Below are 567,750 nucleotides of genomic sequence, written 5' to 3'. Positions count from 1 at the left end.
GTTTCCCAGCATTAGTCTATAATATTTTTAAATGGCATTAGACTTTCAAAATAACTAAGAGTAGAATTGGAATGTTTCTAACACAAAGAAATGATAAACACTTGAGGCAAAGGGTATCCTGATTGCCGATTTGATCATTACACATTGTATGCTTGTATCAAAGTATCACATGTACAACTTGAATAAATATGATGTATCCCTAATAATTAAAAATATTTTTAATGGCATTAGACCGTTGCAGAGCAATAATAAATAATTGCCGAACTTACTATATTGAATTCCTTAGGGATGCTGTAACAAAGTACTGCAAATTTGGTAGCCTAAAACAACAGAAGTTTATTCTGTCACAGTTCTGGAATCCTGAACTTTGAAATCAAGGTATTGGCAGCACCACGCTCTCTCCATAGGCTCTAGGGGAGACTCCTTCCTCTTCTGGCTTCTGATTGGCTCCTGACATTCCTTGGCTTATGGCAGCATAACTTCATCTCTTCCTCCATCTTCACAGGTTCTTCCTTGTATGTGTCAGGTCTATCTTTCATGTCATATAAGGACACCAGTCATTGGATTTAGGACCCACCCTAAATCCAGGATAATCTCTTCTTGAGATCCTTAATTACATTTGCAAAGGCCCTATTTCCAAGTAAGGTCACATTTACAAGGACCAGAGGTTGGGACTTGGACATATGTTTTTGTGGGACACACACTTCAACCCACTGTACTTATAGTGCCAGAAATTTTAAAACTGTTACTGTAAAGAATGAAACATCTTCAAATCTAACTCCATTTCATATCCATGGGCAGTATTGGGATAAGATATCCATTGCTAGTCGTTCAGTACTGCAGGTCCCAACTAAGTTTCTCATGTCATCCTCCTCATTCTCCTTTGAGCCTTTGGGAAATGAGGGTGACTACTTTTATCTGATTTCAGAATTTAATAGTAGTTACTCTTTCTAAACATGTTAACAGTCTGTAATGTGTTTGAGAGATTTATCTAGAGACATTTTTCAACTAGAAACTCTCTGCTTCTTAAAGTATTAAATAATGTAGTTTTTAAGGTAAGTATAGATAGCATTAAATTTTGGCATTTTTCGAAGGTAGAAGGAACTGCTTATGTGTGTGTGTGTGTGTGTATATATATATATATATATATATATATATAAATGCCCAACCCATTCTTTTTTCTTTTATAACTTATATCTTTGCTCACTGCCTTCACTTGTCCTGGAACATCCAAGCCCTAATTTCAGTCTAAGACCCTAAGGCTTTCCTTAGATGTCACCTCTTCCGTAGTCTTAATAGACCTGTCTTCCCCACAGCCTCCAAATATAGTATATTGACTTCCCTGCTTAGGAAAAGACAAAACTTTCTGAATGTTCCCTTACAAAGTAAATAGAAATCTAGATTATGTTGTTGGAATTGACTTAGCCGCCAATTCTAATCATAGTTAAGTGAAAATTCAGCCCCTTCTACCCAAAAGAAAAAAAAAAGACTCTGTTCTGAAGGTCTTCATAATCTGTCTAAATCTCCCGGTGGAAATCTGTCCTATATGAGTAAAGAGGAAAAGAAGTGGTAAACAGGATAAAATAACCATAAAAAAATTAGAGTTAGGGAAGCTGAACTATCATATGTAAGACTAAAGGTGTGATAATAATTGACTGTTAAAAACTTGTTTTGCTTGCCACACTGTGTCTATAACGTATTCATTATTTTCTTCCTTTTCCTGTACTTGGAAATGTAGAATATGCTCAAACCACTTTTAGTTTGTCTTTTAAATAGTAAGAAGAAACTAAATGGTTTTGGTAAGTATAAAAATGAATCAATGGCCGGATGCGGTGGCCCACACCTGTAATCCCAGCACTTTGGGAGGCCGAGGCAGGCAGATCACTTGAGGTTAGAAGTTCAAGATCAGCCTGGTCAACATGGTGAAACCCATCTCTACTAAAAATACAAAAATTATCCGGACATGTTGGTGCACGCCTGTAATTCCAGCTACTCAGGAGGTTAAGACAGGAGAATCACTTGAACCCGAGAGGTGGAGGTTGTAGTGAGCTGAGATGGCACCACAGCACTCCAGCCTGGCGGACAGAGAGAGACTCTGTCTCAAAAAATAAATAAAATTAAAAAATGAATCAATAGTGTTGTAACCCCTTATCACCTGAATTATTTTTATAGTCTGTCTTTTAGTTTTCTATCTTCTGCTCCTTAAATGCAGCTATATATAACAGCAAAGAGGAAAAGTAGTTGCTCACTAATTGGGTGTTTGTAGTACTGGCAAGTTGTTGGTTGGGAACAGGTTGCAGAAATCCTGTAGCAGTTTGTTGGAAAGAGGGTCAGATTTGCCTAGAATGATTAGTATGTGAATAGCTCTTCAAGAATCACTGGCAAAATATTAATATTGAAGAAAAAGTGCAGTAAAATTTCCTTAGCTTGAATCAGTTAAGGGAAAGTACAGTCTGAATGGGTAAACAGTATCTTAATTCTAAGACTGAAAGAAATACAGTTGTCATTTTTTTTTTTTTTTTTTGAGACAGAGTCTTGCTGTGTCGCCCAGGCTGGAGTGCGGTGGCGCAATCTCGGCTCACTGCAAGCTCTGCCTCCCGGGTTCACGCCATTCTTCTGCCTCAGCCTCTCCAAGTAGCTGGGACTACAGGCGCCTGCCGCCACGCCCGGCTAATTTTTTTTTTTGTATTTTTAGTAGAGACGGGGTTTCACCGTGGTCTCGATCTCCTGACCTCGTGATCCGCCCGCCTCAGCCTCCCAAAGTGCTGGGATTACAAGCGTGAGCCACCGCGCCCGGCCCAGTTGTCATTTTCATCTGTTTCTGAAACTGAAACTGCTAAGCATGTTTACCAAGGAAAAGTATTATTACCAGACCTGCTTTAGCAAATCTAAGGAAGAGATGAAGTTCTTAAGAGTTGCATCTGTTTGCCTACTGATAATTTGTGTAACGATTCTGGGAAATGGTTTAAGTAGGCAGAACATCCCTATCTTCCATCTTGTTTCTGTTCTTAATATGCCTGAGTGGGCTCTTCTGCACAAAATGGTGATCTAGCCCAAATTGGATGATTTTGAACTGATGGACTGTGGACCCTGAAGGAATAAGACTTTGCTGTCTAAATATTTTCACATAATATAAAAATATAAGAGACTATTCCGTGGAATCTAATGGTGTGAAGGCTTTTAGTTAAGCATTTGCATTTATTGATCTCCTTTGTTATATTCCTCTTGTCCCTAAGAGAACAAACAGGATGTTCATGATACCCTTTGAGTTTTTAGAGGGATATAATGGATATTTGAATCTTGCTCTTTCTCAGCTTATGACAGCTGCCCATCGTGGACTTAAAACAACCTATAGTTAATGCTCCTGGGCTCAGTAGGAGTGATGAATCTGATTATCACCAGATCCAAAGTCTGTTAGTTGAAGAGAAATCCTTTCCTGGAACACTGGGTACATTTTAGGCCAAGATTTGGGTGTAGTGACTGAATTGCATGTAGAAAAGACATTACATCTTACTGTGCCCTGTTCTGGTTGAGGGACAATAAGTGGTGCCAAGCTTTGTCCCCTATGTGAACACGGTGATGTCTACATCACACCTACTTAATAAACATATTTGCTGTTCCTTATCATTAAACCTTGACCCAGTATAAATCTTAGAGCTGGTAAAAACCAGTAAACCTGTAAAAAAAAAAAAAAATAGTGTCTTCACAGAGGCAGGCTAATGTGCCATCCTGTTTTGTGTTTATAATTAAGTAGCCTAATGCTGATCACAGTGGTAAGAAATTGAAATGATTTAATTTTTCTGCCTGTCCGTGATAAGGGAAAAGGTAGGCATTGTGGTCTGGTGGCAAAGTATGCAATTACATTAAAGTATTCTGTGAATGGAGCTAAAAATGGTAACTTTGGAATAAAAATGGGTCTGGGGAAAATGTGAAAAACTGCTTTTATGTGAGCCAGGGATATAAGATTTCAGCCTTTTTATTTATCCATTCACACTTACTCCTCAATGCAAGTCTTTCAGAACAAGCAAGTAAATGGATGCTGAATGCATTCTGAACGAGCAGGAAATGACAGGCCTTTTTGTCTTCTAGGAGGTTTCTTATATCCTGTAGTGAGCAAGAGAATATCAATTACCAACTTAAAGAAGAAAGAAGTTGGAATGGTTCTCTAAGAATATTTTGGAACAAGCCCTGTGGCTAAAATATTTAACATTTTAATAGAAGACTTCAGATATTGGCCAGGCTCTGGTGCCTTTGAGCTGGAGTTGAGTCGTCCCCTCCCTCCTTCACCAGCTGTCTCTTAACCTACCGATACCACTGATGCCCCAGCACTTTGGAGATGAGAAACATAGATTGACATCTTCAGTCTGGCATCTATAAATTGCTCGGTTGCAGGAACCAGAAATGGGCGTGTCTTTTTATCTGCTGAACTATTTGATACTGGAGTAGTTATGATTTAAATTGTGGTTAAAGCCTTGTCAGATATTGAATGTTTTACTGTAGACCAGTCTGTTGTTCTCAGATGGCAGCCCTTTACCCAGTGTGCCACTTTGATCTGCTTGCCACAGCACCTTGTGATCTCTTATTTCTGTTTTTGGAATGTTCGATCCAAAGCTGTGCAGGCCTGCAGCCTGATGTGGCAGTTGGCAAACTGAGGCTTCTCGGTTACAAAACTTTGGGGCCCAGGTTCGTAGTGTCTCACTAAAAATCCATGATCTGCGATGGAACCAAGAGAGGGGATTACATAGAGGCGAGACCATTGGCTTTACTTCTTTTCATTTGCTTGTTTGGTAGGGACCAGGGAAAGAAGCTGGGAGGTAAGATGGGCAACATCCCCTACTGACAAGACCTAGACTTAGAATTTTCTTGTGCTGCAGTGCTCTAAGAACCAGTGTGTATCGCTTCCTTTTAAAGCATCTTTCCATTTCACAGATACTCAGCTTCCATCTTGCACTTCAGATATGGAGAGGCTGAATGTGTTCCCCAAGCCCAGGTTGCTGACGGCCATGCTGGGGCTAAGGCCCTTGATTCTGACAGCTGCTGGTCTGCAGCGATCACAAGATCAGCAGTGGTGCACGCACCACTTTAATTATCCTGGAGGACAGAAGGGCCAGTCCTTGCCTCTCACTGTGGAGTGGCTGTGAGGCTGAGATGCCATCAGCAAAATACTGCCTGTGCTTTCCAGAAAGCTGCAGCACTTGAAGCACTGCAGCAGAATCTGCTGAGCAGGGCTGGGCGTGACACAGCTGCTAAGAGATTATTCAGAAAGAACCCTTGTCTTATAAGACATATTTGCAATGAAGACTAGACTATTTGTTTAATTTATAAAACAAAAGGGAGGGAGGGTTAGGTCAGCAGAATGTAAGTGGGAGTGTGGATTTACTTGCTGATTTTTAAAAATTACTGACTAATTTGGTTTATTTCTTTGAATGGGATGAACAAAAGGATATGGGGGAGAGTTTCCTCCACTCCTCCCTTTTCTGTTAAAAAAATAGTCTATTTTAAAATGCTATTGCCATCTTAGGGACAGGTAGAAACAGCCATGGAAGGTTATATGATATGCTTGATTTGCTCAAGGTACCAAAATAAACTAATGTGATATTCCCTGGGAGTTTTCTCTCTTCTTCTTGTAGATTCTCTCACTTTCACAGTGCACATCAACCTTTCTCAACAGGAGGACTGGTCTCTAAATGAGCAGGGCCTGGCGGACCCTTGAAAGTTTGTGGGCATTTACAGGATCATTTAATTCTGTAATGAGGTCCTAAACTGCCCCAGATGTCTTAGCATTGAATGAATATAGTGGTGGATGTTGTTCATTCAAAAGGTGCTTTTACTGAATCAGTGCTTCTCAAACCAGTTTTTTTCTTCATTTTGTCTCAGACTGAGAGATGCTTTTATAAAATATAACAAAAATGAATTACTAGGAAAAAAAGACATGCAAAATACAAGCCCTTTTTAAAATTGGATTTGATAGCTATAAAATTACTCAGTTTGCTGTAAAAATCTCTAAATCCTTATTGTCAGTTTTTGCACTTATCTGCTGCAGACTGGGAGCAAACCGTTTGCGGACCGGTGCTCCTTTAACCATATTTTGAGTACCACAAGTTTAAATAGTTGTGTTTTTCTCTCCTTCCTTCTTCCTTCCCTGTTTCTCACCATTGCAGTGAAACGTAGTACCAGAGACACATTAAATTCTTGTCTTTTGGCTGGGTGCAGTGGCTCATGCCTATAATCCCAGCACTTTGGGAGGCTGAGGTGGGTGGATCACCTGAGGTTGGGAGTTTGAGACCGGCATGACCAACATGGAGAAACCCCATCTCTACTAAAAATACAAAATTAGCTGGGCGTGGTGGTGTATGCCTGTAATCCTAGCTACTCAGGAGGCTGAGGCAGGAGAATTGCTTGAATCCGGGAGGCGGAGGTTGTGGTGAGCCAAGATTGCGCCATTGCACTCCAGCCTGGGTGACAAAAGCAAAACTCTGTCTCAAAAAAAAAATTTTTTTTTTTGACCAGGTGTGATTGCTCACGCCTGTAATCCCAGCACTTTGGAGGCCAAGGCGGGTGGATCACGAGTTCAGGATATTGAGACCATCCTGGCTAACATGGTGAAACCCTGTCTCTACTAAAAAATACAAAAAATTAGCCTGGCGTGGTGGCAGGCGCCTGTAGTCCCAGCTACTTGGGAGGCTGAGGCAGGAGAATGGTGTGAACCCAGGAGGTAGAGCTTGCGGTGAGCCGAGATCGCCCCACTGCACTCCAGTCTGGGGGACAGAGCAATACTCTGTCTCAAAAAAAAAAAAAAAAAAAAAAAAAAAAGTGACTTTTGTCTTACCCCAGCTAACATCAGGGAGGCAAAGCCAAGGTTTATTGAGCATTTATTATGTTCAGACGTGTGCTAAGCACTTCCTAGGCTTGCTCATTTAATCTTACCAGCAACCCTCTGAGGTGGATACTTATTGTTAACCCCACGTCACAGATGAGGAAGCTAAGGCTTACAGAGGCTAGATATGCCAGACCAGAGCTCCAGCCTGTTGATTTGAGTCTGATACTGTGCTCTTAGCTGCCTAGGATTTAAGTTGCATTTGCAGACTAAGACTGTTTTAGTGAAGGAGGGAAGTTTTTCAGGATGTATTAGAAGGAGGAAAGTTAGTGAAAGTATAAAATAGAAGTATAATTGATCATTCATTTAGAGCAAAATAAAGAGTAGAAAGCCCACAGTGCCGGAGAAAAGTGTACCATCTTTTGAATGGATGTGGTAGGCATAGCTCTTATTTACACAAGCTTAGTAGTAAAATAACGTTGATTAAGGGAGAAGCTGGAGCATACTTTCTCAACCCTGATGTGAACTCTTGCGGAGTGTTGGGAGATGGTGGTTGAGGGGCATTTAGTTTTGCAGAAAGACCAAACCTGCTTCATCCGTTTATCTTCAGGTGCTTGCTTTTTTTGCCATAGTTTTCTGCTTGCTGAGCTGTCAGTTTAATTTACTGTCTAAAGCTCAGCCTATTATTTTTCAGATTTGCTGCCCTACAGGTACACTGTAAAGGATTTCCGTGAAATCCTGGAGCACCTTTTAGTTTCAAAATGCCAAAGCTTTGTGCTTGTGAAAATAGGTTGTGTTCAGCTTCTTGCTTGATCATCTTTGTTTTGTTTTGCTTCTGAAGCTGAACTTGAGTTAGAAGCATGATGCTAGAAGCAATTTAAGGGGCACATCAAATTTTTACTGTAATACTGAACTATTGATTGTTGACTTATTTGTAGGTTTAATGTAAACCCATTTCCTTACTTAGCGTCTGACTGGCCATTAAGCCCTGGCAGTGTGCCAGAATGTTGAAATCTTGTATTGCATAATATGATTTGTCTGTCTAAGGGTACTATGTGTATTTGGTTTTAAAGACACAAAGCCCTCAACTTTGTGTGTATATTCCAGAATACAAGACAGATTTCTCTACAGCAAAATTATTCACGTTTAAGAGTCTAAAAGTGAGGAATTGACATTCAGCTGAACATTAACACCTCATGTCTTGCCAACTGGTACTCTTTGAGCTATCTGGCTTTTATAAACAAACAAAAACTAATGTAACAGAATCAGGAAGAGAAGACTAAGCAGGGAAGGGAGAAGGGGTGTCAGTGAGTATGCAAGAGTAGGTGACAATTAGGTTTGCCTGGTTCCACTCTGCTGGCATGGAGTTGAAATTAGAATCTAGCTGAAGGGCTGGTACAGTATCCTGTTTATGGAGAGAGCTGGCCAGGGGCTCAGGAGTGGTTGGAGAAGTCATCATTGGTCACAAAAAACTTTCACCATCTTCTTTCACAGCCTGGGCATCTTTTGACTGGAATAAAGGGTGTGTTTTCACCCCTTGAGTTAAGGCTGAGGGTGATGACAAAAACATTCAATCTGTGACTTTGAGAGTAAATGAGAACCGAATGGCTTTAAGGGGGGAAAATTGACTTCCCCCACCCCCACCAATCATAAAAATAAGATGGGCTTACTTCAGAAAATTTGGAAAATGGCTCCATAGTCACTTTCTTGACTGTTGTACTCCCCCTTGAAGTTGTTAGGACAGGTACCATTTAGGGAGTGTTGAACTTTTTAAACCAGGTACTTGAAACGGTAGAACATCTTCTGTTTGAAATGACAAGGAAAATTGATAATAGAGAAGTGAGGGACTGGTACATGAAGTGTGTGTTAGAAATAGACTGTAAAAGTGGCCCTCATAGGCCGGGCGTGGTAGCTCACACCTGTAATCCCAGCACTTTGGGAGGCCGAGGCGGGCGGATCACAAGATGAGGAGATCGAGACCATCCTAGCTAACACGGTGAAACCCCGTCTCTACTGAAAAATTAAAAAAAAAATAAACAAAAAAACACATGAACCTCATAGCTCAAAATTGGTCAATTCCTATAAATTGACACACAGTCTTTTCCTTTATTCTGTAATGGAAAAGCTTCTTTATGTGCAAAAAGGGATCAGAGATGTGCTGATTTCATGAACAACCCTTAAATCATTTCATTATCCCCTCAAACTATTTGGAAGGCTGGTTATTGAGAAGTTCTGTGACTTTGTCCTAATTTGGAAGATTTAGGGGGAAGTAATAGGCCTGGAACTTTGTATGAAGTTTGAGGGACACATCATAATAATCTTTTCATTTGTATAATACTTTTCAGTGGGCTTTGTCATTCTCTTGTTCCACACTGCAGTGTATGAGATGGATTGACTGAGTGTTGGCATCATCTTTATTTAAAAGGGGAAGAAATTGAGACTAAGATAGATTAGTTACTGTAAAAGGTGGAACTTGAACCCAAATAATTTTTTATACCTTGTCCTGTAGTCTTACTTCTCTTATGCCTTGCCGAGGAAGGCATCAAGTGATAGATTGGTTGGGTAAATGCCATATTATTCTTTTCAGCAAAGACACTAAGCCAGTTCTTTCACCACTGGTCAAATTTCTTAATGTTTTGTCCCTGCCTTTCCTCTGACCATTTCTTACCTGTTTTCTATGGAATGACGTTTCCATTTATTCCCTCCAGCACGAAAGACTTGCTGATTAAATTAGGGATGGAAATGCTACTTAGAAGAGTAATTTGGCATGATTGGCTTCTGTGGACTATACACTGTGTGGTGATAAACCTAATTTTTTCCATCTGAGATATACTTTGGAACAAAAAGTGATACTGATGTTTGTTGATACTGCTGACATAGTTTACTGCTGTTTTCCTTTATGTGAAGTGGTGCTGGGTTTATGCTGTCTGAGTAGATCATTGCTGCCAAGCAAATGAAAAGTAGCAAACTGAAACAAATGCCATATTTGGAACTTTAGGTGGACTGGAAGGAATGTCAGGGGTTTTAGATCAGATTGAAGGAAAGATTTCTTTGTTTTGTTTCTGTTTTTGCCATTATTTTGCTTTCTGTTTTATGCTGGATACCACCTTCTCTGTTCCCTTCCTTTTCATTTTCTTTTTATTTTTTGGTCTTTTCTCCTTTCTTCCTTTCACTTTTGCTTTCCTTCTGTCCTTTGCATCCCTCTCTCTGCCACCTGTCCCCTTGCCTCAGCCTTTTTAGACTGGCTGTCAGCAGGAGCTGCCATTGCTAATGGGAGTGTACCAGATGCCTCAGCGGTATTGAGGGCAGAAAAAGGGTAGAGAACATGATTGGGTAGAATTTTTTCTCATTTTTCTGATCAAGTGTTAGCTGTGAAAATATGGCTGTTAGAATGGCTCCCACAGCTTGGCAGTATGCACCCACCAAAGCTATCTTCCTGTGGAATGAACACAGTTGGAGAGTGAGATTGGACTCCGGATTCTTTATACCTTGTCCTGTAGTCTTACTTTTCTTATGCCTTGCTGAGGAAGGCATCAAGTGATGGATTCATTGGGTAAATGCCGTATTATTCTTTTCTGCAAAGACACTAAGCTAGTTCTTTCACCACTGGCCGAATTTCCTAATGTTTTATCCCTGTCTTTCCTCTGACCATTTCTTAACCTGTTTTCTATGGAATGACCTTTCCCCATCAGGGGCCCGGAAGCTCTGTAGGAGCCTAGCCTTGTTGCCCATCAGAGGTGGGCATCTTCCTTGTTTCTCCACTGCCCTACATACTCTCATTACTTGTGTTTTCTGCATTTGCAAACCCCAAATAAGTGGAATTTAGTTTTATTTGTCTAGCCAGTTTGCTCATGTTCTGCTCTTGTAATATGTACCTGAAGTGCATTTCCTTACTTTGGCCGTTGCCTGAAGCCTCTGCTAATTTTCTACCTTTGTTTTTTAGTGTCTGACTCAACTTGGTATTGAGGGCCTGTAAGAGTTTTCTGTTATAGTACTGTGATAGTGCGAAATATGTATTTGGTCTTGGACCCTGTTTCCTCCAGCCTGCTAGGAAGAGAGAGGATCTGAAGGTTAAGTTGATCACCAGTGGCCAGTGGTTTTATCAGGCATGCCTACATAAGGAAGCCTCCATAAAAACCCAAAAGGAAGTCTTCTGTGTTGATTGTCATTGTGTTGTGAGAGCAGAGTAGACACAGTTTGAATTGGTTTTTCCTCACAAGTACTTAGTAAGCCAAGGTTTGAGGTGAGAGTTGCAACTTATTGATTATTAGGTGATTGATTATACATTAAAGCCAAATCTAAGTAGGGGGAGAATGGGGAAGAAACTGACCAAGGAAAAGAAGACGTTTGGTTGCGTTTCGTGTTTCGGGAATGAAGTTGTAAATTAATCTACCTCCCAACCTCATATATGCTTTTCACTATTTGTTAACTATTCATTCTACTTTCTTTTTTGAGGATGGGGCAGTGTTATGGGATGGGGTTTATTTTGGAGCAACAAACACATTGCAGAGCCTTTCAGGCATCTAGGCTTTTCCTTGGGGGTTAGGAAGGGGAAGGAGCCACTGATCTCATCTCTGTCTTTGTGTTAACTTTCTAGCTCAGGTTGGGTTTAATTTCCTCCTCCATTCCTCTCCTGCCCTGAACACCTTTGGCAACCAGAAAAAAGCCTTTTGGTCAGTGATTCTAGAGTGTGGCGCTCAGACCAGCAGCATCAGCATCACCTGGGAACTTTTAAGAAATGTGATTCTCAAGCTCCCCGCAGACCTATTGAATCCAAATCTCTGAGGGTGCAACCCAGAGTCTGTGTTTTAACAAGTACTCCAGCTTGAGATCTACTGAATTAAGTGATAACAAAAGTCTACTGTAGGTAAACCTACTTTTCTAGGTGTCTGCCAACTTTTAAACTCAGTCCACCTGTGGACTCATACTGAATTTTCACTAAACAAACTGTAAACAAAGCAGCCTGCAAAGCAGTGTATTTATCTTTTAAGTTGAGTCCATAAAGAATTTATAACCACCTTTGTTTTTATCTTTGCTTCATCAAGGACATAGTGTTCAATATAATATATGTTTAAAACATATATATTTCAAAACTTATGACTTATAACTTGTCAGTTATAATTGTTTTCATCACAGAGGTATTGAATCTGATATTAAGGCTGTAGCTCAAAATATACTACCTAAAAAGTAGTCAGAGCCCAGAGGAGAATAAAGAAGAGAGGGAGACATGGGAAAGGGAAGTGGGAGGATTAATAGTCCCATCTTAGTTAATCATCATTATCCTCTCTGATTGCTGTGAGCGGATGTGCTGTTGCTTCTGCAAATGTTAATAATTCATGGATGGACTATGCCAAAAGGAGGCCTTAAATCTGGTCTCTCAGCAGATTAAATACGCCGTCTGCCATCAGTAGGAGCCAGGAGAGATGAAAGATGGACTTGTTTTTATTCATTAACCTGATTTCTCTGCCTTTCTCCCAGCTCCTCTCATTCTCATTTTGTTCACTTTTCATTTGCTTCTCTCTGTATGCCCCCCACCCCTACCATTAAATGTGTGCTAGGGATCTTGGGTCTACTGTTAATGACATTAGATTTTACTTTTCCTTAGCTGCTAGTAACAACAGATGCCATGAGAGAAAGCAGAGAAGCAGAATAAGTATTTCTTTGGAAATGTCTAAATCAGTCTGCATATTTGAAAAATGTATTAAAATGTGCTGCCTGTGTTTTAGAAATCATTTGAAATGGCTTCTCTTGGCTTTGAAGAGAATCCTATTGTATAGATAGTTGAAAATACATGCAGTGCTCTTACTTTATCCTGGTGTGGTGGTATTTTCTCATTTCACAGATGAAGAAACTGAGGCATGAGGTGAATGATTTGGTTGCCTAGAACCCAGTTGTTCTGACTCTAGCTTCAGTATGCTTTCCACTGGACTTGATCACTGCTTGATTTTAGAAATCATATTTGGGTAGTCCTATCAGTCACCAGATTAGGGTTTTTTTTTTTTTTTTTTTTTTTTTTTGAGACAAGAGTCTCGCTCTGTTGCCCAGGCTGGAGTGCAGTGGTGCAATCTCTGCTCATTGCAACCTCCACCTCCCAGGGTCAAGTGATCCTCCCACCTCAGCCTCCCGAGTAGCTGGGACTACAGGCGCATGCCACCATGCCTGGCTAATTTTTTGTATTTTTGCTAGAGATGGGGTTTCACCATGTTGCCCAGGTTGGTCTCAAACTCCTGAGCTCAAGCGATCCACCTACCTTGGGTTCCTAAAGTGCAGAGATCGCAGATGTGAGCCACCGTGCCCAGCCCGAATTAAGTTCTAATAATGTGTAGGTAGCTTCATAGGAACACTTCACCAGATTAAATGCTAAATGATAGTTTGCCAAGAAACACTACAGTTGGAAAAGGCTGATGACCATCTGGATTTATGTAGACATTTCTAGAATTTCTGAATAATAATACTCAGCAATTTATAGGTTAATCAGTCATGTCAAGCACTTATTCTGCACATGATGCTGTGTTAAGCACTTTAAGTAGATATAATATAGTCCCCATTCTTACTACAGGTTCAGTGTTGTAGGTTTTCCTGAGGGAAACTGGCTACTTAAAATGCTCCAGTATCTTCTTCAGTCTTTTTTTTTTTTTTTTTGAGACGGAGTCTTGCTGTGTCGCCCAGGCTGGAGTGCAGTGGCGCAATCTCGGCTCACTGCAAGCTCCGCCTCCCGGGTTCACGCCATTCTCCTGCCTCAGCCTCCCGAGTAGCTGGGACTACAGGCGCCTGCCACCACGCCCGGCTAATTTTTTGTATTTTTAGTAGAGACGGGGTTTCACTGTGTTAGTCAGGATGGTCTCGATCTCCTGACCTCGTGATCCACCCGCCTCTGCCTCCCAAAGTGCTGGGATTACAGGCGTGAGCCACCACACCCGGCCTGCCAGTATCTTCTTAAAGGTGTGAGATGGCAAAGTAGTAGAACTGGAAACGTTTCGGTCTCCTCAGTAGTTTGCTGGAGGACTTAGTGTTAAGAAGCATGTTAATAAAACTGGACCATTGTTTTTAAAACCATTTGCGCATCCCTGCTGGAAGGCTGATGGAGGGAACAGTGTGGGGAAAGCGGATTTTAAAATCAGCCTGTTTTTCCAAAAAAAATTTTAGAATTGCAGATCCTTCTGCCCCTATTTTGAGATGAGGAGGGCACAGGTACAGCGATGAAAGCCCAACCCAGTATTTTTTAGGGCCCCATAGACAAGGCCACCCCTCCCTTGCCATGGTTGTCTATCCTGACCTGAAGTAGGGGTGAAGAAAGGCAGGGGCCCCCTCACCTCTCACACCCTTCATGTAGGACCAGTATCCCACAGGTCATCACCGTAGTTGCTGTTTCAAATTCATTTTACTGTCATTTCTCATCATTTTTAGTCTGGTTATTTTATAGTTTTTTTTTTTCTTAAAGTTTATATCCTTGAATATACTTTTATTTGTTGGTGCCAGATTTTTTTTTATTGCTTTGAGGAATGCTATTTTCAATTTTATAATAGGAATTGATGAAAAATAGAATTTTGCCTTTAAGTTTTCTTCATAGAAAACTTTGAGAAAGCTACATTTTATTTATGTCAGTGAGTAAAATTATAACCCGATAGTGAAAGAAATACAGTTCTTTTTCCCCTTGTTTAAATCGTTGAGGGCTGGATAATTTTAATAATCCTTTTCTTTCTGTTGAGGAGTCTTTTGTATTTTTCTTACCAGTATCTGGCCATATCACTGTTTTCCAGATAGTAGCACAAATAATAAATATGTGCATAAACTATATAAAAATTAAGGTTTTAGTGTCTTTAACATAATAGTAAAATTATGATGGACTCTGCTTTTAATAAGCAAATCCAAATCTGAATATCTAGATTTGTAAAAGAAACCTTGGGACAATGTTCAGCTTTAGTATTCCTTCAAATAACAGCTTCCCTGCTGAATTTAAAATAGAATTTGTTTAAAAGAATTCTATTTACAATCAACCTGGCAAGAAATACATCTGTTGTGAAAAGTACATTGGTAACAAGAATTAACAAGCTAGAAGCCGTTCTTGTGCAACCACCACCATCCCCCATGTAATGACTTAAAATTCCATAAAATCTGGGGCTCTAGCAGGCACTCATGCAGTTTTTCTCAGTACGTGTCCCATAGTGCTGTGCCAAGAGCTCTCTCTGTAAGGAAACAAGAAAGCCAGGTCTTAGGCCCAAAGCCAGGACCTGGGCCAGAACTTGAGTTTGAGTCTCTCTGTGCCTGAAATTTTGTGGCTGTGAATCCAATGAACATATATCTTATTATTTCATTTATTTTTTACTGTGGTTAGAACTTCTTCACATATTCTACAAGTTCTTGCTGAAAGTCTCATTTGTTCTCTCTCTCTAAATACCAAGGCTTAGTAGATGCTGAGAGAGAGAGTGAGCGTGTGTGTGTGTGTGTGTGTGTGTGTGTGTGTGTTTGTATGACAGAAACAGAGACAGACTGATAAGAAAAGAGCCTTTCCCATTTTGATTTTTAGAAATCTGGGAGGCTACTTAAAACTGTAATGAATTGCCCTGGAGAAATATTGAGGACTATACTTCCTCTTCCCATTAGTAATTGCTTTTATGGGGGAACTACTTCTTGAAAACACATTTAAAATGGAAATCTTCTGAAATTTCTTTCGCCGAGGTGCATTTCTTATCTGGCCCACTTATAAACCCTGCTCTCACCCTTTTGGTTTATAGTCATATCAAAGGCAGAACCACCACTCTGGGGCAGCAGGAACTTATTAGCTGGGAAAGCTTACTTTTCCCTGTTGTTTCTTGACCTCTGGGCAGTCTAGTTTGTGTATCAGCAAGAGAGAATGAACTGTAATTTGTTTTAGTACTAAATAAGGCTGTGCAGAAATCTTCTCTTTTTTTATTGACTGCCTAAATCTGGTGTTCCTCACCTAAAATAATATTCAGGATGAAATGTCTGCAATAAATTAGCAGATTGCTTTTTCATTCTCAGCTGATTAGTAAGGACAGATGAGCTGTGAATGCCATACCACTGACTTTGGGTCAGGCCATCTCATTTTCCCCGAACTTCCGTGGCTCTAGTTGCATATAATGAGGAAGCCAACTTTGGGAATTGAGTACTGTTGGTAATGATGCTTAGTCACAAAGAAGAGCTTAGTGCCTCGGCACAGTGGCCAAGAACTGCCTTAGTATCTTACCACCTAAGGCTGGAATTATCTCAGGGAGCTGAAAAGATTTGAAAGAACAAGCAAAAGTAATATTTAGCTCCCCTTTAAGTATAACTGCCTGCATCTACCTGGGCAGGGCCTAGTAGACACTAATAAAAATTAAGAAGAGGTTTTGTTCAGTGCCCATTAAGGACAGCACTATGGAGATAATTCGAATAAATACAAATTCTGGATGCTGCCCTCTGGAAGTTTGTCTTCTGCCTGGAGAGCCAACGCCGACATTCCTGCAAGATCAAACTGTCCAAGCTGTGAAAAGTGACAGACAGACTGAATGAGAGCAACACAGGATTCTAAATGCCATGGGAATTCAGAGGCGTGGAAGCAGTTAATAACAAGTGAATTCTGGGGTAGTTGGGAAAGACTCCCTGGAACAGATGGGCCTTGAAAAATGAAATGGGTTTAGCTTGCAGGAAGTGAAAGAAGAGTAATAACCTGACCAAAGTCAGGGAGGTAAGAAATGGAAGTTATGTGCTAAGAAGTAAAATCCGTCAGGGAAGGGCAGTCAAACATGGAAGGAGTGACTGCCAGGCAGTGGAGTGTAGGCGGTAGGTGTTGAAAGTTTCGGAGCAGGTAAATGTTGAGAAGAAAGGAGGGAGGGCATGGCAGTGCTTATGGAAGTTGGTTTGGCCAGCGGAAGGATAGCTGCTAGGTGACATTCAGAGGCAATTGTAGTAATACAGCTTTGAGGTGACAACAGCCAGGACCAATGTGGTAGCTGAAAAAACAGAGGAAAAAGATGTGTGAGGGACATTTGGGATAAAACATCTGCCACACATGGTGCCTGATGGGCTTAAGAAGGATGTTCAGAAATTACGTGACGTTTGGGCAAGGAGAAGGATGGGTGCTTTTTGTTGAGGCTAAGGAATTGGAAGATTAACTAGATTGAGAGTTGAGATTTCATTTCCGTTTCTGATGTTCTGGTAAGCTATCACTGTGGAAATGCTCCTGAAGCATTTGGAGATGGGGTAAGAAAATTGCTCAGAAAACAGCTCCATACAGAATTTTCGAGAGCCACAGGCCTACAGAGAAGAATTGTGGCAGTAGAAATGAATGTGTAATAGGAGAAATGTTTAGCAGGAGGCAAAGGGCCAAGGTCTCAGTGAGGAGAAGCCAGGAGGAGGTTGGTAGTGGTGGGGTGGAAAGGGAGCAGGGACCTAGCTATCCCAGCTATATCTCAGAAAGCTGGGAGTTTGCTCATAGAGGGAGTCATCACCCAGCTTCACCTGGCTTCCTTCTTTACTCTTAAAAGCACTTACCCACCAGTACTATTGATCTTCCCAGCAGCCTGAAGAACCTGGCAGAAGACAGAGCAGAGCCCACCAAGTATCTGTAAAAGTTTTTCTGGGTGAAGTCCTATATGTGGTCACTGTACTGTAGAGCTCTACAGTTGTTCACTTGAATATTATTTTACCTGGCAATTATTATAGTTCTACTTGAACCACAAAAGTTCAATAGCTCCCTTTTCTAGACTGTAATCTCTACATTTGTTTAAGTGAGCCCACTTTACTCCCTTATATTAATAAATGCTGGACCCGTTAGTTTTTAACCCTTTTCTTTTTTGCTTTAGTTTTTGGTGTCTAGGGTTATGTAAAGCCAAAATACAAAATTAAACAATGGACTACCAAATTTAGGAATAGATCACTTTATGTTCAGTTAGTGACAAATAAGTAGAGAAGCACCTCCTTTGTAAGGTAGCTTCTTGGTAGCATTTTTGTTGTGACCTCCTTACCTATTCAGCCATCTGGGGTCTGAAGGCAGGATAGTTAACACTTCTGCTCTGAGGTCCTTTCCAGCCAGCATATCTTGCAACTCCAAGTCAGCCACTCATCTAGTTTCCTTGGGATACTCGTAGTTGGAGGAAGAAGGGGCTGAGCTGATTGAGAATTTATTCTAGCATAAAGAAATACCCTCTTAATTTATTTGTTGGCAATACTAAAGAGGAAAAACGTCTTAACAGTGACTCGGTGAGGTTTTTTTCAGTAAATAAAGAGGGTTTTCTTACTCCCCTGTAGTGAACCTCAGATGTATCCCTTGGGAACAGGTTTTACGTCCGTGAAATAGTTTGACTTCAACCACACTTGGGTCTTTGGATTCTTTTCATCCCCAGGCAGAGACTCCTATTGCTGTATATCCACCATGCTCCAGTACAGTATTTATTTGATCAGAACCAAAAGAGTTTGCTTCTTGCACTGGTTCAGAGAGAGGTCCCCTAGGATTGTCTTTTGTTCAGTAATTGGAGCATAAGCTGAGCCTGGTTAATTTCAAAGCTACCCTCACACACGTTTCTCCCTCCCTCCTTGTGCAGTTTTCTCAGCCGTTAGTGGTACCTTGTATTGGGTCTGGAACAAAAAAAGCTTGATTGTTGAATGTTAGCTACAACTACTGTGACATCTGCTATGGCACCACATAGCACTGTTGGTGCAGTTAATTTTAAGTTAGGGTAAGAAAACTAGAAAGCTCTTCAGCTTTACAGTGCTTGTTAACACATGCACCTCCAAATTATGCATTTGGTGTTATCACAATGAATAAAACAAAGGAAATCATGAGTTGATTTTTATGCTAGTAACATAAGTTCTTTCATTGTTATTCGCTGTTCAGACACCAGTGTGTTCCTATGTTCATTCTTTTTAGTTTAGTTCGGGTTTTTTGTTTGTTTTTGTAAGGCAGAAATGTCTGAAACATCTCAACTCTGGGTATTTATTTAATTGGCAAAAGTACTGATGTAAGAAATAAGTTAATTATATTTATTCTTTTAAAGGAACAATGTAAGTTGGTTTTGCTTCTTAAAATACAAAAATGATGATGGTAGATGAGTAAGAACCGTCAGTAGTCAAATTCTGTATGCTAAATAGCCAAGTTAATATTTATATAAAAATACATCATGAAATTGGCAAATATTATGTGTCTTTCAGGTTCTGCAGTATAGATGTCGGTTTTGCAACCAACAGATTGCAATCTTAGGGTTTGTGGTTTTTGTTTTTGAGGAGAGAATGGTTCTATTTTCCTTTTGCAGTCTGCACCATGATGATGGCCCATCACCTGACCAGCCTGACTTTAATCATCTGGTGCCTTGGTCTTAGCGTGGCTCTATCTTTGCTTTTTCACAAGCTTTCCTATAATTGTACAGTTGTTTGCCACACTGAATTTCCTTTTTTGACAGTGAAAAACATGATAATATTTTAATGTAGTCTTTAATTTTCAGGTTATATGTTAAAACATGGAGGAAAAAAACCCCTTCCTGAGGAGCACTTTTAAAAAATCATTGCAGTAGAATGGGAATATTCATTACTTACACACCATATATTTTCCCCTAAATGTTGTACAAAGAAGTGACAGTTGAGCTGAGCATATGTTAATAAAAGGTCTGCATTTTCCTGTGTCAGTGACAGTTTCATTGGCTGTATATTCCTGAAATGCAAATAACCTCTGTTCTTTTCAAAGCTATAATTAATCTGAATAGTTATTTAAACAGTATCAAAATCTTTTAACTACTAAGAGGCCAAACATTTAAGATGGCGAATTTACTGTTCTGCTTGAAGGGCAGTACAGTTGACAAGGGCACAATGATCTGAGATGCTTCTGTATGTTGTATCTACACATACTGTAGACTAAAATGGCAGAATCTGTCTGCTGCTGTATAAAATCTTTTAACTACCATTTATTTTAGCATCATGGCATGTGCAAATTCCTGCTGCTCAGTTAAGGGACCAGCTTCACAACTGGTGTTACAGTCTGTGGCCACAGCACTGCATCACAATGCAGCAGATGCATTTTCCACATTAACCAAACATGACAGCTGAAGCGATTATTAACCATGCAAGATGTCGGAAGTCATCAAAAATTCACATCAGAGTAATTGCAGTGGTTTGGGTTGGGGAAAAAAAGTATCATAGCATTCCTTGCCTACATGTTGTCTCTCCCCCTCTTAAATCTTAACTTGGTACAGTCCGTTAACAATAAAATACCCTTCTGTAACCTATAAACTGTTACTCCCATCAGTTTGTGCTTTCAAACTGATGGCTGACTTCTCTGAATTTGTGTAGAGCACAACAAATGGTGATGCTGTGCTCCGGGGGCTGCAGTGCACCCTTTTTAAAGGGACCCTGCAGTCTCATTGTTTAATTTGACTCTTTAGTGCTTCAGTCACATCAGCACTTGCAGAGGGGTTGTTCTTTTCCTTTTTCTTCTTTCTCTCTTTTTCTCTTCTCTCTATCCTTCTCCCCACCCCCATCCCTCAATTCAGGCAGTTTGGGGTGGGAAAAACTTGAGCACTGGTTCCGACAGAGCTCATCTCATATAAGAAGGTATGGAAGAGCTGCAGTGATCGACAGCATCGACCGTTCTGTAACTCCTTAAATTTAAGAGCTGCAGGTAGGATTGCCCGTGTTTTGTAAAGAAATTAAGACAAATGCACCCTGGTAAATAGAGTGGCAGCATGTTGTTGCAGTGCCTCTGAAAGACAAGGTCTTGGTTTGTTTGAAAATTTGAGGTAAATTTGGAAGCAGTTAACTCATTTGATAGAAGAAGTACTTGATTCTTCTGAGAATTGTTCAGATTTGTATCTTGCCATTCTAATATTTTTCCTTTAAAAATGTTTGGGTGGGGCAGCATTTGCTTAAATATTTAAATAGTTGGTTATTGGGATTTTTGTGAACTTCTTCTTTAAGTAGCAAGTAGTGTGGTCTTTAGGATTTTTAAAGGAGATACATGTGAAGTGCAGAATTCTTGTATGAGTTGGAATATGAAAATAGAATTTATTTTATTTGCTAAAACCAGATCTTTCTTTGGGATTGCAGGTGAGAGTGAGTGAGTGTGTGTGTGTGTGTGTTTGTGTGTATGGTGTGTGTGTGTTTGTGTGTATGGTGTGTGTGTGTGTGTAGGATTCTTTAGGAATTCAGTCCTTTATATTTGGTGGTTAGAGAAAAAGTACTATTAGAGATTTTTTGAACTATCTCCCAGGAAATGTTTTAGCATAAGGCTTGAAATGAGAAGAATTAAACAGTAACACTAAAGAGGAGGATTCCTAAGTATTTACTAAATATTGGCAATTTAAATTGAGGTGGTTCTTTTTTATTTCTTAAATTCAGCCTCAAAAGAGATGATAGGAGTTTTTTAAGTATATTTCAAATTTTTGGCTAGAGAATATGATTTGTGTAAGTAAAATGAAAACTTCCTAAGTCATGTAAGCATTATCTGGAGGGTGATAGAATTATAAATGTTGCCTGCAATACTTTTAATACCTTGATTAATATCAAAGATACATTTAATTCGGCATTAAAAAGCAGCTTGTTTGTTGCCTTCCCTTAAAAGCAACAACAAAATATGATGATGCATATGGCTTTTTATCCTAAGGAATGTATTTGTATTGTGGGACCCGTGGGGTCTGGACCTCTTTCCGAAGCATGTACTTGGAAATTGTTCATCCTAGTTGAGGGGTTTATTTCCCTTTGGAGGTGTGGGGACTTTCTTTACTCTTAACAATAGGAAGACTTGAGGAGCTGTCAATTGGGGAATAGAGGAGAGCTGCTCAGCAGAGGGAGAGGAACTGTGAGAATTCGGCTCCTCTTGGCATCGGAGTTCTGGATTTACCCATGACTAAGATTCCTTTGAAACTCTGACCCAGTGCAGCATTGCAAAGAATCGATTTCTGAGATGAGACAATGAGATGTGGTTTGCATTTTGTAAAGATGGAGGAAACCTCTAACACTGACCCTGTATGGGAGATGACTCAATTATCCATGCCTTGGTACAGTTGCAAATTATTTTCCTTTGTCTGAAGTGGGTGGATGCCAGCGCCTTCATCAGAGCTCCTTAATTTAATGTATGGAAAATGTCTCAGCCACCATTTTTAACAATTAGCTGTATCATGGTCGAGGTGAGCTGTATTCTGAAGGCAGCTGCAAGGCCATTTCATTTGCATTAGGTTCCATGGCACAGGAGCTTTGTTACTGTAAAACTAAGAAAATGAATTTGCACATTGTATAGAAGAGTTCTTTAGGAAGGTGGAGAATATTCCCAGAAAGAAAATGGAATTCTTTTGTCTACAGTAAGTATTTCTTGTACTCATATAGCGGGGAGAGGTTGAAAATTTGCTTTTGGTTGAATGTGCAAAATAGACTTTTAAATGAACGCTGCAAATATGAAAAGTGTAGCGCAGAGGTTCTTGGATTTTTTTTTTTATGTATTTCTCAAAAACCAGGTGTGATATATATACTTAAAATATAGGTTTTGTGAGTGATTTTAGCACATGATTTAAATTATTCATCAGTAATTTAAGTTAATGAGAAGTATGAATTTACTTCTAGTAAATTCTAGTCATGAATGGAAATGACACTTGAGAGGAAAAAGAAATCTGAATATGGTAAATTTAAAAGAGTTCAGGTTTCTTTTCACTGTCTTTTAAAAGCAGTCTGTTTTCCATTCCTGAAAAGAATTGCTGGATTTTAATTTTAGTGTCCTGTTTTTGCTCTTGTTTTTTATGAAAATGCTTCCGGGTTAATGACCTATAATAGCTGATTAAAATACACAGGAAACAAATGTTTTGACAAAACAAGATTTTTGTTTTCAAAGATCAATAGATTGAGGCTTTCACTCTCACTCATGGGGATAATTTTTAGTGCCTTCTACTTAATTAATAGTTGTGACTTCAAAGCTGCTTGTGTAAAACTCTTGTTTGTAATTGTAAGCTTATAAATCTTGGTTCTTAAAATTAATTGGATTTGACCCGGCTTATTTCTTTGTTCCTTTATACTGTTACTAAGAGGAAACAAGTGGATTTTAACTTTGATTTGTGTTTCATTTAAAGGCTGAAGAATTTTTATCTTTTAAACCCTGAAGAATTTATAGTGCGTGTATTTTATAGTAAACTTTACCATGAAGAATTTGCTCAACATGCTTTATTAGCTGTTTCAGGAGTTGAAGCTTCACAGAACTGGGTATCTGAGAATCCTTTTAACTTGATATCAAATTTATAAAGCCAGCTGTTCTTCTAGCTCTTGTTGCACTAGCTCCTGTTTATCCTACTCACCGAGTGCTGTCTTCTCTAATTAATAGATGTTGGAAACTAGGGAGAAAATGATTTTCTTCACATCAGCCTTTTCATTGACATAGGAAGGTTCAGTTGTTGTAAGCTCTGGTTAGAATCCTACAAGATCCATAAATCTGTGGCGCAAATATTAACTTACAGAATAAGAGCCTAGATCTCAGCATAATTTTTTAATTATGGGGACAGCATTTAACATGTTTAAATATATGGTAGAATGCAAAGGGATTCTTTTCCCTTGGTTTTTATGAGGCTTGCACCTTGAAATGAAAGAGTTTTAGGTCAGCAAATTAGAACTCCATTTTAACTGCAGATTTGCTTGCGTAAAATGTTTGGTTGGATGACACAGGGGGTGTCACAAAGCCTCCCTTTGAAATGTTTACAGTAAAACTTGGTTGAAGATCCTGGTCTTTTTTCCTTTTGCTGGCTTTATAATAAGGCTAGGTATTAAGTACCCTGGGGGAGGTAGGAGAGACCCAGTTTCTTCCTGTTTTCTTTGCCTCCACCATGGTTTACTCAAGTTGGCTGCTCGGAAGAGGCTCTCCTTTCTGGTACTTGTAGGGGATTCCTGAACCTCTTCAATCTGGAAACTTCAGTTTTCTCATGAAATTTTAGCCTGGCTGATAGTGAAGAGTCAGGGATTGGTTCTTTTTGCAGCAAAAAATGTATTTGTATCAAACCTTTGACTGCTCTGGCAGTACCATAATGTGGATAAGCAAGCATGTCAGCTAGCTCGCTAGGAAACATTCCGTGGTACTAAGATGGCAGAGAGGAAGGAGTAAAATGGCGTCACCAGGAACACTGTGGTAAGGGGTGGACCGCACGAATTATTTTCTTTAAATTAAGTTTGAAGACACCTTTAGGAGCACTGCCTTGCCTATTTACAGCCACTTTTTATTGTTAGAAGATAAAAATTTTGAGATTTTCAAAGTAAAGATTTAATTAGCACTTATATGTAGATGGCTTCAAATGTTCCTTCTAAGAAATTGATGGCAAGTATGGTTAAAATAGAATTTAAAGTACTGTGTATTAATACTTCTGAAATGCCTTGCCTTATGCTTTCTTTTTCTTTTTTAGCATAAAAATTTACTCCTTCCAACATAGGGTGAATTTTTAGAAAACAAAGGACAGTATGCTTCTCCTTTATGGTGAGGTGAAGTAACATTCTTATGAAACTATGTTATTTGTCTCTGGTTTTCATTCTAGCTCTTTGTGGGTTTTAGTTATTTTATATATAAAATATATATTTTGGGCCGGGCGCGGTGGCTCAAGCTTGTAATCCCAGCACTTTGGGAGGCCGAGGCGGGCGAATCACGAGGTCAGGAGATCGAGACCACGGTGAAACCCCGTCTCTACTAAAAATATAAAAAATTAGCCGGGCGTCGTGGTGGGCGCCTGTAGTCCCAGCTACTCGGAGAGGCTGAGGCAGGAGAATGGCGTGAACCCGCGAGGCGGAGCTTGCAGTGAGCCGAGATTGAGCCACTGCACTCCAGCCTGGGCAACAGAGCGAGACTCCGTCTCAAAAAAAATATATATTTTGGCCACCATCAAAAACAAAGTTTATTTTCTTTCTTTTGTGGTTCAAGGTATGGATTATTTTGCACGTGAACAATAGTCATAGTGGTAATGACAGTATTGATTTCTCACCTGTTCCCACCTCTCATGAAGTTGGAGTTCTGGTGCTGGCCTTAGGGTTTAGTGCAATCAGCTCATGTTATAGTTAAGTAAAGAAAGGCTTAACTGCAGTTAAATAACTTTCTCAAGGTCATACATCTGGAAAGCAGTCGATTTTGCCCTAAATCTGAACCACCTGACTCCTAATCTGAATCTGTGCTGCGCTGTGTCTCTGTCTGCATCTGACTCCATTTCTTTCTCTGCCAGCTTGCTGGTGACTGATTGATCTAATGGATTGAGCTTTCAGCAAAGTCTGTCTTGTCTTTGCCTTAGCAACCTAACTCACAGAGATGTTCCTTTTCAGCTGTGCCAGAAATTACTTTCTGAGCTGTGCTTGGAGTCTTCCTGGGCCTGTGTTGACGATGATAAGCATTTATAAACAAACATTTAAAAATAAACTCTATCTTGCAAGTTGAGCTTTTGGGTCTATTGTGTTGGCTCAGCATGAACGGTGAAGTCTCCTGGGATGGACAGAGTTGTTACATTCATGTGCTGTAAGCTAGGATGGAGCCAAGCATTCTGACATGTCCTTTCAGCGGGTCACGACCTCTTTAACTCTAGGTGTGAGGGGTCCTGCAGGGCAGAGTCTCCTCTTCTCCTCCCAGTAAGGATGAGCTAGGTGAAAGGTTTTAGCTCCCTGTCAGTTTCAGGCAATTTGTATTTGAATAATGGTCTTACCATCTCTCTTTCTGTTGCCTGTACTTGCCACTCCAGCTAAGCAGTGTTTCATGTTTTCCATACCTGTGGTGACAATGGTGAGTGTTGCATTCTGCAGTATTCCTCAGCTCTGACAGGGTAAAGTCACAATGTTTCCAGACTTAATTAAGGTTTTAGAGAGGGTGAAATCACCAATACTGTTAACAAAGGAATACCTTGATGAATTCCATTTAAGAGAACGTGAAATTACAAAAGGGAAGATCTGTTTGTTTTAGTAGTCTCCAAACAAATCCATTTTTGAAGAAAGAATGTCTGAATAAGAAGAAACTGCAGCAAAAGCAGAGCTCCCTTTTCTGTGACAGATCTGTGATGATTGGTGCTCCAATCCCATCAGCATAAGCATTGCTGCATAGCAGGAGGAGCTGTGATTTTCGACTGCAGTGTAAATGACTGACACCGTGTACCAGCAGGGAAATGTGAGACTTGGTTCCCAAACATTGTCCTGACTAACAGCGCTCCTTGTGCTTGCTAAGTAGAACTGGAGGCTTAATCCTGAGCGCTGTAGAAACCAGCCTGGCAAAGCTGCTCAGCTCCTACCTGACTGACTGCGAGACACACCCTCTGCTATCCTTTCCTGCTCATGGCCCCCAAATCTTGCTTTTGTTTGTTTTTTCCAAAGGGAAAAAGACACTAGATATGACAAAGCTGGGGATCTTTGTGTGTGCTTTAAATAGTAAAGAATTGCTTTAGTGGGGTCTTGTAGGGTGGATTTCGGGAGCTGCGGGAAGGAATGCTGGTCATGATAAAGGCCATTATTGATGCATTCCCATTTTATACTGCAGTGCAGTTTTAGCATCCAGAGTCCTTTGGATGTGGATTAATCCATTTCCAAGGTGGAAATCAGTTCCCTAAAGACATTGAAACATTTTTTATCATCCGTGAATGTATCTTCCTTATCTTATCTTTCTCATCACCTTAGCATGACTATGAGATTAATATTTTTTAGATCTATTTATACCTTGGATGAGGAGAGGGCTCTGCTGCTGTTCTTTGAAGCCAGACATACTGTGACACACTGTTAATATTCCATTTGCGAAGCTAGATTGAGCCATTTTCTCCTCCGAATCGTCTCTTTTCTTGTGTCTCCAAAGTTTAGCCCTAACCTTTTTGGAGTGGTTGCAGGAAGGGGATAAAATGCTCACAGTTATCCCTGCTTTCTCTCCTGGGGTTACCTCAGCAGTCTGACAGCAGTTGGCTGGCTGCTCTCCCTCCCCCACTGGACTTCTGTCGGTCCTGCTTCCCCTACCCTCCCAGGAGAGGAGAGAGAGGATGGCCAGCAGAGGTCCTTCCACCACAGCCTGGCACATCCTGCTGCATCACGGCCCTTCTCACTAGGACACGGGCTCTGGCCTGATTTTCTGGAGGTAGTAAAGTAGCAGTACAGAGCAGTCAATTCCTCTCCCTATCCCTCTTGTGACCTCCAAAGGAAAGTTGCTTCTACAACCCTAAAAGGGTAGCATAGGGCTTTACTGGATTTTGGAGAAGAGGGAGGTTCTGCTGAGAAGCATTTTTTCCATTAGTGCCTGGGTGGCCATCATTTATCATTTTATTCATTTATATTATGCCCTTAACTTGTTTCCACTCCATACAGAGTCTCAGAGCCCTTCAGTAACTGAGCTGGAAGGACTGCTTCCTGGGATGACCAGAGAGAGAAGTGCAAATAACAGAAATGCCTCAGGGCCCCTAAAAGGGGCAGAACTGGCTTTGCAGCAGTAGCACGGAGATTTAAATGGCCATCATAGGAATGCCCTTAACCTTGGCCTTCCTCCCCAAGTGTAGCAACAGATGCACTAAGCAGCCCCAGCTTGATACCGTGGTGTAGGTATCAGAAGAGCCATCTAGTCGTTATGTGCCTACATTGTGTTGACAAGGGAGATGTGTCATGCATCTCTGGTCTCCTCAGTACTCCACCACAGGAATGGCATGTCCCCATTATTGCTGATGACTTTCCCTGTAGCTTTCCCCTCTGGGTCATAGTGAGTCCCACCTCTTATTTTATTTTATTTTTTTTTACCTGATGCAGAAATCTTTGAAGTTGGGTTTTTGTTCCATGATAATTTTTTTTTCTGTTTTGGGAGGTAGACGGGTGGTAGTAGGTAGGGTCTGCAAAAGGCATTTGGATAGACTTACATGAGTGTCCCTAAGGCCTGTGGCTTTCCCAGAAGGCAAAGGTGCAGATGGAGTTATATCACAGCTGTAATGGCATGCCCCTGAAGGGACCAAGCATGCCAGCACACTTGGGCTAAAGTGTTGCCTGTAAAGCCCTTTGCTGGTCCAGGAGGAGGCATTACCCAGTGCCATGTGTTGTCAGGTTTTGAATCACCTTATGCACATTCAATTCTCTTTAACCTGTGAGAATTTATAGACCATTCTGAAAACCAATTTAAATTATGGGGGCAAGTAATTTGTTTTGCTTTAATGGACACAAATCCATCACATAATTGTGTGAACCTTTTTTTAGCCCAATAGCAGAAACCATGTACAAAATGGGACCCAGCAGTCTGACAGTGACAGATGGCCTGGTGCCCACACAGTGCCATGTTATATCGCCAAGGTCTGCCACCTGTGGCTCCAGAGCTGCCTGCAGCAGTGATGGATCTGCTGAGCTGGCAAATGGTGGAACTCCACAGCCACTCTTACAGCGTCTGCTGCCACCTGCTGAATGAGAGCAGCTAGGCTTTTGCATAAATGCACAGCAAGAAATCATATAACAGCATTAAAAACATATTACAGTTGGCAAATGTCAGCTCTGCCCACTTAGCACTGCTTTCTGCAGGGTTATTTTTGAAGTTATATATGCAATCTGTGAACAATTTAAAGTATTAAAATTTTTGTAGAAAACAAGCAGTGGGGCCAGGTGCAGTGGCTCACGCCTGTAATTCCTGTACTTTGGGAGGCTGAGGCAGGTGGATCACCTAAGGTCAGGAGTTTGAGACCAGCCTGGCCAACATGATGAAAACCTGTCACTACTAAAAATACAAAAAAGTAGCTGGGTGTGGTGGCGTGCGCCTGTAATCCCAGCTACTCAGGAGGCGGAGGCAGGAGAATTGCTTGAACCCAGGAGGCAGAGGTTGCAATGAGCCGAGATGGTGCCACTGCACTCCAGCCTGGGCAACAAGAGCAAAACTCCATCTCAAAACAAAACAAAACAAAACAAAAAAACAAGCAGTGGGACTTTAAATATCTGAGTTGGAGAATAAAGCCTGGACTTTTGCTATTCAGTCTGTATTCCTTGCAGAAGGAAATTCAGTTTTTCATGGGCCTTGTAAGCTGACGTTTTATGTATTCTTATTTTATTGCAGTAATAGTGGTCTAATGAAATAATCAAACATGCTATAAACCCTTATGGAAGTTCATCCAAATCTTGAAACTGCTCAAATTTAAAAATTTCTCTGTTCATTTTCTGAGCTTTATCAGTAATGAACATCTCTTTGCACTTGAAAAAATCCTTGAGGCGCTCTCCGTGTAGTCACCACAAAAGGGAGCTAATGAAAAGCGAGTCCACACCATCTGATACGCCCAGAGGCTCTCCAGGTACTGGTAGGATTTCTGTTGTGCTCATCTGAAAACAGTATCTTATTTCATCCTTCCTCATTTTCTCCATAAGTAGTTTTTTATCTTTGTACTAATTTTATCCAGGAGAAGTTTTTAGAAGAGGTCATTCGTTTGTTAAGAAATTGGCAAGAAGGTTTGGGAGAGGTTCAGGGAGTATTTTACTTAGAATGAGCTGAAGCAAAGTAATGGTACAACTTACATTCCTGTCTTCTTAGAATGTGGATACTTCTCCATTGCACTAACTAAAGTACTAACTTCAGTACTAACCGAATGCTTAATAGTATTCCAATACTTATTGGAATTCTTGTTTTATCTTGGAGCAGATCCTTTATTGATTAGTTTTTAACTGCTTTATTATATTTTCTTTCCTCCTTCATTGCTTTCTAGCTGTTGCTTGTGTCTTAGCAATGGTATTTCAACAACAATGACCATTCTTGATGCCACTGCTCATTTTGTGTTGATGTTATTTTGATTTGGAATGTTGGCTACAGATTTCCTATCAATTTGTATGTATTGTACATATTAAAATGAGAGATGATACATGATTTTTGTAGCACCTGGCACCTATTTTTGTGTCATACCAGATACCTTCTGGTAAATGTCCAGCCTGCTGTAGATGCCTCACTTTTACATTTTGATATGGTGGATTGCTGGTTGGTCTGTTTAATGGAAAGAGACATGAGATAGTTTCTTGTGTTTTGAAGGCCATGAAAACATGACTATTGCTTTGTAAGCCCAAATTAGACTGTTGTTTATTTATTTTAACAGGAAATTTGTGTGTTCATCAATTCAGACTCTATGTAACTGTCCAACTGTCCAGTCACTTATCCGCTATAGGTAGGAAGGACAGAGCTGTGAAAGAACCAATGTGAGCACTTTTTTGCCATCTGACTTTCCTGGCTAAGGTGGATACTGAATTTTTTTTTCACAAAGACTTATTTATGTAGTTTTCACTTTTGAGAACAAATAAGCCAAGAGAATTTATTTGGCCATTTGGCAAAAACAAACATCCTTTTGCTTGCTCCCTTTTTCTACAGTAGGAATTAGCTGCCATATGTATTCTGAAACCCAGAGTCTGCATGATAGTTAAAAATAAGGCGGTTTCATGCCTTTCTTGACCTGAGCCATTTAAGAGCCACCTTGGCTGCCAGGTCCTTGAGATGTGACTACACGTTCCTTAGGAGAATCAAGTTAACCTCGATGTTACGTTCTGGGTTGTTCTTTGCCAGATACATTGCAAGGCAGCGAAGCACTTTCTCTGTCAAAGATGGAACACATGACTGGAGATACTGCTTGGGCAGATGTGTGGCATTTATTGTTCCACAACAATAATAGTAGCACTATTTTGGAACACTATGGTGTTGACCTCTAAAGCAATGAGTTCAAGCTTTTAGACTGTGTGACTCATACACACATACAATCACACATATATAATTGAAACAAAAGTTTCACAAAACAATACCCATACCACATATCTCTGTTGCATTTATTTTATTAAAAAATGCTGATTGGGCCAGATGTGGCAAGAATGTATAATCCCAGCTACTCCGGAGACTTAGGTGGGAGGATCACTTGAGCACAGGAGTTTGAGGCTGCAGTGAGCTGTGATTGTATCACTTGTCTCCAGCCTGGGCAACAGGGTGAGACCCCGTCTCTTAAAAAACAAAAAACAAAAACCAAACAAACAAAAAACTGGTTCATTTCATGATCCAGTTATGAGTTCTGACTCATATTTTGAAAACCGCTGTTCTAAAGGAATGCCAAAAACTTGACATTTGTTGTTTCATTTCTTTCCTATGTAATGTATGGTGGGAGGGGGAGAAATAAATGTGCAAACATAAAATATCAGTTTATCTCACCTTGATTTGCTATGATGAGAGATAGCATGGAGAGTGGAAAAGGGAAAACAAGGGGTCACAAAATTTGGGTTCTGAGTCTGAACTTTGCTACGTATGAACTGGGTCATCTGGACATAGAACCCCACAGAGCTTTTAAATTGGTAGAGGCTCAAGAAACCATTTTGTACAGCTCACTCAACTTTTAAATCTCTATTAAGGATATACTTCAAAGTATGATCCAGTTAAGTAGTATTGAGAGACAGTAGCTTTGGGTTAAAAATGAGGGCTAGAACCAGATGTGTGTAACACACTTATACCTGGCACAAAATAATCACCATTTAAGTGTTAGCTATTATTAGTATGCCATAAGTATTCTCTGAGCCTCAACGTAAAGGGTAGCCTGATGATGAAAACAAATTTAAGGAAATTTTACTGTCCTCCTAGGTTCCATCCTTTTAGAGAGAGAAATTTTTTCTTTATTTTTGCTGTTTAGAGGTTTACTCTTCCCTAAGTATCTCAGAAATGGTTGGTCTTGAGAGCCGGAACTGTGTTTGAATGTTGCCTCTGCCTCTTCCTGGTCGGGAATTCTTGCTCAAGTTAGTTAAATTTGGAAATCTCAGCTTCTTACCTGTAAAATGGGGCGGGGGTTGGGGGTAGGGGAAAGTGGGATGATCATGTCTGTTCTTTCATATTGTTAAAGGATTAGCAATAATGTCTTTGAATTGCCTAGAGCAGTGTCTGGCCCTTAATTGCTTCCGAATGATGGCTATTATGTGTTATAGAAAGCTGGAAACCGAAACACATTTGAGGAGCCAGTTAGGCAAGGGTCTGTTTCAGCACCCTGGCAGTGAGGAGCAGTACACAGATGGGGAAGTCAGGAGTTAGTTTACCTAGTTGGCCTGCAGATGTTTTGGGGGGTGTTCTTTATTGAGCTGACCCACAGCAGAAGGATCAGATGGGGACTGTGAGCAATTATAAGTGCTTGTTGATGGGAATGAAGGAATAGTAGTGATGGGGAGCTCTGAGGGTCATCATTAGATGCTGGCATCTACCAGCAGGAGGTGAACTGTTGGGCTTTTTCTGTGCCCGGGGGGCATCTCAGTGGCAGGGAGCCAATTCATCCTTCACATTCCAGCTCCCTTCTCCAGAGAACTCATTTTCCCATAAGCTATACAAGTACATCTCCTGGGTGAGGCATGAGAGGCATCTCACAGGAGAAGGAGTCTGGAGAGAAAGGAAACACATGGGTAGGAAAGGGAAGTCAGGAGATCTGTGGGGGACCTGGACTGAGGCAGGTATGATTCTGCCCAACTTTTTAGTTCTTTAATTCCAGTGGGCTGTTACTTTTCCTTGAGGTGTGGGTTATTTGAAAGCAACTAACTGCCACTAGATGGCACACAGATCCCAGCAGTATTCTGATGTATAAATTACTGTTTTATACTTTGGGAGGCTGAGGCAGGCAGATCACGACGTCAGGAGTTCACGACCAGCCTGACCAATATCGTGACACCCTGTATCTACTAAAAAGACAAAAATTAGCTGGGTGTGGTGGCGTTTGCCTGTAGTCCCAGCTACTCAGGAGGCTGAGGAGGCAGAAGAATCGCTTGAACCCAGGAGGCGGAGGTGCAGTGAGCTATCATGCCACTGCACTCTAGCCTGGGTGGCAGAGCGAGATTCCGTCTCCAGATAGATAGATAGGTAGATAGATAGATAGATAGATAGATAGATAGATAGATAGATAGATATGTTATTATTTTAAAAAATATTTTGAAAAAGACCACATGTGTTTTTTAAAATAAAATATGATATATAACCTATTTAGCACTTCATTTTAGAAAGGAAGAAAGGATGAAAAATTAAAATTCAAAATCTATTTTATGGGCTCAGTTTGTGCTTAGAGCCCAGTTTTTTAAGTATGTAATGGTTAATGGTCTTTGTTTATATGTGGGTGAGGTTTGAATCACACACACATGCTTCATTTAATTTATTGAGAGTTGTAAAATGTAGCTTTATAGTAAATATTTTAAAGACCAGAGTAATCTATCCCAAAGCAATAATGTCTTTTTTTTCTTCTGTTTCATTCTTACTTGAAATTTCATCTCTCAGAAATTTGGGAATAGCATTTCTTACAGAATATTATTTTGCTTTTCAACACATGTGGTCATTGCTTTGCATTTGTGTTGTAAGTGTGTGTGTGACAGAGAGAGAGAGAGAGAGAGAGAGATGTGAACATGGGTGTCATTAAAAGAATGGGATAGGCCGTGTGCAGTGGCTCACATCTGTAATCCCAGCACTTTGGGAGGCCGAGGTGGGCAGATCATGAGGTCAGGAGATCGAGACCATCCTAGCTAACATGGTGAAACCCCGTCTCTACTAAAAATACAAAAAATTAGCCAGGCGTGGTTGCAGGCACCTGTAGTCCCAGCTACTCGGGAGGCTGAGGCAGGAGAATGGCCTGAACCCAGGAGGCGGAGCTTGCAGTAAGCCGAGATTGCGCCATTGCACTCCAGCCTGGGCGACAGAGCGAGACTCCGTCTCAAAAAAAAGAAAAGGAAGAATGGGATAGGCTGGTCATTATTGACTGGGAAGAACAAAAGAAGCCCAGAGAAAGAATATGACAGAACACCAGACTTAACCCAGGTCCCTCCCCTCCCCACAACCAAAAAGAAAATATTAGACCAGGCTTTGTGAGGCAGTGGTAATCCCCCCCCTCCACTACCCCCAAACGTAGCTTGTTTGGACAATCAGCAGCATATCGGCAGCCACAAAAAGGTGCCACAGAGCACAATCCATGCCTACTCATTGTTTGGGAGCATTAGTCATTGATAATAGTTTCATAGCTTTGTAAACTGTGACACTAAAGCCTTTAGCTTTAGCCACATTGGAGACCACTAATGAAAATGTGTTTATACTAAAGGTTTGTTGACTTGACATAATCATTTGCTGTGAAAGATACAAACAAGGCCCATTAAAATCTGCCATTGTTTTGTGTCTGGGTCCCCTGTGATAGCCAAAAGCACGTAGGTGGTGACAAGCTGCCCCCTTCTGAATGAACCATGTGGGTTCCTAGCTTTATGTGCTCTGGTTTATTGATGTCATTACATTATTAGGCAAATGACCGACGCCATTCCCCATCCTACCCCAGTTATCAGTATATGTATTTGAGAGTCTTCATGTTGTGTCCTCAGAGCTGCCTGAGAGGCTGTGCTGGAGGAGTCTTTTTATTTTTGTTTTTTGAGATGGAGTCTCTGTCACCCAGGCTGGAGTGCAGTGGCATGATCTCAGCTCACTGCAACCTCTGCCTCCCTGGTTCAAGCGATTCTCCTGCCTTAGCCTCTTGTGTAGCTGGGATTATAGGCGCCCGCCACCATGGCTGGCTAATTTTTGTATTTTTAGTAGTGCCAGGGTTTCACCATGTTGGCCAGGATGGTCTCGAACTCCTGACCTCAAGTGATCCACCTGCCTTGGCCTCCCAAAGTGCTGGGGTTACAGGCGTGAGCCACCGTGCTCGGCCGTGGAGTCTTTAAGAGGGAACTATTTCCTGGGCTGCTGGTCATTGTTCCTGTCCATCCCAGTGCACTGCCCAGGTTTTTGGGGTGTGACAGCACGTGTTGGGGAGACATAGGCCAATATGTAAGGAATCTGGGAAATCTATAATTAGTAATGTTTTATTTAAATGCACATCCCCAATATTATCCTGCCTCCCAACCTGCCTCCCCCACCTTCTTAAAAAGACTGAACAGAATACACTAATGTGCCACATAATGATGTTTTGGTCAAGGACAGACCCAAATATACAACAGTGGTCCCGTAAGATTACAATACCATATTTTTATTGTACCTTGTCTATAATTAGATACACAGATACTTACCATTGTGTTACAGTTGCCTGTAGTATTCAGTACAGTAACATGCTATACAGGTTGATAGCCTGGGAGCAACAAGTTAAACCATATGCAGCTTGGTGTAATAGGCTATACCATCTAGATTTGTGTAAGTATATTCTATGATGTTCACACAATGATGAAATCGCCTAGTAGGAGCCTTTCTCTGAATGTATCCCTGTTATTGAGTGATGTATGACTATATACTAAAACATTACAGTTGTTAAATTATAAAATGATCAAAAACTAATTAACCATGACAGTAAGTTTCCAATGCAAGAAAACGGTTGTGTTTTAATTTAGCTTGTCATTTTAAAAACTTTTGCCAAATTCTACTTTGTATTACATTTTCCCAAAGTTTCTTTAAAAAGCAAAAACAGAGCTGGGCGTGGTGGTTCACACCTGTAATCCTAGCACTTTGGGGGAGGCCAAGGCAGTTGGATCACAAGGTCAAGAGATCGAGATCATCCTGGCCAACATGGTGAAACCCCATCTCTACTAAGAATACAAAAATTAGCTGGGGGTGGCGGCACGCGCCTGTAGTCCCAGTTACTCAGGAGGCTGAGGCAGGATAATCACTTGAACCCAGGAGGCAGAGGTTGCAGTGAGCAGAGATGGCGCTTCTGCACTCCAGCCTGGCAACAGAGCGAGACTCCATCTCAAAAAAAAAAAGCAAAAACATGAGGCTGGGTGCGATGGCTTACGCCGGTAATCTCAGCACTTTGGGAGGCAGATCACTTGCGGTCGAGCCAACATGTTGGCCTCATCATGGCCAGCATGGTGAAACCCTGTCTCTACTAAAAATACAAAAACTAGCCAGGTGTGGTGGTGCACACTTGTAATCCCAGCTACTTAGGAGGCTGAGGCAGGAGGATCGCTTGAACCTAGGAGGCAGAGTTTACAGTGAGCCGAGATTGTGCCACTGCACTCCAGCCTGGGTGACAGAGCGAATTTAGACACGTATAAATGCACCAGTAGTGACATGCTTGTACTTTGCATTGGAGTATAGGTGGATCTGATGTGTAAGGTAACTTGAGTTCTTCATATTACAACTAAGATTTTGATCTTTACATGTTAATTGATGGGTCGTCTTCCTTGTTCCTACTCAGCCCCCCACCAGCCCAGGCTATGGAAAAGAAACTGCCCCCTTGTATGAAGAGCAAGGTGTTGGCAGGGAAGTGCACTCTGTATATCTGACTGTCTGTCTGCAACTGTGGCTGTCAGAATAATGTCTCAGCCCTTTTCCTGTCAGATCTCGGCTGAAGCAAATAAGGACAATGAACAGCAGCAAAGAGGTCATCTTGGGTATCTCTTTCACTAATGGAAGTCACCAACAGATCTAAATCTAATCGATTCTAATAATAGAGCTACATGTATTGAGCCTTGGGTCAATAACTTGTTTACATTATCTTATTTTTTTTACAAACAAGTAAGCTGAGGTTTAGGGAGTTTGGGCGACCTGGCTAAAGTCCTGCTACTAGTAGTAAATGGAGGCACTAGGATTTGAAACTGTCAAATTTCAAAGCCTGTCCTTTTGGCCATTGTGTTACTGTGTAGTTGCATTTTGCAGGCATTTAACCTGTTTGTGTTAAACTAGACTTATAGGCTGTCTTTTCACCTCACCTATATTAAACGAGCAGTGGACATCATCAGACCTGAAACAGAGAGTGCACATGGCAAAACGCTGGAAGAAATGTGTAAAGAAAGGATTTTTAGAATTTCCCAGATATTGGCCAACAAGTGAAAAGCACACAGACAAGTGGGCAATGATGATGTCATCGATGTTAGGAAGAAATTAAACCAACAGAGAAATATAGACTAAGGAACAGTTAGAGGAACTGTCACTAGCTCCATCACCAAGGCTGTATCTGCAATATGAGCCATTTAGGAATTTTGAAGGACAGTCTTGACTTTCCACTTTTTACATGTTTATGGGATATAGAACCCCACACTGTTGTTTCGTGGGGACTTTACTTTCTAACAATCATCATGTGCTCCCAGAATGGAAGAAACTAAGAAACATCTGTAAAAGTCATCTATGTTGATGTTTTCAAGTTGGGAGAGTTTTGTGAGGTGTAGGTAGTGTAGTAGATATCATTATGGTTATTGTTTGTCCTGCAGTATACTTTTGATTTTTTGAAAGTTAATTTTAAGTTGTGTTAATTTTTCCCCCATTTATAGGGCTTCCTGAAGAATGAGAAGGACAATGCCCTGCTGTCTGCCATTGAAGAGTCCCGGAAGAGGGTAAGAAAATTAACCAAAATGTAGATGTATACAGATGAGGGCAAGAGGGCTGGGCGTGGTGGCTCACACCTGTGATCCTAACACTTTGGGTGGCTGATGCAGGAAGTTCACTTGAGCCCAGGAATTCAAGATCAGCTCAGGCAACATAGTGAGACCCCATCTTTACAAAAAATGCAAAAAATTAGCTAAGCGTGATGGCATACGTCTGTGATCCCAGCTACTCCAGTGGCTGTGGGAGGATTGCTTGAACCTGGGAGGTAGAGGCTGCAGTGAGCCGAGTCGCGCCACTGCGCTCCATCCTGGGGGACAGAATGAGGAGCGAGATCTGTCAAAAAAAAAAAAAAGCAGATGAGGGGTAGCAGTATATACTAGGGGAGTATAGGATCTGGAAGCTGGAATCTGTCCCATGCCTAGTTCTCTCCTACGGAGTTCTACAGGAACTATTTTTTGAGGAGAATACCATGCTTTATAACTCTATGTATTTAGTGACTGAAATGCATCTGAGACACTGGACTGGACAATTAACTATTAAATTAATCTTAAAATGGAAACACCAGGAAATTAGTGGTTTCATTGTTATTGTATAAATGGTATTTTGGTTTGTACTGAATCAGCAGTTCAGAAAAGCAGCTGTGATCACTGACAATTTCCTTCAACTTATTTTCCTTTTATTACACAATATGAGTGGGCCACCTTTTATATTAACAATTTCTCCAAGCTCAAAAAACATAAAAAAAGCACACACACATAAAACTAGCTCCATACTTGAAAAGATGGTAAATAAGTCCGCCAAAGAGCAGCCATTATATGTGCAACAATGTTCTGCAACAAGCAGTCCTGCAAGATACTCAAAGATTGTTTACTAACATGTGAGTTATCTCCATTTATTTCTGACAAGGATCCAAATATCAAAACCTTTCCATAATATCCCATTATAGTGAAAGAGATTTTTGGGCCATTGGGGCCTTTTGGTGAGGGAAAAGAAAGGGTAGTTGTCCTGTGGAATTGGTTCTAGAAGTGCAGCTTTCCCCAGGAAGGAGGCTGGCAGGGTGCATTCCATCAGCTAGCAGTGGCCCTCTCTGCAAAGGGAGTAGGCTTGAAGTGACACCTCTATTTTGCTGTTTACTTATTTAATTCTTATATCCAGTGAAATTTATTTATTAGTTATGTAGTTCAAAAATAATAAAGTGAAAAAAATGCTGCTTCTCAGTGTTCTTTATTAAAATATTCTGTGAGGGTGAACATGGCTCGGTAGTACTGAGGTGAAATAGGGCAGCAGGGAGACTTGCCAGCTCCAGTTTATAAGGAAATGTTCCAAAGTCATTATTTAAATGACTGATATGTTTAATTATCAAAATAAAATTCCCATCATGCACAGTGGCTCATGCCTGTAATCCCAGCAATGTGAGAGGACAAGGCAGGTGGACCACTTGAGGTCAGGAGTTCGAGACCAGCCCAGCCAACATGGCAAAACCCTGTCTCTACTAAAAATACAAAAATTAGCCAGGTGTGGTGGTGCACACCTGTAGTCCTAGCTACTCAGGAGGCTGAGGCAGGAGAACCGCTTGAACCTGGGAGGCAGAGGTTGCAGTGAGCTGAGATCGTGCGACTGCACTCCAGCCAGAGTGACAGAGTGAGACTCTGTCTCAAAAAAATAAATAAAATCCCCAAAATTTCATTAATTATATTGTTGGCAATAGTACTTAGTCATAGATACAGAGAAATTCACTTGATTCAGATCTGAAAATATTTTTTAAAGGATTTTTTTTTGGTTCACACATTGAGTTACTCACCAACATTGATTCTCCTGCTGTAAAGGACCAATGAAATTAAATTAGGATTGTTGAATGCTACCAAGCTTTATTAATCCATTTACCCCGCAGAATATGTTTCTGGAATTGGCAGTCTCTGAACATTGTGCCATACTGAGACTAAATGTGCAGCCAGCCAAAACATTTAGGTGACATACCACAGTGCAAAATGTGTGCATATGTGTTTGTGAGGGAGGCATTCCAGTGTTGGGAGCCAGCCTAGGGGGAGACCTTTGACCTGTCTGGACACCAGGAAACTGCCACTGAGCAAGAATCATTTTCACACAAAAAGTGAGCAACTTTCTGGTATTTTTGTGACTATTTCATGTTTGAATAACTTGCCAGTGTCCTGCTGAAATGCCAAGAAAACAAGCTACAAAACCACAAGTGTGTCCTGTCTTTCCCCGTTTGGTACATCCCAGCAAAAACAGAACAACATTATCAGAACATATGCAGTGTTTCTAAAAGCCAGCAACAGTGCAGTAATAAACGGGTGTGAAGTCAAAGCATATTGCCCTCTTCCCTTTATGAAAATGGGGTTCAAATGCTCCCCACCTGCTCTTAATTCAGCTGCCCAATTCTTTCCATGCTTTTTTCTGAACTGTGTTCAAAGAGAAATATTTTCCACACAGAACAATAACTTGAAAGATTCAGATTTAATTTATAATAGTTTCTCCACTGTCTTGTCATTTTCTGTGGTTTGTTTTGCCTTCCTTTTAATTTTTGGATCTCTCCATACCCTTCCAGCTTATCCTTTTTCTTTTCTCTTGAGTTTCTTATCACTGCTTCCCACCTCACCTTAGACTCTCATTGCCTTCCTCTTCTCTTAGTTATTAGTTGAGCAGTTCTGTTGATTCCCTCTCATTGGTTCCTCTAGTTAGCATTCTTCTTTGCACTTTAGTTCAATGGTTCAGATGTGGATATAAACAGAATAGATTGGAATGGGACAGATGGGTGGCTGATCATCCCTGATTAGCCCACAGATTGAATGTTCCATTACCTCTAATGTAATTAAGCTAAGCTGGGGGTGATGCAATGAAGGGAAGAGAATTTTGATATTGGATCATTTATTTATTTTTTGAGACAGGGTCTTGCTGTGTCACCCCGGCTGGAGTGCAATGGCGTGATCTTGGCTCACTGCAACCTCCATCTCCAGGGTTCAAGTGATTCTCCTGCCTCAGCCATCCGAGTAGCTGGGATTGCAGGCGTCTGCCACCATGCCCAGCTAATTTTTGTATTTTTAGTAAAGATGGGATTTCACCATGTTGGCCAAGCTGGTCTCGAACTGCTGACCTCAAGCAATTTGTCCGCCTGGGCCATTTATTTTTATTTGAAGCTCCTTATCACACTAATGGTAAATAGAACTACAGCACTGTTCATTCAGGTTTTGAGGGTGTTTCTAAATGAGTAGCCTGGCATACTTTCAGATATATCTGAGGATTTGAACCCAGAAAGCTGATAGTTTTCAAACTACTTTCAAAGTACTAAGCAGGAGTTCTTGGCACACAGGCAGGCAGCCCAATTAACAGGGAATGGTTAATTCCCACTGTCGTCATTCTGACCCTTACCTGATGCTGAAAGTCTGTCTCCACTGTCCTCTTCAGCAGTCTCTGTGGGTGATGTATTGTCTGTTTTCTTTAATTGCCTTTGCTACTCTGCCACTCTTAGCCAGAGGTCTTGTCCTTAAGAAAAAAGACTTGCTACACTTTGTGGTGTGCTCACGTCGTGTTGCAGCTCGGTAGGCTGTATAGCGTATCAACCTCCCCCTTCCTCCTTACTTCTACCCTACCTGATCCTTGTGCTACCTGGCCCTCCATTTTACCTTGCTGGGAGAGGCTAGAGGCTGAGGAGGCAGTTGGTTTGACCACTATATAGGAAAGTTTTAGACAAAATTGTGGCTTACACTTGTCCATTCTTTCTGGACAACTTCTAAGAAAATTATCTCTCCCCCCCACCACCCCACCTTTGTGTTCCATCATGCGTCTCTTGATTTAAAATGCATAACTTTCATGTTTAAGTTTACTGATGTGAGCAAGAAGCAAAGGTTTTTCTCTGGGTATTTTTCAGCTCAGGCTAACTGACTGGAATGGTCCATTCTGCCTGACTCTCAGTGAAAAGAAAAAAACCAGTTGGAAGACTGTTTTTAAAATTTGTAATTATCATTTCTCCTGTGTCTGCAGAATATGTATTAGAAAAGGGTCCAGCAACGCACCAACCTTCTTCCTAATCACGTGTCTGTGTGTGTGTATGTCTGATGTCCTTTTTTCACATTTTAATAAATATTGGTCTAAAACGAAACATCCCAATTGTAGGAAGAGTATATGTATGTGATTTTTCTAACATCTCCCCAAAGCTCATGCATATCAATATTATCAGTATAAATTATCTGTGTTGCCAATAATAAAGCAGGCATTGCTAATACTCATTCCCTTATTGCTGCCTAATTAGATGCCAATCTGATTGTAAATGAAATGGCTTTTTGAAAAGGCTTAAGCTGATGGGAAACCTCGTCTGCCAATTGGAGAATAATAGGCTGAGAATGGTCATAATTCAATATATCTATGTTGTTTTAATTCTCAGATTTTTTTTTTTTTTGTCATCTTCCTTCTTCCCTCTCTTGCCCCCTCCCCAGACTTCCTTTCTTTTTTCTTTTCCTTCTGAATGCCTTTATTTTGGCAGCTACCTGCAACTACCAGTAGACAGTGGCTTTTCAGAACTTTGAGTAGCCTGGTAGGCAGTTTAATCCCAGAAGGCTCTTTTTCTTTTACTGGTTTGCTTCCTCCTACGAAAGTATTAGTGTTTCTTTAAAAAATCAAATCAAATCACTGGGGCCTAGTGCAGTGGTTCACACCTGTCATCCCAGCACTTTGGGAGGCCAAGGCGGTCGGATCACTTGAGGTCAGGAGTTCGAGACCAGCCTGGCCAACTTGGTGAAACCCTGTCTCTACTAAAAGTCTTAACACAAAAGTTAGCCGTTTGTGGTGGCGCATGCTTGTAATCCCAGCTACTTGGGAGGCTGAGGTGGGAAGATGGCATGAACTCAGGAGGCGGAGTTTGCAGTGAGCTGAGATCATTCCGCTGCACTCCAGCCTGGGCAACAGAAAAAAGAAAAAATAATAATATAAAACACTGGGAGAAACTTGTCTTTTCTTATCTTAGATGTTTATTATATCGTAAGATGCTATTGATTTTATAATCCGTCATTATTTTATATGCTACAAAGAAAAAATACTGCTATGACATATGATCTAATTTCAGAGCTTTTATAAAGATGTTTATATTAATAAGCACATGGAAAGATGCTCAACATCACTAATCATTAGGGGAACATAAATCAAAACCACAGTGAGATACCACTTTACACCCATTAGGATGGTTACAAGCAACAAACAGGGAAATATATATATATATATATATATATATATATATATATATATATATATATATATGGTTTTTATGTTTTTGTTTTCTGTGACAGTCTTGCTCTGTTGCCCAGGCTGGAGTGCAGTGGTGCAGTCACAGCTCACTGCAACCTCTGCCTCCTGGGTTCAAGCGATTCTCATGTTTCAGCCTCCCAAGTAGCTGGGATTACAGGCACATACCACCACACCCAGCTGATTTTTGTATTTTTGGTAGTAATAGGGTTTTGCCATGTTGACCAGGGTGATCTTGAACTCCTGACCTCAAGTGATCTGCCTGCTTCGGCCTCGCAAAGTGCTGGGATCACAGGGATGAGCCACCACGTGTGACCAGAAAACAACGTATTAGGTGTTGGTGAGGATGTAGAGAAATTGAAACCCTTGTGCACTGCAGGTAGGAATGTGAAATAGTACAGCCTCTGTGGAAATACTATGTCGGTTCCTTACAAAATTAAAAATAAAATTACCATGCAGTTCCACTTGCAGTTCCACTTCTGAGTATACACCCAGAAGAATTGAAAGCAGGGATATTTGTACACCCACGTTTATAGCATTATTCACATAAGCCAAGAAGTGGAAGCAACCCAGGTGTCCATCAGTGAATGAATGGATAAAGAAAATGTGGTATATTCATACAATGGAATATTTTTCAGCTTTAAAAAGAAAGGAAATTCTGACACTTTCTACAACTCTTAAGGACATTATGCTGATTGTCTCTGGCTTATTTCACTCGCAAAAAGACAAATACTGTATGATTCCATTTATGTGAGGTACCTAGAGTAGTCAAATTCACAGAAACAGAAAGTAGAGTGGTGGTTGCCAGGAGCTAAGAGATGGTGGTGATGATTGCACAACAATGAGAATGTACTTAATACCACTGAACTATACACTTAAAAATGGTTTATGTGGGCTGGGCACGGTGGCTCACACCTGTACTCCCAGCACTTTGGGAGGCCGAGGTGGGCAGATCACCTGAGGTCAGGAGTTCGAGACCAGCCTGGCCAACATGGTGAAACCCCGTCTCTAGTAAAAATATAAAAATTAGCTAGGCATGTTGATGGGTGCCTGTAATCCCAGCTACTCGGGAGGCTGAGGCAGGAAAATCACTTGAACCGTGGAGGCGGAGGTTGCAGTGAGCCGAGATTGTGCCACTGCACTCCAGCCTGGGCGACAGAGTGAGACTCTGTCTCAAAAAAAAAAAAAAGAAAAAGTTTATATTTTACCAAAGTTTTATTAAAATGTCTTAAAATCAGTGAAATACGGTATGTTGCAAACAGTTGTCAGTAAGTTTATTTATTTATTTTTGGAGACAAGGTCTTGCTCTGTTGCCCAGGTTGGAGTGCAGTTTGTTTTGTTTTGGGACAGGGTTTTGCTCTGTCACCCAGGAGGGAGTGCAGTGTTGCGATCACAGCTCACTGCAGCCTCGACTTCCTGGGCTCAAGTGATCCTCCCACCTCAGCCTCCCAAGTAGCTGGGACTACAGGTGCACACCACCGTGTCCAGCTAATTTTTTGTACAGAGGGTTTTGCCATGTTGCCTAAGCTGCTCTCGAACACCTGGGCTCAAGCAATCTGCCTGCCTTGGCTCCCCAAAATGCTGGGATTACAGGTGTAAACCGCCATGCTCAGCCAGTAAATTCTTTAAAGATAATTTTTAAAGTAGATTGCTTTTTCTCTACCTATGGAGAAGTGGTTGGTCTGGAGGGCTTTAGGTTTCTGTTGGGTCTTAAACCATGTTTTTTTTTGTATTTTTCCTGAGGGTCATTGTTCTCTGTTCCTTTCTGACAGACCTTCGGCATGGCTGAGGAGTACCATCGAGAGTCAATGTTGGTTGAGTGGGAGCAAGTGAAACAGCGAATTCTGCACACACTGCTGGCATCAGGAGAAGACGCCCTTGACTTTACTCAAGAAAGCGAGGTAGCTTGAATGCAAAAGATAAACTACTCTTAATAAAAACATGAAGTCAAAGAATGCTTGTCTACTTGACTAGTATTTTTGGCACAGTGGATCACTGTCTTCCCCTTGAAACACTTAGCTTTTAGGATGCCACATTTGCCTGGACTTCCTCCAACATGTCTGCCTGCTTCTTCTCAGTGTCCTTTGCTGAGCTTTCCTCAAATTCCCTGACGTCTACAGGTTTGAGTGTCCCAGGGCTCAGTCCTTGACCTCTTCAGTTTCTCTGTCAATCTCTGTCCTGTGATTTCATCTGGGCTTGGGGCTTTAAATACCTATCATCTATATGTCAAAGAGTTTCAGATTTACGCCTGCAGCCTTGAACCTTAGTGTTAACTTACCTAGTTAATTTATCTAGCCAGTGTTAATTTATCTAGTTGCATTCTTGGCTCTGCTTATGTGTCTCATTGTCATCACAGGCTAAATATGTCCAGAATTGAGTCATGATAGCAACTCCTTCCCTATCCCCCTTCTCTTCTCACAGAGTTCCCTATCTTTATAAATGGCAATTCCAGTTTTTCGCTTGCTCAGATCAGACACCTCAGCCTCACTTTTGTTCTCTCCATCTTGCCCATCTCACACCCAGTTTCTTTCACATGTTGACAAATCCATTTAACCCTATCTTAAAATATACCCAGAATCCAACCACTTCTCACTGCCTCCGCTTTTAACACTCTGGTACAAATCACTGTCATCTCTTGCTTGGATTATTGAACTGGCCTCCTAACTGGTTGTTGTTATTGCCGTGTAACAGATTCTCCAAACCTTGTTTGTTGAAAACAAGTGTGTAGCTTCTTACTTGGTATTTCTGGCTCAGGGTCTCTAGGCACAATCAGGATATTGGCCGAGGCTGCACTCATTTCAAGGCTAGATGCAAGGAGCATCTACTCACAAGGTCATTCATATGGCTGTTGGCAAGCCTTAGGTCCTCTCTGGCTCTTGGCTGCAGACATTATTTTCAAATGGGCCTCTATATTGTGCTGCTCACAGCATGATAGCTTGCTTCCCCTAGAACAAGAGGGAATGGGTCCAAGGGAGAGCTAAATAGCCCCCAAGACAGAAACTATTATCTTTCTATAACTTAAAAGTAGTATCCCACCTCTGTTGGTTAGAAGTAAGTCACTAAATCCAGCCTACACTGCAGGGGAGAGGATTATACAAAGGCTTGACCACCAGGAGGTGGGAGTTATTGGGGCCATCTTAGAGGCTGCTGACCACTCTGGTCTTTCTGCTTTTGCTGTTGCACGCTGCTACAGTCTCTTCTCAACACAGCAGCAAGAACACAACTGTTAAAAGACAGGTTAGATTGAGTCACTTCTCTGCTCAGAACCCTTCAGTGACTCTCATCTCACATGGAATGAAAACCAAAGTCTTCACTTTGACATGTGGGTCCCTACATGACATGATCTTGTTGCCTCTCCAAGCTCATCTTGTGCTGCTTTCCCCATTGCTCTTGCTGCACCAGCCGAACAGGCTTCTTACAGGTTCCTTCAGCAAACCTGGTAGCCCTGCTGCTTCCTCCAGTCCTCTGTGCTTCCTGTTGCTTCTGCCAGGAATGCTCTTCCCCCAAAGGACTGCATGGCAGTCTCTCTCACTTCCTTCAGATATTTACCCATTGCCATCTCAGACCTTCCAAGGCCCTGAAATCCAAACCAACCCCTTCTTATTCAACACTTTGCATATCCCCTTCTCTTGCTGTATTTTTCTTTTTGGCACATCCTTCTGTGTGCCATAGTGTATGTTTTAAGTCTTTATGTTGTCTCTTTCTCCCATTAGAATGTAAGCTTAGTGAAGATAAGGATCTTTGTTTTGTTTATTCCTTTATCTCCAGTGCCTGGAATACTGTAGATGCTCAGGAAATATTTGTTGAGTGAATCATTTGGCTGTAGCTAACTTCATACTAACTGAACTATTAGGGATATATTGAAACAGTGTATTATAGAATGGTTATGTTAAGTAGCCCTTTTCTTAATTGCCAGTGTTAACTGACTGACAGTAGTGCTAAGTTGAGATTTTTTTCCCTGTTTTTAAAATTTAATTTAAAAATACAGGCAGTGTGGCCTGGGCGCGGTGGTTCATGCATGTAATCCCAGCATTTTGGGAGGCCAAGGAGGGCGGATCACAAGGTCAGGAAATCGAGACCATCCTGGCCAACATGCTGAAACCTGGTCTCTACTAAAAATAACAACAATTAGCTAGGCCTGGTGGCATGAGCCTGTAATCCCAGCTACTCCGGAGGCTGAGGCAGGAGAATCACTTGAACCAGGGGAGTCGGAGGTTGCAGTGAGCTGAGATCCCGCCACTGCACTCCAGCCTGGCGAAAAGCGCGACTCCCTCTCAAAAAAAAAAATATATATATGTATATATAAATACATATATATATATATGCAGTGTGGTTGTATGATTCAAATATTAAAGCACGCTGTCCCCAAATACCCTATTCTCTTCTCCCTTTGTCTTCCCCATAGCTAATCACCGTTAGTACTTTCTTGTGTAAATTTGCAAAGTGTCTTTATACAAGTATATGAGACTGTATGTTCTTATCCCCATTCCTTCTTACAGAAATGTTAGCTTACTGCATGCTCTGTTCTGCATTTTTTCTTTTTTCCCTTCATGTATCCCAGAGGTCTTTCCTGAGAGGGATTTTGAGGCTACATCTAGGAGCAGCAAAAAAGAGTGTCTCCCTTTATCTGTGATTTTTGCCTTTGTGCCAGAGGGAGCCAGGGCTTGCCACACATTTACCACCCTGGTGTTGAGGGAGGACAGCCCTGGGCTTTTTCCTAGCTTTTCCAAATCAGCAGTGACTAGTTCTGAGGCTTTGTCCAAGTTATTTAATTAATGCTGCAGACCTTCAGGGTCTTTACTGATTGAAATAAGATTATTGGGGAAGATAGTGATAATGTAAAGCACCTGACCCATAATAGCCATTCCCTATTGTCTTTTAAAAAGCAGTTTCATGTAATTTAGAGGTGAAGATTTAAAATTACATTACAAAAATTATGGTGCTAGATGTTTTCAGGTAATATCGTCAGTGCTTCCTGATGTCTTTTTTTCCCCAGAAGTTGTTTCATGAGTAGCTAAGATTCTTTTTGCACATCGAGATAAGAAAACTGAGGCTCAGAGAGACACATAATATGCTCGTGAGACCCAGGACAGTTGACCTGTGGACTCTTACTCTACTGAAGTCTAGGTCAAGGATAGGTAGGTTGGCAAAGGGTAACTGCACATCCGGTATCTCTTCCTGGTTTGTTCCTGATGTAAACACCAGGGTTTTTGGTTTTGTTTTATTAAACTAGCCCCCAAATAAATAGATGCCAAAGTCATTGTGTTGGGAAATTGCTCATTAAGGACCCTGTCCCTTATTTCTTAGACTTAAAACGATTTCAGACTGAAATCAGAGTCTTTGGGAATGAAAAAACAAATGTATAATATTGTTGGTCAGCCTAATGTTTCTCAATTCTTTGTGAATCTGAGCAAATAATTAGAACAGCTCATGGTTTTATAAACTTCACTTTTTAAAATGGTGTTAATAGGTTGTGTTCTGTATTGGGATTTGGATGTAATTATAAATTGATAATGGGATGTTCTTTCTTGATTGCTCTTCTCTTAAAAATAGAATAGTCTGTTTAGTAGACTCTTCTTACTTGACCTCAAGTCCCCTTGGACGGGAGTTATCTATGTTTTTGCTATTCTCTATTGTGACACCTGGCAGAGTAGTTTGTAAATGTTGGCAAGTGATGCATACAGGTCTTTCTTCAGATTATCCAGAGAATTGCCCTTTTCTGGAATCTTACAGATTTTGTTGTTTGTTGTTTGAACTTTTTTCCTGATGTATAACGTATAGATGGAAAAGTGCACAGACGTAAGTATGCAACTCAGGCTGAGTGCAGTGGCTCACGCCTGTAATCCCACCATTTTGGGAGGCTGAGGCAGGAGGATCACCTGAATCCAGGGGTTTGAGACCAGCCTGGGCAACATAGTGGGACCCTGTCTCTACAAAAAGAATTTTTTTAATTAGCTGGACATGGTTACACGCTCCTGTAGTCTGGGCTACTCAAGAGCCTCAGGTGGGAGGATCGCTTGAGCCCAGAAGGTTGGGGCTGCAGCAAGCTGTGATCGCACCACTGTACCCCAGCCTGTACACCCAGCCTGGGCAACACAGTGAGACTCTGTCTCAAAAAATTAAAAATTTTTTTAAAAGTATACAACTCAATGAATCATCAAAAATGGAACACACCCAGATGAGGAAACAAAACATTGCCAGCGCCCCAGAAATCCTCTTTGTGGTCCTTTCTGGTCACCACCCCCTATCAACAAGGGAAACCACTATCTTGACATCCAATATCATAAATTAATTTTGCCTGTTTTTGAACTTTATGTAAATGGAGGCATACAGTATCTACTGTTGTTTCTAGCTGCTTTTATGTAACCTTTTGTATATTATTGCATGTACTTTTAAACCATTCATTCTCATGGCTAAACAGTATAACTGCAATTTGTTTATCCATTCTAGTATTGGTGAACCTTTTAGTTTCCAGTCCTTTTATAAATAGTACTATTGTGAGCATTTTTGTGTGTTTTGGTGAGCACATATTTGCATCTCTGTTGGGTACACCTAAGAGGGGAATTACTGAGCCAAAGGGTATGCATATTTTCAGCATTAGTAGATACTGCCAAACTGTCTTCCAAAATAGTTGTATTGGTGTACCCTCCCACCAGCAGGATGTGAGAATTCCATTTGTTCCATATCCTTGCCACACTTGATGTTTTCTGTCTTTTTAAATTTAACCATTCCAGTGTGTATGTGGAACCTTGTGTTTTTATAGGCCTTTTCCATATAATTTCCTTCAAAATAATGGAAAGGTGATACTTCACATGGACGGACACCTTGTCCACCCTCTTTATAGGAGACTACACAATGTAAAAGGCATAAGACAGGTTTTGGTATTCAGCAGGCTTTGGGTCCCCAAGCCTGGGCTTCCTCATTATGAAATATCATTTTGTTTTTGTTTTTTTTTGAAACAGTGTCTCACTCTGTCACCCAGGCTGGCGTGGAATGGCGTGATTCTCATGCCTCAGCCTCCCGAATAGCTGGGATTACAGGCATGTGCCACCATGCCTGGTTAATTTTTGTATTTTTAGTAGAGACAGGGTTTCACCATGTTGACCAGGCTGGTCTCGAACTCCCGACCTCAAGTGAGCTGCCCTCCTCTGCTTCCCAAAGTGCTGGGATTACAGGTGTGAGCCACTGCGTCTGGCCATGAAATGTCTTTCTTAAAAAACTGCTGTTGTAAGGAATGTAGAATATGTAAAGTGGCCGGCCCAGTGCCTAGCATAGCGTACACAGTCAGTATATTCTAGCATTCTTTGTGCGATTGTTGGTATTTGGTAAGATACACATTTTTACTTTAATCATTTTAATATGGATCCATCCCTTTTTAAGTGTTTTCCTTGATTTATAAAGTATTGTTAGGAATCAAAAAAATCTTTGCATATAAATAGAGGAGATAATTAAAGGAGTATGACAATATCTAAAACATTCTTTTCTGGGCACCTTATTGTCAGGAATAAGGCCGTTGGAATACAGAGTCATTAGTTAAGAAGGCAGCTTCACATAATTTTGAGCTGACCTTAACACTTGAAGGAAAATGTCCAAATTTTGGTAATTTAATATAAAGAGAGGCTCAAAGCTTTTTTTTGTTGTTGTTGTTTAGCAAAAAGTAGACTAGGATATAGTGGTTTCTGAAACATGTGTTTCTCCCACACCTTCCAATAACAGGAGTTTCCCCCAGTTCCTTCTAAAGGAGACAGTGGTAATATCTGTTCCTAGCAAGTTGTTTTCTTTTTTCTTTTTTTGAGACGGAGTCTCGCTCTATCGCCCAGGCTGGAGTGCAGTGGCACGATCTTGGCTCACTGCAAGCTCCGCCTCCTGGGTTCATGCCATGCTCCTGCCTCAGCCTCCCGAATAGCTGGGACTACAGGCACCGCAACCACGCCCGGCTAAGTTTTTGTATTTTTAGTAGAGACGGGGTTTCACCGTGTTAGCCAGGATGGTCTGGATCTCCTGACCTCGTGATCCGCCCGCCTTGGCCTCCCAAAGTGCTGGGATTACAGGCGTGAGCCACTGCGTCCGGCCCCCCTAGCAAGTTTTAATAAAGGAAATGATGCTTCAGTAGCATATCGTCAATTTGGGAAATTAATTTCCTTAGGATATCATTGGAAGAAAAAGGTATACTTTTTAGAGGAAAGTAGGAATTGAAAGATTGTTACTAACTCTTTAAGTTGTGGTGTGAATAAAAATGATGTGCTTTGAAATTAAAATGAGACCCCTGGCTACGAATCCTCACATCCCAGTTTTTGCGTCTGCTCAGCATGAGGAAGAACTTCCCTGTTGAGGCTTGCATGACAGCATGCAGGATTTGAGCAGTTTGGGGAATCTGTGATGTACCTTAGCCAACTTTTAAAACAACATTTAAAGGTAAATTTAACCTGAGTGTAGTCTAGTGGCTGCTTTGTGGTATTAGACATAGTCAATGAGCAATCCCTTAATGTATTGTCTGGAACATGACTCAGCAAGAAATCTCACTAAAGAAGCTAAACTGTGGCTTAATAAGTATAGATAATGATGGTAACATTCCACACTATGATATGTGAACAGTGTATGTTGAACATAGTCTCTAATTTTGATAACTCTTAATACCATATTCCATCACTTATCAGTCATGCATGTGTTTTACATCTCAACATCTCTCAAATCAGGATATGTCTTAAATTCAGCATTATATCATTAACAGCATTTTAAAATTTCTTATTGATACGTAACAGTGTTTTGCAATAGGTGGACTATTAGATGAAATGAAATACAGTAGAATATGAACTAAGTTTGAAAACTGTGGACCATAGGATTCTGAGCTGTATTTTGTGGTTCCCTGGCAGTTTCCTTGGGGATGGACCCAGTTCACCTGTTAGGGGTTTGAGTAGGAGTTCAGGTATAGAAAGTGTTCTGCTGCTCTTTCAAAAAGATTTTTTAAAAACCTCAACTCAACAGGCCTTTGTCTGATCTTGTGCGCTTTTCTGACAGTATAGGAATGTAGACCCACTCTGCTGCTCTTCCCCATCCTACACCCAAACACAACCTGTCAGTGGTGCACACCCTTCCAGTTTCTCCCAGGGGCTTACATGCACATCTGTATATCTTATTGATTTATTATCTCAAATAGTATCATTTTATATGTTAGTTCCTATAATTTTGCATTATGTTTTTTCACATATTTTACAACTTCTCCTAGGTTAGTACACATAGGTGTCTGTCGTTTTTTAGTAGTTTTAATAGTGTTCCAGCCCATGTGTGGCCCAAGTATTCCTCTCATTTTGTCCATGGTCACACAATCATTAGTAGGGTTAATAAGATCACACAGTTATTAGCTGGATTGCATTTAGGACCCTAGTCCTCCCTGGTCCCTGGTTGGTGTTTTTTTTTCCTAGTAGTACTGGACTTTTGCCTACAGATTTTAAAGCTAACTATTGTAAATTAATCACCGTGTTTCCGTTTTGCTTACATAAAGCCAAAACATTCCACTTAGAAATTAAATTCTTTTCTGTCTGCAGTATCATCGTATTTCTTACTACCCTATATTCATTTTGCTAGGAGTGCTAGTTGCATTCCTTTTTTTCTTATTCTCCCCCACCTTTGAGACAGGGTCTCTGTCACCCAGGTTGGAATGCGGTGGCGCAATCTCAGCTCACTGCAACTTCCGCTTCCTGGGCTCGAGCGATCCTCTTGCTTCAGCCTCCCAAGTATTATAGCTGGGACTACAGGCACGCTTCGCCACACCCAGCTAATTTTTGTTTTTGTTTTTTGTAGAGACAGGGTTTCGCCATGTCACCCAGGCTGTTCTTGAACTCCTGGACTCAATCGATCCACCTGCCTCAGCCTCCCAAAGTGCTGAGATTATAGGCATGAGCCACCACACCCTGCCTGCATTTCATTTTTTTCTAACTAGAATGTGCTTTCCTTGGGAAAAGAGTTTTATGCATCCCTGGATACACTTTGTACAATAGTAGGTGCTTAATAAAAGTTTGCAGTTCCCTCCTGCCACTTTCGGTCACCATCCTGTCCTGGAATGGCTGTCTTAGGAACACCATCTACTCTGACGAGACTGTTCTCAGTTTGTGCTCCCAGAGGCTGCTGTTTTTTCACATGTCTGTCTCTAGACTCCTGGGTGAGCTGCTTGTTTTCTTCTAAAAGAAGAAACCCTGTTGTCTTCCCTGCTCTTTTGGTCTCTGGCTCCCTGCTCCTGTCATCTTGTCCTGTCGTCCTTGCTATGGCTCCGCCAAGCCCCAGTGCAGAGAACCTCAGAGATTGGTGGCTTTCCCAGCCCTCAGGCAGTCCCTGGCTGTGGAATTCCAGCTAAATATTTGCCGGTTCCTCTGTTCAGGAATGTGCACGTACACATCCTCTTGTGGATAATTGACTTTATGTGTGGTGAAATAGCGGCTTGGTCAAGGGCAACTGAAGGATAGGTACCTTTGAAAACAAGAGCATTAGGCAAAATTAATTTAAATGGAAATTTGAAGGCTGAAACCCAGCTACTTCTTAAATGGATAATTTTAAAAATTAGGTTTTTAGCACTGGAAAATATTTCTCAAGGCTGCTCATGTATATTTAGCTACAACAACCGTGTCCTTGCGAAAATGCTTTAGTGCTGTTCTCCTTTTCATTTCCTTGTTTATTCTCCTTGACTAGGTTACTGGAATTAACAGGCTTAGTGCTGTGTCCTGTAAAAAGACTGTGGAATCTCCAGCTTTTGGATAGCTCTGTTTTAGAAAGGTGGCTGTCTTAGAGAACAGTCCTTAATACAGTGTTAATAGGAAGACTCAGAATGAGTCCAGAAGTATAAAATGCCCTGGCCGGGGGGCTTGAGGGGGCCTCCATCAAACAAGGAATGTGTATTCATTGTAGAAAAATGAAATGAGACTTTCAGCCTGCACAAAGTAAAATACTTTAGTTCATATTTCTTAAGTGTCCATATTTGTCCAGGTGTCCACATCTGTCTGAGGTGTCCATATCTGTCCAGGTCTGTTGTTGTTGAGCGTAGGATTTGCTCCTGTGTTCATTGTGGTGGTTTCTTTTTGTTTATAAAGTGATAACAGCTAGCGTTTATTGACCATATGTTGGACACTGTGTTGAGGTCTTCCACTTATTCCTCACAACAGTGCTGTGAGGTAGGGATTCATACCATTTTTCTCCCCGTTTAATCTTCATCCCAATCCTATGTGGTGGATACCATTACCACCCCCACTTTACAGCTAAGGAAACTGAGGCTTAAAGTCAGCAGTATGCTCCAGGTCACATTGTTATAAGTAGTGGATCCAGGATTTCCAGCTGCTACTACTACCACTACTACTACTACTACTACTACTACTACTACTACTACCACCACCAGCACCACCACCAGCACCACCACCACCACCACTACCACTACCACTACTACTACTACTACTACTCTCTACTGTTCTGTGATGACTGTTTTTGGAGAGTTGCCCTGGGCTGCCCTGGCAGGCAGGATAGAGCAGTAGCAAAGAGTACAGAGTGTGTTACCAGACTGTGGATTCAAGCCACAGCTCCACTGCTTCCTACTGAAGTGAACTTGGGCAAATTGCTTCACCTCTCTGTGTGCCTTTGTGTCTTCACCTGTAAGATGGATAAATAAATAAAAGTACCTACTTCATAGGGTGGTGGAGTTAATAACATGGAAATTCAAACAGTGCTTGGCACATAGTAAGTGCTCATTAATAGCTGTTGTTATTATTGTAACCCAGTGGTTTTTTAAATTAAATCTGTGTTTCAGGTAGGAATGCTTTCAGCTGTGAGTAGTGGAAACCTTGAGCTTTAGTAGCTTGAATAGGGATGTATATTTCTCACCTACCAAGATGTCTGCAGGTGTGGAGAGTGTTGATGTTAATCCAGTTCTGCAGTGCTGTCAGGGACCCAACACCTTTCTGTCCTGGCACACTACCCTCTCTAGCACATCCATCTACTTTAGGTTCACAGGATGGCTGCAGGAGCTCTAGACATTATATTTGCATTCAAGGCAGAAAGAAGGGGAGAGAGCTGAAAAACCATGACAGGCCCCCTGCCTCAACCCTCTAATCAGTAAAAGCAGAAGCTATCCCCAAGTATAGTAGCAGGCTTGTGTTTTCATCTCATTGGCTAGAACTAGGGTGTGCCATTCCTTGCTGCAGTAGAGTCTGGAAAAGGGTATATTCAGTGGTGTATAGGGATCAGCACATGAGGACCTGTTGTTAAATTTTCAAGGAATTTGCAGTCTAGTTGATATCACCTTGAATAGCTTGAAATCTGCCATGGTGGGAGAATTTAAACCACAGACACCAGCAATGCTACCCATCGTCCCTTTTCCAAAGAGCTGGCTGTTAAAAAACATTCACCAGCACACTATTGGGTACATTTATTTTTTTTATTTTTTTTTTTTTGAGACGGAGTCTCGCTCTGTTGCCCAGGCTGGAGTGCAGTGGCGCGATCTCGGCTCACTGCAAGCTCCGCCTCCCGGGTTCACGCCATTCTCCTGCCTCAGCCTCTCCGAGTAGCTGGGACTACAGGCGCCCGCCACCACGCCCGGCTAGTTTTTTTTTTGTATTTTTAGTAGAGACGGGGTTTCACTGTGGTCTCGATCTCCTGAGCTCGTGATCCGCCCGCCTCGGCTTCCCAAAGTGCTGGGATTACAAGCGTGAGCCACCGCGCCCGGCCTATTGGGTACATTTATTAGGTTGGTGCAAAAGTGATTGCCGTTGAAAGTAATGGCAAAACCTGCAATCACTTTTTCACCAACCTAATAACTCTAAATGCCAGCTTGAAAGGTGGCAGAGTGTAAAGATGTGAGAAGTAGGAATTGGGAATGGTCATTGGGCCAGCCAGCAGCATCTACCCAGATCAGTGAACTGTTTAAGCTCTTTTAATACCAGTGTTAGCTGGAGATCAGAGCTGAGGGGACCTCTCAAGATCACCTAGGATAGCCCCTTCATTTGACTAATGGGAATCTGAGGAGGTGCTTTGCTCCAGAACCCAGAGCCAGGGAGTGAAATGGCCCTCCTGGAACCCAGGCGTTCTTGACAGTCCAGTGTTCATTCTCCAGAACCAAGGGCTTCAAACTGCCTTTCTGATAACTCCCCTCCGCTCTCTCCCCCACTCCTGGTGCATGCCCACTGTACTATTCCTTTTACCAGCTTCATAGTGCTGGGAAGCTTGGCTGTTATCTTCCCTATTGGTTTCACAGAAAGCCTAGTTTAAACTGATTTATTTTAGATTTTAGTATATGGAACATTCAGCTTTTTTTTATAAATGAGATAAGCTTAAAGAATTTGATCTCTGCTATGCTACAGTACAAACTAGTCAGTGGGAACTTAAGAATTTACCTAATTTTGATCTGTATTTCTTTATAGAAGGAATAAGCTTAGCTAAAGATGAATATTCTTTCTTAAAAAAGACTGAAACTTTTTTCATACACAGTCATGCACTGCGTATGTGATGGTGGCTGGCTTCATAAGATTATACCATATTTTTATGTGCGTTTTCTATATTTAGTTATGTTTAAATATATACATACTTACCATTGTGTTACAGTTGCCTACAGTATCCAGTATAGTAATATGTTTTACAGGTATGTAGCCTAGGAGCAATAGGCTATGCATACAGCATAGGTGTAGAGTAGGCCAAACCATCTAGTGTGTGTAAGTATACTTCATGAAGTCCACACAATGACGAAATCTCCTAATGATGCATTTCTCAGAACCTATCCTCATTGTTAAGTAATATATGACTGTATTTTTATTGCACTCTCCTCTTCAGATTGTAAGCTCTTTGGGGACAGGCTTTGCAGGCTGACTTGTTTTTGTTCTTATGGAGATGGATATATGCACAGCTGTGCATGTGGCAGGCACTTAGCAAATATTTGCTGAATGAATGTCCAGCTTGCCCTGGTCTCACATCTTCAGATAACAGAAAAGTAATCAGCAGCTGTTGTCTTAGTGTGGACTCTAGTGTGGAAATGTCTGAATCAGGTGTTTGACTCTATAAACTGCTTTCCCTCAACTGCCTGATGTGATTGAAGAAAAAGAGGCCCACTGATAAAAATAATGTCCTCACTAGTGTGAAGACATGGGAAGGGAAGATGAGGTAGAGAGGGGGCTTGAGATTGAAACAGAATATTGGAAAGATGTACATTTCCAGAAACAGTCATTGAGGTATCGATAGGGTTTATGCAGCCCCTCACTCTTTTTTAGTTAATCCAATCTCATGCCTGCTCTCTTCTCATGTGTTCACAGTAAAAGTTGCATGTTATTGAAATCCCTAAAATCATCATTTTGAGGAATTCTTAACTAGGAAACAGACTTTTCACAGCTCTGTTAAAGACAAGAATATGTTTATGATGTGATTTTATTTCTTCACATGACTGAATACTGTCCCTAACTGATTCTGAATGTGTATTTATCCACAGCCAAGCTACATCAGTGATGTGGGACTCCCTGGTCGAAGCTCTCTGGATAACATCGAGATGGCCTATGCGAGGCAGGTGAGTGTGATCTCAAGGGGGATTAAGCCAGGAAAAGCCTTTGTGAACCTCTAGGGAGTAAAAGGAAACAAAAACTTGTAAAAGTCAAACCCTGAAAGCAAGTTGTATTTTTTCATTTAGAGAACCAGTTAATATTTTACCATAGGCCACTGGAGAATTCTATCAAATAGGGTAATAGAATTACTCACATTTGATTTGAGGAAATTGAAATCTGTCCTTTACACTGACCACAGCATCTCAGTATGCATTTTTGGCAATAGTCCCATGTACAGTAAAGCTTCAGGTAACTGTGCTGCTTAGCAAATGGAGTTCCGTATTAACTGAATTACCTGGTAGGCTGATGGTATTAACAAATCCTTTTTTCACTCTTTGTTGAGAGAAATTTTCTAAATGCTTTTTTGTCTTGATAAGCATAGTGTATTCACTACTTAATACCACTGTTGTCCTAGAAAAGCTCATAATATTTTAGGGGTCATCCTTCTGGTTGTAGATGAGGACCGTCCAATAGTATGGATATGGATTGAGATGCTTTGTGGTAAGCACAGGAATTCTGTTGGACTGAAACCACCCTGAGGACCATACATAGCTGGAATTGACTTTTTAAATAAAGTAGTGCCAGCCGACTTTGTGCTTTATTGTAATTTGCTGCTTTCTCCCACAAAGTACAAAGAAGGAAAAATATCCTGTTTCTTGAATTGAGGGCAGTGGGCCTCCATCCCCTTAAGATTATCCTCCACCAGCAGTGGTCCAGGAATATCTGCTCGGCCATTACCACCTCCCAGTTTCTTTGAGGGGAACCCAAGAGTCCCACTTGTGACCCTCAACATTACCCACCTCATCCACCTCCAGCCTGGAGTAGGGTGGTTGGAGGCAAAAACAGAGCAGCTATGAAGGTGAGCAGGGGGCAGTGAGAAACTGTTAGACCCTGTGCTCTTTAACCAAGGGGTCTCTCTTCAGCTGCCAGTTATTTAGTCAGTGGAGTTCCACATGAATTGAATTACCTGGTTAGCTGATGGTATTATCAGAAGTCCCTCTTTTACCCTTTGTTGAGAGAAATTTTCTAAATGTCTTTTTAAAAGTCTCTCTTCTTTGGGGTGCCATTGCCATGTCAAACTCCAGGCAGCTGAAACCCCCAGCTTCATCACCTTCCCACACATGAGATCCCCTCCTTCCAACCCCCTCATGTTTTGCCACTGGCCTTCATTTATTTCCTCCTGCTCCAATTTTATACCTCTCTTTTTACTCCCCCTGTGCATCTGCATCCTTTACCCTTCACCTTCATTATATGGCTGACTCCTCTATTGCCACGGAGAGAGGCCTGATGAAATACAGGCTTCTGAGAAGAGAGACTGTGTGTCTTCTACACCTGCAAAGACTAAAGATGTCATTAAACTAACATTTCATAGCACATACAACACCGTAATGTTGTGTCTGTTTACACGGATGTCCTCTCCACTAAAGAGTGAAGCTTTATATCCCATGTTGAACAGTACCTTGCAAAGGAAGGCCTGTAAGAAATGCTCATTGAGTGAATAAGTACTATGTCATGGTTTAAAACCATTTTATTGATTGGTTGGTTGATTGATTGAGATGGAGTCTTGCTCTTTCACCCAGGCTGGAGTGCAGTGGTGCGATCTCAGCTCACTGAAGCCTCCGCCTCTGCCTCCCAGATTCAAGTGATTCTCCTGCCTCAGCCTCCCAAGTAGCTGGGATTATAGGCATGCATCACCACACCTGGCTAATTTTTGTATTTTTAGTACAGACCAGGGTTTCACCATGTTGGCTAGGCTGGTCTTGAACTTCTGACCTCAGGTGATCCACCCGCCTCGGCCTCCCAAAGTGCTGGGATTAAAGGCGTGAGCCACTGCACCCAGCAAAACCATTTAATCTTCACAACAGCCCTGGAAGATGAATGATACTGATGTTCCCCATTTAACGTAGAGGAAACTACAGTTCAACAGGGTCATGATTTGTCTAACATGACTACCATGGGAGAGCAAAGACTTCATTTACAAAGTAGAATCTTCTACAAGAAGATTTAAAACTTAACTAGTTAAGATTTAGAACTAGTTAAGCTCTAAATCTTAACTAGTGAAGTCCTGTTTCACTTCCCTACCAGGACTTAACTAGTTCTGAATCTAGAAGAGTGAATTTATGATTTCTACTATCATCATTGTAGCTCCTTGAAAATAAAATCTAAAGTAAGAGTGGCTTTCCCATACCTTAAATATCACATAGTTCATTTTCCTTAAGAAAATTTTACCTAAAGAACAGAGATTCTTTCCAGGAGAAATGGATATTCCACATGTGCCACACCTGCTGTTCTAACACTTATGGAGGGAGGCAGTGCCCAACATTCCCCACTCCATCCATGAACCCTATACCAGGGCCATTCAGTCCTTTTGAAAGAATTGAGTCCTTTGCCTTGGTTATTAGGAAGCAGCAGCCAGAGCCCTTCCATTCTCCTGTCTTCCCCTGGGTGCTTCCTCACTAAGACATAGAGGCACAGACCTGCCTGTGGTTCTTCTCCCCCTGGACTCCGCTGCTCCCATTCCTCAGGTGTTTGGAAGGTGGGGTGGCAGTTAGCTTTGGTGTGTTACCCACAACCCCAACGCAACTGGGGAGCTGGCCAGTGTGGATGGCTCAGCCACTCCGAGGAAGGAAAGGTTGGCCAAAGCTTCTGCCAGCCATTGCCTGCTTCAGGAGGTTTAAAAAGATGAGAAAATAGATACTGTGCCATTTACTTTGCTTTTTATCATTTCAGATTTATATCTATAATGAGAAAATTGTAAATGGACACCTGCAGCCTAACCTGGTGGACCTTTGTGCTTCTGTCGCAGAGCTGGATGATAAGGTAGCACCTAGAGCTAGCTCAAGTAGAAACCAGGGTCCAGTGTTCCGATGGGGCTAGCAACTTGCCGATTTGGCTGAAATGTGCTGCGGGGACACCCCATTCTGTGGAATGAAATGTTAACTGTTCTTCATTTTTATTTTAAATAACTTTGGGTGGTTTTCTTGATGATGAATTTTTTAAAATGCATCTTCAAAAGGCCCTGCTAGTATCAATTGATAGTCACAAGAGTTCTCTTCAAGCCGTATTTGCTTTGAAGTCCTGTCAGGCTTTTACTCCCCACTCACCAGTTTCCCTCCTTACACAATCTAGTAGGCTCCTTAATGAGAGCTGAATTGTCAAGGTGATGGCTTTTCACACCTGTGAGCCCTCGAACTTGACTTGGTGGGGCCTTTGTGAGCATTCTTTATATACCATTGGTTCTGTTCCTCTGACACACACATATACTGCCTTTATTTATTCTCTTCCCTCACCCCTTATTCCTGGCCAGTTTTCTCCCATAAAGGGCAAAAAAATTAAAAAAAAAAAAAAGTGGATGGATGACTACTTGGTAGGTGGCTAGGAGGAAGGAAGAAAGGAGGGAAGGCTATTATGGAAGCAAGCACCCATACACAGATTTTTTTTGTCTTTTTAAAAATTGCTCAGCCCGGTGTGGTGGCTCACATCTGTAACCCTAGCAGGTTTTGAGGCTGAGGTGGGTGGATTGCTTGCACCCAGGAGTTCAAGACCAGCTTGGGCAACATGGCAAGACCTCCTCTCTACAAAAAATAGAAAAATTAACCAGGTATGGTGGCATGCACCTGTAGTCCCAGCTACTCGAGAGGCTGAGGTGGGAGGATTACCTGAGTCCAGGGGGATCAAGGCTGCAGTGAGCCATGATCATGTCAGTGTACTCCAGCCTGGGTGACAAAGAGTGAGGCCCTGTCTCTCAAAAAAAAAAAAAAAGTAACTTTTTTTTTCCTTTCTCTTTCTTTCTTTCTTTCTTTCTTTTTTTTTATTTTTGAGATGGAGTTTCACTGTTGTTGCCCAGGCTAGAGTGCAATGGTGACATCTGGGCTCACTGCAACCTCCACCTCCTGGGTTCAAGTGATTCTCATACCTCAGCCTCCCGAGTAGCTGGGACTACAGGCACCCGCCACTATGCCTGGCTAATTTTTTGTATTTTTAGTAGAGACGGGGTTTCACCATGTTGGCCAGGATGGTCTCGAGCTTAATTTTTTTAAATACTAAAATATAAGACAATGTAAACAGATCTAAAGAAGAAAGTCAGGTTTCACCAATCATTCCACCACCTAGGAAGAGTCACATTTGTCTGGACATTCTAAAGTTTTAATTTTTGAGAGAGACCATGAAAACAGGATTTTCTCTTTTGCTTTGGAACAAGTATAAACCTGCTTTTTCTCCAATCAGTGCTATCCTGCAAGGACTCATACATTTAAAGTATTGCCAAAGGTTCAGGGAACACGTTGTTTTTAAGGAGCAATTTACAGGCAGAAGGATTCTGGGGAGAGGGAGTCCCAGCTGTGTGGTGGTAACACTGAGGAAAGAACGCCCGCTCCTTTCCTGGGAGGCGTCTTTTGAAGGGAGTGAGTGGGAAGGAAAATGGGAGGCTGTGATGCTCACCAAGTAAGGTAAAAGCGGTGGCCCCTGGAGCGTCTCTGGGAGGACAAAAACCTGTATTATTAGGTTAAACTCTTATTTTAAGCCTTTAGAAACTCAGATAACCTTGTAAGGACTGAAATGCAGCTCTTTGAGTTTAAACTTCTAGAACTTTGGATGACTGTAAATGGATTCCTTCTCTCCAAAGGGATAATCTGCTGAGATTCAGCGTTCTTGCGACTTGTGTGTGGTTTTAATTATGTACGTGGTTATGTCAGACCTGGAATAGTAATTGATCTGAAAACCAACTCAGGGCAGGGGTAGGGGTGCTCATCGGTGGATGGAACTCTGAAGTCTGGCCAGCAGAGACACATCTTCTGCACTGAGCTTAAGCCTAGCCGTCACAGACAGATGACATTAACCTCATCCCCCACCACATTCTGCCCGCCTTGGAGGTCAGAGTGCCACAAAGAACTAGATAATTTCTCTGGCCCTGCAGCATTGTCACATGCAGTTTCGTTTATGTGCAGAGCATTTCTGACATGTGGACCATGGTAAAACAAATGACAGACGTGTTGTTGACACCGGCAACTGATATCCTGAAGAACCGCAGCAGCGTGGAAGTGCGCATGGAGTTTGTCAGGCAGGCCTTGGCGTACCTTGAGCAGAGGTAAGGCAGCAGTAGCACAGTGGGGCTGGCTTTCACATCCCTTGCAGTCAACTGTTTCTCAGATCTTAAGTTGTCCTCAGGCTAAGTGTGCTGTAGGTATAATTTAAGATTTATTATGTTAAATTGAACAAGGCTCAGAGTTGTAATCCTGTTTCAGAAATCCTGTTTCACTTCCCTACCAGGACTGTTTCTGCAGTGGTATAAAAATCACACATTAAAAAATCATGGTAAGTGAGCACTGTTCGAATTCCCTTTTTCTTTCTCCACACTCTCTTAATACGTAAGGCCGTAGTGCCTTAGGTCATAATCTTTTTCTAATGTGGTTCAGCCATTACTCCTTAGGCTCTTTTCTTCTCTTTCCACATTTTAATTTTACTCCCAGGCATGTTACTACCTTCAAACCCTAGGAAAACTCCTTTCCCCTTATTTTTGTTCTGACTCTACTTGGTTAATTCCCGTAAGTCAAGGTCATTCTGAGCTGATATGATTTATGATTTATGATTCTGAGCCTGTGATTTATGCCTGGGTTTCTTTGCCACCTCCTCACCGATCAGAGCTGGTCACTGAGGGGTTTGTGGCAGTGCCTTTGTGCCCAAAGTATTGTTCCCTTCGTTAGTAGGACCCATGCCATCATCCCTCCCTGTGGACACTCCTTCCAACTCTGAATTGGCCAGCAGGGGTTGTCATGAGTGTGCAATAGAATCTCTTTATTTTAGAGACAGGGTGCTGGGCCCCTCCCTGCTGGCCTGAGAAGAGAAAGCCAAGTTGAATATGCTTGCTAAATTGCAGGCCTTTGCCACTCAGCCTCTGCACCTGCCAGCAGCCTTGCAGTGAGATTGCCTTTTGTCAATAAAACAATACTTCATTAGGAAGTCAGAAAATTTCCTTGTATGTTACTGAGCTAATTCAAACTTGATACAGCAGAGAATAGGTTTTCATACCAAATACTATATTAATTAGATGAGAGCTATTGAAATGAACACCATCAGACACATTACACTCACTAGCTTCCATTCCCTGGTTAAGAAAAATCTGGAGCTCAAAATGGATTTTTATTCTCCTAGTATAGGAATAAAGGGTTTATAAAATAATTCATCCAAGCTTTGGCTGAATTTTTGTGTTTTAAGTTTTGGGTTTATCGATCTTCAGCCATAAAGAACCTACATACATAGTAGCATTTATTTATTACCAGTTGGCAAAATGAGTCAGAATTTCTTATACTATATAAAAACTTCCAGGAATTTTGTTGTTGTTGTTAGACGGTCTGGCTCTGTCACCCATGCTGGAGTGCAGTGGCATAATCTGGGCTCACTGCAACTTTTGCCTCCCAGGCTCAAGCAGTCCTCCCACCTCAGCCTCCCAAGGTGTGTGCTACCATGCCCAGCTATTTTTTTTTTCTTTTTTTGAGATGGAGTTTCGCTCTTGTTGCCCAGGCTGTAGTGTAATGGTGTGATCTCGGCTCTGTGCAACCTCTGCTTCCCAAGTTCAGGCAATTCTCCTGTCTCAGCCTCCTGACTAGCATGGTAGCCTGCCACCATGCCTGGCTAATTTTTGTATTTTTAATAGAGATGGGGTTTCACCATGTTGGCCAGGCTGGTCTTAAACTCCTGACCTCAGGTGATCCACTGGGCTCAGCTTCCCAAAGTGCTGGGATTATAGGCGTGAGCCACCGTGCCTGGCCTAGGATTTTTTTTTATTTTAATTTTTTTTCAGTGAGTGTAAGTGTATGACTGCTCATGACTACTTTTTTCTTGATCACCCTAATCCTTAACATTGGTGCTTGACTTCACCAGTGGTACTAGGCTGCTTTCCTTGGTTTTAAATTGCTGGTAAGCCAGTCCATTTCTTTTAGTCTTTTCGTTTAGTTTTAAAAATTATCTTGTTCCATTAATTTCTTTAACAGTGCTTCTTGGAGCTATTTGGGAATTTCCTGTTCATAATTGTAATCTTAAGTTTATATTTCACTCTAGTGGCATCACTCTCTGATGGCATCTTTTGTAAGCATTCATTGTCACCTTTGATAAGGGTGGTATTTTAGAATAATTATACTTAGTTTTAAAATATTTTTCTCTGCCGCTGATTCACTGACAGTATGCATATAATAGTTCAAGTGATGTAATGCACCAGATGGCAAAGTAGACCAGTCCCAAATAATTTTTCAATTACAAGGCTGAAATGTTGTGAAAATATAAGATTGGTCTGTCTCTTCCCTGCCACATTCTAAGATTTGAGGCTTGATATATCTTTCTTAGCCCTCAAGGAATTTGGACTTCTTCAGCTTAGGCCCTTGTCAGCACATGGACTGTCTTACTTCAAATTGGAAGAGACCATAGTTGGCATCTGTTTGTCCTGACTGCTACAGAACTCCTCAATTTCTTATCCAACCTCTGCTTATAAATACTTCCAGGCCAGGCGCAGTGGCTCACGCCTGTAATCCCAGCACTTTGGGAGGCCAAGGTGGATGGATCACCTGAGGTCAGGAGTTCAAAAACAGCCTGACCAACATCGTGAAACCCCAGTTATACTAAAAATACAAAAATTAGCTGGGTGTGGTGGTGTGCACCTAGCACAAGTCCGAGCTACTTGGGAGACTGAGGCAGGAGAATCACTTGAATCTAGGAGGCAGAGGTTGTAGTGAGCCGAGATCGTGCCACTGCACTCCAGTCTGGGCAACAAAGCAAGACTCCGTCTGAAAAAAAAAAAAAAAAAAACTTCCAATGATGGGGAACTCATTAACATTTGTTAAATTTTGTTTGTTTTTCATTATAAAAATGATACATCCTTATTATAGAAACTTTGGAAGATGCTAAAAATAAGACGTGAAAAAAGAGGGGAGGACCCGTATACCATCTAGAGGCTCCTATTACCTTGTTATATTTCTTTTTTCCCCCTGTTCTTGACTTGTATTTTTTTTCATAACTGCATAAAATTTCATTGAGTCGGCCGGGTGCAGTGGCTCACGTCTGTAATCCCAGCACTTTGAGAGGCCAAGGCGGGCAGATCATGAGGTCAAGAGATTGAGACCATCCTGGCCAACATGGTGAAACCCCTTCTCTACTAAAAATACAAAAATTAGCCAGGCATGATGGCGTGCACTTGTAGTCCCAGCTACTCAGGAGGCTGAGTCAGGAGAATCGCTTGAATCTGGGGGGCAGAGGTTGCAGTGAGCCGAGGTGGCGCCACTGTACTCCAGCCTGGGGATGGAACGAGACTCCATCTCAAAAAAAAGAGAAAAAATTTTTTTGTTGAGTCTGTTTCCTGTTATTAAGATTTAGGTTGTTTCACTCTCTGTGTTGTTTTACTTAACCTGGTGTTGAACACCTGAGTTTTTGAGGTAGTCTCCTGTTTTTGATAAGAACATATATTTAGAAAGTTATTACATTAACCACATATTTTGGTATCTGTGAATTGGACTATTTAATCTTGGTATGCAAACACTTAAAACCACTACAGAGGATTTTAAGAAGCATGCTAAGCAAATAAATGAAGAGGGAATGGTAGAAAAATCATCATTTTGCGACCACTGGTGTAATAACTGGTACAGCAAGGACCATCAATGGAAAGTAAAACCGTTGAATAAAAGATTGTTGGTGAATAGAATACTTGCATGACTTCCACATATTGCCCCACTGACTACTTATTAAGTACAAAGAGAATAATAAATTGTAACGGAGAAATCTGGTGGATGTCTTTCAAGCAAGTGAATCATATCTAGTGTTACCAATAAAGAAGCAAACCTACTACCTACTTCATTGTGGGATTCGGTGGGAAGTGCCAGCATTAGCTATGTAGGGCTACTGGCAAAAAAGTTGAACCTGAATCAAATAATGATCCAGCTTACAAGATATTCTACCAGACAGCTGGACTGGACTCTATAAATAAAAGGTCAGTGTCCAGCTGAGCATGGTGGCGTGTAACTCTAGCCCCAGCTACTCAGGAGATTGAGGTGGGAAGATTGCTTGAGCTCAGGAGTTCGAGGCTGTAGAGTCCTTTAAAGGCACTTGTGGGCCAGCCGTGGTGGCTCATGCCTGTAATCGCAGCACTTTGGGAGGCCAAGGTGGGAGGATTACTTGAGGTCAGGAGTTCGAGACTAGCCTGGCCAAAATGGTGAAACCGCGTCTCTACTAAAAATATGAAAATTAGCTGGGCGTGGTGGCCCATGCCTGTAATCCCAGCTGCTTGGGAGGCTGAGACAAGAGAAATGCTTGAAAACCCAGGAGGCAGAGGTTGCAGTGAGCCAAGATCACGCCACTGCACTTCAGCCTGGGCAACTAGAATGAGAATCCATCTCAAAAAAATAAGGGCACTTGTTCCCAGCCTGGGAACCACAGCAAGACCCTGCCTCTTAAAAAAAAAAAAAAAAAAAAAAAGATCATTGTCATGAAAGACAAAAATAGTGGTAGAATTAATGGAATTGTCTTAGATTAAGGGAAAGTGGCTTGACAATTATATTTTCTTGATGAGATTCTGGATTTAAAAACTAAAGGACACTATTAAGAAATGTGGGTTATATTTTTGATAATAATAAATTAATGTTAAGTTTCTTGGTATCATAATGATATTGAGGTTAGGCAGGAGAAGGTCCTAGTTCTTCAGAGCCATATGGTATTTACAGATAAAATAGCCCCTGATTTTTATAACATATTTTCAAGTGGTTTGAGGGGAGAAAAATGTTATGTGTGTGTGTATAGAGAAAGCATAAAGAAATGTTAAAAATTGGTGAATCTAGGTAAAAGGTTACGTGCATTCATTGAACTATTCTTTTAATGTTTTGTAGGTTTGAAAGTTTTCAAAATAAAAAGTTTAACAAGAACCCACCAGAGCATTAGGCTGTGAGCTGGAGCAATTATTATTCTGTATATCCACCCTTAATGTATTTGAAGTCCACAGTTGTGTTCCTCCAGGGATTCTTTTGAGTTTCTGCAGTGATGAGAAATCCACTGTGATCCACAGCCCACTGAGTAATAATGTAATTTGCTTCATTAGGCATGTACTATTTCCTCTTCTGCATTGAGCTTGAAGTCTAGGCCCTGCCCTTCCAAGCTACAGTGTAATGTCATGGATATGGGCATAGAGATGTGTAATAAATGTTTTCAATCTTCCCTGTTTTTTCCTTTAAAATTTTTCCAGTTATAAGAATTATACCCTTGTGACTGTCTTTGGAAATTTGCATCAGGCCCAGCTGGGCGGGGTGCCTGGGACTTACCAATTGGTTCGAAGTTTCCTGAACATTAAACTTCCAGCTCCCTTGCCTGGACTACAGGTACTGACAACTTTCTCTGTGTGATCAGTTACACCCCCAGAGCAGTTGCCCTCAGATGGGCATTTTCAGTTTAAATGAGGATATCTGTGGAGACTACTGTATGGAGATGAGACCAGAGAGGGGTGAGGATGGAAGGTGAAGACCTCTTAGGAGGCTGATAGTACAGAAGTCCAGGTGATGGTGGTAGTTGTTCAGCCCAGGGTGGAGAAGAGTGCATGGAGAAGATGTCATTGGGTTCTGGACATGTTTTGAAAGCTAAGCCAATAGGACTTGCTGAAGAACATGGATTTGAGTGTGAGAGGCAGAGTCAGGGATGACTTCTGAGATTTTTGGCTAAAACAGCTGGAAGAATGGAGTTGAATGTAGTTTTTAGGATGTGGTCTGTTCTCAGCTCATGGTCCAGTTGGGGAGATTATCATACAGTAATGCAAAGCCCTAAACTGGAGCGTTATGCAAAGGGTGGCAGGATACAGAGGAGATTAGCTGCATAAAGAAGGTGAGATTTGCACTTGCTCTTAAAGAATAGGAGTTCACCAACCTGAAGTTTTGGAAAAGAGTATTCCAGGAGGAGGTAACACATGCACAAATGCATGGAGGCAGGAGAGAGTATCTGGAGGACTGGGTGCACAGTAGGGCTTGGCAAGCTTGGGGCCCACTAGTTAAGGGCTTAAGTGCCAGACCCAGCACTGTGGACTTAAACAGCTCAAAGGGGTTTAAGTGGGCAAGTTCAGATCTGGGTTTTAGAAAGAGTCCTGTTGAGGGAAGGGTGGAAGTGCCAAGAAAGGAGGCCTGAAGTCTACTTCTGGAGGAGTTGAAGAAAAGCAAAGACAGAAGCGTAAGCGCAGGCCGCTGTGCAGACAAATGGCAAAACCAGACTTGGGATAAATAAGCTGTAGTATTCAGAGAGTGGGAACGGAGCTGTCCCTCAGATCCCCAGTGCCCAGCAGTACCTGACGCCAAGATACTGGGTAAAATGTTTATGACATTTTATAAACTTGAGTACTATAAGGATAGTCTCTTACTGGTCAGTGACATCTTTAGCCTTTGCTTTGTGGGATTGTAGGAGTGCATGTGTGTATATTATCACAAAAGAACATTACCCAGTTACTATGGGCCCCTGGGATTCCATGGAAAAACCACAGGGTGGCTTTGGATCAAGTTGGGTACATAGCGCTTCAGAGGAAAAGCTCTGGAGCCATATTGCCACTTAACGGCTTACTTGGACAGATGACTTAACCCCTCCATGCCTCAGTTTCCTTGTTTGTAAAACAGGAAAAGGCTGTTAATGGTTCTCACTGCAGGGAGCTGTTCTGCAGATTAAGTGACATATTGTAAAGGAGAGGGGCTTAGCTCGGTTTTAGCACATGTGAAAGCAGTCAGCTTTTCCTTGTTTATTTTGAGCAGTTAACATTCCTCTTTTAGGATGGAGAGGTGGAAGGCCATCCTGTGTGGGCACTAATTTACTACTGCATGCGCTGTGGAGACCTGCTTGCCGCTTCACAGGTAGTTAATCGAGCCCAGCACCAGCTGGGAGAGTTTAAAACCTGGTTCCAGGAGTACATGAACAGCAAGGACAGAAGGTATGGTGAATGAGGTGGCACGCCCAGGGGCAGCCATGCAGAATCAAAGGGGCAACCTTCACTATCATTATTCTCTTTTCCCTGGATGGGCCCAAAACAAGTTTCTGCTTGGGGGAAAGAGGAAATTTTGAAAGCAAATAGAACTCTCTTGGGAATAAGGAGTGAAAACATTAAAAGAATGCCCCATTCTGACACTGATGTCTAGGCATGCATGCATCTGTGTTTGGGAATTTTTCTGTTCCTACAAGGGAGGGCCAGGTTCAGAAGCATGATTTGACTTATTCTGTAAATCTAAGGCACATCAAGGATCCTTTATAAAATGGGACTTTTTAAAAGTTACACTTGTTAACACTTAGTGCTTTTTTGGTCAACCAATATGAAAATAGGTTGTCATGTACTTCGTAGCTTAAAGGCTAGAATTAGAAGTTAGTAAAATTGAAATATAATCATTGAATTGATTCATTAACTTTTTAAGTTCTCTTGCATTAAGGAACTGCTAAGCATTAATTTTCCTTGGATTTTGCTAATGTAATTGGACTTAAGTTCATACTCAAACTGAGGTTTTATATATATATGTACATGTATGTAGAAGAAATGATGGCGGTTACTGTAGTTGTACTTGTGAAAAACTAGGATACTTTTCTTGGCAGCATTAATAATGTCATGTCAAGAGATTGCCTCAAACCACAAGCCCCCGTCTTGCTCATGTTAGAATTTAAAGTAGGGTTAATGTCTTAAGGTTCCCCCAGAAGGAGATTTGAATGCAAGTTGTTTGTTTAGGAGGTGATCTCACATGAATAAGGGAGTGTGGAGGCCAGAGAGGGGCTAAGACAGTTAAGGGAAGGATTCACTCCTGTCCATCACTGCTTGAGTGCTGCTGGGGTTTGGAGTGGAGTTCTAATTCCCTGGCATTTCTCACCTGCCCATGAAGGCCTCAGCATATAGAAAACCTGCAGGCCAATAGATGCAGGTGCTGGTAGTTGCAAGTCAGGTTAAAGCGATGGTACCGAGGAGAGGGGATGGGGCAGAGACAGTGTCTCTTACCCCGGATGAAGGAAGGCTTCCCTGCTGTTACGTGTTTGGGACCTGGGACGCTTTCAGATGCCCTTGAGGATCTTTATTGAGTATGTATCTGTCTTTCTGTTCCCTTATGTCTGTAGATTGTCCCCAGCTACGGAAAACAAACTCCGGCTGCATTACCGTAGGGCCCTCAGAAACAATACAGATCCCTACAAGCGGGCCGTGTACTGTATCATTGGCAGATGTGATGTCACCGACAACCAGAGTGAAGTGGCGGACAAAACTGAGGATTACCTGTGGCTGAAGGTAGGCACTGTTTCCCCCGCCCGCGCAGGACTTTACCCCTTTTCTGTGCTCATGTCCCCACAAAGATTTTACCTGCTTAATGTATGATGCCAATACAGTGATCAGGACCAGTGGGTTCCTCGTCTCCTGTCCCCATTTTTTGTTGTGTAATTCCCAGCTCATAACCATAGCCTTAAACACAGCTTTTAGCTGACATCATTGAGCATGGCTGCTGAACAGCTATAACTGTGCATGTGGCTCAGGGTGTAGTTTGTACCAATGCATGTGTTTCTCTTGGGGATTTAGTTGAACCAAGTGTGTTTTGACGATGATGGCACCAGCTCCCCACAAGACAGGCTTACTCTCTCACAGTTCCAGAAACAGTTGTTGGAAGACTATGGTAAGATTCTGGACATAACCACCTTTCCCTTCTCTTGCCCACTTAAGGTGACTACTTCAGTTTTCCTCTGGGAAAATTTTTCATCTCTGAACTTTTGTCTTTCTTCCAAAACTCCTATAGATTGTCAAGGCAAAACACAACAAAACTACCATTCCAAATTCAAATAAAGGGCATGTGGCCTTAAGAAATGCATAAAACTTATATGGTCATACACAATAATCTGTTTTCTCTAATTCTTTGAACTGTTCTAATAGACATATGCTCAGGGAGAGACAAAGAAGACTTAGCTGTTGCTTCCTAGTAGATCTTACCAGTCACTAGATCTGAGCACAAAGGAGAGAGAGAGAAACAGCCTTTCTTCTTTTTTCCCGTATTTTTTAAAAACTGAGAAGAAGAGAAGATTCCAAATAGTGGTCACCAGTTGTTGCATTCAGATTTCTGTGACTGTGAGTAAACTGAAACTCCTTTGAAATCTTCATTTCTCTCCTTGAGTGACTTAACAGGGTAAAGGAGATGAACACTGTCTGTGGTCCATTTTAAGGTCCTTAGCTCTGTTTCTCTCCCACCTAATGCAAGCAGTTGGAGTTTTACAGCACAGTCACAGTTTCCAGTAATGTTATGAGGTCTAGAGAAGGTGGAGGAGCCAGGTCACATTTCATGTGGCAGTTTACTGTATTCAAGGCCCCCTTGATCAATTCAGACTCAATCTGGTGCTTTCTTGCTGTCCAGCAAGTCCTGTGGGCTCAGGGCTGCTGCCTGGGGGTTGGGCCACCAGGGAGCACCTTCTTTCTGAGTTGGTTTTATCTCCTCTCCTCTCCTCTCTCCTAGGCGAGTCCCACTTTACGGTGAACCAGCAACCCTTCCTCTACTTCCAAGTGCTGTTCCTGACAGCACAGTTTGAAGCAGCAATTGCCTTTCTTTTCCGCATGGAGCGGCTGCGCTGCCATGCTGTCCATGTAGCATTGGTGCTGTTTGAGCTGAAGCTGCTTTTAAAGTCCTCCGGACAGAGTGCTCAGCTCCGTGAGTATTTGGGATTGGGTTGACAGTAATGTAACCACAGCACGTCCCCCTTTGGGCGACGGTGGCCACAAAACTACAACCAATAAGGATTTGAGCAAAGGGTACCAGTCATTTTAGAGCATGTGGACAGTTGAGCTTTTTAGATGATTAGCGTTAAGGGTTCCTGCTTTCCCCCCCAGCATTAGTATTCCCTTGGAAGTTAAGTATATAAAGTGCTGTTCAGAGTGCTGGCTTTGTGTCCAGTCTGATTGCCTGGAAAATGGTGAAGAAGCAGCCCCTAGAGTTATGGGTCTGATTCCCATTAGGGCTAGCTTTAATGACATTGGAAACCCCAGCCAGGCGTGTGCATACCTGCCTGGGATGAGAGAGTCAGGGGAGAGAGAGGAAGTAAATGTGGATGAATGGCTGCGGGTTCCTTATTGGTGCAGCAGAGTCATCCCAGAGCACATGCCATAATCGTCAGTTGGATTATCTTTTCATTCAAAGACCAGCATATTAGTAATTTATGGCAAAGTGCTGTTTTCTCCACTCGGCCTGGGGAGGAATTGAGGATAGGATGGTAAAAGGGACTGGCCAAAGTTTATATTGGCAAACATTGACTGGGCTGCAGGAGTAGATGCTGCTGGGTCTGTGGATTCAGCGTCCATAGTTTCTGGGTTGCATGGGTCATAGAGGGGCAGTGTGGTTGTGACCCATTCTGACCCCCACAATGCAGTCAGCCACGAGCCTGGTGACCCTCCTTGCATGCGGCGGCTGAACTTTGTGCGGCTCCTCATGCTGTACACCCGGAAGTTTGAGTCCACGGACCCAAGGGAGGCCCTCCAGTACTTCTATTTCCTCAGGTAACATTTGCTTTTGACCATTGACTTCAGCTAGTTTCAATTTCTGCCATTTTGAGAATGACTATTAGAGACCTCATGTCCAGACTGGAAACTGAGTTGTTTTTTTCCCTTTCAGGGATGAGAAAGATAGTCAAGGAGAAAACATGTTTCTGCGCTGTGTGAGTGAGCTTGTGATTGAAAGCCGAGAGGTGAGTGGGTTTCCTTTTCTCTCCTCCCCATGGTTTTCAGTGTGCATGTCCCATGCTCATTCCGTACTGTGTGTTTACTTCAATATGGTTGTGGTGGATAAGGCCTAGGGAGTTTTTGGAGTTTCTTTGGTTTCTAACAATGAAAATATTTATTTCAGTCACACTGATTTTTAGTTTGCCTTAAGACTTATCCCATTCATCCCGTTTGATTCCCCTCTTTTTTCTCTGAAGACTTATGGAATATGTTTATATCTTTGTCCAATAATTTGGGTAAACTTCCTTTCACAGTTCGATATGATTCTTGGGAAACTAGAGAATGACGGAAGTAGAAAGGTGAGTTAAATGCATCCTTAGAGAAATGTTCGTTAGCCATTGGGGATTTATAAATATGAAAAGAATACACTTAGATTTTAAGATTCAAGGTACTAAAGATGCAAATCTGAACAGAGTTGCTTAATTTAAAAAATGGAATGAAAATTATGGGCCCAAATGATGACCTTGGTTTTACACACACTTATTTCTCCTTAAAATATGTTAATTTGTGATTACATAGCTTTTTTATTATGTTCAGAATATTCGTTTGTTCATGCCTGTCATTTTTTGAGCTGAGAATGCTATTATACATTTCTGCCACTCTTGGCTCAGAAAACATGCAAGGAAAAGAAATTGATTACTGCACCCATTCTCCCAAGATAGGAGAGTTAGACGTGCACTTGACCTCCTTCAAAATGCAGTTTCCAAGGGCTTTGAACTCCACAGTGACCCTGGAAATACTCCTGGAAGCTTGAGGGATTTCAGGACTCACTATGCCCATTGATTGTCATGGCAGGAGAGTCAGAGGTCCTGTTGTCAGAGACCAGTCCTGACCCTGAATCTCCCTGTGGCCTTTGGAAAGTCACTTGCCCCTCAGGGACTGACTTTTCTCATTTGTAAAAATGAGTGATTTGAGCCCAGCAATCTGTAGATGCACTCACACTGCTCATACCATCTACCTCAGAAGAAAGGCAAGTGACAGTGCTGATGACAGTAGCCTTGCTTATTGGGCGATGACAATCACCAGGCATTGTGCTGAGCACCTTGCATAGTTTGTTCTTTAGCAGGCTGCACTGGGGCCAGGAGGCTCCCGGTGTGTGTGAGTTGACAGAGCTAGAAACATAGATAAGACCTTATCCTCTGCTGCCTCCTGAGTGGCAGGGCAAGTCACCTCGACCTGGTCCAGCCACCTCGACCTGGTCTAGCCCTGAGAGTCCAGTGCTAGCAGAGAAGCAGAATGGCCAGGCAGAGATGTTATGCACTTGCCTTCATTCTCCCAGGGTGCCTAAGGCCTCTCTCATGCTGTCCTGACCATTTAGTTGCTGTTGAGTGGTGATGGTGATTTTTTTTAAGAAATGTTCTGTTACCAGCCGGGTGCGGTGGCTCATGCCTGTAATCCCAGCACTTTTGGGAGGCCGAGGCAGGCCTCAAGGTCAGGAGATGGAGACCATCCTGGCCAGCACTGTGAAACCCTGTCTCTATTAAAAATACAAAAAAATTAGCCGGGCATGGTGGCGGGCGCCTGTAGTCCCAGCTACTCGGGAGGCTGAGGCAGGAGAATGGCGTGAACCTGGGAGGTGGAGCTTGCAGTGAGCCGAGATCACGCCACTGCACTCCAGCCTGCGCGACAGAGCAAGACTCCGTCTCAAAAAAAAAAAAAAAGAAAGAAATGTCTTGTTACCACTTTCTGTGTGTTTTTTCAGCACCTAGTTCCTTTTGCCATCTGTCTGAGAAAGCAAATCCAAAATCTTTCAGATATTTTCTCTAAGCCTCCTGATTTTTCTCTCTAGTTCCTACTCATCAGCAAATTTAAAATCATTGATTTCACTGACTCTCTGGGTCATTTTGGAAAATTAGAAAGCACAGATGTCTTATTGCCGACTCCTCTGTACTTCTAGTAAGTCTGCCCTTTCATGTGTAGTTTCCTTGGTCTCTTTTATAGTTTTAATAGGACTTTATATCTTCAAGAAAGCCAGAGTCAGGCCGGGCGCGGTGGCTCACGCTTGTAATCCCAGCACTTTGGGAGGCCGAGGCGGGTGGATCACGAGGTCAGGAGATCGAGACCACGGTGAAACCCCGTCTCTACTAAAAAATACAAAAAAAATTAGCTGGGCGTGGTGGCGGGCGCCTGTAGTCCCAGCTACTCGGAGAGGCTGAGGCAGGAGAATGGCGTGAACCCGGGAGGCGGAGCTTGCAGTGAGCCGAGATTGCGCCACTGCACTCCAGCCTGGGCGACAGAGCGAGACTCCGTCTCAAAAAAAAAAAAAAAAAAAAAAAGAAAGCCAGAGTCTGGCTGATGAAATATATGCGTTGCCCAGGGCAAGCAATTTCACTTGAAGTATTTTTTGGATCCTAATTGCTTCTCTGTGTTTAAAATAATAGCTCTGTGCACCTGTCTCTCTCTTCCTCCCCCTCCATAATTTGTCTTGTCAGCCTGGAGTCATAGATAAGTTTACTAGTGACACAAAGCCTATTATCAACAAAGTTGCTTCCGTGGCAGAAAATAAAGGACTGTTTGAAGAGGCAGCAAAGCTGTATGACCTTGCCAAGGTAAAGTGTGCCCGCTTCCTTCTTCTGCACTTCACAGGTCTGCCGGCCTTTTGGCATTAAATGTGCAGCCACTTGGACAGTGTCATTGTTGTAGCACCCTCCCTGCAGAGGCATTTGCTCTAGTGCTTAGACAGTTAATGGTCCAGTCAGGACAGAATTCCCATTTTACAGCATTATTTCTGCCCGTAAGATTTTTCTGACCAAACAACATATTGAAAGGATGTCCTGCAGGCATTGAACTGTTGTCTCACTTGGCAGCAGAATTACCATCCATCACATTTCGATGGTGAAGCCACTGTTGAAAATGACATTATGCTGACCCTGGCAGCCACAGACACACTAGGGAACAGGGGTGTTAGAAAATAAGACCACATCAGTGTGCAGGAAGGAGTGAAAGAAAATAAGACCACAGCTGGGCGTTTTGAGAGGACTAGAATACATGTTTCTACCGAAGAACAAATGATGACTAAGAATATATGATAACTGCTAAGGATTCTTATGACCTAAACAAGATTGCATTCTCTCTTTTATCAACTGAGAAAAGTAGACAAAAAAGCAGCTGTAGGCCAAGTGCAGGGGCTCACGCCTGTAATCCCAGCACTTTGGGAGGCCAAGGTGGGTGCATCACTTGAGGCCAGCCTGGCCAACGTGGCAAAACCCCATCTCTACTAAAAATATAAAAATTAGTCAGGCATGGTGGTGCATGCCTGTAATCCCAGCTGCTCAGGAGGCTGAGGCATGAGAATTGCTTGAACTTGGGAGGCGGTAAAAAATGTTTTGATTGAGGTATAATTAAGATGTAGAAAAATGTGCAACAATTATATGTATAGCTTGACGAATTGTCGATAGGTGTATATCTTTGTAAGCACCATCCAGATCCAGATACCAAACATTTCCATCCATCACCCCAGAAAGTTCTCTTTGGTGGGTAGGGGGCATTATATAGTTGTTGCTTTTATTGATTACTTTATTGATTGCTTCCTTAATTTAAAAAACTTGAGCAGAATGCTGACAAGGTACTGGAGCTGATGAACAAACTGCTGAGCCCTGTCGTCCCCCAGATCAGTGCCCCGCAATCCAACAAGGAGAGGCTGAAGAACATGGCACTCTCCATTGCCGAACGGTAAGCCAGGAGCTGGCTCCATGGGACCCTGAGGGTGCCACTGCCAGTGCCAGGACACCTATGTCCACCCATGCACACACCCAAATGCATGTTCAGCTTTAGTAGGTAACAGCAGACAGCTTTCCAAAGTGGTTCTACTAACTCACTATGCCACCACCACTGTGTGAGTTCCTTTGTCCCCACATCAGAACTAGTACTTGGTACTATCAAACTTAACATTTTTGCCAAAGAAATGGGTATGAAAGGGCATCTCAGTATTTTAATCATGCACATGAAGTTTAATTTTAAGCATTATGCTCACCTATATACTGTTATATACTTTCATCAGCCCTCTCAAAGGCATTCAAGACCAAAGCTAGTGATGGTTGGATGGGGGAGATTCTTAGAGGTGTCGTGGCCAGTGTTTCAGACTACCTGGATCCCCAGTGAGTTAACTGAATTATCAGACTTCTAACTAGTTTAAGTCCCAGGCTGAGGCTAACAACATTACTTTTTGTGCTCTCTGTAGATATTCCTAGTAAAATGACCCAGAGAAAACTGGATTTGGGGTGCCTTCCCGGGGTAACAAAAAAGAACATTCTTTGGTAAATGAGATATCTCCACCTAGCAAACAATCCCCAGTGATGGCCGCTGGGCTTTTTGCCCGTCACGACCTTTCATGAAGATTGGATGCTGAGATGATGGTCAAGGCTAGAGAACCACGCTCCATGTGGAGTACCTATAGGTGGATTCATACCAAATCCACTATCAGTGCTTGGCTCTTTGAAAATAAACACCATTTTACACTAATTAACTTCACCCAGAGAGCTCAAGAGGTTTTGATGCTTTTTATATATTTTTTGTATGTTGAGACAGGGTCTCCCTGTATCACCCAGGCTGGAGTGGAGTGCAGTAGTGCAGTCATAGCTCACTGTAACCTTGAACTCCTGGGCTCAAGCAATCCTCCCACCTCAGCCTCCTGCGTAACTAGGACTACAGGCATGTACCACCACACTCGGCTAATATTTTAATATTTTGTGGAGATGGGGTCTCGCTGTGTGTCCAGGCTGGTCTCTGACTCCTGGCCTCAAGCAATCCTTCCGCCCCAGCCTCCCATATAGCTGAGATTACAGGCGTGAGCCACCACACCCCACTGTCTTTTTAAATGCTGTTCCACTGTTACGGATTACACAGAAATTCATGATACACTCTTACTACCCCCACCCCGTTTTTGTCTTTTAGGTATAGAGCTCAAGGAATAAGCGCAAATAAATTTGTGGACTCCACGTTCTATCTTCTTTTGGACTTGATCACCTTTTTTGACGAGTATCATAGTGGTCATATTGATAGAGCTTTTGATGTAAGTTTCAGGAAAGGTGTTTGAAGTGCAGGTTAATGTACACCCTTGAAAATTCAAAACACTTCATGGAATTTACTTAAAACAAAGGGGCTGTTGCCAGTATGTTTGTTAAATGAAGAAGGACTAGTACAATCCTGGGACTTAAAAGGAGTTTCCTGTGTTGCTTTTTTTTTTTTTTTCCTATTCCTTTCCCCTTTAATCAGAAAACAGATAAGTTTCTCAAAGTACTTTGAAATCTCAGAATTTTAAAAATTGTGTCAGAAAATGAGGATAAGAATTAAGTTAGCTAGTTAGAATCAAAGACTTTGTGTGTACAAGGGGGAATGGCGTTTTCTATGAAGAAGCCCTTTGGAGTATGTGATGTGCTGACTTTACATGTAGAGAGATGAAATGACTCTGATGGTTGTGTTACATGGGGCCGGTGGTTGTTTTAAACAGATAATTGAGCGCTTGAAGCTGGTGCCCCTGAATCAGGAAAGTGTGGAAGAGAGAGTGGCAGCCTTCAGAAATTTCAGTGATGAAGTAAGTTCCTTCTTCCTGAGTTATGGAATTCCTTTTTCCCCACTTCCACCAAAAGCTTTTTCTTCTCCTGTACCTAACAGCTTTAAGAATTCTACTTACAGTAACTGTCCAGACTGAGTTTTCCAGAGTGGTTCCCTTTCAGATACCTTGGCCTGGCTTTTCTGTGAGTGCATACATCCCCATCAGATTATTGTCTGAATTCCTAATTGAGAAAATACAGTCACTTCAGTGATTGACATGTTCTTGGGAGAAACAGGTTTCTGGTTGATCCTGTGAAGTCTGATTTAATTCTTCTATTATCCACTTGTGCTAGAGGGTATTTTAGTGCTTAACTCTGATCATCTTTAAGTAGTTCCATTGGGTACATGAAACACATCATGATTCACTGCCACTTTTGCCCTGCCTGATCTGTTTGGGGTTTTTTTTATGTTTTTTTTTTTTTTTTGAGACGGAGGAGTCTCACTCTGTCGCCCAGTCTGGAGTGTATTGGTGCAGTCTTGGCTCACTGCAAGCTCTACCTCCTGAGTTCACACCATTCTCCTGCCTCAGCCTCCTGAGTAGCTGGGACTACAGGCGCCCGCCAACACGCCCGGCTAATTTTTTGTATCTTTAGTAGAGATGGGGTCTCACTGTGTTAGCCAGGATGGTCTCGATTTCCTGACCTCGTGATCCGCCCGCCTCAGCCTCCCAAAATGCTGGGATTACAGGCGTGAGCCACCGTGCCCAGCCAATCCGTTTTGTCTAAAGAAGCAAATGCAGTGACCGTGGACTAAGCTATCACCCCATATGCCCCAGAGCCACTGTCTGTCTATCGGGTTTCTATCATATTGCCAGCATCTAGCCTAGGGTACTCAGCTGGGCTGCATACTGGCATCTCTAGAAAAGTTTCTAAAAATCCTCATGCCTAGACCCCAGAGATTCTGTTTTCCCTGATTGCTGCAGCCCAGACCTCCCCCAGTCATTCCAGTGTGTGGCCCAGGTAAATTCTTCTCTACAACTACAAACACTCAACTCAGCTGTCGACACTATAGACTCTAGAACCAGCTGCCTGGCTCTGGGATGTCACTAGTGGTCTTTCAGTTTAAAATTCTTCCTCATTGAGCATATGCCTTTTATAAAATGTCTCCAGCCAGGTGCAGTGGCTCACACCTATAATCCCAACATTTTGGGAGACTGAGGCGGACTGATCACCTGAGGTCAGGAGTTCGAGACCAGCCTGGCCAACATGGTAAAATCCCGTCTCTACTAAAAAATACAAAAATTAGCTGGGCGTGGTGACGCATGCCTGTAGTCCCAGCTATTCCAGAGGCTGAGGCATGAGAATTGCTTGAACCCGGGAAGCAAAGGTTGCAGTGAGCTGAGATTGCGCCACTTCACTCCAGCCTGGGCGATAGAGGGAGACTTTGTCTCAAAAAAAAAAAAAAAGGTTTCTGTTTTAGAGAAAGAAGTAAGGCCAGTTCTGCACATGAAGAGGGATGTTGACTACTGTGGTACACACAGTTCAGAAGGTCTTGCCCCTTGCTGACCTTTCCTTTATGCCTGCTGTGGCTTCTACCCTTAGCCACTTGCTCTTTTGTTATTTCTAGCCTTTCCTTGAATGCATCCTTCATTGCATCAGGGATTAAAGTAGTACACCAGGGCCTGGCCTTGTAGACGCTACCGAGGACTCTGATAGGGCCATGCAGATCCAGTGGAAACAGCCCAGTGAGTTTGAGAGAGTGGGGAGTGGTAGGGAGTGTGGAGAAGTAGCGTGTGTACCTGTACCTCCTGACATTCAAGTTCAAATTATTTAATGGCAGCCATTCTGCTGGCCAGTCTAAGCCTAATGCTAACCAGATGTCAGCATGCTTTTGGCTCGCTGTCCCTGACTAAGGGAAAAACAGCATAAAGGAGCAGGAACAGTAACCACCTGACCTGAGCAGCATTGCTTGGGTTTTTTTCTCACACTTGACATTTCAGTGCCATGAGCTCCTTTTGGGTGACTGTGTGGCTCTCCACCTGGCAATGGTGAGGAGTGATGCAACCAGGCCTGCCTGGAGCAGCCCACCCTCCCTCCATCTGTGGTTGGCCCCAAAGGCTTGGTTCTTTTTTTTTACTCTGTTTTTCTCTCTATGTAGATCAGGCACAACCTCTCAGAAGTGCTTCTTGCCACCATGAACATCTTGTTCACACAGTTTAAAAGGCTCAAGGGGACAAGTCCATCCTCGTCATCCAGGCCCCAGCGAGTCATCGAGGACCGCGACTCTGTAAGATCCCAGCATTCGCGAGAAACATTGCTAAGCACCACCTTTCTGGTTTGGAATCTGTTGCACTCTTATGAGACCACATGACCCAAAACTGCTCTTTCTCCTTAGTACCTGGCAGCTGGATAAATCTCATGTTAGGAGGCTCCCAGAGGAAATCAAACATTAAAGGGATTGCTGCTCTTCTCAAGCTTAAAAAAATAAAAAGATGTGCTAGGTCTGCAAATCTTACCTTTTAATAAATCAAACACAATGCTAATTTCTAGTTGACTCCATAAGAACTTCCTGCACATTTTAAAAGATAAGTTTATTTTGTTAGTCCTAGCTCATTAGTGAACACTTTTATTAAAACTATACTTTATTTTTGATCAACACATTAATGTGAACCCTTGTTTCTCCTGTCACCTGTGTTCACAGTGACCCTAGAGAGGTAACTAGGACAGCATCTTATCCCCTCACACAGCTGAGGAAACTGAGCTGTGGAGTTGGGAAGCAACTGCCCTCAGGTGGCAGGTAGGTGAACGGGCCATGTCTGGAGGCTGGGTCTCTCTGACACCTGTGCCCTTTCTGCTGCCTGTGGGACCTCCAGCAGTGCATAAGTCAAATGGAGTCCAGGTAGCTAGAACCCTGGAGCTCACAGCATGTGTTGTCTGATTACAAAAAAAAAGAGCAAAGGTATTTTTTGACGCAGTTAAACCATAAGGGGACAGTCCAATGGTGTTTGCTTTTTTTTTTTTTTTGAGGCAGGGCCTGGCTGTGTCGCCCAGGCTGGAATGCAGTGACACGATCTCAGCTCACTGCAACCTCCACCTCTTGGGCTCAAGCCACCCTCCCACCTCACCCTCCCAAGTAGCTGGGACTACAGGTACATACCACCACACCCAGCTGAGTTTTGTACTTTATATAGAGATGGAATTTTACCATGTTGCCATGTTGCCCAGACTGGTCTCGAACTCCTGAGCTCAAGAGATCCCCCAACCTCGGCCTCCCAAAGTGCTAGGATTACAGATGTGAGCCACCGTTCCCGGCCCCACAATGGTGTTTTTTAAAATTACCTTTCCTTTAACCTTTCCGCTTAATTTTTGATGAGACTCTCAGGATCTCAGTGTCTAACATCAGACCTGGTTTTGGCAGCCAAGAAGCCTTGATCTGTCTTCTGCCTCCAAGGATGTCTGTGAGCTCTTTCCACTGTGACCCCACAGGCATTGTTGTTGACAAAACTTGTGCTTAGTGAAAGATGGCGGAAATTTCCACCTTTAGGAATGTGGGTAACAGTGCTCAAGAGTGGTCCACTGAAGTGGTCAGCCCATCCAGGTGCGCACCAGAGCATTTGCTGGTCTTCTCCCTAGCCCAGACAGATAGGAGTCTAAATGTCAGATGTGCCAGTGGTGGGCTCATGGTGCCCAGCATTTGGCAGGAATCTTTTTTGATGATAGAAACCCAGTGCAGTGATGTTTGTGAATGTGAGTATTGAGATGGTGGATACTTCTTGGTGCTCTGTGTGCTGCTTACAGTTCAGGAGGGCTTGCCCACTGAGAAGAGCTGGTCCCCTGGCAGGCCATGTCCCATGTCTGAAGATCATTCTCCTGTCTTCCTTTTGCCCACCACTTCCCTTTTTCTTTCTTTTTCTGAAAGGTAGGGAGGGATAGGATTAAGTAAAAGGTTATATATAAAAGCTGCGTGCCCAAGAAGTCTGCAAGCCCACTGATGTCCTTGGTTTCATGGTTTAAATTGAGATGCTGCCCAGTAAGGGGGTGAATCCTTTTACTTGAACATCCCTAGAGCTCCTTTAACAAGAGCCCATGCACTTTTATTCACTTCTAAAGAAAATACAATGGATATTTGCATCACAAAGTCAGATTTCTTTTTGTTTGGACATTAATAAGGACATACACTTGCTAGTTTGTTTTACACATCAGGTAAAAAGCATTTGCTTTTCCGTTTTCTTCTGGAATGGTCCTTAAGTAAGCCTAGTAGATGATTCTTCAGTTTTTCTTTAAATTCTTGTTACTAGTCCAGAAAGGTGTTGGTGGTAGATTCTCCCTTTCTAGTCCAGATTTGGTTTAAATTTGTAGGGCCACCTTTTTCCCTCCTGAACAGTCCAGGAATTACATAAATACTGTTGCCTGGGGAAAGAAGGGCTAAGCATGTATGTCAGGAAGGGAGAAACAGGAGGAATGAAAGGAAGGAAGAGGAAAGATACATGAGAGGAAGAGAGCCAGATTGGGACTGCACAGTCACAGCCCTTGCCTCCGGTGTTACAAGGGCCTCATGGGGCTCTGGAGACTCAGATCCCTGTGAAAGCAGATGGACAGAAACCAGCCAGAGAGAGAGGCTCAGAAGATTGGAGCAGGCAGTTCTGAAGCTCAGGGCTGTGTCAAAAGCTAGCCAAATGTGTTGGGGCGAGGCGGCTTGCCTGGCAAACCCATCTGCTTTTTGCTTAATAGATGGGTTTGGATGCTTGTGGAACAGGGGCTTCGGGGGACGAGCTTTGTTAACTTTGTGTCATGCTGAAGGAATATGACAGAGGAGGGTATGACTGTCATCCACCCACCAGGGATCTGTCCCTGACACCCCAGGGTAGAGGATAGAAGAACATGGAATAGTGCCCTGACTCGAAAGTTAACCGATTTCCTTCCCTTCCTTCCCTTCTCTCTCAGCAACTCCGAAGTCAAGCCCGCACCCTGATTACCTTTGCTGGAATGATACCGTACCGAACGTCTGGGGACACCAATGCGAGGCTGGTGCAGATGGAGGTCCTCATGAATTAAGTGCCATGCTTTGGGGGCATCTGAGTCGGCACACTGTCAGTACATCAGGCACATGGGCCCACTAGGGTGGGGTTTCTGGTTTTGTTTCTGTTGTGTTTTGTTTTGGTTTCTGTATTATGTATTTTTGTCAACACCAATAAATTTCTTTGATTTGTATTTCTTTTCAACATTCTTTTCTTTTTTTTTTCCTTTGAAATTTTGTTTACATTTTTATTTGTGTAATGGGAAATGCTGTCACTAGCTCTTGGGCCAGGGAATGAGAGGCTATGTAGATATTCATTATTTGGTTAAATTGACCTTAAATAATTAAAAATTTACCCAAAATGAGCCAGGAAACAAAGCCTTTGGGAGTTACTTTTATTTAGATATAATATTCCATATAGCAGAGTCACGATTCATTTTCACATTTTTATTTGAATGTGAAAGTCAACCTCAGCCTTAGAAGATGTAAGATTTGTGTGTGAAATATCAAGCACTCCATGTCCTCTTCTCGAGTGTGACTTAAGTCCAGATGGTCCAAGACCATCCCCCAAATCATCAGCTCTGATTGCAGGATTCATCAGTTTACTGTTCTGTTGCAAACCCAGTGGAGATAAAAGCATAGACCTAGAAAAAGCCTTAAGAAGGAAGGTTGCAAGTGCCCCAGCTTGCACTTGAGGAAGGGGCAGACCTTGCCACTGCACTCCTCTGTAGCTGCTCCACTGTGAGTTGACTGCTCGGGCTTGTACACGCCCTTCCTAGAAAGACGTTTAAGCCCCTCTTTCCCTTCTCTGGTGGTCAGTTCCTCTGCTCAGACGACCCCCTTCCCCATTCATTAAGGTAATTGGCCAGGCAATCTCATGGGTCACGTGCTGAGTCTGCAATGTATAGAATCCAGACCACCACATGGCATCAGCACCATGGGTATTTGCTCCCTGAGCAGTAGTTGTCACCCATCACTTGCTCTGTTTCCCCCACCATCAGTCCCAAAGCCCTAGACTAAACCAGAGAGCAAATTAGGTTGTGTTTGTTCCTGAATGGGCCAACTGGAGCCTTGAGGCACTGGGCAGCGGTCTGCTCTGCTGGTTTGATGGACGGCTCCCTGAGGTAGTCTCTTTCCCAGCGGAATGTTAAGATCGCCAAAGGATCCCCAAAGGTGCCTTTGCTTGTAGGGAGAAGTTTCTGTCTTGTCACAGGGTGTGGTCATCCCCACTGCCCCCCAGTTGTTAATTGTTACCTTTTCTTTTGGGAAGAAATAATCTGTAGATAGTGGAACCAACTGGTGCGTATCGGTAGGATTCCATGTTCCAGGAAGGATGCGGCCTGAGGGTCAGTGGAGCTGTGTTCTGCCTTCCTCCTCTAGTCCCATCTTGTCACCCTGGAGGACTGTCTTCAATTGAGCTTTACTAGAAAGTCTTGAAACATGAGCACTGCAGGGGCCTTGATTTAGCAAGTTGTGCCCTGCTTATGTGTGCTGATTTAAGCTAATCAAATGATTTAATAATGCTTTTTAAAAAAGAATACTCCTGGCTGGGTGGGGTGGCTCACACCTGTAATCCTGGCACTTTGGGAGGCTAAGGCAGGTGGATCGATCACCTGAGATCAGGAGTTCAAGACCACCCTGGCCAACATTGTGACATCCTGCCTCTACTAAAAATACAAAAATTAGCTAGGCATGGTGGCGGGCACCTGTAATCCCAGCTACACAGAAAGCTGAGACAGTAGAATTGCTTGAACCCGGGAGGCGAAGATTGCAGTGAGCCGAGATTTATGCCACTGCCCTCCAGCCTGGGTGAAAGAGCGATACTCCATCTCAAAAAAATAAAAAAGGAGTACTCTGGCCAAGTGCAGTGGCTCACGCCTGTAACCCCAGCACTTTGGGAGGCCAAGGCAGGCGGTTCGCTTGAGGTCAGGGGTTTGAGACCAGTCTGGCCAACATGGGGAAACCCCGTCTCTACTAAAAATACAAAAATTAGCTGGGCGTGGTGGCAGGCGCCTGTAATCCCAGCTACTCGGGAGGCTGAGGCAGGAGAATCACTTGAACCCAAGAGGCGGAGGTTGCAGTAAGCCGAGATTATGCCGCTACACTCCAGCCTAGGTGATGGAGTGAGACTGTGACTCAAAAATAAAAATAAGAGTACTCTGTGGACTTCTCATAAAGTGCGACTTAGCGCTTTGTTTTTCTAATACTAGATTTTACTTGCAGATAGAAATATAACAGTGCCACAAATGAGAAGGCTCAAGTTGTTTAAATACGTCTTTGCTCCTGGCTTACCTCTTCACTATCCCATGAGAATCGTGGATTTGCCTTTCCTTGCATCATGCAGTTCTACTTGTCCCAGAGAGAACTGCACACCAGCCCTGCATCCAGGGGATGAGGTTCTTTGACCTGTAGATGAGTCCTAAAATGAGAAGGGAGAGAAAAGCAGCCAGACCTTAAGCTGCTCTGCTAGGGGAGCTGTGAGTTGGGAGAAAAGTGGTCACTGGTTGGCAGTTGAGGACTTGCTGAGAGAGACATTTGTAGGAGAAAGAAGATAAGTAGGTTCATACCAGAAGGGCCAGGCCTCGGATGGAGCAAATCCCAGTTCTTGTCCTACAAGCTGATTCTGTGATTGAGCACAGGCCTCTAGAATTGTGCAGAGATGAGAAACCGGCTGAATTTGCAAGGCCACAACATTAGGTTGTCATGTACCCATGATTACAGCTTATGCCCAGAAGTCATGACCCTGTGACAGGTTATTAGCTTAAAAACTCATCTTCAGCTCACTTTTTCAGAGAACTAACTCTTTCCTTAGATGTTGGGCCAGGATTTCACTATTTACCCAGAGAAACTAAGAGAAAGTGGCACTAGGCGTCTTGTCTTCTAGATGTGAGATTTCGATCTTTCTAATGAAATTGGGGGCACTTGGAGACTGTCAGGGTTTGTTCCTGTCTCAGAATGGCTCATAATAAACTCACTGAAACACTCAAAGGAAAGTACTGACTTGATCTGGATCCTTTTGAGAGGCCTGGAGATTTAATTTCACAGATTCTCTTCTTTTGGCTTAACAACAACAACACCACCAAAAAACTCTTGACTCCCCAACTTCAGAGGGAAAACTGAAGCGAAACTGGTGAGCTCTGCCACAGCAGATGCCTTCTTTTACCACTCATGAGCTGGGCGGGCTCATCAAAGAGCAGGAAGTGCCCATTTACACTGGGGCCAGGATGCAGACCCAGCTCCTGTCCTCCTCGAACTTACAGTCTAATTAGAGCCTCTTAAGGACAATTTGGCAGCCACTGTTAACTCTTTTGATACATCATTTAAATCTTAGAATAGGCAACTTTAAAGCAAAGAACTAGACTTTTCCGCAGTGTCCAGCATTTGCTGACCGAAAAAAAACCTGAGGGTGATTTTTCTCTCTTTGAATTTTTACCCTTGCCTGCACCTAGTCAGAGCCCTTAATATTAAATTTAGCAATTATATGCAGCTCTGCCATCGCCTTCCTGCTTTAGACTGGATCTCTACTATCCTTTTTCTCTATTAGGCACCAGAACCCTTGTCTAGTTAATTAGGTAGTTCACATCACTTGCCAAATTTCCAGCATGCCACTCAGGAAGTGACTTGAGCATGCTGAATGCTGAGTCAGAAAATGAAGCCCTGGGCTGGCGGGTTGCCCCAGGCCTGCCAAAGTCTTCGCAGTCGCCACACTGACTGCAAACTCTCCCTTAGCCTCAGTCAGCTGGGAGAGGAATTGAGCCCTGTGTCAGCAAATTGGGAGAAAGTGTTACATATAAAATTCTTGATGGAAATGTGCGTTTTATATCAGAATTGGGCTTTTGTTCCTGCATCTCAGAAATACCAGGAAGAAGTCAGCATCTCATTAAACAGGAGTTGTCTAAACTGTGGAAGAAAATATCCCCCATTCTTTATCCTACGCTGAATCCAGAAGTCATCCCATCTTCTGTCATCTTCTGACAATTCCATAATATACATTGGTATCCCTCACAGGGCAGAGACAGGAAGGAAATAAATCTGTCTTTCTGCCACTTGTTTCCAACTGAAAAGGAAAAAAGTTAAAAATTACTAAAGTGTTCTGAAAAGAGATTTCAAGTGGTCTGTGCTGCTTTTTTGCCTTGTTACGCACATAACTTGTGATTGGCTAGATAGGCCACATGTATTTATCAGCCAAGGTTCCATTTCAGCAGATCATTTCAAAACCTCTTTGTGTGCTGGGCCGTGCTAGGTAGCTGGAATATCTGAGGTAAATCAAGCACTGATTTGTTCCCAGAGTTGTGCATAATTCTTTAAAAGTAGGCTCGTTTTTTTTCCTCTTTTGGCCAGGATCACCTAAGTGAAGTACTTGTGGTTCTAAGTTGCTAACCCAGGGAAAGAGGATATTTTCCTGTCCTAACCTTGGTTTTTGAAGTATGCTTCTCCTGTGTGCCCTCTCTGGGGTATCTGGCCCACAGTAGATTGCTCAGCAGATATTTGAATGAGCAGATGCTTTGCTTTGTCCTCTTGTGCCAAGCTCCTCCCCACATCCTCTGGATCAGCTCCATGTGCCTAGATTCAGACTCCGTGATTCACCGTGGGGGCCCTTAATAGGCATTCAGTCTGAAAGAAGGTGGAGGAGAATAATGTCTCCCAGGATCAGATGAGACTCAGGGCTGTTCCTTCAAAGACAGAAACTTGCATAGCTGCACAGCAGCAGGGAAACATTGAGAAGGGGGTGGAAATTTGATGTACTGTGAATAATGAAGGCCAGATCTTTAAAAAGAAAAAGGGAGGGGGTGCTGGCAGAAACCCAGCTCTGCGCTAGCACACTCTGTACGCCCGGCTGCCTTTGCCCTTGAGCTTCTATTTCTTGGGGATGGGGAGGGCAAAAAAGTTTGCCTCAGACACTGGCTTCTGTTTGAGCAGGAAGTGGGGAGCCAGTGATCCCAGAGGGGACTTCAGCATCAGAACATATGCTTTGGTGGCTTCAGCAGACCTGGCCTAGGCAGGCTTTCAGGTGGTACCCAGGGCTTTATGGCCTGCAGGTAAGGCCCCTTCATCTGGGTCAGACTTAGCAAATAAAAATATAGGACACTCAATTAAGTTTGCATTTTGGATAAACAGTGAAGAAGTTCCTAGTGTAAGTATGTCCCAGTTCTATGTGGCTGCCCTATCTGGGCTTGCCTCTGCTGGTACTTGCTGCCCAGAGACCTTCAGGCCTGCCACGGGCTGCTGGGAGCTCTCTAGTGGAATTGGATTACCCTGATTTTGTGCATCGTTTGTGCTTGTGTGGGCATCGGAAATGACAGTGAGATACGCAGTTTTGAAGAGCTAGGCAGGCAGCTGAGCGGGATAATGTGGGCCCCAGTTGACCTCAGTGGCTGTCATCTACTGTGTGTTTCTCAACCAGGGATTTCAAATACTGTATATTTTAGAAAGAAAGGAAAGAGCCAAAGTACAGCCTTTTCTCATTTGATCAGTAACTTGTGTTAGAAACCCAGTGGGGGAGAATTCTTTGCGTTTTTCAGTTGACTGATTATTTTCCTTTTTTTCTTTTCTGCTTTTCTCGAGTCACTCTGTGTGGTGCTTGTGGGAGAAGGGAGAGGGTGGGAGAGCGTTGGTGGATGTGTTCTGCATGTTCCTTTCTGTACAGTAACTTCTGCATTTACTCTGTTTAGGATGGTTCCTTCACCACCACCCCTGTCTGTAGCCAGTAAATTTCTGGAATGTTCTCCCAGAGTGCCATGTGCCCCCTTTGTTCAGTCCTTCAGTGGAGCAGGAACCTCTCTTAGGCCTTTCCTGGGAATATCTTTAGCTGAGGCACAGCCTGGGGGCTCCTCAGAAGGTGACAGAAGTGCCTCTACCTGGCCTCGGGGGTTAATGAGCCAGGCCCCTTCTCCACTCCCTGCAAAGAAGGCTCCTAAGGCCTATCTGGTCCCTGGGTCTGTGAAGTCCCCAGAGGTCTCTGTAAGTACAGGACTCCCATCCCAGCTCTGAATTTGTGCTTTCTCCCCCTGAACTTCAGAATTCTGGGGGGAAAGGTCAGATTCTGGCTGCAGGTGTGGTGGGACAGTAAGTCAGAAGCATTCTGGTGATAAACCCAGCATGCGGCATGCATTCTGGGGCTAGGAACAGCTAAGATCTATAACCCCTTATTTTAGACCTTCAGTGGAAAGCATTTTAAATGGGGATTGAGAGCCACTTATTGGCCTTGGGGAAGGGGAGCCGGAATTTGGGGGCCATGTTTTGGTGGGGTGGCAGAAGAGGCTTGGGCCTGACCTTGGGACAGATGTCTCCTGCTCTCTTAGACAGTAGCTGCCTGTGCTTTTGACCAGGGCAGGTGTTTTAGGATCTGGGTCATGGGATTCTGCTCAAGGATGTGCAGATGGCTAAGGAGGTAGGGTGTTCATATCTGTCCACCTGGGGACCTGCCCTAACAGGAGCTCTGAAGTGACGTGGGTCAGCTGCCCAGTGGCCCAGTGTGCTATCCCTGAAGGGGCTCCACACCCGTGTGCTATCCCTGAAGGGGCTCCACAAAAGAGTTTCAGCTCCTCACCTTTGCCTGGGGCCCTCAGCTTGTGCTGGCATCTGGGAGGCCATTTCCTGATGAGTCACCTGGGAATCTGGGCCTCAGACCCCATCAGCTGGTTTAATGGCCTCCTGTGGGACGGCACAGCACCTCCTGGAGCTGGGGCTGGCAGCCTGTGGCTGTGGAGGGAGACTGTCAGGGGCTGGGAGTGGATGGAGAGAGGGCCTCTGGGGGTAAGGGTGGCCTGTTTATTTGGGTTTCTTTTTTTTTTTTTTTTTTGAGACAGAGTTTTGTTCTTGTTGCCCAGGCTGGAATGCAATGGTGCAATCTCAGCTCACCGCAACCTCTGCCTCCTCGGTTCAAGCGATTCTCCTGCCTTAGCCTCCCAAGTAGCTGGGATTACAGGCATGCACCACCATGTCCAGCTAATTTTGTATTTTTAGTAGAGACAGGGTTTCTCCATGTTGGTCACGCTGGTCTCGAACTCCCAACCTCAGGTGATCCGCCCACCTCGGCCTCCCAAAGTGCTGGGATTACATGCTTGAGCCACCACGCCCGGCCTCAGGTTTCTTAAGAGCTATAGACTTTTCAGTGGGGTGAAGATTCTTTCTGAGTCCTCAGTTAAAACCATTAGAATGCCACCCAGATGGCAAGGGAAGAAGACAAAGTTAAGGCCATTGTTCCCCCAACATGAATGGCACCTCAGCTGTTCCTGGAAACAGCCAGGTTTGCATAGAAGCCCTGAGAAGCAAACAGCCACAGAGAAATATGAGGACTGATGGTGGGAAGTGAGGCCCCAGAAGCTGGGGAAGCTGCCTGCTGGGAGTGCTATTGTGAGGAGAGACATTTTCATTGGAGAGGTTGGCTGGAAATTCTTTTTCCTCAGTTTTCCCAAATGTCTCCTTCCCATAGCACCAGTCTAGAGGCATCACCCCCACCACACCACTGACCCTACCACGCTCAGGGTGGGTCTCTGATCAGCTTGACGGAGCAGCTGGCTTGAATTTTTAGGAAAATTCGAACCAAACCAAATAGAGCACTTTTTTCTTCAAAAACAGACGTTTAAGATGTGGCCCTCTCGTGGCTGGCAGCTGCCAGTAGCATCAGAAAGCACAAGAATGTCAGACTTCTTTGAAAACTAAATTCTGCATGTAAGGGTCTTCCCAACAGCGGAAGGCGGAGGATGGGAAGAGGGAAAGGTAAGGAACATGGAATGACTGTGTCCTGGCCGGAGGGAGCAAGTCCTGGCCAGGCAGCCACCCTGCACCACAAGGCTTCAGAGCTTGGGAGCTGCGAGTCCTTCCATTGCTCTGAACCAGTTTGCTCTTGTAGGAAGCAGGCATGCCAGTTTCTATTCCATCAGGCCACTGGGAAGAGGAAGTCAAAACCTGTTGCCTGTCGCACAGAGGGCTCTCCATAAATAAACGTTCATTGTGGCCACCCAGCTCCCTGCCTTGTGGAGACGGTCTCCAAGGTTGTAGGCGTGTCCTCCACCACTCGGCTTCTGTCCTTCACAACAGGGCCTGCACATGAGTGCAGGTCAAATCAATGACTCCCACCTCAGGGATGCCTTTTTTTTTTTTTTTTTTTTTTTTTTGGTAAGAGACAAAATTAGGTCAACATTGATGAGCCAAAATTTGCTAATGGGGAAAGACATTGACATGTCAAGTTCAACTTGCGGTTCCTGTTTAGGAACTGCCAAGTGGAGAATGCAGTTCAACAAATGTTTAAGAGTCTACCCTGTGCCAGGCATTGTTCTAGGCACAGGGTCACAATGGTGAACTGAATCAAGATCTCTGCCCTCAAGGAGCTTCCTTCTTACTGGGGTGAGAGACAATAAGGGGCCTCTTCCTATAAGGGTCTCTCTTTCCAGGCTGACTCAAGAGCTTCAGTCATCCATTTAGCACCCACCATGGCCCTTGAGGCAGGCTCCCACTCTGTCACCTAGGTTGGAGTACAGTGGCACGATCTTAGCTCACCGCAACCTCCACCTCAGGGGCTCAAGCTATCCTCCCACCTCAATCCTCTGAGTAGCTGGGACTACCGGCACGTGCCACCACATCCAGCTAATTTTTATGTATTTTTTGTAGAGACGAGGTTTTGCCATGTTACCCAGGCTGGTCTCGAACTCCTGGACTCAAGTGATCTGCCAGCCTCAGCATCCCAGAGTACTGGGATTCTAGGCGTGAGCCACCGTGCCCGGCCCACTATGGGGTGATTTCTGAGACTAAGGTACAATCCCTGCTTTCTGAGGTTCACTGTGTGGTTGGGGAAAAGAGAGAAGCAGGTTATGTACATGTGCACACAGACACACCATAATCAAATAGGAAGCCTTAAGAAATGCCACAAGGAGCCTGGCATGGTGGCTCACACCTGTAATCCCAACATTTTGGTGGCTGGGGCAGGAGGATCACTTGAGCCCAGGAGTTTGAGACCAGCTTGGGCAACATGGTGAAACCCTGTCTTTATTAAATATATATATATATACACAAAAGTTAGCCAGGTGTAGTGGCATGAGCCTATAGTCCCAGCTACTTGGGAGGCTGAAGCAGGAGATAGCTTGAACCCAGGAGACAGAGTTCAAGGCTGCAGTGAGCCAAGATTGAGCCACTGCACTTCAGCAGCCCCTGTGACAGAGCAAGACTCTGTGTCAAAAAAAAAAAAAAAAAAAAAAAAAATTCCACAAGGAAGGGCCATATGAAGGGGAAAGATTCTGGCCGGGGATGCAGGAGCTGTCTGCAAGTGACCAGGATTCAGACCTACAGGGATGGGAGAACACTGTGTGGGTGTGGCCATCCTGCTAGCCCAGGATGCAGGGACCCCCAGGTCCCCTCGGCCTGGCTGCAGCTGGCCTGCTTCATATGCCCCAGCGGTGTCGTGCAGCTGTTAATCTCTCCTATGACCCTGAAGCAAGAGAAACAGCAGGACTCAGGTGAGTTGAGGGGCCTGCCAGAGGTCCCAGGCCTCATGTTCATCCCTTCCCTGGCTAAGCAGAAGCCTGACTAGGGCATCTCCCTTGTTCAAGAGGTAAGTATATGGCAGGTATGGAGGGCACCTGGGGTGTATGTGGCCCATGAGGTAGAGAGATGAGTCAGGGGTGGTCTGACTTGGGGGCACACACTTTCTGTGCAAACCAATAATTATAAGGTTACCTGTTGTCATTGGGCAATGAATCCAGCACAAAGGGGCTGGTAGCCAGTTTATGTATTCCTGTGTCTAACCAGGAGAGAAAAAGCTCTTTAAAAGCCTTTTACAACATGAAAGATAACTTTTTAAAAAAAGCTTGAGATCAGCAATCCCTTTATCAGGAAGAGCCAGATTCTGTGCTGCACACAGCCTTAGTTAATGTCATCTTTCCTCTAGCTCACAGCACCAGCCCTGCAATTCACAGCCCTGGCTTCATCTTAGAATCACCCAAGGAGTCCTTGCCGCTACTGATTTCCTAGCCCGTGCCCTCTGAGCTTCCCACTTAACTGGCCTGGGGAGGGACCGAGGCACTGATTCTTGTTTTTTAGAAGTTCCCCAAGTGATTTTCATGCCCTGCTAGGGTCAGGAACCATTGCTGTGACTGAAGCAGGGAGTGATGAAGTAAGCCTGTGGATCTTTCTAAATGTGGAAATCCCCCAAACCCCACCCCCAGCACAGATTTTCATACAATGTCTGAGATGTACTAAATAGGAAGATACAAATTCTATCTGGTTAGGGAAAATCATGCACCACCCCAAGTCCCATTGGGTCAGCTTGCCAACTCTATACCCATCAAGGTCAAAGCCAGCCTAGCCGTCCAACATGGTTTTTAATGTTGGGAAGTTAACCATTAAAAATGGCATCAGAAGCCGGGCGCGGTGGCTCACGCCTGTAATCCCAGCACTTTGGGAAGCCTAGGCAGGTGGATCACTTGAGGTCAGGAGATTGAGACCAGCCTGGCCAAATGGTGAAACGTCGTCTCTACCAAAATACAAAAAAATTAGCTGGACGTGGTGGCACCCGCCTGTAATCTCAGCTACTCGGGAGGCTGAGACGAGAATGGCTTCGGAGGTTGCAGTGAGCCGAGATTGTGCCACTGCACTCCAGCCTGGGCAACAGAGTGAGACTCCCTCTCAAAAAAAAAAAAAAAACCACACACATTAAAGAGCATCATTGTGTGTGAGGGGCTCAGGGGGCACATTTTTCAGGAGATCACAAGTGAATGAGCACTTGACAGCTCTGGTTGGAGCCCAGGGACCCTGATCAAAGATGCTCTTTCCCAGTGTCCAGCTGCCCCTGGCCTTCCTGCATTCACCACTGGCAGGCACGTGCCCTGAATGGGCTTGTCCTGAGGCCTCTTCAGTGCACAGTGCTGTCGCTAACTGCAAGCTCCTTTGGGGTAAGGAGCTGACTTCTGTTCTCCAGACCACCCCTCAGACTTCCCGCTGTGGGGCTCCATACCCTGCAGGACCTGCACCGAGCCAGAGCACGAATGTCCACCGTAGCCCCAGCCTGGAGTGCAGACTCCCCTTGGAGGCAAGCCCCAGTGTCTTCTTGCATCTGAACCCTGGGGTGCTGGGTGACCACTGGCAGAAGATCATTTAGAGCTCTGCTGGGGGATGGTAAGGAGGTCAGCCGCTTATTTCAGGTATCTGGCGGAGAGTCAACCAGATGATGTTGGAGAGCCTCTGGACACTGAGCTTCTAGGACGCTGGACGTTGTCTGCTTTTACATGCATGCAATACCTGTCAAGGCCTGGGCTCTGATGACTCTAAAAGCCAACTCTCTGTGTTTCTGCTTTTGGACCTGAGCTGCTCCTCTTCCCACTCCTCCCTCTGCCTCAACTTTTAAAAATTAAAAACAAACCAACAAACAAAAACATGTAGCAGCTGCCCTTACCAAAGAGCACTGCCTTAAACGAGTAGAGGATGAGTGCGTTTTCTCCCACCTTTCTTTTCTGGTAGCTTAAGGGCTAGAACCAAAAAAACCAAAAAGTTTACATTTGCAGAGCATTATTAATGTCCTCCAAAATGCTGCTTTCACAGATCCCCTCTTAATATCATCAGAAAACCCATGGCTGGGTAGAATTATCTGCATTTGACAAACGGTGACCTAAAAGCACCAGGTCAGAAAGTAGGCTGTACAAATCTCAGCCAGGCCTCTCAGCTCACATCCTTCCTCACTCCCTGGACTGGGCCTGGCTTGAGGGAGTGGGTCGGGGAGCTTAGCTTTCGAAAGCAGCTCTGAGATTCTAGGCCTCCTGGTTCTGGTCACAGGAGCAAGTCATAGGCCCCTAGACTCCAAAAATATCCATTGAAGAGTGTTCTGATTAGAAGTCTACCTGTGGAATTCAAAATGGAACAGAATGATCATGTTTCCCCTATTGCTTTCAAGAAAAAAAGAAAAGGTTTCCAATGAAATTTGAAAATGAAAGGCTGGCCAGGCATGGTGGCTCACGCCTGTAATCCCAACACTTTGGGAGGCCAAGGCAGGTGGATAACTTGAGCTCAGGAGTTTGAAAGTAGCCTGGGCAACAAGACCCTGTCTCTACAAAAAATGTTTAAAAAATTAGTTGGGTGTAGTGTAGTCACAGCCTGTAGTCCCAGCTACTTGGGAGGCTGAGATGGAAGGATTGCTTGAGCCTGGGAGGTGAGGCTGTGGTGGGCTGTAATCGTGCCACTGCACTCCAGCCTGGGTGACAGAGTGAGACCCTGTCTCAGAAAAAGGTCAAAGATAATGAAGACAATGGGTTCGAGTCCTTGGTTTCTTGGAGAGCACGTTGGCAGAGTCATCAGGGTGGAGGAACATATGCTTGTGTCTATTATTACAGGACTGAATTTTTATTAGAATTACTGCTCCAATTCATGTTGATGCAGCAGGGTTGAGCACCAGCTAAACCTGCATGGACAGATAAAGAGTTGATGGGGATTTATTTGTTTGTTTGTTTATTTATTTATTTATTTTTAACGAGAAGAGGAAGAAGGGAAGAAAGTAAATCTCACTCTTTCATCGGGTAGTGACTACTGATCATGACTGTGCTTTCTGCCTTGGCTGCCATGAAGCTCCAGGCTAACATTGGACTTTGTCCTTAAATAATTGCTTATCTTTTTGCTTTCTGTGTCATCTACCTCACTCTACCCTGGTACAAGCCAGAGGAAATCATCCTGTCTCTGAACACGTGTAGCATTTTATCCAGGGATTTATGTCTTCCTGCCTCGGCTTGTGGCTATTTGTTGGCTTTACCTCCTCTGATGAACTGTACGCTCCTGAGGACGATGACCGTGCCTTATCCTTCTGTGTGTCCTTCAAAATAGCCAGATTGTGATAAATGCATTATTAATATCTACAAGTGTGGAATGAATGTTGGCTAAATAGGGTTTTGTTTTGTTTTTTTTAAGTCTGTCCATGAAGAAAAAGGAACTAGGAGTACTCCTTTCTTTTTTTTTTTTTTTTTTTGTGACAAGATCTCAGACTGGAGCCAGGCAAACAGTTCACTGCAGCCTCAACCTCCTGGGCTCAAGTGATCTTCCCACTTTAGCCTCCCAAGTAGCTGGAACCACAGGTATACAACACATGCCTGGCTAATTTTTAAAATTTTTTTGTAGAGACAGGATCTCTCTATGTTGCTCAGGCTGGTCTTGAACTCCTGGGCTCAAGCAATCCTCCCGCCTCAGCCTCCCAAAGCGCTGGGATTACACGCGTGAGCCACCACACCTGGCTGGGAGTCCTTCCTTTAACAATGAAAATGTCTTAACTCATCATGTATGTTTCCTTTTTTGCTTTAGCTATCGATAGTTTCAAGTACCTTAGTGTCCAACTGCTATAACATTGTCCAGGTAGAGGACCAGGACTGCAATAGACACACCTGTGTGCTCCTCAAGGCTCAATTTCTTTCTTTTTTTTTTTTTGAGACGAAGTCTCACTCTGTCGCCCAGGCTGGAGTGCAGTGACGCGATCTCCTGCCTCAGCCTCCCGAGTAGCTGGCATTACAGGTACCTGCCACTGCGCCCGGCTAATTTTGGTATTTTTAGTAGAGACGAGGTTTCACCATCTTGGCCAGGCTGGTCTTGATCTCCTGACCTCGTGATCCACCCGCCTCAGCCCCCCAAAGTGCTGGGATTACAGGCGTGAGCCCCTGCACCCGTCCTCAAGGCTCAATTTCTCGGTCCTGGTTGCTGGAGAGGTTGCAGTCCAGCCTCTGGCTTCCCAGGCCTTCCCAGTGCTCAGTACCTCCATTGTTTCTCTGCACCCCCTGCATTGTGCAGGTTTGTTTTATGTCTGTTCCCCTTTTCCCCATGAACATCAAGTCTGTGAGCCCCTTGCGGGCAGGGACCCAGATTCCACCATATGCACCCCTGGGCCCTGGTGCCATACTGGCCTGGGGCAGCCATTGGTTGGGGAAGATGTTGTATGGGTTCATCACTGTCTCAAAACCGGAGGAGTCACAGCCCAGAGGAGGAAGCCGGCGGAGTTCTGGTATCGTTGCTGCAGCTGGTGTTGTGAATCAGGCCGACGAGCAGCGCATCCTCTTACCCGGCTATTTCACGACACCAGGGTTGCATCATACCCATCCTCTCCAGGCGAGCCTCGTGGGACCGGGCCGGACGCAAGGACCTGGGGATGGGGTTGGGGTGGGAGTCTGTGTGTGAAAGCTTGTCCTCTGTAGCTCACTGGATCTCAGCCCAGACTGCTCCTCAGAATCACCTGGCAGCTTTCAAAAAACTCTGATGTCTGCCCCTCACCTCCTCTTGCCCAGGTCCACAGAATCTCCAGGGTGGGGCCCTGGAATCAGCATTTGTTAGAGGTTCCAGTGTGATGCCGAAGTCTGTGAGTAGTCAAGGGTGGGCCCTGGAACTCATAGCCAGGGTCATTGTCTGTTCCAGCCTGACTGTTGCCATAGCCTTCGCCTGGCCCTCCCTGGCCCCATTTCTTTCTGCCTTGCACCGTTCACCACACCACTGCTGCCTGGGCCAGCTTTTCAGGAACAGATGGGGCCTGAGACCCCAGAACAAAGGCCAGGCTTCTTACCCTGGCCTTCAAGGCCTTCCCATCAGGGTTCTCTACTTGGAAACACTACAATAATTTCCCCCATGGAGCTCTCCCGGGTCCCTCCTTCCTTTGAACCCTGCCCCACACAAATCCACATGCTGGTTCTGTTGGCTCTGCCTTCAGAATCTATCTCACCTCCCAACCCTTCTCACCATCCTGCCATCCCACAGCTGTTCCCTAAGTCTGGCCATCACTGTCCTGTACCTGCAATGGCCCCTGACTAGTTTTTTTTTTTTTTTTTTGAGATGGTGTCTTACTCTGTGGCCCAGGCTGGAGTACAATGGGGAGATCTCAGCCCACTGCAACCTCCGCCTCCCGGGTTCAAGCAATTGTCCCACCTCAGCCTCCCGAGTAGCTGGGATTGCAAGCACCCGCCATCATGCCCAGCTAATGTTTGTATTTTTGTAGAGACGGGGTTTCATTGTGTTGGTCAGGCTGGTCTTGAACTCCTGACTTCAGGTGATCTGCTTGCCTCAGCCTCCCAAAGTCCTGGGATTACAGGTGTGAGCCACCATGCCCACTGACTAGTCTTACCTAGCCCTTCTCCCTCAGCCCATTCTCCAGACAACAGCCAAAATAAGCTTGTAAAAATAAACCTGACCATTGTAGAATAGAATAGGACACTTCTAACCCTGGCCTATAAGGCTGGATGTTCCCTTTTACATGTCTCGAATGCCAACTCCTTGGTCCCTCTGCTCCAGCCGCACAGGTCTTCTTGCCAGTCTCAAAGCCCACACCACAGTCCTGCCACAGGGCCTTTGCACATGATTTGCTCTCATCTGGAACCCCTGTGCTCATACCTGCTCACATGTGGGTGGCTCCTTCTCATTGTTGGAGCTTGGCTCGAATTTCTCAAAGAGGCCTAATGTACCCTTCCTAAGGAAAAAAACTTTGTTTTCTTAACAGCACTTATCACTAAATGTATTATAATAATTGCTTATTTACTGTCTCTCCCATTAGAATGTGAGCTCTAGGAGGGCAGGGTCTCTGTCTTGTTCCCTGTGGTGCCTCCCTTGCCTAGCACAGGGCGTGGTATGCAGTGGGCACTCAATAAACGCAGTGGAATGAAGAAACAATCGGATCCCTTTTAGCCTCATCTCCCACTGTTTCTTCCCTCCTTTCCCCACCCCACAGCACTATGTGGGCCTCAGTCCCACTGCCTCTCCCCCTGCACTGACCACACCCCTCCTGAGCTCCTTTCCGTCCTCTCCCCTGTCCTCATTTCCCCTCCATCCTCACCCACACACCTCCCTTCCCCTCTCCCCTCTCCTTCCTCTGGACAGCCTTCCTCCTCTGCTGGCCAGTTGCATGATCTCCTTGCTGGTCTGTCTGCCAGTTTAGGCTGTGAGGTCCAGTGCTTGGTACACAGGAGGAGCACAATAAATGCTGAGTTGCCTCTGTAGCTGCAAAGACAGGAGGCCCTGAGATTCTGAGGTTGCAGCAGGGCCTTCTGTCCTCACCATTTCAGGACTTGCATCTGGGGTTTCTGCTTCTCTGGGGTTTCCGCATCTCTGGTTTCCTGACTGCTGAAAGTTTCAGTTTCTTCACTGCTCCTGTTCTGTCTGAGAGCCAGGAGATCCAAGGGGCCCACTGCACTCAGCCAGGGGCGAGGGATGCCTGGTAGAAGTGTCATTTCCATTTTGCTGCTGCAAAGCTGATGTTCACCTAGGTCAGTTTCATGCTCAAAGTCATACAGAAACGGCCAGAACTGAGACTCTGCAGCCAAATCAAGGGCTTTGCTCCAGGTACATGGAACCTCAGATTAGAAAGGCCTGGCCCATTGGGTTCTCCTGGAAGCCAGAGTCCTGAAAGGTAGGGACTGTGTGTGACCTAGCACTGTGTCCCCACCGACCATCAAAAAGAGTGCCTCTGTAAACAGGTCTGAAATTGATTAAATTCCATCCAAATGCAGGCTTCCCCTTCCTGGGGGTCTGTGCTTTGGGACAAGGTGTCTGACAGTCTCTCAGCATGTCCTATTGATGAGTCCTTCAAGGGGACCTGCTAAAACCCTCTCTTACCCCATAGAGAGGCAGAGGGGCAGAAGAGGTTTCTTGAAGCAGCAAATGTCCCCCTCCAGAGCAGAAAGGGACTTTGGAGCTGACCAGGCCAGGGTTTTCTGGAGGGAGGAGCAAGTGACTTGCCCAAGGTCACCCTTGGCAAGCACAGTCAGGGCCCCTCACTCTGCCCAGGACCACAGCGCTGCTGGAAACCAGCCCAGGCCCCTTCAGGCTCCTTCCTGTATGAGATCTTAATCAAGAATTTTCCACAGCTGCCCAGGGACAGGGTGTGTAGGAATGGTGTGAGCAGATAAAGGGCAGCTGTGATTTTCGCCAGTCAAATGGCAGTTTAAGAGGGAGAGGAGTGATAAGATCTGCCCCGAGGGCCCAATGGGAGGGAATGAGCAGTGAGAGGCCTCTACAAATCCTCTCCCCTAACAAAGCCAGGGTGGGGCCCTCAAGCCTTCAGCCCCACTGGCAGATGCCTCTCTGAGGAGGGGCTGGGAATCCAGGGAAGTCGGTAGGGAGGCCTGTGGGTCATTAAGAGGTGCCCTGAGAAGATTTAAAAATTAACACATATGGTAAATGTATAAGCTTTGCAAAAAAAAAAAAAAGTGCACAGTGATCGTAAACTTTGGGGTTTGTCATTGAGGTCCTGTTATCCTCAGCTCACCTCTAGATGCGAAACTAGATGCTGAATGCTGAGCTGGGAGGGCCTGTGGAGTGGCCACTTTCATCAGCCTCGCTTGGGGTCATTCTGTCAGCCAAGGATTTCCATGGAACCACCCTTTGCCCTCTTTGCTTCTGCGTCCCATTCATAATTCAATAAGCGTTTGTTGAATACCCACTCTGTACTGTTTTGTTGCTTGGGATTATCACTGAACAAAACAAGGCCAGATCCCTGCCCTTGTGAGTCTAACACGGTGGATGAAATTTCTGTCTCCTCCCTAGAAAAGTGCACTGACGTATGAAAACTTATCCATGATTTTGTGGGACTCCTAGACCCTCATCTTGGAGGTGGATTCCCCAACAGTGTTTGCTGCCCTAACACAGGCTGAGCATTTCATCTACCCCTTCTGCCTGGCCCTACAGCTGGGTGGGTACACCTGTCCCCAGCACCTCTGGACGAGGAGTAAGAGGTTAGCAAGAGGTACAGAGTGAGCTAGCCAGGCCTTCCTGTGAGTTCTCAATCATCCAGTGCTGACTTGCTGTTGGGGGTCATGGAGCCCTAAGGATTTCGAGCACCATGGAGCCAGTCCTCTGGGGGACCTGTGTGAACTCTGTGAGCCCAAGCCTGAGAGGCAGGGCTAGGGAGGGAGAGGAAGTGTGTCCCTCCATGTCCCTCCCAAGGATGACCAGAGCTAGAGCATAAGCCAAGCTCAGATGTCTAGAGCTGACGATGATAGCCTTTCTATCCCCTGCCTCCAGGAAGAGCAACTTATTCTCTAAGAATCAGGTCAGGGGTCCCCTCTTCCGGAAGCCTTCCCTGGTTGTCCCTACCCTGACCCTCCTCCAGGGACATCTCTCCCATTGCTACCGTCACTACACAGCTGGGCTGATCTGTTTCCACGCTGATTTCCCGAACGAACTCAGCAGCATCGTGAGCACAGGCGCAGCGCCCACCATGTGTGTCCTTGGCTCCTATCGCCACCTATGGCATGGTGGATGGTCAGTAAAAGTTTGTTGGGTGAATGGCTGCAAGATGGAAAACTCAGCAGAGGTGACAAAGAGATCAGTGATTTTCTGGTCAGCTGCTAGATCATCCCACTCCTGAGTAGCAGACTCCAAGATAGGGGAGTGTGTGCAGGGCATTCAACAGGGAGCCTCTTGTGGTCAGTACTAGTGGGTAGAAGGGAAGGAAGCAGGGCTGGGCAGAGGGAGAAGTGAGCTTCGGTGTATACCCAAAGCCTCAGCTGGGGCAGGGTGTCAGCTCTTTATACCCACATCCATCAGTCATTGAATGCTGGCCTCTTGGAGGAAAGGTGACAACAGGTGAGGCCAGCACCGTAGGGGCTGACACTGAGAGCCCTTACAACAGCTGGGAAAATACGCCCTCCGTTTCTGGTGACGTATCAAGTGTGCGCCTACTAACTCATCTCTCCAGACCCTAACTCACCTCTTTCATCCCCTGACAGCTCAAATTTCAACCACTGCCTCCCTGCAATGGCTTAGGCACCTCTGGTAACAAGAGTGCTGCTCCCATTGCTACCTGCATTCAAGGTGTGGCCTCAGAGTGCTGGCAAAATCGGGTCCTGATCTGGTCCAGCACTGATAGGGTGACTGCCCCTATGGGAGCTGGGGTGTCTTGTCTGGGATGGCTTCAGGAGCCAGGAAAGGCGCTGGCTCCCCAAGCTTTATAACCCAATGGCCCTGCAGGTAGAGCCCAGGGAAACATGGCCCACACTTTGGGTGATGCCTAGGGGCATTGGAGGCCACTGGCTGGTCCCAAGCCCCAGGGCTTGTCAGTCTGTTGGTGGATATGGATTACAATTCTGACCTGCTGAGCTCTGGTTTGGAGTTGCTTGTAGATGTCTCTGGAGGGACACATAGACATTGGGAGACAGGTTGGAGCTGGAGAGACTAACTTGTGTGTGTGTGTGAGTCTGTGTGTGTGTGTGTGTGTGTGTGTGTGTGTGTATACATCTTTTTAAATGTTATACCAGCTAAGCGCAGTGGCTCACGCCTGCAATCCCAACACTTTGGGAGGTGGGAGGCTGAGGTAGGAGACTCACTTGAGTCCAGGAGTTTGAGACCAGCCTGGGCAACCAGGGTCAGGTGGTTGGGGTGACTTGAGACCCCATCTCCACAAAAAGTAAAAACAAATTAGCCAAACATGATGGTGTATGCCTGTGGCCCCAGCTACTTGGGAGGCTGAGGTGGGAGGATTCTTGAGCTCTGGTGGTTGAGGCTTCAGTGAGCTGTGATTGTGCCACTGCACTCCAGCCTGGGTGACAGAGCAAGAGCCTGTCTCAAAAAAAAAAAAAATTATATAATTCATCTATTCAAAACTACTAAATATATACATATTTTTTTTTGAGACAGGGTCTCGCTCTGTCACCCAGGCTGGAGTACAATGGCGCGATCTGGGCTCACTGCAACCTCTGCCTCCTGGGTTCAGGCAATTCTCCTGCCTCAGCCTCCCAAGTAGCTGGGACTACAAGTGCCCGCCACCATGCCTGGCTAATTTTTGTATTTTTAGTAGAGACGGGGTTTCACCATGTTGGCCAGGCTGGTGATCCATCCACCTCAGCCTCCCAATACTAAATAAATTTTTTAAAACCAAATACTAAGGCCGGGCGCGGTGGCTCACGCTTGTAATCCCAGCACTTTGGGAGGCCGAGGCGGGCGGATCACGAGGTCAGGAGATCGAGACCACGGTGAAACCCCGTCTCTACTAAAAATACAAAAAAAAAATTAGCCGGGCGTGGTGGCAGGCGCCTGTAGTCCCAGCTACTCGGAGAGGCTGAGGCAGGAGAATGGCGTGAACCCGGGAGGCGGAGCTTGCAGTGAGCCGAGATTGCGCCACTGCACTCCAGCCTGGGCGACAAAGCGAGACTCCGTCTCAAAAAAAAAAAAAAAAAAAAAAAAAAAACCAAATACTAATATGAGAGGTTTTTGAACTTTCATAGAGTAGGACCCATAGTGTGTCCTCAGGCTAATGGAGGAGACCACCCCTCATATTGTCTTATGCCCAATTTCCGCCTCCAAAGAAAGAAAAAGTAAAAATTAAAAGGCAGAAATGAAATCCACAAGCAGACAGCCCAGGGCCACACCCTGGGCCTGGTAGTTAAAGATCGACCCCTGACCTAATCGGTTATGTTATCTTTAGATTACAGACATTTTATAGAAATGCGCTGTGAAAATCCCTGTCCTGTTTTGTTCCGATCTAATTACCAGTGCACGCAGCCCCCAGTCACGTACCCCCTGCTTGCTCAATTAATCACGACCCTCTCACACGCACCCCCTTAGAGTTGTGAGCCCTTAAAAGGGACAGGAATTGCTCACTCGGGGAGCTCGGCTCTTGAGACAGGAGTCTTGCCAATGCCCCCAGGCCGGATAAACCCCTTCCTTCTTTAACTCGGTGTCTGAGGAGTTTTGTCTGCGGCTCGTCCTGCTACAAGGCCACCAGGCTATTTCTAGGATCCCTTATAGGGCCCCTCAGGGTCCTCTCTGACAACTCCTTCTTGGGTCCTGGCTGAAGATCTCTGCTGCCCCCAGACTCAGAAGAGCCACTCCAGGACTCAGGGAGTGGCTGGCTTTGGGCCAGCCCAGCCCTCCAGATCCAAGGCGGGTCCCCTATCTCCACAATCAAATGGTGTTCTGCCTCCCGCCCTGTCCGGGGACCCTGCTCACCAGCCACGGGCGGTTTAGGCCAACTGCCCTGCCTCCTCTCCAGTGCAGACGCAGCCTATAAAACCACCCTGTGTGTCCTTGCCGACCCTGGCCCCTCCCTGGACACCCAGGCGACAATGGCAGAACTGCCCACAACAGAGACACCTGGGGACGCCACTTTGTGCAGTGGGCGCTTCACCATCAGCACACTGCTGAGCAGTGATGAGCCCTCTCCACCAGCTGCCTATGACAGCAGCCACCCCAGCCACCTGACCCACGGCAGCACCTTCTGCATGCGTACCTTTGGCTACAACACGATCGATGTGGTGCCAGCATACGAGCACTATGCCAACAGCACCCAGCCTGGTGAGCCCCGGAAGGTCCGGCCCACACTGGCCGATCTGCACTCTTTCCTCAAGGTAAGTGCTGTTTCAGAAGACTGGCCTCTTCCTTGCTGTGTGACCTCGACCCAGCTACCTAACCTCTCTGAGCCTCAGTTCTATCATCTGTGCCTTGGGGATGGAGGAGCATCTTCTTCCTGGGTTGAGAGGCCCCAGTGAAATAGTGGAGCTGCAGAAATCTGGGCACATGTTGGAATGTATATTAGCCAATCACTAGCAACCCAAAGCTAGAGTGGGAGGCCTAGAGAGGTAATGAGCTTCCAGTCAGTAGAAGCATGCAAGCAGGTGCACACCCCTGAAAGAGACAGGGAAAGAAGGGCCTGGGAAGGTTCACCTCAGAGAGGGGGCTCGCTGGGTTTGCTGCCTGGGAGGCTGGACTGTGAAGAGTGGAGGGCTGGAAGGTGGATTGTCATAACCCCTGCCTGGCCTCACTTTTCTCATATGATAATTGGGCCGAATTGTTCTTTTTTCTTCTCTTTTCTTTTTCTTTTTTCTTTCTTTTTTTTTTTTTTTTTTTTTTTTGAGACGGAGTCTGGCTCTGTCGCCCAGGCTGGAGTGCAGTGGTGTGATCTCCGCTCACTGCAACCTCCGCCTCCTGGGTTCAAGTGATTCTCCTGCCTCAGCCTCCCGAGTAGCTGGGATTACAGGAGTGCACCACCACACCCAGCTAATTTTTGTATTTTTAGTAGAGACAGAGTTTTGCCGTGTTGGCCAGGCTGGTCTTGAACTCCTGACCTCAAAGGATCCACCCACCTTGGCCTCCCAACATGCTGGAATTACAGGCATCAGCCACCACACCCAGCCCAGAATTGTTCTTGATTCTGAGGCTAAGACTTACTAAGTTCGCAGGACTTTTCCCCACCCCAGAGCAAACCAAGACATGGCCCTTGGCTCCATACTGAGATGAAGTGCCAGGAAGAAAGCCCCAGAGGAGGGCATCAGTCACTTGGGGCACAAACCAGGAGACCTCCCAGTGCCCCAGAGGTAGAGGCCTGGTTTCAAGACCCAGCCCTCCAGGGACCAACTATGTGGCCTTGGACAAGCTTTCACCTCTCCAGGGTGATAATAATCCTGTCCCTTGTTACAAGGCTGGGCAACTGCCTAATCACATCTAAGGCCACTGCTCTCCCAGCGGGAGGAGGTGTTATGAGCAGGAGCGCCCAGGACTCCGAGTCTTCTGTGGCATCTGATCTTGGATCACTGCAACCTCCACCTCCTGGCTTCAAGAGATCCTCCTGTGTCAGCCTCTCGAGTAGCTGGGACTACAGGTGCATGCCACCATGCCCAGCTAATTTTTGTATTTCTTAGTAGAGACAGGGTTTTACCTTGTTGCCCAGGCAGGTCTTGAACTCCTGAGCTCAAGCAATCCACCCACCTTGGCCTCCCAAAGTGCTGGGACTACAGGTGTGAGCCACTGCTCCTGGCCTAGGGAGCATTTTAAAAGCCTCTCAAGCAGCTCAACACCCAGTGGGTTGAGGGGTCGGGGGGTGCTCGGTATGGGGCGCAGTGGTGCAGGTCAGTGGGCTGGATGCAGAGACGCTGTCCCTAGCACCCCTACCTGCCTGACTTGTGGTCTCTGGACTGCCAGCAGGAAGGCAGACACCTGCATGCCCTGGCCTTTGACAGCCGGCCCAGCCACGAGATGACTGATGGGCTGGTGGAGGACGAGGCAGGCACCAGCAGCGAGAAGAACCCCGAAGAGCCTGTGCGCTTCGGCTGGGTCAAGGGGGTGATGGTGAGTGGGGTGTGGATGGTGCGTGATGTCCAGAAATGGAGGTGGGGTGGCAGAGCTCCATCCAGGCTCAGCTCTGACTCTCAGGCCCTGGTGGGGCTTCAGTTTCCCATTCTGTGCAATGAATTCAGTGAGTTAATAGATCAATGAACAATAGATCAATGCCTGCCGGGGAGTAATTAGAAGAAACTGTGTTTCCCTAAATAGCCACCAGGGGGCTGCACTAAACACACACATCCGTAAATGTGTTTTTCTCCTCCATGAAGGGAAGGAAAAGGTTTGCTGTAGTGTAGAGCAGGATTAAGTTTCCAGACAGCAGAGAATCAAGTACACATGGTTTTGGAGACATTATGGGACTTTACAGAGGGGATCTTATGGGATGTAGAAGGCTTTAGCCTTGCTCTGGGAGGCAGGAGGCTGGGATTCTGATCTTAACGCTGCCAACTGGCTGTGCCTCCGTTTCTCCATCTGAACCACGAGCCCTCCCCGACCCCCAGATGCTCATATTCAGAGCTGGGATCTCCCTCCCGGGCTGTGTTGCCAGAGCCGGGAAAGGCCCTGCAACTCAGTAGGGACAGCGACCACACCAGCCCCTCCCACCTAGAAGCTTCAGCCTCCATCTTGGCCTCTGGCTTTGCTTTAAATTTGGAAGCTGAAGTCACAGCCACCTGAGCTCTGATATCTGCTTGTACATGGGGCGCTGGCTCACCTGGCATTTGCTGAGCTCCCTGTAAATGCCAGGCTCTGGATCAACTGCTGACCACTGGGGCCATGGTCGGGGCTGGCAGACACAGGATCCTGGGCTTGGGATGGATACAGTGAGGGGGAACAGTGCTCGTAGCCCAGCATCAGGCCTCAACAGGAGGGAGGGAAAATAGGTGGGAGGGATAGGTGGGTCTCTGGGTGACTCTCACCCTCTTGCCCCATAGAACCAGACTCGGAACCTACTGAAGTGGGTGAAGAAGGGACCCAGGTGTCCCCAGGGCCTAGGTGCTCGATACCCTGCCATAGTAAGGGACAGAGACTTGTCATTTGGCCTTTGGGTGTCCACCCAGGTGGCCTCTGACCCCCCTGTCCTCCCAGATTCGTTGCATGCTCAACATTTGGGGCGTGATCCTCTACCTGCGGCTGCCCTGGATTACGGCCCAGGCAGGCATCGGTGAGTGTCCCTCTGGGGAAGAGGAGGGAGGGCCTGCCTAAATCCTGTTCTTCCCAAGCCCCAAGGTTGCAGGATTAAACTTAAGCTGCAGAGACCAAAGGGCCAGGCCTTCTCCTCCCTGGTTCAGTCTCGGGCCCCTGCAGTGACAGGGGTCGGGGTGGTGTGGCAGAGGCACGCTGGACATGGGGTCAGAAGGCCTAAGGGCTGTTTGCCCTCAGTAAGCCAGTTAACCTCTCAGAGCCCATTTCTACCTCAACGCTTGCAGGTTAGAAAGCTGCACTCTGGCCGGGCATGGTGGCTCACGCTTTGGGAGGCTGTAATCCCAGCACTTTGGGAGGCCGAGGGGGGTGGATCACGAGGTCAGGAGTTCAAGACCAGCCTGGCCAACATGGTGAAACCCTGTCTCTACTAAAAATATAAAAAAATTAGCCAGGCATGGTTGGCAGTTGCCTGTAATCCTAGCTACTCAGGAGGCTGAGTCAGAGAATTGCTTGAACCTGGGAGACAGAGGTTGCAGTGAGCCAAGATCATGCCACTGCATTCCAGCCTGGGTGACAGAGTGTGAAACTCCATCTCAAAAAAAAAAAAGAAAAAAGAAAGCTGCACTCTGGACAGAACAGGACTCAGATGCTAGCTCTGTAGCCTGCTATGTGACTTTGGGCGAGTTTCTTAACCTCTCTGAGCCTTGGATTCCTCCTCATTAGGAAAATGAGGGTGATAACAGAACCTACCTCATGGAGCCGTTGTGGGGTTTACAGGATGCAAGTAAAAACACAGCACAGATCTGGCTCCCAGAGGTGATCACGGAGTGGTAACTGCTACTTTATTTTTTATTATTAAACGAGGGTAGCTTCCCCTCCATACCTAACAATCCAATAAATGCTGGCTCAAAGGCTCCCTGGCTATTCAGAGTATGGCAGGAGGTAGACAGAGACCCTTTTTTTTTTTTTTTTGAGACAAAGTCTCACTCTGTCACCCAGGATGGAGTGCAGTGGCGTGGTCTCGACTCACTGCAACCTCCGCCTCCTGGGTTCAAGCTATTCTCCTGCCTCCGCCTCCCAAGTAGCTGGGATTACAGGCACGTGCCAGTATGCCCGGCTAATTTTTGTATTTTTAGTAGAGACGGGGTTTCACCATGTTGGCCAGGCTGGTCTTGAACTCCTGACCTTGTGATCCGCCCTCCTCGGCCTCCCAAAGTGACAGAGACCCATTTTTCAGATGAGAAAACTGAAGCTCAGAGAAGGGAGATGAACGTAGGTCGCATGGTGAATGAGTAGGCAAACTGGGGCTCCTCCCCCGGGAAATGCCCTGCCTAAGCTTTGGGTGCCCCCTGCAGTCCTGACCTGGATCATCATCCTGCTGTCGGTCACGGTGACCTCCATCACAGGCCTCTCCATCTCGGCCATCTCCACCAATGGCAAGGTCAAGTCAGGTGGGCCATCCCCCTTCCCACCAAGGCCCTCCTCTCGTGGGCTCCTAATCCTGGGAACAGAACTCCCAACTTCCCCAACCCAATGGGACACCCAGCCACTCCTGTGGTTCCAGGAGAGGGCTCTAGGCAGGCTGTCTACACCATGAGATGGCCTCAGCTATCTCCTGCCCCGTGGGTCCTGTGGCCTCTGCTTGCTCTGAGTCCACCCCAGCCAACCGACTCATCTGGTTTCATGGTTCCCGACTCTGCCCTGATAGGTGGCACCTACTTCCTCATCTCCCGGAGTCTGGGCCCAGAGCTTGGGGGCTCCATCGGCCTCATTTTCGCTTTCGCCAATGCCGTGGGTGTGGCCATGCACACTGTGGGCTTTGCAGAGACTGTGCGGGACCTGCTCCAGGTGAGGCTGGGGGCTGGACCCTGGGTAGAGGGATCTGGGCAGCCCACTGCACTCTCCTCCGCCCCATCTGGGCTGGGCCCTCCTGCTGCTCTGCCTGACTTCACCCATCAGGAATCACAGCCTGATCACTGTGGGTGAGAGTGCCAATCTCATCAAATAAAGGCCATTCCTTTCCCACAAGTCCCCTTTGGGGGTGTGTGTGGCCTTTAGGGCCACACTGTCCAGGCCCATGCAGCAGCTGCTTTGGGGACTCGATGGCAGCGGTGGTGCTTGAGTTAACATCGTCCTAGCGGAGTGCACCCCACAGGAGGTGCCTCCTAGGTGGGCAGAGTCTGGGGGATGGGGAGTTCAGAGGGTGGCTTGCAGCCTGACCCATTTTCCCTCCCCAGGAGTATGGGGCACCCATTGTGGACCCCATTAACGACATCCGCATCATCGGCGTGGTCTCGGTCACTGTGCTGCTGGCCATCTCCCTGGCCGGCATGGAGTGGGAGTCCAAGGTGAGGAGGCCATGGAGGAGGGGGACGTGGAGGTGGTCACGTGGAGAAGCAAGGGTCGCCAGGCCTGGGCCCTCCCTGGTCCTCTGCCTTTTCTTTTTCTTTTCTTTTCTCTCTTTTTTTTTTTTTGAGACAGAATCTTGCTCGATGTCCATGCTGGAGTGCAATGGTACCAGCTCGGCTCACTGCAACCTCCGCCTCCTGGGTTCAAGTGATTCTCCTGCCTCAGCCTCCTGAGTAGCTGGGATTACAGTCACCTACCACCACACCTGGCTAATTTTTTTATTGTTTGTAGAGACGGGTTTTCATCATGTTGGTCAGGCTGGTCTCAAACTCCTGACCTCAAGTGATCTGCCTGCCTTGGCCTCCCAAAGTGTTGGGATTACAGGTGTGAGCCACCGTGCCCTGCTGCTTTGTATCTCTTTTGTGTGACAACCTAGGTCCACATGGCCCAGGGTAGGCATGGTGGCTCCAGGGGGTCGGGCACCCAGACCCCTTCCGTCTTGTGCCCCCTCCATCCCTGCGCCATGGCCTTTGTCCACCTGGTCCACTGTGCCCCCATCCCCTCCAGTCAGAGGGAAAGCAAAGAAGGGGGAAATGAAAGGGAGGGAATTCCCTTTTCTCTTTCTCTTTATGGCACTATCCGGAAGTTGCACTATGGCTGTCACGCACGGCTGCAAGGGAGCCTGGGGAGGTGTGGCCTTCAACTGAATCATGGATCCTGCTGGCAGACTCAGCCGGACAGGCCCTACAGGCAGGGAAGGACCTGGCCCCTGCAGCCTGTCCTCTCCCCGCATTCTCTGACCTGCAGCTGTCAGAGGGTGGCCTCCTCACTCTTCCTCGGATGCCCTGAGCTGAATTCCCTGGACAGTTCTCTGGCTTGTTCGTTCTCCCACTTAAGGTGTCTGCTAAACACCTTCTCTCTGATGACACCTTCCAAGGTCATCCTGCTAAATGAGCTCCACCCAGTCCCCATCACACTCCCTGTTCTTTCTTTCTTTCTTTATTTGTTTGTTTATTTATTTATTTTTGAGATGGAGTCTCGTTCTGTCACCTAGGCTGGGGTGCAGAGGCGTGATCTCGGCTCACTGCAACCTCTGCCTCCTGGTCTCAAGCGATTCTCCTGCTTCAGCCTCCCAAGTAGCTGGGATTACAGACACCCACCACCATGCCTGGCTAATTTTTGTATTTTTAGTATAGATGGGGTTTCACCGTGTTGGCCAGGCTGATCTCGAACTCCTGACCTCAGGTGATCCTCCCGCCTCGGTCTCCCAAAGTGCTGAGATTACAGGCTTGAGCCACTGTTTCCGGCCTGTATTTTTAGTAGAGACAGGGTTTCCCCATGTTGGCCAGGCTGGTCTCAAACTCCTGACCTCAGGTGATCTGCCCACCTCGGCCTCCCAAACCTCTTCTTACTTTAAATTCATCCTCCTTATTTATCAGCCAAGACAAGAGGCTTTGGCAGTCTTGTTCACTGCTGTATTCCCAACTCCTCGAACAGATCCTGCTGTATAATGGGTGTTGAATGAATGAGTGAGTGAATAATGGAGAAACGGGCCCTGGGCAAATCATTTCTGGTGGGGCTACCCAGAGAGGTAGAACCAGATTATCTGACCTCTAGGGTCCTTCACCCCCCGACAGGCCCAGGTGCTGTTCTTCCTTGTCATCATGGTCTCCTTTGCCAACTATTTAGTGGGGACGCTGATCCCCCCATCTGAGGACAAGGCCTCCAAAGGCTTCTTCAGCTACCGGGGTATGTGCTGATCGAGGCCCTGACCATGGCTCTGGGGACAGGGACTCTCTACTCAGGAATCTGGCCCATTCTGTGGACACTGGGAGGATGAGATTACCCAATCCCATGGTCAGGGGCTGCCTGCCCAGTGGGTCCCAGAGAGGGGGGTCAAGCCCTCCAGGTGAGCCTTACTCATCAGGCCTTGCTTTTCCAGCGGACATTTTTGTCCAGAACTTGGTGCCTGACTGGCGGGGTCCAGATGGCACCTTCTTCGGAATGTTCTCCATCTTCTTCCCCTCGGCCACAGGCATCCTGGCAGGGGCCAACATATCCGGTGACCTCAAGGTGAGCAGAATACTTGTCTCTCCTCTGTCCTGGCACCACACAGGGGCTGTGAGCAGAATCCTGCTCCCTGCTCTACTGGCATCTGCTGCTGGGCACTGAGGCCTGGGAGGCAGGGCTTCTAAAGTCCAGTCCAGTCCAACTCAGCTCAGTTCAACCCAATCCAACTGATTCCATTCCATTCTGAGGTTGTTTATGAAGACCAGCTGCATTCTAGGCTTGAGGGATACCACAGAATGGCTAGGTTCCTCCCTAGTTCCCAGAACTCTCAGCCTTAGGGGAAGACTGGCCCAGCTGTGACCTTAAGAGCTCAGCCTTGATCATGCACATCTTTGCTGGGCTGACATCCTCCCAGGTCTCCCCACTGCCTTGCTGCAGGCAGGCTTCTTGGCTTGGCATTCAAGGCTCCCTCCTGCCTGTCTAGCCTCATCCCTGACCAGTGCCACCCTTTCCATGAGCCTGCTCCAGCCCCGAGGCTCTACTGCTTTGCCCATGTTACCTTGTCCCTCCTCCATGCCTTTGCCTGTGCTGCGCTCTCTACCTGCAACTCCATACGCTTGCTTTTTTACCCTGAAAGTCTGTTCTGTTTCTCTTTCTTTCTTTCTTTTTTTTTTTGAGATGGAGTTTTGCTCTTGTTGCCCAGGCTGGAGTGCAATGGCACTATCTTGGCTCACTGCAACCTCCGCCTCTCCTGCCTCAGCCTCCTGAGTAGCTGGGATTACAGGTGCTTGCCACCACGCCCAGTTAATATTTGTATTTTTTAGTAGAGACGGGGTTTTGCTATGTTGGCCAGGCTGGTCTCAAACTCCTGACCTCAGGTGATCCACTTGCCTGGGCCTCCCAAAGTGCTGGGATTATAGGGGTGAGACACCATGCCTAGCCTCTTTTTTTTTTTTTTTTATTTTTTATTTTTTCTTTTGAGATGAAGTCTCGCTCTGTCACCCAGGCTGGAAGGCTGGAGTGCAGTGGCACGATCTCAGCTCACTGCAACCTCCACCTCCCAGGTTCAAGTGATTCTCATGCTTCAACCTCCAGAGTAGTTGAGACTATAGGCACCTGCCACCACACCTGACTAATTTTTGTATTTTTAGTAGAGGCAGGGTTTTGCTATGTTGGCCAGGCTGGTCTCGATCTCCTGACCTCAAGTGATCCACCTGATTTGTCTTCCCAAAGTGCTGGGATTACAGGAGTGAGCCCCTGCTCCTGGCCTGTTTCTCTTTCAAATACCTCCTTCAACTATCATCTCTCCAGCCCTTCCATCGGAGTCATGGTTCCCCAGCATAATGATGTTGGGCCAAATGCATATCTGTTACCCCGGCATCTGGAGAACGGAGACTTGCCTCTATCTCCCTATTCCCTCCCAGCTCAGAGCCTGGCACATACTAAGTGCTCTGTACATGTTTGTTGACTGAATCATGGTGAAATGCAGTGTTTGAGCAGTAGCACAAGTGTTGTACCATCAGGGAGGAGGAGAGACTAATGTTGGCAGGGGTTCCAGCAGAATTTCTGGGTGCAAGAGGTGCCAGAGCTGGGCTTTGAAAGGTGAGAAGCTGGTGAAGCGTTTGGTCAAAGGAGGTGGCAGGCAAGGGGGGGTGATGAATGGGGAGCTACCCCCTGCTGGAAATCACAGCTAACCCCTACCCCAAACCTCCAGTCTTATTTGGAAGGCGCTCCTTGACACATTTTCTTAAGCAAATTAAGAGCTGTGCATTGAGCCAGGCACAGTGGCTCATGCCTGTAATCCCAGCACTTTGGGAGGCCAGAGCAGGTGGATCACTTGAGGTCAGGAGTTCGAGACCAGCCTGGCCAACATGATGAAACTATGTTTCAGTCTCCACTAAAAACATAAAAATTAGCCGGGTGTGGTGGTGGGCTCCTGTAATTCCAGCTACTCGGGAGGCTGAGGCAGGAGAATTGCTAGAACCTGGGAGGCAGAGGTTGCAGTGAGCCAAGATCGCACCACTACACTCCAGCCTGGGTGACAGAGCGGAACTCTGTCTCAAACCACCACCCCCCAAAAAAAAGGACTGCACATGGAGTCGACTATGAAGCCAGCCTGGCTTTAACCAGCTGTGCACCAGGCAGTGTTGGGCAGGGCCTGGAAATTGGAGAACAGCCGTTGGTTTGGCTCCTCTCCTTTGTCTGGGGAATGGCCAGCAGAGGCCTGGTCTGCCTGCCCTGAGGTCCTGCAGAGGTTGGGCCTGTGCTCAGACAGCCTGGATTCCATGAAGCCTCATTAGATCGTTGCCTGGGAATTTATCTCGATGCCCCATCAAGCTTTTTAGGTTACAAACCAGCAGGCGTCAGCTGTCTCGAAGCTGGGTGAGGCCCGCGCGCCTGCACTGTGTCCTAAATGCCCTCAAGCTTTAAGGGGCTCTTGGATGGCCTGCACCCATCCTGTGGGACAGCATCCTCAGCAGCAGAGCCACTGTTTGTGGAGCCCTCATTGCGACATTTTGGGCAAGTCCCTTTACAACTCTCTGGGCCTCAGCTTCCCCAATTCTAAAATGGGACGAGTACAGCCCCTGCCTTCCAGGGTGGTGGGGAGGATTCCATGTGCTAATTCATGTAAAGTGCTTAGAATAGTGCCTGGGTCAGAGCAGGAGCTAAGAGCTTCTTGTCATCATTGTCATTTTTACCATGATATAGACAAGCAAGGCAAGGTCAGAGAGGTTCAGGGGCCTGCCCAGGACTACACAGGTGGCAGAGGAGCCGGAATGCCAATTTCTAAAACAGAGAGGCCTCAACTACATCACAATTTCATCATCTAACAAATACGTTTTGTGCTGCCTCAGGGCATGCCCCTGTGCAGAATCCTGCCCCCACCCCAATAGCTCACATTTATGGGCACTTGTCACCTGCCAAGTTATTTTCTGATTCCACAGATGGGGAAACTGAGGCTCAGGGATGTTAAGGGGCTTCTCCCAGTGCACAGAGCAGGGAAGAGGTGGGCTGAGATGTGGACCTGGATGTGCCTAACTTTGTTAAATCCCCAGGCAACATTCTCAGAGTTAGGCACATCCAGCTCCACATCTCAGCCCACCTCTACCCAGCTCACCTCTTCTCTGCCTGCCTCTTCCCAGCACGTCCAGGGGCTGAGATCTCAGATCTAGATGCAGGAGGCAGGATGGGGGTTGATGGGTGGCATATTTGTGTTTTCACCACAAATTGGGTGGCTTAAACACAGACCTATATTCCCTCCCAGTTCAGGAGGCTAAAATTCCGGGATCCAGGTGTCAGCAGGACCAAGCTCCCCCTGAAAACCCAGGGGAGAATCTTGCCTTGCCTCTTCCTAATTTCTGGTGGCTGCTGACAGTGGCTTTCCTTGGCTGGCAACTGCATCACTCCAGTCTCTGTCTCTGTCTCATGTGGCCTTCTTTCATCTGTGGGTCCTTTCCTTGTAAGGACACCAGTCACTGCATTTGGGGCCCACCCTAATCCGGTATGACCTCATCTTTACTAACTGCACCTGCAAAGACCCTGTTTCCAAATAAGGCCACATTCTGAGGTTCTGGGTGGATGTGAATTTTGGGGGACACTATTCAATCCACTAGAGGCAGGGTGGGAGGCTGGCGTGTTCTGTTGGCTTTGGGGCTGGGGACCCCATGTGCATGGCCCAGTTGAGTCAAACAGGTTTGCCGGGCAGGGCTGGCAAGTCTATGCCTGCAGGGGCCCCGCAGAGCCCTGGGGTGAAGACTCCACCCAAAGCCCTGGGAGACCGAGGCAGAGAGAAGAAATTCAACAGCTCCACGTCTGGGTCACAGAGAGCACTTGGTCAAGGCTTGGAGATCCCAGCAGACCTGGGCTCCAGGGACTCCAGCTCTACATCTCTGTTCCCATTTTTCTCAGGCCTGCTACATCCTCCCTCCCACCTCCTCCTAGCAGCCCCCTGACACACTTCGACTTGCTCCTAATCTGTGGTGCCATCTGCTAACTGGATGGTGAGCAAAACAGCCCAGGGAAGGCTGGGGGGGTGTTTATAAATTGACTTCCCGTGGCAGGCCTGGCTTTTGCCTCCAGGTTGCGGTCTGTGTCTGGAGGGTGAGCAGGTCTTGAACTTACTGTAAAAATCCCAGCCTGTGTTGCTGCACCCAGGATTAGTCCTTGGAGCCCGAGGCTGTGGACCTTGGTGTGGTCAGGCCCAGAGCTGGGTCCTCCTCACAGCTCTCTGCACTCAGCTTCCCCACCAGCTGAGCAGGGGTGCCCAGGCCACTTCTCAGGAAATTACATTTGAGAAAGTGCCTAGAAGAGTGGAACACACGCTGTGTTCGTGGAGGCTTGTTATCACTGTTAAGAAAATACGAGCGGCCAGGCGCGGCGGCTCACGCCTGTAATCCCAACACTTTGGGAGCCCGAGGTGGGTGGATCACTTGAGGTCAGGAGTTCAAGACCAGCCTGGCCATCATGGTGAAACCCTTTCTCTCCTAAAAATACAAAAATTAGGGCGCCTATAGTGGTGATACATGCCTGTAGTCCCAGCTACTTGGGAGGCTAAGGCAGGAGAATCGCTTGAACCCAGAAGGTGGAGGTTGCAGTGAGCCAAGATCGTGCCACCGCACTCCAACCTGGGTGACAGAGCAAGACTCTGTCTCAAAAAATAAAAATAAAAATAAAAAATAAAAAAAAAAGAAAGAAAGAAAATACGAGCAGAGATTTATTTCTCAGAATGGAAGGAGAAAGTTTGGGGTGTATCCTATTTATGGTTGAGGAACCAGACAAATCAATTGGTGCATAATGATTGAACATACCGTGAGGGCTGGCGGGGAGGGGAGTCCTGATCTGGGATGTCAGTGTGTATTAGTTTATTTCACCAACATCCCTGCCAGATGAGGGGCCGGGGTGTGGGAACACAGCCCCCTGCCCAGCTGGCCGCCTGGAACTGAACCCAGGCAGGCCGACTCCAGAGCTCACCACCCTGCCCCTGTCCTCACCACCCTCAAAGCAAGCCCTGGCCAAGTGCCCTTTGTGGCCCAGGCGTGGAGCTGTTGAATTTCTTCTCTCTGCCTCCATCTCCCAGGGCCTTGGGTGGAGTATCCGCCCCGTGGTCTTGGTTGTGTTCATCCCTCTCTGGGGGTCCTTAGTCATGAGGCTCCTTCCTCTCTGTGCTGGAACGGGGGCTCTGAGGGGCCAAGGTCAGAGGTTGCTGCCCCCAGACTCAGCCTTAGACAAGGAGGACAGGCCCGGAAGGCGGCCCAGGGACTGCCTAATGCCCTCCCTCTCTCCCTCCCTCCTGCAGGACCCTGCTGTAGCCATCCCCAAGGGCACCCTCATGGCCATTTTCTGGACGACCATTTCCTACCTGGCCATCTCAGCCACGATTGGTAAGTGGCCGGCCCAGCCGGTCAGGAAGAGGAGGGACCTGGCTTCCACCCTGCAGTGTCCCAAAACCCCAACCACTGGAGGGGATCAGAGGGTGGCGTTCGACTCTCTAACAACAGGGAGAGCTGGGCTGGGAGGGTGTGGCGGCCTCAGGATGTGAAGCCTTGAACCTATCTCTGGGGTATCTTGGCACTGATCAGAGCATCTTCATGGCAGTGGGCGTGGCGGGGTCAGACCAGGCTCCTTGGGTCCCTTGAAGGCCCAGATTCATGAGTGTGAAAATCCTACAGGACAAATCTAGGAGTGATGATGATGATGACGAGGATACCAGCAACTGACTTCCCAGGTGCCCCGCCCTTTGCATTCCAGTCCTATCACTGTCATTTTCCCTATTTCACCAAGGAGAAAATGGGGGCTCAGAGACGTTAAGTGACCTGCCCAGGGTCACACAGCCACTGAATGGTGGAGCTGGGCTTTGAGCCCAGGCCTGGCCTGTTAACACCTGCCTTGAACTGAGATCCTCACAGGTGCACTTCCCTGCAGTGGCCCCGTTTGAGGCAAGCTGTTCACAAATGGCCAAGGGAGTTGGTCCAGCTCACAGCCACTTGAGGCTTGAGATCCAGGTCTCCGATCTAAGGAGGACATTGTGATCTTGGTCACTTAAGCTCTCTGCGCCTCTGTAAAATGGCAACGACAACAAAAATAATAGTCAGCCTGCTCGTAGGTTGTTGTAAAGTACTTAGCATGGCTCCGGGCACACCTCCATTGTCATCATCATTGCATAATGAAGGGACAGCTGCCCATCATCGGCAGCACCTCGCCCTCTGCAGAGGTGGGGCTGGAAGAGGACAGAATAAGGAGGGAAGGGAGACCTCCCCATGCTCTCCTTCCTCCTCTCAGGCTCCTGCGTGGTGCGTGATGCTTCTGGGGTCCTGAATGACACGGTGAGCCCCGGCTGGGGTGCCTGCGAGGGGCTGGCCTGCAACTATGGCTGGAACTTCACCGAGTGCACCCAGCAGCACAGCTGCCACTACGGCCTCATCAACTATTACCAGGTACCGCCAGGAGGGCTGACCCACCAGACGCAGTGGGGGCTGGGTGGAGGCTGCAGGGCCCCTTGCAGGCCTGGAAGTTTGTGGGGGGGGGACATAGTTTTGGGGGTTGGGCCCTAGGCTTAGGAGAGAGGGGTTCAGAGCCCAGGTCTGTCCAGTCCCGACCTGTGGGTGGACAATGGGATCTCCAGGGGTGGGTCGTGGACTCAGATGGAAGCTCAGGACCCAGCCCCTGCCCGCAGTAGGGAATGAGGTGCCACAGATGGGGGCTCCTGGCTGAGCCCCCACCGTGGAGTCCCTGAGCCCCAAATCCCCACAGACCATGAGCATGGTGTCAGGCTTTGCGCCCCTGATCACGGCTGGCATCTTCGGGGCCACCCTCTCCTCCGCCCTGGCCTGCCTTGTCTCTGCTGCCAAAGTCTTCCAGGTGAGGCCGCAGAACGGGGTTGAGATGACAGGGGGTGGGGAGCCTGGGCTAGAGGCACAATAGGGCAGGTCCCTGGGTGACTGCTACAAACACCTGAAGGTGTCATTAGAGTGGGGTGTCTAGCCAGAAGGGAAAAGGAGCTATCAGCCAACTCTTGAAGGAAGCAGCCCCCTCCGACTTGACGAACACCTGCAGTCCCCACCCCAAACTCCCACCTGTGCCACCTGCATCCTGTCTGCAACTCCACCATTCAAGCTCTACCCGAAGCCATCGACCCCCCAGTCATGCTCTTTTACTGTCTTTATGGTAGGGCAGGGAGGGTGAAGGGGGGTGATCATCCCTGTTTAGTAGAAACAGACACCAGGACCCAGGTTGGGGAGGTCACAGAGGGCACTGAGTCGGGGCTGGAGCTCAGGTGGCCCCAGGGGAGGGGAAGTGGCAGATCCCAGCCTGGGGGTGAGTGCGGCATCTGGTGCTGCAGTGCCTTTGTGAGGACCAGCTGTACCCACTGATCGGCTTCTTCGGCAAAGGCTACGGCAAGAACAAGGAGCCCGTGCGTGGCTACCTGCTGGCCTACGCCATCGCTGTGGCCTTCATCATCATCGGTAAGGCTCTGCCAGGGCTCACAGGGCCTGGCCTCCTGTTCCCCTGGCCGGCCATGAGGGTCTTGGGGGCCGGGCTCTTCTCCTGCCTCCTCATCTCCCTGCCGGGCCCGACAGTTAGTGGGCACTCAGAGGCTAAGTCTTGAGGGGTGAGGCCCCACCTGGGAGGAGACATCGGGGGGCCATGTGATCCTTCCCCTTCCTACCTCCAGGCAGGGTGGCTCCCAAACCATGTCAGGCAGCAGAGCCTTCTGCTTTGTTAGAAGAGAACCCACCTGGTCCCCTGGTCTGCATTCATGTGTCCTGGCAGCTAGCATCCCCCTCCCCAGGCCTAAATGAACCCCAGAACACCTTTGGAGCATGGGACAAGCTGACTGGTCCCTCCTTGGGATGGGATACCAATGGCTGGTCAGTATCCTCATAGGTATATAAACTAGACAAACCCAGTTCCTCAGGCCTAGGGCTTCTAGACTCCTTGGGCTTCAAGGTGGTAGATGTCTTAAGAGAAAAGAGCCCAGGTAATCTGTTCATTAGATCAACTTCCTATCCAGGCTTTGCCATGTGCCAGCTGTGTGACCTTAGACAAGTTACTTCACCTCTCTGAGCCTCATTTTTCTCATCTGCAGAATGGGAGCGATAGTGCCTAACAGGTGTGTCTCAGATGGGCAGGAAGTGACCACGTGTGCAGGAAGACCTACATGCATTCATATATGCACACGCACTCACATATGCACACATGCTCACATGTGCACACGCCCGACACTTGCCTAATTTACTTAGCCATGGAGGCAGAACTCACGAGGAGAGAGGTGGCCATGCTGCAACATGATGTCCCCTGGCCCCTGCTCCCTATGCAGGAGTGGGGTGGGGGTGGATTACTGGCCAGCCTCCCTGGGCTCGTGGGCACCCTCCTGCCAACAGTGAACCCATGCTGTTCAGGCTGGCATCACAGTCCATGAGATTTGCCCTGATAGCCTAGTCACTATTACCCAAGGTAAGCTTTCCAGACACCGGGCACTACTGGGTCCTGGACCACATGAAGAGGTGGCAGGGATGGAAAAGTCTGGTCAGACTTGATGTTCCCCGGCCCCATCTCTGCTTCCTGCTCACTGGGGCCCAGAAACACATTTCCCTGCAATGTACCCTGATTCAGATTCAATGTCCTTTCATCTGGGTGGGTCTGACTTGACTTCAGACTGAGGACCATGATCTCAGATGCTCCAGGCAGGGTTCTTAGGTGATTACATGAAATCACGGACAGAGGACCTGGCACATTGGTGCACATCCTGTTTTGGGATCCCCAGAAGCAGGCCCTGAGACAAGGATTCATATGTAAAAGTTTATCTGGGGTGCTGGGGGCAGTAGCAGGGGAGGGGAACAGGGAGACAGGGAAGAGGAAGCAGTTCTTGGGTGGGTTACCACTGGGGTACCAGTGGGGTGGAGCTGTGTTACAGCCTTAGGTGTCCTGGGCCACATTGCAAAATGTATTTCTGGCCGGGCACAATGGCTCACACCTGTAATCCCAGCACTTTAGGAGGCTGAGTCAGGCGGATCATTTGAGGTCAGGAGTTCGAGACCAGCCTGGCCAACATGGTGAAACCCTGTTTCTACTAAAAATACAAAAATTAGCTAGGTATGGTGGTGTACGCCTGTAATCCAAGCTACTAGGGAGGCTGAGGCAGGAGAATTGCTTGAGCCCAGGAGGCAGAAGTTGCAGTGAGCCGAGATCACGCCACTGCACTCTAGCCTGGGTGACAGAGCGAGACTCTGTCTCAAAAAAAAAAAAAAAAGTATATCTTGCTGTAACTTGTGGTCAAAACAGTGTGACAGCCACTACCCTTGGTCATCCCATAGCCTGATGTGTTCTACTCTCACACTGACCCCCACTTTCTTAAAAGCTGGGCACTTACAGTTTACAAGACACCATCCCTTTAAGCTTCACAAAAGGATGGACCCATCTCACAGATGAGGTGGACCCATTTCACAGATGAGAAGGTTGAGACTGACTGAGCCTTGGTGCCCTGTCTGGGGTCCCCCACCCTGGGAAGGAGGGTGCCAAACCAGTCCTTGGCAGAGTTGCCCAACAGGCTATCCTCTCTCTCCCTGGGTCCCCGAAGCTGAGCTCAACACCATAGCCCCCATCATTTCCAACTTCTTCCTCTGCTCCTATGCCCTCATCAACTTCAGCTGCTTTCACGCCTCCATCACCAACTCGCCTGGTAAGCAATCCCTTCACCCAGCTCAGGAGGAGGCACCCAGGGGTTAGGGGGAACTGGGACATGGAGGGGGAGTGGGAGGCATGGGTGGAGGTCGGCAGCCCAAGGACACCTCTCAATTTAAAACCACTGAAAGGGAACATTAATATAATAATACCAGCTCTCGGCTGGGCGCAGTGGCTCATGCCTGTAATCCTAGCATTTTCTGGAGGCCGAGGTGGGTGGATCACTTGAGGTCAGGAGTTTGTGACCAGCCCGGCCAACATGGTGAAACCCTGTCTCTACAAAAATACAAAAATTAGCCGGGTGTGGTGGCGGTCACCCGTAATCCAAGCTATTCGGGAGGCTGAGGCAGGAGAATCACTTGAACTGGGAAAGGGGAGGTTACAGTGAGCCAAGATCACGCCATCGCACTCCAGCCTGGGTGACAGAGCAAGACTCCATCTCAAATGATAGTAATAATAATGATGACAATAATAATAGCGGCTCTCCTTTCTCACGCACTGACAGTGTGCACTTTACATGGATTCATACATTGTTTACCATCTATAGGGGTTTTCCAGTCTTTTCCTTCCCCAGTTTTACAGGAACCAGAAGCCTGATTCCTCAGAGAAAGAGAATTGCCCAAAGTCACAGCTAGGGCTGTCACACACAGTGCTGCAGGTTACACACTGCATAACTCTAGGAGGCACCATTCATATCATAGATTTCATACATTTGCATGTTTATGATGGAAAACTTCTGACAGATGGCAATAAAGAATCTTGAGGAAGACTTTTTCTTTCTTTTTTTTTTTTTTTTTGAGACGGAGTCTGGCTGTGTTGCCCAGGCTGCAGTGCAGTTGCACGATCTCGGCTCACTGCAAGCTCTGCCTCCCGGGTTCATGCCGTTCTCCTGCCTCAGCCTCCCCAGTAGCTGGGATTACAGGCGCCCGCCACCACGCCCAGCTAATTTTTTGTATTTTTAGTAGAGATGGGGTTTCAGCGTGTTAGCCAGGATGGTCTCGATCTCCTGACCTCATGATCCGCCCGCCTCAGCCTCCCAAAGTGCTGGGATTACAGGCGTGCCTGGCTGAGGAAGACTTTTTCCAACCAGCTCCAAATTGCCATTGTCTTTTACCAGGCCACCTTTTACATAGACCCCAATGTGTGTGATGGCCCTGGAGTTGCACCATGAGGCAGCTGTCACTAGTGGCAGCCCTGGCCTGGCCTGCTGGTGGGGAGCCAGGCAGAATCATGTCCTTCCCCCTCCATCTCACACTCTTGGCGCCATGGGAGCTGGTGCTGTTGCTGACATGGGATGTCCTGTGGCTGTATTTGGCCAGAGCTGGATGCTCCTGGTGAAATGCCAGCCGAGGCAGGCGTGTGGTTTGCCCCAGAGCCTGTAGACCCAGCCCCAGGAGGCAGGGTAGGTGGTGCTCATGGCTGGTGGGTACAGGCTGGGATCCCAGCTCTGGGCACTGTGGCATTACTACCAGGCCCTGCCCAGCAGCTCTGGCCTAGAAAGAGGCACGACTGCCAGGCATGCCCGCTGACTGGTGCCCTTGGCCCAGGGTGGAGACCTTCATTCCAATACTACAACAAGTGGGCGGCGCTGTTTGGGGCTGTCATCTCCGTGGTCATCATGTTCCTCCTCACCTGGTGGGCGGCCCTCATCGCCATCGGCGTGGTGCTCTTCCTCCTGCTCTACGTGATCTACAAGAAGCCAGGTGTGCATCTCAGCTGCGGGGCCGCGGCCCTCCTCCCCCAGGGTAGCCATGCAGGCGGCCCTGCCCTCTGCCCCGGTTGGAGGGCCCTGAGTCGGGCTCTGTGCTGTCCAGGGCCCCTCTCTGCCCCTCCTCTTTATCCTTCCCCATGTGGCGAGGAACCCCAAGGGATGTCCCCACTCAGGGCCTATGCCTCGACTTCTAAGCCATCCCTGGGTACCCAGGACCCTGGAATCCCCTGTCCGAAGGACCCTGAGTGAGCTTCCAGGGCCTGCTTCGGCCTCTTCCCTAGGGCTGTCCCAAAGAGGGGCCAGCAGGCTGCTGTGCACACCTAGGCCTCAGGGGTGGCCAAGGGCTGGCTGTGTGGATGGCAGGCAGACAAAGCTTGGACTCCAGGCAAAGTCTCTACTTGGCTGCAGGCAAGGACCCTGGAGTGGCAGCGACCTGAGGGCAGGAAACAGGACTCTGAGAAAGCCTGGGATTCTAAGTCTCAACCTGGGCTTCTAGGCCATGGGATGAAGGTTTGGCAAGGCAGGAGGATATCGTGTGGAGCTTGATGTGTAACTTTTTTGAGGGGGACTGGGGGGCAGAGTCTCATTCTGTCACCCAGGCTGGAGTGCAGCGGCACAATCTCAGCTCACTGCAACCTCCGCCTCCCGGGTTCAAGCAATTCTCCCGCCTCAGCCTCCTGAGTAGCTGGGATTACAGGTGCATGCTACCACACCCAGCTAACTTTTGTATTTTTAGTAGAGACAAGGTTTCACCATGTTGGCCAGGCTGGTCTCGAACTCCTGACCTCAGGTGATTCACCCACCTCGGCCTCCCAAAGTGTTGGGATTACAGGTGTGAGCCACCGTGCCTGGCCTTGATGTGTAACTTTTCAACGTGCAGCCACACGGTCCGTAGGCCTCCACCCTGCAGGCTGCCCATCCCAGGTGGCCCTGCTCCCACGGGTGCCCGGTGCCTAGAGAAAGCCGGCATTGCCTCTGTCCCTCCACGTGTCTGGTTTCTTCTAGCGATTCCTAACACTGCTCTCACCCCCGCTGCTCCCTTGCTCCCCCAGAGGTAAATTGGGGCTCCTCGGTACAGGCTGGCTCCTACAACCTGGCCCTCAGCTATTCGGTGGGCCTCAATGAGGTGGAAGACCACATCAAGAACTACCGGTGAGCAGAGCTGCTGGGACCCACATGGGACCCTGGGGCCAGTGATGGCTCCACCCTGGGAGTTTCCAAGCCTAGACCTGTCACCTGACCCAGGCAGACCCAGGGTGTGTGCAGCCTCCACTCAGAGAGGGAACAAAGGTGGAGGAGCCACCCAGCCACCACGAGACAGGGGTGGACATATCCTGATGGGGACCAAGCAAGTCAAGGGGCATCTCCATGCCTCAGTTTCCACAGTGGAAACATGCTTTGTTGTCGAGCTGATTGTTGCTGCAGCGCCCATCACAGTATCCTCGGAGCCAATGGTGATGAACCTCCCCTGGGTACCCTTCAAAGTGGATTCCCCTCTTCGTAGAGGAGGTTTATGCACCTGCCATCCTCTTCCCACCAGATCCTAATAATTATTGGCAATATCTATTTATGTCATGCTTACTATGAGCCAGGCGCTTGCAAAGTGCCTTACACAGCCCTACAAGAACCAGCTGAGGTCCAGGAAATTACTAACCCAGTCATGGACAAGAACACTGAGGCACAGAGAGGTTAAGTAACTGGCCCCAGGTCACACAGCTGGCGAGTGGCCGACTAAGTCTGGCTCCAGTTGACTCAGGTCGTGGCCCTTGACCACTGCTCTCTGCTGCCTCTTGATGCAGAGGCTGAGTCACCTTCCTGGGTAACTGATGAGTTTGTAAGTGACGGGCTTCCTCACTCCCAGACTTGGTTCTTTCCCCTACCGTGCTGGGCTAGGCAGGGCAGGGGACAGGCATGGGGGGTAGCATTTGGTGGCCTGAGCAGGAAGGACCAGGGAGACTAGTGTGGAGGTCACCAAAAGAGCGGGAAGGGCCCCAAAAGTCAACCTGGATTTATAGGCGGGAAGCCAAGGCCCCAAGCATGTAGGGTCATGCTGGTGGCCACACCGCCATTCGGGGAGCCTGGGAGGTGCCTTTCGCACCCAGACCCCCGTGGGCTCTCTCCTGATGGCTCCTGCCCTTTTCCCTTCCCTCCTCAGCCCCCAGTGCCTGGTGCTCACGGGGCCCCCCAACTTCCGCCCGGCCCTGGTGGACTTTGTGGGCACCTTCACCCGGAACCTCAGCCTGATGATCTGTGGCCATGTGCTCATCGTGAGTGGCCCCTGGAGGGGTGCAGGGCAGTACTCCTGGGGGAGCCGCCTGGGTGTGACGTCCACCCACGGAGTGGGGGCCGAGGGGATGCGGAGCAAGGGGCGCCCAGCCAGGAACCCCCATGGACCCCATTCTCTCCCCTTCCTGGCCCCTCTTGTTGGCTTCTCCCCCAGCTGCCCTGACTCTTTTCTGCTCCCTCCCTCTCCCTTCCTCCCCGCTTTCTCCCCCACTCCTCGTGTTTCCCTTATCTGGGCAAAAGAAAAGGGCACCGTGGGTGCTGCCAAGCCCCTGGGGTAGCCTCCAGGGCAGGAGAGGGGCTGAATCTCAGGCTGGAGGGTGAAGGCAGCAGGTGATGTCCCCTGCCCCTCCCACCCACAGGGACCCCACAAGCAGAGGATGCCTGAGCTCCAGCTCATCGCTGATGGGCACACCAAGTGGCTGAACAAGAGGAAGATCAAGGCCTTCTACTTGGATGTCATTGCTGAGGACCTCCGCAGAGGCGTCCAGATCCTCATGCAGGTGCCATGGACTGGGGGCTCCCCTGCAGGACTTATGGCTCAGTGGCACAACCTGGAAGGCAGAAAGTCTTGGGGGCCCCTTGCTTAAGCCCCTTTTGGTGCAAAAGGAGCCCCAGCTTTTTTTTTTGAGACTTGTTTTGCTAGTTGCCCAGGCTGGAGTGCAATGGTGCAATCTCAGCTCACTGCAACAATCTCCGCCTCCCAGATTCCTGCCTCAGCCTCCCGAGTAGCTGGGATTGCAGGCACCTGCCACCACACCCGGCTAATTTTTTTGTGTTTTTAGTAGAGACAGGGTTTCACCATGTTGGCCAGGCTAGTCTCAAATTCCTGACCTTGGGTGATCCACCTGCCTTGGCCCCCAAGAGTGCTGGGTTTACATGCATGAGCCACCATGACTGCCCAGAGCCCCAACTTTCTTATGTCTCCAGATGTGCTGATTCTGGGCACTTTCTTGGAATGCCGAGGACCTGGGAAACTGACTTGGAAGCCTGTGGGGGCTGGTGTCACCTTGGCCAATTCTAACTCTTGGGGGCCCTGGGAGGGATGTAGGGTGTTGGTGACCAAGCGAGAACTAGAATCGAGGATTCTGGAATTCAGATATTTCCTCCCATCAGTCATCTTTCTCCCAATAAAGTTTTGTTTTGTGCAAAACAAAAATTTTTAAGATTTTATATATATATATATATTTTTTTTTTTTTTGAGAATCAGCACATCTGGAGACATAAGAAAGTTGGGGCTCTGGCCAGGTGGATCACCAACTCTGCCCCTCTGATGGGTTCCCCATCTCACCCCTATCCCCTGGTAGGCCGCAGGTCTTGGGAGAATGAAGCCCAACATTCTGGTGGTCGGGTTCAAAAAGAACTGGCAGTCGGCTCACCCGGCCACAGTGGAAGACTACATTGGCATCCTCCAGTGAGTCGGGGGAGGGGAAGGGGCTTGGGATCTGTTAATTTGGGCCATTGGGCCTTGAGAAGTGGAAAAGAAGTAGTGGGTGCTTAAAAAGTTGAGTCCTGCTGGGCAAAGTGGCTGGTATCTGTAGTCCCAGCTACTTGGGAGGCTGAGGCAGGAAGCTCACTTGGGCCCAGGAGTTGGAGGCTGCAGTGAGCGAAGATTGCACTGCTGCACTCCAGCCCAGGCAAAAGAGCAAGACCCCATCTTTGAAAAAGAAGTTGAGTCCATTTGCTCAAAGTTAAAGAAGAAACAGGCTGAGGCGGAAGATGCCCGTCTCTGACCTATGAGTCACGGATACCAAAGCCAGCCGGGGCCAGGCAGGTAGCACCACGAGTGAAGTGGGCCAGGCATGGGGTGATAGGGAGCAGTGGAGACTGTGGCAACCCAGTGAGAGTGGCTCCTACTTGGCTCGTGTCCATGCAGAATGGGCTCTAGTGCCCGTGCAGAAATGTGGGCCCAGTGTTGCCAGATCTTTTAATTTTTCAGAGTAACTGCAAACGTGAGTTTTTAGGTGAGAACCTCATGCCTCCCTGTGGGCTCCAGAAGGTGCATAGGGAGCCAGCTCAAGAGCTCTGAGGCGGTGCCCCTGAACAGGGAAGTGAAACCAGGCCCTGAGGATGGAACTCCCTGGGGACTTCAGGGCTGACTCCAAACTCTTCATCAGTGCTTGCTGTGTGAGGTCCAGAGATGCCTCCCTGAGTGGCTTTTCCGTGTTGATGTTGTTGTGTGTGGTATCACTGAACAACATGAGGCTGAGGGTTGGGGCCCTGAGACCTGCTTGCAGGTATGCTGTTAACCAGCTGTAGGACTCGGAGCAATCCTCTCAGCAGGTGCTAACAGAATTACAGCAGCAACTGACAGAACACCTCATCTCCAGCCTCCCTCCAGCTCCAACATTCCAAACCTTCAAAAAGCAGGGCCTGAAAGGTCCTTGTCCTGGAGATATGTGATCTAAGGAGCCCAGGGAGGGCAGTGCGCAGCCCATTGGCCCAAACCCCAGTGATGGGCAGGCTCTTGGGCACTATGTCAATCAGGCAGTACATACACCTTTGGAACAAGAGTCTTCCAGACATCTTTAATTTTTTAATTTTATTTTATTATTTTTATTTTTGAGACAGAGTCTCGTTCTGTTGCCCAGGCTGGAGTGCAATGGTGTGATCTTGGCTCACCACAACCTCTGCCTCCCAGGTTCAAGCTATTCTCTCACCTCAGTCTCCCGAGTAGCTGCGATTACAGGTGCCCACCCCCACACCCGGCTAATTTTTGTACTTTTTAGTAGAAACGGGGTTTTGCCATGTTGGCCAGGCTGGTCTCGAACTCCTGACCTCAGGTGATCTGCCTGCCTTGACCTCCCAAAGTGCTGGGATTACAGGCGTGAGCCACTGCGCCCGGCCTCCAGACATCTTTATAGACAGCCTATTGCAGGAGTAAAGCTCCTCTCATGAGCATGTCTGTCCTTTGGTCCAGTCTCAGCCATGTGATTCTAATCCCAGCTGCTCACTCCCTTAGCTGTGTGATCATGGGCAAGTTACTCTCCAAAACTCAGTTTTTGCATCCATAGAATGGAGGTAATAATTACCATCCCCACCTCCATGGGCAGAGTTGTGGGGGATTATCCAAAAGTATCAGGAGGACAGGGTGGACTTGGTTCCCCTGAGTACCAGATCTGCAGGATCCACGGTGCCACAGACTGTAGAGCTGGAGGAGTCCTGGGGTACTCTCCAATTCTGCCTGTACAGGATACAGATGGGGAAACTGAGGCCCAGAGAACAGAAAGGGCGTGGTAAGAGGCAGAGCCAACTCTAGACATCCGGTCTCCTGGGTGCCAGGTCACCTCCCCGGTGGGAGCTGGGGGAGAAGCTGTACCTCTCCTCCTCTCTTTCCAGCGATGCCTTTGATTTCAACTATGGCGTGTGTGTCATGAGGATGCGAGAGGGACTCAACGTGTCCAAGATGATGCAGGCACACAGTGAGTACATGCCCCACCCACTCCCAGAAAGTTCTAGAACCCATTTTTTTTTTTAAATGGCAGAGGGAAAAATGAGTAAGAAATAAAAGGTTACAGACTCACAGAAAGTCACCTCTTAATGGTCCCTTAGAGCCCACCAGGTTTCCCAGAAAGAGAAAGCAACGCGTTCAAGGTCATGCTTTCCAGCTAGGGCAGAGCCAGGACTGGAACTCAGAGTTCCCCGAATCACAATCGGGTCGGGGCAAAAGGATCTAATATAGGCCGGACATGGTGGCTCACGCCTGTAATCCCAGCACTTTGGGAGGCCAAGGCGGGTGGATCACCTGAGGTCAGGAGTTCAAGACCAGCCTGGCCAACATGGTGAAACCCTGTCACTACTAAAAATACAAAAATTAGCTGGGCGTAGGGGTGGTGCACACCTATAATCTCAGTTACTTGGGAGGCTGAGGCAGGAGAATCACTTGAACCCGGTAGGTGGATGTTGCAGTGAGCCGAGATTGTGCCATTGCATTCCAGCCTGGGTGACAAGAGCAAGACTCCATCTAAATGAAAAAAAAAAAAAAAAAAAAAAAAAAAAGGATGTAATAGAAAACCAGGAAAGAGGGGAGAGGAAAATGCCTGCAGGAAGATGCCAGAATATGAAAATACATAATGACCATGGGAACCGGGCATTTTGGTCCACTGAGTAGGGATGTGTTTTGCGTTTTAAAGTCATATATGACTGCAGACTCTGAATTAGAAATATTTAGAGAGGATGGGTGTGGTGGCTCATGTCTGTAATCCCAGCACTTTGGGAGGCTGAGGCAGGTGGATCGCTTGAGTCTAGGAGTTCAGGACCAGCCTGGGTAACATAGCAAGACCCCGTCTCTACTAAAAATAAAAAATTAACCAGGTGTGGTGGCACGTGTCTAGAGTTCCAGCTACTTGGGAAGCTGAGGTGGGAGGATCGCTTGAACCCACCAGTTTGAGGCTGCAGTGAGCCGTGATTGCACCACTGCACTCCAGCCTGGGTGACAGAGCAAGACCCTGTCTCAAAAAAAAAAAAAAAGGAAATATTTAGAGGTGTGAAAGCAATAACGTGTATGGCAACAAATGCGAGGCAGTGCTGGAGAGGCTGGGAGTTTGGAGTCTGTGTCTCTTGCAGCCAGGGGCTGGGTCCATTCATTTGTGCCGTTGCTGAGGGAATGCCTGGCACACGGCAGCTGGTCAATAACTATTTATGCCACCAATATTTACAGAGCAGTAACTCCACTCCTGACCAACGCTGCTCTTGGTGCTGGGGTTACAGGCACACCAAAAGCCAAAAAGCCTCTGCTCTTGAGAAGCTGACACTCCAGAGGGAAAAGCAGACACTTCCCAGTGGACCCATAAGTCATTTCAGATCGTGAGAGTGTCTGGAGAAAGCGGGTGCCGGGCATAGTGGCCAGGGAAGGCCTCCCTCAGGAGGGGGCCTTTTGCTGAGGAGGCCAGGGCTAGGGGAAGTATGTTCCAGCTCAGGGTGCACCCACCACCACGGCCCAAGGTGGGGATGAACATGGCCTGTTTGAGGGGCAAGAGGAGGCCAGGCGCGACTGGAGTGTAAGGAGCCGGGCAGGAGGCAGGTCAAAGGGAGGCCAGGGCCAGGTGCAGTAAGGCCATGGAGGCCAGGCGGGGCATCGGGACTTTCTTCCTAGCATTAAGGGAGCCCTGTCAAGGAGGAACCCACCATGCCCTCAGACAAGGAGAGCCTGTGAACAAAGCTGCCTCTTCTTTTGCAGTTAACCCCGTGTTTGACCCAGCGGAGGACGGGAAGGAAGCCAGTGCCAGAGGTGCCAGGCCATCAGTCTGTGGCGCTTGTCAGTGTTCCCACTCAGAGCTCAGGGCACTCTCGCCCTGTGGGGCAGCTAGGGGTGGGCCACCTGGGAACTTGGTCGAGGACAGGTGTTTTTTTCTTGTGACAGTGGTGCCTGAGTAACTGGAGTTGGGAACTGGAGGGGCTTGGCCATGTCAAAGATTGCCAGCAGCCAGGCGCAGTGGCTCGCGCCTGTAATCCCAGCACTGTGGGGGGCTGAGGCAGGAGTTCCAGGCTGCAGTGAGCTGTGACCGCACCACTACATGCCAGCCTGGGTGACAGAGTGAGACCTTGTCTCAAAAAAAAGAAAAAATATTGCCAGGAGGTGGAGAATTCGGGGTCAGGGCATCATGGGGACCCACCTAGCAGGCTCTGGGTCCCTTGTCCCACCCCTGCCAAGGCCCCTCTAGCCATGCAGGGTGGGGTGGGATTTTCCTTCGTCCTCTCCCACCATCACTCCAGGAGACAGGGGGCCTGCAGTGCAGGCGGGAGGGCTGCTGCGGGCATTTGTGAAGGGTGCAGGGGGGTGTTTAAGGGAATGAAGAGTGCACTTCCCTACCTACCCAGAGGGCTCTGGGACTGCCCCCACCCCCAGTACTCACCAGAATCCTGGGAGAGAGACGCTGAGAGCAGGGCAGGGGCACATCACAGCACTCAGCATCCTGGGCCTCGGTTCCTGTTCCACCTGCCAGAGAACCCATGTTCAACATCAGAAGGGGCACTGGTGGGGCCCTGGGCCAGGCCTGCCCGGATGCGCGGCAGCTGGCTCTGCTCTGACCCGCCCCCACCTCCTGCAGTGGACCCCAAGGCCCTGGTGCAGGAAGAGCAGGCCACCACCATCTTCCAGTCAGAGCAGGGCAAGAAGACCATAGACATCTACTGGCTCTTTGACGATGGAGGTCAGTGCCCCCCTTGGATCAGCCCTCCTGCCCGGCGGGGGCGGGGTGGTGGTGGTCTTCCTTCCTTCTCCTTCCTGGCCTGCTCTCAAAGGGGACAGGGGCTCCTGGGCCCACCAGTGAGCTCAGGGGAGCCTGGAGGGACCCCTCTGTCTGGCCTCTAGTTTTTTGGTTATAAAATGGGAAGCTTTGAGAGAAGAGCTGAAGTCGCCATGAGATGGAACCTTCTGACTGGATGGCCATTAGGGGCACAAGCAGGTGATATAAATGGGGAGATGGGTGGTGCCCAGGAAAGCTGGAGGAATATTTTTCACTTAACAATGAAATATACCCTCTCCCATTTAAAAAAAAAAAAAGTGACTTTCAGCTTTATTGCTCCTACCTTTGATAGAGTCACAGACAGAAAGAAAATGTCTTTGCTCCAATGGAACGAGTCCTGTTAATAACTGCCAAAATAGTCTGAGCACTTACTACCTGCCTGGCAGGGAATTCCCTACTTAACGCAGTCCCCAGGTAGGAGCTGTCATGATTAACTCTGCTGTATAAATAAGGAAACTGAGGCACAGAGGATTACAAGGTGATATGTGACAGCTGGCCCTTGGTCTTGTGTGGAGAGACAACAGAGAGGGATGAGGGCTCCCACATGCTGGTCAAATATTCACTCGTCAAGAACTGCCAATGACCTCGGTTTTTATGTGAAACTCCTCAATTATTAAATGACAACTTTTGTTTTTTATTATTGTTTTGGAGACAGAGTCTTGCTTTGTCGCCCAGGCTGAAGTGCAGTGGCATGATGTCGGCTCACTGCAACCTCCGTCTCCCGGGTTCAAGCGATTCTCCTGCCTCAGCCTCCTGAGTAGCTGGGACTACAGGCGGCTGCCACCACGCCCCGCTAATTTTTGTATTTGTATTTTTATATTTATTTATTTATTTATTTATTGAGTTGGAGTCTCACTCTGCCGCCCAGGCTGGAGTGCAATGGCGTGATCTCGGCTCACTGCAACCTCTGCCTCCTGGGTTCAAGCGATTCTCCTGCCTCAGCCTCCTGAGTAGCTGGGATTACATGCGTGCACCATCAGGCCCAGCTAATTTTTTGTGTTATTAGTAGAGATAGGGTTTTACCATGCTGGCCAGGTTGGTCTTGAACTCCTGACCTCAGATGATCCCCCCGCCTCAGCCTCCCATAGTGCTGGGATTATAGGCATGAGCCATGGCGCCCGGCCATGTTTATTTAAATATGCTGCACAAGCACAAATAAACCCTACCCCACAGAGCACCGTGTGCAACTTGGGTTTAGTCAGGCATGTTCATTATACAGATGGGTCAGCTGGGCTCCAGCGAGGAGAGGAAGGGGTTTGCTGATGGCAGAGCGGGGCAGGAACCTGCATAGTGCTCTGTCCTGAGTGTATTCTTGTTGTGACTCATGGGGACTCTCCTTGCCAGGCCTCACCCTCCTCATTCCCTATCTCCTTGGCCGCAAGAAGAGGTGGAGCAAATGCAAGATCCGTGTGTTTGTAGGAGGCCAGATTAACAGGATGGACCAGGAGAGAAAGGCGTAAGTGCGGAGGGCTGGCCCGGGGGCGACTGCAGGGACCAGTGCCATCTTAGCTCCACCCAAGGCTGTCCCCCACCCCGGATCCTCTACCACCGCCCCCAGGTGGGCCCTGAGATTGTCCCAAAGCCCAGGGCCAGCTTTCTCCAGGCCATGGAAGGAGCAGGAGCAGGAGCAGGTTTCTCTCCATTCCAGAAGTTGTTCTGGTTTCCTGCCCCCTCAAGAAATGCAGATGCCCTAGGCTTTGCCACGACAGGGAGGGGAGTTAGGTTGTAAAGTCACAAATCTCTGGGTTTGGATAACAAGAAATATAAAAATAAGAAAGAAAAGGAATCCATTTTTTAAATTTAAAGTTAAAAAAAAGACAAGAAAAATTGAAAGAAAAAAAAGATAGAAAAACAAAAAACAAACCTCCTCCAGGAGGAACCTGTATGAAATGAAGGATGGGCTGGGCCAAGGAAGTTGGATCCAGGAGTTCAGGAGTTCAAGACCAACCTGGGTGACGTGGCAAAATCCTGTCTCTATATTTTAAATTTTTATATGTTTTAATTTTTTTTTTTTTTTTGAGATGGATTCTCGCTCTGTCACCCAGGCTGGAGTGCAGTGACGCAATCTCGGCTCATTGCAACCTCCGCCCCCTGGGTTCAAGCAATTCTCCTGCCTCAGGCTCCCTAGTAACCGGGATTAGAGGCGTGCACTACCATGCCCAGATAATTTTTTTGTATTTTTAGTAGAGACAGGGTTTTGCCATGTTGGCTAGGCTGGTCTCGAACTCCTGACCTCAAGTGATCCACCCACCTCAGCCTCCCAAAGTGCTGGGATTACAGGTGTGAGCCACTGCCCCCAGCCAATATTTTAAATTTTTATACAAATATTTTATATATATTAAAAAATGTAAATATATATAATTTTTTGAAAAAAGGAAATGAAGGATGGAGAACATACCTCCTCCTGAGAAATGAAGTGGGGGCTAGAATCCTTTAGGGCAGCAGTCCCCAACCTTTTTGGCACCAGGGACAGGTTTCGTGGAAGACAATTTTTCTACAGGCTGGGGAGAGAGTAGCGGTTTTGGGATGATTCAAGCTCATTACATTTATTGTGCACTTTATTTCTATTGTGATTACATGGTAATATATAATTAAAAAATTATACAACTCACCATAATGTAGAATCAGCGGGAGCCCTGAACTTGTTTTCCTGCAACTAGATGGTTCCATCTGGGAGTGATGGGAGACAGTGACAGATCATCAGGAGGGTTCATGGCCCTCTAAGATCCTGCAAGAGGGTTCATGGCCCTCTAAGAGTCTAATGCCACTGCTGATCTGACAGGAGGCAGAGCTCAGATGGTAATGCAAGTGATGAGGAGCGGCTGTAAATACAGATGAAGTTGCGTTCACTGCCATGCACCCGGTTCCTAACAGGCCATGGCTGGTACCTGTTGGCAGCCCCGGGGTTCAGGGGCCCCTGCTTTAAGGCAGTGTCCCCAATGCATGGGATGCAGGCTGAGACAAGAGGTGACTTTAGTGGCCAGGGATTGAGGTAGCAAATACCACTGAGTCTTTTGGTGAGAAGTGCCTTTTAATTCTCCTCCAATTCTGGGGCTGATTCTGCAGAAGGTCCTGGTTTAGCCTTGGCCTGTCCTTCCTTTTGGTAACCTGTGCTTATCTCCCTGAGCAAGAGAAGTAGGCTGGATGCATGGGCTTGGCAGGCAATGGCACCTGGACAGAACTTACTGACTCTTATCAACATGGGTTTTATTGGACACCTCTTCCTGGCAAGAGGTGCTGGTTTTCTGTTTAAAATTGTGATGTCAGCTGGGCACAGTGGCTCTGCCTGTAAATCCTGGCACTCTGGCAGCAGGCCAAGGTAGGGGATTGCTTGAGGCCAAGAGTTTGAGACCAGGCTGGACAACATAGTGAGAGCCCATCTCTACTAAAAAACTTAAAAAAATTAACTGTGAATGGTGGCATGTGCCTGTAGTCCTAGCTACTTGAGGCTGAGGCAGGAGGATTACTGAGCCCACATCAAGGCTGCAGCGAGCTATGATTGCACCACTGCACTCCAGCCTGGGTGATAGAGCAGACACTGTCTCTATTTTTTAATAATAATAAAAATAAAATAAAATTTAAACAAATAAATAAAATCATAATATAAAATTTCCTTTTGAAATGTATCTAAGTTTGGGCCAGGTGTGGTAGCTTATGCCTGCAATCTCAGCACTTTGGGAGGCCAAGGCGGGCGAATCACCTGAGTTCAGGAGTTCCAAACCAGCCTGACCAATATGGTGAAGCCCCACCTCTACTAAAAATACAAAAATTAGCTTGGCATGGTGGCATGTGCCTGCAGTCCCAACTACTCAGGAGGCTGAGACAGGAGGATTACTTAAACCTGGGAGGCGAAGGTTGCAGTGAGCTGAGATTGTGCCACTGTACTCCAGCCTGGGTGACAGAGCAAGACTCCATCTCAAAAAAAAAAAAAAAGTATCTAATTCAGAATATGAGTTGATTTAAACAGAAAAGGAAGTAAATAGTAAGGCAGATGGCACACAAGTGTGGAGTTGACAGATATCGGCAGGTGGAATTGGGCAGCTGCTGCTTTGAGCAAGTTCAGGTGAGGTGGGAGGTGGTAGGCTGGAGGTTGGCTGGAGGTTGGCTGGAGGGTACGGACAGATGGGGCAGTTTGCCCAAAGTCATCCAATTAATTAGCCAAAGAGAAGAGCCCCTGCCCGGTCTCTAGTGCCCTCTGCAACTATCCTGGCTGTGATGCCCCAGGGTCAGAGTAGGAGGGGATCCCCCGGCCTACACCACCCGGTCCTATGCCAGGATGGCCTCCCATGCTCCATTCTCTATCACCCGCAGTGTGAGTTAAGGGAAACCCGGCAATCCTATCTCTTTGTCCTCACCCCCAACTAGGAACTTTCTCCTGGGAAAGCCCCTTTTCAGCAATGCTAAGGAAAGTGTTGCTTGGGAAAAGCAGCATCTGCCTTCTCTGTGATCTCCAAAAAGTAAATAAGATATGAGATTGCTCTGCAGTCTCTGCTTCCTGTCCTGGCTCTGAATAGAAGCTGGGTTCCGTAGGTTTGGTATAGCTCAAGGCTATGACAGCCTGGGCTGACAGCATGTCCTTGGTGGGAAGGTTATGTAACCCTTCTTCTGCCTCCCTCTGTCCCTTAGTGGGCCACATCCTCTGCTCTCTACATAATCCTGGGGCAGGTCTATGCTGCCCTTGCCTAGGCACTGCCCAGGCCTGCCAGCCTCCACTGCTACTGCACACCAAGACAAATCTGCCCACGGCTCTGCTTTCAAAATTTCACTCCCCAAGGTCAGCGGCCAGCAGCGGCTTGCCTGCTGGGTCCCAGCCTGGTCCTCCAGGCTTGTCTCCCATTTCTTCCTCCCTCCCAGCACACTCCATGCATCCCAGCCAGCTCCTTACTGCCCTGTTCCACCCCCTGCACCCCGATGCCTTCCCTCCTTTTGACTGTTCCCCACCAACCAGTCCAGTGGTCCCTAACCAGGCTGGCATATCGGAATCACCTGGGGCATTACCAAAACCATGTCCTTCCCAGGGGTTCTGACTCAATGGTGGGCAAGGGGGTGGGGGAGGGCCCAGGCAGGTGTATGTTGTTGGTTTGTTTTGGTTTTGTTTTTTTTTTTTTTTTTTTTTTTGAGATGGAGTCTTGCTCTGTCACCCAGGCTGGAGTGCAGTTGGCTCACTGTAAGCTCTGCCTCCTGGATTCACGCCATTCTCCTGCCTCAGCCTCCCGAGTAGCTGGGACTACAGGTGCCCGTCACCACGCCCGGCTAATATTTTGTACTTTAGTAGAGACAGGGTTTCACCATGTTAGCCAGGATGGTCTTGATCTCCTGACAGTGCTGGGATTACAAGTGTGAGCCACCGCGCCCGGCCAGGTGTATTGTTTTTAGTTTGTTTGTTTTGAGACGGAGTCTCACTCTGTCCCTCAGGCTGGAGTGCAATGGCGCGATCTCAGCTCGCTGCAAGCTCCGCCTCCTGAGTTCAAGCAATTCTCCTACCTCAGCCTCCTGAGTAGCTGGAATTATAGGCGTGTGCCACCATGCCTGGCTAATTTTTGTATTTTTAGTAGAAATGGGATTTCGTCATGTTGGCCAGGCTGGTCTCGAACTCCTGACCTCAGGTGATCCACCCGCCTCAGCAGGCGTATTCTCAGGTGTAATCTCAGCACCCAAAGTGCTGGGATTACAGGCGTGAGCCACCGTACCCAGCAGGTATATTGTTTTGAATGCTCCTTGGGTAATTTCAGTGTAGACCCTCCCCTGCCCCACCCGCTTTGGCCTGTAACAGTCTTACCCCTCATTCACCATCCAGCCAGACTGCCACCTCTGTGAAGTCTTCCCTGACTGCTACAAACCACAGTGGGCTTCTCCTTCCCTGTTAGACACAAAGTCAGCGCTGTCTGTCTTGCTACTCCTGGTTCTGTACCTAGTTTCTTGTGTGTTATCTTTGCTTCCTCAGCCACTCTAGAATTTCCTTTATTCAACTTTCCTATTCCTTAGACCTTTGTTACTCAAAGTGTTGTCTGTGGACCAGCAGCATTGCATCCCCTGGGAGTGTGTTAGAAATGCAGAATCCCAGGCCTCACCCCAGACCAGCCGAATCAGAATCAGCATGGTAACAAGATCCTAAGCAGACGCGTAGACTTGTGAAAATTTGGGGTGTGCTAGTACACAGATGGCCACCAGATACTTGGGAAAGTCTGCTCAATTACTTTTCTGTTTCACTTGTCATCATCTAACCCATTTTATGGGTATTCGTTTCCTGTCTGCCCCTACCCCTATGTTCTACAAGGGCAGCTTTGATCTGTTTTTCTGACTGCTATGTAGTCAGTAGGTGCTCACTAAAAATTAGTTGAATGAATGAGTACATTTTAAAAACTCTCAGGCTGGGCATGGTGGCTCCCGCCTATAATGCCAGCACTTTGGGAGGCCGAGGCAGGAGGATCACCCAAGGCCAACATGGCGAAACCCTGTCTCTACCGAAAATACAAAAATTAGCCAAGCGTGGTGGCACACATCTGTAATCCCAACTACTTGGGAGGCTGGGGCATGAGAATCGCTTGAACCTGGGAGGCAGAGGTTGCAGTGAATTGAGATTGCACCACTGCACTCCAGCCTGGGAGACAGAGCAAGACTCTGTCTCAAGAAAAAGTAATAACAATAAACCTCTCCATGTGTCCTCCAGGATCATTTCTCTGCTGAGCAAGTTCCGACTGGGATTCCATGAAGTCCACATCCTCCCTGACATCAACCAGAACCCTCGGGCTGAGCAGTAAGTTCCGTTTTGGGGTTTTCAGGCAGAAGGGCCAACTGTGTGCCTGGAGACCCCTCTGCCAGCTGTCCCCTTTTTCCTTGGCAAACTAGGAGCAAGGGGCTCTCCTCCAAGCCCTTCCTAGATGTGTCAGAGGGCACAACTTCTGCAGTGGCTGTGGCCGGGGCGTGTCCCCTCCCTGGGGCTGAGGGGACCACAGGGCAAGGCGGCTGCAGCACCTGACATTGTGTTAACACATTGGTGCTGGGAGGGGGGAAAAGGTGAGTGACCTGGGCAACAACTTCCTTCCTCCTTCCACGCAACGGCAAGAGCACAGATTTTAAGCAAACCCCTGTGTGAATTTGTAGCAATGACCAACGGTAGGTTCAGCAGGGACTGTTTGCTTTCCAAATGGTATAACTTCATCTTCTTCAAATTAGACATTTACAAACAGGATTTGTATTTTGTCAATCAGTGTGCATGAGGTTTTCCAGGACTCTCTCCTCACTAAAGTATGTTTCCTCCTGACCTCCTAGCCCTAACTTTTCTCTTACGTCTCCCAGCCATAAGGATGTCCCCCACCTGGACAGGGAAGGAAATCAAGACAAGCAAAAAGGAGCTATGTAACAGTGACGGATACATTGGCTCTGACCATTTGTTAGGAGCTGTGCTTGGTGCTGCAGAGGCAGAGATGAGGAATCTGCAGCCCCATCCTCCAAGCATGGCTACAGGCTGGTGGAAGCCAAGGGCAGTTGCAATGCTGCAGAGACAGATCAGGGTGCCAAGGAGAGTAGGGTTGTCTCTGTTGGTGGAAAAGCAAAGCCTTGCGAAAGGCTGGCCTTGATGATCAAAAGGAGATCGGGAAGATCTTCCAGGCGGAAGAGACAGCAGGAGCAACATACAGACCCCATCTAGCATCTGATATTTATTTATTTATTTATTTATTTATTTATTTATTTATTTATTTATGATATAGAGTCTTGCTCTGTCACCCAGGCTGGAGTGCAGTAGTGCAATCCCAGCTCACTGCAACCTCTGCTTCCCAGGTTCAAGCAATTCTCCTGCCTCAGCCTCCCGAGTAGCTGGGATTACAGGAGCACACCACCGTGTCCGGCTAAATTTGGTATTTTTAGTAGAGATGGGGTTTCACCACGTTGGCCAGGCCGGTCTCAAACTCCTGACCTCAGGTGACCCACCCGCCTTGGCCTCCCAAAGTGCTGAGATTACAGGCGTGAGCCACTGCACCCAGCCTAGCATCTTATTTTAAAAATCCCCTCCATTGACCTTTCATCTGCCTCCAGCTCCTGGACCATTTCTCTCCTCCTTGGCAGAGCCAGACTCCAAGATGTTTACACTCTTTGTTGACCCCTCCTCCCCTCCCCTAATCTTCCTGCTCCCAACCCACTGCTCCCGCTGTCTGAGACCACTCTTGCCAGCATCATCAGTGACCTCCATGTTGCCACACCCACAGAGTCCTCTCTCCCCACCTTTCAGCTACACTTGACAGTGATCCTTCTTGAGACCATTCCTTCTTTTGGCTTCCAAGGCACCCCCTCCGCTGGTTTCCTCCTGCATCAGGGGCCCTTCCTCCAGTTACTCTGCTGGTTCTTCCTCCTTAACCTCACTCGCCCTTGCTGGCATCCTTGGAGTTTGGCCCTGACCCTCTTCCCTTCTCTCCCTTTACGCTGTCCCAGGTGAGCTCATCCATCCTTGTGGCATCAGATAGCAGATAGCATCATCTGAATGCCAATCAGCCCTACATCTCGCTCTGTCTCTCTTTTTTTTTTTTTTTTTTTTGAGGCAGTCTTACTCCATCACCCAGGTAGGTTGGAGTACAGTGGTACCATCTCAGCTCACTGCAACCTCCGCATATTGGGTTCAAGTGATTCTCCTGCCTCAGCCTCCTGAGTAGCTGGGATTACAGGTGTGTGCCACCATACCCAGCTAATTTTTGTACTTTTAGTAGAGACAGGGTTTCGTCATGTTGGCCAGGCTGGTCTCGAACTCCTGACCTCAGGTGATCTGCCCATCTCGGCCTCCCAAAGTGCTGGGATTACAGGCGTGAGCCACCGTTCCCGGCCCCCGCCCTAAATCTCTGTCTTTAATGATGTGAATCACATTGCACAAAAGACCCGCCAGCAGCTTCTGGTCTCACTTGGGGCAGATAGGGAAGCCCCGCCCGACTGGGTCCTCTCTGCCTGCCTGTCCTCACCTCCTCCCACCCTTCCCTGCACTCACCTTGCCCCAGCACACAGGATCCTTCACTACTCCTCATATGAGCCAAACACACTCTGCCTCAGGGCCTCTGCATGTTCAGTTCTGTTTGCTTCTGCATCCCCTGTCCCATGCATAGCTGGTTTTGCAAGGACAGACTTCCTTCAGGTCCCAGAAGGGCCTTCCTCACCCATTATTCTTTGTCCCAGTACTTGGTTGTCCCTTCATAAAGCTTCCACTTCATATTTATTTGCTACTTGCTTATAACCGTGGGCTCCGTGAGGACTGGGGACACAATCTGATTTGGTCACTGTTGTGTAGCACAGAGCCTGGTACAGAATCATGCTCTGTAAATACCTGCTGGATGGTCCGGTGGGTCATAGGTCAGTGGTTGTAGGCAACTTGTGAAAGTTCAGTTGGATGCCAGACCCAGCCATCAGAGCTGAATTCAACATGGAAGCCACTTCGTAAATGGCAGTGTCCGATGGGTTTCAGCCTGAAAATGGGAGCTGTGGCACCACCACCAGCTCCCCGCAGGGACCTGGCACCCCTAAAGATGGGGCTATCATCTCAGCCGGTCTCAACCCACTCTCTCATCCCCAGCACCAAGAGGTTTGAGGACATGATTGCACCCTTCCGTCTGAATGATGGCTTCAAGGATGAGGCCACTGTCAACGAGATGCGGCGGGACTGCCCCTGGAAGATCTCAGATGAGGAGATTACGAAGAACAGAGTCAAGGTGTGGAGAGGGGTGGGGTGGGAAACACGACACATCGCTGGGTCAGGGACGGGTGTCCTGCATGTCTTGAGCTCCCCCAGCTCTCCCCTCGATCCTCCACCCTGCCTTCTGCTCTGGCCCCTGAGGTACTCTCAAGCCACAGTTGCTCAGGCTGATGGGTAACCTGGCTGTGGAACTCAGTGCTATCCTTGACCTGGGAGCCTGGTCCTCCTGCCCATCTTGAGTGAGCTCTGGCAGTGGGCTTGACTGCTAGGAGTCCTCCTCCTTCGCCTCCACACTTCCTCTATGCTGGATGGAAGAGATTCCTGAGACTCATGGTGACCTAAGATATAATTAGTCCTGTTAGGCAGTGCGCGGTGGCTTACCCTGTAATCCTGGCACTTTGGGAGGCCGGGGCAGGTGGATCACTTGAGGTCAGGAGTTCAAGACCAGCCTGACCAACATGGTGAGACCCCATCTCTACTAAAAATACAAAAAAAATTAGCTGGGCATGGTGGCAGGCACCTGTAATCCTAGCTACTCGGGAGGCTGAGGCAGGAGAATCGCTTGAACCTGGGAGGGGGAGGTTGCAGTGAGCCGAGATTGCGCCATTGCACTCCAGCCTGGGTGACAGAATGAGACTCCGTCTCAAAAAAAAAAAAAAAAAAAAAATTGTCCTGTGGGCCAACACAGCTGCCTGACTTTCCCTGCTTAGCCTCTAGACCCTAACCCTGCCACAGCTCAGAGCCATGGTGCCCCTTCCTGGACAGCACCTTCAGGACTCTAAGGGCTAAGAAAGGGTGTGTGCCTGTAGCCGTGCTGTGACCGTGTCAAGGTGGGGCAGGCTCTAGGAGTGTGAGTGATGGGGGCAGGGGCTGGGTCCTACTTCTACCCCCAGTGTCAGTCATTCTCCACCATGAGTTATTTTACCCCCTGGGGGACATTTGGCAACCTCTGGAGACATTTTTGCTTGTCGCAACTCGGGGATGGGGCTGCTACTGTCAGGCAGTGAGGAGAGACCTGCGATGCTGCCAAACATCCTACGATGTGCAGGACACTTCCCACAACAAGGACTTGTATGCCCCAAATAACTACAGTGCAAGGTCCAGAATCCCTTACCCAGGTTAACTCCCTTCCCCTCGGTCTCCTCGTCTCCAGGATAGGGCATCCGTCCACGATCACCTCCTGAGTGTCAATCATTTCTGAATAATTTGAGATAGGCCTTGGGTTGGAAGGAGTCTCCCACCCCCAACCCAGTCCTATGCAAGTTTTGGGGACTTCCCTAATCTGTCAGCCCCGAGACCCTGCCCCAAAGGGCCCATGCAGCCATCTGGCTCTTTGGAAACTGCTGAATAAAACCTCGTGTCTGAAGAAGACCTTCCAATACTCTGTTACAGAAGAAGTGGGGTGACCTGTCTTTTCTAGAGTATTTTTTGTGTACCAGGCCCTCTGCTGGGTGCTTTTGCATAGGTTGTCTCATTTGATCCTCTCCAAATTCCCCTGGAGAAGGTATCGTCATACCCATTTTACAGATGAAGACGGTGAAGGTCAGGGAGGCAACCTGACTTCCTCAAGTTCTCTCTGCTACGAAATGTAAGAGCTGAGATCTGAACCTAGTAAGGTGTTCTTTCTTCCCTCTATCCTGCTGGTTATGGTCATAAAGTCAGGCAAGGGAAAGCCACAGAATGCTTCTTGGAGGAGGTGAGCTTCGTGCTCCATTACTCTGAGGGTCCCCTTCTTCTTGGAGGCAGAAGACTCTATAAGAATTTATGAGGCAGCAGAGTCTACAAGTAAATCATGAATCCAGTTGAAAATGTTAATGAGGCCATGGACGTGGTGAAGGATTGAGTGACCTCGACGATATGGGAAGTGACCACTTGGCTTTCTTCCACCCAGTCCCTTCGGCAGGTGAGGCTGAATGAGATTCTGCTGGATTACTCCCGAGACGCTGCTCTCATCGTCATGTAAGTAGTGCCTGGCTGGTGGGAGGACCAGTCTGCCCAGAGTCAGGTGTCTCAGGTCTGGGAAGGGGCTCAGCAGGGGCACCATGGAGGACCCAAGCTTTCCCCTGGGAAGCAGAAGGGCCAAAGTTCCCATAAACATAGCCCTGGTGATTCTTAGCATGTGGCTGGGCCTGAGCCCGCCCCACACCTGAGCTCCATCTGGCAGGGGTCGAGGGCCTCACGTGTCCCAGGCATCAGTGACCTCCCCTTGCCATTGCTTTTTCCTGTTGGCTGCCTTTTCCTACCAAATTCCACTTGGCAAAGAGGGAACCCGGCTCTTTCCAGAAGGACATCGACTCCTGGTTGTTCAGGAATCTCTTGGCCCTCCTTGGCTATCAGCCATTCCCAACTGATGTTGGTTCCAAGCCTGAGCAACAGAAACAGAGGCCTGCCCTAGCCCTGGCTGTTCCTACTGGACCCACATCCAGTTCTGAGCCACCCCGGGGTGTGTTAGCCAGGGCTGAGCAAGCAGAATGTGGGATGGAAGGTGACGGCTAGCAGCAAAGGTCTCAGGGTGGCTCTGCTGTCTCTGAGGCCTGTAAGAACATGATTGGCCAGGCAAGGTGGCTCACGCCTATAATCCCAGCACTTTGGGAGGCTGAGGTGGGCAGATCCCCTGAGGTCGGGAGGTCGAGACCAGCCTGACCAACATGGAGAAACCCCATCTCTACTAAAAATACAAACTTAGCTGGGCATGGTGGTGCATACCTGTAATTCCAGCTACTCGGGAGGCTAAGGCAAGAGGATTGCTTGAACCTGGGAGGCAGAGGTTGTAGTGAGCCGAGGTTGCACCATTTCACTCCAGCCTAGGCAACAAGAACGAAACTCTGTCTCAAAAAAAAAAAAAAAAAAGGAAGAAGAAGAAGAACATGATTAGCCAAGCCCTCAGCTCAGGGGACAAGGGGTCTTTGCCAAGGCAAGTAACTGGCCTCTTCTACATTTCCTGGGGGCCAACCACCTGGGAATCAGACAGAAGGGATCTTTCAGCTCTGGTGATGCAACCCACTCCCAGACCTGTCACCATCTGACCTGGACTGCAGATGCCAGGTTCTGCAGGACAGCTGAAACATCCGTGGAACCTGCTTGTTCATATCCTGAAGCCAGGACCAACTACCCAATTTGCAAGGCCCAGGACAAAACGAAAATGTGGAGCACCTCGCTCAGAAAATATTAAGAAGGTCTGTGGTCTTCCCTTTCAAAGCAATCTCCCTTAAATTCTCACATAGGATGTATGGAATTTGTTTTTTAAAAAATATCGTGGTGATGGAAACGAGGAGGGGGTGGGGGTTCAACACAACTGATCATAGGTTGATCATTGATGTAGACAGATGATGACGTGGGCATGAAACTTCAGGGTATTATTTTTCAACGTTCACCTGTTTGAACGTTTCCATAAATCTGCAAAATGCATCCTGCCTTGGAGAGCAACCACAGGTGCCTCATCAAGCTTGCTTTCTTTGGCAAGAAGGTCCCCAAAAACCTAGCACCACACACTGTTCTAGGAAGATGTGCTCAGATAGGAGGGATCCTTCAGCTCTGGTGATACAACCCATTCCCAGACTTGTCACCATCTGACCTGGACTGCAGATGCCAGGATCTAAGGATATTAGATTCATGAGAGGAGACCTCAGAACAAGTGGTCCATTGAGGGTGATAAAAGCAACTCAAACTATTTTCCCACTACTTCTGTTGCTTGAGTACTGTATAAGTTGCATGCATCCCTTACTGCTGTGTTTGCAATACCCTCTTTCAGGAGAGCACCAGCAATGTTTCTTTTATGTAGTGTAAGTGCCCCTTTGAGAAGATCAAAACAGCAAATGGGTTCAGACTGAAAATGGCCAATGGCTTCTAGCAGATAAGCAGATAAAGCTTGAGGATATGCATCCTCCTAGGTCTCATCAAAGGCTAGAAGCTAAGCAACCAGTTTGGAGACCTGACCTGGAGGTTTCTGGACCTCCAGTCTGTCTTAAGATGTCCATGAGGGTTTTTCCTCCCTGGATGTCTGAGGATTGACTGCCATCCTGAATGAATCAGTAAGTATCCAAACCAGGAAGGACATGACCAACTGACTACTTCAGAGGAAACAAATGGTCATCTATGTCCTTCACGCTGGGAAGGCAACAGTACCTAAGATAGAAATTCAGGACCAACTAGCCAAAATATACAAGACCACACTGGATATCATCTTTGCATTTGGATTTAGAACTAATTTTGGTGGTGGCAAGACAAATAGCTTTGGCATGATTTATGATTCCTTGGATTATGCAAAGAAAAATGAGCCCAAACATGGACTTGCAAGACATGGCCTGTATGAGAAGAAAATGACCTCAAGAAAGCAATTAAAGGAACGCAAGAACAGAATGAAGGAAGTTAGGGGGACTGTAAAGGCCACGTTGGTGCTGGCAAAAGGTGGGCTGGAGATTGGATCACCGCCAAAGGAGTAAAGGGGTGGTAGTGATGTTATCTGCGGCCATTGTGGATTTTTTACAAGAAGATTAATAAACTAAAAACTCTCACAAGAAAAAAAGATGCCCAGGAGAATTCAAAAGGCACCAGCACCAGTTACTCTTCATTGATAGGACAGAGGTAAAATTTTTGCTTTTACCAATTAGCAGAATTTTGTCACCAGGAGAGTGGTTCAGGCAATTAGAAACGTGCTTGGGGCTGGGCACAGTGGCTCACACCTATAATCCCAGCACTTTGGGAGGCCAAGGTGGGTGGATCACTTGAGGTCAGGAGTTTGAGACCAGCCTGGCCAACATGGTGAAACCCCATCCCTACTAAAAATACAAAAAAAATTAGCCAGGCATGGTGGTGCATACCTGTAATCCCAGCTACTTGGGAGGCTGAGACAGGAGAATTGCTTGAACCCGGGAGGCAGAGGTTGCCATGAGCCAAGATCATGCTACTGTACTCCAGCCTGGATGACAGAGCTAGAAATGTGCTTGGATAATACTCAAACGCTACTTCCACTCATGAAAGCAGTTTTCAGAAATTATGTTTTAGAACATTCAGGCTGCTATAGCAAAATGCCATAGACTGGGCTTATCAATAACAGAAATTTATTTCTCATGGTTCTAGAGGCTGGGAAGCCCTAGATCAAAGCATGGTAAATTCAGAGTCAGAGGCAGGGCTCCTTTCCTGACTCATGGACGGGTCTTCTTGCTGTGTCCTCACTTGGCAGAGGGAGCCAGGGAGCTCTCTGGGGCCTCTTTATAAGAGCACTAATCCTATTCATAGGTCATAGGGCTCCACTCTCATAAACTCATCATCTCTCAAAGGCCCCACCTCCTAAAACCATCACCCTGGGGATATGGATTTCAATGTGTGAATTTTGGGGGGACATGAATATTCAGACTGTAGCAAATGGTTTTGACTTATAGTTTCTCTTCTTCCCAATCACTTCATATGTTCCAGTAGACAGTAGAGCATGTAGAATTCTTCATGATTCCTAATATCTTACGCAGTGTGCAAACCCTTCTTAGCAGATGAGTGTAAGAGCACAGAAGTCTAACAACAGACCAGAAGCAGACCATTGTCAGTCTGCCCCTGGGACTCAGTATTCCTCATGCCCCGATGTCCCTAATGCCAGTGTGTGCTTTATTTTTTCTTTTTTTAAAGAATGATTGTATTTATTTCTCAAATAGTGATATAACTTTTTTTTTTTGAGACAGATTCACTCTGTTGCCCAGGCTGGAGTGCAGTGGTGAGATCTCAGCTCACTAGGTTCAAGTGATTCTCCTGCCTCAGCCTCCTGAATACCACCATCTCGCCCAGCTAATTTTTTGTATTTTTAGTAGAGATGGGGTTTCACCGTGATGGCCAGGCTGATCTCGAACTCCTGACCTCAGGTGATCCACCCACTTCAGCCTCCCCTAAAGTGCTGGGATTACAGGCTTGAGCCACGGTGCCCAGCTGCAGATAGTGATATAATTTATAGTGTAGTCAATTGGGTTGAACTGCCATTTGCAACATTTTCTTGTGTGACTTAAGGCATTAGAAAAAAAGAAGAAGAATGTCAAGACGGTGACAGCAGGGCATTAGACAAACAAGGGACCCTCCTGAGCAGAAGGCCCCATGTGACTGTGCTGGTTGCACACCCAGGAAACTGGCTCTGCCCAGAACAATGCTTCCTGGGGCTTTAGGGACATGATTTTTTTGTACAAAGAAAGTGCCCCGTGTTTCCCTGGAGAACAGTGATAAGGAAAGGGCCTGGGCTTATCTCCAAACCTCTTGCCAACACCTAGCAGAGAATGTTCCTAGGGCAAGGTTGGTCCAGGGCGAGCGCTGGGTCCAAGCGCAAGACAGTGGAAATGGCTTTGTCCTGGGATGCCTCCCCAGACTCCTTCTTGGGTATGGTGCCTGGTGGTTGTGCGTGGGTGTGCCAGACCACAGCTTAACGAGTGCTGCCTCTGTTCAGAGAGGTATGTGTGCATGTTGTCTACACCATTAGCCCACTGTGTGGCCTTGGGTAAGACCCCATGTCTCTCTAGCCTCAGTTTCCCTAATTATAAAGAGTTAGCAAGGCTGGGCACGGTGGCTCACGCCTGTAATTCCAGCACTTTGGGAGGCCGAGGCAGGCGGATCACGAGGTCAGGAGATCGAGATCATCCTGGCTAACACGGTGAAACCCCATCTCTACTAAAAATACAAAAAAATTAGCTGGGCGTGGTGGCGGGTGCCTGTAGTCCCAGCTACTCGGGAGGCTGAGGTAGGAGAATGGCATGAACCTGGGAGGCGGAGGTTGCAGTGAGCGGCACCGCAGTCCAACCTGGGCGATAAGAGCGAGACTCCGTCTCAAAAAAAAAAAAAAAAAAAAAAAAAAGTGGAAAATGCAAGTTCCTCAGTGCCTTCCAGACCAAGCTCTAGGATGGAGCCCAGAAATTCTGAGGAAGGGAAAAAAAAAAAAATCTCCCAAGCCTCGTTGAAATGATTAGATCACATTGTCTAGCATTTGGGAGAGTGTGCTTGGAGCATTCTCTAGAGCCAGTCTGAGGCAGTACTTGGTTGATTGCTTTTCACTAATCAGTGGGTTATCAAATGGCCCCGGGTTTGAGCACAGCTGATAAACCAGCCTCATAAAGAGCCCAGCAAGCTTTGACTAGCCTAGCAACATATTCCTGTTGGGTCCAGAGACCTCTTTTTTTCTAAAAACACTCCCTCCTCAAAGCCAAACAGCAATAATCAAAATAGTAATAATCAACATTGCATTTTATGGCTTGGGCCTCTGTATGGTACTCAAGGCATCAGGCCTTATGAATTTGCAAAGCCATGATTTTAAGACAGCATCTCACTCTGTCACCCAGGCTGGAGTGCAGTGGCAGGATCTCAGCTCACTGCAACCTCTGTTTTTTTGTTGTTGTTGTTTTTTCTCTTTTTGTAACCTGTGACTCAGGCCTCTTTGGGTCTCTTTGGTCCTATAATTTTCTTTGTTTTGGGGGCGGGATCTTACTCTGTCACCCAGGCTAGAGAGCAGTAGTGAGACCTCAGCTCACTGCAACCCCCACCTCCCGGGACTCAAACAATCCTCCTACCTCAGCCTCCCGAGTAGCTGGGACTACAGGCACATGCCACCAGGCCTGGCTAGTTTTTTGTATTTTTTTATGGAGACAGGGTTTTACCATGTTGGCCCAGGCTGGTCTCCACCTCCTGAGCTCAAGCAATCCACCTGCCTTGGCCTCCCAAAGTGCTGGGATTACAGGCATGAGCCACTGTGCCTGGCCTCAAAACTATTATAATCACCCCCTCACTCCCACTTTAGAGATGAAGAAGCAGCTTCAGAGGAGTTAAGCAGCTTGGCCAGGGTCTTGCATACAGGAAGTGGGAATTGCATCTGGAGCCTGTGACTGTGGTTCTGATGCAGGGCTGTCTTTCACATCTAGCTTAGATCTGAAGTCGCCTTTCTTTGTGGCTAAGAGATGTAATTCTGAAAAAATGTTCCTTTGTTCTGGAACAGCTTTATTTCTGAAGATGAGTAGCTCAAGGCATGCACATCCTGTGAGCAGGAATAGAGCACGTCATTGATTGGTGTGGGAGTGGGGGTGATTTTAAAGACAGCTGTCCCTCGGACAGGTGGACAGGCTCTGCTGGGGGAGGGAACTCCATGCTGAAGCTTGAAAGTCTGCTGCAGGGGTGATGGACGTTCCCCACCCCCATGGTGCAGGCACCATTTCTCTCGTGGCCTTTGAAGTTTCTGAATTCAGTCACTGAAATCATGTACTATTTCCTGGATGGTGTTGTCCACCTCTTGCATAACTGCTCAGTCAAGAGAGTTTGGTCTCAGTACTCCTATGTCCCTTTCTCCTGGAAAGTCACTAAATATTTGAACTCAGATGACTGTAGCTTAATGAAATGGCCTTGGTCCAACCCACCTTCCCTAATTTTTGAGACCTTTTTTTTGTTTGTTTGTTTCTTTTGCGACAGAGTCTCACTCTGTTGTCCAGGCTGCAGTGCAGTGGCGCAATCACGCTCACTGCAGCCTCGACCTCCCAGGCTCGAATGATCCTCCCACCTCAGCATCCTGAGGAGCTGGGACCACAGGCGTGTGCCATCATGCCAGCTAATTTTTGTATTTTTTGTAAAGACAGGGTCTCACCACGTTGCCCAGGCTGGTCTCAAACTCCTGGGCTCAAGTGATCTGCCCACCTTGGCCTCCCAAAGTGCTAGGATTACAGGCATGACCACGCCCGGCCCGGGACATTGCTTTTTAAAGGAGGGTAGGGCTTGTCCCAGGTGAAGCTTTGTGGATGGAACTTCAAGTGTGACATAGCTGTTTAGGATCCCAGTTACCCTTGTCAGAGGAGGTTGGAGTTGCTGTGAACAGAGGCTGCTGCGGAGGGAAGATGCCAAGACCTCGGTTCGAATTCCAGCTTTGCCGCTGCTGGCTTAGCTGTCTGGTGCTGGTCAGTACTAAGTGATGATGACAGCTGCTGACCTTACAGAGCGCTCACTGTGTGCCAGGCATTGTGCTGCGTCTGCGTGTGCTTTGCCAGCTTTAGCATCACAAACATCCTGCGAGGGAGGTTTTTGTGTTCTTGCTTTAGGGAAGAGAAACTCTGCAAAGGTCACCTGGCTGAGGAAGTGGCAAAGCCACGACTCAGACGCCAGAGCCTGGCTCTGACCTCAGCGCTCCAGCATCCTCCTCCCGCCCCGGTTCTCCCAGCTGTGAAGGAGCGCGGTGCTGCGGGCCCTGCCCGTTCCCCAGGGGGATATACTTGGGGAAAACAGACATTCAAGTGAGTCCCACGGAAGGTGCTGGTGCCCCAACTTCACGTGGCACCAGCTGGACCTGTGAGACACTGCTGGAGCCCAGAGACCCTCCTGGAGCCCAAAGCTGGGCAGCTGTGGCCATCCCAGTGCATTTTTGGAATTCTCCAGATAGTAGAAAAGTCACTTCCTGAAATAGTTGGAAGACATGGCTGAACAGCATTCCCAGGGCATCTTTTTATTCATGCAGCATTGCACAGTTAAGACAAGGGGCCTCTCCACAGGCAGCGGTGGAGTCTTGCTCCCAGGGCCTCCTACACAGGGCAGGAGGCAGGACAAAGACGCTGAGCTGGACAATGAATGAACAGGAACATATCAAGTTGCTGTGGCCACAGGCCGGCACAGGGCTGGAGAGGCAAGCCTGGCATGAAGCGGGTGGCCCGACAGGGAAGAGTCGCCCACTTAACAAATATATACTGAGCCCGACTGTATCAGACTGTGTTCTAGGTACTGGGAAAAGGGGGGTGAACAAGACAGATCTGGCCTGCTTGTGAGCGAACATTCTAATGTGGGGAGACAAGCACATAAATCAGAAGATGCTGTTGGGACTGTGGAGGGCTCTGAAGGCAGTAAAGTGGGGTGATGTGAGGAAGAGGCGTGGGCGGCCTGCCCTGGAGGAGTGATCAGGGAAGGAGGTGGGTGCACTTGCCTGACTCAAAGGAAGTGACCAGGTGCAGAGCTGGAGCCGCTCCTTTCCCGGTGGGTGGGGAGAATGTCAAGTGCAAAGTTTGGAGGCAGGAGCGAGCTTGGCATTTTTTTAGGAATGGAAAGAAAGCCACAGGGCATCGGGGGTGAGCAAGGCGAGGGTGGGAGGAGGTAAGATCGTGGGCTTGGCAAGGACTGGATCCCACAGGGCTTGTGGGCCATGGCTTTGTTTAGAAACGCTTCACGGCAGAAGGTCCATTCTGGGTCATGTTTGTGCGGAAAGTGGGGAGGTCATTCTTAGGGTAGGTGGAAGGAGCTCTGAGGGACAGTAAACAGACTCGCTGTTCTGAAAACAAACCGGGAGCTGGGCATGTGGAGAGGCCCCGTGGTAATCTCTCTTCTGCCGCTTTTTCATGCCTTGCAGCACTTTGCCCATAGGGAGGAAGGGGAAGTGCCCCAGCTCGCTGTACATGGCCTGGCTGGAGACCCTGTCCCAGGATCTCAGACCTCCAGTCATCCTGATCCGAGGAAACCAGGAAAACGTGCTCACCTTTTACTGCCAGTAACTCCAGGCTTTGCCATCCCAGTCCACGGCTCTGAGTGTGTGGGATGAGTTGGAACTCGACTGCCTCTAGTCCACAGGGATGAGACTCATGTTCTTTTGCACTTTAAGTGGCAGCATCTGATGATCTCACTGAAAAAGATGGTAGATTTCCAAATCTGGCTGGACTCCACTTCCATGGGACACATTCTTTGGGCCTTGTTTTTATGGGCTAGAGAAATAGCAGATGGAGCTGCAAGGAAAACTCTCTAAAGGATCCTATTCCTTTTAAAGGATTTCTTTTGATTTTGATGACCATTAATTAAGAGTTCAGTCTTTGATTTGTATGCAAATTGCAGTCCGAATGCTGGGCGTGAATCTTGACAGTTTCTACAGACCTTCCTGGGTGAAAGTTCCTAAACCATGCCCCACTTCCTCCAATAGGAGAATGGCAGCCCCACCTGTAGGACCTACAGGCTCTCTAAAGAATGCAGGTCTCTCTCTGAGCCTCCACAGCCAGGCAAATATATATATATATATTTTTTTTTGAGGTGGAGTTTTTTTCTCTTGTTGCCCGGCTAGGGTGTAATGGTGCGATCTCAGGTCACTGCAACCTCCGCCTGCGGGGTTCAAGCATTTCTTCTGCCTCAGCCTCCCGAGTAGCTGGGATTACAGGCGCCTGCCATCAGGCCCAGCTAAATTTTGTATTTTTAGTAGAGACAGGGTTTCACCATGTTGACCAGGCTGTTCTCGAACTCCTGACCTCAGGTGATCTGCCCGCCTCGGTCTCCCAAAGTGCTGGGGTTACAGGCCTGAGCCACTGCGCCCAGCCCAGGCAAATTTCTTGAACCACTTCTCACTCCCATCACTTTCAATAATGGGTCTTTGATGTCTTCACTGGTTCTTTGGACGAGGGACTTTTCAAACTTTTTTGGTTGCAACACACAGTAAGAAATGTATTTCACACTGAGACTTGCAGCGCACACACATGGAAATGACCAAAACAAAAATGTCACAAAACAATACTTACACTTCCCTGGGGGACGTCCTCCATCCAGCATGTTCTGTTCTATTTATTTTTCACTGTTGGTTGCAATCCAGTACAATGACTTTGGGATCCACTCATGGGTGGGGACCCACACATTTGAAAGGCATGGCCACCTTTCTGTTGTGCCTTGCATTTGTCCACACACAGGGAGTCCGGCTGAGCTGGGGAAAGGCCACGGCTGGGTGTCATTGCCATTTTCCCAGCTCATCTCACGCGGAAGAAAAGCAGATTGACAGAACACATGAGGAGGGGTATTGATGGCAGGAGAGTCAAAAAAGAGTTTTAAAGAAGGGGCAAGATTGAATGAGTCTAGTGGCAAGGGTAAGATTTCAGGCATGGTTAAGAACAGAGGACAAGGATGTCAGGAATGAGGATGTGGAGAGGGGTGTAGAGATGGCAAGGTTGGCAAGGAACAGATAGGCAGGAGCAGATACAAGCCCAGCCCAAGACCAGGTGAAAGGAGAGGGGAGGAGGAGCCACCTGCAAGAGATGGAAAGAGCAGGCGGCAGAGGGGCCTGGCAGGGAGGGGCTGTTAAGAGTGGGGCTGGAGGTGGGAAAGAAGCTAGGACGAGGGAGATGGAGAAAGGACCTATACCTGGCTCATGGAAGGCATTCACGTTGAACATCCCCAGTGTTTGAGTCCCCAAAGCTAGGGTGCAAGAGCACTGCCATCGAATGCCAGTGGGTGAGGCAAAGTGAGAGGGTATTTGCAGCTCTAGACATAACCAAGAAGCGTAAAGGTGAGTTGTTTGGTGGTACAACTGCCTGTGCCTTCTTCCGATGGCACTGGGGTGGCTGAAGGAACAGATATCTTTGGGTTTCGTCAGCCTCCTCCAAGACTGCCACAGTGCCTACACTTTAGACTTCAGAAGGAGACTAAAGACTTCTAGAATTTAGAAGGAGATCTGAAGTCTCCTTTCTGGAGTTACAACCCAAAGGATGTTAGCATTTCTCAGGTCATCCCACTGCAAAGCCCAGAAGGCTTGGGTCTCCCCGGCTGTTCTAAAGCCCCACCGTCTGACTGCCTCAGGGCTTGCTGCGAGGGACTAGGGCCTGGCCAAGCTGACTAGGAACAGCTCTCCTGCTCCTGAGGGCCCTGGAGGATGGGCCTGCCTCCCAGCCATTGAGCTGGACCCTGGGACAATTCTTAACTCCAAATAAGGGGAAGCATCCATCAGGGAATACTGGCCTTTCTAGAGCCACATGGAAAACAATTTTCTGGTTCCTCAAACCTCAAAGAGTCCTTGGTCCAAAAAACAGAATGTTTTGGGTTTGGGTGTCAAAAAATTTTTTCACGATGTCAGAAATAGTATGTTTTTAACAATAATAATAGCTTTGTAAAAAAAAAAAAAGCTTTAACAGCGAGGCCATAAACAATGAAATGAGTAAAAACTATGGTCACTCAGTCAACGGAACTTATTTGTTTTGGAACACACTGTTTTTCAACTCTGCTGAGTGTTTTGAAAAAACTATTGTTTTTCCAACCCTGGGTTGAACTCTTCTCGGAGCCCCTACTGGTTCTGCAGGTCACAGTGCCAGATTTCAACATAAATATTTATAGGAGCCATTTATTTTCCCTTTGATACTCTTCCATGCATTTGCAGACTCACGGGGAACCATTTTTCTCAGCCTTTATCAAAGTCTCCCAGCATTTCCCATCTTGCCTGACACAGAGAGGTAACGGGTTGAGCGGAAGGAGCCATGGCAAGGCCACCAGGTGACTGGGATTTGAGTTTCAATGTCTCCCCAAAACTGGCTGTGTGACCTCAGATATGCCCCTTCACGTCTCTGGGAGGCCGCCAGTCTATGAAATGGAAGAATTGGACCAGAACAGGTGTCCGCAGCCAGCTGACCTGACAGTGACTGTGGTTTGGCCCAGGAGTGGTTGACAAAAATTGTGGCTGCATCAGGAGGTGGGGGTTAAGGGGAAGGGGTACACATCCCTTGGTCACCCCCAACCCACTGCCCTTCCCAGCCCACCACTTCCTACTCCCCTGTGGTGTGAGCCTTTGGATCCAAGGATTTCGAGTTTCTCTAGATCATTATTTGGCCTATTAGCATAACAGATATAGGGCCACATTGCCTCTCTGTCCCTGCCTTTGGATGACAAAATGCTTCCCATTTAGGAGTTTGTGCAGTAGGAAGTACTATCCATGAAGCCTTCCCTTCCTCTGTGCTGGCAGAGGTGGGAACCATCAGGGCCAGGGCCAGCCTCAGCCCCAGCAGCCACCCCAGCAGGGGCTCCTCCCTCCTCTCCCCTGGGATCCACTGCCCAGTTAGCTCCCAGTTTTGCCCTCAGCATTTCAGCCTCCAGATTTAGTATCCTCCCTCAGTGCCTGCCCAGACTTGCTATGGCTTTGAAGTAATTGCAGTACCACCTATTTTTCACCCAATGGGCTCTCTGGGCTCTGCTTACCCAGGCAGAAAGCTGTGGGCCTCCTTAGCACATAGAGAGTCCCCGTGTGGACTGAATTCCCTTCTAGACCCCTGTCTGGACTGTCTAGAGTGGTGAGGGGGAGGAGGGGTTCACAGGGATGAGACCAGCTAGAATGTTCCAGAAGAACCGCCTGGCTGGGAGGCCTTCAGGCACATGCAAAGCAGCCAGGTTTGGTTCATAGCTGTGTACAGCTCAGGATATCAGGGAAAAAATGCTGCCAACTCCAAGAATGTTCACAGAAATGGGGCGCAGGAAAGCCCAGCCACTGGCTTCATTGGTAATTTCCCACTTGAAGTGAGGTTTCATCCTGTGACCGAAAGCAAAAATATAACATATGCACCCACTTCCTAAAAGGGAGCCATCACAAATACGGTTTCTATAAATACTCTCAGAAGAACCACCTGGCTGAGAGGCCAGAGAGCAAAATGTCTGATAGATGAAGGACAGCGGCAAGAAAGGACAAGTGGTTTTATTCTAACTCATAAAAGTTACAAATAAAACATTCTACATTTGCAAAGGAGGGAGCAAACACATAAGGTCAAGGGGATTAGGAAAGTCTATAGGGAACATGGTGTACAAAAGGGGTACACATTCCTTGGACACCCCCAACCCACTGCCCTTCCCAGCCCACCACTTCCTACTCCCCTGTGGTGTGAGCCTTTGGATCCAAGGATTTCAAGTTTCTCTAGATCATTATTTGGCCTAATAGGTTCCAGAGATTGGTGGGATTCAATAGAAAGAGAGAAATGAGATCTGGGGTGGGAAGAAGGATTTCTGGGCAGCAGGGGTAGCTTGAGCAAAAGACAGAGTAAGGATTGCCCCGGGCATGTCTGGAGAACAAGAAACAAGCCAGTTTTCCTGGAGTGTGAGGGAAGTGTGCATAGGAAAATAAGACTCGGCCGGGCGCGGTGGCTCATGCCTGTAATCCCAACACTTTGGGAGGCCAAGGCAGGGCGATCACCTGAGCCTACAAGTTTGAGACCAGCCTGGGCAACATGATGAAACCCTTTCTTTTTCTTTTTTTTTTTTTTTTTTGGAGACGGAGTCTTGCTCTGTCGCCCAGGCTGGAGTGCAGTGGCGCAATCTCGGCTCACTGCAAGCTCCGCCTCTCGGGTTCACGCCATTCTCCTGCCTCAGCCTCTCCGAGTAGCTGGGACTACAGGTGCCTGCCACCACGCCTGGCTAATTTTTTGTATTTTTTAGTTGCGACGGGGTTTCACCGTGGTCTCGATCTCCTGACCTCGTGATCCGCCCAAAAAAAAAAAAAAAATTAGCTGGATGTGGTGGTGCACACCTGTGGCTTCAGCTACTCCAGAGGCTGGGGTGGGAGGATCACTTGAGCCTGGGAGGTTGAGGCTGCAGTGCTGTGATTGTGCCACTGCTCTCCAACCTGGGTGACAGAGAAAGACTCTATCTCAAAAAAAAAAAAAAAAAAAAGAAGGAGGAGGAGGAGAAGTAGCAGTCCTGTCATATGAAGGGCAGAGTAACAGGCTTAATGCTGAAGGGAAAGAGAAAGCAAATTGATTTGGGTTTGGTACTTTAAGTGTGGTCTTGGAGCCTGGGAAGAGCTCAAGGTGCTCCCCTGTTAGCCTGCAGCTCTTTGAGAGCAGTGACCATAAATAGATCTGGGAGTCATGCTCATGGTCAGGGACATGGAAGTCATAGCTTGGGTGAGATCAAGAGAGAAAGTACAAAGAAAGAACAGGGCTAGACCTTGGGAAGGGCTATATTTAGGAGGCAGAATGAAGAAGGGTCAGTGATGAGGCAGACTTGAAAACAGCATTGGAAGGACAGGAGGAAAACTCAGATCACCGAGGAGGCACCCGAGAAGGGGATCAAAGAAGCTCAGAGTCGACCACGTAGTAGCTGTCTGCAAAGCGGCTGGAGCCGCTGAAGGTGCTGTTGAATTTGGGGTTGAGGCATCATTGGGAGCCTTGCAGCAAATAATTCGGTAAAGCGGCAGGTCAGGGGCCAGGGATTGAGGAATGAATTTGTGGACAGGAAAAGAAAACAGCAGCCCTGCTTAGAGATTTCATACTTGAGCAAGCCAGCAATGGAGAGATTGATGGAAATACAGTGGAAACCTGAGGGAATAACAGACTCAAGGAAAGGTGCTTTGACTGTTGTTATCGTAGGGCGTGTATTAGGGTAATGCTAGGCTATGCTGCAGTAACAAATTGGCCTCTCGATGTCAGGGGCTTACATGACAAAGTTCTGTTTCTGTTACAAATATTCCTACCACAGTCAGGCAGCTCTTCGGGGTTCCTCTTCTCCACATGGGGACTCAACGATCAAAATTACTCCTGTCTTGGGAAGCCACCACCTTGACCAGTAGCTTCCAGCTCACTGAAGAAGGCAAAAGAGAGCTGGAGGGTCATGCACTGGCTTTTAAATGCTTCCACCCAGAAGGCACGTTATTTATTTCCACTCAAAGCCCATTAGCCAAAGCCAAATAGGCAGATGGCTCCACCTAACTGCAAGGGTGCTGGGAAATTTGGGGGAAGATATGAATATTCATTGAACAATAAATGTCTCTGTTACAGAGTGAGGGTGAATAATAGAGACCTGAGTGAATTGATAGGTCAGACGGAAGAGATTGAAGATGCAAGGAAAAGAATAACTGCAGAAAAGGTAGCAATGATGAATCAACAAAACGTGGGGACATTTTTGCCACACAGCAGGAAAGATGTAGCTGAAGTCTGGTAGACCTGGGGTGCAAAACTCTCAGGACCCTTGCCCTTGTGATCTGCCCTGGCAGGGCCCCTGAGCACCAGGTCAGAAAGCAAACATGGAAATTACAGGTGACATGTTTCCCAACAATGGGGCTGGCCAAGCAAACAGGGAAGGAGAAGGCACGAGGGAGGGATTCAAGAATGATGACTGTGAGCTCCCAGTTGGATGGGGAGACCAGAAGTGAGCTGCAAGACTTGACAAGACTTGAAATGCTAGTAACATGAAGACAAAAAGAACATGCAGGCTGGGCGTGGTGCCTCATGCTTGTAATCCCAGCACTTTGCGAGGCCAAGGCAGGCAGATCACTTAAGGCCAGGAGTTTGAGACCAACCTGGCCAACATGATGAAACCCTGTCTCTATGGAAAAAAAAAAAAAAAAATTAGCCAGGCATGGTGGTGGCCACCTGTTGTTCCAGCTACTCAGGAGGCTGAGGCAGGAGAATCGCTTGAATCTGGGAGGCAGAGGTTGCAGTCAGCCAAGATCGTGCCACTGCACTCTAGCCTGGGCAATAGAGTGAGACTCTGTCTCAAAAAAACGCAAAACAACAACAAAAACATGCAGTGGGCCAGGTACGGTAGCTCACAACTATAATCTCTGCCCTTTGGGAGGCAAAGGTAGGTGGATCACTTGAGGTCAGGAGTTCTAGACCAGCCTAGGCAACATGGTAAAACCCCATCTCTACTAAAAATGCAAAAATTAGCCAGGCATGATGGCATGCACCTGTAGTCCCAGCTACTTGGGGGCTGAGGCAGGAAGATGGCTTGAACCCAGGAGGTTAAGGCTGCAGTGAGCTGAGATGGTGCCACTGAACTCCAGCCTGGGCAACAGAGTGAGACCCTGTCTCTAAAACAAACAAACAACAACAACAACAGAGAAGAATATGCAGTCGATGTGGGAGATGGGGAGATGGAGAAGAACAAAGTTTGTGATCAGTACGTGTGCACTTCACAGCTTGACATTCTGGAGGAACACCAGACTCTAAGGTGTCCACCATTTGCCTATGAGGTCTACAAAGGTGGGATTTGAGATGTACCTTTTAGTTGCTGGATGGGAGGGAGACCAGAGGAGGGCCCAGGGCAGCTGAAGGGCACTCGGGGCAGGGGCTATGGACCCAACAGGCACAGGGGTATTTCAGTATCTTAACTGCTGAAGCAGCTGAATGACTGCATGTCAGCTTTGAGGGTGAACATATCTGATTCATCTCTTACCCTAGGGTGCATCACAGGGCTTAGCAGAGTAGACACTCAATAAATGTTTGCAGAATGAATGAGTGAACGACGAATGAATGGATCATACCAATGGGTGGTAGAGCAAAGTGGAGACAAGATAAAGGGAAGTGAGCTAAATATCCGGAGAGTGTGAGCTGGACACTGGAGTTGTTAAAATGGGCAAGGGGTGGAGGGGAAGTTTGTGAGCCAGTTGTCAAAGGTGCTGAATGAGATCTTGAGAGAAATCCCTGGAGGTCACTACCTGTACCTGCAGACAGGTAAACCTTCAGATCAGAAAAGGGAGCTGAATGATGAGAGCGCATGGACACGTGGGAGGGAACAACACGCACTGGGGCCTGTCAGTGTGGGAGGGGGGTGAGGGGAGGGAGAGCATTGGGAAGAATAGCTAATGGATGCTGGACTTAATACCCAGGTGGCCGGGTGCGGTGGCTCATGCCTGTAATCCCAGTACTTTGGGAGGCCGAGGCAGGCAGATTGCTTGAGGTCAGGAGTTTGAGACCAGCCTGGCCAACATGGTGAAACCCCATCTCTACCAAAAATACAAAAATTAGCCAGGCATGGTGGTGGGCGCCTGTAATCCCAGCTACTCGGGAGGCTGGGGGAGGTGAATCTCTTGAATCCAGAAGGCAGAGGCTGCAGTGAACCGAGATTGCACCACTGCAGTCCAGCCTTGGTGACAGAGTGAGACCCTATCTCAAACAAACAAACAAACAAACAAACAAAAACAACAAAAAAAAAAAAAAAGAAAAAAGAAAAAGAAATACCCAGGTGATGGGATAATCTCTGCAGCAAACGACCATGGCACACATTTACCTACGTAACAAACCTGCATAACCTGTTCGTGTACCCCAGAACTTAAAAGTTGAAATAAAAAAAAAAGAAAAGGCTGCTAAGATATGCGCCAAATTAGATGCAGGTATGCTCTTATAAGCACACATAGGACGTGGGCTGGGAGGGAAGAACCTCCTTCAGGGGTGTGATATTCAGGGTCCTTTCCTGGAAAAAGACAGGGTTGGTTAATGTCAGGGGTACTAGGGCAAGGCACGTATTGGGGAGGGGACTGGAGCCTGTACACAAAGAACTACACCCAGGGGTTAATTCCTGAGATCTCAGTGATGGATATGGGCCTAGGGCAGGAAAGGCCAACTGGGCCACGTCAGAGATAAGAGTTGGCGGAATACGTGCAGGTGTTTGCAATGGGCTAATAAAGACAGGAGGATAAGTCCAGGACTTAATGTAACGGCTGAGCAAGCAGAAATAAATTCATGGAGGAGATCAAAAAGTCCCACCACTTGAACAAAAATGTTGCCTAGGCTATTTCTGGTGTCTTACGCATCTTTGCTGAAGTGCTGGGTCTAGTCTGAAGTCAGCTTGGGGAAGGTGGGAGTTTTGCTGGGTGAAGAAAGAAAGAAACTAACACAGGATCAAAATCCTACTTAGGGTACAGAATATTCTGTGTACAAGAAAAGGTACATGAGGCTGGGCACAGTGGCTGATGCCTGTAATCCCAGCACTTTGGGAGGCCAAGGCTGGTGGATCACCCGAGGTCAGGAGTTCAAGACTAGCCTGGCCAACATGGTGAAACCCCGTCTCTACTAAAAATACAAAAATTAGCTGGACATGATGGCAGGTGCCTGTAATCCCATCTACTCGGGAGGCTGAGGCAGGAGAATCACCTGAACCTGGGAGGCGGAGATTGCAGTGAGCCAAGATTGTGCCATTGCATTCCAGCCTGGGCAGCAAGAGTGAAGCTCCATCTCAAAAAAAAGAAAAGAAAAGAAAAAAAAAATGAAAAGGTACATGACATTTAAGATACATGTTTTTTTTCTTTTCTGTTTAAAGTAAAATGCTGGACAGCAATCAGAATATTTAGAAGGAAGCTGTGATGGGGGAAAAAGAATGTGGGCTTTAGAGGTTACCTGGGGCCTCCAAGTTCAGCCATGACCCTTGCCCTAGATGCTAGCCTGGAGGGCGGGCTCCACCTGACTCTTGTTTGTCCTGGGTCCAAACCTGGTCAGCCAGGGAGAGCCATAAACCTGGCATGCTCTAGGGCAAAGGCAAGTATTTACTGTTGGAGAGACAACCAAATCAGGTAGATGCCTCCCATCTACCCGTCCTCTCCAGGATCTAAGTCCTTTGTTAGAGTAATCAGTGAAAGTTTCCTATGTGTGGTGGAGGTGATTTTATTTGCCTTCCTCCCACTCTTGGAAGAAAGGCTGGGGAGTAGCACTCAGAACAGGGAAGCCCAAGCAGGGTTGGTCTTTTTCTTTCTTTCCTTCCTTCCTTCTTTCTTTCTTTCTTTCTTTCTTTCTTTCTTTCTTTCTTTCTTTCTTTCTTTCTTTCTTCTTTCTTTCTTTCTTTCTTTCTTTCTTTCTTTCTTCCTTCTTTCCTTCCTTCCTTCTTTCTTTCTTTCCTTTCTTTCTTTCCTTCTTTCTTTCTTTCTTTCCTTCTTTCTTTCTTTCCTTTCTTTCTTTCTTTCTCTTTCTTTCCTTCTTTCTTTCCTTTCTTTCTTTCCTTTCTTTCCACCTACCCTAGGGTGCATCACAGGGCTTAGCAGAGTAGACACTCAATAAATGTTTGCAGAATGAATGAGTGAACGACGAATGAATGGATCATACCAATGGGTGGTAGAGCAAAGTGGAGACAAGATAAAGGGAAGTGAGCTAAATATCCGGAGAGTGTGAGCTGGACACTGGAGTTGTTAAAATGGGCAAGGGGTGGAGGGGAAGTTTGTGAGCCAGTTGTCAAAGGTGCTGAATGAGATCTTGAGAGAAATCCCTGGAGGTCACTACCTGTACCTGCAGACAGGTAAACCTTCAGATCAGAAAAGGGAGCTGAATGATGAGAGCGCATGGACACGTGGGAGGGAACAACACGCACTGGGGCCTGTCAGTGTGGGAGGGGGGTGAGGGGAGGGAGAGCATTGGGAAGAATAGCTAATGGATGCTGGACTTAATACCCAGGTGGCCGGGTGCGGTGGCTCATGCCTGTAATCCCAGTACTTTCTTTCTTTCCTTTCTTTCTTTCTCTTTTCTTTCTTTCCTTTCTTTCTTTCCTTCTCTTTCTTTCTTTCCTTCTTTCTTTCTTTCCTTCTTTCTTTCTTTCCTTCTTTCTTTCTTTCCTTCTTTCTTTCTTTCTCTTTCTTTCTTTCTTTCTTTCTTTCTCTTTCTTTCTCGTTCTTTCCTTCTTTCTTTCTCTTTCTTTCTTTCTTTCTCTTTCTTTCCTTCTTTCTTCCTTTCTTTCTTTCCTTCCTTCCTTCCTTTCTTTCCTTCTCTTTCTTTCTTTCTTCTTTTCTTATTTTATTAAAAAAAGACAGAGAGAGAGGCGGGGTCTCACACCCTGGTCTTGAACTCCTGGCCTCGAGCGATCCTCCAGCTTCAGCCTCCCAAAGTGCTGGGATTATAGGCATGAGCCACTGTGCCAGGCCAAGGTCTTTAAAAAATTGTGGTAAAAGACATAATGCAAAATTCACCATTTTAACTATTTTATTTTTTTTGAGACAAAGTCTCACTCTGTCACCCAGGCTGGAGTGCAGTGGTGAGATCTCAGCTCACTGCAACCTCCACTTCCCAGGTTCAAGCGATTCTTGTGCCTCAGCCTCCCAAGTAGATGGGATTACAGGCACACGCCACCAGGCCCAGCTAATTTTTGTATTTTTTTTTTTTTTTCTGTAGAGACGAGGTTTCGCCATGTTGGCCAAGCTGGTCTCCAACTCCTGACCTCAGGTGATCCGCCCACCTCGGCCTCCCAAAGTGCTGAGATTACAGGTGTGAGCCACTGTGCCCGGCCTTAACTATCTTAAAGTGTAATTCAGTGGTATTTAGTACATTTACAGTGTTGTGCAACCATCACCATCTCATTCCAAAACATTCTCATCGCCCCAAAAGGAAATTCTGGACCCACTAAGCAGTAAATCCCCACTAACCCCTGGCAAGCATTCATCTGCTTTCTGTCTCTATGGATTTGCCTGTTCCAGATATTTCATATAAGTAGATACAATATGTGGCCTTATGTGGCCTTTGGTGTCTGGCTTTTTCACTTAGCATTGTGTTTTCAAGGCTCATCCATGTTGTAGCATGCATCAGCACTTCATTCCTGTTTAAAGCTGAATAATATTGCATTGCGTGGATATACCGTATTTTGCTTATTCACTCAGTTGGTGGACCTTCGGGTGGTTTCCACCTTTTGTGCTATTAAAAATAATGCTGCTATGAATATCATGGACAAATTTTTGTGAAAAGTGCTTTCAATTCTTTTGGGTAGATAGATATCTAGGAGAGGAATTGTTGGGTCATCTGGTAATTCTATATTGACTTATCTAGCAACTCTGGGTACACTGTAAAACTTTCTAAGGGCTGAGTTTAAGTATCAGACACATTGTTCTGCTGCCATAGCTTGGCCCCCGTTGTCAGTCTCGAATGGTCTTACCCTCTGGTGTCTCCTATTCAAGAGACACTTTGAGGTTCTCAAAAACTAGCTCAGTTTTCATTTTCTTCCATTTAAAAACTGTGTATAACAAACTCCTTTAAGAATCAGGTAGCGGCCGGGTGCAGTGGCCCACGCCTGTAATCCCAGCACTTTGGGAGGCTGAGGCGGGTGGATCACAAGGTCAAGAGATCGAGACCATCCTGGCCAACATGGTGAAACTCTGTCTTTACTAAAAATACAAAAACTAGCTGGGCGTGGTGGCACACGCCTGTAGTCCCAGCTACTCAGGAGGCTGAGGCAGGAGAATTGTTTGAACCCAGGTGGCAGAGGTTGCAGTGAGCCAAGATCATGCCATTGCACTCTAGCCTGGTGACAGAGCAAGACTCCATCTCAAAAAAAAAAAAAAAAAAAAAAAGAATCAGGTCGCACAGTGGAATAATGGAAGTGGGTGCCCCAAGTCCTGAAAAGTTGATAACCACAGTCTGAGATTCCTCCTTCCTTCAAACAAAAACACTTCCCCATCATGGGCCACAATGTTAAGTGAGGATTTGCCTTGGGGGGCTACTTCTTGTACAGAAGGAAAGCTGCTTCTGGCTTAGCAAGGGCAGGAGAGTTGCTGTGGGAAGGGTTTCATGAGTATGGAATAGGACACCCATTTCTTGGGCTAAAGAAGATGGCTCATGTGGGTGGTCAAATTAGGACTTCAGAATGACCATAAAAAGCACAGATTCTGGTTGGAGTTTAAATTACTTCAAAAACAACAACAACAACAAAAAAACAACCAAGAGTTCAAAAAACAAAGTACATAAGTTCAGCAGGGCCTAAGACACCAGACTACTTCAAATAAAACATGAGTACTGGCAATGATCTCTTGCTGACTCGGGTTTTGCAAAGGCCCCTTCTCTACCTTCAGAGCCTGATTGTAAAATAAGATAGGCCTTGATTCTTCCATTCCTGTCCCCATCTCAGAATGCAAACGTGAATTAGATCACGGCAGAGAGACCGCAACACTGCAGCACTACCACAGTCAAGCTAAAGAGTTTCCATGTTCCTTTCATTTCCAGATTTCCAGAAATCCCATTGAACACTGTGGATTTCCCTTCAGCTTACTAACTTGCATTCCCTTACATGCTTTCTTTCCCACTTTATTTCTTTTTTCTATTTTTTTTTTTTTTTTTTTTTTGAGACGGAGTCTTGCTCCGTCACCAGGCTGGAGTTCAGTCGCACAATCTTAGCTCACTGCAACCTCCGCTTCTGGGGTTCAAGCAATTCTCCTGACTCAGCCTCCTGAGTAGCTAGGATTACAGGCGCGTGCCACCATGCCCAGCTAATTTTTGTATTTTTAGCAGAGACGGAGTTTCACAATGTTGGTCAGGCTGGTCTCGATCTCATGACCTCATGATCCACCCGCCTTGGCCTCCCAAAGTGCTGGGATTACAAGCATGAGTCACCACGCCCGGCCTATATATATATATTTTTTGAGATGGAGTCTTGCTCTGTTGCCCAGTCTAGAGTGTAGTGGTGTGATCTTGGCCCACTGCAACCTCCGCCTCCTGGGGTTCAAGCAATTCTCCTGTCTCAGCCTCCCAAGTAGCTGGGATTACAGGCGCCCACCACCAAGCCCGGCTAATTTTCGTATTTTTAGTAGAGACAGAGTTTCGACATGTTGGCCAGGCTGGTCTCAAAACTCCTGACCTCAGGTGATCTGCCTGCCTTGGCCTCCCAAAGTGCTGGGATTACAGGCGTGAGCCACTAATCCTGGCCCACATTTCCTCTTGAATGAACTGATCAGTCTCCTGGCCTTGAGTCTCTCCCCCTCCATAATGATGTGGATCCATACTGATTCTGATCTGTCCCTTCTACTGCTCAAAAACCTCCCATTGTCCACAAAATAAGGCCCAAACTCCCAAGGGTGACCACTCAAAGTCTTTTCTGAGCTGGCCCCAAGACTTTTTTCCAGTCCTACCCATCACTATCATCTGATATTATCATTATCTTAATGATAATGATGTGGTCATTATTCTTATTTAAAAGTATACCCTGGCCAGGCGCAGTGGCTCACGCCTGTAATCCCAGCAGTTTGGGAGGCCGAGGCAGGCAGATCACCTGATGTCAGGAGTTCGAGACCAGCCTGACCAACATGGAGAAACCCCCGTCTCTATTAAAAATACAAAAAAAATTAGCTGGGCATGGTGGCAGGCGTAATCCCAGCTACTTGGGAGGCCGAGGCAGGAGAATCGCTGGAACCCAGGAGGCGGAGGTTGCAGTGAGCCAAGATCACGCCACTGAACTCCAGCCTGGGTGACAAGAGCAAAACTCCATCTCAAAAAAAAAATGTTCCTGGAGTGATTTTGTTGCAGTCAGATTTGGGAACCACTGTACTGGACTCGGTCCAGTCCTCTAAATATTAATGGCTAACATTTATTGAGCACATGGTAAATGTCTGGGTTTGTCCCAAGAACTTTAACAACTTTGTACTATTTAAGCCTCACAAAAACCCTATGAAACAGAAGATACTGTTATTATTATTCCTAATTTTCCTATTTTACAGATGAGGAAAATTAGGTAGAGAGGTTAAGTAACTTGCTTAAGGTCACATAGTAAGTGGCAAAAGCTGGGTTTGAAAACAAGCAGTTGGGCTCTGGCCCCATGAGTTTAACCACTGAGCTCTACCTGCCCATACAAATTCTGCATATAAAGTCACTGGCACTCCATGGTGTTCAGTCAATAATTGCTGCCATTATTACTTTTATTCAAATCTCACCCATCCTTCAGAATTCAGCTCAAATTCTACTTCTTCCATCAAGTTTTCTCTGACTCCCTCTCTTCTTTTCTCAATGTAATCGTAAGTCCTTCAGAAATGTATTCGACTTTGGGATACACTTTTATTTCTGTGTTTTTGTTAGCATCCTCATTATACTTGTAAAGTCATTGAGAATAGGGTCATGCTGTGTTTATCTTTCTATTCCTGGCACATTTGTTGACCTGAATTTAACATTTTCCTAAATGTGCTATAAGCAGAATCACCGAATTTCTCTTTTCTTTTTTTTTTTTTTTAATTTGAGACTGAGTCTCGCTCTGTCTCCTAGACTGGAGTTCAGTGGCATGATCTCAGCTCACTGCAACCACCGCCTCCCAGGTTCAAGCGATTCTCCTGCCTCAACCACCCGTGTAGCTGGGATTGCAGGTGCCCGCCACCATGCCTGACTATTTTTTTTCTATTTTTAGTAGAGATGATGTTTCACTATGTTGGCCAGGCTGGTCTCGAACTCCTGGACTGAAGTTATCTGCTTGCCTTGGTCTCCCAAAGTGCTGGGATTATAGGCATGAGCCACCACTCCTGTCCCCAAATTTCTTTAAAAGGAGCTATCTCACTGGGAGATAACTCAAGAGAGAATCACAGAAATTGGATTGCCTTTTCCCTAGGGGAAGAAAATGCAAAATCACACTCCTAAACTTTCTTTCTTCTGAGTGGAAAGGGATATCTTAACGTCTTAAGGGGCCCTGAGGCTTGTCACTGCAGGTGAGGGGAAACCACACTACTGGCATATTTGATTTCTCAATGCAGCTGTCACCTCCTGCCTCACTGCCTCCTTTAAGGCCTATGTTGGTTTTCCCTGGGCTTGCTCCACTGGTTAGCTTCTCCCTAGTTGCAAGACTACCAGATCATAATCAGTTATCATCTCCCATCCTGATGTGTGAAAAGCTACAGAATTTGTGGGGCCCAGTGCAAAATGAAAATGCAGGGCTTCTGTTTAAAATTTATTAAGAATTTAAAGATAATAGCAGAGCATTAAATCAAGCGTGGGGCCCCATCCACTACATGGGTCCCACACCCATGAAGCCAGCTTTGATGAAAAAAGGGTTAGGCCAGGTGGTGGCTCGCACCTGTAATCCCAGCACTTTGGGAGGCCGAGGCAGGGGATCATTTGAAGCCAGGAGTTCGAGACCAGCCTGGCCAACATGGTGAAACCCTGTCTCTACTAAAAATACAAAAACTAGGCTGGCATGGTGATGGGCACCTGTAATCCCAGCTACTTGGGAGGCTGAGGCAGGAGAACTGCTTGAACCTGGGAGGTGGAGTTTGCAGTGAGCTGAGATCATGCCACTGCACTCCAGCCTGGGCAACAGAGCAAGACTCCATCTCAAAAAACAAAAAAAGGTCACAGCCTTCTCAGCCGACCAAAACCACTTGCAGAACCTCTCATCTTAATATAAAGACAGCTGAGAAAGAAATCACCCTGTATTGTGTGTATATTAAGATTGACTATTGTGGGCTGAATTGAGTCCTCCAAAGAGATGCTGAAGCCCTAACCACCAATACCTGTGAATGTGGCAGCATTGGGAAATAGGGCCTTCGCAGATGATGGAGTTAAGATGAGGTTATTAGTGTGGGTCCCAATCCACGATGACTGGTACTCTTATGGAAAAAAGAAATGTGGACACAGAGCCAGACATGCACACAGGGAAGATGATGTGAAGAGACCTACAAAAGGAGAACCCATGAGAAGGTGAAGACAGGTTGGGGTGATGCTTCTATATGCCAAGGAGCGTCAAAGAGTGCCAGCAGGCCGGGGGCGGTGGCTCACGCCTGTAATCCCAGCACTTTGGGAGGCCGAGGTGGGCAGATCATGAAGTCAGGAGTTTGAGACCAGCCTGGTCAATGTGGTGAAACCCCACCTCTACTAAAAATACAAAAATTAGCCAAGCGTGGTGGTGGGCGCTGATAGTCCCAGCTACTCGGGAGGCTGAGGCAGGAGAATTGCTTGAACCTGGGAGGTGGAGGTTGCAGTGAGCCAGGATTGTGCCACTGCACTCCAGCCTGTGCAACAGAGCGAGACTCTGTCTCAAAAAAAAAAAAAAAAAATCGGTCAGGCACGGTGGTTCACGCCTGTAATCCCAGCATGCTGGGAGCCCGAGGCGGGCGGATCACAAGGTCAGGAGATTGAGACCATTCTGGCAAATGGTGAAACCCCGTCCCTACTAAAAAAATTAGCCAGGTGTGGTGGCGGGCGCCTGTAGTCCCAGCTACTTGGGAGGCTGAGGCAGGAGAATGGTGTGAACCCGGGAGGCAGAGCTTGCAGTGAGCCGAGATCATGCCACTGCACTCCAGCCTGGGCGACAGAACGAGACTCCATCTCAAAAAAAAAAAAAAAAAGTGCCAGCAAACCACCAGGATAGGAGAGGGGCCTAGAAGATTCTCCCCCGAGGCCTCAGAAGGAACCAACCCTGCCGACACCTTGATCTCAGACATCCAGTTTCCAGAACCAAGACGATACATTTCTGTTTCTTAAGCCAGGAGTTCCCAACATTTTTGACACTAGGGACCAGTTTTGTGGAAGACAGTTTTTCCACAGGCCAGAGGTGAGGTGGGGCGGGGGGGCATTGTTTCAGGATGATTCGAGCACATTACATTTATTGTGCACTTTATTTTTATTATTATTACATTGTAATATATAATGAAATAATTATACTACTCACCATGGTGTAGAATCAGTGGGAGCTCTGAGCTTGTTTTCCTACAACTAGACGGTCTCATCTGTGGGTGATAGGAGACAGTGACACCTGAAGTATGTTGCTTATGTCAAGTCTACCCATTTTGGTTGCTGTCACTGCAGAAAACCCTGCTTCACAGAGATAGGATGTTGCAATAGGCCAGGCGTGGAGGCTCACGTCCGTACTCCCAGCACTTTTGGAGGCCAAGGCAGGTGGATCACTTGAGGCAAGGAGTTCAAGACCAGCCTGGCCAATATAGCAAAACCCCATCTGTCTCTACTAAAAATAATAAAAACTATATATATAGCCAAGTGTGGTGGTGCACTCTTGTAATCATAGCTACTCGGGAGGCAGAGGCATGAGGCACAAGAATGGCTTAAGCCAGAGAGGCGGAGGTTGCAGTGAGCCGAGATTGGCACAATCTGCACTTCAGCCTGGGCGACAGAGTGAGACACTGTCTCAAAAAAAAAAAAAAAAAAAAGATGTTGGAAATGAAAGCAGGGTTTTCAGTGCTTTTGTGGCCATCTCAGGATTAAAGCCTAGACTTTAATCCAGAACATGTGGAAATTTGAAGTTGTCTCAAACATACTGTTTTTTGTTGTTGTTGTGTGTGTGTGTGTTTTTTTTTTTTGAGACGGAGTCTCGCTCTGTTGCCCAGGCTGGAGTGCGATGGCACAATCTTGGCTCACTGCAACCTCCACCTCCCGGGTTCAAGCAACTTTCCTGCCTCAGCCTCCTGAGTAGCTGGGATTACAGGCACGTGCCACCATGCCCGGCTAATTTTTTGTATTTTTTAGGAGAGATGGGGTTTCACCATGTTGGTCATACTGGTCTGGAACTCCTGACCTCGTGATCTGCCCGCCTCGGCCTCCCAAAATGTTGGGATTACAGGCGTGAGCCACCTCGCCCGGCCTCAAACATACTTTTAAGGCCACCAGATGCAGCTGTACAACTGAAGTACATACACTTGCCATTGTAAAGCCTGCCACCAGATGCAGCTTGTCACTTGCCACTCACTGATAGTGTTTTGATATGAGTCTGCAAGCAATTGATTTATGGTGGCCTCTGTGCAGTGAAACCTCTCTGCTAACGTTAATCCGTATTTGCAGCCACTCCCAGCACTAGGATCACCAACTCAGCTCCACCTCCCATCATCAGGCATTTGATTCTCGTAAGGAGCACAGCCTAGTTCCCTCGCGTGCACAGTTCACAATAGGGTTCGACTCCTATGAGAATCTAATGCCCCCTGATCTAACGAGAGGCTGAACTCAGGTGGTAATGCAGCGATAGGGAGCAGCTGTAAATACAGATGAAGCTTCGCTGGTGGCTAACCTCCTGCGGTGCCGCCTGGTTCCTAATAGGCCAGGGACTCATAGTGGTCCGTGGCCCAGGGGGGTTGGGGACCCTGTCTTAAGTCATCCAGTTTGTGGCACTTTGTTATGGCAGCTGCAGCAGATGAATATACCCACTAACCAGACCAGGCTCCTCCTGTTACCTTCCTGCCCTTGACAAGCTCCTGACAACACCTGAAAAAACAGATGTCCCTACAGGGTAGGAACAAGGAGGGGGCCGGGGCAATGTCAGTTTTGTTTTCAAGCCTTTTTTTTTTTTTTTTTCCTACAGAGGAGGAGGAAGGGGGAACGCTTACAATAAAGAGGCCTTTATGGTCCCACTTCAGGAATCGGAGAACCCCGCCCTCCTCATCTCAGCCCCCATTTAACGGGTGCATGTGTATCTTATAAAGTGATGCCTTTTGAGGGGGACTCCAGTGTGCGCAGGACTGTGGCTGACTTGTCAATCATCATTAGGGTGATGTCCCAAACGTTCAAGTCTGAGGCCCAGGGAAACTGGCAACAGCTGCCTGGATGCCTCCATCCTCCCAGCCAGGAAGATCTGGCCTCGCTCCTTCGTTGTCCTTCTTAGGAGCACGTGGAGTTCTCCTAGGTGGTCTTGCACACGGGGTTGCCCAGCCGTTCTTTGAGGGTTCGAGTGGGTAGGCTTCCCCTGTAGGACGGGCTTCCCCGTAGGTTTCCACGTGGGGCCACCGGAGCCAGGAAAAGGGGAAGTGGGCACTGGCACCTGGGGTGAAAAAGGGTGGGGGTGCGGCTTTGTGAGGAAACAATTTGCAGAGACTGCTAAACTGAGGTCTGCTGGGATACCCCACTCCCCACCCCCTGCCTCGGGCGCCCTCAGCCACGCGAGCTGGGGGCCTCCCAGGTCTCAGACCAAGCTCCCCGCGCGGCCTGCAGCGCACCCAAACATGGCCACCAAACCCGGGTTCCCGGGGCACAGCCGCGCCTCTGGGTGACGCAGAGGCGGCTGGTTGCATCAGCCCGCGCCCACGTGCTCGGTCCGCCCTCTGCCACCCGGATCCGGATGCCGATTGGGCCACGTTGGGACAGTGCCTCCGCCTCAGCCAATGGGCGGCAGCCACAGAGCGTTCTGTCCGCAGAGCTAGGCGCGGGGCTCCTATAAAAGGCGCCTGAAGTGGGGGCACGCGCCCCAGAGACGTGAACGGTCGTTGCAGAGATTGCGGGCGGCTGAGACGCCGCCTGCCTGGCACCTCGGAGCGCAGCAGAGCCCCGACACCGCCGCCGCCATGGAGTCCGAGACCGAACCCGAGCCCGTCACTCTCCTGGTGAAGAGCCCCAACCAGCGCCACCGCGACTTGGAGCTGAGTGGCGACCGCGGCTGGAGCGTGGGCCACCTCAAGGCCCACCTGAGCCGCGTCTACCCCGAGCGTCCGGTGAGAGCGGCCCCGACTTCCCGCCCCTAGGCTGTGGTCCCCCGCCCTCTGCTGGGGATGCCACGTCCGGCTGCCCTGTCCTGTGGCCTCCTCCCGCTGACGGCTGCGATCGCCCGGCCAGTCACCTCCCCCAGGGCTGTGGTCTCCCCTTCCCTGCCCCGCCGACGCGGGCGCCCCTCTGTTGTCCAGGAGCCGTCAGTAATCAGCAGCCTGACCTTGAGCGAGTCATTTCACCCTCCAAGCCTGTTTCCCCCCAGCAGCCAGGCAACTCGGTGTTCCTAACTGGGCTTGCACCCAATGGCTAGAAGTAAGAAAACATCCGTGCTGCAAAATGAGGTTTCTGAACATAGCCTCTCTGCGGGGAGAGGAGCGGGCAGGTGCCACCCGGGGCCGTGGCTTGAGAAACCTGGGGACCGCCCAGACACTGTGGACGGAAGGCCCCACACCCAGAAGCAGGACGTGGCTCTTTTCCTCCCTGTCCACCTTCCGCCGTGCCCCTCCCTGTCGCACTGGACCGCGCAGCCATTGCCGAGTCCGGGGTGGAGCCCCATGTACTTTCTGACCAAGAGCGACTGAGAATGGAAGCAGGCAGGAGTCGCCTTCAGTCTGGTTTTAGGACGGCAGCCTCTCCATTATTAGCAAGACTTCCTTGCTTTGTTTTGGTTGACACATCTGTCAACATCACCCTTAGCACTGCCTGCCCTGGCCACCACGTGATGAGGCTGTAAGCTGGCCCTTCCTGTATTTACTTTCTGCTCTGATATTATGTAAGTGTCAGCAGTGTTCTTCACTGCCCACGAGCATAATTCTTCATCACACATGAGAGGGGATCCGGGCAGGAAAAGATAGTGAAGTCGTGAGTTCCAACTTGTGGTAGCGCCTGTGTCTGTTTTTGTTCCATGTGGTCAAGAATGTTTTAGAAGTGAGTTTTCCTTCTGAGTTGTTATTTTGAAATTTGCATATTTATTTAGTAAGCTTGCATTCCATGTCCTCTAGAATTCACCCTGGCCCATTTTTCAGTTTCACCATAGCTGCTTCCAAGAAACTGGGTGGCTGTGTTGCCATGAGAATGGCTATTGGGTACACAAATTGGTGAAGCAGGTGTAGCCTATGGTTGCATCATATGGCAAAAGGCAGGATTTTGGAGGAGGGTTTTTAAGGGCTTCCTTTGGTGAGGAATGCCGCTCCCATCTGTTCAGTCTGAAGACCTAAGATTGTAAACAAATACCTCTCAGGTATACAAATTTGTGTCTAAAAATTATTATGGCTGAAACATACTTATGATTTGTTTTCTGTAGTAGAAAATGGCATAATATGAGAAGGCCTACTTTGTAATAGTTGTTTGCTTTACTTAATATTTTTCAAATCAGTCATCTGTGTGAAGACTCAATATCAAGTTAGGCCTTTAAAAGGGGGAAAATAATTCAAAACCACTGGCAGCTGTGGTTTTCCAGCCTTTTCTAGTGGTTGAACTCTGTAATAAATTCAGGACCTATATATACAAAAGGTACTGTTTTCCAAATTCGTGTATATATTAGCATTTACCTTTAAAGTTCTCACCTGTCAGAAAAACGGTGAACACAGCATTCATTATATTTATTTTGGTTTAGTTACACAGTGTCAAAAAATCCTGATGTATATGGATAAGTAGATGCACTTTTTGCTGTTCTGTTTGTTTAAACAGCTTGCTTTAATTATCTCAAGCTACTTGGCAGGAACACTTTATTCCAGGTTTTGCATAATCAGTTATTCTGGCAAGAGTAGATTAACACATTAGTGATCTCCAATAGACAGATTATATGTTAATATTATTTGAGGCCATTATTTTTAAGTACAGTTTAGAAGGAGTTTCAAATAGATTTAAAAAATGAGATTTGTATAAAAGAGTGTGCAGTCCCTATGGCGTTAAAATCACTGATATGGAGGAGAAGAGGGGTTGGAATTGTGACGCTGTGGCAGCAGATGACCTTGGACAAGTCAATTTTTCAGACTTTCCTCCCTTAAAATAGGGATACTAAATCTTACAGAGTGGTTGTGTATAATGTCACCCACACGCCATCTCCTCTATAACTGCATTTGTATGCCAAGAAGTCGTCTGTGAAGGCTTCAGTTTAGAGTAGCTTCACATTATTTTGGGGCACTGCTAGGTGGTTTTGGTTAAGGCTGGCCTTGGGAGTACTCTCAGTTTTCTCTGAAACCAAACTCAGTTTGGTTGTAGGTGCCCTGTTTGCTGTTTGTTGCGTTTAGTAATAGGAATCAGTTTACCTGGGAGTTGAGTTTGGACTGGAGATAATTTGCCATTCTTTTTTTTTTTTTTTTTTTTTTTTGAGATAGGATCTCACTCTGTCGACCAGGCTGGAGTGCAGTGACATGATCTTGGTTCACTGCAACCTCTGCCTCCCTGGTTCAAGCGATTCCCCTGCCTCAGCCTCCCGAGTAGCTTGGGTTACAGGCACAAGCCACCAAGCCCAGCTAATTTTTGCGTTTTTAGTAGAGATGGGGTTTCACCATGTTGGCCAGGCTGGTCTCGAACTCCTGACCTCAGGTGATCCGCCCGCCTTGGCCTCCCATAGTGCTTGGATTACAGGCATGAGCCACCATGCCCAGCCGATAATTTGCCATTCTGTATTTATTTGCATGTTAGAGACCAGTTAAAGTTAGACACTTTCTAAATAGAAGTCTTGTATATGGGGCTTTTGAGAAAGTGTTTTCCCGTGATGCTGGGGGGAAACACACATATTCAGATTACTTGTATAAAACAGTTTATTCTGTGTTTAGGAACTTGTGGGGGTGAAATGCTGACCTGTGTTACACTTTCTTTCCATGATCAGCGTCCAGAGTACCAGAGGTTAATTTATTCTGGGAAGCTGTTGTTGGATCACCAATGTCTCAGGGACTTGCTTCCAAAGGTACTTCACTTACACATTAACTTCTGAATGTTTTTAAGCACTCACCAGGTTAGGTTCAGGTCCTTAAGTACCTTCTTATTACTTTTAGCAGGAAAAACGGCATGTTTTGCATCTGGTGTGCAACGTGAAGAGTCCTTCAAAAATGTCAGAAATCAGCGCCAAGGTGTGTCTGCCTCTTCATGATGATAACAATTTGTATCATTCAGACTTTCAGGGGAGTAATAAAAGAAGTTGGATAAAACTTTTATTGAGAGACTGTATGGTGTTATTACCAAGTAATATTTTGTTGCTTTCCTAGGAATTAGAAACTGTATTATCAACACAAGTGATGGGTTAATAGTAGCAGATTGTTCCGTTAGTGCTGTAGTAGAAAAATGGAGTTACATATTGCGTTATCTTCTAGGATATGATTTGATCTATGGTTACTGTGTATCTAGATTACTGAACTAACACTAATTGGGTTTTTATTGAATTTAGCACATAGCAAGTTTCTTCAAAGGGGCCACTAATTTTTATAAAGACTACAAAAGTGAATGTATTTCCTTTGGAAATTTTCATTGTGATTATTTGGATAGGAAAAGATCAGAGTCTTTATCAAGTGATCTTTATTTTTTTTTTTAAAAAAAGATGGTCTCGCTGTGTGGCCCAGGCTTTTCTCAACCTCCTGAAGGCAAGCAATCCTCCCACCTCAGCCTCCTGAGTAGCTGGGACTTACAGGCATGTGCCACTGGACCTGGCTCTAAAGACTTATATGTGACAGACAAAACCATTTATTTTTCATTTCACAATGTTTATTCGCATATATGGTATTAGTATTCTAACGTAGTGATGCACTCTAAATTTGCATTATATTTCCTAGAACATCTGAACAGAGCATAGCAAATTCCCTATTTTGCCATTATCAGTTCTAACAAAAATCTTAAAAGCACTTTATCATTTCATTTCCCTGCACTGTAATTTTTTTAAATGATCAAAAACAGTATCATACCAAGGCTTACTTATATTGGAATACTATTTTAGAAAGTTGTGGGCTGGGTTGTATTTATAAATCTTGTTGGTCAGATGTCTGCAATGTGTAAATTTAGCACCATTATCAGGAAGCTTTCTCACCAATGACAACTTCATTGGAAGATTTTAATGAAAGTGTAGCGTACTCTAGGAAAAAAATATGAATATTTTAGCATCTATGTATTGAAAATTATGTTGAATCAATGTCAGACTATTTTTTACATAACGTTGCTTCTATTTAATTTTGTCACGTTCAGAGGTAGGGGGTAGGAGACATAAGCCCTTGACAGCAGAATAATTCCTTTTGCTTGATTTCAGACAGTTGCATCAGCTCCTTTGTTCTGTGTTCATGTTACACTTATTTAGGTGGCTGAATCCACAGAGCAGCCCGCTGGTTCTAATTGGGGACAGTATCCTGAGGATTCCTCAAGTGATGGTTTAAGGCAAAGGGAAGTTCTTCAGAACCTTTCTTCCCCTGGATGGGAAAACATCTCAAGGTGAGTGTTATAATAAAGATCTTGGCTTATGCAACATGAATGGTCCTCGTTTGCATCAATTTAAGAATAAGGTATGTTTACACGTATATAATCAGAACTTTTAAACATAAAGAATTTTGCTTTATAAATAGCTTCGCTTTAAAGAGCTCTTATATATTTAACTTTTCTTAATACACAGCCTTTTAGTACACACAAATTTAAAAAGTAGGTAATGCATATATTGAAAAAAAAAGAAAATGTAGGCTTTTTATCCTTCCATTGTGCTGACCGCTTGGTTGCCGTCATGATAGGAAATTAGTGCTGCTGCAGGAGAAAACAGCTGTTGTGAGCATTGTGCAGCTGCTTTGCTGAGTGGCTTTTGTGCTTTATTGTAACAATGGATGACAACAAGGGAGAGACTGTTTAAGAAGTGTCCTTCCAAAGACTTGGGGGTACTAGAAAAATTGGCCATTTTTTTTATAACTATTAAAGCTTTTCTTTAGAGCAAAAGTCAGAACTAAATGCTCTGTTATTTGGATTTTTATAGCTCTTAGAATACCTTGTTTTTGGGGAAAAATTCGTTAACTACAAGTTGCCATTCTGTAACTCTCCATTTCCCCATTCCCCTTTTTCTAGTACTTTTTATACACAATATTTTATAAAGCCAGGTGTTTTAGGAATGAGTTTTTCTTTTTTTCCCCCTTAATGGAACTTTCAAATATACACAACAGTGGGGACTGGATAATTAATCCCCACACCATCACCCAGGCCTAACAAATAACAATCAGAGTTTTACCATACCTCATCTATTACCCTTTCCCTTTTTAAAAAAAAAAAAAAGTATTTAAAAGTAATTCCCAGGCATCATGTTATTTCATCCCTATATTCTTCAGTATATAACTATGAAAACCTTTTAGTTATCTTGTATATCTAGAATACCATTATCAGATCTAACAGAAATCTTAAAAGCACTTTATCATTTTATTTCCATGCACTGTAATTTTCTTAAATGATCAAAAACAGCATCATACCAAGGCTTACTTGTACTGGAATACTATTTTAGAAATACTCTGTGTATGGAATTTAGTTAAAAGATTGTCAGCATATAAACTGGATAATTATTGGATAGAAAATTATTGGTTAGAAAAACTTAAAACTACTTCCCTTATTCTGATTCAACTATTCTTAACTTGAGAATTGAGGCTCATATTTGACTTTCTGAATCTCACCATATTTAAACTTGATTTCCTTTAACAAATATTTATTGAACAGCCAGTACATACAACTTTGCTTGAGGATATGAGTTGAACGGCAGCAATGACCACATAACCAATTTCTGATCTTTGGGCAATTCTATTATGATTTCAATTTTGTGATGTGCTACTGAAGAAATTGACTGTGTAAGAAGCACAAAGCTAAAGATGACTCACATACACCTGCCCTATGAAGTTGAGGGCTGTGTGGCCTGATTAAAGAAGCGTGCATTTGTCCGGGCGCGGTGGCTCACACCTGTAATCCCAGCATGCTGGGAGGCCGAGGCGGGTGGATCCCGAGGTCAGGAGATTGAGACCATGGTGAAACCCCGTCTGTACAAAAATACAAAAAATTAGCCGGGCGTGGTGGCGGGCGCCTGTAGTCTCAGCTACTCGGGAGGCTGAGGCAGGAGAATGGCGTGAACCCGGGAGGCGGAGCTTGCAGTGAGCCGAGATTGCGCCACTGCACTCCAGCCTGGGGGACAGAGCGAGACTCCATCTCAAAAAAAAAAAAAAAGCGTGCTTTTGACATCAGACCAGCTCTGAAATCCAGCCCTGCTACTTACTAGCTTAGTGACCTTGTGCAAAAGCCCTGCCTTCCCTGAGCTGTACTTGGGTTGCCCTTGTAAAATCTCCTTCATGAGATTGCTGTGGATCCAGCAGCCTGTACAGGACCCCCGGTGGTCAATAAGCATGCACAGGTGATACCACATGCACACTTCACTATAGATTCAGATGTAGGGTGGAGGAAGAAATGGACATTGGAAGGATGGGAGAGATTTCCTTCAGGAAAGACTGGGAGAAACGTGGCTTTTGAGCTGCTCTCTAAAAGATGAGCAGTGGATTGAGACCTGCAGTGAGACTCAACAAGTCAAAACTGAGGTGGGATCTACTTAACCCAAAAAGGTTGTTTATATATCTGTGCACTCAGCAAGTAGGTGGCAAGGGCTGTTGTTTTCCTGTGGGATGGGACTGCGGTAGAAGTGCTGTGTCATTTAGTACCTTCTGTGCTTGTGGTACATGGGTGCATCATACAGTCATTTACCATGTAACTGCCATAAAACCCATTCTTCTGTCTCTTCGATTTGAATTCTTGATTTTAATTTAAACTTAGTTTTCATTTGTTCATAACCCACCCCAAATGAGTGTTTTTTTAAATCTATGAATAGGCCTGAAGCTGCCCAGCAGGCATTCCAAGGCCTAGGTCCTGGTTTCTCCGGTTACACACCCTATGGGTGGCTTCAGCTTTCCTGGTTCCAGCAGATATATGCACGACAGTACTACATGCAATAGTGAGTCCTTCCCGGTGTGCTGGGTGTGGCCAGGGCTCCCAGGAATTGAGGGGAATTTTATCCATGTTACCTGTAAATTTCAGAATGGAGGGATGAGTGTATTTTCATCAGTCTGCAGAGCCCTGCCCTGTTTGGTCTGTGGATGGAGTGTAAATGACAGCTGCTACCTGATTTGTGTATTGACACAAGGGTGCTTTTGTCTGATACATAGTTTAGTGACTTTATTTAGAACATGTTACTTTCTTTTCAATTTGTGGTATCTTCAAAGTTTTGTGAGGATTTTAATTTGCTACTGTGCCATAATCTTACAGTGGGCTTGATGTTTAATTCCAGGTGAAATTCACCTTGTGGCTTTTCTTAGAAAAGGCATTTATAGATATAGTTAATAAGGAAGTTCCTCACTAAACTGAAGAAAAATCAAAGGCATATCTACCTACTTAAAATTCTTAACAGTAAGACTGCTGTGTAAATAAGCCACAGACTTCACGGTGCTTTGCTCTCAACAGTATCTGCCTCTGTCATTTTTATTTTAGTTTAGCAGCCACTGCCGCATCAGGGGCCTTTGTTCCACCACCAAGTGCACAAGAGATACCTGTGGTCTCTGCACCTGCTCCAGCCCCTATTCACAACCAGTTTCCAGCTGAAAACCAGCCTGCCAATCAGAATGCTGCTCCTCAAGTGGTTGTTAATCCTGGAGCCAATCAAAATTTGCGGATGAATGCACAAGGTGGCCCTATTGTGGAAGAAGATGATGAAATAAATCGAGATTGGTTGGATTGGACCTATTCAGCAGCTACATTTTCTGTTTTTCTCAGTATCCTCTACTTCTACTCCTCCCTGAGCAGATTCCTCATGGTCATGGGGGCCACCGTCGTTATGTACCTGTAAGCAGATGGCTTCTCTAATATAAATTACACTACACTGTGTTCACACTAAGCAGATTTTGCTCTTTTTTGTTTTTTGTCTCTTTTTGAGATGGAGTCTCGCTCTGTCATTCAGGCTGGAGTACAATGGCGCGATCACTGCAATCTCTGCTTCCCGGGTTCAAGCGATTCTCCTGCCTCAGCCTACTGGGTAGTTGGGATTGCAGGCGCCCGCCACCATGCCTGGCTAATTTTTATATTTCTAGTAGAGACGGGATTTGGCCATGTTGGCCAGGTGGTCTCTAACTCCTGACCTCAGGTGATCTGCCCACCTTGGCCTCCCAAAGTGCTGCTATTAACAGGCCTGAGCTACCACTGCGCCTGGCCAGATTTTGCTCTTTTTTGAGCAGTCTTAGTTATTGTAGAAGGAGATGTGTTTAAATAGTATATCATTCTGTGGCTGGGCACAGTGGCTCACGCCTGTAATCCCAGCACTTTGGGAGGCTGAGGCAGGAGGATCACATGAGGCCAGGAGTTCGAGACCATCCTGGCCAATATGATGAAACCCTGTCTACTAAAAATACAAAAAATTAGCCGGGGGTGGTGGCACAGGCCTGTAATTTACTTGGGTGGCTAAGGCAGGAGAATTGCTTGAACTGGGGAGGCAGAGGTTGCAGTGAGCCAAGATCGCACCACTGCACTCCAGCCTGGGTGACAGAGCAAGACCCTGTCTTAGAATAAATACATAATAAATAGTATGTTATTCTGGCACTTTCAGTACAAGGAATTCATGGCTTGGTTGTATGGTCCCAAGAACATATCAATCCTGTATTAATATAAGAATATTATCTTGTCCTCTAGATAAGCTACCTTACCTTCCAGGCTCACAAACCACAATTATTTAGCCATACTGAGGCATGGAACAGAAAATTGCATTTGTTTTGAATGAGAACACATTTGCCTTTATCAGGCCACAGCTGCCTTGCAGGGTAAAGTTAGGCAGTGACTGTTAGCACGGCCCTGAAAGGCAAGGGAACCTTCACATACTTGACATTTGGTTTTAGCTGTGGCCTGGAGCAGTAGTTCTCAACTGGGGGTGGTTTTGTACCCTCTCTCCCCAGCGGACATTTGGCAATGTATAGATATTTTTGGTTGTCACATCTAGGGGAAGTGGTCCTGCTGGCATCTAGTTAGTGGAAGCAAGAGTGCTGCTGAATTTTCTACAATGCACAGGACAACTCCCACAGTAAATATTTGGCTCAATATGTCACTAGTGCCAAAGCTGAGAAAGCCTGGCCTAGAGTGATGGGTCTTCATGGTTGAAACTAAAAGAAGAAATTTTCCTTTATAGTAAAAATGGATTTTTATTTTAGTTTTTAAAAATAAAAAAGGGGAATAATTAGAATATAATGAATACTCAAATATCCACAATTAATCATTGTTAATATTCTGTTATATTTAAGATGGGATTTAATTGGTTTCTTCAAATAAAATATTTTCTGTAGTCTCTAGAATCACATATTTAAATGACCAAATGTAGTTGTCATTATGTTATATATAATTACAGCTTTGTAGGTATATGCATTCTCCCCGCTCTGTTCAGGTTTTCAAGGGTAAGGTTTAGTTCATATGAATAAGCATTTATTGAGTGCATACAATGTGCCAGGTGCTGTTTATATTGCTGGGTGTGCAATGATGAACAAAACACAGTCCCTGCCTTCAAGGACCTAACAGACTGGTGAGATTGTCTGGGAGACAGTGTGATCAAATGCCTCTGTAGATGGATCTCGCAGTGAGCTTATCAGGGTGCTGCTGTGATTAGAGGTGGGGAGCCTTGGATTCTTGAGTTAGTCTCACTGTGACATCAGCTAAGATGGACTTTTCTGTGCTTCCTTTGAAGGCATCACGTTGGGTGGTTTCCATTTAGACCGAGGCTGGTTCAGAACTTCCCAAATGATGGTCCTCCTCCTGATGTTGTGAATCAGGACCCCAACAATAATTTACAGGTATGGAGCCTCCCATGAAGCCCAGGCGAGCTTGACATGATATGCCAGGCTCTCAAATCCTTAACCTTTAGATTTCCAGCTTGTGGTTTACCATTTTATTGGGCTAAATATTTCATGATGTGTTCACATTTCTTCTTAGAGCAGTAGCTATTTTTAAAACGTCGAATGTGCCATCACATTCTATCACATATTTTTGACATGGCAATTTGCATTTTGGCTTAAGTAAATAACATTTTTTTAAACCCACTATTTTGAGCGTTCAGTGGTCTGTAACAGTGTGTTATACCATAAGAACTGGTATGAAGTGGTTAACTACTAGTTTAATAATAGTTGAAGCCTGGGCGTGGTGGCTCACGCCTGTAATCCCAGCACTTTGGGAGGCTGAGGCAGGTGGATCACCTGAGGTCAGGAGTTCAAGACCAGCCTGGCCAAAATGGTGACACCCCGTCTCTACTAAAAATACAAAAATTAGTTGGGCGTGCCTGTATTCTCAGCTGCTAGGGAGGCTGAGGTGGAAGGATGGCTTGACCTTGGGAGGCAGAGGTTGCAGTGAGCCAAGATCGCACCACTGCACTCCAGCCTGGGTGACAGAGTGAGACTCTGTCTCAAAAATAATAATAATAATAGTTGCAGATCTAGTTGTTTTATTTGATATTTGCTGCCAGGAGTAGTCAAAACTATGACAACATCAACACAGTTGTGCTGTGGAAGCCTGAGAAACAGCCCTATCCAGCCTAGGGCATCATTCCCTGGGGTCCTGGCTGCCTGCTGCTGTGCCTATGGGGCAGGGGGCAGGGACTTACCCTGCCCTCTCCTAACATTATTTGGTGTTCATCACAGCCCTAATTGGTTTCTCATTGTTTCATTACCTGTAGGAAGGCACTGATCCTGAAACTGAAGACCCCAACCACCTCCCTCCAGACAGGGATGTACTAGATGGTGAGCAGACCAGCCCCTCATTTATGAGCACAGCATGGCTTGTCTTCAAGACGTTCTTTGCCTCTCTTCTTCCAGAAGGTCCCCCAGCCATCGCAAACTGATGGTGTTTGTGCTGTAGCTGTTGGAGGCTTTGACAGGAATGGACTGGATCACCTGACTCCAGCTAGATTGCCTCTCCTGGACATGGCAATGATGAGTTTTTAAAAAACAGTGTGGATGATGATATGCTTTTGTGATTGAGCAAAAGCGGAAACATGAAGCCGCGATACAAGTTAGTGAACAAAAAATGCCCAAGGCTTCTCATGTCTTTATTCTGAAGAGCTTTAATATATACTGTATGTAGTTTAATAGGTACTGTAAGTAGAAGGCCTTAGGTGTCGCATGTCTATGCTTGAGGAACTTTTCCAAATGTGTGTGTCTGCATGTGTGTTTGTACATAGAAGTCATAGATGCAGAAGCGGTTCTGCTGGTACGATTTGATTCCTGTTGGAATGTTTAAATTACACTAAGTGTACTACTTTATATAATCAATGAAATTGCTAGACATGTTTTAGCAGGACTTTTCTAGGAAAGACTTATGTATAATTGCTTTTTAAAATGCAGTGCTTTACTTTAAACTAAGGGTAACTTTGCAGAGGTGAAAACCTTTGCTGGGTTTTCTGTTCAATAAAGTTTTACTATGAATGACCCTGGCAGAGACTCCTATCATCCTAGCAGTTTACTCTGCACTTGTTGTATCTATCTAGATACTGAGTTGCCAGTGTTTAACCTGAATGCCTGTTTTTCAAACAAGGACTGTTTGTGCTGGTAAGAATGTTCAGGTAAGGCTGTGAAAGTTTTTGTTGGTGTTTTTGTTTTTGAGATGGGGTCTAGCTTTGTTCCTTGGGCCAGAGTACATTGGCTACTCACAAGTGGGATGGTAGCTGGCTACAGCCCCAGACTCCTGGCTTAAGCCACCTCCTGCCTCAGCCACCCGGGCAGCTGGGACTACAGGCATACACCATCACACTCAGCTTGAAAGTTTTAATTTACTAAGAATATACCTGTGTTTCCCCCCATTTCCTGATTTAAACAGTGCTGGCTTATATAGGAACCTATCAAAGTTAAATTCCCCAAATTTAAAGTTAGTAAAGTTAGTGGTTTCACCTTGGCAAATCTGCAATAGTTTCACCTGCTCAAATTTCATGCTTTTGTAAGCTGAGTTTATGTTTGTGATTTTAATCCTTTAAGTACTGCTGTGGTAACTAATCTTTTCTTGTTTTTTGGTGGTGTTTTTGTTTTTGTTTTGAGATGGAGTCTCGCTCTGTTGCCCAGGCTGGAGTGCAGTGGCGCGATCTCAGCTCGCTGCAACCTCTAACTCCTGAGTTCAAGCGATTCTCCTGCCTCAGCCTCCCGAGTAGCTGGGGTTACAGGCGCCCACCACAATGTCTGGCTAATTTTTTGTATTTTTAGTAGAGACGAGGTTTCACCATGTTGGCCAGGCTGGTCTCGAACTCCTGACATCAGGTGATCTGCCCGCCTTGGCCTCCCAAAGTGCTGGGATTACAGATGTGAGCCACCGCACCCAGCCAGGGACTAATCTTTAAAGCAAAGTTTTATATATTTTTACGTGAGTAATGTTATGTGTAGGTGTTCTGTTTGGCAAAGTAAATCAGCCTTTTCTATCATGATTGTGGTCATTTAAATTAATCATCATTGGAAACATTGTTTACATAAGATAAACATTCACTAAACAACTCATAGCAAGACACTGGGTAGGTACAAAGATGTCTTATGTGTAGTTATGCTTTCAAAGCCAACTGAAACTCCTTTTGTAAGGAGTTAAATAACAAAAAGTTTCAAATAACTGTGTGCCTCTATAACAGAACTATCAGAAGGCAATGAATATTCACAAATTGTGAAGAGATAGTTTGCTTCAAGGAAGAAATGACTTGTAACTAGAGTAGGTATGAAATGATGGGGGAAAAACGATGAGGTATGAAATTACTCACCTTCTCTCCAGCTCAAGGAAAGAAGGGTGGCAGCAGGAGTAAAAGCTCAACCACAGGACGTGCTCTTCCTGCCAAACAGCTGGATTCTGCACATGCTTGGGAATGAGGTCCTGCTGGTTTAGGAAAAAGCCTGCTGCTTTTCAGAGGCAAGGCCATCACCATTTGGCAAGGGGCCCAAGGCACCAGGCAGCTGTGGTACCATCTGTTTCTGAAGGAACAGGGGTTTCACCCTCTGAAATGTCAGTTTGTGGCTTAAACTCTGGGTTCTACAGGCCCAAAATAAATAGTGCCAGGAAGGTGCCCCTGAACAGAGCTAACCAGGGTTCAGATTGGTACCCCATCCCCACTGGGGCAAACAGGACTCTCAGCAGTTAAGGCCTAAGATGGCTGACAGGTGGGACATGGCAGAAATTCAGTGCTTCCACCATAGCTACTCAATGTGCCATGATCATGGGCCACACACCACTCTGAATACTTAGGAAATTATTGGTTTGGGCCTTTATTATTAAGTAGCAAGTAAATGACTGAAAAAGCCCTAGATTTCAGCTCTGGCTATAGCAGCTTTCTAAGTCTGCATTTTTAAGGTGCAATTTCTTGAATCCTAGTTCTATAGAAGAAACACTCTACCCCTGCCCCCCCACCCCCTAAAAAATGAGCTTCATGACCAAGTACATTTTGGAACCCTCAGGCTGATCCAAGTTCATAGATTTCTTCACTGCAGGCCCTCTGGGGCCTTTAATATGCCTGAAGCTGGGGCTTTCCCTTCCTGAGAATGGCCTAGGACTATCCATGTGCCTCATTTTGGGAAATTTAGTAACGAGTTACTAAATCAACACCTCCTTTGGCATTCTACATAGCAAACATACTTTGTTAGATGTGACATTTTACACAATAAACAATGGAGATAAATGTTTTTTAAATATATTTTTGGCCAGGCACGGTGGCTCATGCCTGTAATACCAGCACTTTGGGAGGCCGAGGCAGGCGGATCACTTGAGGTCAAGAGTTTGAGACCAACCTGGCCAACATGACGAAACCCTTTCTCTACTAAAAATACAAAAATTAGCCGGGCGTCGTGGTGGGCGCCTGTAATCCCAGCTACTCGGGAGGCTAAGGGAGGAGAATTGCTTCAACCTGGGAGGGTCTCCAGCCTGGGTGTCAGAGTGAGATTCTGTCTCAAAAATAAATAAATAAATGATTTCTTATTTATTTATTTTTACCAGTTCAGAGAAACTTCTACAAGTTCTCTGCAAGTTCAGAGAAACTTCTCTGGTAACCAACCATAGAAATGATCCCTGAAAGTATAGTCTTAGGAGATAAATAACTCTTTACATGGCCAGGAGGGAGGTGAGAAGCCGTACCTGTGTGCAGTCTGACTGACAAAGGGGGAGGCTCCAGGTCCCCTGGAGGTTTTATGTAATAATTACTTGGTCCTTTTCAAAGTACTTGGATGTGTGTAGGATAGTCTCTTTGTCTTATCAGCTAGTCCTGCAATCTAGGTGTTCTCCCATTTTGTAGAGGCTTGCAGAGATGGGAGACCTGTCCAAGGTCTCAAACCCCTAACTGGCAGATCTGAGACTAGAAATACTCCCTCTCAGGAATGGACTTCTTCTACAACTTTTTTTAGCAGTCCTCATGTGCCAAATATGGCATGGGGGCCAGGAGACAGAATGAGGCATAGGTTGGGCGTGGCCCCTGCCCTCTTGGGTCTTATAGTCGGCTGTGGGTGGCAAGTAGAGCAGCGATGGCAGACAGGTGTGATGAGTTTGAGGACGGGGAAATAACATCCACAGCCCCATCCCAGTACTCCTGCGCAGCAATGGAAGTGTGTCACCGACACAGGGGCTGCAGGGTGAGCAGGAGTGACAGGCAAAGAGAGGAAGAGAGCTCTGCCTGTGCAAAGGCGGAGGGAACACGGTGTGGGAGGAACTGAAGAGAATTCCACATGAGTATGAGGAGGGTAGGGAGATTGAGACTGGAGAAAAGGGGGAGCCGGGGCTCCCCTTTTGACCATGCAAAGCACTGAAAGCACAGCACTCCCAGCCTCATGGTCCTCCATGATTGGAGACTGAGCATGAATTCAGAGGAGCTTGTGGAGGTCACCCAGTCAGGTCCAGAAATCCTGCAGTGCATCCCTTCCAGTTACCCCTGTCATAACTGGGAGAAGACACCACTCACATGACGCAGGGGAGAGTGCAGGCATGAGCCAGCACCCATATTGTCCCCTGCATCTGTCCTCCTTGGCTATGTTTTACACCCCCCACCCCTTAGAACATTGTAGTCAAACTAGGGCGTATTTAATTGGCTGGTTGCTCCCAACTACACTGGACAAAGTGGAGAAAAAAAAAAAAGGAGGAGCTCAGGGTTTCAAATTCCCAGCTCAAGCTCTGCGTAAAAACTGCTGTGACTTCCTTAGAAGAGACCCTTATCTCCTGTAGTTGCAGGGTCAAGATTTCTGAGCTCAAGTGATCTGCCTGCCTCAACCTCCCAAAGTGCTGGGATTACAGTTGTGAGCCACCCTGCCTGGCCAGGGCTGAGATTCGTGAAAAGGAAACCCAAAGTCTCATCTTGCATGTGGCTGAATTGTCGCAAATCCAAATCCCAAATTCCAGCCTTGCAGGGCGTCTTCGGTTAAAGTGAAGGCAACTTGAAAATTGTATTGGGAACATAAGGGAAGATTCCAGTAAAGCTGGGTACATTGAATCCCTAAATTCTGTTATGTTCCCTGCCAGTAGAAACAGCCCATCTACCCTTCCCTGGGTCCAGCTGTGTGGACACAGATTCGCAGCAAGTGTGTGGGTGTTATTTCCCTACCCTCATAATCACACTTTCTTTTTCTTTTCTTTTTTTTTTTTTTTTGTATGTGTGTCAGAGACTTGTGCTGTTGCCCAGGCTGGAGTACAGTGGTGCAATCTCAGCTCACTGCAACCTCCGCCTCCTGGGTTCAAGCAATTCTCCTGCCTCAGCCTCCAGAGTAGCTGGGACTACAGGCACGCACCACCACACCCAGCTAATTTTTTTGTATTTTTAGTAGAGACACGGTTTCACCCGAATAGCCAGGTTGGTCTTGAACTCCTGACCTCAAGAGATTCACCCACCTCGGCCTCCCAAAGTGCTGGGATTACAGGCGTGAGCCACCACGCCTGACCTCATCACAATTTCTTAACCCTTTGAGAAACCCTATGGCCTTCCCTGAGGTAGCTGTCTTGCAGGGCACTTCAGATTCTTCTTAGATCCTATGCCCTCCCCTCTTTTCTGGACCTGTAACTAGACTCAAGTCCCACCAGACCCCAGAGAGAAAGGTACACACAGTGACCCATGAAGAGGTGTGCTACACACCAAAAGAACTGCATGATTTTTCCAATTTATACAGACAAATCCAAGAGACATGTATAGGAGTAGATTTTAAGGGTGTGAGATCACAGAAGGACCATAGTGTTGGATCTGGCTGAACGTAATGATATGGGCCCACTAAGCAGAGATTCTTAACTCAGTGCTTTAGCATGAGGGGTTAGAAAGGGCTCTAACTTGGTTGGTTGGTTGGTTGGTTGGTTGGCTGGCTGAAACATGGACCAAAAGGTAGGTGGCCTACACTGTTCCTTATTTTGTTATTAATATATTTATATATTCATATACAAACTTGTATGCTGATATCTAATACATATTATAGATATAAAACAAATCTTTAGGCCAGGCATGGTGGCTCACGCCTGTAATCCCAGCACTTTGGGAGGCTGAAGCAGGTGGATCACGAGGTCAGGAGTTCAAGACCAGCCTGGCCAACAGGGTGAAATCCCATCTCTATTAAAAATACAAAAATTAGCTGGGCACGGTGTCAGGCACCTGTAATCCCAGCTACTCAAGAGGCTGAGGCAGGAGAATTGCTTGAACCCAGAAGGTGGAGGTTGCAGTGAGCTGAGACCCCATCACTGCACTCCAGCCTGGGCGACAGAGCAAGACTCCGTCTCAAAAAAAAAAAAAAAATCTTTTGTTTTCTTTCCTCTCTCATTCCCTTATCACCTAACATAAGATGGATCATCACAGCATTGAAGTGACAGGATGTCAAGCAGAAGAGTAAACATCACCCAAGGACGTTGCAGCCTCTCTGGGGAAAGGATTGGCGTGTTTTCTGTTGTATGCAGGACGGTTGAGTCAGGTTAGGGGGAAGCATGGCTTTGTTATATCTTTATCTGGAGATTAAGTGTTTAAGGAGATGCATACAGGTGCCAGGTTGACAAAGAGAGTACTGCGATGATTAGTTTTATGTGCGAACTTGGCTAGGCCCAGTTATGTAATCAAACACGAATCTAGGCCGGGCTTGGTGGCTCATGCCTGTAATCCCAGTACTTTGGGAGGCTGAGGCAGGCGGATCACCTGAGGTCAGGAGTTTGAGACCAGCCTGGCAAACATGGTGAAACCCCATCTCTACCAAAAATAGAAAAATTAGCCTATTGTGTTGGTGTGTGCCTGTAGTCCCAGCTACTCGGGAGGCTGAGGCAGAAGAATCGCTTGAACCTGGGAGGTGGACGCTGCAGTGAGTGGAGATCATGCCACTGCACTCCAGCCTGGGCAACAGAGTGAGACTCCATCTCAAAAAAACACAAAACAAAAAATAAACAAAAACCCCATGAATCTAGGTGTTACTATGAAGGTATTCTGCAGATGTGATTAGCCTGCATGGGTCTCATCTAATTATCTGAAAGACCTTAATTGCAAAACTCAGGTTTCCCCAAGGACAGAGCAATTAAGTCTATGGCCTGCAGCCTCAGCTTCCGACTGAGTTTCCAGCCCACCATCCTACCCTACAGCTTCAGACGCGCCTAGCCAGCCCCCACAATCGTGTCTTTATTTCTAACGAATTTCTAGAAGTTAGTTAATGAATTAACAATTTCTAGAAGTTAGTTAATGGATACACTATTGGATCTGTTTCTCTGGAGGAACCCTGACTGACACAGGGGCTGGCTCTGGAGGTTGTGAGGTCCAGTTCCTTATCCCTGTGTAGTGTATTGGCCAGTGCGGGTGGGAATTGCTTCCTGGCAGGCTGTGTCATTTGTTCCGGCAGGGTCCCCTCCACTTGGCTCTGCCTGAGAGCAAAGGCAGGTTGGGGTGGCCCTGGGGAGGGCCTGAAGCTTTGCTCTGTGCCTCCTAAAGCTTTCCCACTCCAGGGAGCAGGCCAGGCAGGCTGGCAGGAAGAGGCAGGCTTCATCTGGAAGGATGTCTCCAGGGTGGAAATGATGAGATTTAAATGGTGTGGGAACCCGGAGGGTGGGGTGGGACAGCACCACTGACCCAGCTGCAGAGTTGGACCCTCTGAAGCCCATTGTGTACGTGAGAATCTGTGTGCCTGAGTGTGTAGGTGCCTATACATGGATAGGCTGCGAATCTGTGCGCACACAGCTGGCTGGAGAGCACATGAGTAGGCATATATACCATATTGTCAGCACTCACCCGTTAGCTCCTGGGACCCACTTGCTGCAGGTGATCCCTGTCCTCGTGGGCTCTACACCCTGGCAGGTCAACAGAGACTACAAAGAAACAAGTGGACATAAAATGACAAGGGCTAGGATAAAAAGCATGGAAAGGAGAGGGGATAACGTGGCAGGGGACATTTTAGAGTGCAGTGGTTTCGACACCAGGAGGACGAGTGGTTAGACGGTGGTCGGGGAGGGCCTCTGAGGAGGTGACACCTGAATGATGAGCTAGAGCAAACCAAGCAAAAATTGGAGGAACAGCCTCCAAGCAGAAAGAACTGCAAGGACAAAGGCCCTGGTGCAGAAGCGGGTACGTGTGTCCTGTATGTGTGTGTCCTGCACGGTGGCAGCTGTCTGAAGCTGAGCCCAGAGGAGCTGCGGCGATCAGGCCCAGAAGTGGAGCCAGAACACATAGGGCCAGAGACCCGCAGTAAGAAACAGGATGTGGTGGAGATGGGATGGGAGCCACCGCAGCACCATGGGGCGGGGGCAGCAGAGTCTGATGTTGTGTTCTTCAAGGAGCTGGAGTTTTATGAGGGAAGAGTGAAGAGGCGTGTGGGAGGAGGAACAGCCCCAGTGAGGCCTGCAGGGAAGGCAGCAGACCCCAGGTCAGAGCATGAAGGCAGAGGGAATGTTCCAAAGAGTGGGTGGGGGAATAAGCACTGGATGGCTGATGACAGAGGGCGGGGGGAGGATGCGGGGCCAGGGAGGGCTGCACAGAGCCCTGGGAGGGTGAGCGGTGGCCCTGGCTGGCTAGGAGGCGCCACCTTGAGGTGCTACTGGAGGATACGCCGCAGGGAAGGCAGATGGTCTCTTCTGATGACAACCTTCTTGCTGGCATTAGACTGAAAGGAGAGGTGATTTGTAGGGATGAGGCCAGAGGGGTTGTCCCCAGGGAAGGGCACCAGATGTGGGGCAGGAGAGCTGGTGTGAGTTGCAGCCGTGGGGCCTGGTGGAAGTCACACCACCCCACTGAATTCTCACTTCCTCATCATAACAGACCCTGTGACATATAAAACCTGCTCTGCCCACCGCACAGGGGTCACAAGGCTGGAGTGAAATAATGGAGCGCTTCCCCAGAGTGGCACACGGGACCCAGGGACGGGTGTGCAAAACCATTCTAGGTGGAAGAACACTTTTTTTTCTTTTTCTTTCTTTCTTTTTTTTTTTTTTTTTTTTTGAGATGGAGTCTCCCTCTGTTGCCCAGGCTGGAGTGCAGTGGTGCAATCTTGGCCCACTGCAGCCCCTGGCTCCCAGGTTCAAGAAATTCTCCTGCCTCAGCCTTCTGAGTAGCTGGGATTACAGGCACCCACCACAACATCTAGCTAATTTTTGTATTTTTAGTAGAGACAGGGTTTTACCATGTTGACCAGACTGGTCTCGAACTCCTGACGTTAAGCGATCCACATGCCTTGGCCTCCCAAAGTAGCTGCGATTACAAGCATGAGCCACCGTGCAAAGCCAAAAACACTTGATTATAATAGCATGCTATTTTTCAATGTATTAGATAAATGTATTTTGCATTTAAAGTGGGGATATAAAGCTCCCCTTTAAAATCCACATAAGTAAAAAAGCCAGTCCGTTTAAAAGGTTAAGTAAATAACAGTCTAGGGCAGATGCAGAAAAGACAGCATCATGACCGTGGTTCCTGAAGGATTAAGGTTGCAGGAAACACTGAATGCTAAAAGCTTTGTGAATGTATAGTCCATGAAAATGTCTCTTAAAAAATGAGGTGCATACCAAGATGTTTGAGTGTGTATATTTGGGGTAAGTGCTGTGGGCATACAGGTGTACCTGTGTGTGTCTCACAAGCAGGTGTATCTGGGTGCTTGTGTGTACGTGGTGTGTGTGTATCTGTGCACACGTGCATATCTGTGCCCACGTATCCATGCACACGTCCTCATAAGGCTCTCTGTGGCCAGGTGCCATGGCTCACGCCTGTAATCCCAACACTTTGGGAGGCTGAGGCGGGGGAATCATGAAGTCTGAAGTTCGAGACCAGCCTGGCCAAGATGGTGACACCCCATCTCTACTAAAAATACAAAAAATTAAGACAGTGAGTGTTGATCGTGAAGAAGGGAAGATGAATGTGGGGATTAGGTGGGAGGAATGGGGTGCTGTCAAGATGAAAATAAACTTAGGGTGGAGAGGCTGGGGCAAAAGAGAGGCCCAACATTATGATTTGCCCCAGTGTGGGGACTTTGTGCCTGGTGATTTGAGGTGGCAGGGCTTCTACCCAGGCCTGATGGGAGCTGGGATTAAAAGCAGCTGTGACCTGAGGCAGGCCATTGCTCTGTGGCCTGCTCCCCTAACTCTTTTGCAGAAAGTCCCAGGCTAAGAGATGGGGATGGTTGTAATGACCCCTCCCAGAAATCCTGGCTCTGTCCTGCATAGGTGGGGCCCAGGGATCAAGATGCCTCTAGGTTCAAGAGAGAGGCAGAATGAGGGGTCAGCCAGCTGGGGCAGGAAGGCTTCACTCTAGGCTGCAAGGAGAGATCTTTCACCTTGACTGGAAGGACGTGAGGAGCCTGTGGCCTCCTGTTTGCAACCAAGGGCTCAGGGAGGGGCCGGGCATTTCTGCCGTAGGTCAATGACCTGGAGAAACACATGCTTGAGGACAGAGCTCAGATCATTGTCCCAGCACAAACCCTGGTGGGATGTCAGGTTTAGAGCTTCTTAAGTTCCAAGAGGCAGTCTCATGCAGTTCGAGGAGGGCTGGAGAAGCCTGGTCTGCTCATGGCAGTCAATCGTTAAATTTTCAGGAATTTTGTGAGCCAATTATTGAACACAGCTATTATTAAAAACAAAATTATAGGCTGGGCATGATGGCTCACATCTGTAATCCCAGCACTTTGGGAGGCCGAGGCGGTGGATCACTTGTGGTCTGGAGTTCAAGACCAGCCTAGCCAACACAGCAAAATCCTGTCTCTACTAAAAATACAAAAACATTAGTCGGGTGTGGTGGCTCACACCTATAATTCTAGCTACTCGTGAGGCTGAGGCATGAGAATTGCTTGAGCCCAGGAGGCAGAGGTTGCAATGGGCTGAGATCACGCCATTGCACTCCAGCCTGGGCAACAGAGGGAGATTCTGTCTTTAAAAATAATAAAATAAAATAATAGGCTGGGTGCCGTGGCTCACGCTTGTAATCTCAGCACTTTGGGAGACCAAGGCTGGAAGATCTCTAGAGCCCAGAAGTTGGAGATCAGCCTGGGGAACACAGGGAGACCCAGGGAGACCCTGTACAAAAAATAAAAACAAGATTAGCCGGGCATGGTGGCACATCCCTGTGGTCCCAGTTACTTAGGAGGCTGAGGTGAACAAAGTTAACACTCAAAACTCATCACTTGTGAATTACTTTGCTACAGTGCACTATTATTATTATTTATTTTTATTGGGCGGCCTCCTGAGCCAAAGTAGGCTCAGAGACTGTCCAGCATACTATTATTGATGCTCTGTGGTTATTGATATTGATTGGATCCATATAGTGGAAATGGCTATACTATAGAATTGTGTGCTACTGTGTATTTCTTACCAATTCTGCATTTAGTGGCATCACATTCATAGCTTGAATTTGGCCATGGTGAGAGATAAATATGTGTGGTATAAATTGGCAAAGAAATTGGCAAAGGCTACAGATTGGGGTTCCTGCCTGGCCCCCCAAGAGCTGGTTGTTAAACTTTTACCAGCACACCACTGAGTCAGAGTCTGGAAAGCAGGCTTTGTCCAGGTTCTGCCCTGCTAGTTCAACTGGCTCTCAAAACTTTGCTCCACCAACCGGCCTATGGCTGCTTTCACTCACCAATTCTCCCTTTTGCCCTCTAAGGCCACCTCTTCCAGGAAGCTTCCCCTGATTTCTTTGCCTGGACTTCTAAAATTATTTCTTTGCCAGGCGTGGTGGCTCACACCTGTAATCCCAGCACGTTGGGAGGACGAGGTGGGCAGATCACTCGAGGTCAGGAGTTAGAGACCAGCCTGGCCAACACGGTGAAACCTCATCTCTACTAAAAATACAAAGATTAGCTGGACATGGTGACGCACACCTGTAATCCCAGCTACTCAGGTGGCTGAGGCAGGAGAATCACTTGAACCCGGGAGGCAGAGGTTGCAGTGAGCCAAGATCACACCATTGCACTCCAGCCTGGGCAACAGAGGGAGACTCTGTCTCAAAATAAATAAATAAATAATTCTTTCTTACCTCTTCTGTTCATATTCATACAGAATAATCTCCACATCTCAAAATTCTTAACTGATTAGCTAGTTCTTGCTATTAATTAAATACTTGATGCATATGGCCAAGCTTAGATGGATGGAATCCCTGTATTGGTAAGGTGGGAATTTTTCTTTTCTTTTTTTTTTTGAGACCAAGTCTCCCTCTGTCACCCAGGCTGGAGTGCAATGGCATGATCGTGGCTCACCGCAACCTCTGCCTCCCAGGTTCAAGCCATTCTCCTGCCTCAGCCTCCCCAGTAGCTGGGATTACAGGCACACACCACCAAGCCTAGCTAATTTTTGTACTTTTAGTAGAGACAGGGTTTCGCCATGTTGGCCAGGCTGGTCTGGAACTCCTGGCCTCAAGTGATCTGCCCACCTCAGCCTCCCAAAGTGCTGGGATCACAAGCATGAGCCACCACGCCCACCTAGGGTGGGAATTTTCCACCTGGGTTCTGGGATCAGCTTTGCCACAGATTCCTCTCTCTGGGCTTATCCTCTGAAGGTGTGATTTTGGCATGACTGAGTGGATGGAGGAAGAACTTGGGGTCAGCGGGCTGTCACCCTGCTCTGCTGTGGAACTGGCTCAGCAACAGGGCCGCAACAGGCCTTGTTGGACATGGAAGCAAATGAGAAAATTAGTAATACTGATTCAGTGTTTACTTAAGGTTCTGATACTTTGTCCATTATAGACCTTTTGCATTAATTTTGATTTTTTTATTATGGTAAAATATATATATAACATAAAATTGATCACTTTAGCCATTCTAAGTGTACAGTTTTGTGGCATTTAATACATTCACATTATTATACAACCCATCTCCAGAACTCTTTTCACCTTGAAAAACTGAAACTCTATTTCCATTAAATATGAACTCACTCCCCATTCTCTCTTCCTCCAGCCTCTGGTGACCTCCATTCTATTATTATTATATTATTATTACTGGCAGTGTCCCTCTGTTGTCCATGCTGGAGTGCAGTGATGCAATCACAGCTCACTGTAGCCTCAAACTCCTGGGCTCAAGGGATCTTCCCACTTCAGCCTCCTGAGTAGCTGAGACTGTAGGCATACACTACCACACTCTGCTAATTTACCTATTTTTTGGAAAGATGGGGTTTTGCTGCATGGCCCAAGCCAGACTTACATTACTGGGCTCAAGCGATCCTCCCACCTCAGCCTCCCAAAGCATTGAGATTACAGGTCTGAGCCACCACACCCTGCCCATTCTACTTCCTGGCTCTTAATTATGACTACTCTAGATACCTCATGTAAGTGGAATCATACAGTATTTGTCTTTTTGTAACTGGTTCATTTTACTTGGCATAATGTCCTGAAGGTTCATCCTCATCGTAGTGTGTGTCAGAATTCCCTTCCTTTTAAAGGATGAATAATATTCCATTGTGTGGATATATCACATGTTGTTTATCCACTCATCATTGATGGACGCTTGTGTTGCTTCCACTTTTGGCTGCTATAGAAAATGCTGCTATGAATATGGGTGTGCAAATATTCATTGCATCCATAATTTTGATAGTTTTTTCTTTTTGAGACAGAGTCTCACACTGCTGTCCAGGCTAGAGTTCAGTGGCGCAATCTCGGCTCACTGCAACCTCCGCTTCCCGGGTTGAAGTGATTCTCCTGCCTTAGCCTCCCGAGTAGCTGGGATTACAGGTGTCCGCCATCACACCTGGCTAATTTTTGTATTTTTAGCAGAGACAGGGTTTCACCATGTTGGAGGCTGGTCTCAAATTCCTGGCCTCAAATGATCCACCCACCTCGGTCTCCCAAAGTGCTGGGATTACAGTGAGCCACCATGCCGAGTCCATAATTTTGATTTTTAAATGGTGACTACTTTTTCCGGCACCCCTTAAATTTTGTCAGGCACTTGCCTTACCCTAGGCCTGGCCCCAGTTTGGGTTGTCACAGCAAGGTGGAAATGTACTGAAAAGCTCATGTTTTATCTTTATACATTTACATGGGGCCCAAAAAAGGGGGAAAACCCACTTTGATAGGGATATGACACAGGGACACAGGAGCCAACTGAAAGAGCCCCCAGTGGCCAAAGATGGAGCAACTTGAGCAACAAAATAAATAAAGTAAGCATCAAATTACAGTCCAAAGTATAAAATAAGTGTCTATGAGTCTATACCAACATAGATGATTGAATACATTCATATGAATAAATGGGAGAGCACTTTGAGATGCCAAGGTGGGCAGATCACTTGAGCCCAGGAGTCTAAGACCAGATTAGGCAATGTGATGAAACCCTGTCTCCACCAAAAATACAAAAATTAGCCAGGCATGGTGGGGCATGCCTATAGTTCCAGTTACTTGGGAGGCTGGGGAAGGAGGATTGCTTGAGCCTGGGAGACAGAGGTTGCAGTGAGCTGTGATCTCACCACTGCACTCCAGCCTGGGCAACAGAGTGAGGCCCTGTCTCAAATAAATATACAAATAAAATAAATATATAAATAAAAATAAAAATAACGGGAAAGAAGAGACAAATCTTCGGTGCAGAAGAATCCCAAATGAATTCTGTAGATTCTCCACCCTACAGGAGGGCACACACAACTCCAGGCTGCCTTAGTGACCTTCTTCCAAAGAGTACAGTACGGGGAGGGGGAGCGAGGAGAATTCACTTCACGGTGGAGAAATCCGACAAATACGACCTCCGCCAAGTGATCGAGGTCACATCAGCTGTCATGAATTATGTTGATAGTGGGCATCCTGGATATGATGGGATGAAATGGCACTTTACCTCCGCAACCCTTTTCACAACAGCCCGTAACGCCAGTATAAGGAAAACATCAGACCAGGTGTGGTGGTTCACGCTTGTAATCCGAGCACTTTGGGAGGCCAAGGTGGGTGGATCACAGGTCAGGAGTTTGAGACCAGCCTGGACAACATGGTGAAATCCTGTCTCTACTAAATATACAAAAACTAGCCAGGCCCGGTGGCGGGTGCCTGTAATCCCAGCTACTCAAGAGGCTGAAGCAGAAGAACCTCTTGAACCTGGGAGGCGGAGGTTGCAGTGAGCCGAGATCGCGCCACTGCACTCCAGCCAGGGCGACAGAGTGAGACTACATCTCAAAAAAAAAAAAAAAGAAAGAAAAGAAAAAGAGAAAAGAAAAACATCAGAACATCAGACAGATCCCAACAGAAGGGCATCCTACAGTATACGTGACCACTGCTCCTCAAACCTGTCAAGACCATCGGAAACAAGAGAAGCCTGAGAAACTGTCACAGCTACAAGGAGATGTGACAACTAAATGTGATTTTTTTTTTGGGGGGGGATATGGTCTCGCTTTGTCACCCAGGCTGCAGTACAGTGGCACAATCACAGCTCACTGCAGCCTCGAACTCCGGGGCTCAAGCGATCCTCCCATCCATCTCAGCCTCCCAAGTAGCTGGGGCTATAAGTGTGCACCACCACACCCAGCTAATTTTTGTATTTTTTTTAGAGATAGTATTTCACTATGTTGTGCAGGCTGGTCTCGAACTCCCGGATTCGAGCAATCCACCTGCCTTGGCCTCCCAAAGTGCTGGGATTACAGGCATGAGCCACCATGCCTTGCCAAATGTGATGTATTCTTGACGGGATCCTGGAACAAGAAAAAGATATTAGGTAAAAACTAAGGACATCTGAATAATCATGGATTTCAGTAATGTTTCCACATTGATTCATTAATTGTAACAAATATACTGTATGAATGCAAGATGTTCATAATGAGGCCGGGGCAGTGGCTCACACCTGTAATCCCAGCACTTCGGGAGGCTGAGGCGGGAGGATCTCTTGAGCTCAGGAGTTCAAGAGCACCCTGGGTAACATAGTGAGATCCCCACCTCTACAGAAAATTTTTAAAAATTAGTCAGGTGTGGTGGCACATGCCTGTAGCCCCAGCTACTCAGAAGACTGAGAGAGGAGGATCGCTTGAGCCGGGAGGTTGAGGCTGCAGGAAGCCAGGATCGCGCCACTGCACTGCAGCCTGAGCAACAGAGCGACACCCTGTCTCAATAATAAAAATAATAACAATAATAATAGTAATCATAATAATAACGGAAACTCAGTATGGGTTGTATATGGGAACCTTACTCAGTTTCTCTGAAAATCTAAAATTCTTCTAAAAAGCAAAGTCTGCTTAAAAATTCACATGGGGTTTGCATTCTCCTCCACGACAAGGTTTTGCAGGTTATGATTACAGAGGTGGGAGAGGGTGCAGGTTATCCTGCCCCTCCCTGTCCCGGGGATTCCCTTCCCCAGGAGCTGTGTCTCCCCTGTGAGAGAGGGTGAGCTTCCGTGACCCCAAGCCTCTTGTCCTCTGACTCCAGTATTCTCAGAAGCTGGGACCAGCACTGAGCCCAAATTCCTGAAGAGCCCAAATCCTGGCTTCCTGTCCCTATGTGACCTGGAGCTTGTAGTTTAACTTCTCTCTGCGTCACTGTTTGTCCTATAAAGCAGGGCAATCAAGGCATCCCGGTGGCTGTGAAGAGTGAATGAGATAGCAGACAACCCAGATGCCCACTGACGGGTGAAGGGACCAACACAGTGCGTATAGGCATATAAGGGAATGGAGTACGGACACAGCCTACAACACAGACAAACCTTGAAGACATTCCTCTAAGGGACATAGGCCAGGCGCGGTGGCTCACGCCTGTAATCCTAGCATTCTGGGAGGCTGAGGCGGGTAGATCACTTGAGGTCAGGAGTTGAGACCAGCCTGGCCAACATGGCAAAATCCCGCCTCTACTAATAATACAAACATTAGCTGGGCGTGGTGGTGGGTGCCTGTAATCCTGGGTACTCGGGAGGCTGAGGCAAGAGAGTTGCTGGAACCCAGGAGGTGGAGGTTGCAGTGAGCCGAGATTGTGCCACTGCACTTCAGCCTGGGCAACAGAGCGAGACTCTGTCGAAAGAAAGAAAGAGAGGGAGGAAGGAAGGAAGGAAGAAAGAAAGGGAAGGGAGGGAAGGGGAGGGGAGGGAAGGGAGAGAGAAAGAAGAGAGAGGAAAGAAAGAAAGAAAAAGAAAGAAAGAAAGAAAGAAAGAAAGAAAGAAAGAAAGAAAGAAAGAAAGAAAGAAAGAAAGAGAAAAGAAAAGAAAGAGAGAGAAAGAAAAGAGAGAACCCAGGAACGAAAGATCACACACTGTATGACTTTATTTACATGAAATGTTCAGAGTAGGAAATCCATAGAGACAGAAAGCACATTTGTGGTTGCCAGGAGCTGGGAAAGGGAAGGATGGGGAATGACTGTTTATTGGATGTGGGGCTCTATTTTGGGGTGATGAGATTGTTCTGGAATTAAATTCATGGCTGCATAACACTGTGAATGTACTAAATGCCACTGAATTGTACACTTTAAAATGGTTAAAGTGGTAAGTTTTCGTTAAGCAGTAAATTAAATTCTACTACAATTTTAAAAAGACTAAAAAATGATTTTAAAAAGATTAAATGAGATAATGCAAAAAAGCATTATCTTGAAAATACAGCTGATATTAGTATAATTCTTACTAAGTTTTAAGAGTCTAAGGTGCAGGATTCTAAATTTAAAGGGATAGGCTCTTTTGGCTTTTTGGTTTAGTTATTTATTTATTTTTTTTAATCCATTATCCCCAGGGTCTCCCACCCTTGGGAGGTCCCCAGCACCCAGGCTGCACTAGAGGATGGGGCCCACCTCCCTTTTCTCTCCAGGCCCAGCCACTGACCGCCAGTACCCTGGCCAGGGGCACCCTCGGTCATTGCCCTCCGTGGCCCCAGGAAGGGAACAGAAACAACAGCCAAGAAGACAATAGCTGCCAGGAAGTCCTCACGTTTCTGGAGAAATCGAGCCCATTAATGAAGTTCCTCCAGCCTGATCGGAGGACAGGGTGCTGGGGAGGCCTGGGCTAAAGGGCTCACCTCCAGCCCTGACCCTGGCAGGGCCGATGGTACATGCTCATTCAGTGAGGGGGCTCCAGAGGCCTGTGGGTACGAACCCGAGGGCTGGCGCCCAGGGGCAATCAGCTTATGTCTCTGAGCCTTGGGGAACAGTGAGGGTCAGCCCGGCTCCCCATGTGGTTCTGGGCAGCTTTGGGCTTGGAGCAGGTGCAAACTCGGGACTAGGGCAGGACTCCCTGAGAGGCGACTGAGCAAGGCCCTCCCAACTCAATGTTTCCTTGGCCCTGCCTGGGGCACAGCATCCTGCCCACATCCCTGCAGCCCCAGCTCCTTCCTAGGGGCTCTGAGGAGGCAGTACTTGGCCATCTGGTCACAGTTGCTGCAGGGCAGTTCTTGGCCCCAGCTGTAGGTAAAGTACTGTATGTTGTAATTTTCTGAAAGATAACACATTCACATGACTCAGCATTCAAATGCCACAGACATTCCCCCTGCTCCGCCCCTTTCCCCCAGATACCCAGTTTCTCCCAGAGGCAGCCAATGATCTCAGAGGCTGTATACCCACCCAGAGTTATTTTATGCATATCAAGGAAAGTCTACATAGAGGACTGCTTCTGGGGTACCCAGATGCAGCGTCAAATGCCATGGAATACTACGGTGAGGACATTATCCTTTCAAGCTTTCAAATCAGAGCAAGGGAAAGGTCGATGCTAGAGTTTCTCTAGCGCCCATGAAGCCCTCTCCCTTTTTCTACTGAGTTTTACTTTACATGCAACAGCAGGCTCCAAGCTTGGGGTCATTGTCGGGCAACAGTATCTGGCAAGAATTCAATATCTTTTTCTCATAGTCATCGTATTTTGGCCTCTTTCTATTTATGGCAACTGAGAGAGAAAGTTTATTCCTAGATATATGTATTTAAGTAAAAAATAAATGAATTCATGGAAACATATTAAGCAATTATCCAGATAACATAAGGGATGGTAAAAATGGTGCAGATGGTTGAGGGGAGACAAGCAGAAGTTGGGGTGCTCTTGTCGAATGTCTGGCTCTGAACTCGAGAGGAGATCGCAGGGGCTGGGCAGGAAGGAGGTGAATCTCTGGGGCCAGGAAGACCCTGCTGCCCGGAAGAGCCTCATGTTCCGTGGGGGCTGGGCGGACATACATATACAGGCTCCAGGCCGAACGGCTCAGGCCACTTACGCACCACTGCCTGATAACCATGCTGGCTGCCACCGTCCTGACCCTGGCCCTGCTGGGCAATGCCCATGCCTGCTCCAAAGGCACCTCGCACGAGGCAGGCATCGTGTGCCGCATCACCAAGCCTGCCCTCCTGGTGTGTAAGTATCAGTGCCTCTGTCTGCCCTGCCAGGGGTCTTTTCATGGACACCCACTGTGCCAGGAGCCTCCCTGGCCTGAAGCCAGCTCTGAAGCCAGCTGCCACACTAGCCTAGAGAGAGGAGTGCCCTGGGAGGGAGATGGGCTGAGCGGAGCTGTCCTCACCCTCTCCTGACCTCGCCTTCAAGGTCAAGTTCTTTGGTGAGAAGGTCCTAGCTGCGTTGCAAACAGCCAGGTGTAGGGATTTGTGTTTGTCTGAGACCCAGAATCACTGGGGTTCGAGTTAGGGTTCAGATCTGAGCCAGGTTAGGGGGTTGAGTCAGGGGATAAAGATTAGGAGGTTGGTGTATATTTGGTGTTGGGGGTCACTCTATGGCCAAAGTCAGGGATTGCCGTGAGCTCAGGTGACGGAGGCTCCATCACTGACAGTTGTGTGACTTTGGCCAGCTCTCCTGCCCTCTCTGGGCCTCAGTCTCTTGCTCAATACAATAAGAGTATAGGGAGGCTAAATGATACAATTTCTAAAATAGAATATCGCCACGTTCAAAAGCCAGAATTATAGACCCCCAGGACTACAGAGAGTGTCACAGCATTGTCTGGGTGAGGCTAGGGTTAATGTGCGGCTGGGCTCAGGGCTGCCCCATTTGACTAGGATCATGGGGCTCCCATGTGTCAGGATCCAGAGGCTAGGGTATGATCAGGATCTCTAGCTGGGGTCAGGGTCAGAGCTCTCTGTGTCCCCTAGAATTGCCATCGACCTTAAACCCAGAGGGAGGCCCAGTCCAACCCCTCAGCTTTAAGACCTGCTGGGAGCCTCCTCTCAGAGAGGCTGAGTCATGGCCAAGGCCAGTTGGGGGTGGGAGCAGGGGCCTTGGAGCTGGCCTGCAGCCCCTCAGCCACTGCCCTCCCCTCTAGTGAACCAAGAGACTGCCAAGGTGATCCAGACCGCCTTCCAGAGAGCCAGCTACCCAGATATCACGGGCGAGAAGGCTATGATGCTCCTTGGCCAAGTCAAGTATGGGTTGCACAAGTGAGTCGGGTCTCGGGTGTGACCAGGCTGGGGGTAGGGAGGCGGGAGGAACAGCCTGGGGCTTGCCCCCAGTCCACAGGGAGGAAGGGCAGCAGCGGGGAGACTCAGGTCTCTCCCCTTGATTTGAAACCAGAGCCTGACACCTCCCCTAACCCCACCCTCCATCCCCTGGTGCCCTGGGGGGATTTATTGGAGTGTATCAACCTCTCCAACAGCCCCTCTAAGAGTCAGGCTTCAAAGGGTCCTTTCCCACTGCCCTGGGAAGATGGAGGTCTTCTCTGGGGGTGAATGGGGGATAGGGTAGAAAAATCTCAGCAAAATAAGTATTTTTTAAAAACAATTTATAAATGTTGTTTTCTTATAATAGAGACAGGGTCTTGCTATGTTGGCCAGGTTGGTCTTCAACTCTTGGCCTCAGCCAGTCCCCCACCCCAAGCCTAAAATGAGTATCTTGACTTTATTTGGGATGATGGTAACAGCCAAGGGTCGGTTGTGGGCCAGGTGCTTTTACAAACAATATCCTCACCTTCATATATTTTTTTCTTTCTTGTTTTTCATTTTTTGAGACAGAGTCTCCCTCTGTCACTTAGGCTGGAGTGCAGTGGCACAATCTCAGCTCGTTGCAACCTCCGTCTCTGGGTTCAAGCAATTTTCGTGCCTCAGCCTCCAGAGTAGCTGGAATTACAGGCACACGCCACCACATCCGGGTAATTTTTGTATTTTTAGTAGAGATGGGGTTTCATCATGTTGGCCAGACTGATCTCCAACTCCTGACCTCAAGTGATCCGCCCACCTCAGTCTCCCGAAGTGCTGGGATTACAGGCGTCAGCCACCACGCCTGGCCCTTTATCTATCTTAATCTTTGTTTTATTTATTTATTTATTTATTTATTGAGATGGAGTCTCTCTCTGTCACCCAGGCTGGAGTGCAGTGGCACGATCTCAGCTCACTGCAACCTCCACCTCCCGGGTTCAAGATATTCTCCTGCCTCAGCCTCCCTAGTAGCTGGGATTACAGGTGCCCGCCACCACGCCCGGCTAATTTTTGTATTTTGAGTAGAGACGGGGTTTCACCATGTTGATCTGGTTGGTCTTAAACTCCTGACCTCAAGTGATCCGCCCGTCTCGGCCTCACAAAGTCCTGGGATTGCAGGCGTGAGCCACGGCACCCAGCCTATCTTAATCTTTATCATATATTTTCGCCTCTTCTGTAAAAGAGGATAATGCCATCGCCTGGATGGCCCTGCTTAACAAATACGGAAACAGGAGCTGATAGAGGTTTAGCAGCCTGGCGGAGCTCATGTGCAAACTCAGCTCAGTCTCTGGAACTCAGCCACCTTCCTGGCACCTCAGGCTGCCCTGGAGCCTGGGTCCCGGTCTGTGTGTCGGTCTGAGGCCCCAAGGGTGGGGCAGACATTGTTCAGGGACCTTGTCTTTGTCTTAAAGCCAATCTCTTCCTCCTCCCCAGCCCTGCTAAACATGCTCCCCAGGGGTGGTCTCTGCTACCCGCGCACATTGGGCCTTGAGTCTTGGTAAATGTTTCTGAGCCACCAGGGGGCGCCAGCGGTGCTGGGATGCCACTTCGCCTTTTGCAGGAAAGCTCCCGCCGCTAGCGGGTGCTGTGGGGCGTCCCAGGTCTCGCGCAGCCACGCCCTCTGTGTGACCTTGGGCTTCAGTTTAGGCTTCTGTAAAAGAGAATAATGGGCAAGGTCCAGTGGCTCATGCCTGTGATCCCAGCACTTTGGGAGGCCGAGGTAGGAGGATTACTTCAGCCAGAGTTCAAGACCACCTGTCTCTATAAAAAATTTAAAAATTTGCTGGGCATGGTGGTGCGTGCCTGCAGTCCCAGCTACTCAGGAGGCCAAGGGGAGGTCAAGGCTGCGGTGAGCTATGATTGCATCACTACATTCCAGCCTGGGTGACAGAGCAAGACTCTGTTGCTAAAAAATAAAAGAGGATAATGCTATCCTAGACCTATGTTGCAAGAAGTCAGACATGGCAAAAGCGTCTTGAGAAGTTAAAGAGATAGTATCCTTAATAAATCAGCAGTAATTCAGTAAGACCAGACTGCCATAGACTAGATGTCATAGTCATTAATATATAACTGTTATCCCAAAGGTATATGAGTGGGGTAGAAATAAAATATGATTGGCCATAAATATGATTGGCCATGATTAATGTTAGATGAAGCTGGATCATGGGTAAGATGAGAATTTTTCACACTATTCTCTCTAAAGGGAATGGAATAAAATAGAACAGAACAGACAGGGAAAGCCAGATACACATGGATTCTCCTTGCTGGGCACAGTGTGTCGTACTGGCTTATAATATGGGATTTGGAGTGGGATGGACCCAGGATCAAATTCCCTTCTACTGAGGTTTTCTGAAGCCACATAAGCTGTCTGAGCCATTTCTGTCTCAGTTCAGTGGGTACAGCAATAGTGACCACATCGTGGGTAGCTGTGAGGATTAAACCAGGAAATGTGTATAAACTCTCAGCACAGTGCCTGCCACACAGCATGTGTTCGGTACGTGATGGCCGCTTCTATTGTGTCATATTCCATGTGCTCAAGCCAGGCCCCGGGGGAGAGTTCAGCAAGAGTAGAGGAATATGAGAGTGAATGTGGCCCACTGGCCTCCCTGCCTGCAGTCTCTCCTCTCTGATCCTTGCCTCCTAAGGGTCTTCACTGAGCCCCACCTCTGACCAAGTCCCTGGCAGCACAGGTGGCACAGATCCTCTGCTGTATCTACACCAAGACCCCAGGCCCAACGCTTCTCCCATTGTGCAGCTCCACCTCTGCCCCCGGGGCCTGGCTGAGGCCTCCTCCAAGCTGAGCCTCCTACTATCTTCCAAACTCCCACCCTCCGTCTGGTGTCACCTCCTCCAGGAAGTCCTCTGTATCAGTTTCCTATTTTCTGCCGTAAAAAAAATCACTCCAAGTTTAGTGGCTTAACATGACACAAGTTTATCATTTTACAGTTTAAAAGGCTAGAAGTCCACCATGGCTTTCCCTGAACCAAGATCAAGATGTCAGCAGAACCAGATTCCTTCTGGGGGCTATAGGGGAGAATTAATTCCCTTGCCTTCTGCAGCTTCTAGAGGCTTCCCCCATTCCTTGGCTTCCCTCCATCTCCTTTTATTTAGGGCGAGGGAGGCTCCCTGCTCTGACTTTCTCATTTATGGTATTCCCCCCTGCTTTCCAGCAGCTGTGATTGTCCCAAAGCCTGTCATCTGGTTCTCTAGGCCAGAAAAACTATAATCTACCAGAGTTCAAGACCTTGAAAGGGCCTTTTCCCACTGTCCTTTCTCACAGTGAGAGCCGGAGCCCAGCTTCGTGCTAGAGTTTGTGAAAATGGAGAAACGCACCCTGTGCTGTTCTCTTCCTCCACCCGGCATCTCCCCTGCAGCCCGGCTGGGTTTTTTTGTTTGTTTGTTTGTTTGTGGGTTTTTTTGTTTGTTTGTTTGTTTCTGAGACAGAGTTTTGCACTTGTCGCCCAGGCTGGAGTGCAATGGCATGATCTCGACTCACTGCAACTTCTGCTTCCTGGGTTCAAGCGATTCTCCTGCCTCAACCTCCCGAGCAGCTGGGACCACAAGCATATGCCACCACTCCCGGCTAATTTTTTTGTTTTTTTTTTGCATTTTTAGTAGAGATGGGGTTTCACCACGCTGGCCAGGCTGGTCTCGAACTCCTGACCTCAGATGATCCACCTGCCTCTGCCTCCCAAAGTGCTGGGATTACAGGCGTGAGCCACAGCCTGGCCCAGTCTGATTGTTTTCACTTACTCTCTGACGCCTCTGGTAGTGTTTATTGTATTCTGTGCAGAGGTCAAGAATTTAGTCATCCAAGGAGGTTAGTGTATTAGGAGCTTACGCAGCTATTACCAGAAGAGACTCCACTAAAAAATTTGGTACGCAGCCGGGCGCAGTGGCTCAAACCTATAATCCCAGCACTTTGGGAGGCCAAGGCAGGCAGATCACCTGAGGTCAGAAGTTCAAGACCAGCCTGGCCAACATGGTGAAACCCTATCTCTACTAAAAGTACACAATTACCTGGGCGTGATGGTGCATGCCCGTAATCCCAGCTACTTGGGAGGCTGAGGCAGGAGAATCACTGAACCCAGGAGGTGGAGACTGCAGTGAGCTGAGATTGCTCACTGCACTCCAGCCTGGGCGACAAGAGCAAAATTCTGTCTCAAAAAAAAAAAAAAAAAGGCTGGGCATGGTGGCTCACATCTGTAACCCCAACGCTTTGGGAGGCTAAGGTGGGGGAATCACATGAGGTCAGGAGTTCAAGACCAGCCTGGCAACATGGTGAAACCCCGTCTCTACTAAAAGTACAAAAATTAGCTGGGTGTGGTGGCAGGAGCCTATAATTTCAGCTACTAGGGAGGCTGAGGCAGGAGAATCGCTTGAACCCAGGAGGCAGAGGTTGCAGTGAGCCGAGATCGTGCCACTGCACTCCAGCCTGAGCAACAAAGTCAGGCTCAGTCTTGAAAAAAAAAAACAATGGTACGAGCTTTAAATTTCTGTAGAACTGAAAGAGGATTGGAGATTGTAGTAGGGTCTAATTCTAAATTAGAGCATTTAGAATAATGTGGAGTCTGGTCAACATAGTGAGAACCCCCAGTCTGTGCAAAAAATACAAAAATTAGCCAGGCACTATTGGTGCATGCTTGTGGTCCCAGCTATTCCAGAGGCTGAGGCAGGAGGATGGTTGGAATTCGAGGCTGCAGTGAGCTGTGATTACACAACTGCACTCTGGCCTGGGCAACAGAGAGCCACCCTGTCTCAAACAAGCAAACAAAAAAGAACAAACTAAAAAAAAAAAAAAGAAGAAGAACTTGGAGCAATCTAGTTGTTTTCTATACCAGAAGTCTTTGCCAATCTATTTTTTTAAATTTATTTTTAATTTTTGTGAGTACATAGTAGGAGTATATATTTATGGGGTATATGAAATGTTTTGATATAGACATGCAACGTTTTGTCAATCATTACACTGTGTCGCCCAGGCTGGAGTGTAATAGCGTGATCTCAGCTCACTGCAACCTGCGCCTCCTGGGTTCAGGCTATTCTCCTGCCTCAGCCTCCAGACTAGCTGGGACTACAGATGCCCGCCATCATACCCAGTTAATTTTTTTGTATTTTTGTGGAGACAAGATTTCACCATGTTGGCCAGGCTGGTCATGAATTCCTGACCTCAGGTGATCTGCCCTCCTCGGCCTCCCAAAGTGCTAGGATTACAGGCGTGAGCCACCATGCTGGCCTGCTAGCCTATTTTTGATCTAACTTTACTTCTGGTGGTGTATTCATACTCTTCCGAATCAATTTTCACCCTTCTTCACATACCATTTACATTTCTAAGAATTTGTCCATTTCATCTAGTTAATCTCATTTGTTGACATACAATTGTTCATAGTACTCACTCATAATTCCTTTCATTTCTGTAAGATTGGTAATAATGGCCTTGCTTTTATTTCTGTTTTTAGTAATTTGAGTCTTCTTTTTTTTTCTTGCCAGTCTAGCTAAAGGTTTGTTGATTTTGTTGATCTTTTGGAAAAACCAAGTATTGTTTTCACCGATTGTTGTTGTTTTTCTATTATTTCATTCGTAGGCACTAAGGTCCTGATTACTTCCTTCCTTCTGCTAGCTTTGGGCTTGGTTTGCCCTTATTTTTCAAGTTCCGTAAGGTGGAAAGTTTGATTATTGACTTGAGATCTTTCTCTTTTTTAAAGATAGGCATTTCTAGATATAAATCTCCCTGTGAGCATGGTTCCCTCCATCTTCGGCCCACCAGGGTTGACTCTCTCTGGGCGTTCTTCCCTGGTCACCTCTCCCCTTCCTCTCCTCTTCTGCCTCCTCTTCCACTTTTCCGCACCCTGTGATTACATTGGGACCACCCAGATAATCTAGGATCATCTCCCCACCTATCCCAAGGTCCTTAACTTAACTATATTTGCATATAGGTAACACAAGTTGAGTGTGGTACCCAGGGTTTGACATGTTGGGTAACATATGTGCAGGTTCTGTGGATTAGGAGGACATTTTGGGGGCCGTGATTCTATCTTCCACCCTCACCTAGACAAAATTGGAGGCTTGCTCCTTGGGCTCCCTGGATGACCCCCGACATCCTTCCTCACTTCTGTTCCTTCCCAGCATCCAGATCAGCCACTTGTCCATCGCCAGCAGCCAGGTGGAGCTGGTGGAAGCCAAGTCCATCGATGTCTCCATTCAGAACGTGTCTGTGGTCTTTAAGGGGACCCTGAAGTATGGCTACACCACTGCCTGGGGGTAAGCATACCTGTCAGCTGATGCCCCATGCCCTGGCCCTCTCTGGGCTGGAGGGCTGAATGAGGGTCCTGGGTCCTTGGCTCTTTCCAGGCTGGGCATTGATCAGTCCATTGACTTTGAGATCGACTCTGCCATTGACCTTCAGATCAACACACAGCTGAGTATGTGTCAAGCGTCCTCTGGGGAAGTGGGAGCTGGACTCCAGGGCTTGGCCTCAGCAGAGGGGGAGGTTGTGCAGGCAGAGGGTTCTGGGGCCACCAAAGGAGGCCCGGCCTGGGAAGTTTGCAGTGTTGGAGACCCCAGAGCTGGCCAAGCTCTTGACTGGCCTGGGCAGCATGTGGATACCATCCGATACCGGAGGCTGCCCTGAGGTCGTGTTGGGTCTCCCTGCAGCCTGTGACTCTGGTAGAGTGCGGACCAATGCCCCTGACTGCTACCTGTCTTTCCATAAGCTGCTCCTGCATCTCCAAGGGGAGCGAGAGTAAGTACACCACCCTGTGGCCCCCATTCCTGCTCGTGCCCATCCTGTTAGCGTGTCCACGGCCCCCTCCAGGCTCAACCCCACACAGGGCATGCTTGTGGGTGGCTGAAACTGGGGGCAGCAATACCTTCAGTGGGGTCACTTCCTACCCCTTTCCATCAATACAGCCTCTAAGGCTGGAAACAACAAAAACCAACAGCTAGTAACTAACAACTATTAAGAACTTGCTGTGTGCAAAGCACTATTCCAAGCCCTTTTCATGAATTAATTGATTTTGTCCTTAAAACCAACCCTAGGATATAGATTCTGTTATCATCCCCTTTTTACATATGGGTAAACTGAGTCACGGAGAGGTTAGAAAGGAAAAGCTCGTATCTACGGAGTGCATCCTGCATTCCAAGCGCCACACTAACTCAGAGATAAAACTCTAGCCAAGCTAAGTAACTTGCTGAGGACACACAACTCGCCACTAAGGGATGGGAGTAGGATTTGAACCCAGCATTCTCTGACCCCAGAAGCTGAGTTCCTAGATACTTTACTCTCCTGCTTCCCAGGGTGGGGCTTTTTGTCTTGGCCAACACCCTCTGTCAAGGAGCTGTGGGTAACCCCATTGCACAGAGGAAGATAACAAGGTTTGGACAGACCCTAGTTATGTAACCAATGCCAAACCTGGAAGGCAGAAGGGAGCTGGTGGGTGGGGTCTGGAGAGGAGCCCTCTGTTCAGGCCGTTTTCTGACTCTGGAGCAGACAGATGCATGTGTGAATTTGGACTCTAGACACGTTCTCGTGTGTGTGACAGGTGTGAGCATCACAGGAGCTGGGCCCTCCCGAGGAATTCTGGGATGGTGCTGCAGTTAATTCTTGGGTCTGAGGCTCCGTGTTCTCAGCTGCGAAATGGGAGTGATAATTCTTACTTCCTGAGCTACACGAGTCAGAGCCAACAGAGCCGTGAACGGTGCCTGGTACACAGTAGGCGCTCCATGGAGGCACAGAACTGGACAGGGGCTCATTGTGGTGCTTGCTGCCCTCAGGCCTGGGTGGATCAAGCAGTTGTTCACAAATTTCATCTCCTTCACCCTGAAGCTGGTCCTGAAGGGACAGGTGAGTGAGGCTGGCTGACTCCCTGTGGTCCAGGGCCATGCCCGGGAGGCTGGAGCCCTTTCCTCCCTGCCCTTCCCTGAGAAGGTGCCACTCCCACCTTCCCCACGTGGCCAGTCCCCTGTGCCAGTTCCCAGCACCGCCACCACCACGCAGCTGGAAGGAGGCACTGCCTCTGGCCTCCTTTCCTGCCTGGAAAGCACCTGCTCTGTCTGCCCCAGATCTGCAAAGAGATCAACGTCATCTCTAACATCATGGCCGATTTTGTCCAGACTAGGGCTGGTGAGTGCGTTTCTGTCTGCATGCCTCAGAAGACAGTGGTGGGAGCCAGAAAGCCACCTGCTGCACTGCGTGGCCTTGGGACCATCACTCTTCCTGTCTAGGTCCCATGGGCCCTGTCTGGCTCTGACACTTGATGATTAGTTATGAGCATACTTTGGCAAATCTCTGCCCCTTTGCGCTGCAGCCTCACAAGCTGTGTGGCATTGGGCAAGTCTATAGAACTCAGGACAGATGGTGATTAAGTCCAGGAGGACTCCAAGATTCTCCTGGAAGTAGATTAGGAAAAAAGATAATTAGATTGCTCACATGGCTGGGCACTCATCCATGTACTGTACTCTCCTCTGCAGTACGGAGCAGAGCTGGGTTTCAGCCCAAGTCTTGGACTCTACTCTGAACCAACCTTCTAGAAGGGCTCTACCTACCCAGACAGACCGACTTGGGAAAAGAGAGAATGAAAAAGTGCCACACCCCTCCCCGCACACCCAGGTCCCACTTTACAGAGGGGAACACTGAGGTTGGAGGCTTGGGCAGCTGTGCGGACGCAGGGGAGCAGTGACTCAGGGCAGTTCCCCCATCCTGAGGCCCTGCCTTGATCTTTTCCTCCTGCAGCCAGCATCCTTTCAGATGGAGACATTGGGGTGGACATTTCCCTGACAGGTGATCCTGTCATCACAGCCTCCTACCTGGAGTCCCATCACAAGGTAGGAGTTGTGAGAGGGTGGGGCAGGGCCCAGCTTCCCCAGGGGAGTTGGTCCTTTCCTGTTCTCTGACAACCCCGTCCCCCAGCTTCAACCTTATGGCAGCCAAGAGTCCCGGGGCACGCCTCCGCATTCCTGATGCTCCTCTGCATTCCTGACGCTGCAAGGAGGGCAGGCCACAGCGACGTGCCCCTGAGCCCTCTCTGCAGGCACCAGGGCTGCCTGCTACAAGGATCCCAGCAAAGCACCAGCTCCTTCCTAGAGGGCTTATTTGGCTTCTGTCATCCTCTACAGCAGTGGATTGTGGCCCCCCTGGGGGGTACTGACAAAAGCTTTGGACCCTCTTTTACTTAGGATATAGATTTCTGTAACAAAGAAATCCGAAATAATAGCTGCTTAAACACAATAGACATTTATTTCCCTCTGTTGCGGTCTGAGCATCTGCAGCCCCGGGGGATCTGGAGGCTGCAGGGTGTCAGGCACGCAGGCCCCTTCCACGTGTTCTCAGCCAGCCCCAGGCGTGGCCTCATCCCAGGGTCCTGGCTGACTGGCCTGACCACCACACCCACTCTGCTCACAGCCCATTGGCCTGAACTTGATCGCAGGGCCCCACCCTAGCTGCAAGGGAAACTGAGGAATTTATTTCAGCCAAGTCGTACAGAATGGAGGGAGAGATTGGAGAAGATTTTAGGGCAGACCCAGTCATCTTTGTAACAGAGCATCTCCCCAGAAAACTGAACAGAAGGATCATTTTGGAGGTTCATGGACACTCCTGAAGCCTGTTCACAATCCATGGGCTGGATGATCTAGAGGGGCAGGGGACTGGGCAGCAGCTTGTTTTCCTGATTTTGGCCTCCAGGAGCTGATGGTCAATGGACTGCCCTCTGCAGGGGCAGGGCCGGTGGTCAGCCAGGGCAGGGTAGGAGCTGGAGGTCCGTGGTCACCAGCTGTTCTGACCAATGTCGTTACTTGAATATAACCCTGTGAAGGCGGGAACCACGTCTGTCTGGTTCACTTCCCACGGTGGTTGAGACATAGTGGGCACTCCGGAAGTATTTGTTGAATGAGTGAAAGCCCTGCTGGGGGAAACTGGGTATAGCTCTTTCCTCAGTTTCCCCATCTGCACTCTGGGCTGAATGCTGGGGCTCCTCCCAATCTCCCTGAAGCTGGACCTGAGCCCAGTAGGGACACACAGGGTCCAGCCAGCGTCCTGGCTTCCTCCAGGGTCATTTCATCTACAAGAATGTCTCCGAGGACCTCCCCCTCCCCACCTTCTCGCCCGCACTTCTGAGGGACTCCCGCATGCTGTACTTCTGGTTCTCTGAGCAAGTCTTCCACTCCCTGGCCAAGGTAGCTTTCCAGGATGGCCGCCTCATGCTCAGCCTGATGGGAGACGAGTTCAAGGTGAGCAGGTGGGGCTGGGCTGCTAGGGAATCCAGATGGCATGTGGTGTGTGTGTGTGTGCACACGTGTGGGGAGGAGGGAGGAAACTCAGAAACTTGGTGGTGGACAAAAGAACTAGGGACCACCTAAGCTGGAGCAATAGCAGTAAAGTCCAGACTGGGCGCAGTGGCTCACACCTGTAATCCCAACCCTTTGGGAGGCTGAGATGTAGCAGGACGAGCTGCAGACAAAACTCCTCAGACACCAAGTTAAAGAAGGAAGGAGTTTATTCAGCCAGGAGCATGGGTAAGACTCCTGTCTCAAGAGCCGAGCTCCCAGAGTGAGCAATTCCTGTCCCTTTTAAGGGCTCACAACTCTAAGGGGGTCTGCATGAGAGGGTTGTGATCTATTGAGCAAGCAGCGGGTACGTGACTGGGGGCTGCATGCACCGGTAATCAGAACGAAACAGAACAGGACAGGGATTTTTACAATGCTCTTTCATACAATGCCTGGAATCTATAGAGAACATAACAGGGTAGGTCAGGGGTTGATCTTTAACTACCAGGCTTAGGTCAGGCAGGCCCAGGCCTGGTTTCAGGTCTGGTTCCTTGGTTTCGGGTCTGGTTTCTAGGTGTTGGGCTACCTGCCTTTAGTTTCACTTCTCTTTCTTTTTCTGAGTATAAAACAATATGAGAGGGTCTGTCTCTCTTCTCTCAGAGAGAGTATGGTCCCTGGAGGCTGGGAGTTCGAGACCAGCCTGGGCAACATGGGGAGACCCCTGTCTCTACAAAAATAAAAATAAGTTTAAAAATCAGCTGTGCAAGGTGCTGGATACCTATAGTCCCAACTACTCAGGAGGCTGAGGAGGGAGGATCACTTGAGCCCAGGAGGTTGAGGCTACAGTGACCTATGATGGCACCACTGCACTCCAGTGTGGGTGACAGAGCAGGACTCTATCTCAAGAAAAAAATACAGTCCAGCATTTATTGGAGTCAACTATGTGTTGCCAGATAGATAGATGGATAGATAGAGTGATCAATAGATCTAGGTATAGATATAACTTGGCACGTAGTAACTGTGCATTAAATATAAGATGATATTAGTCTTACATTTATTGCACAGTTATATTTGGTACACTTTGTTTTGTTGCACTCATCCTGTGAGATAAGTACTGTTACCTCTGTTTTGCAAACAAAAAACCACAAAGCTCAGAGAAGGTAGGTGACTTACGGAAGATCATACAGCCTGTAAGAGGTGGCCCCAAAGCCTGTACTCTCCACCTATACTGTACTAGAAATGCTTAGGTAGTTTCCAGGCCATGCTTGTCATTGAACTCATGAGGAAACTGAGGCCTACAGAGAGGAAGAGACTTGTGCAAGGTCACACAGCCTGCGTGGGGCACAGTGGGGAGCAGAAACCAGGCCTCCAGCCGGGGCAAGGGTTCCCTGCTCCACACCCTGCCCGGAGCATCTCACATGTTGTCTGGGAGGTTGGGAGTTGCGTCTGAGGAGGGGTCCAGTCCTTGAAACTGCCCTTGGTCCCTGCGAAGTTTTCTTCTGAGGAGTGGACTTTACTCCGCCCACCCTCCAACTTCCCCATCTCTTTTCAGGCAGTGCTGGAGACCTGGGGCTTCAACACCAACCAGGAAATCTTCCAAGAGGTAATGCCCCCTGCCCCTGTGTGGGGTTTATCTCAGGCACCCCAATCCTGCTCTGGCTTCAAGAGCCCCCACACAGCCAATAGCAACACCAATGACAACAATTATAACAGCGAACACAGCTCCCACTCGGGTGTATGGCATGGAGCGAAGCGCTTAGTGTGTGTGACTTCCTTCAGTGCTCACACCGACCCTATGAGTGGGGCAGTCAAACCATCCCCATTTTACACAAAGGGAAACTTAGTGAATGGCAAGGCTGGGTTTGAGCCCAGCTCTATTGCCCCCAAAGATAATGCTCCATTCCCTGCTCTATTACCCAGGCATAGGGACTTGTAGGGGGCTGGAACCTCAGGATCAACTCCAGGCTCAGAGGGCCCCAGCAATAAGTGACTGTTGATTACTCCTGATCCCAAAGCTGACTTCAGGCAAGCTCCTTGGAGGTCACAGCCTCTTCTTGCTATGCCCAGTGGCAATGATGTTCATAATCCTACTCCTCAATGCAGGGTTCCACTAAGAACCCATGATCTCCTACTTCAAATGGACCTCCTGCTTTCTGAGTAAGCCTCCCTCAGCTTTCTGGTCACCTCACTCCCCCACCTACTGCAATGACTTCTTCAGGCCTTCCCTGCCATCCTCAAATCTCCAGCTGCCCCCTCCTGTCTACCGTTCACTTCCCTCTCCACACACAACCTACTTACCAGAGAGCTGAGCAGAGCCACCAACAGAACCTCCCCCCGACATCTCTGCTCCCAGTCGCAACCCACTCACCCACAGCTGCGCCTTCCTGCGGCCCTTCTCCTGTTCTAACAGAGGACCGTCCCTCTTCCCTTCTGAACTCAGACCATCCACCCTTCCCCAGCTCTGTGATGTCTCTCTCCCTGCACACACGCAACTCACAATATTGGGCAGGCCCCTGACCGGCTCTTCTCCCTTAGCCCCTTGTCTGAGTCCTATTCCTTTGATGTCCTATTTCTAGTCTTTCCATTTCTTTCTGTCTCCACCTCCTCCCCAGGCCAGGCTACCATTATCTCTAGTGGGGACCCATCTGTAGCTGACGGTGGGTCTCCCTGTGTCCTGATACCCTCCTACAATCTGTTCCCCACAGCAGCCAGAACAATCTTTTCAAGAAACAAAACTGATCATTCACCTGCCTGCTTAAGACTGGTGTAGGATACAGGCTAAATGCTCTGCCATGGCCTCCAGGGCCCTGCATTTTCTCATCTGTCTACCTCTCCATCTAGTTGTTTCCCACCCAGCGTAATTGTAACTGTTCAGTTTAAGAGTTGACGACGTCTTTTGTCAGCTCTAGAAATTTCTTTTTTCATTTCTTTTTCGAGACAGAGTCTTGCTCTGTGGCCCAGGCTGGAATGCAGTAGCACAATCTCAACTCACTGCAACCTCCACCTTCCGGGTTCAAGCAATTCTCCTGCCTCAGTGCTGAAATTACAGCCATGAGCCACAGCGCCCGGCCCAACAGCTCTGGAAATTTCTTCATCACTCTCTCTTCCATGATTGCCCCATCCCTATTTTCTCCATTCCTACCTCCTCGAATTTCCATGAGACACACATTGGGCCATCTCATTCCATTTTCCGTGTCTCTTAGTTTCTCTGTCGTGTTTTCCGTCTCTTTTTTCTCTATGCTGAATTCTGGATAGTTTCTTCAAGTATCTTTTTAGTTCATTAATTCTTTTTACAGCTGTGTCTTACTTGTTTACTTACCCACTGAGATTTTCATTTTATTTTATTTATTTATTTTTGAGACAGAGTCTCGCTCTTGTTCCCCAGGCTGGAGTGCAGTGGCACTATCTCAGCTCACTGCAACCTACGCCTCCTGGGTTCAAGCAATTCTCGTGCCTCAGCCTCCCGAGTAGCTGGGATTACAGGTGCACACCACCGTGCCCAGCTCATTTCTTTGTATTTTTAGTAGAGATGAGGTTTCACCATGTTGGCCAGGCTGGTCTTGACCTCTGACCTCAAATGATCCTCCTGCCTCAGCCTCCCAAAGTGCTGGGATTACAGGCGTGAGCCCCTACATGCCGCTGCCCCTTTCTTTCTTTTGAGCTGAGCCATGTATTTAATGAAACCTTTTCTTGTATATCCAGTGGTTCAATGGTTTCTTGGGGTGTGTGGTCTCCTTGAGCCCAGTTGCACAGGCTGTAATCGAAGGTCCTCAGGCCACACTCCCCAGCCCCGCTGGCTGCCTGCGCATTCCTTATCTTGGTCATGCTCCTTCCACAGGGCTCTTGTCCACACCCTCTGCCAGAATGGTTTGCCCTCCCCCATCCCATCTGCTCCTCCTCCTGCCACCTCAGGGAAGGCCTCTGTCACCTCCCTGACTAGGTCAGATCCCCTCGTGCCACAGCCTGGTGTGTCTCTCCTTTAAATACTCCTCAGCTGCAGTTTTACGTTCTGTTCTGGGATGCCCTGGAAAATGATGGGCTCCTGCAGATATGGCCCGCAGCTCCTGCGCCCTCTGCTCTATCCCCACTCCTAGCCCAGCTGCTACAGCAGCTTCCCTCGGAGGGTTACCATGCAGCGGGTCCTGTTCTAAGCTCTTTCCACAGATTATCTCATTTCATCCTCAGGACAACCCTATGAGGTAGGATCTATAATTATCCCCATTTTACAGATGAGGAAAGTGAGGCCCAGAGAGGACGAGAGTCCTAATTTGCACGGCCTGGGGCCCGGGCACTACCCCGGGGCTGTTTCCTTTTCCCCAGCCCTGGGGCCCGGAGCCAGCTTTGTCCTTCCCATCTCTTAGGGCAGGGACTGCTGCTGCCCTGATGGGCCCCTGTCCTGGCCATGGGACGCCTGTCTTCCACAGGTTGTCGGCGGCTTCCCCAGCCAGGCCCAAGTCACCGTCCACTGCCTCAAGATGCCCAAGATCTCGTGCCAAAACAAGGGAGTCGTGGTCAATTCTTCAGTGATGGTGAAATTCCTCTTTCCACGCCCAGACCAGCAACATTCTGTAGCTTACACATTTGAAGAGGTGAGGCAGGTGCAGGGAGAGGTGGTGGTGGGGGAACCTGACTCACAGATGGGCCACAGAGGGCAGGGGCCTGGGGGCCTCTGAAGCCTCCAGATCCTTCTCACCACCTCTGCTGGCACTGGTTTTCTCTTGCACATGGCTCCTTACAATCAAAATCACATCATGCAAGTAACGAGGGGGTACACACATGGTTTCCACAGCTTAGGTAATATTTTCTCTCTTTTCTTATTTTTATTTTTTTTAGAGACAGGGTCTCACTGTCACCCAGACTGGAGTGCAGCCTCACAATCATAGCTCACTGCAGCCTCGAATCCTGGGCTCAAGTGATCCTCTCACCTCAGCCCTCCTGAGTAGCTGGGACCACAGGCAAACACCACCACACCCGGCTAATTAAAAAAAAAAAATTTCCTTAGAGGCAGGGTCTTGTTATGTTGTCCAGGCTGTTCTCAAACTCCCGGCCTCAATCAATTCTCCTGCCTCAGCCTCCTAAGTTGCTGGGGTTATAGGCATAAGCCACCATGCCAAGCATATTTTCTTTCATTCTTATTTTATTATTTATTTATTTACTTATTTATTTATTTTTTTGAGACAGAGTCTCACTCTGTTGCCCAGGCTGGAGTGCAGTGGCACAATCTCGGCTCACTGCAACCTCTCCCTGCCAGGTTCCAGCGATTCTCATGCCTCAGCCTCCCAGGTAGCTGGGATTACAGGCATGCACTACCATGCCTGACTAATTTTTTGTATTTTTAGTAGAGACAGGGTTTCACTATGTGGGCCCAGCTGGTCTGAAACTACTGGTTTCAAGTGATCTGCCCGCCTCAGCCTCCCAAAGTGCTGGGATTACAGGCATGAGCCACCACGCCCAGCCAATATTTTCCTTCTTAAGCTGAGCAGTGGACAGTGGTGTTTATTACCCGAGTCCACAACCCTTTATTCATTAGGGCCACATGGGTTTCCAAATTCAGAACTTCTGTGAGTTTGTAAAAGTAGTATAGTGTATAGACACTGGATATATTGCAGAACACCCCAATAGGGTGTGGGGTGGCACCCCACAATCAATTCTCCTCAAATGCCTCAATTGGCATTTCTCCTCATGTTAAGCAAGATAAATACCATAGATAGCTTCCTAGACAATGGCCAGGTTTGGCCAACAAAACTTAAGAAAAAACTTGTAGTTTTCAGATCCTGTTTGATTTTATAATTGCAAATGAGGAATTAAGGATCAGTATTATCTTTAATGCTCCTTAGAGTATCTTCAATTTTTTTTTTTTGAGACAGAGTCTCACTCTGTTACCCAGGCTGGAGTGCAGTGGTGCAATCTCAGCTCACTGCAACCTCCACCTTCCTGGTTCAAGCAATTCTCGTGCCTCAGCCTCCCCATTAGCTAGCTGGGACTACAGGTGCGTGCCACCATGCTCAGCTAATTTTTAGTAGAGGCAGGGTTTCACCAGGTTGGCCAGGCCAGTTTCAAACTCCTGACCCCAGTGATCCACCCACTTCAGCCTCCCAAAGTGCTGGGATTACAGGCATGAGCCACTGTGCTTGGCCAATATTTCTTAATACATTAAGAACTAAAGACAAGAGCAATACAAGCACATTGTGGAAAATATAGAAAAATAGAAAGAAGAAAACCACTGTCACCATAACCCCCTTCTCCAGGGGCCTTCGATGTGGTTACTGGGTGCATTTCCTTCTGGTGCTTTATTATTTTTAAGCAAACTTTCTATCTTGGAGTAACTTTAGATTTGAATAAAAGTTGCAAAATACAGAGTGTTCCCATATATCCCCCACCCACTTCCTGCTTTGTTCACATCTTCCATAACCATGCTACATTGTCATAGCGGAGAGATTAACATTGATGCATGACTGTTAACTAAACTCTAAACTTTATTTGAATCTCCCCAGTTTTTCCACTGATACCCTTTTTCTTTTCCAAGATCTGATCCAGGATAGCACATTGTATTTAGCCGTTCTTTTTTGTTGTTGTTTGTTTGTTTGTTTGTTTGTTTCTGCCCAGGCTGTAGTGCAGCGGTGATCTTCCCATCTCAGCTTCCCGACTAGAGATGTGCACCACCACATATTGTTTTGTAGAGACAGGGTTTTGCCACATTGCCCAAGCTGGTCTCGAATCCCTGGGCTCAAGTGATCTGCCCACCTTGGCCTCCCAAAGTGTTGGGATTACAGGCATGAGCCACTGTGCCCAGTTTATTTAGCCTTTTAAATATCTCTTTAATTTTTGAATTATTTTCCTTTTTGTTTTTCTGTTTTATTCCTCTTGGCTTTCTCATGTGGACGTAGACATATTATTTTATTTACTTTTTTGTTGTTGTTAAGAATCTGAAACATTGAGCATTTGTTAAAAAAAAGAATTATTCGGCCAGGCACGGTGGCTCACGCCTGTAATCCCAGCACTTTGAGAGGCTGAGGCGGGCGGATCACATGGTTAGGAGTTCAAGACCAGTCTGGCCAATATGGTGAAACCCCATCTCTACTAAAAATACAAAAATTAGCTGGGCGTGGTGGCACGTGCCTGTAGTCCTAGCTACTTGGTAGGCTGAGGCAGGACAATCACTTGAACCTGGAATGTGGAGGTTGCAGTGAGCTGAGATCATGCCACTGCCCTCCAGCCTGGGCAACAGAGTGAGACAGTCTCAAAAACAAAAAAAGAAAAGAAAAAGAAAGTGACTTCTCAGGTCCTAACCCCAAAGCCACAGGTGCTGGGGAACTTTCCTCGGTTTTCAGAAGAGCAGTAGCTAAGCCTGGTTCCCGTGTCACCCATGCCTCTCCAGTCCCTCAGTGGAAAGAATCAGGGGCCCTGAGCTAGGAGGGTTGCTCTCTGCTTCAGGAAGAGCCCTGGCTCACAGCAAATTTGGTTTCTCTCCCCAGGATATCATGACTATCGTCCAGGCCTCCTATTCTAAGAAAAAGCTCTTCTTAAGCCTCTTGGATTTCCAGTATGTGCTGCAGAGAAGACGAGGCGGTCGACTCTGCAAACCTCTCCCCGGCCCCTTGGAGTCAGGCACAGGATGGGGTGTTGGTGGGGAAATGTGGCCCCTTCCCTCTGGGGCATATGGCCTGACTGCAGGGAGATAAGACCTTGCCTAGATAGAATCTTCATGGGGAAGAAGGGGCGCCAGGAAGAATGGAGGGAGGGCCTGGCAGGAGGAGAGCGCTGCACGAGCGAAGGCCTGGCCGCCAGAATAGCAAATCTCAAGAGAATAGCAAATCTCAAGAGAGTGCCCCAAAGGGCCTGAACTATGAGACAGAAGAACTGTCTGCTATTCTTAGAGTTTCTTTCCCAGGGGATGTTACAGGAGGGGGCCCAATGGAGGGTCAAATTATCATCTCTTTTTTATTTCAGGATTACACCAAAGACTGTTTCCAACTTGACTGAGGTAGGTAGTCTTGGATAGACTGGGAGAAATAAGTCCTGTGGAACCTCCTGCCTTAAAGAAAGCAGGCAGAGGGCCCTAAAGGAAATCAGGCAACCAGACCAAAAGAATCTGGACCAGGTGGTCCATGCTGTGTCTCTTGTGACCCTTCTTCTCCCTGCCATGTCTTTTGGGAGAGCCCTTGTGTTGCAAAAATGAGAGCGTGGTGGTATGGATTGGGGTTTAGGCAGAAGAGTACTGGCCAAGCAGCCCCTCCCTGGACCTCAATTTTCCCTCTGTGGAATGGGCTAGCAATCCTGGGCCTCCCCAGGGCAAAGGAAAAACCACTCAGGAGGGGCACCGTCTGGGGCAGGAAGAGGGAGTGGGTTGGATATTTTTTTTCACGGGTGGGCATGAGGATGAGTGCTTGTCCAGGCCATGCAGCATCTGCCCTGTGGGTCACTTCCGTGCTCCAGGGAGGACTCACCATGGGCATCTGATTGGCAGAGCAGCTCCGAGTCCGTCCAGAGCTTCCTGCAGTCAATGATCACCACTGTGGGCATCCCTGAGGTCATGTCTCGTAAGTGTGGGCTGGAGGGAAAACCGGGTGCCGAGTCTGACAGAGCTTCCCATTTCACCTTGTGGGCCATTCCTAGGCAGAGCTCCAGGTGCCCCTCTTCCCAGTCATTGATACTTAGCAGTCTGTGCCCCCTTTCCTCTCTCTGCTAGTGGCATTGCACACCAATGACTCAGCCAGATGCACAGACCCCTGTTCTTGGTTTACCTGAAGAAGATTATCTTTGCCACCCCGCGGGATGGCTCAACCCACTTTCAGGATGCAGGTCTCCTAACAGCAACCTGATATAGCAGAAAGAGCCCTGGGCTGGGAGTCTGAGACCTAGTTCTAGCCCAGCCCTGAATCTCAGTTTCCCTTTCTGTGAAACAATAATGTTGAACTTGATGATTCCCAATTTTCCTTTTGACCTTGAAATGGTAGAATATTTATCTCTTTGAGGTGACTCGATTGGTAGACTCTCAGACACCATAGCACACGTGTGCTGGGGATATTTTGGACAAGGCTCTGCTGAGAGCTTTCTGCTCCCTTCCCCACAGAGTATGTTGAGCTGACTGTGCCTTCCTTTTGAACATCTGCTTGTCCACATGGCTTAGGTAGGAGAGGAAGGGCGTGGAAACTGGAATGATCCTAGTGGGGTGTCTTGGCATCTCTTGGCCTCATTTTCCCCATCTAAACCATGAAGCTAAAACTAGGGGGTGTGGATTAAATGGTTCCTACAACTACTTGCAAGGAGACCACTCTGTGTGGTTGCAAAGAACGCTTTGAGAAGCTGTGTGGGAAAGTCCTTCCTAGCAGGGTAGATTCAGCTAACTGCAGGTCATGTGGCCATTGTGGGTGGGTTGGGAGCTCAAGTTTGGGACAGAAGGGAATTTTTTTTGGCAGCAGTGTGGCAAGCCCTGCCGCCAGGCAAACTCTGCTCTTCCTCATCTTCAGAAGCACTTGCCCACCCTTCTAAATCAAAGTGAAACACATGTTTACAGAATATTGGTCCAAAAGGGTCTCAGCATCTCCCACTGCCCAGGGTGGCAGAGCCTCAGGCTGGCGTTGCTCCCCAGGAAGGGCTGACTGGGGCTCTGTCCCCTGCCCCAGGGCTCGAGGCAGTGTTTACAGCCCTCATGAACAGCAAAGGCCTGAGCCTCTTCGACATCATCAACCCTGAGATTATCACTCGAGATGTGAGTACAAAGCCCCCCCTCACCAGCCCCTGTTCCTGGGGAGAGAGGCCCAGACAGGATTCCTGGGGTGACTGGGGGCTGTTGGGGAGACAGACAGAGGGGTGTCTACCAGCTTGGCTCCCTCCTGGTGGCCTGGGAGTCAGCCCAGCCTGCCCCTCTCTCCTCCCGCCCCTCCCTCCTGGTGGCCTAGGAGTCAGCCCAGCCTGCACCTCTCTCCTACTGCCCCTCCCTCCAGGGCTTCCTGCTGCTGCAGATGGACTTTGGCTTCCCTGAGCACCTGCTGGTGGATTTCCTCCAGAGCTTGAGCTAGAAGTCTCCAAGGAGGTCGGGATGGGGCTTGAACCAGAAGGCAAGCACCAGGCTCACAGCTGGAACCCTGGTGTCTCCTCCAGCGTGGTGGAAGTTGGGTTAGGAGTACAGAGGTGGAGATTGGCTCCCAACTCCTCCCTATCCTAAAGGCCCACTGGCATTAAAGTGCTATATCCAAGAGCTGGAGAGTCCTTCTTCTGTGGCTGGTGGGTAGAGGGAGGGGGAAGGGATGCGTTTCACCAGTGCCGTCCACCTCTTTTCAGCCCTTCCAAGGCAGCTGCCCCCAAACCCTCCAAGCTCCATGGTGACTGGAGGAAGTAATCGAAACTTCTCTCCTTGCGACTCAGGGTCCTCCCTGATCAGGTCCCTGGATACCTTTCAAATTTATCCCCTTTAACCCAGCACTCTCCTCGTCTGACCAGCTTCCTGCAGGAGCTGTCACACACTCGCTGTCCCATGGGGTTCCAGTGCTGGACAGGAAGTGAGGGAGGACCAGGGCTTCAGATCCTGAGGATGGCAGGAGGGGAAGGGGCCCTCAGAGGTCTGGTTTCTGGCAGAAATGGAGGAAGACAGAGCCTCTAAAAAGGCAAATGACTTTATTCCAGAAGATAAACTGCTCATGAGCCTGAGCCTATTTCCAGCTCACCTTTTTGTTTTTTTTTTTTGAGACAGTCTCTCTGTGACCCAGGCTATATGTGACCCAGGCTCTATGCCACCCAGGCTGGCATGCAGTGGCACAATCCCAGCTCACTGAAACCTCTGCTTCCCAAGTTCAAGCAATTCTCTTGCCTCAGCCTCTCAAGTATTTAGGATTGTAGGCACCTGCCACCACACCTAGCTAAATTTCGTATTTTTAGTAGAGACGGGGTTTCACCATGTTGGCCAGGCTGGTCTCGAACTCCTGACCTCCAGTGATCCACCTGCCTCAACCTCCCAAAGTGCTTGTGTTAAATATAGTGAACCCCAAGTTTCTCTTCAAAGAATCAGTATGTCAGTATGTTCAGCTCTCTTATTCTTTGATTCTCCATTTTAAAGTTTAACTTCCTGGTTCTCTTTGCCCCCTTACTTCTAATTTCAGTAAACAACCTTTTCCACCAGTTTTATTCAGTAGTTCACACCTGTTCCCCTGGCCACTTGCTCCATCCTGACTCATCTTGGTCACCTGCTTTGACCTGAGTCACCCCTCGTCACCTGCTGTGATGTAAGTCACCTTTAGTTACCTGTTCCTAACTGTCCTTCCTGCCAAACTACTCACCTCGCCACTCTGGCTCATACACCTGCTCTCTTTAAAACAACCAATCAGAATTAGCTTAGACTGTGCGGTCCAACCCTAGCCAATAGGGAAACAACACAGCAGCAGGGATTACCTGGGTCAGGCATAAGAACCCCTTCCCCTCCCTTGTTCAAGTGTGCTCTCACCATTGTTCCATCTGTGAGGAGCACGCTTTCTGCAGAAAGTAAAAATTGCCTTGCTGAGAAAATTAAATTTATGTTTGAGTGCTATTTCTTTGCAGCATGGGGAACAAGCATTTCTAACATTGGGATTGCAGGCGTAAGCCACCATGCCCGGCCTCCTGCTCACCTTCCTATGCTCAAATTGTGTCTTCTCCTTCCCACCCTCAAGCTACAGTACAAAAAGTTTCTTCCAACCTTCTCAGTCTTGGAAGGTACCAGGCTCTATTTTCTCTGGATGTGTAAAGAAAATGCCTCTCCCATATTAGCCAAGTGAGATGGGAGGAAGCACAGCAAGATGCTGGCTAGTGCAAGGTCCCTGGGGTAGAAAGAATCATGATGGATTCAAGAACAGTCAAGAGGGCTGGTGTGGCACTGAAAGCAAAGAACTAGGGGCAAGCGATGAGGCCCAACCAGCAGGCAGGGTCACATAACAAAGGTGATAAAAGGGACTGGCTTTTATTTCAGCAGCTAGGAGAGACAGCCAGGAGGCTGGGGCTGTGGGGAGCTCAGAAGTTAGATGCCCCTTCAAGTCTGGGAAGATGTGAGGGGAGGGTACCATCTTCTGAGCCAGGTTTCTTCCAAGCCCTTCCCTGCCCCTCTAAGTGTTTTCTGAGGCCTGTTTCTCTTCCTCCCCCGGGGCCTAATGCAAGGGTCTGACTCACTAAGCAGGAGCACTCACGGGCAGGATGGGCGGCTCTCAAAGGACCCTGGCAGAAGGAATCAGGGTGGTCTCGCCAGTCCCTGAGTCCAACTTGGGAATTCTGGGTCTTGGGATATTGGCCTTTTAGGTGGTGACACCAGTTAGGAACCACATCCCACCCAAGAATGCCCCCTTGAAGAGGCTGGGAAGGCCCAAGGCCCCCACCTTGATGCTACAATGACAGAATCAGGATAACTTGGCAGCCCTAAGGCAGCTCTTCCTTGAATGGAAACTTTTATCAGCACGAGGGGCAGACAGAGAAGTCACTTGGAGTCTTACTGCCTGTAGACCCCAGCCCGACTGGGACTCCAGAAGGTCCCAGGGCTCTGCTCCAGAAAGAAGGGTAGGGACATCCCCCCAGCTTCCTTAACTGTCCTTGGAGAGGTCTCCCCAGGGCTGAGCTGGGAGGCACTTCCATGTCACTGTCTCATCCAAGGAGTGCAATTAGCAGGAGATATGGAGTCCAGAGGGCGAGAGGCTTACCAAAATGGGACTGACCTCTGAGTCCCTCTCCCAAATTCCAGCCCCTACACCCAAGCCTAGAAGCTCTGACCTAGTCCTATTTAAGTCCTCCTGGCCTATGTGTGTGTGTGTGGGAGTCCTGGCCCCAACCCAGTCAGGATCATTTCCAAAAAGAAGGCCACACCTGCTGCTTCCTCCAGGGAAAAACAAGTGCTCCCCAAGGCCAGCACCAGGCAGAAGCACATCCTGCCACCTGGGCTGCTGACCTTGGGCAGGATGGGGCCCAGGTGTTTGGCAAATAGGAAGGGTAGAGGGAAGGGCTGGCTTTCAGACCTGGGTCTAATCCCAGCTCCCCCCAACCCCAGTTACTAATTCTGCCAGCCTGGGGCCCCTCTGTGCCTCCGTTTCCTCTTCTAGTCAATGGGATGATAATACTTTCCATGTAGGATTCTGGCAATGGCTGGGTTAGCCCAGAGGAGGAGCCCATGGTGGCCAAGAGCAGGGGCTGCAGAGCTGGCCTGCCTGGGTCCACCGTTCAGCTCCTCTGCTTCTGTGTCATCTCAGGCAAGTTATTTAGCCTCTCTGTGCCTCCTTTTCTCATCTGTAAAAAGAAAGATAACAGTTGCCACGAAGAGTAAAGGAGAGGCCGGGCATGGTGGCTCAGACCTGTAATTCCAGCACTTTGGGAGGCTGAGGCAGGGGTATCTCAGGAGTTCAAGACCAGCCTGGCCAACATGATGAGCCCCCATCTCTACTAAAAATACAAAAAATTAGCTGAATATGGTGGTGCACACCTGTATTCCCAGCTTCTCTGGAGGCTGTGGCAGGAGAACTGCTTGCACCTGGGAAGTGGAGGTTGCAGTGAGCCAATATTGCACCACTGCACTCCAGCCTAGGCGACAGAGTGAGACTTTGTCTCAAAAACAAAGTTTTTGGGAGGCCAAGGCAGGCTGATTGCCTGAGCTCAGGAGTTCGAGACCAGCCTGGGCAAGATGGTGAAACCCGGTCTCTACTAAAATATGTTTTTTAAAAAATTAGCTGGGCATGCACCTGTAGTCCCAGCTACTCGGGAGGCTGAGGCAGGAGAATTACTTGAACCTGAGAGGTGGAGGTTGCAGTGAGCTGAGATCATGCCAATGCACTCCAGCATGGGGGACAGAGCAGACTCCATCTCAAAAAAAAAAAAAAAAAAAGGAGAGAGCACAGTGTCTGGTACATCCTATGTGCTGCACGAGTGCCAGATATTGGTTATACTTCATGGAGGTAAGGTACACAGAGGTGTCCAGGTCATGCGGACTCACTCCATCCTCCAGTTAACCCTGACTCCCTCCCCACCCACCTCCTGAGTTCTCTCTGCTGTCAACCTTTCCTCTCACATCTCCAGTTTCCCACCCAAAAGTCCAAACACTCAAGATTCCTTCTCATCTCCAACCCATAAAATCTGATTGGCTTCTTCGCACTCAAGTGTAAATGACTGATGGCCATTTGATTGACACTGGAGGGGCTGGCACATTTTTAGCACATTTTTAGCCAAAGGTATGATATGCTGATAGCAGACTCTCAGGCCACAGGCGAGTCTGGGGATGGGGAAAGTCTGAGGAGGTCACTCTTCCAGAACCCTTTGGTGATAACCTTTCTGGCAGGCCTGCTACCCTCAGAGTGAAAAGGGCTCCAGGTTCAAGACCCAGCTCTGCCTCTCATTGGTGTGTGACCTTCAGCAACTCACTTGATTTATCTGGACCTCAGCTTCTTCATCTGTCTAATGAGATAATAATCTTTGTTCTGCCCTCCTCACAGGGCTGTTCAGAATTAAATGCATCTGAAAATGATCTGCATTTGTGTCTTGGACTGTGGTTATTTGTTCATGTGTCTGTCTACCCTGCCTGCACAGGGAGCAGGTCAGTGTCTTTCCTGGGACTTCATGTAGGACCAATCATCCCGTCAGTGCTCAGTGAACATGAGCTGCTTCCCTGTGGGATGTCTGGGAGGTTAGTGGAAGGCCTTCCTAGCAGGCACATACTAGAACATAATCAATCCCTCCCATGCATACAGCTCACACCCACATTCTCATCCATTCCCACCATGCCCCTCAGTGGCCTGGGGATACTAGGAATACCCCACTTGACAGATAAGGAAGCTGAGGCCAGGGGAGGTCAAGGCATTTGTCTGAGGTTACATGACCAGGAGTGGTGAAGCTGGGAGTCACACACAAGCAATCACTGCAAAGTCTGTGCCCTTCCCACTCTGAGCTGTCATGCAATTTGCAGATATCTGAATTGGTTCTAGGAGAAAGGCAGTTTAAGTTTCATGGGGATGTGGGGCCTGCAGAAGGGGACAAAAATATAAGGGCAGCTTATGGGCTTCAGGTAGATTGCATCAGCCTCAACTTTAAGTCATCAAATGATCACAAACACTCTATGTGGAGTAAGCATTAACATCATCCCCATCTTACAGATGGCAAAACTGAGGTGCCAGCCTAGACCCAGATGGGGATGCAGGTGCAGGATGGGTGGGGGCCTGGCACACCCACTCCCTGTAGAGCCTGCATCCTGGCACTTCCCTGAGCCCCTGCGCACCACACCCAGGGACAATCTCAGGAGACACGGGGGCTCTTGCCCCTTTTGTGGACAGGAAATTGAGGTAGGCGGGTGAAGTTCGGCTCACCTGCAGAACACGATGTGTAGGGACCCCAGGCTGAGTCCCCCCACCCAGCCCCAGCCCAGGGTGGAGACTGGGTTGGAGGGGAGGGGGGGATGCTGTGCAGGAGGGGACTTAGAACCCGGGGGTCCCAGGGCTGGGCACGGTGGCTTATGCCTGTAATCCCAGCACTTCGGGAGGCTGAGGCAGGCGGATCACCAGGTCAGGAGTTCGAGATCAGCCTGGCCAACATGGTGAAACCCCGTCTCTACCAAAAATACAAAAGTTAGCCGGGCATGGTGACACATGCCTGTAATGCCAGCTACTCTGGAGGCTGAGGCAGGAGAATTGCCTGAAACTGGAAGGCAGAAGTTGCAGTGAGCTGATATCGTGCCACTGCATTCCAGCCTGGGGAAAAGAGTGAAACTCCCTCTCAACAACAACAACAAAAGAACCCTGGGGCGTCCCGACTCCTGGCCTGGAAGTGCACTCCAGGATGAACAGAGAAGTCAAGGCATTGGGCCTAACTAACACAGTCAGTAAGGTGGAGAGTAGGACTTGAACCCGGGATGTCCGATGCTGATGCTTGTGTCCTGACCACTACCTTGCAGCATCCTCACAACTACACCCACACCCACCCCAGGCCTGGGAGGCAGGGGAGCACCAGCGGTCTGGGAGTGAAAGTTACTTCCCTGTGGGATGTCTGGGAGGTGGGTGGAAGGCCTTCCTAGCAGGCACAGCTGCCCACAGGATGAGTATGTCCACGGGGAGAGGAGCTCCCTGTCCCAGGATGTGGGCAAAAACCTGGAGAAGCTGAAGCTGGACTTTGAGGACGGCTCCTGACCCCATCCTGGGACAGCCACCTCCCCTTCCTTCTGCCCCTTCCAGTCCCTCCTCTCCTTCCCTGCTCTCCCTCCTACCTCTTTCCATCTCCCCCTTTCTGCCTGTGATTCCTCCTGTGACTGGGGCAAGATCCTTCTCCTCTGTCCTCCCTGAGCCTCAGTGGCTCAACTGGAACATAGGGTGATGCCTGCAGAAGTATTTTAGGGTTACTTAATGAGATAAATTGGTAGACTGTTTTTCCCGGGTCAGCCAGCCAGGGGCTCGGTGAATAGGAACGAACGCTGCTGCCATTCCCTTCTCCCCTAGTTCATCCTGGAGGCTCTCCGCTCTCCCCCTGGTTCTAAGTCCCCTCCTCCTGCACCGCATCCCCCCTCCCATCCAACCCAGTCTCCACTGAGGCACTGAGACAGGGTCTTAGCCCGGGGTCCCCACCCACCTGCGCTCCGTATGTGAGCCGACCTTCACCCGCCTGCCTCAGTTTCCCCTCCACGAAAGGGGCGAGCGCCCCCACGTCTCCTGGGACTGTCCTTGGGTCCGATGAGGGTCTGCGGGGAGGTGCCAGGGTGTGGGTGCAGCGGGGAGCGGGTGTGTTAGGCCCCCGCCCATCCTGCGCCCAAGCCCCATCTGGCTCGGGCTGGCACCTCGAATCCACGTGATTTCTCGGCAGCAGCCGCCAGTTCCATGCACTGGCCGAGCAGCTCTAGGCGGCTTCTACTTTCAGTTTCGCGCAGAGCGCGGAGGAGCCGGGAACGCTGAGGGTAAGTGCCGGGCGTGCCGCGGGGCTGTGGGACCCGGGCTGGGGCTAGCGGAAGGGAGAGGATCGAGGTTCGAATTCTGCACGGAGAGGGGTGGAGAGGATGTCAGAGGCCCTGGAGCGGGAGGTGCGGGTGGCTGGGTGGGTGGCCGATGGATAGCCGGGTGAGCGGACAGGGGACAGGGCGCCAGTGGCCCGGCAGCGCGCAGAGCATGTGCCCAGGGAGTTTGGAGGAAGAGTTGCCGGCCCGCAGAGGATGGCAGATGAGGGTCGCCTGGATGGGGGGACACAGTAAGCGGCTGTGCTTCCCTCCCTGCGCAGCTCCTGTCACCTACCGGAGCCACCCACTCTCTCTGTCTTTTTCTTTGCAACTTTTCATTGATTTTAAAACAATTACGGAAGTTACACTGTTAATTATACGCAATTTAGACTTTTTAGCCTAAACAACTTTTTATTATGGAAAATTCCAAACATATACAATAGTAGAAGGAATAGAATTAGGTTGAGCCTTCTGCACCTGCGGGTTTTCATATAATGAAGCCCCACGTATCCACGCTCAGCTTGGACAGTCACGACCCCAAGGCCACCTAGGTGGCCCAATCTCCACCGCTGGTTATTTTGAAACAAATGGCAGACAGCATAGCATCTCAACTGAGGTATTTCAGAATGTACTAAAAGATAAGGCATCTTTTAAAAACAAAACCACAGTACCACCAGCATACTACAAACATTTTAATAGTTATTCCTTAATGTCAAATCTCCAGATTATTTCTAAGGAACATTTAACCTCATAAGTAATAGGTGAATACGTGGGTGTTGTTTCGTTACTTGCTTTCTGCATTCCCATGTGGTTTTCTGTCACTATTCTCACCCAGAAAGCCAGGACTTGAAACTGTCTGGGGCGATCATTCGGGAGGTCGAAAGAGGCTCCTACCTTCAGTGCCGTTTGCGTCCATTTTATAAGTTGGGGTTCTATGTTTCCTTTTTTAAAAGGTTGAAGTTTCTGCAGACCTAAAAAGCAGTTTGAAAACTGGCAGTTCCCAGCCTCTAAAACCCAGGGGTAGCAGGAGGCAGAGAGTACCCCGGGGCCAGATCCTGGAGCCTCATTGCCCCTTCAAATCACTTTCCGTTTCTCTAAGGGAGAAATAAATCTTGAAAAGCCATGGGCTTTTCAGATGTATCTAGACGTATCTGATGCTTTTCAGATGTATCTAGACTCCCATCCAGCGTGCTTTCTGCAAACCTTACTGAACCATAGCCCAGAATGGCCATCCATGATGCCCACCCCCCTTGTCTCCAGAAGCACAGTGCCAGGTGGACCTGCACATGGTGTGGACGGCGACAGACTGGGGCTCTCAACGCCTGGTATTTGCTGGATGACCATGAACTAACCATTCAATTTCTCGAAACTTTGGTTTCTCGTCTGTAAAACGAATATATGCAAATCTATCCTACAAACTGTGTTTTGTGGATTGAATGAGATGATGCATGCCCGCCCAGTGCCTTGCTCAACCTTAAAGTGCTGCACAAGTGTGAGGGGAGATGGATTGAAGAAGACAGACAAGCAGAGGGGAAAGTTCGTGGCAGAGTTTCACAATATGCTGAACTTTATTCCTGGATCAGATACAGAGCTGTCCGGGTGTCCACAGGGCCGGGTCAGCCTCCTCAGGCCCCAACACACATACCCTCTTCCCCTCTGAGGAAAATTCAGCAAAACTTATTTTGCTGTTGTTGTTCTTTATTCCCTTTTCTTTTTTGAGATGAAGTCTCACTCTGTTGCTCAGGCTGGAGTGCAGTGGTGCGATCTTGGCTCACTGCAACCTCCAACTCCTGGGTTCAAGCGATTCTCCTGCCTCAGCCTCCCGAGTAGATGGGATTACAGGCACCCGCCACTACACCCAGCTAATTTTTGTATTTTTAGTAGAGATGGGGTTTCACTATGTTCACCAGGCTGGCGTCAAACTCCCAACCTCAGATGATCCACCCGCCTCGGCCTCCCGTGGGATTACAGGCGTGAGCCACCTTGCCCGGCCTCCTTTTTTTTTTTTTTTTTTTTTAATAGACATAAGTTCTCAAACTCCTGGCCTCAAGTGATCAGTCTGCCTCAACCTCCCAAAGTGTTGAGATTATGGGCGTGAGCTGCCACACCCAACCATAACTTCTTAGCATGACTTTTCCCATTTGTTATGAGTTCAATTGTGCCTCCCCACAAAAGATATGTTGAAGGCCTAACCCTCAGTGCCTCCTAACGTAGCCTTATTTGGAAATAGGGCTGTTGCAGATATAACTGGTGAAGATGAGGTCATACTGGAGTAGGATGGGCCTTGAATCCAATAGGACCAGTGTCCTTATAAGAGAGGAGATGGGCACATGAAGACAGAGACATACGGGGATCAGACAGTCATGAACAGCGGAGGAAGAGAGTGCAGTGATGCATCTAGGAGCCAAAGGACACCTAGAATTGCCAGCAGCTGGTGGGAGCCAGGAGAGGCAAGGACGGATCCTCTCCTCCAGCCTTCAGAGGGAGGCTGGCCCTGACCACACCTTGATCTGACTCTGACCTCCAGAACTGCAAGAGAAGAAATCTCTGTTGTTTTAATGTACGCAGCTTGTGGCACTTTCTGACAGCAGATACAGCAGTACTGTGACAACAGTAGGAAATGAATACACCATCCCAGCATCTCTGCTCTGTTTTCCATATAGAATTGAACTAAGGATCAGGCAAGCTAATGCAAGTCCAAACACTGTAAAAACTTTGGAGGCAATCTAAGGATGTGAGCCAGATTTGTTTGCCAGATCTTTTTTATTTATTTATTATTATTTTTTTTTTAGTGAGAGGGACTCTCACTCTGTTGCCCAGGCTGGAATGCAGTGATATGATCTTGGCTCACAGCAGCCTCCACCTCCCAGGTTTAAGTGATTCTCCTGCCTCAGCTTCCTGAGTAGCTGGGATTACATGCACGTGCCACCATGCCTAGCTAGTTTTTGTATTTTTAGTAGAGACGGGGTTTCACCGTGTTGGCCAGGCTGGTCTTGAACTCCTAACCTCAGGTGATCCACCAGCCTTGGCCTCCCAAAATGCTAGGATTACAGGCATGAGCCACCACGCCCAGCCCATATATTCATATTTTTAATGGACTTATACATGAAAATAGTATCTCACTTTTAAAAATAAATGATATGGAATTATGTGGTAAAGGAAAATGAAATCTTATAATATCGTTTTAAAATTTTTAATTTTTCACAGCTAATACATTTATATAGTTTTTAAAAATGTAAAACTTTGGAAAGATATAATGAAAAATAAGTCTCCCTCCGTCTCCTGCCTCCCAGCCACCCAATTGCCCTCCCCAAAGGCAACCAATGTTATCAGGTTCTTGTGTCTCCTTCCAAAGACAGTCTAAGTGGGTTTTTGCAAACATGGATATATACATATATATATGTACATACACACACACACATATACATAGACATAGACACACACACACGTGTACTTTTCCCTTCTCACAAATGGCAGTATACTATATGTAGTGTTCTCTAACTTGGGGTTTTTTTTTTTTAAAACAGTGCAATTTGGAAATCTTTCTACATCAAAATTTTAAAATCTGCCCTTTCCCTCTTTCTTTTTTTCTTTTTTTTTTTTTTTGAGACGGAGTCTTGCTCTGTTGCCCAGGCTGGAGTGCAGTGGCGCGATCTCGGCTCACTGCAAGCTCTGCCTCCCAGGTTCACACCATTCTCCTGCCTCAGCCTCTCCAAGTAGCTGGGACTACAGGCGCCCGCCACCACGCCCGGCTAATTTTTTTTTTTGTATTTTTAGTAGAGACGGGGTTTCACTGTGGTCTCGATCTCCTGACCTCGTGATCTGCCGGCCTCGGCCTCCCAAAGTGCTGGGATTACAAGCGTGAGCCACTGCGCCCGGCCTCCCCTCTTTCTTTTTAACAGATGCATAGTATTTCACCATACGACTGCTCTGTAATTGATCTAACAGTTGTAGAACACTTAGGTTATTTCCTGTCTTTGGCTATTTCAACAGTGCTGTAATGAATATCCTTGGTCAAGCATCATTTTTCATACGTGGGAGTGAATCTTTAAGAAAACCAGGAGTGGATTTGCAAGGTCAAGGGAAATATGCAGTTTGAACTTGGATAAATATGGCAAATTATCCCCCCTTAAATGTTGTACTAATTTTTGCTCCCACCAGCTGGATGGGGGAGGGGCCAAATTTCTATATTTGCAAATCTGGGAGGCTAACAATGGTGTGTTTTTTATGCCTCTTATTATGAATGAGTTTGAACATCTTTTCAAATATTTAAGAGTCATCTGTAGCTCATTTTCCATAAACTGTCAGTTCATATCCTTTGCCCACTTTTTTATTGGCTTTTGGTCTTTTTCCTGTTGAGTTGTAAAAGCACTTTTCATGTTAAGGGAATTTGCTCTTTGTCTATTATGTGGTTATACTGTCATTTAAAATGGTGGCATAGTTGCTTGTAGAATGTCTGAACCATATCTGTCATTGTTAGATATTTATATTGGGTCTCATTTTCTTGTATTATACATGGGATGTTTACCCTGTTTTTTGTAAAAAAAAAACCAAAAAAAGCAAGATATGACATTTTAATTCTTCCAATAGCTCTCACCATAATGGTGAAGGAAAGGAAATATGTTTGGGAAAATACTTCGATAGGATTTGGGGTGGCTGGAACCTGTGTGCAAAATGGCCAACAGGGACCAGGACATGTTGGGTGGGAACAGAGTGCTTTGCATGGTGTATGCGTGTGGGGCAGAGGTGCTGTATTTGCTCCTGAAAGAAAAGGGGGTGGAGGGAGGGGAGAAGAAAGGAAGGAGAGAAGGTAGAGGGAGGTTAGCCACATAGGGAGATGACTCCCAGAAACTTCTTAGGGGTAGGATGGCAAAAGGGCATTTTCGGTGAGTCCAGGAATGCCCTCTGCTCCGTGTGAGGCGGGTACCAGCACCGCAGATACCGACTCTGGCTCCACACCTGCCATCATGAGTGCATTCAGCTTCTCCACTGAGCTTCCACACACCAGGCCCTGCTCTAGGCACTGGGCTACATCCGGGAACACAACCTACTCCCTGCCTTGTGGAGCTGATGAGGCAGTAGAAACAGACAAACAAGTAAACAAAGATGTACATGTCATACGAGGTCAGGTGGAAGTGACTGCAGTGAAGAAGGCAAGGTAGGCGAGGGTGGAGCATGCTGGATACAGAGGCAGACATGGCCTTCTTGTAGGGATGTTGGGACATTTGAGAGAGAACTTGAAGGGAGCGTGGCAGGGAACCATGGGCCATGGCGTCTGGAGGAAGAGGGAACCAGTCAGAGGGGATGGCAAGAAACAAAAAAGTGGGGAGAAGAAGAAGGCAGAGAAGAGGAGAGGAGGGAGAAGAGGAGAAAATGTTGCTTAAAGTCTGCTTTTGTGCTCCCAAATGCTCACTGTGAATGACATTTTTGCAATTTTTGCAATTTTTTTTGTAATTTAATAATGGGCTGGGCTGGGCGCCGTGGCTCATGCCTGTAATTCCAGCACTTTGGGAGGCTGAGATGGGCAGATCATTTGAGGTCTGCAGTTTGAGACCAGCCTGGCCAACATGGAGAAGCCCTGTCTCTCCTAAAAATACAAAAATAGCCAGGTGTGGTGGCACGCGCCTGTAATCTCAGCTACTTTGGAGGCTGAGGCAGGAGAATTGCTTGAACCTGAGAGGGGGAGGTTGTAGTGAGTTGAGATCGTGCCATGCTCTCCAGCCTGAGTTAGAGGGAGACTCGGTCTCAAAAAAAACAACAAAGTGCTTGAATTAGAGCAGGAGCCCTCAGCTAGAGGAGCACTCACCCATCTCCTCCCCAGGAATCACAGAGTTCCCAGGGAGGCCATAGCCTCCTATAGGTCATGGCATTGCAGGTGGGTTGGTGTCCCAGCTGGCTGTTTCTGTCTCAAGAAAGGAAGGGCCGCTCCCACTGACATCCAGGCGTAAGCAATGCCCTGGTGAACATCCTCGTAGCTAGAGCTTTGCTCACATTCTGGATTGCTTCCTTAGGCTCAGTCGTCAAAGTGGACTCCTAAAGGGATATATGAACTTTTATTTTTTAAACGTTTGAAATCATGTTGTCAAATTTCTCTCCTAAAAGATTGTGCCAATGTAGAGAGGCTGCCGACCCCTGGAAGCTTCCCAATAATCCCCTAGCACCTATCCCTTGTGGGTGGGATGGATCCTGTACCATCGCCAGACCCTCAAGAACCCCTTGTACTGCATGGTCCCTTCTGTTCCTCCTGGTGAAATGGAAGGAGCATGCATGCCTTGGGAAGCTGGTGCTTTGAGGCATTCAGATCTTACCGTGGCATCATGTTTGAAGAGAGAAATAGCTTGCTGTTTTGTGTGTCTCTCAATAGTCTTATTCACTGAGTTCTTGAAGGTGTCCTGTGTGTTTCTGGGCTGCAGAATCCTTTTATTGAAATGGACAGATCAGTGTTTTCCCAGAGAAAGACCTATCCGTAGGAGTTCACAAGAGGATTTTAGGAGGTATGTGGAGAGGGCATTCGATTCCACTGAATCATAAGGTGACAAAGTTGTTCCCTTTTCAGTTCTTTTTCATTCTTCCAGACTAGTGAAAGAGAAAGCCTCAGTCAGGTGCTAACGCATCTGTAAACCTCTCACACTCTTGGTATTTTCAGCAAGCAGAGGCCAGGCCTCCGGTCAGAGCCCCGGGTCTGCAGCAATACCCAGCTACAGTGTTTTTTGTTTCCTTGGCTTTCTTTCTTTCTTTTTTTTCTAGACAAGATCTCACTCTGTCACCTGGGCGGGAGTGCACTGTTTGCACAGCTCCGTGCATAGTTTCCTGCAGCCTCTATTTCCCAGGCTCAATCGATCCTCCTGCCTCAGCCTCCCAAGTAGATGGGACTACAGGTGCGCACCACCACACCTGGCTAATTGTTTTTTGTTTTTATTTTTGATAGAGACGAGGTCTCATTATGTTGCCCAGGCTGATCTCAAACTCCTGAGCTGAAGCAATTTTCCTGCCTTAGCCTCCCAAAGTGCTGGGATTACAGGTGTGAGCCTCCATGCCCCACCCTTGAGTTTCTTTTCGATGTTACCTTCAGTTCGTGGCAAGTGGTACTTCAAAAAATAAAGTTAAAAGTGACATGGTTTCTAGAAAAACTTTAAGGAAATGGTGTTCTGGCTTTCAGATAAGGCAAAAAAAATCTTCAAACATGAGTAAAGAGTTTTGGAAATTATACACTTACCCCTAGAGGGTGAGATTGTGGAGGAAATTTCATAATGTATATTTCCACAATGTTTAGAACTTTCCAAATGAGTACAGGTTATGTTTGTAAACAGGAAAAATAATAAAGACATAATAAAATGATAATTTAGTTTTAAAAGACGACCATTTGTTGAAGGCAGTATTATATTTTGGTTAGGAAATGGACTCTGGAATCAGCATAGATTTTATTGTTTTATTTTATTTTATTTTTTTGAGACAGTGTCTCACTCTGTTGCCCACACTGGAGTGCAGTAGTGTGATCACAGCCCACTATAGCCTCAACTTCCTGGGCTCAGGGGATCCTTCTGCCTCAGCCTCCCAAGTAGCTGGGACTATAGGTGCACACCACTATGCCAGGCTAATTTTTTTGTGTTTTTTGTAAAGACAGATTTTCACCATGTTGCCCTGGCTGGTCTTGAACTTCCAGGTTCAAGTGATCTGCCTGTCTCGGCCTCCCAAAGTGTTGGAATTACAGGTGTGAGCCACTGCGCCCGGCCAGCATAGATTTTAAATCCACCTTTTGTTGCTTGACTTCTTGGAGCCTGTTTCTTCATCTATGAAATGCAAGAAACGTGTCTGGAAATATTGCTTGAGATTTTAATGGGGAGGTGCAGGTGGAATACTGCAGCCTGATGCCCAGCCTATGCCTGGAACTCAGTACACAACAGCCAATGAGCATTGGCTGCAGACTGGACATGTCCCCTCCTTGTGCTGTAGTATTAATGTCTCCAACCCTCATAGTGATCCTGTGAAGTAAATGTAAAATCACCACCCAGATGAGGGAAACAGTGGCACCCAGAGGTTAAGAAAACTGTCCAAGGTTGCACAGCACTAAAATGTTGAAATCAGGATTTAAACCCAGCCCTCCTGACCCCAGAGGCTCTTTTTTCAAAAATTATTTTATTTTATTTTATTTCGAGATGGGGGTCTTTCACAGTCACCCAGGCTGGAGTGCAGTCGCATGATCGTGGCTTACTGCAGCCTCAACCTCCCAGGCTCGAGTGATCCTCCCACCTCTGTCCCCCAACCCCCAGTTGCTTAGGACCACAGGCACACAACACCATGCCTGACTAATTTTTGTACTTTTTGTAGAGATGGGGTTTCTCTGTGTTGCCCAGGCTGGTCTCAAACTACTGGGCTCAAGCGATCCTCTGGCTTCAGCCTCCCAAAGTACTGGGATCACAGGCGTGAGCCACTATGCCCAGCATTAGAGGCTGTTTTAACAGCTCCACAATTCCCTGTGAGATGGGCTGCATACGAAGCATTACTCCTGCTTGACATATACACAAACCATGGCCCAAACGGAGCCAGGGCTTGTCTGGATGTCACCCTCTAAGTCAGTTGGGGCAGTGAGACCAAAACCAAGGCTCCAGCCCTCTAGCCCCTCCAACCTTTCTTCTGCCCTGGTTTTATGGGTTTGGCAATGTCTGCCAGGATGGGAGGGAGCAGTTCAGATGATCCAGTCTGGAGGCAAAATTCTTCTAAATTCAAAGGGTCCAGCCTGAAGTCACTGATGTCTTTTTTTTTTTTTCATTTTTAAAAAATGTATTCATTTTAAACCACACAAGTAAGACACGAATCAGTCTTCCTTGCAGAAAGTTAAACTTTTTATGCATAAGGCTGAAATCTATTTTACTCACTGCTTCCAGCCCCATGCCCATCCCCTCTCCTGCAGTAACCCCATTTGACATGTTTCCAGAACTTTATCTAAACCTTCACATAATAAAAATAATTCTTATATAGGGCTTACTAACTTCCAAGCACTGCTTTAAGGGCTTTACATATTTAAGGCCACAATAACTCTGTGAGATAGGTGCTGCTCTTATCCCCATTTTACAGATGAGAACATTGAGGCCCAGAGAGGCTATGTAACTTGCCTGGCATCACCCAGCCTGCAATTGGTGGAAAGGTCAGTCCCAAATCTAGGCAGCCTTGCTCCGAAATTCATGCTCTTAGCCTCTAAGTTATAAAACATGCTATTATCGACCTGTGGGAAGAAACAGTATTGCTGTTTGTTGATGTGTATCTTGAGACAAGTGATATCATGTTGTGCATATCATTATACAATGTGTCTTGTTTATTCTGTGATACGTCTTGAAGATACAGCCATGTCAACAAAAAATAGGTCCCTTTCCTGTACATAATCCCACAGCGTGGTTACACCAAACTTTATTATGGCTGTCTAGGCTGTTTAAAGACCGCTGCTGGAATTTCTTTATCCAAGACTCTGTGTGTCTTAGCCCATTGGGGCTGCCTGAGACCAGCTGGATTCTAAACAATAGAAATTTATTTCTCACAGTTCTGGAGACTAAAGTCTGAGATCAGAGTGCCAGCATGGTCGGGTTCTGGCGAGAGCCCTTTTCCGGGTTGCCGATGGCGGACTTTTCATTGTATCCTCACATGGTGCAAAGCAGGCTAGAGCATTCTCCTGGGTCTCTTTTATAAGGGCATCAATCCCATTCACTATGACTCCTCCCTCCTGACCTAATTACCTCCCCCAGACCCCGGCTCCTAATACCCTCCTATTAGGGGTTAGAATTTCAACATGTGAATTTCGGGGGAGCACAAATATTCAGTCCATCACACTGTGTATTCTGGGCCTCATGGCTGCCCATTTTGCTTTCTGCTGAGAAGTTTAGTGGTAAGTCAAAGGGTAGAAGTGCAGTAAGATTTAGAAGTCACTGCTGATTTGCCCTACAGGATGGGCAGACCACTTCCCAGCCTGCACCTCTGAGCCCTGGATCCAGGCCTTCTCTCCTTTATGTCTCGAGCTTACTCTGTCCCCTGCCTTACTTACCAAACCAAAGCAAGATTCCTCTGGGACATTCCTGCCAGGCCCCATGGCAAGGTTGGAGCTGAGGAGGGGACTTCCAAACCTCGATTTTATTTTCACTTTGGCTTGGGCGTGCCAAGCCCTGGCAGAGCCACAGAGTTGGGGCACGAGGTGCCAAGAAACAGCTCCGAGTCTGAGGAAGGTGCTCTGCCCTGGGAAGGAGATAGAGCTAAGTGTTGGTTATGGGGAGACATCCTCAAGGACTCCATCTAAATATGGTCAACTTGGTGGCCTTCCTGTCCCCAGGGCCTTTGGGGCTCTCAGAGGACAAGAATCACTCAGCTCTGGTTTGCTGGAGAAGCAGAGCGCCAGGTGGGAGGTAGTGAGCAGCCTGTCTCTCCCCACTGGGAGTGGAGAGCTGGGTGTCACAGCCTCCAACAGTTGTTCCCAGACATCGGCACAAGGGGAATCCCCCCGGGAGCTTCCAAAAGTGCCAGTGCCTGTGTTCCACCTCCTGGGATGGTGCTGTGATGGGTCTGGAGTGTGGACCATTGGGATTTTTTAAAGACCCTCCTCCCAGGTGATGCCATTGTGCAGACAAGCATGGGAACCACTGGCCTGGAAACCCCAGGGAGAGGCCTCTGGGGCCCGGGACATGCAAGCGGGAGCCTTTTCCTAGCAGCCTTGCTAGCCACCAACCCCTTCCTGTGGGTGCTAGACCCAAACTGCCAGGGCTGAGCGGGAGAAGCAAGGCCACCAGCTGGCCACCTGCTCTCTCAGCCAGGCTCAGGCTGGCCATAGGGCACCCCAGTCCTGGAGGAAGGTGCATCTGGAAACCTTGGGGGCTCTTGGTGGAAAGTTCAAGCCTTTAGCATAGGAAGGTGGCTGGAGTGGAGGAGGCAGTTTAAAGACTAGTGATGTGGGCTGGGACCCAGATTTCTGGGTTTCCAATGACCAGAAGAAGATGGCCTTGTTAGACTGGGGACAGGGACCACCCAGGCTCAGGCCTGAGGCTGGGAGTGCAGGCATGAATTTAAGTGCCAGCTCAGGAACACCCCCAGGGCCGCCAGGCAGGGAGACACCTCTTCAACTCCTGGCTCTTCGACTCTAGCTGGTGACCTAGGCAGGTCCCTTTCCCACTGTGAGCCTCAATTTCCTCATGTGTAAAGCATCATGACTGTGTGTTTTAAGTCCTTTAGGGCCCTACCTTTGTGAGGGACAACAGAGACGATGGTTTTCAAAGGCAACAGTCACCCCTGCATCATCACTGACTCACAGAAATGGATATGCCCTATAAGGACATCCCCCTTGCTTCCCCTGCCAGCATTTGTGGGCAGGGGAGGAAATGGCCGCTAACCTTTCCTGAAGGCACCTCCCAAGGGACCCCTGAAATGAGGGTGACACTTCCCAGAAAGAGACCAGTGTCCCGGCCCAGCCCTGCTCTTAGTTTTGTTTTCTCTGCTTTGAATGCCAGCAAGGCCTTTCCCTCCCAGGGCCTCAGTTCCCCCGTCTTTACAATGGACCCAGCATAGACCCCATCACTGGGGCTCTTTCTGCTCTGCCACCCTGTGCATCCCGGCTCGGAGGTTCTCCGAAGCCCTGACGTCATCAGCCATTCCCAGCGGGGAAGGCAGAGGCGCTGGGTTCTCTGTGTCCCCCTGGTAGGGCTTGGTGTAGGATTCAGGGAGGATTGGAGGGCCTCTGTGGCCTCAGGTCCTCCCCAGGGTCCCCAGGCCCTGACCTGTCCACCTGGACCTAAAGAACCAACAACAGCAGAACTTTCTGTTTCTCTGAGGTATTTCTGCCCAAATGTCTGTAGTCATGACTGGGGTGCCTGGCTATCACCCCAAAAACTGCATCCTTTCTGATCTGCACAGATGAGAAAACTGAGGCCCTGTTTCCCTTCCACCCCAAGACCTAATGGGACCTCCTCCTTAATCTAATCCTCAAGAGGCAGGAACAGGATGGAAAGCAAAGGAACGGCAGCCAGAAGTCTGTGGTTCCACTCTTGTCCTCTCCGCATCCCTCACTTCCTTCCTTACACCAGGCGTCAGGGGCTGGAGAGACGGAAGAAGCGATAGCAACAACAAACACACTAGTGGTAATCATAGCTTGTGTGGATTGAACCTTTTTTTTATTTTTCATTTTTAATTTTTGTGGGTACATAGTAGGTACATTTATGGGTTACAGGAGATGTTTTGATACAGGCGTGCAGTGTGTAATCATATCAGTGTAAATGGGGTTTCCATCACCTCAAGCATTTATCCTTTGTGTTGCAAACAATTCAATTATACTTTTTGTTATTTTTAAATGTACAGTTAAATTATTACTGACTATAGTTACCCTCTTGTGCTATCAAATACTAGGTTTTATTCACTCTAACTATTTTTTTGTACCCACTAACCATCTCCACCTCCCCCACCCCGGCCTCCTACTACACTTCCCGTCCTCTGGTAACCATCCTTCTACTCTCTATCTCCATGACTTACATTGTTTTGATTTTTAGATCCCACAAATAAGTGAGAACAAGTGATGTGTGTCTTTCTGTACCTGGCTTACTTCACTTAACATAATGGCTTCCAGTGCCATCCATGTCCTTGCAAATGATGGGATCTCATTCTTTTTGATGGCTGAATAGTACTCCATTTTGCATTCGTGCCACATTTTCTTTTTCTTTTGCTCTTTTATTTATTTATTCATTTATTTATTTTTTTGAGATGGACTCTTGCTCTGTCACCCAGGCTGCAGTACAGTGGCACGATCTTGGCTCACTGCAACCTCCGCTTCCCAGGTTCAAGCAATTCTCCTGCCTCAGCCTCCCGAGTAGCTGGGATTACAGGCATGCCCCACCATACCCTGTTAATTTTTGTACTTTTAGTAGAGGAGGGTTTTTTGCCATGTTAGCCAGGCTGGTCTCCAATGCCTGACCTCAGGTGATCCACCTGCCTTAGCCTCCCACAGTGCTGGAATTACAGGCGTGAGCTGTCGTGCCCAGCTGCCACATTTTCTTTGTTCATTCATCTGTTGACGGACACTTAGGTTAATTCCAAATCTTGGCTACTGTAAACAGTGCTGTCATAAACATAGGAGTGCAGATATCTCTTTGAGATACTGATTCCTTTCTTTTGGGTATATACCTAGCAGTGGGATTGCTGGATCATATGGTAGCTCTATTTTCAGTTTAGTTTTGTTTGTTTGTTTGTTTTTGAGACAGAATCTCACTCTGTCTCAAGGCTGGAGTGCAGTGGCGTGATCTCAGTTCACTGCAACCTCCGCCTCCTGGGTTCAAACGATTCTCCTGCCTCAGCCTCCCAAGTAGCTGGGACTACAGGCATTGGGGCGCCACTACGCCCAGCTAATTTTTGTATTTTTAGTAGAGACGGGGTTTCACGGTGTTGGCCAGGATGGTCTCAATCTCTTGATCTCGTGATCTGCCCTCCTCGACCTCCCAAAGTGCTGGGATTATAGGCGTGAGCCACTGTCCCCGGCCCTATTTTTAGTTTTTTGAGGTACCTCCGAACTGTCCCATAGTGGCTGTACTAATTTACATTCCCACCAGTGTATGTGGGCTCCCTTTTCTCCACATAGATCGAGATTTTTTTGTTGTCGTTTGTTTGTTTGTTTGGAGATGAAGTCTCGCTCTCTCGCCCAGACTGGAGTGCAGTGGCGTGATCTCGGCTCACTGCCGCCTCCGTCTCTCGGGTTCAAACTATACTCCCACCTCAGCCTGGGGTTACAGGCGCCTGCCACCACGCCTGGCTAATTTTTTTTATTTTAAGTAGAGACGAGGTTTCATCATGTTGGCCAGGCTGGTCTCAAACTCCTGACCTCAGGTGATCTGCCTGCCTCAGCCTTCCAAAGTGCTGGGATTACAGGCGTGAGCCACCGTGCCGAGCCTGGATTGAGTTTGTATCATGTGCCAGGTTCCATGTCAGGGATTCCACATGCCCCATCCCACAACCATCTTGCCAGGTGGGCATTATGATGACCGCCCGTAGCAGACACTGTCAGAGCTCCCTCAACTCCATCTCTGCCCGGATGCCCCCATTCACTGTGGGTGACACCTGCATCCTTCTCCCGGGGTCGCCTTTGCCTGGTGGGCATTGCCTTGCTCAGAGATGCCTAGGCAGTCATGCCTCCCTCCCCCACCCACTGGGTGTGCGGTGACGTGAAGTGTGACCACCCAAACCCCTTGTGCATGCGCAGGACGGACCTCTTCTATCATCACGCTCCAGTTCTCTCCCATGTGGCAGGCTGAAGCGAGGCTTCTGAAACCATATCTTTGCTTAGCTGCCTCTGCTACGCTATCTTTCTTCCACCACCCCCTCAATAAACAACTTCCACAGGAACCCCCTTGGGCTCTGCCTCTAGGGACCTGACCTAGAAGATCCTCATTTTACAGATGAGGACACTGAGGTACGAAGAGGCTGCGTAACCTACCAGGGTCACACAGCTTTGGTGTGGAGTAGGGACTCAAATCCAGGGCCCTGGTACGGAGGCATTTGCCCTCACCAAGATTCAGGCACTGAGAGAAGCTGACGGGCCTAGAGAATGGCAAGACTTGAGATAGCAGAGGAAGGAGACAGGGTGAGGAATGGATCCCCATGCTGAGGTCTGGTCTGGAAGGAGAAGTCTGCAAGGTAGGAAAACGAGGAAAGGGGATGTGAGGTAGGGAAGCAGGATGTGCAAGGCAGGGACTTGTGAAAGAGAATGCCGGGGGGTGGTGAGCAGCATCTCATTGGCAGGTCAGCAGGTGCAGGAGAGGCCCAGGTGGGCCGGGGACTGTATGGTGAAGGGGCATTTGTTTATTTATCCTTTGTTTTTGTTTTTTGTTGTTTAAATTGAGACCGGCTCTCACAGTGTTGCCCAGGCTCGTCTCGGCAACTAATGTCTGCCCACTCCTGGCCTCAAACGATCTTCCTGCCTCAGCCTCCAAAAGTATTGGGATTACAGGCATTAGCCAATGTTTATTTGTCCTGAGCCTTCCCCGGACACCTGATATGTAGCTGCTTTGTGGTGGTCACAGTTCCATGGTGTGATTTATCCTGGAGGCTGTGGGATGCTGATAGCAGGTTCAGACAGGCATGAGGCCAGACCAGAGTTGAGTTTTAAAGATAACTCCAGCCAGAGGCATGCGTGCATGTGCACATGTGGGTACATGTATGTGTGTGCATGTGCACATGTGGGTACATGTATGTGTGTGCACATGCATGTGTGTATGAGTGTGGACTAGAGATGGGACGGCTTTCTGAGCAAAGGGAACAGCCAAGGCACAGGCCTGGGGGCTGCAGGGAGAGAACAGGATTTGATCTCTCCACTCCCTCCTCTAAGCTCTGTGTCAATAGCATTTTCAGGATAGCAGGAAGGATTCCTAAAGAGCACAGCAGCAAGGGCAGTTGGAGGGAGGCGTCTGCTGGGACACTGAAACCAGGGTGGGGTAAACTCCCCTCGCACCTCCTCAGACTCAGAGCCCCCATAAAGCTTCCAGGTGCACCCCAGCCCTTTTCCCTCTCTCTGTCTGAACTGGGGTGGCATGATCCCAGGACTGCGACTCCACGTGTCTGGATTCCCCTTACTGACTGTGTGACCCTGGCCATTTTCCCTCCACCTTTCTGTCAGCGCCTCATTTGATTACTCGGCCTCAGGGGTGCATTGGGGATTCTTAGAGGTAACACTTCGAACTGAAAGCCAGAGGTCCTGGTGCCAAAATGCAAATGTGAGGGCTTGAAAGTTCATCGGGTTTCATTTTCTCTGTTCCGTTTGCAGCAGCTCCTCTTTCTTGTTTTCTATAGAACAGTAAAAAACTTTATGCATTTGAATATCGTGAACCTCATAATTCATATGTAATATAAAAACTACTAGATATGCATGGAGAAATCAACTGAAGCACAGTGGCTGAGCATGTCTTTCTCATTCTTTGATGGCTACCTCAGATCAAATCAATATGAACTTGGGGTCAGGCACAGTGGCTCACACCTGTAATCCCAACACTTGGAGAGGCCAAGGCAGGAGGATCACTTGAGTGAAGGAATTTGAGACTAGCTTGGGCAACATAGCGGGACCTCGTCTTAATATTAAAAAAAAAAAAAAAAAAAAAAGGAAAGAAAAAAGTGAACTTGGGAGGTTTGAATGACAACTCATATAGCTGAAGTAATAGATATATTCAACTTTTAAAACTTAATTTTCATTAGATAACACATGCATATGGTATAACATTCTAGGCCAGGTGCAGTGGCTCACATCTGTAATCCCAGCACTTTGGGAGGCCAAGGTGGGCAGATTGCTTGAGCCCAGGAGTTGAAGTCTCACTTGGGCAAGATGGCAAAACCCCATCTCTGCAAAAAACACAAAAAATTAGCTAGGTATGGTGGTATGCACTTGTAGTCCCAGCTACTCAGGAAGCTGAGGTGGGGGAATCATATGAGCCCAGGAGGTGGGGACTGCGGTGAGCCATGACCACACCACTGTACTCCAGCCTGGGTGACAGAGCAATACCCTGTCTCAAAAAAAAAAAAAAAAAAGGAAAAAAAATTACTTTCACTAGGGACAATTACCATTATGAATTTCTTCCAGAAATATTAATGTATTTGTATACACATTTTTTTTTTGAGAGAGGGTCTCACTCTGTCACCCAGGCTGGAGTGCAGGGATGCAATCTTAGCTCACTGCAGCCTGGGCACCCCCAGGTTCAAGCAATCCTCCCACCTCAACCTTCTGGGTAGCTTAGACAACATGTGTGCACCACCACTCCTGGCTAATTTTTATATTTTTTGTCAAGATGGGGTTTTGCCATGTTAACCAGGCTCGTCTCAAACTCCTGACCTCAAGTGATCTGCCCGCCTTTGCCCCTCAAAATGCTGGGATTACAGGCATGAGCCACTACATTTATTTTTTCTTTACACAAAGGAAGCATATTCTACACCCTATTTTGCCCTGGCTCTCTTTTAAAAAACAATGTATCTTGGATACCGTTCCATATAATTCCATATAGTTCATCTTCATCCTCATTCTTTCTTTCTTTTCTTTTCTTTTCTTTTTTTTTTTTTTTTTTTTTTGAGACAGGGTCTCACTCTGTCACCCAGGCTGGGGTGCAGTGGCACTATCTCAGCTTACCTCAACCTCCTGGGCTCAAGTGATCCTCCCACCTCAGCCTCCTGAGTGGCTGGATGCTGCCTCTTTCTTTTTGATGGCTGCAAAGAATTCCATTGTATAGATGTGTCGTAATTTAATCATAAAATGTCCTCTTTGATCATTTAGGTTTTTCAAATCTTTTGCTATTACAAGCAAGGCCACGTTAAATATCCCTGGGCATATTATTTTGCACAATATGAAGATATCTGTAGGTTAAATACCTGTGTATGGAATTGCTCAGTGTGATTATATGGCATTTACCACTTTGGTAGATAAAGGTTGTATCCTGTTATATGTCCACGGATGAATTTCTTCCAGAAACATTCATGTATTTGTATACACAGTTTTTGAGACAGGGTCTCAAAACTGTTGACACGTTATTATTATTATTATTTCAGATTATTTAGGGAAGTTTCATTTTTTTGTGAGCTATCACTGATAATTTCTTATTTACTCATCATCTTGTATGTCTCTTCCTTGCACATTGGGGAAATGTCTATTCTAGTTTTTAATGTAAATGTTCTTGTGGCTTTTTTAGAAAAAATCGAAATATGCACATTAAAAAGTTTGACTGCTTCAAAGGGTCCTAAAAAGGGTCCACAGTGGAAAAGGCTCTCCTTTCCCGGCAGCCCCAGACCCCTCCTCAGACACAAGCCTGTCGTCAGTTTCTTGTGTAGCTTCCCAGAGTTGGTCTCTATGTATGCAAATACACACACATTTAAAATATACATATTCCAGGTCCACGTGGAATGATGCAAAGCATCAAAGTGCCCGTTAATTCACAACCTTGCCAACTCAGTAATATCCTTGCGAATCTAATAGCTAGAAAATGGTATATCTTTTTAGTTCTAATGTATTATATTTATTCTATCTTCTGTGAGCTTGAACATCTTTTCATATATTTAAAAGTCATTGGGGCCAGGGGTGGTGGCTCATGCCTGTAACCCCAGCACTTTGGGAGGCCTAGGCGGGTGGATCACCTGAGGTCAGAAGTTCGAGACCAGCCTGGTCAACATGGTGAAACCCAGTCTCTATTAAAAATACAAAAAAAAAAAAAAAATTAGCCAGGCATGGTGGCTCGTGCCTGTAATCCCAGCTACTTGGGAGGTTGAGGCAGAAGAATTGCTTGAACTGGGGAGGTGGAAATTGCAGTGAGCCAAGATCATACCACTGTACTCCAGCCTGGGCAACAGAGTGAGACTCTGTCTCAAAAAAATTAAAAAAAAAAAAAAAAAAAAAAAAAAAAAATTTTTTTAAATATCATTGATATTTCCCTTTTTTGTAAACCTTTTATGTTCTTTGCCTAGTTTTCTATGAGGTCATTGGCTTTTTCAGTATTGGTTTTTAGTAACTCTCGATTTATTAAAACATTTATACATTTATAGCTTTGTTTATGATGTATACATTTATAACCTTGTCTGTGATGCAGATATTTTTCCAGTTTGTCATCTGGCTTTTGACTTTATCTGTGGTATCCTTTGACAATACAAAAATTTTAATTTATATCTGATCAGTTTCATCCAGTTGTTTTTTTCTTTTTTCATGATTTCTGAGTTTTGCGTCATGCTTAGCAAGACTCTCTCTACTCTGAAATTATTTTCTGTAAAATACTTTTTTCAGCCAGGCATAGTGGCTCACACCTGTAATCCCAGAACTTTGGGAGGTAGAGGTGGAAGGATTATTTGAGTCCAGGAGTTCAAGGCCAGCCTGGGCAACAGCGCAAGACCCTGCCTCTATTTTTTAAAAGAGAATTTTTTTTAAATAAAAAAAAGAATACTTTTTTCCATGTTTTGTTTGAGCACTTAAATTTTCTTAACTTTTTTGTCATGAAACATAACACATAGAAAAATGTAATATAAGTGTACAACTTCATGAATTGTTATAAATTGAACATACAGCCTTCTGGTACTTTCACGGTTTAACTTCTTACATTTAAATTTTGGTTTCATCTAGACTTTATTTTTATATAATTGTAAAATAGACATCCATTTTTATTCTAAAAGAACACTTTTTAAATGTTCATGAAATGTTTTAAAATGTATTATATACCAAGCAAAAAAAAATCTCAACATATTCCTCAAAGCAGAAATTGCACAGGACTTATTCTTTGTACAGAGTAATACAACAAAAACTAATGAGAAAGCCTTAAAAACAACCCTCTATTAAATTACTCCATTCAAATTATAATTTCAATCTACTTAGCACAAAAGTATTTGACATACATTTATCGAAATTGGCCAAAAGTGTTTTATTATTTTTTAAAAGGAAAAGGTTAGCAACGGCTTAAGCAATAAAGTTTATAATTTTAAAGAATAACAAACAGCCGGCCGGGCGCGGTGGCTCAAGCATGTAATCCCAGCACTTTGGGAGGCCGAGGCGGGCAGATCACGAGGTCAGGAGATCGAGACCACGGTGAAACCCTGTCTCTACTAAAAATACAAAAAAAAAAATTAGCCGGGCGTGGTGGCGGGCGCCTGTAGTCCCAGCTACTTGGAGAGGCTGAGGCAGGAGAATGGCGTGAACCCGGGAGGCGGAGCTTGCAGTGAGCCGAGATCGCGCCACTGCACTCCAGCCTGGGGGACAGAGCAAGACTCCGTCTCAAAAAAAAAAAAAAAAAGAATAACAAACAGCCTCACTAAATCAGGGGAAAGAAATAAGAAGATAAAAGCAAAAATTACAGAACTAGAAAAGGGACCATTCCAGCAAAATTGATAAATGAAAACAAAAATTTGTTTTTCAAACGTAAGAGTTACCAACTGCTGGTGAATCTAAAAAGAAGAAAAAGACAAAGTAAACTAAATTAAATGTGAAGCCATGAGGAGATTTAAAATTATAAGAAAATAGGCTGGGCACGGTGGCTCACGCCTGTAATCCCAGCACTTTGGGAGGCCGAGGTGGGTGGATCATGAGGTCAGGAGTCTGAGACCAGCCTGGCCAATATGGTGAAATCCTGTCTCTACTAAAAATACAAAAATTAGCTGGCTGTGGTGGCATGAGCCTGTAGTCCCAGCTACTTGGGAGGCCGAAGCGGGAGAATCACTTGAACCCCGGAGGTGGAGGTTGCAGTGAGCCAAGACCTTGCCATTGCACTCCAGCCTGGGTGGCAGAGAGATTCCGTCTCAAAAAAAAAAAAAAAAAAGCTGGGCGCAGTGGCTCATGCCTCTAATCCCAGCACGTTGGGAAGCTGACGTGGGCGGATCACTAGGTTAGGAGATCGAGACCATCCTGGCTGACATGGTGAAACCCCGTCTCTACTAAAAATACAAAATATTAGCTGGGCATGGTGGTGTGTGCCTGTGGTCCCAGCTACTCAGGAGGCTGAGGCAAGAGAATGGCATGAACCTGGGAGGTGGAGGTTGCAGTAAGCTGAGATCACGCCACTGCACTCCAGTCTGGGCGACAGAGCGAGACTCCCTCTCAAAAAAAAAAAGAAAACAAGAAAATATTATATACAACTGTGAGCCATACTATGTTTGAACATCTTGACAAAATGAGCAACTTTCTCAAAACTATAAATTGCCAAATGTTCATTTAAAAAAAAAAAGCCAAAGATAACCAATCAACACAATGAGGATAAATTTAAAGTGATCGAGTTTGATTTTTTTTTTTAGAGACAGTGTCTCGCTCTGTCGCCCAGGCTGGAGTGCAGTGGCGCGATCTTGGCTCACTGCAAGCTCCGCCTCCCCGGTTCACGCCATTCTCCTGCCTCAGCCTCCCGAGTAGATGGGACTACAGGCGCCCGCCACTACACCCGGCTAATTTTTTGTATTTTTAGTAGAGACAGGGTTTCACCATGTTGGCCAGGACGGTCTTGATCTCCTGACCTCGTGATCCGCCCGCCTCGGCCTCCCAAAGTGCTGGGATTACAGGCGTGAGCCACCGCGCCCGGCCTCAAGTTTGATTTTTTAAAAAAACTGTTCAAACATCTTGGTAGTGCTGGGCAGGAAGTTGGTTTTCATTCTGGGTGAGATGAGAAGGCTCTAAGGGGCATGGGACCTGATGCAGGCTCTGTCTTAACAGCTGACTCCTGCGTGGAGTAGGTTATTGGGGGATGGGTGCGCCAAGACCAGGGAGGAGGCTGGTGCAGGAAGCCCTGTGAGAAATGATGGTGTCCAGGCTAGGCCATAGCAGTAGAGGAAGCAAGATTCTTCTTGATTCTCCAAGAGGAATGCACTTGGAAAATGATGCCACCTTTGGGCTTGAGCTCAAGGAAGCATGAAGCTGCCCCTAACTGAAGTGGGGAAGGTGGTCTGGGGAGCAGTTTAGGAGGAGAGATCAGGAGCTCAGTTTCGGACTTGGAAATTTTGAAACGCACATGAGGCATCCAGGTGGAGTTGGGAGAATTAAATAATGCTGAAAGGTACTCACTTGGCAAGTAGCAAATATTCGTTATATTGTCTGTTCAACTTTGTCAACTGCTTTTCCAGTAGAAATGTAGTGCCCTTATCACACATGCATACATGTTAAACTCAAAAGTAAAATGAAATATTTTCTCAGTAAATATGAATTACTTTTTAATTTTTTTTTTGACATGGGGTCTCACTCTGTTGCCCAGGCTGGAGTGGAGTGGCGAGATCATAGCTCACTGCAGCCTCAAACTCCTGGGCTAAAGCAATCCTCTGCCACAGCCTCCAGATTAGCTGGGATTACAGGCACACACCACCACTCCCAGCTCATCTTTCATTTTTCGTAGAGACTGAGTTGTGCAATGTAGCCCAAGCTGGTCTCCAACTCCTGAGCTCAAGCTATCCTCCCACCTTGGCCTCCCAAAGTGTTGGGATTACAGGCGTGAGCCACCACACCTGGCTGCTTTTAATTGTAATATTCATCCTCCACCCATCATACTTAGTGCAGATATTTTTCCCTACCTATTGCCTTCCTATTTCTCTTTTATTTCACATTATTTAGGGAAGTTTCATTTTTTTGTGAGCTATCACTGATAATTTCTTATTTACTCATCATCTGGTATTTCTCTTCCTTACACATTGGGGAAATATCTATTCTAGTTTTTAATGTAAATGTTCTTGTGGCTTTTTTTCAGAAAAAAACCGAAATGTGCACCTTAAAAAGTCTGAATGGTTCAAGGGGCCCTGAAAAGGGTCCACAGTGGAAATGGCTCTCCCGTCCCGGCATCCCCAGACCCCTCCTCAGACACAACCCTGTCATCAGTTTCCCTGTAGCTTCCCAGAGTTGGTCTCTATGTATGCAAATACACACACATTTAAAATATACACATGCCACAGCTTTTTAAAATTTGAATTTATGGGCCGTGTGCAGTCGCTCATGCCTGTAACCCCAACACTTTGGGAGGCTGAGGCAGGTGGATCACCTGAGGTCAGGAGTTCGAGACCAACCTGACCAATATGGTGAAACCCCGTCTCTACTAAAAGTACAAAAATTAGCCGGGCATAGTGGTGGGTGCCTGTAATCCCAGCTTCTCAGGAGGCTGAGACAGGAGAATTGCTTGAACCCAGGAGGCAGAGGTTGCAGTGAGCTGAGATCGTGCCACTGCACTTAAGCCTGGGCAACAGAGGGAGACTCCGTCTCAAAAAAAAAAAATTGAATTTAGACTCAGGTGCAGAGGCTCACGCCTGTAATCCCAGCACTTAGGGAGGCCGATGAGGGGAGAATCACTTGAGTCCAGGAGTTCAAGACCAGCCTGGGCAACACAGGGAAACCATGTCTCTACAAAAAAAGTAAAAATTAGCCTGGCATGGTGGAGTGTGCCTGTTGTCTCAGCTACTCAGGAGGGTGAGGCAGGGGAATCACTTTAACTCAGGAGTAGGAGGCTGCATGAGCTTTGATTGTACCACTGCACTCCAGCCTGGGTGACAGAGCAAGACCCTGTGTCAAAAAAGAAAAGAAAAGAAAAGAAAATTAGACTGCCATCATAGATGGTACAAACTCTTCCCAGTTTGTTGCTTTCGTTTTGTTTGTTGCCATTTTTACTATACAGAAAAAAAAAGGCAATAAAGAATACATTATTATAATATGTTAATTTCTACTGCATTATTTTTAACAACTTCATTGAGGTGTAATTTACATACCTTAAAATCTATCCATTTTAAGTGTACAATTCAGTGATTTCTAGTAAATTTACTGAGTTATGTGACCATCACCACAATCTGGTTTTGGGACACTTTCATTACTGCCATAATATTCCTCGTACCCATTTAGAATCATTCCTATTTCTGCCCCCAGGCCCAGGCAACCACTAATGTACTTGCTGTTTCAATAGATTTGCCTTTTCTGGACATTTTACATAAATAGAATCATAGAACATGTGATCTTTAGTGATCTTTTTTCACATGGCATAAACTTGGTTCCCTTTTATGTTGAATAATATTCCATTGTATAGATATATCAAAGTTTGTTTCTCCATTCATGAGCTTTTCGGTATTTGGGTTGATTTCACTTTTTGACTGTTATGGATAATGCTGGTATGAACATTCATGTACAAGTTTTTGTGTAGACGTATATTTTCATTTCTCTTGGAATAGACCTAGGCGTGGAATTGCTGGATTAGATGGTAATTCTATTGTTTTACATTCTAAGGCAGGGGTCCCCAACCCCTGGGCTACAGATCAGTGTCGGTTCATGGCTTGTTGGAACTGGGTGGCACAGCAGGCGGTGAGCTGCCAGCGAGCCAGTATTACTGCCTGAGCTCAGCCTCCCGTCGGATCAGCGGTGCCATTAGATTCTCACAGGAGCACAAACCCAGTTGTGAAATGCGCATGCGAGGGATCTAGGTTGCAAGTTTCTGATGAGAATCTAATGATAAATGTGATCTAGGATGCAAGTTTCTGATGAGAATCTAATGATAAATGTAATGAGCTTGAATCATCCCAAATCCATCCCCCACCCCCAACCCCTGTCCGGGGAAAAAATGATCTCTCACGAAACCAGTCCCTGGGCCAAAAAGTTTGGGGACTGCTGTTCTAAGGAACTGCCAAAACTGCCAAACTGTTTTTCAGAGTGGCTGGACCATTTTACATTCCCACCGGCAATATATACGGTGTCCTGTTTCTTTACATTCTCATCAGCATGTGTCTTTTTCATTATAGCCATTCTACGTGGGCGTGAAATGCTATGTGGCTGTGTTTTTCATCTCCATGCAGAAATTTTTAATTTAATTACTTAGTTAAAAATAATTCTTCAAATTTAAAACACTCATGTTGCCATATGTATATTTTTACACTACGAAGTGATACAATTTTTGTTAATTTTCTTGCCTTGATTACTCTTTACCTGTATAGTATTTAAATCTTTACATAAGATCGCAATTATAGTGGATAGTAATTTATTCAACTCAAAATCTTCATAGGATTTAGAAAATTTAAGTCCTTTACCAAAGGGATTGACTTTTAACTTCATTAAAGGTTGCAAACAGTATCAAATCCTTGGTAAAGCCACATTCGATCTTTGGCACTCCAGGATTTTGAGCTATAACTGTAGTGATCACTAATATGTCATTTCTAAGCTGACGGTCATAATGACTAAAACCTCTCATAAATAGATTTTAAAATACTTCCTTCAAAGCCAGTAAACATTCCAAGTTACTAAGCTGTTGAACAATTTCTTCTTTTGAAGATTTTTTCTGATAAGTTCCAAAGTGTTTCTGATGAAGGAAATAAAAGCTGTCCAGAGAAATCTGGGTCACTGAGGTGAGCACAGATTCCATTGGCTGCTTGTGCTTTCATCATTACAGTACAATTAACTTCAGAAGTCGAGAGATGCTGCAGAATTTTAAGTACCCAAAGTTTCTCAACAAGTTGATTTTCAAGCAAGGTCATTAACTGGACCATTGTTTTTGCCAACCCTCCAAATTCAGCCATTTGAATCTTGTATGATGAACTCGCTTGCTGGTAACCTGGAATATGCTTCTTTTGTGGTTGTGCCTGGTAAAAGTCAACAATACGCTTACAGTTTTGTATCCTCAATTCAGAACTTGGTATTTTCATTAAGTCACCCAGAAGCGCAATTGAATTAGCAGTATGTCCAGCATAAGTTATTTCATCCGATACTTTCTCAAAAATGGCAAGCCACACTATTTTATGATATCATATGCAGATTCTACAAAATGCGGCTGGTTTTCGATTTTTACTGCACGCACATTCAGAATTTTAAATGTCTGTACTAAATCCCTTAAGGGAAGTTCATTCTGATAACACTGTACCAGTTTCTTGACAGATTTAAGTTGTTTTTCTTCTAAGCCATCTTTAGTAGTCTCTTCAAAAAGTTTGATGACACGATTAAGGTCCACAGGCTTCAAAACACCAGTTCCACATGGCGAGGGAGGCCTCGGGAAACACCATCATGATGGAAGCCAGAGGGGAAGTAAAGACCCTCTTCGTGGTGGCAGGAAAGAGACAGCATATTGCTATGTATTTTAACAGCACTTATTTCCCCCCTTTTTTCTTTCAATATCGTGGATTAAATAGTGTATTTTAAATAAGTATGAGGCTCGCTTGGACTCTATTCCATCCCTTTGGCCAAATTTTTTCCATTTTTAATCCAAGAATCTTAAAGTTTGAATGATGGTCACCTTATTATATATATTATTATGTTTGGAAGCTTTTTTGCTATTGCCTGAACCTCCCAACGAATAGCCTTTTGATAGAATTGCCTTTATTTGTTTCTTTATATCTAATTCTAACTAGACTTAAAATTAACTTCAACTGCTTTATTATGAAATATTTAAGGCATATAAATACTGCCTCTTTTCTCTAAATGACTGCTAATATAATTTTACCAACTTCTGTTAAAGTATCCTGTTGTACATAAAGTGGTGTTGTTTTTTATCTGCCCGTTAACTTAGAGTGGGTTTTATTTTCTTTCACTTTCTGTGGTCGAAGGCAAGTTTGTCTTAGTCAGCTCGGGCTGTTATAATGAAATACTGTAGACTGGGTGGCTTAAACAACAGAAACTTGTTTCTCACAGTTCTGAAAGCCGGGAAGTCCCTGATCAGGGAGCCAGCAGGCCTGGTGTCTGGAGAGGATGTGCTTCCTGGTTTACAGATGGCACCTTCTCATTGTGTCCTCACAGGGCAGAGAGCAAAGAGAAAGGGCAAGTGCTCTCCAGCCTCTTCCTTTTTCCTTTTTTTTTGTTTGTTTGAGATGGAGTCTTGCTCTGTCGCCCAGGCTGGAGTGCAGTGGCGTGATCTCGGCTCACTGCAACCTCTGCCTCCTGGGTTCAAGTGATTCTCCTGCCTCAGTCTCCTGAGTAGCTGGGACTACAGGTGCCTGCCACCACGCCTGACTAATTTTTATATTTTTATTAGAGATGGGGTTTCATCATGTTGGCCAGACTGGTTTTAGACTCCTGACCTCAAGTGATCTGCCTACCTTGGCCTCCCAAAGTGCTGGGATTACAGGCGTGAGCCACCACACCCGGCCTCCAGCCTCTTCTTGTGAGGGCAGTAATCCCATCATAAGGGCTCCGCCCTCTTGACCTAATCACTTCGCAAAGGCCCCACTTCCAAATACCATCACACTGGGTATTTAGGCTTCACCAGGTGAATTGGTGGGGGAGATGGGACACAAACATTCAGTCCACGGCAAGTTTTTATCTCAATTTGCTAATGCCTCTCTTTATTTCTCCTGTTACGGTGTGATAATGTTGTTTTTTAAAATATCATTTAGCTGGCTGTGGTGACCCATGCCTGCAGTCCCAGCTACTCAGGAGGCTAAGGCAGAAGGATCACATGAACCTAGGGGTTTGAATCCAGACTGGGCAACATAGAAAGACCCTGTCTCTTAAAAAAAAAAAAAAAAAAAAAAAAAAAAAAAAAAAAAGAGGCCGCACACAGTGGCTCATGCCTGTAATCCCAGCACTTTGGGAGGCGGAGGCGAGAGGATCACCTGAAGTCGGGAGTTCAAGACCAGCCTGACCAACATGGAGAAACCCTGTCTCTACTAAAAATACAAAATTAGCTGGGTGTGGTGGCACATGCCTATAATCCCACTACTTGGGAGGCTGAGGCAGGATAATTGCTTGAACCAGAAGGTGGAGGTTGCGGTGAGCCGAGATCATGCCATTGCACTCCAGCCTGGGCAACAAGAACAAAACTCCATCTCAAAAAAAAAAAAAGAAAAAAAAAAAGAAAAAGAAAGAAAGAAAAGAAAAGAAGCACTTAAAGAGGCTGAGGCAGGCAGATCACTTGAAGTCAGGAATTCAAGACCAGCCTGGCCAACATGGTGAAACCTAGTCTCTACTAAAAATACAAGTATTAGCCAGGCGTGGTGGCACACACCTGTAATCCCAGCTACTTGGGAGGCTGAGGCACGAGACTTGCTTGAACCTAGGAGGTGGAGGTTGCAGTGAGCCGAGAACATGCCATTGCACTCCAGCCTGAGCAACAGAGCAAGACTCCATCTCAAGAAAAAAGAAAGAGAGAAAGAGAGAAATATAGACATATCTTATTAGTCCCCCAGGACCTCTTCAAAAGATCTCTCTTTTCCTTTCTTATTTCTAATTGCCATACTACATACCACCTCCATTGTGTCAGAACGTGCCCTATTTACGTGGATTTGTCTAAAGTCATGGAACTCCGAGTTACATTCCTCGTATTTCACAGAGACACAATCTGAGCACACGCTGATCTTCCGCCTCTCTTCATTTCCTCCATGCAGTCTGTAGCTACCTGTTCTCTTCTTTGTTCGTAGGAAGATCTCTGTTCTGTGGTGTGGGAGTTTGTGCCAGCTCATCTTTTTATTGTGCTCTCTGCGAGCAGCTATCAATGCCTCCTGGTCTTCTCTTTAAGAAGAATGTTTACTCTCAATTGTTTAAAAACTAACTAAATAGGAAGAAGTTTGCAAATCCTAACCTTTTTGGGGTTTTATATTGGGGGCAAAAGTTGGCATCTGCAGTAAGGATTATTTCATTTTCATCTGAATAAATGAGCAGTAATAACTTTGTTGACTTGCAGGGCTCTTTGTGATGCCAAAGGACATTGTAAGGTGAATGTCTGAATTGGAGGAGGAAGAGGGGCATCCTCTGAGCCAGGTGTGGCAGGAGGTGACATCAAGAAGGGTTAGGCTGTGTAAACCCAGGGACAGAAGGAGCTGCAGTCGGGGAAGAACAAGGTCTAGCAGATGGAGTTGGGGGGACTGTGTCTGGAGTCAATGTTCTCAGAGGCATCTCTGACAGGCAGGGGCAAGGGCTGGTGCCTGGTTTACAGCATTCCTTTTGGAGTCTGGCATAGTGGGGAAAACTCCCTGGCTTCTCTTCCCTTAGGGGTCTGCAGTATGGAAATAACCTGTCAATCCAGCTCAAGGCACAGGACTTAGCCCAGACACCCATGAGACCCTCTCCGTGGGGACCCTAGAGCACCTATCATGAATGAGGAGACCAAGTAGGTGATTTTTCTCTCCCCTTCACCTCCTCTTTTCCCCTCCTATCTACTTCTTCACTCTTCTCCTACTGCCAAGACTGGTCCCTACCCAAATCTGCCTTACTGAGCTGCCCCCAACACAACAAACCTGCCCTTGACCGTCATTCAGCATAAGAATGTAATGATCAGACACAGAAAATCAGGAAGAGTTTTGAGACAGCATCTAATCTACCCATTTTAGAGATGGTATGACTGAGGCTTATATAGGAAAAAGGCTTGCTCAAGATCACACTGTGAGTGTATCAGCTAGGATAGGCCAGGTTACACTGCAGTACATGCACCCTCCAAAGTCCCAGTGACTCATGGCAACAAAAGTTTATTTCCTGCTCTTGCTTCCTGTCTGGTGTGGATTGACTGGGATCGCTCCTCCACATCATCCTGTCTCCCAGACTCAGGCTAACAGGGTAGCCATGATTTGCAATATTTCTGGCCCCTGGAGTAGAAAAAAAGAAAAAGTACTGTGAATCACACTTTGGTTCTTAAAACATCTACACAGGCATAACATGAGTCTTTTTTAGCATATTTCATTGACCAAAGCAAGTTTCATGGCTGTGCCCAATTTCAAGGAGGCAGAGAAGTGTAATCCCACCAAAGGCCTAGAAAGAGGAGAAAGAGTATCTGTGAACAGCCCTAGGGCCTACCACAGAGAATTAGTAAGAGAGCTGGGCTGTGGATCTTTCAACCATCGTCCTCTGTCTCCAAGATTATTCCCCATGGACATCTCAATGACTGATAATGATGCCATGTGCATTTTCTCCTGAGCATGGTTAGCCTTAAAGAGATTTGTGTCATATTCTAAGGGGATAGAACACTAATGATGGAAACAAAGGTATTGTGTTAGACTGGCTAGAGGAGAAATTTGAGGATGAGAAACATCACCAGAAATCACACCATCCAGGCACCACTTACTTCCATCTGGCACCGTGCTGCCCTGGACCATTTCTTCATGGGCAGCATGGATGCTGGACACCATAGCCTGGAAAAGAAGTTATGCCCTAGGCTATGGCCACATCCTTTTGCCGAGATCACACAAAATCCAGGGACTTAGCTTTGTCTGGTGCCATCTAGGCCTCCAAGGCCTTGGAAATTTACTGGCCTGGGAGGCAAGAAACCTCAGTTCTGCTCCTGGCTCTGTCATGGACTTGCTGTGTGACCGTGGGCACACCCTTTGCCCTTCCTTGGCCATGGTCTTTCCATCTGCTTAGTGGAGGTGGTGATCCCTGCCTGAGGATCATGGTGTGAGCATGTTTCATAAATTCTAAGACCCTCTGCCTGAATAAGGACCTATTGCTATTAGCCCAGTTGAGGAGAAATGACCAGTGGGGCTGACAGTACATCCAAGTATGTCTCTGCTGCATGCCCAGGGAGCAGCTGGGCTCTAAACCCCAGGACGCATAGTACTGGCCTCAGCCTCTGGAAGTTGGGAAGGCTGGCTTCTGGGTGGATCTCCTACTCTTTTCAGAGTTAGAGGTGGACTCTCTGGAGTTGTGAGGATAAAATAAGGTATATAAAGCACTTAGACAGTGCCTAATACACAGTGAGTGATTTCCAAGTGTGTACTGCTATGAGGAAGGACATAGTACCAGAAAGTAAATCTGGAAATGTGATAGCATAGTCCACTAGATGATGGACCACCATTTAGTTGGCCAATCCCCAACTGTTGGGCATTTAGGTTGTTTCCAATTTTTAATAATTATAAATAATCTTGCAGTGAGCATCTTTGTAATTAAATATTGTATATACATTCATGATCGTTTCCCAAGGTTAGAGTACTAGAAATGGAATTGCTGAATCAAAGGAACTGCACATTATTTAGGCTTTTGCTGTGTAAATGCCCCTTGCCCTCCATTGGTACTTCTACAAGGAGGTGGTTTAAGAGTTCCAGTTCGGCCATCATGATGGCTCACACCTGTAATCCCAGCACTTTGGGAGGCCGAGGTGGGCGGATCACCCTGAGGTCAGGAGTTTGAGCCCAGCCTGGCCAACATGGTGAAACCCCACCTGTACTAAAAATTACAAAAATTAGCCGGGCATTGGGGTGTGCACCTGTAATCCCAGCTACTCGGGAGGCTGAGGCAGGAGAATCGCTTGACCCCGGGAAGTGGAGGCTGCAGTGAGCCGAGATTGCACCATTGCACTCCAGCCTGGGTGACAGAGCAAGACTCTGTCTCAAAAAAAAAAAAAAGAGTTCCAGTTCAGAAGGGGAGAATTTGCTTAGCAAAAGAGGTGATGGTCTGTGTTAGCTAGAATTAGAGTTCACTGTGAGTAGCAGAAAGCACTAAACAACAGTGGCTTAACCAGAATGGAAGTGTATTTCCCTGCCATGTAATAGAAGTCCAAAGTCAGTGAGCACAGGGCAGATGGGCAGCTTTACCCTCCACCTTCCTCAGTATGGGTTCCACCTCATGATTCAATATGGCTGCCCAAGATCCAGCCATCCCATCGACATTCCAGCCAACAGGAAGGAGCAAAGAAGAATAGACAACACTTCCACTTACATTCCACTGGCCAAATTACATGGCTACATATAACTGCAAGGGAGACTGGGATATAATAATCTATTCTAGATGACCAGAGAATGTTTAGTAGTTCTAATGCTGAGGAAGAAGGGAAGAACAGATTTTGGGAGACAACTAGTTGTCTCTGCCATGAGGTTGGCTCAGACTGAGAGCAGCATAAATGGTTCATGGAAACAAGAATGAGTAATGCATCCTCAGGAGACTGTCCACAGGGGATGAAATAGACCATTCTAGAGAGCCAGGATGCAGGCACAAATGGAGTAGGGAGGGAGTGCAGAAGAAACAGACTGATCTCTGGAGCTGATCCCTGGGCAGAGACATCAAGACTCCATGGAGATGCCACTTCCCTGACTATTTTTTGTCGCTCAGATGTAGGGACTGGTTCTTGACTGCTTGACTTCCCCAGAAACTCCCCTATCCCCCAACTCACCTTCCCCAGATCACCTTCCCCCTAGTTCATCTGTCCCCAACTCACCTGCCCTCAGGTCACCTGCCCCTCAACTCACCTGTTCTCCATCTAATCTTCCTCCTGGCTCCCACGTCCCCCAAATCACCTGCCCCCAATTCACTTGTCCTCCAGCTCACTGGTTCCCCAGCTCATCTTCCCTCCAGTTCCCCTGTCCCCCAGCTCACCTGCCTGCCCTCAGTTCACCTGTCCCCCAGTTCATCTTCCTCCTAGCTCCCCTGTCCCAAGCTCACTTGTGCCCCAGCTCCCCTGTCCCCCAGTTCCCCTGTCCCCCAGCTCACCTACCCGCCAGTTCCCCTGTCCCCCAGCTCACCTCCCCCTCAGTTCCCCTGTCCCTTAGCTCATCTGCCCCCAGTTCCCCTGTCCCCCAGCTCATCTGCCCACAGTTTACCTGTCCCCTAGCTCACCTCCCCCCAGTTTACCTGTCCCCCACCTCACCTCCCCACAGTTCCCCTGACCCCAGCTCATCTGCCCCAGTTCACCTGTCCCCTAGCTCACCTCCCCCCCAGTTTACCTGTCCCCCAGCTCACCTCCCCCCAAGTTCCCCTGTCCCTCGGCTCATCTGCCCCCAGTTTACCTGTCACCCTCAACTCACCTATCTCCTGTCCCTCCAGGGTCGGCTCCTCATGGACCCCGTTGGCCTCCAGCTCGGCAACAAGAACCTGTGGAGCTGTCTTGTGAGGCTGCTCACCAAAGACCCAGAATGGCTGAACGCCAAGATGAAGTTCTTCCTCCCCAACATGGACCTGGATTCCAGGAACGAGACCTTGGACCCTGAACAGAGAGTCATCCTACAACTCAACAAGCTGCATGTCCAGGGTTCGGCCACCTGGCAGTCTTTCATTCATTGTGTGTGCATGCAGCTGGAGGTGCCTCTGGACCTGGAGGTGCTGCTGCTGAGTACTTTTGGCAGTGATGATGGTAAGGGCAGGTGCGAGAGACGCAAAGCAGCCAGGCCAGCACCTGTGTCATGGGGAGCCAGGAGGAGCCCAGGGACCAACCTGAGTCACAGAGAGGGTGTAGCTGAGCCAGGATCTCAATTCTGTATTTCTGGACACTTCCCAGAACAAATTCCCTAATGCACCCAAATCTGCTGGGGCCTGGAGGACCCCTCCTTCCACCTAGCTTCACTCAAATTGCTCAAATTGCTGAGTGACTGCTGCCAGCCACAAAATCCCACATAGCCCGTAATGCCCGAGAGATTTCTTTCTTTTTTTTTGGTGGGGGTAGGGGGGTGTTTTTTGTTGTTGTTCTTGTTGGGTTTTGTTTGTTTGTTTTTTATTTTTGAGACAAGGTCTTGCTCTGTTGCCTAGGCTGGAGAGCAGTGGCACAATCGTAGCTCACTACAGTGTCCAACTCCAGGACTCAGGTGATCCTTCCCACTTCAGCCTCCCAAGTAGCTGGGACTACAGTAGAACTATAGGTGCATGCCACCACATTAGGCTAATTTTTCATTTTTTTCCAGAGACGGGACATCACTATGTTGCCCAGGCTGGTCTTGAACTCCTGGCCTTAAGTGATCCTCCTCCCTTGGCCTCCCAAAGTGCTGGGATTATAGATGTGAGCCATCACACCTGGCTAGAGGTGTTTTTGTTTGTTTGTTTTGCAACATGGTCAGAAACAGTGACAGGGAGCGCCTTCTGCCCTCTACTGATCCGTGGGGATTTCTTGGGCACCTTCTGTTTGCACAGCACTGAGGGGAAACACAGGACATTGAGGGGCAACAGCGTCTTTGGAGAGAAAATGGGAACTCACTTAAGAACCCTACTTCAAGGCAGAGTGTGGGAAATGTGGGGGGCAGGGCGGCACATGCACATATGTGCAGACATATGCAGATACACACAGTGCATATACAAGTGGGTATGTGCATAAACCCATATACACATGCATGCAAGTGTGCCCACATGCATAACACATGCACGCCTGTGCACACACATACATAAACTTGCATGCACTTGCATATACACACATTTCTGCCCAGCACTGCCTTCAAAGCTCACCACCACATTTTCTCCACCACAGATAACTGAGTGTTCAGTTTATTTCTCCTTTGCTGGGTACCCACCCTGTGAAATGAGCCCTGAGGCAGGCACCAGGCCAGAACTGGTCCCCAGCATCCCACGACAGCCCCATACCACATTATACTCTCCCCTCTCTTGCAGGGTTCACCAGCCAGCTAGGAGCTGAGGAGAAAAGCCAACCTGAATCTCAGCTCCACCATGGTGAGGAATGGAGTTGGGGGGTGGGAAGTGGGTGGTGAGCACTGTGAAGTCCCCACTTCCAAGCTGGAGGAGGCTGTGGTGGCTGGTCACAGCCATTTCTCATAGGCCATGCTCTTCATCTGTCCCTGACCCATTTGCAAGTGTGTCAAGCCCCTAACTGTCTCCCAGCCCCACCTCCTCCTGCTGTGACTTTCAAGGCTTTAGCTTGTCCCGTTACCAGTTCTCAAGGGTCTAACCTGGAGCCCTTCGGGAAGCCTGTTCTCACTTTCCTGCCCACAACCCACAGGGCCTCATCTCCCAGCCCCAAAGTGTCAGACTTCACGGGGAAGCCCTAACCACCCCTCCCCACTTGTACACCTTGGACTTGACACTCACCCACAGCTGCTGTCTTCACCGGGGGAGCCTTTGGTTGATTTTCTGAAGGAGCTCAGAAGGGCCAGTGATTAAATAATGACCGCCTACTGATTCATGGATCACACTTTCATCTCGGCACCTTGATTTCTACAGAAGCATTGACTTATCACTGTGCATGGCAGTAATGCCAACAGAAAACCCACCCTGTAATCTCAGCTCCCCAGTGAATCAAAACTGTCCAAGTCCCTGGTCCAATAGGCCCATATCACTGAGCTGGCATCATTGTCTCATGGCTGTAACCAGATCTGATTGATATTTGGCCAGTGAGTCCCTTTTTAATATAGGATTTGTTAAGATATTGAAGTGCTCTCGAACTGGTTCCAGCCTCCTAGCTGGGCAAGGAGCCCAGGGCCCTGCTCCAGGGGCTGTTCCTATTGGTCACTTAGCTTAGCTGTGGGAGGACCCTGCTTGACTTCTTAAAATTCTTTCCTGAGTCCTCTTTCCTTTCTCCCTCCCTTCCTTTCTGGGTCCCCTTCCTTCTTGTTTTCCTTCTTCCTTTCTCAAACTCTTCCAGAAAGGCATTAAAGTGATTATTGAAATTCCATGCAATGAGACAAGACTCCGGAAACTATTAAGGGAAATGAGGAAATGTAGGTGATAAGAAATCGGGATGATAAAGCCCTAACACAGGAGGGAGGTTGCAGGCCCGGCCAAACTCACTGGGAACTTCACTTATATGAGCAGCAGTGACTTCCATAGAGCTTGGTCCTTCCCTGATGGGCAGACGGCAATTTAGTGCTTGGAGCTGAGTGTTTCTGGGGGCTGCTGGCTGTCGGCCCTGCTTCCTGCACCCTGGACTGCAAGACTGCCAGGCCCAGAACATCCACCTTCCAATGGGGGTGCCTAGAAGTCCCCTCTGCAAATAGAAGCTGGTGTTGACCCATCCTCTGCCTGCTGCCTGCCTTTCCAGTCCATGCATGTGGGTGTACTTGGCTGCCTGCCACCTGTCTGTGGACTGGAGTTCTCCAAAGGTTCTGGGTACCCCCTCAGCCCAGATCCCCAGACCCCACTCCTCCACCCCTTCCTTTGCTTTTTCAGGCCTGAAGCGCCCGCATCAGAGCTGTGGGTCCTCACCCCGCCGGAAGCAGTGCAGGACCCAGCTAGGTGAGTACCAGTGTGGGGAGGAACATAAACAGAGAGATGGGGTTGCCTGGGGGCCAGGACCCGGACCCTGGACCTTGTCCCCTGCCAACAAGCCTCCAGAGGCCCTGTGACTCTTATCTCCCAAGTTTCCAGGAGAAAAGGACTGGAGGTCTTGCACAGGCAGAGGAGAGGACTGGGCTGGCAGCGAAGGGTCTCCCCACCCATCTGGCTACATGGGGACTTCTCTTAAGAGGGCTCCGCTGAAGGAGCTGGAAGCACCATACAGGTCTCAGCTTCACTGTCCAGGCTTTTCCAGGGACACCCTATGTCCTCAGTGTTGAAGGAGACCCAGGGAGGAGACCAGTTTGGGGGTGAGCAGGGATGGGGAGGGGTGAGGAGGCCTGGGAGAAACCCCCAAGACAGACGCCTTGGGGGCCCATGGGGAGATATGGAGCTGCTTAGGGCAAGCCAGGCCAGTGAGAGAAGAGAGGGGACTTCTCTCATTCTTGACCAGTTCTCAGAATGGTCCTCGTTCTCCATGAGTTGTCCCACTAACTAAAGCCTTCTCTGTCCCCACTGCTGCCAGCCATGGCTATAACCAGAGGATTCACATCCACTCAAAATAGGCCACTACCTTGGCCTCTCCCCCTAGGATTCCCCCAAAAGCAGCCCCAGCCCTTTCCCTGGGTCACCTGAGACCTCTTAATGACCCAGGAATTAAAAGGTTAACATTTGGCACTGTAGGGCACAGTTCTGATTGGTAATGCCTAGGCCTACAGGTTGTTAGTGCTCACCCCTGGGCATTGCAGAACTGAAATATTGGGAAGGGGCACTGGGGATCCAGATATTACAGAAAGAGGTTGTTTCAATAAGATATTGCAAAGGGGCCGGGCGCGGTGGCTCACACCTGTAATCCCAGCACTTTGGAGGGCTGAGGCAGGTGGATCAGTTGAGCCCAGGAATTCAATACCAGCCTGGCCAACATGACAAAACCTTGTCTATACTAAAAATACAAAAATTAGCTGGGTATGGTGGTGGGCACCTGTAGTCCCAGCTACTCAGGAGGCTGAGGCAGGAGGATCACTTGAGACCAGGAGTTTGCGGCTGCAGTAAGCTAGGATCGTGCCACTGCACTCCAGCCTGGGCAACAGACTGAGACTCTGTCTCTGGGAAGAAAAAAAAAAAAAAAAGAGATGGTGCAAAGGAGGTGCCCTATTCCCCTCCCCCCATCTTACTGAACCCTTACACCAAGTGTACTATTGCAGAATGGATAGAACCATGACCCACACTTCCCCATTCCCACCTGCCCATTTAAATAGCTACCAGAGAGCCTGTGCTCCCTTAGAACTGATTCCTTCTGGAAGCTGGGGTGGTACAGATCCCTCTATGGTGCTCTTGACACCTCCACCCTCACCCCATCATACATACACACCTGGGGCTAGAGGCTCCCAACAGCCCAATACTGAGACAAGAAGACATGAGCAGAGGGCCAGGGGGTCCTGTCCTCATGCCATGTCCCTGACCCTTGCAGAGTTGGCCAAGAAGTACCTGCAGCTCCTGCGGACCTCTGCCCAGCAGCGCTACAGGAGCCGAATCCCTGGGTCAGGGCAGCCCCACGCCTTCCACCAGGTCTATGTCCCTCCAATCCTGCGCCGGGCCACAGCGTCCTTAGACACCCCGGAGGGGGCCATGATGGGGGACCTCAAGGTGGAAGACGGCACTGACGTGAGCATCTCGGACCTCTTCAACACCAGGGTTAACAAGGGCCCGAGGGTGACCGTGCTTTTGGGGAAGGCCGGCATGGGCAAGACCACGCTGGCCCACCGGCTCTGCCAGAAGTGGGCAGAGGGCCATCTGGACTGTTTCCAGGCCCTGTTCCTTTTTGAATTCCGCCAGCTCAACCTGATCACAAGGTTCCTGACGCTGTCCCAGCTCCTTTTTGATCTGTACCTGAGCCCTGAGTCGGACCACGATGCTGTCTTCCAGTACCTGGAGAAGAACGCTGACCAAGTCCTGCTGATCTTTGATGGGCTAGATGAAGCCCTCCAGCCTAGGGGTCCTGATAGCCCAGGCCCAGTCCTCACCCTTTTCTCCCGTCTCTGCCATGGGACCCTCCTGCCTGGCTGCCGGGTGATGGCTACCTCCCGTCCAGGGAAGCTGCCTGCCTGCCTGCCTGCAGAGGCAGCCATGGTGCACATGCTGGGCTTTGATGGGCCACGGGTGGAAGAATATGTGAATCACTTCTTCAGCGCCCAGCCATCGCGGGAGGGGGCCCTGGTGGAGTTACAGACAAATGGACGTCTCCGAAGCCTGTGTGCAGTGCCTGCACTGTGCCAAGTTGCCTGTCTCTGCCTCCACCATCTGCTTCCTGACCACGCCCCAGGCCAGTCTGTGGCCCTCCTGCCCACCATGACTCAGCTCTATGTGCAGATGGTGCGCGCCCTCAGCCCCCCTGGGCGCTTGCCCACCACGTCCCTGCTGGACCTGGGGGAGGTGGCCCTGAGGGGCCTGGAGACAGGGAAGGTTATCTTCTATGCAGAAGATATTGCTCCACCCTTGATAGCCTTTGGGGCCACTCACAGCCTGCTGACTTCCTTCTGCGTCCGCACAGGCCCTGGGCACCAGGAGACAGGCTATGCTTTCACCCACCTCAGCCTGCAGGAGTTTCTTGCTGCCCTGCACCTGATGGCCAGCCCCAAGGTGAACAAAGACACACTTACCCAGTATGTTACCCTCCATTCCCGCTGGGTACAGCGGACCAAAGCTAGACTGGGCCTCTCAGACCACCTCCCCACCTTCCTGGCAGGCCTGGCATCCTGCACCTGCCGCCCCTTCCTTAGCCACCTGGCGCAGGGCAGCGAGGACTGTGTGGGCGCCAAGCAGGCTGCTGTAGTGCAGGTGTTGAAGAAGTTGGCCACCCGCAAGCTCACAGGGCCAAAGGTTGTACAGCTGTGTCACTGTGTGGATGAGACACAGGAGCCTGAGCTGGCCAGTCTCACTGCACAAAGCCTCCCCTATCAACTGCCCTTCCACAATTTCCAACTGACCTGCACCGACCTGGCCACCCTGACCAACATCCTAGAGCACAGGGAGGCCCCCATCCACCTGGATTTTGATGGCTGTCCCCTGGAGCCCCACTGCCCTGAGGCTCTGGTAGGCTGTCGGCAGATAGAGAATCTCAGGTGAGTAAGAGTGGAGGAGGACTGGGGAGGGGATTCGGCTTTTGGGGGAGCAGAGGCCAACCAGTCTAGCGAACCTCTGCCAAGGGGACTGGATAAGAATCTTGAATATCAAAACAGAATGGCCTGCAATGCAAGAGAGGAAGCTCCATGCCTTGACAGGACCTCTGGAGTCCAAATGGATCCTCCTCTTGTCTGTGGTTTCTGGACTCTCAGTCTCTCTCTGTCAATCATGGGCTGAAACCTCAGATCCAGGCTGTCTATAGAGGCAGGTGGACTTTGGGCAGGTGTATGGAGCACACACATGCACACTGTCTAGGCCAGAGTTTCTTCATTCCTAAAACAAATCTGTAACAATAGCCAACTCGTATGGTCATTGCAAGAATGAGATGAGATAATACATGAAAAACACTTTGTAGCACAGTGCCTGGCACAGAGCAAAGGCTCAGTATGTATATTAGCTAAAGAAAAGGCTAGGCTGCAGTAACAGAGAAACCTCCTCCCCAAATACAGTAGGTTAAATAATGTAGAATTTTATTTCTGTCTCATGGAAGAGTCAGAGGTAGGTGGTCCAGGTCAGTGGAATGGCTCAGCTCCACGCAGTCATGCAGGGACCCAGGTCCCTCCCATTTTGCTCCATTATCCCCTTGGGAATCCTATCTGCACAGTCAAAGCTACGTCATGGGTATATCTGTGCTCTGGCTTGGGAACAAGGAAAGAGCATGGAGGAACATGCCAGTGCATTAAAGTTCAGTCCTGGAGCTAGGATACATCCCTTCCACTCACATTCCATTGGTGAGAACATAGTCACCTGGCCACACTGAGCTGCAAGGGAGGCTGGGAAATGTGATCTCTGGCTAGGAAACCATGTTCCTCATGATAGCTCTGTTGCTGTAGATGAAGTGGAGAATGGGCTTTGGTGGACGATTAGAAGTCTTGGCCATAATATGTATTTGTTAGTACTACTGTATTAAGCCCCATCTGTCTGAGGGAATGGCGATGACTTCTCAGCTCTGCCCAGCACTGATCCTCTGACACTTTGCTTCTTCTCATGGCAGCTTTAAGAGCAGGAAGTGTGGGGATGCCTTTGCAGAAGCCCTTTCCAGGAGCTTGCCGACAATGGGGAGGCTGCAGATGCTGGGGTGAGCCAGGCCTTGGAGCTGAGAAGGGTCTTCAGCTGGGAATGCCTGGTACTCTCCTCCCTCTCCTTAATCCTACACAAGGCAGATTCCTGGCCCCGCCCTTTTCCGCTCCTCGTTCCTCCCCACCATCTTTGCTTACTCTGTAGGTTAGCAGGAAGTAAGATCACTGCCCGAGGCATCAGCCACCTGGTGAAAGCTTTGCCTCTCTGTCCACAGCTGGAAGAAGTCAGGTGAGTGATCTCCAGGAGGGCTCACTGGCTGGGGAGATGAGTCACTGCCCAGGTCCCAGAGTCCCCCTGGAGCCTGCCTGGGGCCTGCATGTTCCTCCAAGTCTGACCAGTAGTTTTTCAATGAGACCCAGAGAGGGAAGGCATCAGTCCAAGTACTCAGTAGGGCTGAGTCCAAACCCAAGGCTCCCAGAGCCCCCAGAGCAAGGCTTCCTTCATCTAATATTTTGGACCGTCTTGGAGGAGCATGAGTGTTAAGGCTCCCTCCCTCTTTCTGCAATCCCAGGAGAAGGGATGGCAGTGTGTAGGCAGGAATCAGGCACTGTGGGTACACATAACTACATGAAGCACTGCACACCTTCACATTTGTGCACACATGTCTACACTTGCACAGAAGTACACAGGCATATGCAAGAATAAGCACCCACACATGCCCACTCATAGGTGTACGCATGTATGCAGCGCACACATGCACATTTAACTGCGTGTACACATTTAGATGCCAGCACACTCTAACTAACTAAGCTCATATGCACAAATATACTCCTGCCCTGTGTCTGGGACTGAGTACCATGGGTAGGAGTGGGACCAGTGACCCTCCTCTCTGGCAGAACTCTGCTAGTTTATATGGCACTTTTATGACATTTAGAGAAGGCACCACTTCATCCACACAGATGCAGCCTGTCACTAAGGTTCAGCACTTGTTGAGTGAAAATAATAAGCTGGATGACAGTCCCTATTGTCGTCTCAGCTGGGCATCTGTGAATAGTGATTAAGCAAAGGTTCGGAAGTATTGAACTTGTTGACACTTTTCTTTCCTGGCTATTGAAAGTGACTTTGATTTTGTCTTTCATCACCCACCATTGCTCTCAATCACCCTCACTCCCCTCAACTCATCTGTCTCTCCAGCTAGGAACCCAGGCAAGGCTGGCTTGTGAACAGGTGGGGAAAGTGAGGTCAGAGAGGAATGTGCTTGGCTTAGGGCTCTGGGTGAGTCAGGGCCACAGCCGAGGCTGGAAGCGATGTCTGCAGCATCCCAGTCTAGACTTTACTCATTGCCTGGGGGCCTCAGGCACATCCTAGGCATAAGCCCTGGGAGCAGGGTGCTGGGTCTCCTCATTGCACCTCATGAAGAGGCCGTCAGTCTGTCTTCTAGATCCCTTGAGCCACCAGGCAAAAACTTCCCCATAGGAACAGAATAGACCCAGAAGTGAGGCCGGCAGATGGTCTTCCTCCTAGCTGTGCCTGCTGGAATCCAGCGAGCAGGCCATCAGTTCTTTCTGGTCCCCTGTCTTGTGTCTCCCACATGAGGGTGGCCATCCTGTCACTTGCTAACTGGGGCTTGCAAGTGCCCCAACCCCAGGGCAGAGGGACTGGGCCTTGGTCTCCTTGCAGTTTTCGGGACAACCAGCTCAGTGACCAGGTGGTGCTAAACATCGTGGAGGTTCTCCCTCACCTACCACGGCTCCGGAAGCTTGAGTAAGTGATCTTTCCACTACCTCTGCAGCCCAGTCCCTCTTTATACCTGAGTCACCCCACTCCCTTGCAAGGCAAGGAAGATCTGGGGCCCATGGGGTAGGGGATTCCACTCCTGACACCTTTGCCACAATCATGCAGCCTGAGCAGCAACAGCATCTGCGTGTCAACCCTACTCTGCTTGGCAAGGGTGGCAGTCACGTGTCCTACCGTCAAGATGCTTCAGGCCAGGTGAGCAGAAGGAAGGGGATCTTGGCCTTCAGGGCCTTGAGAAAAGAGGAGGGGAAAGTGGGATGGGAAATGGAGAGGCCCCTTGTCTGCAAGATAAATCTGTGCATGCCCTACTGTTTTACTCACAGCTCTACCTTCAGAACCTAGCTCAGGCTTGGCACCTGGTACTTGGTATATATCGAATTAATGGATGGATGAAAAGATGGATGGATGGATGGACGAGTGGATGGATGGATGGGTGGATGGCTGAAAAGATGGATGGGTGGATGAAAAGATGGATGGATGGATGGATGGATGAATGGCTGAAAAGATGGATGGGTGGATGAAAAGATGGATGGATAGATGGATGGATGGATGGATGGATGGATGGATGGATGGATGGATGGAAAGATGGATGGGTGGATGAAAAGATGGATGGATGAAGGAATGAGTCAACAAGTCTACGAAGCACAGGCATAGCCACAGGAATAATTAGCTGTATGTTGCCCTCCATGGTGCTGAACCAACATAGCCAGTTTTGATCATGGGGTAGGTTAGGTGTCATGCTTCTTAATCATAAAAATTTCTATTAAAAAAAATTCAGCCGGGCTCAGTGGCTCATGCCTGTAATTCCAACACTTTGGAAGGCCAAGGCAAGAGGATACTTGAGCTCAGGAGTTCGAGACCAACCTGGGCAACATAGTCTCTACAAAAAATGAACAAAATTAGTGGGGCATGGTGGTGCATGCCTGTGGTTCCAGCTACTTGGGAGGCTGAGGTGGGAAGATTGCTTGAGCCCTGGAGGTTGAGGCTGCAGTGAGGTATGAACACACCACTGCACTCCAGCCTGAGTAACAGAGTGAGATCTCCATCTCAAATTTAAAAAGAAAGGAAAAAAAACTCACAGCATTCTTAATTTTTATTATATTTCTTGTGAAAATTGTTTTTCTGACTTTTTAAAACACTCTTGCAGGATTCGTCAAGCAAAGACATAATCAGTATTTCACATGCCTGATTTGAAGCACTTTTGCTAGTTCTGTTATGTTTCCCTGTCAATTGCAAAATCAGCTTTATCTGGATGTTTGAACATTTGGGGCAGAAAAGGGTGTGCCTGTGGTGGGTGATGTGCTGGTTTCCAGTCCCTGGGTTTCATGGCTCGGTATCCAATCCTGCAGGGAGGCGGACCTCATCTTCCTTCTTTCCCCACCCACAGAGACAACTGCAGAGCTACAAAGGTAAGAAGCCAAGAGGTGGTGCGTCTGGGACCATCCTTAGAAGCAACTTGGGCTCAGGCAGTTAAGGGGAAAGGTGACCAAGAGACTAGGAAGAACTGGGGTATGGGGATTCTTCCTGCTATTGCTGCACTGAGGAATGAATTACTGCTTAGGGTGGCAAAGGATTTTAACTTCCTCTAGCGTGTCCAGACCACATCTGGTCCCTGTGGAAGGAGGCATCCCCAGAAGTCTCAGAGGAAGGCAAACCCTTGGGGAGGACATAAAGATACTGTTAGACTGGCATTACTAGATGGTGAAAACTCTGGAAAAGCCCTTACAACTGAAAAAAGACAGGGAGGGCAATTATGGTACCTACATCTTAGGGTTGTTCTGAGAATTAAATGACTTACTACACTTAAGGAGTTTAGAGCACTGTTGGCATGCAGTGGGCAGTCAAATGCTGGCTATTCCAGCTGTGCATGGATTCCAGCTTGGCCAGTCTTGGATGGGCCAAGAAAAGGAAGCTGCTTTTCCCTAAAAGACCATTCCAACTGTGCTCTCCCACACTTTGCACTCCTGGCTAAGACTCAGAGACAGATGTACGTATGCCCCTGAGCAATCTCTTTCCCTTCTCTGGGTCTCAATTCCTTGCTTGTATAATGACCTGGTAGGGTAGGACCAATGTTGCTGGGTGCGGTGGCTCATGCCTGTAATCCTAGCACTTTGGAATGCCAAGGCAGGAGGATCTCTTGAGTCCAGGTGTTCAAGACCAGCCTGGGCAACACAGCAAGACCCCATCTCTAAAAAGAAAAGTTAGCCAGGCGTGGTGGCGCACACCTGTAGTCCCAGCTACTCAGGATGCTGAGGTTGGGATGATCGCTTGAGCCTGGGAGCTTGAGCCATGATCACACCGCTGTACTCCAGCCTGGGTGACAGAGAGAGACTCTGTCTCAAAAAATGACCCACTAGGACCAGTGTCACTTTCTTTCCCCTCCAACTTCTTAAAGCTGTGATGTTCAGTAGGATAGCCACTAGCCCCATATGGCTATTTAATGCTAAATGACGAGTTAATGGGTGCAGCACACCAACATGGCACGTGTATACATATGTAACAAACCTGCACGTTATACACATGTACCCTAAAACTTAAAGTACAATAATAATAAAATTAAAAATAAATAAATAAAAAATAAGTAAAGAAATTAAAATTAAGTTTTAAATTTAATTTAATTTAAATGCCAGGACATTTCCATCATTGCAGAAAGTTCTATTAAACAGGCCAGCATGGCGGCTCATGTCTGTAACCCCAGCACTTTGAGAGGCTGAGGGGGCAGGATCGCTTGAAACTAGGAGTTCAAGACCAGCCTGGGCAACAAAGTGAGACCCCCATCTCTACAAAAAAAAAAAAAAAAAATAGCTGGTCATGGTGATTCACCGCTATATTACCAGTTACTCAGGAAGCCAAGGTGGGAGGATCACTTGAGCCCAGGAGTTTGAGGCTGCAGTGAAAAAAAAAAAAAAATGGTTAGCACCAATCCAAAAAGTCTATGAAACCTGGCTCATGATGTCCTAGCTTCCCTGCAACCCCTAATGCTCCCTCAGCCCAGTGGGAGAGAGTCTGTTTACCATAGCTTGGACTCACTGCATACAGCTCATGCTCCTCGCCTTCTGAACCACAGACAGCACATCCACAAATGGAGACCAACACATCATCGACAATAGCAGCTTCTGTTTACTAAGCTTCGATTTTACACCTATGCTGGGTACTTGGACGTACATTGTCTCATTCAATCCTTCAGGTACCTATGTGTTAGATGTTGTCATCTCGTTTTAGAAAAGAGAAAAGGGAGCTGACTGCAGTGACTTGCCCAAGGCCACATGGCTATACATGGCAGAGCCAAAATTTGAATAAAGGTTCTATTTGACCTCAAATCTTTTGCCCCTCCTGCTCCACTGAATCACACCTTGAGCATCCGCAAGCAATCTTCTTTGTTACCGACTCACTTTGGGTTGTGCTTCAGGGTCTTCAGCCTCTAGAAGCCAAGGAAAGAGGCTTGATCCACCAGGCCCTAGATGCCTGAGCCCAGGCCAATGCTTGATCTGTTCTTGCCAGATCTCCAGACCTGCAGGAAAGTGACAGCCAGAGGAAAGGGGCTCAGAGCAGAAGCTTGACGCTCAGGTACCTTGGAGGGATCTATTGCCTTAGGAGAGGGATATGATGTGGGGAAAGTCCCAGGCGAGGGAGAGCAGGGGCAGGGAGGATAAAGGGAAAAGCAGATGAGGGACAGGGAAAGGATTAGCCGGGTGTGGTGCCCATCCTGGATAGCCCATCCTGGCTTGAATAAGGAGCATCTGTCATAATAACAACAATAGCTGCAACTTAATGGACCCTGGCTATCTATATGCTGGGCATTGCGCTGGAAGTTTTACATCCGTTACCTCACTGTAATTCCTTTAGAATCTCTGTGAAGTACACATTATTATTCCCCTTTGAGGGAGGAGGAAACTGAGTCTCAGACAGGTTAAATCCCTTGCTCAAGATCACTCAGCTATTAAGAGGTGTGGCCAGGATTAGACCCAGGTCTGTGGGCCCCCTGACTCCCCCAGCACTGGAAGCTGGAGGGGCCATGGAGTAGCTGTTTGCCCTGGGCCCTTCTGTCCCCCACTCCTACCCAAGGCTGCAGAAGTGTCAGCTCCAGGTCCACGATGCGGAGGCCCTCATAGCCCTGCTCCAGGAAGGCCCTCAGCTGGAGGAAGTGGAGTGAGTATCATGGGAAGCCCTGGTGTAGGGGCTAGGAAAGGAGGTTGGAGAGGGTGGGCGGGGCCTCGCCTTTGGGTGGGTGGTGTGGGGGAGGGGCACGCTGCCTCATGAAGAATTTGGGGGAATCAGATCATTTTAACAGCTGCTACTATTCAGCAGTTGTCCTGGGTCAGGTGCTGTGCTAGGGACTGTACATGCCTCCTCTCATTCACTCGTCACATCTCTGTGATGTAAAAACTGTTACTGTCCTCATTTTATGGAGGAGGAAGTTAAGCTGCAGAAAGATAAACTTGCTCAAGGCCACACAGGTAGGAAGAGTCTAGGCTAGGGTTGAAGCCCAGACAGTCTGGCTCCTAGCCTCATCCTCGTAACCACTGCTACCTCTCTTGCTGAGATCTGCCAAGTAGAAACCCCACCACACCTGGGTCTGCCTTCCAAACCACAGTCCCTCAGGGCTCCCCCCACGCCCTTCATCCTTCTCCCAGAGAAGAGTGGGATAACCTTCTCTTTTCTGGATGGAGAAATTCCCGTGACATCCAGCCCCTGGCTGGAGCCAATGAGAGTAGTGCTTGGGGATGGATGAAGGCTCTGTCACGACCCTAGGAGGGGCGCCCCTCCAGGAAACCTCCAAGTGAACATGAAGGCAGATGATGGAATGCCATGATGTGTTCTGGGGCGAGTGGCCCCACCTCAGGGTAAGATGGATGGGGTGAGGGTTGTCGTGGTGATCACCTCTTGATCCTGGACCTCGTCCCATTGGGAGAACCAGGACGGAACTAGAAGGTGGTTTTTTAACAAGCTCACACACTTCTACCTGCCTCACCAGCACTGAGCGTGCCCCTCCCCGAGTGCCGTCACCTGCAGAAGCAGCCCCATCACCCGCCTGGTTACGCAGCCACTTCCTAGCCCCCTTGCCCTTCTCCCACATTTAGTCCCTCCAGATGGACCTACTGGTAGCGCTCAAAACTATCCTGTTTTCCTCTTCCTTTCTAGTCCAACCCACCCTCATCTCTTACCTGGATGACCCCCCCGTCGCCTTGCCCTCCTTGCTGGCTTCCCTGCTTTCACCCTGGCTACTTCCACCTGGCAGAGAGTAGATTACATTTCACTGATGCCTGCCCCCTTCACTCCTTCCCACTGCTCAGGATAAAGCCCACATTCTAAACTCCCAGGTGGTCCAGAACCCCGCCCCCAGCCTCCTAAACCCCATCTGACTCCATCCTTCCACTCAATCTCCAATCCAGATACACTGGCTCTCTTTCAGGTCCTCATATGTGTTATGCCATAGGGCCTTTGAATGTACCGCTTCTACTACCAGGAACACCCTTCCTCCATCTCTCCCTCACCTTTTATCTACTGAACTCCTTCTAGTTCTTTCAGCAAGTAGCTTAAGCATCAAATAAGCCATCCCCGACTCCCAGACTAGGTCAGATGCCCCCATAATCATGAAATTTATCACAAAAAGCAATTATGTAGCTTGCAGCATAAAGGGAGAGTTGAGGGTGGGGCCTTGAAGGCAGGCTGCCTGGGTTCAAATCCAGGTTCACCCTCAAGCAAGTGCCTTAACCACTCTGCACTTCAGTTTACTCATCAGTAAGGTGAGGATAACTACAGTGCCCACGTCATCGGCACTATGAGGATGAAATAGGCCGATAGTCATAGAAGAACCTAGGATGTTGCCAGGCATGTGGTATGGAGTCTGTCGATTTCAGTTATTATCAAGGTTCATTCCTGAGAGTGACGCTTTGACTAAAGTCAGCAAAGGAAGAGTAAGTGATAAGGATTGAGGGAGGACTCCAGCCCCACAATACAGTACATTGGGCTCCTCTGTCTCAGCCTCTCAGGGAACCAGCTGGAAGATGAAGGCTGTCGGCTGATGGCAGAGGCTGCATCCCAGCTGCGCATCGCCAGGAAGCTGGAGTGAGTTGTCCACCCCACCGCTGGGTACCAGGGAAGGCCCTATAGAGCCCCAGGTGGTCCCCGTGTTCACAATCAGCAGTAAGGGTGCTGATCCACTGCAACCCCTGCTTCCTCCGAACTCCAGCAAAGTCAAGATGGTTTGACCATGCCTTGCCTTCGCCTCCGGCATGAGCCACTGTCTTAGTCCAATCATCTAGCACCCTTACATGTGTAAAATGCATTCATTATACATCAGTGGCTTGCATTCCAATTCATCTTTGTAGCAGCCCTGGAGCACGGTGGGGTAGGGTGTTGCATTGGGGAGGTGTCATCCTGGGGTGCTGGGGTAGGGAGTGGTGTGTTCCTGTGGGGATACACTGTTGGGGTGAAGGGTGGTGAGATGGAAAGGATGGCTATTAGGCTGCTGGGTGTGCTGCAGTGTTGCATGGGGTGGGGGTGATGTTTGGGTGGGGGTGTCTTGGGGGTCTCAGGATCAAGTGTGGTTTGGGGTTTGGGAGTGTTGAGATTGGGTAGCAGTGGTTTGGGGCCTCGGCTTTGGATTTCAATCTTGGCTCTGTCACTTAGTAGCATTGTGACCCTGGGAAAGTAATTGAATGTCTCTGGGCCTCAGTTTCCCCCTCTGTAAAATGGGATTACATGAAACCATATATGTACAAAGCCTTTTGTACAGAGTCTGGTACAGTCAGGGCTCAGAAAATGGTGGTTATTTTACAGATGAGAAAACTGGGGGTCAGAGAGGTGAAAACACTGAGTTCTTGCTGTCAAGCTGGACTTTATTCTCCAAGTGGGGTGGGGGTGTCATGCATTTTTTGGCTCACTCACATGCACCAGAATCCTTTGAGATCCCCTGGCAAGGGACCCAGGACATCCAGGAGTGACAGCCAGCAAGCTGCTGAGCCACAAGAGGGGCTAGAGCTGGCTGGGCCTGGGTACCTCAGCCACATGCCAACTGCTGCCTTCTCCTGCTGTCCACAGCCTCAGCGACAATGGGCTTTCTGTGACCGGGGTGCATTGTGTGCTGAGGGCCGTGAGTGCGTGCTGGACCCTGGCAGAGCTGCACATCAGGTGGGAGCTCCCCCAGACCACGGTACCCACCCCCCCAATCATGCTCTCTCTGAAGCCCTTGGAATTCCTTCTGGGCCCAGGCCTTGGGACTGGCAGAAGATGCTGCTGCTGTCCCACCCAGACCCTGTTACAGCCGGCACCCCTCTTCCTAGCTGCTGCGGATATAGGCTGCTCACAGTTTATACCTCTGGAGAACTACCCTTGGCTGATAAGAACCAGAGATGCCTGGGAGGATACAATCCCCGCTTCCCCCTAACCTGGAGTGGCCAATGACAGAGGCAGAGGGCACAACTCTCCAGCCCAAACTCTCCAGTGGGACAAAGCTCCCTGGGAGACCAGGCCAAGGACCTGCTCTGTTTGGCTTCCCTCAGTCCCTTACTTTTTCTCCTGAGAGCAGACCGTCAGTTCATGACGTGTGCAACTGACAAGTGACATGCGACCCCCTATCCCATTCACAGATCCAGGCTCTGCCACTAGGGCACCCAATCCTATTTCTGTAAGTCTCGCTGTTGAGTATGGGGAGGTGAGGACGGATGCTGATTAATGTCAACTCAGTTCCCACTCGGAGGAAAGCCTCATTCTCAACCTAATAGGGTGGTCCCTGCTTTAAACACCCCTCAAGGGAGGAGAGGGAAACCGATTCACCCAAAACGTAGATTAGGGGACCTTGGTTCACTGTATATGATGATTCAATAAAGGGTCCCTAGTGCATTCCAAGCGATGCCCTGTTCACTTCCAGGAACTTATACTAAATAAATTATCATGATTGTACAAACACATTTAGCTGTAGGGATGTTCACCTCAGTATTAGTTATAAAAGGAAAAAAAAAGAAAATAACTGGAATGTTTAACCGAGGGATATTAGTTAGACTAAGTTACTTCCAGAGAGAACTCAGTGGAACCATGGAAAAAAAAGTGATAATATAGATGCAGTTTCAATATGGAAGGGTGACGGGGAGTTATTAAGTAAACGTAAAGAAATTTCTTTAGAGACAGGATCTTGCTCTGTACCAAGGCTGGAGTGCAGTGACACAGTCATAGCTCACGGTAACCTCCAAATCCTGGGCTCAGCAATCCACCTCTCTCAGTCTCCCAAAGTGCTGGGATTACAGTCATGAGTCACTATGCCTGGCAATTTTTTTTATTTTTAGTAGAGAGAGGGTCTTGCTATATTGACCAGGCTGTTCTCAAACTCCCGAGCTCACATGATCCTCCTGCCCTGGCATCCCAAAGAGCAAGGATTATAAGTATGAACCACTGCACCAGGCCAAACATAAAAATTTTAACTCATTATCTTAAAAGATTACAAAAGATTATAATAAAGCTTTTCAAGATATGCAATGGCAGAAAGAATGGTATAATCTGGGCCAGGTGCTGTGGCTCATGCTGTAATCCCAGCACTTTGAGAGGCTGAGGCAGGTGGATCACCTGAGGTCAGGAGTTCAAGACCAGCCTGGCCAACAGGGTGAAACCCCGTCTCTACTAAAAATACAAAAACTAGCCGGGCGTGGTGGTGTGCACCTGTAATTCCAGCTACTCAGGAGTCTGAGGCAGGAGAATCTCTGGAACCTGGGAGGCGGAGGTTGCAGTGAGCCGAGATCACGCCACTGCACTCTGGCCTGGGAGACAGAGCAAGACTCTGTCTCAAATTTAAAAAAAAAAAAAAAAAAAAAGAGAGAGCATGGTATATATAATCTGTTCCCATCAATAATGATCAAGTATTAATAATTATTTGTCATCCTTGCTTCTACCCCTTAAAAAACTGATGTTTAAAAAGAGAATCTATAATTTAATCCCATGTTTGTAAGACAAAAATTATTGCACTAGAAAATGGAAGGTTTGAAGGACACACTCCAGAGATTACCAGGGGTAATCCACACATACTTTGAGCACAGACAGAACACTGACTAGCAGACAGAGCGGTTTCAGTCTGGGGCTAAAAGAGAGAACACAGAATTTGTTTTCTTTTAAGACTTGCCAGGAAATGGGCTTACTTAGGTAATAGATACATTTGTGAAATATCTGTGGTAGAAAGATTTCAGCCCTCCCAAAGCTCAGAGGAAGTCAGAGGGGAGTCAGAGGAAGTGGCTGCAGCTGGAGGCAGGGGGATGGCACTTGAGAAGTCCTCCCGGCCAGGGGTAAAAAGTGACAGGCCGGGCACAGTGGCTCACACCTATCATCCCAGCACTTTGGGAAGCCAAGGTGGGAGGATCACCTGAGCCCAGAAGTTCGAGACCAGAGTAGACAACATAGACTCTGTCTCTACATACTTTTTTTTTTTAACTAGCTGGGCATGATGGCACAAGCCTGTAATCCCAGCTACTCAGGAGGCTGAAGTGGGAGGATTGCTTGAGCCCAGGAGGTGGAGGCTTCAGTGAGCCATGATTGCACCACTGCACACCAGCTTGGGCAACAGACTGAGACCCTGTCTCAAAAAGAAATAGTTAACAGGGAGCCAATAACCTCTCGCTTCCTCACCCCTCTTTTCTCTTCACAGCCTGCAGCACAAAACTGTGGTCTTCATGTTTGCCCAGGGGCCAGAGGAGCAGGAGGGGCCCCAGGAGAGGTAGGGCCTGATTTCACCCCAACTCCATGCTCAGTCAGGGACATTTCCCTCTCTGCTCTCCACAGCTGGCACAGCAATGCCAGTCAGTCAACTGCCAGGGTGACCTGGACAAATTCACAGAAGAGCGGGAAGTGAGCAGGCTTGGCAAAGGATGCAGCCCCAAAGGGGGAGGGTCCAAAGCCAGACCACCTCCACCTCTCATGGTGCCTGAAAGGAGCCCCGATGTGTAGGATATAGACAGCATGCCAGGGCAGGAGTTGGGTAGCCAGAGGGGGATGCCGGGAGACTAGAGCCCTCCAGCCTAAACCCAGGGGATTGCCTGGCCTGTAGCTCTGGTCTCGGTCGGAACTTCTGGATCCCTTTCACAAAAGGACCCGTTAGAGTCCTGGATTGCCCCAGCCCAGCGCATGGGTAGAGACTCAGCTCTTTGCTCCCGGAGCCCACCCACAATCTCTTCTGTAGAGTCTGAACTACTGAAGGCTCGATTCGAGCTGGGGCTTACATTTCTGAAGCACAGATGAGGAGGAGGATGAGACTAATGTTAATAGCAGTCAAGGTTAATTGAGCACTTGCCATGTATGCACCAAGCACCAAACTAAGGCAGTTCACATACAACCTCCCACTGAGAGGCTGTGATTTGTCCAGGGTCACACAACCAGGAAGTGGAGATGCCAAATTGGCACCAAGGTCTGATTGACTCTAGGTGGAGTATAGGGCTAGATGGTGGAAGGCCAGGCTGAGGATGGATTCTGGAGATGGCAGACATGGCCTTTGCTCAGCCTGGCCTTGGTGATGTCCCTCCAGGGCTGCATTTCTTGACAGCCTCATGCTCCAGATGCCCTCTGAGCTGCCTCTGAGCTCCCGAAGGATGAGGTACAGTGATGGCCTCCAGCCCTGTGTGTGATTCCAGCCCCATCCCTTCCCCTGCTCAGAGCCTGCTCCCAAACCTGTGCCCAGGCCCCACGTGCTCCCTGAAGGACACCTGATCTGCTGTGTCCAAGGGTCATGGCCTGGCTTCCCTACCTCCTACCTCCCCTGCCCAGCCCACCCTGGACAGGGCTCACAAGGCAGCCCCCTCAACCACCTTCCCAAGCCCAGGAGACTCCACTCCCCTTCGCTCCCTGACCCCCAGCAGCTGAGGGGTTGTAGGGACTCTGAAAAGAGGTGAAGGGGAGCACTGGGCTCTTTCTGTCATGATCCTGGTGCCTGGGCCCGGGGGCTCCCATCAGCACCCTTCCCCCCTTCTCTCTTGGTCTTTGTCTGTCCCAATCTCCCCCTGTCCCTCTGCCTCTTTCTCTCATTTCTTCCCTCTCTCATCGTGTATTTCTGTTTTATCAGTTATTTATCTGTTGTTTCAGTCTTATCTGTCTTCCTCTGATCTGCTCTCTCTCTCTGTGAGTCTCTCTGTGTCTTGGTTTCCTTCCGTCTGTGTCTCTGCCCACCCTCTGCCTATATGTGACATCTTATGGGTGTGGTGTGTGTTGGTCCCTCTCTGTCTGTCTGTCTGGGTGCCAGATGCATCCCAGTCCCTCCTCTCCTGCAAGCCTCATTCTCTGCCTCTGTGTCTGGGGAGTGGGAAAGCGGCTCCTTTCCGCCTCTGTTCAGCGGGGCATGCAGTGCTGTGGTTTTGCCCCTGGGCAGGCTGACACATTGTGGCCTCCAAGCAAAGCACCTAGAGCAGCTCTGCGAGGCTCTGGGAGGAAGCTGCCACCTCGGTCACCTCCACCTCGAGTGAGTGGTTTGTGCGTTGGAAGGTGGGTGGGGCCAATTACAGTGAGTTAGTGTTGGTGTTTGGGTTCGGTTTTTAAGATTTAGATCAACTGTTCTTTCGTTGCTGAAGTCAGAAATCCCTTGGAGAATCTGGTGAAAGTTGTGACTCTTCCTCCCAAAATACAGATCCCCCATGTCTGAAACGCTCACAGGCTCACCCCTGATCCCCCAGAGGTCCATGAACCTCAGAATAAGAACCTGGGGGAGACCCCAGCTGCCCAAGCCAGATCTACTGAGATCTGGCCTGGCAGCCCGGGGCTGTGTCCAGTTTCAGGAAGCTGAGTAACTGGAATGCAGGGACCATGCTGCCAGCAACCCACTCCCCACCTGCTAATGTTCTCCCCTCCCTTCTTCCCACCCCCAGCTTCTCAGGCAATGCTCTCGGGGATGAAGGTGCAGCCCGTCTGGCTCAGCTGCTCCCAGGGCTGGGAGCTCTGCAGTCCTTGAAGTGAGTAGCCCACTAGGCAGAGCCTCTGAGGCTTGAGTGGGGGAGGGGGGCTAGGGGGAGCATTCTCTGTCCCATCCCCCTCCTTCCTGGGGTTATTGTAAAGATTAAATCAGAAAATGCATGAAAATTGCCCCTAATACAATGTAAGTGCTCGGTAAAGGCTAGCTAATAGATGATTCTTACTCAGAGAGTCTGTGACTCAATAATCCCACTTCTGATTCAAGGTTTCACTTCTGGAACCTGTCTCCGCAGCTCTGAACAGGCTTTCTGAGGCCACCCTGGGGAGGGCAGGTGTGGGTGCGAAGTATGACTAACGACTGGCAGCTGTTATTCTGGCCCTGGGGTGCCGGGGGGGCTGGGGCTGTTAGCTGGGATATGGTCAGGGTAGGCAGGGAGGGTTTGTACCAGACGGGACACTCAAGCAGGGTGCCCAGGGCTGCCAAGGATCCCTGAGTACCTGGCAGAGAGTGTGTGGGAGGAATCCCCAAAGTTTGCCTGCAATGGACCAGAGTTCTTGATCCCTAAATGCCCTCGGTGCTTTTGGCTCACAAAGCGCCCCCTCCTCCCAAGCTCTTCTGGGCCAAAGCCAGAGGAGCCCGGGGGAGAGGTCACAGGTCCTATATTCCAGGCTGTCTCTGTGAACACGCTTTGCTGTGTGACTCTGGGCAAGTTACCTCCCCTCTCTGAGTCCTGGTTCCCAGTCAGTAAATACATAAATTGCAGGCGTGGCCTCTGTTGGTGACTACAATCTCTGGAATGAGTGCTGGGGCCTAAGGACCCTCTGCTCACACCCTGTTTTTGTGCAATGCTGGGAAGGAAGGGAGTTGCCTTGGTTCCTGTTCAGGGCCTGCACCTGGGAAGGAAGGAAGGTCTAACCATTGCAGGCAAATTACGTGAACACTGGAGGTTTTAGCATGTCCTCATGTGACCTTCTTATTAGTGTGGACTCGTGACCTGGTGCTGTGAGGGTCCACACTCGCCCTACCAGTGTCCCCGTGGGAGGGGAGTGCAGCATTAAATAGTAAATAGAAAACAATGACAAGTTGACAGGAGACCCTGAAAGAAAGGAGATGCTTTGTTCCTGCTTTCTGCACAAGAGACCCTGCATTTTCATTTTGTCCTGGGCACCACCCCTCCCTTATCAGGTGGAGAAAAGGAGGCCCAGCTCCAGCCAGAAAGCACTCCTCAGATCCATCACAGACTGAGGGACCCACTGGGTTCCCATCTCAGCTCTGTCACCAACATGTCTCATAACCTTGGGCTAGACCTTGATTCTCTCTGGGACTCTGTTTCCCCATCTCCACCATGAGGACTTGCAAGGGGCGCTCTCTGACCATCTTGGGTTCAGTGGGTTCCTTCATCTGGAACCAGGGAGCCCTCCCCTGCCCTGTGCCCTGACCACAAAGAGGATGTGTTTGGGTCCTGAGTGACCTCCATTGTGCCACCCCTGTGATCTCCAGCCTCAGTGAGAACGGTTTGTCCTTGGATGCCGTGTTGGGTTTGGCTCGGTGCTTCTCCACTCTGCAGTGGCTCTTCCACTTGGACATCAGGTGAGCGTGCCTCTCCACCCCCAGCCCTGCCCCTGCCCGCCATCCCCCAGGCCATCTGCTCCCACGTGGACCCCTCGTCCACCAAGTTCATGCCAACCTATCATCCTCAGCACCTTGGGCAGCACCAGATCCAGAGAGCATGTGATGGGTGTCCACTGAATGAATGAATGATCAAATGAATGAATAAGTATGGCCTCACGGATGCTCAAATTTCTCCAAATTCACCATTAGAGAGTTCATTGACTCTGCCTCACCCATTCTTTGGATAGTCCTTAGAGATTTTTTTTTTAGGATTTTTAAAAATTATTATACTTTAAGTTCTAGGGTACATGTGCACAACATGCAGGTTTGTTACATATGTATACATGTACCATGTTGGTATGCTGCAGAGACTTTTAAGAAAACTGGAGGCCAGGCGCCGTGGCTCATGCCTGTAATCCCAGCATTTTGGGAGGCCAAGGTGGGCAGATCACGTGACATCAGGAGTTTGAGAACAGCCTGGCCAACATGGTGAAACCCTGTCTCTACTAAAAATACCAAAAAAAAAAAAAAATTAGCTGGGCGTGGTGGTGGGCCCTTGTAGTGCCAGCCGCTCAGGAGTCAGGAGAATCACTTGAACCCAGGAGGTGAAGGTTGCAGTGAGCTGAGATCGTGCCACTGCACTCCAGCCTGGGCGACAGAACGAGACTCCATCTCCAAAAAAAAAAAAAGAAAAGAAAAGAAAACTGGGAGCTTCCTAGTTGCCACTGGGGACTCAGGGACCTGTCTTAATTGTGGGAGCTGATGAGAATATAGAAGGGGAGGCACCAGCCAGCCAAGCCACCCCAAGCACTCAGGGCACCGCATCCATGGTTTTCAGGGGAGGTCTGCCTCCCTTCCCCTTCCCTAAGGACCCCGAAGAATGGGAGGTGCCACAGCAGATGGACCAGGCTCAGTTACTTACCTGCTGCAAGCTCAGAGCAGGTCTCAGAGCCTCTCCAGGCCTCAGTTTCCTCATCTGTAAAATGGAGATAAGAATAATAATTACTGGCCTGGCTCAGGCCTGTAATCCCAGCATTTTGGGAGGCCAAGGCAGGAGGATCACCTGAGCCTAGGAGTTTGAGACCAGCCTGGACAACATAGTGAGACCCTCCCCCATCTCTACAGAAACTTTAAAAATTAGCCAAGCATGATGGCATGCACCTACTTTGGAGGCTGAGGTGGGAGGATTGCTTAGGCCCAGGAGATAGAGGCTGCAGTGAGTTGTGATCACACCATTGCACTCCAGCCTGGGCAACAGAGTGAGACTCTGTCTCAAAGAAAAAAAATGTCAGGCACTATGGTTCACATCTGTAATTCCAGCACTTTGGGAGGCTAAGACAGGAGGATCGTTTGAGCCATGGAGTTTGAGACCAGCCTGCTCAACATGGCAAAACCCCATCTCTACAAAAAATACAAAAATTAGACAGTCATGGTGGGGCATGCCTGTAGTCTCAGCTACTTGGGAGGCTGAGGCAGTAGGATCAGTTGAGCCCGGGGAAGGTTGAGGCTGCAGTGAGCCATGACTGCACCACTGCACACCAGGCTGGGCGACAGAGCAAGACCCTTTCTTTGAAACAACAACAAAGAAGAATTTCTTACTCATTGTTTATTGTGAGAATCAAATGAGAAATGTTGGTGGTGTGTTTTGCATGTGCCTTGATACGTGTAATTGTTGCTTAATCTATTCCTTGTTTGCTGAGAAAGCAGGCCACCCCAGGCCCTCCTTGCCCTGACCAGTCTGGGTTCTTGCCACTGCCAGGGAAGTTGGTCTTTGCCCATTTTCAAACTGCTGCTTCCTCTCTGCTTCCAGCTTTGAAAGCCAACACATCCTCCTGAGAGGGGACAAGACAGGCAGGTGAGGAGGGAATGCTCGGGGTGGGGGAGTCCCCTCCCGCTCTGGTCCCCGTCTGTTGCAGGTCCCCCCACCCCCAGACCCATGCTGACCACTCAGCCCTCAGTTAAACCACCCAAGTCCGGCACACTAGGTTTAATCATCACTTCAGTAACCACTGCCCCCCCACCGCAGCCCTGTAAATTGTCAGTAATCAACTGCCCTCTTTTCCCCTTGGAAGGAGGCAATGCAGATGGGAGGAAGGGAGGGATATGGTTGGGAGAGGTACCAGAGCAGGGCAGGTGCCCGCAGATTGCTGCTGTGTGGGAGGAGACAGGAGAACATTTGTGCTTCTGCCTTTCGGGGAATTTTGTAGACCCACCCCTTCATACATGTCACTGCCCTCTCACGCTCTGAAGGCAGTGGCCGTTTTTGCTCTGAAAAAAAAATTTTCCATGTCTTCGCAGTAAACAACCAATACTAGTTTAGCTCTTCATGATGTTCCCGGCTGCCCTCTAGTGGGACCAGGCCTCTTGGCCTCACTTGGGAGCAGTGGCAGCGGACAGGGTGGGCCCATGTGCAGCTGGCTGGGCAGACAGAATCACAGCTAGCGTGTCAAGAAAAGGCACTGCCATACAGATGGGCTGTCAGGAGTCAGGGGTGGCTCAAGCCTGGGTGGTCTTGCTTCCCAGGATAGGATCTTTGTTTCTGGGGAATCTCCAGGTTCTTGAAGCCCAAAGAACTGACATACAGGGAGGCAGAACTCATGTGATGCCAAGCAGTGGTCAGAGAGGCTCTGTCTTGGATCCTCCTGCCTGCTCGTCTGGACAGGAACAAGCTGCTGGCTTTTCTAACTCGGGCTTCCCTTCCTCGAGCCTCAGTTTCCCCATCTGAACAATGAGGGACTGAGCTAGGATCTAGTGACTGCATTGTCTCTGAGATGCCTTCCAGCCCTGACTTTCCAAGTCTGGGAGTCCAATGTGGGTGATCTGAACTTTCCTTTATAAACGATCCCCCTCCTAGGGGTATATGGGCTGGGCTGGGAGTCCGAGGGGGTGATCTGAACTTTCCTTTCTAAATGATCCCCCTCCTAGGGATATATGGGCCACTGGATCTTTGCCAGACTTCCCAGCTGGAGCCGAGTTCTTAGGGTTCCGTCAGCGCTGCATCCCCAGGAGCCTCTGGTACTGTCCCAGCCCTTCTTGTTTGGGGGTAACCACAATAAGGATGAGGCGTCAGAGGGGGCAGAGCTAGCAGGGGGCTAAGGCTGGGGATTGGGATAGAGGAAAGAGAGGAAGTTTAAGAGAAGAGGAAAAGAAAGAGGCATGGGTGTGAGGGGTGCTGGGAGTTGGGGGGTTCTGGCCCCTGAGGGGCAGCTCAGCTGGCCCATGTCCCGCATTCTCCTTGGAGAGAATATTCCACATTTCTGTGAAGCAAACAGAGCAGCTCAGCCACTCCCTGCCTGGGGTCTCCATCTGCTCTGGGGGACACCCACTTTCCAGAAAGAAAGGGGTTGGCCTCTCCCCACAAATGCACTCCCCATCTGCAAGCTCTGCCATGAGAGGCTGTGAGACCCTGACTTGGTCCCACCTCTCTCTAGGCCTCCAGGAAAGTGGAGGCAAGTGAGGCCCTGGGAAGGACATTTCAATTTCACTTTTAGCCCCAGGGCAATGGGGAGCCACAGAGGGTAACAGGGAGAGGCCTGGTCAGATTTGCAGTGTTAAAATGTGAGACACTTGTGGGGTGGAGAGGGATTGCAGGGAGGCAAGAGTGGAAGCCCAGCGGGTGTTAAATGGTCCAGGTGAGTGAGGATGGTGGCCTGGGCTCTGGAGGGGGTGGTGGGGAGGACTTGGAGAGTCACTGACAAGGGCAGCTGGGAACTCAGGGTCCTGCCCTGTCACTGTCAAGGCAGGAGGAATGGGGGCTGCAGGGGAGACTCTGGAGGGGAGCGAGTGCCCCACAGGGGAAGGGGCCTGTGGCCTCCCACTTAGAGTGAGGGATGCTGGGAGAAGGATAGAACCCCTGTGGCTAGCCAGGGACCTTGGGCTTTCTCTGATTCCCTGCCCTGCCCATTGCCCCTTTGCAGCCTCAGTGAGTGTCCTCTGGAGCCCCCAAGCCTCACCCGCCTCTGTGCCACTCTGAAGGACTGCCCGGGACCCCTGGAACTCCAGTAAGTAATGAGGACACAGCTCCAGAGGGCACCATGTGGGGATCTGCCCAGTGACCTGGGAGGGGGCTTCCTGGTTAGAAGCCAGCTGAGTCTTTCTCGGTTTCTTCCCACCAGCCCTGCCCCAGGAGAGTCCCCTGGCCTTTGGTAGAAACTTGGCTGTCTCTCGGCAGCTCCCAGCCTTAGGCAGCACATGTCTCCCACTGGGAGATGCTGTGCTGGGCTGGGGAAGCCTTCACCTGCACCATCCACTCAACTCAGGGCACCTGGGAGCCCTGTCCACCTCCAAACCCACCCCTGGAGCCTCACCCGGGCACCCACTTGGACCTGCTTCCATGGCTGGGGCATAGCACTTCTGAAAGCCCTTCCTCAAGGCACCCCCTCTCTCCATGGGGTTACCACCTCACTCACCCCAGAACACCTGGGTCTGTGACCAGAGACTGGACCTGGAATCAAGACTCTTGGCTCAAAAGGGCTTTAACTCCCCGGGCCTCAGCTTCCTCGTCTGCACAGTGGATGGTCAGCCTTTCCTTTTATTGTCATTGTGGTGATTCTATTATAGTAATTACCTTAAAATAAAGAAATCCAAGACAAAACCTGCCTCACCTAAACAACCTCTTCTCTCATCAAATCCATGTTGTCATGTGTCCACAGGACCTTCTACTCCTTGCCTATTTGCATATTCAGTTTCTACCTGTTTGCAGTCATAATCTAGCTGCATTCTAGTTTTATGCACTGTGTTTTCCATTTTGCTTCAGTCTTTTTTCTTGCTTTCCAGCCCCCATCTCAAATGCCCTTACAGCCCTTCCAACCAGATAATCGGGTTTGACCCCTTGGAGTGTGGCCTTCCCATGTCCTCCAGGTTCAAACACATAACCACAAAACCATCATCAGACCTACACCATTTTTTTTTTTTCTGAGACAGAGTTTTGCTCTTGTTGCCCAGGCTGGAGTGCAATGGCATGATCTCAGCTTGCTGCCACCTCTGCCTCCTGGGTTCAAGCGATTCTCCTCCCTCAGCCTCCTGAGTAGCTGAGATTACAGGCGCCTGCCATCACGCCTGGCTAATTTTTGTATTTTTAGTAGAGGCAGGGTTTCACCATGTTGGCCAGGCTGGTCTCGAACTCCTGACCTCAAGTGATCCACCTTCCTCAGCCTCCCAAAGTGTTGGGATTACAGGCGTGAGCCACTGCGCCTGGCCCAGACCTACCCTATTAATGGTAATTCCTTAAAGTCATCCAATGGTCAGTGGTCCCTGACTGTCTGTTTTCACAGAGTGTATACTGATGCCTTTTAATACTAAATTGCCACAGTACAGGACGAGCTGCAAGTTACTCCACCACACCCTTCTAGAGTCTAGATCAGGGGTGTCCAATCTTTTGGCTTCCCTGGGCCACATTGGAAGAAGAAAAAGAATTGTCTTTGGCCACACACAAAATACACTAACACTAGCGATAGCTGATGTGCTAAAAAAAATTAAAAAAAAAAACTGCAAAAAAAAAATCTCATAGTGTTTTAAGAAAGTTTACTAATTTTTGTTAAGCCGTATTCAAAGCCATCCTGGGCTGCATGCAGCAGGCCATGTGGCTTGGACAAGCTTGGTCTAGATTGAAATCCAAACTGCTTCTAGGTGTTGTGTTTTGTTTTGTGTAGCACTACAGTCAGTGCTACAAAAAGCACTCTTACATGATTTGACTGTTAAGTACCTATTGTATACCATGCACTGGGCCAGATCCTGGGAACACAAGGAAACTGGGATGCAGGCTCTGCTGGCCAAGGCAAATCATCTGCAGAGGAAGCTTAATATAAAAAGCCAACTGGCGGCCTGGCACGGTGGCTCACACCTATAATCCCAGCACTTTGGGAGGCCGAGGTGGGTGGATCATGAGGTCAGGAGTTCAAGACTAGCCTGGCCAACATAGTGAAACCCTGTCTCTACTAAAAATACAAAAATTAGCCAGGCATGGTGGCGCACGCCTGTAATCCCAGCTACTCGGGAGACAGGCAGGAGACTCGCTTGAACCCGGGAGGCAGAGATTGTGGTGAGCAAAGATCGCACCACTGTCCTCCAGCCTGGGCAACAGAGCAAGACTCCGTCTCCAATAAATAAATAAATAAAGCCCACTGGCAGTGCTGGGCGGTCTGAGCACAGGTGGGAGTTTCAGGTGCCCCTCCGTCACCTGTGGTTGGAGAAAGTGCAATAGTGAATATGAAAGCACTTTGCCAACTGTAGAGTACTGTGATCACTTGCAGGATTATTGTTATAAATAGTCATCAAGGTACTCAATGCTAAAGTCCAGTGATTAACCAACTGTGTCCTGGGGTTCCACCGGGGAAGCCAGGGAAGATAGATTGTGGGGCTCCATCCCCCCTCCCTGAATTCAAGCACTGCAGGTCTACTTTGCCTATGTACATATGGGCATACCATGAGGGATGTGGTAAAGAGTAAAGATTTCATTGCTTTAAAAAAAAAAAAAAAAAAAGGAGGATGTAATCACCTCCTTTGCCAACCAGAGCCCATAGTGTATTTGGGGTCTGGTGGGACGCTATACGGGATGTGTTTCTGGAAAGACTACCCTCAATAAAGGCCCCAGTCCTAACTGTGCCTCAGGGGCCCATGCCCAGTCCCTGGGGCAGAAAGGGTAGAGTTGGGCCTCCAGCCTGGGCCCTGGCAGAGGCTCCAACATGAGGCTTCCAGCCCCAGGACCACAGACTGCTCCTCCCGCCCTACCCTGCCCCCAAGCTCACTGAGCCAGTTGATGTAGGGTCCCTGCACTCCATGCCTCCCCTCCAAACAGCCAGAGGAGAAAGCAGCAGAGATGGGTCAGGCTCTTGGAGGCCCTGGAGAGGGGAGAGGGCAGCCTGCAGAGGACGAAGGAACAGAAAGAGAGGAAGGAGAAGGTGGAGAAGGCAGAAGGAGAACATAGTAGAGGTCTGTGGGAGTCGGGAAGTGGTTCCAGGACCCCCAGGAAGGGGCTGTATGTAAACCCCAGGGCACTCAGAGTCCTGAGTTGTCTTGGTCCTCCATGTAGAGCAGAGACAGCAAGGCAGGTATCTGGAGTTTCTCCTAAATGCACTGGGTTCTGACGAATTATCTGGACAATGATGAACTGGTTGGTCTGCTGTTAATGGGCAACTAGAGACCCGAGCCAGTCCCTGTCTCCTTCTCTGACCTGTTGTATGCTGAATTTCCACTGTCATATCCACTCCTCTGGGTTAAAGCAGCACTGTTTTCTTTTCTTTTCTTTTTTTTTATTTTTTTGAGCTAGAGACTCGCTCTGTCACCCAGGCTGGAGTGCAATGGTACGATCTTGGCTCACTGCAACCTCTGCCTCCCAGGTTCAAGCGATTCCCGTGCCTCAGCCTCCTTAGTAGCTATGACTACAGGTGCGCACCACCACGCCTGGCTAATTTTTTTGTTTGTTTGTTTTAGTAGAGGTAGAATTTCACCATGTTGCCCAGGCTGCTCCCAAACTCCTGACCTCAGGTGATCCACCCACCTCAGCCTCCCAAAGTGCTGGGATTACAGGCATGAGCCACCGTGCCCAGCCACATTCTTTTCTTAACAAACATGTTTTGCAGAACACTAATCTTCATGGCCCTTAAAAATTAATTCTGCTAGTCCATTTAGTTTGGGGAAAAGTCTGCTGTAGCTCCTTGGAAATTCACAATGCACAGCAGCCTATCGCAGCCTCAGAGAAGCGCTGCAGCAAAGAAAACCATTTAATTTGGCTTAACCCCGTATTTTCCAAACTTACTAGACCTTCCTCTTCTTCCAGCCCCATGGATAACCCACAGACCCAGTGCTGGGAGGGAACGTTTCAGGTGACCCTGGTTAGGTCCCATCTCCAGAAGGCTCTGGCTATGAGGCCGTGCTCCCTGCTTTCCTGGAAGGTTTCCCCCACCTCATCCACCTGCTTTGTTTCACAGGTTGTCCTGCGTGTTCCTCAGTGACCAGAGCCTGGAGACTCTGCTGGACTGCCTACCTCAACTCCCTCAGCTGAGCCTGCTGCAGTAAGACAAGAGTTTTTCCTGTTTCCTGGTTCCTTGTGCTCTCATTCCTAAGGCTCCTCCATGGCAAAACTGTACCTGCCCTCTAACCCCTCAACACCCACCCCTTTACCACCTCCAACCCCCTCTACCCTACTCCATTCTTTCCTTAGGTTGTTTTATCATTTTACCTGGCACAACTGGGGACTCCCATCTGCTTCCAGCTCCACCCTAATATTTTGTCAACCTCAGGGGGCGTCGTTTGCCTCCTCTGCGTCTCAGTTTCCTCATCTGACAAATGGGATTAATATTCCCCGCCCATTCCCCCAGAGTTGGGACTCAAATAAATTATTCTAAAATCACCTTAAGAAATGGAAGATCTGTGACAAATGAGCTGTCCTACTTCTCCCCACCCACGGGAGGGTCACCCACTCGTAGAAAGGGGCTGTACAGATGTAGGTCCTGTACATATCACACGCTGCTTTTTAAAGGTCACCGTCAAACTCTGCAAAAAGGGAATTTAAGCAGAATCCCCCAAAGTATTAAAACTATTTTCTAATTTCAGTTCAGACTGGTTAGAATTTTAAAAGGATTTAGGCCATGTGTGGTGGCTCATGCCTGTAATCCCAGCACTTTGGGAGGCTGAGGCGGGCAGATCACCTGAGGTCAGGAGTTTGAGACCAGCCTGGCCAATGTGGTGAAACCCTGTCTCTACTAAAAATACAAAAATTAGCCTGGCGTGGTGGTGGGTACCTGTAATTCCAGCTACTTGGGAGGCTGAGGCAGGAGAATTGCTTGAACCTGGGAGGCGGAGGTTGCAGTGAGCCGAGATCGCGCCATTGCACTCCAGCTTGGGCAACAGGAGTGAAACTCCATCTCAGAAAAAAAAAAAGGAAAAAAAGAAAAAGAAAGAATTTTAGAAGGATTTACTTTAAACAGTCTTCTAGCTGTGGGCGGGCGGGGGGTGGGAAGCAGCTGCAGCTGAGATGAAATAATACAACAGGAAAGTAAATCATAATGTTCATAACATCAGTGCAAAGGCTGGGGCTCTCTGGGATGACTAAGATGGCTCGCATTGCCTCTAGGATCTCACTTATGCTTGGGTTTTATCTGGGAGGGAGGGATGAGATGTGACAACGTTCCAGGGGCAAGTACAGCCTAGCTCACAGCACCCCATGGCACCCTGTAATAGTCCCACCCTGCCCGGAGATAATGAGTCAGAAAGGACTCCTTTGGACATAAAAGGTGGCAGGTTAAAATTGAACAGGTTGGAAACCTCAGACCAGAGAGGAACTTCTCTTTGCCTAAATCACACAGCTTCACCCCTGACTCCTCATCTGCCTTTGGAGTGGGGTGGCCAGCCTGACCCCTTGCCAGGGTTTAAACTTTGTAGTACTCAACCGGTAGTGCTTGTGCCCCTACTGTGGGCCAGGCATTGTGTGACGACAGAGCAGAAAAAGTTGACCATGTCCTTATCTTCTCGGAGCTCATCTTACAATAGTGGGAGCTTAAAAATAAGTAAAGTAAAATCAAATAAGATGAACTTAGCCAGCGATAAGAGAATTTTCTCGGGATGTGGTGAAGAGTGGCTGGAGAGGTGATTTAGATGATGGCAGAAGCCGTCAGGGAACATCTCTGAAGAGGGATGCTGAGCTGGGACCTAAAGGAAGAGAGAGAGCTCGCCTTGTGAAGAGCAGAGAACTGCATTCCAGGCAGAGTGGCATGTGTGAGGCCCTGAGGCATGATTAAGCTTGGTGGGCTCCAGGAACAGCATGGAACCGATGCAGCCAGAGCACAGTGACTGGCAGGGACAGTCCTAGGAGAGGAGGAAGAGAGAGATGGGCTCGGGTTGGGTTGCATGGGGCCTGGCGCCCATGGGGAGAGTTTAGACTTTTGTTCCTGGGAACATGAAAGGGAGAGGAATAATTTGGGTTTTCTTTTTTTCTTCTTTGTGGGGGAGGGTGGGGACAGGGTCTCGCTCTGTCACCCAGGCTGGAGTGCAATGGTGCAATCTTGGCTCACTGCAACCTCTGCCTCCCAGGTTCAGGCAATTCTTGTGCCTCAGCCTCCCAAGTAGCTGGGATTACAGGCATGCACCATCATGCCTGGCTAATTTTTGTATTTTTAGTAGAGACAGAGTTTAACCATGTTGACCAGGCTGGTCTCAAACTCCCAACCTCAAGTGATCCGCCCGCCTCGGATCCCAAAGTGCTGAGATTACAGGCAGGAGCCACTGCACCCGGTCCTCATTTGGGTTTTCAAAAGCTCAGTCTGAGTGCTGGGTAGAGAATGGATTGGGAGATACGAGTGGAAATGAGAGTGGGAAGAGATATGTGCAGCAGGGTGAAGGGTGCTGGGGGCTGATCACTGCTGGAGTGGGATAGAAGTTGGTAGACTCAGGGTGGATCTTGAGAGTGGAATTTACAGACAAGCTGATAGGGGGATTACTGGATGAGGCAAATGGAGGTGCTGAGGCTGCCTCTGAGGGCAAAGTGGACCCATCTCACTTTCTCTAAGGCAGTGGTTTGCAACTGGGGGTGATTTTCGCCCTTGGGAGTCATTTGGAAATGTCTGGAGATATTTTTGGTGGTCATGACTGCGGGTGAGGGGTGCTGCTACTGGCATCGAATGAATAGAGATCTGGGATGCTGCTAAACATCCTATAGGGCACAGGGCAGCCCACAACAAAGAATTATTGGACCTCACATCTCAATAGTGCTAAGGTTTAAAAACTGTGTCCGAAGGGCCTGAAGCTTCCCACTCTCTGTGAGCAACACTCGCCTGTGAAATCTGTGCTTTCAGGTAAAAACAATAGTAATAATAACAGCAAGCACAGGTCCTATGCCCGGCAGTGCACCTGCATGATGTAATTAAATCCTCATATACCTCGAGAATCATACATGACGAGTCTTGATTTCCAGATAAGGAAACTGAAACTCACAGAGGTGAAGTCACTTGTCCAAGGTCACACAGCCAGTAAGCAGAACTGGGACTCAAATCCAAATCTGCCTGACCCTCAGCCTTATTTGTGCCTCTTGATCCCCTGCCTGCTTCCCTATTGCCTTGCTGAGCTGCTAGCCCTCCCCACCCTCCCTTTCCTTACCCTCCAGCCTAGCCAGGTTCCTTGTCCACTCATCTTGCCGGGATCTACCCCCTTTCCTTTTCAGGCTGAGCCAGACGGGACTGTCCCCGAAAAGCCCCTTCCTGCTGGCCAACACCTTAAGCCTGTGTCCACGGGTTAAAAAGGTGGATCTCAGGTGGGCATTCCCCTGGGACAGCCAGGACTAGTCCTGAAGGGTTGTGCCTGGAGTCTGGTGGGTATGAGGGGGTAGGATGAAGACAGTAGGACCCAACTAGAGGCTGGGCTTCTGGAGGAGGGGTGCTGGCCCCATGGGGGCATCCTGAGGCTGTGGCCGCAGCTGTCTGACCCAGGTGCTGTCTGCTCCAGGTCCCTGCACCATGCAACCTTGCACTTCAGATCCAACGAGGAGCAGGAAGGCGTGTGCTGTGGGTAAGCCCCCTTGAACAATGCCTAGGCAGCTAGTTGATGTTGGGGACCAGTAGATCTGCCTCCTGGGTGGCCAGAGCAGTATGCAGACTGCCTACCACAAAACATTCCCCTGGAACAACCCTGCAGAGGGACTTGTTTCACCCAGCATGAAGAAACACAGGTCCAGGTGGGATCTACTGTGGGGGTGGGAGCAGTGGATTCTGGACACTTCCAGAGGGTCCAAGCTTGAGTGGAGACCCACCTGGAGCTCAGAGGCTGTGCCCTGGACTAGCCAGGGTAGAGGTGGTCTCAGTGGCCAAATGCCCCATCCCCTGCTTGTCCCCTTTACCTCCGTTCAGCAGGTTCACGGGCTGCAGCCTCAGCCAGGAGCACGTGGAGTCACTGTGCTGGTTGCTGAGCAAGTGTAAAGACCTCAGCCAGGTGGAGTAAGTTGAGGGAGGAGGAGGAAGGAGAGGAGCATGGACGCATGCCTGAGGGGCGCTGAAGGGGGTATGAGGGTCCGTGTGTGCACATACACTCATGTGTGCCTGCCTACACCTCTCAGGACCAGCTGTCAGGGATGCCTGGGACTTTGGGTCACATACCCAAAGCTTCCCTGAATCAATTTTCTCTCTCCCGCCCCCACTCTTGCTAGGGTGGAGCTAGTTCCATGGTGTGCCCTCTGACTTGGGCAGCCCTCAGCCTCAAGTATGTGCAAGCTCTGCTGACAGATGGGGGCTAAAACTCAGGATTCATTGTTGGCCCAGCAGGTGGTTAAAAGTACCAGATGACTCTGCCTGAGGAGGGACGCAGAGCCAGCCAGGGTGGGGTCTTGCAGTCTCTTGTATTGTTGAGATGTGGTATTCGCGTGGCCTGTCTTGGGTACTCAAATAGTCAGCCCCTGCATGGGTGGAATAATAATAGCTAACACCTATTGAGCACTTTCTCCACTGTTCTAAGTGCTTGACGTGTTCTTTTTATCTTTCCCATATCCCTGGATACTAGTATTGTTCTCATTTTACAGATGAGGGAACTGAGACACAGAGAGTGTAAGAACTTGCCCAAGGTCACACAGCTAGTAAAATGCAGAGTCCCTGCTCACACTCATTAGGAATCCAGCCTAGGACCAGTGGGAAATAGAGAGAGCAGTCCACCAAAAATGCCACACAATTTTCATTTCTGTTGTGATATGGCAGAGAAGAAAAATGTGACTGATGAAATCATGGATTTCTTTTTTTTTAAGACCTGGGGTCTCACTCTGTTGCCCAGGCTAGAGTGCAGTGGTGCAATCATAGGTCACTGCAGCCTCCAACTCCTGGGCCCAAGCGATCCTCCTACCTCAGCCTCTGGAGTAGCTGGGACTACAGGCACATACCAACATGCCTGGCTAATAGTTTAGTTTTGTAAGAGATGAAGTCTCACCATGTTCCCCCAGGCTAGTCTCAAACTTCTGAGCTCAGGTGATCCTCAGCCTCCCAAGTTGCTGAGATTACAAGCATGAGCCGCTGTGCTTGGAATGTATTAAAAGAGATATGAATAAGAAATATGTCTTTGAGTTTTTTGTTTTTCATTAAAGAGGGAAATTTTTCTTTTCTTTCTTTCTTTTTTTTTTAGATGGAGTCTTTCTCTGCCACCCAGGCTGGAGTGCAGTGGCGCGATTTCGGCTCACTGCAACTTCTGCCTCCCAGGTTCAAGCGATTCTCCTGCCTCAGCATCCCAAGTAGCTGGGATTACAGGCATGAGCCACCATGCCCAGCTAATTTTTGTATTTGTAGTAGAGACGGGGTTTCACCATGTTGGCCAGGCTGGTCTTGAACTCCTGACCTCAGGCGATCCATCTGCCTTGCCCTCCCAAAGTGCTGGAATTACAGCCTTGAGCCACTGCACCCAGCCAATTTTTCTTATTTTAAAGACTATTTTATTAAGTGGCTTCATAAGACAAACCAATTTTTAAATGATGTTTCTCAGGAAAAGACGAAATTAACAAACATCAAAAATGTCACAGACCTAGGAGGAAAATCAGATGTTCCAGGACACACTGGTTATATTGTTTCTGAAACTGTAGTTAAAACTAGCTGGGCGTGGTGGCTCACGCCTGTAATCCCAGCACTTTGGGAGGCCAAAGCAGGTGGATCACCTGAGGTCAGGAGTTTGAGACCAGCCTGATCAACATGGTGAAAACCCGTCTCTACTAAAAATACAAAAATAATTAGCCAGGCATGGTGGCACATGCCTGTAATCCCAGCTACTTGGGAGGCTGAGGCAGGAGAATCTCTTGAACCTTGGAGACAGAGGTTGCAGTGAGCCAAGATCGTGCCATTGCACTCCAGCCTGGGCAACAGAGCAAGACTCCATCTCAAAATAAATAAATAAATAAACCCACAGAATGCTGCAATGAAGGGAAGTAAGAAACTTCAGGTGAGGTTTCCATATTGATATTGCATTCCCAGATTAAAAGAAGAAATCTGTGGGTTTAATGCATCCTCCAAACATTTTTTTTTTCCTGAATTTCCTCTCATTCAAAAACTGTGGATCCCAAATGATGCAGGCCAAGGGCGTGGTGAAGGCAAATTGGTTTTTCTTTAACCCCTGAAAGCCTGCTGGAGGCACATGAGCTGTGAGTGGCCACCCGATATGGAAGGGGACGATGAGGACGGGTTTACTGTGGTGCTGGGGAGGGGATAGTAGCAGAGAACATAGGAGTTGCTGGTCATTCTAGTGGTGATGGAAGCGATGGTGATGGTGGTACTGGGCTTGGTGGTGTAGAATTGTGGTGATAATGAAAGTGGTGGTGGTGATGGTGGTGATACTGGTGGTAGTGACATTGGTGGTGGTGGTGATGGTGGTGATACTAGTGATGGTGGTGATGGTGGTGCTGGTGACCCTGACATGGGGTCCAGTAGCAGTGACAGTGGATGCAGCCTCCTGGTGAGTGAGGAGCATCTCAGGCTGAGGAGGCACCTCTGATCACCGCCACTGCTCCTTACCCCCTACAGCCTCTCAGCAAACCTGCTGGGCGACAGCGGGCTCAGATGCCTTCTGGAATGTCTGCCGAAGGTGCCGATCTCCGGTTCGCTTGAGTAAGTGGAAAGCAGCATAAACGACAAATAGCAAGGAGGAAGGCTCCCCTAGGCCAAAAGCATGAGGGGCCTCCTTCTGAGGGCATCCCCCAGAGCACCAGAGGACAAGGACTGCGGGGGGCAAGGGGCGATTCTTCCCTTGCCTTCACTCCGCTGGCCTTGGGTCCTTTCCTCTGTCCCTCACACCCATCATGGGCAGAGCCTCCATCAAACACCCAAGAGAGGCTGTGATTCACGGCAGGGTGATGCACCCCTACAGCCAAACTGACGTGGGGACAGGGAAGCAACATTCCATCCCCAACCAGTTGATGCGGGATTGCAGCTGCCTGGCTCCTGGTCCATCCCATCCCTGAAGTTCTTCTGACCCATTCTGTTGGACGTAAATTTGGAGATGTCCCTGCGGCAGGCAAGGGACCTTAGGAAGTCATCCACATGTTTGCCCCATCTCCCCAGTGACCCACGGGAGTGACAGCCAGCTCCAGGACACCACTTGTTGCTAGGCAACTGAGCTTTGGGCTTGGGAGTCCTTGACCCATGCGGGGCTAGAGCTGCCAGCCTGGCCTTGCCAGTGCCCAGACCCCAGACCACAGGGGCAGCAGGCAGGGTGAGTGCAGCGCTCAAGGACTCAGGGTCTGGTGTCAGTTCTGCCTCTGTGGGGATGGTATCCTTCTGGGCCTCAGTGTGTACATCTGGAGAATAGATGCTTAGATATGGAGGCTTCTCTTCCTGGAAATGACAGCTGGAAGGGAGATGGAGGGGGCTGGGCAGGGCTCCAAGGAGGTCCTGCCCTCACCCCATTCTCATTCCCATTTCCCTTCTAGTCTGAGTCACAACAGCGTTTCTCAGGAAAGTGCCCTGTACCTGGTGGAGACCCTGCCCTCCTGCCCACGTGTCCGGGAGGCCTCAGTGAAGTAAGGGGATGTTGGTCCCCAAAAAGCCCCTTTCTGCTGGCCAACAGGTGCCCCTGGCTGATGGGAGAAGCAAGGCACCCACACATTGTGGCCTTCCATCTGGGTGGCTTGGGGCAACCTCTGCCTTTCTCTGAATCTCAGGGTTTCCTGGGCATGGGATCATAATTTCCATCCCCTGATGCCCGGGTGCCATGGGGACCACGGAGGCCATGGGGTGGGAAGGCCAGGTATTGCCATGCTCACAGAATGAGTTTGGGGGTCTCCTCTAGTTCTGAGGCCTCCATCCTCCCTTGTTCTTGTGGCTGCAGCCCCACTTCCCTCTGTGCCCCATGGGTGCCCTAGGTGCCTAGGAGGCTGGCACGTCTGGGCACCACGCTTCCCCAGGCCCTTCTCTCTGCAGCCTGGGCTCTGAGCAGAGCTTCCGGATTCACTTCTCCAGAGAGGACCAGGCTGGGAAGACACTCAGGTAATCCCTGCAGGGTGATGGGACAGGGGACGGAGAGGGGAGAGGAGGCTGACCCTGTGGTGGTCTCCATGGCCCCCTCTTCCCTGGGCCCTCTCCTCCTTTAGAGAGTAACTTCAAGCTCACTGCCTGGGTCTGTTCCCCCAGATCTGCCCCCGATGCCCTGGTACCTCGTCTCAGCCAGGGCCTTGGCATTGAACTTGTGCCTCTTAGTCCAACATTCTAAGCCCAACTCAGCCCAACATTCTCTTCCTTGCCATGTCCTGACTACAGGCCTTGAGGCTTCTGAGTGTCATGGTTAAAGATTTTGAAGCCAACTAAAAATAAATCCCTGATCTGCCACTTACCAGCTATGAGGCCCTGGACAAGTAAAATGGGGATAATATCACAACCTACCCCTTAGGGTTATTGTGAGGATTAAATGAGTTAATAAGTATAAAGTGCCAGGAAAAGGTCTGGCTCATGGGAGTGCTGTCAGCTGTTATTATAACTGTTATTATTATTATTATCATTATCATTACCCCTGGTAGCCCTGACTCACTGCCACTGCCTTGGGCCAGTTCCTTTACATGTCTTACTTCAGCTCTGAACAGGGCATCCAAACTGATCCCTGCATCTTGTCAGGCCTCCTCCCCTCCATTCACTCCACAGCCCCCAGAGGGATCTTCACAACACACATCTGACAGTGCCCCTCTGCTACTCTGTGCCCCTCAGTGGCTCCCCATTAACCCCAGGGTGAAGTTCAAAGTCCCTAGCATCTTCTCCCTCACAGTCTGATCCAACTGTCACCTTCCACCACGTTCCTTCCCACCTCCCCCACGCCACACACACCCTACACACCAACCCCATATACCACATATACACCATGCATACCCCCACACACCACAGCACACAGCACACACAACACACGCCACACAGCACACATAACACACACACGCACCACATACCACACACACACCACAATACACACACATCCCACAAAAACAAACCCCCCACATACACACCTACAAATACCACATACACAACACACACGCTGTTCAGCCACAACCTTCACTATTTGCTCCTAGATCAAGCCCTGCCTGAAGCTTCTCTGCCTCTGCTCACACCGCACTCAGCCCAAAATTCTCTTCCTTGCCTTTCCTGAGATAAAATTCTCCCAATCCTTTAAAACCCAGCTCAAACATCAGCCCCTCCTGGAAGCATCCCAGCAGCACTGCCCCATCAGAGTGAACTGCCCTGAGGTTCACTGGGCCTGTTCGCTTGGCTGGTCCCGTCTGCTGGCCACCCAGGGCTGAGGTGCCTGGACAGCAGAGTCTACCCACGGAGAATCCCAGGCACACCTCCCTCCCCAGGGAGCTCACCCTCAGCGCTGGTCCTGGAGAGTAAGGCAGTGGTTAAGAGCTTGGGGTCTGCAGGCAGACTGACCTGGATGGAAACCCGATTCTGCCCTTCTTTCTCATCTGCTCTGTGTCCTTGGCTTAGTCAGTTTCCCCACCTCTAATTGGTGCTATGAGAATTAAAGGAGACCCTGCGGGTAAGGCAGGAAGTCCCTTGCACCCAGAGGCTGGCGCAGTGCCTGACCTAGAGTCAGGCTCCCTAAATAACTCACTCCTAATACTTTCTCACAGGGGCTGCGGGAGATTCCTCCCCAAAGAGACAGGAAGCTCCCAGAGCGGGAGCTGCATATTTGGCCTCTCAGGCCCTGCTCCAGGCCTTCGCCCTCAGGGGTGGGATGCTCCCCCAGTAGGCCCTCAGGGAGGCTGAGATGAAGCTGGGCAGCAGTGCCCACAGGCCTCACCCAGGCTCTGCGCTGGCTTTCTGCCCTTAGGCTGAGTGAGTGCAGCTTCCGGCCAGAGCATGTGTCCAGGCTGGCCACCGGCTTGAGCCAGTCCCTGCAGCTGACGGAGCTCACGTGAGTGACCCACCCAGCCTGTGAGGACAGCAGAGGGGTGGGGGCACCCCGCCAGAGCCACCTCAGTGACTGACCTCTGTCCCCAGGCTGACCCAGTGCTGCCTGGGCCAGAAGCAGCTGGCCATCCTCCTGAGCTTGATGGGGCGACCCGCAGGGCTGTTCAACCTCAGGTACCTCCTCCCCCGCTGCCTCTGGGAGGGGCCGTGGCATGAATGGGAGCAGGGGTGGGCACTGGAGTAAGAGGCCCCCAGGATCATGGCCGCGGCCATTTCCTGGACCCACAACCCTGCCATCTGGACCCTGAGCAAACCGTGTCCCTCTGTCCCAGAGACTCCACAAGGCACACAGAGAAACTGTCCTTCCCCAGACTGGAGGCCTGTGCTTTGGGATTTAAGAAAAAGAAAGAAAGAAAGGAAGAAATTTTCAGAGGATACTGAACTGAGGACAAAAATAAACTGAAACGAAGTTCTTATCTGTCTGTTCACCATGATCATTTTAAAACACTCAGAAAAAGAAACCAGAGTAGAAAGAATAATTTTTTAAAACTCCTATTCCCAGAACCTAGGTTTGACAGTTCATAATTTTTTCATATTTGCTTCATATTTTTATTTTTTATTTCAGCTGAAGCGGTTTCAAATAAGTTATAGACTTCATAATCCATCACTCCTAAATATTTCACCATGAATCTCCAAAAAATAAGGACATTTTCTCTGTAATCACAGTTCCATCGGGACACCTAAGAAACTCAGTTAGCAATTCCTTAGTGTCAGGTACTCCCTAGTCTAATCTAAAATGTCCCCATTGTCCCCCAGATGAGATAGCTGGCTTTTGGGATCCAGGATCTAGTCACATCTGGTCTGCATTTGCACGGGATGGCGATGGTCTTCTGACTCTTCTAACCTGCAGCATCACTGCCCCTACCCCCTCACCACAGCTTTCTGTTTCATGTCAGTGTCTTTTGACAAAATCAGCAACTGTGTGTACTGCAGACTGTCCCGCTCCTGACTCTGGTGGCTTTCTCATGATGTCATGGCACGTGTTCCTCTAACCCCTGACTTTCCTGGAAACTGGACGTTAGATCAAAAGGCTCCATGACATTCAGTTTCATGTTTGTGCCCAAAAAACTTGCGTTACCGACAGAGCTGTGCACTTCCCATTGCAGCCTGTGACAAGGCACCTGAGGACTGACTATTCCCCAAAATAACCTGTAAAAAATTGTTGTAAAATACACACAATAAAATTTGCCATCTTAACCATTTCTAAGTGTACCATTCAGGAGTGTTAAGTACATCCACTTTTTTGTACGGCCAATCTCCGGAACGCTTTGCCTCTTGCAAAACTGAATCTCTGTCCCCATTAAACAACACCCCATTTCCCCCCTACCCCAGCCCCTGGCAACCACCATTCTGCTTTCTGTCTCTCTGAATTGGACTGCTCTAAATAGTTTATATGAGTGGAGTCATTTGTATGTGTCTGTATTTGTCTTTTTGTGACTGGCTCATTTCATTTGGCATAATGTCCTCTGGTTCATTCATGTTGCAGCGTGTGTCACTGTGTCAGACTTTCCTTCCTTTTTGTTTTCTGGTTTTGTTTTTTTTTTTTTGAGACGGAGTCTCGCTCTTGTCACCTGGGCTGGAGGGCAGTGGCACGATTTCAGCTCACTGCACCCTCCACCTCTTGGGTTCAAGTGATTCTCCTGCCTCAGCCTCCGGAGTAGCTGGGATTACAGGCACCCGCCACCACATCCAGCTAATTTTTTTTTGTATTTTTGTAGAGACAGGGTTTCACCATGTTGGCGAGGCTGGTCTCGAACTCCTGACCTCAGATGATCTGCCCGTTTCAGCCTTCCAAAGTGCTGGGATTACAGGCATGAGCCACAGCACCCAGCCCTTTCCTTTTTAAGGCTGCATAATATTCCATTGTGTGGATGGACCACATTTTGTGTATCCACTTATCCATCAATTGACACTTGGGTTGTCCATTCAAGTGTCCAATTGACAGTCCCTGCTTTCTTTTATTAAATATTATTTTATTTCAAAGACAATAGGGATGAGGTCTCACTGTTTTGCCCAGGATGATCTCGATCTCCTGAGCTCAAGTGATCCTCCCACCTCAGCCTCCCAAAGTGCTAGGTGTGAGCCACCATGCCCAGCCAGAAAGTCCCAGCTTTCAATTATTTTGGTTATATATCCAGAATTGCTAGAGCACCCAAAATAACTTTTTTTTTTTTTTGAGACGGAGTCTCGCTCTGTCACCCAGGTTGGAGTGCAATGGAGTGATCTCGGCTCACTGCAAGCTCCGCCTCCTGGGTTCAAGCCATTCTCCTGCCTCAGCCTCCCAAGTAGCTGGGACTACAGGCACCACGCCTGACTAATGTTTTGTATTTTTAGTAGAAACGGGGTTTCACCGTGTTAGCCAGGATGGTCTCGATCTCCTGACCTCGTGATCCCCCCACCTCAGCCTCCCAAAGTGCTGGGATTACAGGCGTGAGCCACCGCACCCAGCTAAAATAACGTTTTTAAATAAAACTTTTCTTAGTCTAAAAATAATATTGGCCGGAGGAAGTGGCACACGCCTGTAATCCCAGCACTTGGGGAGGCTGAGGTGGGCAGATTGTTTGAGCTCAGGCATTCAAGACCAGCCTGGACAACATGGCAAAACCCCATGTCTACAAAAAATAAAAATAAAAAATAATATTTACTCATTGTTGAAATGTGCAGAAAATCCAGAAATACATAAAGAAAATAGTGCTTTAAAAATTCAACATAACTTTAAAGCAGTAATATTTAAATTAATTCTCTTTTTTCCTACTTTCAAATTAATGCACATGCATTGTAGAAAGTTTAGAAAATATAGAAAATTAAAGAAGACATAAAATAAAAATCACTCATGAGAATTCTATCATCTAAACAACCACCATAAACATTTAATATATTTTCCTATGTTTTCCACACATCTCTCTCTCCCTCTTTCTTTCCACACATTTTTTCTCCAGATACTTTCCTTTTTTTGAAATGCAAAATTGGGATCATGTTTTATATACAGTTCGATTTCCTTACCTTTGTGATGTAACATTATGTGAATATTTTCTTAAATCTAAAAATATCAGTGGCCTGGTGCAGTGGCTCACGCCTGTAATCCCAGCACTTTGGGAGGCCGAGGCAGGTGGATCACTTGAGGTCAGGAGTTCAAGACCAGCCTGACCAACATGGTGAAACCCCATCTCTACTAAAAATACAAAAATTAGCTGGGCATGGTGGCGCATGCCTGTAATCCCAGCTACTTGGGAGGCTGAGGCAGGGGAATCGCTTGAACCCAGGAGGCAGAGGTTGCAGTGATCTGAGATCATGCCATTGCACTCCAGCCTAGGCAACAAGAGCAAAACTCTGTCTCAAAAATAAAATAAAATAAAATAAGATGAAATAAAATAAAATATAAAAATATCATTTAAAAATAATATTTTCTGTTTGGATTGTCACAATAATAGTTGTTGGAATAAGGGTGATGTTAATTTCTTTTTTAGATTGATGCCTACTTGTATAATTTTATAGTTTTAAAATGAGCAAAAAAAATCTCAAAAAGCCTCTAGGCCCCCCCTTGACGCTCCTCCCCTGGCCCTGTCATGTGTGCTGATTGTCTGCTGCTCACCCTGGGGGGCCTTATCTGTGTCCCCTTCTGTGACAGGGTGCAGGAGCCATGGGCGGACAGAGCCGGGGTTCTCTCCCTGTTAGAAGTCTGCGCCCAGGCCTCAGGCAGTGTCACTGAAATCAGGTGAGTCCAGAGAAGAGGCCCCCTTGGAATTCTTCATCTTTCATGAGCATTGGGACTTTTCCTTGACCTTCCCTCATCCTGTGGGGTAATAGCTGTGTCACCAGCTAGTTCTCCATGTCCCCAGGGTAGCAGGAGCTCCTGGGGCATATGTGAGGGGCTACACATTTGTTGGGACTAGTGCAGTAGTCAAGCCACAGTGTCAGAGGAAGGCATCCCCAGAGTCAAAACGAAGGGCTATTGGATCCAGGCGCACATGGCTGGGAGTCCACGCTGGTTGTTTGGAAGTGGCCCCCAGATGCAGTAACACACATCATGGCTCTTCAACCAGAAATAACACAATGACACGCAGAGGAGCTTATAGCAAAGGTTTTAGCATCCCACTCACCTATGTTCAGATCCCAACTCAGTCGCTTACTGGTTGGAGCCCGTTACTGTGTCTCTCTGGCCTCAACCTCCTGCTCTTAAAAGAGTCTAATTACAGCCCTTTGTGGGGCTAGGAGGATTACAAGAACTGGAGCCTGTAAAGATGTCTGCTGTGCTGTCACCAGCCACACAGCCTGCCCTGCTTCTTCCTTCTCTCCTCCAGGAGTGAGCAAGGGGATGCTCTGGGGACTTTATCATCTCCCATAGCCCTCTCCCCATTAGCACCCCATGAACATAACATTCAAGTGAAGGCAGTGAGCTTAGAGCACAAATGAAGACTCCAGACACATCCCCTACCCCACCCTTCCACCACACTGTGGTCCTTGTGCCCCTCCCTCAGAAAATTCTGGAACCGCCCTTGGATCCCTCTAATGGCTTTCTGTCATGGTCTGAAAAGGCTCATCAACTTATTAACTATAAATTGTTGAAAAGGGCCAGGCGCGGTGGCTCACACCTGTAACCCCAGCACTTTGGGAGGCCGAGGCAGGAGGATCACTGAAGCCCAGAGTTCAAGGCTGCAGTGAGCTATGATCGTGCCCACCACTGCACTCCAGCCTGGGCTACAGAGCAAGACCCTGTCTCTTTAAAAAAAAAAAGAAAAAGAAAAAGAAAGAAAGAAAAATTGTTGGAAAGGCACTAGTTGGGGTATTGTGTGTGACTCACGGATGCACCTACTCTCCAATCCTAAGCTGGTCCCAGGCAGGGGAGAAGGGGACCCAGGCAAAGTGTCTGAGAGTTCAGAGTTGGAGCCGGGCAGCCCAGGTGCCAGCTGGGCCCTCTGGGGAAGGCTGCCCGACCTCACGTTGGCTACTGCTCACTCCTCAGCATCTCCGAGACCCAGCAGCAGCTTTGTGTCCAGCTGGAATTTCCTCGCCAGGAAGAGAATCCAGAAGCTGTGGCACTCAGGTGAGACCCAGCACCAGGGACCCCAAGACAGGGGCTGGTGTTGGGGAGGGGGCAGGGCTGCTTCTGACCAATATTCACCACCCTGCCCAGAGACCTTAGAGGTTCGAAGTCTTTACACAGCCTACAGAGGTCTGACCAACCCACTTCTGAGGCGCTTCAGCCCCACCCCAGGCCCCAGTCTCAGCTCGTCACCCCCATGAACTTTCAGTTCCCCGAACACTATCTTGCTTAGAACTTAGGGCATTTGCACAGGCTGTGCCCTCTGCCCAGAATGTTCTCTTCGCGCCTACCTGCTTCACCTGCCTAACTCCTCCTCATCCCTCAGGTCTCAGCTTAAATGCCACCACCTCAGGGAGGCCCCCTGGACCCCAAGACTTAGTCAAACACTTCCATTATCCACTCTTATAGATCCCTGGATTCACAGCACCTCTAATCCATATGGCACAGTTTTGGAAATTAAAATGTCACCCTTTTGAGTGGATGCAGCCCTGCATGTGTACATTCTGGGAAATAGAGCATGGTAGGATCTCAGCCTCACCTCACCTCCTTGGCTGTGTGTCCTTGTGCAGTGAACAACCTGCACAACCATACCAGCTGCCCCATCTGGACTCCTGCTTCCTAGCACTTCTCATAAGTGAATAGCAAACTGTAGGACTTCATTTGATCAGCATTTATTTACCCCTACACCATAAGCTCCTTGCAGGCAGAGACTGAATCCCCCATACTGGACTAGATGTTCCAAAACTGTCATCTCCCTGTCTGTCTCCAGGTTGGCTCACTGTGACCTTGGGACCCACCACAGCCTTCTTGTCGGACAGCTGATAGAGACATGTGCCAGGCTACAGCAGCTCAGGTCAGTGCCTGGAAACTCTGTGTGGGGCCCTGAATTCTCTGGTTGACCCTGGTGCCTACTCCAGGCCACGTGTGACCCTGGCATTCTCACTTCCTTGTGCAGGAGAAAATCACACTTGGCCAGGGGAGGGGAGGGAGAGCCCCAGGGTGGCTCAGGGGAGCTCTTGCGTGGCCCCATCTCCTCTCTTGGCACCCCCTTCTGGATGTGATGACCTCTGAGGTGTGTCCAGCCTGAAATCCTCTGGAATATCCTTGGACCTTTTCAGCTTGTCCCAGGTTAACCTCTGTGAGGACGATGATGCCAGTTCCCTGCTGCTGCAGAGCCTCCTGCTATCCCTCTCTGAGCTGAAGACATTTCGGTATGCAGACAAGACATTCACTCAGTCCGCTTTGCAGCTCTGCCCTGCCCTGACACCTCCCATTATTCCCAGCCCTGGGCTCAGAGGACTCGGTGTCTCACCCTGTGGACAGAAACCACAGGTGGCCCTGGAGATGATTTTTAGGGGTACCCAGTCGTAAACATGACCTTAGGAACATTGAGCCACATGGCAAGAAAGTTATTCCCTTTTTAACACTCTTTCGTTGTTTTTCTTTTAAAATAACTGCAAACTAACACAAAGTTTCAAGAAGACTGAGAACTGCTGTGTGCCATTTACCCAAATTCACCCTTAGAGCCGGGCGTGGTGGCTCATGTCTGTAATCCTAGCACTCTGGGAGGCTGAGGTGGGTGGATTGCCTGAGCTCAGGAATTCGAGACCATCCTGGACAACATGGTGAAACCCCATCTCTACTAAAATACAAAAAATTAGCTGGGCGTGGATAGCTCAGGCAATCCACCTGCCTCAGCCTCCCAAAGTGCTAGGATTACAGACATGAGCCACCACGCCCGGCTCTAAGGGTGAATTTGGGTAAATGGCACACAGCAGTTCTCAATCTTCTTGAAACTTCGTGTTAGTTCGCAGTTATTTTAAAAGAATGCCTGTAATCCCAGCTAATTGGGAGGCTGAGGCACAAGAATTGCTTGAACCCGGGAGGCTGAGGTTACAGTGAGCCAAGATTGTGCCACTGCACTCTAGCCTAGGTGACAGAGCAAGGCTCTGTTTCCAAAAAAAAAAAAATTCACCCTTTGCCAATATTTTTCCACATTTGCTCATTTCTTCCCTCCCTCCTTCTTCCCCACCTCCCTTTTCTTCCACTCTCTCCCTGTCTCCTTTTCTGAACCATTTAGAAGTAAGTTGTAATTGTGTCCCTTTACCCGTTAACATTTCAGCGAATTTGCTAAAAATAAGGACATTCTCTTCCATAATCCAGTAAAGTTATAAAATCCAGGAAATGTGACATTGATACACTACTATTATCTCAACTACAGTTTGTACTCCAGTCTCACCAGTTCTCCCAATAATGTTGCTTATTGCATTTTTTTCCCAGTTGTGGATCCAATCCAGGATCACACGTCTCATTTAGTGTCATCTCTTTAGTGTCTTCTTCAATCTGGAACACGTCCTTGGCCCTTCTTTGTCTTTCATAGCATTGTCTCTGACATTTACAGGCCAGTTATTTTATAGAATGTCCTTCCACTTGGGTTTGTCCAATGTTTCCTCATGTTTAGAGTTAGAGTCTGCCCTTTGGGCACGAATATCACACAGGTGATGCTGTGTTCTCGTGCCTTCCATCGGGGCAGCTGATGTGTCGGTGTCCTTAGGCTGGTGATGGTAACTGTGATCACCTGTAACAGTGGTGACTGCCAGGTCTCTCCACTTGCAAAGTTGCTAACTTTCCCTTTGTAATTAACATAGATCATGTGGGGAGATACTTTAAGATTATGTAAATATCCTGGTCTTCCTCAAACTCTCATCGGCAAATTTTAGCAGCCGTTAATAAATCTTACTTAAATCAATGGATCAGTATGACAGTTGCAAAATGTAGCTTTCCTAACTTTTCATTTTATTTCCATCTAACTGATTACACCAAGAAGAAACTCTTGGGCTGGGCACAGTGGCTCAAGCTTGTAATCCCAGCACTCTGGGAGGCCAAGGAGGAAAAATCGCTTGAGCCTGGGAGTTTGACACCAGCCTGAGCAACAGAGCGAGACCGCCCCCATCTCTACAAAAATAAATAAATAAAATAAATGTTTAAAAAGGAAGAAACTCTTTAGGACAGAGAGATCTTTGACACTTCTTCAGTATTTGCTTTAAAGATGCAGAGTTTTTGATAAACAACAGTAACTAGCTAAACTACAGTAATACCTAATTCTGGCTTAAGTTGCAAAGTTGCTACCTGAATGATTGCGGTTTAGGAAATACTGAACTAGTCCATGCTTCTGCTTCCAAGCTCTATGGTGGCTTAATGAGTTCATGGTGGAAGAGATTTATGAAGGGAAGGAGGTACCCTCACATTGCCCCCCACATCCCTACCCCACATCCTTGCCCTCTGCCACCAGCATTCAGAGCTCCCAAGACCCAGGGCTCCTGCCTGACCTGTTGCCCTTTGATGCCCACCAGGCTGACCTCCAGCTGTGTGAGCACCGAGGGCCTCGCCCACCTGGCATCTGGTCTGGGCCACTGCCACCACTTGGAGGAGCTGGAGTGAGTTGCAGAGTGGAGGGATCGGGGACAAGTGGCCCGGATGAGGGTGATGGGTGGAGAAGAGAGCAGGGCATTTGGGAGGGCAGGCAGTGAGACTTCAACCAATGACCCTTCCCCTGATGAAGTGCAACAGTTCTGGGTGTGGCCTGGGGAAGGAAGAGCACCATAGTTTTGGTCTGAATTTTGCCACTGACTCACAGAGGGGCTGTGGGCTGGCTGTTCCACTCTGGGCTTTGATTGCCTCATCTACGAAAATGGGGCTCATGAGCCTTGCTCTGCTGGGCTGGCTGTGGGAGTCAGACTACGGAGAGGGCTGAAGAACAAGAGGGTGTGTGTGTGTGTGTGTGTGTGTGTCCCTAGTCCCCCAGCTTCCTCCCTGCAGCCTTCATTCAGGGCATAGTTTCTCATCTGGGCCAGCTGTGACTATCATGCCTACCCAGAACCTGAGCCCTGAGGCCAGGAATACCCATGTGGAACCTGGACAGCGAGGGTGGCCCAGGGCATGCAGATGCAGAGTTGGCCTCCCAGGGGACAGAGCAGGAGAGGGGAGCTGACAGGACAGCTCAGCTCCAGGGCTGGGCAGGCTGTGCTAACCCTTGCCTCTGCCTGGTTTTCTGCAGCTTGTCTAACAATCAATTTGATGAGGAGGGCACCAAGGCGCTGATGAGGGCCCTTGAGGGGAAATGGATGCTAAAGAGGCTGGAGTAAGTAGTGATGGTGGTTGTGGGTGAGTGAGTGGTGGGGGTGGTTAATGGATGGTGGAAGTGGGTGAGTGGTGGGGTTGATTAATGGGGAAGGGAGTGAGTGAGTGGTGATGGTGGTTAATGGGGAAGGGGGTGAGTGAGTGGTGGGAGTGGTTAATGGGGAAGGGTTGTGAGTGAGTGGTGTTGGTGGTTAATGGGGAAGGGGGTGAGTGAGTGGTGGGAGTGGTTAATGGGGAAAGGTGTGAGTGAGTGGTGTTGGTGGTTAATGGGGAAGGGTTGTGAGTGAGTGGTGTTGGTGGTTAATGAGGAAGGGTGTGAGTGAGTGGTGATGGTGGTTAATGGGGAAGGGTTGTGAGTGAGTGGTGTTGGTGGTTAATGGGGAAGGGTGTGAGTGAGTGGTGATGGTGGTTAATGGGGAAGGGTTGTGAGTGAGTGGTGTTGGTGGTTAATGGGGAAGGGTGTGAGTGAGTGGTGATGGTGGTTAATGGGGAAGGGTTGTGAGTGAGTGGTGGGGTTGGTTAATGGGGAAGGGGTGAGTGAGTGGTGGTGGTGGTTAATGGGGAAGGGGGTGAGTGAGTGGTGTTGGTGGTTAATGGGGAAGGGGGTGAGTGAGTGGTGATAGTGGTTAATGGGAAGGGTTGTGAGTGAGTGGTGATGGTGGTTAATGGGGAAGGGGGTAACTGGTGGGGGTGGTTAATAGGGAAGAGAGTGAGTGAGTGGTGATGGTGGTTAATGGGGAAGGGTTATGAGTGAGTGGTGATGGTGGTTAATGGGGAAGGGGGTGAGTAAGGGGTGGGGGTGGTTAATAGGGAAGGGTTGTGAGTGAGTGGTGGGGTTGGTTAATGGGGAAGGGAGTGAGTGAGGAGTGATAGTGGTTAATGGGGAAAGGAGTGAGTGAGGGGTGATGGTGCTTAGTGCCGCATGGTCAGTGAGTAGCATGCCTAGGAACCTTTGCATGTTTTGTGAACACAAACTGCCATGTTTCTGGATGGACCCAGGTGAGCTGAATGCCCTTACATGACCTTTTACTTTCTATTCTGGCTCTGAGTGCCAGCAAGAACCTTGGTCATAGGAAACAGAATATACAACTCAAAGCAATCCAAGACAGAAATGTATTGGCTTATGTCATGGAAAATTACAAGGCCACTGACTTCAGGCACAGCTGGATCCAGGGGTTCTGTATTTGTCAGGCTTCTCTCTCACATACTTCACTCTGGCGCTTACTCTTTCTCTGTCCACCTTGGCTTCCTTCTCAGGCAGGCCATCCCTGCACCTGCAGGCTTACTTTCTCTCAGCTTAGTGGAAAGGGAGTACCATTCTCCCTGTGGTTACAACAAAAGGTCCTAGAATGAGTCTCACTGGACTAGCTTGGGTCACCTGCCCCACCCTAAAGCAATCACTGTGGCTGTGAGCACAAAATATTCTCATCACTGGCCAGACCTGAGCACATGCCCACCCTATCTTCTGGACTTACAGGGGTGGTATTTCAGGGCGTGAGTAACAGAAGAGGAAAGAAACTCTGGGCAGAAAAAAATCTACAGATGTCCACTACATTTGTCTACAGTTGTTTCCTTGGTAACTGGCAGCTTTTACTACTCTCCCCCATAATCTGAAGTCATCAAATTCTTAGAAGTGCCAGAAACAGCCTCAGTCTAAAAGACAGGTCCCCGTCCTGCACAGATTCCTGTTTAGACAGTATCTGGACAGAAAATTTAACAGAATATCTTCTGCTTTTCATCTCTTAACTTTTTCTGATGACCAAAAATATACACTGGCTATAAAAAGTTCCACCATTCTAGAAATATGTAACAAATAACGTGAAATGCCCTGGAGGTGACACCCCCTGAGAAACTTCTGTTGAACGGTTTGTGAATTTTTCTCCAGATTTTTTTTTCTACGTATGTTTTGAATTCAGCTTGAAAGTAGCCTTTTGACTTTTTGCCCCTTAACATTGAAATTCTTCCACTTGTCCCTCTTTGCTTCTCCTGGGGAGAGAATCAGGCAAAAGGAGAAGAGGGATTACAGAGACCTTTGACCACAGGGCCCTCCTGTCATCTCACCGGTCTGTTTCTTTGCCCACTCTCCATGTACCTGCATCTCGGCTCAGCCTTCTGGAAGCTTTTATTCAGGGGATTGGAGGCCCAGTGAGGTCATTCATTGGCTCATTCATGCATTCGACAAATATGTACTGAGCTGGGCACCTGGGCCGGGGACAGGACAGATTCATCCATGCCCCTGGGGGCCTTTTTCTTCCTCCTGATTTCCCAGGCACCAAGTGCTGCTCCTTACCTCCTGCTGCCTTAGTTGACCTATCTGTAAACTGGGCATAATGATATCTTCCCTGTCCGAAGGAAGGGGATGGATCGTCAGTGCCCGGAGGTCTCTTCCCATCTCAGATCTGTCATTTCCAAGTGTAAATCCCCACAGGCAGTTACCCTCAAATCCAGTCAGCTTCTTCCAGCTGTCTACCTGTGATGAAGTGGGTAGGAGCATGGACCCTAGTTAGGAGCCTCACTGCCTGGGTTCAACTCTGGGTAGGGTAACTGACACTTCCAGTTTGCTTGGAGCTTTCCCCATTTTAGCACCCAAAGTCCCACATCCAGGAAAACCCTTCTGTTCTGAGCCAACCAAGACAGTTGACCATCTTTTGCTTCTGCCTCTTATTTTGTTATTTATTTATTTGAGACTGAGTCCTCCCTCTGTTGCCCAGGCTGGAGTGCAGTGGCACAATCTTGGCTCACTGCAACCTTCGCCTCCCAGGTTCAAGCAACCCTCCTGCCTCAGCCTCCCAAGTAGCTGGGATTACAGGCACGCGCCACCAGGCCTAGCTAATTTTTCCATTTTTAGTGGAGACGGGGTTTCATTTTGTTGGCCAGGCTGGTCTCGAACTCCTGACCTCAAGTGATTCATCCGCCTCGGCCTCACAAAGTGTTGGGATTACAGGCATGAGCCACCGTGCCCAGCCAGTTCTGTTTCTTAATGTGTGAACTTGTGCCAGTCCCTCAGTCTCTCTGTTCTTTGGCCTCCTCATCTTAACTTTGAGGATAAGAGCAATCTCTCCTGCTAGGGTTGTTGTGAGGATTAAATGAGATAATATGTGTTACATTCTTAGAGTCTGGTCACAGTTCACACTCTACAAGTGCTAGCTATTGTTATTCTCCTCTCCTGCCTAGGCTGGGGGCCTCTAGAAGTACAATTGCCTGGGTCCCATATGGTTGGGGCTCAGGAATGGGAGTTCTATAGCTTTGGGTTCTATTCCTGAAGCAGCCACTTTGTGTATGACCTTAAGCAAGTTCTCTAACTCTCCGAGCCTTGGTGTTCCTCACCTGTAAAATGGGGATGATAATAAACCCACCTTTCCAGATGGCCCCAAGCCCTGAGTTTGGCCCACATTTTATGATCAATATGTGACCGCCATTATTACTGATCATTAGTCTGGGTCCGTGTGGTTCAGAACATAGAACTGCTGCCTGCCTGACTTCAGTAATTCATGCAGAGAAACAGCATTTGGACCTCCCAGTACAGTTCATTTTGTAGAATTTTTACACTGTGTGGATATAAGTGGCTGTCTTGGAGGTCCCTAGGCTTGCTAAGCACAGAGGCCTCAGACCCCTAGACTGGATAGTGCCCCACCCCCAGATGCCAAGTTCACCTGGCCTCCTCTTCTCCAGCCTCAGTCACCTTCTGCTGAGCAGCTCCACCTTGGCCTTGCTTACTCACGGACTAAGCCACATGACCTGCCTGCAGAGCCTCAGGTGAGTCACCGAGTGGCCCCATGGGAATGAGTGGGAAGAAACACTTCCCACTCAGTTGGGACCACATCCAGGGAAGCACTGAGGGCACCTCCCAGGGGATCCTTTGTGGCTCCCTCCCAGGCCCATCCCTGTGCCCTCCCAGGTGGGTGCCCACTGCTCTTGCCTTCTAATGCCATCAGCTTCCTCCTGGTTACAAAAGTGGCCTAAAGGGCTTAGGCCCACGTTGTAGAACAACCCTTGAGGCACACACAGTTCACCCTGGGCTCTTGTTAAAATGCTCATTCTGATTCCCCAGGTCTGGAATTCTGCCTAGATTGTGCTTTTTTTTTTTTTTTTTTTTTTTGAGTTGGGGCCTCACTATGTGGCCTAGGCTGGCACAGGTGCAATCATGTTGCACTGCAGCCTCAAACTCCTGGGCAAACGTGATCCTCCTGCCTCACCCTCCTAAGTAGCTGGGACTACAGGCCTAAGCCGTTGCACCCAAACTCAGCATTTCTTTTTTTGTTTGTTTGTTTTTGAGACGGAGTTTCGCTCTTGTTGCCCAGGCTGGAGTGCAATGGCGCAATCTCAGCTCACTGCAACCTCCGCCTCCCAGTTTCAAGCGATTCTCCTGCCTCAGCCTCCCAAGTAGCTGGGATTATAGGCATGTGCCACCACGCCCGGCTAATTTTTGTATTTTTAGTAGAGACAGGGTTTCTCCATGTTGGTCAGGCTGGTCTTGAAAGTCCAACCTCAGGTGATCTGCCCACCTCGGCCTCCCAAAGTGCTGGGATTACAGGCGTGAGCCACCGCGCCTGGCTTCAGACTCTGCATTTCTAAAAAGCTTCCGGGTGGTATCAGTTCTGGGGGCCACAGTCTGCACTTTGAGTAGTGTGGGTCTAGACTCAGATGGGGTGGCCTTCCTATACTCCCTTTGTGATTTCGCTCCCTGCCCCTAAGATAAATAAACATGACACTCACTTTCAATGTGATTTTTCAAAACATGCAATCTTGTGACTAAAAACAAATCCAAGCAGTGACACAAAGCATTGCTTTGTTTATATCCAAGTACACCTCCTACCCCCTACCTCGGGCAGAGCAGAGTAGGTAGGAAGTGAGGTTAGAGAGTTCCAGGGTGTTATATCATATTGGACCGTTTCGCCCAAAATTAATTTACTGAAAGGTGATCCATTAAAATGTATTTATTTTTATTTTATTTTTATTTTTTGAGACAGAGTCTCACTCTGTTGCCCAGGCTGGAGTGCAGTGGCATGATCTCACCTCACTGCAACCTCTGCCTCCAGGGTTCAAGTGATTCTGGTGCCCCAGCCACCCAGGTAGCTGGGATTACAGGTGTGCACCACCACGCCCAGCTAATTTTTGTATTTTTTTTAGTAGAGATGGGGTTTCACCATGTTGGCCAGGCTGGTCTCGAACCCCTGACCTCAGGTGATCCACCTGCCTAGACTCACAAAGTACTGGGATTACAGGCGTGAGCCACCGTGCCCAGCCCCATTAAAATTTAATTTGCAAAATAAGAGAAAGTAAAAACAACATGCAAACAAATACTTCCCAAGGGCCTAAGACCATTTGCCTCAGCTGTTTGTTGGTTTTTCCTACCCAGGCAGAGCAAGATCAGGGCTCAGTAAAGATGATACCCTGGGTTTAAGGAAAAACCTACTATTTGCATAGATGAGAACATGATATGCCCCTGAGAACTGATTTGTGTGAATCAGAGAACCCCACGTGAAACTGGCATTCAGCCGGGCCAGCCCGGAGACCCCTGACACAGAGGCTGAGGTGAAGCTTGGCAAAGAAATGTAGAGACTGCTCCTGGGCCAGGGGCTCTGGATTTGTTTCCACCAGCCTGCAAGTCCCTAAGTCTCTGGCCAGTCACAGCTCACTGCTGGGTCTCAGTTTTCTCACCTGGACGTTGGGGACAATAATTCCCACCTTGCTCACCACCCCCCCACCCCCGCCATGACCCCCAGAAGTTTTGCTACTAGCATATGAATTCCTGGGTGTGTAAGGCTTTGCAAACTGTAGAGTTCTTAGCACAGCACCTGCAAAGGCCTTTAAGCTCCTGAAAGCCTCTTGGTCTATTCCCTGCCTTTCCAGACTGAACAGGAACAGTATCGGTGATGTCGGTTGCTGCCACCTTTCTGAGGCTCTCAGGGCTGCCACCAGCCTAGAGGAGCTGGAGTGAGTTGCCCATCCTGCCCCCAAACCCAGGACAATTTTGGCTGGGAAAGATGACAAGGGCAAGGGGCTACCTGAGCACGCCCTTTGCTTCTTCATCTCATCTCCTTCACCCACTTCTACACTGTGTAAACAACCTGGGGCCTAGAACCTTGGGGGACCCAAAGACAGGATGTAAGAGTGTCAGTTGCAGCAAGAGGGATTTAGGTCAGACAATGGGGAGAACACCCTAAACAGAAGCCAAGAGTTAGGAGCTGTCACTCAACATGGGGTGATGGGGCTCTCTGTGTGAGCCGAGGCCTTTCCTGGGACTTCAGCCTCCCCTTCTTTTTCTGGGAGTGGGGTGTGGACAAGATGAGATGGCAGAAGGCTGATGAAGCTGTTCTCTCCCCCAAGCTTGAGCCACAACCGGATTGGAGACGCTGGTGTCCAGCACTTAGCTACCGTCCTGCCGGGGCTGCCAGAGCTCAGGAAGATCGAGTGAGTGGCCGGCCCTACAGAGGAGGGCCATAGGGGCCACACCATGGTCCTAGGAGATACTGGCCCCTAGCTCAGGCCAGCATGGTAAAATCTCCCCTGCGCCAACCTCAGTGTCCAAGCAGTGGGGCTCAGTGACCTCCTGGCCCTCACTGTGGGACCTTAAGCCACCCCAGCCTCTGCTCTTCTCTGGGCCTTTCTGCCTCTCATTGTCTGGGTAGGCGTGTGGTGTGGGGGGGTTGTCTCTTAGGCCCCCTGAAGCAGGGGTGGCAGCCCCAGCAGATGTGCTGGGGTGTCGGGGAGAGGTGGCATCAGAGGACCTGATGGCTGCCCCCCTCCCAAAGCCTCTCAGTGAATAGCATCAGCCCAGCCGGGGGAGTGCAGTTGGCGGAGTCTCTCGTTCTTTGCAGGCGCCTGGAGGAGCTGATGTGAGTGTCTGCCCAGCTGTGCCCCCCAGGCCCACCTGGCATCCTCTCCCGCAGTGGGCATAGGGCAAGGCGGGGGTCCCAAGTGGGCCGACCCAGCACTCAATGCTCATTCCTCTCCTCTTCTAGGCTTGGCTGCAATGCCCTGGGGGATCCCACAGCCCTGGGGCTGGCTCAGGAGCTGCCCCAGCACCTGAGGGTCCTACAGTGAGTGGCCCCCTGCCCACACCATGCAGGGCTGGTGGGGAGGAGGGTTCCCGGGAGCAGTGGGGAGGTCCAGGCCCCCATCAGTTGAGCTGCCCTGCCCCAAGTCAAGCTGTGGCATGTACCCACTCTCCTGCCTCTTCCTTCCCTGCCTCTGACATCTACAGCAAGAAAATCATGAGGCCCAGCCTAGTCCTGCCTCTGCCACTGGCCCCTGCCTGCACTTGGCCAAACCCCTGCCCCTTCTCAGCGTCAGTTTCTTCATGTGCAAAAGAAGTACAATGATCCCAGTTCAGTCTGCCCTGTGAGGGGGTCCCTGAGGGTGAATGAGAAATCCTGGCAGAGGGCTTCGCAGGAGCACAGTGCCAATCAACATGGCCTCAGCACTTCACAATTGAAGTCCATTGGCAGCCCCAGAATGCTTGGACCTTTTTTTTTTTTTTTTTTTTTTTGAGATGGAGTCTCTCTCTGTCACCCAGGCTGGAGTGCAGTGGTGCAACCTCGGCTCAATGCAACCTCCACCTCCTGGGTTCAAGCAATTCTTGTGCCTCAGCTTCCAGAGTAGCTGGGAGTACAGGCATGCGCCACCATGCCTGGCTAATTTTTGTATTTTTAGTAGAGATGGGATTTCACCACATTGCCCAGGCTGGTCTTGAACTCCTGGGTTCAAGTGATCCACCCACCTCAGCCTCCAAAAGTACTGGGATTACAGGCGTGAGCTGCCATGCCCGGCTGGTGCGGGGACTTTTATGTGCTCCCTTTTCCAGGCAAGGGAACGAAGGCCAGGAGAGGTGTGGAGAATTTTACTTACTCATACACAAAGGACCCGGGTGTTGAATTTTGGATCTCAGACCCCAAAGCCAGGGTCCTTGATGCCCACCCAGGTCCTGTGTGGATGGGGAATTAGCCAGAGACTGTCTACGGGCTGGTGCTGCAGCCTGAGACAAGGCTGAGGGTGGGGCTCTGGAAACGCCAGTCCCTCAGGCTCCTCTCACCCTCTCCTCTTTCCCCAGCCTACCGTTCAGCCATCTGGGCCCAGGTGGGGCCCTGAGCCTGGCCCAGGCCCTGGATGGATCCCCCAGTTTGGAAGAGATCAGGTAAGTAGGGGCTGCCCAGCCCAGGCATGGGGACAGTCCTGGGCGGGTCTGGGGGTTCCTCTCACAGGTATCTCCCCTACCCTGCAGCTTGGCGGAAAACAACCTGGCTGGAGGGGTCCTGCGTTTCTGTAAGGAGCTCCCGCTGCTCAGACAGATAGAGTAAGTAGCCTCCCCTGCCTGCCTGGGGGACCAGTGGCAGGCTGAGGGCAGCCCTTCTTTGACTGAGCCTAACACCTGGGGAGGGCTTTGAAGTGATAGAAGCCCCAGGGATGGTGGGGGCCTGGCTCAAGAAAGGAAGTCTTTCCTAAAACTCCTAGCTTACCCCAGACCCTGGCGGCTCTGCTCCCTCCTGTGCTGACTGTGGGAGACAGGACCTGCTAGATCCCCTGACTCAAACACCCTCCATCCCATCCCATGCCCTTCTCCATCCCCAGCCTGGTTTCCTGTAAGATTGACAACCAGACTGCCAAGCTCCTCACCTCTAGCTTCACGAGCTGCCCTGCCCTGGAAGTAATCTTGTGAGTGATTGCAAGAGCCCTGAGCTGGCTGGGAAAAGGAAAAGTGGGGAGGGGTCGGGGGAGTTGGCTCCAGCCTGCTGTATGGCCTGGAGCTGCTCCCATCCTCTCTGGCCAGTCCTCCCATTTGTAAATGGGGAAGATCATTCTTACTCAGACATCCTCTCAAAGACATTCTAACACTTGAGCTGCAGGTAATGTTGGGTAAAACAATTTACCTTCTCCTGCCTTTTTCCCCATTTGTAGAGTGGTGGGAGGGGAGGTGCACCAGATGGTCTTTAAAGGTTTTTGGTCCAAACTTCCTTTTGGGAGGCAACTGGATAGACCACCTTGCCTGCTTGATGAAACCTCCATTTATGAACCACTGTTGGTAGAAACAGTGGCTAAAGCTGGAGAAAGCCACCCCCAGACCTGCTGGCTGGCCATGCTTGGCTGTCTCTTAGCAATCAGAATCCCCCAGACCTTGGGGCCTTGCAGGGCTGCCTCATGAGTAAACTAGAATTCTAGGACTAGCCTGGGACCCTAACCATGGTATGGAGGACAAAGCTGTTTCCTAAAGAACAGGACACAAGTGATTACAAGATGATTTTAGTTTGCATCCTAAAGGTCTTAACCCTTCTCATTACACCAAAGCGAAAGTCTCAGATCAGTGGTAATTCATCTTTAACACCTAACACTGGATTCTCCCTTTTTAACCAAAAGGGTTAAAAACCCAACATCTTAGGAAGGGCATATGTTCCAACTAGAAGTTAATACCATTGTTTGTACTATATTTATTTTTGTAACTACCTTCTATATGGAGTCTGTAACACAAGTTTTCCATTGATAGTAGTAATAAATGTTTCCTTTCAAGATTTTTTTTTTTTCCGGAGATGGAGTCTCCCTCTGTTGCCCAGGCTGGAGTGCAGTGGTGCAATCTCAGCTCACTGCAACCTCCACGTCCCGGGTTCAAGAGATTCTCCTGCCTCAGCCTCCCGAGTAGCTGGGATTACAAGTGCCCACCACCACACCCAGCTAATTTTTGTATTTTTAGTAGAGACAGGATTTCACCATGTTGGTTAGGCTTGTCTCAAACACCTGACCTTGCCCCCCCAAAGTGCTGGGATTAGAGGCATGAGCAACCACGCCCAGCCAAGGTTAATTTTTTAAAGAAAAAAGAAGGGGCTGATTTAAAGAAAAATACGATGCATCCTAAATACAGGAGGTATATGTATGTGGCAAAAATGGCAACATCTTATGAACAACATCATGATCCAAACTTGCCAGGGAGGGGAGCAGGGAGGAAGGTAACCTGCACCCTGACATCTTCAGGGAAGGACACACAAGCACCCTATCAGGTGGCCTCTCTTGAAAACCCTTGCCCCCACGATTGGCCCCCCGCTCTCCTCACTCACTGCTTTGTCTCCACCCCTCGACCTCCTTGCTCTCCTGCCGCTGACTTTGGGACCCCTACCCTACAGGCTGTCCTGGAATCTCCTCGGGGATGAGGCGGCTGCCGAGCTGGCACAGGTGCTGCCGCAGATGGGCCGGCTGAAGAGAGTGGAGTATGAGGGGCCAGGGGAGGAATGGGACGGGCTGAAGGGGGACCTACATCCCAGAAACACCAAGAGGTCACTGGATCGGTCCCCTGCCTCCCAGAAAGCCCTTCCTTGAGTTGCACACTCTGGCCTGTTCCAAGCCCCTGCCAGGCTTAGTTCCCCCTGGGTTCTAGCCTTCAGCCTTCCTGCTGCACATGCCACAAGTCCCCTGTTGTCTTTTGGGTTCCCTGAGAGGGTAGTGTGGGAGACTGTGTCCTCCCCCTTGGCCTGAGGAAGGGACCTAGGAAACTCTCACACCCATTCTCACGGCCATGTTTCTCTTTCCCCTCCCCTCACCATCCACTGAGAAGCCTGGAGAAGAATCAGATCACAGCTTTGGGGGCCTGGCTCCTGGCTGAAGGACTGGCCCAGGGGTCTAGCATCCAAGTCATCCGGTAACAGAGGCCTGCAGGGGCAGGGATGGTGGGTGGGAGGCTACACCAACCCCCAGATCTAATGGGACTCCCTGGAGGAGGCGGCAGGGTCTGGGTTGGGGATTTGTAAAGGAGGCTTGGACCACTCTGCCCAGAATTTGGCAGCAAGCAGACTTGGATCAGATCCCAGCTCTGCCACTTGCCAATTGTGTAACTTTGTAGCCATAACTCAACCTCTCTGAACCCCAATTTTCTCATCTGTGAAATGGGGATACTGATAGTATCTACCTCGGAGAGTTGTAAGGACTAAATGAGCATACAAAGCACTGAACCCAATGCCTGGCACATAGTAAGCACTTAAAATGGCAGCTATAATCAGAGCCATCACATACAGTTGTATAGGTTGTATACTGCACAAGGGCATTAAACCTAAGGGGCACCATTCACATTGTCAACCTGCTAGATTTCTAGCAGGTGAGAGTAAAGTGCCTTGTTCTATCAAAATCATATATTATGACAATTTCAGACAGATGGCAGTAAAACATCTTGAAGAAAGAGGGTCTTTTCTTTATTTGCACAAATGTGTCATATGAGTGTGGCCTTAGCTGGCATCACTATCTCCCAGGGAGGAAGGTTGAGCTGGAGGACTCAGGAGGCAGGTGTGGGGGACACCCTCGCCCTGGGTCAGCTATGCTGGTCTAACACCTGCCTCTGCCAGGTAACTCTGGGCACAGCTCTACGTTTTTGGGCCTCAGCCTCCCAATCTGCAGATACGACAGACGGCAGAGACGGGAGGATGAATGAGTGCCTATATCTGTGCCCCACAGCCTCTGGAATAACCCCATTCCCTGTGACGTGGCCCAGCGCCTGAAAAGCCAGGAGCCCAGGCTGGACTTTGCCTTCTTTGACAACCAGCCCCAGGCCCCTTGGGGTACTTGATGGCCCCCTCAAGACCTTTGGAATCCAGCCAAGTGATGCACCCAAATGATCCACCCTTCGCCCACTGGGATAAATGACTCAGGAAAGAAGAGCCTCGGCAGGGTGCTCTGCACTCCACCCAGGAGGAAGGATACGTGTGTCCTGCTGCAGTCCTCAGGGAGAACTTTTTTGGGAACCAGGAGCTGGGCCTGGACAAAGGAGTACCCTGCATTACGTGGGATATGTGTGATCAATTGGGGACATGTGACACACAGTGAGGGTGTCATGACAATGCATGACACATGTGGTTATATGTGGCAGTGTGACCCCTTGACATGTGGCATTACATGAAAGTCGGTGTGATGCGTGCTCTATGGCATGGGTCCTGGCACACCAAGTGGCAGGATACATGATTGTTGGTCTATATATGACACATGACAAATGTCCATGTCACAGGACTCATGGCTGGCCAGATGACCTCAGGCTGGCCCAAGATCTAATTTATTAATTTTTAAAGCAAATACATATTTATAGATTGCATGTATGGAGCAGCTAAGTCAGGAAAAGTCTTCTGCCTGAGCTGGAGAAGACAGTGTCCATGCACTGACCAGTCCAGGGGCTCAAGGACCAGGGCTTTGGGACAAGCCGGGGACTCAGCCATGAAGTCCCCTCCTGCCTCAATCCTCAGCCTACCCATCTATAAACTTGATGACCCCTCCCTTACTTACATACTAGCTTCCAAGGACACGTGGAGGTAGGGCCAGCCTGGTGGGAGTGGAGAAGCCCAGTCTGTCCCGTGTAAGGGACAAAGCCAGGTCTAACGATACTGGGTGGGGGGCACTGCCAAGACAATAGGCTAGGCTGCTGGGTCCAGCTACCACCTTGGTGGGATTCAAGTGCGCCTCCGTACACTCCACATGTTACCCAGTGTTCTTGTTACTTCCAGGGAGAAGCAAGAATGGCTCTGTCACACTCGAAGCCAAGTTGATCAATAAACATGATGGTCTTCCACCTCTAGCCTGAGTCCGATGTTTCCTGTTACCCCACTGAAGTCAGAAGTGGTTCACCCCCTGCCCTAGGGACTGGACAGCAGCGCAGACAACAGAGAGGTGTGCTGCCTGGGAGTCAGGAGACGTGGGTTCCCAGCTCAGACCTTGTCTCTAGTCATGTGGTCATGGGCAAGTTACCTCCTCTCTCCAGACCTCGCCTGCAACATGAGGGTGTTATAGAAGCTCAGCATGTTAGAAACATTTTTTGTTTGACTTGCATAACATTGAAACTACTTTCTGAATTCATTGTCAGTATTCAAAATTGGGAATTTTACATAAAAATTCAGATTCTGCTTGCTTTTAAGTGCTAATGCAGCACTCCCACTAAAGAGTCACACGACTGTGTCTTTCAGATGCGTACACATGCCTCAGCTTGCTACAGTCCCCACCACTCCCCATTGTCTTGACACCCCACCTGACCCCACTTTTTGCTGCTCTTTGACCCTGGCCTAGAGAGTTTGCATGGGTATGTTGTACCAGAGGAACATGGCTTTGGAAGTCAGACAGGCATGGAATAGAATGTGACTTAACCCTTTGCTACCTGTCTTTGAGGTATGTGGGTTGGCAGCCACCACCCAACACACACACACATCAAGACTGTTGGAGAGGTCAGGAAAGCAAGACAAGCAAAGTTACTGGCAAAAATAAAAATTAAAAAAAAAGGAGTTAAGTACAGGTTACATCCTAGTTCTCCTCTCTTTTTATAGCCAAATATCATATGACGTGAAGAGATGCCCAAAATGACAGATCAGCATCCTCTCTCCCTCCTGTAGTTAAAACAAGTTGATCTTGGTGGGAGCCTCCCACCCCATTGTGAAAAACCAGGTCGGGAGGGTGCAGTTACAGCTGAGCACCACTGGAGGGCAGGCTAGCCCACTGGCGATTCATGAGGTAACTTCCTTCACTGTGGGACCCAGAAGGAAGTTAGGAGGCGATGCTAGGGCCTGTTCCCACCTGGCCTAGTAGCTTGGGATGTCCCAGCCTACCAGTGGCTCACCTGGATGGCTTGGCCTTGACCTTTGCAGCCCTCCAGGTTGTTCCCGGCCCTCTGCCAAGCATGAGGAGAAAGTCCTCCGGCCAAGTGCTGAGCACTCATACTTCACATAGGGCCACCTTTACTGGGCCAGGGTCAGGGCACACCTAGCACCAAATGGGCCCGTCGGCCTGGTCATGGGGGAAAAAGTAGGCAGGAAGAGGATCCAAGAAGTTTACCAGGCAACCCTGGGCCCGAAATTCTGTCTCCCTTTCCTGGGACATGATGCCAAGTTGACCTTGGCCTTCAGTGTGCCCAAGATCACCTTCACACCAGAGGGGTTGCATTGCCTCCTCTCCTTGCCCAAGAATGAAAGATGAGTCCCTCAAAGCCTGGAAATGGCTTGGCAGGGGAGCCAAGGCTGAGGAAGGAGCAGAGGGTACCAACCAGAGGCACCTGGCCATGGGGGACAGGGGACCCCAGAGCGCAAGGACATTATTTTCATTTGCTGCTTAGCCATTTTACTTCTCTCTTCTCCTTTTTCCCTCTTCATATCTGCCCAAATTCTACACTCCAAGAAACTTTCAGCAGCTTCCCTGAAATAAACCATAGTATTGCGGCACTGAAGAGCTGGCTGGGCCTACATCAAGTTGGTGTGAAATCGCCTTGTTCATTTTATTAAGAAACTTCCTCTCTTGCCACCTGCCTGCTTGGAGGCCTTAACTGTTTTTTGGTTTTTGTTTTTCATTTTTTTGAGACGGAGTCTCGCTCTGTCACCCAGGCTGGAGTGCAGTGCTGCAATTTGGGCTCACTGCAACCTCCACCTCCCGGGCTCAGGCAATTCTCCCGCCTCAGCCTCCCGAGTAGCTGGGATTACAGATGTTCACCACCACGCTTGGCTAATTTTTGTATTTTTAGTAGAGACGGAATTTCACTATGTTGGCCAGGCTGGTGTCGAACTCCTGACCTCAAGTGATCCACCTGCTTTGGCCTCCCGAAATGCTGGGATTACGGGCATCAGCCACTGTGCCCGGCCTGTTTTTCTATCCAACACGGATAGAGTACAGCCTCCCTGCCCCCTTCCTCCCCAAAGTAGGCTCAGTTTAAATATATACATGAAAACAAATAAAATTCAAAGAAAAGCAAGGTTATGGGGTGGCAAGCAGTATGATCCAATGGAAGCTCCCCGTCTCTGCATGTGAGCCCTCGCACTGAGAACGCGATCAGGCTGGTAAGTACCTGCATCTATCTGCAAGACTGGGAGAATCTCCTTTTGCTACTTTGTCTCTTGGCCTCCATCTTATAATTGTACAAATTGAATGTTCATCTTTCTTTTTTAGTTTTATTTATTATTATTATTTTATTTTTCCGTAAGTTATTGGGATATAAGTGGTGTTTGGTTACATGAGTAAGTTCTTTAGTGGTGATTCGTGAGATTTTGGTGCACCCAGTGCCTGAGCAGTATACACTGCACCATATTTGTAATCTTTTATCCCTCACCCCTCTCCCACTCTTCCCCCCCAAGTCCCCAAAGTCCATTGTGTCTGAATGTCCATCTTTCTGATGGAAGTCACAGACTCCCCCCTTCACCTCCTTCACATGCCTCAGGTGCTGTCAAATTGCCTCCTCGATCCTTCCCCTAAACACACTCACCTGTCCAGCTAGTGGTTCCCAAGCTGTAAAACTGCAGTTACAGAAATTGTAAGGGTGTCAGGATCTTGTCACCATGCAGATTCTGGTTCAGCAAGTCTGGGGCAGGATACCCAGACTTCTCCAGCCCTTCCAGACAGCCCCAGACACCTGGGATTCTGCATTTCTAAGAAGCCCCCAAGTGATGGCCATGTTGCTGGGCCATACTTAGCTTAGCAAGACGATAGATGAGTGGATCACAACGCTGACTGCACATTAGAATCCCCTGGGAAGCTTTTAAAAATCACTATTTTTAAAAGGAGTATTTGCGCTGAGTGCAGTGGCTCACGCTTATAATCCCAGCACTTTGGGAAGCTGAGGCAGGAGGATCACTTGAGCTCAGGAGTTTGAGACCAGCCTGGGCAAAATGGCGAAACCTTGTCTCTACAAAAAAACACAAAAATTAGCCGGGCGTGGTAGCGTGCACCTGTAGTCCCAGCTACTCGGGGTGGGGGGTGGGGGTGGGGTGGGGTGCTGAAGTAGGAGGATCACTTGAGTCTAGAAGGTGGAGGCTGTGGTGAGCCAAGATCATGCCACTGCACTCCAGCCTGGAGGACAGAGCAAGACCCTGTCTTGGGGGAAAAAAAAGAGTATTTAGAAAGCTCCCTGAGTGATTCTAGTGTGCAGCCGCAGTAGAGACCCACTGGTCTGGAGTATGCTGTCTCTTGGAGAGGCTGAGCAAGCCTTTGCACCTGCACCTGCACCCCTTATTTTGTCCTGCGGATCCCATGACCCTCCCTCCCCAGAGAGGGACACTAACTCCAGAGACTTTTCCTAACTTTCCCAAAGGTACAAAGCTGGTAACTGGTGGCACCAGGAATCAAACCCAGGTCACTCCTGTGACACCCACAGTTTTCTCATCTGTATAGTAAGGGGATGAGCAAAAGGAGGTTAGGCACGAAGACCTATGTTCTTCAGCTGCAAAGATGATCTTATGGCTCATTTCTGCACTCCCTTGGAGAGAGTTCTGGATCCTCAGCCACCTGCCCTGCCTGGTTATTTCTGTAGAGCATCACCACCTGTGATGTACTCTAGGCCCAACAATCACAGCAACAATCTCCTCTATTTTACAGATGAGGAAACCAAGACACAGAGAGAGAACACGACTTGCCTGAGGTCACACAGTGAGTATTTAGTGGGGCTCAGACTCCAACTCTGGAACAAAAGGAAAGGGTGACCTTGGGGTGGTCCTGGACTGGAGATTTAACTGGCCTGCGGGGTCTGTGTGTTCCCTGGAGAGAGAGGGGCCCTCAGGAAGGCAAGAGGGCTGTGCACCCTTCTTGGGCTCTGCTTCTGCCCCCAACCCTACCCTTCATGGCCAAAGCTAGGCCTGAGGACCTGTGATGCACTCTAGGCACATCCAGAGCTTCCAGGAAAGACCATTCAATGGCTGGTTTGGTACAGATTATCTCATCCCGGGGCAAGGCTCAGGAAGTTCCAGGGACTGCTGATCTTTGTCCTGCCTCCCAATTACCCCAGTGAAGAACCCTCCCCCTTGGCCCTTGGAACCCACACCTGGCGGCTTATGCCACACACACCCCAACCTAGCTGCCCAGAAAGAGACCTTTGCCCTGGGAAGGAGAGAACAGTAGAGGAGCTTTCCCCAGGGAAGAAAGGCCAACTGGGGTCCCCTTGGTTAGGACCCTGGGGCCAGAGGCATCAGTGGTCCTCACAGGACCCTTAGTCCTCCACCTCCCACCCCCCAGCACACACCCACACATACTTCAGCACAGGGTCAGAGCTGAGGGAGGTGTCTGAGGCTGTCTGGAAGGGCTGGAGAAGTCTGGGTATCCTGATCCTAGAAAGGGACCATCCTTGCATCAGAATGACCACAACTCTGGAACTTAAAAAATAGCAAAAAAAATTACATGGCCGGGTGCGGTGGCTCAAGCCTGTAATCCCAGCACTTTGGGAGGCCGAGGTGGGTGGATCATGAGGTCAGGAGATCGAGACCATCCTGGCCAACACGGTGAAACCCTGTCTCTACTAAAAATACAAAAAATTATCCAGGCATGGTGGCAGGCGCCTGTGGTCCCAGCTACTTGGGAGGCTGAGGCAGGAGAATGGCGTGAACCCGGGAGGCAGAGCTTGCAGTGAGCTGAGATCGTGCCACTGCTCTCCAGCCTGGGCGACAGAGTGAGACTCCGTCTCAAAAAAAAAAAATAGGAATTATACACTAGCCCTGCTGTCTACACTTGCCTGGCACGTTACAGTCTCACTGCATTCTGTCTCATTGGATTCTCACAACCATCCCATAAAGCTAATACTAAGTCTATCCTATTTTACAGAGAAGGAGAGCAAGGGCCAGAGGATTGAGTGATTTCACCCAGCCAGCCGCTGAGTGGCTGGGATTCAAACTCATGGCCATGACTCCATGCCTGAGGTTTGACACTGGAGTCAGCCACACCTGCCTCTAACCAGGAGATCCTTGAGGGCATCCCTCAAGAATCCTGATATGTTTCCATATCAACCCCCTGTGGCACATAGTATTTTCTAAAGACAATCATCACAGTATCTTCCATCCCACATGATCTTCCTACTATGTGACGGTGACACCCCTCTGTGACTACAACAGAAGTGACATTATATGACTCCCAAGGCAAGGGCCTGAAACAGATGATAACGCTTCCACTTGCCTCTCTTGAAATGCTCACTCATGGAACCCTGTGCCATGCCACTAGGAAGCCCAGGCTACAAGGAATGGTCTCAGGTAGGTGTTCCAGCTGACAATTGCAGCTGAGGTTCCAGCTGACAGCCAGCGTCCAGTGCCAGCCATATGTTCAAGAAAGACTTCTAGACAATTTCAACCACCACCATGATCTGACTGCAACTGTATGGGAAACGCTGTGCAAGACCTGCCCTCGATGAGCCCTGAAGACCCCGGAAGTGTGAGGGATAAGTTTTGGGGTGATCTGCGATGCGACATAAATAACTGGAACACCCTCCCTCCCCCAGTTCTCACACACCTCTGGCCCAGCCAGATCCCTGAACAGCTGGTGCTCCTTCAATGTGTCTTTCATTCACAAGCACACTGACATGCACGGGCAAACCTGGGTATTCTGATCCATTTGTCCAAACAGCCTGGACTGTGAAAATAAACACCCAGATGGCAGGTGTTGACACACATACCCTGACATGGGTCTATTTCGGGGACTTCAGGCCTCCCACTGTGCACTGAGAGGTCTCCACCTGGGCAGGGAAAGACTTTGCCGTTTAACATTTTGCAGTCTTGTGTTGGGTGTGGAATGAGGATAAAGCATGTAGAATCAACCTGTGATGGATCCTTGGCCTTAATCAACTGCCTCAGGGCTCTCCTGATCCCTGGCCTTTTTTTTAAAGATAGTTTTATTGGGACATAATCCATACACCATGACACTTGTCCTTTTAAAGTGTGTAAGTCAATGGTTTTAAGAATATCTACAGTTGTGCAATCATCACTATAGTCTAACTTTTTTTTTATACAGGGTCTTGTTCTGTCACCCTGGCCGGAGTGCAGTGCTGTGATCATGGCTCACCACAGCCTCAACCTCCTAAGCAATCCTTCCACCTCAGCCTCCTAACTGGGACTACAGGCGTGTACCACACCCGGCTAATTTTTTTTTTTTTTTTTTTTTGGTAGAGATGGTGGGGGTCTCACTATGTTGCTCAGGCTGGTCTTGAACTCCTTGCCTCAAGTAATCTGTCTGCCTTGGCCTCTCAAAGTGCTGGGATTACAGGCAGGACCGCACTCTGCCTAGAATCTAACTTTAGAACATTTTTTATCATCTCCCAAAGAAACCCTTTGCCAATGGCAATCACTCCCCATTCTCCACTCCCGGGCCAAGGCAACCACAAATCTGCTTTGTCTCTTCGTGGATTTGTCTATTCTGGACATTTCATCTAAATGGAGCCATATAATATTGTCTGAGACTGGCTTCTTTCACTGGGCATAATATTTTCAAAGTTTGTCCATATTGTAGCATGTATCAGTACTTCACACCTTTCTTTTTTTCTTTTTCTTTCTTTTTTTTTTTTTGGAGGGGGGATGGAATCTCCCTCTGTCACCCAGGCTGGAGTGCAGTGGCGTAATCTTGGCTGCAACTTCCACCTCTTGGGCTCAAGCAATTCTCCCGCCTTCCGAATTGCTAGGATTACAGGTGCTTGCCACTACATCTGGCTAATTGTTATATTTTTAGTAGAGACAGAGGTTCGCCATGTTGGCCAGGCTGGTCTCGAATTCCCAAGCTCAAGTAATCACCCGCCTTGACCTCCCAAAGTGCTGGGATTACAGGTGTGAGCCACCACGACTGGCCAGTACTTCACACCTTTCTATGGCTGAATAATATTCTATGTTGTGTGGATATACCACATTTTGTTTTTCCATTCATCAGTGGATGGACATTTGGGTAGTTCCCACTTTTTGGCTACTATGATTCATGCTGCTACATACATTTGTGTACAAGTTTTGTGTGGCCATATGTTTTCATTTCTCCTGGGTAGATATCTAGGAGTGGAATTGCTGTGACCCCTGCCTGGCCTTTGCACTCTGCCTCCTTGGCTAGGGATCCAGTATCTTCCTTGACAGGCCCAACTATCTCATTCTTCAGGTCTCTTAAAGGAAGCCTCGCTGACTCTCATGGCTGAGTTGGGTCTTCTGAGCCACCCTACCTCCAATCTTTGCACATTTCATATGGTGATATGATTGCCTGGGTCCTGATCTTGGCCCCCACAGGTGAGCAACTTGAGAGAGACTATCTGCTTTGGTTCACCACTGTCCATCCCAGTGCCTGGCTCTCCTGCTGCTGGAAAGACAAGAGACAGACTCTGAGGCCAGAGCAATCAGGAAAGGCTTCCTGGAGGAAGTGGGGCTGGAGTTGGGTTGATAGGTTGGTTTGCCCCAGAGCGGGGCAGAGGGCTTTGATGGCTTCAGTGGAAGAAAGATGAGGAGCGCTTGGAGAAAGGAAGGATGGATGGGTGACAGGCAGGCAGAGAACAAAGCTCAGAGCCCCGCGGGCTGTTTAGTCTCGGCCCCTCTAAGGCTGCAAAGTGCCAGTGACTCAGACCTCAGACGTGGAGGGAGGCTCACAGGCTGCAGCGCGCGAGGCTCCCACATTAACCCTCACCTGCCTGGAATCGAAAAGCCACAATGGAAGCACTCGGTGTTAACCCTCAGCTGCCCAGTCCTTGAGCCCCAGGGCCAAGGGCTGTGGACATGGCCCTGAGATCTCCGGGAAGGCCCCGCCCCCCCCAGAATCTGGTTACGTGAGGCTCAGCCTTCTGATGCCCGGTGGTGAACTTGCCCAGAGAGCACCTAAATACCGCGGAGCGGCCAACGGCTTGAGCACCCAGGGACAGACAAGTGTCCTAAGAATTGGTGCCTCTTCTAGGGAAAAGGAGGTCTGGGCTCCAAGGCCTTAAACACTCGCCTAATTTTCCGCACGGATGTGTAGCCCCAGGCCCCGTTCGGATCCGTCTTTATCTCATCGTCTGTGTCAGAGAAATATGTCATGTTTCCAATCTCTGGCGGCAAGAAAATGCCGAGCTCTTTTGCTATTGAAAAAAAAAGAAGGGAAGAAAACACTGCGGCCCTAATCCTGCCCAATACATCCCAGAACCCAGCCTTGGGTGTTGCCCCGAGGGCGCAGCGCCGCTCCCATCGGCGCTGGGGGGTCCAAGCGGCCCTGGGGCCCCGCAGGCCCGGGCTGAGGCCACCCCTCTGTTCCCGCGTCGGTGGCCCTGAGCTCACAGCGCTCGGAACTCGGAGGTGCCAGAGGCTCGGGCAAAGCAGGCCTGGGGAGGGCGCGACGCCGCGTTGTTCCGATCCTCAGCCACCTGAGTCCCAGCCTGGAACCTTCGGACCCTCGCGTTCGGACCCCGAACGTTCGGGCCCCCTCGGTGCCAGGAGCCTCGAGTGCCGGGGCGCGCCGGGCGCGGGCTGGGAGCGGCGGACCGCGGGCGGGACAGCGCCCCCGCTCCTCCCGTGGGAGAGCGCGCGCCCCTCCAGGAAGCTCCCGCCTCGCCTCCCACTTCCCTCCCCACTCCCCCCGCTCGGCCGGAGGGAGGAGCCCGAGCCGCCGCCGCCGCCTTCGCCGCCCGCCCGCCCGGCCCGGGAGGAGGACCGGACCCCGAGCAGCTGGGAGCGCACGCGAGCGGGCCGTGGCCGCACGGGCAGCGCCCTGAGCCTGTCCCGCGCCCTCGGGCCCGGCCGAGCAGGAGCAGCGCCCGGGGATGCCCAGGCGGCCCGGAGCGCGGGCAGCGGCAGCCGTGCGGTGAGGGCGGTGGCGCCCGCGGGACCTGCGGTGAGTGGGGCCCGGGCAGGCGGGGCAGCTTGGCGTGAGTGCCCAACTTCGGCCTTGGGGCTGGGCTCCTGGATCCAGCTGCGGGTCCGAAAGAAGCCGGGTTCCGCCTCGGGGGGCTGCGGCGCTCTAGCCCCCGCCGCCCGCGCGAACCCGGAATCCGGCGCTTCGGTGACTCAGCTCCGACCCGGCCACGCGGGGGCGCCCCGCCGGCGCCCGGACTGCGGGGAAGGGCGGGCCGGGTCCCTGGGGAGGGGTCGCCCTCGGGGGTCCGAGCCCAGCTGCTTTGGGGACCCTCCCACCCGCCACGAGGGGCTTGGAGGGCGTACGGGAGGTGGAGTCCCGCCGCTGCCGCAGCTGCTGAAGGCGTGAGGTCGCGCTGGCTCTTGGCGGGCGCGGGCTCCTCTCTGCGCCCCTCTGCCCTCCTCCCACCCGTCCACACCCACCCCCTGCCCCAGGCAACTGCCGGAGGGCCGGCTCCCAGCCCCGGTACTGGGAGCGCAGAGGGGGAGTGGAGCTGGGCAGCTTCCCAGAAGTCGGAGTGTGTTTGCAAACTAGTTTTTGCGAAAAAGCTGTCTGGCACCTGTGTGTTTAAAGGGGGTGTGGGGGTGGGCATGGAGAGAGCGGGCGAGCAAGGCCCTCTCTTATTCCCTGTTTCTCACAGCGATGCTCCTCTGAAAATAGAGGGGTCTTACTCCCCTCTTCCCTGCTCTTCCCACCCCATCCCCTAGCCTCGCTTCTCCTCCCCCCAAGTTTGAGAAGCTCTCCTATGGGGAAGGGGCTGCTTCAAAGGGGGTTGTGATTTGCCCAAGGTCACAGATGCTGCTGGCTCTGGTAGCTAATAGGGGGTTCATCTTGCATCTGAATCCCCTGCCCCATATGTACTGGGGGAAGGGACAAGGGGTCTGGAAGAATGATCTTCCAGACAAAACGCCCTTTGTTTTGTCTACCTTAGTTTTTTGCTCCCTTAGAGGTGTGTGCTGTCATCAAAGGGTGGGGGGCTTTTTCTGCCCCTTGGGCATCCACAGCTTCCCGGACTGCAGGGAGCCCATGGTTTTCAGGAAACAGGCGGTGTGCGCAGATTGTAATCCCTGGCAGCTGCAGCCTGCCTGTGGCCAGCCCTGATGGGGAGGCCTGGGAGACCTGGGTCTGAACTCCACCTATGACCAACAGGGAACTTGGCCCAGACCCTCCGCCCCTGTGGCCCTCTGGGTCATCATCTGTGAAATGGGCTGATGTTCCAGGGCCTGCCTCCTGGAGAATGGACACAGCATGAAGGCGTGGTTTTATGGCATTCCCCCTGGCATAGGTCCGGGTGAGCTCCAGGACCGCCCCAGCCAGCTGGATTGGAAGGGGTCACCCAGGCAGGTTTCTCCATGGAAAGAACCAGGGACGAAGGATGTGGACGCTTGGGTTCATCTCGCGGCCGTCACTTCCTGTCTGCGTGCCTTGTCACCCCTTGGACTTGGGGGTTTTCTGTCTGTAAAATGAGGCAAACTGTGACATGATCCAGCTTACAGTAGGGCAGCTGGGAGGCTGGAACTGGGGAACAGGGAGCAGACGTTCTGCAAGTAGGGAGCACTTCATGAGTGGCAAGTGTGGTGTCTCTGGTGGTGTTCCAATGGACACTCCCTCTGGAATGTCATGAGAATTAAAAACTGGGGCATAAGGGAAGAAGATGGCTGAGAATGGAGCCTCGGTTTCTATGTCTGTAAAACAGTAAGTACTGGACCCCATCTGGTCCTCCTCCTAGTCCTCAGTTTCTATATCTATACACCTTTATATTCTTTTCAGGTAATTGTGTATTTCTGCAAAGGTAGGATTAAATTAGATTGCAAGGACTCGGGTGCCAGCACTTATTGGTATGTGGTGAGCGCCTGGTTAACTGTCATTGTCATTATCCATGGGAACATTAAGAAGCCTGATGTGGGTGACTGCATCCAGGATCCTTTGTGGGATTGTCTCAGGCCAGCTTGCTCCTCCCCCTCCCATCAGGACTTCTGGGCTGTTCTAGGGGCAGGGGCCTGGGGTGAAAGAAGACCAGGAGAGGTGGTAGGTCTCATCCAGGTGTCCCCATTTCCCCACATCTGGCTGGCCTCATAGGGCTCTAAGGAGTGAACAGAAAACAAAAGAGCATTCTCTAGTAATTTCCTCCCTCCTATCAGAGCAGGAGGCATCATCGCCAGGCACGGTCCCTAATCTGAGAAGCCCTCAGCTCAGGGTCAGTGTGTCCCCAGCCTGATAGAGGTCTCTGTCCCTCTCCCCTTCCCTGACTCTTATACATAGACGGCACTGGGGCTACCGAATCAGGAGCAAAACACCTCGAGGACCCAGCTCCTTCCCCCTTGCAGAATATGGCCTCAGAGAGTGGAGGTGGGGTCTCCCCCAACCCTGCCGGACACGGTGGTGTGGGCTCTGTGGGAGCTGGGATGCCAGGTCATCCTGTGATCTTGGCAGGCAGCAGCTAGAAAAGTCCACAATCACATGTCTCCCCACCTCCCTGTCCAGAAGGGAGGACGTAGGGGTCCCACAGTGCCTGAGGACAGAGCCCAGGTTAGAGGTGCCTCCTGGCTCCCATCCCAATGTCTTCTGCCCTCATTGGGCCCCTGGACCTCGGCTGTCACTCCCGTGGCAGAGTCAAGAAGACTGCTGTTCCATATCCTGGAACATTTCTTTCTTTCTTCCTTTTTTTATTATTTATTTATTTATTTATTTATTTATTTATTTATTTATTTATTTTGAGACAGGATCTTGCTCTGTCACACAGGCCGGAGTGCACTGGTGCGATCTCAGCTCACTGCAACCTCCACCTCCCAGGTTCAGGCGATTCTCGTGCCTTAGCCTCCCAAGTAACTGGGACCACAGGCGCGCACCTAGCTAATTTTTGTATTTCTAGTAGAGATGGGGTTTTGCTATGTTGGTTAGGCTGGCCTTGAACTCCTGGCCTCAGGTGGTCCACCCACCTCGGTCTCCCAAAGTGCTGGGATTATAGGCATGAGCCACTGTGCCCGACCATGGAACATTTCTTCACTTGTCCTGGCCACACTTGCTCTGAGGTCTGCAATGAGACTGACTGTAGTGAGATTGTGTCACCATCCCTCCTCACTGCTGCATCTCCTGGTTGTATTTTTCTTGGGGCATTTGCCACTCTGTAAAATCATCTTCTTTACTCATTGATGCACCAGCTTATCTGCCTTCCTCCCCAAAGGGTGTCAGATCCACAAAAAGGCAAGAGCAAACAGTGTCCGTCTTGTTTAGGGCCATGTCCCAGCACTTAGAACAGCGCCTGGCACATTGTAGGTGCTCAGTAAATCCTTGTGTGAGGAATGACTGCACCTGCCCCTCCTTGCAGCCTCCTGTTAAATGAGTCTGTGATATTGAGTGATGGATCGTGGGAGAATTACGAGCTTGCCCTCTTGAGTCTCTGGAGGGATCTCTAGCTTACCATGCTGAGTGCTGGAAGGAGCATGGCCTTGCTGACAGCTAGATTTCAAACTTGTAGCCTACAGAACTGTGAGAGAATCTAAGCCATCCATTGTGTGGTGCTCAACTAGCCCATGGCCAACCAGAGTTTGAAACCCAGTAGCTCAGCTCCCAGCATTCACTGCACTCTTATAGTACCCTTTTCTCAGGTTGGGCATGTCTCTGAAAGACTGATGGGAGGGCCGGGAGTGGTGGCTCACACCTGTAATCCCAGTACTGTGGGAGGCCAAGATAGGCAGACCACTTGAGCCCAGGAGTTCAAGACCAGCCTGGGCAACATAGCGAAAGCCCGTCTTTACCAAAATAAAAATAAAATTAGCTGGGTGTGGTGGTGCGTGCCTGTAGTCCCAGCTACTTGGGAGGCTGAGGTGGGGGGATTGCTTGAGCCCAGGAGGTCGAGGCTGCAGTGAGCCACGATTATGCCACTGTACTCCAACCTGGGTGAAACAGTGAGACCGTGTCTCAAAAAAAAAAAAAAAAAAAAAAAAAAAAAAAAAAAAAAAAGACTTGGGGTCCAACCAGAGGAGAGAGGGATTGGAGGAGTTGTCTGCTGGGAGTTGGGCATACTCCCTCCTGTGTTTTAGAGAGGGGACAGCCAGGGCACATCAGGCAGGCCAGATATCCTCAGCTCCTGATAAAACACAAAAGCCTGCAGGGATACAGTAGAGTTGCAGGGAGAATGGGCTCCTGAACCACACTAGGCATGTCCACACCACAGGGCCTTTGCACATGCTGGGAAACAGGTAGAGGAAACAGCACATGCAAAGGCCCTGTGGTGGGGACATGCCTAACCTGGTTCAGGAGACCATTCATTCATTCATTCAAAAATATTCACTGAGTACCTGCTGGGCACCAGCTATGGCTGGGATACAGCCATGAATGAGAGAGACCAATGCCTTGCTCTCCTGGGGCTTCTGGTCTATTAACATCCCAGCTCAAATGCAGCCTCCTCCACACTGCCCCATCACAATCACAATCACTTCACCCTGCTTTATTCTCTTTATGACATTTTCCACTATCTGAGATTTCCTGCCCTTGTCATTTGCTCACCTCTCTGTCCCCCCAACTCCATCCCGAACTCCTATGCCCAGAGCCTGAGTGTGTCTTGATCATGGTTGCCCCTCCAGCACACAGCAAAGTCCCTGGTCCAGAGGAACTGCTTAAGAAACATCTGTTGAACAACCAAATGGATGGCTGCATGGTGAGGGAAGCCCTCCTGGAAGGTGGAGACCCAAAGTCATAAGTAAAAGAGGGATTACATCTGTGCACAACCCTCTTCAGTTTACAAGCTTGTCACTGCTGCCTTAAGAACATCATGAAGAAAGTAGTGGGGACAGCTCTAGTTGCAGCAGCTCCATTTCCTGTATGAAGAAACTGAGGCTAGAGAGGTTAGGACACATGGCCCAGGTTGCATAGGGAATGGGTGACTTTCTCCAGCACACCTCAGTCCCTTGGGTGGGCAGGCAATGGCAGTAGGTGATGTGCCGCCCAGGGGACCTCACATTCTCCACCTCCCCAGCCCCCAGTCTTTCAGTCCTAGGCAAATCCACCTTCTCTCAGACATAAAACTTTACCCATTCCTTCCTCCATGGGAGTCCCCTGCCCTCTGAGCCTGGCCAGACCCACTCCCAAGGTCCCCTAAGTACTCAGAGTCTCCCAAGAGCCAGAGCACTCCGTGCCCATCCCCACATGGAGCTTCCTGGGAGGCAGGAGGGGAAGGAGCTGAGGCCCAGGAGGGAGGAGTGGCAGGAGAGGACAGAACCCAGTCCCTAGACTCATGGGGAGTACAGTGGAGGCTGCCTCTCAGCCTGCTAGGTCAGCCCCTATAAGTGACACAAACCTTCCAGTGCAGGCTGAGCTGAACTTGGGGCCTGGGAGGGTGGGGGGGTCCCAAGGGAAGCCCCCTCCCCTAAGAGCCAGAGCTTAGTGATTAAGCGGGCACTACAGAGAATGACCTCCCTCTGAATGTGGTCTGGTGGAAGCTGGGGATCCCCGGGGGGCCTCAGGGCCAACCCCTGCTGCAGCCTCCTCGCCATGCTGTCTGCATCTATATTTATCCCCGTAATGGCCTGGCTGCCTGTTGGAGTGTGGTGTCTTTGGAGCACAGCAGCCGGTGCCATAGCCGAGGTGGAGAAGTGATTTGTGTCAAGGTGCCGCCCCCACCTGGTTGGGAGTGCCAGCCTGCTCCCTGGGGGGCTGCCTGTCGCCTGGCAGGAGCTGATGCAGCAAGGGCCCCAGAGAATAAGGCTTGTGGCTGGACCCTGCCCACCAGAACCAGGATGCAGGATGTTGGGCCAGCCAGGCTGTGGCCAGGGTTCTTGTGTGGCTGGAAAGTGGGGCCAGATAAACTCTAAATTTTAGCTCTGAGACTCAGAGAACTCATGACTCTGAAATCCCAGAATTCCCAAATTCTGGAATTCTGTGAACCTCTAGTCCCAGGCCTCTACAATTCCAAGATGTCACGGCTCCTCTTCCTCACACCTTTTCGCTCTTCCTCATTTTCAACAAACTTTTGTCGAGCTTCCATTCTGTGCCTCTGGGTGTTGGGAGCAATGAGACGGAAACAGGGTTTGGTTCCATCTTTAAGCTCCAGTAAGGGCGACGCTTCTAAGCTAATGGTTACAGTATGCTGATATTGTAAGTGATTCCCTCTGAAGGACCAGGGAAGTAGGAAGGGCTTTGTAGAGGAGTCCCTGGATTTTTGGTTTTGGTGTTTTTTGTTTTTTGTTTTACCACATTGAAGTGTAACATATGAAATAGAGCAGACATTCTACATGGACCAGTCAATGACTGTTCACAAACCAACACATCTGGGTCACCAGAACCCAGATCAGAAACAGACACGACCAGCACCAAAGCCCCTGGTGTCCCCTTCTGGTCAGTAACACCCCTCCACGTGTCCTAGCGCTATCCGGACTTCCAGCAGCGTAGATTTGTTTTGTCCATGTTTAAGGTCACCTAAGTGAAATGATAGAGGATAACATACTCCTTTCTCTCTGGCCCCCTTCACACAGCGCGTGTGAGACCCATCCGTGTTATTGCTACCCGTGTTCTTCCTTCAAGCTGGCTGTATGTGGTCTGCTGTGTGTTCATTCACCAGTTATGTCTCCCTTCTTACGATGATGGGGGTTTGGGTGGGGAGTTCCAACTGGGATTATTCGGATTAGCACTGCCATGACATTCCTGTGTGTATCTTTGGGTGAACATATGTGAGTGTTTTCGTTGGGCACTAATGTTTCTCCTAAGTGGTTGTACCAATTTCCACTCCCTCTGGCCACCTGTGTGTGTTCCAGTTGCTCCGCATTATTGCCAACACGTGGTATTGTCAGCTTTTTAAAATTTTGGCCGTCCTGGGGGTGGGGGTGGGTGCATAGTGCATTTTTTTTAAGACAGAGTTTCATTCTGTTGCCCTGGCTGGAGTGCAGTGGCGTGATCTTGGCTTGCTGCAACCTCCGCACCCCACCCCCATTCAAGTGATTCTCCTGCCTTAGCCTACTGAGTAGCTGGGATTACAGGCACCCGCCACCATGCCCGGCTAATTACTGATTTTTTTTTTTTTTTTTTTTTTTGAGATGGAGTTTTGCTGTTGCCAGGCTGGAGTGCAGTGGCGTGATCTCGGCTCACTGCAACCTCTGCCTCCTGGATTCAAGCGATTCTCCCGCCTCAGCCTCCCGAATAGCTGGGACTACAGGCACGCGCACCACGCCCAGCTAATTTTTGTATTTTTAGTAGAGATGGGGTTTCACCATGCTAGCCGGGATGGTCTCGATCTCTTGACCTTGTGATCCGCTTGCCTCGGCTTCTCAAAGTGCTGGGATTGCAGGCGTGAGCCACCACGCCCTGCCTAGTTTTTGTGTTTTTAGTGGGGATGGGGTTTCACAATGTTGGCCGAACTGGTCTCAAACTCCTGACCTCAAGTGATCCGCCCACCTCAGCCTCCGAAAGTGCTGGGATTACAGGCATGAGTCACCGTGCATTTGATTTTACTGAGCTGAGTTTGAAGAAAGAAATCACTAAGAAGGGGGAAGGGCATTCCAGGCAGATGGAACAGCATATGCAGAATTAGGGAGGCACGAAAAATACTTGCTGAAATTCTGTGTGGCAAACAGCAGAGCTAGAGCCAAAGGTGCGAGGGAGAAGACTTTGAGAGCCTCATCAGGGAACCTGGATGTTGTCCTGAGAACAGCCCGGAGCCATGGAGAGGTTTTTCTCATTTTCAGCCAATATCTGCAGTGTGTCAAGCATTTTGTAATTTCCATGTGTTGGATGAGAAAACTAAACTGAGACACAAAAAGACCAATGACTTGTCCAGAGTCATATTAGTAGAGGCCCAATAGGTAGATTGGTATTGGGCTGGGAGCCAGAGGACCAGAACTATGTGGGTAAGTGATTCAACCTCCTAGCCTTGGTTTACTCACCCGGAGAATGGGAGTGCTGATGATAACACCTCATTTGGGGATGTTGTGAAGCTACAGAATTTTGAGGACCTGGGACAGGCATTATTATTCTCATTTTATTATGGTTATCTCTCCATCAGCATGGCCACACCCACCTTCACCCTTCTCTTGCAGCTGACAGGGTGGGGGCGGGCTCTCTGAGCTCCCATACTTAAGAAGGGCTAGCCCAGAGCTCCTGCCCTAACACCGTGTTTTCTTGCCCCATGACAGATCTCCTAGGAACTAGAGATTGCTATGATGGTTAATTTTATGTGTCAACTTGGCAAGGCTTTAGTGACCAGTTGTTTGGTCAAATAAAGGTAGTTTTTAGTTGCAATTAACATTAAATCAGTAGACTTTTGAGTCCAGCAACTTACCCTCCATTATGTGTGGCCCTCATTCAATTGATCAAAGGCCTTCAGGGCAAAGACTAAGGTGTCTCAAAGACGGAATTCAGCCTCAAGACTGCAACGTAGAAACCCTGCCTGGGTTTCCAGGCTTCTGGCTTGCCCTACAGATTTTGGACTTTCCAGCCCCGACATTCGCATGAGCTAATTCTTTAAAATATATTTCTCTCTATGCATAGCTAGATATCCCATTGGTTCTGTTTCTCCAGAAAACCTGGACTAATATGGTTGCCATTTGTCTTCCTGGATCTTCTCATCTGGGAAATGGGATGAAGGAGGCAATTTAGACCTGGATGCATTCAAGATACGTTCCAACCCCCCAAAAGTTCAGTAAACTTAGCAGCCATCAGGGCCAATAGGGAATGGGTGTCTTGTTAGCTGAGGGTTCTGGTTAACAGAGCATTCTCATCCAGACTAGAGGTTGCAAACTCCCCTGGCTGGGAGCTCAGTGTGTGAAGCCAGCAGGGCTTGTATGGAGACCAAGTGTGATACCTGCCTCATTATGCCAAACCCAACTACGCTAGAGCCATCCCCAGGGTGTGGTCAGCCATAGGGTGGCCACATTGCAACTTCTGATCTGTAGCCTGGTGTCTCAAAGTGTAGTTCCAGGGGGGCTGCCCCAGCATCACCTGTAGCTTGTTAGAAACACAGAATTTTAGGCCCCTCCCCAGACCTGCTGAATGACAATCTGTATTTGAACAATATGCCCCACGTACTCAGCTAACCTGTGATTTGTGTGTACTTAGCCCACATCAGAACCACCAGGAGAGCGTGTTAAAACACAGGCCGGGCCGGGCGCGGTGGCTCACGCTTGTAATCCCAGCACTTTGGGAGGCTGAGGCGGGCGGATCACGAGGTCAGGAGATCGAGACCACGGTGAAACCCCGTCTCTACTAAAAATACAAAAAATTAGCCGGGCGTGGTGGCGGGCGCCTGTAGTCCCAGCTACTCGCAGAGGCTGAGGCAGGAGAATGGCGTGAACCCAGGAGGCGGAGCTTGCAGTGAGCCGAGATCGTGCCACTGCACTCCAGCCCGGGAGACAGAGCGAGACTCCGTCTCAAAAAAAAACAAAAAAACAAAAAAACAAAAACACAGGCCTATGGGCACTGCTCTAGGCCTTCTGCTAGAGCAGGTCTGAGTGGGCCTAGGGTGCTGCATTTCTTTTTCTTTTTTTTTTTTTTCTGAGACAGGGTCTCACTCTGTTGCCCAGCCTGGAGTGCAGTGGCACGATCACAGCTCACTGCAGCCTTGACTTCCTGGGCTTAGGTGATTCCCCCCATCTCAGCGCCCCAAGTACCTGGGACTACAGGCACATACCACCATGCCCAGCTAATTTTTTTTGCCATTTTTTGTAGAGACAGGGTCTCACTATGTTGCCCAGCTGGGCTCGAATTCCTGAGCTCGAGTTCCACCCGCCTCGGCCTCCCAAAGTGCGGGGATGACAGGCATGAGCCACTGCACCCGCTGGCTGCTGCAGTTCTAGCAGGCTCCGGGGAGATGCGTAGGTGACCCGTCTGGAAACCACACGTGGTGACAGCTCTGAGCCACCTCAGGAGCTTCTGCTGTCAGAGATGAGACCCCACTGACAGGATATACTGGGTGCAGAAGGACTTGGAGGTCCTGAGGGTCCCAGAAGCCACAGCACCCAGGAGTGGGCCCCACCTCGAAGACCTTGAGGGTTGTGTATCCAAGCCCATAATTCACTCCCTAGTCCCCCATCACTACCGTGGTCTCTCTGGGCTTCCCTGTGCTGTGTCCACCCGCCTGGAGGGAGAGCCTAGAGCTGTGTTTCTCAATCAGTTTTTTGTTTTTATTTCTTTTTTTTTTTTTGAGAGAGGGTCTCGCTGTGTTGCCCAGGCTGGAGTGCAGTGGCACGATCTCAACTCATTGCAACCTCCACTTCCCAGGTTCAAGCAATTCTCTTGCCCCAGCCTCCAAAGTAGCTCGGATTATAGGCATCTATCACCATGCCTGGCTAATTTTTGTATTTTTAGTAGAGACGGGGTTTCACCTTGTTGGCCAGACTTGTCTTGAGCTCCCGACTTCAGATGATCTGCCCGCCTCAGCCTCCCCAAGTGCTGGGATTACAGGTGTGAGCCACCATGCCCAGCCCTCTCAATCAGTTTTAACCTCGCCCCCTTTATGTAAACTTAACTTTACACATCCCCCAAGTTTTTTATCTACTTTCCCCTGTCCCCAGACATTAAGAATTGCTAGGGATTCAGACCCCACAGAATGGGTTCCTAACTAATGCCTGGTACTGACCGTGACCAGGCAACCATGCCCCTTTCTTTGATACTGCCACCAGCAAAACAGAGAATTTATTTTTTTCCTTCTTTCTTTTTTTTTTGTTTTTAGAGACAGGATCTCACTCTGTTACCCAGATTCGAGTGCAGTGGCACAATCACAGCTCACTGCTGCCTTGACCTTGCAGGCTCAAGTAATTTTCCTGCCTCAGGCTCTCTAGTAGCTACAGGTGTGCACCACCATACCTGGCTAATTTTTTTATTTTTTATTTTTGTGGAGACAGGATCTCACTGTGTTGCCCCAGGCTGGCCTCAAACTCCTGGCCTTAAGCAGTCCTCCTGCCTCAGCCTCCCAAAGTGTTAGTATTATAAGTGTGGGCTGCCACACCTGGCCTGTTTTTTCCTTTTCTACCCATCAACTTGCATGTGCTTTTCTGACAGCACACAGTGCCCTCACTAGAATTTATGACAGGACATGCCACTGTGGTCCCAGCTCCTCCTCTCCACCAGCCTCTGGAATGGGGGCTGCCTCCCTGGCCACCTCAGGCCTGCCCTTCACCATCCAACAGCTCTTCTCCCCTTCGGGGTTCCCAGGCCTCCTCCTGGGCCATCTGCTTCCCTGTGCCTGCCTCTTTCACTGTCCCCTCCTCTCTGCCCATTTCTAAGTTGGAGATCCCCCCACCCAGCTGGCCCAGCAGCTCCTCCCCCACAGTGAGCTCCTTTACACTACAGCTGGTTCCCGGGTTCTACATCGCGGTGGGGCCAGGGCTACTTTCTCCTCACAGCCATTAAGAATCACTGATCATAGCAAAAGCTACCTATTATTGTTCCAAGTGCTTTATCTCACTGAATCGTCACAACACCTAGGAAAGCACTCTTTTTTGGTTGTTGTTTTTTGTTTTTGTTTTGAGACGGGGTCTTGCTCTGTCACCCAGGCTGGAGTGCAGTGGTATGATCTCGGCTCATTGCAACCTCCGCCTCCTGGGTTCAAGCAATTCTCCTGCCTCAGCTTCCCAAGTAGCTGGGATTACGGGCACACACCACCACGCCCAGCTAATTTTTGTATTTTTAGTAGAGATGGGGTTCCACCATGTTGGCCAGGCTGGTCTCTAACTCCTGACCTCAGGTGATCCCACCTGCCTCAGCCTCCCAAAGTGCTGGGATCACAGGTGTGAGCCACTGCGCTGGGCCGGAAGGCACTCTTGTTGTTCCCATTTTACAGAGGGAGAAACCGAGACATAGGGAGTTGAAGGAACTTGCCAGAGGTCACACAGCAGTTAAATGGCAGAGCCAAGGTGGGAAGGATGGAGTGATGGCAGCCTTGGCTCTGGGCCTGGTCACCATCCTTCCCTGGCTTAAAAAACCACTGCCTCTTGTTGGGCCTCAATTTCCACCCCTGTGAAGTAGGACACAGTCCCTCTCCTGCTGGCCTCTCAGAGCCCAGGGTTTGAGAAGCTGCCTGTGATTCTCTCAAGTGATGTGTGCAGGAGGAGGTGGCTATGATTGCTCTGGGGCTGCTGATGATGGAGCCTGCCTGGTGAGCCCCCACCTCCCTCATTGATTAGGTGCTCACATATGCAGTTATGACCGTAGGTGCTGGGGAAACAGTGGTGATGTCCTCCTGAGGGACGGGGCAGACAAACAGACACAGGCACACAGACAAATATGTAAAACGATTGTACATTGCAGCAATCTGTGAAAGAAGCAGCATGGAGCGGAGACGGATTACGTCAGCCTGGGTGATCTGGGAAGGCCTCTAAGGATGTGATATTAAGCTGACAAGACCTTTCCTGTGAAGACAGGCATTCCTGGAAAAAGGAACAGCAAGTGCTAAGGCCCTGAGGCAGGAGAGAGCCTGACAGCAAAGGGAGACCAGTGCACCTGGGGCAAAGGAAGCAAGTGAGGGGGAGGGTGGCAGGAAGTGGGGACAGGTCAGGCAGGGTCCTGTCATCTTGGGCACGATTTGGGGTTTGTGCGACCTGGACGAGGAGGTCACAGGAAGATTTTCAGGTAGAGCCATGGTGGCATCTGACTTCTAGGTTTAAAGACTCCCTCTCTGACTTCTAGGTTTAAAGACTCCCTCTGGCTCTGGTGTGGAAAAGAGTGCAGCTGAGCTTGCATCAGAGAGACCTGTTATGGGTCAGGGTGTGTCTGGGTACGAGATGATGGGAGCCTGGCTGGGCTGACATAGTGGAAGTGGGGAGAGGATGGATGCTGAATGCAGCTTGAAGGTGAAATCAGCAGCACTGGTGGCACATAGGAGGTGAAGATAAAAGGAGATTAAGGACGATGAATTCCTCGTTTTCTGGCTAAAACCATGATGTTCTAGGCCTGTGGCTCAGCACCAGTGTCCAAGCCTGTCCTTCTGCCTAAGGGCAAGATGCCTCCTCGCTGGGGTCAGTGGACCCTGTGGGGGCTGAATCCTATGTGTCCGTTTTTTTTTTTTTTTCTTTTAAGACAGAGTTTTGCTCTGTCGCCCAGGTTGGAGTGCAGTGGCACAATCACAGCTCACTGCAGCCCCAAACTCCTGAGCCCAAGCCGTTCTTCCACCTCAGCCTCCCAAAGTGCTGAGATTACAGGTGTGAGCCACCACTGGCTCCTGTGTGTTTTATTAACTGCATAGCCCCAGGGTGCTCAGGGAGTATTTGTTGAATGAACCAATGAATCAGTGCCTGGGAATTCCCAAGCCCTGTCCTCTCTTTGCCTCAGTTGACCCATCTGTAAAAGGGACCACTAGTTTCATAAACCCCTCTCCAAGCTCCTTGCCTGGGGGGTCTGGTCACCCCAGAAGGGCTGTGCCTATCTGTGCCAGGAGTCAGGACCATGCTTTAAGCAGGCCCTGGCTCCCCATCCCATCCCCCAGCCTGAAACCTCAAATTACCTATGGGGTGGGGGCTGCCCCAGGGGTGTTTCCATCGTGCCCAGATGCGCATGGCAGGCCCAGCCCTCCCTTAATGACACCTTGCCTGCCTGCCCTCCTGCTGGGGTAGGAGAGGAGGGGGCCCCCGGCCCAGCCTAAGCTGTAGTTTCTTTTTCCATTGCGTCAGGCCTCAGGGTCCAGTACGCCTGGCTGCTGCTGGGCTGGCGCAGAGGGACCCACTCTTCCCCCCGCCTGCCCCAACTCCAGACATCATGTGCTCCCCGTTTCGGGGATCCAGAAGCTTCCAGCCAGAGGGTGAGTTGGAGATGGGAGGACCTGCCCCTGGCTCGGGGAGGAGTTCCCTTCCCACCCACCCATCGCTCGCTCTAGCCAGGGCCTGAGCTGATCCAGGTGGAGCTGCAGTGAGCTGGGGGCTCCTGGCCCAGCCAGCGCCCCCTGCCCCCATAACCTCTCCCTCCTGCCCACACCCTCAGTCAGGCTGGAGGGAGGGAAGGGCAGGAGGCTGATAGAGTAACCAAGGCAAGACAATGGGGCTTGGATGAGGCAGGGGGGTGGGGGCAGGATAGTGATGGGGACAGAAGGAGGTGACCCCAGAGTGTTCATATGAGCATCTGTCATTGTATTTGTCAGTCTGGGTGCGTATGTGTACGTGTGTGTATGTGTGTATATGTGACCACACGTGTGTAAATGGACAAGGAAGCATGTGAATCTGGGTGTGTGTGCCTGACACCCTTAGGATGAAAACAGAAGTGTCTGATTTGGCAGCAGGGGATGGTGGCCTAGGTGGCATCTAACATGTCACAGAGGGGACCTGTGAAGTGGGGAGGGGGTAGGTGAGCTAGAATCCACCTCGTCAGCAATGGTGGGAGATGCAGGGGTGTAGACAGGGTGACCCAGAGGAACTGGTGAACTTGGATACTCTGGGTCCCATCCTGGGTGTGTGTGCAAATGGGGGAATGCCCTTGGCTTCCCTAGCCCTGATCACAACCTGCCCGCTTAGCCTCAGGCTCCCCTGGCCTGGCTGATGTCCTGGCTGTCCCCGCCTAGGTCCCACAATGTTCAGCAATCTCCTCACCCTGGCAAAAGGCCAAGCATTGGCCTGGGAGACCTGATTCACACCCTGTCTCTGCCTTTTCCTGGCCCTGTAACTTCAAGCAAGTGACTTTTACTCTCTGGGCCTCAGTTTCCTCATCTCTAAAATGGGGGCAATTGTCTTGCAGGCATGGGCAGGCTCTCTCAGCCACACAGCAAGGTTTTGGACATCCCTGTCTGCCCCATTCCCCACCCCACCCCCACTTGGCACAGCTGCCCAGCTGCACACAGTAAGAGTGAACGCAGTTCACCACCTCCTCCAGTGGAAACTGATTTTTACACGACAAGAATAAATCCTGCAGGCAAATTGTAGTGCTGTCCTGATGCTCTGAGCTCGTGTGATTATAACAAGGTTCTAGGAACAAAGGCTGGAAGGGAGGGGGCTGAGGACCAGCTTCATCATTGTCCAGATTTTTCCCCTACCAGGCATGTCCGGGTAGCACTGGATCTGGAGGGGAAGCTGGGAGGTCTCCGCTGCCAGCCCCACTCTCACCCTGGCCTCCTGCAGACTGGGGCTTGCAGGGGACTGCATCTGCCCAGCAAGAGGCTGGCACTCCGGAGTGCGCCGTGGCCTGGGTGAAAGGGAGGAGGAGTGGACCCAGCATAGTGATGGTGGCTTGATCCTTCCTGCCTGGAGGACAGCAGCTGCCTCCTCGCTGTTCTCTCTGCTACCTTTCCTTAGCTTGACAACCCCTTCTCCCCACAAGGGGCCGAGTAAGCGTTTAAAAACACAAATCAGATCATGTCAGTTTTCTGCTTCTAAGACTTCCCATCGCTCTCAGAATGAAACTCAGACACCCTATCAGAGCCCACAGCTCCTGCAGGTCCTGGCCACTCTCCCTGCTCCCTCATTGTGTTCCTGCCAGACTGGACTGTGAGCCCTGCAGGAGCTAAGACAGAGCAATCTTTTTTTTTTTTTTTTTTTTTGAGACAGTGTCTTGCTCTGTTGCCCAGGCTGGAGTGCAGTGGCGCGATCTCAGCTCACAGCAACCTCCACCTCCTGGGTTCAAGCGACTCTCCTGCCTCAGCCTCCCGAGTAGCTGGGACTACAGGTGCATGCCACCATGCTGGCTAATTTTTGTACTTTTAGTAGAGATGGGGTTTCACCATGTTGGCCAGGCTGGTCTTGAACTCCTGACCTCAAGTGATCCACCTGCCTGGGCCTCCCAAAGTGTTGGGATTACAGGCATGAGCCACCAAGCCCGGCTGAGAGCAGTCTTACTGTAGCATTCCCAGCACTGGGACAGTTCTTGGGACCTAATAGATGCTCAGTACACCCTCTAGAGTGAATGAAAGCCTCAGTTTCCTCCTCTGGAAAATAAGGGCGATATTACTATACTTGCCTCATAAGACTGAATGAAGATTAGCGACATTGCGCAGGTGACATGTTCAGTTAGTGCTCACAAGCACAGTGACTTGGATTTGTGTTCCCAGAGGGGTCCCACCCACCACCACACTTGCCTCCCTCCACTGGAGAAGTGCAGGGTCAGTAAACCACTTAGCCTCAGGAGGACAAAGTGTTAGTCAGGGAGTTGGAACCTGGCCATTGCTGGGTAAGTGTTTAGGGGCTAGGTTCAACCACTGGGATGGTGGGGCCAGTGTTAAATGCACACATGCCAGTGGAAATGAGACCTGACCATAGGAGGCTCAAAGGGCTGTGTCCTGATGTCTATGGGCAGATGGGAAACTGAGGCAGAGAAAGCCAGAGGACTTGTCTGCTGGGCCTGTGATGGGTGTGACCTAGGTCCCTCTCCACCCCTTGAGATGGGTTGCTCCAGTCTCACTAACACCTTGCACTCAAAGGAAAACAGAACTCCTTCAAGTGATCACATGTCAGTAATTAACCTTGACTGGAGGAGGATACTTGAGGCCCAGGGCACAGAATTTTGGGAAATTGTATATGAGTGAAAGGGTAAATTGTGTGTTGAAGATAAGGACCAATGCTGGCAGGATCTGAGGCATATGGAGGGTTTGTTCATTCATTCGTTTACACACTCATCCTTTTTTCATTCAGCAAATATACACTGGATGCTTCCTGTGCACCAGTCATTGTGTGTGAGCTGGAGATACAGGGTGAAGGTGATAGACAATGAACAAGGGTGAATTTTTAATGTTACTGTTACAGGAAACGGGTCCCGATCCAAACCCCAAGAGAGGGTTCTTGGATCTTGTGCAAGAAGGAATTCAGGGCGAGTCCATAAAGTGAAAGCAAGTTTATTAAGAAAGTAAAGGAATAGCCGGGCACAGTGGCTCATGCCTATAATCCCAGCACTTTGGGAGACCCAGGTGGGTGGATCACCTGAGGTCAGGAGTTTGAGACCAGCCTGGTCAATGTGGTAAAACCTCATCTCTACTAAAAATACAAAAATTACCCTTGCGTGGTCATGGGTGCCTGTAGTCCCAGCTACTCGGAAGGCTGAGGCAGAAGAATTGCTTAAACCCAGAAGGTGGAGGTTGCAGTGAGCTGACATCATGCCACTGCACTTCAGCCTGGGTGACACAGCCAGACTCCTTCTCAAAAAAAAAAAAAAAAGGAAGTAAAGGAATAAAAGAATGGCTACTCCATAGACAGAGCGGCCCCATAGGCTGCTGGTTGCCCATGTTTATGGTTATTTCTTGATGATATACTAAACAAGCGGCAGATTATTCATGCCTCCCCTTTTTAGACCATATGGGGTAACTTCCTGATGTTGCCATGGCATTTGTAAACTGTCATGGTGCTGGTGGAAGTGTAGCAATGAGGACTACCAGAGGTCACTCTCATGGCTGTCTTGGTTTTGGTGCTGGCTTCTTTACTGCAGCCTGTTTTATCAGCAAGGTCTTTATAACCTGTATCTTGTGCTGACCTCCTATCTCATCCTGTGACCCAGAATGCCTAACCATCTAGGAATGCAGCCCAGTAGGTTTCAGCCTTATTTTACCTGGCTCCTATTCAAGATGGAGTTGCTCTGGTTTAAACGCTTCTGACATTACCAGAAGTGAGCTTCCTAGTGACCAAAGCAATGAGAGAAGCCTGAGCAGTTGTCAGCTCCACTGTGGCCACAAGATGCCAACATGCTAGTTGCTGAGGAGAAGCCCAGGTTTTCCTGGCACAATGAGTATCTGAGACACCCATGTCCACTGTGATTTGTTGCTCATGTGACAGGGGCAACACACAGGGAGCTGTGCATCCTTACAGGTAAAGACTGACCACAGCAGAGAAAAACTTCAAAGACAAATTTAACACACCTACCAGAGACAGAGACTCTTTTTTCTTTTCTTTTCTTTCTTTCTTTTTTTTTGAGATGGTCTCATTCTGTCGCCTAGGCTAGAGTACAGTGACGCGCAATCACAGCTCACTGCAACCTTGAACTACTGGCCTCAAGCAATCCTCCTGCCTCAGCTTCCCAAGTAGCTGGGACCACAGGCACACACCACCATGTCTGGCTGATTTTTTAATATTTTTTGCAGAGACAGGATCCTTCTTGTTGCCAGGCTGGTCTTGAACTCCGGGCTTCCAGGCACTTGACCTCCCCAAGTGCTGAGATTATAGGCGTGAGCCACTGCGCTCAGCTGAGACTCCCTTTTCATGCATTTCCTTGCATTCTTCTTTCTCCAAACCTTTGCCCATGTTATTTGACAACCCGCCTCAATTTGCCTTCCATCTCTCCACTCACCTCTTAAAGGCCAGGTGGTAATGCCTCCCTATGGTGGGGCAGCGTAGCAGGTGTCTGTCCACTCTCTGACCCTCACTCCTGTTCCCCTAGACTGCCAGGAACTCCTGCCACCGCCACTGGCTCCCATGGCCCACATACCCAGTGGGGGTGCCCCAGCAGCAGGGGCAGCCCCCATGGGCCCCCAGTATTGCGTGTGCAAGGTGGAGCTGTCAGTGAGTGGCCAGAACCTACTGGACCGGGATGTTACCTCCAAGTCCGACCCCTTCTGTGTCCTCTTTACAGAGAACAATGGCAGATGGATCGAGGTGAGGCTCTTCTGTGTGTCTGCGGTGGGTAAGGGGGTGGCTAGGCTGCTGGGGAGGGGGAGTCTTCCAGGACTGGAATCCAAGAACTCTGATAGAAGTAGTTGGAGTGTGGGCTGGTGGCAGGGAATTACTTGGTAAATTGTTACTCTTAAAATGAAATTTTATTTTGAATATATTTAAAATATTACTTTGTGTTTAAATTATTACAGTTAAAATCTATAGATTTATATTTATAATTATATAATTTATACTGATTATTTGATTTTTTTTTTTTTTTTTTTGGAGACAGAATCTCTCTGTCCCCCAGGCTGGAATGCAGTGGTGAGATCTCAGCTCACTGCAACCTCTGCCTCCCAGGCTTAAGCAATTCTCCTGTCTCAGCCTCCCGAGTAGCTGGGGCTACAGGTGTGCACCACCACGCCCGGCTAATTTTTGTATTTTCAGTAGAGACATGGGGTTTCGCCATATTGGCCAGACTGGTCCTGAATTCCTGACCTCAAGCAATCCACCCGCCTCAGCCTCCCAAAGTGCTGGGATTACAGGCATGAACCACCACGCCCCATCTTGTTATAAATTGTTATAGATAGATAAAATTTTATAGTTTTACGAAATGTTTGCTTCAGCTTTTAAATAACCTTTCCATATTATTTCTAAATGAACACATGGTCAGTAAGAAACAGAGAAACAGTGAGCTCAGGCTTTGGGAGCTGGTCCAAGGCCCAGTGATGCTACTCCCTGCTGTGTGGCCTTAAGCAAGTGGCTGTCCCTTTCTGAACATGTCTCCTCATCTGTGAAATTATAATATATTTTTTTCTGCTGACTCCCTTGGAAGGCCCCAGATCTGGGGATATTAATGGTGCCCCAGGCAAGGACTTCTGAGCTGGAAGACTTTGGCTTGAAGGTTGCAAAGAGTTGCAACTTGAGGAAGGATGTTGAGAAACCTAAGCTGTTTAGACCTTCAGGTTTTAAAACTTGCTTTGCTTTTGCAAAAGGAAACTATTGGAGTAAATGTAGAGAATCCAGATAAACCTAAAGGAGAAAATCAAAATTGTTAGGAACCCGCCTGTCATAGAGAACCACTGTTAACAGTTTGGTATCCAGCCTTCCAGATGGCTTTATATGCATGTATATTTCCCAAAATATGTGTGTATTTTTTTAATGGATATTTAACTAGGCCACGTTGGGAGTTCACCTGAACATACTGTGGTTTACAAAGAGTTCCTATGGATGTTGGCTCCTTCTTGTGATGCCAAGAAAACGGTGTGGGATTGTTGACCTACTTTACAGAGGGGGAAACAGGGGCCCCAGAGTGGGTAGGGACTTTTTTGTGTCACCCAGCGTGTTGATGGTACAACTGGAAGTGGGAGGTGGGACACGGGGCCAGCTGAGGACTCCTGGGGGAGCCCCAGGCCTGTGAGAGGCATGTCTGGGGGCACAGTTCCCTTCCACCAGGTCTCTAGAACCCCTGTGTGCCCCCAGGGAGTGGTATCCCCCTGACTCATGGCACACCCCCCCGCCCTCCCTGACAACCTCTGCCCCCACCCAGCCCAGCCACCCTGGCTAAAAATAGCCCAGGGCCAAGACCTCCTCCGTCCCTGCTGCTCCAGCCCTTGGAAATGGACGGGGTGGGAGGAAAAGTCAACACAGCCTGGGCCCCAAAATAGACTGTCACCCAGACTCCGCGGTTTGGGGCCTCAGCATCCAGAGGCCAGGAGGCGGGTTTCCTGTCCCAGTGCCACCACTGACCCACAGTACAAGGCCCTGTGCTCAGCCAGGCTTTGGTATCCATAGTAGATGGGGTGTTGGGCTGCACAGTGTCAGGATTCTATACAAGATACAAACATCTCCCTGTGCTCCCGTGGAGAGTCCCTGACCCCACCTCCCCCAAAGAATCCTCCCTTCTTTCTGCTTCCTCTCTCAGTTTCCATGTAAAACGTGGTTTGAAAAAGGGTTTTCCCAAAATAAAAAGCGAAAACCACAGGTAGTCAAATCCTTTCCCTTTACAGAGCTGGAAACGGAGGCCCAGATGGGGAAAGGGCCTTGTCCTCCATCTCTTACCCAGGCAGGGACAGGGCCCGAGCTGTTACCCTGGCACCTGGGTAGGGAGCCAGGGCCGAAGAATTAAGAGTGTGGGGCCGGGCGCGGTGGCTCACGCTTGTAATCCCAGCACTTTGGGAGGCCGAGGCGGGCGGATCACAAGGTCAGGAGATCGAGACCACGGTGAAACCCCGTCTCTACTAAAAATACAAAAAAAATTAGCCGGGCGTGGTGGCGGGCGCCTGTAGTCCCAGCTACTCGGAGAGGCTGAGGCAGGAGAATGGCGTGAACCCGGGAGGTGGAGCTTGCAGTGAGCGAGATCGCGCCACTGCACTCCAGCCTGGGCGACAGAGCAAGACTCCATCTCAAAAAAAAAAAAAAAAAGAGTGTGGGTAGTAGAGTCAGACCTCGGTTTCGAATCTCGGCCCTGCTCCACAAGCTGTCCAGCCTTGGGGAAGTCACTTAACCTCTCTGTGCTTCGGCGTCCTTGTCTGTGAGCTGGGGATAGTAAGTCACTGACGATGACCACAAGAGCCTGGCACAGAGTAGGCACTGTACAAGTTAGCAGAATGATTTCCAGCAGTCTGCGAGGTCTTGGACCAGCTGCCTTGACTCTGACTTCCATTTTCCTGCCCCTCTGCTAGTACGACAGGACAGAAACCGCGATCAACAACCTCAACCCTGCCTTCTCCAAGAAGTTTGTGCTTGACTACCACTTCGAGGAGGTACAGAAGCTCAAGTTCACACTCTTTGACCAGGACAAGTCCAGTATGCGGCTGGACGAGCATGACTTCCTGGGCCAGTTCTTCTGCAGCCTGGGCACGGTGAGCTGGGCCCTCCTGGGTGGGAGCAGGGGCCCAAAGACCGGCAACCCCTCAGAATGTCTCTTCTCGTGCTGTCTTTCCCTAGTCCCATCTTCCTGGGTGGGTCCCAAAGTGCAGATGCAGAGTGGGGAACAGGCTTGGCAGGTTCGAGGCCCGGCTGAAGATCTCCCATCTGGAGGGGCAGCCAAACAGAATGCCTCTCAGGATCCGGGGCCCCAGGTGGCCAGGGATTCTGATTGTTTGAGTAATCAGGTGTGGTCTTGACCTCCTGGGGTAGGAGCAGCTGACCAGCAACCAAGACGCCCACAGTAGTCCCGCTTTGTGGCAGACTCACTGTGTGACCTTGAGAAATTTCCTTTCCCTCTCTGGGCCACACTTCCCCATCCATCTCAGTCCTTGGTAAGCTCCTGGAGGCCAGGAGCAAGCGGGGCTAGGTGCCCCTGACACAAGTCTCAATCATTCCTTATGGCTGTATGCCCTTGGATAAGCTCCCCTCCCCCTCTGGGCCTCAGTTTCCCCACATTTTCCTTGGGGATTATGATGACTGCTCTGCCCGGCCTACACGGTTGATGAGGGAATGAAATGGAAAATGCTTTGAGGGGTCCTAGTGGAGACTGAAAAATGCCCGGGGCCTTCCAGGAGATGGTGACCATGCAGAAAGCAAGGGACTGCCGTGGTTGTGATGTCTACTTTTTGTGTAGGAAGCAGGATACAGTAGTCAGGGTCCCTACCCTGTGATGTAACTGAGAAGAGAGCTTAAGGGCTTGTGGACAGGGCAGGGAACTGACAAGGGATGGGGAAACCATTCCAGGGCTTGGCCCCAGAGGAAAGCTGACCACCTTCACTTGGAAGGAAGGCAGGGTGAGGAAGTGGCATTGCCAGGGCCTGGTGAGACCTGTGGCCCATAGAGGGAGGCCTCTGGACTGCAACCGAGGCAGAAGACAGAGTAATGAAGAAGCTCCCATCAAACGGGGGCCCCCACCTCTCACGCCACTTGCTCTCCCATCTCCTGCCCGTCCCCCCAACTGGCTGAACCTCTGAAAGCCAGAGGGCAAAAGAGCCAGGTGGCACAGTCCCCAGGGCACAGAGCAGGTGCGTGGATCTGGGGAGAAGAACTAGCCCCGCAGGAGCAGGACTAGATCATACTGATGTGTGCTCCCCGCTGCACAGGACGACGCTCGCACCGCACCCAGGAAGCACAAACCATGCTGGCCCCTGAGTGCAGTGGGCAGGCACAGGTGGGAGGGTGACTTTTCAATGTGGCCCACTTTTCCTCTCTATGTTGTTTTGATTATTGCACGCTGTGTGAGTATATTACCTATTCAAACCAATAAAAATACATAGAAAGAATTGACCGGGCTCTATAGCTTATGCCTGTAATCCCAGCACTTTGGGAGGCCAAGGCGGGAAGATTGCTTGAGCCTGGAGTTCGAGACCAGCCTGGGCAACATAATGAGCCCTTGTCTCTACCAAAAAAAAAAAAGCCAGGCGTGGTGGTGCATGCCTGTAGTCCCAGCTACCCAGGAGGCTGAGGTAGGAGGATTGCTTGAGCCCAGGAGGTTGAGGCTGCAGCAGGCCGTGATCCAGACCTGTCTCAAAAGGAAAATACATAGAATCAAAGCTTGACTCTGTCCATCAGAGATCATAATCTGAGGCAGTTGGGGTCTGTGGAATGCCTCTGGAGGAGGGAGTTGGGGGGCTAACCTCCCACAGTTGTCTCCAAAATGCCTTTTCCTAGGGGCAAACCAGGCAGTGGGAGTCCAACTGCAGTGGGAGACCTCAGGCAGGTCTCTTACCCTCTCTGGGCCTCAGGCTCCTCATTGCCCAGATTGGCTGCTGTCCACGTCCCAGGGTGATGGTGATGCTCAGGCAGGTCACCAGCCAGCCAGGGCGGGGGGCAGCCCTGCCGAGCGGTGCCGGTGGAGGATTTTTCCTCCCCGGGCTTCCCCCACTTCCTCACTGAGCGCCCTTTCTCTTCTCTCCCCTAGATCGTCTCCAGCAAGAAGATCACTAGGCCTCTGCTGCTGCTGAATGACAAGCCTGCAGGGAAGGGCTTGATTACGGTACCAGTCTCCTCCTGGCTCTCTGCACCCCCTCCACCCCCACCCCACGCCCTCCCCCATCAATGGGCCGCTTCCCTGGCAGATAATCACCAGCTTTGTTTGGAGTAAAAAGGCCCAACTTACAACTTAGCAACAGGTCTCTTAGCAACCGGCTGCTGGCTCCACAAATGATGCACTGGGGGCTGACAAGCTGGGGAGGCCTCCAGAGCCCTGCCAGCAGCCCCCTCCCTGCACTGGCCCCTGCCTGCCCTCCCCTGGGGGTCGTTCAGAAGTGCCTTGCCCATCAGTGCCCTGCTTGTGGCTGCGACACGCAATGATTCCTGCAATGCGCAACAATTCCCATGATGGGCAGCAATTCCTCCAGCGATGCGCAGGCCCTTTGACGGGATGAGCTCCTTGGTCCTCAAAGACTCCCAGAAGCCAGGGCCACCCCTGAGGCCCAGAGAGGAAGTTCCCTCGGGCAGCTGAGCTAGCGAGATCGTCCCCTGGTTGTCTGGCTGCCTTCTGAGCCCACGCGATGCCTGGGGAGCCGGCCAGGCTGGAGGGAGAAGCCATGCCTTTGTGTTCCCGTGTGTTACTCCCCTGCCCTGGAACCTCACATGGCTCCCCACTGCCTGACCAACCCTTTGGTTCAAGGCTGTGAAGGACCCCTCAGACCCTGCCTGGCTGTCTTGCCTTGGTGTTTTTTACTCTCCTTCACTTAAATGCCCTGCGTTCAAAGCAAACTGAATTCTTAGCATATCCTGAACATACCCCAGGCTCTTACTTACTCTGTCCCTGCCCCGTGGATCGCCACCTCCCAAACAACCTCCCCTCACCTCTTGGTTTCTAACTGCTCCATCTAAATGCCTTCTCAGGCCAGGTGCATGGCTTGCACCTGTAGTACTACTATTTGGAAGGCTAAGGCAGGAGGATCCCTTAAGACCAGGAGTTTGAGGCTGCAGTGGGTTATGATCATGCTACTGCCCTCCAGCCTGGGCAAGAGAGCGAGACCACATCTCTGAATGAATGAATGAATGAATGAATGCCTTCACAAGGCAGCTTCCACCTAGAAGCCATCTCAGACAGACCCCACTCAGCCGGGTATGCCATCACCCCCAGCATTTCTGGCAGTTCCACTCTGGGCTTCCATCCCCTCCCCTGGGAAATGGGGGTGATAATAGGACTACCCTATAGGGTTATTGAGCAAGTCCCAGTGAGAAGACGGCAGGGCAGAACGGGCAATGTGGCTGGCCTCTGTCTGTGGGTCCAGAGGGCCGGATGCCTTGCGCTGGGTGAGGCCATCCTAGAGGCAGGAGAGGAGAGGAGGCCTCAGCGAGAGGCCCCAGCCCACTTGTGTTGCTATGGGCAGCAGGGGAGGGAGAGAGGCCTAGAGAGGGCCTCAGCAGTCTTGAAGTCGCCCAGCTAGGCCATCACTGGCTGGGCTGGGGTCAGGGGACCATAGCTGATGGGGAATGCATGGAGGGCAGATGACCAGTGTGAACTGATGGGACTCAGTTTTTCCCCTGGGCCTCAGTTTCCCTAGCTGTACAATGAAGTGGCTGTGATGCTGACACCTTGGTGTTCTGAGGAAGCTGTGCTCTCTGCAGCTGCAGCAGGGGCAGGAGGAGTCCGGTCATGCTGCTCTCTGGCCCAGAACCTCTCCCTGGGACACAAGACCACCCCCGGTGTCTGGTCCCTGCTTCATCTCTGCCCACCACCCCATGGGCCCTGCGGATTTGTGTAGATCCACTTCCTAACTCCTCATCACCAGATGGGTTATTTCCCGCATTTTCCAGAAGATGGAAACTGAGGTGTGGGGAAGACAAGAGATTTGTCCAAGGTCACCTGTCACTGCCCCTCCCTTCCCCCCCTGGCCCTGGAGGATTGCTCCTGGGGCACCCTGTGCCATCCTGCCTGGCAGGAAGCTGGAGGAGTCTGAGGAGCCCCTCATGTCCCTGGCCTTACAGATCACTGCCCAGGAGCTGTCTGACAACCGCGTCATCACGCTAAGCCTGGCAGGCAGGAGGCTGGACAAGAAGGTAAGGCGGGTAGAGGAGGGGCTCCCATCGGGAACAGTAGCCCCCACCAGCCCCAGGGCTGTGTGGCCTCACTCTGGGGCCTCGGGCCACCACCGCCATCACATTCTAGGGACTGGTCCAGCACAGGGCCCTCATGGCCACTCCAGATTAGGACTCCTTCACCTCTGAGGTAGTGAGTGTTCCATCCCTTAGGGGTATTCAAAACACAGCTGGAAACCTCCTCATCGGGGCATCCCCATCTCACTTAGTGTAAGTACATTCCAAGATCCTTACCCAATGGGGCCCTACCTGACATGTCCCCAGTGCCCCGACTCCCCGACCTCACTCCTCCTCCCCGCACTTCACTCTGCTTCAGCCAAATCTAGCCCCTTTTCCATGAATTAAACGAGGCACTCTTCTCCCTCAGGAGCTTTGCACTTGCTGTTCCCTCTGCCTGGGACGCTCTCTTCCTTGAATTTTCTCACGGCACCCTCTCACCTCCATCAAGCCTTCGCTCCCACATCGCCTCCTCAACGAGGACTTCCCTGAAATTGGTCTTCGATTTCCCACCCCCTCCTGCTTGTCTCCTTAACACTTATTACTGTCTAGCATACTTTCTTTCTTTTTTTGTTTGAGACGGAGTCCTGCTCTGTCGCCCAGGCTGGAGGGCAGTGGTGCGATCTCAGCTTACTGAAAGCTCCGCCTCCCGGGTTCACGCCATTCTCCTGCCTCAGCCTCCCGAGTAGCTGGGACTACAGGCGCCCGCCACCACGCCCGGCTAATTTTTTTTTTTTTTTTGTACTTTTAGTAGAGACGGGATTTCACTATGTTAGCCAGGATGGTCTCGATCTCCTGACCTCGTGATCTGCCTGCCTCGGCCTCCCAAAGTGCTGGGATTACAGGCGTAATCCCATACCTGGCCCATACTTTCTTTACTTATTTTCTGTCTCCCTAACTTGAATATAACCTCTTTAACGTAACACTTGCCAGGTGCAGCAGCTCACACCTATAATCCCAGCTACTTGGGAAGCTGAAGCAGGAGGATCACTTGAGGCCAGGAATTTGAGACCAGCCTGGGCAATATAGTGAGACCCCATATATGGATGGATAGATGGATGGATGGATGGATGGATGGATGGATAGATAGATAGATAGAGTCACATACAAAAAGTGGCACTTTTTAAACCTTAAGTGATTTTTTAAAGGCCATGATATTCCTTATGTCATGTGCAGGATAGTTTCAGTTTTTCACATTCCCAATAAAATAAACTTAAATGACACCCTCCTGGGAGCCTCACCCTACCTTGGGAATAGTTGCCCTCTTGAAGTCCTGGCCCATCTAAAATGCTGGAGTTCTGACTCACACAGGCTCTGAATCTTGGAGGGTCTCTGAGCACAAGCTCTGACAGCCTCAGGGTGGGGGATTTCTGCTGGGGGACCTGGTTGATCCCAGGGGGCTGCAGCTGCCCTGGGCCTCTTGCTGAGCCTTGCAGAGGCTGAGGGGAGGGGGCCAGGCTGGCTCTGCCCACAGCTTCTATCCTGACACCTGGCTGGGGAGGCAGCGGGGCCACACCCCCATCTGCCTGAACCTAGCAGGGCTGTGCCTCTCTCACCAGCATCTTCCCGCTTCTCCCAGGACCTCTTTGGGAAGTCAGACCCCTTTCTGGAGTTTTATAAGCCAGGAGACGATGGCAAGTGGATGCTGGTCCACAGGACTGAGGTGGGTATGTGGGGGCCCAGGGATCTCTAAGCAGTGGGCCTGCAGTCCAGCCCCTCCACAGCTCTGAAAAGGGTGGTGCAGTCACAGCCGCGCAGTGTGCAGGAAAACCCACAGTGGCACCTGAGGGACGTGCTTCCTCCCGGCCACAGGGATGCTCGCTTCCATCTCTGGAAGTATGGCTGTGGGTCTCCATTTTGTCACCCTGTCCCCACTGGGCTGACCCAACCCCAGAGCACTGCTGCCCAGGGCCTGAGCTCACAGCATCCCTCTGTGTCCCGCAGGTGATCAAGTACACACTGGACCCTGTGTGGAAGCCATTCACAGTGCCCTTGGTGTCCCTGTGTGATGGGGACATGGAGAAGCCCATCCAGGTGAGGGGGCTCTGGGGACCCTCCTCCCTACCTTGCCAGCTCCAGCCTCCCAGTCTACGTGAGGCTCCCAGGGATGCCTTGTAGAAAGCTCTTTCTCATACAAATGGAATGAACCCCCATCTTTGGAGGAAGGAGGACTGGAGACTGGGTCCTTATCCTGAATCTATCTGATGCCCTGAAGTACCTGGGCAGGGCCCCCACCTTTGAGTCCCTCTCTAAAACTCTCTTGCCCTCCCCAGAGGGCTGCGGAGCTGCTAGCTAGGGAAACACCTTGGAAATGATGAAATTTGGCATGATGAGGACAGTGATTACCAGTCTCTCTAAAAGCTCTCAGTCCTCTGGCTGAGTGCAGTGTCTCATGCCTGTAATCCCAGCACTTTGGGAGGCCGAGGTGGGTGGATCACGATGTCAGGAGATCGAAACCACCCTGGCTAACACGATGAAACCCTGTCTCTACTAAAAATACAAAAAATTAGCCGGGTGTGGTGGCAGGCACCTGTAGTCCCAGCTGCTCAGGAGGCTGAGGCAGGAAAATGGCATGAACCCGGGATGTGGAGCTTGCAGTGAGCCTAGATTGCGCCACTGCACCCCAGCCTGGGCAACAGGGTGAGACTCCATCTCAAAAAAAAAAAAAAATTATAAAATAAAATCAAATAAAAAATAAAAGCTCTTGGTCCCCAGGGGCTGGGTCTGAGAGCAGATGGGACTGGGGAGACAGCTAGGTCAGGACAGAGATTCCCAAGTAGCACACCAGGAATCTTAGGTTCTAGTACTAGGCCTGCTACTGCTGCTGTGAGACTTTGGGCAGGTACTTCTCTTTCAGGACCCCAGTTTACCCATCAGTGGGATGGGAACAATAATCCCTGCCTTCCTCCTAGGAGGGCCATGGCAGCTCAGACAGCATGTAAAGCTGTGATTTCTGTGCCCATCTCAGAAAAAAAATATGTCTAAAGAGGGCCCCAGGCCATAAGCTGAGTGGGTCACAACCCGAGACGGAGGGGGAGCCATTTGCCAGGTGTGTAAGGAGTGGAGTTGCCTGCACTAGAGGGTACAGCCTCCATCAGTGGGGCAGACACACTTTCTCCTTTTCCCAACAATCACGGAAGTCTTCCTGTAGGAGGCAGTTCAGGAGCTACCCAGGCCAGCTAGGCAGATGCTGAGGGGAGACACTACCCAAACAGAAGACAGAGGGTTTGCTTGGGGAGTTGAGAGGGGCTGGAGAGCACCTCTTGGGGGACAGCTCTGGGGTGACTTTGCTGAACCCACCCCAGATCATGTGCTACGACTATGACAATGACGGGGGCCATGACTTCATCGGCGAGTTCCAGACCTCAGTGTCACAGATGTGTGAGGCTCGAGACAGCGTCCCGGTGAGATGGGCACGTGTACTGTAACCCCAAGACCTCAGCAGGGCTGGGGAAAGGGGCACCGGGTCTTGGGTCAGGCAGCCTGGGGCTCAGATCCCCCTTCTGGCTGCGTGACCTTGAGCAAGGCATTCAGTCTAAGACTCAGTTTCTCCATCTGTCAATGGGGGCAGAGGATTTGGGTGGGGATTGAATGAGATGATGCAGGTGAAGTGCCCAGCACATAGTGAGCAGTCAGGAGCTGTCCATTTAAGTCATCCCGTGATGTTGGGCCCTCAGCTGGACAGTTTGGGGGTGCATTATCTGGGGAGGAGGGAGGCAGATGCTGATTCTGCTACCATTTTTGGGTGTGGACATCCCGGGAGGCTCCCTGGAGGAAGCATGCTGCCCCCATTGTCAAGCCCGTGGAAGGGATTCTAGGGCCAAGGAGGAGGATCTGTCCCCAAAAAAGCCCCGAGGTGAGTGTCTTTCTTCTGCGTTGCCCAGCTGGAGTTCGAGTGCATCAACCCCAAGAAGCAGAGGAAGAAGAAGAACTATAAAAACTCAGGCATCATCATCCTGCGATCCTGCAAGGTGAGCCGGCGCGGGCAAGCACAAGCCAGGGGCCAGGTTTCAGGCCACACAGAAGGGATAGACAGAGCATTGGATCTGGAGCCAGCGAGGCCTGTGTTCAAATCCTGGCTCTGCCACATCCTGGCCCTATGGCCTTCTGAGCTTCACCTCACCAGGCCTCAGTCTCCTCATCTGTGGAATGGAGATATTAATGAGGCAGAGCATGTCCAGGGTTACTCTTCTCTCACATTCCTGTGTGGAGGCCAAGGAAGGCACGAGCTGACCTTCCAGGGCCTGTCCTGGTGGGAGAATTATCATTGCGAGCTGCTGCCGCCCACGGTGGGCATGCAAGGGGCAGAGGACATTGGGTGGGGACACCCTGTCCTCTCTGGCATCAGTGTCACTGTGACTGCCATGGTACAGTCGGGGCCACTGAGGCCCAGAAAGGCAATGAAGTTCATGTCAGCATTGGCAAGGCTGTGGGCAGGGGCCAGGAGACCTGGTGGGCAAATAACTGCTGGATCTGGCAGAACATTAAGGAAGGCAGCCTGGGGCAGGAAAGCAAGAGACCTGGGCTCAGGGCCTGACAGCTCAGGAGTCCGGCCACTGCTCTCCACCAGCGGGTGGATCCCAGACCCCAACCTTATTTGGAGCCTCGTCTGGCTAGGGTTTACACGAACATTCAGTGGTGTCGCCACAAAAAAGCACTCTGTTAAAGGTCAAGATGTCAGATTGCAGCCTTGTGATGGATGGTCCTTGTTTCTGAAATTTCCATCATTCACATCACTTTTCACAATTTCTGGCACCTGCCTTACTTATTTTTTTGAATCAGTCTTTCTTCCCTGTATCACTGTTTTTTGTTTTTGTTTTTGAGACAGAGTCTTGCTCTGTTGCCCAGACTGGAGTGCAGTGGCATGATCTTGGCTCACTGCAACCTCCACCTTCCAGGTTCAGGGGATTCTCCTGCCTCAGCCTCCCGAATAGCTGGGATTACAGGTGCATGCCACCACGCCTAGCTAATTTTTGTATTTTTAGTAGAGATGGGGTTTCACTGTTGACCAGGCTGGTCTTGAACTCCTGACCTCAAGTGATTTGCCTGCCTTGGCCTCCCAAACTGCTGGGATTACAGGGATGAGCCACTATACCTGGCCTGTTTCTTTTCTTTTCTTTTTTTTTTTTTTAACTTAAATACATTTATTTAGAAAGAGATTATTAGAACTCTGCCAAAATTAAAAGGTCTGGCTTCTTTGCCAAAAAGAGACAAAGACCATCAAAACAAATACAGTCTTTTAACGGCTTGATCAATTTCTAGAGGAAGGCCTTGAGCTGGAGGCCTGCTCTTTCTCTTTCTTAAAAAGGTAGATTAATAAGGGCCAGGAGAAGGTAAGTACCTAACAGTGACAAATTGAGACACTCTGTGTCAGGTAACTGACACTGGGCCCTGGCACCCTGCCTGGAACCAGCATGTGTCTGTGTATCTGTGGGGTGTGGGGGTCTCTGTGAGTCCCCTACCCATTGGGAACCATTGCACTGAAGGCTTTGTTATAGAGAGATTTGGGTTTTGTTGTAATTAGATCAGGCCCATCAGCTTTTTTTTGACCTCCTTATCCCTACTGAGGCTGCAGGACATAGAGCAACAACTCCCCCATGGGGAGTGTGACCAAGTCAAGGGGACCCACTGACTCATCCGCTTTCTTCCAGATAAACCGAGATTACTCCTTCCTAGACTACATCCTGGGAGGCTGCCAGCTCATGTTCACTGTAAGGCTCTCCCCCTTGGATCCCTCTGCACCCCCATCCCAGTGAGGGTCCTCCCTGAAGACTTGGGCCACTAGTGCAGCCAGAGGGACTTAGGGTAGACTTCAGGAAGGACTTCCCTGGGGCAAAGAGTGTGTCCGGCCTAGTGAGGAGGGCATAAGTGGGCTGTCTGGTCCTGCTGGATGTGCCTGAGTTGGGGCTTAACCACAGGTCAGAGCACAGCTGCACCTCAGTCTGGCGGCTACACTCCTTCTGTGGGTGGAAGAAAGCAAATTCCTCCTCACTGGCCACAAGGCCTTCAGCGATCCCTGCCTCCTTCATCTGCAGTCTCCTTCCTCCTTGCTCACTGGGCTCTAACCACACTGTTCCTCTGTTTGCCCAACACGCCAGGCTCTGCTTCATCTTAGAACTTTGCATTTGCTGTTCCTTCTGCATTTGTTGTTCCCTCTGCCTGAAACACTTCCCCAGAACCTTTGCATGGCTGCCTACCTGCCATCTTTCAGGCCTGAGGAGGTAATGGAGGTCACCTTCCAGGGAGCCCTTCCTCCCTCAATGCCTTGCTGCTCCTCTGTCATATCTTCCTATTTTCTTTCTTTTCTTTTTTTCTTTTTTTTTTTTTTTGGAGACAGCGTCTCATTCTGTCACTTGGTCTAGAGTGCAGTGGCGCGATCTCAGATCACTGCAGCCCCCACCTTTAGCTCTCAGTTGATCCTCCCACCTTAGCTTCCTGAGTAGGTGGGATTACAGGTGCATGCCATCATGCCCAGCTAATTTTTGCATTTTTTGTAGAGATGGGGTTTTGCTATGTTGCCCAGGCTGGTCTCAAACTCCTGGGCTCAAGCGATCTGCCCACCTTGGCCTCTCAAAGTGCTAGGATTACAGGCATGAGCCACTGGGCCTGGCCCTCACTATTTTCCTATTTCTGGGCACTTGCCGCCCCGAGATTCATATGCATTTGTCGCTTCTCCCTGATCGTCGCACCCACTGGAATGTGAGTGCTTTAAGTGTGGGCACTTTCTTTATTTTGCTTCCACTCCAACCCCAGCATATCACACGGTACCTGGCACATAGCAGGTGCTCCATCATTTCTCGTTGGAAGAATGAACTGCCACCTTGCCTGTGGCCTGGAGTCTTTGCCCCACAGACTCTGTACTATTCATCCTGGCTTTGCTTCCTCACCCCAAGAGAGCCTCAGGCCCAGAAGGGAGGAAGCTGCTGGGGTGCCATGCTCTGCCCACCTCCCCATGTTGTCTCACCGTTCCCCATCACCACCCCGAGATCCTAATGGGAAATGGAGGGCGTCGCAGGATGCCATGGAGTCAGAGGATTGGCCTTGCTGACCTCTGACCCTGCTGCCCACCACTGCCCCCTCCCCTGCACAGAGGCCAGGCCCTCCTGTTCCTCCTGCATGGGTTTGTTCCTTCAGCGAACTCACACTGACTGCCTCCTTTGTGCCAGGCTCTAGGCTGTGTCCCTGCAGGGGTCCCTCAAGGACTAAGACATGCTGCCCCTGACCTAGGGGAGTGACCCTCTAGTCATATGAAGATTTGGATGGATGGCCCTTCTCTCCTACCCCACAGCAACTGAGTTCCCATGTAGCCAAATCTTCCCCTGGGTCCTACTTCTAACCCTCCCCTGCTGGGCAAGGGTTGTTCTTGCCTACCCCTCTGTGCCCTTTCTCCAGGGATTGGGCTGGGATTCTCCGGGGCTGAGAGAGCAGGTAGAGCCCCAGTCCCTGCCTGCCTATCAGCCCCGAGTCCCTGTTAAGCACCTGCCTTGTCTGCTGTTCCCAGCCCTGGGCCAGGCTTCTCCAGAGTACGTGCTGCGGTGAGCTCCCAGCTGACTGGGGAGAGGGGCACTGCTCTACCAGGCAACCCCAGGTCCCAGGCCCCTTGGTGGTCTGAGGGATAATGGGGAGATGGCTTGCGTTGGGGGTGAGGTTATCTGGGAAGGTTGCAGTGGAGCAGTGGCATCTGAGTTGGGCCTGGAAGATGGAGCAAAGTTAGATGGGGAGAAACGATAGCCTGGCTCTGCATGCAGAGGGAAGCTCATGAATAAATGCCTGCATATGGGAACAGATGAATGTGTGGGTAGGGATAGTAAGGAGAAAAAGGAATCTGGGACTGTACGTTAGTCTCTTATGTCATCACATCTAGGCAGTGGGCTTTATGCTTGGGCAATAGAGAGCCACAGATGGAATTACAGCAGAGGAGTGATACAATCAGACAGTTTCGAGGTTTCAGACCATCTTATTGTGGGGAGGGCTGGAAGATGAGTGGGCTTCCCATGTCCCATCTACCTCTCCTGTTCCCTGGGAGCGGGGTAGGGTGCTGGGGTCTCTGGCCCCACTGAGTGGCCTTTTTCTCCACTCTGCAGGTTGGAATAGACTTTACAGCCTCCAACGGGAATCCCCTTGACCCTTCCTCTTTGCACTATATCAACCCTATGGGCACCAACGAATATCTGTCAGCCATCTGGGCTGTTGGGCAGATCATTCAGGACTACGACAGGTAAGGTTGGAGAGGGGCTCTGAAGGTCAGCTAGGGTTCCATCCAACCTGGGAAGCTCAGTGTATCAAAGATAGAAGGGGCCCAGAGATCATCAAATCTAGGAATGAACAGCAAATGGCATAGGTGTAGTTATTACCGATTCCCATACCCTTGACAGACATTGCTAATCAATTGCTGAACTCTAACCTGCCAAGCCCAGATTCAAACTGGGATCGTTTTCTACACAGCACACCAAGTAGCCAATAAGAAAATGAATCATGATGGAAGATGAAACTCGTTCATTATTGCTGCATCCTCTCCTTTTAGAGCTGGGGAATGGGAGGCCTGGGGTGGGAATGGAAAATTTGTTCCAGGTCCTGCAGATCATGGGACTGGAGGCCAGCCATTCTGGTTCCTGGGCCCGGCACCTAGTTCCCTAATGGTCTCGCTTTGGGAACTTCTGAGAAGCAGCTGGCATGCACGGACCCTCCTCCCATGACCTTGCTTCCTGGGGACCTTTGGGTCAGGCTGGGTACCATGGAAAGTCAGTGAAGGGAAGCTGTGTGAAAGTGTGGCAGGTGTGGCCACCAACAGAATATGACATCACTGTCACAGATGGTGCTGATTGGGAGCTCCAGGTCAGAGGATGGAATGACCAGGAGGCTGACACGTTGGGAACAGGGGAGGAAGAAGCAGGTGCCAGAGATTTGGCAGGAAAGACAGAAGGCTCAGGAGTCCTGTGTGGACTTGGCCTCCTAGAGAGGGGCAGCCAGGGACCAGCATCTGACTCCCAGGGAGCCCAGGGCCTGAAGGATGGCTGTGATCCCAGGCCACATTAAGAGAGGTACAACATGCAGAGCAAGGGAGGTGGAAGTCATCATCAGCATGGTTGTGTGGAGTCCCAGGTGTCCAGCTGCCCATTCAGCCCATCACTGAGCTGTCTAATGGGCATTAAGACTTAGCATGGCCCCAGTGAGCTCTGGATGCCTGATTGAGCCACCATCACTTCCTGCCCAGATCATTTCATTAGCTTCCTCATCAGCCTCCCTGCTTCTGCCCTGGCCCGCAGTTATGTGTCCCCTCCATGGCAGCCATAGGGATCTTTAGTAGATGTCTGTTGAGTGCATATACAAATGAAATGTGATCCCTGTCCTCAGGGAGTTCTCACTTAAAGAGGAAGATAAGGAAGAAATCGTTGGAGTTCTGAGAGACCAGTTTACATGTGAAGCAGGAGCTATGGGAACACAAAAAGAGAGGCATTGTAGGGTATCAGGGAAATCTACGGAGAGAAGGGGCCATTTTGATTGGGCCTTAGAGGATGAGTAGGAGTTTGCTAGGGGAAACAGATTAGGGAGAGATGTTACAGATGGGGGCACAACAGCATTGAAGTTGGAATGTGAAGGTACCCTATGTGTTTGGGGAATAGCAAGTGGCTAGTGGCCAGGGATAGGGGAGTGGGGTGTGAAGGGGCGTGGGTGGAAGGAGATAAGATTAGGCTCTGGGGCTGGATGACACAGGACCTTGAATGCCCCAGGAGGGTTCTCATATTAGTAGTTTTCCCCAGCTATGAGCAGTAGGCTGAGAGACAGCCGGTACATTCATTCTACTTCCATCTTGACCTTGGTTTAGTGGCTGGCTGAAGTCTCAGTTTGAGAAGGATCTAGAAGCTGCGCCCAGGCCCATTGGTTAGAAGTACCATTGTTGTGGCTGCCACAGGTATAGATGTGGTCAGGCCACATGTTCATCAGGTCCCCGGAGGTGGGTTGGACTCATTAGGTAGATGATCCTAACAGCTTTTTCTAGAGGTGGTGAGCTCCTCCTTTCTGTCCTTGGAAGTGTGTGAGGCAGAGTGAGCCCAGCCCTGGGCAGAGGGTCGGGTGGTGTCCTCAGGTGTCTTACAGTGTGTTTCTCTTCTCTCTCTGATTAGTGATAAGATGTTTCCAGCTCTGGGATTCGGGGCCCAGTTACCCCCAGACTGGAAGGTGAGTGAAACCGGAGTTAGTTTCCTTTTGGTTGAGATGGGGTTTGTGTGTATGGCCTCTCTGGGATCAGCTCTGGAAAGGTCTTGGGTTGGAGCCCTGTTGCCCTGCCTTCCCTGTGTTCACCCCAGCCCACGCTCATTTCTCAAGCCTGATCCTTGGGCAGGCACTGAGGCTATAATGGGGCAGCACGTTATGTTCTCTGCTCTTGAGACCCATGTGGAGTGGGGAAGACAGATAGGATTACCAGATGTTGCAAATCAAAATACAAGACACCCAGTTAAGTTTGAATTTCAGATAAACAATGTTTATTTTTATGTATTTATTTTTTATTTATTTAGAGACAGAGTCTTGCTCTGTTGCCCAGGCTAGAGTGCAGTGGCACAATCTCCGCTCACAGCAACCTCCGCCTCCCAGGTTCAAACAATCTCCTGCCTCAGCCTCCCGAGTAGCTGGGATTACAGGTGCCCACCACCACCCCGCAGCTAACTTTTGTATTTTTAGTAGAGAGTTTTACCATGTTGACCAGGCTGGTCTCAAACTCCTGACCTCAGGTGATCCACCGGCCTCAGCCTCCCAAAGTGCTGGGATTACAGGCCTGAGCCACTGTGCCCAGTGCAGATAAACAATTTTTAAAGTACAAGTATGTCCTGAATATTGCATGGGACATACTTATACTTAAATCATCCATTGTTTATCTGAAATTCAAGGTTTTGTATGGATCTAGGGGTACAAGTATAGTTGTATTACGAGGATGTATTGTGTGAAATATGGACATTTAGTGTATTCATCACCTAAATAAAGTACATTGTACCCAGTAGGTGTCATTTCATCCATCACCCTTCCACCCTCCCGCTGTGTGGAGTCCTCAGTGTCTGTTATTCCCCTCTGTGTGTCTGTTCTGTGTGCACCCATTGTTTAGCTCCGTCTTATAAGGGAGAACATGCAGTTTTTTGTTTTCTGTTTCTGAGTCATACTGGGCATCCTGTATTCGATATGGCAACACTAAAGACAGGTAGTGTCATCGGTGCTGAGGTGGGGGCACCGTAGGCCTGTGGGGAGCCGAAGAGGTAACCCAACCCAGCTTGGGGCCATCAGGCTTCCCTGGAGGGGGCAAGCTCTAAACCAAGAGGGGAAGGGGAAGTAGCAGAGTGACTAGGGGTGGCAGTGGGGCAGGGGGAGCCTTCAGGGCAGAGAACAGCCTGTGTGAAGGCTGCAGGACGAGCTGGAGGAGCTGGCAGAGGCGGGTGACAGACCCTCCATTGGAGGTGAGCAGGGTGGAGACAGATGTGGGCATTAAAGGGCCACGGGAACCCCTGCAGGGACCACATAGGGGCTCATCAGCAGATTGGCATTTCTAAAGGCCTCTCTTGGCTGCTGAGTGGGGCGTGGCTAGGGCAAGAGTGGGCAGAGTGGAGGGTGGAAAGAAGGGGCGAAGGCAAGGAGACTCAGGGCAGAGGCCAGGACTATCTGTGTGACCAAGTGAGTGTGGGCCGAAGAGGTCACCAAGATTTCCAACTGGGCACTGAGGCGGGGGTGGTGCTGCTTACTGAGATAAGGAACAGGGTGGGTGCTAGGCTCAGCAGGGGAGGTGGTAAGGTGGGAGTCCCAGGAGAAAGGTGGATGATGGCTGGGCACAGTGGCTCATGCCTATAATACCAGCACTTTGGGACACTGAGGCAGACGGATCATTTGAGGTCAGAGAGTTTGAGATCTTCCTGGCCAGCGTGGCGAAACCCTGTCTCTACTAAAAATACAAAAATTAGCCCAGCGTGGTGGCACATACCTGTAATCCCAGCTACTTGGGAATCACTTGAACTCGGGAGGCAGTGGTTGCAGTGAGCCGAGATTGCGCCACTGCACTCCAGCCTGGGCAACAGAGTGAGACTCTGTCACAAAAAAAAAAAAAGAAAAAAAAAAAAAGATAAGTGGATGATGGGTCAATGGGTTTGGGCTCTGGGGAGACAGAGAGAGCCCTGGCCACCTGGGCCAGGACCCATGGTGCCACCTCGGAGGATGAGATTGCTAGGGAGACAGGTGGAGTGAGAAACAGCCACATGAGGTGGGGTGCAGTGGCTCACACCTGTAATTTCATGCTTTGGGAGGCCAAGGCAGGAGGATTGCTTGAGCCAGGAGTTCAAGACCAGTCTGGGCAACACAGTGAAACCCTGTCTCTAGAAAATTTAAAAGTTGGCTGGGTGCAGTGGCTCACTCCTATAATCTTAGCACTTTGGGACGCTGGGGAGGGCGGATCACAAGGTGAGGAGTTCAAGACCAGCCTGGGCAACATGGTGAAACCCTGTCTCTACTAAAAATATAAAAATTAGCTGGATGTGGTGGCGGGAGTCTGTAATCCCAGCTACTCGGGAGGCTGAGGCAGGAAGATCTCTGGAGCCCAGTGAGCTATGCATGCACTGCACTCCAGCCTGGGTGACAGAGTGAGACTCTGTCTCTAAAAAATTAATTAATTAATTAATTAAAATAAAAAAAGAAACAGCTGCGTGAGAGAGCCAGGCAGAGGAAGCGGAGACTGAGCCGGAGCAGAGCGGGGCGGAAGTGAAGGAGGGAGGGGCAGAAAGCAAACCCATAAGTAGCAGCATTTATTGGGCCCTTAGAATGTTCTAGATACCACTCTGCCTGCTTTACCAGTTTCAACTAATTCTCACCAAAGCCAATGAGGTAGGCTCTGTTATGAACCCATTTTGATCATTGAGGAAGCCAAGCAGTCGGGGCTCGGGGAGGAGGGAGTAGGGTTGGAGGCTGCCCCTGGCCTGGTGATGTAAGGCTGAGAAGAGGCCGTCCGTTTCACTGACCACAGCTGGGGCCATTACAGCAGAGACAAGACGGGGAGGGGAGAAGGGCATGGAGACATCAGCCAGTGTGGCAGTCAGCCAGCGTGGAAGTCACCTGGCTGTGAGGGAGGGGAAGGGGCAGGTCAAGCAGGTCTAAAGGCTGAGGAGGAGCCAGGAGAGGCGTGGAGGTGAATTGAAAGGGGGTCCCTGAGGTGTGGTTGTGGGTAGTCCTGGGGCAGGAAGCGGGGGCTCCTCATAGAACCACGGGCACCAGGGGAGGGGTGATTTGGTGGCTCAGAGATGGAGACGTCAATGAGGGCAGAAGCTGTGATGCTGGGGAGTCGCTGCGGACAGGGGCAGGGAATGCCGTCCCATTTTACAGGGCAATAAACCAAGGCTTGGAGCCTCAAAATGACATGCCCAAGGTCATGTTCACCAACCGGGCAGATGGACTCTAAAGTTTCTTCTCAGAATCTGTTGCCTTCCCATGAGAAGCCTGTGGGATGTGAGCCCAGAGAGCTCCTAAGTCTGCACATGGGTCTTGCTCGGCCAGTGCCCCTTCTTGTCTGCCCTGCTGTGCCGCATTGCTGTTTCTAGAATGAATTTTTGCCTCCTGTCCTCTCTGGTCCTCGCTGGGGAGGATGATTTTCACCTAGAATTTCGGGGAGTGGCCCAAGGGCCAGGGCAGGAGAGGTGGGTGTCCTGGCTCCCTGTGGTGTGAGGCTACGCCTCAGATGGGACCAAAGCTGGGCCACAGTGATGCCATTCGGGGGGCAGGGTGAGCTGGCACGGCTGGGCCCAGCACGAGCCCGTTGCTAGGACACCAGCCAGCTTTCAAAGAACTGAATGAGGTGTTTTCTTGAGCAAAAGCCTCCTTGTAAATGTCACAGGGCGATGCTGGGGAGGCCGGGGCTTGGCCAGGCTGGAGTGCCCGGCAGTGCCAAGAAAGATGCTGCATCCCGGCTAGGAAAGGACAGATGCTGTGTCCCACCTCCCCCTGCCACAGGAGCCGCCAGGCCTGGCCCCTCCTGGCCCCTCACCCTCTCTGGCATTCTGACTTGCCTCACTCCTGCTGCCTGAAACTCCTTCATTCACTCCCACCTCAGGGCCTTTGCACATGGCCTTCACTCAGCCTGCTGCTCCCTCTCCTGGGCTTCTGCCACCTATTTTCACCTAGAATTTCGGGGAGTGGCCTGCCCTCTGGGAGCCATGCTCACTCTCACATGGGGGCCCTTCTTCCTGCCCAGAGCCCTGCCCTCATGGAACACCTGGCCTGCAGTGTGCAGTGCTATTATTGTTTGTTGACAGAATGAATTTGGGACCTAGCCCAAATTTGGGACCCTAGGCCTGAACAAACAGAGGGGTCGGTTCTCTGAGGGTGGGAAGCTAGAAGGAGCCAGAAGGAGCACGCGACCAGGCTGCCTCCCTTTGAGACCTCAGTTTCTCCCTGAGGGTGGCCCAGATGATCCCAGAGAGAACTCCTGCCCCAGAGAGTGGCTGAGGGGCTCAGGACACGTTTCCCTTTGGAGATGGCATGAGGTCTTGGCCCTTCAACGTGAGCAGAGTTACTCAGATGAGGAACGGGATCTGGGCAGAAGGCACAGTCTGTGCAAAGGTCTGGAAGGAGGGGGAGCATACTCTGCAGGTGGGGAAACTGAGGCTCAGAGAGGACAGTCACTCTGAGATCCCTTGGGCTTTCTCCATGCCCCACCCCCTGCCTCTACCACCTGCCTCAGCCAGGGCCTCAAGGAACTGAGCCTGAAGTAACTCCCTGACCTCAAGGCTGAGCCAGGCCAGGTTGGGTGAACAGGGCCATTGGCTGTCAGAAGGCAACAGGAGTCCCAGGACAAAGGCCTGTGGCCGGCAGCCAGTCCCCAGGGGCCCCTCATCAGCTTCTGTGGCCTCCAGGAACTTGTCCTGTTTATGACTTTTCTCAGGCAAACCAGGGCAGCCAGTATGGGAGGGGCTGAGCTGCCACTGCTGGTAGCATGGACACTTGTCCCCAGGCCCCACTGTGTGACCTGGGCACTCCCTGGCCCTCTGGGAACCTCACTCTTTCCAGCTATGAAATGGAGTTGCTAGAGGAGGCAACCTCTGGGGCCTCTGGAGCAGATGGACAACCTTCCACAGCCCCCCTGACCAGAAGGCTGGGCCCTCCCCAAATAAAGGGGAGGGGAAGAGTGGGGATGAACAGTGGGGGGCCCGAGAAGGCAAAATATTCCTCCACCCCTATCAGCAGGGGGCTTTCCCACTGTGGTCTCTAAAATCTCCTAAAATCTGATTTTTCGGGAAGTCTTTGGCCCAAGGGAGGCCTGTTTCCCTGGCAACCATTTTCTCTCTCAGCCCCTCCATACAAGCCCCCCTCGTAATCTCTATAGAGGCTCAGGCAGTCTCCATGGCAACAGGGACCTCCAGCCCCCACACCTGGAGCCCAGACTGGGGACAGGGTGAAGGGGGCCCTGGACAGGGACAGGACCCAAGAGGGACACCAGAGGACTGGCTCTGTGCTAGGCACCTAAAGCGGACAGCAAAGAACGGAAAACCCCATTGCCCGAAACAGGGAGGAGTCCTCCTGATGCCTCCCCTCCCCCGGGCTGCCAGAGAGGCCAGACTGAGCTCCACTACTGGGTCCCTGCCCTCTCCCCCAGGAGTAAGACCAACTCCCACCCCCAGGGGAGGGGAGGGCACTGGGTCTCAGGCCCATTCGACCGTGTGGCTCTGGTGCCTGGCTTCCCTTTTCTGGGCCTCAGTTTGTTTATTTGTAAAATGGGGACGCTGGATGCAGGAGAGCCTCCCAGTACCCCCGTCATCGTGTCTTGGAGCTGAAGCGTCTGTCTGAGATTGTCTGTGCCCAGACAAAAGCCCTCCCCCTGCAGCTGAGGACCGGGGAGGCGGTCGCTTTGCCCTGGGCACCCCTCCACCCTCCTCATTGAAAATCCCTGGGGGAGGAACGCCTTTGGAGGTTAGTGTGAGCTCTGGTGGTAGCCTGACCTCAGTTCGAGTCCCAGCTCTGCCCGCCAGGAAATGTGGGAAAATTCTAGTCCACTCTGTGTCTGTTTTGTCATCCATAAGATGAGGTGATAACAGGTGCCCTTCCATTGGGGTGTTGTGAGGAAGGAGTAAGGGGATTCCGGCACAGCACTGAATGTGGATGTGGTACGTGGTAGGAAGGGGGATGAGGGGGATTTGGGGCTGTAGGGCTGCAGGGGAGGGAAGAAAGGAGGGGTTGTCCCCCATCTGAGCTCTGCAGCATCTCCCCAGGCCCTGGGTTCTGCAGGCACTGCAGTCTCACCCACAGCCCTGAACGGGGCCAGTTATGAGTCCTTCTGTACCCCGAAGCCATGTGAGCAGCAGCAGCCGGATGTGATGGGTGCAGCAATGTCCCGGAGGCTGTCCGGGTCAGCCTCTGATGATCCTCTGGGGCTGAGTGCTGGGCCTGGAGGCAGAGAAGCAGGATGAGTCCCTGGGGAGCCTGTGATAGCCCCATCCGCTCCTCTTGCAGCCCCCTTACACTCCCTGATCGCCAGGTCAGCTCTGAGCGGGCTGTCAGCTCACCCCCGTTTGGCTGTCTGGCACAAGGCGGGCTCCCCTCTAAGCCCCTTTGCTTACTATTAAGGTAGGGAAAGCCTCTGAAGCCCAGAGAAGCGGTGCTCTAATTGTGGAGCCCACATCCAGCAGTAGCAGTGATGAGGGAGCATCCTGGAACCCTGGCCCGCAGGGGAATCCCTGTCCCACCCAGGACTCTTAGAGGACTGACGGGGCATAGGCAGCGCCAGTCCCCAGAAGAGCCCAGGGTGACACACCAGGGTCTCAGTTTCCTCCACTATGAGGAGAGGGTGGTTGGGCCTCTCTGTGGGTCACACCCAGCAGTGGAGATGAAAAGCAGATGTGGGGGGTATCAGTGGCATAGAGGAGGGTAGGGGTGGGGGTTACGAGCCGGTGCTCTCAAAGGGAGGCTTGGCCTGGCAGTGGGTGGCGGCCTGGGTCTGGGTTTGGGGGCGGGAGGCTGCAGCTCAGCGTTTTCTCTGCGTTTCAGGTCTCCCATGAGTTTGCCATCAACTTCAACCCCACCAACCCCTTCTGCTCAGGTGAGTGTCAGACCCACCGGCAGCTGCCCTGTGTTTGCTACAGGCCGGGCCAGCTCCCTGGGTGGAGGGAGGGCAGAGGACAGGTTTTCATTTCTTTCTCCTTTCCCCTCCCCCTTACTGTTGTTCAGAGTGACAGAGGGGGAAGAGCTGCAGTTTGGAGTCAGATAGTCCTGGATTCAAGGCCAGCTGCTGCCCTTCCTAGCTGTGGGACCTTGGAAAGGTCACTGTACCTCTTGGGCCTTTGCCTCCTTACCTGCTCCAGGAAAACTATGACAGCTGCTCTTCTCACTTTACTGGGTGATTCAGTGAGAATTACAGGAAGCCACTGACAGGAAGCCCTGTGTAAACCAGGAGGAGGTGAGGGTGGCACCAGACACACCTGCTTTCACCTCCTTCCCACCCACCCCCTTGCTGGGAAGGCCAGCCCTGCTCTGGGAGGGGATCAGGGGGAAGCAGGGGCTGGGAAGTGAGTGTGGTGTCTGTGTTCATCCCCACTCCTGGGCCTAAGAGGGTTTCTGAGCCTCCTAGGGACAGTTAAGAAACTATTAGAGGCCGCATGCCGTGGCTCATGCCTGTAATCCCAGCACTTTGGGAAGCTGAGGCAGGAGGAGCGCTTGAGCCTAGGAGTTCAAGACCAGCCTGGGCAATAGAGGGAGACCCCGTTTCTACAAATTAAAAAAATTACCCAGGCATGGTGGTGTATGCCTGTGGTCCCAGCTACTCAGGAGGCTGAGGTGGGAGGAAAGAAAGAGAGAGATGGGGAGGGGAAGGGAGGGTCACACCTGTAATCCCAGCACTTTGGAAGGCCGAGGTGGGTAGATCAGAGGTCAGGAGTTCAAGACCAGCCTGGCCAAGATTGTGAAACCCCGTCTGTACTAAAACTACAAAAATTAGCCAGGCGTGGTGGTGCGCTCCTGTAATCCCAGCTACTCAGGAGGCTGAGGTGGGAGAATCACTTGAACCCAGGTAGCAGAGGTTGCAGTGAGCTGAGATCATGTCACTGCACTCCAGCCTGGGTAACAGAGTAAGACTCTGTCTCAAAAAAAAAAAAAAAAAAAAGGAAGGAGAAGACAAAGAAAGGAAAGAGAGAGACAGGAAAGGAAAGGAAAGGAAGGGAAGGGGAAGGGGAAGGGAGAAGGAGGGAGGGAGGGAGGAAGGAAGGAAGGAAAGGAAGGGAGGGAGGAGGGGAGGGAGGGAGGGAGGGAGGAAGAAAGGAAGAAAGAAAGAGAGAAAGAAAAAGGAAGATGGAAGGAAGGGAGGGATGGAGGAAGGGAGGAAGAAAACTCTGAGTGGAGGAGAGGGGATGCAGGTGGGTATGGAAGAGGGCTGTTTCTACCATCATGAGACCTTTCAGCCTAGGACTTGGCTTCAACATAACATCTACCTTCTCTGGGGATCCCCAAAGCTGGGCCAGGCTGTCTGATTTGGGGTAGATCTCCAGAGATATTTTGGTTGGTCAACTTCATCCCTGGCCAGAGGCCTCTGGGCAGGGCTACAGGGCAGTGTGCTCATAACAGCAGCTGTTTACAGAGCACCTACTCTGTACAGGCACTGTGCAAATGCCTCAATCCCCCAACCCTGAACAGAAGCCATAGCATATCCAGAATGGACCTCCAGATGGCTTCCCATGGTCTCAAAGCATCACTGCAAGCTTTGCCAAGCCCCTTCTTTGGAAAGGCCTGAGAGACCCCCCTCCTGCCAACTGCCAGAGTGTAGATTATCAGTCCCATTGACAGATAAACATATAGCCTCAGAAAGATTAAACTACTTGCCGCAGGTCCCACAGCTAAGAAAGGCAGAATTTAGGCTGGACGCGGTGACTCACGCCTGTAATCCCAGCACTTTGGGAGGCCAAAGTGGGCAGATCACCTGAGGTCAGGAGTTTGAGACCAGCCTGGGTAACATAGCAAAACCCTGCCTCTACTAAAAATACAAAAATTAGCCGGGTGTGGTGACACATGCCTGTAGTCCCAGCTAGTTGGGAGGCTGAGGCAGGAGAATTGCTTTAACCTGGGAGGTGGAGATTGCAGTGAGCCAAGATCCTGTCACTGCACTCCAGCCTGGGTGACAGAGCAAGACTCCGTCTCAAAGAAAAGGCAGGATTCAAACTCTTCAGCCTGTCTGACTTCACATTCAGGGCTCTTGGCTTTCTACCATGCTGGCCCTTCCCTCTGGCAGCTTCCAGTCTCAGGAGGCCTATGCTAGCCATGGCAGGGCCATTTTGGGTAAGCATGAAATAGATGCTTTATCAGCAGGGAGATGAGAGTGGGTATGGGGTCAGGGAGACCTGGCTGATCCAGACTCTTCTCCCGAGGCAGGTGTGGATGGTATTGCCCAGGCGTACTCAGCTTGCCTGCCCCACATCCGCTTCTACGGTCCTACCAATTTCTCCCCCATCGTCAACCACGTGGCCCGGTTTGCGGCCCAGGCCACACAGCAGCAGACGGCCACGGTGAGTAGGCAGCTGCAAGCCAGGCATGCCAGGAACCACGCACGTCCTCTGGGCTGGGGAGCAGGATATTCTGCCTTCTCTTTGCTTTAAATCCTAGTGGACACCTCTGGGCCTTGCTTTACCTTCACGTATTGTAAGAGTTGAGTCAAGCTTAACTTGATTGGTCCTGTCTTCCTGGAGCCCAGACTGGAGAAAGCAAATCCATTCGTGCTGAGCAGGAAGCAGGGCTGTGATCAATGGGAGATGTCTCCCCAGGGCGAGGTACTCGTTATTCCCACAAGAGTAACAAGATGGAAAACTGGAGGTGGTGATCCCTGAGGCCCTAACACTGACCCTTCTGAGCCACCTAGTTCCAATCAGAGCTGCCCCTGCCTCACACTGAGGGCTACTGAACTGTCTGGCCCTGGCCCTACACTCAGCAACAAGCCTAGAGCCTCACTGGCCCAGCCTGATGCTGCCAAAGTAGCTGCATGGCATCTGGAATATATGGTAAGCAGCCATCCCAGGCATCTGCAACCCTGGTCTCCCTTCCCTTCTCCCGCCCCCAGCTGCAGACTGGCTCCCAGGCAGGCCCTACTGGCAGGGTTTGATGCCAGTGATGGGGTCACCAAGGGTCACCTTGCCCACCTCCCCATTTCCACCATGACCTGCCCTTGCCTCTCTCTGCAGTATGAGTTGAGGGGTCTTCTCCCCCTGCCCTAAGGGCAGTTATCTGATGTCCCTTCTGCCTTCTCCTGACCTTGGGGACCTGACTGACCTACATGTCCTATGCATAGGACTTCTTAGCCCCTGACCCAGCCCTGCTCCTCAGGCTCCAGCACCATGATGGGGAATCAGGCACCCAGCCTGGATGCTGGTCTGGGTTGAGGAGACTTGACTCCAATTCCTTTCTGGCCACTACCTCCTGGGAGACCTCGGCCAGCCCCTGCCCCTTTCTCATCTTCCACCTCCATTGAAAGAAGAGGGTTGCTGAAGTCACTTCTACAGTGTTCATTTCACTAGACTCTAACATATCCCAAATTCACCCACTTCCCCTTGGCCACAGGTCTCTCACTGGACCCTGCAGCTGCCCTCACCACTCCTCACACCACCAGTCCACAAGCTACCATTTGTTTCCCCCACTGGAGGGTCAGATCCAGCTGCTGCCCTGCCAAAAACCCTTCGCCATCAGATTGGATCCCCTGAGGCCAGCCTCTGCCTTCCTTACCGACCCGCTTACTGACTGCACAGCCCTTTCCTTCTCTTAGGATGATTCTGCCACCTAACCCCCTCTGTGTTCTTCGAGCACTCCCAGCTGTTCCCCCGCAGGTCCTTCCTGGACTCTGCAAGGCTCTCCCTCAGGGCTTCCTCCCCCAAGCAGCCTTCCCTGACCACCTATGTGAAGCAGATCTCTTGCCTTCTCTGCCTGTTCCTGGCTGACCCTGATGATGGTTGGCAACATCTAGTTCACATCCTTCTCTCCGCACCTGGTCCAGCACCTGGGCTGTGCAGGCTCATCATGCTGTGAATGGATGAAGTCAGCACTGGCTGAGGGATGTGAGTTGTACAAGCTCAGTCAGAGCCTCCTCCCCCAGGGAAAGGGACCTGGTCCCATGCCTAAGGGGACCATTGGGACCAGCCAGAGGAGGGAGGCACCTGGTCACCAGGGAGGTGGCAGTTGACTTCTGGGAGGTGGTGGGAAAGATAGTGCAACTGCCCAGTGGGTTCACCTTACCCACTGCCTAGACAGAATGATTTATCAAGACAGGGGAATTGCAATGGAGAAAGAGTAATTCACACAGAGCCGGTTGTGCAGGAGACCGGACTTTTATTATTACTCAAATCAGTCTCCCCGAGCATTTGGGGATCAGAGTTTTTAAAGATAATGTGGCAAGGAGAAGCTTGGAAAGTGGGGAGTGCTGATTGGTCAGGCTGGAGATGGAATCATAGGGGGTTGAAGTGAGTTTTTCTTGCTGTCTTCTGTTCCTGGGTACGATGGCAGAACTGATTGAGCCAGATTACCGGTCTGGGTGGTGTCAGCTGATCCATGGAGTGCAGGGTCTGCAAAATATCTCAAGCACTGATCTTAGGTTTCACAATAGTGACATCCCTAATTTGGGGAGGTTCAGACTCTTGGAGCCAGAGGCTGCATGACTCCTAAACTGTAATTTCTAATCTGTAGCTGATTTGTTAGTCCTGCAAAGACATACTGGACCCCAGGCAAGAAGAGGGTCTTTTTGGGAATGGGCTGTTATCAGTTTGTTTCAGAGTCAAACCAAGAGCTGAATCCCTTCCCAAAGTTAGTTTGGCCTATACCGAGGAATAAACAAGGACAGTTGAAGGGTTAGAAGCAAGATGGAGTCAGTTAGGTCTGATTTCTTTCGCTGTCATAATTTCCTCAGTTATAATTTTGCAAAGGCGGTTTCAATAGGAGCAGGCAGGGGCAGAGCCTGTTCTGATGGTTCAGGAGACAGCAGAGGATCTGTGGGAAAAATGGGTACCCTGGAGTGGCAGGTGCCAGGGTTTGAATCCTGCTGCTGTCACTTCCTCACTTCCTCACTGTGTGACTTGGGCAAGTCACGTCACCTTAGTTTCCTCATTTGTACAGTGGGAAAACTAATAGGATCAATCAGGAGGAGGTAGTATTAGGATTAAATAAGATCACTCAGCACCTGGCACCCAAAAAGACCTGAGGGACAGAGAAGGACAGGTCAGCAAAGCGCTCAGGGAAGCGTGGCCAGGGTAGAGGGAACAGGAAGCGCAGGACGTGGAGGCAGCACCCGGCCAGAAGGAGCTCAGAGTGCCAGAAGGAGCGTCCCGGCCCTGACACTGGCAACTCGGAGCCTGGGGCATGTTTCTTCTTAATGGAATGGAATGTTTCCTGCTCTAAACCCATTTCCTCTTTCTGTTTTTTGAGACAGAGTTTCGCTCTTGTTGCCCAGGCTGGAGTGCAATGGTGTGATCTCGGCTCACTGCAACCTCCACCTCCCGGGTTCAAGCGATTCTCCTGCCTCAGCATCCTGAGTAGCTGGGATTACAGGTGCCCACCACCACGCCCAGTTAATTTTTTGTATTTTTAGTAGAGATAGGGTTCCACTATGTTGGCCAGGCCTGTCTCGAACCCCTGTCCTCAGGTGATCCTCCCGCCTCAGCCTCCCAAAGTGCTGGGATTACAGATGTGAGCCACTGCACCCAGACCCATTTCCTCTTATGAAATGGGCATAGTAAACCCCCAGTGTGCTGTGAGGACCTAGGTGCAGGCTTAATGGGCAGTAACTGGGAAGGGTCTGGGAGGGATTTTTTTTTTTTTTTTGAGACAAAGTCTCATTCTGTTGCCCAGGCTGAAGTGCAGTGGCACAGTCTCAGCTCATTGCAATCTTCACCTCCTGGGTTCAAGCGATTCCCCTGACTCAACCTCCTGAGTAGCTGGGATTACAAGCACCTGCTACCATGCTGGGCTAATTTTTGTATTTTTAGTAGAAACAGAGTTTCACCATGTTGGCCACGCTGGGTCTTGAACTCCTGACCTCAACTGATCCGCCCACCTCAGCCTCCCAGAGTGCTGGGATTACAGACGTGAGCCACGGCACCTGGCCGGGATTTTTTTTTTTTTTTTTTTTTTTTAATTCCTGGGTTTGCTGGGCTAGAACTGGCTAGAGAGGGCACAGCAAGAGGCAGGCTTCAGCTTGCACTCCCTCCTGTTCGGGTGCCAGGCCATTGTCCCACCCAGTCTTGTCCACCCTGAGCAGGCTTTCAAAGGGATAGAAAAAGAAAGTCTTGCATGTTTGTTTAAGGGGAAAAATGTGGGGCAGGGAGCGGGCGTGCAGCCCAGTGTTAGCGCCAGGGACCTTTCACTGCAGCACCTGCAGAGCTGGGGCAGGACTGGGCAGGAACCAGGGTCCTGGGAAGAGGTCGGTCTATATCTGCTGGACCCAGGTCTGAGTGGGTTTGGGCCCCAGGAAAGGCCAGGAAGGGCATTTGTGTGTTCTGGGGAGCAGCTGCGGAGAGCTCCCCAGAGGGAAGAAGCAGAAGGACTTGAGGCCCAAGCACCTGGTGCTAGTCCTCTGGACATCCCAGCCACTTTTACTGCGACTTGGTCCTCCCAGCCTGGGGGAGGCAGCCACCTCCTGGCTCCCTTCTGCTGGAAAAGCTCTGTCACCCACCCAGGCTGTGTGACCTCAGGGGATGTCTGAGCATCTCTAACCTGCAGGAGTGGGGCCAAGGGACCTCTTATCAGGCCCTCCCACTCTGATGTCCAAGAACAGATAAGGCCATTCTCTATCTCCTGCCTTACCTTATCCCCTTGGCCTCAGGGTGCACCAGTGGAGGGGAGGTGGGGCTGCCTGGTGGTTCAGCCTCAAGCTCTGGGAGGTTCAAATCCCAGCTCCCCAACTTCCTGACTTCGTGGGACCCAGAGCAGGTAGCTTAAACTCTGTGAACTTGTTTCCTCATCTGTGCGACGAGGATAATGGAAACAGTCCCTGCCTTCTAGAACTAGATAGGCATAGAAATTGCTCAGCATAGTGCCTGGCACACATAAAGTGCTTCCCTGCTGGCCGAATCTTTTGGGGACACCTCTTGGGCTAGCATTCAGTGATGCCAAGCACAATTAGTCCCAAAGCAAAAGGAAGTCATTTATGAATTATCCCCTGATGGTTTTGTCAGCCGTTTTTTAGTTTGAGGAAGAATATTTGGTGTGGCTTCACCCTCCCCATCCCCAGACATATGTGCACCGATGCACACCCACGTACAGGAAATTGAGAGCAGGTGGTGGAAGCCTCTCTCTAGGCAGGGCTGCACTCTCCCATTCATTCACTCAACACATCTTTACCGAGCAACTTCTGCGTAGCACTGGGGAGACCATGATGAGTGAGACAGGGCCTCTGCCCTCCCAGAGCCTGCAGTCTAGTGAGGAGCCCTAGGCCAGGAGCAGGAGGCAGGGGGACTAAGCCTGAGGCGATGGGAGCACGGGCAGAGGTGGCATCCGACCCAGATGGAGGGCTCAGGAAAGGCTTCTTGGGAAAGTGACATGTGAGCTGAAACTTGGAGGATGCTTGAGTTAGCCTCATAAAGGATGTGTGTGCGTGGAGTGTCTCAGGCGGAGGGAACGAACGGCACGTGCCGAGGCCTGGAGGTTTGGTGTGTGGGTGTACCAGAAGGAAGGAATGTGTTGAAAGAGGAGGAGGTGGGGCGAGGTGAGGCTGAAAGGTAGGCCAGCTCCTGCGGGGCCTCGGAAGCCATTGAGGAATCTGGGTTTTCTCTGGAGGGCGATGGGGAGCCACTGGAAGGTCTTATGCAGGTTTGAGTGGGCCTTGGGGGTCTCCTATCTCAGGCCTTCATCTTTCCCTCTGTCTTGGCCCCTTGCTATTCATGGCCCATTCCTGGTTGGTCACCCAGGTGTCTGGTGTCCCCGTTGAGGGGGAGCTGGGAAGCACCCAGCCAGCTCCCTGGGAATTCCACCCACTCCCCTCGCAGGGTCCTCAGCTGCCAACTTCCCTGAAATGAGCTAGGGAGTAAGTGCAGCTTCCCTAGACTCTGTCTGGAACTGTTGTGGTCAAGTCAATTTCTTATAAATCAAATCACACATTAAATGCATTAGGGGAAGCAGTTGTTTACAGCCCTAGAAACCTGAAGAACCTCGGGGTAAAGGCAAGAGTTGCTTCGTCCTTGTTGGGAGTTGGGTTTTTGGATTCAATCTGACAGTGATGGGCTGTTTCTGGAGGTGGGAATGCTGGGGACAGGGTGAACCAGGGCCATCTGCAGAGACAACAGAGCCTGCAGAGCCTCTTCCAACCCCTTGCACCCGATTCCACCCTCCGTTCTCTCCATCTACAGCCCCCTCCCCTTTGATCTGTCCTGGGGGTAGGGCTGTGTAATAGACGTTTGAGGCTCCTGAGCAACTCTGGCTTTGTCCAGGCTGGGCGGGAAGCCGGGGACTTGTCAGCTGCACTTCCACTGCCGAGGTCTGGGCTGCTGACCTCAGGCGCAGCTGGGCACTCGCTGAGGCCAAGCCCCTGGGTGTGGGCATGGTGGCTGGTTGATTGGCACACAGGGGTGCGGGTTAAAGTCCAGTACCAGGGCTCTGGGCCCCACCCTGGGCTGCTATCCTGGATATTCAGGCCCTCAGACACTGGCGTGCTGGGTGGGAGGAAAGCTTTTCCCTGCCAGGTCCCTCTGTTGGAGACAATGACAGGCCACTGGTGCCAGTGGGCGGTGGAGGAGGACATCATGTAAAGAGCCCCAGCTTCGGAGTCAGCCAGGCTGGGTTCAATCTGGACTGTGCCAGTTCCCGGCTGTGAGGCCTCAACAAGTTACATCACCTGTCCGAGCTCCACTCCTCTAGAATGGGAGTCAGAGTGAGGGTGACAGGCAGGGTCTGTGTAGAGCTGTCACTGTGTGGTATCACCTCCTCTGGCCACTGGTGCCCACAGTCCTGCAGGAACCTGGCCCTGTCTGCCCCCAGGCTCCCCAGGGAGGAGGGCTGCCAGCTAAGAGGTAGGCCCAGGCCTGAGCCCCACACATCTCCTAGGCACGGGGCTAATAGAAAGGAGGGAGCCAGGAGGGCCATGTGTGGAGGGAGTGGGCACTGCCTGCCTGAACTGGAACGGGCTTGGAGACAGATCCCACCCACTGAAGGGTGGGGCCCGTTAGACCAAGGCCAAGCATTCTTTTCTTTCTTCATTGCTTGGCCTCTTAGTGTCTTTCTACCTGTCTGCTTAGGTGTCCCAGAAATATTGCCCTGGACTGTTTCTGATGGTATTGAGGTGGGGTTGGAGGGCCGCCTAAGGGAAGGGGCCCAGGAACAATGGTGGGCTGTCAAGGGTAGGGTCTGGATGGGCTTCTGAGGCCCCTCACAGCCAGGGATGGGGGGCTGGCAACAGTAGCCCTCCACTGTGGGATTCAGGCTGCCATCTCCATGGCAACAGGTATCCCCAGCCAAGGGATTGGTCTCTTAAAGGCACAGTGCTGGAGCTAGACCACTGCTGCCTGGAGCTGGAGGTGAGGGTGGTGGGGTCCGTGTCTCCACACAGCTCACCCTGCTCCTTCCCTCCACAGTTGTACTTGGTGGGCAGACAGGAACAAGGCACCCTGGAAGGCTGAGCTTGTAGCCTCTGCAACCTCCCCAAGGAACAAGCGACTTTGCTGGATATGAAGGTGGCCAAGGGCTGACCTGGGGTCCAGCTTGGTTCCACCCTTCTTAGCTCCATGACCTTGACTAGGCTAAGCCCCAGTTTCCTCTTCTGGAAGACTAAAGCCCCAAACAGAGGATATGAAGATCACAAGAGCTGATCTGTTGATGTTAGAGATGGGGGAAACTGAGCTTCCCCTAAAGGGGTCAGTGGGTACTAAGGACAGAGCTGAACTGAAAATAAGTTCTTGGCTGGGCGTGGTGGCTCACATCTGTAATCCCAGCACTTTGGGAAGCCGAGGCGGGTGGATCACCTGAGGTCAGGAGTTTGAGACCAGCCTGGCCATCGTGGTGAAACCCCAACTCTACTGAAAATACAAAAATTAGCCAGGCCTGGTGGCAGGTGCCTATAATCCCAGCTACTTGGGAGGTTGAGGCAGGAGAATCACTTGAACCCAGGAGGTGGAGGTTGCAGTGAGCCCAGGTTGTGTCAGTGTGGGCGACAGAGCGAGACTCAGTCTAAAAAAAAAGAGTTCTTGGCCAATTTGGAATCCTGGGCCCTCACCCTCGGATGGTCCAATGAGCCTTCCTGCACTTCACTCAGGCACACCCCGGCCCCACTTCACAGTTTGTATTTTATATATCTCCCACACTAATTATTCAATTTTTAAAATTTAATTTATAAAGAAACTCTATATCCCAGTGTAAATGAAAAAAGCAGTATCACTTGCCATAAATAGAGAGTAACAAAAATAAACACAACAAGCTGTACAATGGTATTAAAGTCTAGCCGGAGACTATTGTCTCCTCAAGCTCTGGGCTTCCTGCCTTCCCTTTCCGTTGATAAGAAGCTTAGCAAATGTTAGAGAGACGTGAAAGACACAGTAGTACCAAACCAAGACTTGCTCCTGGGTGCAGTTCATAGAATTGAAAGGCCCCTGCAAACCAGTCCTCTTCCGGGGTGACTTGATGACTTGATGGTGCTCAGTGCTGTGTTTGGGATGTGACCCAAATCCACTTATTTGTCAGCAGAGTCCCACACTCCTGGAAGCCCTGGCCCAGATGACCTGCTTTAGCTCCTGCAAGGTGTCTCAGATTGCCCTGTTGAGTAGGGAATGGAGGGGGTCACAGGTGCCCATGCCCAGGTGCAGCAGAGAGGGGGAGACCGGTCCCAGAGCAGCCCATCAGCCAGATGAGTCCTCCTGCACCAGCTGTGGGCCTGTCAGGAATGCAGCTGACTGGGCTACTGCCACGTCAGGCACATTATCTGCAACAACTCCCACTTTGCAGATGAAGAAACTGAGGCACTATGAGTCAAGTCAGTTGCCTAGAGTCCCACAGTGTAGCAACCGGCAAGGCCAGGCCCAGAGTCCAGGGCTCTCAGAGGCCCCAAGAGGGAGTCTACAATAACACACAGGACAGGAGGGGAGAGCAGTTTGTACTTCCTGCTGTGACCAGGTCAGAGTTTAGAGCATGAGAGGCCTGCAGGGGTGAGGTGCTGAGAGCAGGATGCATAGCGAGTTGTCTGGGACTTGGCTGCAGCTGGGTAAGATGCACTGCCTTCCTCCAGGACTCAGAGGGTTTGGGGTGGAGGGAGGGAGAAGGGGTGCCAGGGCCTCGGCCTTGCTGAGTGCCCCGTTGGCTCCCTCCCTGCAGCAGTACTTCATCCTCCTCATCATCACGGATGGGGTCATCAGTGACATGGAGGAGACGCGGCATGCCGTGGTGCAGGCTTCCAAGCTGCCCATGTCCATCATCATCGTGGGCGTGGGCAATGCGGACTTCGCTGCCATGGAGTTCCTGGATGGGGACAGCCGCACGCTGCGCTCCCACACGGGGGAGGAGGCAGCCCGCGATATTGTGCAGTTCGTTCCCTTTCGAGAGTTCCGCAACGTGAGTGTGGGCTTGGGCTGGGAGGGGGCGGTTACAGGATCCCAGCCACCATAGCTCATAATCAAGCTTGAGAGTCTTGGGGTTGTCTGGCCCAATCCTAGACTTCTCCACTCCATTGACTGTGCTCTTCTGAGGTCCTGCTATGTGCCAGGCGCCGTGCCAGGCCTTGCCCTGGTGGTGGCCGTTGTGATAGTGTGAGCACTTGCTTCCACAAACTGATGGAACATGGAGCCGTGGGCATCTAGCCTGAGGCTCTGGGGCAGGGCTTCCTGGAGGACCTGCTGTCTAGTGGGGTCTGATGAGAGGCTGGGGCTATCCATGTGGTGTAAAGTGCAGGAGGAGAGAGGGGTTTTCCTGATCATCACACCCCAGCAAGCCCCCTCATTTTGCAGACGGAAAACAAGGCCTGCCAGTCATCTTAGGTTGATCTCCTCTCCCTAAAGCCCTCTGCCTGGGAGAATGGTGTCCTCAGCCTTGTTCCTGGAAGTGGCTCTGGCTTTATTTGCAGGTGATCCCAGGTCTGCCCACAAGGAGGCCGGGGTTGGCTTCCTGATCACTGCCCTAGCAGCAGGGTCCATGAAGAGTCCCATAGGGGAGCAGTCTCTCCACTGTACTGCTGTACTGTAATGCCACCCCCGTACTGCTGGCTGGGGGCTTAACCCAGCCTCAGCAAGAACTGCCCATGCTGGTTTGCACCCAGTGGCCCTCACCTCTCTGCCCAGCATCCTCTGGGGTTGCCTGCGATGGTTCTACTCCTTCTGGAGCATTCGCTTCCTAAGGACAAACGCTGGGCATCGGTCACCCCTTCATGCACAGGTTGGTGACCGAGTACCTCCATGTGCCTGGCCTGTGGCTGGCCGTTCACTAGTGAACCAGACTGTCAGGCCCATTTATTCCTGCCAAGAAGGTGCTCAGGAGATGTTTACCAGACGCATAGTTGCTTCCCGCAGACGGAGTCATCCTAACCCGTTACTCCCAAGCATCTCAAGTGCTCCAGGTAACACTTACACCTAACCTAAAGGAAGTCACTGCGATCAGGGGGAATTTCAGGCCTGGGCTGAGATAAGGGACGCCACTTGTAGACAGCCCTGGCCCGCAGCCCTAATTTTGTCCTCAATGGACACCTGCTGTAGCAGCCCTCTGGGCATAGTGCCGCTCACAACTTCCAGTCATTAATCCTTATTCTCTCTCTTCCCCACCCCACCCTCCTCCACCCTGCAGGCAGCAAAAGAGACCTTGGCCAAAGCTGTGCTGGCGGAGCTGCCCCAACAAGTTGTGCAGTATTTCAAGCATAAAAACCTGCCCCCCACCAACTCGGAGCCTGCCTGAGCTCCAGTGCCCAGCAGCAGCATGTCAGCTGAGCCTCCTGCCCTCCCCCAGGAACATGCACGCTCACCCTGCTTCCTTGTGGGTGGCCTTTTTCTACCGATCCACATTTTTATTTTTTACAACCGGACCTCCACCCCCAACTTCCTCCAGCCCAGCTGGGCTTCCTTTGTTGGAGTCAACTGTTGATGCTTCCAGGCCAAACTGGCTTCCTCTCCTCCTCTCCCCACCTTTGCCATTCTTAAGTATTGAATGTACTTTGTATAATCTTAGTGGAATTGTTATTGAGAATAAAATTTTTACAATCATAACTGGCTTTTTCCAAGTAACCAGCTGCAGACTCTGATGAAAGAAACGTGTCCTTGGTGCCATACGTGTCATAGCCTGCACCTAATTAATTCCTGCTGTTTTTTTTTAATACTGTGACTGTGTTCTATTTGTTATATACTCAGGGTAATAAACGAGTTTCAGACGTCCCTGCGTCAGCTCCTTCCTCAGCAGGGACCTGACGGGCTCACTGATCTGAGAAAGGAAATGGAAAATGAAAATCCACCCCACAAGTCTGATAAGAAGTTGGTGTAGTCACTTCTGCATGGGGACATGCATTCCAGATGATAACCTGTTAAATCACTGCCAGTTAACAGTGATAACCTGTTAAACTGGCACAGAACCTGGCACATTGTACAAACTCAATATTTGTGGATGAATAGAATGAATGTGCAGGCCCATACCAGTTTCTGACATATCCCTACCCCACAACTGGACAGCAGTCCCAGCCACCCATCTGCTCCTCCTTGGGTCTCCCGGGTGTTTGGGTCGGCCACCTAGAGGTTTGTGAAAGCCTCTCTGGCCTCAGGACCCAAATGGGGCTGCTTCTGACCCTGCTTTTTCTTCCGCATCCCCCTCTCTAGGCTCAGGCCCAGTTTTATGAAACCAGCCAGAGGACCCCTCTCTGAAAGTTCAGCCCCACTCCCAGGTCCCTCCTTTATTCCACATAACACCTCTTTCTCCTTTATCCACCTGACTCCCGCTTGGACCTCCAGGTAGCCCCTTGGACACGGGTTTCTGTGTAACCAGCAACAGCTAACCCTCCTATTAAGCACTGTTTCCACCTCCGTGTTCAGTGTTTTGCGGGCACTTTTTCTTTTTTGAGACAGGGTCTCACTCTGTCCCACCCAGGCTGGAGTGCAGTGGTGTGATCTCAGCTCACTGCAGCCTCAACCTTGTGGGCTCAAGCAGTCCTCCCACCTTCAGCCTCACGAGTAGCTGGAACACAGACATGCACCACCACGCCCAGCTAATTTTTGTAGACACGGAGTTTTGCCATGTTGCCCAGGCTGCAAGCACTATCTTGGTGAACCCTTCCGATAGCTCCTGACAGTGACCATTTCAGAGATGAGGAGACGAGCAGAGAAGCGAATCAAGTCTACTAGAGGCAGAGCCAGGCCTCATACCCAAGTCTGGCTGCCTCATGGCCCACACTTGCTCCACTGCATTGAATGCCTTCCCTTGGCTCTGGATGGGGTCCTTTTGCTCAAGCTGCTAATGAATTTGTCACTCTGCCACTGAAATTGGAAAGTCATTTGTCCCCATTTACTCTTCTGGCCAGTAATTCTTACTAGGGCCTGCTAGGATTGGGCACCACAGCAGGTAGATTCCCACCTCTTAGTGCCTGGTAAGCTCCAGCCAGAGTTTTTCTGGTGGGAGCAAGTAAGGGATACCTTCATCCTAAGCTTCTGGTGCCCCTGCTGATTCTGTGGACACCAAGAGTCAGCTGAAGGATCTGTTAGGGACACTTCTCTCAAGAGGGCCGCAGGACTGCACAGAGCTCTGATTTGCAGACTGTCCTTCGGAAAACCACAGTGCACTGGCCCCCAGGCCAGCAACATGGGTGGAATCCCACTCCTCCCTTACACCTTCCCGTGGGAGCGGCTTACAAGCTTGGTGAAACTAGGGAGACTGCCATCCACTGGGCCACGTGAAGGCGAAGCCCTGGCCTTGCAGTGGGGGTCTATCCCACATGCTCCCACTCTCAGATCACTTCCTCAGGTGTGGTGGCCACGGTCCCCACATCCAGGCTTCATGTGGGGGCAGATCCAGCCATCTCTGCTCTCTGTCTGCCCCTTCTCTGCCTAACGGTGGGTAAGTCAAGCAAGCCCTTTACTCCTGGCTGGCTTCAGTTCACAAACTTGTCTAAATTCTTGTCTAAAGAAGAGTTTGTCTAAATTCTTGTCTAAAGAAGAGTTTGTCTAAATTCTTGTCTAAAGAAGAGTTTGTCTAAATTCTTGTCTAAAGAAGAGTTTGTCTAACTCTTGTCTAAAGAAGAGTTTGTCTAAACTCTTGTCTAAAGAGTTTGTCTAAATTCTTGTCTAAAGAAGAGTTTGTCTAAACTCTTGTCTAAAGAGTTTGTCTAAACTCTTGACAAGGCCAACCAAATCACTATTTTTTTATTTTTGAGACAGAGTCTCACTCTGTCACCCAGGCTGGAGTGCAGTGGCACAATCTCAGCTCACTGTAGCCTCCGCCTCCTGGGTTCAAGTGATTCTCCTGCCTCAGCCTCCCAAGTAGTTGGGACTACAGGCGCACACCACCTTGCCCGACTAATTTTTGTATTTTTAGTAGAGATGGAGTTTCACCATGTTGGTCAGGCTGTTCTCGAACTCCTGACCTCAAGTGATCCGCCTGCCTGGGCCTCCCTAAGTGCTAGGATTACAGACATGAGCCACGGCACCTGGCTCCAATCACTTTTGTAAAAATCCAAGCTTTGGTGCTGCTACTTGGTTCCTGCACATGGATAGCAGGCTGAAAAGTGAACTTGGAAATCCAGCCAGAAAGACTCCTTTACCCTTGAATCCCCTCCACGGAGGCCTGGGCACTGGCATTTGTTTAGAAGTTTCACTGAAACCACAGAAGGCCAGACTTAAAGGCTCAAATGAAAATTCTGGTTCTGTCACTTAGCTATGCAACCTCAGACAAGCCATGGAGCTCCTAGGAATTCTGATTTCCTGTAAAATATAGAGAAGGGCTGCTTCACAGGACTTTTTTCCCCCAGAATGAAAGACACTAGAGTCCACAAAAATAACGCACAAATGCCCCAAACACCCTGGCACATACAGTATACACTGAATGAAAGAAACCAACACAAGCAATGATGTGCATGACTATTACTAAAATAGTAATGGAAGACCAGCTTGCTGTATAAAGCACAGGTGAATGGCTGTCCCTCAGTGTTTTTCTGCCTTTCCCCTCTGCAAAGCTCTGATGCTGGGGCCATGTTCTGCCTGTTACCACTGTGAGGCTCCCTCTCTCTCCAAACCGCTGCTCCAGCAGGTAAGGGAGCAAAATGTCAGCCTTTGCCAGTGTCACTAAAGCACAAATGTGTGACTGGTTTCTGTGTTCAACCTGTGACTACAAAAGTGTTGCCAAGATCCTAGCCTCCCACTGAGCAGAACTTGCATTCCATCCTGTGATGCCTAAGTGGGTTGGGCATGCCAGAAAACCAAGAAAATACCTAAGTCCAGATAATCTGCACTGCCATGGAGCTGTTTTTCTGGAGGGGCCTAAGATGACAGCTGAGCCATATACCCACAGCTAGGACAACCGTGCCAAGGAACCGGGTGTGCCTAAGCAATTAACATTTTGCCGAAAGGGAAGCATACAGCAAAAGCTGGTGGTTGGAGCTTTGACGACCAGATCTGACCCTTCACCCATGCCAGTGTTCTAGCTGCAACTGAGGAATGCCAGTGGAATGGATAAACCTGCATAAATCGCCACTAATGGAAGCTCTGGCTACGCCACCCAGAAAAGAGGGAGGGCTGATGGTAACAGCACTGAGGGTGGCCACCATTTACTAAACACTGTGTGTCTGATACCGCACACCTAGCACCTAATCTAGGTTATCTCTATCTCCCTAGGAAACTGGTGGTGTTATTCCTATTTACCAAGGAGGAAAGTGAGGTCCAGAGAGGTCACACTAACCTTGCCCAAGTGACACCGCTAGTCACAGCTGGCTCCTAACTCATAACCACTATGGTGGAACTAGGCTGAGTTCCCAGGGAGCAGCAGCAGAAACAGTGGGGAAGGGCTTAGGCAAACGAAGCTCCTCTCTTGGGTGGGAAGGAAGTAGCCAGACGGTAAGAACTCAGGAGCTAGAGTGAAAGAAATGAGGATGCCTGGCACTAAGTCACCCAACTTAGGGCCTCCTGACTCCCAGTCTAGAATGATCCAAAAAAAAGCTGAAGCCACCCCCCGCCCCACCCCTCTGGATTTGGGGAGCCAGCTCTCAGTCTCTTGCATCCTTAGATTCAGGGAAGACATACACAAGTAGGTAGCCAGCCACCTTTTTGGTCTAGTCACATCAGCTTCCCTGGTTTTTACAGATGGAAAAATAGATGCTTTGAATATCACACTCACTTCCTCCACCCAGGTGGGTGACACAAGCTAGATAATCCTCCCCATATAGAGGTGGCAGTAGGATTCCTATTAGCTTTCTCCCTCACATGGTTGGAGAATTGTAAGAATCCTACCACTCAGGACAAAGCAAGCGAGCTTAAAGAAACCCATGCCAAATTTTGTTTTCGTCCCATAATTACCCAGTTATAAAATCCCAATTATTAAGGCAGGAGTACTACACTTTACAGTTTAAAGCAGTGTTTCCTTCCAGCCCTGTTTATTCTATTCTCCTTTGGGTTTGAACTTCAAGGTCTACACTAGATACTTTCCAAGGCTGCTTCCTCTGTTGGTCAGATTAGATGCTGCTTTGTTAGCTGTGGTTTCCACAGAAGCTCTGTTTCAGTTCCAGAGCTCTGTGCTAATGGGTACAATGGAATATGATGCAATGATCACCAGTGATTCTCAGTCTTTCCTGAGACACCAGAAGGTAAGTCACAGTCTGAAGAGTCTCACTCAACCTTCTCAACACAATCTAGCTGAGAGACACGGGGAGAGTTGGAAGCACAACATTCAGTAGAGGAAAAACAAGATCTTGTTCTCTGACAGGTTTATTAGCTTTCATGTTAATGTATGTTTTTAAACCCTGCAACCCTTTGTCAACTTCTTTCCACATCAAGAGGCCATGAGGTACAGTAATGGCCTCTTAAGAGTCACGCCACATAAAGATGGTGACTTTGATGCCCTGGCCTGCCTCCTGTAACAATGTGAGGCTGTTTTGGGTACATGCTGTAACAACAACAGGACTATCACAGGAACAATGAAGCAGAGAAGCAGAAGGTGCCTACACAGTTTTACCTAACGTCTTGTTTGTTAGGATGGAGCTGATGCGCCCATACTGGCAGGAACAATTAGCACAGAGTAGTTCTGAAAAGGAGGAAGAATTCACAAAGCATCAGCTATGGGTGCAGGGAAGTCGCCATCTGCCAACGGGCACCAGAGTGTCACTGCACTGGAAGGGGAAAAGGAGTGGGCTGGATGAGATCCAGGGGCCTCTCTGCCCACGTTCAAAGTCGGTAGCTGCTCTGCCTGCCGGCATCAGTGTCAACACATTTTTTGTGTGTCTCGCTCAGTCTCACACCCAAGAAAGTAAAAACAATTGACGCAGGAATAAGGAGAATGGATAAAGAATGGTACACGCTTATTCTAAAGCAGGAGAGCCTACAGATTGTCGTCAAAGCTCATGTCTATCTCTGTCCTCGAGGCCTCCACACCATCTCCCTCTCCCTCCTCCAGAATCCAAGGGATGAGCCCGTTTCCCTTTATGAGACGAGGTGGGGCAGTACCTCTAGTTTTTGGCTGCTCATGGCCTCAGAGTTGCTGTTTGGAAAGGAAAAAGAGCAGCAGGGGCAGCAAAGAAAAGTACTAGGGCAGCACCTTTAGGTTAGACATAGATTCCACAGTTAAAAGCACAAGTATAATATGCATTAAACAGAGAAGGGCCTCAATAGAATACAGTCACGATATGCAAGTGTGTCCCACTCGTTTACAATATTAGGATTCCAGGAGCTGCCAGAAATAAGTCATCTCATTAACATACCTACCTGCAGTTCTGATGTCTGGCTATGAGTAAACAAGGCCTACGTTTGTTTCTCTAAAATTTAGAATCTTAAACTAAATCCTTTATTTCCCAGGCAGAGAAAAGGTTTGAGATGGAAGCGTTCTTGTTAGCAGTCCCTTCCTGCATAAATGGGGTTGGAGAGAGAGGAGAGAGGGAATGGCCAAGGGTATGGAAAGCTTTCACAATGCAGGCCGAGTGTGAAGTGACACCCCCAGCAGATGGGGTTTATCATCTTTACTTAGTCACACAACATCAAGGACTGGTTAGTTGCAGGGAAGGGCTCCATTTCATCACTTGGGTCAGTTCTCTTCCCCCGCATGCTCCACAATGCAGTAGAACCAAACAACACATTCATCTACAAGAGAATGTTTAAATAACACCTGTCCAATAACTGCCCTTACTTCTTTGTGCTGTCGGGAAAAGAAAAAAAAACAGAAAGCAATAAAACCCAAACCCTTTGGCAAGCCAGCCGGTGCCTATTCTCCTAGGGCATTTTTAGTGGAACTTCGGCTGGGCCTTGCCCTCCTCCCAGTATCAGTGAGGAAAGTGGCAGCGGGACAGGTTTGGTCATCTGCACTGGAGTAGAACGAGAAACCAAACACAATTCGGGCCACAGGTGGATTCTGGCACATTTTTAGATTGGATTGGTTAAAAATGTCATGTTGTGCACAGGATGCAGGCAAAGTTTTTTTTTTTTGAGGGACATAATGCCTGTAGGCAGCACGAACGGTCTGATCTACCCTTGGGGAGGAGGCCCCTGTGTAAGGACGGAGAAACTAGGGGGCCTCGAGGAAGGTGTTGGTTCGGAAGATGGAGGAGACAATCTTTCCAGTGGCATTGATGGTGCCTTCGCTGTCTGAGCTGGACTCAGAGTCGCTGCTCCCAGAGTAGGCGCCCAGGCCTGGGAGGATGCCGATACAGACTGCAGCAGAGGGGCAGTGGATGGAGGGGCCACTCAGGGAGGTGTTTCCGAGAGACTTGCAGGATGAGGGCTCTGCAATAAAAGGGGAAAGACTGTCACTTCATCACCCTTTTCCAAAGTTGGGGACTGACTTACCATGTGCCAGGCACTGTACCAAGGGCTTTTCCCACAGAGGAGCCTCAGAACAACGCTATGCAGCCAATACTATCATCACCCTCGTTTTAGAGATGGGGAAACTGAAGGAGGAAGGGAGGCTCCAGGAGGTGAAAGGACTTCTGAAAGTAAAGGGGGAGAGCTGAGACTTGAATCAAGGTCTTTTTAACCCCAGAACCTGACTACACTCTCTTGTTCCCCATCAAATCTGAGTTGGAGAACAAGCTACTCTGGAGTGTAGCGTAGAGTGCTTTGATTTCTCTGTGCTCACACAGCCATGAGAATCTGAAAACAGATTAAGAGAGACACTGTGAGCAATATTAACAATTCCATTAAGTTCTCAACATATTACGCCATTCCTTATTTACTGACCAATAAGCCAGCTAGCACAGATACAATTTTAAGGCCAAACATCAGCTACAAAATAACATTCTTTTCTTTTTAAACATTTTAAAAAATCGGGTAGCCCCTTGGACTAGAATAGGCTCAGAAGGACTCACCAGAACAATGTTCTTTATTAAGAAGGGCCGCTTTTCCCAGATGGGAGAGAGGAGCAATTCAGTAACCAATTTAACACAACCTTTGCTTTCCAGCTGCGTTCTTGTACAAATGAGAAAACTGAAGCCTGTCAGGTAACATTTTAAGGCCATGCAGAATGTCACCTAGGAGCTGGGACTCTTTTTCTTACAGGAAACCCACAGTTACTCTGCCACCTCAATGACAAAGACCTCAATCTAGACAATGCAGGGCTTGGCTGGGCATGGTGGCTTATGCCTATAATCCTGGCACTTTGGGAGGCTGAGATAGGAAGACCACTTGAGGTCAGGAGTTTAAGACCAGCCTGGGCAATATAGTGAGGCCCTATCTCTACGAAAAAATGTTTTGAAAAATTAGACAGTGCCAAGCGCTGTGGCTCATGCCTGTAATCCCACACTTTGGGAGGCCAAGGTGGGTGGATCACTTGAGGTCAGGAGTTCAAGACCAGCCTGGCCAACATAGTGAAATCCCATCCCTACTAAAAGTGCAAAAAATTAGCTGGGTGTGGTGATGTGTGCCTGTAATCCCAGTTACTAGGGAGACTGAGGGAGAAGAATAGCTTGAATCCAGGAGGCAGTGGTTGTAGTGAGTTGAGATCGCGCCACTGCACTCCAGCCTGGGCAACAGAGCAAGACTCTGCCTCAAAAAAAAAACAAAAAAAAAAAACAACTAGTCGGGTATAGTGGTGCGTGCCTGTGGTCCCAGCTACTTGTGAGGCTAATGTGAGGATTGCTTGAGCCCAGGAGTTCAAGGTTACGGTGAGCTATGATGGCACCACTGTACTCCAGCCTGGGCAACAGAGCAAGACCCTGTCCCAAAAGACAAACAAACAAACAAAAAAACAAAGAAAGAAAGAAGGAGGAGGAAGAAAGAAAATGCAGGGCTTGAAGACAAAAGGAAAAGTTAAGAACTCTACTGCAGCCCTTCCATTCTTCCTTGAAATGTTTCTGGCCTTATTTAATCACAACTTGATGTATAGGCATTATCCCCATTTTACTGATGAGGAAAGTCAAATGACTCGGCAAGGTTGTAGGTTGCTTAGGGCAGAAAATGTGAAACTAAACGTGAATCAAAAGAGAACATACTAAAATGATAACCTGAGCTCACTGCAGAGTAAGGGTTGGCGTTCATACTTTGTTGCCACAGGCTGACAAGCATACTACCTTCTAGGGTTTTGCCTTAGATGCACTAACACCTAATTTACCCAGACACCTCAAGTAAATGTGAAAAGAATACACAGTTCCAAGTATAGGAAACCAGGAGTAAGCAAACAATACCACTGAGCACTTAGAAGAGATATCAAACGACCTGCACACAAAGTTCAGGAGATCAATGTATTTGCTTGTTTGTGCAAGAGGCTCTAAGGAGGGAAAAGGAAGCTGCCAAAGATAAGCAATGTTAAAACACGGAGATGGAGAAAAGTAAAATGAAAGCCGACAACGGCTATAGAGATAGAGCAAGGCTACAAAAAAAGGCAGGAGCAAATACTTGCAATATCATAAAAGCAAATTTCCTTAAGATACCAAGAGTTCTTCCAAATCTGTTAAAAAAACAACCAACAACCAAATAGAAAAGTGAACAGAAAACATGAACAACTCAAAGAAAAAGAAACAGATGAATTTTAAACATAACGGGATAAACAATATATTAGGAGGGAACGTGTTGGGAACAGCAAACTTCATATGCTGTTCAGGGAGTACAGAGAAATTTGGCAGTGTTCTTTGAACTTCAATGATGTTCATAAGAGAACATTCATTGCAGCACTGTTTATAGTAGCAAAAGAGTACAGACAACCAAAATGTCCATTAATAGATGACGAGTTAAGTAATGGACTACTATTCAACCATGAAGAAGAATAAAGTAGCTGAGCATAATGGCTCATGCCTATAATCCCAGCACTTTGGGAGGCCAAGGCACGAGGATCACTTGAGCCCAGGAGTTTGAGAACAGCATGGACAACACAGGGAGACTCTGTTTCTACAAAAAATTTAAAAAATTAGCCAGGTGTGGTGGTGCACACTTGTAGTCCCAGCTACTCAGGAGGCTGAGGTAGGAGGATCACTTGAACTGGGGAAGCTGAGGCTGCAGTGAGCCATGATCGCACCACAGAACTCCAAACTGGGTGACAGAGCAAGAACCTATCTCAAAAAAAAAAAAAAAAAGAAGAAGAAGAAGAAGAAAGCATCTCTATGTGTACTGTTATTGAATGATCCCCAAGATATTGTGCTAAATGAAAAAGGCAAGGAGCAGGACAGTGTGTGAAAGTTATAATCTGGGGCAAAGTGGCCATGCCCATGTAGATGCATGTCAGTGTCTGAGAACAATAAATAAAAACTGGTAGCAGTGGCTGCTCAGGGGAAAGGAAATGAGTGGCTGGAAAATGGGGGAGACTTACTTTTTACTTCACATTCTTTTGTCCCTTTTGAATTTTTCCTTTTTTTTCTTTTTTTTTTTTTTTTTTTTTTTTAGAACATAAGGTTCACTATGCTGCTCAGGTTAAACTCCTGGGCTCAAGTGATGTTCCCGTCTCAGCCTCCCAGAGTGCTGGGATTACAGGCATGAGCCACCTAGCCTGGCCTAAATGTTTTATTATGTGCATATATTACCAATTCAGACAATCTTTTAAAATGAAGCTGTGTTTGGCTAGACAATTTTTTAAAAAAGCAAATACAAAAATTCAAAGAACATCCTGAGCCCTTAAACTAGCGAGGAATAGTCCCATTTATCTTTGTAACCCCAAGAGCATCCCAGTACTAAAACTAAGAAGGCTGTAGAAGATGAGAGGAGTTGCTTGTGTGTATTCTCCACTAACTATAAGCCCCTTGAAGGCAAGCACTCTTTTATCACCATTCCACCCCCAGGACATATAGCACAGGGCCTGGCTCAGAGCAGGCTTGCATTCACAAGGGTCAGAAATCAGAATGCAGGAAAATGTGTCAGACAGTTTACAGTTTCATTGCAAATGGCTAATTTGGGGGGAAGGGGTATAAAAATGTGACGCTCTTTTAACATTTGGAACATAACATCAAACTATACCATTCATGACTTAAACATACATTGTAGTACTTATGTATACCACATAGAATGATACTTTCAGCATTCGGTTAGAAAAATTTGGCTGTTTAAAAAAAACAAACCGGCCAGGCGTGGTGGCTCATGTCTGTAATCCCAACACTTTGGAAGGCTGGGGTGGGCGGACCACCTGAAGTGAGGGGTTCGAGACCAGCCTGGCCAACACGGGGAAACCTTGTCTCTACTAAAAATACAAAAATTAGCTGGGCGTGGTGGCACATGCCTGTAATCCCAGCTACTTGGGTGGCTGCAGAAGAATTGCTTGAGCCCGGGAGGTGAAGGTTGCTGTGAGCCAGCTTCGTGCCACTGCACTCTAGCCTGGGTGACAGAGCTAGACTGTCTCAAAATAAAAAAACAAACCAACAAACAAAAAAAACCTTAAAAGGATATATAGATCAGTTACCTAGAAAACTAATTTATGTGAAATTGTTGAATGAGGTATTTCATTTTATCAAGTACAGACACCCCTGCTTAATGATGGGAATATGACCTGAGAAATGCATCATTAGACAATTTCATTGTTGTGAACATCATAGAGTACTCATACAACCTAGATGATGGTATAGCCTACTACACATGTAGGCCACATGGTATATAGCCTGTTGCTCCTAGGCTACAAACCTGTACAGCATGTTACTGTATGAATACTGTAGGCAGCTGTAATACAATGGTCAGTATTTGTGTATCTAAACATAGCTAAGCATAGAAAAAAGCACAGTGAAAATACGATATTATGATCTTATGGGACCACCATCATATATGCACCCATCATTGACCAAAATGTCGTTATGTGGCACATGACCATATTTCAAGGGCAAATGGAATTTAAAGTTCTATTTTACACAGAAAAGAAGGATGAAAGTCAGAGTGCCTGTGAGGGTAGAGAACTGGCCTAACGGAAGGATGGAAGTTAGCTACAGAAATATAATCAAGGAATCTGGACCACTGTGGCATCAGAAGAGTTTAAGTGAAAAGACCAAATACCCCAATTATCTAGGAGGTTTCAAGAAAGAAAAGAGATTGCAAATCTGACAAATTTCATTCCAAAAGCAGTTAACTGTCCAAAGAGAACAAAATGGTGCCCTCTGATCTCACCCATTTGGTGAAGTTTCCTGCCAACTTCTGCATTTGCAGGACCACATTGTCATACCAAATTAACACAGAAAATTACTAATAGAGAATATTCTTAGTATTCAGACAGATGCGTGACTTGGGAGTAGATGGGGCCAACTTGTGCATTCACTGGCTCTGCTCAGTGCTTAAGTTCAAAGTCTTCACTGGGGGAAGCCTGAATCTCTATCAGAGTGACAGGAGCCCAAGAAGGAAATCCTCCCACTGCTAAGGACAGGGCTGAAGCAAGCTTCAGGGAGCGTTCTTGTGGACAAAAAGATGGCTCTGAAACACAACTGTCTGCCTAAGATAGTTCAAAGAATCCACACAAGTTTTCCTTTCCACTGATTCATTCGTATAGTTCCTACCAGGAAATAAGTACCATATAGAGAGCGACTAGCTTACTTGTGGAAATACATTTAAGATTCCTACGCCAAGCGCATTTAACCCCAGCTACTCAGGGGGCTCATGTGGGAGGATCACCTGAGCCTGGGAATTTGTGGTTGTAGTGTGCCATGACTGCACCTGTGAATAGTCACTGCACTACAGCCTAAGCAACAAAGTGAGATCCTATCTCTAAAAAAAATTAATTGAAAGAAAAATATTCCTATGAAGCTTTATGTGTGAGTGTGTATACACATATACAGTATACATTTATCCTATTTAAGCAAGTTTCCTATTTATTAAAAAGATATCAGTGAAAAATTCCAAAATTGCTGATGGGAGTATAAATTGGGATAACTTATCTGAAGGGCAATTTGGCAATGTTTACCTAAATTACAAATGTATATCCTCTCTGACCTATCAAGTCTACTTCAAAGTTTTTAACCTGATAGATCTGTGCATGTGAAAAATTATGCACGTGCAGGATTATTACTGAAACACCAGAACAGGGAGAGAATGGAAACAATCTAAGTGTTCATCAATTATAAAGTGGGATAAATGATATACCCATACAATATACAATACTACATAGCCTTAAAAAGGAACGAGGAAGTGCTCTATGTCCAATTATGCAATGATTCTCAAGGTACAATAACTGCTGAATTAAGCAATGAACAGAGTAGGTTAGATGAAAATACTACTAACAATGAAAGTATAAAAACAGTATATAATGTATTCTTGCCGAAAAAACCAACTTGATCAAGCTTCCAGATCAAATTACCATTTTACAGGAAACACAAGGTAGCAGGAAACAGCATGGGGATGCAATCAGTAAAATCTAGAGCCAGAGAAATGCTAAAGAACAAAGACCCAGTTTCTCCACAAATAAAATACAAAGAAAACAAAATATAAATTTAGAAAGGAAGAACTTACAGATTAAATTCAAATTAAAAGGTGTATTAGCCTATTGCTAAGATGGCAATATTGCCAAATTAATCTACAGATTCCAACAATTCCTGTATCAAAATCTTAGCTGCCTTTTCTGCAGAAACTGACAAGCTGATCCCAAATTTCACATGGAAATTCAAGATTCCAAATAGCCAAAACTCTTGAAAAAGAGGAGCCAAGTTGGAAGACTCACACTTCGCAATTTTAAAACTTACTCCAAAGCTATAGTGATCAAGACTGTGTGGTAATGGCATACAGATAGACATATATAGCTCAGTGGAAGAAGACAGTCCAGAAATAAAGCCACACATTTATGGTCAACTGATTTTTAAAAAATATAAACCACTGAGTTGTATCCTTTTAAAGGGTGAATTTTATGGTATGTGAATTATACCTCAATACTTTTTTTTAAAAAGCCATAGTAGCCAAATATAATATCTGGTCCTTGCTAAGATCATAATCTTTTTTTTTTTTTTTTTGAGACAGAGTCTTGCTCTGTCGCCCAGGCTGGAGTGCAGTGGCGTGATCTCTGCTCACTGCAAGCTCTGCCTCCCGGGTTCACACCATTTTCCTGCCTCAGCCTCCCAAGTAGCTGGGACTACAGGTGCCCGCCACCACGCCCCGCTAATTTTTTGTATTTTTTTTTTTTTTTTTTTGAGACAGAGTCTCGTTCTGTCACCCAGGCTGGAGTGCAGTGTTGCGATCTCCGCTCGCTGCAAGCTCTGCCTCCCGGGCTCACGCCATTCTCCTGCCTCAGCCTCCGGACTAGCTGGGACTACAGGCGCCTGCCACCACGCCCGGAGAATTTTTTGTATTTTTAGTAGAGACGGGGTTTCACCGTGTTAGCCAGGATGGTCTTGATCTCCTGACCTTGTGATCCACCCGCCTCGGCCTTCCAAAGTGCTGGATTACAGGCGTGAGCCACCGCACCCGGCCAATTTTTTGTATTTTTAGTAGAGAAGGGGTTTCACTGTGTTAGCCAGGATGGTCTCGATCCCCTGACCTCATGATCCACCCACCTCAGCCTCCCAAAGTGCTGGGATTACAGGTGGGAGCCACCACGCCTGGCCAATATCATAATTTTTAAAAAGAAAAAACTTTTTTGAGACAATTGGAGAAAATACTAACTTAATATTCAATAATATTTGGTAATTACTGTGATTATTATTTTTTTTCTTTTTGAGACAGAGTCTCGCTCTTGTTGCCCAGGCTGGAGAGCAATGGCGCAATCTCGGCTCACCACAACCTCTGCCTCCCGGGTTCAAGCGATTCTCCCGCCTCAGCCTCCTGAGTAGCTGGGATTACAGACATATGCCAGCAGCCCGACTAATTTTGTATTTTTAGTAGAGACGGGGTTTCTCCATGTTGGTCAGGCTGGTCGCAAACTCCTGACCTCAGGTGATCTGCCCGCCTCAGCCTCCCAAAGTGCTGGGATTATAGGCATGAGCCACCGCACCTGGCCTGTGATTATTAATATAATGGTATTGTAATTGTTAAAGAAACAAAATAAGAACTTGTATTTGCTAGAGACACATATTAAGAATTATGAATGAAATGATATAATGTCTGGAATTGTCACAAAATATTATAGTTGAGAGATATAAATGAAATAAAATTGGCTATGTGTTTAAAAACTGCTGACTGGGTGTGGTGGCTCACACCTGTAATCCCAGCACTTTGGGAGGCCGAGGCAGATGGATCACTTGAGGCCAGGAGTTCGAGACCAGCCTGGCCAACATGGTGAAACCCCGTCTCTACTAAAAATACAAAAATTAGCTGGGCATGGTGGCACATGCCTATAGTCCTAGCTACCTGGGTGGTTGAGGCATGAAAATAGCTTAAACCAGGAAGGCAGAGGCTGCAGTGAGCCAAGACAACCCCACTACACTCTATCCTGGGTGACAGAGCAAGACCGTGTCTCAAAAAAAAAAAAAAAAAAAAAATTGTTGACGGTCTTTCCTGTAGGAGATAGCTAAAAAGAAAAAAAAAAAAGTCAGTGAAGCTTGGTAATACGGGTTTATTATAGTTATCCCAACTTCTGAATATTGCTTAAATTATCCATAATAAAGCATTTAAAAGATACATATTTGCAATTGCTTGCACATGCATAGAATAGCTCTTGATGGATACATAAGAAATGTGGCTGGGCTTGGTGGCTCACTCCTGTAATCCCAGCACTTTGGGAGGTCGAGGCAGGCAGATCACTTGAGGTCAGGAGTGCAAGACCAGCCTGGACAACATGGTGAAATCCTATCTCTACTAAAAATACAAAAATTAGCCAGGTGTGGTGGCGCACGCCTGTAATCCCAAATACTCGGGAGGCTGAGGCAGAATTACTTGAGCCCAGGAGGCGGAGTCTGCAGTGAGCTGAGATTGAGCCACTGCACTCCAGCCTGGGCTACAGAGTGAGACTCCATCTCAAAAAAAAAGTATAATTCTGTTTCCCTCTAAGGAGAACTAGATGGAAGAGGATATGGGTAAAAGGCAGACTCTTTTTTTTTTTTCCCCAGACTCTTCTTTTTAAAAGTCGGTTCTAGAGCAAAAGGGTAACAGCAACAGACCACCACTACTGGTGCTTAGTAGATGCATATTAAAAAGCATCATCTTTTTTTGAGAGAAATTAATGTAAGCCCTGTTGATCGATGGAATTTAGTTCAGAGTCTCAATCCCACATGGAGTTAGAATAAAACTGAAAACACACTCGAATTTCTCATCCCTAATCCAGCCCCAGTAACATTCACTTTCACTTACAAGTTCTTGCCTCTTAATACAGAGGCAGATTTCATCGCATAAAGGTAAAAACCAAAGAAGTATACTCTTGGAGACTGTATTAAGCTTCTAGGCTCAATCCAATCCAACAATGAGCAGGAGCCAGGTATTTACCTCCCATTGGTAGCAAACCAGGTGAAATCAAGAAACTTGACATTTGGGGGAAACAGAAAAACACCTTTTGTGAGCAGAGGTGGTATGACCAGGGCCTGGTAAGCACTCCTGGGAGAGTACTATTTTCATTGATCAGATTCACTGGTTTCTAATATAATAACTTTTGCAGGTATAAAATCCTGCCTGGTATAAACTCTTGCCTGGTATAAAATCCTGCCTGGTATAAACTCTTGCCTGGTATAAAATCCTGCCTGGCATAAAAAAGTTGGGTAAATTACACGTAGGTAGGCTTGCTTGAAGACAGAAATGCATTCATTTGCAGATGCAATGCATTACAGCCCTTTACTGTGGTTCATGTGTACTCTGTATTCTGAGTACAAGGAAGTAATGAAGGCTGCCACCCACCTTGATTCTTGTCATCTGGCTCAGGGTCCGGTTTCAGTCTTTTCACACTGTTGCCACTCTCTGAGCTGTAACAAAACACATGGTGACTTGAGCCATGTCCAATCTTGCAGATCAAAGCTTAGGGAATCAGGAGCTCCAATAACTATTTACATGGTTCTTAGGCAGTCTCAAGAGGCTGGGATGATAAAAATGAACGAAAAGTATTCATTTCAGATTCTTAATCTCCTTCCAATTGCATCATTAGTCATAAAGACAATTTAAACTCCTGACAAATCCAGGGAATAAAGCACTGTATCTTCAAGCATCACTTCAACTTCAGATTCTTGGCCGTCTTTATCACTCAAATTGGTTAGAACCACAGATGGATTTCAAGAATATTTAGACATGTTCATAAATGACAAACATTTAGTAATTACAGATTGAAGAAAACATCTTTAGTGACATGATAGAGATTCTGAGAGTCACCCAGAAGATTTTCACTAAAAGAATGTATAAGGAATGTATTTCAATGAAGAAAGAAATGATCCCAGAAGGAAGGGATCCCAGAAGGAAGGGGTGGTGAACAAATAAACTGGCAAACACAAATATAAATCTAAACAAATACTGTATCAAAAAATAATGTCTAGTTTGTGGTGTTCAACATGACCATACTGAAGTCACCTCTAAGATTGGGGTCATTACTGTGTGTATGTACTAGTTGGTATTTTCTTGCAGGGAGTGCACAGCAGGTTCAGAGTTATATGGGAGGCCCGGGCACGGTGGCTCACGCCTGTAATCTCAGCACTTTGGGAGGCCAAGGTGGACGGATCACCTGAGGTCAGGAGTTTGACACCAGCCTGGCCAATATGGTGAAACCCCGTCTCTACAAAAAATACAAAATTAGCCAGGCAAGGTGGTGCATGCCTGTAATCCCAGCTACTTGGGAGGCTGAGGCAGGAGAATCGCTTGAACCCAGGAGGCACAGGTGTGCCAAGATCGTGCCATTGCACTCCAGCCTGGGCGACAAGAGTGAACCTCCAGCTCAAAAAAAAAAAAAAGAAAAAGAAAAAGAAAGAAATGAAAAAGAAAAAAGAATCAGAGTATACAAAACCACCATGCAATTAAGTTGGAAATCAATAACAAAAGAGAAACATATTTTGTAGCCTGTAAGACACTGCCATATATATATCATCATAAGGTGTTAAAACGTGTGTGGCGAGAGGGAAGGCTTATCCTCCCCCTCACTGAAATATGGTTGTTACCTCAATATGGAGATTTAAAAAATACATTTCTAAATAATTCCTGAATCAAAGAAGAAATCATAATGGATATTTTAAAATACTTAGAAGGAAATATAAAACTTATATACAATGAAAGTTAAGGAAAATTTATAGCTTCAGATGCCTATAACTAAAAAGGCTGCACTTCATGAACTAGGTATCTGACAGTTTTTTCTAACAATAAATAAAAGAATAAACTAGAAGAGAGTAAAAAATATTCCTTTAAAGAAGGTAAGAAATTGCTGATTGTTTTGTTCTTATGCTTCATGACATATACATGCCAATGGCTTCCAGACCTTCACCAGGCAGCAGAATCACTCATGGAACTTTGAAAACTACGACTCCCAGATTTCACTTCAAACTTACTAAAGCAGAATTAGTGCAAGGCCTGCGAATATAAATTATTAACAAACTCCCAGGTGATTCCAATAAACTCAGAGTCGGACAGATTAGGAACTCCTGCCCCAGGAGACTACCTTGCTACACAAAGAAACATTAAATGATGTTGTTTCAAAACCCAAAACGGGTTATATGCAGGTCACCAAATACGCTGCTACAGAGCCTTTTCTAAAGGTGATCTAAGAACTAAGGGAGACAGTTACAACACCCATTCTGCGACCACCAAGAGCAGTCTCAAGGGATAACAAATTGATCACCTGGAGAGCCCTCCCTTGGCATATTCCAGTAAAACTGACCCAGGTCCAAATCCTGCAAGTCCCTGGTCTTGCAGGAAAGCTTATGTGAGAACTTGAAAGGAATAATTCATGGTTTTGGTAGCAAGCCCTTCTCAGGATAACTCCTCCCCTCTGTTGCTATACCAGCATGACATTTTTACATGTAGGCAGTGTTCCTAAGAACATCTGCAGCAGATGGGTAGTGTGCCAAACCACAAGACTGCATCAATACACTCCCTTCAAAACATATGGCTGGTTGCCAATATATCATATTGATTTTCCTAATAGACTGCACTTAAACTTATCATTTCGCCCAGTCTGTTGGGTCAAATCGAAATGACCAGATTCAATCACTCTGATGCCATTTCAGGATTTGGAAAGGGAGGAGCAAACATAGCAAAGAACTTATCACAGCCTCGAGACAGTGCTATCACTTCCACATCAATCCAAACCTAGCCACAGCCAGGTCTGTAAACCCTGCCAGGGCTGCCATGTTCTTTCAGGACAGGATGCCTTTGCAGCAGCTATTGCCTCTGCTTAGACTGTTCTCTCCCTTGTTGCTTGTCAAAGCCCTAGTCGTCCTACCTAATCAGCATCTTTCCAATGGTTTCCCCTACCTCCCCAACATGAAGATGCACACAACACCCTCCAAGCAGCATTGTATGCTCCTCCTCCTTGCTCTCAGTACACCCTACACAGATCCTTTCACAAGACTCACTACCTCATTTGTCTAGACAGAAGCCCAAATATTGAACTCCAGCTCTCTATTTCTCTATGATCTTGCACAAAGAAGGGTCTCAACCTCTCAAACTCTTGGTCTTCTCATCTACAAATCAGGGATTATAATTGTACTTCATAGGATTGTTGAAGAATACATGAGATTATGTGCAGGAAGCACTTAACACAATGCCTGGTGTGGCAGATCCCCACTAAAGAGTAGCTATTATTTATATTTGTTGAATAAATGATCAGAGAGACGAGGGTCAAAGCCTATAGAAGGCCCCAAATCTGGAAAGGGAGAGATAGGTGAGCACTCCAAGGGGACTTCACCAGGACTCATGCGAGGCAAGCGTTGGCTCTGGCTTCCATTACAAGTGGTGTTTCAGAGTACACACGGTCAGAGCGAAATCTAAGTTGTGTGAGTGCTGACTGACCTCTTATGCTTCACAGCTCCTGCCAACAGCTTCGCCTGGGAGAACTTGTTCTTGGTTTCTATGGGCTTCACAGTCAGTTTCTTTTCCACTTCCTTCTTGTTCTCTTGAGAAATTCCAACCTTCTTGAGGTTATTGTGAGTTACCAGTTAAGGGTCAAACTAAGCAAAAGAAAGGACAACAAATATAACCCACTAGCCCTTCAGCTGTGCTATGTAATGTCTGGCCTACTTGTTTAAATAAATGCCCCACCATTCTTTATTCTGCCAGTCAAATCCAGCCAATTCAAAGATAAATGAAAGAGACCAAGGAGGAAGACAGCATATAAAGCCCAAAATAATACAGATAAGCAACCTTTTCCTCTGATTCTCAATGAAAATCTGAGCATAGCCACAAAACCCACTATTCAAGGACATGGCCAGTATCATGCTTGATGAGGAAAACAAAGATCTTAAGGAATATAAAGAAAACAGAAAAAGAAATGTGGCTTCCCTGAAAACGTGCTTCCCCCTTCAACGGGTAAATCAAATTTTGCAGAATGTTGTTATGACTATCAGTGGCAATTAATCTTAGACATCACGAAGACTAACTTCTGCTCCACTGGTGCAAGGAAACATCAGAATCACCCCAAGGCTCATTAAACATGTCAAGTTCCTTCCTGCCCTAAACCTATTGAATGAGACCTCTAGAGGCCCGGGAGTTTGTTTTAAACACTCTCTGAAGGTGATTTTACACTTGTTCTTAGCCAAAAGGCCGAGAAACAATCCAAGGTGATCTTAATGAGAAATTCTGTGCATATATAGAAGAACTGAAAAGCTCTTTTTAAAAGCATGATCAGTTCGCTTGTAACATCAGTTTTTCGTTCTTGATGCCAATCTCTGGCTCTCAACTTTTTATTATTTTGAAGTGAAGAAAGGCCCCAAATTTTTGTCAGGGAGGTCACTTTCACTTGTTCCCTCCACCAGCCCTCCCTCCTCTCCCTCCACTTCTCCCCTCATTTTATGCTCTCTCTTGAAACGTCTTAGACAACAGATAAGTATTCTGACACTGTGCAAGTCCTTATTTAAGATGCAGTAGTGCCTGGAACAATAGTGACATCTAGTGCCCAGGAAATCTAAGAAGCATGAATTATCAGCCCAAAGAGGTGGGTGGAAGTAGAGAATGTATGGTTAAGGTTGTCTACGAGTCTTTGAACAATGGCGAAAACTGAGTTCCAGAAATCCTAAGATTCTAATTCTAATCACTCTCCTGGCAACTAACTCTGTTCTTATGGGCACAAGTTACCTTAAATATTTGCAGTATGCAATGGAAATTAGATATAATGCTCAGTACTATTATGAGTTTAATGAATTTAATGTTTTTAGGGTCATCATGGAAATAGATAATGTTAATACTCATTTTTATTTAAAAAAAAAAAATAGATTGGCCAGGCACAATGGCTCACGCCTGTAATCTTAGCACTTTGGGAGGCCGAGGTGGGCGGATCATCTGAGGTCAGGAGTTCAAGACCAGCCTGACCAGCATGGAGAAACCCTGTCTCTACTAAAAAGACAAAAAATTAGCTGGGTGTGGTGGCACATTCCTGTAATCCCAGCTACTTGGGAAGCTGAGCCAGGAGAATCGCTTGAACCCAGAAGGCAGAGGTTGTGGTGAGCTGAGATCGCACCACTGCACTCCAGCCTGGGTAACAAGAGTGAAACTCTGTCTCAAAAAAAAAAAAAAAAAAAAAAAAAAAAAGATTTCATCTTTCTAGGAGAGAATGCCAAAAAAAAAATTAGCATGTTGTGATTTTTTATCTGTAACTCCATCATTAGGAGACAGAAGTTCTCAAAACTCTCAATATTAAATATTAAAAAAAAACCAAAAACGGAAAAAAACACAACAAAAGCATGTATATATTTATATATTATTTATACCAGGACATAGACAAAACCCAACATTTAACTTTTTATTCTTTTGAAATGAAGAAAAGTCCTAACCTTTTAGGGGTAGGGGGTGTTAATAATCTTATTTTTGATCCACAAAGTACAAGCAATTTTTCCTTCTTAAGCCCCTCTTCTCCCAAAATGCTTTAAAAACACAAACACACCTCAAAAATCTCAAGAAATTCATTAGATCAGCATTCTCTTAAAATTGAACCATTTTTTAACATACGCAATACTGCTAAACACTGGTTTAACCTGAGAGAAAACAACAAGAGTTCTGTTATTTACATGGTTTAAACCACAGCTTATTTGTATTCAGAATTATCCTATTATACAACATATCATATAGTAATCAAGCAAAGCCAAGAATCAGTTCCTAACTTAGAGCTTCAATAAACAAATGTCTAATCCTTCAATTCCTATCTCAACATGTCTCTGGCTCCTTGCATGCTTGGGATTAGTGCATTAGGTGTCAGTGAGTTGGAAGGCCTGCTTTTCTTCAGTTTTTCTAGACAGAACTTTCTAAGTTTCCAGTTAAAGCCCTTATCCCTGGAGCCTCATTGTACTGCAATGTTACCAGGACACAAAGGTTTCTTTTATCCCACTGCTGTCCTGTTCATTCTTTCCTTTTAATTGAAAACCAAAGGGCATCTCACACTCAACAGCACTTCTCCCCAGATGCTGCTTTGGGGGACACTATATGTCTTATTTGCTAGTCTACCAACATAAAACAAAATATCATTCAAGTGAGAAGTGTAATGAATGTATTTCCTCAGAGGAAAAAGCGTAGTGTCTGAAACAACACAATATGGGTATCTGCCTATCTCTACAAACGAACACATATTATTTTGGGGTCATCAGGGTCGGGGAAGGGGGAGTTCAGAATAATCAGCCTCAATCCTACAGTTGAGATTGAGGTATAACTTCTCATGAGCTTCTATCTCCATGTTGCACCTGAATGCCAGTAACAGAATGGGGACTGGAAGCCAGGTCTTTTCCTACCAGTTCTGATGTAAACCAATTCCCAGGGAATCTGTCCATGTCTTCTCCCACATAACCCTTTTTTTTTTTTTTTTTTAAGATGAAGTCTTGCTCTGTCCCCAGCCTGGAGTACAGTGGCATGACCTCAGCACACTGCAATCTCCACCTCCTGGGTTCAAGCAATTCTCCTGCCTCAGCCTCCTGAGTAGTTGGGACCACAGGCACAAGCCACCATGTCTGGCTAATTTTTGTATGTTTAGCAGAGACGAGGTTTCACCATTTTGGCCAGGCTGGTCTCAAACTCCTGACCTCAAGCGATCCTCCTGCCTCGGCCTCCCAAAATGCTGGAATTAAAGGCGTGAGCCACCGTGTCCAGGCCTCCCATGTAACTCTTAAAATGGAATGTGCTGCACATTTTCTGCAAGAAAATACCAACTAGTACATATACACAGTAATGTCGTCCATCTTAGAGATGAAGCCTGTTGGATTACACCAGTGATGTTACTCAACATACAAGCTTGAAATATCCAAATAAACTTCCTCACATGAAGACAAATGGTCCTATTAATATCTCCTTTGAATCATTTATTAATTTATTCACATATTTACTGAGAATCTACTATATGCCAGGCACTGGGGAAATCAGAAGTGACCAAGTCAGATAGTCTTTTTTCTTATGGAGCTCATTTACTTCACATTCTAGCAGGAAAGAGATAAACAAACCAGTAGGCAAATAAATAAAGACAACTTTCATATAGTGACAAATCTATAAAAAATGATATTACTGGCTGGGTGTGATGGCTTACGCCTGTAATCCCAGCACTTTGGGATGCTGGAGTGGGCGGATCACCTGGGGTAATGAGTTCGAGACCAGCCTGACCAATATGATGAAACCCCATCTCTATTAAAAATACAAAAATCAGCTGGGCGTGGTGGCATGCACCTGTAATCCCAGCTACTTGGGAGGCTGAGACGGAAGAATCGCTCGAACCCGGGAGGCAGAGGTTGCAGGGAGACAAGATCGCGCCACTGCACTCCAGCCTGGGCAACGAGAGAAACTCCATCTCAAAAAAAAAACTGATATTATCGACAGCAATTTTAGGTGGGGTGCTTAGGGAAGGTCTCTAAAAGGGAGAGCTGAGCATTAGGGAAGGTCTCTAAAAGGGAGAGCTGAGCAGAGGGCTGAACTATGAAATGTGTCTTGCAAAATCTGAGGGCAGAACATTTTGGGCTGAGGAAACAGCAAGTCTGAGGCCTTGAGATTGACTCAGAAAGCATGGAGAAAGAGAACATAAAGAAGGCCAGCAGGTTGCAGTACAGTCAACATGAGAAAGAGTGGCTTCAAGATGCAAGAAGGAGGTGGGTTGGCCTAAATAATGTAGAGCCTTCTACGACCTGATACAGAGTAAGACTTTAGTCTAAATGTAAGGGGAAGCCACTAGAGTGTTTCAAATAGAAAAGTGACATGATGCCATGTATAATTTTTAAAGTTCCCTTTCTTGTCTAAGGAATAGATTATTGAGGATGAGAGCAGAATCAAACCAATTAGATGGTCACAGGAGTCCAGAAAAAAGTCTACTACTACCACAGTAGCAGTAGATACCAAGAATTCAAGAGATTTGGAGTACATTTTGGAAGCAGTTCTTGGCCCAGGCACCTGGAGGCACAGGACTACCAGTTACTGGGACTGGGAGGACCAGAAAAAGAAGAGACTTTGGGGAAGGGCAGTGTGATGAGAGTGGGGGTGATGTGGCACAGTACTGAGAATTTTCATTCAGCCAAGTTTCATTTGGGATGTCTATTAAGACATTCAAGTGGATGACCAAAAGGCAACATTGATCTAGAGCAAAATCATCTTTGCTGCTTTCTTAGCCCTTCTATGGGGACACGGCATGCTATACCAGTAGAGAACATCTTACTAAGAATATAGGAAAGTTGCTAAACATGTTCTTTTAAAACTCAGAGGCCAATTTCTCCCCTGGATGAAGCTGACTGCACTGACCACCTGTGTCAGAGTCTAATCCCAGTACTATTAGGATTGATGCCTAGAGTTAACCCTAAGAAGGATGTGGACTTTTGACTACAACACTCTTGCACACAACACAAACTCCACAAACCACTGCCAGCTTTTCAGAATCACAGGAATATCAGTGTTCAAAGTGACTTGAGAGATCACCAGGTAGAAAACCCTCTTTCTGTTGATGAGGAGACAACATCCGTAGATGCTGAAGAGAAAATGGACACCTTACAGGTTTTCCTCCAAGTACAAAGGATATTCTGTATTCCTTCAGTTCTTTCAGTTCTTCTTCTCTTCGTTGCTTTTCTATTAGTTCCTGCTGTCGAGAAACCTCGTCAAGGAAGTTGGTCTCATCTTCATCTAAGCCTCTTACCATGTTTTCTGAGGAAATAATTAAACAAGGAACACTTAGCAGGCTAAAGGGAAAAATAAGATTTTTCCTTTCCCCCTTTTTAATAAACAGCAGATTCTTCAGGGGATTGAAAAAAAAAAAAAGAACTGGTAAATACCATGGCGTTTGAATAGAAAACAGGGCATAAAAAAAAACAACGCATTTTTCCCATTACTAAATATTACCATAGAATTAAAATGGGTGTTTTGACCTCTAAACAAAAATATTCAATGTGGTCTAGAAGGCTGAAGGCTGTCTCTTTTCCACCAAATAAGCATCTGGAGACTCAAAAATCAAGACAATTCCATGGTTAGTTAGGAAAAGTGCTGCACGAGGCAAAAGTACGTCAAAAATACCCCGCAGACCACCTTGAACTCTGTGTTTTCTGAAGCTTACTGAATTTGAACTGTTCCTCATACTCCTGCTGCTTCCTGTCCTTCTGTTCCTGTAGCCTTTCATATAGAGATCGAGGGTCATAAACCTCCTCTGGACATTCTGAATGGAAAAGGAGAGGGGAGAGAGGTGGAGGGGGAGGAGATATATACTTCAGATTGTTTTCATATTATTTTGGAATCACAAAAGGTTTTAAAGACAAAGTCAAGTCTCTGCATGATATGAGGGTGTGGATAACACAAAAACAGTACAAAGTCCAGTTTCCCTTTGGACCTCAGAGAGGGGCCACCAGTTCTCAAAGCCAACTATCAATGTCAATAGCGCCCATGGCCTGAGACAGTTAACTGATTGAGGGGCCAGCCCAAACCCCCCACAGCAGCAGTGTTCTCAGTTGTTCAGACCATGGATCCACCTGTACAGATGGAGGAGAGGAGCAGAATCTCTTGGAAGGAAATGTGGTAGGCAGAAAAGGAGCAGGATGTGAGTATCCTGGCTCTGCTCCCAGCTGTGCAGGACCTTACACAGGTGACTTCGCCCCTCTGAGTCTCAGTTCCTCAACTTTAAAGTAAGGACAATTGGCTAGGCATGGTGGCTCACGCCTGTAATCCCAGCACTTTGGGAGGCTGAGGCAGGAGGATGGCTTGAGCTCAGGGGTTTGGAACCAGCCTGGCCAACATGAGGAAACTCCATCTCTACCAAAAATACAAAAATTAGCCAGGCGTGGTGGCAGGTGCCTGTAATCCCAATTACTTGGAAGGCTGAGGCAGGAGAATCTCTTGAGCCTGGGAGGCAGAGGTTGCAGTGAGCCAAGATCGCGCCACTGCACTCCAGCCTGGGCAACAGAGCGAGACTCCATCTCAAAAAAATAAATAAATAAAACCAAGTGAGAACAATTAATACCCACTCTGCAGGGTTGCTGTGTGGATTAAAGACCATTATGCTGGATGTCACAGTATACCTTCTGGATCTTCAGGTTTTCGAACTTTCTCCCATTCTTCTTGCCTCCTTTTGCGCCGTTCATCTAGTTCTGCCTCAGACACAAACCTCTTTTTGATAACAAGGTTACCATCATCCCCTCCATCCATAATGAAACAACCAATCTACAAAACAAAAACAAAAACAAAAACAAAAAAATCATTTCAAGTGAGAACTGCAATTAAAATTCTAAAGAGAAACAAGATTTAGCTCTATCTCACCCAGCAACAAACTAAAAATTATCTTCCAACTTTGAATTGAAAAAATTCTCGGCCAGGTGCGGTGGCTCATGCCTGTAATCCTGGCACTTTGGGAGGCCGAGGCGCACGGATCACGAGGTCAGGATTTCAAGACCAGCCTGACTGACATGGTGAAACCCTGTCTCTACTAAAAATACAAAAATTAGCCAGGCATGGTGGCACACACCGGTAATCCCAGCTACTCAGGAGGCTGAGGCAGGAGAATCGCTTGAACCTGGGAGGCAGAGGTTGCAGTGAGCCAAGATCACACCACTGCACCCCAGCCTGAGTGACAGGGCGAGACTCTGTCTCAAAAAAAAAAAAAAAAAATCTCAAATAGTTTAATTTATAGGCCATTGATGAAAGCACATGAATACATTTTTCCTAACATATCCGATAATTTTTATTAACATCGATGTTATCTACACAGTTGGCAAGAGGACCTGGGATAATTCTTATTACCTGGTGTTCCATAGTAAATCTATTTCTTGCAGGTATTTCTCTGTCCCTCTAATCTAGATAAATTGGCCTCCTGAGCATCCTATCCTTTTCCCAGCTCTCATCCTCCTTTATTTCTGTAACATCTGACATTGTTTCTTCTTGAAATTCCTGTTTCTGGGACATTACACTATCTTGATTCACCTGCTCTTGCCTCCAGGTAGATTAAGATGGAGAATCTCAGCTATTGAATACTTAGTGATCAAGTCCAGTCTGTATAGCAGGGAAGATGCACAAACCATGAATGGAGAAAGTGAGACTGGAAGAACAGATCTCCCAACTTCAGTTTCATGTACTTTCCTGAATACTAACCTGACTCTTCATTTATATCTCTTCTGACCTTCCTCCCTGTAAACCCCTTGTCTGTGCCATTTAAGATTTGAATTTCAATCCTTCTCTTTTCTGACTCCCACAATCACCTCAACCATTTTATGCATATTTTGACACAGAAGATTACCGAATCTGTTATTTCTACCTGAGCTTTTCTTCAAAGAGGAGAGAAGGAAATAAAGATAGCAGAGTGTGTATTACTTATTACTCCTTTTTTTTGAGATGAAGTTTCATTCTGTCACCCAAGCTGGAGTCCAGTAGTGCAATTTCAGCTCACTGCAACCTCCGCCTCCCGGGTTCAAGCGATTCTCCTGCCTCTGCCTCCTGAGTAGCTGGGACTACAGGCGCATGCCGACACGCCCAGCTAATTTTTGAATTTTTAGTAGAGATGGGGTTTCACTCTGTCGGCCAGGCTTGTCTCAAACTCCTGACCTCGTGATCCACCTGCCTAGGCCTCCCAAAGTGCTGGGATTACAGGCGTGAGCCACCGCACCTGGCCATATTACTCCTTTTAAACTAAACCTCTGTTTTTCTTTATTGGTTTCTTTCCTTTTGAGTAACTGTGGAATTAACCTCTACCCAGACATGTTATGTGTTATTCACAGCACTATGCACTAACAAAGAGGCACATATTCAATCCAATGTCCATTCCAAGATGACCACTAACAACAAAAACAGTAAGTTTCCACACTACCACAAAAATAAAGCAGCTAACAGTTAATGAGCTCTTACCATGTACTATATATCTTTTATGGATATTATCTAATTTACATGATCATTGACCCTATGAGAAATATTATCTGTTTACAGATGAAGTTGAGGTCCAGAGGAGTTAGATTATTTGTCTAAGGTGATACAGGTGGTGAATGGTAGAGCTGAGAACCAAATCCAGGCCTGACATCAAAAATTCATACTCTTACCAACTTTACCATACTCCTCCCCAGAAAACACTAAATCTTGGTTGAAAACAAAGACATGTCAACTTCAGCTTTCTTCCTACTTCAAATTCCAGTGCTGAGAATATTCATGCAACATTTTTATTTAGTAAAGCTAGAAATGGAAGCTGAAAAAACAAACCCAAACGTTCAGAACAAGAAAATAGTCTCAGCCTGAATACTACTGTTGCTGAGGTTTAGTTTAATGTAACAATAATAAGAGAGAATTGTGAAAATTACTAGAAAGAAATGAAATCAACTGACAGACGCTGTTGCTCCCACCTAAAGCCCACAACCTGGACACTTCTGATTTAGCAGCACTCAGTGACTCCAGAGGCTTATTACTGAAGCAGAACTGTTCAGTCTCTGTGAAAATGCCAAAAATTCCTCAAGTTCTACAGAACAACCTCTTATGAAACCAGAGCCAACAATTTCTTAAATGTCTCTGGCAGAGAAAACGTGAACTTTCTAGGACTCTAATGGTTGAGAGAGACATTCCGAACCCTCAATTTCCCCCTTTCTTATCCCCTATTAACCGTAAGTCTCCTTTCTCATCCTGTATGAATCATCTGGTTTCTTTCCATCACCTATTTTTCCCAGTAAATAATTCAGAGTGGGATAGGTCCTTACAGCCCACCTAATATGATAATCCACTCAACATCTGAATTTACCATACACACCCTGGAGAAGGTCATCCAACTCATATATTAAAACTTCAAGAGGGACCACTGCATTCCCTTCCTAGGCAGCCAACTCCGTCTCTAAGCAGATTTGACTGTTAGGATAGTTCTTCCTTAAACTGAACTGAAATCTGTTTTACTATAAATTCAACTCATAGGTTCAATCCACTGGGACTATATAAAAAGAATCAAATCTTTTCTAACATGACCATACTTCAGTTGTTTGAAGACAATTCCCATGTTCCTCCTAATTTGTTGCTTTTCTGAGCCAAACATTCCTAGTTACTTTAATTTTATAAGATGGAGAAAAATAATCATGTCTCAAGGAAATGAATTTATCAGATTAGATATGATTCAAACCTGGGAAATAAATAGTAGGATATGGCAATGCCATTGGTGTCCCAGTAAATGTCTCTCTTCATTCTTGTTATATATATATATATATATATAGATAATTTTTTTTTTTTTTAAGACAGAGTCTCGCTCTGCCACCCAGGCAGGAGTGCAGTGGCATGATCTTGGCTCATTGCAACCTCCGCTTCCCAGATTCAAGTGATTCTCCTGCCTCAGCCTCCTGAGTAGCTGGGATTACAGGTGTGTGCCACCATGCCCGGCTAATTTTTGTATTTTTAGTAAAGATGGGCTTTCATTACATTGGCCAGGCTGGTCTCGAACTCCTGACCTCAGGTGATCCACCAGCCTTGGCCTCCCAAAGTGTTGGGATTACAGGTGTGAGCCACTGTGCCCGGCCTATATTTTTAAAAGAGAAAATTTAAAAATCTTCCAATATGCCAAAAACAACAACAACAACAACAAAAAACCAAACCCTAGAATTTTACATTTCCATCTAAATAAGAATTCAGAGAGCCTCCTGGGCTCAAGCAGTTCTCATGCCTCAGCCTCCCGAACAGCTGGGACTACAGGCATGCACCACTGCACCTGGCTAATTTTTTTTTTTTTTCGTAGAGACAGGGTTTCACCATGTTGCCCAGGCTGGTCTCAAACTCCTGGACTCAAGCAATACAATCTGCCCACCTCAGCCTGCCAAAGTGCTGGGGTTATAGGCATAAGCCACTATGCCCAGCCTACGGTCTTTTATACACAAGGACAAAACCAGAAATCAGTTATGAAAATAAGAAATAAAGCAAATGCATATTTTTTTTTAATTCAAAGACAAGCACTGCAGGGGCAAGAAAAATACAAGAAATGTATTTCTCATCAGCTGTCAGTGGGCTGGTCTCCTGAAAACACAGTCACACTGTCAAAACTAATGCACACTTATAAAAGTCTGCTCTTTAAAACTAATATCTTAATTCAGGCTGGGCATGGTGGCTCATGCCTATAATCCCAACACTTCGGGAGGCCAAGGCAGGACGACGAGCCTGGGCAACAAAGCAAGATCCCCCATCTCTATAAAAAATTTAAAAAACTAGCCAGGCATGGCGGTGTGTGCCGGTAGTCCCAGCTACTCACAGGCTGAGGTGGGAGGATCATTTATTCCAGGAGGCTAAGGCTGCAGTGAGCCATGATCGCACCACTGCACTCTAGCCTGGGCAACAGAGTGAGACCCTGTCTCAATTAATTAATTAATTAATAATAAAACTAATATCATAATTCTGGCATTCCCTTGATCCCCAAATAAAGAAAATAAGCCAAGTTAGATGGCCACACATACTAATAAATTTTTGTAAGTTTAAAAGGACTAGACTAAAACATAGACTGCTTTATACATCTTTTTTCAAATCAGCATTTTCTTCTGTAGGTCCTCATTCTCTGCATGGCTTTGCTCAGGCTGTTCCCTCTGCCAGGAATGCCCTTGCTTTCTTTTCACTCATGCAAACTGCTGCTCCAACCGCCCAGAATCAGACTAAAGACCATCTCCTTTATGAAGCTTTCCAAGACCTCCTAGAGTAGTTAATATGTATTTCCTTCCTTTGTGTTCCTGCTACGATCATTCATAACTCTACTGCAGCCCTTATTCTTTGTGTTTTATCATCTGTGACTGTTCCAACAGCTCTTTGTCTCCACAGTGCTTATTATTATTAGCACAGTGTCTGGCATATATTAGGTATTCAAATACTTACTGAATAAACCAACCACGAGGAGCTGAAGAATCTGAGCAGGGAGGAATGAACTCACATGAATATTCCTAAGTACTGTCCAATGTAAGTTATAGAGACTGGCAGCCATCAAGCAAGTATTTTCTGAAGTGTCAGTATCATGGGAATTCTATTCAAACACCATACAATTTGTGCAGTAAGAAACAAAGGACTAAAAATTAAATCTCTTTACTATATAATTGATGTCATCTTTCAAAAATAACTGCTACTTTCTGTTAATTTCAACTGATTAAAAATGGTCACTTATCCTGCGAAAGCAGTACTTGATGGAGACAGCGTTTTTCTTTGAAGAGTCCAATGGCTGTTTATTCTGCAAGAAAGAGGTGATAAGTACCTGCAACTTTCTGACCTGCTGGAAGTAGACAAAGAAACTAGAAAATTAGATTGTGTTGACTTCTAATTCCTGTTGTCTAGGTAAATTTTCACAAGTCTCTTCTTTTTCACTTTTGTTTGCTGGAGTAATTAAAAACAAATCAAAAGACAAACAGCCCAGGGATATCAGGGATATGGGCTCTAACTGTGAAGACCCCTGTAGGAATGCAGAGGACTCACATTAGGAATGCTTATTTTGTCCTTACTGTGTTCCACTTTAGAAAGAGTAAACGAATGCTGTCAGCTTTCCTTTACTCACATGTTTTCCAAAGTGACTCAAGTTTAATTATCAAACTAAACATTACATTATTTTTTAAAGGATTTATTCAATTTCTTCAAATAGGGAATTCATGGAAAACTAAAACCATTTCAAAATTCACTTTGTCCACCAAACTTAGAGTCCAAATTGGCACAAATAAAGAACGTGGTTTTCAAATCTGCCTGACAGTCAAGAAAACAAAGTTCTTATATTTCAAGCCAAAGTAACTGGCAACACTGAACTACTGGGTTTACATTGGAGACCGTGGTATTTAATTTCCAGGGTGGTGTGACAGAATGGGCTCAGTTCTTACATAACACACTACACATGTTTTAAAATACAAAACTTACATTGTTGCTCCCCAAATAATTGCTATTCCTAACTTGAAAAATGACTCCATTTAGCTAGTGCCATGACACAAGGTAATGAGATCTGGTTTCCTATGGAATTGAATTATGTGATGGCAAACTAAGTGTTTACATCACTGGCCACCATATCCTTCTAATTCTAAAATAGACAGATTGTACATGTAAAAACACACCAGAATCAGGTTTCTGTGTTCTGTTGTTTTAAGGCTTCACTTTGAGTAGCAAAAGCAATAGGTCAATCTATTTCCTTTTGTCAGTAAATACAGATTATTGCTTTCCAACATTTTTTACCCTGATATTCAAGTCACATTGTACTTCAAAATGCAGGACAGCAACTAAGAGGAATTTGCCATCTGGCTAACTCAACTATATTCCAAATAAAGACTTCTTTCTGGCCAGAAGGCACTTCAACCAAGATACAGTTATTTAGATTTTTAAAAATTTAGCTGACTTTTCCTATATCATAAAATTTCTTTAGAGAATGACAACTACTAACAGAAATCCCGCTGTTAGTATTTATTACTAGGCAAAGTAAAGTCAATCTTCTAACACCGAAGCTTAATTAACATATTCCAGTAGCAAAGGAGACTAAAAGAATCTAAAAACTAAACCACAGAAAAAGCAATTTAATCCATATTTTAAATGTTTATCATAAGGAGCAATTTGCAATAACCTTTCAGGCATCTATGAAACACATACAATAAAAAATTTGGCTTTGCAATAATCTTTCAGTCATCTGTGAAACACATACAATAAGAAATTCGGCCAGGCGCGGTGGCTCACACCTGTAATCCTAGCACTTTGGGAGGCTGAGGCAGGAGGATCGCTTGATGTCAGGAGTTCAAGACCAGCCTGGGCAACAGGGTGAAACCCCATTTCTACTAAAAATACAAAAATTAGCTGGGTGTGGTGACACGTACCTGTAATCCCAGCTACCTGGGAGGCTGAAGCAGAAGAATCGCTTGAACCCAGGAGGTGAAGGTTGCAGTGAACTGAGACTTCAAACCACTGCACTCCAGCCTGGGCAATAGAGCGAGACTCCGTCTCAGAAAAAGAAAAAAAAAAGAAAAGAAATTAAGGCCTGGTGCACTAGCTCACACCTGCAATCTGAGCACTTTGGGAGCCCAAGGCAGGATTGTTTGAGCCCAGGAGTTCAAGACCTGCCTGGGCAAGATGGTGAGACCCCATCTCTATTAAAAACAAACAAACAAATAAACAGGCTGGGCACAGTGGCTCATGCCTGCAGTCCCAAAGCTGTGGGAGGCCAAGCTGGGAGCATCACTTGAGGCCAGGAGTTTAAGACCAGCCTGGGCAATACAGTGAGACTTTGTCTCTACAAAAATATTTAAAAATTAGCCAGGTGTGATGGTGCACTACTTAGGAGGCTGAAGTGGGAGGATGGCTTCAGCCAAGGAGTTCCAGGCTACAGTGAGCTATGAGGGCCATTGCACTCCAGCCTGGGCAACAGCACAAGACCTTGCCTGGCGAGGGGGGAAGAAAAAGAAGTTAAAAAAAAAGTATTTATTTATTTATCTTTCCATAGCGCAAGAGCAGGGTCTCAAATGTGCATTTATCTTGAATTCACCTATATGCACTAGAAGATAACTAATTTAAATATCGGTTCCCTTAGCTGATCCTCATTCACATGCACCACTCCGAATATAAATACTTCCCTCACTATGCACGAATGATTGTATTCATTGTATTTTTTACATATTGTGACTCCTAAATACAAACCAACAACTTCATCTGGGGCTCACAGGAAGAAAAACAGCATTTTTTTCCAAAGCCAAAATAAAGCTTGCCTGAGGATATATATATAAAAAAAAACCCAAACCAAATCAAAGCGTTTTTCCTATTCTCTCACTCAACAATCAACACAGTATAATTCTGTGAGGGATATGTTCCCACACACCAAGCAATCAACCAATTCTGCAGCAGATACCAACCAGCTGGGTGTCCTCTAATTCAGTTCAATTCTGACACTACCTACCTGGATGGAGACTGTGTCAGATCCCATAAGTTGAGGGGTGAGTCCCCCAAGACTAGCCTCCATTTTAGGTACCAACCACAAGAAGCAGGTTGTTTTACCTGTGGTTCTGACCAACTGGCTATTAATCGGGGTTCCCATGACCCCCTCCTTAGGTTCTATTAATTTGCTAGACCAGTTCACAGAACTTAGAAGAACACTTTACTTACATATAATGGTTTATTATAAAAGCATATTATAAAGGATACAGATGAAGCGATACATAGGGCGAGGCATGTGGGAAGGGCACAGAGCTTCCATGCACTCTCTGGGGCACCATCATCCAGGAACCTCTCATGTCCAGCTATCTAGAAGCTCCCCAAACCCAGTCTTTTGGGTTTTTATGGAAGCTTCATTACTTAGACATGATTAATTAAACCAGTGACCACTGGTGGTCATCAGCTCCTCTGCCTTCTCCTCTCCCCAGAGGTTGGACACTGGGGAGGGGTTGAAGGTCCCAACCCTCTAATCCTGCCTGGGTCTTTCAAGTGACCAGCCCCCATGCTCAAGTTACTTAGAGGCTGCCAGCCATCAGTCAGCTCCTTAGCATATAAAAAGACACTAATCATTTTGGAGATTTCAAGGATTATAGGAGTTGTATGCCACAGGAGACAGGGATGAAGGCCAAATATATATTTTACAATATCACACTGGCCATGTCAGAGTTCTGCAACACTGGTATTCCTACAATTAACATGCTGCCTCCCTGACATTTCAAGGGTAGCTTTGCTTGTAAGCTATTTTGTCACCTAGGCTCGCTTCAGAACCTAACCCACACCTCAAGTCATACTCCATCCTCCCTCCCCCCACCCTATATAACTCCACTTCAAGACCAAATTAAAAACAAAATAAAACAAAAAAACACAGTCCCAGTTACTCAGGAGGCTGAGACTGGAGGATTGCTTGAGCCTAGGAGTTGAAGGCCAGCCTGGGCAACAAAATGAGATACCCATTTCCCTTTAAAAAAAAAAAAAAAAAAAAATAGCTTTGCATACAATAACCAGACAAGACCAACTAAGATTTTTTTTTTTTTTTTTTTTTTGGCGCAGTGGCTCATGCCTGTAACCCTAGCACTCTGGGAGACTGAGACAGGTCAATCAACTGAAGTCAGGAGTCCGAGACCAGCTTGACCAACATGGCGAAACCCCGTCTCTACTAAAAATATGAAAATTAGCCGGGCGTAGTAGCACATGCCTGTAATCCCAGCTACTCAGGAGGCTGAGGAAGGAGAGTCGCTTGAACCCAGGAGGCGGAGGTTGTAGTAAGCCGAGATCGCGCCACTGCACTCCAGCCCGCGCAAAGTGAGTGAGACTCCATCTCAAAGAAAAAACATTTTTTGAAGCAAATATTTACAGAGAACCTATTATGTGCAAGATACAATGCTATGTACTAAACAGGCAACTGAGGAACTTATACTCATTTAGTAAAAGACGTAAGGTTGGCACACAGCAATTTAAGGGAAAGTAAAACTAGGTTACAGGCCATAAGAGGCACTAAGCAGTTCAGAAAGGAAAACTAGAATAAGCACTGGGGAAGCTTAATTTTCATAATGGCTGTGACGATGCACAGTGAAAAGTGGTGGAAATTTTACGTATATGAAGAATAACTATCTTTAATTTAAGGATGCTGGAAATCACACAAATTTCACATTCCAAAAATCAGAATACAGGGGGATTTTCATTTCTTGAAATAGTGGGCTAGGTAATTGAAACCAATTCTCCACCTCTGCACTAAATATGCTGGAAATTTGTCAAAAATAATTTTTTTTTTTTGAGACAGGGTCTCGCTCTGTCACACAGGCTAGAGTGCAGTGGCATGATCTCAGCTCATCGCAACCTCCACCTCCCAGGTTCAAGCGATTCTCCTACCTCTGCCTCCCGAATAGCTGGGATTGCAGGCGCCCGCCATCATGACTGGCTAATGTTTGTATTTTTAGTAGAGACAGGGTTTCACCATTTGGCCAGGCTGGTCTCAAACTCCTGACCTCAAGTGATCTGCCCACCTCGGCCTCCCAAAGCACTGGGATTACAAGTGTGAGCCACCGCGCCCAGCCAAAAATATTAATTCTTAAATAGAAAAGCTAACAAGATAGTAAAGAATTTGGACACAATCTAGAAGGTGAAAACCAGAAATTAAGCCCAGTATTCAAAATGGATTTCATCCTGAGGATTTCTCTGACTTAAAAGCTAAAGTTTCAATGCCTTTATGAGACAACAGAAACAAGTTCAAGCCAGGAGCCCATTCAGGGAGTGCAGTCTGACAACTACCTCCCTCTCCATCTTAATTTGGTACCCAAAAGAACTACAGCTTCAAAGTAAAGGTGAACTGGGAAGTAAAACAGCAGGAATAATGGACAACAGAAATAGACTCCCCCAAAGGGAATTCAGACAGTGGAATTAAACATAGAGATTATAAAAACAACTATACTTTCCATGTTTAAAGAAATAAAATTAAGCCTCAAAATAGTAAGAAATAAGAAACTGTAAAAGTGTCACAAACCAAACAGAACTTCAGAAACTAAAAAATGCAATATATGATTTAAGATTTCAGAGGCAGAGTTTAATAACAATGGAAATAACTTGAGAATAAATTATGCAGAATGTACTATGATAGAACAGAGTAAAAGACATAGAGAAAAGAGTGAAAAGGTTTAGTTAAATCGACAAAAAAGAGAGACAATGGGAAGAAGCAATATATGCATATAAAATGGCTGAGAATTTTACAGAATTAATGAAAGACACTAATCCACAGATTGAAGAAGTCTAATAAATACCAAACAAATTGAACACAAACCAACCCCATAGTTCCATAGAGCATAGTGGAAATATAGAAAACCAAACACAAAACAATCTTTTTTTTAAACTTGTCGATACTTGATTTTAGACAAAACAATCTTAACAACATATTCTACAGTAAAGAGTGAAACAATATTTAAGAATGAAGACAAAGTATGTTCAGAAGGTGACTAATAGTGAACATGTTGAAAATGCTTAATTTAGCTGCCATAAAGGCATAATTACACTATGACTGACCCTGTACTTACATTGCACTTGTTACTTGATTTACCACATACGTGGTTTTCAATAGCTAAAGCAGCAGCTTGATTCTAACCAAGCATCACGATTCTTGGAAGATGAAAGTGGAGACTGATAATCAACTAAATGGTTTTGACACAATTATTCCTTTCTTATATCATGAAGCACTTCCCCACAGGGTAACGACATGAAGACTTCAGTTGAGAAAGATAATCGGGCAGCCTCTACTTTCAGACCCTTACAAATTGTTCGCAGGTCATCTAACTAAAAGATTGTAAAAGCTGCTGTCAGCTCAATACTTTGTATCAAAAAGGAGTCTACCCACTGATTCTCTTCAAATATTTCAGAAGGGTGCCTTCCATTTTATGGTGTCCCTGTGGACACATGAATACACCAAATAACTGAAGAATCGACAAATCTTATCTCACAGGTGGTAGGCAAGAGGTCATCGGGAATTCTGATCACCATGCTTGCATCTGGCTTCTTGGGTCCCACTCCTGAACTAACCAGTCGGACTACCCGAGCGTGCGGGAGTCTGAGAAACTGCATTTTAAAAGGGCCCCAGGAGATCTTGTTTTCCACTAACGTTTAAGAACCACGACTACGAACAAACAGGTCTCCCCCTTTCCTCTGTGTGGACTGACAGTCACAAGGACCACCAACTCTCAAGCATGACGCTTCAACTCTCTTGTCTTCGTTCCTTAAGTTTCCTGCAAAACGGGCCAACTGGCTTGTTTTCCGTAATAGAAAATTCGCTTGGCACAGCAACTGGTACATGGCACACAATAAATGTGCTTCCCATCCTGCACTACCATTCTGGGATTCAACCATTTCCAACCAGACGCCGCACATCGGAGTGAGTAACCTGGACCTGTTCCCAGACCTCTGGAACGGAGCCTGCTACTCACTTGAAGCCTGGGTGGCCCTACCTGGTAGAAAATTGGGGAAACCCCATTAAATGCCCAGCAGTGTTGGGCCCGCCTGAAAGGGTCCTCCCCGCGACCCAGATGCCTTCCCGCGGGCACCCTTGGCTCCCCTCAGGCTGGGCCCGCAAGCCCCAGGCTTCGGCTACTCCGGACAAGGAGCGGGTGCGCGGACTGAGAACAGGCCTGGCCCTGGCGCTGACCCTAACAGCAGCCGCAGCTCATCTCTTCCGCAAGGAAGCTGGAACCCAGGTGTCGCCGCCAGGCCAGGACCGAGGCCGCACTCACCTACCGGCGCCCGGGAGGCGAGACGCCCTCACCTCGGCGGCGCCCACCCCAAACTGCCACCGCAGAGCCGCTCGCTCTTAAAAAAGAAAAAAAAAAAATGAAAGGAAGAAAGAAAGAAACAGAGGAAGGAAGGAATGAAAGAAGGAAAAAAAAAAAAAATAGCCTTTGCTTTTGTATTTCTTTTGACCCTTCAGGGCTTCCTGTTCCTCACCGCCACAATAGAGTCCCGCCCCACTTCCGGTGACGTAACCCAATCCGCGGAGCTCTTCCTCCCCGGGAGCCCGATGGAAATCCGGTATCCTGAAAACGAGCCGGAGAGACTTGATTGGACCATTCACGCCTCAGGATGAGGATTGGCCAGTTTACGCCTGGGGGGCGGGCCGGTCCCTCTGATCGCGTGACACAATTTTTGAAAGGTGATTGGCTGTCAAGGAGCGGGATTGCCACCGAGGAAGGGGCGTTTCCTAGGGGACTGAGGGAGGGCTGGGGCGGTACGAAGCGGGGGTGGGCTCTGCGCGTAATGGCAGCGCCGTGGCCTCGCGTCCATCTTTACCGTTCTCTCGGACCTGTCACAAAGGAGTCGCGCCTCCGTCGCCGCCCCCTCCCTCCAGTGGGCCCGGGAGCTAGAGAAAGTCAGTGCCGCAGCCCGACCGCGCTGCTCTGAGAAGTCCCCTGGGCACGGGGAACGGGAGGGAGTCTGAGGGTTGGGGACGTCTGTGAGGGAGGGGAACAGCCGCTCGAGCCTGGGGCGGGCTAACCGGACTGGGGCCGGGGTAGGCTCTGGAAAGGGCCCGGGAGAGAGGTGGCGTTGGTCAGAACCTGAGAAACAGCCGAGAGGTTTTCCACCGAGGCCCGCGCTTGAGGGATCTGAAGAGGTTCCTAGAAGAGGGTGTTCCTTCTTTCGGGGGTCCTCACCAGAAGAGGTTCTTGGGGGTCGTCCTTCTGAGGAGGCTGCGGCTAACAGGGCCCGGGAGAGAGGCAGCTGTCTATCTCCTGGGGTGGCTCCTGGTACTGAGGGGGTCCTGACCTACTCAGGGGTGCCCGGGATAGAAAGGGTAGATGAGGGGACGCTTTGGGAGGGTTCCTTTTGTGGAGTTTGCGGTCTAGGTGGCACGGGTGGGAGGCATACCTCCCCGGGGAGATTTAGAAACGCCTTGGGATAGAAAGAGAATGGGGCTAGGAGGTAGGAGCCAGAACTAGCGGCATCTCCTACTACGGAAGCCGGAGCTGAAAATTGGGTAAGGACCTTGGGGAGAGGGGGTTTCTGGGCGGTGATGGGAAGAAGACACCTCCATCCATAGGAAAGCCAGAGTGGGGAATAGTGAAAGGGAAACGGGAATTATTCCCTCTCTGGAGATCGACCAGGTGTCCCAGACACAGGATCCAACTGCTTCCGGGCTTATTGCCCGAGTAGGGTGGGGAGGGTCTATCCCACCAACAACCCTTGCGTGAGTCCAAATTAGGCATTTGTCTCTGCCTGCTGCCTCACTTTCCCCGTCTTTGGGGAGGGAAACCGACCGAGACCGAGACGGTCGGCTGAGACTCCGAGGTCCTGTCTTGTATAGTTCTCTGAGTGAGGTTGCTCCCCCTGGAGTGTTGTACTTTGAACTTTGAAGGGTTAAAAGTGTCTGTTATTGACTGAGTAGAATCCCGCAGTTTTCCAGGCTCTTCACCTACCATCTGTTTGTGCTTAGTGGAGTGACTTAACCTCCTTAAGTCTCTTCTGTAAAATAACCAGCGCAGTATGTGAAAGTACAAACTACAAGCTGCGTGAACCTAAGTTACTGTGATTCTACCACCAAACGGGTTGCTGTTGAGGAATAAAAGTGAAGGCACTTTCTAAACTGTAAAGTAGTATGTAGAGGTAAGGGGTGAGATTAATACAGTCGTTGTCTGTCACCTGTGGAGTGCTGGGAGCCATATTGTACTGAAAGCTTCAAGGTTCACAGCTTCTTAGGTCATACTAAGATCTAAACCCATGGTTTCAAACCCTGCTTAGATGAGGATGGTGGGATTTCCAGCTTTTGCTCTCAGAGTTTTCATTTACTTTGAACTTCTTATGGTGCTGGCAGGAGTTACCACTGGAATATCTTTTCCTTCAGGAATTTTTTTCCCCTGACAGCTGAAATTTTCCTCTAAGTAATTTGATCTCAACGTTGTAAACCTCCTCCCCCTTTTGCATACACACACACACACACACACACACACACACACACACATATATGCATGGCTTTTGGATGTCTGCAGGCAGTGAATATCATACTTTCTCCCTCAGTTGTGATTGGTAAAGACTGCCTTTTTTCCTTCACGAATACTATGCGTTGTGGTAGCCCTCGACTATAGATTATGAGGCACGTTGGAAGTTGCTTTTAAATTTCTCTTGCACAGTGGTTCTCTTTATTTTTCCCCTTATGTGGAGTTTGCATTTCCTGGGATGGTATCTTGCTTTGTAGATCCCTCTATGAGATTATAGGAGACCTGTGTCCCTGTGTGACATTTTACTAGTGTTTGGTTCATGGTACTTGTTAGAGATGGTTTTCCAAATATCGGGCAATTTATGTGGGATTTTTTCGAAGTAATTTAGTTGTGTATTTTGTTTTTTTGTTGTTGTTTTTTTGAGACGTAGTTTCGCTCTTGTTGCCCAGGCTGGAGTGCAGTGGCGCGATCTCAGCTCACTGCAACCTCCGCCTCCTGGGTTCAAGCGATTCTCCTGCCTCAGCCTCCGGAGTATCTGGGATTACAGGCGTGTACCACCACGCCCAGCTAATTTTGTATTTTTAGTAGAGACGAGGTTTCTCCGTGTTGGTCAGGCTGGTGTCGAACTCTCGACGTCCAGTAATCCACCTGCCTCGGCATCCCAAAGTGCTGGGATTACAGGCGTGAGCCACTGCGTCTGCCTTTCGAAGTAATTTTTGTACTGCTCTGAATTTTTTGTTTTTGTGATCTTATATTCTGTGGATCTTTTTAAAAACTATAACTGGTGATTGTGAGTTATTTGATCTCCCAGGATGCATGTTGCCCTAACCTACTCTTTAATGTCTTTCTATGTTATGCTTTTTTCTGTACTCAATGACTTTTTTTTTTTTTTTTTTTTTTTTTTTTGAAACCGAGATTTCCCTCTTGTTCCCCAGGCTGGAGTGCAATGGCGCGATCTCGGCTCACTGCAACCTCCGCCTCCTGGGTTCAAGCGATTCTCCTGCCTCAGCCTCCTAAGTAACTGGGATTACAGGCAAGCACCACCATGCCCAGCTAATTTTTGTATTTTTAGTAGAGAGGGAGTTTCACCGTGTTGGCCAGGCTGGTCTTGAACTCCTGAGCTCAAAGTGATCTGCCCACCTTGGCCTCCCAAAGTGCTGGGATTACAGGCGTGAGCTACTGTGCCCGGCCCTCAGTGATTATTTTTAAGTTATTGATTATAGGAGGTATCCTAGCATACTCTATGTGGGCTTCTGCTTTTGTCAGCAAAATAACTTTTAGCAAGTATCAAAGGGAAATAAAAACTTAGCATTTTGTATAATAGTGTGTTAATCTGTAGTGAATCAGGTAAAAACAACAAATCTGAGTTATGTAACACTGTGGGGCCTGGAGGCTAAAAAAAAAAAAAGTATGTTTTGGCAAGAGTTTAACAAACAATTATTCTATATTTCTTTTTTTCTGTTTTTTCTTTTTCTTTTTTTTTTTTTCAGACAGGGTCTCATGCTGTCTCTCAGGCTAGAGTGCAGTGGTGCTATCACGGCTTACAGCAGCCTCTACCTTCCAGGCTCAGGTGATCCTCCCACCTCAGCCTCTCAAGTAGCTGGGACTACAGGTGCGAGCCACCACACGTGGCCAATTTTTGCACTTTTTTTTAGACAGGGTTACGCCATGTTGCCCAGGCTGGTCTCAAACTCCTAGGCTCAAGCCATCCACCCACCTTGGCCTCCCAAGGTGCTAGGATTACAGGTGTGAGCCACCATGCCTAGCCTCGTGAGCTTAATTTAGTCTATTGAGAATTGTATATGCTTTCCTTAGCAATGAAGTAATTTGTTCTAATGAAGTGGGAAATCCCTTTGCATCTTTTTAAATACAGCTTTCTTTCGCACTCTATATGGTTTGGAGAAAATGTTAGGAATTCTTGAGGGTAGTAATCACTATTACACTACTTAAGATTGGAAGTTATGGCTGGGCATGGTGGCTCACACCATTACTTGAGCCCAGGAGTTCAAGACCAGCCTGGGCAAGATGGCAAAACCCCATCTCTACAAAAAAAAATACAAAAATTAGCCCAGCATGGTGGCACATGCAGATAGTCCCAGCTACTCGGGAGGCTGAGGTGGTGGGATCTCTTGAGCCTGGGAGGTTGAAGCTACAGTGAGCCACTGCACTCCAGCCTGGGTAACAGAGCAACACCCTGTCTCAGATAAATAAATAGGAAATGTTCTGTATTTTTTAGTAGGATACTTGTAAAGTAGGGTGTGATAGTCTCAGGATTGCAAAATAAGTGGAAAGTCAATAGTCACCACAAATGGGAAACACAGTGGAACCAGCAATCTATTTCAAAAGAATTATTTGGGGATAATAAACTATGGATTTAGCTTCTCTTCAAGCTTTTGGCATTTTCAAGGCAGTTATCGTTGAATTTGGGTAGTTTTTTCCCTGATATTCAAATTAGAAAATTGAAAAGCAGAATAATCACGAAGTAGTAAATGCTGTAACTTGGGCCACAACCTTTTGGAGGGGACTTTTACAACTTTTAGAAGTGCAAAGGAGTGAATATTTCCCTTTGGTTTATCATTCAGTAAGTCAGCTTTTGAAATCCTTTTCTTGCCAACCTTTGTGAGTAGAGAAAACATACAAATGTGTCCATTCCAAAAGGGAGTGGTTGCTGGTTAAATATGTAAAAGCAGTAATTTTAAATAAATGTGTGGTATATACAAGGTTACATCAGGAAAAGTTATCTTATAAATAGTGGTGGCCTCTTAGAGAACATTCCGCTTTGTTTCTGAGCTTTTGAAAACTGACAATACATTTGAAATAGTAAGGAATTTATATACTCCTTAAATTTGTTAAGGAATGAACTCTGCACATAGCTTTCTTATTGCTTGAAATTATAGTTTCCAGGCGTAATTTAATGGGTCCTATGTACCTCAAATAGAAGGTTGGAAATACCTTACTCAGCAAGTATATTACCTCATAGTTTAATGTTCAGTGTTAGTTTTTTCTTACCCCTCTATCTCCTGAAGAATTGTTTTCGCTCCTGTGTTCCCTTAATGCAGTGATTCTCAAGATGTGGTTCCTGCCCAATCCCTCCACATGGGAAATACAGCTCTGTGGTTTTTTTTTTTTTTAAGTTCTTATTGCTTCATAGTTGTTCATACTTAGGTATGCCTAAGGGCTACTTATTAATAACCTACCAAGTGAATTACTAAGGATTACTAAAACATGGTATTCATAACCTAAAACTAGAACAATATTGGAGTTTACTGTGGTCTCTTAATACTTTTTTCGCCCAGGAAGTCTGTCCTGGGAAACCTGGCACCAGTACAAGCTGGTCATATGCAGAATGGGGATTCCTGCAGTATTCAGGAAGCGTGCTTAGTTTGGGGTGCATCATCTGTATTGTCTCAAAATGATCTCAGTTTTCATCATGATTCCTCTTTATTAGAATTTTTATTTAGCTTCATCTTTATCAATTTAATTTATAGGTTTTTTGTTTACTTTTCGTTGTGTGGGCAGGGATATTTATACCAACAATATTTTGGCTTATAATGTAAGACATAAATGTGTTACAATGCAAAGATAGATTCTCTATTCCCCTTTTGCTATTGCTGATTTGTATAGTGACCTAAAAACTTGCTCACACAGAGATACTTCAGTGTTACCAAAGTTCCTTTTCCACTGGAAAACTGATGGAACAGGAGGCCTCCTTCTAGTAGATGCTTTATCTGTAGTCTTTGGGTAGGGAGCTAAGTTTGTCCCTAACCCCAGCTCCCTTTGTCAGGAGCATGAGGGACCTTTTTCTGTCTTTCCTCACTGCCTGCCATATAAGCATTGGATATATAGTTATTGAATGGTGTTGTCTCAGTTTTTCAAAATGGTAAATATTTTGGAGAGACTTTATGTTACAGATTTTAGAATAAATTCACCTAAGATATTTGTTGAATACGTATTAGGGTCTAATGAGTATCCAAATGAGTATGCAGTATGAGTGTTTTAGACATCGTTTAAAGTAGACATCATTAAGGAAAATGTTGATATTCATGCTGCTTATATATTTTATTTGCTTTTCTTAAAAGCAAAGAGTTTTCTATAATAGAAAAATGCTTTTCCTTTAGATTTGTGTATATTTGAATAACATATGATCTCCTATTGTTTGGCCTCCTGGGGGGAAAACCACAAGTACTATGGAATATTACATTTGTTTTTCTTCCCTGTACTGCAACCATCATAAGCACTTACCTCAATTCTTCCTTAGTATTTTTTTGGGAGTCCAAGGCAAATTTTTCAATCCTTAAGATTTTGGGCAGGGATTATTTACTTCCCCTTTTTCACTATTACTTGCTTCTGGAAATTCCTTACTCTATCCTAGGCCTAAATTTTATTTTTTAATAAATTCTTTGAATGCTGAAAGGATTTGTCTTTTCTCCTTTGTACCGTTTTAGGTCAGGACTATATTCTGTAATTCTTTCTGACCACAGATGCACTGCTACTAGTTTAAAAAAACTCTCAACTTTTTAGAGGAAGGTTTTTCCAAAGACTTTTTTTTTTTCTTTTTAAGGTCTCACTTTGTCTCCTAGGCTGAAGTGCAGTGGTGCAATCATGGTTTACTGCATCCTCGACCTCCCCAGCTCAGGCGATCCTCCCACCCCTCACTCCCACTGCCCTTCCCAGTAGCTGGACTATAGGGTCCAAGCCGCCACTCTGGCTAATTTGTGTATTTTTTGTAGAAACAGGGTTTCACCATGTTGCCCAGGCTGGTCTCAAATTCCTGGGCTCAAGCTGTCTGCCTGCCTTGGCGTCCCAGAGTGTTTGGATTACAGGTGTGAGCCACCATGCCCTGCTCAGATACTCTTTCAACCAGAAAAAAAATCTGCTTTCAAAGGTGTGCTTTCTTAAAGATCCTCAGTGCATAAGGGAAATGTCAGAATCATCCAGTGCTTTTCCCAGACTTCTTGACAGTTACAATTCAGGGGTTAATGGTACTCTGTGTGACTTAAACCTACAGATAGATAGCTTTGGACATCTGGGAGGCAAGTAAAAATGCCTTATCAAGACAACCTTTCTTTTTGGGGGAAAAGTAAAATTCCAACCAAATATTTCACAATCTACCCCCTTCTTACCTTCCCTAACAAAGTCTTTAGAGTCTAAAGACAGAAACACTCTTGTTGAAACATCTTTAGGTAGTTTCTGTTTCAGCTGGCAAGTGTAATCTTCATGCATTACCAAATCAGTATTGTTGACTTCAGAGTTTTCCCCATTTAAACACAATCTTCAGTAAGAAGACTGTGGTCTTTGGGGTGTTCTGCAGGCTTTTTTTTTTTTTTTTTTTGAGGCAGAGTCTTGCTCTGTCACCCAGGCTTGAGGGTAGTGGGATGATCTCGGCTCACTGCAACCTCCACCTTCTGGGTTCAGGTGATCTTCCCACCTCAGCCTCCCAAGTAGCTGGAATTATAGGCACATGCCACTGTGCCTGGCTAATTTTTGTATTTTTTAAAGCAAATTTGTTTCTAGATAATGTTCTCTATCTTGATAGGGTTTGAGTCACAGGTGTATGCATTTGATAAAACTCAGCACGTTACTGTGCTTAAGATTTGCACATTGCAGCCGGGTGCGGTGGCTCATGCCTGTAATTCCAGCACTTTGGGAGGCCGAGGCGGACAGATCATTTGAGGTCAGGAGTTTGAGACCAGCCTGGCCCACATGGTGAAACCCCATCTCTACTGAAAACACAAAAATTAGCTGAGTGTGGTGGCATGTGTCAATAATCCCAGCTACTCGGGAGGCTGAGGCAGGAGAATTGCTTGAACCCGGAAGACGGAGGTTGTGGTAAACTGGGATCACACCAGTGCACTCCATCCTGGGCAACAGAATGAGACTCCGTTTCAAAAAAAAAAAAAAAAAAAAAGATTTGCACATTTCAGTGTATGTAAATTCGACTCCTAAAAACTTGAAGTTTATTGAAGTCTAGTGATATGCATGCTGAATTATTTAAGGGAAAGTATACTGATGCCTATACTTCACTTTGAAATATGTAAAAAAAAAAACTGTATGGATTAATTATGGATATAGAGATGGATAGTGATAAAGCAAGTTTAGTAAAATGTTAGTAGTAGAATCTAGGTGGTGGGTATATAGTTCACAGTTTACAGTGAACTCTAATTCAATTTTCTGTATGTTTGGAAAATTTCATAATAAAATATTGGGATTGGGGAGTAAATGTGATGATAGAAGCTATTGCTTTAACACACTTAGGGAAAAATCCGAAAACATTTTCTAACGAGAGAACATCATTAAAGTTTTCAGGATGTTACACATTTTGCTATTCATGCTATTTGACTTAGCCTTTGCAGGGGAGAGTTGAAAAAAAATGTCGCATCCTCTAACACTATTTTGGAATGATAAGGTGAAGATTATAACAATAGTAATTTAGTGCCCAAAGTCTGGTTTTTCTTCTTTATGGTCACTCTTTTAATCAGCTTTTCCTTCCTAGGCAGTGTAATTCTGCAGTCCTATTTTCAAAGAAAAGAAAGTGTTCTTTCTCACTGATCTGTACTATGGCTGAATGCAAGCAAATATTTGAAGAGATGAATCATTGATTCCTGGACCATTTGTCAGAGAGGGTTAGACTAGTTGGCCAGATGTCTCCATGGTGAGCTGTTTATGATGGTAGAGGTCTGTGTTTTATAAAGACAGTGAGTACCAGAACCTTACTGCTTTAACATCAAACTTACCAAGACCCTAAGTTTGATTATTTTTTGTCTCAGAGCAGCTTTAAAAAAATATAAAGTGTTAGGTGCTTCATTTGCCCCCAAGAAAAAAGAAAAAACATGTAAAATGTAAAAATCTAATAAATAATATAGAAATGGAGAGAATAGTCTTTAGTTTCTGTTTTAAAAAGGCAAGAATCAAAATTAATAATACCACACTTCAGAGAAATAGATTTGCAAAGGAAATATTCGATCATAATTACGCTCTTGCGGCAAAATTGTTATCAAGAGTATAATATTAGGCTGGGCCTGGTGGCTCATGCCTGTAATCCCAGCACTTTGGGAGGCTGAGGTGGGCAGATCACCTGAGATCAGGAGTTCAAGACCAGCCTGGTGAACATAGTGAAACCCCATCTCTACTAAATATTCAAAAATTAGCCGGACGTGGTGGCAGGCACCTGTAATCCCAGCTATTCGGGTGGCCGAGGCAGGAGAATGGCTTGAACCGGGGAGATGGAGGTTGCAGTGAGCCAAGATCACACCATTGCACTCCAGTCTGGGCAATGAGAGTGGAACTCTGTCTGAAAAAATAAAAATATTATTATTCATAAAATAATAAAAATATTCAGAACTCCATCTGAAAAAATATTTAAAAAGTATAATGATAGTAAAAGTATTGCCATTTAGGTGGTAAGAAGAGTCTTTCTACTAAGCACTGGCATCCAGTGATAAAAATTATTAAATCAGTTGATGGTTGCCACAGATGTGTATTTAAATTGTGTGACTAGCTTTTTTTTTTTGTCTCAAAGTCGACTTCACCAGCTATTGTTGTCTTTGAAGTTAGGGTAAAGAATATAGGTATTGGCCAGGCACGGTGGCTCATGCCTGTAATCCCAGCACTTTTTGGGAGGCTGAAGCGGGTGGATCATGAGGTCAGGAGTTCAAGACCGGCCTGGCCAACATATTGAAACCCCATCTTTACTAAAAATACAAAAAGTTAGCTGAGCATGGTGGCACGTGCCTGTAGTCCTGGCTACTCGGGAGGCTGAGGCAGGCGAATCACTTGAACCCAGGAGATAGAGGTTGCAGTGAGCCGAGATCGCACCACTGGACTCCAGCCTGGCGACAGAGTGAGACTTCATCTCAAAAAAAAAAAAAAAAAAAAAAAATATATATATATATATATATATATATGTATGTATGTATTACAGATGTGTTGCCTTGTTTTTTTTTTTTGTTTTTTGTTTTTTTTTTTTGAGACGGAGTCTCGCTCTGTCGCCCAGGCTGGAGTGCAGTGGCGCAATCTCGGCTCACTGCAAGCTCCGCCTCCCGGGTTCACGCCATTCTCCTGCCTCAGGCTCTCCGAGTAGCTGGGACTACAGGCGCCCGCCACCTCAGCCGGCTAGTTTTTTTGTATTTTTAGTAGAGACAGGGTTTCACCGTGGTCTCGATCTCCTGACCTCGTGATCCGCCCGCCTCGGCCTCCCAAAGTGCTGGGATTACAAGCGTGAGCCACCGCGCCTGGCCGATGTGTTGCCTTTATATAATCTCATCTTACTCATTTTCTATTCTGTTCAGTCTCTTAACCCTTGATGATATTACCCTTAAGCAGCGTACCATTTAGGTTCATTTTGATGCTTCATAAGATGGACCTTATGGGAAATATATGGAGCCATTTTTTTCTTTGTGTTGATATGTACTGTACATGTCACTTATGGATATAACTATTCTAATGGCTTTTTAGGCTGACCTCTCCAAAGGACTGCATTCAGAGATAGTCTCAGTTCATTTTACTGGACAAGGAAATTGACATTTTTGACCCAAGAAGAATTGCCCTTTAGTATTTCAGTTTGCCGCCTAATTCAGTCAGTGTGTCCTTACTGCTGTGCCAGGTTCTGTGGTAGGTTCTATACACAGTGATTTCCAAATGTGGCTGCCATCAGAGTCACTTGGGGAGCTTTTAAGAAAACACAGGCTTGGGCCGGCATCCCAGAAATTCTGATTCTGGCTATTTGTAGTGAGACCAGGGATTTGCATTTTAATAAGTACTCTAAGTGATTCTAATGCCACCTATGCGATGATCAAGCTACAATGCCTCCCAAGATTCTCTGTCTAAAAATATAGGTAAGTATAGGTTATAGATAAAATTACTTCAGTACGGGGTAGTTCTGTAAAAGATAAATTCTTTAGTTTTCTTAGTGCTTTTAACTCAAGTTTTACTCCAGAATCCCTCTTCCTCAGGTTATTTAGTTATTTCTGATTAGATATGTGCTCATTTTATAACATCTAGCATTTTTTTGATCCAGTTTAAGTATTAGGCACTGTGCCATGTGTATTACATGCATTATTTCATTTAATCTCCACAGTGGTACTGTGAGATAAGAACTGTTACTATTTCTGTTTTTTAACATGTGTCAAGAGTCAGGTTAATTAGGATGCGTATCAGTAAATATTGCAGGGCTGGGACTTTCACCTAGTCTGACAACAGTGTGTACTGTGCTATGGTGGCCTCTGGTATTGTGTGTAAAATCTGTAAGCTGAGTTTTATTGTCTTAAAGCAGTGGTCCTTGGAAAGTGGGCCACATAACAAAGTTGTCTAAAGTGTAATTGATCAGCTTTCACCCAGTCTTTTGCCTACAGTCCACCACTTCTCTGTAAAAAAAAAAAAAAAAAAAATACCATGAATGACAGCCATTTCCAATTTAAAACCTATAGGTTTTCAGTGCCAAATAAATCTGAAAGATCATCTACTTTGTTCATTTATGTGCCCTGTCTGTGGCTGTAGCCCTCAAGAGTACTCTGTGTAGTCATCTCAGAAAGTATTTAGAGGTAACAGCTCTTGTTTTTTCCTTGTATGTTTCCTAGGCTTGCCTTTATAAAATGCCTTACAGCTTCTTCCACCTAATTAACCTCTTCTTTACACTTGGTTTTCACAGCTGGTCCTTTTTATTTAAAAAAAAAAAAAAGTATTTGGCTTTAAAGTATTTACAGTTTTTTTAAAAGCCTCATTTTCTTCTCTGACAAATTTTATAGTTGACATGTTCTGGGTCATTTAAGGAAAATTGCTCTTTTGGAAGAAACTAACTCAAAATGCACTTAGTTCAATTTGGAAAAAAAAACTTAATTTTTGTCTTCTTACCTTCATATTTAGTCATTTTTTTTTTTTTTTTTCAAAGACAGGGTTTAGCTCTGTCACATAGGCTGGAATGCAATGACACCATTAGGGCTCACTGCAGCCTTGACCTCCCAGGCTCAAGTGATCTTCCCACCTCAGCCTCCTGAGTATCTGGGACCACAGGTGTGCACTACCATGCCCAGCTAATTTTTTAATTTTTTCTGTAGAAATGGGGTCTTGCTACATTACCCAGGCTGGTCTCAGCCTCCTGGGCTCAAGCAATCCTCCCAACTCAGCCTCCCAAAGTGCTGGGATTACAGGCATGAGCCACCATGCCCAGCCTATCAGATTTAGTCAGATTTTAAAAAAATATCTGCATGTATTGGATATCTTCCAATCACCTTAAAATTGTACTAAATGGGCCAGGCACGGTGGCTCACACCTGTAATCCCAGCACTTTGGGAGGCTGAGGCAGGCGGATCACGAGGTCAGGAGATCGAGACCATCCTGACTAACACAGTGAAACCCCGTTTCTACTAAAAATACAAAAATTAGCTGGGCATGATGGCGGGTGCCTGTAGTCCCAGCTACTCCGGAGGCTGAGGAAGGAGAATGGCATGAACCTGGGAGGCGGAGCTTGCAGTGAGCGGAGATCAGCCACTGCACTCCAGCCTGGGCGACAGAGTGAGAGTCCGTCTCAAAAAAAAAAAAAATATATACTAAATGGAAATCTGCATAGATTATTCTGTATTCAGTGTATAAAAACCTTAGGAAAAAAATGATAAAATAAAGTTTAAGAATTTAAGATCCAACAAACTTCTTTTTTTTTTTTTTTTTTTTTTTTTTTGAGACGGAGTCTCGCTCTGTCCCCTAGGCTGGAGTGCAGTGGCACGATCTCGGCTCACTGCAACCTCTGCCTCCCGGGTTCACGCCATTCTCCTGCCTCAGCCTCTCCGAGTAGCTGGGACTACAGGCGCCTGCCACCACGCCCGGCTAATTTTTTTTTTTTTTTGTATTTTTAGTAGAGGCGGGGTTTCACCATGGTCTCGATCTCCTGGACCTCGTGATCCACCCGCCTCGGCCTCCCAAAGTGCTGGGATTACAAGCGTGAGCCACCGCACCCGGCCCAACAAACTTCTTTTTAACTTCTCTCCTCACAGGCATCCCCAAGATGGTTTCTTCTTAATAATTCCTAAATACCTTTATGTGTTGGCATTAAATTGTAACTTTATAGGATCCCCTATTCTTTTTGCTTTTTTTCCCCCTGAAATTACTGAGCAACAAGATCCCTGTTCTCTCCCCTTCAAGGCTTTGTTTTCTGGAACTTGAAATTCTCAAATCATTGCCAGTTATTTTTAGTACGTGATTAGCCTCCCTTCCTCAGGTATGTTTTCCCCAATTTGGATTGAATCTACTGTTTGCATCTTGTTTCCCATCCCACCTTCATACAGATTGTGTGGAAAGGCTGTGGGGTATTAGAGAAGCTAGTGGAGTTCCTCTCTGCTATGGCAATGTTGACACCACAGAGCATAGTCCTAGGACCCTTACCACTGTGAGGAAGGAGTTTGGAGTTAGCACTTCCCTAGGGGATGACACATTTCCCCAGAAGAGGTCCCATGTCTCTAATCCTGGACTACTCCCTTCTACCATCCCCAAAGTGTTAGTTGGGCTAGCCACAAGTTTTTATAGCATAGTGGTCGAGAAATTATGATAATCCAGAGTATGAATTTCTGTACAGCCTTTAAATGCATGAGGTAGTTATATATATACTGATATAGAGGGTTGTGGTATTAAAAAGAGCAAATCATAGAACAGTATTTATGGCTTCATTCTAGTTAGATTTAAAGAAAAAGCAGCTGGGCGCGGTGGTTGATGCCTGTAATCCCAGCACTTTGGTGGGCCGAGACGGGCGGATCACGAAGTCAAGAGTTTGAGACCAGCCTGACCAACATGGTGAAAATCTGTCTCTACTAAAAATACAAAATTAGCCAGGCATGGTGGCATGTGCCTGTAATCCCAGCTACTCAGGAGGCTGAGGCAGGAGAATCACTTGAACCTGGGAGGCAGAGGTTGCAGTGAGCCGAGATCGCACCATTGTACTCCAGCCTGGGCGACAGAGTGAGACTCCATCTCAAAAAAAAAAAAAAAAGAAAAAGCTAGTTTGAAAGTATATAATAATAGATGTGGAGGCAAACATATGAAGCTTTTAAGAGGTTAGTTATCTCTGGGAAAGGCATGGGCTAGGCAGAGCAGAAGAGGAACTTTCACATTCCATAGGCCTGTGCAGCATTTAGGTTTTAGAAATGAATTTGTATATTTTAAGGTTTCTAGATAAAGATTTTTTTTTAATAAAATACGATTTCAAGTAAATACTCTAGTGGCACAATCATCTGACCTACTGGCCCAGAGTCAGAACTGTCCAAAAACCTTGAATTGTTTACCTCTTTTCACCTGAAATATTCTAACAGCGCCTTATCAGTGAAATTTCTGTGAGAGGACCCAGAGCATAGCTTCTTAAATGTTGCTTTTTCATCTTTCTCAGAAACCAGCATAATTTATAAGATCTGTAGAAATTCATTCCAGGGACCCTTTAAAGAGTTATTCCTATTTTGGATTTCTGTTTCCTCTGTTCTTTTAATCATTGAAATCTCTTAGTTATCTACCCTCTAAAGCGAATCATACTCTGATCCCCACAGTAATGGCAATGTTGTTACTTCAACTCTGCGGGTTTAGAATGTGTTCTTTTAAAAAGCAATTTCCAGCTGGTCCTTGCATCATACTCCTACCTATGTACTTCAGTCACATCCTTTTCAGTACAACCTCCAAATTTTGAAGACAGCCCGAGTGGTTTGGGGGAACCAAGAACATCTGTGGTATCACTTGGCCCAGCCATTGCTGTCTTAATAGCGAAAACGTCTGTTGCCTCTCATTTCCTTTATCCTTTTCTTTCTCCTGTCTTGTTCCATCCCATTCCATTCTTTTCTCTCCCTTCCCTTTGCCTCCTCCCTCTTTATATATATTTTATTACATATGATTATTTTTATATATATGTATATGAAGACTTACTGTCTCCATTTTTCTCTTTTTCTTCTATGTTTCCCCTGTAGCAGTAATCAAACTGGGAAAATAAAAAGAATTTGCCATTAATCTGTCTAAAATAATGGAAATAGGCTGGGCACAGTGGCTCACACCTGTAATCCCAGCACTTTGGGAGGCCGAGGTGGGCAGATAGCCCGAGGTTAGGAGTTCGTGGCCAACATGGTGAAACCCTGTCTCTACTAAAAATATAAAAACTGGCTGGGTGTGGTGGCAGCACCTGTAGTCCCAGTTACGCGGGAGGCTGAGGTAGGAGAATTGCTTGAACTCAGGAGGTGGAGGTTGTAGTGAGCCAAGATCATACCACTGCACTCCAGCCTGGGTGGTAGAGTGAGACTCCTCAAAAATAAGTAAATAAATAAATAAAATAATGGAAGTAATATTTCTCTTCTAATTCCACTGAATTATAAATTTGGTTTGTATTATTCCTGGTCGGTGCTCAAGGTATGAGGAATTAATTGTAACTAGCCAAATGTTGTGTAGAGACTGCACACTAGCATAGTCTATTCCTTATGTGGCCTATTCGCCAGATGTCAGCCTGTTTTTTTTTTTTTGTTTTTTTTTTTACTTTTTGCTACCAGCCCATGTAAGTCTCCTATTTCTAAATCTTTACTTCCTTCCAGAATCTAACCAGATTTTATCAGCTTCTTGAAGAGCTGGTTCTTTCATTAGGTTTTTAATGATAAACATACTGTGTGGGATGAGAATGGCCATCCATGAATTCCTGGAGGGCAGGAACTATTCCTTATTCATCTTTATTCTCCTAATCCAGCGTGGTGCCTGGCACAAGGTGCTTAGTCAGTATTTTCAGGCAAAGATAAATTGGTGCATCTTATTCTGAACTTTGTAACAGACATGTGCAACAAACTGATCATTGTGAAAATACAACTTTTGTGATATCAATTTTCCTTTCCCAAAACAAAGCCTTGCTTACATAACAGAAACACTTTGCAACAACTTGTATGAATTCTGTCAGTTCTTGAGTGAGCTTCCAATGGGGAACTCTATCCTTTTATTCTCCTTGATATCAAATGATGCTATCATATTTGTATCATAACTTTTTTTAACAACAAACATCTGTAATTATTTTATTTAAAACTTGTTAAATTATCCTGTGGATTTAAAGAAAGGAGATAATTCATTTTTTTAAAGATTTTTCTCTTTTTAACACCTACCTCTTACACAGAAAGACAATTCATTTTTTTATGATAAAAGGAGCCCTTGAAAAAGAAATGCACACATCCTTCTAATGTATTTCTATATAGATAGGAAAAACTATACATGTGGTTTTAAAAAAGTCAATGATAACTCCTCTGGTCTATAAGAATATGGTTTGTCAGTCAACTTTGTAACAGAATGATAAAAATAAATTGATTGATTGATTGCTAATTCTGTTATCTAAAGCTATCTCTTTGTATTGGAAACCTGTAAAAATAACCAAAGATAATTCTTCATTAGAATCCTAATATCTATAAAATCAGACTAGGAAAATTTGAGTAATTAAGTGGTCAAGAATCTTTTATTCATTTTCCTTTTTCTCATTTTCTTTTAGAACTGCCATTGGATGACCAGAATTCCCTGTAGTTGATAATGTTGGGAATAAGCTCTGCAACTTTCTTTGGCATTCAGTTGTTAAAAACAAATAGGATGCAAATTCCTCAACTCCAGATTATGAAAACAGTACTTGGAAAATTGAAAACTATCTAAATGATCGTCTTTGGTTGGGCCGTGTTCTTAGCGAGCAGAAGCCTTGGCCAGGGTCTGCTGTTGACTCTAGAAGAGCACATAGCCCACCTCCTAGGGACTGGAGGTGCCACTACTACCATGGGTAATTCCTGTATCTGTCGAGATGACAGTGGAACAGATGACAGTGTTGACACCCAGCAGCAACAGGCCGAGAACAGTGCAGTACCCACTGCTGACACAAGGAGCCAACCACGGGACCCTGTTCGGCCACCAAGGAGGGGCCGAGGACCACATGAGCCAAGGAGAAAGAAACAAAATGTGGATGGGCTAGTGTTGGACACGCTGGCAGTAATACGGACTCTTGTAGATAAGTAAGTATCTGATTCACAGTCACCTCCAGTGGAATGAAAAGTGTTCTGTCAGGAACCATGACTTTAGGACTCCTTCAGTTCCTTTAGGACATACTTGCCAAGCCTTGTGCTCACAGGGCAAAGGAGAATATTTTAATTCTCCTCTGATGGCAGAGTAAATGATAAGATTTGATGTTTTTGCTTTCTGTCATCTACTCTGTCTGGAAATGTCTAAATGTTTCTGTAGCAGAAAACACTATAAAGCTATGATCTTTATTAGAGAATAGAGTAAATATGGAGTGAGTTTATGTTGCTAGCTACAATAGGAAATGGTTTCATGAAGGCTGTTAATGGTACATGCCTGTCTATTCCACTGACCTCAGATTCAAGATAAGTTGTTTTACCAAGAATATGGCTACAGGCAACTTCTCTTGGCAACGTAAGGACAAAGGTCAAGGAGAGTTTTCATTATCCTTTATTTGATCCTTTATCCCTTATTTGACTATCTTTAATCCATTTAGGAAGCTTGTCAGTTGATACTGCAAGGCACACCTGTACCTGTTTTGTCTTTTCCTCTGCTTTGTCTACCTCTAAATACAAAATCATAGATTGAATAACAGTGAAATTAAAGGGCATCCAAGTAGAAAAAAACATTTAACTTAAGGTTGTATACTTCAGTAGTTAAGAGTACAAAGCTTAGAACCATGATGGGCCTAGCTCAAGTTCTGGCCCAGTGCCTTACTAACTGCATGACACTGAGTAAGTTACTTCTTGAAGCCTCAGATTCCTCATCTGTAAATGGGGGGATAATACTTTTCCCACAAGGATTATCATGAGATAATGTACATAAGGCATTCAGTGTGGAGCTTTGTACTTAACAGTTGCTCAGTAGATGGTAGTATTTTTTAAAAAGTTACTTATGTGTTCTTTTTGCTTCAGGCCCTGCTAGTAAATTTAAGTATATAAACATTTGATAATCACATTTATAGAAATCCAGTTTCGTTTAGTTCCTCAAAAATTAAGCATAAAAGAGAGTGTACCTGTGAATACAAATGAATTTTTAGAGCTGTATTAAACTTTTCCATAAAACACTGGAGCATTTGTTAGTCTTCAAGAAGAATAATTTTTTGGCCAGACACAATGGCTTCATACCTGTAATCCCAACACTTTTGAGAGGCTGAGGTAGAAAGATAGCTGGAGGCCAGGAGTTCAAGACCAGCCTGGGCAACATAGGGAGACCCCATCTCTACAAAAAAAATTTAAAAATTATCCAGGTACAGTGGCGCTTGCCTGTGGTCCCAGCTACTCAGGATTCTAAGACCGGAGTACTGCTAGAGTCCAGGAGTTTCCAGCTGCAGTGAGCTATGATCGCACCACTGCACTCCAGCCTGGGCAATAGAGCAAGACCCTGTCTCAAAAAATTAATTAATTTAAAAAAAATTTTTAAATCCCTTATACCAAATTGTAATAAAAGTTGTCCTTCCCAAATAAGGAAGTAAACCACAAGCAATGTTAATTTAAGCTCATTGGAAAAATGGGTGCAGAATAGACTTTGAGAGAGAGAGTTTTTTTGTTTTGTTTTGTTTTGTTTTTAAAGAGACAGGGTCTCACTCTGTCACCCAGGCTGGTGTACAGTGGCATGATCATGACTCACTGCAGCCTCAGCCTCCTGGGTTCAAACCATCCTCCCACCTCAGCCTCCTAAGTAGCTTGGACTACAGGTGTGTGCTACTGCACCTGGCTAATTTTTTAAAAGTTTTTGTGGAGCCAGGTCTTGCCATGTTGCCCAGGCTGGTCTCAAATATCTGAACTCAAGCGATTGTCCAGCTTCAGCCTTCTGAAGTGCTGGGATTGCAGATGTGAGCCCCCACGCTTGGCCCCTTGCAATATTTTAAAAGAGAGTGACATAGTTATACAAACCTCTTTGTTTTTAACTTCTCTCAACATTGAAATCTATGTTGCTATATATAAATCTACAACTGCTTCTGACTATTACAGAGTATTCCCTTGTATGCCTGAAAGTATTATATTTTGTTACATTTTCATCTGGTGATGGTCACTTAGGTTACTGCCAAATTTTTATTCTTACAAACAGCACTGCAGTGAACAGCAAAAATATGCATCGATTTTTGGACCTGTGTAAAAATTTACCTACAACTGTTGGGTATATGCATACTTAATTTTATTATTGCCAGATCATTCTTCAGAAATGTTTGCATCAGTCAGTTATATTGTTTAAACAGGCAGCACCTAATGAGTACCTGAGGTGACCATACTAATTCCCATATCACAAGGTTATTCTCAGGATTAAATGACTTAAGTTGATAGTTTTGGGGGCTTTTTTTTTTTCCACAGTAAAACAGAGACCCACAATATGTAAACAATAAGTGGTGAGTTCTTAAGTAGTTAGAATTGTTTAATGGAAAACATTTCATTATTGAAGTTCCCCTGAAGGACTTTGTAAAGATTTCTGGGATCACACCACTGAATTAAGGTGTATAATGCCACTTTGGAGCAATGTCTAGAATGTTAAGTAGTTCCTTAAGTTTGGTTTTGTTTTCTTGTAATACCATTTTATGAAGTATAAGCATGTAGTGGTATTTCCAGAAGAAAACTTCAAAATGAAGATGTGTATATAGGCCCTTGCTTCCATAAGTCCTCAACCGGGATTGTCATCTCTCTTCCTGGCATTTCTCTGAGGTAAGTATGAAGATGATGTTGACCTTCCTGGCTTGTCTCAGTTGCCACTGGGCCTCTGAGTGTAAAGCTGAGAGTAGGCTGTGATCTCCAGTTTTAGTCCTGTGCGTTTACCCCAGGACACATAGTAGTCCTTGCCTGTACCCAGCTGCCCATTTTGTCTGTGGGTCATTGTGGACAGTGACTGGAAATTAGCACATACGGTATACATTCATCCTTACAGGTCATAGCTCAGGTTGTCTCTTCTATCCCTTTCCTTACATTTGTGTTCATTTCTTCTGTCCCTTTTTACCTCCACACCTCCAGTTTCAATTTTTATTTGGAATTGTCATTTATTATTTCCTCAGGTTTAATGCCTTGAATTTTTTTTTTCCAGTGATCAGGAACCTCCCTATTCAATGATAACATTACACGAAATGGCAGAAACAGGTATTTTTAGTTTTGTTTGTATTACTTTATGATGAATATATAATAATGAAGAAAAGTAGCCACCTTTTGTTTTTTGTTTTGTTTTGTTTTGTTTTGAGATAAAAGACTCCAAGAATACAGCATACATAACAATGAAAAAAGCCCTTACTGTATGGAAATTTCCCTGAATAGGTATAATAGGCAATGCGTATTATATCCTTTTTTTTTTTTTGGCATTGATGGATCTTTCACCATACTGTTCTGGAATGGAGAGGAGATTATTTATATATAATTTTTTTTTTTTTTTTTTTTGAGACAGAGTCTCACTCTGTTGCCCAGGCTGGAGTGCAGTGGCACGATCACAGCTCAGCTACAGCCTCAACCTACCCTGGCCCAGGTGATCACCCCACCTCAGCTTCTCAAGTAGCTAGCACCACAGGCACATGCCACAATACCCAGCAATTTTTCTGTTTTTTTGTAGAGACAGAATTTCACCATGTTGCCCAGGCTGGTCTTGTACTCCTGGACTCAAGTGATCCTCCTGCCTCAGCCTCCCAAAGTGCTGGGATTACAGGTGTGAGCCACAGCCTCTGGCCAAAGATATTTTTTGCTCCTTAGTTTCCTAAGTATCAATCTGAAAACAAAGCTGAGTATACTTCATTTTCTCAGTTAACTCCTATGTAGTAAATAAGATGCTTAAAACTATTTTAATGTGAGAGCAGAAGACCATAGCTTAACCTTTTTCCAAATAAAGGTACCCACAAATCACCAGAGTCCTGTAACTTAAGATGTTTTTACTCCACCACGATGACTAGCAATTGATGATTATGTCCATGCCAAATATTAGCTGCTAAAAATCTATTTATTTTTTTTTTTTTTTTTTTTTTTTTTTTTTGAGACGGAGTCTCGCTCTGTCGCCCAGGCTGGAGTGCAGTGGCGCGATCTCGGCTCACTGCAAGCTCCGCCTCCCGGGTTCACGCCATTCTCCTGCCTCAGCCTCTCCGAGTAGCTGGGACTACAGGCGCCCGCCACCACGCCCGGCTAATTTTTTTGTGTTTTTAGTAGAGACGGGGTTTCACCGTGGTCTCGATCTCCTGACCTCGTGATCCGCCCGCCTCGGCCTCCCAAAGTGCTGGGATTACAAGCGTGAGCCACCGCGCCCGGCTTAGCTGCTAAAAATCTATAGACCAAAAGTCTTTCTTTTAATGTGAATTGATCTTGTGTGACGTATTTTCACATTTTAAAAATAGTGACTCCATCATATAATCTTCTTGATTTGCTCTTAGATGAAGGATGGTTGGATGTTGTCCAGTCTTTAATTAGAGTTATTCCACTGGAAGATCCACTGGGACCAGCTGTTATAACATTGTTACTAGATGAATGTCCATTGCCCACTAAAGTAAGTTAATACTTATCTTTTGTGAAACTATCATTTGTGCATAAGCACAGGAAAAATGACCACAAAGAATATTTGATGTAATGTGTTTCATCTTTATACATTTGGGGTCTGTTTTATTCAGTATTGATTTTATTATGTAAATTTATTTTGTGTTACGAAGAATTATGTCCTCTTTTTTTTCTTTTCCTCTTTGAGACAAGAGTCTCGCTCTGTTGCCCAGGCTGGAGTGCAGTGACGTGATCTTGGCTCACTGCAACCTCCACCTCCCGGGTCCAAGCGATTCTCCTGCCTCAGCCTCCCAAGTAGCTGGGATTACAGGCGCCCGCCACCACACCTGGCTGATTTTTGGATTTTTAGTAGAAACGGGATTTCACCATGTTGGCCAGGCTGGTCTTGAACTCCTGACCTCAAGTGATCCACCTACCTCGGCCTCCTCCCAAAGTGCTGGGACTACAGGCATGAGCCACTGCGCCCAGCCCTCTGTCTTTTTATTTATTTTGAAGCAGGGTCTCACTTTGTCACCCAGGCTGGAGTGCAGTAGAGCGATCACAGCTCACTGCAGCTGCAACCTCCCTAGGCTCAGGTGATCCTCCCACCTCAGCCTCCCATGTAGCTGGGACCATAGGTGCATGACCCCATGTCTGGCTAATTTTGTATTTTCTTTAGAGATGGGGTTTCATCATGTTGTCCAGGCTGGTCTTGAAACTCCTGGGCTCAAGCAGTCAGCTCACCTCAGCCTCCCAAAGTGCTGGGATTGTAGGCGTGAGCCACTGTGCCCCACCACATTCTCTATCAAGGCTTTATTTAATTTCTTTTTTTTCTTCTTTCTTTCTTTCCCTCCCTCCCTTCCTTCCTTCCCTCCCTTAACTTCTTACCTCCCTTCCTCCCCCAGCCCCGTCTAGGCTGGAGTGCAGCAGCACAGTCATGGCTCACTGTATCCTCAACCTCTCAGGTTCAAGTGATCCTCTTGCCTCAGCTTCCCACGTTGCTGGAGTATAGGCGTGCACCATCACACCCAGCTAAATTTTTTTTATTTTTTGTAGATAAAGGGTCTCACTCTGTTGCCCAGGCTGATTTTGAACTCCTGGGCTCAAGGGATCCTCCTACCTTGGCTTCTCAAAGTGTTGGGATTATACATGTAAGCCACTGTGCCCAGCCTAGGTTAAAATTTTTAAAATGTTAAAAATAGAAGCATTTAAGGCCAGGCGCGGTGGTTCACGCCTGTAATCCTAGCACTTTGGGAGGCTGAGGTGGGTGGATCACCTGAGGTCAGGAGTTCGAGACCAGCCTGAACAGCATGGTGAAACCCTGTCTCTACTAAAATACCCCGTCTCTATTAAAAATCAGCCGGGAGTGGTGGCAGGCACCTGTAATCCCAGTACTCAGGAGGCTGAGGCACGAGAATTGTTTGAACCTGGGAGGTAGAGGTTGTGGTGAGCTGAGATCGTGCCACTGCACTCCAGCCTGGGTGACAAAGCGAAACTCTGTCCCAAAAAAAAAAAAAAAAAAGAAGAAAAAGAAGCATTTAGGTTGGGCGCAGTGGCTCACGCTTGTAATCTCAACACTTTGGGAGGCCAAAGCAGGCAGATTGTTTGAGTCCAGGAGTTCAAGACCAGCCTGGCAACATGGTGAAACCCTGTTTCTACAAAAAAATCCAGAAGTTGACAGGGTGTCGTGGTGCGTGCCTATAGTCCCAGCTGCTCAGGAGGCTGAGGTGGGAGGATCACTTGCACCCAGGAGGTCGAGATTGCAGTGAGACAAGATTGCGTCATTGCACTCCAGCCTGGTTAAAAAAAGAAGTATTTGTATCTGAGGTGGTGATCTTTATTCAGAAGCTAGAAGAGAATGTTGAGTTGCTGAGCTGATTTTCTTATCTTTCTCTAAGCAATTTCCTCTTAACAAAAGTTTTAAGAATGTTTTTTATTAAGAGGAAAAGCGGGGCTGGATGTACTGGCTCATGCCTGTGATCCCTGCACTTTGGGAGACCAAGGCAGGAGGATCAGTTAAGCTGAGGAGTTTGATACCAGCCTGAGCAACATAGTGAGACCTTGTCTCTATTAAAAAAAAAAAAAAAAAAAAAAAAGCCAGGCATGGTGGCTCATGCCTGTAATCCCAGCACTTTGGGAGGCCAAGGCAGACAGATCACTTGAGGTCAGGAGTTCAAGACCAGCCTGGCCAACGTGGTGAAACCTCATCTCTACTAAAAATACAAAAATTAGCCAGCACGATGGCATGCACCTGTAATCCCAGCTACTTAGGAGGCTAAGGCAGGAGAATCACTTGAACTCAGAAGGTGGAGGTTGCAGTGAGCCGAAATTGCACCACTGCACTCCAGCCTGGGCGACAGAGTGAGACTCCGTCTCAACAACAACAACAACAACAAAAACGTTAAAACTGAAAGCACTTTTGAATCTTATTCAAATGTATTAATGATTAGTGTAACGTTGGTTATCCTTTACATAGAACAAAAGCATCGAACTTTCATTGCCTTAGTCCATGTGTTTTACAGAGTCCTTTATTTTTCTTTTCTTTTTTTGGATTCTGGCACCTTTCATTTTTAAGATGGAGTCTTGCTATGTTGCCCAGACTGGTCTCAAACTCCTGGGCTCAAGCATCCTCCCACCTTGGCCTCCCAAAGTGCTGGGATTGTAGGCATGAACCACTGTGCCCAGCCTCGATTCTGGCATTTTCATTCATCTAATTAAGCCCAGTGCAGAAAAACATTGTGGTCAGAAGGGGAAAGTCTTTAGCCTAGTCACCAATGAATTGACCTTTGCCTAGGCTTATAAGAGGTGCCTGTTTCAATTTGCCTTCAACTCTGTTGGGGCAGGGTGCAGTGGTTCATGCCTATAATCCCAAAACTTTTGGGGGCTAAAGCAGGAGGATCACTTAAGGCCAGGAGTTCAAGACCAGCCTGGGCAACATAATGAGATCCCCATCTCTACAGAAAATTAAAATTATCTGAGCATTGTGACATGTGCCTGTAGTCCCAGCTATGAGGGAGGCTGAAGTGGGAGTATCACTTGAGCCCAGGAGGTAAAGGCTACAGTGAGCCATGATCACTTCACTGCACACCAGCCTGGGAAACAGAGCAAGAGCAAAAAGAAAAGAAGAAAACTCTGTTGGGATTTGTTTTTGCTTAGTAAAACTTTTTTTAAAGTAACTTTTTACTTCAACATCACTAGCCTTCAATGTTTTCATAATGGCGTCTGAGTGGATTTAATCTGTTTAGTGATTCAAGAATATGTAGCATATATTTGATAACAACTTAAGCATTCTGAATGAAATGGAATCTAGTAAGTCATGTAAGGAGAGTTTCAGGTTGATCAGATATTTCCCATCAATGATATCATTGGGGTACATTGCATAATTTTTATATGGTCATTCTGAGTTTATTTAACACCTGGTTATAGCTCCCCCCACCCCCCTGAGACGGAGCCTTGCTCTGTTGTCCAGGCTGGAGTGGAGCGGCTTGATCTCGACTCACTGCAACCTCCACCTCCCAAGTTCAAGTGATTCTCCTGCCTAAGCCTCCCGAGTAGCTGGGATTACAGGTGTGCACCACCACATCCGGCTAATTTTTGTATTCTTAGTAGAGATGGGGTTTCACCATGTTGGCCAGGTTGGTGTCGAACTCTTGACCTCGTGATCTGCCCGCCTCAGCCTCCCAAAGTGCTGGTTATAGCTTTTGTCTCAAAAAAAAAATGAGCCTGGGAAAACAACCTGTGTAGTATATGGGTCAAACCCACTTGTACTTTTTTGTTTTAGGATGCGCTCCAGAAATTGACTGAAATTCTCAATTTAAATGGAGAAGTAGCTTGCCAGGACTCAAGCCATCCTGCCAGACACAGGAACACATCTGCAGTCCTAGGCTGCTTGGCTGAGAAACTAGCAGGTAACTTCGGGACACTCCACAGTGGAAGATCTTAAGTTGTTTGACATTAAAGGGAAATTTGTACTGTAGGTCTTTGATCAAACTGCTATACCAGAAAGAAATCTCTTAAAAATGATATTGGGAGACATAGACTAACTGGAAGAAAATTACTGAAAGGCTACAGAGATAAATGCAATTTAATTTAGCTTTGTGGATTTTCAGGGGAAATTTTAAAAGAAAAAAGTTGTGCTTATTTGCTTTAAGAATAAGGAGTGAGGAAAAGAAAAAAAGGGGAAAAAAGCTAAATTCAGCATAACAAAGATATGTATGTGTGTATACAATATATAATTTGCATATATACACACTTTATAAAGTTTAGCTAGATTATGAAGACATACAAGGTAGAGGGAGAGGAAAAGGAACTTCTGATTGGAGCAGTTCCTGAGAAGCAGGTATTTAATTTGTTTATGAATGTTACCCATTTTAAGAAAGTTAACAGCAAAGTACAGGGGCATACCTCAGCTACTTACATCACGTATTGTGGAATAAGCAATGGATTAGAAATCAGAACATGTGGCTACTGGTTTGGACTCTCCCATGTGCTCGCCAAGTGCCCTGGAGTTAGTTGCTTCACTCTGTGGGCTCACTTGCTTAACTGTGAAATGGGGCTCGTACTATTTTCTATCTCAGAGCAGGAGGCTTGAATAAGATAATGTGCTTGAAAGAGTTCTACCAAAACAATTTGATTGTTACCAGTGATTTAAAATAATATGGCATTTTAATTATATCAAGTGTTTGTTGTATTTGTCTAGGTCCTGCAAGTATAGGTTTACTTAGCCCAGGAATACTGGAATATTTGCTACAGTGTCTGGTAAGTGAGACATCAAAACTATTTATTCTTAGTCATCTAGAAGTGGGCATCATCTAGAACTGTGCATTTTCTCAAATTGCTGGCATAGCCACTGGCACAGAGAATGGAATCAATTGTAAATTTTATTTGCAGGTGTTTCCCGAGTGCTTATTTATTCCCTCCTATGTTTAAAAAAGAGAGTGGGATTGGAATTTATCCCAACCAGCAAAAACAGCTGAGTTGGTCTGGTTTTAAATTTAGTCATAAGATAGCTGCTGTGATTGGCTCTTTTGCATGTTCGTTGAGTTTGCCAAATGGTAATAGGGACCTCCACAGTAGAAACAAAATTACATGGCGTTCCAAGCCAGGAGGCAATCAAGTCAGATTCCCAGTATATATAAATCTCTACTCCTCCCTGCCCTCCCCCTCACTGCTACTCTTCTTAAAACTGTTGTCACTGGAGTATTTAATATATTGTCTATGAAGCTTGTGGTTTGCTGAGACTGTGCCCTCAGATCTTTCATAGTTCTGGCCTGTGGTCTTGAATGGTCTGTATTTTTAAAAGTTATTTTTGTAGGCCTAGTGAGCATTGGCCTTTTTCAAAACTCTGGTCTGAAAACCCTTATTTGTCAATACCCACTGATACGTGCTTAAAACACTTACCTTACTCTCAGTGAGCACTCTGGGGATACAGCATGGCAGTCCTTTGATTTCAAGAAGTTTATTGGTTAGTTGAGGAAACAAAACTACTCAGACAAGGTAATTAGCCTCCATTTTATCACAGGATGTGATCATGGGAGAAGGTACTTTGTCAAGACTAAATGAGGGCCGGGCACGGTGGCTCATGCCTGTAAGCCCAGCATTTTGGGAGGCTGAGGTGGGCTGGTCACCTGAGGTCAGGAGTTCAAGACCAGCCTGGCCAACATGGCGAAACCTGGTCCCTACTAAAAATACAAAAATTAGCTGGGCGTGGTGGCATGTGTGTGTAGTCCCAGCCACTCAGGAGGCTGAGGCAGGAATTCAGTTGAACCCAGAAGGCAGAGATGACAGTTAGCTGAGATCTCGCCACTGCCCTCCAGCCTGGGCGACAGAGTGAGACTACATCTCAAAAAAAAAAAGACTAAATGAGAAGGTGAGGGAGGTGGGTGGTATGGGTAATAAGAGCCGGGGTGTCATGAAAGTGAGACTTCCTGATGAAGGTGGACCCTCAGCTGGGTCATGCCATAAATGACGATTTTATTGTGCCCAGAGGAGGGAAAAAATTGGTTTCTTAGCTAAGGGAACATCACAGGCAGAAGCCCAGAGACAGAGAATTGTCTGATGAGAGAAGACAGTGTTCAGAGATAGGACACAGAATGAGTAGCCAGCTAGAAAGGGTTCAGGGCCTGAAAAGCCAGGCAGAGGGATTTAGATGGATATGAGAAGAAATAGAATGCTGAATAGGCTTTCCAGCAGCAGGGATGGTGGTTATGTGAGGTTTCCAGAACTTAGGGGGGTACCAGGGAAGTGAGTGGGAATCATCTGATATTCTGGAGCTCCTCTGGTGCCTCCCAATGTAGCAGTAGGGAAGGCACAGCTATGAGAAGGTGTCATGTTCAACAGATAGACCTTAGGCACAGCTATGAGAAGGTGTCATGTTCAACAGATAGACCTTTCCTTAAAGGGGAACTCATGTGACATGAACTTAAATGTAACTAAAAGAGTTCACTTGTTGCTTTCTCCTGTCTACCATCAGCATTTGTAGAATTCCTTTCAGGGAACAGCTTAAAAACTAAGCCATTAATTGTTAATTTATTTATAATTTTGGAACTTGGTAGTGATAAGTGGTTCTTTTTAGGATTCTAAGTAAAAGATCATTTTTAGTTTATAATTCTAGGTTTCTGTTTGGCTTGCATAAATGAATGTGAGAATGAATATTTTATTTAACAAAGCCCTAATATAAGTTTTACTAAGTAAAATAACATAGTGTATTTAACAGGATACTTTCAAAATTTCCAAATCTATAAATTAACCTAGTGACTTTAAGAAAAAAATACAAGATTAAGAGAGCCTGTCCAGTTCATTACTAACATTATTAGCCAAATGGATAATTGAGAACTTGAATGAATGAAACTTTTCTGACCATTCAAAAAAACTTCTAGCACATATTGGGCAAGGAAATGAAACTGATAACTTGCCACCTCTGCAGGGGAATGATTTTTTTTTTTTTTTTTTTTTTATCTTTTGTTGTTTTTCAGAAGTTACAGTCCCACCCCACAGTCATGCTTTTTGCACTTATCGCACTGGAAAAGTTTGCACAGACAAGTAGGTATAGTGACTTCTTGCACTAATGATCTTCTGTATTGGTTGTTAAAAATTTTATTTTTCTTAGTTACTGGATGAGCCTACACTTTGAACCCCATCAGATGGGCATACATTCTGTTTTCATCTGGATAGACACGTTAAAGCCAATGAAGTATAACAGGGACAAAGGCAAGGATTTTCTCACCTAAGAATCAAAACTTGGTAACCATGATTACTCACTTTTTATAGCCAAAAATTTAGTGATGCAATTGCTAGTTTCTAGAAAAAAGTGTGGTGGCTCTTGCCCATAATCCCAGCACTTTGGGAGGCTAAGGCCAGAGGATTGCTTCAGGCCAGGAATTCGAGACCAGGGTGGGCAGCATAGCAAGACTCAATCTCTACAAAAAAATTTTTAAAAATCAGCCAGGCATGGTGGCATGCACCTATGTTCCTAGCTACTTGGGATGCTGAGGCGGGGGGGGGATCACTTGAGCCCAGTAGTTCAAGGTTATAGTGAGCCATAGTTGTGCCACTGCACTCCAGCCTAGGCAACAGAGTGAGACCCTGTGACTAAAAAAAAGGAAAAGAAAATAGTCAAAGCTCTTTGGCTATGTTATCCCTAGAAATTTTAATTGAAGTCTAATCTAGTCTGCAATTCTTTAGTTGCCTCTTCCCCCTCCTTAGCAATACTAATTTGCTGAGCAAATCATTCTACCCTTTCATTGTTAATTCAACGATTATGTCTTTCCAAACAGGTGAAAATAAATTGACTATTTCTGAATCCAGTATTAGTGACCGGCTTGTCACACTGGAGTCCTGGGCTAATGATCCTGATTATCTGAAACGTCAAGTTGGTTTCTGTGCCCAGTGGAGCTTAGACAATCTCTGTAAGTGGGAGTTGTCCTTTATTAAAATGTCTGTTTCCATTTCCAGACTCATTTCTTTCATAGGCTCACTGGTCTTTTGCAATGGTAAGTATGAGTCCTTACAAGGACCTCTACTGGCAGGTTGGATATATTCTAGCAGAAGTATCCTAGAGACCCTTTAGACAAGAATTACATGGTATGCTTCTAATTCCAGCGTTTTCCTGTTCAAAAACCTTTACTGGCTCCCAGTTTCCTGCTGCATCAAAGCCCTTAATTATATGGCACTGTCTGACCATCTCTTTCCAACACAAATCATCTCACAGTCCTACAAACAGGTCCTGATGATTCCTACCTCTGGACCTATTCCCCTCACTTGGAATTCCCTCTTTACTTCTCTCCCTTTCCCAACTTTGCTCTTCAAAACCCAAGTCATGTCTTACCTACATCATGAGAATTGTTCTTGATTTTTCTCTTTTCCTCCTCCAATGGCTGCTGGGACAAAACCTACTATAGTTTCTCTTATAGGTAGAATTTATCTGAAATGCTTGGGACTGAAAGTATTTCAGATTTCACATTTTTTCAGATTTTGGAGTATATGCAGATAACAGGTTAAGCATCCCTAATCAAAAAATCTGAACTCCTCCATTGAGCATTTCCTTTGAGCCTCATGTCTGCACTCAAAAATTATTGGATTTTGGAGCATTTTGGATTTTCAGATTAAGAGCGATCAACCTGTATACTTCTGTACCCTCACTCCCCCATCCATGGTTAGTACTGTGCTAAAGCACAACTGGACATGTAAATCCACCCCCACTGTTACCCCAATATTGTGGGGAGGAGCTTCATGCACAGCCTGTGAAGTGCCAGTTAAAGAAAAATTCTGAAAGAGTGCAATTTGGATTTTGTTCATACAAAAGTATACTCTAGGGAATGGAAGCATAAATCTAGCAGTGCTGCCTTTCCTAGCATTTGCTTGATTGATCTTCAAATGGCAGTGCAGCAGCAAAGCTCTGGCTATGTCTCCTCACCTATTCTGCCATTTATGAGTACCTCTACTTCTTGACTAGGGTAGCACTAGCTTATTTGTTTGTTTATTTTTAATGTATGAAAAATCAATGTGTTTTACCTTCCAGGAGGATTGTTTTTAATGGATATATAGTAATACATATTTTTGGAGCACATGAGATATTTTGATACAGTCATACAATGAGTAATTACCACATCAGAGTAAATGGGATATCTGTCCCCTCAAGCATTTATCATTTATTTGTGTTACAAACATTCCAATTATACTCTTTTGGTTTTTTAAAATTTCTTTGTTTTGTACTTTTCTTTTAGTTATTTTTAAATGTAATATAAATTATTGTTGACTGTAGTCACCCTGTTATGCTGTCAAATACTAGGTGTTCTTCATTCTATCTAGCTATATTCCCATTAACCAACCCTATTTCTCCCTCACCCCCCATTACCCGTCCCAGCCTCTGGTAACCATCCTTCTATTTTCTATCTTCATGAGTTCAGTTATTTTTAGCTCCCACAAAAATTAGTGAGAACATGAGAAGTTTGTCGTTCTGTGCCTGACTTATTTCACTTAACATCATATCCTACAGTTCCATTCATGTTATTGTAAATGACAGGATCTCATTCTTTTTTGTGGCTGAACAGTACTCCATTATGTATATGTGCCACATTTTCTTTATTCATTTGTCACTCGATGGACACTTAAGTTGATTCCAAATCTTGGCTATTGTGAATAGTGCTGCAATAAACATGAGATTGCAGATATTTCTTTGATATACTAATTTCCTTTCTTTTTGGTATATACCTAGCAGCAGAATTGCTGGATCATATGGTAGTTCTGTTTTTAGTTTTTTGAGGAACCTCCATACTGTTCTCCATAGTGGCCGTACTGATTTACATTCCTACCACCAGTGTACAAGCGTTACCTTTTCTCCACATCCTCACCAGCATTCATTGTTGCCTGTTTTTTAGATAAATGCCATTTTTACTGGGGTGAGATGATAGCTCCTTGTAGTTTTGATTTGGATTTCTCTGATGATCAATAATGTTGAGTACCTTTTCATACATCTGTTTGCCATTTGTATGTCTTCTTTTGAGAAATGTCTATTTGGATGTTTTGCCCACTTTTTAATCAGATTATTGGATATTTTCCTATTGAGTTATATGACCTCCTTATATATTCTGGTTATTAATCCTTTGTCAAATGGATAGTTTACAAATAGTTTCTCCCATTCTGTGGGATGTCTCTTTACTTCGTTGATCATTTCCTTTGCTGTAAGAAACTTTTTAGCTTAATATGATCCCATTTGTCCATTTTTGCTTTGGTGCCTGTGCTTTTGGGGTATTCAAGAAATCTTTGCCCAGATCAGTGTCCTGGAGAGTTTCCCCAATGTTTTATTTTAGTAGCTTCATAGTTTGAGGTCTTAGATTTAAATCTTTAATCCATTTTTATTTGATTTTTGTAGACGATGAGAGATAGGGGTCTAGTTTTATTCTTTTGCTTATGGATATGTAGTTTTTCCAGCACCATTTATTGAAGACACTATGCTTTCTCTCAATGTACGTTCTTGGCACCTTTGTTGAAAATGAGTTCACTGTAGATGTATGGATTTATTTCTGGATTCTCTATTCTGTTCTGTTGGTCCATGTGTCTGTTTTTATTGCCAGTACCGTGCAGTTTTGGTTCCTATAACTCCATAGTATAATTTGAAGTCAAGTAATGTGATTCCTCCAGTTTCGTTTTTTTGCTCAGGGTCAGGTTTTTTGCTATTCTGGGTCTTTTGTAGTTCTGTATAAATTGTAGGATTATTTTTTACTATTTCTGTGAAGAATGTCATTGGTATTTTGATAGCGATTGCATGTAGTCTGTAGATTGCTTTGAGTAGTACAGACATTTTAACAATATTGAGTCTTCCAATCCATGAACATGGTATAACTTTGTGTCCTCTTTGATTTCTTGCATTAGTGTTTTACAGTTTTCATTGTAGAGATCTTTCACTTCTTTGATTAAGTTTATTCCTAGGCATCTTATTTTATTTATAGCTTTTGTAAATACAATTACTTTCTTGATTTCTTCTTCAGATTGTTTGCTATTGGCATATAGAAATGCTATTGATTTTTGTATGTTAATTTTATATCCTGCAACTTTACTGAATTTGCTTTTTAGTTCTAATAGTTTTTGGCGGATTTTTTTAGGTTTTCCTAAATATAAGATCATATTATCCACAAACATGGATAATTTGACTTCTTCCTTTCCATTTTGGATGCCCTTTATTTCTTTCTCTTGTCTGATTGCTATAGCTGGCACTAGCTTCTTCTTTTCTCCACAGCAGCCTGTCTTAGAAACATGAACACTCTTTCTTTTGCAGTTTTAAAAGAAGGTAGACAGCTGACCTATGAGAAAGTGAACTTGAGTAGCATTAGGGCCATGCTGAATAGCAATGATGTCAGCGAGTACCTGAAGATCTCACCTCATGGCTTAGAGGTAGGTAACGCTTCTACAGTTGGACCCTTTGGGGGATGAGAGGGTAATTATTTTAATCCTTGCATAGCCAATTGTCTTAGGGTTAGTGCTTCCCTCTCTCCCTATATTTTGGAAGTGTTGCTGACTTCATGGGGAAGTCTTGATGAAAGAGCTGCTTATGAACAGAAGGTACCATAAGGCACTAGATGTGTCAGGATTAAAGAACTGTTTGAAGAATGGCTGCAAACAATTCTTTGATTCTGTATGTTGCCAAATGCCTTATATAGTTTGGTTTTGTACTTTTTGTCACTGAGGATAGACAGAGGAGGAAGCAATAGTCCACCAGAAGCTTTAATAAGGAAAAATACACTCAACCTTCCCAGTAGTCAGTTATCTTTGGTGGTCTTCAGGCCCTCATGGTTGATTGTCACATTTTTTGGTTTTGTCAGGCTCGCTGTGATGCCTCCTCTTTTGAAAGTGTGCGTTGCACCTTTTGTGTGGATGCCGGGGTATGGTACTATGAAGTAACAGTGGTCACTTCTGGCGTCATGCAGATTGGCTGGGCCACTCGAGACAGCAAATTCCTCAATCATGTGAGTACCCTAGAGAACTGTGAAAATGGGGGGCAGTGGCAGTTTGCTTTCTCCCCCTAGTTGGTGGGTGGAAAATACTTATTTTTCAAATAGATTTGCTCAATAATCTTTTCTTGGGCAGAGCCGCATGGTACCAGGTCCCTAACAATGATCTACTAAACTGATAGAGAAATAGGAAAACAAGTGAAATTGTCCCTTGGCCTTTGATTTTTCTTGAATCTTAAGTTCACGCTAATTTTTCACCTAGAGGCTGGATGTGTCCTTTGTCTTTGTAGGCTCTGCTTCCACCCCAACCACATATTTGGCTCATTTCTTATACAGGAAGTAGTGCTGATTATTACCTTGAGTTGAAGCTCTAAGGGCTTTGTAGGGATTCTTTCCCTTTCAAAAAATAGTGTTGGCTTGACTTCTTTCACTTGACTTTTACCTGGTAATTAGTTGGCACATTTTTCTCAATATTTATTTAGTCATTTATCTTTTGTTATAGAAAGCTATAATTTAAAAGGGAAACTTAAATCCTACAGTAAGTAGCATTGAAGGTGTTGGAGTTCCTCCCTTTCCTACAGATGTATGATTTCTTGCCACTTTATACTCTTCTAACACCCAGGCCAATTGGCTTTCTTCTGATGGTCAAATTATAAGCTGTTTGGAATTAATCCAGTTTTGATCAGGAATATTTTGTTTTCATATGGTTTCTACCATTTGAGGTGGGAAAAGCCCCTTGGATTATTTTGTTAATCTAAATAATAGCCCCCCCTCCAATATGTAAGATCCTGGAATGGGTTTTAGAAGTGATCCAACAAAATCAAGCTAAACTTGCCGGCCATAAGCATGGTGAGGTTTTCTGGTTTTCTGCTTTGCTTTTAGAGACAGGTCTCACTGTGTTGCTCAGGCTGGCCTCGAACTCCTGGGCTCAAGCCATCCTCTTACCTCAGCCTCCCGAATAGCTGAGACTACAGGCACATCCCATGGTGACCTACTTATAAGCATAGTTTTTAAAGGCCTATTTCAGCAAGGCTGTATTTCACCCTGGAATTGTTGATGGTGTGTTATTAAAACTCCTAGGCTGGAGAGAAGACAAATTGGAGGAAAAGGGCCAGTGGAGAGGTCAGGTCTGTACTCCTGTCTGGGGTGGAGAACTAGACCCCAGTCTGCCAATCATCTGATTCCCACAATAGCTTTTACTGTTGCAGTTTCCATTTCACAGATGAGAAAACTGAGACAGAGTAGGAAGAAACTCATAACAGAATTCAGTGGCCTTCCTATTCTACAACAGTTGTTTTCTTTGTATTCAAAAATGGGGAAAATCTCAGAGAATTAGCTAGTTTCCTCATTTGGAAGTGAAAAATTGTTCTAGAACTAGAAGTAATAGGGGATTCTTCCAGGGAGGAAGCTTCGATATAAAATTTGTCTCTCCTGATTTGGCAGCAAACACACTACAGATCTAGGTCTGACACTGCATGTTACAAGTGTGTTTTTTTAATGACCAGTGAAGCTGGATCATTTCATCTGCTCGATGAAACTATAATTTTTGCCATGTAGTTGCAGACCTTTGGCTTGTCAAGTTAAAGACTTAAATACTGTTTTTTTTATCCTCCAGATCACTTGACAGGCTATTGGTTTCTTTAGAAACAAACATTCTTCCCTGATCCAAGCATTAGTTGATTCCCTGTTAGAAAATGATAAAGTCTGACATGATGTCTTTTCCCAAATACAGGATTTTAATGATGCTGCCATATATAAAACTTTGCTTTAAATGTACATTGTTCTGGTGATTCTGAATCTTTTTGCCTATTCAGACAGGGTGTGATTCTATGAAGTAAGTCATTCCTAGGATACCCCCAGTTTCAAAAGATTCCAAGTCTCTCCATAGTGCCTCTTACTTGAACTCTTGCTGCTTAGGTTTCCATTTTAAAAGGCTGGCCACTGGGCTCAATGTTAGGTCATTAAAATAAGCTTAAGGATAGTTCTGTTCAGGTAACCTACAGAAAAATTTGTCTTGTTGTATTGTATATTTTTATGGAGGCTTAGGAGGAGCAACTCTCCAAGGGTGTACTCTGATTTATCTAAAACATCTTTTGCCTTTTGGCCAGGCACGGTGGCTCACCCCTGTAATCCCAGCACTTTGGGAGGCTGAGGTGGGTGGATCACTTAAGGCCAGGAGTTTGACTGGCCAACATGGTGAAACCCCGTCTCTACTGAAAATAAAAAATTAGCTGGGCGTGGTGGTGGGCACCTGTAATCCCAGCTACTCGGGAGGCTGAGGCAGGAGAATCGCTGGAACATGAGAGGCAGAGGTTGCAGTGAGCCCCGATAGTGCCACTGCACTCTAGCTTGGGCAATAGAGTGAGACTCTGTCTCAAAAATACATAAATAAATAAATATCTTTTGCTTTTTCGTGAGCATCTGTCATGTGGTAAGTCTTTCACATATTCATCTTTAATCTTTTTGAGAGTTTGGAAAGGTATTATCCTGCCTTTTAAAGATGAGGAAAATCAAGTTCAGAGAAATTAAGAAACTTGCCCAAAGCCATCTAGTCTCCAGCTGCTAGAGATTTCAGGTCGGGATAGCCCATGCTCCTTCCCCTGTTGAAGCATCTGCCTTGGAGAAAATGACTCTGGCTATCACAGACAGAAAAGGAATGACTTAGAAGCCTTTCCGGGGCCTGCAGATTGTGGAGAAATTTTGGAACTAGACAGGCTCCAAGGCTGTCAGGGCCAAGAAACAGGAAGTACAATAGCCGGTGTTTTAGGGGAATGATCTGGCCAGCATGCAGCCAACATTGCTGCTGGAAATCAATCCTAACTATCCCTCTGTTTGGGGTCACTTGCACCATACTGAGTGTTTGATGGGAAGGTCCAGCTGGCCAAGCTTAGGTCATATCTTACCTTTCCACTTCCAAAGGAGGAGGCAGAACACTGTCTTCATACATTTCCCGTAACAGGAAGCGGTTGGGATGCCCTACAGCAGGAAAAAGGACAGTGTCCACCACATGGGAAAGAGACTCAAACTATTCCTTGAATGACAAGCTGTGGATAAACTTTCTTTTGTTTGTATTTGGTAATGTTTCCATTGCTAAAATATGCATGACCAAAAAACAGGTAGTTCAAAATAAATACCAAGCTAGCCACTCTATTCTCTCATTTATCTGTCCTAGCCAATGGAAACCAAGATTAATCTTGCTGGGAACATTTTGAGCTGAGAGAAGGTGTAGGACATCTAGGTTGTTCTCTGAGATGTAAGCTTAAGAGATTTTTAAAGTGCATCTCTGCTAGGCAGAGGCATCTTCTCCTTAAATCTGTAGATGCTGCTCTGTAGTTAAAGTTATTAGAGTCCCTTCTTTGTGCTACAGTGCCACTCTGTTGTGGAACTTACCCAGTCATCAAAGACATTGCATGGTAAAGAATGTGTAATGAGTCTGCTCTTTACCAACTCATGGTGGCTCGCTTCTAGGAATTTCTTTCAAGTGTTCTGTCAAGGACTTCTCAGGACATTAGAAGGTGAAGATAGAAAAGAATTGCTTGCCGTTTACTTATGCCCCAGTGCCTACCTTTTAGTGGTTTTTAAGTTTTTTACTTACTGACTTGTTCAGCCTTTGAAAGGGGTGGCAAGGCATTCTTTCTAGCAAGTGGTGAATTCATTTTGTTTTGTTTTGAGACAGAGTCTCGCTCTGTCACCCAGGCCAGGGTGCAGTGGCACGTGATCTCTGCGCACTGCAACCTCCGCCTCCCAGGTTCAGGTGATTCTTGTGCCTCAGCCACCAGAGTAACTGGGATTATAGGTGTGCGCCACCACACCTGGATAATTTTTGTATTTTTAGTAGAAACAGGGTTTTGCCATGTTGGCCAAGCTGGTCTCAAATGCCTGGCCTCAAGTGATCTGCCCCCCAAAGTGTTGAAATTACAGGCATGAGCCACTGCTCCTGGCAGCCTTGGGTGGTGAATTTCTAAGGCAATTAGATGCAAGCTCATTTAACTCTTGAATAGTCTGAATAGTGAATATCAATAGCTATTTCAGAAGAGTCACTTTGGAGAGCATTCATCCAAATTCAGTATGTTGTAATCCAAAAATCCAGTACAAAATCTTTGTTGCATTCCTCAAAACTTTTTTTCCAATCTATCTCCTCACTGTATTGTTTGCCCCATAGAAGAAGCAGGCCATCAGGACCTGATCTTACTTGGATTTGGCCGTTTTCAATTTCTTCCTCTAGTAAAACTTTTCACTATTGTTCCTTAAAGATAGCAGTTGTCTGATTTGCATGCTTCTTCTATTTTTTTATAAGCACTCAAAATAATTTCTTAAGATCTCAGCCACCCTTTTATTTTAACAGTTCTGTGAAATAATTGAAAGGCAGTAAGTAATAAAAGAAGAAACTGCCAGGCACAGTGGCTCACGCCTGTAATCCCAGCACTTTGGGAGGCCGAGGTGGGCAGATCACCTGAGGTCTAGAGTTCGAGACCAGCCTGACCAACATGGAGAAACCCCGTCCCTACTAAAAATACAAAATTAGCTGGGCCTGGTGGCGCATGCCTGTAATCCCAGCTACTCAGGAGGCTGAGGCAGGAGAATCGCTTGAACCCGGGAGGCAGAGGTTGTGGTGAGCCAAGATTGTGCCATTGCACTCCAGCCTAGGCAACAAGAGTGAAACTCCATCTCAAAGAAAAAAAAGAAGAAACTGCCAAGGACCTGTACAATCCTCAAATCAAGCTGATCTCAGAATAGCTTTTAGCTGAGTGTCCACTATAACCTTTCTCTTATCTCCAGTTTTGAAATCTCTGAATATTTGGGTATTTTGAAGTCTGCTACATGCAAGAAAGGTATTTGCCTGATCTGATCTTGTTACTGGCAAGGGTCTGGATCCAGATCCCAAGAGAGGGTTTTTGGACCTCGCGCAAGGAAGAATTTGGGGCGAGTCCATAGAATAAAGTGAAAACAAGTTTATTAAAGAAACAGAAGTAACTTAGTAAGTTATTTCTTGATTATATGCTAAACAGGGGTGGATTATTCATGAGTTTTCTGGGAAAGGGACAGGCAATTCTTGGAACCAAGGGTTCCTCTCCTTTTTAGACTATATAGGGTAACTTCCAAACTGCCATGACAGTTAGAGTGTCCTTTAGCATGCTAATGCATTGTAATTAGCATATAATGAACAGTGAAGATGACCAACTGGTCACTTTTGTTGCCATCTTGGTTTTGGTGGATTTTGGCCGGCTTCTGGCTGGCTTCTTTATTGCATCCTGTTTTATCAGCAGGGTCTTTGTGACCTGTATCTTGTGCTGACCTCCTATCTCATCCTGTGACTAAGAATGCCTAACCTCTTGGGAATGCCGCTGAGCAACCCAGCAAGTCTAAGCCTCATTTTACCCTGCCCCTGTTCAAGATGGAGTCTATCTGGTTTGAATGCCTCTGACAATCTTGTGCTGATATACAAGTGTACTGACTGATCTTGGAATCAGAAGAATTTAGGTTCAAACCTGGCTCTGTTTCTTGGGCAAGTAATACATGCTTGGGCAAGCTGGTTGACCTCTCTGAGCCTTTGTTTCCTCTTAAAATGGAGTCTGATGCCACCAGCCTCATGATAGTGAGAATTAAATGAACTAACAAATGTGAAAGTGCCTGAACAAAGAAGGCACTGGGAAAATATTTGTTGGTGAAGTCATTATCTATTCACTTGGAACCAGCCCTCTAAGTCATAATTTTATTATTTTCAAAAAACCATGAGCTCTCTCTTCATCCAGAAAGCTTAGAATCCCAGCTATTAGGTCAGTGGTCATAAAAGATACACTCTCTCTTCCCAGGTCAGAGCAGGCAGACTTGCTAATCTTCTGGGCCTTGTCTCTCTCCAGGAAGGCTATGGCATTGGGGATGATGAATACTCCTGTGCGTATGATGGCTGCCGGCAGCTGATTTGGTACAATGCCAGAAGTAAGCCTCACATACACCCATGCTGGAAGGAAGGTATTCATTCCCTCCATTATAAATTTATCAAGTGGGTTAAGACATCTGGTTATTATGAGGCATTTATTACATTAAGCCTTAAAATGTCTTAGAAGATGATCAAATGTGAAAAGGGATATTAACTTTTGTGTCACTGCCAAGGATATAAATGGTATTCCTCTGATAAATTTACCTCTGGTAGAGTCCTTCCTGTAGCAAAAACATTTCAGAAAATAAATTTTTTACATTTGTCAGAAAATGATGCTCAAGATTAGTATGAATTCTATTTTCCTCTTTGGATCTGTTTTGAATTAAAGCAGCCATGGCAATATCAGGGACACTGGAATTGTAATGCCACTAAAATGAGGATTTTTCAGGGACAAGATGGCTACGGAACAGGTCCTATCCAGTCGCCACACTCTAAGGAAGTAGGATCATATGGCAGAGGATATAATCTCTGGAAGGATTTGATTCCTAGCATCAGAACTAGATAGAGGATATAACCCAACTCTTTCTCCAAGCATCCCTCTCTCATTTTGCTACCCCAATCAGCATTATGGATATAAACTGAATTTTTAGGCATGCTAAGAGAGCAGAAATTTAGGCTGAGGCAGGTGGATTGCTTGAAGTCAGGAGTTCAAGACCAGCCTGGCCAACATGGTGAAACCTCATCTCTACTAAAATACAAAAATTAACCAGGTGTGGTGGCACCCACCTGTGGTCCCGGCTACTTGGGAGGCTGAGGCAGGAGAATCACTTGAACCCAGGAGGCAGAGGTTGCAATGAGCCGAGATTGCACCACTGCACTCCAGCCTGAGCAACAGAGTAAGACTCCATCTCAAAAAAAGAAAAAAAAGGAAAGAAAGCAGGAATTTGCCCACCCCCATGTGGAAACAGCTCCACTTGATTAAATTGATGGTGTGGGAAAAAAAATTAGAAAAGCCGACAGGAACACTCATTTTAATGGCTTGCAGGTTCTTGAAGGAACGTAAAACTTCTTCATTTAACGGAGCATATGATAAAGGCACTGTTTTCAAAAACTAGCTTGTTTTTTAATAAGAATTTTTTAAAGGATTATTCGAGTCATATGTTTATTATAAAAATTTGAAAAATAGAAAAAGAAAAAAATGAATAGGCCGGGCGCGGTGGCTTATGCCTGTAATCCCAGCACTTTGGGAGGCCGAGGCGGGCGGATCACGAGGTCAGGAGATCAAGACCATCCTGGCTAACACGGTGAAACCCCGTCTCTACTAAAAATACAAAAAATTAGCCGGGCGTGGTGGCGGGTGCCTGTAGTCCCAGCTACTCGGGAGGCTGAGGCAAGAGAATGGCGTGAACCCGGGAGGCGGAGCTTGCAGTGAGCCGAGATCGTGCCACTGAACTCTGGCCTGGGTGAAAGAGCAAGACTCCATCTCAAAAAAAAAAAAGAAAAGAAAAAAGAAAAAAATGAATAAACTAAAAATCTCCTGTAATTTCTCGAGATTTTTTAAAAACACTTAAATTTTATATATACATATATTTTTGTTGTTGTTATACTTAATACCTTGAACAGCTTTCCAGTTTATTAAATAACATTACTTTTTATTGTTGTTTTTGAGACAGGGTTTCATCTATCGATAGCCCAGGCTTGCGTGCAGTGGTGTGATTACAGCTCATACAGCCTTGACCTCCTAGGCACAATCCATCCTCCCACCTCAGCCTCTCCAGTAGCTGGGACTACAGGGACACACCACCACACCCGGCTAATTTTTGTACTTTTTTGGTAGAGATGGGATTTTGCCATGTTGCCCAGGCTAGTCTCAAACTTCTGGGCTCAAGTGGTCCACCCAACTCTGGCCTCCCAAAGTGTTGGGATTATAGGCCTGAGCCCCCATGGCCCAGCCAATAACATTACTTTTAATGGCTTCTCAATATTCCATTATATAGTTGTACTATGATATACTAATTAATGCCTCATTGTTGGACACTGATATTTTTGCCTTTTAAAATTATCATTATAGACCATTCTGGATTTTCTCAAGACAAAACCCTTAGAAGTGAAACTTCTCTGGCAAGGGGGATATAGAATTTCAAAGCTGTTGCTGTATATTGGCAGATTTTCCTCCACCAGCATTGAGTGTCCATTTTTCTTGTCATTGCTGTGTAATTTCATTTGTTTATCTTTGACAAACAAATCTGTTTATCTCATCTTTCAAAACCAAAATTGGGCCAGACGTGGTGGCTCATACTTTTAATCCCAGCACTTTTGGAGGTCAAAGTGTGAGGAGCCTTTGAGAAGATCACTTGGGGCCAGGAGTTTGAGATTAGCCTGGGCAACATAATGAGACCCCCCCCATCTCTACAAAAAAATTTTAAAAATTTGCCAGGTGTGGTGGCACGTGCCTGTAGTCCTAGTTACTCAGGAAGCTGAAGCAGGAGGATCACTTGAGCCCAGGAGTTTGAGGCTGTAGTGAGCTAGGATTGTACCACTGCAGTCCACCCTGGTAATGGAGCAAGACCCCGTCTTAACAACAAAAACGACAAAACCAAAAACTGAAACCTTAGAGTTTTACTTTATCTGATAAGTGAAGATAAATGCTTTTTTTTTTCTCTTGAGATGCAGTGTCACTCTGTCGCCCAGGCTGGAGTGCAGTGGCGCGATCTCAGCTCACTGCAACCTCCACGTCCAGGGTTCAAGCGATTTTCCTGCCTCAGCCTCCCGAGTAGCTGGGATTACAGGCACCCACAATTAACACCCGGGTAATTTTTGTATTTTTAGTAGAGATGGGGTTTCACCATGTCGGCTGGGCTGGTCTCAAACTGACCTCAGATGATCTGCCCGCCTTGGCCTCCCAAAGTGCTGGGATTATAGGCATGAACCATGACGCCCTGCCTTTTTTTTTTTTTTTTTTTTTTTGAGACGGAGTCTTGCCCTGTCGCCCAGGCTGGAGTGCAATGGCGTGATGTCGTCTCACTGCAACCTCTGCCTCCTGGATTCAAGTGATTCTCCTGCTTCAGCCTCCCGAGTAGCTGGAATGACAGGTGCCCGCCACCACACCCAGCTAATTTTTGTATTTTTAGTAGAGACGGGGTTTCACCATGTTGGCCAGGCTGATCTTCAAACTCCTGACCTCAGGTGATCTGCCCACCTTGGCCTCCCAAAGTGCTGGGATTACAGGCGTGAGCCACCTCGCCCAGCCTGCCTTACCTTTTTTAAAAGAAAGGCGTATTTTGGGGTAGTTATCTAGGGAGTTATAAATCTCACCAGAGAGGCAAGTAACCACATGATTTCTTGATCTTACCATATTTCATTGAGCCCAAAATGCATATTTTTCCCCACATTTTAACATCTTTGAAATTGGGATGCATCTTAAGATTGGCTTGTCATAATTTAATTGGCAGTATTTTTTTCTTATTGTTACATTAAAATATTGGTGTATAGGGGTCAGATCAGTTACAGAAGAAACAAAAATGAACATGTTGAATGCATAGCTAAAGATAGGCAGACTTAATACAGTGCCATTGAAACACTTGAGATGCTTAGCAAAGAATCCTGGTAGTACACATCATTATCCTAACAGTGTTTCTCTTTATCCTCTAGGAGACACAGTAGGATTTCTGTTAGACTTGAATGAAAAGCAAATGATCTTCTTTTTAAATGGCAACCAGCTGCCTCCTGAAAAGCAAGTCTTTTCATCTACTGTGTAAGTAGCTCTTCTCAGTCAAAAATTTCAGTAGATGCACGGAATGCCCTTTTCTCTAGGAAAAAAAAAGTCTTTGTCCATTTATATATGCAATTGTGATGAGAAATCGATTAATTTCAAGTGATTGGGAACCCATTTGATCAGACCTAAAACTATCCCAAAATTTGATACAGGAAGATAAGGCAGAATATTCTCTGGTCACAGACCTGTTGTGGGTTATAAACACAATCTGTCACTCTTCCTTTCTGCCAGGGTAGGATTGACTCACCCTGTCTTTCTGAAAACTGTTCTATTAACTCTATTTTGATTTTTATTAATTCTATTGGCCTCTGTACTCATTTTATTTGTAGATCTGGATTTTTTGCTGCAGCTAGTTTCATGTCATATCAACAATGTGAGTTCAATTTTGGAGCAAAACCATTCAAATACCCACCATCTATGAAATTTAGCACTTTTAATGACTACGCCTTCCTAACAGCTGAAGAAAAAATCATTTTGCCAAGGTAAGGAATCTGCCCAGGCTATCTCCAGACTTTCACATGAATCTTATGAGAAGTTAAACAATTTATAATAAACTTTAAAAGAATATAACAAATTTTGAAAACCTGAGTAAAATGGATGACTCTTCAGGAAATATAAATTTCTGAGACAGATCCCAGAAGAAATATACACAAACCAATTATTGTATATATCTGTCCCCAGAAAGCACCAGACCCAGGTGGTTTCACAGGGGGTCTATACCAAATCTTTAGATAACAGATAACCTTATTGTTATTTAAAATATTACCAAACCCAGAAAGATGGAACACTTTCAGATTTTTTTTGTGAGATAAACAAGATTGGTATAAAAATCAGAAAAATATGACACATGTACACACAAACTGCAAACTAACTTCACTTGAATGTCAATGTCAAAATCCTAAATATTAGGAAATGTAGTGCACCTTTTAATAGACTCGGCTTTATTGAAACAGACTTTTTATGTGGTTTCAACTGTGTGGCAAAGATGACAACACTGTTCCACAACCATCAGTGAATACCATCTTGCATAAAATTTCACAGCCCTTATTTGACAAAAACTGTGATTGGCATTAATTTATCAGATGAATGCCTGCTTTGCTTCCTTGTGAGATGAATGTAGTCTATTCCTTAGGCTGGGGAAAGACTCCAGCTGCTTCCTGTTAATTACTTCAAGTTGAAGCTTGTTTCACAATGTGAGCTAAAGTTTATCATTTTAAACAGAGCAGCTGCCTGTTTAAAGGGTATTCCTGTTACTAAGACCACATATCTTATATCAGTAAGAGAGTCTCTCTCAGCAGCCAAGGCCAGCATACTGGCCATGACATAGCTAATGTCGGACTGTTACGCCCCTGAAGGTATCTGTAACATAATCCTAGCTCTAGCTTTGGCTCAAAAAGCAGATCTGCAAGCAGTGCTCTGGGCTGTGCTTCACCTTGGACTCACTGTCTCAGTGGTTCAATAGTTTCCAGATGAGCTAGAAAATGGGACGATGATGGTAGCATTGGCAGCAAAGCCTCAGTAATAGCCCAAGAACATAAGGGTTGCATATGTTCCTGCTCAGGGTTCTGAGGTTAATTCCTAGAACTTTTCATTCAGGCTCATCCTTGGTGCCTGACAGAGATTCTGAACTTTAAATTCCTCTTGGCCAAAGTCTGAGGGGACACCTCTCCCTTATCTATCATACCCCATTCTTTTTCATCTAGCCTGCCTTTTCCTTGGATGAGGCCTACAAATAAGTCTTCTCACATATACCCTAAAAGGGACAATTGATCCATCTAAGTTCCCATGGGGACTGGACATAGTTAAAATGCTTCAGCATTTAGTTAACTGCTCCTGCAGAATTAAACCTTCCCAAACTCAGATGGCAATGGGCATCAACTGTCAGAAAGTCTCATTTTACGGGCAGCTTATACATACTCTCTTGGTAACCATGTATATAAATTTGGTACCCAAAGATCGTCTTGTCTTGAATAAGAACAGCTGAATTCCAAGCTAGGTCAATCCTGTGCTGTCTCTAGACTGTTTTCTCTGATAGTAACAAGAAGATAGACTTGTCAGGAGCCTAATTGAGTGGCCACCTTAGTGCCAACCTCCTTCTTGCACCTTGCTGCCCTTAACATTCCAGTTGTGCTTAATTATAAATTGTGGCATTAAGTATGAACTTAAGACCATTTTCTGTGCCATTAATATTTTTATCCTGTGTTCCAAAAATGTATATTCAGTGATACTTTATATTCACTGGAATATTACTCCTTTCTGGCATCAGGGTAGGAGATCATGGCCCTGTTACTACTAACTGGGATTTTATAAATTGTTCTGTGTTGTATATACTCTCTGTAATTCTTCCATTCATTCTTTTTTTTCTTTAACCTTTTTATTATGGAAAATTTCAATTACATACAGAAGAAAAAAACAATAGTACAGTGAAGCACCACATACCCACTCTCAGCTACAAGTCATCCACTCACAGCCACTGCTTCTCCTACAGTCTTCTCTCATCTCTGTTTTTTTATTTTTATTTTTTATTTTTTGAGACAGGGTCTCACTCTGTTGCCCAGGAGTGTGGTGGCACAATCTCAGGTCATTGCAGCCTCCATCTCCCAGGCTCAGGCGATCCTCCCACCTCAGCCTCCTGAGTAGCTGGAACTACAGGCATGCCAACACACCCAGCTAATATTTGTATTATTTGTAGAGACTGGGTTTCGCTATGTTGCCCAGGCTGGTCTCGAACTCTTGGGTTCAAGCCATCTGCCTGCCTCGGCCTCCCAAAGTGCTGGTATTATAGGCGTGAGCCACTGTGCCTGGCCCCTCATCTGTAAATAACTCCTTTATCATCCCAGTTTCCCTGGTCATAACCATAGAGTATCCTTGACACCTTACTTTCTGCTATTTCCACATTCAATCCCTCAGCAAATCCAGTAGGCTGTGCCTTCAGAATATATCCAAAATCCCACTACTCATCACCCTCAGTGCTGCTACCATGGTCCAGGCCTCCACCATTTCCTACATATATTATTTTTGTCTTGCCTCCAGAATGATTTGTTACAACGTAAGTCAGATCACACACTTCTCTGCTCAAAAGACGCCAGTGGGTGGCTTCCTGTTCACTGAAGGGAAAAGCCAAAACCTTTCCGGTGACCTCCCAGGCCCTGTACAATTTGTCCTCTCCCTTCCCTATGTTACTTTTCTGACCTATTTCCTACCCTCTCCCATTTTCTCATGCTCCTTCAGCCACCCTGGCCTCCTTGCTGCTCCTGAAACACACCAGGCACTTCAGGGCACTTGCTGTTCCTGCTACCTGAAACAGTTTCTCCAAACAACCACAGAACTCACTTCCTCACTCCCTTTACCTCTTTACTTAAATATTACCTTAGTGAGACCTTTCCTGGCTGCCATATTTAAAATTGTTCTAATAACACGCCACCTCTGATGTGTACACTCCTTGTTGTTTCCCATTTTCTCTTTTCTTCATAGTATTTATCAGCATTTAGCACTGTATTTTACTTATCTTGTTTATTTCTGTTTTCCCCTACTGGAGCATAAGCTCTCCAAAGGCAGGGATAATTTTTTAGTCCTCTGTTCACTGCTGAATCTCTAGGGCTTGGAACAGTGTCTGGCACACAGTAATCCCATAAGTGAACTGAATACATGCTTCATGCTTCCCTTGCCCATGTATTAGGGCTGTACCTTCAGCAGAACAGTTTTGCCTGTCTGCTTCCATTCCATGCTGAGTGAAAGTATAATGGAAGGGTTCTAACTTGAGGTGTTTGGACTTGCAGGGAGTCTAAAAAGGACTGTTATAAACCCCTTGAAATTGTATAAAAACTTGTATATGTGTGTTTAGAGAAAGGCTCTATGCTTGTGAGCAGACTCTCACATATGTGACTTAAAAGGTTGAAATTTGCTGGTAACATAAAAAGAGCGCTGGACTTAGAACTAAAGGATTCGAATTTGATTCCTGACTGCATACCTTATACAAGTCATTTCCTTGAACTTTGTCTGTAAAATGGGAATGGTTATACCTCCTTCATTCCCTACTTTAGAAAATGATTGTAGGACTGAAAGGAGATGGCATGTATGAAAACCTTACTGAACAAAGTTTAAGGAATATATCTCACAGGTGCAGAGCATTTTCAAAACATTTCATATGCATCACTGCTAACAGGCCCCCTGCTGACAAAATGTATTTCAAATTGCTTTTTCTACTCAGGCACAGGCGTCTTGCTCTGTTGAAGCAAGTCAGTATCCGAGAAAACTGCTGTTCCCTTTGTTGTGATGAGGTAGCAGACACACAATTGAAGCCATGTGGACACAGGTAAGAGGATTTGTTGGGTTGTTTCCTCTTTTGTACTTTATATTAGGCAAAGTTTCATACTGTTCTTGAATTGCTAGTTCCATGGCTGTTCGTCAAGGTTTATTGTATCTAAAGCAGGCTGAATGAGGAACTAGAGTTTAAGCAGAACCTGGCTGTCTTCCACAAAGTACCTGAGATAGAAGCTGCTGCTTGATGTGGAAGGCTTCTTTTTGTTTTATTTACTTAGTACTGTATTTTTGATACAGTTTTGGCTTCACAAAATGTAACAGGTTTAATGCTATTTATGAGCTTCCTGGGCACTCTTTTAGTTTTAGAGCTTCCTCATTTACTTCTTATTTACAGTCAACCATTGAGAAGTTAGCAGCCTCCATGTCATCTTACTAAATTTCAGCTGTATGAGATGAACTCAGAGGGCAGCCTGGACCCTATAGAACAGAGTGAGCATAAGCAAGAGAAGCAAGTAAGATGGTCCCCAGGAAGGCTAGCCCAACTAAGTTTAGAAAGGAGAAGAGCAGTTGGGCAATGTGGCATCCTGGCCAGTCAATGTGTGCTGATTGTTTATGAGCAACACTCAAGCTGATGTTACAAGCCAGCTACCTGTAATTCATCATATCCCATACCCTGCCTTGGTCTTATTTTTGACATAGCTTTAGTCACGTGGCTCCACGGGGGTCCAGAGCCTAGAGTGATGGACCCAGTTTGTCATCCCCAGGAATGACTCAGCCTGGGCCCCTGACTCTGCCTCTCTACGTTTGTTGTCTTTTGAAACGGATTATCTAATTGGCTGTGCCCTTAAGAGAAGTAGAGTGTGTCTCATTTCACTCTTAGCTATACCAGCCTCTCTTCTGAAAGAAAGGCACCGTGATTCCAGCTGTGATTGATCCTCCCTATTACTTCTACAGCCCAGAATTTCTCAGTTTGAGCATATTTGGAGGTTTTAGTTATCAGGGCCTCACAGACAGATGCAGAGTTTAAAGGTTGGATATCTTCATGCCCTTTTTGATCTTTGTTTCTGTAAGAATGTTAAGATCTCAAACAGCAGGATCTGGTCTTAATCAGCTTTGAGCTCTCTGGCCCTGCGGTCTTGCACATAATACAAGGGGTCATTAATGAGTGCTGAAATATAAAACTTTAGAACTAGGTATCTTAAGTATGATCATAGTCTCCATAGTAGATATATATCCAAAATAGAGTTGGAAGAGGACATTAAAAGAATTATAAGAAAATTTAGCTAAACTTTGAGCAGCAACAATTTTAAAAGGGATATAGGGACAAAGAAAGGAAACCTGGATAAAACGAATTACAAGAATCAATCCCCAGAGGAGACTGAAAATCTAAGCATTCCTATTACCATAAAAAGAAGTTGAAATCGTTATCAAAGCTACCTTTGTCTTCTCTTCCACAAGTACTAAGGCTAGTTTCACAGGTGAACTCTTTACAACTTTCAGGGAATAGGTAGCCCAATTCTATTTAAACTTGGCCAAACCATAGAGAAAGTAGGAAAACCACAATGTTATTTTTAGTAATCATACCAAAAGCTGATAAAACTCATAAAAAGAAAAAGCTATTTTTTATTTATGAATATAAATCTAAAACTCCCAAATAAAATATTAGAAAGTAAGACCCAGCAACACAACTGGCAGGGGGAGTTATCTTAGGAATGCAAGGATGGTACAATATAGACATCTCAGGCTGGGTGCAGTGGCTCACACCTGTAATCCTAGCACTTTGGGAGGCCGAGGCAAGTGGATCACGAGGCCAGGAGTTTGAGACCAGCCTGGCCAAGATAGTGAAACCCCGTCTCTACTAAAAATACAAAAAAAAATTAGCTGGGCATGGTGGTGGGTGCCTGTAATCCCAGCTACTCAGGAGGCTGAGACAAAGAATTGCTTAAACCTGGGAGGTAGAGGTTGCAGTGAGCAGAGATCATGCCACTGCACTCCAGCCCAGGCAAGGGCAGGTTTTTTTGAGATGGAGTCTTGCTCTGTCGTCCAGGCTGGAGTACAGTGGTACGATCTCAGCTCACTGCAGCTTCTGCCTCGCGGGTTCATGCAATTCTCCTGTCTCAGCCTCCCGAGTAGCTTGGATTACAGGCACATGCCACCAGGCCCAGCTAATTTTTGTATTTTTAGTAGAGACGGGGTTTCACCATGTTGGCCAGGCTGGTCTCGAACTCCTGACCTAAAGTGATCCACCTGCCTCGGCCTCCCAAAAGTGCTGGGATTACAGACGTGAGTCACCATGCCCAGCCTACAATATAGAAGTCTTTAATGTAATTACTCAAATAGGCCAGAGGCAGGAGAGGGGCAGTTACCACTTTCTTCAAGCATGCTGAGAAAGCATTTGTTAAAATTCAATATCCATTCCTAATGGATGAAATATTACAAAACAGAAATGAATGAAGGGACGAAAACAATATAAAATAGGAATGGATGGATACTTCTGTAACAATATAAAAAACATATATTTCAGCCAAATGCTAGTATCTCTTTATTTTTATTTATTTATTTTTTTTTTTTTTTTTTTTTTGAGACGGAGTCTCGCTCTGTCGCCCAGGCTTGAGTGCAGTGGCATGATCTCAGCTCACTGCAGCCTCCACCTCCCAGGTTCAAGTGATTTCTCCTGCCTCAGCCTCCCAAGTAGCTGAGATTACCGGCGCCCACCACCATGCCCAGCTAATTTTTGTATTTTTAGTAGAGACGGGGTCTCACCAGCTAGCATCTTTTTAATGGTGACACATGGGAAGCATTTCAAGAGACGTTGGGAATAAGATAAGGATGCCTACTGTCACCACTATGACTTACAAAATACACAAAAATCAGTAGCTCTTCTAGCTATATGTATAAATAGCAGCCAATTACAGCATGTAATTGAAGATCCCTTTTACAATGGTTAAAAAAAAGGGCTATCTAAGAATACACAGCAAGAAAAATATGTAGAGCGTATATGAAGAAAACTTTTAAACTACCAAAGACTATAACAGAAGACTTAAATAAATGAGTCTCTTCTTGGATAGGAGGACCTCTCAGTATTGTAAAGGTGACAGTTTTCTCTAAACTCTTAAGTTTAATTTGGTCAACATAAAAAGAGCAACATGATTTTTTTCTGGAACTTGACATGCTGATTTAAAAGTTTAAGGCAAGAAAATTCTGAAAGTTAGATGACAACCATACCACATCTTAAAATACATTAAAATAAATGTTAACAGTTTGGTCCCATGACTATATGACAAGAATGGCAGAAATAATGGAATACAATAAAAGCCCAGAAATAGAACTAACTAAAAATGAAAATTTACCATATTACAAAGGCATTGTGTCAAAACTGTGGTGAAAGATGGACTGTTTGGTAAATGATTCTGGGATAAATGGCTAGCTTTCTGGGGAGAAATATTATATCCCTACCTATATGTACACATCTGTAAGTATATGCTGTGCATATATAGAGTGTCTGAAAGAATGCATATGAACTTTTTACTCGTTCCTCAGACTAAGACAATTGATCAGAAATGAAAGATTTATTTTTTATTTCCATATTCATTTTTTTAAACCATGTATAATTAGTAACCCTTTCAATGAACAAACTTGTTAACATTTTAGATTTAGTTGGCAGGCAGTTGGAGTTTGACCTTTTGAAGCATTAACTTGACTGACTTTTCTGTGTTTCTCCCCAGTGACCTGTGCATGGATTGTGCCTTGCAACTGGAGACCTGCCCATTGTGTCGTAAAGAAATAGTATCTAGAATCAGACAGATTTCTCATATTTCATGACACATGTGAAGAGGCATCGTGGACTTTTTTCTACTCAATTCCAGCCAATGTTGAAAAGAAAAAGAAAAAAAACTCTTTAATCAGTTGTACACACATTGAAACTTACAGCCATAGCCAGATTTTACGCTAAAAATGGTAGTTTGTCAAAGACAAAATTCTCTTAGAATCTAATCCAACTTGCCAGCCCTGAGAAAATCCCTTTTAAGGCCAAGGAAAGCTGAATGCTAGCAGCCAGGCCTGTGGTACTTCCATGAAAAACCATAGCAGACAATGCCCTCCCAAGTACTGAAATCACACTGGAATCCTCCATGTTGGGTTCATTTGATTGTTTAACACAGGATGTGTTGTGTCATTCTGAAGTTTTTATTTGGGGCAGAAGTCTTTATGGAGATGTAAATGACAGCGTTTCTGGGTTATGCATAACTTCTCACTGGTCAGAGACACCGGTGTGTCAAGCATGGATACTGCATTGCAAGACTTGAATCTATAAAAATTAGAATCACACAGTCAGTAGTATAAGCAAAACAGAGAACCTGAAAGAAGGTGCACAGACTGTAAGAAAAAACCCAAGTTTGTGATATTTCAGTGATTCCAAAGAACATTCTAGGTTTTTTGTTTGTTTTTTTGTTTTTTTGGGTTTTTTTTTTTACTGCAGAAAATTGGTGGTATTTTCACATTCATAGTGTTTCTATCCAATTTCAGTACCCACATTTAATGAGGAAAAAATGTTTTACCAATGCAGGAGGAATTCTTAAATTAGCTGTAATGTTAGGTTGGAGAAAATTTGGTATTTAGGATATTTTTAAGGTACCATCAAATCAGATTTCTGTTTTTTTGTTAAATTTTTTAAATCAGTATTGTTTTTACAAGTAATATACTTTGAAACTCTTGAACTAATAGTCTCAAAAACTCTAGAGGACAGTCTGAGAACACGTATTTCTATTGTTCTAAATAAATACATGTTTTTGAATAGTAAGTTCAATCATGAATTATTGACTATGTCTTCATCAAAAGTGTTAATCCCTCTCAGGGTCTCTGGTGAAGACCTTCAAGAGTTTGGTTTTTTCTCCCAGGAAATTGGAAGGTAGAATTGTAAATTCATAGAACTTCTTTTATAATGGTGTACCTCAGCAGCTGCCTTTCAATTTATGCCAAGTCCTTACAGAGTTTATACTTGAATAGTAAATATGTCTTCTGAGTTTTACAGTGTCTTAAACTCAATGCACATTTTTTTTTCTTCTTTTTCCACCCCTTCTTATTTGTAGTTCATTATACCTGTCCTATTACAGAGCTGATTTCCTTCCTGGCTGTACATGTTGGGGTGCTGGATTTTTTTCCGTGTCTTTAGTCTTCCATAAATCCCCCAAAAAAAAATATATATATATATATATAAATATATATGTAGATACATGTTCTGTTCTTTAGCTTGTGGTGAATACAGTAATTTGCATTGAAGAATAAAACATCTGTTGCCTTTTTTGACTAAGATTTCACAACTTTCATTGGTGTATACTGCTAAGGTTCCAAGACATTATACTCTCAGACTTTAAGGGCTACTTTTGGGAGTAGGAGAGAATCAAGTATTAGAATTAAGAATAAGGCCACTTACTCATCCAGCAGATTGTTACTGAGCACCTAATATGTGCTAGGCACTGTGCCTGTGTGGCATACAAAATATCTGTTTGTAGAGCTTATGTCTAGTAAGTTTGTCTAATTATTGTCTATTATTATGTCTTAACAGTAATTTGGAAGTGGTCCAGCTGAGACTAAAGGTAGTCTGTGCATTTAGTGGAGAGAAGGAAAAATAGATGGAATTAATAGATAATTTGCCAGGCAAAGGAATGCAGGAGTCTAACAGCTTTCTAAAAATCTACCCTTGAAGTTTGTTCCTAAGGTGGGGAGAAGACAGTATATTTGTGTTTATTGTAACAAACTTTTAGTGGAAAAGAATAGGGTCCTAGAGAGAATGAGGGGGACCTAATTTAGATGGTGATGGGAGTGTCAGAAGAAACCTCACTGAGGAAGTAACATTAGTGAAACTTAAAGGAGGAAGTGGGACATAGCCTGGCAGAGACTGAGGACTAGCTTCTAGGACTGACTGGGTAGCTAGGCAAACACAACATTTTAGGCAAAGGCACTAACTGAGGAAGAATGGGTCTCAGTGGGTTTGGGGATCCGATGGAAGACCCCTGTAACTGGAAAAATAGGAAGCAAGTAGGTAGAAGAGGTAATGCTACAGTGTTGGAGAGGCCAGGGAACTGCTCATGAAGGCTATGTGAAGGGTTTTCTATTTTATACTAAGTGCAGTAGAAAGCAAAGGTGTTTAAGCATGGAAGTGCCTTGATAATTCTAACAGATGGCTCTGGCTTCTATTTGGAGAATGGAATGGAGGAGTGGGGTGAGCTGGGGGTAAAGGACAAGCAAAAAAATGGAAATAGACCAGTAAAGAAATGTGTGGTCCAGCTGAAACTAAAGGTAGTCTGTACACTTAGTGGAGAGAAGGAAAAATAGATGGAATTAATAATTTGCCAGGCAAAGGAATGCAGGAGCCTAACAGCTTTCTAAAAATCTACCCTTGAACTTTGTTCCTAAGGTGGTTTACTTTTCCTGTTCTTAACTTCTAGATCATAAAACCAAAGGGCTTCAATATTAAATTCATCAAATCATCCAGGATGGAAGCTAAGTTGTAAAGTTGGAGTCACCTCAAAGGGAAAGACAGGAACTCCGTATCAAAGAAAAAACCAGGGGTTAACAAGCTATGTGGAAGAGTAAAATTGTACATCCATATTCTGAACTGAATGTAAGCATTTAAGAGAAATTAAAAGCTAGACTTTTACTACCGATAAATTGTTACCAGGGAGAAAAACAAAAAATTATGGTATTTTGTCAGGTGATTCATTGGGGAAATCCAGCGTTTCAGCCAAAAAAAAAAAAGCTTTTTAATGAATTGGCCCCTTTTTAAAATGACGTAGAGCAGAAGAAAGTCATGGTGCCATTTGCAGAGTGCCAGGAAACTGATTCAGTCACAAAACTGACACAATTTCACTAGCAGAAAATGACTTTTGCACAAGTTTCAACCATCTTGAATGTGTATCCACAAAAACCACCCAAGATCAGCTCCTTCCAGTATTGCCCATCATTTACCTTTTGCTATTTATTCACTCAGAAGAATTCCTAGTGCCAACCCCCAATCAAAGGATTTTAAAAATGAGTATTAATGGAAAAACATTTAGTATATTCAAGTCAATTTTTAATTTTGCTACAAGTGGAAAAAGGCCATTCTGTAATCAGGAGAAAACATGTTCTGATTTCCAAGAATATGGTTTAACAACCCAGGGATTAGGGGCTATATAGCATGATGGTTGAAATAGGCCCTTTGGAGTGGAACTGGACCCAGGTCCCACTAATGCTTGGCTTCCCAGTCTGTAAAATGGAGATACTACCCACTTCATACCGGTTTTTTGTTTTTATAGGGTCTCAAATATTTGAAAAGGAGACAATGTATTTATAAATGTTTAGCACACTATCTGATACATCCTTGAGCGAGTGGGTACTTTTTATCTTTATCCCCATTTGTTCCTAGAGTCAATAAGCGTGGTGAAATGGATTAAAAGATGGCCACAAATTACTTGACATCCCTCCCGTCAAGAAATGAGGTTTATGTCTACTCTCCTTAAATTTGGGTGGTTCTGTGTCTGCTTGATCAGTGGAACACAGTGGAAGGGATATTGTGCCAGTTTCCAGTACCAGGCCTTTAAGTGACTGCCAGCTTACATTTCAGTGTCTCTTGAAACACTTGCTCTCGGACCCAGCACCATGGTGTGAGAAAACCCAAGAATCCCCTGAATCCTATACATGGAGAGGAACTGAAACCCCCCGACTCCCGGCCCCAGTTCTCTGGCCAATGTCCACAACTGAGAGCCAAGAGCCAACACTAATTTGCCAGCCACGTGAGTAAACTCCTTGGAGGAAGCTCCTCTAGTCCATTCCAGCTGCCCCAGCTGACACCAACTGGAATAGAGACTAGCTGGCCCCGCCCAAATTACAGATTAGTGAGCAAAATGGTTGTTTTAAGACACTAAGTTTTCAGGGGGTTTGTAACAGCAATAGATAACCAGAACAGATTAAATCAAGGTGTGTTCCTCCTCCACTCCATCAATGACTTAGGAAGGGTAGGCAAATTCATTTTGTCCAGAAATGTGTGGTATATAGAGAAAGTAGGTCATGAAGAAACTCTCTGAGTTTGCTGTGAGCTGTGTGACCAGGGCTTGACTAAACAACTCAGTCCAGTAATTCAGCAAACCTTTTAAAATGCCTATCTTCCACTTGGTGCTAAACAGAGTAACTCATAATTGATGTCACCTGACCGGGCGTGGTGGCTCACGCCTGTAATCCCAACACTTTGGGAGGCCGAGGTGGGCAGACCACCAGAGGTCAGGAGTTCGAGACCACGTTGGCCAACATGGTGAAGCCCTGTCTCTACTAAAAATACAAAAATTAGCCGGGTGTGGTGGCACGTGCCTGTAATCCCAGCTACTTAAGAGGCTGAGGCAGGAGAATCCCTTAAACCTGGGAGGCAGAGGTTGCAGCGAGCCGAGATTGCGCCACCACACTCCAGCCTGGGCGACAGAGCAAGACTCCGTCTCAAAAAATAAATAGGCCGAGCTCAGTGGCTCACGCCTGTAATCCCAGCACTTTGGGAGGCCAAGGCGGGCGGATCACCTGAGGTCGGGAGTTCAAGACCAGCCTGACCAACATAGAGAAACCCCGTCTCTACTAAAAACACAAAAAAATTAGGCATGGTGGCGCATGACTGTAATCCCAGCTACACGGGAGGCTGAGGCAGGAGAATCACTTGTACCCGGTAGGCGGAGGTTGTGTTGAGCCGAGATCGCACCATTGCACTCTAGCCCGGGCAATAAGAGCGAAACTCCATCTCAATAAATAAATAAATTAGTAATAATTGATGTCACCTTGGTCACAGCTGTCACACCAGACTATGTCTTTGTAACCATCTTTGTTCCAGATCCCACGGATATCTATTTTACGTCCATTCAAAGATATCTGCTAGGCCAGGCGTGGTGGCTCACACCTGTAATCCTAGCCCTTTTGGAGGCCAAGGTAGGTGGATCACCTGAGGTCAGGAGTTCGAGACCAGCCTGGCCAACATGGTGAAACCCTGTCTCTACTAAAAATACAAAAATAGCGGGGCATGGTGGCGGGCAGTTGTAATCCTAGCTACTCGGGAGGCTGAGGCACAAGAATCGCTTGAACCTGGGAGGCGGAGGTTGTAGCCAGCCGAGATCGTGCCACTGCACTCCAGCCTGGGCAACAGAGCAAGACTCCATCTCAAAAAAAAAAAAAAAATGTCTGCAAACCCATTCTGACTGGCCACCTGACCCCCAGTTCATACCTTAAACCCCTCTAGTTCCTCTAGTCATATACCACACTTTGGCCAAAAGGTATCATGCAACTAAAGAGACACAATGCTTAGTTGTCCAATCAAGAGAAATCAGCTCAAACGAATCCTTTTTCAAAGTTTGGCAGATTTGAAGAGGCCTTTTCCCGAAAGGTATCTGATTTCTGATTGCGTGGCTCAAAATAGTTCTTCAATTCTCATCTTGTATAATTAGTCAAGAAACCAATTACTGCCAAGTAATCTTTATGATGTGAAGATTATAATGTAAATTACAAGACATCTACTTCTTGCGATGGGGCTTTCCTTCCACGAGGGGTGGAAATCAGACGTCAGCATCACCTGGTTCAAGGGATAAGGGACTTCCTCTCTAGCGACTTGGCAACTTACAAGCGCTCTTCAAACACGCCTTAAACTACTTATTTAATCTTCCACACTCAGGGAGGCGCAATTTATTCTCGAGTTGCGAGTGAGGAAATTCAGGCTTGTCTCTTCGATTCCTTCATCTCTACAATGGGGGCGACGTGAGACGCAGTTGCACACAACGCGTGCCCGCCGAGTCCCCGCATCCCTCCGCACTCCCTTCCGCGACTTCCTCTCCCTGTCTTGCCCCGCCCGCATCGGTAACGCGCGCCTGTGATTGGCTGCCGGCAGGCCGTGAGGCGGTGGAAAGAGTTGCGGTAGCCATGGTGACGGGAGGCGGGGCGCCGCGCCCCTCTGGCAGTCACCGAGGCCTGGACCTGCGGCGTCGGTGGCGCGCGCAGAGGGCCAGGCCGGGCTTAGAGGCCGGGCCGACGCGTGGCGGCAGCGGGTACCCAAGGCCGGGCCTGGCGCGCAGGCGCTGACCCGACCTGGCAGTGAGCGGGCCGCGGCCTTGGCTGAGAGGCCTTAACCCCGCCGGCCGCCGCGCCCTGCATGCGAGTTGGGCCGCGGGCGGGGTTGGAGCCTACTCGGGGCGACGGCGATGGACGCCTTAGAAGAAGAGAGCTTTGCGCTGTCTTTGTGAGTAGCTCCACCAGGGCGCAGGTGACTTGGGGCCAGGGGCAGCGGGCGTTCGCCCCGGGCCTGACCCTATAAAACAGGTGTCCTTAGGGGCCAGGCAGGGTGGGGGCCGCCAAGGCGCCGTCCCAGCTCCAGGCCTTCGTTTTGTAGAGTACTAAGGCCGCAGGTTTCAGGCCCCGCAGGACAGGAGTGCGAGGCGGGTGTCACCTTGATCAGCGCCTCCATCACAATCCCCAGGCGCCAACCCTCAGCTGTCAGCAAAGCCTGGAGGGGTTGAGCGCCCGAGGCCCCTCCACGCCTCCCTGGACCCCGCCTCCCGGACTCCTGACCAAATGACCCCCCTGACAGGTGTTTCGCCCGTGCCGGGTTCATGCTCACAAGCAGACAGGTATGGGGTGATAGCGAAGAGCCTGGAGAACAAGTTTTTATTAAAGTGGAGTCATGACATTGAACGTTCATGTCACAAACGTGCCGAGTGTGTTTTCTTCTGTTTGGACTTACTAGATCAGACAATCAGTCATTCTTAATTGTTGAAGATGGGTGATGGGAAGTTCGTTTTGCTACTCTTTTTTCTCTTGTGCATGTTTGAAAACGTCCATACTAAAAACATTTTTTTAATGCATTATTTGAAATAGCACCTAATCCAGGCATGTTTTTCAGCTCCTCCGCCTCTGATGCAGAATTTGATGCTGTGGTTGGATATTTAGAGGACATTATCATGGGTAAGCTTTTAAAACACTGTTTTTAAGGACTTGCTTGCTTCTTCTTTTTTTTTTTTTTTTTTTTTTTTTGAGACGGAGTCTCGCTCTGTTGCCCAGGCTGGAGTGCAGTGCCGCGATCTCGGCTCACTGCAAGCTCCGCCTCCCGGGTTCACTCCATTCTCCTGCTTCAGCCTCTCCCAGTAGCTGGGACTACAGGCGCCCGCCACCACACCCGGCTAATTTTTTGTATTTTTAGTAGAGACAGGGTTTCACCGTGGTCTCGATCTCCTGACCTCGTGATCCACCCGCCTCGGCCTCCCAGAGTGCTGGGATTACAAGCGTGAGCCACCGCGCCCGGTGCTTGCTTCTTCTTTAAGGACATTGAAATCAATTTGGAGAGTTAATTTTAAAAAGAGAAAACATCAAGCTGCCTGCAATTTTTAATGTAGCACAGTGTAATACTTAAGTAAAGGCTTACTGCAGTTTGTCTTAGAAACAAACAGCCCAGTACTCCTGAAAACATCTAATAAGCATAGATTCAGAGGCCTGGAAGGGACTGACTCAGGCTAATGGGGCACCAGCAGTGTGGCGTTCTTCGCAAAACTATGGGAAATAATGATCTACTCTATTTCTTATGTAGGGTAAGAGCAATTTCATTTTTAGATAGTTTTGAGTTTTAACATCTTCATGCCATAAAACCATAAAACCAGGCCAGGTGCAATGGCTCACACCTGTAATCCCAGCACTTTGGGAGGCCAAGGTGGGTGGATCACGAGGTCAGGAGATCAAGACCATCCTGGCTAACACGGTGAAACCCCGTCTCTACTAAAAATACAAAAAAATTAGCCGGGCGTGGTGGTGGGCGCCTGTAGTCCCAGCTACTCAGGAGGCTGAGGCAGGAAAATGGCGTCAACCTGGGAGGTGTAGCTTGCAGTGAGCCGAGATCATGCCACTGCACTCCAGCCTGGGCGACAGAGTGAGACTCCGTCTGGAAAAAATAAAAATGAAAATAAACACATAAAACCATAACCACAAGCACACATGGCCATAAAGAAAACAAGGTATTAAGCTTCAGCTGGTTCTGTGTTTTCCTAGGTTTTGAGTTCCTACTTATGGATGTATTTGGGCATCCATGAAACCTGCTAAGTAACAGACAAGCAGTAACACTCCCCAGAGGTTTAAGACAAGTATGTAGGAGGGGAAAACTTACATTTGAGAAAATTCTGTTGACTTTAAGTTTTATGAGAATTGAGAAAAGAACACTGTTATTTGGTGTTATTGGCTGTATGGCTTAATCCATTTAGTATGAAAATTACCAAGTTTTTATACCTTCAGGTATAAAGGTTCATGCCCTTAACTCCTGAATATAGATGTTTCATCATTAAGCTCGTTTCCCATGTGGACTTGGGGATTTCTGGGGAATACCGAAGAATCCATTCAGTTCTCTTGCCTATTATACCCTATATGCTATGGGAAAATGAGCCTTCTGTGAGCCTATGGTATTTATCCCAAGGTCTGGGTCCTTTCTGAAACTTTCCTTTTATTTTTAGAAATAATCTATTCAGTTGTTAAAATTCCTTATTCCGGGCTGGGTACGGTGGCTCACACCTGTAACGCCAACACTTTGGGAGGCCAGCGCAGGTGGATTGCTTGAGTCTAGGAGTTCAAGACCAGCCTAGGCACCATAGGGAGAACCCTGTCTCAATTAAAAAAAAAAAAAAAAAAAAAAGATTCCCTATTCCCTATCATTTATTAAGTGTTCAACATGAACTAATCTATTTACATGAATTCTCATCTAAATTCCACTTCCAATCCTATATGATAACTACCATAAACCATTCTTATTTTCCAGATAAATGAGAAGTTTATACGGGGTTTAGAGAAATTAAGTAACTTACCCAAGGTCACACAATTAGTAAGTAGCTGAGATGCGATTTGAACCCAGACGGGCTAGCCTCTTTCAGACCCCATAATTTTAATTACTACACTGTTTCCACAACTGCTGCTGAAGTTATATCAAAATAAGAGAGAACCAATTCATTCCTTTTCAGAAAAGTAATGTGAGGGAGTTCCCAAGCCACCCTGTGTGGATGTGGTTAAAGTGGACTGAAGGATGGTGGTGATCATTGCACAACAATGTGAACATACTTAAAGCCACTGAGCTGTGTGCTTAAACATTAAAATGATTTAAAAAATTATATATCTCACCACAATTTAAAAAGAAAACAGGGCTGGGTGCGGTGGCTCACACCTGTAATCCCAGCACTTTGGGAGGCCAAGGCAGGCAGATCACCTGAGGTCAGGAGTTCGAGATCAGCCTTGCCATCATGATGAAACCCTGTCTCTACTAAAAACACATAATTAGCCTGGTGAGATGGCACACACCTGTAATCCCAGCTACTCAGGAGGCTAAGGCAGTAGAATCTCTTGAACCCCAGAGGTGGAGGTTGCAGTGAACCGAGATTGCACCATTGCACTCCAGCCTGGGCGACAAGAGAAACTCCAGCTAAAAAAAAAAAAAAAAAGAAAGTAAAAGAAAACAGGATTGGGCTATTTCAACATCAGGGTCCCATTTAATACCCTCTTAAAACATCAGCTTTCCTTCCAGAGACTGACCATTTAGAAAGCAGTACTGCTGACATATATCCTGCCTACTTATAAATCATAATGATTGGTAATCTCCATTAAAAAGAATAAATTTTCCCCATTGTGGTTCAGATGACCAGTTCCAGTTATTACAGAGAAATTTCATGGACAAGTACTACCTGGAGTTTGAAGACACAGAAGAGAATAAACTCACCTACACACCTATTTTTAATGAATACGTAAGTAGATTTCTATGCCTCCTACCAGGAGGTCAGAGTTTTTTAAAAATTTAAATTTAGAATCAAAAGACATTGAAATTTGTTGCCTTTTAAAATGTGCCACCGGTACACTGCCAGGAATCCTTATTAGAATCTGGTTTAAGTTCATTTTCCTCTGCACAGCCTTTGGGGCTATTTTCCAAAAGGCTTTCAGGCAAATATTTGATTAGCTCATCAGCTTCTTATTTAAAAGAAGTTTGACCTGGGCTTGGTAGCACACCTGTAGTACCAGCTATTTGGGAGGCTGAGGTGGAAGAATCACTTGAGCTCAGGAGTTTGAGACCAGCCTGGGCAACACAGCAAGACCTCTGTCTCTAAAAAAAATAATAATAATAAAGATAATAAATAAAATACATTTGGCTTATCATAATCCTGCTTTTAATCACAGTACATGAGTTCTTCATACCTTGCATTTGCATGCTTTTGACAAACCTTTCTGCTTTCACATACTCTTTCTTTCTTCTATATAATCCAGTCATATATGCATGACTATTAAGTAAAAGTGAAAACTGAGACCAAGATCACTAACTATTTGGTGGAAAAACCAAGACTGGAACCCAGGAACCTCAGCTTGTCATCCTTGGGTCTCTACACTTTACCCTGAGGCCTCTTAACAGCCCCCTGGGATTTTGTCATCTAAGAATCCATTTCGGCCTCCAGGACTTTATTTTCTTAACACAGAAGCATGGCATAAACAAACCTGTCCAGAAGGAACCTGTGACTGCCTCCATGTCCATATGTTCTGTTTACACAGATGCCCTCTACCCAGGAGGCAAAGCCCCCACTTACTGCATCCTGCACTGGGTTGTGGATGTGGGCACCGTGCTACTCACGGTCTCCACCTGTGTCAGAGCATCCACCCTGTTACAGCATCATTATCAGCTAATGCTTCTCTTCCACACGAGGCTGAGTACTTCTCCAGGACAGGAGCTGTGTTTTGGTCCTCTTTGGTATCCTTGGCACTCAGTGTAGATTGTGGCACACAGACCTCAGGAAATGTTTAGGAAGGGTTGGGCAGGCTTTCTGAAAAGAAGTCTTGTTTTCCCAAAGTGTGGTCTTACCAAAATCCTTTCCACTGTTGCAGATTTGTTTGGTAGAAAAATATATTGAAGAACAGCTACTGCAGCGGATTCCTGGGTTCAACATGGCAGCTTTCACCACAACATTACAGTGAGTTGAGCTTGACGGATTTTTATGTTTTGTTTTGTTTCCTCACTTTCTTCCTTCCCTAGGCTGACCAAAAGACCCTCCTTGTTTTGTTTTCCTGTGCATGCCTTTGGTGGTTAGGTCCTATGTAGGAAGCCCTCAAACCTTTTAATGAAATCTTGAAAAGACCAGGCATTGGCTCACGCTTGTGTTCTCGGTGCTTTGGGAGGCCAAGGGAGGAGGATCACTTGAGCCCAGGAGTTCAAGACCAGCCTGGGCAACATAGTGAGGCCCTGACTCTACAAAAAATAAATTAGCGAGGTGTGGTGTTGCATACCTGTGGGCCTAGCCACTCAGGCTGAGGCTGGAGAATCCCTCGAGCCCAGGAGTTCAAGGCTACAATGAGCTATAATTGCACCCCTGCACTCCTGCCTGGGTGACAGAGCAAGACCCAGTCTCTAAAAAAACAAAACAAAAAAAATGCGGGGGTGGGGCTGGGGTGGTGGAAAGAAAAACGAAAGCAGTCTTGAGGACTGTCTCATCATTCATTCACGAAACAGCCATCTGTTCCATTTGCAGGCACCATAAGGATGAAGTGGCTGGTGACATATTCGACATGCTGCTCACCTTCACAGATTTTCTGGCTTTTAAAGAAATGTTTTTGGACTACAGAGCAGTAAGTTACTACTGCCTATTTATTTAGCCACTTTGAGCCACTTAGAAAGTTCCAGGTAGAAATACCGAACATGAACCTCCTACGCTTCCCCCATCATTCTCCCTTCAAACTGGCCAGTATCAGTCTAGCAGCCGATGAGGCATCAGAAGAGTGAGCTGCTATTCTACTGTGGCTGGGACCTTCTCATGTTTTCATGAAACAAGCCCCAGGTACCATCTTAGAGTTCCTAATCAGAAGGACAAAACCCAAAAAGCAGGTCTCAGGTCTCGTTCTGCCTTGCCTCTCTTTTATTTTTTTTTGAGACAGAGTTTTGCTCTTGTCACCCAGGCTGGAGTGCAGTGGCACAATCTTAGCTCACTGGAACCTCTGCCTTCCAGGTTCAAGCGATACTCCTGCCTCAGTCTCCTGAGTAGCTGGTACTACAGGCACCTACCACCACGCCCAACTAATTTTTGTATTTTTAGTAGAGACGGGGTTTCACCATGTTGGCCAGGCTGGTCTCAAACTCCTGAAGCATGGTCCGCCTTGGCCTCCCAAAGTGTTGGGATTACAGGCGTGAGCCACCACACCTGGCCCTGCCTTGCTTTTCTTATAATGCAAGCTCTTTATAAGAAAAATAGGAGACTGGGCATGGTAACTCACACCTATAATCCCAGCACTTTGGGAGGCTAAGGCAGGCAGATGGCTTGAGCTCAGGAGTTTGAGACCAGCCAAGGCAACATGGCAAAACCCTGTCTCTATGAAAAATACAAAAATTAGCTTGGTGTGCTGGTGTGCATCTGTAGTCTCAGTCAGCTACTTTGGGGGCTGGGTGGGAGGACCGCTTCAGCCCAGAAGGTTGAGACTGCTGTGAGCTGTGATTGCACCGCTACAGTCCAGCCTGGGTGACAGAGCCAGACCCTGTGTCAAAAAAAAAAAAAAAAAAAAAAAAAAAAAAAAAGAAATGGATGTGGTGGTGCATGCCTGTCGTCCTAGCTACTTGGAAGGCTGAGGCAGGAGAATCACTTGAGCCTAGGAGTTTGGGGCTGCATTACACAGCAGTGGTGCCTGTGAGTGGCCACTGCACTCCAGCCTGGGCAACATAGCAAGACCCCTATCTCAAAAAAAAAAAAAAAGAAAGAAAAATGTTTTCCAGTGAAAGGAGGTACCTTTTAAGAGTTCATTTTAAGAATGACCAGGGCCAGGCTGGACACAGTGGCTCATACTTACAATTCCAGTGCTTTGGGAGGCCAAGGCAGGAGAATCACTCGAGCCCAGAGTTCAAGACCAGCCTAAGTGACATACCAAGACCCTGTCTCTACAAAAATGAAAATAAAAAAGTTAGCCAGCTGTAGAGGTGCACACCTGTAGTCCTAGCTACTCAGGAGGCTGAGGCAGGAGGACGACTTGAGCCCAGGAATTCCAGGCAGCAGTTAGCTATGATCAAGCCACTGTACTCCAGCCTGGGTGACAGAGCAAGACCCTACCTCTTTAAAAATAATATTAAAAAAAATTAAGACTAGGGCAGGCCAGTATTGAGCAGAAATGCAGAATAACCAATAACCTGTGTTCCCTTCCTGTGTACTCTGGAGGTCCACGTTCCCACCTTCAGCTCTGCCTTCCCCATGTCAGAGGCAAGATTCCAAGCCAGGGCTCTTTCTAGTCCTTCCTTTTGGTTGTTTTCTCATATAGGAAAAAGAAGGCCGAGGACTGGACTTAAGCAGTGGCTTAGTGGTGACTTCGTTGTGCAAATAATCTTCTCTGCCAGCTTCCCAGAACAATCTGCGGCACTAGGTCCTACCTCCAGCCAATGAATGGGATCATTCTGGATGTCACCAGCCCAATAGACTCAGCTCATGAGGACAGAACACATCTTGGAAAGACTGACTCTGTTATGTAACTCTTCATTTATGTTAAGTATTGATAGGTCAAAACCAAAATGACCTAACCCTCCTGGACCTATTTATCCTGAAACACCTTCTTGTATTCATTAACCATAGTACTCCTCCCCACCTCAAGTAGACATCTCTCTCAGGAGCTTCTGAGTCAGATGCCTCTGGAGCGAGCCCTATGTCAGGCACTCCACCTGGGGGGCCCTTCCCCAGCATACCTGCTGGTGTGTAAGTGTGGACTAACCCGCCGCCACCACCCTCTGTTCCAGCAGGCTCTGCATGAATCTTTGTGCACTTGCACCTCTTTTTCACATGGGCCACAGTTTCAGTACTTCAGCCTCAGTGGGGTTCCTGATGTTTATCTAGGGTGTTACTCAAGCCGTTTGAGATTTTGGAATCTCCTGTGATCACATCTTGTCTCAGCTGTAGGAATCAACAGAAAGAGACATCCTCTACATAAAAGCTCCATGTGAAAAGCTACTCCTAGTCTTAACATTTGCAGTCCTTGTGTCACTGTCTTCTGGTCCTGATGTAGTCCCACTGTTTCTAGAAGTCTCTTTTAAGCATTATTTTTGAAAAAAAAAATATTTTTATAGATGAATACTCAGGCTAACCTAGTGGATGTGATCTTGGAACTTCCATGATTATCCACTTAAAGATCAAAGTATTATATGCTGTGTGCTTTTTAGGTGTTAGTACTCGTGAAGGCAAAAATGCTTTCTACATTGGCAGTCATTCCTATTTTACTGGGCACCTATGAATGTATGCTGTGTGCTAGAAATAGACTAAAACATATTCTTATAGCATGTTAGTGTGTTTGCATGTTTGCTGAAAATCCTTTGTGTATAAACCAGTTTGTAAGGTTCTCTGGTAGGGACTCTGCAGTTTCTTCCTGTCAAAATCTCTCCTACCAAGATGGTGTTCCACTGTCCAGCCCAGCATGAGTAGCAGGTAGGGCACAGCTTTACTGGCTGTTTGTATGCTTTGGTTTAGTGCAATGTGTGGTAGATTACTTATCAGAAAACATATATGTCATCTCTAGAACGAAGAAAAAGCATAGTAGTTCAATTCCCAGTGTGTCCCTTTGATTTTTTTTAATAGTAAAAAGAATCTGTACTTACTTTTCACTTGGCCATTCTGGTTTTAAAGGACAAGATATAAGCTCTGTGTTTTTCTGTACTGATGTGTCACTTATTAAATACTTTTGTACCATGAGTAAAATTTGAGGTGTTTTGCGAGAACCACCATTCTCAATGAGTCGTACTCTTTCTTTAAGGTAGCCACGGCCATCAGGTTATTATTGCTTTGGTCTTTTTTTTTTTTTTTTTTTTTTTTCTTTAAGGCTAGTCAAGTGAAGCAATGGAAGTAGAGAAGGAACAAAGAAATCTGCCACTAGTTGTGATCTATTAGTTGTAAACACCACTGCACTCTCACCAGCCTGCTTTGGCCCTTTAAAACCACTCTCAGAGCCAGCTCTTCAAAATGCCACCTCTCCTGGGCTTGCTTTCCCTTGCTTTGTCTATAAATGGGACTGTCCACCACAGCCCAGGCATGCTGGGGGCACTTGCTAAGACCTGTGGACCAGCCTGCCTGCTTGAGAAAAGGCCAGTGGACAAGTCCAGAGATTAAATGATGAAAAAACGATGATAAAGGCAAATTGGTTTTTCACCCTTTTTTGCGGGGGATGGAGTTTTGCTTTTGTTGCCCAGGCTGGAGTGCAATGGCATGATCTCAGCACACTGCAACCTCCACCTCCCAAGTTCAGTGATTCTGCTGCCTCAGCCTCCCAAGCAGCCGGGATTATAGGTGTCCACCACCATGCCCAGCTAATTTTTGTATTTTTAGTAGAGACGGTTTTACCATGTTGGTCAGGCTGGTCTTGAACTCCTGACCTCAGGTGATCACCCACCTCCCAAAGTGCTGGGATCACAGGTGTGAGCCACCATGACTGGCTGGTTTTTCACCCTTTCTGCTCAGAAAAAGGGAGGCAAGTCTTTTGTCACTTAGTATAAGTAGACGTTCTGATTTCTTTTAAAATAAACTAGCAGCCTGTCTCTCCATCCACAGACACTTAGACTGAGATGTCAGGTGCCACCTTTGATGGGGCTCTCATCTGGCCTGCGGTGAGGAAGCCCCAGTCCTCTTGCTTAGGACTCCTCCCCAATGGGAAGCAATAGTCACGCAAACTGCTGAGCCTTAGCATTGACTGAGTGCCTTTAATGTCCCCCCTGAAACAGGCTTTTTGATTCATGTTGGAAACATAAGAGGGGTGAGCTCTCTAACTTGCCTGGGATTTTGTTTTGCATTTAAGTGCATTGCCCTTCCTTAAAACCAAACTCTTATAACTTACTCCTGGAAGGACTAATTTATTATTCAAACTCTGAGACTTTAGATGCTATTAATATTTATACCAGGGCCAGGTGTGGTGGTTCATGCCTATAATCTCAGCACTTTGGGAGGCTGAGGTGGGAGGATCACTTGAAGCTGGGAGTTTAAGACCAGCCTGGGCAATATAGCGAGACCCAGTGTCTACAAAAAATTTAAAAATCAGCCGGGTGCGGTGGCTCACGCCTGTAATCCCAGTAATTTGGGAGGCCAAAGCAGGTGGATCACGAGGTCAGGAGATTGAGACCATCCTGGCTAACAGGGTGAAACCCCATTTCTATTAAAAATACAACAAATTAGCTGGGCGTGGTGGCACGCACCTGTAGTCTCAGCTACTCGGGAGGCTGAGGCAGGAGAATCGCTTGAATCTGGGAGGCAGAGGTTGCAGTGAGCCGAGATCACACCACTGCACTCCAGCCTGGGTGACAAAGCAAGACTCCGTCTTAAAAAAAAAAAAAAAAAAAAAAAATTAGCTGGGCATGGTGGCCTGCACTTGTAGTCCAAGCTACTGAGGAGGCTGAGGTGGGAGGATTGCTTGAGCCTGGGCAGTCAAGGCTGCAGTGAGCTGTGGTTGTGGCACTGTACTCCAACCTGGGCAACAGCAAGACCCTGTCTCTTAAAAAAAAAAAAAAAAAAATTGGCCGGGTGCGATGGTTCACACCTGTAATCCCAGCACTTTGGGAGGCTGAGGCAGGTGGATCACGAGGTCAGGAGATCAAGACCATTCCTGGCTAACATGGTGAAACCCCATCTCTACTAAAAATACAAAAAATCAGCTGGGCATGGTGGCACTCACCTGTAGTCTCAGCTACTCGGGAGGCTGAGGCAGGAGAATTGCTTGAACCCAGAAGGCAGAGGTTGCAGTGAGCTGAGATGGTGCCACTGCACTCCAGCCTGGGTGACAGAGTGAGACTCCATCTCCAAAAAAAATAAAAATAAAGATAAATTATACCAGGACAACAGCACAAACTGGGCTTGTCCCAGGCGGACTGGGACATAGGTACTGGATTTAATCCCCCATCCCTTAGTAACAGTGTAGCTTATCTGCACTTTGACAAGCCAAGGCAGGTGGATCACCTGAGGTCAGGAGTTAAGAGACCAGCCTGGCCAACATGGTGAAACCCTGTTGTTTAAACCCTGGGTGTAATCCCAGCTACTTGGGAGGCTGAGGTGGGAGAATCACTTGAACCCAGGAGGCGGAGTTTGCAGTGAGCCAAGATTGCGCCATTGCACTCCAGGCTGGGTGCTAGAGCGAGACTCCATCACCAAAAAAATAAAATAAAATAAATAAAAAGGGTACAGAGGGTACCTAGAAATGCTTTTACATTATTGTTTAGAGAACATTGCTCTGCGGTGTTGGAAAAATAAGCTCAGGAATACTCAGCTGCGGAATTTCCTCTGCTGTCTCTACCAGCTCTGAGCAGGCAGCATGGCCAGCCACCTTGATTATATGACCTCCAAGCTTCACAGACTTTCAAGGTAGATGATATTGTTGAAATCTTTCATTCAGTAAGCTCATCTAACCTGCCCAAAGCAAGGGTGACTAAGTTATTGTCAAACTGAGTCACCTGTGAGAATAAAAGTCCGTGCTATTCTACTTATGCCAGCACAAACAGCATAAACCAGGACTGTTCCAGACCCAGCAAGCAGGAAGTATAGGCAGCCTTCCTCTGGTCAAAGGGTCGGCAGGTGTTGCTGAACGACTCCAGAACGTGAACTGCCCTATAGCAGGCATCTTCTGCAGTCAAGCTGAGGTCTCCTGGAGGTTACAAGCACCTGCAAAAGTGATTCGCCAACATCTTGTCCAAATAATTTCTCTCATCTTTATTTTTATTAAAAAAAATAAAATAAAATAAAACAGTCACCACCAACCACATGACAACTCGCCAGGCAAGGCCTTGCATCCCTCCCTCCTTCGCGTCCCGTGTGCCTAGTCAGCAAGGTTGGGGAGGCAGTCGGCGCTGATGTTAGCTTCGCCCAAAGGGAGTATTACAGAGAGAGGCTTGGGAAAGGGAAGGAAACCTGGACAGGCTTTTCAGCATTGAGAAATCACTTAAAACTGATTTGCTTTCAGTAACTGGTATGTCTGAAATGCAGGGAGGGAAGACCATGCTGTCAACAATCATAACCCACTTTTTACAGGTTGGCTCCAGGGAGAGGTTGGTCGAAACGGTGTTTAAAGGAAGGAGAGTGGTTTCACGAGCTTGCTCAGCTCTCCTGGAACAAAGACTAAGGTGCTACATGTTGCTTGTTAGGCTTATACTACGGCGGGTCTGGGGCTGCAGGTGTGGAGTCCTTGTTAGTGCATTTAGTGCTGGTGAGAAGGGTGGGCCCCAGTCTTGGACGCTGAAGTCCTCTAAAGACAAGGCAGAGACACAGCCTCAGATCCCCCGTCACCTTCCACTGAATAAGGGGGATGGAGAGGAGGTCTCAGCGGTTGGCCTCCTGCAAGCCGAGGTGCCTGCCAGCCTGGGCCTGCTTCCTTAGCGCTGTGAGAGCTTGTGTCTGATGGGCAGAGAGGAGCAAATGCAGTCCCTGTCGGGCTGACTCCGCGCAGGGCTCCCCAGCTTCGGGCTTGCAGGACAACCCTGCTGTGTGACCCAGCGGCGGCTTCAGCCCCAGAGGGGGCCGTGGCACAGGTGGTTTAGGCATAGCCGCCAGCCATCTGACTGGTGGCCGCATTGCTGCCTACTCCTCGCCAGGCCTGGTAGCTGAAGAAGGCACTCACTCCATAGGCGATCATCACCAAACACGCAAAGAACTGAAAGAGAGGTGAGAAGGGCTTAAGGACCGAGAGGGTGACAGTGACACAAGCTCCAACCAGATCTCAGGCCAGGCAGGAGGGGTTGTGGCAGCCGCACCATCTCACACTTAGCCAGGTGCATTTCACAGCTGTTTATCGTGGGGCTGATGAGTACCAGGGTCCTGGGATGCCAACATTACCTTCTAAGCACGGGAAACAGCTAAGAACCACAGGCGGGGCCTGTCAGATTGTGATAAGGGCAATGAAGGAGAAGATAAGAGTGACACAGGGGACACCTAGCAAGGATTTAGTTCTAAAAAGACAACATTCAAAGGCCACCCTAGGAATTTCCTAGAACCAGTTCACGCCTCTATACTAACAGCTGCAGCCACATTCACTGTCCCCCTCACTGAATTTGCTAATTTCAAAACTGCCCTCATCAGGAAGAGTAAGGAACCAAATGCGTGCCGATCGAGGCCCTGCCCTCCCCTGGGCTTGGCTGTGGCTCCAGGCCCGGTGTCCAACCTCTCTGAGCAGGAGCCTCCTGTCTGTCAAAAGGGACTGGTAGTCCGTTCCTCTCCCCTCACTGTGGGTGCCGCAGGATCCTGGGAGGAGATGGTGTGCAGGGCCTGGTGGTGTGAAGGGTGACAGGCATGGAAGGGACTGCAGCCATTTCACTGGCCACCTGACGTGGGCCTGGAGTTTGGGTTTCATGGGAGAGCCTATGAATCTCCCAGAATGGTTTAAACCAAAAGGTTTTTGCACGTGCACTTGTCAGTGGAAGAGCGTGTTTTTCACATTCTCCAAGGGGGCACGTGACCCTAAGTCAGTGTGGCACAGCTGATTTACAACAAGGTTCAATAGTTAACCCAGGCCGGGCATGGTAGCTTACACCTGTAATCCCAGCACTTTAACAGGCTGAGGCAAGTGGATCACCTGAGGACAGGAGTTCAAAAGACCAGCCTGGCCAACATGGTGAAACTCCATCTCTACTAAAAATACAAAAATTAGCCAGGTGTAGACTCCCATCTCCAAAAAAAAATACAAAATACAAAAAAATTAGCTGGTGTGGCAGCACACACCTGTAGTCCCAGCTACTTGGGTGGCTGAGTCAGGAGAATCACTTAAACCCAAGAGGCGGAGGTTGCAGTGAGCCCAGATCGCGTCACCGCACTCCAGCCTGGGCAACAGAGCAAGACTCCATCTCAAAAAAAAAAAAAAATAGTTAACCCAAAACTTCCATTGCCCACCACACACCACTCCCCACTGTTAATTATGGAAGCTTGGAGGCAGCCCAGCTCCCCTCTAAGACCCACTGAGTGTTCAGGTGACAACTCCTCAGGAGGTGGCAGGTGCCTGGCCTCAGACCAAGCGAGCAGCGTGAGTCCTGGGGCCGAGACCCTGCAGACCACCAAGGGAACCTGGGAAGCAGACTCACCGAGGCAGCCGCACGCTGGTTATACGGCCGGGTGCCCCTCAGGGATGTCAGGTCAACTGCCGCAGAGCAGGCGATGAAGGCGGTGATGTAGAGAACGGTGGCGCTGATGTTAAAGATCATTAACTGCAGGACATGGGGGTAGGGAGTGGGGAGAGAAAAGGCTTAAGACACAAAGAGAGGCCGGGCACGGTGGTTTACACCTGTAATCCCAGCACTTTGGGGGACTGAAGTGGAAAGATTGCTTGAGCCCAGGAGTTAGAGACCAGCCTGGGGAACATAGGTAGGCCCCATCTCTACAAAAATAAAAAAGTTAGCCAGGCATGGTGGCCATGCCTGTGATCTCAGCTACTTAGGAGGCTGAGATGGGAGGATCACCTGGCGCCAGGAGGTTGAGGCTGCAGTGAGCCATGATCACACCACTGCACTCCAGCCTGGGTGACAGAGTGAGATCCTGTATCAAAAAAAAAGACACACAAGGAGACCAACGGTTGGGGCCTCTTGGTTCCCACTGGCATACTCCTTGAGTAGCCATTGGATGGGGATGCAAACACCTGGGTCTTTCCCACTGACAGCGCCTCAAGAGGCCACCGTTGCCAGGGGGTCAGCCCACGAGGCCCTGGTCCCCAGGAGGCCTGCTGAGCAGGGAGCATGAACACACCTGAGGCTGGGGGAGGGGAATGACAGGAGGGCCTCAGTGATGGGGTAGGGGCAGTGCCAGACCCATTCCTCACAGAAAGAGGCCAATCCATGACCCATCTCTTTATACCAGCTAAAGAAACACAGGCCACTCCTCCAAGTGCAGCCCAGTGCCAAGCCCAGGCCATCCCTGGTACCACTGCAAGGTTTGGCTCTGTGGCCAGTCCTGGGCTGGGCCTCATATCCCTCTCTGCCTTCAGGGGGAAGAATCTTAGTCTCCCTTTCGGCTACATCCTAAGCTCAAGGCTCTAAGCAAATGCCAGGGTCAGGACCAGGAGGACCAGATATTTCAAGCTGGATACGGAACCTGACTGGCAGGAAGGGGCCCTCTGCTGACAACCAGGCCCCAGTCCCTCATCCCAAACGCTTGGCCCCAGGAGCCCATTCACAGTCTTCAAACGCATAGTCCTCAAACATTCATTCTGTTTGTCCAATATACTTTTAAAAAATTACCAACCTTATAAAATTAAATTTCATGAAAACCTGAAGACTTCATGTAAAAATTTCTTATTAAAAAATTCTTGGCCGGGTACAGTATTGCTCATGCCTGTAATCCCAGCACTTTGGGAGGCCGAGGCAGGCAGATCACTTGAGGTCAGGAGTTAGAGACCAGCCTGGCCAACATGGTGAAACCTCGTCTCCAATAAAAATACAAAAATTAGCCAAGAATGGTGGTGCCCACCTGTAATCCTAGCTACATAGGAGGCTGAGGTGGAAGAATCACTTGAACCCGGGAGGCAGGGGTTGCAATGAGCTAAGATCGCGCCACTGCACTCCAGCCTGGCCGACAGAGCAGGACTTTGTCTTAAAAAAAAAAAAAAAAAAAAAAAAAATCTTTGGATATCAAAAGATTTTGCTACAGCCGGGCGCGGTGGCTCACGCTTGTAATCCCAGCACTTTGGGAGGCCGAGGCGGGCGGATCACAAGGTCAGGAGATCAAGACCACGGTGAAACCCCGTCTCTACTAAAAATACAAAAAAATTAGCCGGGCGCTGTGGCGGGCGCCTATAGTCCCAGCTACTCGGGAGGCTGAGGCAGGAGAATGGCATGAACCCGGGAGGCGGAGCTTGCAGTGAGCCGAGATCGTGCCAGTGCACTCCAGCCTGGGTGACAGAGCGAGACTCCGTCTCAAAAAAAAAAAAAAAAAAAAAGATTTTGCTACAAAGGGGCTGCATTCCGACTAGGAACAGATGAAGTGAGTATAGAGGCAGCTTGCGATGGGCAGATGGATGCTGGCTTCTCCAGGGTCCCTCCTGACCCAATTCGCTCACATATCTTGCCTGGATCCTGTAGGGGTCTGTAGCCCCCATGCCAGAAAATCCCAAGTTGGCCATGCTAATCCAGCCTTCTCTAGATGCAGTTAAGCCCTCTCTGCCCCATTCGTTGAGGGTCCAGAAGCACAAGAAGCAATGCCCTGCCACTGTGGCAGAAGGGAGCCTCCTTCACATTAACAGCCACGGCTGGAGCCCCAAATCCGCACCTAAGAGACACACAGGCTTTTATCTCCAGAGATTTCTCTCTTAGAGGCCCCTGGGACACGAGGGAGGGGGTGGACCCTGAGCCCGGAAGTCAGGGCGCCGCCTCCTCACCCCAAAATCTTCCCTGCAAGCCCAGCGACCCCTGCAAACGCTGCCTGTTTCTGCCAGGGATGTCGAGATCTAACAAACCCATTCTGTCTTGAGGATGACTCACGTTTCCTCGGTTTAAAAAGTCATTGAATTCCAAACAATGCCGCCTAGTCCCAGCCTTGCTTGTCTTACAATCATGTGCCTTTCTCGCCTCTCTTCTCACTGAAAGCCTCAGACCCCAGCTGCAGGGGTTTTCCGGGTCAGAGGAAAAAAAAAAAAAACCAGCAGCTTTCTGTGTGTCTGGCGGGGGTACTTCCCATGTCTGCTCTCAGCCCTGTGTCCTGGGGAGACTGTCCTGGGGAAAACCTGGGGAGCCCAGCCCCTCCCGGGCCTCAGAGCCTCACCTGCAGGCAGCCAGGTGCCCGAGTTTGTCCTGCACACTTGAGGCCCTGGCCTGGGCAACTTCTGACAGCTTGCCCCAGCCTCCAGCCACAGGGCTGCCTACCTAGGCCAAGCTACAATCTCACAAACTCATACAACACAGGCACAAATTCTGACCACTCTCAGAGGGAAATTTTTTTTTTTTTTTTTGAGGCAGAGTCTTGCTCTGTCACCCAGGCTGGAGTACAATGGTGTGATCTTGGCTCACTGCAATCTCCGCCTCTCAGGTTCAAGCAATTTTCCTGTCTCAGCCTCCCGAGTAGCTGGGACTAGAGGCACGTGCCACCACACCTGGCTAATTGTTGTATTTTTTGTAGAGACAGGGTTTCACCATATTGGTCAGGCTGGTCTCAAACTTCTGACCTCAGGTGATCCACTCGCCTCAGCCTCCCAAAGTGCTGGGATTACAGGCGTGAGCCACCACACCCGGCCAGGAAAAATATTTTTAAGATTCCAAATGGCCTCTTATAAATCCACTCAACAGCTCCTCACTTCTACTCCCCTCCTGGGACAGTCAAGCCCAGGGGGATGGGGAGGAGGCGGAGGAAGGAGGGTTGTGAGGGCTGAGGGCTCCCCAAAAAACTGTGCACCTCGGTGTGGTGGCTCACTCCTGTACTCCCAGAACTTTGGGAGGCCAAAGTGAGAGAACTGCTTGAGCCCAGGAGTTCAAGACCAGCCTGGCAATAAAGTGAGAACCCTCCTCTACAAAAAAATATATATATATATAATATATTATATATATTATATATATAATATATTATATATATTATATATATATTATATATATTATATATATAATATATATAATATATTATATATATATTATATTATATAATATATATTATATATATTATATATTATATTTTATGTATAATATATATTATATAATATATTATATAATATATTATATATAATATATTATATATATTATATATAATATATTATATATATTATATATAATATATTATATATATATTATATATAATATATTATATATTATATATAATATATTATATATAATATATATAATATATTATATATATTATATATAATATATAATATATTATATATATTATATATAATATATTATATATATTATATATAATATATTATATATATTATATATATTATATATAATATATATATATAAATTAGCAGGGCATGGTGGCACGTGCCTGTAGTCCTAGCTACTGGGGAGGCTGAGATGGGAGGATCACATGAGCCCAGGTGTTCAAGGCGGCAGTGAGCCATTATCGAGGCACTGCACTCCAGCCTGCACATAGTGAGACACTGTCTTGAAGGAAAAATAGAAAAACTGGACCCCTGAACCATCAATCCTCACCTCCACCCCTGGCTCTGCAGACCAGCTTAGGTCAGTGAGGAAGTCAGGCCACCCCCCCACACCCTGCCACTTCTTTTAGGGAAAGTCACAGTGGTCCTGTCATAGCCACTTCCAGTATCCCCACCCAGACTCACCACCAGTGGCCAGGGAACCATGTACAACTTCGTGTGCAGCTGAAACAGGTAGAGGATGAAGAGGACGATTGTCACCAGCCAGAGGAAGACAGCGACGAACATCACCCAGCCATAGGCCGGGTACAGGTGGTACGGGGTGTCCGCAATCAGCGCCCACACCAGCAGCCCCAGCACCTAGAAGGGTCAGACAGGGCAGGGTCGGCCAGAGATGCAGTTTCATTTCTTATCTAGCTAAGTAATATTGGCCAGGCACAGTGGCTCATGCTTGTAATGTCAGCACTTTGGGAGCCTAAGGTGTGATAATCGCTGGAGGCCAGGAGTTCAAGACCAGCCTGAGCAACAGAGCAAGTCCCCATCTCTACAGAAAAATTAAGGCCGGGCACAGTGGCTCACACCTGTAATCCCAGCACTTTGGGAGGCTGAGGTAGGCAGATTACCTCAGGTCAGGAGTTCGAGACCAGCCTGGCCAACATGGTGAAACCCCGTCTTCACTAAAAATACAAAAATTAGCCAGGCATGGTGGCATGTGCCTGTAATCCCAGCTACTTGGGAGGCTGAGGCAGGAGAATTACTTGAACTTGGGAGGCAGAGGTTGCAGTGAGCTGAGATCACACCACTGCACTCCAGCCTGGGCGACAAAAGTGAAAATCCGTCTCAAAAAACAATAATAATAAAAATAATAATAATAGTTAGCCAGGTATGGTGGTGCGTACCTGTGGTCCCAGCTACTCATGAGGCTGAAGCAGGAAGATCACATGGGCCCAGGAGTTAGAAGCTGCAGTGAGCTATGATCATGCCACTGCACGCCAATCTCAGAGACAGAGTGAAATTGTCTCAAAAAATAGAAAAAATTTTAAAAAGGAATGCTGACTTGGCTCGTGGGATACACCACCGTACTGGGGCCCTGACCTGCACTCTCACTCCTCATCCAGGTCTCAGCTGAGATGTCAGGTGCTCCAGGACACCCCCACGCCTCCAGCTGGCATCCCAGAGCCCTCATCAGTGCTCACAGGGCCCCCCAGGCACCCACCATCCAGGGCCATAATCGTTCCCTTCCCCAGACTGCGAGCTCCACGAGGGCACGGCCGTGGCTGTCTCACAGCTACGTCCCCACACCCAGCACAGGACCTAGGCCCTGCCAGGGGCTCAGTAAAAGCTGCTGAAATGAAGATCAAGTCACCACAGTCCCAGAGGCGGGAAGACAACAGCCCTGTGTCCTCCCTCCCAGCTGGGCCCAGCAGAGAACGTCACAACGGCCTCTGGGTGACCTCCTGCCCGACACCCCACTTCTCTGGCTCTCCCAGATGCCCTTCTATACAGGTGTTGCCATCTCACAGGTGAAACTGGGCCTCCAGGAAGCCAAGGGGCCTACCTGTCATGCTGTTCCCACATGGCAGGATGGGCCCGACCATCCCAGCAGAGCATGGGTAGTGGCTAATAGCATGAACTCTGGAGCCCAGCTGTCTGGCTTCGATCTCAGCTCTCCTTACCAGCTGTGTGGCCTTGGGAAAGTGTATAACCACCCTTGCTTATCAAATGAGTATAATGACCATTCCTACCTTGTAGAGCTACTGTGAGGACTCACAAGTTCATGCACATAAATGATTGCAACAGAAGTGTTTTTTTATTATTCCACAAGTCCAAACTAGACTGCACAGGCCCCAGCCCTCACAGCCACAGAGAATTCTCTGTGGCAGTTTTGTCGACTTACTATGCAGACTGTCTCAGAGTGCGGGCCAGCAAAGGGCCAGCTGAGGCAGCGCCCAGGGAGCTCGTGGAGGCCCCCAGAAGCACCTCGGATGTGGCCATCCTGGGCCTCCCCAGCCCCTCCTACCCGCCCCCCCCCGACCCCTTGCTGATGGAGATGCTCTGGAGAGTGCCTTCTCCACGAGGGCACTCTCTGGAATCCCTGGCCACGGAGAGGACATGAGGGTCTAGCTTTGGAGAAAGCCTCCATCGCCAATCAAGACATACAGAGGTGTCCTCTTTTTCCCCTTGTCAGCGCCCAGGTAAGTGGCACCAAGGCTGCGTAGTGACCTTGCCACCAGCCCAAGGACAAGTCAGCAGGATCAGAAAAGCAGCTCCGGAGCAGGACCTGCCTCTGGCTGCTAGGGTTTGGAGACAGAAAGTCCTGGCTGCTCCCAGCAGCTGAGGGGCTGCCGCCAGCCCCTAGAGCACCTGAGGGCCTGGGCCCAGAGCACAGACAGAGCTGGGGTGCCTGCCAGGCACCCCATCCAAAAGCACCCTCGTCAAGGACCAGAAGGGAAGCTCCTGTGTGGATCCCTACAGAAGCCAGGGACAAGACTGGGGGGCCTGTAGCTGAGCTGGCCCAGGGAGCCCTCAGCCCTCACAACCCTCCTTCCTCCGCCTCCTCCCCATCCCCCAGGGATCTGGCTCGGGAAGGGTGTGGCCCAGTGGGGAAGTGGCAGGTGGGGCCTCGAGCTTGGAAGTCAAAAGCTGTGTGGCTGTGTGACGCTGACTGAGTACCTTCCCTGCTCTCCGAGGAAGATTCTGGGTTTTGTTCTTTGCTGTATCTTCAGTGCCCAACAGTCCCGGACACACAATATACGCTAAATACACAATGTGCTTAGGAACTAACAATCCTATTTCTGCATCCATGACAGATATCAGAACCCTGCCCTGCACACGTGCTGTGTATTGAAAGAGGAAGCAGCGGGGCTGGGCGTGGTGGCTCATGCCTGTAATCCTAGCATTTGGGGAGGCCAAGGTGGGAGGATTGCCTGAGCCCAGGCATTCAAGACCCCATCCTGGGCAATATACAGGGAGCCCATCTCTGCCAAATAATTTAAAAATTAGCCAAGTGTGGTGGTGGTGCATCTGTGGTCCCAGCTACTTGGGAGGCTGAGAGGGGAGGATCACTTGAATCTGGGAGGTTGAGGCTACAGTGAGCCATGACTGTGCCACTGTACTCCAGCCTGAGGAACAGCAAGACCCTGTCTCAAAATAAACTAAAATAAATAAAATTAAAATTAAGTAAAATTAAAATTAAATTAACAAAATAAAATAATAAGAAGCAGGTGTCCATCTGTGAACTGCCCCCGGCCTCGCCTCCCCCCAACCCAAGTAAGGGGCTCAGCCCGAAGTGCGAGGCTCAGGGAAGGTGTCCCTCTCTCCAGGGCTCAGCACCTGCTCCTCCCCACACTGGGGTGAAGCTCCAGCGACACACCCCCACACACACAGCACCCTGCCAGCCTCTGCTGCCCGTCAGCACTCTCCTTCCACCGCCACAAGCAGGCCAGGTGAGGGCAGGCAGGTGAGGAAGCCAGGGCGGAGCCGCAGGGCCTTGCCCGCTGTCACACACCAAGCTGGGGGCAGAGCCCTTACAAGTGTGGACCCAGGGCAAGATGTCTCAGAACAACACCCTGCCAGAAACAGACACACCTGGAGAGGCCACGAACCCCCAGAGCCGGGGGGAGGCCGGTGTTCTGAAGGAGAACAAACACTTCAGGCAGCACACCTCCGTCCCTTCTCCAGGTGAGAACTGGGTGTGTCCAAGATAAACAATTATTTTTTCATTTAAAGCCAATTCCTCATGGGCCTCCGCTGCCACTGTATTGCCGGCTTCCAACTAACTAAAGTCAGAAAATGCAATGAACCAAAAATCAAGAAAAGACCAATTCAGGTTTCCACTATCATACGCCTATCAATCAACTGTCCCATGACTCACAGCCTAGGTCACAATAACCACTCAATGCCCTCCCGCTCTGTGCCAGACACGTCTCATTGATTCCTCCATCACCAGACCCTCCTCAAATGTTCTATTTGTTATCCCCATCTTCCAAAGGGAATCTCAGGAGGCGATGTGCCTGTGGTCACTGTGGGTAAAGGACAGGGCAGGAGGCTGGGCGCAGTGGTTCACACCTGTAATCCCAGCACTTTGGGAGGCTGAGGCAGGTGGATCACTTGAGCTCAGGGGTTCGAGACCCGCCTGGACAACATGGGAAAACCCCATCTCTACCAAAAATATAACATTTAGCTGGGCATAGTGGCATGTGCCTGTGGTCCTAGATACTTGGGAGGCTGAGGGGGAGGATCAATGGAGCCTGGGAAGTCAAGGCTGCAGTGAGCCATGATTGAGCCACTGCACTCCAGCCTGGGTGACAGAGACCCTGTCTCAAAAAATAAATAAAAAATTGTAAAAGGATAGGGAAGGACAGGAACCCAGATCCATGCTTCCTCAGAACCTGCGCTACTATGAGTTATTTAGTGAAGTGTAAAAAATGAGGACACTTCAGCTGGCTCCAAGAGCCAGGCTGGGCTGGGCTGGGCACCCAGGCTCCCCCCCGCCGTCCCCCATCCCTGCCCCGCCCTGTGCTGTGCTCCAGCCCCACCCCTGGTTTCCAGATCAGCAAACGCAGCGTCCAGATGAAGCCGGTGGATAAGCACTGGGAATTTCTGGCATTCCTTCTGGCTGTGCTGCCTGGCTCTGTGCCTGGGGAGCCGCCTTGGTTTCTGCCCTAGAACAAGGAAGGTTCATTCCTGCATTTGAACCAGACAAACTGGTTTCTCCTGGTCCCTGAGACCCCAGCCCAGTCCCCCCAGAGAGACCCTGCTCGGAACAGGGCACCCAACACAGGCCTCGCTGTGGGCATCTCTCTGGGTTCATACATTTAACAAACGTCTACGGAGAAGGGGCCAAGAAAGATCTCACTGGCAAGGTGATGATAAGCAAAGACCCAGGGAGGTGAGGGAGGGGCAGGAAGGGTGCCACATGGGTATCTGGGAACACAACTCTATGCCTTCACCCCTGGGCCCTGTAGGTCTCTCTTGCTTGTGTGTTCATCTGTCGCCGTGTTTTTCTGCAGGTGTCTACATGAACATCTAACTGTCTCTCTCCTACACACACAGGCAAACCACATCCTCCCCTCCTTCCCAGCTCTCTGAGGTCCCTGCCATGCCCCCCCAGACAGGTCCTGCAGATAAACAAAGGGAACTGTCTGGAAATCTCAAGGGCACAGGGCCTTTTTTTTTTTTTTGCTTTTCTGAAAACCTGAATAATTTGGATTAGGAACTTTTTTTTACATATGAAGACTACAGTGCCAAAAATGACCTTTGTATCTTCAAAGAATTTCCAAACAATTGGGTAACAAAGAGATGTTTTTGTTAAAACCACCTGCAGGATCAGAAAGAAGATTTGTCACAAATGCCCGACCAAGAGGCACTCCTTGCTCCAGTGAAACCCTGTTATTACAGTTTCCCCAGAAGCTGCCAACACTGACAGCCAGACAGGCCAGGTTCCTGCAGGGTGCATGCCCTTCACTGACTCTGAGGGAAGTTTTTCCTCATCTCTTGTTGTGGTTTGCAATGTTTTCCCCAAAATATGTTCAAGTCCTAACCCCTAGTACCTGGGAATGTGGCCTTATTTGAAAACAGGGTCTGGCCAGGCGCAGTGGCTCATACCTGTAATCCCAGCACTTTGGGAGCCCGAGGTGCGTGATCAGTTAAGGACAGGAGTTTGAGACCAGCTTGGCCAATATGGAGAAACCCGTCTCCAGTAAAAATACAAAAATTAGCCGGGCATGGTGGCGGGTGTCTGTAATCCCAGCTACTCAGGAGGCTGAGGCAGGAGAATCACTTGAACCCAGGAGGCAGAGGTTGCAGTGAACTGAGATCGCACCACTGCACTCCAGCCTGGGGGACAGAGTGGGACTCTGTCTCAGAAACAAAACAAAACAAGGCCTGGCACGGTGGCTCACACCTGTAATCCCAGCACTTTGGGAGGCTGAGGCAGGTGGATCACCTAAGGTCAGGAGTTCAAGACCAGCCTGGCCAACGTGGTGAAACCCCGCCTCTACTAAAAATACAAAAAATTAGCCAGACATGGTGGCATGTGCCTGTAATCCCAGCTACTTGGGAGAGGCAGGAGAATCACTGGAACCCAGGAGACAGAGGTTGCAGTGAGCCGAGACTGCGCCACTGCACTCCACCCCGGGCAACAAGAGCGAAACTCCGTCAAAAAAAAAAAAGAAAGAAAGAAAGAAGGAAGGAAGGGAAAGAAAGAAAGAAAGAAAGAAAGAAAGAAAGAAAGAAAGAAAGAAAGAAAGAAAGAAAGAAAGAAAGAAAGATAAAGAGAAATAAAATAAAATAAAATAGTGTTTGCAGACATGCTCGAGTTAAGGGGGGTTATACTGGATTGGGGGCATCTCTAATCCAATGACCAGTGTCCTTGTAAGAGAAATGTGGGCACAGAGACCACAAGGGGAGACCACTGTGTGAAGACAGGGCAGAGACGAGAGTGATGCATTTGTAAGCCAAGGCACACCAAGGCTTGCCGGTCACCACCAGAAGCCAGGAGGGGGACATGGGACAGACTCTCCCTCAGAGCCCCAGAAGAAAGCAACCCTGCCAACACCTTGATTTCAGTAACCGAGACAATATATTTCTGCCACCCAGTTTGTGGAACTTTGTTACGGCAGCCGCAGGAAATGAATAGGTTTTTCTCAGCTGCTCTCTGAATCTGTGGATGGGTGTCATGACCTTGTTCACCTGAGTGACACTGGCATTGGTTCTGTTGGAGGGGTGGCCTATCAACTCCTTGAATTCATGCTCTGGCCCTGCCAACTTAACTAGCTGTGTGACCTCAGGCAAGTGGCTTAGCCTCTCTGTGCCTTTGTCTTCATCTTTCTTCATCTTTGAAATGTATCTACCCCCTAGGGTGGTTTTGTTTTGTTTTGTTTTGTTTTTGAGACAGGGTCTCACTTTGTCACCCAGGCTGGAGTGCAATGGCACTATTGCAGCTCACTGCAGCCTCGACCTCCTGGGCTCAAGTGATCCTCCCACCTCAGCCTCCCAAGTAGCTGGGACTACAGACATGCACCACCACTCCTAGCTATTTTTAATTTTTGTAGAGGTGGGGTCTCCCTATGTTGCCCAGGCTAGTCTAGAACTCCTAGGCTTAACCAATCCTCCTGCCTGGGCCCTAGGGTAGTTTTGAGCAAGGTACTTAGATCAGCAACCAGCATAGGCTTAATATTCAATATGGCCAGGTGTCATGATCACCCTGAGGGGTTAAGAACATGGGTTTTCAAGTCAGGCCCTGGGCCTACTTTCCTGCATTCGCCACGGTGTGTGCGGCTCCTCAGGAGGGTGAGGCCTCACTGAGAGCATGACAGTATCCACATTCAAGCACCAGGCACAGCCCGGGCACAGATAAGGACCCACGTCAGTGCCAGCCCCACCCGCCTGACAGATAAGGTAGTGGTGCTCCCACAGGAGGCCCCAGAAATCCAGCCCAGCCCTCAGATCTTCCTTGAAGCTGCACTCCCTCAGCTCCTCATAGGCTGAGGGGCCTTGGGCAGACCCCTTCACCCCTGGCACAATGGAAGCAGGGAAGTTTGGCTTGCTGTTCTCTGAGATTCCCCGCAGCCTGAGGTCAACACTCCTGAACATGGGCCTCCTCCAGGGGCCCCAAAGGGAGGGGTTCGACCAACCCTATGGACTCTGAGCTGTCATGCAAAGACAGTCACCCCAACTCTTTTCACCCTCCTCACTTCCAGGGCAGCGTCAGACCTTTGTGGGCTCACTGTGTGGCCTTGGGGGAGTCACCTAACCTTTTTGGTCTGTTTCCTCAACTGGCAAGTGAGGAAATTGGGGTACAGGGACCGTAGGGGGACACCTGGTCACCTCACAGGTGTGTCATGCAGATGAAACCATGTGAAAGAAAACATTAAAAGCCATAGCAGTCCAGTCGTGAACAGTCGTGAGGGCTGTGAGACAGTCCAGGGCTGGGGGAGGGAAATCCCAGAGAGGGAAGCCATGAGGCAGGAAGGCAGCAGGGGCCTCGAGGACACCAGGGCTCAAGCTCAGCAGCTGCCAGGGCTGGCAGGTCACAGGAATGACTACACTGGGCTGGGGAGTCTCTGGAGTGGCTGCTGGGAATGCAGGCCTGGGGTGACCAAAGTTTCTAATTTTTCAAGAGACACTAGAATTCTGGATTTTATATGGAAATCAGCTATTTATTTATTTATCTGATGGAGTCTCACTTTGTTGCCCAGGCTGGAGTGCAGTGGCGCAATCTTGGCTCACTACAACCTCTGCCTCCTGGGTTCAAGTCATTCTCCTGCCCCAGCCTCTCAAATAGCTGGGATTACAGGTGCGTGCCACCACCATGCCCAGCTAATTTTTGTATTTTTGGTAGAGACAGGGTTTCACCATGTTGGCCAGGCTGGTCTCAAACTCCTGACCTCAGATGATCCACCTGCCTTGGCCTCCCAAAGTGCTGAGATTACAGGCATGAGCCACTGCACCTGGCGAAAATCAGCTTTTTAAACATGGGTGACTGAACCAAAGGTTTTAGAAACAACGTGACGGCCAAAGGGGCCAAGGCAGCAAATCCTTCCATGGCCCCCGAGTCCAAACACAGTCCCCGAGTCTATCCACAACCCCCTTTTCCAGTCCCCGAGTCCTTTACTGGCCCCCGAGTCCTTCCCCAGCCCCCGAGTCCATCCCCAGCCCCCAAGTCCTTCCACAGCCCTCGAGTCCTTCCCCTGCCCCCAAGTCCTTCCACAGCCCTCGAGTCCATCCCCAGCCCCCAAGTCCTTCCACAGCCCTCGAGTCCTTCCCCTGCCCCCAAGTCCTTCCACAGCCCTCGAGTCCTTCCCCTGCCCCCAAGTCCATCCATGGCCCCCGAGTGCTTCCCAGGCCCCCGAGTCCTTCCCCAGCTCCGGCCTCTCTATTCCCACTGCTCCATCCAGGAAAACCACGCCCAGCGTGGCAAAGCAAACTCTTCCTGGGGTCCCCCTCACTGGGGACACATCTGGGCAAGCCAAGGACACTCAGAACTCAGCCTGGCCAGGCTCGGTCCCCACCCCCGCTCTGGCCCTTCTCCCTACAGTGAAAGGGACTTTATGGGGACAAAAAGCCACCCATTGTATCACACGAGACAAAGGGGCAGGGGACAGAGGCTCCGGGTGCCTAAGCTGGCCACGACACAGCCACACACCACCCCCTGCCTGTGTGAGAGGGAGGGCACCTTGGAATTCCCGTGCCATGCATTCCAGCAATCGAGGATCCTGGAGTCATCCCCGCTCTCCAGGAAGGCGACAGCAGACTCAGAACCCAGCCCCAGTCCACTAGACCTGGGCAGTACTGAACAGCCCTAAGCTCTCTTTTGTCATTGGAAAAATGGGCATGTAAGTCACCAAACGGAGTCATTCAGTCATTAAACAAACTGTGCCAGGAGCTGTTCTATGCCCTGGGAACACAGTGGGGAGCTTGGCAGCGAGGGTCCTCACCCCAGGCCACAGCCACCCCACCCCCACCTCCCGCGTGGGCCCTGCTTCCTGGGGCTATGGCAGGAGGACGATGCTGGAGGTGGGGGCTCAGATCTGGTCCTCCTCCAAGGCGTTCATTGTATCGCTTGTTATTCCTGAGTCCTGGGTCTCAGAGCAGAGAGCATTTCAATGCCAAAGGCAGAAGAGGTTGCAGCACACCTACCCCAGTGGCTGCACCGCCCCTGGACCCCCAGCAAGGTCCTGCAGCCCCACGTGTACTTGCAGCCAAGGAGCCACTACCACCTCATCCTTGCTGTGAGGTCCCCCCTTAGGGCTTTAGAAAAGTCTTCCCAGCCGGGCACGGTGGCTCACACCTGTAATTCCAGCACTTTGGGAGGTCGAGGCAGGTGGATCACCTGAAGTCAGGCCTGGCCAACATGGTGAAACCCCGCCTCTAATAACAATACAAAAAGTTAGCTGGGCGTGGTGGCGGGCACCTGTAATCCCAGCTACTTGGGAGGCTGAGGCAAGAGAATTGCTTGAACCTGGAAGGCAGAGGTTGCAGTGAGCCAAGATCGCACCATTGCACCCAGCCTGGGCAACAAGAGCAAAACTCTGTCTCAAAAATAAAAAAAGAAAAAAAAAGGAAAGTCTTCCCAACTTGAACTCAAACTACCCCCTACTTAATCCCACCCTGTTCCCATTCTGCCCTCTGGTCAGATCAAGTAGGTCCTCCCTCCACAGGCAGCCCCCAGGTGTGTAAAGGCAGGTGGGGGCCTCTTGAGTGATACTCCAAGGCCCCCTCTGGCTCTCAGAGCAGGTGGCAGCACTCACAGGTGGGATCTCAGAAACTCAGAGCTCCCTGCCTGCCGGTCCCCTCCTCTGCTTCCTCCCTCCTTCCCAGGGTCTCCTAGGCCTACCCCACAAAGCCTACCCAAGCCTCCCCAGCACCCAGGCCCCTCCAGCCACACAGAGAGTTCCCAGGAAGGCCTTACCCTCCTTGTAAAGTCCCAGGTGGCGCCCTGCATTCATTCCCTCCAACTCCCGCCCCCGCAACTACCCTGCCAGGCCCCCGCCAGGGCTTTACCCCCAGGGCCTTCCTCCTTCTGGGCCCAACCCTTTCAAGGGAAACACTTGACCCATTCCACTGATGAGGAAAACTGAGGCTCTTGGAAGATCTGGACCTGAACCAAGGTCATGCCTGGTAAGGGCTGGGACCTGGATAGTTCTGTGGCCCAGGCTCCCCTTCCCCTGTCACCCAGGATGTGGGGACATTCCCCTGGAGACTACTGTATTTGAAGAGAGCATCACTGCTCTTGAAGCCAGAGCTGAGAGGGGGCAGTGGCAGAACTCGAACCCAGGGCAGCTGGGATAACAAGAAACTTATAGTCTCAGCACCCCGAGGCCACCTCATCCTTCCATCGGCCCCTCCAGAGAAAGAACCAGCTGCTGTTGGGAGTATATAGAGCTTCATCAGCCCCGTGCACCCTGGCCTCGGCCTGCTGGAGGAATGGGGGTGCTAAAGTGAGGATCTTCCTCTCTCCCTGGACTTCCTGCAACACTGGTTCTACACCCAATGCTGGCACTGATGTTCTCGGTGACCTTGAGCAAGCCTTGTCTGTCTTAACTTCAAGGAGGGGCCCACTGGCAGAGCACAGTGGCTCATACCTGCAATCCCAGCACTTTGGGAGGCCAAGGTAGGAGGAACGCTTGGAGCCCAGGAATTTGAGACCAGCCTGGGCATCATAAGCAAGATCCCCATCTCTACAAAAAAACAAAAACAAAATAAGCCAATTAGCCAGGCATGGTGGCGCATGCCTGTGGTCCCAGCTACTTGGGAGGCCGAGGCAGGAGGATCATGTGAGCCCAGAAGGTCGAGGCTGCAGTGAGCCATGATCACACTACTGCACTCCAGCCTGAGTGACAGAGTGAGACCCTGTCTCAAAAAAAGTTGGGGGTGTGGGGGGCCAGGTGCGGTGGCTCACACCTATAATCTCAGCACTTTGGGAGGCTGGGCGGGTGGATCATGAGGTCAGGAGATTGAGACCATCCTGGCTAACACGGTGAAACCCCGTCTGTACTAAAAAAATGCAAAAAATTAGCCGGGCATGGTGGTGGGCACCTGTAGTCCCCGCTACTCTGGAGGCTGAGGCAGGAGAATGGTGTGAACTCGGGAGGCGGAGCTTGCAGTGAGCCAAGATCGTGCCACTGCACTCCAGCCTGGGGGACAGAGCGAGACTCCATCTCAAAAAAAAAAAAAGTTGGGGGGGCAGTGCTCCCATCCTGCCACCCTCACATAGAGTGGCAGATGTGAAAAAGCTCATCTGGTGTCTGACCCCAGCCCCAAATAAAAGCTAGAACATCCTAGAACAGGCCTGTGTCTGTTCCCTAGCAGCTCAGGATTTGGGCCCTACCTGACCTTTGACCTGTCTCCCTGCCGGCAACTCCCTGTGAGACCTTGGGGTACCACCCTGGCCTCTCCCCACTGGACAAACAGGAGGGACCAACCCAGCCCGACAGCAAAGGGCCTGGGCCTGGCTTTTGTCACAATCAGGGCTCAGCCCACTGGGCTGCCAAGAAAGACAGCACCCCCACCACCCAGGTTCCCAATCACCATGGAGACCTGGGCAAACAGCAGCCATGGGGATCCCTCAGATAATCTCTGAATGGGAAATCAGGGCCCTGGTCCTCACCAAATTCTGCCACAAACAACTTACTGGCTGATAAGGAGTGACCAATGCCTGTCCCTGCCAGGTCAACAGCAACAGCAATAGCCTGGGAGACTTTATCCCAGTAACCTGTTCTCCTTCCACTCATAGATGGTTGGGAAAATCACCCAAGGTCCCTCAGCCGTAACACTGAACTCAAGGCTATTGCTCCCTGTTGTGTGATGCTGGGGAAAGTGCCTTTCTCTCTCTGGGCCTGAGGACATTCAAGCGCCACCTTCATAGCTTTTGCCATATCCACGAACGTGTACTATTTTTTATTGTTTTGGCAATAGGGTCTCACTCTGTTACCCAGGCTGGACTGTAGTGGCATGATGACAGCTCACTGCAGCCTTGAACTCCTGGGCTCAAGCAATCCTCCCACCTCACCCTCCCAAGAGCTGGGACAGGCACGCACAACCATGCCTGGCTAATTTATAAATTTTTGTAGAGACAAGGTCTAGCTCTGTTGCCCAGGCTGGTCTTGACCTCCTGGGCTCAAGTGATCCTCCCGCTTCAGCTTCCCAAAGTGCTGGCACTACAGGTGTGAGTCAGCACACCTGGCCCTATTTTTTTCTTTACTCAATATTTGCATTTATTTCAAAGTTTTAAATGTGATTTTATCTTTGAAAGATGTAATACATATGACATGATAGGTATCCAAATAGCATATTCAGCATCATGTCTTCCATTTGATACTCAACTTCTGGAGGCAACCAAGAGTGCGTTTTGTTTTTGTTTTTGTTTTGAGACAGAATCTTGCTCTGTCACCCAGGCTGGAGTGCAGTGGCGCAATCTTGGCTCACTGCAACCTCTGCCTCCAGGGTTCAAGCGATTCTCATGCCTCAGCCTCCCGTGTAGTTGGGACTACATGTACGCACCACCATGCCAGGCTGTTTTTTGTCTTTTTAGTAGCGGTGAGGTCTCACCATATTGGCCAGGCTGGTCTCGAGCTCCTGACCTCAGGCAATCTGCCTGCCTTGGCCTCCCAAAATGCTAGGATTACAGTAGTGAGCCACTGTGCCCGGCTCAAGAGTAGTTTATTTTTTATTTTTCTGAGATGGAGTCTTGCTCTGTCACCCAGGCTGGAGTGCAGTGATGCGATCTTGTCTCACCGCAAGCTCTGCCTCCCGGGTTCACACCATTCTCCTGCCTCAGCCTCCCAAGTAGCTGGGACTACAGGCGCCCACCACCATGCCCAGCTAATTTTTTGTATTTTTAGTAGAGACAGGGTTTCACCGTGTTAGCCAGAATGGTCTCAATCACCTGACCTTGCAATCAGCCCGCCCCGGCCCCCCAAAGTGCTGGGTTTCAGGCATGAGCCACCACGCCCGGCCAAGAGTGGTTTCTTATGTGTGTCCCCAGGGACTTCTCACACACACACAAACGCACACACACGTGCATTTCAGGTAAGTGTGTCTTGTATCTGTGTACTTCTTCCACACAAATGATAGCATGCTACAATTTTGTACCTTGCTTTTTTCACTTAAATATGTAGCCTGGAGATTGTCCCTCGTTACACACAGAGCTGTTGCATTGTCTTCTGTGAGGGGTGGGGGATATCTTTTTACTCACTGCATCATGCACCATTGTACAGATGTATCATAATTTATCTAAACCAGTCCCCATGGATGAACTTGTATATATCACATATATAAGCTAATTTTAAAAAGGAAACTTAAATCACTAGGAAGTGGGAAACCTGTATTATCTATCACAATAGAAGCTAACAATGTAATTAAATACAACAAATATGTAACAATGTTAATACATTCCAGACAGATACAACTGGAGTGAAAAAGACTGAACTATGATTCAATTTCCAGAACCCAGAAAGAAAAAAGGAAGAAGAATGAAATAAAGAAATTCAGCAACAAAAAAACTAAAACAAAATTTTGCAAGGCAAGAAAAACACCATGGGGGGGAAAAAACCCAGCAAAACAAACAAATTAGGAAAGAAATAATTGCAAATAATCCAGAACTCCTAGCAGTTATTAAGGCAAAGACCAACCACACTCAGTAGAATGAGCAAAGAATACAAACAGATTGGCTGGGCGCGGTGGCTCACGCTTGTAATCCCAGCACTTTGGGAGGCCAAGGCGGGCGGATCACGAGGTCAGGAGATCGAGACCATGGTGAAACCCCGTCTCTACTAAAAATACAAAAAATTAGCCAGGCGTGGTGGCGGGCACCTGTAGTCCCAGCTACTCGGAGAGGCTGAGGCAGGAGAATGGCGTGAACCTGGGAGGCAGAGCTTGCAGTGAGCTGAGATCGCGCCACTGCACTCCAGCCTGGGTGACAGAGCGACACTCCGTCTCAAAAAAAAAAAAGAATACAAACAGACAAGGAAATACAAATGGCTCTTAAACATCTTTTAGATCCTGGCGCCAAGGCTCGCATTTATAATTTCAGCACTTTGGGAGGCCGAGGCGGGAGTATTGCTTGAGCCCAGGAGTTTGAGACCAGCCTGGGGAATATAGTGAGACCATGTCTCTAGCAAAAATTAGCTGGGCATGGTGAGGAGCACCTGTAGTCCCAGCTACTCGGCAGGCTGAGGTGGTAGGATGGCTTGAGCCCAGGAGGCGGAGGTTGCAGTGATTCCTGATCGTGCCACTCCACTCCAGCCTGGGTGACAGAGTGAGATCCTGTCTCAAAAACAAACAAACAACCCAAACACATTTTTTAAAAGGTCAACCTCACTGATAAGAGAATGAAAATAGGCTAGGTTTGGTGGCTCATGCCTGTAATCCCTGCACTTTGGAAGGCTGAGGCAGGCAGATCACCTGAGGTCAGGAGTTCGAGGCCAGTCTGGCCAACATGGCGTAAACCCTGTCTCTACTAAAAATGTAAAAATTAGCCGGGCCTCGTGGCTCATGCCTGTAATCCCAGCACTTTGGAAGGCTGAGGCAGGCAGATCACCTGAGGTCAGGAGTTCAAGACCAGCTTGGCCAACATGGCAAAACCCCGTCTCTACTAAAAATACAAAAATTAGCCGGGCTTGGTGGTGGGCGCCTGTAATCCCAGCTACTCGGGAGTCAAGACCAGCTTAGCCAACATGGCAAAACCCCGTCTCTACTAAAAATACAAAAATTAGCCGGGCTTGGTGGTGGGCGCCTGTAATCCCAGCTACTCGGGAGTCTGAGGCCAGAGAATTGCTTGAACCCGGGAGGCAGAGGTTGCAGTGAGTCAAGATCATGCCACTACACTCCAGGCTGGGTGACAGAGTGAGACTCTGTCTCAAAAAAAAAAAAAAGAAAGAGAGAAATGAAAATAATACTACATTGACCTATCATTTTGGTCTATTAGATTGGGGCACATCCAGAAGTGTGTTAAATCACCACGTTGGGAGGCTGTGGGAACAGGAACCTTCCAGGAGGCATGCTATTGCGGGCAGGAAGGGTGTGACCTCTCCGGAAGGCATTTGGCAATCTACATCACAATCCCAAATGCATATACCCTCCCACCCAGTAGTCCCACTTCTGGAAACATATCATACAGATGCACTTGGTGGCATTTCTTGCAGCAGGGTGCGCAACAGCAAAGGAATAGAAAACCCGAAGTGTCTGTCAACAAAGGGACTGACCACACAGTCACACCACAGCTGCATGATGGAATACTACAGAAGCCATAAAGAAAGAAGCAATTGCACTCCACACACTGAGACAAAAGGACCCCCAAGATTCATTTTTTAAGTGTAAAAGAAAAAGTGCAGAAGGATGTGGCTAGACTATATATCTTGGGGAGACTATATAAACTGGGGATAGGAATCTAGAGCCACATTTGCATAGATCTCCTAAAAGAAAGTCTTAAAACGGGATATAGAAAACTGAGAGTGGGCATGAAGGAGTCAACTTTCACCAAGAGGGAACACAGATTTTTCACTGTACTCCTTCCCAGTCTATTTTATTCTTGAGCATTGTAAATACATTACCTATTAAAGAAATTAGGGGCCAGGTGCGGCGGCTCACGCCTGTAATCCCAGCACTCTGGGAGGCCGAGGCAGGCGGATCACCTGAGGTCAGGAGTTTGAGACCAGCCTGGCCAACATGGTGAAACTCTGTCTCCACTAAAAATACAAAAATTAGTCAGGCCATGGTGGTGTGTGCCTGTAATCCCAGCTACTTAAGAGGCTGAGGCAGGAGAATCACTTGAACTTGGGAGGCAGAGGTTGCAGTGAGCCAAGATCACGTCACTGCACTCCAGCCTGGGTGACAGAGCAAGACTATGTCTCAAACAAACAAAATAAAAATCAAGAAAAAGAAATTAGGTAAATAAAGGTATGAAAAAAATGGACACAGCTTGCTGTGCACTGATACAGAATATCCCTAGGTGTATTGCCATGGGGAAAAACACGGCTTGGCACACACACAGACAGCACCTATCTGTGGTTAAGTGAGGATATGGGTTTTTTGTAGAAATATGCATCCACTCACCCTGGAATGAGACACAAGGCATGTGGTTGCCTGGGGTGAGGGCAGCTGTGGGGTGTGGTCAGTCAGGGATGAGAGAGATTACATTTTCATGATTACCCTTTCTACCATTTGAGTGCTTTGTATTATGTTTCTGTAATTTTTTTTCAAAAAATGAAACAATTCCATCAGTAGAGAAACAGCTAAATGAGCAGAGGCTGCCGGGACACTACGGGTTACTCCACAACAGTTTACAAGGAAGGAAGACAAGTCTCAGAACATGAAGAGTGGCCGGGCACGGTGGCTCATGCCTGTAATCCCAGCACTTTGGGAGGCCGAGACAGGTGGATCACCTGAGGTCAAGAGTTCAAGACCAGTCTGGCCAACATGGTGAAACCCCGTCTCTACTAAAAATACAAAAATGAGTTGGGTGTAGTGGCAGGCACCTGTAGTCCCAGCTACTCGGGAGGCTGAAGCAGGAGAATGGCGTGAACCCGTGAGGCAGAGGTTGCAGTGAGCCGAGATTACGCCACTGCACTCCAGCCTGGATGACAGAGCACATGAAGAGCTCTCAGATGTACCAAGTATGAGAAAAGCAACTTGCTGAACAAAGGATACAGAATAAAACTATCAATGTTTTCAAAAGTGCACAGGAGAAAAGACTAGAAACACCCAAAATAGTTGTCCCCTTAAGGACAGAGGTGGGTAATCCAACTACAGCTTTAGTGTAATCTGTACAGGTTTTTTTATTTTGTGAGGAGAATGTATTCATATATTCATAATGTAATTACAAATTAATTCCCAAACACTCAATACTCCCCCCATTGCAGTAAGTGGGGAGTGTGTGGGGGAACTAACAATACAAGGCATTTATTGCTCTGTGCAGCAGAGCTGGGTTGGATGAAGATATTGGGCATGCAGGGCCTGGAATGCTGTACTAAAAAGACTGAACCACCCACAAATCTCAGTGCTAAGGGAAGCCCGGGGAGTCTCAGACACTGCAATCCCAGTGTGACCAAGCCCTGCTCACACCTCACTCGGACTCCAACAATCTCATCTAGGTAGCCCCTTCCTGGAGACCAGAGTTGGCTTTCAGTCCCTGCCCTGCCCTCCATCTGCAGAGGAGCTGGTCTGCCTCCTGGGGCTGGAGACAGAGCCGGTATCACCATAAGGAAGATCTTTCCAACACTCCCAAGTGCCCAAGGATGGAACAGGCAGCCTTAAGAAGAACTGAGCTCCCTGTCTCTGGAAGCACGCAAGTTCATGTTGGAGATGCTGCAAAGGGACCTCTTATGCTTGCGTAAGAATCCTCGGATCCTATAACCCTGTGAATCCAAACTGTCCTTCATTCCCACATATAGTGCTGGGCTAGCTCTTTGCAGGCATGATCTAGATCCTGCCATCACCATCTGACAGACAAGGAAGTGAGGCTCAGGGAAATTTGGGAATTCCCCCAGGATCATGCAGCCAGAAAGGGACAGAGCCAGGATTTGAACCCAAGGCTCTCAGCGTCCAGGCCTGTGTTCCCATCACCACTCTCCATGCCACCCCATGGGTCATGGAGATCTAGGGAAGGCTTCTCTTCTTCTTCTTCCTTTTTTTTTTTGTTAAGAGTAGAGGACTGGGTGCGGTGGCTCACAAATGTAATCTCAGCACTTTGGGAGACCAAGGCAGGTGGATTGCTGGAGCCCAGGAGTTCGAGACCAGTCTGGGCAACATGATGAAATCCCATCTTTACAAAAAATATAAAAACTTAGCCAGGCATTGTGGCATGTACCTGTCGTCCCAGATACTCAGGAGGCCTAAGGTGGGAGGATCGCCTGAGCCTGGGATGTTGAGGTTGCAGTGAGCCGTGATCACACTACTACACTCCAGCCTGGGTGACAGAGCAAGACCTTGTCTCCAGGAAAAAAAAAAAAAAAAAGTAGGGGTCTTACTCTGTCACCCAGGCTAGAGTGCAGTGACGTGATCACGGCTTACTGCAGCCTCAAACTCTGAGGCTCAAGCAATCTTCCTGCCTCAGCCTCCCAAGTAGCTGGAACTACAGGCATGTGCCACCCTGCCACCTGCCCAGCTAGGTGAGGCTTTTGATCTGTTATTCACCTGCAAAATGGGAATTGTGTGGCCACCCCCAATCCCAGGAGGTGGGGCAAAATGGAAGGACAGAAGGTACCAAACCAAATGGCCTTACCGCCACAGGGCATTCACACAGCTTCCACATCCTGGGCCTCAAGGACGCCTACTGACTGACAGGTCTCTCTGTACAAGCTCTGGTCTGTCCTGATCCTCCTTCTCCCTTCCTATGCCAGGAAGCCCTCCCTGATGGCCTTGGCCCCTGATGAGTCTCCCTTCCTGAAGTCCCCCTTTTCCCCCTCCAAAGCACTCTAGAACTTCCCACCCCCAAAATAAACAAGATGAGGAAGCATAGCTAGAGCCAGGTTTTGGATTTCCAGATCAAAGTGCAAAGCCAAGCTTGCCACTCTATCCTGTGTGACCTTGGACAAGCTCCTCACCCTCTCTGAGCCTATTTACTTATCAATAAATCCAGATAAGATCATCCTTCTCCCCACGGCTTGGGGAGGCTTGAAACAAGGAGAGATGGGCACCTAACAGCACTACTTTATACTTACTGTAAAAAGGCTTTGGGAGCTCCCCATAAGCAAATAACCACGCCTTCTGCATTCTTCCACCTGAGTTACACAAAAATCTGTAGCACTGACGCCTTTTTTTAAAAAAACCAAAAGAGTTGTCTGTAGATCAAACTTGCCTGCCTTGTGACATGAATCCGTTGGTCAGAAAAAAAATTAAAAAACAAAGACCTGCCTCCTTTTTTAGACGCTATTTGCATAGATTCTTCATGTTTCCCTTTTTGCCTAGGCTGCTAGGAAGTTCAACAAATAATCAACAGCCTTAAACTTGCTGCAAGTCAATTCTCCCCTCCACACCACCAGCTTTTAAAGATATATTGCTTTAACTCTTCTGTCTTATGTGGTTTAATATCATATTCCATCTGGTGTTCTTTCTGAATCTACAAGGAATAAGGATAGTGATAAATCAATGAACACCACCAGATATCTGTGAAGAATACTGAGATTGGTTCTTCAGGACACATTCTGATACCGAATGAAAAGTATATCTCCTTCTCCAGGAGCTGGGAGCCTTTCTACCCACCTTCCCTTCCTCCCACCACACCAGGAACATTCATCAAATCCTCGGAAACAGAAGGGTTTGATGAGAAGCTTCCATCTTCTCATTTATTTCCTGCTCCATGAAGCCTTCTCTGATCCCTCTGGGAGAAGCACATCCTCTGGGCACCTCTCTCACTGACCAAGAGCTCCTGGAAAGCGGGCTCTGGGCCCAGGGTCCCCACCACTCCCTCCACAATGACAGATCCTGGGAAGGTAGCAGCAAAGCCACACGTGGTCATTAAGACTATAGGCCAGAAAAGTCAGAAAAATCACTCCTGTGGAGGAGGGCTGTGAGATCTTGGGCAAAGAACTGGCCTCTGAGCCTCAGTTTTCTCACCTGTAAAATGGGGCCAACGAAGAGGATCTAAAGGCCTTAGCAAAGGGCCTGAGCCTAGTGCTGGCCCGATAGATGGGAGCTACCATGGCTTCCCAGCAGATGGTGGTGCCGGTTGGATGAACCCCCACATATCCCATTTCAGACCCAGTGGAACTGTCTGTTGCCAGAGAAACAGCTCAGGATGCAGCTTCTTCAACAAGCAGATTTTTTTTTCTTTTTTTTCTTGAGACGGAGTCTCTCTCTGTCCCCCAGGCTGGAGTGCAGTGGCGATCTCGGCTCACTGCAAGCTCTGCCTCCTGGGTTCACGCCATTCTCCTGCCTCAGCCTCCTGAGTAGCTGGGACTACAGGTGCACGCCACCACGCCAGGCCAATTTTGTTGTATTTTTAGCAAAGACAGGGTTTCACCGTGTTAGTCGGGATGGTCTCCGTCTCCTGACCTCATGATCCGCCCACCTCGGCCTCCCAAAGTGCTGGAATTACAGGTGTGAGCCACCGCGCCCGGCCCCAACAAGCAGATTTCTAAGGTACTAAAATGTGCAGGTCATTTTCAGAACTCTGATGGGAGACCCTCATCCTCCCAAAGGCACTGCAGGTAGGGGGCAAAAGGAGCCCACTTCCTTCACACCCAGTCCTTGAGAGTCAAGAGACCCAAGTGCCAAGATCTATTACAGGACTCCTGGCAAGTCCTTCTACCTAGACGTCAATGTCTACTTCTGTGTAACGGGACCCAGATGCTCAGGGCTGGATTGCTGAGCCCTCAGGGGATGCCCCCACTCACCCCCAATCAGGAACACAAGCCTTCTCTAGAGGAAGCTACCAAGACCCTTGCAGCCCACAGCAGCAACATCCTCCTCTTACTCCAATGACTTCCATTCCCCCTATTGCCCCTATTGCTAGTCTCTTTCTTTTTTCTTTTCTTTTCTTTTTTTTGTTTGAGACAAAGTCTCATTCTGTCACCCAGGCTGGAGTGCAGTGGTGCGATCAAAGGCACTGTAGCCTCGAACTTCCAGGCACAAGGGGTCCTCCTACCTCAGCCTCCCAAGTAGCGGAGACCACAGGCACATACCACCATGCCTGGCTATTTTTTTTTCCTTCTTTTGTAGAGACAGGTTCTCAATATGTTGCCCAGGCTGGTCTTGAACTTCTGGCCACAAGCAATCCTCCTGTCCGTCAGGGGCCAGCCTCAGGATCCACCTCACCAGGGATGCTGAGGGGTCCCTCACAGGGATCTTGCCACTCATCATCCTCCACCCAGCAAGATCCCTCTTCTGTTCCAAAACCTCTTAAGGCCACCAACAGAACCTAGACCCTGTAGCTCACAGAAGTTACACAAGGCCCTTGGCTTCGGTCCACACCAGAAACAAGTGCTTCAACTCCAGCACCACCAACCTGTTGCCTACTCCCTGCAAATTAATTCAACTTTCTCATCACCACATCTTGGCTCACACTGTTCCCTGCCCTTGGAACACCCTTTCCCTGCCTCTGCCTCAGATTTCAGTGAAGTTTCTGCTCAAAAACCACCTCCTCCAAGAAGCCTTCCTGGTCGTAGAATTGCTCTCCTTCTCCTCTGCCCTTTCGCACCACTTCTCACACCCACCTGGCTCTCTCCTGGGCAGCCAGGCAGCTGCTCATGGCTGTGCCCCTCACAACCAGCCCAGAGCCGAGCATTCCAGCAGTGGCGGGGTCAGTGGCTCTCCCCATCTGCAGAATTAAATGATTCCAGGAACTAGACCTCTTCCCTCAGAAGATAGAATCTTCTCCCCCACACCCCAAAAGAGAAACAAACAAAAAACTCTGGGAGAAGTGTTAAAAATGTAGATTTCTGGCTGTACTTTCTGAGATTCAAATTCCAATTGCACATTTTTTTCCGGGGGTGGAGTCCAATAATCTAAATTTTAAACAAACCCGCCAGGAGATTCAGAGGCTGGGGAGGGGGCCCACAGAGATCTGAGAAATCCTGAAATGAGATAGCACTGACCCAGGTGGAGGTGGGCCCGCACCTGGAGAGGTCAGGGGAGGGAGACTGGACCTCAGCCCAGGGTCTGGCACCAAAGCAACCACCCTGCCCTCCAGCTTGGGCCTCGCAGCAGCGCTAGCACCCAGCAGTAGGAGACAGTGGGAAATGTCCACTCGCTGGATTACTAAGAAATACAGGTCCTGGCCCAACTCCAATTCCACCTGAGTCCTCTGAAAATGTATCAGGCCCTCACCCACCTTCCAGGCTCTCAGGAAAGGGTGGCAGAGGAAGAAGCTAACATCCGGGCCTGTGGCTGGTGTGGGAGTGGAGGATGTTCCCATGGGTCCGCCTCAGTTGGGGTCTGTACAGGGGTCTGGGGGAGAGTAGGAGTCTTGCCCCTGGCTACCCACAAACCCCACCCTCCAGCGATATCTGGGCCCCGTGGGGCTGGCTAAACCGGCTGAAACCTGGCGGGTCACCCAGAGAAAGCTAGAAGAGCCCGGTTCCCGCGTGGGCGCCCACAGGATAGTGCCTGAGTGTGCGTGTTGGGGAGTCGGATGTGCCCTCTAGATTAGATGAGGAATGTTCATGGGTGCGGCCACCCGGAGCCGCTGGGAGCGGGGCAGAAGGTGGTCAGAGAGTGGACTTTGCCTCAGACTGGGTTCCCTAGAGGGCTGGGGGCACTGTCCGGGCAGAAAAAGGGGTGAAAAAGAGAGAGGAGGGAAGGGACGGCTGGGAAGGGTTGGGGGGTTGTGCTCAGTGACTGTGGCTCCGGTGGGGGCTTCTCTGTGGCCGCTGGTAACCACCTTGAAGGGGGCACGATGGGGCACGGGCAGTGGGCACTCTGTACACGATGCAGGGTGCTCACGCTCGCAGGGACGGCTACGGGGGAGTCTCGTGGTGAGAGGGATGCAGGGCGATCTTGGCGGCGTCCGTGCGGGAAGCGCCCTAGGGGTAGGCGCAACGCGTCGGTGAGAGTGTGAGCCCGGGTGGGGAGCGCAATGTTCGCGAAGAATGAACGCAGCGCCGGAGTCCCTCACCCATCCTGGCCGGACCGGGACCTCCAGGCCAACCCCGTGGGCCCGCGCGCGCTCTCACCAGCTGCAGCAGCATGAGCGCCCCGAGGCGGGAGCGCACGAAGCCCAGGTCCGGGCGCAGCGCCGACACCGAGGCTCCGGCGCCCTGCGCAGGACTGCTGGTCCGCGTGCTCACTTTGGACGGGAACTCGGCCATGGCGGCTCCGCTCGCCTCCCGAGGTCGCTACGGCCGCCGTCGCCGCCCCTCCAGCGGTGGGTGCCGGCTCCCGCGCCGCTTTTCCCCGAGGCTCCCGATCCCGGTGCGGCTCCGGGCGCTGCAGGAGGCGTCGGGGCTGGGAGCCTGGGGCGCCAGGTGCGGCCGAGATCCCGGCTCCGCCCCCGCCTCCGGGGCCGCCCCCGTAACCCTTTGCTCGCCGCCGCCGCTACAGCCGCGACCGGTTAGTGGGCAGCCGCGTCCACTCCCCGGACCAGTAAACAACCCCGGGTCCGTGAATCGGCTCCGCCAGCACCAGCCTAGACCGCTTCGCCGACCTCCCCCGGGGCAAGCCGCCTGCTGGGAATTTTCCGGCACTCGCCCAGGCCGTGGTAGCTTCCGCGCCTAGGGATAAACTTGTGGTGGCTCGCGGGGGACACCGCTCTCCCAGGCGCTTTCTGCGCGCTGTGCACCCTCGGCCTAGACCCTGCGCAGAGACTCTTGAAGGGTCCCGGGAGGGGGGCTGGATGCGGTGGCTCCTGCCTCTGATCGCAGTACTTTGGGAGGCTAAGGTGAAAGGATAACTTCAGGCCAAGAGTTCGAGACCAGCCTGGGTAACACAGTGAGATTCCCCGCCCCCCCCTCCCCGTCTGTATTTTATAGAAAAGAAAGTAAAGAAGAGTCCCGGGAGACCCAGCGCGGGGAAGGGGAGGGTCTGGGTAAGCGGTGGGTAAGCGGTGGGTAAGCGGTAGAAGGGGGAGGTCCTTTTCTGCCTATTAATGCGGTTTTCACTTCTGAACATATTTTATATAACTTAGATGATCGCGGAGCCTCAGTTTCCTCGTCTGTCATATAGATATGAAGGAAACCTGCCTCACAGAGCGTTGTAGGGAATAAATGAAATATTCCCCAGAAAGCTCCTGACAGCGTGAGGGAGGAGGGGTCACTCAGAAGATGGGAGGTCATATAGAGGTTACAGTTTCATTGCCACACATGCACCCTAAAATCCTTACACACACACACACACCCCTTGAGCCTAGAGGTTTGCACAGATAGGTCATTCATGCATTCATGAACCAATGTTTGCTGAACACCTGCTACATGCCAGGCCCTGTGGATACAGCAGGAAATGAACTAGACGAGGGCTTCTTGGCTCCCACATTTTTTTTCCCCAAATACCCACACTTCAAGGAGAGCCACTTAAAAAATTGTTTTTAACTGACATGTAATATTAGGTTGGTGCAAAAGTTATTACGGTTTTTGCATTTAAAAGTGTAGCAAAAACCGCGATTACTTTTGCAGCAACCTATAATTGTACCTAAATATGGGGTACCATGTGATGTTTTGGTACCTGTATACATTGTGTAAAAAAATCAAATCAAGGTACTTAGCATATCCATCACCTCATACATTTATGGCTTCTTTGGGGTGAGAACATTCAAAATCCCCACTTCTAGCTACTGTATTTTGAAATATACAATATTAGGGCCAGGCGCGGTGGTTCATGCCTATAATCCCAGCACTTTGGGAGGCCAAGGCAGGCAGATCACCAGAGGTCATGAGTTCAAGACCAGCCTGGTCAACATGGCAAAACCCTGTCTCTACAAAAATACAAAAAAATTAGCCAGGCATGATGGTGGGTGCCTGTAGTCCCAGCTACTCGGGAGGCTGAGACAGGAGAATCACTTGAACCCAGGGAGGCAGAGGTTGCAGTGAGCCGAAATCGCGCCACTGCACTCCAGTCTGGGTAACAGAGCAAGACTCCATCTAAAAACAAAAACGAAAAAAGAAAAGAAATGTACAATATTGGTATTTTTTTCTTTTTACTTTTATTTATTTTGAGGCAAGGTCTCACTCTGTCACCCAGGCTGGAGGGCAGTGGCATGATCATAGCTTACGGCAGCCTCCAACCCCTAGGCTCAAGTGATCTTCTCACCTCAGCCTCCCTAGTAGCTAGGACTACAGGTGCACACCACCATGCCCAATTAATTTTTTTTTTTTTTTTTGAGATGGAGTCTCGCTGGAATTACAGGCTCGAGCCACCATGCCCGGCTAATTTTTTGTATCTGTAGTAGGGACCGGGTTTCACCATGTTGGCCAGGCTGGTCTTGAACTCCTGACCTCGTGATCCGCCCACCTTGGCCTCCCAAAGTGCTGGGATTACAGGCATGAGCCACCGGGCCCAGCCCCGACTAATTTTTTAAAATTTTTTTGTAGAGATGGGGTCTCTCCATGTTGCCCAGACTGGTTTCGCACTCTTGGCCTCAAGCGATCCACCCGCCTTGGACTTCCAAAGTGCTGGAGTTACAGGTGTGAGCCACCATGCTCAGCCCTAACTGTAACTCTGTACCTGTTAACCAACCTCTCTCTATCCTCCCACTACACCCCAGCCTCCTGTAACCACTATTCAACTCTACTATGAGATCAATTTATTTATTTATTTATTTGAGATGGCGTTTTGCTCTTGTTGCCCAGTCTGGAGTGCAATGGCGTGACCTTGGCTCACTGCAACCTCTGCCTCCCAGGTTCAAGCAATTCTCTTGCCTCAGCCTCCTGAGTAGCTGGGATTACAGGCGCCCGTCAGCACGCTCAGCTAATTTTTTGTAATTTTAGTGGAGACAAGGTTTCACCATGTTGGCCAGGCTGGTATCAAACTCCTGAAATCAGGTGATCCCCCTGTCTCGGCCTCCCAAAGTGCTGGGATTACAGGCGTGAGCCACTGCACCTGGCCGAGATCAACTTCTTTATTTCATTCCACATATGAGAGAGACCATGTGGTGTTTGTCTTTCTATGTCTGGCTTATTTCACTCACATGTCAGATTCATCTGTGTTGCCACAAATGATAGGATTTCAGTCGTTGGATCCCACTGTCTGGTGGGGATGAGAAGTAATAAACCAGGAAGGAATAATACTTTCAGATAGTGACAGACGCTGTGACTAAAGTAAAATGGAGGAATGTGACACAGAGTCACTCACAGGTGATTTCTGGGTTAAGGTGGTCAAGGAAGATCTGTGGGAAGAGGCAACATTTATGCAGAGACCCAAATCATGAGTAGGGGCTAGCCGTGGGAAATCTGGGGAAAGAATTTAATAAGTGCAGGAGCCCTGAGGCTGGACCAGTTTTGAGAACAGAAAAAGGTCCTTGGTGGGGCTGGAGCCAAGTGAGTAAGGGTGAGATTGGCAACATGGGCCAGGGCCAGATCACACAGGCTATTTAGAGGACTGTATTAGTGCCCTGGGGCTGATATAACTTGGTGACTTAAAACAACAGAAATTTGGCCAGGCACGGTGGCTCACGCCTGTAATCCCAGCACTTTGGGAGGCTGAGGCAGGCGGATCACCTGAGGTCAGGAGTTCGAGATCAGCCTGGCCAACATGGCGAAACCCCGTTTCTACTAAAAATATAAAAAATTAGCTGGGCATGGTAGTACACGCCTGTAATCCCAGCTACTCAGGAAGCTGAGGCAGGATAATCACTTGAACCTGGGAGGCAGAGGTTGCAGTGAGCCGAGATTGAGCCACTGCACTCCAGCTTGGGCAACAAAAGCGAAACTCTGTCTCAAAAAAAAAAAAAAGAAAGAAAAAGAAAAGAAAAACCAGAAGTTTACTCTCCCATAGTCCTGGAGGCCAGAAGTCTGAAATCAGTTTCACTGGGCCAAAATCTTCCAAAATTTGGGAAGAGCCAAAATCAGGTGTCCTAAGGGTCATGCTCCCTTTGCAGGGTCTAGAGGAGCATCCCATCCTTGTTCTTCCAACCCTGGTGGGGCCTGCTGGCATTCCTCAACTTATGATTGCATCAACCCTGTCTCTGCCTCCTACGTCACATGGCCTCCTCCTCTTCTGTATGGATAACATCTTTCTCTGCCTCTCTTGACACTTGTGATGGTGTTAGGGCCACCCAGATACTGCAGGATAGTCTTCCTCAAATAAAGAATCTTAATTTGAGGCTGGGCGTGGTGGCTCATGCCTATAAACCTAGCACTTTGGGAGGCCAAGGCAGGAGGATGGGTTTGGCTCGGGAGTTCGAGACCAGCCTGGGCAACATAGCAAAGACCCCTATCTCTAAAAAAAAAAAAAAATTGGCCGGGCGTGGCGGTGCACACCTGTGGTCCCAGCTACTCAGGAGGCTGAGGTGGGAGGATTGCTTAAGCCCCAGGAGGTTGAGGCTACAGTGAACCATGTTTTTGCCTCTGCACTCCAGCCTGGGTGACAGCAAGACCCTGTTTCAAAAGGAAAAAAAAAGAAAAAGGATCTTAATTTAGTCACTTAATCTGTAAAGACCGTTTTACTTTATAAGGTAAAATGGACAGGTTCCAAGAATTAGGATCTGTTTTGTTTGTTTGTTTGTTTGTTTGAGACAGGGTCTCACTCTGTTGCCCAGGCTGGAGTGCAGTGGTGCCATCCTGGCTCACTACAACCTCCGCCTCCAGGGTTCAAACAATCCTCCTGCCTCAGCCTCCTGAGTAGCTGGGACCACAGGTCCTTGAGCCACCATAACTCACCAAGTTTTTGTAAAGACTAGGTTTCGCCATCATGACCAGGCTGGTCTCAAACTTGAGCTCAAGCAATCCTCCTGCCTTGACCTCCCAAAGTGCATGAGCCACTGATATATCTTTTAGTGGCCATTATACAGCCTACCACAATGATGGAGAAGGGCTAACATTTTATTTTAAGGCCTGGAGTGTTTTTTTTTTTGAGACGGAGTCTCGCTTTGTCACCCATGCTGGAGTGCAATGGCGTGATCTCAGCTCACTGCAAGCTCTGCCTCCTGGGTTCACGCCATTCTCCTGCCTCAGCCTCAAAGAGTAGCTGGGACTACAGGCACCCACCAACACGCCTGGCTAATTTTTTTGTATTTTTAGTAGAGACGGAGTTTCACCATGTTAGCCAGGATGGTCTCGATCTCCTGACCACGTGATCTGCCTGCTTTGGCCTCCCAAAGTGCTGGGATTACAGGCGTGAGCCACCGCGCCTGGCCAAGGCCTGGAGTATTTTAAGCAGGCGAGAGACAAGCTCTGATGAACACTTTAAAAATATCACTGGTTGATGCTGACCTAATCCTTTACTCAATGGGATGTTCGACCCCCTCCCCTCAATGCACCTGGGACCCTTCCCCTGTCCCAACACCCTACTTGCAGTAGGTACTCTGGAAATGAGGAGTGCTTCTTGGTAGCTGCAAAATTGTTACTCGAAGACCAGCCTCTGTGCAGACCAGTCCAAGTGCAGAACAAAGCTCGGGTGAGCCCTTAATTTTATGATGACACAGAAAACAAAAAGATGATTGTTTCTGAGACCGATTCTAAAACAGTAGGGTGTTTTTGTTTTGGTTTGGATTTTGTGGTTTTTTTTTTTTTGTTAATCCCACTTTCATTCCTTTCAAATGGCAGCAAGCAAGACTGAAAAGACTGAATCACTCCACTGTTTTTCACTTTGACATTTTCTCCCAAACCAACTTCACTCGCCCCCCAGTCAGAAAACGTGGGAAGGAACCTGTCCCCAGACTGAAACCAGCTGCCCACCCACAGTCTCCACTGGCGCCACGGGGTCCTGGATTCCTAGGATGAGGTCGGGGGACACACAGCCTGTCTACTGCCAGGACTGGCCTCCCCTTCCCGGGCTCTGAGCAGCCCATCTCCACACGGGATACCTGCAGTACATGTCTTGCCTCATTTTTCTTCAATTCTACAAAAGTTCCCTACTCTGACCAAATCCCCACTGTGTACTGGGCCTGTCCAGCTGTGGTCCCAACTACTCAGCTACTCAGCAGTGGGGGTTCAGGCACGAAGCAGATGTTTAGTGTGTGCCTCGGGAGTGCCAGGCCCTGGGGACACAGCTGTGAGCTGTGATGAGGGCCCCCACCTTCAAGGAGTCTAGTGGGGGAGACAGTCTAGATGTACAAACCCACCAAGAAATAGCAACTCACCAATAGTGGTGATGTCACCACAGAAAAAGAGCAGGGTGCCAAGGGAGAGAGTAATTCTGAGGATTGGGGGTTGTCATTTAGATAACTGGGTCAAGCAAGGTCTAAACATTTTAGCAGAGACCTGGAGGATGAACAAGAATCAGACAGGAGAAGAACATTGCAGGCAGGGAAAACTGCCTTCTGTGCAAAGGCCCTGAGTGAGGGAAGACTTTGAGATCTTTGAGGAAGGACAGAGGGCTAAGAGTTGGGAAGATAGGGAAAGATGAGGTTCAAGAGGCAGCCAAGGGTCAGATCACCTGGGTCTTAAACCACTGAAGGATTTACACTATTAGATTTATAATTGTTATTGTAGCTGGGTGCGGTGACTTACACCTGTAATCCCAGCACTTTGGGAGGCCGAGGCGGGCGGATCACCTGATTTCAGGAGTTTGAGACCAGCCTGGCCAACATGGTGAAACCCTGTCTCTACTAATACAAAAAAATTAGCTGGGTGTGGTGGTGCATGCCTGTAATCCCAGCTACTTGGGAGGCTGAGGCAGGAGAATCACTTAAACTTGGGAGGTGGAGGTTGCAGTGAGCCAACACTGCACCATCGCACTCCAGCCTGGGCAACAAGAACAAAACTCTGTCTCAAAAAAAAAAAAAGACAATTGTTGTTGAGACAGGGTCTCACTCTGATGCCCAGGCTGGAGTGCAATCGCATGATCATGTCTCACTGCAGTCTTGAATTCCTGGGCTCTAGTGATCCTCCCAGTTTAACTTCCCCAGTAGCTAGAACTATAGTCGTGTACCACCACGCTCAGCTAATTATTTTATTTTATTTTTATTTTTAACTTATTTTTACTATTTGTTTTTGAGACGGACACTCACTCTGTTGCCCAGGCTGGAGTGCAACGGCACGATCTCAGCTCACTGCAACCTCCACCTCCCAGATTCACGCCATTCTCCTGCCTCAGCCTCCCGAGTAGCTGGGACTACAGGCTAATTTTTTTTTTTTTTTTTTTTTTTGTATTTTTAGTAGAGACAGGTTTCACCGTATTAGGCAGGATGGTCTCGATCTCCTGACCTCATGATCTGCCCACCTCAGCCTCCCAAAGTGCTGTGATTACAGGCGTGAGCCATGGCGCCTGGCCTAATTTTATGTTTTGTAGAGACAGGGTCTTGCTGTGTTGCCCAGGATGGTCTCGAACTCCTGGCCTCAGGGAATCATCCTGCCTCGGCCTCCCAAAGTGCTGAGAGCACAGACTTGAGCCATCACACCCTGCCTTTTACAATTTTAGGAAATTCACAGAAAGGTTCCTATGGGGGTTCATCTAACAGCTTCCAGAAGCCAACTTCGACGAGTTGCTGATTGCAGTCAACAAATATTGATTGAGTACTTTTCCAACTAGTCCTATGCTTGGTGCTGTGGGAATGGTTCCTTTTCTTTTTTTAATGCATTTTATTGTGTATACATAAGATATACAATATGTTGTAAGATACATATAGAGTAAAATGGTTACTGTAGTGAAACAAACTAACATATCCGTCATCTCACATGGGTACCCATTTTCCTCCCTGTGGCAAGAGCAGCTATAATCTACTCATTTAGCAAAGATCCTGAATACAATACACTGTTATTAACTATAACCCTCATGCTGTACATTAGGTCTTTCCACTTCTTCATCCTATGTGTTTGCCACTCTGTACCCTTTAACCTACATCTCTCCATTTCCTAGTTAGTTTTGAGGGCTTTTTTTTTTTTTTTTTTTTTTTTTTGAGAGGGAGTCTCTCTCTGTCACCCAGGCTGGAGTGCAGTGGTGCGATCTCTGCTCACTGCAAGCTCCGCCTCCCGGGTTCACGCCATTCTCCTGCCTGGGACTACAGGCCCCCACCACCATGCCCGGCTAATTTTTTGTATTTTTAGTAGAGACGGGGTTTCACTGTGTTAGCCAGGATGGTCTCAATCTCCTGACCTCGTGATCCGCCTGCCTTGGTTTCCCAAAGTGTTGGGATTACAGGCGTGAACCACCCACCCAGCAAGATCTAGCTTTTGTGCTCAGCATCTGGGTGTTGACCTCTAAACCCTTGGAATGTCATATCTGATAGTCATTGTTTAGGGTGGAGCTGGCCACACCTGATAGTCTAACAATGTGGTTTAGCATGGGGTCTGGCTGCAGCAGGTCACCGAACAGTGTGGCTTAGGGTGGAAGCTTTGGGACACAAGATATGGACCCACATAGCTGGACCTTAGGAGGAGCTGGAGTCTGAGATTTGCCACCCGGGCAGTCAACCCAGCCTGCATGATGGGACCTCAATAAAGACTCTAGACACCAAGACAGTGAGTTTACTAGGGTGGCAATAGTCTGTGCGTATTGTCACACATTGATGCTGGGAAAGTAACGCTGTCCCTGATTCCACAGGGAGAGGATAATGGAGGTTCCAGGTTTGGAACTTTCCTGGCCCCTACCCTATACATCATTTCCCTTGGCTGGTTTTAATCTGTATCCTTCAGCTGTAATAAACTGCAGCTGTGGTTATACAGCTTTCAGCGAGTTCTGTGAGTCCTGGCTGATTATGGAACCTAAGGATGGTTTGGGGAAACCCACCCCTGAACTCTGTCGTTGTGTGAGCAGTGTCACTCAGCCACCTTGTTTATGCTTTTCTTTCTTTTCTTTTCTTTCTTTCTTTTTTTTTTTTTTTTTCTGAGATGGAGTCTGTCCTCTAGGTTCGAGTGCAGTGGTGCGATCTCAGCTCACTGCAACCTCCGCTCCCCGGATTCAAGCGATTCTCCTGCCTTGGCTTCCTTAGTAGCTGAGACTACAGGCCTGCACCACCATACCCAGCTAATTTTTGTATTTTTAGTAGAGACAGGGTCTCCCTATATTGCCCAGATTGGTCTTGAACTCCAGGGCTGAGTGATTTGCTTGCCTTGGCCTCCCAAAGTGCTGGGATTATAGGTGTGATCCACCGAGCTCAGCCTGGCCAATATGTTTTACTTTATAAGACGTTGTGAAACTGGCTGGGTATGAATGGTTCATGCCTATAATCCCAATCCCAACACTCTGGGAGGCAGAGGCCAGTGATGGTGAGGGCATCATTTGAAGCTAGAAGTTCGACACAGCCTGGGAAACAGAGTGAGACCTTGTCTCTATTTTTTAAAAAACAAAATAAAATTATATATACATATAATAATTCAAGGGATTCTCCTGCCTCAGCTTCCCAAGTATCTCGGACTACAGGTGTGCGCCATCACGCCTGGCTAATTTTTGTATTTTTAGTAAAGATGGGGGTTTTACCATGTTGGCCAGGCTGGTCTCGAACTCCTGACCTTAGGTGATCCACCCACCTCGGCCTGGTGGCGGGCGCCTGTAGTCCCAGCTACTCGGGAGGCTGAGGCAGGCGAATGGCGTGAACCCGGGAGGCGGAGCGTCCAGTGAGCCGAGATCACGCCACTGCACTCCAGCCTGGGCACAGAGCGAGACTCCGTCTCAAAAAAAAAAAAAAAAAAGATATTGCAAAACCATTTTCCAGTGGCCGAGCGTGGTGGCTCTCGCTTGTAATCCCAGCACTTTGGGAGGCTGAGGCGGGCGGATCACCAGGCCAGGAGATAGAGACCATCCTGGCTAACACGGTGAAACCCTGTCTCTACTAAAAATACAAAAAAAAAAAAATAGCCGGGCGTGGTGGCGGGCGCCTGTAGTTCAGCTACTCAGGAGGCTGAGACAGGAGAATGGCGTGAACCCGGGAGGCGGAGCTTGCAGTGAGCCGAGGTCGCGCCACTGCACTCCAGCCTGGGTAGCAGAGCGAAACTCCGTCTCAAAAAAAAGAAAAAAAAAAAGAATCAATGTTTGGCCAGGCGCGGTGGCTGATGCCTATAATACTAGCACTTTGGTAGGCGGGGGCAGGTGGATCACTTGAGGTCAGGAGTTTGAGACCAGCCTGGCCAACATGGCAAAACCCCGTTTCTAGTAAAAATACAAAAGTTAGCTGGGCGTGGTGGTAGGCGCCTGTAATCTCAGCTACTCAGGAGGCTGAGGCAGGAGAATCACTTGAAACTGGGAGGCAGAGGTTGCACTGAGTCGGGATTGCACCACTGCACTCCAGCCTGGGCAACAGGAGACCCTGTCTCAAAAAAAAAAAAAAAAAAAAAAAAAGTTTCCAAAATGGTCTCACCATTTTACATTCCCATTGGCAATATATGAGAGACTTCTAGCAGTAGCTTCTCATCATTGCTAATACGTAGTATTGTCAGTTTTTTAAAAAAGCCATTCTAATAGGTGTGCAGTAGTGTCTCATTGTGGCTTTACTGTTTATTTCCATAATAACTAACGACGGTTGGGCATCTTTTCATGTGGTTATTAGCCATTCATATATCTTCTTTGCTGAAGTGTCTGTTTAAAGCTTTTGCCCATTTTAAAATTGGGTTGTCTCCTTATAATTGAGATATAACTGGATGCAAGTGCTTTATCAGATATATCTGATTTTTAAAAAATCTTTTTTTTTTTTGAGACGGAGTCTCACTCTGTCGCCCAGGCTGGAGTGCAGTGGCGCAATCTCGGCTCACTGCAAGCTCCGCCTCCTGGGTTCACGCCATTCTCCTGCCTCAGCCTCTCCGAGTAGCTGGGACTATAGGCGCCCGCCACCACGCCTGGCTAATTTTTTGTATTTTTAGTAGAGACGGGGTTTCACCGTGGTCTCGATCTCCTGACCTCGTGATCCGCCCGCCTCGACCTCCCAAAGTGCTGGGATTACAAGCGTGAGCCACCGCGCCTGGCCAATTAAAAAAAGTCTTGCAAATATTTTCTCCCAGTCTGTGGCTTGTCTTTTATTTTTTAACAGTGTTTTTGGCTGGACTGTGGCTCACACCTGTAATCCCAGCACTTTGGGAGACCCAGGTGGGCTGATTGCTTGAGCCCAGGAGTCTGAGATCAGTGTGGCCAACATGGCGAAACCCTGTCTCTACCAAAAAAATACAAAAATTAGCCAGTCATGGTGGTGTTCCTGTAATCCGAGCTACTTGGGAGGCCAAAGTGGCAGGATCACTTGAGCCCAGGAGGCGGAGATTGCAGTGAGCCGAGATCACACCACTGCACTCCAACCTGGGTGACAAAGCCGGGCTAATTTTGAAGAGCAAAATTTTTATTTATTTGTTTATTTTAAAGATAGGGTCTCCTTCCGTCACCCAGGCTGGAGTCCAGTGGCATGACCATAGCTCACTTCAACCTCAAACTCCTGGGCTCAAATGATCCTGTCACCTCAGCTTCCCAAGTAACTGGGACCCCAGGTGTGAGCCACCTTGCCTGGCTATTTTTTTTTTAGAGTGGGGACTTACTATGTTGCCCAGGCTACATTTGTGTCACAACTAATGAGCCAATATTGCTACATTGTTATTAAATACTTATTCAGAGTTCTTCAGTTTTCCCCCAATGTGCTTTTTCTGTTTCCAGGATACCATCCGGGATACCACAGTACATTTAGTCATCCTATGTCTATAGACTCCACTTGGCTGTGACAGTTTCTCAGACCTTCCTTGTTTTGGATGAACTTGAACGTTTTGAGGAGTACTGGTCAGGGTTTTTTTTTCTTTGTTTTGTTTTGAGACAGAGTCTCACCCTGTCACCCAGGCTAGAGTGCAGTGGCATGATCTCAGGTCACTGCAACCTCTGCCTCCCGGGTTCAAGTCATTCTCCTGCCTCAGCCTCCCGAGTAGCTGGGATTGCAGGCACCCACCACCATGCCTGGCTAATTTTTGTATTTTTAATAGAGACAGGGTTTCACAATGTTGGCCAGGCTGGTCTCAAACTCCTGACCTCAGGTGATCCACCCGCCTCAGCCTCCCAAAGTGCTGGGATTACAGGTGTGAGCCACCACACCCGGCCCTGGTCGGGGGTTTTGTAGGATGTTCCTCAATTGAGATTTGTCTGTTATTATTTTGTCATGATTAGACTTAGAGTAATGTATTTTTGGAAGGAAGACTACAGAGGTAAATTGCCACTCAAGGATACCTACTATCAATGGAACCTATCACTGTTGATGTTGACCTTGATCACCTAGTAAGATTGTATTTATGTATTTATTTTTTATTTTTTGAGACGAAGTCTCACTCTGTTGCCCAGGCTGGAGTTCAGTGGCACAATCTTTGCTCACTGCAACCTGTGCCTCCTGGGTTTAAGCAATTCTTCTGCCTCAGCCTCCCGAGTAGCTGGGATTACAGGCACGTGCCACCATGCCTGGCTAATTTTTGTATTTTTAGTCGAGATGGGGTTTCACCATGTTAGCCAGATTGGTCTCAAACTCCTGACCTCAAGTGATCCACTCGCCTCAGCCTCCCAAAGTGCTGGGATTACAGTTGTGAGCCACCGCGCCCAGCCCATTTCTGGCTTCTACTTAGCTTTTTTCACTTAACTCTTTGTCTTGAGATTTTTCCATGGTATGAACCCTTTTATTTATTTATTTTTTATTTTTGTAAACTAGGATTGTATTATTTATTTCTTTCATCACACAGTAAATATGGACCAAGCCCTATTATGTGCCGGGCGCTAGCCCCAGGGGTCCGGCTAATCACCAAGCCACAGAGTGGCCACAGTTTGGTGTTGGGAGGTGTTAGCGAGAGCCATTAAACAAAGGATTACCCAGATAATATGTTCATTACAGATGTGCTTGGATGGAGACCCAGGGAGATGGGGGAGACTGTGCCAGACAACTCGATTTGTAGGGGTGAGCAGGGAAGGCTTCCCGGTGGTGGAAAGATCTGGAGTGTGAGGGTGGCCCTGTTGGTGTTGAACAGAGAGACAAGGCCCTGGCCAGAGCTGCCTCCAGAAAAGCAGAGAGGGGCACAGGTGGGAGAAGTTCTGATCCCTCACTTCCTGGGATCCCGGAGATCCAGCAGCCTGCCTGCCCAACCTGCCCTCTGTCTCATGAGCCAACAGATCTCCCTTTTTTGCCAAAACGAGGGCAAGCTGGGTTTCTGTCTTTTACACCCAAAGAAACCGATGAATGGCGTTACAGTCCCCCAACTCGGTGGTCCCCAGCGTTTTTGGCACCAGGGACTGGGACTGGTTCTGTGGAAGACTGTTTTTCCAGAGGAGGTAGGGGTAGGTTAGGAGGGTGGTTTGGGGATGATTCAAGCACATTATGTTCGTAGTGCACTTTATTTCTGTTATTATAACATTGTAATAGACAATGAAATAATTATACAACTCACCATAATGTAGAATCAGTGGGATCCCTGAGTTTGTTTTCCTGCAACTGGACGGTCCTATCTGGAGGTGATGGGAGATCATCAGGCATTAGATTCTCACAAAGACTGCACAACCTAATCCCTTGCATGCGCAGTTCACAATAGGGTTCACGCTGCTATGAGGATCTAATGCTGCCCCTGATCTGACAGGAGGCGGAGCTCAGGCGATAATACAAGTGTTGGGGAGTGGCTGTAAATACAGATGCAGCTTCCTTAGCTTGCCTGGGGCTCACTTCCTGCTATGCCGCCGGTTCCTAACAGGTCACGGACCGGTATAGGGGTTAGGGACCGCTGCTCCAACTCCTCCCTTCCTTCCTATATGGCTCAGAGAGGTGAAGTGATCTACCCAAGGTCACACGGCAGGAATTCAAACGCAGTACTTCTTCTCAACCTGTTCAAGGTTTAGCAGGGGCCTCCGGGATCCACCAGCCACGTTTGTGATCGGGGGGAGGTGAACTCAGAGCAGTTTTGGGGAGACTGAACAGCGAAGTGGTGGGGAAAGTTGGTTTCAGACCAAAGATATTATAGAAAATTACTCCTGGATGGAATCTTCCAAATCAAATTGTGCTTTAGGGCACTGGTAGAATAATGAGTCTCCTCATCATATTCTAATCCCTGGAACCTGTGGCTCTGTTACTTTAAATGGTTAAAAGAGAGTTTGCAGCTGTGGTTAAATTAAGGATTTGGGCTGGGCGCAGTGGCTCACACCTGTAATCCCAGCACTTTGGGAGGCGGGTGGATCACTTGAGGTCATGAGTTCAAGACCAGTCTAGTCAACATGGCGAAACCCCGTCTCTACTGAAAATACAAAAATTAGCCGGGTGTGGTGGTGAGTGCCTGTAGTCCCAGCTACTCAGGAGGCTGAGGCTGAGGCAGGAGAATTGCTTGAACCCAGGAGTCAGAGGTTTCAGTGAGCCGAGTTCATGCCACTGCACTCCAGCCTGGGCAACAAAGTGAGACTATGTCTCAAAATAATAACAATAATAATAATAATGGATTTGGAGATGGGGTGATGACCCTGGGTTATCAGACGGGCCCAGTGTAATCACGAGGGTTGTTACAAAGAGGTTAGGCAGGAGGGTCAGAGTCAGAGAAGGTGATGTGAAGACAGAGCAAAGGTTGGAGTGGTGTGGACTGAGGAGCCAAAGAATGTGGGTGGTCTCCAGCAGCTGGAAGAGGAAAGGAAATGGATTCTCCCTTCTGGCCTCCAGAAGGAATGTAACCTTGTGACCCATTTTAGACATATGACCTCCAGAACTGTAAGATAAATAAATGGGATGGTTTTAAGCCACCAAATTTGTAGTTATGTGTTACGGCAGCAATACAAACTCTTGAATCTCCTTGGCAGCATTTCCACCAAGTGACCATCGATCCTCGTCTTGAATGCCTCCAGCGACGGGGATATCCCTACCAATACAGTCACCCTGTTTCCTTTCCGGCAAACTCTTTCTTCTCCCAAACCCATCCTCTGTAACTATCCACCCACTGCACCCCCACCTCAGGCCCCAGTTCTTGGATCAAAAAGGACAGGCAGACACAATCCCAACCCCTTGTATATCAGGCTTTTGTAGACAGATAATAATTCTCTTCCCCAAGCTTAACAATCTCCAACTTTTTCCTTTGATCAGCTTATTAGAAAGGTCTAAAAGCCAACTCTTTCTGGATGAGGCCCTAGGTAATCATTTGCAGAGTGGGATCTCCCAACCCAAGGCCTCCCGTCCTGAGGAGCGGATGACAAAAGCCTTACAGAGCATCCTCCTTCCAACAATAATTCTCCAAACCCCGCCCCCTACTCCGCCAGTGCCCCATTCACAGCCGGAAACATCCGACCGGTATTAGTAATAGTTCAGAATAATACCACCACTTGAGGCTCACAGCCTGGGCAGGCGGCTAGAATTTAGCAACGTTATTTCGTTTTCATTGTGTTTATTTCTGTTGATGGTAAGGAAAACTGATTTTCCATGTAAATTATCTGTGTATTCAGTAGAAAGCGCCAGTTTGAGAGCAGCAGTGAGTCTCGCTGCACCAGCTGGGTTTGGTTGTGGATAACCTAAGCTGCCGGCCGGACTCAGGACTGCCCGGGACACCGCCTCTGGGTTCTGGGTCCCGAGCGTCATTGCGGCATGAGAGGAACTACATCAGACCCCAAAATAATCCTTCCCGGGAAGTCAGGATGGCCGAGCGGTCTAAGGCGCTGCGTTCAGGTCGCAGTCTCCCCTGGAGGCGTGGGTTCGAATCCCACTTCTGACAAGCACTCTTTTCCGGTATTTTAGAAGAGAAATCTCGACGACCGCACACCAAGAGAGGCCCGCAAACATAGGGGACCGTACGTTTTACAATCCAAAGTCAAATGAATGTCAAATGAGTGTCTGTGGGGAAGAAGTCTGACAGGACGTGGTGGTGTGATTCCGAACTCCCAACATCTGAGGAGGTTGAGGTGGGAGGATCTCGCCACTGCACTCCAGCCTGGGCGACAGAGCGAGATTCTTTTTTAAAAAAGAAAATCCTCGTTAATAAGAAAATACTCGTTTTGTAAAAGAATAAAAACAGATTATGAGAACATATACACACAAGACATCATAACCTCATTGATCTGTGAAAGAATAAAAAAAGATTATGAGTACTATATATACACACAAGACATCATAACCTCATTGATCTGTGAAAGAATAAAAAAAGATTATGAGTCCTATATATACACACAAGACATCATAACCTCATTGATCTGCGGTCTTGATGAGGAAAACTATTAAGCTCTGTCAGAAGTGGGATTCGAACCCACGCCTCCAGGGGAGACTGCGACCTGAACGCAGCGCCTTAGACCGCTCGGCCATCCTGACTGCTTGTAATGCACCCTGCATAAAGCTTCTTCACAAGTTCTGTAATGTGCGCATGCGTAGCGGGCAGCGAAGACCTAGGCCTAGTTCTCCGCCCGGTGTTGGGTGGAGCGAGATACACTCACTTGCTCCAATGGGCGTGGAGAGATGGGACAAGGAGGGTCAGCGCGATGCACCTAGGCGACGCCAGAGGGTGCGCAAGGCCTACTAGAGAAGGCCGAGACCGCAGACTATTACTTTAATACACATGCATTCGTGCCTCCAGCATGTATTCATTCTGCATGCATACATGTACTATCGTGTCAGCTTTGATTCCTGAAATCTGCAAGCAATCTTGCATTTCCCTTGTGCACAATACAATCAAGTCCGTATACCTGCACTGATTCGTAGACATTTCCGTGGGCTGGCGCCCAATCTAGGTAAAGCCCAGTTATTGCAAGGCCGCCTGGCACTCTTACCGCGCTCTCCTTCCGAATACTCGCCCCAGCTGCAGCTTCACATTTGTATATGTGTTATAACTCATTTACTCAGGCTCCGGGTTAGAACGAGGCCTGCAGTTGCACAGCCAGACCCGACCTATTCCTATGTCCCCAGTGCCCAAACCGTGCCCGGCACACAGTATGTACGTAGGGAAGATCCCATGGATTCATTCTTCCCTCTCTTCCTCCTTCCTGCATCCCCTCATTTCGTGACTCATCTCTCTTTTCCTGGCCACCGAGGCATCTTCTTCTCTTCCCTTCCGCCCCCTCTAGGCTTACGCACGCCGCGCACGGCTGTTTCCAGGGACCAGAAGACTTTGGTACCGAGAGGGTGCCCTTCTCCACGAGATTTCTAGGATCTCAGGGGGCTGGGCCGCTGACCTGGTGTGTAACAATTACACATTGATTAATGAATTCCCTCATTAATGATTCATATTCCTACAATGGCAGCTGCTGCCCCTCTCTGTACACAGGCACTAAAAGAGAGGGTCTGAGACCCTCGAACATCTGTGAGCCAACTTTGGAGTCCAGGAGTCAGGCCCAGAAGGTGTGAGCAGTAGGGTCACATTAACCTCTTAGTGCCCTTGGACTTGTCTGACATGGTATCACAGAGCGGCCTCAGCCAGAGAACAGCAGCACTTACCACCCTTAGATCAGATTCCCTTTAGATGCTTGGAGCTTGGGATGCAGCCCCTTGGGGATGGGCAGAGGTCCTGGTTATCTGAAAGACAATGAAACCCTCCTCTTTCCCTGTCCCAAATGTCCTCTCACCATTGACTGCCAGAATTCTTTCCTTTAGGTTTAGCACTAACCTCTTTTGTGTCCTCTTCTAAAATACAAATTGCCCTGGAAGCTGGAAAGAAAGTCAACAAACATTTATTAAGCACTTGCTATATGCCACTCTTCTAGATGCTGTGAACAAAACAGAATTTCCACTCTCAAGATACATTCAGGCATGGAGCGAAGGGAGAAGGATAAGAAACAGGTGAACAAATATGTCCAGGTGTTGTTAAATGCTGGGTAGAGGATGCAAGAAACTCATGAAAGACTTTATTTATTTATTTATTTATTTTTTGAAGTTTTTAGTTTATTAATGTTCTTGTGAAAAATCCACAGTGGCCACAGATAACGTCATTGCAGCATCTTTACTCCTTCGGCTTTTTGCCAGCACCAACATTGGCCTTTGCAGTCCCCCTGACTTTCTTCATTCTGTTCTTGCGTTCCTTTCATTGCTTTCTTGAGGTCTTTTTCTTCTCATACAGGCCATGTCTTGCAAGTCTATGTTTGGGTTCATTTTTCTTTGCATAATCCAGGGAACCATAAATCATGCCAAAGCCAGTTGTCTTGCCATCACCAAAATGAGTTCTGAATCCAAATACAAAGATGACATCCAGTGTGGTCTTGTACATTTTGGCTAGTTTTTCTCGAATTTCTGTCTTAGGCACTGTTGCCTTCCCGGGGTGAAGGACATCAATGACCATCTGTTTCCTCTGAAGTAGTCAGTTGGTCATGAACTTTCTAGTGCAGATAGTTACGGTGTCGTTCATGATGGCGATCTATCTTCAGACAGCCAAGGAGGAAAAGAGCCATGAAAGACTTTAAAACAGGCAAAAAAAGATAGCTGGATCTGATTCTGTAAGGGCTTGCACTTTTCATTACTTTTATGTCCAAATAATTCTTGTCCACAGAAATACAGGTGAATTTTGTTAGGGTAGAATGCAGTTGATCATTGCTCTGTGGATATTGACCAATTTTGCAATCTACTTATAAATTCATTTCAGCATTCCTGATTGCCAATATATGTGTGTCTTTGAATTCTCTTTTGAATTGGCTATAACATTGAACAGGTTCTCCCATTAATTAATGACTAAAATAAAATCTTTGACGTGTTCATTTTATATTTATATGAGAATTATGATTTTATCTTAAAAATTATCCTTTTGGCCAGGCAAGGTGACTCATGCCTGTAATCCCAGCCCTTTGGGAGGCTGAGGTGGGCACATCATGAGGTCAGAAGTTCAAGACCAGCCTTGCCAACATGGTGAAACCCCGTCTCTACTAAAAATACAAAAATTAGCCAGTTGTCGTGGCACGTGCCTGTAATCCCAGCTACTAACGAGGCTGAGGAAGGAGAATTGCTTGAACCCAAGAGGCGGAGGTTGCAGTGAGCTGAGATGACACCATTGCACTCCAGCCTGGGTAACAGAGTGAGACTCCATCTCAAAAAAAAAAAAAAAAAAATACCCTTTTAACAGTGATCAAGAGTCATTGGGGCTCTCCTAGGCACGGTGGTTAGGGAGGGCCTCTGTGAGGAGCTGACACTGAGTTCAAAAGGAGAAAGACAAGCAAAATCAAAGCTGCAGGTGGCAGCATTTCAGATAAAAGACATAGCCAGTGCAAAGGCACTGAGGCAGAGAGGAATATAGTCTGTTGGAGGGACAGCAAGGCCAGTGTGGCAGGGATAAGGTGATGGGAAGTTTCAGGCCATATCACACAGGGCTGGAGTGCCAGGGAAAGGAGTTTGGATTTTCTTCTGTGGTAGAGTAACTGGTGTGTTTTTGTTTGTTATTGTTGTTGTTGTTGTTTTGAGACAGGGTCCAGCCCTGTCGCCCAGGTTGGAGTCCAGTGGCACAATCTTGGCTTACTGCAGACAATCTCCTGGGCTCAAGCAATCCCTGCCTCAGCCTCCCAAGTAGTTGGGACTACAGGTGTGCACCACCACACTTGGCTAATTTTTGTACTTTTTGTAGAGACAGGAGCTTGACACTTTGCCCAGGCTGGTCTCGAACTCCTGAGCTCAAGAGATCCTCCGGCCTTGGCCTCCCAAAATGCTGAGATTATAGGTGTGAGCCACTGTGCCCAGCCTGGAGTGTTTTAAGCAGGGGAGTGGCATGGTCCTGAGGGCCCTTCAAAAACTATCCCTTTGGCTGCTGTGTGGAGGATGGATGGGAGGACAAGGGAAGAATTGAAAGTCCAGGGAGAAGGCCAGGGCAGGGAGGGTAAGAGATGATGATGGCTGGACCAGGGAAGTGGAGATTGCAAAAGGTGGTAGAATTCAAGATTCAGGATGTGTTTTGGGGTAAAACAGACAAGCCCTGCTGGCTGGCTAGTGTATGTGTGGGGTGTCAGGGTGAAGAGAGAGGATGTAGGGATGCAATAGGAGGTCACCAAGGCCATAGGGGAGCCAGGTTACTAGATGCTTGGTTTCCTTTGAAGGCAAGGGCTTTGAAGCAGGGGATGCTAGCTTCCCACTTTCACCCCATTTTGCAGAGGTAAGGCTCTGGGAGGTAAGGCTCAGGTGGGCTGAGTGACTTGCCCAAGGTCCTCTTTGGGGCAGAAGCCCTGCACTCTCCACCTCTGGGACCCTCCCTTCATTTCTTGCATCACCAACCTTTCTGAGTGCACATCATTTTAGAGAGAAGGGAACAGAGGCAGGGCCAGAACTGGAGCCCACACCAGCCCCGCCCTGCCTGCTGCCCTCCTGGCTGGCCTGGGAGAAAGGGCTCCCTTGATGGGGCTCAGCACCAGGTTCCCACACAGCTCTGTCTCCTGGGTTTGGGTGGATGATCAGCTGTCCCCCCTCGACATCTTTCATGTGACACCCTCCTGGCCTGGAGGAAGCCTTGCACCCCTAGGTCCCTGAGACCAAAATTGGGAAGGGAGAAGGCCACCATTTCTGTTTATGTCCTGTTTCCACCTTATCAGCAGCCTAGATGCCAACAATGAGCCCTGTGGGACAGGCCTCACCCATTCCCTGCTCTGGGCATTTGTCCAGCTTGGGAAAAAAAAGTCCCCTGGGTGGAGCTTGAAAAGCCCACAAGCAGCTGGAGAAGCCCCGATATGGCTCTTCCTGTGCTTTGCCCTACTTTGCACAGATGAAGTCAGATGGCCAAATGAGGACCTAGTGTTTGTCCAGCCAAGGTGCCTGAAAGGGGTAATTCCTAGCATTCCCGGGACTTCAGCACACATCACCAGCCCTCCCAGGGACAAGTGAAGCAGGAAGCTGAGCATTAGTGAATGTTTCCTTTCCATCCATTATCTCACTTAATGTTAATCACAGCACCACAACACAGGTCATCATTACCCCCATTTTACAGGAAAGTGAGACTCAGAGAGACCACGTGAATTACCCAGTGTCACATAGCTGATAAATGGAACTTGATTTGTCTGGCTCAAAACTCCTTGAGGCCAGGTGTGGTGGCTCACACCTGTAATCCTAACACTTTGAGAGGCCGGGGTGGGAGGATCGCTTGAGCCCAGGAGGTCGAGGCTGCAGTGAGCCGTGATCATGCCACCTCACTCCAGCCTGGGCAACAGAGTGAGATGCTGTCTCAAAAACAAAACAAAACAAAACAAAACAAACCCCTTCTTGAATGCTGTGTGCCTAGCATTGTGCCAAGCACTTTCTTTACATTGTCTCCTTAATAAAGGCCATGAGGCCGGGCGTGGTGGCTCACACCTGTAATCCCGGCACTTTGGGAGGCCGAGGCAGGCGGATCACCTGAGGTCAGGAGTTCGAAACCAACCTTACCAACATGGTGAAACCCCATCTCTACTAAAAATGCAAAAAATTAGCCAGTCATGGTGGCAGGCGCCTGTGATCCCAGCTACTCGGAAGGCTGAGGCAGGAAAGTTGCTTGAACCCAGGAGGCAGAGGTTGTAGTGAGCCGAGATCATGCCACTGCACTCTAGCCTGGGCGCGACAGAGTGAGACTCCATCTCAAAAAGAAAAAAAAAAAAGCCACGAGGGCTTGCCAATTCACATGGCAGGATGGACTTTGAGATGCTGTTTTTAGTCCTGTTTGTTTTCATTATTGAAGGAGATTTAAAAGAAAGGGTAGGATTTTCCCAGTAAGGCAGTCCAAGTAGCACGGCCAAGCTTTTGTTGTTTAGGCTTTTGTTGTTTAGGTTTCCTTGGCTGAGGGTGGAGGGCAGAAGCCACGGGGTGCCAGGAGCAAATGCCTGTTAAGGTCCTGGTTTGGACATCTTGACCACTGAGGGGAGAAACCAGGCCAGCCCCAGGGGAATGGGGGAATCTGGAAGTGAAGTGGATGAGGCAGGCGAAGATGTCTAACAGGATGGGGCAGGGAAAATTTGGTCCCTCGGGAGCTGGAGCCAAAGACCCAAGGTCCACCCTTGGCATAGAGGGAGTCAGGTGGCTCAATTTCTTGGCTATGAGTGGATCACGTGGACAGTGAGCATTTCAGTGATGACCAGAATAGACCAAAGGCCAGGAGCTCACTTCCAAGTTCTCTGGACTGCTTCTGCCCATGCCCCCTAAGACTCTGGCCACCCTAGAAGGAGAACCCCAGGAATGGCTGAGACGACAGCTTACCACTCTGATAGGCAGGGAGTAGAGGGCCATTTTTTTTTGAAATGGAGTTTCGCTCTTGTTGCCCAGGCCGAAGTGCAATGGTGTGATCTCGGCTCACTGCAACCTCCACTTCCCAGGTTCAAGTGATTCTTCTGCCTCAGCCTCCCGAGTAGCTGGGATTACAGGCGCTCACAACTACGCCCAGCTAATTTTTTGTGTTTTTTTTTTTTGTATTTTTAGTAGAGATGGGGTTTCACCATGTTGGCCAGGCTGGTCTTGAACTCCTGACCTCAGGCGATCCACCTGCCTCGGCCTCCCAAACTGCTGGGATTACAGGTGTGAGCCACCATGCCTGGCTGGCCAATTTTAATTCGAGCCCTCGTGGCTGAGTGCGTGGACTCTGGGACTACCTGAGTTCAAATCCTGCTTCTGCCATTTGCTAGCTCTGTGGCCTCAGGGGAGTTACTTAGCCTCTCAGTTCCCCAGTTTCCCCATCTGTAAAATGGGCTTATTACCAGTATCTATCTTAGAGGATTGTTGAGAAGATCAAATAAGTTAATACATGCTGAGCAATTAGAGTGCCTGGAACACAGTAAATGCTTTATGTGTTAGCCTGGCAAAATAAAACAGTGTGACTTTTTTTTTTTTTTTTTTTTTGAAACAAGATCTTACTCTGTCACCCAGGCTGGAATGCAGTGGTACAATCACAACTAACTCCAGCCTCGACTTCCTGGGCTCAAGTGATCCTTCCACCTCAGCCTCCCGAGTAGCTAGCACTACAGGCACATGCCACCATGCCTGGCTAATTTTTGCAAAAAAAAAAAATTTCTGTAGAGATGGGGGCTCTCAATATGTTGCCTAGGCTGGTCTTGAACTCCTGGCCTCAAGCATACTTCCCACCTCAGCCTCCCAAAATGCTGAGATTATAGGCATGAGCCACTGTTCCCAGCCCAGTATGACAGTTCTTGTGCCTGGTGAATACTATGGGGCCAGTTTGACCTGCCAATCTGACTTTGTGGAGAGAATCTCTAGCCTGCCCTCCCCACAACCACAGTGCATCCTGACTGCCTCACCTGAGTCAGCCGTGTCCAGCTTTCCGACCTCTTCTCCCACCTTCATCTCCCACCTCCATTTATCTGGTTTTCCAATACAAAACATACTCCCTCCGCAGGGTCTATGAAACTGGCTGTTTCCTCTGTCTAGAGCCATCTTCTTCAAATGACTCTTCCTCAGCGCGTGGCTAAAGCAGCCCCCACCTCTCCTCCCACTCACTTGCTATCTGGCCACCCTATTTGAGATCTGAAGTCACCGTGTTCATTGGCTGGCTTATCTGTTGATCGTGTTTCTCCCTGACTAGGCTCTGGGCTCTGCGAAGGCAGGCACCTTGGCCATCTAGTTCACCAGGCTATTCCTGGCAGGTAGGGCATTCTTGTCACATAGCAGGAGCTTGATAAATAAATAGTACATGAGTGGGTGAACAGACAAAGGGATGCATGGATGGATGGATGGATGGACGGACGGACAGACGACTGAGTCAATTCTCTAGGCTCTTCAAGTCAGCTTTTTGTGCCTCTCTAGTGGAGCTCAGGAAGCCTGGGTTCCCCCCTGGGAAGGCCATTCATGATCCTTGCCTTCCCCAGGAGTCTTCATCTCTGAGTCCCATGCCCAGCCTTCCCCATTGGGATAACAGCCCTTTTGCCTGCCTGGGTTCGGGGACCTCCAGACCCTCGGGAAGGTCCATCTGCTCTGTCTTTCTGGGCTAAAAGGTTTCTGTGTTCTGCTTAGAGCTGCACCAGTGCAGAGCTTTCTCTCGGGGTGGGCTGCATGCTTAGTGTGGGGTATGGGATGCAGTGTCTGAGGTCGAGGCCTCTGGATGGTCTCCTGATGTGCTTCCTATGGCCATATCAGTGGCGACAGGTGGAAATACTGCTGTCCTCCTTGGTAAATGGGGCTGCAATGAGCCTCCCATAGTCCCCACGACCATCCCGGCCCTTCCCCTCTCTGGGATTCCCACAGCCCCCAAAACTCCTGGGCACCCAGCACTAAGGTTATTATCTGCTCTCACTGGCATGTGCCCTACTAGCCATCACATCTTTTGAACATTTCAGCCAGACTAAGAGCATGTCTTTCCTGTTCAATCTCATACTCCAGTACTCTTGGGAGCCTCTTTTTATTCAATCCAACCTGCATTCTGGTCACTTTCCACTCTCACCTCACATCCCTCTCCCTCCCCATCCTGTGTGGCCCCCTTAGTCTTCGGGTACCAAACCTCCTGATTCTCCTTTGAGAAACCCCTCCGTGGCCACTGTCCGTCCCAGCAGGAAAGGTGAGGCTGACTCTCCTCTCCTTTCATGCTGGGAATGGTCAGACGATTCACGTCTGCTAGTCAGCCATTCCACCCATCTAGCCACAACACTGATTGGTTCAGAAATGAGTGCAGAATTCCAGTTGGTCCATTGGGAGTCTGGCCTGGGGGAACACTTGGAATAGAGAAGCTGGGTGTGGGGTCAGGTGGCTGAGCTGGTGGTGGCTGTCTTTGCTATGCCATCCAGAACCTACTTGAGAATGAAAGCTGGAAAATATACAATGTCAGCTCTCTGATGACATTGACGCCATTGGAACACCTGGAGCTAGCTGTCCCTCAATTTATCTATCCCTTTTGTTCTTGTCAGTTTCATGAGCCAATGCCCTTTTTCACTTATGCCAGTTTAATGTGAACCTCTGTCACATGTAACCCAAAGACAAATACAGCCTGGACCTGTACCCGCCCACACAGTAGTCATTCACTGGCTCTTGAGCATATGAAATGTGGCCAGTCCAGGCCAGATGTAGTGGCTCACGCCTGTAATCCTAGCGCTTCGGGAGGCCGAGGCAGGCAGATCACTTGAGGTCAGGAGTTCGAGACCAGTTGGCCAACATGGCAAAACCCCATCTCCACTAAAAATACAGAAATTAGCTGGGCATGGTGGTGTACACCTGTAATCCTAGCTACTCAGGAGGGTGAGGCAGGAGAATTGCTTGAATCCGGGAGCCAGAGGTTGCAGTAAGCTTAGATCACGCCACTGGACTCCAGCCTGGACGATAGAGTGAGACTCCATCTCAAAAAAAAAAAAAAAGTAAACAATATAATATAAAATAAAATAAAAAAAGAAATGTGGCCAGTCTGAATTGAGAGGGATCATAAGTGTAAAATACAAAGTAGGTTTCAAAGACAGTATGAAAACAAACATATCAACTGTTTTATTATTAATTTGCAATGTAATTATACTTTGGCCATGTTGGGTTAAATAAAAATATATTATTAAAATGAATTTCCACTGTTTCTATTTACTTTTTCAATGCTCCTACTAGAAAAATTTAATTTCTGGCTGGGTGCGGTGGCTCATGCCTGTAACCCCAGCACTTTGGGAGGCTGAGGCAGGTGGATCACTTGAGGTCAGGAGTTCAAGACCAGCCTGGCCAACATGGTGAAACCCCATCTCTACCAAAAATACAAAAAAAGTAGCTGGGTGTGGTGGCACATGCCTTTATTCCCAGCTACTCAGGAGGCTGAGACAGGAGAATCGCTTGAACCTGGGAGGCGGAGGTTGCAGTGAGCTGAGATTGTGCCATTGCACTGTAGTCTTGGCGACACAGCGAGACTCTGTATTTTTTTTTAAAAAAAGGAAAAAGAATAAGAAAAAGCAATTGAATTTCCTATGTGGCTTGTGTCATATTTCCATTGGGCAGTGCTAGCTTAGATAGCTCCTCTGCAAAACATCAGGAAACAAGAGATCAGATCCTGCCTGATTAAATGATGCAGACTTAGTGGAAGAGAAAGAACTCCAGGGATGCCAAAGAGGAGGAGATGTGCTGGGGAAGGTGGGCAGAGAAGGACCGGTCTGATCTATACGGGCTGAGAGGAAGGGGAAGGCATTCCATGGAGCCCATCATGAGCAAAGGCCTAGGGGTGGGACTGAGAGAAGATGGGTCTCAGGAGAACCGAGGATGGTATGGAGTCCAGTTGAGATGGGGCATCAATTTCTCCAGGAAAGCCAGGGGTCCTGGGGAAAGTGCAGTAAAGAGGGACAAATATTCCATTTTCCTTTTAATCACTACACGTTTTCTATGGGCATCATTTTAAAATCATTATTTATTTTTATTTTATTTATTTATTTTTAAGATGGAGCCTCGCTCTGTTGCCCAGACTGGAGTGCAGCGGTATGATCTCAGCTCGCTGCAGTCTCCATTTCCTGGGTTCAAGAGATTCTCCTATCTGCTTCCTGAGTAGCTGGGATTACAAGCGCACACTACTACGCCTGGCTAATTTTTGTATTTTTAGTAGAGACGGGGTTTCACCATGTTGGTCAGGCTCGTCTTGAACTCTTGGCCTCAAGTGATCCACCTGCCTCGGCCTCCCAAAGTGCTGGCATTACAGGCATGAGCCACCAGGCCCAGCCTTATTTATATTTTAGAGAAAGGTCTTGCACTATCACCTAGGCTGGAGTGCAATTGTACAATCTTGGCTCGCTGCAGCCTCAAACTCCTGAGCTCAAGAGATCCTGCTGCCTCAGCTTCCTGAGTAAGCTGGGGCTACAGGTGTTTGGCCACTATGTCCCGCTAATTAAAACAACAACAACAACTTTTTTTTTTTTTTTAGGGACAAGGTCTACATTGCCCAGGCTGGTCTTAAACTCCTGGCCTCAAGCAATCCTCCTGCCTTGGCTTCCCAAAGTGTTGAGATTACAAGCATGAGCCACTGCTCCTGGCCCTGTGTGCATCGTGAGAGCCCAGAGCCGGTGCAGCCATTTCTCCAGCCTTCCAGAGTCAGAGCTAGCCCCTAAACTGCTTGGACCCAGTGTTGCAGGCCATATCCGAGATGCAAACCCATCCAAGTGGGGCTTCCAAGGAGGGAAATGGGGACCACAACCCTGGGGAAGGGCAGGAACCAGCAGCTACAGCCCTTTTCCACCTGCGTGAAGCCACTCAGAGTTTTGACATTTCCTCTGGAAATTCTTTATCTTCAAATAACTCCCCGTTTCCCTCTGGATTTTGATATGCCTAACGCTGTTTTCTCCAGGCCTGTTTGTTGCAGTCTTTCTCTATGGTTGCTGGGACTCAGATCCTAGAAGACCATCCTATGTCCTTTGTCCTGGGGACCTCAACAGAGGATGTGCCAGCAGGGGCACAGGTGGGTCTGCCGAGGGGAGGTGCCTGGACAGGCAACGGGTGGACTCTCGGAGTCCCAGGAGGTCATGACGGGGTGGTGCAAGTCAGGTGCCCTGTTCCCCAGCCAGAGACATGCTGGGCAGGGTGAGGGAGGGTAGGGGCTGGGGGAGTCATGTTTCCCAAAATGCACTGCTTTTGCAATGTGAAAGGAAAAAGAGCCATGAAAATTATTTTTCATTCTAAAAAAAGAGCATTACTGATGCCTCCTTTGTTCTCCAAAGGTTTCAGCAGATATATAGAGCAAGTTTCTTCGTTTATCAAGTTCCTCATAAAAATGAGAGAGTCTGATGCAAAATTTTTCTAGGTCAGGTGGTCTGAAAAAGTTTCCGAGTTGCTGAAGGAGCTCAACACCTTCACCTGCCCTCAGCTCTCCTCTGGTTCCCTCCCCGGGGAGCCTTTCCTGACCTCCAGCCTGGGTCTGCTCCCCTGTCTGCACCAGAACCTTTGGCATGGTGTGTGTGTGTGTGTGTGTGTGAGAGAGAGAGAGAGAGAGAGAGAGAGAGAGAGAAACAGACAGAGAGAGAGAGAGAGAGAGAGAGAAACAGACAGAGAGAGAGAGAGAGAGGAGAGTCTTAGGTTACGTGTGTCCCCACCAGACCCTACATTCATGTGAACTGGGACTCTTCAATCCCCACAGATCTTGGTGCCTGCTTCCTTGTAGGAACTGTTTTTGTTTTTGAGACAGGGTCTTGCTCTGTCACCCAGGCTGGAGTGCAGTGGCTCAATCATGGCTCAATGCAGCCTCGACCTTCTAGGATCAAATGATCCTCCCACCTCAGCCTCCTGAGTAGCTGGGACTTCAGGCATGCACCACCACGCCTGGATAACTTTCGTATTTTTTGTAGAGACAGGGTCTCACTATGTTGCCCAGGCTGGCCTCAAATTTCTGGACTCAAGTGATCCTCCTGCCTTTGCTTCCAAAAGTGCTGGGATTACAGTCACTGAGGCCAGTCTCCTTGTAGGAAGTATTTATTAATTGAAAGAACAAATGAATAAATCCCCCAATAAATCCCCAGTTCAGGATGTTTCCCCCATATATTCACAGCACCCCAACTAGGGCCCTCAGTACTTGTGCTTAAGTCCTTAAGATTACATTTTGGGGATCCAGTTCTCTCCTGGTTTATGTCTGACTATGGAAGAGAAAGGTGTTCCTCTCTCCACCTGCCCAGCTCTTCAATTGACCTCTTGGCCATCAGATTGAGTGACCACCCTGTGCCAGCCCCAGAGACCCCACGTGGGTCTGGGGGCAGGACTGTGTGTTTTCATGAAGTTCCTAGTTGTCTCTGGAGTGTTCAGGAATCACATTTACAGGTGAGCCAAATGGAGCCATGACTGAATGTTCAGGTCCCCATCCTCTGAGAACTGTTAGGGAAAACTGAGGTAAGGGATCTGGAAACGTTCAGAGAAGATGAAGAGGGTCTGGAGCGAGGGTGAGTGCAGATCCTCAGGAACAGATGGTCCCTTTCAAGCTATCTGTGCACACCTCAGGAGGCAGGAGTGGTGAACTGTGAGGTTCTTCATCAAATGTCTTCAAGGCACTAGTGCCATGTGGGTGGGAGAGGTGAGGACAGGAAGCCCTAGATTCCTGCTAGCTTGGCCAGGTGTGGTGGCGCATGCCTGTAATCCCAGCACTTTGGGAGGCTGAGGCGGTCAGATCACCCGAGGTCAACAGTTCAAGATTAGCCTGACCAACATGGAGAAACCCTGTCTCTATTAAAATTACAAAAAATTATCTGGGCGTGGTGGCGCATGCCTGTAATCCCAGCTACTCCGGAGGCTGAGGCAGGAGAATCGCTTGAACCTGGGAAGCAGAGGTTGTGGTGAGCCGAGATCATGCCATTGCACTCCAGCCTGGGCAATAAAAGTGAAACTCCGTCTCAAAAAAAAAAAAAAAAAAAACCAAAAATTCTGCTAGCTTACAGGCAGATCACCTGAGATTAGGAGTTTAAGACCAGCCTGGCCAACATGGTGAAACCTCGTCTCTACAAAAAATACAAAGATTAGCTGGGCATGGTGGCACATGCCTGTAGTCCCAGTTACTTGGGAGGCTGAGGCAGGAGGATCGCTTGAGCCCCGGAGGTGGAGGTTGCAGTGAGCCGAGATCATGCCACTGCACTCCAGCCTGGGCGACAGAGTAAAACTCTTTCTCAAAAATAAATACATAAAATAAAAAGAATTCTGCTGCCTTGGAATCTTGGGCAGAAGGGCAAGGGCATTGAGGGAGGGGCCCAGCTTTGACTGGGGGACAGGTGGCATCTGGCTGGCACAATAGTGTACCTAGAAGACCACAACTAGGGCTTGATCAGGCAGAAGAGGACATGACTTTGGCGGTGATGGCTTGGCCACGAGATGGATGTGGCGTCTCTGAGGGGTGGGCTCTGACAGAGGGTATGAGGGGAGGCTGGTGGGCATGGGTGTGTGCCAGCGTCTATGTCTATGGTGTGTAGAAGTGTGTCTTTGTGTCTCTGGAAGTGAGAACACGTGTGAGTGTCTGAAGTGTGTTTTTGTACATTGCACATGTGTGATTAAGTGTGTGCAAGTGTATATGTTGGTTCAGAAATAGTCTATGGGGATGAGGGCACTGGGCTGGGTGAGTGTATATATGAGTGTGGAGGCATTTTCATGCAGCTGGGTTAGTCACTGTGGGGTTTTGTGTGTATGTGGGTGCATATGTATATATATGTATATATGTGTGTATGTGTGTAATGTGTGTATGTGTATATGTATATGTGTATGTCTGTGTGCATGTGCGTGTATATGTGAGTATGCATGTGTATGCATGTGTGTGTATGTGTGTGTATGTGTATGTGTATGTATGTGTGTGTGTATGTGTATGTGTGTGTGTGTGTGTGTATGCATGTATATGTTTGTGTGGTGGGGATGAGGAGTGATAAGGATGGGGCAAAGAAGCACTATGAACTTGGAATTGAGCTGATCAGAGCTGTACTCCTGGTAGACTTGTGGAAAGTTCTAGACTTGGGAGCAGAAGAGCCATATTCAAATCCCACCTTTGCCACTTTTCAGCACATGGCCTCAATGGTTTCTCCCCCTCTCCATGCCTCAGTTTCCTCATCTATAAAATGGGCATCATTACCCTTATGATCTCCTGGGGCTGACCAGGACGCCAAGAACCCTGATGGCTCAGTTCATCCTGAGGAAAGGGAATGAGAAGGGGGCTCCTGCTCTTCTGTGCTCTTGGAATTTCTTACCAAGAGCATGTGTTATTTTTATAATAAAAAAGAAGCTGGGAAAAGGTGCTGGTGTCCTGGAACCCCTGGACACATTTCTCAGCCCAGCTGGGGAGATGCCTGTGGTTCTGGAGAGGGAGGACCAGAGTCAGGGCTTGAGGTTGTTTGCCAGGGGATAGGGTGTGAGGCTGGGTAGGCTCTGGATGGCCTCCCCCTCCCCAGGAGCCAGCTCTGAATGTCATTGCCTAACTTTGAGAAGATAGGGATGCTGCTTCCAGGAGGCCTGCCAGCTTGTATACCTGACCAAGGAGAATGGAACCCCACCCAGTGACTGGACAAACAGGACAAAATCACCTGCAAGAAACAGCTCCTACCAGACATGAGATTAAATCAAATGGAAACTTAGCTTTCAGAATGTCGGTTTCTTTTTCTTTCTTTTTATTTATTGACTTTTAATTCTCCCATGTCCCAGATGAATCACAAAAAGCTGTTAGAGATTTCCTCTGATTACCTTGCCTCTGGGGAGGAAGGCAAAGGCTTTCACTTTCCTTTTCTGTACCTTTAATAATAAGGTTTGAATTTTCTAACCTTGTATATCTCTTTTCCCTGTTTCTGCCCCCACTTCCTCCTCCTGCAGGCATTAGGTCTCTGACCGGAGATCCTGCCTTTTGGGGGTTTTCTTCTTGGAATCTCAGTGTATTAAAAGGAAACCAAAACTGCAGTCAATGTTATATAACTTTTTAAAAATACCAAAGTGCTGGATTTCAATACTTTTCTATTTTTTACTGTGCATATATATATATGTATATATGTGTGTGTATATATATCCCCCCCACAGAGATTACATTTACATAATTTAACTTTCAAAAGGTGCAAAGTAAGAATAAACAGATGAAAACTTTCCTTCCACCCCTGACTCCTGCTTCCTTCCCCAGAGGCAAGCCCTGCGGTACTGGTTCCTCATGTAGCCCTCCAGGAAATTTTCTGCATATACAAGCTGATGTATACAGGCATTCCCACCTTCCCCCACCCTTCTCCTTAAACTGTCATCTTCTATGCATACTGGCCTTGTTCTTTTTCCTCCTCCACTTAACAATGTATCTTGGTGGTTGTTTGCAAGAGCACAGAAATGCCTATAAAATCTGGTCATTTTACAGAAGGGGAAACTGAGGCCCAGAGAGGTCTAGAACCCAGGCTTGAATCACGGTTCAGGGCTCCTTCTTCAAGTTGAAGGTGAAATGGGTGGGATAAACTTTTCCTGCTCAGACACATGCTTTTACAAGGCTCCTTCACTGAGTGAAATGGAACTTAGGCCAAGATTTATTTGTTTGTTTGTCTTAGGTGCCTCTGATTCTCAGAAGGAAGACAGGAAACCAGTGCCTCGCTCCCTCAGAGATGGCTGCCTTCCAGCCCAAACAGGGGTCTGGTCTGTGGAACTCCCTCCAGCTCTGCCACAATAACTGTGTGGCCTCCGGTGGGTCGCCTCCTCTCTCTACATCTCCCCAGCTGGAATTTGTTGCTCTCTCTTCTGGGTTCCCACAACATGGTTTATAACCATTTCAGCCAACCCCCCAACTTCCTCTTCTCGCCCTTAAATCATCTTTAGTTAATTGAGCATTTAAGATGTTCCGGGGCTGTGTCCAGTACTTTTCATGTGTTGAAGTCTCAAAACAATATTGAGAGGTAGGGGGAATTTTTTTTTTTATGAATAAGGAAACCGAGGCTGGCTCATGCCTGTAATTCCAGCACTTTGGGAGGCCAAGGTGGGCAGATCACTTGAAGTCAAGAGTTCGAGACCAGCCTGGGCAAAATGGTGAGACCTTGTCTCTAAACAACAACAACAACAACAACAAACCACACACACACACACAAAAATCCTGAGGCTTAAAGAGGTAAAAGAACTTCCCTTCTTCCCTTATATCACACAGTTAGTGTTGAAGGCAGAAATTATACCAGGCCAGGTCTGCCAACTGCAGAGTTCCTAATGTAATCCACTGCTCCCTTGCACCTAGATATTAAAGTGTGAGCTTAAGCATCCCGAAAAGGCTGGGCCCAGAGAAGGAAGGCAGATTGCCCAAAGACACACAGCTACTGGGGCCGAGTGGGAAGTGGAACGTTTCTTAGGCTTTTTGGATATTTATCATGTGCTAGATGCTGGTGACATGGAGATGAATAGAACACCTTCTGTTTGCTCCCAAGTTGCTCAGGGGAATCTTCTCATCTGTATAATGGTCGGAGTCAGGTGTTGGCCAGCACCTACCTGGCTTAGACCATTGGTCCCTCCAGAGTGTTGAGCAATAGCTAGGCACCAGGCACTGTGCAGTTTGCACCTGTATTCTTCATAGCAACCTAAGAAAACGGGTGCCCTTGTCCCATTTTACAGACGAGGAAACTGAAGCATGGAGAGGTGAAGGAGCAGCAGCCCTGGCACTGGAGCTCTGGTCTGACCCAGCCTAGTCCTAGCTATCCCACAGCTATGTCTCCTTGACTTGGGAACTGCAGGGCACTGTGAATGAGTATAGGGGAAGGTAGTGTATAAATTATACTTCCGATTATGATTATCAATGGGGTATTGGCACCGGAGGGTCATCATCAGGTCTGGGTGGGAAGAGTGGATGTTTGGACAGAGGCCCTTTCCTGGCCTTTCATCATCCAAAACAGAGCGGCCAAACTCCTTCCTCAGACAGGAAGGTGACTCAGATGTTCCTCTAGAAAAGTCCAAGTCCAGCTGGGAACCCAGAAAGTCCCACTGGCCCCCCCGGCAGCTCCTTGGTTTCTCTCCACAGCGTGGTCTGAGAGGAAAGTTCCCAGGTGATTTCTCTGGCAGGGAGACATAGAGCTCTCAGCAGCTGAGGAACAATCAGAAAAAAATTTTAAAAATCTCAATCCTGGGATCCCTAGATATGGGGAAACTGAAGCCACAGAGAGGCAGTGGTTTACCCAAAGTCCCACAGAAAGTCAGAGGCGGAGGCCAGTCCTATCTGGAACACGGAATGGCACTGGCCAAGGCTGCTGTGTGCTGGAGGCTGAGGACAGTGTGATGGGCCAGGCCCAGGGCCTGCTGGGAAGTGCTCCTGGCTCAGCAGGGGGCGAGGCCCAGTCTGGGCAAAGGCTGCATGGCATGTCCACTCTGTGCTGGAGGGAAGTGGCTGCCCAGTGGCCCAGAGGAGGACACCATGAAATTCTGTCTGGTGTGTGTGCATGTGCTGGGGACTTATCAGGGCTCTCAGACTGGGGTCTGGAAAGATGCATTTTGCCAGGTGGAGAAGGACATTCCTGTAGGAGGGAACAGTATGAGCTGAGGCTCAGAGGTGGGCGCTTTGCCCAGGGCCTGTGAGGAGCAGTGAAATGTATGAGTCGAGAACGTGGATGTTGGAATCAGACTAGTTAAGTTTGAATCCTGGCTCTATCACCCATACCTGTGCACCTTGGCAAGCATTCTAACCTCTTGGTGCCTCAGTTTCCTTCTCTGTTTTTTGTCTGTTTGTTTTTGAGACAGAGTCTCACTCTGTCACCCAGGTTGAAGTGCAATGGCGTGGTCTCGGCTCACTGCAACCTCCACCTCCCAGGCTCAAGCAATTCTCATGCCTCAGCCTCTCGAGTAGCTGAGGCTACAGGCACGCGCCACCACGCCCCGCTAAATTTTTTTGTATATTTTGTAGACACGGGGTCTCGCCATGTTGACCAGGCTGGTCTCGAACTCCTGACCTCAAGCAATCCACCAGCCTCGGCCTCCCAAAGTGCTGGGATTATAGGCGTGAGCCATCGCGCCCAGCCTCAGTTCCCTTCTTTGTAAAATGGAGAGAAAAATAGTACCTACCTCAAAAGATTTTTGTGATAATTAAATAAATTAATCCACATAAAAGACCTAAAGAGAGATAGGCACATAGTTATTAATTGCTATTTCGAACACTGTATTCGGGTTCAGCGTGGTCCAGAACTAGATCTGGATTCTCCTTCTGTGCTCTTACCTCTGCACTCAGTTCCATTTTGCAATTTTGGGGCTCCAAGAAACCCTTCTCACAACCTCACTCAGTGTTGAAGACCCCTGAAGGGTGGTATGGAGAAAGGGCAATCGGGGAAAAAGGGCTCGTGAAGCTTTTGGAAAATTCCCAGCTGCGGGATTGGGATCCAGCCCTAGAGTTAGGACAAGAGGGAAGCGGATTCTCTAGGAAAATGGGAGTTGAGGCAGGGGGGCTGCCCCAGATGGAGCAGAGAGACACCCCCGCTCCCTGCAGGGGCCCTCTTGCCTCAGTGCTCTGGAAGGACAGGTCCACCAGAGAGGGAGGTCACAGATTTACACGCATCTGTAACACAGAAAGAATTTGCATGGGCCTCCCAGGCAGGGACGCAGAATACCCAGAATAGCAGGGAATATCGGGGCTGGGAATAGCAGGGGAGGGCAGAGTGGCGCTCAGGACTCCTTGAGCAGCTCAGCCTCCTGCCCTGGTTTGGGGGTCCTCTGTCCCTCCTGCAGCCGGCACTCTGCCATCTTTGTGACCCAGCTGCTCTCTGGGTCTGCATCTTTTTTTGTAGTGGCTGCTACTACATTCTCCTTAGGTCAGCCACAGCTCCCACTTCCTCAAGTACTTCCCTGTGGATGGCTCCAGTTTCTGCCTTTCCTGGGGTGGGCGGGGGATGGGGTCTTGGCTTCTGTGCCATTCCTTTCCCCATGTCAGAAGCACAGCGGGGGCCGGGTGTGGTGACTCACGCCTGTAATCTCAGCACTTTGGGAGGCCAAGGTGGGCGGATCACCTGAGGTCAGGAGTTTGAGACTGGCCTAGACAACTGGCGAAACCCTGTCTCTATTAGAAATGCAAAAATTTGCTGGGCATGGTGGTGGGTGCCTATAATTCCAGCTACTCAGGAGGCTGAGGCAGGAGAATCACTTGAACCTGGGAGGTGGAGATTGCAGTGAGCCGAGACCGGGCCACTGCACTCCAGCTTGGGTAACAGAGCAAGACTCTATCTCAAAAAAAAAAAAAAAATTTGCTATTGTAAATAGTGCTGCAATAAACATATGTGTGCATGTGTATCTATAGTAGAATGATTTATAATCCTTTGGGTATATTCCCAGTTGATAGACTGGATAAAGAAAATGGGGCACATATACACCATGGAATACTATGCAGCCATAAAAAAGAATGAGATCATGTCATTTTCAGGAACATGGATGAAGCTAGAAGCCATCATCCTCAGTAAACTAACACAGGAACAGAAAACCAAACACCACATGTTCTCACTCATAAGTGGGAGTTGAACAATGAGAACACATGGACACAGGGAGGGGAACATCACCCACTGGGGCCTGTCAGGGGGTGGGGGCAAGGGGAGGGATAGCATTAGGACAAATACCTAATGCATGCAGGGCTTAAAACCAAGATGACAGGTTGATAAGGGCAGCAAACCACTATGGCACATGTATACCTGTGTAACAAACCTGCACATTCTGCACATGTATCCCAGAACTTAAAAAAAAAAAAAAAGAAGCACAGCAGCGGTGGGTTAGAGGGGCTGGCAACCCTAACACATTCTTCCAGAGGAGTGCCTTCCCAACGATTGTCTTTTCCACCTTGTAATGATTTAATATCTAATTTATTTATGTATTATAACATAAATACTAAATTTACTTTTCAATCAACCTTACATGGGCATGATATAACAGTGAAATGTAAGCCTCCCTCTCTGTCCCTGACCTCTAGTTACCCTCTCCAGAGGTAAGGACTTTTGCCAGTTTTTTTCAACAATGGTTTTTATGGTGATTTATGGATTTGAGAGTTTTTGAGATGCTGATGAAAAGTCCCTCGAGGAAGCAATAGGAAAGCAAGATCATGAAATGCCCAGAAAACATAGTCAGACAGAGAATCTTTTCTCTGGGCCATCTTCCTTTGCCAACAGTGGTGAAAGCTCCCCTTCCTGTATCCCAGCTAAGCACCTCTTCCTGGTGTGAGAAACTGTGATTCTGCTCTGTGGGTCTCCAAATCTGATGAGACAGGTTATCACTCCATTCCAGATGAATCCTACTGATTGAGTTCCCAAACCAGCCCGTTACATTGGCCACTGGGAGGTCTGGGTGAGTACTGTTGGTACCAGCTATAACCCCTAGTCCAATTGGTTGTGGCCTTGGTGATGGGTTACTGGTTTCTAGTATTGTAAGCCTATATGTACATGTAACCCCTGTCCTTCTTTTCCTACATATATGATAGTATACTGAACAAACTGTTCTAAGTGTTCTCTACAAGTGACTTGGACCACTCTCACCAGTTCTCTTTAACATTGCACTAGAGGTGGAAGCCAGTGCAATAAGTCAAGGAAAAGAAATAAAAGTCATAAGGATTGGGGAGGAAGTAAAATTTATTATTATTATTAGAGACAGAGTCTTGCTCTGCCACCCAGGATGGAGTGCAGCGGTGCAGTCATGGCTCACCACAGCTTCAAACTTCTGGGCTCAAGCGATCCTCCTACCTCAGCCTTCGAAGTAGCTGGGACTACAGGCTGATCTTGAACTGGGCTCAAGAGTTTCTCCCGCCTTGGCCTCCCAAAATGCAAGCCACCACGCTCAGCTCCAAACTATCATTATTTACATGACATGATTAGGTACAGAGAATTTCCAATAAGTCTACAGACAAGCTACTGGAATCAATAAGTGAATCTGTGCAGAAGCTGATCTTGGTTGCAAAAGAAAGAAAACAAACAAACAAAAATAAGTGAATTTGGAATGGCTGCTGCATCCAAGGTTAATCTTTGAAAGTTAATTATATTTTTATAAATAAGCAACATATATAGACATTTGCATTAAAAAATGAAACAATTGGCAGGACACGGTGTCTCACGCCTGTAATCCTAGCACTTTGGGAGGCCGAGATGGGTGGATCACCTGAGTTCAGGAGTTCGAGACCAGCCTGGCCAACATGGTGAATGGGTGGATCACCTGAGTTCAGGAGTTCGAGACCAGCCTGGCCAACATGGTGAAACCCCATCTCTACTTAAAATACAAAAAATTAGCTGGGTATGGTGGTGTGCACCTGTAATCCCAGGTACTCGGGAGGCTGAGGCAGGAGAATCACTTGAATCTGGGAGGCGGAGGTTGCAGTGAGCCGAGATCGCGACATTGCACTCCAGACTGGGGGACAAGAGCGAGACTTTGTCTCAAAAAAAAAAAAAAAAGAAACATTTTAACTAAAAACTTAAAATGCTATATGATAGAATAAATGATGAAAAATCTCGAAATAGACCCTTTTCACAAGATGGCACCAAAGGCAAAGAAGGAAGCTCCTGCCCCCCTAAAGCTGAAGCCAAATCGAAGTATTTGAAGGCCAAGAAGGCAGTGCTGAAAGGTGTCCACAACCACAAAAAAAAGAAGATCCGCACATCACCCACCTTCCCGTGGCCAAGACGCTGCGACTCCAGAGACAGCCCAGATATCCTCGGAAGAGCACCCCAGGAGAAACAAGCTCGACCACACTACGTTATCATCAAGTTTCTACTGGCTACTAAGTTTGCCATGAAGAAGATAAAAGACAATGTCTGGGCGCGTTGGCTCATGCCTGTAATCCCAGCACTATGGGAGGCTGAGGTGGGCGGATCACGAGGTCAAGCGATTGAGACCATCCTGGCCAACATGGTGAAACCCCGTCGCTACTAAAAATAGAAAAATTAGCTGGGTGTGGTGGCATGTGCCTGTAGTCCCAGCTACTTGGGAGGCAGAGGCAGGAGAATCGCTTGAACCCTGGGGAGGCGGAGGTTGCAGTGAGCCGGGATCGTGCCACTGCACTCCAGTCTGGGACAGAATGAGAATCCGTCTCAAAAAAAAAAAACAAAAAACGATAGAAGACAACACACTTGTGTTCATTGTGGATGTTAAAGCCAGCAAGCACCAGATCAAACAGGCTATGAAGAAGCTCTATGACACTGATGTGGCCAAGGTCATCACTCTGATTCAGCCTGACGGAGAGAAGAAGGCACATGTTCGACTGGCTTCTGATGATGATGCTTTGGATGTTGCCAACAAAGTTGGGATCATCTAAACTGAGTCCAGCTGGCTAACTCTAAATATATATATCTTTTTGCCTTCCTCCAAAAAAAACTAGAAATTATTACAATGAAAGACATGCAAGACCTGTACACTGAAAACTAAAAAGAAATTTTCCAAAAAAGTTAAAGATAGCTAAATAAATGGAGAGACATACCAAGACCATAGATTGGAAGACTCATAATGAATTTTTCTGATTTCTTCCAATTGATCTATAGACTTAATGTAAAATCTCAGAATGATTTTCACTGCAAGCTCATTCTAGAATTTATATGTAGAAGCAGAAAACCAGGAATGGCCAAAGTAATCCTGAAGAATAAGAACAAAGTTGGGGCTGGGCACAGTGGCTCTTGCCTGTAATCCCAGCACTTTGAGAGGCTAAGGCGGGAAGATGGCTTAAGGCCAAGAGTTCAAGGCCAGCCTGGGCAACGTAGCGACACCTCATTTCTATAAATAATTTAAAAAATTAGCCAAGTGTGGTGGTGCATGCCTGTGGTCCCAGCTACTCAGGAGGTCGAGGTGGGAGGATCCCTTGAGCCCAGGAGGTCAAGGCTGTCGTGAGTGATGATTGTGTCACTGCACTCCAGCTTGGGAGATAGAGAGACACCCCATCTCAAAATAAATAAATACATAAATAAAAAATAAATTTTAAATTAATTAAATAAAAATTAATTAATTAATTAATTAAACTAAGAATAAAAGAACGGCCAGGCGCAGTGACTCACGCCTGTAATCCCAGCACTTTGGGAGGCTGAGGTGGGTGGATCACCAGGTCAGGAGATTGAGACCATCCTGGCTAACACGGTGAAACCCTGTCTCTACTAAAAATACAAAAAAAATTAGCCGGGCGTGGTGGTGGACGCCTGTAGTCCCAGCTACTTGGGAGGCTGAGGCAGGAGAATGGCATGAACCCAGGTGGCGGAGATTGCAGTGAGCCGAGATCATGCCACTGCACTCCAGCCTGGGCGACACAGCGAGACTCCGTCTCAAAAAAAAAATAAAAATAAAAATAAAAAAATAAAATAAATAAATGAACAAACAAAGTTGGAGAACTTCCCCAAATTCAAGACTTACTATAAATCTGCAGTGCTTTTTTAAAAAGTGGTGTTGCATCAATCAGTTACCCAAATAGAAAAATATAAATGTTGACCCCTTACTTTACAGTATATACAAAATCAACGTCAGATTTATTGTCGATCTAAATGTGAAAGGTAAAACAATAAATATTTCAGAAGAAAACAGGAAAATATCATTGTGGCCTTGAAATAGGCAAATATTTTTTAAATGGTACATCAAAAAACCCTAAAACTGGCCGGGGGTGGTGGCTCATGCCTGTAATCCCAGCACTTTGGGAGGCTGAGGCGGATGGATCACTTGAGGTCAGGAGTTCGAAACCAGCCTGGTCAACATGGTAAAACCCCATCTCTACTAAAATACAAAAATTAGCTGGGCATGGTGGCGGGTGCCTGTAATCCCAGCTACTCAGGAGGCTAAGGCAGGAGAATTGCCTGAACCCAGAAGGCAGAGGTTGCAGTGAGCTGAGATCACACCACTGCACTCCAGCCTGGGTGACAGAGTGAGACTCCGTCTCAAAAAACAAACAAACAAAACACTAAAATCCAGCTCATGCCTGTAATACCAGCATTTTGGGAGGCCAAGATGGGAGGATCACTTGAGGCCAGGAGTTTAAGACCAGCCTGGGCAACATGGCGAAACCCTGTCTCTCCTAAAAATACAAAAATTAACCAGGCATGGTGGCATGTGCCCATAGTCTCAGCTACTCAGGAGGCTGAGGTGGGAGAATCACTTGAACCCAGGAGGCTGAGGCTGCAGTGAGCTGAGATTGTGCCCCTGTACCCCAGCCTGGGAGACAGAGTGAGACTGTCTAAAAAAAAAATAAAAATAAAAAAATAAAAAACAAAAGACAAACAAAAAACCACTAAAACCATAAAGGAAAAAAAAAAGGATAAGTTAGACTACATTAAAACTAAAACTTATGCTTATCAAAAGACATTGTTAAGAAAGTGAAAAGTTGGCCAGGCGCGGTAGCTCACGCCTGTAATCCCAGCACTTTGGGAGGCCGAGGCGGGCAGATCACAAGGTCAAGAGATCAAGACCAACCTTACCAACATGGTGAAACCCCGTCTCTACTAAAAATACAAAAAATTAGCCGGGCGTGGTGGCAGGTGCCTGTAGTCCCAGCTACTAGGGAGGCTGAGGCAGGCGAATGGCGTGAACCCGGAAGGCAGAGCTTGCAGTGAGCTGAGATTGCACCACTGCACTCCAGCTTGGGCGACAGAGCAAGAGTCCGTCTCAAAAAAAAAAAAAGAAAGAAAGTGAAAAGTCAAGCCAAAGAGTGGAAAAAAATAATTTCATTTCATTTTATTTTTTTGTAGACAGGGTCTTGCTATGTTGCTCAGAGTGGTCTTGAACTCCTGGCCTCACATGATTCTTTCACCTCAGCCTCCCAAAGGGATTACAGGCAAGAGCCATTGTGACTGGCTTGGAAAAAATAATTTCTTATCCAGAAAAAATACTTCTACAAAAATCAATAAGAAAACAACAGACTACTTAAGGGGAAAAAAGGGCAAAAATATTTGAATCAGCGTTTCACAAAGAGGATTCCCAAATAGCCAAAAACCAAAAGAGAAAAACTTAAAATAATGTTCACTTTCACAACCATAATAAGGAACCACTACACGCCCAGCAGAATGGCTGAACAGATGCCAAATGTCAGCAAGGAAGTAGAGTATCTTAGTCCATTTCATGCTGCTATAACAAAATACCCAAGACTTGGCAACTTATAAAGAACAAGAGATTTCTTTCACACAGTTCTGGAGACAGGGAAGTCCAAGGTCGAGGGAATTGCATCTGACCTGGGCCTTCTAGCTGCATCATCCCATGGTGGAAAGTGAAAGGGCAGAAGTGCTCATGTGAGAGAAAGGGGAAGGAGGTAGAACTCACCCTTTTATCATGAACCAACTCCAATGATAACTAAATCACTCCTGCCATAATGACATTAATCTATTCATGAAGACAGAGCCCTCATGATCTCTAATCACCTCTTAAATGACCCACCTCTCAATACTGTTGCTTTGGGGATTAATTTTCCAGGACATGAACTTTGGGGGACACATTCAAATCATAGCATAGAGAAAGTAGAAATTTCATATACTGCCAAAGGACATGTAAATTGGTAGAGAACCTGGGAAAAGTCTTTGGCAGTATCTGCTAAAGCAGAATATATGCATACTCATGACTCAGATGTTCTACTCCTAGATATACACTCAACAGAAATGTGTACATATGGGCTAGGCATGGTGGCTCATGCCTGTAATCTCACCCCTTTGGGAGGCTGAGGTGAAAGCATCCATTTAGGCCAGGAGTTAGAGATCAGCTTGGGCAACATAGCAAGACCTCATCTCTGCAATTTTTTTTTTTTTTAAGTTAGCCCAGTGGCATGTGCCTGTAGTCCTGGCAACTCAGGACTTTGTGATTACAATGAGCTATGATTGCACCACTGCATTCCAGCCTGGGTGAGAGAGCAAGACCGCATCTCCAAAAGACAATGAAAAAGTTTACAGATGTTTACTGCATGACATATACAAGAATGTTCACAGTAACAGTATTTATAATAGCTCCACACTGGAAACTACTCGAATATCTATCAACAGTAGAATGAATAAACAAACTGGTTTATTTACATATTTGTGGTTTATCTTTTTTTTTTTTTCGAGATGGAGTCTCGCTCTGTCGCCCAGGCTGGAGTGCAGTGGTGCAATCTCGGCTCACTGCAACCTCTGCCTCCCGGGTTCAAGCAATTCTCCTGCCTCAGTCTCCCAAGTAGCTGGGACTACAGGTGCGTGCCACCACACCTGGCTAAGTTTTTGTATTTTTAGTAGAGATGGGGTTTCACCGTGTTAGTCAGGATGGTCTTGATCTCCTGACCTTGTGATCCGCCTGCCTCAGCCTCCCTAAGTGCTGGGATTACAGGTGTGAGCCACCGTGCCCAGCCAGTTTATCTTTTTAAACTATTTTTGTTTTAGTCAGGTCTTTTTATTTTATTTCATTTTATTTTTAAGTGTACAATTCAATGATTTTTAGTAAATTTACAGAGTTGTGCAATCATTACCATAATTCAATTTTAGGACATTCCGTTACTCAAGAAAGATCCCTCATGACTATTAACAGTCACTCCCTTT

General features: G+C 47.6%; 11 protein-coding genes, 2 long non-coding RNA genes, 2 other non-coding genes and 3 pseudogenes across 81 annotated transcripts in view; 11 read left to right on the top strand and 7 right to left on the bottom strand.

Moving 5' to 3' along the window:
• The window catches only part of NUP93 (nucleoporin 93), a 113,930-nt gene extending 30,694 nt beyond the window's left edge, over positions 1–83,236 (top strand). For 2 of the 5 annotated variants that reach the window (XM_055233132.2, XM_063611876.1), the window contains 19 exons: positions 36,947–37,009; positions 44,027–44,155; positions 56,707–56,781; positions 59,546–59,635; positions 61,762–61,901; positions 67,032–67,164; positions 68,587–68,744; positions 69,905–70,070; positions 70,356–70,449; positions 71,278–71,469; positions 72,185–72,311; positions 72,427–72,499; positions 72,788–72,832; positions 74,966–75,082; positions 76,087–76,205; positions 77,427–77,544; positions 77,983–78,066; positions 80,184–80,312; positions 82,970–83,236. In XM_055233132.2, coding sequence (XP_055089107.1) covers positions 36,947–37,009; positions 44,027–44,155; positions 56,707–56,781; positions 59,546–59,635; positions 61,762–61,901; positions 67,032–67,164; positions 68,587–68,744; positions 69,905–70,070; positions 70,356–70,449; positions 71,278–71,469; positions 72,185–72,311; positions 72,427–72,499; positions 72,788–72,832; positions 74,966–75,082; positions 76,087–76,205; positions 77,427–77,544; positions 77,983–78,066; positions 80,184–80,312; positions 82,970–83,080 — 2,163 coding nt within the window. In that variant the 3' untranslated portion in view covers positions 83,081–83,236. Of the gene's footprint in view, positions 1–20,262; positions 20,427–36,946; positions 37,010–44,026; positions 44,156–56,706; positions 56,782–59,545; positions 59,636–61,761; positions 61,902–67,031; positions 67,165–68,586; positions 68,745–69,904; positions 70,071–70,355; positions 70,450–71,277; positions 71,470–72,184; positions 72,312–72,426; positions 72,500–72,787; positions 72,833–74,965; positions 75,083–76,086; positions 76,206–77,426; positions 77,545–77,982; positions 78,067–80,183; positions 80,313–82,969 lie in introns of those variants that run through there. The other 3 variants (XM_063611878.1, XM_063611877.1, XM_055233133.2) reach the window with 2 other exon arrangements.
• Positions 83,237–103,698: 20,462 nt separating this feature from the next.
• SLC12A3 (solute carrier family 12 member 3) lies at positions 103,699–151,910 on the top strand. Of its 4 annotated transcripts, none has more exons than XM_055233131.2 (26): positions 103,699–104,329; positions 105,903–106,046; positions 107,127–107,202; positions 108,539–108,634; positions 108,892–109,031; positions 109,421–109,531; positions 111,170–111,281; positions 111,475–111,605; positions 116,839–116,923; positions 117,822–117,976; positions 118,293–118,400; positions 118,882–119,005; positions 121,120–121,221; positions 122,771–122,926; positions 123,987–124,086; positions 125,090–125,201; positions 125,580–125,720; positions 126,525–126,631; positions 128,557–128,639; positions 130,397–130,447; positions 131,268–131,369; positions 132,810–132,921; positions 138,136–138,222; positions 141,019–141,154; positions 143,030–143,097; positions 151,472–151,910. In XM_055233131.2, exons 1-26 carry the CDS (start codon positions 104,048–104,050, stop codon positions 151,611–151,613), a joined length of 3,063 nt encoding a protein of 1,020 aa, XP_055089106.1. In that variant the 5' UTR covers positions 103,699–104,047; the 3' UTR covers positions 151,614–151,910. The 4 variants fall into 4 exon arrangements, with proteins under 4 accessions (XP_055089106.1, XP_055089104.1, XP_055089105.1 ...); XM_055233129.2 differs by having other exon boundaries at positions 130,397–130,474; XM_055233130.2 differs by having other exon boundaries at positions 105,900–106,046.
• On the top strand, positions 145,189–145,740 carry LOC129457619 (small ribosomal subunit protein eS24-like). The gene has a single exon (XM_055233018.2). It carries the CDS (start codon positions 145,224–145,226, stop codon positions 145,578–145,580), a length of 357 nt encoding a protein of 118 aa, XP_055088993.1. The 5' UTR covers positions 145,189–145,223; the 3' UTR covers positions 145,581–145,740.
• A 19,154-nt stretch (positions 151,911–171,064) lies between the features above and the next one.
• HERPUD1 (homocysteine inducible ER protein with ubiquitin like domain 1) lies at positions 171,065–183,144 on the top strand. 3 transcript variants are annotated; one of them, XM_055298356.2, is made up of 8 exons: positions 171,065–171,706; positions 174,538–174,615; positions 174,704–174,778; positions 175,990–176,120; positions 178,522–178,644; positions 179,178–179,528; positions 181,408–181,513; positions 182,389–183,144. In XM_055298356.2, exons 1-8 carry the CDS (start codon positions 171,560–171,562, stop codon positions 182,551–182,553), a joined length of 1,176 nt encoding a protein of 391 aa, XP_055154331.1. In that variant the 5' UTR covers positions 171,065–171,559; the 3' UTR covers positions 182,554–183,144. The 3 variants fall into 3 exon arrangements, with proteins under 3 accessions (XP_055154331.1, XP_063467955.1, XP_055154332.1); XM_055298357.2 differs by having other exon boundaries at positions 171,385–171,706; positions 174,707–174,778; XM_063611885.1 differs by lacking the exon at positions 182,389–183,144 and having other exon boundaries at positions 171,361–171,706; positions 179,178–179,371.
• A 2,472-nt stretch (positions 183,145–185,616) lies between these two features.
• On the bottom strand, positions 185,617–185,754 carry LOC129457967 (uncharacterized; annotated as a pseudogene).
• Positions 185,755–194,873: 9,119 nt separating this feature from the next.
• Positions 194,874–222,853, top strand: CETP (cholesteryl ester transfer protein). Of its 8 annotated transcripts, XM_055299084.2 has the most exons (16): positions 201,092–201,334; positions 202,248–202,362; positions 208,519–208,653; positions 208,744–208,814; positions 209,047–209,134; positions 210,166–210,235; positions 210,454–210,514; positions 211,124–211,215; positions 212,437–212,616; positions 214,205–214,255; positions 217,077–217,241; positions 220,128–220,195; positions 220,603–220,636; positions 221,120–221,192; positions 222,279–222,364; positions 222,600–222,853. In XM_055299084.2, the coding sequence occupies exons 1-16, from the start codon at positions 201,217–201,219 to the stop codon at positions 222,672–222,674; spliced, it is 1,482 nt and encodes a 493-aa protein (XP_055155059.1). In that variant the 5' UTR covers positions 201,092–201,216; the 3' UTR covers positions 222,675–222,853. The 8 variants fall into 8 exon arrangements, 7 of the variants coding, with proteins under 7 accessions (XP_063467951.1, XP_055155060.1, XP_055155059.1 ...); XM_063611881.1 differs by lacking the exon at positions 201,092–201,334 and adding an exon at positions 194,874–197,752 and having other exon boundaries at positions 222,279–222,853; XM_055299085.2 differs by lacking the exon at positions 212,437–212,616 and having other exon boundaries at positions 201,091–201,334.
• Positions 222,848–229,358, bottom strand: LOC134731317 (uncharacterized). The gene is made up of 3 exons (XR_010114210.1): positions 229,207–229,358; positions 228,848–228,957; positions 222,848–225,891 (listed from the first exon to the last, which is right to left on the bottom strand). It is a non-coding gene; the product is annotated as an uncharacterized lncRNA (long non-coding RNA).
• A 2-nt stretch (positions 229,359–229,360) lies between these two features.
• Positions 229,361–258,201, bottom strand: LOC129492611 (cilia- and flagella-associated protein 69-like; annotated as a pseudogene).
• Positions 229,421–323,971, top strand: NLRC5 (NLR family CARD domain containing 5). 33 transcript variants are annotated; one of them, XM_055297913.2, is made up of 49 exons: positions 229,421–229,528; positions 257,940–258,057; positions 261,696–262,002; positions 263,244–263,303; positions 264,756–264,821; positions 266,332–267,982; positions 269,038–269,121; positions 269,268–269,351; positions 270,744–270,827; positions 270,966–271,055; positions 272,210–272,269; positions 274,362–274,427; positions 274,926–275,009; positions 276,846–276,929; positions 277,905–277,994; positions 280,492–280,560; positions 281,365–281,433; positions 282,202–282,291; positions 282,695–282,778; positions 284,239–284,328; positions 286,160–286,204; positions 287,275–287,364; positions 288,267–288,350; positions 292,278–292,361; positions 295,505–295,594; positions 295,786–295,848; positions 296,187–296,273; positions 298,824–298,907; positions 299,729–299,818; positions 300,219–300,284; positions 302,110–302,193; positions 302,280–302,363; positions 305,878–305,964; positions 307,213–307,293; positions 308,063–308,146; positions 308,412–308,504; positions 310,647–310,730; positions 311,351–311,434; positions 315,106–315,189; positions 317,287–317,370; positions 317,764–317,847; positions 318,189–318,272; positions 318,399–318,476; positions 319,487–319,570; positions 319,658–319,729; positions 320,005–320,088; positions 321,546–321,629; positions 321,974–322,057; positions 322,864–323,971. In XM_055297913.2, the coding sequence occupies exons 3-49, from the start codon at positions 261,708–261,710 to the stop codon at positions 322,973–322,975; spliced, it is 5,598 nt and encodes a 1,865-aa protein (XP_055153888.1). In that variant the 5' UTR covers positions 229,421–229,528; positions 257,940–258,057; positions 261,696–261,707; the 3' UTR covers positions 322,976–323,971. The 33 variants fall into 33 exon arrangements, 32 of the variants coding, with proteins under 32 accessions (XP_055153888.1, XP_055153909.1, XP_055153891.1 ...); XM_055297916.2 differs by having other exon boundaries at positions 229,423–229,528; positions 296,190–296,273; XM_063611860.1 differs by lacking the exon at positions 229,421–229,528 and adding an exon at positions 243,792–243,989 and having other exon boundaries at positions 296,190–296,273.
• A 1,101-nt stretch (positions 323,972–325,072) lies between these two features.
• On the top strand, positions 325,073–329,935 carry LOC134731715 (uncharacterized). The gene is made up of 3 exons (XR_010114211.1): positions 325,073–326,207; positions 327,739–327,789; positions 328,954–329,935. It is a non-coding gene; the product is annotated as an uncharacterized lncRNA (long non-coding RNA).
• A 2,644-nt stretch (positions 329,936–332,579) lies between these two features.
• Positions 332,580–388,738, top strand: CPNE2 (copine 2). 3 transcript variants are annotated; one of them, XM_055298931.2, is made up of 16 exons: positions 332,584–332,943; positions 351,232–351,446; positions 354,128–354,307; positions 356,296–356,370; positions 358,320–358,391; positions 360,007–360,090; positions 360,372–360,461; positions 361,733–361,831; positions 362,312–362,398; positions 364,079–364,138; positions 366,512–366,645; positions 368,552–368,606; positions 375,432–375,483; positions 377,802–377,935; positions 386,700–386,936; positions 388,158–388,738. In XM_055298931.2, exons 2-16 carry the CDS (start codon positions 351,267–351,269, stop codon positions 388,263–388,265), a joined length of 1,647 nt encoding a protein of 548 aa, XP_055154906.1. In that variant the 5' UTR covers positions 332,584–332,943; positions 351,232–351,266; the 3' UTR covers positions 388,266–388,738. The 3 variants fall into 3 exon arrangements, with proteins under 3 accessions (XP_055154908.1, XP_055154906.1, XP_055154907.1); XM_055298933.2 differs by lacking the exons at positions 386,700–386,936; positions 388,158–388,738 and adding an exon at positions 379,183–379,374 and having other exon boundaries at positions 332,580–332,943; XM_055298932.2 differs by lacking the exon at positions 351,232–351,446 and having other exon boundaries at positions 332,587–332,943.
• A 4,508-nt stretch (positions 388,739–393,246) lies between these two features.
• PSME3IP1 (proteasome activator subunit 3 interacting protein 1) lies at positions 393,247–426,878 on the bottom strand. Of its 15 annotated transcripts, none has more exons than XM_063611854.1 (9): positions 426,529–426,756; positions 421,174–421,297; positions 415,154–415,402; positions 414,436–414,577; positions 413,481–413,579; positions 412,953–413,074; positions 407,774–407,907; positions 404,687–404,751; positions 393,247–395,266 (listed from the first exon to the last, which is right to left on the bottom strand). In XM_063611854.1, exons 3-9 carry the CDS (start codon positions 415,163–415,165, stop codon positions 395,049–395,051), a joined length of 792 nt encoding a protein of 263 aa, XP_063467924.1. In that variant the 5' UTR covers positions 415,166–415,402; positions 421,174–421,297; positions 426,529–426,756; the 3' UTR covers positions 393,247–395,048. The 15 variants fall into 15 exon arrangements, with proteins under 15 accessions (XP_063467924.1, XP_063467926.1, XP_063467925.1 ...); XM_063611856.1 differs by having other exon boundaries at positions 426,533–426,748; XM_063611855.1 differs by lacking the exon at positions 421,174–421,297 and having other exon boundaries at positions 426,247–426,769.
• A 92-nt stretch (positions 426,879–426,970) lies between these two features.
• RSPRY1 (ring finger and SPRY domain containing 1) lies at positions 426,971–479,065 on the top strand. Of its 3 annotated transcripts, none has more exons than XM_055297554.2 (15): positions 426,971–427,766; positions 443,198–443,702; positions 446,755–446,807; positions 448,073–448,185; positions 451,954–452,080; positions 452,872–452,930; positions 455,147–455,213; positions 455,948–456,079; positions 459,448–459,563; positions 459,992–460,135; positions 465,982–466,093; positions 469,653–469,755; positions 470,106–470,258; positions 473,987–474,091; positions 477,765–479,065. In XM_055297554.2, the coding sequence occupies exons 2-15, from the start codon at positions 443,353–443,355 to the stop codon at positions 477,859–477,861; spliced, it is 1,731 nt and encodes a 576-aa protein (XP_055153529.1). In that variant the 5' UTR covers positions 426,971–427,766; positions 443,198–443,352; the 3' UTR covers positions 477,862–479,065. The 3 variants fall into 3 exon arrangements, with proteins under 3 accessions (XP_055153529.1, XP_055153530.1, XP_055153531.1); XM_055297555.2 differs by having other exon boundaries at positions 426,984–427,160; XM_055297556.2 differs by lacking the exon at positions 426,971–427,766 and adding an exon at positions 437,108–437,558.
• Positions 479,066–483,941: 4,876 nt separating this feature from the next.
• On the top strand, positions 483,942–492,778 carry ARL2BP (ADP ribosylation factor like GTPase 2 binding protein). The gene is made up of 6 exons (XM_055299181.2): positions 483,942–484,279; positions 484,940–485,001; positions 487,699–487,805; positions 488,929–489,014; positions 489,570–489,666; positions 491,338–492,778. The coding sequence occupies exons 1-6, from the start codon at positions 484,242–484,244 to the stop codon at positions 491,398–491,400; spliced, it is 453 nt and encodes a 150-aa protein (XP_055155156.1). The 5' UTR covers positions 483,942–484,241; the 3' UTR covers positions 491,401–492,778.
• Positions 492,779–495,731: 2,953 nt separating this feature from the next.
• Positions 495,732–525,531, bottom strand: PLLP (plasmolipin). Its single transcript, XM_055299468.2, has 4 exons — positions 525,213–525,531; positions 502,285–502,458; positions 498,104–498,226; positions 495,732–496,683 (listed from the first exon to the last, which is right to left on the bottom strand). The coding sequence occupies exons 1-4, from the start codon at positions 525,345–525,347 to the stop codon at positions 496,567–496,569; spliced, it is 549 nt and encodes a 182-aa protein (XP_055155443.1). The 5' UTR covers positions 525,348–525,531; the 3' UTR covers positions 495,732–496,566.
• A 15,126-nt stretch (positions 525,532–540,657) lies between these two features.
• TRNAL-CAG (transfer RNA leucine (anticodon CAG)) lies at positions 540,658–540,740 on the top strand. The gene has a single exon. It is a non-coding gene; the product is annotated as a tRNA-Leu (tRNA).
• A 507-nt stretch (positions 540,741–541,247) lies between these two features.
• On the bottom strand, positions 541,248–541,330 carry TRNAL-CAG (transfer RNA leucine (anticodon CAG)). The gene has a single exon. It is a non-coding gene; the product is annotated as a tRNA-Leu (tRNA).
• A 1,543-nt stretch (positions 541,331–542,873) lies between these two features.
• Positions 542,874–543,353, bottom strand: LOC129457740 (small ribosomal subunit protein eS24-like; annotated as a pseudogene).
• Positions 543,354–567,750: the final 24,397 nt, after the last annotated feature.

Source organism: Symphalangus syndactylus, chromosome 11 (assembly GCF_028878055.3).
Source record: "Symphalangus syndactylus isolate Jambi chromosome 11, NHGRI_mSymSyn1-v2.1_pri, whole genome shotgun sequence".
Classification (NCBI taxonomy): domain Eukaryota; kingdom Metazoa; phylum Chordata; class Mammalia; order Primates; family Hylobatidae; genus Symphalangus; species Symphalangus syndactylus.
Note: the sequence above shows the minus strand (reverse complement) of the source record. Positions and strands in the feature narration are given on the sequence as shown.

Bases quoted from the DNA above. Each gene is read 5' to 3' on its own strand.
- RSPRY1 (XM_055297554.2), top strand. From the start codon at position 443,353: ATGATCGTCTTTGGTTGGGCCGTGTTCTTAGCGAGCAGAAGCCTTGGC. The intron at 443,703-446,754 runs GTAAGTATCTGA...TTTTTTTTCCAG, and splicing joins ATACGGACTCTTGTAGATAA to TGATCAGGAACCTCCCTATT. The intron at 452,931-455,146 runs GTAAGTGAGACA...GTTGTTTTTCAG, and splicing joins AATATTTGCTACAGTGTCTG to AAGTTACAGTCCCACCCCAC.
- CETP (XM_063611880.1), top strand. From the start codon at position 202,169: ATGGCCAAGGCCAGTTGGGGGTGGGAGCAGGGGCCTTGGAGCTGGCCT. The intron at 208,815-209,046 runs GTATGTGTCAAG...GTCTCCCTGCAG, and splicing joins TCAGATCAACACACAGCTGA to CCTGTGACTCTGGTAGAGTG. The intron at 221,193-222,278 runs GTAAGTGTGGGC...CCCCTGCCCCAG, and splicing joins CATCCCTGAGGTCATGTCTC to GGCTCGAGGCAGTGTTTACA.
- NLRC5 (XM_055297913.2), top strand. From the start codon at position 261,708: ATGGACCCCGTTGGCCTCCAGCTCGGCAACAAGAACCTGTGGAGCTGT. The intron at 310,731-311,350 runs GTGAGTTGCAGA...GGTTTTCTGCAG, and splicing joins CACCACTTGGAGGAGCTGGA to CTTGTCTAACAATCAATTTG. The intron at 319,571-319,657 runs GTAAGTAGGGGC...CCTACCCTGCAG, and splicing joins CCCAGTTTGGAAGAGATCAG to CTTGGCGGAAAACAACCTGG.
- HERPUD1 (XM_055298356.2), top strand. From the start codon at position 171,560: ATGGAGTCCGAGACCGAACCCGAGCCCGTCACTCTCCTGGTGAAGAGC. The intron at 176,121-178,521 runs GTGAGTGTTATA...ATCTATGAATAG, and splicing joins GGATGGGAAAACATCTCAAG to GCCTGAAGCTGCCCAGCAGG. The intron at 178,645-179,177 runs GTGAGTCCTTCC...TTTTTATTTTAG, and splicing joins CGACAGTACTACATGCAATA to TTTAGCAGCCACTGCCGCAT.
- ARL2BP (XM_055299181.2), top strand. From the start codon at position 484,242: ATGGACGCCTTAGAAGAAGAGAGCTTTGCGCTGTCTTT. The intron at 484,280-484,939 runs GTGAGTAGCTCC...CATGTTTTTCAG, and splicing joins GAGAGCTTTGCGCTGTCTTT to CTCCTCCGCCTCTGATGCAG. The intron at 489,667-491,337 runs GTAAGTTACTAC...TTTCTCATATAG, and splicing joins TGTTTTTGGACTACAGAGCA to GAAAAAGAAGGCCGAGGACT.
- PLLP (XM_055299468.2), bottom strand. From the start codon at position 525,347: ATGGCCGAGTTCCCGTCCAAAGTGAGCACGCGGACCAGCAGTCCTGCG. The intron at 502,459-525,212 runs GTGAGAGCGCGC...TGACCCTTCTAG, and splicing joins CGCTCATGCTGCTGCAGCTG to GTGCTGGGGCTGCTGGTGTG. The intron at 496,684-498,103 runs GTGAGTCTGCTT...CCTCTCTTTCAG, and splicing joins ACCAGCGTGCGGCTGCCTCG to TTCTTTGCGTGTTTGGTGAT.
- CPNE2 (XM_055298931.2), top strand. From the start codon at position 351,267: ATGGCCCACATACCCAGTGGGGGTGCCCCAGCAGCAGGGGCAGCCCCC. The intron at 360,091-360,371 runs GTGGGTATGTGG...TGTGTCCCGCAG, and splicing joins TGCTGGTCCACAGGACTGAG to GTGATCAAGTACACACTGGA. The intron at 375,484-377,801 runs GTGAGTGTCAGA...CTCCCGAGGCAG, and splicing joins CACCAACCCCTTCTGCTCAG to GTGTGGATGGTATTGCCCAG.
- LOC129457619 (XM_055233018.2), top strand. From the start codon at position 145,224: ATGGTCATCTATGTCCTTCACGCTGGGAAGGCAACAGTACCTAAGATA.
- SLC12A3 (XM_055233128.2), top strand. From the start codon at position 104,048: ATGGCAGAACTGCCCACAACAGAGACACCTGGGGACGCCACTTTGTGC. The intron at 116,924-117,821 runs GTAAGTGGCCGG...TCCTCCTCTCAG, and splicing joins GGCCATCTCAGCCACGATTG to GCTCCTGCGTGGTGCGTGAT. The intron at 122,927-123,986 runs GTGTGCATCTCA...TTGCTCCCCCAG, and splicing joins CGTGATCTACAAGAAGCCAG to AGGTAAATTGGGGCTCCTCG.
- PSME3IP1 (XM_055297559.2), bottom strand. From the start codon at position 422,384: ATGGGAACCCCGATTAATAGCCAGTTGGTCAGAACCACAGGTAAAACA. The intron at 407,908-412,952 runs ATATCCTTTGTA...CTGGTAACTCAC, and splicing joins AAGAACTGAAGGAATACAGA to AATAACCTCAAGAAGGTTGG. The intron at 395,267-404,686 runs GTGGGTGGCAGC...CTTTTATTGCAG, and splicing joins GCCAGATGACAAGAATCAAG to AGCCCTCATCCTGCAAGTCT.